This window comes from Eleginops maclovinus, chromosome 21 (genome assembly GCF_036324505.1).
Source record: "Eleginops maclovinus isolate JMC-PN-2008 ecotype Puerto Natales chromosome 21, JC_Emac_rtc_rv5, whole genome shotgun sequence".
In the NCBI taxonomy this organism is placed as follows: Eukaryota; Metazoa; Chordata; class Actinopteri; order Perciformes; family Eleginopidae; genus Eleginops; species Eleginops maclovinus.
The window spans coordinates 11,788,916-12,318,746 of record NC_086369.1 but is presented as its reverse complement, the minus strand read 5'-3'; the positions used below and the strand labels follow the sequence as shown (position 1 = coordinate 12,318,746).

Genomic DNA, 529,831 nt, shown 5'->3' with positions numbered 1-529,831 from the left:
GGAAATATCAAGGCATATCATACAAAGGCGTTAAAAGCTCCAATAGAGTGCAGAGGGTTTTTAGCACAGTAATCTCAGCATATTTCTGACAAATGTGAATTATTTTTCATTGCAAAATCTCTTTTATACAGAATCAGATTTTTTAATTTGCGCTTTGTGAGCTATGTGATATTTTTTGTGTCATAATGGAATTGCCTGTGAGTGATTGTAAATACAAATAGGAACTGCGTGTCTGACGTCTGAGTGAGAAAATTGTCAACCTCAATTTTGTATTACACGATGGGATACAGAGTTTGACTGCAGTGAAGCAAAGGAAAATGAACATGGAATCATGATGCTTTTTTTCAAGCTTTATATTTACTGTACAGACACATGCTGTCAAGATTAGATGTAACTATGTGGTGTCTATGGGTAGCCTGTTTCTAATTATGATTCTTTTACACACCACAGAGGAGAAAATCAGGCCTCATTAGTATTCAATCTACCCGAGACTCCTTTAACAAATGTTAGCTGTGTCACTTCAAAGGATTGACCACTGCTAAACCTTTTATTTTCTCCTTGAAGAGTGCAAACGAAATCCACATAATAACAACTGACAAGTCTGTGCTGAGCAGCAAAATAAATGGACTTTGTATTTTCTTTTTATCTTTCTTTCTTTGGAGTGTGGCTCTTTGTAGAGAAACGACCAAAGAGAATACTCATGTGGAACAGCACACACACAAGAAAAACAATCAAGAAATGCTCCAAATGGCGTCAGAAGAGGATTCATCCACACTTGTGTTACTTTCAGCCTGCCTTGTGTCATTACAAACACTGTGTTTGTCTCCGGAGATTACTTGCATCCTGAGCCGGTACTTTTACATATTCAGGACGTACAATTTATTTAAATGAAGCAATCAAATTTCTTTGAGTTGTTGTGGAAGATCACAGTAATATTGTCCTCTATTATCATGTCAGTTTGTTTCCTAACCCAAGCATTCTGTGAAGGAAGAAGAGAAAGAAGTAGCCATGACTTAACACTGAGATGTTAAGTGACTGTTTGTTGAGTGTTCAGGTTGCCTCTAATTGGAGGACATAAGTCTTGGGGACCATTCTGTCCTCTGCAACCTTTCCAACATACTGTAAATGAGAGGAAAAACTTTTAGCGAAAATTGCAGCATTTACCGGATCAGGGGATGTGAAAAGATTACACCGCCCGAGGGAACACATGGTGACAGCGGGCTTTAAGTGTAACTGAGATACCCATCTGAGACAAGAGAGCAGCAATTCTCCATTAAGACCCATCAAGGAACAATGTAACTCACCTTACACCACCCTGAGACACAGCGTGAGCACTTTCTCACAGGAAGTGTCTCAGGTTAAAGCAAATGTGGGTCAAAATGTGCATGGCATGCTAACAGGATAGCGATACAACATTACCATGTGAAGTTTGGCATATAGGTGTGCTAAGTGTTGCCAATCAGATCTACACACAAAGTAATGCTGATGAAAATGTATGTGGTATTTTGAAAAGTGGGGGAAATATCGTATATGTCCCTAGGAAACAGGAATGACAACCTGCTGGTGGCGCTAGAGCAAAAGTTAGGGGATAAGAGTCACTTGGAGACATTCTTTGGGGAGCATGAAAATCCCCCTCCCATACCTGGTCCCTCCCCATCCTGGAGGGGCGGAACCAATCAATCGCTCAGCCAGCTCACCTGTAGTAAATCCCTTTCCTGAACACAGGGGGCTGGCTGGCCTCATGTTGGCTCCTCACAATCCAATTGTTTGTCTGCGTAAATAATCCTTCATTCAGCAAACAAAAAGTAACAAATGAACAAACTATAAGAGAAAAAAAGAATGATCTGGAACCCCTGCCTCCTGCTGCTCTTCTCTGAATCCGGTGAGTTGATCTCTTATCCTTGAACCAATATCCTAACCAAAATAAATATTCTTCTGTCCGTACAAGATCTCACCACTTCTGGCCGTCATTCCCAACAATGGTCATGCTAGCTATAGCCAAAAAGGTACTCATTGGAAATTCAAAGAATAATAGTTTAGGTTAGTTACTGTCATCATGTTGCAGATGTAGTTCTTTGACCTGCCTCTAGAGTAAGACAGAGAGAATGACAACAACCATGTCAGAGCTCTTGTGGATGTTTTTGGTGGTGAAAATGTAATAAGTGATATTCTGAAGCTACAACAAGTAACAACTGTTCCTAGAGATCACCATCGGATTGCTGAAAAAGCGCCTCTCTACCATAACTCCTCATGTTCTGTTTTTAGTGGCGAAATAACCCTTTCAGTTTTCTAATTCTAATATTTGCAATTAGTGATAAAGTGGGGCTGAAAAAATCTGAATGTCAGCAGCAAATACACACAGCCGGGGGCTGTTCTTAATGAGGGGCATTGATTGCTTTCTTGTCCCAGCAGAAAGATACTAATTACTCAATTATCAGAACTTTCTTTTGACGTAGAACAAAAACATTTGCTTTTTGATCTTGGACAAATAAATGTAATTAAGTTAAAAGGGCTTTTAATTGAATATCTTACGAAGACCAGGAGCTGTCACAGTCACACTGGTGGCTCTGATTGGACAACTGAGCACAGGCTCCTCTGGTTCACATGAGGTAGAGTGGAAGCTTCCCAACTTTAATGCAACATAAATTCTCTGTGGAATGGTTAATCCTGCTGCAACAGCATAAATGTCTTAGAAATAGGGGGATTGGTACAAGATAAAAAAGAATGTTTATTTCCAGGGTTAGGTAACCTATGGTAATATTTATAATTCCTAAGGGGCAAATTGTGATGAAATATAAGAATCCACCACGAACCCATGTACTCATTAATCCTTTGGTCGTTCATCTTGGCAGATTATATAGCACACACAACGAAATGCAGCCTGAGCAGAACTGGTGGAGTATAACCACCTCTCTGGCTACAACAAGCAGAACAAAATACTAAACCAAATCACAAATTAAGTCGGATAAAGTTCTTATAAAGGATAATTCAATGTCTGGTTTTCGGATGTAATGTCCGTATTACCAGTGTTGTGTTTAAGGTGCGTAAAAAAAGTCATAAAAATGAACTTAAAGCTGCTAAATGTGTGCCTGTGGGGGAGAAGGGGGAGAGAGAGAAGCAGGCACACATGTCAAAGATGGGGATTTTAACTCCTCTAATAGACCCCTAATGCTCCCTAAAACAACTCCCCTCATAAATCTGCTGATGTACAGTACGCAAAATGTAAATCCATCCCTATTTACTGGATCCTTCTTTACATTCGCTGCAGAACATTTATAGCACCTCTGCTTGACAGATGGGTTATCGCCTCATGTACACTTCATTTTTTACTTTTCCTATCACCTATATTACTCACTAGCCCATAGCAGTGCATTAAACATGCAGGCAGAGTGCTTGGTCAGCACAGATAGGGATTGAGTGGCAATCATTTTTAAAGCACGATCCTGGCTCTCAGCTCATCACAGTCCTCAGAAAAACATCCTGGAAAATGTACTCATTACACAGACGAACTGGGAAATGATCTTACTTCTTGAGTCCTACCACTCTGTTCCCATTCTTAGTCAAATGAATGGGGTAACATGCTCTCCGTTCAGTAACACTCCGGTGGCCTGATGTGACTGTATTCTCTACAGAGCACATGAAGGGCACAATCAACCTCTGTGAGGGGCAATAAAGAAAACCTTACTCTCCTAATGATTTAAAGTCCTAGAGAAAACATAATGTGAGGTAGATGTTTATAAGACATATATTATGGCCTTCTCATTCTGGAGGCATCATCTGCAAATTGTGGAAAGCCTGTCAAACCAAAAGGTGATTTTCTTGGATTTAAATCGCATTATTGCTCAAACGATTTCCCTCTCGGTGAATCAGCCACCTGAGCTTTTGTTTTAAATGGACACCATTATGCTTCAGCTAAACACAGATTATCCATCTTTATCTATGAGGAAGTGCAGACTTAAATTCAATCGCCTATACGTTTGTGATAAATGGACAAACAACTGGTGACAGAGTGGTATCAATCTTCTCTTCTAACTCCTGGGGTGAAAGCAAATAAGCATTTTTTCCTAAATGTCCATAAATGCATACTTATCATGGTTCCTGTTGGTTGGTCATTGGTATCCTCTCTTCCAGAGTAATATTAATATCCCAGACCCTGCAGTGGTTGTCATGTAATAGATAGGGAGTGTCAGCAGAGAGGCATGTATGAGTTTCTGTATCCATTGTTTCAGCGTGAGTTGACTCCCGGCATCAGTCATTCCCAGATCATCCTTGTAGGAAAACCTCTGACTGCCATCAATGATTCAGTGCACTAAATGTTGCTCGTGTTGTAGAGCCGAACCTGTACCCGGTTTGTATACGGTCTTGTTCTCTGTTTGCCTTTCAAAATCCTCACGTCTTCAAGGCCATATTTAAAAGGCGAGATATGGAAGTGGAGGGAGTGATCAGAGAGACACAGCAAGTGCTTGTGAACAAGCCCTTAGGCGCATGCCAAGGCTCCCCTCGTTATAAAACCTGAGAGACTGTCAACAGCAGATCCACTGGGACACATAACAAAGCCCAACCCTGTGAAACGCTTCAAAGACACCCTCTCATTTGAATAAGTTCAGATGAGCACTCTGCTATCCTGCGCACGAGGAATTGTATCCGTGCATGGCAATGAATCCCGAGCAGGACAGCAGGCTCTCTGACCTCCTTGCCAATAAATTGTAGTGCTTCTCCCGGGAGGAAGTGAGCCGGCGAGCTCTTAAATAGCAGGTATGGGACAAGCGTGAAGATTGTGTTTACCAGCCAAGGACAAGGGAGGCAAATCTCACGGGGCGAGGGAAGACGGCTTACAATAGATCTTGGCAGCACCTGTTAAAACATTTAACAGGTAGACTTTCCAAAAAGACATTCCTCAGCTTGAAAGGGAAAGATTAGATCTGAAGAAAATGAAAGTAAAGGAAGGTTCGTGTTTAATGAATAAGGTTGGAAAAAGATAAAGATAGCCAACCTCTTTGGAGAAAAGCTGCATCAATCTCAAACACCTAGAAGTCCCTCTTAATGAAGATAATTGAATACCATTGTTTTGGTTATACCTGCCTAGGGTGGCCAGACGTCCGGCTTTTCAATGCCCTGTCCGGCGTCCGGCTTGATGCTGCGCCGGACGCCGGACAGGGCATTGAAAAGCCGGACTGTCCGGCCTAAAGCCGGACGTCTGGCCACCCTACCTGGTCACCCTATACCTGCCTCGTGTGGGTGAAATATAAAGGAGAAGGCTGTCTTTTGAGTTAGGGTTATTATTGTCTTTGAAGCAGACCTTGCCCGTCTCTGTGAGTGACTGCATAATTGATTCTGTGAATTATTAATTATTTGAAAATGCCGGTGTTGGTTGGTTTGGCAATTACCACTGTACATGTGTATAATGTGGGTTTGTGTGTATTTATGAATTGTTTCTTTTGTCCCTGCCTCTGTCTTTGTTTCGCAGTGCTGGGCAACATAAAGCAAGGATTTATTCAGTAAATACTTCATGAGCATTGGTATTCAATTCTGTTTGGTCTGCCAAAAACACAATCTAACTTTTAATATCACCGTTTTCAAGGTTTAGCTACTCATTCTCCTGCTCTATACCTCATCTAGCACCGCTGTTTAAAACCTGTGGCTACACATTGCCATACTGTACGCATGACATTATCTATTTCAACTGATTTCATCACGTTTTTACATCACGTTACTATACCACAGTTTTACATTTTAACACAAAAAGTGGTGACGCTTCGCTGCGGTAGAACATTTGTCATCTTTATATTAATATAAATGTAGTGGAAACTACAGTCAAATTTTATTTTGTCACTTTTCTGTGAAACTCAGAAACGTAAGCTTGGCATTAGGATGTAAACCAATCGTCCTGACCCGGAATAAAAAAACATAAACCGGAATCAGCAAACTTGCATACTGTTCTTGGGTACAATGTGGGGTACTTGTGCTTTATTTGACAGGGTTAGTTGCTATTCATGAATCGGTTAGTAAGCTACCTAAAACAAATATCGTAGGATCCATCCCAGATTGTTTTAAATGTCTTGGCTTGTGACAGCTTGCATAAAAGCGTGTCACCTTCAAGGTTATCTCACAGTATTAATCCAAGTTTTGTGCACGTATAGAGCTTGTATTTAAGTATTTACTGCAGTGTAATATTGCGGCTTTGACTCAAATATTGATCTCTTCCTCCACTGGATAGCTGACAACAAGAATAAGAAACGGAAATATGTCCCATCCACTGTTTCCCCCTGAAATGATGCTCCTGTATTGTTGCAGTCATGATAAATGTGTTCGCTCCGACGCAAGTTAGAAAGGATGTTCCGTACAAGGTCACACCTATCGACCTGCCTCTGATGGATTTGATATTTAGCTCACATCTCCTATACAGCCTTATCCACATCACGGCTATTTGAAGTCCTGTCACACTCGGAGAGGGGGAATATTCTACCTGGGAGATTGGCATTTTCATTTGGAAAGAAACGATACGCCCCCCAAGTGCTGTTATCATTTTAAAGCTATCAAATTCTGTCCAGGCCCTCTTTATGTTTCACTACAGCCGAAAATTATTACCATTTCTGGTTCCTATGACTATTTTTTTATTCATTGAAATTGTGTTGATTTGCAGAATGGGTGACCTTAGCAAAAAACTCTGCAATACATACATACATACATACATACATACATACATACATACATACATACATACATACATACATACATACATACATACATACATACATACATACATACATACATACTACTATGTTGCAGCATCAAAACTGTATGTAACTCGTACAGTAGGATAAAATGCATACATTTTCAAGTGGTATCAGACATAGTTAAAGGCCATTGTTGTGCACTTGAATATTTATGTGAACTAAACCCTATTTGAGCAGAATGATGATGTCACACATCAGTGGTCTAATCCTTTGAGTTGAAACAAGCCTCCAAGGCAGTGCAGCACTCTGGACCCCCTACTATGCGACTGTACGTTCTACCCTAATGTGTATGTGTTATGTGTCTGCAGTCCGTGGGAAAACTCCCTTTTCCTCTGAGATTAAGGCTTTTCTTTAATTTGAAATGCTCACAGTGCATTAGTAGATTACATAATGTGAGCTCAGCTATTATGTCTATATAGCCTCACTTCCTCACATAACAAGCCATATTTAGTTAAGAGGGAATGAATGTTATGGAATCTAATTTCTGTTCCTTCCTTAAGAGTTGGTTCGAAGTTCAAAAGGAAAGCCGTGGTGCTTTTTAAGAGCTTTCCAGATTCTAGTATCAGCCTAATCACTTCAGAACCATGTTGAATAAAGACAGGCCTTTATTTCTCAATGTTACTGTAATTATTGACATTACATGTACACGAAGAGAGGAGCAAGGACTATTTCTGCACTTAATTTGAAAAACTAGAGAGGGCATTTTGCATTGGAAATGAATATGCTCAGGGACGGTGGTTAGCTGAGAGCTTCAGCTGCAGAGAGGTTCATTGGCTTTGAGCATTTGAGCCAGCCAGACTGACATTTTAATGACACGTTTCAGGGGTCACTTTACATCTGTGTGGGGCTTGGTTGAATGAGGATTTACGGCACTTCTCTTCGCGGGGCTTTTGAGAGAATGAACTGACCCTCACCTTAATCATACAGACACAGGCAGACTCCGAGAGAGCGTGTGTGCTCAGAGCTACGAAATAATGAAGAGATGGCAGTATTTAAACCAAATCGTATGCATGGTGGGCTGATAGAAAGGGGAGACATGGGGGTTAAACACAGGGAAGAAGATGAGTCAGTGTGCAGTATTAAGCTGCAGTGAAGGCTGAAATCGGGATACCAGACCCTGACTACACATACAAAACATTCTCTTGGAGTTTCATTCAATTTTCCCTCTGCTGCATTAGACATGCAATTGACCGTTCGCTACTCCCATCCCTATTACCTACTGCTGCTTCTGCCTGACAAATTTTCCATTCTCACACATAAATACAAAATAATAGTCATGTTTTTAAAACTGGTGGTTTGTTTCAGACTTATACAAAAGCAGACTTCTCATTTTTTCACCAGCAAATGGTGATTTTGTCAGCTGAATTTACAAATGTCTCCAAGTGACTCTAGAAAATGAAACTAGCGTGAGCGTCATGAGCTAGTTGAAATCATCTTGTCTGGCTGAAGTTTTAAAGCATCAAGCGACTCGATAAAGCAGGTACCAAGAAGTCCTAAATATGCGTTCGATGGCAAAGCTGTTGCATGCCATTGTGTTAAATGTAGGATGTGAGAGTAGGCTACATAAAGCTAGTTATGCGCTAACATTAGCACCACTATTTTTAGAATGTTTTTTTAGATTTTACTGTGTTGGAGTCCAGGCTTGATATGCGATCTCAATACTGATGGAATTAATCGGTATCTTTTATGTACAGATTCAGTGTCGTTTCACTTTTCCCTCACAAGTTTGCAAGGATCAGGTCCTTGAAAAGTGATGCAAAGGTTTGTAGATTTGAAAATATAGTCACAATAAAAGAGTCAGGAGATAGACAGAGACAATGGTTGAGGCGCATACCGTGAGATATATATTGGAGTAAGGTTACACAGAAGGCAGTGGGAGTTTGGGCATGTTTTGAGAAGACTGAAACAGTGGATTCAATTCGGAGAAACAGTTTGCTGTCTTTGTTAACCGCTCCCACAGCGCTTTTAATATATTCCCGAGGCCTAATGGAAACCAGTAGCCTCAAATAACCTCAGGCTTTGAGATTTGATCGGCATGTGATTATCAATATGTGGCAGGAGAGGTGATGAAATGTTGTAATTTTCCCTGCTTGTTGAAACCACTTCATATCTCTTTCAGTTGATTATTTCCGCTAGTCCCCTAAAGGACTTTGAACAATCCCCACAGAATAGGGTCTGAGTTTATGATTAAAAAGTGTGGGTGGATAGAGCAGCAGTGTAGGTGGTGATACTACAAACGAGTAAATAAGCATTTCTGGTTTAGAACAAGCAATCCTTCTCACTGCCTTTAAGGTTTTTTAAATGCTGTGAGAACAGGATGCTCAATAAGTGTTATAGTGATGCCAATATTGGACCATTAACTGCTGTGTGTGAGTCCGTTATTCAGTTTGACGGATAAAAGTATAGCTTCAATTCAAAAAATGACCTAAAACATGAACTTTTGCTGAACCTGATCATGCACAAGCAGTATGGTCCCGCTGCGGTTCAGCATGGGCAAGCTGACATTTCCCCAAGTCTTTGTACTCATGCAAGAAAGCAGAAAGATTGTTTGTTCCCCACAGCTCTGCAGAATAACAGCTTTCATGTCCAACGCAGGAGCAAAACCGTATCATGCAAGGATAAGTGTCATGATTAGAAGTGAGTGAGATTTGAAGGAAGACAATTGTACATTTGCTGCAAGCATTCAGTGTATAATCACTCATTCAGCACTGCTGTTGAGCCAATCAGTGAGGCGATCCTCATCAGCAGACAGTGTGTTCTTCTGTAAGGCATTATGCTAGGCCTGAGTGGTAGGCATGAAACATTAGAACGTAGATTGCAGACCCAGCCATGAGTCTACACCAATAGAAAGTAAATTGATGTACAGGTTTTAGTAGCTTAGTGTTTATCAGCAATGTTCTTTGTGCTTTTCTGTCACCTTGAAACCTGCAGTGCTTAGCTCCCTGAAAGAAAATCATAGGTTTAAAGGAAACTCTTAGGAGGCTGTAGATGGTGCTGCTATTCACACAGCATTTCCTGACATGTAATTAGTTTGTTAACATTGAGTTTAGGTCTTAATTTAGGTGAAGGAACTGATACGGCTACTCCACAGAAGGAGTTACAGTAACCAACACATTTAGCTAAGTTTATGCATGGAAAAAGGTAATAATTCTCATTTGAGTCAGGCTTGTAATATAATATAGTTATTCATGCAGTTAACATCCAACAAATGGCCTGAGATCTTTCCAAATAGAATAAACCAAACTGTGTTAACTGGTTTATAATTATCAAAGGATCAACTCTAATTGTGCTAGGTATATCTTTTCAAATGCATAGTTCTCAAGTAACAGCAATTCATGTGCATTGTATTGCACCACAGAGCTTTATTTCTAGGATATCCACCGGGAGAATCCTGCATTTCCTCAGGAGAAAAGCTAGTTTGGTTTCCTGTTAATTGCTCGATAACCCTTTGGCGAAATTAGTATAATCTAGCAAGGGGTACATTACACCCCCAATTCAGATCAAAACTTGGGCAGCAATTTCTTAGATATCAAATGGGACTAATAAGCAAAGGCCTATTGTGTTGTGGTGTACATTCAAGAGATCTAATTTTGGTCCAAACAAAGAGGGAGTCGTACACCAGAGACCACTCAACTTCTTGCATTCAAGAGGCAATTATATAAGAGCTAATTGGTGCCGTGTGCAATGCAACTAGCTGTGATCATTTGAAGAAGCAACATCACGTCAAGGAAAGTATCTTTTATCCTGAAGTGATAGAAATAATCTTTCTTCTGGCAAGGAAAGTTTGTGAAATTAGCAAGTCTGCTGAGAGTAAAGGTCCTGCAAAATACAAGGTGCAGAGCTACACTTCTTTATTTCTATTGCTGTGTATCTTTTCAGTAGACGATTTTGATTCAACATTACTTAACCCCCACGACATACGCCTATATAACAAGGAAAATCCGGGTTGAGGGAAAGCACGGATTGAAAGACTTGATTGAAAAGGAAGGATTCACTTTTTATCAGCTTGCAAAATAAGACTCTGAAGCTCACGCAGAACAAATGATGCTTTTCTTCATTGCCTCCATTTGGCCCTAATGGTAAGTGAATGAAAATAAGAGGTGAATAGCAGGCGGCATATGAGGATACAGGTGTGATGTTGAATCTGCAGGTGGTAGACATGCTGTGTGATCTTTCCACAGCTTTCAAGTGTTGACAGAAACAGTGCGACAGGGTTTAAGGTAGAAATGTACTGTTGGAAACCACTTAATTTAGCACTACAATTCTAATTACTTAGTAGCAACATAAATTATTGCTGCTCCAAGCTGTTGATACACATAATCAGTGTGCATCACTTAGAACTGTGTTAGGGTCCATGTATACTTACACAATAGAATACGAATAATAAAGAAATACTACAAAAAAGTGTGGTCAACAAGTGTACAGGGGACCATTAATTAGCTCCATTTGGAATATACTGTTTAATAAATTATAGCTGAACTGTTTAATCAGTAGAGGACAGCTTTAGGTCCACTCAAACATCAAAGCTCTTTAGAACCCACCAGTTTCTGCAGAATGACAAAAGACCCCTCACATTCAATTTGTTGTTTCTTTCCCCTCTATTTTTCTCCACCACCAAATACCATTTGATGTTGCTGAGCTACTAATGCCAGAAAAGAGCAAGGGGAGAATGGAAAAGGAATAAAACAGCAGAGGGAATGACAGAGGAAGGATGATACAGCAATAGCATATAAAGTTTCTGTAGATGAATCGAGCAGAAGGGCATGAAGGCAATTCTGGAACAGAGGATAGGGGACGTGTGTGTGTGTGTGTGTGTGTGTGTGTGTGTGTGTGTGTGTGTGTGTGTGTGTGTGTGTGTGTGTGTGTGTGTGTGTGTGTGTGTGTGTGTGTGTGTGTGTGTGTGTGTGTGTGTGTGTGTGTGTGTGTGTGTGTGTGTGTGTGTGTGTGTGTGTGTGTGTGTGTGTGTGTGTGTGTGTGTGTGTGTGTGTGTGTGTGTGTGTGTGTGTGTGTGTGTGTGTGTGTGTGTGTGTGTGTGTGTGTGTGTGTGTGTGTGTGTGTGTGTGTGTGTGTGTGTGTGTGTGTGTGTGTGTGTGTGTGTGTGTGTGTGTGTGTGTGTGTGTGTGTGTGTGTGTGTGTGTGTGTGTGTGTGTGTTCGTTCCTGGGATGATTGCTCATTGCTGTCTCGATGCATTCCAGTGCTCATGCTTGATACTGGTGTATTGTGACCCGGGTGCCATAGTGATGGGTGGGTAATAACTGCTAATGGTGTATAGGGAGGGTGACATGCAGAGTGTAATCCGCTTGCTAAATGGAAATAATCTTCAGCATACAACATTAGAATGTAACTCTTTTTTGGCTGTGGTACAATCCAAGGTACTTAATGCTGTAAGTGCTGAAATGCCCCTCTTAAAAGCATTCCTTTTACCAGGGTATATTCCCCAATGGAATATTGCCAATGCTTCATGTCACTGCAGAGCTGCACTTGGCCCATTCAAGTGCAATCCCAAACTATCTCAAAGTCCAAGTGCCCTCAAGGTGCTTCTTTGGTTGCCTCAAATACTCCGAGGCAACAGTGCTGCTGTGGTGACCTTTTGCCCAAAGCTCTGAGCACATGAGACTCTCACTCATCTGAAGAGGCAGCCTATGGGACTCTAACCTCATGCTTCATTCGTTTTATTTCCACATGGTTTTTCTATGTAGTTGTCTCTAAATGCATCAGATTTGTTTGTTGATTGACATCGAATCCTCATAACAAGTATATACATCCAAACATCACATACTGTTAACATCCCTGACATCTCATTATATAGAGAGTGGTTAGAATGTTTTCCGCACAATGTTCTGGTTTGCTGTTGGTGACGGTGAGCTGTGTTTTAATAATGTTTGGATAAAAAAAGAGATTTGATCGTGAACAGGCTTTGGTAGGAAATTGGAGTTTCGGTTCTTCATCCTTCCCTGGCTTTGTTGAGGATTTGGCGGCAAAGTTTTGCTAAAGCTCAAAGCTGTTTTGTAGGTGTGTGTTGTCTTGAGATGTGTCTCTTTTGAATGAAGAACACGATAAAACAAGATGAAAAAAAGTGTTCATTTCAGCTTGGATTGTTATGTTTTGGTTTTGCAGATAGGTGGCAGTGTAACACACACATCTTTCACATGTAGCTTGTGTTTCACTAGGTGATATCATTATATGTTACTCCATGGGGTAACATCCCTGAAATATATAAGTAAACAACAATAGGTGTGTTCATTTTAAATTCAGTCTGTCTTTTTTCTGGAATCAATATGTCAATGCCCAATTTCACACTGCCTTAGTTACTTTTCAGTGGCATGTTTTTCCTGTTGAGCAAATCTAAAGCTAGCGGCTCTACCTGGAACAAGCTGAATGCAAATGAAACCCATTCAAAACCAGCGAACAAAAGCATTTCTTCATTGGCTATTGTCTCTGTCTGCTCGATCAGAATCAAAAATCCTTTGTCCATCCCACAGTGGGGACATTTCCATTTAAAGTCTCTTCACACCTACTGGCTACATCGAGGGATTTGTAAATATGCTTTAAAGTGCCAATCAGCTCATCAACATAAGTGACAAGTCCTGGAGGGTAAACTTTTTGAAGTGTAGGGGAGGAAGGAGAGGCAAAGGTTGTGATGATACAAGAGTATTTAGACTGCTGCTCATGCTTCCCTATACAGCTGGGTATGCTCATCAGCTTTTCCTGCTAAGTTAATGCCACAGGGAGTTCTACAGTCAACAACAATGCTCCTAAGACCATTCATGAGATGACGTCTGGACAAATAAATGCAGGTAGACAAACACATGCTACATTTAGACACAAGCTAAAATGTTCAGGTGTGCGCAGGATCTGGTGTTGTACTGCTGGAAAAATCCTCATATTTGACACACATTCTTTGATACATCAAAAGAAATGGTTGGCTCTCAAGGACACACAAGAAGATAGAGGAGAAGGAATGTGAGTCTGACCTGTTCAGAGGAGCTCAAAGAGGCAGGATGAGATGAGATGGAGATAGTAGAATAAATAGCAACATCCAATAAATGGCCACTAATGGAGTTGTAAAAATCCAGAGGAATTCTAAATACATAGGTAGAGATGACAGCATTACACAAACCAAACAGTAGAACGTTCACAATCAGAATATTCCTCCAGTATAAAGTCTGTTTAATTTTAATTACTCCAACTTAACTGTGTGAACCAGCTCTATTAAAACCTGCTCTATGAAGACGCAATTATACCAGCGTGAACAGGCATTGCATCAAGCTTGGATTGTTATTTTTCCCTAATCTACTTTATAAATTGGATTGAATCATTTTATCACATCACTCGAAAACCGGAGGTCACACTTGGCTAATTATCAAATACAGATGTAAGCCTATTTTCCAATCCCAGTGTCAAAGTTTCCTCTTCAACAAATGGGGCTGCGGATCACTCTGTAGGGCTCATTGGTAAGCAGTGCTTAAAGTGGTGTAATGAAAAGCGTTTTCGTTCCCTGTTGCTTTCTACTATGACAGGAGAATTTTTTTATCTGCCACGGAGGGAACACTGTGTTTCAGTCTGAGCACAGCACGCCTCCTAAAACAGCACAAATATACCAGATGAACTGCATGGGGGAGCAGAAAATGCACAATTTGATCTCGATAATACCATTATTTAGACACAATATTTTCCCCCAACGTACTGCATTTGAGATGTGAAGGTTAGGCGGATCTTTCCGATGTGAGGGATTAACCATGAAGGTGAGCAGTTTAGTGTACAATGAAAGAAAGCTGTTTTACCTCCTCAGTCTGCCTCTCCAAATGTAGGTGTGTTGAAGTGTACCTTCAACACATCCCCAGTAGAGCTTCTGTGTTACTATCATTTTTCTCCCTTATTTTTCTATTTTTCTTTCTCCGTTATTCTCCCCCTCTACAGTACATGGATGCCTCCTGTTAGGCACACAAGACAAACCTTTGTGATTAAAATAATGGTGTTCTTGAGTTGAGTTAAAAATGAAAACATTTTGAAATACCAAGAAAAAAATGCGGTATTGCAAATGAAGCATGACTAAGAGCAACTATGTGAGGCCATATTTTAGAAGAACCTATTCAACATTTTAATTAAATCTAAAAACCTCAACCTGCTGGTGGCTTAAGAAGAAGGATAGTGGGAATTATCAAAGCCTCTAGGCACAGTAAACAATTGTAGAATTGTTCTCATTTTTGGGAACATTCTTAGCAATGTTCTTCTTTTTTAAATAATATTGTCACGCTCTACTTCTCTCACAGTATCCAACCAGAACACGTGGATGATCCTGGTGACCAAATTACAATCTTCCATGTTTCTGTGACTCTAAAATGTATGTATTTCTAGTGAGTACTTTGAGTCAACATTCTCACTGCCTTTTTCTCTGGGGTTTTACAGATTGGCAACTAAACAAAAAGGAGCAGCAGACCATTCAAAGCCTTTAAAAAGTTGAAAAGAAAAGGAGGGTGTTGCCTGTGAGATATTGTTTTTCAACACAAAGGATGCAAACTCCCAGAGCAAAGTGTCACCCTGCTGATGATCCTTTCATCAAGACTTCTACTGACTGCCACAGCAAGCAGCAAAGCAGATCATGGCACCATACGGCTGCTTCTCCAGGAACAGAACTTCACACTAGCCTGCACCGGCATCTCATCTCCCCACTGCTGCTCCACTGATGAATTCTTTCATGAATATCTCAGGCATGAGCTATTCATGAAACTGTATGCAGGTATGTGCAGAACCCACCCGCAGGCCTTGTAAATAAAAGGCTATCAGCACTGGCTCTGAATGAGAGTCATAAAGATCCAGGAACCCTAGGTTGCTACGCTCCTCTTTAAAATAATGTGTCTTTACAGTTGCGGCAGTTTGCTGTAGCTAATAATGTATCTTGTTTGCTGATGACATCCCTTGTTTTACACAGAATGTTATACAGTATTACACAATGAAAAAGTGATTGCTTTTTTCACTTCTTTATGCCCATTGTTACATATTGACTGTTTTAATCAATCCACCTTTGTTCCTCTTTTATGTGACTGTTATTATCATCCATGCTACACACACACACACACACACACACACACACACACACACACACACACACACACACACACACACACACAGACACAGTTTTCTCAAGGAAGAATTATAGAGGCATAGGCATTGAAATCAACAATAGGTTGGTAATTAGACAGACAGACAGACAGACAGACAGACAGACAGAGACAGAACCCCTTAAAACCCTTCGGTGATGTCACATCCTTGTCGCGCCTCCTCTGCAGTCTGCTGGAACTGGGGTATTTGAATATTTCCCCCTCGCTCAAAACTTTTTCCCTCGGCACTACCTTCAGTCGGAGCACCGGGGAGCAGTGGGTGTGATGCCGGAGAACGTGTGGACCCTGTGCCGCACTCGGAGCGCTCTCTGTGTGGTTCTACAGCAGTAGAGACAGCACTAAGGTAACGGAGAGGACACGAGCTCTATGTTGTAGGACTGCACCTTGAAGAAAAGTGGCTGCCCGGAGCCGGTCACCATGCGGGTCCTGTTGAGCGTCCTGTACCCCGTGCTCTCCCTCACCATCTTCGGATTATATCCCTCTATGGTGAGTGCTTTTTTGATTAGTATTTCTTATCACTTGCTGCCACTTATTTCTGACACAGCGCGGTATTGCTTACCGGTTGTAATATAATACGGCTTGAGGAGAGCAACCCTCGCCCCGATACGTGCCAGTTTCTTTTATGGATGCCAAACTTCACTCAAAAGTCATACAATTCACTGTTCTTTTATTTTCAGTCATTTATACAAACATGTTAAGGCATTGTCCATTCAGCGTCACAAATCCTCAGCAGGTAGCACACTTCGGTGTGTGTTGATTTCACCTACGTGGACTTGTTCCCCTAATTATCACACACATAATATAATGCCTAATCGGTATGCCTGCAGCCCCCATGCACAAAGGTGGGCTAAAACACGTAATATGAATCAATTCTAAAACTTTTGGGAAAAACCAGAACTGGAAATAGGGTATTGTTACCTGTGACTAGTTGAACCCTTTTTTGTATATTTAGGTAGTGCTGTTTCATCGGAACGCACAACATTTGACTCATTAACATGCAGATTTGCACATCCCATTTCTAAGGAAAAAATGAATGGAAATATATGTATCAGTCATACAATCAGCAGAAATCAGTTGTATGTTAATTGTAGCAAACCAACATCTGGTTAAATGCTGAAACAAAATTCCTTTTGTGAAGCTATTTATTATTCACCCATTTGAGGATCCTCTTGTTTGTAAGATAAATGGATCAGCCTATAATGCAGCAAGTGCATTAAGCGAGAGAATCATTTCATCTTAAACTATTGATTGTTTTCTGTCTTCCACACCTAAAGATGCTTCCATTTGTGATGTATAGGAACAGATATCTCGGGGGGGGGGGGGGGGGGGGAAGAATCAAATACATCCATTAAAGATCCGTAGTTTTGTACAATTGGACGGCTGGAATAACAGTGAGTACAGTGGACAAGCCTGCTCAAAGTCCCTTATGATTAATTGAGAAATCTTTATGTTGCTCGGGGTCTTGAGGTGTTGAGGGTGGAGAGCTGTCCACTCTCTGGTGCTGAAGCTTCACCACACACGCTTTCTGGCTGTGCAGCAACCCACAGAAGAAAGGAAACGTTATCCATCATTCCGAATGCAGCTGTCCAAACCTTTTTCGAGCAGAGTACACTCAATGGCAGTTACTGCTTTATACAAAGGGGTGCGATCTTTGATCCTCTCCTAGTCCTGAAACGATGAGGCGATTAATCAAATAGTCCATATAGAGAAATTGACTTCATTGTTGATCAGTTTTTTGTTATCCGGTAGGAATACCAAATATCTCCAAGTTATCTCTTCCTTTGTGAGGACTTGCTGCCAGTTTTGTTTCATATGATTTCAAATGCCTGTCTTTGAGTGGTGGTTATGCGTAAACAACATTTGATGCTTTCATATGTTAAGCAATTCCGTGAAACGTTGATGATTTATGAAAATAACCGTCACAGCCCTATGCACCCCTGGTCTAGAGGTTTTTGTTATTGCCTTAACAAAGAGCTTCGGATATCCACTCTGTCATTCTCTTTCTAGTTTAGAAATATATTTTTGCAGTGCCATCCCTGGTTGCCTCAGATGACCATCATTCAGCTCAGTTCTTATCTTTCATCTATTTGATTAAATCGATGAATACACTGCTGCCATCGAGGAATATGAGATTTCTAGCACGGCCCAAAAGGCCTCTCTGCTTCAGTGTTTGAAAATGATCTGCAAAGGCAAACATGTTATGGTATTACAATAAACTGGAAATGATTAAGCTGTCACTCATAGGCTGTCAGACCTTATACACAAGGCGTTGTTCATTATAGTAAGGCGCGGAAGCCTCCAACTCTTGGCATTTACGTTCCTGTGGTGGGCTGCCTTTTTTTCTTTTCTTTTTCATCCGTTCGGTTTAGCAACTTCGAAATAATCTATTGCAAGCCAGAATTATTGTAGATAAACTAAAGCTAGGCCTACAGTAGTGGTATGGATTCGACTTTCTCTTGGTTTGGCAGATATTACCTCTGCAGTGTACACAACGGGTCCCCAAGGAGCTTTTGCGAGTAAAGGAAATATTTGCATGGTTTAGGTTTCCCTTATGGTCTGTGCCAGCCGGGTACTTACACAGTGACTGCTAACGGCACTTTGTAACTCTCATCATGATCAGAATGATGGCTGGGATTTGTGTTTTATGATTACACATTATATCCTGCACCTGGGGGACATACTGATTAAAAGAGGAAGAGTTCATAGAGTCCATGAGTCTGATGTCAGACCAAGTGTATTGGTTACTTAAAATTCACTCAGCATTTCTTCAACAAATGGCTCAAAATCTAATTTGAGATTTTGAGTTTTTAAGTAATTGATTTCATTTAAGTTTCTGGTTTTACAACATCATATCTCATTGTAACTGTTCTTTGTTCTAGTAATGCCACTTTCAGTTTTTTGTTTCAGAGTACCTCAATGTGCTCATTCAAGCTACATTTGAAAAGGTAGTAACATTAGCAGTTATGAATGGACATTTGCAACTGAAGGAGGTTTTCTAAGGAAAATGTAGAATGTTGTACATGCACCGTATGCTAAACTGATAACTTTTTGGCAGAACATTTTGCTGACTTGAAGTTATTGTGTCAAACAAATGTAATTCTTCTTTATATGTTTGCACCTTTGCACCAAAAGAATAGAAAACAGAAATAACCTGGATGTTTAGAAGCAGTTTCTCTAAGGCAATTTGTTACAACACCATCTGGATGGAGCTTTGTGTAGAAGCTTCGCCACACAAAGTCTGTAGGTGGCAGGACAGCATAGATGCGGGCACACACAATGTTGAATCCACTTGTTATTTAAATAACAGAAGGGATCATTTATGACAAACTGATCTGAAATGTGACCACATCGTTAAACGTTGGGAAAATTCTGCAGAGAAAATGTTACATCCTGCCATTGATATGATGTCCTGTTGATCATTAATCACACTCACAACATGATACTAAAAGCATGTATCATCTTGCTTTCGTAGTTATACATGATCTGCACAAACATTTGTCCGGCACAAAAGTCATATGGAAAAAAATGAGAGATGCTGTGGCCACACGCCTACAAATGCACACAGTCATTTGATTTCTCTCACAACAGTTTTCACCAAATCAAAGATGATGACTTCTGAGTATCTACAGTCTACACAAAGAAAACAAACAGCCAGCCACCAGACTGCCAGCAAAGTCATTAGTTGTGACGCTGCATGCTTCATGTTTGAAGCAGGGAGGGGGTCTTCAGAGCTGATGGACTGGAAATAAAGGAAGCCTGCTTATGATAGATTTGAATTGTTTATACCAACAGCAGGGAAAATATACTGCACTTTCAGCTTGGACTTAGTGAGATGATTGTGTGAGGTTGTAATGATGTGTCAGTTGTTAGCAATGTGGGGCAGAGCCATTTTGTGGATAATTTGATTGAGCTTGTGTATGTCAGACATGCTAATTCATCTTGTTGATTAGTAATATAACATCTGATCACTGACAGTGACATATAAGCACCAGCAATGTGCTTCTAAAGCCTCGCCCTCCTCTGTCTTTTAGTCCATTCTATTCTACAGTATCAACATAGGTTATACTAATATGTATGATTATGAAATGCTTAAAATCACTCTCTTGTAACGTGTGATGATAATCACTCTTTAAATTGACTCTCCCTTGGTTTGATTATTCCACTCCTGTGCGTCAATGCATTTCCGTGAATAATAGTCTAAGCCGTAATTACAGGAGTTGGGACATGATGTTGGAACTACCAGGGGCATAGTTACGGACCCGCGGGCCCCTGTGATTACTATAATTACAGCCCGAGCAGTCTCCATATCACAGGCGTATCACTGAATGAGAGCTGGACCTGAGAGGAATGGTAGGCATTTGTGGTCCCAATAAATGTATACTGCACTCAATCAACCAGAGAGATGGTTATGGGCTGTGCCTGTTAATTTCTAACTAGTGAATATAAAATGTAAAATAACTTATTAAGTAGCTCTAATCAGAGAGGCACACATCTGGACTGATTTTGAAGCACTAGAGCAGAGTTGAGTAAGATGTTCATGACCTAAAACTTAAAGGGAAATGTTGTGTGGATGTCCAATCAGAGTTGATGTTAAATGCAATCAATTGAAGCAATACATTTCTCAGTGTTGACCAAAGTCAGCTGAGCCTTCTGCTGCAAAATCTGATGTACTGTCTTCATCCAGCGGCGCCTTTTAACACAACAGTGATGTAGATGATGGTAAGAAGTGAGGAACTACACATTCCAGCTTGGGATTCTCCGGTTAGCCGTGGAGATGATGCTCAAAACTGTAAACATGGGTTTTGAAAAGCACTTCATTCTTATGTCAGAATATTGCACACACGCTCTTTTCTTCAATATACAAGAGGAGTTATGACCGATTTGTTATTCAGTACTATCAGACAAGATGGAAGATTCCATAAACAATTTAGCCATCCTACATCTGTGAGTTTGCATTGCGCTTTCGTACATGCTGCTTTAATTTGAGCAACATGTTGAGGCACATTCTCTTAAAGTTGCTACAAAGCATTCTAAGAAACGGATTGATCACTAACACTTACTGCTTAAATATTGCAATATCATTTCTAAGGTCTTCCTGGAGTGCACTCAACATACTAATTCAATGGAATCCAAAAGATTAAAGCAGTATTCAAATGGTTTTATCCTTGTAGATCTTATAATTGCAATTATTGCATATTATTCTGCAGATACCTAACCAGCGTGAACACATACATCCTTAAGAGATGCATAATCTTCTTCTGCACACTGCTTCAACTTCAGAATGTAGGCTGAAGTCTTCAGGACCAACATACTGGCGCCACTGCGGAGCATAATTAGGGGAAGACTCAAAGGTTGTTAAAGAGCAAGGAATAATCAGGTGAACTAACTTTGCTGCAAAAGCCTCCAGAATCTGTGGCATTAACATGCCAGGAATGTCCTTCTCCGAGATATATATAAATGTTGAGAGATTCTTGAGACTAATGAGCATACCCTTACTTTATAAACACTAACCATGAGAAGCTGCCACTGCGGGCGCCTGTTGATGACACAGATTTGATTTAAGAAATGGTTCTTATCCCGGCATATGTGTAGAACTAGATGTAATACGTCAAATTCCAATTAGAAGGCTTAAGATGAGGGTGCTAACATTTTTAGTCTTCAGTCGTAACTCACCAATCTACATTGATGTACTCTATCTTCTACCCATCGTAATTTGAGACCTCTTTAACCTGACGTTGTTTCAGCATATTGAAAATGAAGCTATGTCTGTCACAGCTGCTTGGTATTGTCCTGGACATGTGCCATTCAGTGCGTCCCGGAGATGTTTGCTTGCTTTCCTCCACTGACATTGTTTGAGGACTGTTTCCTTATCACTCTCCATTTTGCTTATGACTGACCTGACTTGTTCAGCCAGAAGACTCACTGAGGCACCCCCCAGAGAGAAAGCTTGAGGGTGAACAGGATAATGCTCTAGCTCATTCAGAGACTGTCTAGGGCTGAATTATCTATTCGATCTTTGCTTCACATCTTCAAAATGGGCAGGAAGGTGGCACACCTCTTGGAAATTAATCTGCTTTCACAGCTTTCATCAAAGTCACATCTGAGTAAAAATGTCTTCTTTTCTTGGGCTTTGTCTTTTTCAATTCCCTCAAACCCTCTCCTAGGATGCATCCTCCCTTTGTCAGTATCTTACTGCCGCCTTTTTTTCCGCCTCAGGATTATAGTTGCCAGGATTGCTGTTGCTGCTGTGTTTAGGGGGTGTTACCATTTGTCATAGCTGTCTGGAGATGTCTGCATCAGGCTGGATCAGAGCTGGCTGCACGTGCAAGTTCATCTTCTTCTCCCATTAGAGCTAAAATGTTAACTCATTTAGGCAGTATGATCATCAGTTATAGTACTGACATGCACATTCCACTTGACTTGCATCCAATACCCTGGCGGCTTTTTGTTTGGACAGGTTGATAGATGACTGAATAGATAGCATCTGTTAAGGTCTTTGTCTTGTGGCAAGCAGGAAGGCAGCATAACTGTGATATGAGATTTAGGTTTATTGGCATCACTGGTTGCCGGATTTGTTTCTATATTTACAGGGAAAAAATCACACAATACTTAATTTGAATGTGCCCTATTAAGCTTTTTGGAGTTTTCCCTTTTCTGTAGTGTTCATTGGACTCCTTTGCTTACTAAAGTAACGTAGTTAGATCACTACATAACACTCACACTATTAGCGCTCCAACACATCGTACGTGAAGGGGCGGGACTTCTCTAGGCAGTTGACAAACCACAATTGTCGGCCAGCTAACCAATCAGAGCAGACTGGACTCTGGTTTCAGACAGAGGGTGAAAAGTGGTGCTGCAGCACAGGCAGTATGAGAGAAATAAACAGCTTTTTGAACATTAAAGCATGGAGACACGTCCCAGAAAAAAATTGCATAAAAAGTCCCCTTTAAAGGTTTGTAACAGCTAAGTTCATACAGAACATGTTCTTGCACATATATCTGGCAACTGAATATTCAAGGGCCACATCAGTGCAGTGAAAAGAAATGAATTGCCCAACTGAGATAATGTGGACATAAATAACCAGAGATAGAGATAATACGTTAAGATGTTAAGGCATGTGTGACTTATGGGAGCTGAGAGTAAGCTTCATATAGTCCCCTTCCATATGTTACCCTCCAGTGACAAAACAATGATAATGGCTCTTTAGAAATAGATTAGTGTCCATTTGTTGCCTCTATGCAGCTCCAGCGGATGCTGTAGAGGGTGTTGGTTAACCCCTGCTGTTTATCCAGACTGTATTTATAACAGATTGATTTCTGCCACTGCCACCGACAATCATTTAATTGTTCACCTTCAGCTTCTCACCTGTGGTTTCCCTCTGGGGAGTTCCTCACATTGCCAGACTCATATAACAAATGGAATCAGCCATCATGAGCCTGGCAACTGGAATTAGATCAAGACTGCAAGGCTATACTCAGCAGTGTGGAGATTAGTTTTGGGTGCAGACAGTCAGTCACAGTATGGACTTGCTGTGAATCTTGGCAGTGGCTAAAACAGATTCACTTAGCACTAAACAGAATCGTTCCTCAGCGAGAGTCCAACTAGTGTTGCATGCAGAGCTTCAAAGCTCAACCAAGTATCTGCTATTAGATGATAAGTGATTTCTTCACAAAAATTAAATTTACTGTGGTGGGAAATATCCTCAAAAATGATTTGCAACTGAATAAAAACAGGACAGCATAGATCAGCACAACCCAATATTCCTCCTGCTTCAGAACTAATATGTTAAATTGCTCACGGTCATGTCTCCAATATTCATCTGAAACATCTAACCCACATCATCCATTCATTTTCAATCCCCTCATCAATCCCCCATGTCTTTCCTTCAATCACATATAAAGGTTGATGAGGACGAAGATAATGTTGTCTAGGAAGAAGTAAAAAAACATGTTGATGGCAGAATAACAAACAGAAAAGGCTGTGCTGTACGTAATGCCAGCTGCAGCTGACATGAAACAACAGTTAAATAATCAGAAAGATATCTGTAATGCATCCTCTACATTACAGGAGGACTTGAGGAAGAATATAATCCACCAAGCAGTCATTAGAGCAGTGTTTCTGGCTAGAGATGGAGCGGTCTCTTGCACATAAAGATACAAAGCTAGTTCACAGTCTGGCGAGCCCACAGCTGGTGCAGGTGCGTGCTTTCAAGTATGTAACTGTCATGTTCTTAGTTTATTTTTCAGGTGCAGTCTTAGCAGCGTAAAGGTCCTAGTACATTGCAGTGTTACCATGAATCCAACACCGGCAATAATGTGCAGTCTGCAAAATAAGTTCTAGATCACAAGGTTAACACTGTCAGACAGCTAAGCCAGATGAAGAGCCTGTTCACTGGACATTATGGTAAAAACTGATGTTATGTTGACAAAAGTGTAAGTATGTTACTGCAGAGCAAAGTCCTTGACTCTCAAACATACAGTAGTTGCATTCGACATTATGCAATTAGTTGAATTTGTAAAATCAAAGGTTTTTGTTGCAGTAGCAGCCTATTGGGGCATAGAACAGGTTATTTTGGATACAGGTCAGAAAACTGGCATGAATCTGAAATCTTGTACAATGTATTCCTCTAGAAACAACGACTTTTGTCCATGATGGTGGACAGAAGTGACAGAATGCTGTTGGGTTAATACCCAACAGCGTGACACATAGCTGATGCTGGTGCAGTTGGGATATTTAAATCAACAGGGCATTTGCACGTTTAAGCACTTATTGGAAGTTACCAGTGCAGAGCTCCTTGCTTCTTGCAGCTTGTTGAAACACATGCCCATTTGGAGCGAGCCATTTATGTGTTACATCAGCCGCAGGTGAAGATTAAAAAATAGCTATGTTTTTTTGACTGCCAGCCTGTTTTTCTGCAGTTTGGTCTAATTGTGCACATTCTTGGACAGCTGTTAGTAAGAAGTTGCAGGAGGTATTACACATCACAACAGTTTATCTCTCTTTATTTGGTTAATCGTTGTTGGAAAGGTGACAGATGCAGGGGATGCAAAAGGCTAATTCACAGTATTATCAGGTTGCCTCATAAAACTTCAATCCATAGGTCAGAGACTGACCTTGTAGGACCAAACATATAAAGTCAGGTTCATTTATTTTAGTGATTACTGGACTGTACTTAATTCATTTAATAATAGGGCCTGTTTTGATGCGAGATAAGCCTGTTGGATGTTTGATGGTTGGTTTCTCTGATAAATGTGACCTGGGTTCAGAGTATAGTGTTACGTGTTTGGTGAAACAGTCACAGATATGTTGAGGCAATTATGTGGTAATTTAACATGCCATACTCGTGATGCTGCTGTATAATTTAATCTAAATGAAAACTCTTGATTGACATAATTCATCTGGTCAGAAGTTTAGAAAGGGTTAGTGCTGATTGTTGTAGCACCAAAGGGTTCCTTTTTTGTGATACATTTTGCTGTTTTATGGTTGAATACTCCCAAAGAATATTGTCTGTTGGCAACTACGCTCCAAAAGTATTGATGGTTACAGCATATCAGCCTTCAGAAGGCTTCAGTCAAACCCTGGCCGTTGAAAACTAGTATATCAAAAAGAAAAGAACACCTGCCATGTTCAGCTGTTAGAGGTGTGTGTGTGTGTGTGTGTGTGTGTGTGTACTTTGTGAGGATGATTAATGACTACAGTTCGTCGCACAGCTCTGTGAAACCGTTGTGGCCTTGGAGTCTGCTATATAACATGGCGACAGATAGAAAATATTGAAAGTTAGCCTTCGCCTCATCAATAGCACTTTTTATAAAACACAATAGCATTAAACTAGGTAAGGCATTGTGTTCCTTTAGGGTTTTTTCACAATGAAATAGTTGATAGGGAAGGCAGTGTAATACCACAACTCTATTCTGTTGGGTATATTGATTCCAACATCCCATGCAGCCTGTATCTGCTGCCTATTTTTATTTTGCTTCTCTGGCTGTTTTCCCTTTATTGGTTCCTCAGTGCACGCTGGTGCCCTCCCTGTTTATCCTTCACCTCATCATATTATGCTTGCTGTCTTTGTTTTTCTCTGAATTGATACAAGTGCCGGCATACCTATTCTCCTTCTCTATCTCTGTCTGCCTAATTGACAGTCGTCGTCGTCGCTTTGTATTTCTTAGTCAGCACTGTCCTCTTTTCATGGATTTTTTTATGAACTGTTTTCCTACATAAACATCTCTTCAGCTCTCTTTCCAAATGTACCTCAGATCGCTCTCATATGTAACCTGGATAAAAGTGGATGACAGGGTTTATATGTAGAGTCCTTTGTGGCAAAGTACATAAATATTTATACTAATAAGAAAGAATCTTCAGGCTTGTTTGTCTGTTTTTGCTTGATTGAAGCGTCGGCTTAATCTCCATAGCTTGAGAGCGCATCACCACAGGTCCTATGAATATAAGAAAAAGTACTTTTAATTACTCAAAGTCTGCAGTTTTGCGTGCAGTGCAATGTGTACTGGCAATGAAGAATACTAGATTGAGAATGGCAAAATGTTTAATACTACCCCAATGCTCTGACAGTGGCATTGTAGTGACCTAGTAGCATAAATCAATACTTTCAGTTAAATCTGATTTTCAATTGCGTTTCAAAATGTATACATCTTTGCTAGGGATCAGCAATACCATGATTATCTCAGTAAAATAATACCTGATGTAGTAGTCTCTTCACAACAGCTCTTCAGAAACCTACAGATTTATTTCCTGAAAAATGTGGCCATATTTTATACCTTCTCTTTTACTTGCGCATCACTCTTGATGAAGTGGATTCGTCTGTGTAGCATTTCTTTGTTCCCATGAGTTGAGTTAGACAGCTTTCTGAAAAACACCCATGTCACCCAAGTTTGAACTCAATGATTATACAATGCTTAAACTAAAAAATGTATCCGATGTTCATTTGTTTGTTTGTAGACTATCGGCCCAAAGGAGGGTTGGCAGGTGTACAGCTCGGCTCAGGATGCTGATGGGCGCTGTATCTGCACCGTAGTGGCACCTGAACAGAGCCTGTGCTCCAGAGATGCCAAGAGCAGACAGCTCCGCCAGCTGCTGGAGAAGGTAAGCAGGGGGAATATTTAGCACCCCGATGCAGCGTGCACTGACACAGGCACATACACTCTCCTGTTTAATATGGGAATTAGGAAATACCAAGTTTACATGTTTATTAAAGACAGGTACGCTGCTGCTAAGCTTTACCAACTTTGTTCTTTTTTATAAAATAAGCCTGTCACACATTCAGGTACACACGCAGGCTCACAAGGGAAAACACATCAAAGTGCCTTTCAATTATTCGCTGTGAAAAGAGAGAAGCAGTGAACGGAAGGCGTCCTTAAATCACCCGCTGAGTTAATCATAAAATGTTATACTACACCGCTACATTTCCAATTTGTGAATGGTTACACTGTTAGGGGTGATTATTTGTCATTGTTCATTCTAGGTGCAGAACATGTCTCAGTCCATTGAGGTGCTGAACCTGCGGACTCAGAGGGATTTCCAATATGTCATGAAGATGGAAAACCAGATGAAGGGCCTGAGGACCAAGTTCAGACAGATCGAGGATGACAGAAAATCAATCATAGCCAGAAACTTTCAGGTAGTATTCACCATCGCTTAATCACTGCCTCATTTAATCAAATCGGAATGTGACATTCATTTCACAAAGGCTATTTACCTTGTATACAGGTTTTAAATCCTATTTCCTCTTAGAATTCTTTGGAGATCTTCAAGAAAGACGATACCGAAAGACTTAAAATCAGAGTTCCAAACTGGCACGTTGATCTGTTACTGTGTATTAATATATGGTTTCCAACTAGCTGAAAGGGAACATGCATGAAATGATGAAAGGATCCAGGATCCATGGTTGGCTTATAGATCCATTATTTGCATCCTACAGCAAAGAGAATATCAGTATGTTCTCTCATGATTAAAAGTGACTGCATATCCTGTTATATAAGCATGGATCTCTGGACCAACAATGTATATCATTTCAGACATTTCATCGGTTTAGATAACAAAAGCTCAGTGTGGCCTGAAGCACGGCTTGCTTCTCTGTCAACAAACCATGGATGTGTTTGTCCCTGACCATCGTACCTATCAACAATTTTCCACCTCTTTGTTTTCTGTTTCACTGTCACTTCTGCAGGAGCTTAAGGACAAGATGGACGAGCTAAAGCCGTTGATCCCCGTGCTGGAGCAGTACAAGATGGATGCTGCACTCATTTCCCAGTTCAAAGAGGAGATCAAGAACCTCTCGGCAGTGCTGACAGCCATTCAGGAGGAGCTCGGGGCCTTTGACTACGATGAGCTCTATCAGCGAGTCCTGCGTCTGGACACCAGGCTCCGCAGCTGTATGGGCAAGCTAAGTGAGTGTTAAACACTGCATGTTGAACTGTTCTCTATAGTTTTATTAGGAATAGTACTAACAATAGTATCCTTGTTGCATACTAACTGTAATGCTTTTCTTTGTTGTGTTGCTCCTATGTCCCAAACAAAAAGGTGTTTCCTTTAAAGAAATTGTTTTAACGACCGTGCAATCGTTTCTGTCCCTCCACAAGCTACATCACTATCAAGTACAGCAGAAATGCCGAAAAAATATCTTTAACAATAAAGCTGTACAAACACCATGACGCTTCCAGTTAAATAAAGCAGCTCACTGCCAATGCTATCTTAGTATGCACAGAGGGCACACACTCCGGTGGCACAGGCATGAAATTGGCTTGAGAAATCTAGTTAGAGACGAAAACCACCACAGCACATCTTATCGCTGCATTTCTTTATTAACAGCGTGTGGGAAATTAATGAAAATCACTGGACCTGTTACAATAAAGACATCTGGAACCCGCTTTGGGGCATGGATGACTGACCCTCTGGCATCCACCAGAAACAACAGGGTGAGTTATTAAATCAGGGGTCTGCTTTCTAAATGGCTGTGTGTACAGTACAATATCTGTGTTGGGTTTTTAGAGATGGGCCTGACTGTTTTCATGAAGGGTATTTTGATATTTATTAATAATAATTATAATAGTGTCTGAAGTGTTCTCCTCTGTATTTCTTCCAAAAAATCACATCAATTATTTAAACCAAATGTTGATCTATCAGGGGTCAACTGTTTCTCATCACCCTTCCTGTTCATCCTCTCTGCTGTAGGTTTGGTATATGGACAGTTACACCAACAGCAAGATTGTGCGTGAGTACAAGACAATGGACGACTTTGTAGCGGGGGTGGTTTCTCGAACATACAGCCTCCCATTTAAGTGGGAGGGAACCAATCATATGGTCTACAATGGATCGCTATACTACAACAAGTACCAGAGCAACATTATCGTCAAGTACAGCTTTGAGTCCGGCAGCGTGCTGGCCCAGCGAGCTTTGGAGTTCGCCGGCTTCCACAACATGTACCCATACACATGGGGGGGATACTCCGACATCGACGTCATGGCTGATGAACTGGGAATGTGGGTTGTGTACGCAACCAATCAAAATGCTGGAAATGTCGTCGTCTCCCAGATCGACCCGGACACCCTGCATGTCCTGAAGACTTGGAACACCGAATACTCAAAGAGGAATGCAGGTGAATCGTTCATGATCTGTGGGACGCTCTATATCACTAACTCTCACCTGTCGGGAGCAAAGGTTTACTACTCTTACTCTACCAAGACTTCAACATACGAATACATAGACATTCCTTTCCACAACCAGTACTTTCACATCTCCATGCTCGACTACAACGCCAAAGAGAGAGCACTGTATGCCTGGAATAACGGACATCAGGTAATATTTAATGTCACCCTCTTTCATGTCATAAAAACTGATGATGACTCTTAAACGTACCACTTTTCCAACTGAAGCACCATCATTTGGGATGCAAGGACCTCCATGTATTCTTTTGTCCAAAAATGGACTTTGGTATCTTCCCTTGCCACTCTGTGAACTCTTCTAATGTGAGGCTCTGGACTTTTGACTGAATTGAGCATGGACACCAATAACTTGATACCTTATAACCATTTTTTACACTTATCCATGGCTGCTGATTCAGCTTGAAGACCCAAGACATAGCGAATGAGGCATTATTCGCTCTGTGTTGGTTCTGCCAGCTGAAGACTCTAAAAAAGCTTTGCATGAATGTCCAAAAATTGATCTGCAGTGCTTTGCTTAATACAGCTGTGTTTCTGTTGCAAATCTGTTTTGCTTACGGTGTTTGCGTTTTTGTGTATTTAAAAAAAAAGTCTATTTAAAAGTATTTAAACCTTTGAGTCAACCTCTTCTGCATATTTGCTACCATGTTGAGGTGGCTGATTATGAAGTTAACTAGCCATTCTTTTGAAGTTTGGCCTGTAAAATATTGCTGTTATGTATGTATCTGTGGAAGAAGAATATTTGTATTTTTTATAAAAGAAAACCATAGAGGCTATCTGTGCACTTTCATTCAAATAAAAATGCTGTACATTTCATTAAAATGGTTTTGGCTGCCATGATCAGATGGAGAAACCATTTCTAGGATATTAGAGAAAGTCAGATTATACAAAAATATCTTTCCTATTCATATTTTTGACATATTTTGACAAAGATGAGTAGAGTAACTGATGATGGTGAAGACGGCACCTCTTTTTTGATGACATTTTTTTCTGTCAACATGAGGCATTGAGAGCATCCTTTGACATTTCAATCATGAAGTGGCCACGAACCCCTGAGTTTACAGCTTTCACTATCATTTCCTCCAACAGTGGTGTGTATATATTTTTTTATGGGTAAACCCTGTCACGTATATGTAATAAAACACACCTGAGGCGAACTACGTTAGCATGCTCATCATGAACAAACACTGACACACTGTTTGCGATGGGTTGTATTCTGTTCCTTTCATCAAAACAACCGCCTTTAATTCAAATAGACAATTTGATTTTTATTAATAAAGGGAACGACTGAGCTAAGAACGAAAGAGATTCAAAACAACGTCTAAAGACTAGAGGGAATGTATCACCATAGAAGCTTTATAACGATCTTTGAGGTTTGAGAGTTCATATTTTTTATCCTCTGCACGACCTCTTTGTTTCTGTGGGTGAACAATAAACCCTGTCTCTGTGATTGGGTTTTTAACAGCCCTGACTGAGGCTACATGTGTCCCTCAAATGCACCCCTGTATAAACCTGCACCGCCAACAACAACAAAAAACCTTCCCATCAGGAGATCTTTATTAAATGGCTTTAGCAGAGAGCTCGATTAGCATTGATCTTCCCGCTCTTCCTCCCCATGTACACTGCATCTGGCTGTTTCGTTTGCTGGGCACTTATTCATAGACATAGGAAAATCGGATCAATATTTGCATGTTTGACCACACACGCATCTTTATCTGTGCTCAGAAACTGTTGCAAGATAAACAGAACAGGCTGGGTAGGCTCCAGTCGTTGCTGTATCAGAGTATATCAGACCTGAAGTGGCTTTAGGCTATTGGCCTCACCTGTTATGTGTTTTTGATTGGGCTCATTCAGATTCTCTCCGAGTCCAGAGCTGAAAAACAGCTCACAGAAACAACACTGATATTTGTTATAAATGTTCTCTCTTCATTTAAATATAAAGAAATGGCACAAAGATTAATGGAGTTTTGATTGGACATGTTTTTTGTATGCATTCACCTCTTATAGGATTATCTTTCCTGTCCTTTTGCTCAGGTGATGGTGATCAGCTCTCGGCTCCGCCTTTGCACAGGTGTTACAGATAATTCCTCGTCTGCCCTCATACATAAGGAGAAAAGATGTCTTGCTCTTGTTTGCTGCATGTCTGAGCAGGCTTTGGTTTGCCCTCATTTTGAGCTTTGTTTTGTCCTCAATTTGCCTTCTTTCTTAATCGGTCGACCTGGTAGTCCTGCGTTATGAGGTTTTGTTTCCAAGTTCAACTGTGCACTCTTTATTTTGGGTTTACGGGGGAAGCTCTGGGTCTGGCCCAGACTTTCTCCATTCTTTAGTTATTTTTGGCCAGTCCTCCAGAGCAAGTGCAGTTATCTTATTGCAAATATATTTAGATTTTTCATTTATTTTTTGTCTCAAGTTTAGCTTTTCAATTATATGTCACGGTTCACATGTTTAACCCAAAAGGTTTTTTTCTTTGGGCTGCAACAGACAACCATATGATCGTCACACAATTTCCCACCTTTGTCTACCCTTTTAAACTGGCCCTGGATGTCACCATCTAAAAAAACATTTCAAATACATAATCGTAAAAAACGCCTGCAGGACAAATGTCAAAATGTCCTTAACCATAATTTGTCCACAACAAATTACATTTTCCAGAGATGCCAGTAGTGCATTAATGTGTGCATTACCTGTGTTTTTGTGGAATCCAATCAAACATTCTGTGAACCATAACGGTGGCTTCTGCTGTACTTTAGAAGAAGGGATCAATAGGGATTGTTCTGTGGTTCCTTCCCATCGATCCAGGGGTGGTTTTGCAGGGCTGCTGCACACTGTTCCATTTCTGCTAAATGAATGGAAGTTCCCAGGAAAATGCATTTTGTTCACATGCTGTAATGAGTAGGTGGTATCTGTCAATAATCCTACTGAGCTCATAACTGATTTCAAATTCTCCTCATCCAGGTTTAGGTCCAAAAACCAGGTTGTCTGTAAAAAAACTACTATCTTGAATTGCCAGTACATTTTTTACTTAAAGGGCTTCCGCTCAACTTAACTTTTCTGCATGACGTTGTTTGTCTGTGTCATCTGCCCAAATTTGATTGCTTTGGGCCCCTAGATGTATTGCAGTACCCTCAGAAGCTGGGAAGCTAAAGTGAATTTGTGCTGCTCTTTTGTGGGTTTAATTTCCTTGAAGTCAAAGAAAGAAGGCTGAAAGCACCTGCCAGAACGAATTACGTTCACGTCACGATGCGCAAATTCTAACTTGGCTGAAAACATCGACAAAAGAGACTAAAGTTTCATTGATAAATTCTAATTGTATTGTGAAATCCCACCCGTCATTTCCCCAAAGCACTAATGCGATATCCTTTTTATGAAAGGCATCCGCCGCCACTTCAGTAAGGGTTTAAGTGCCACGGTATGGTCCAAATCGGATGATAATTTTTGTCTGGTGAAATGCTTTCTCTGTCTTTCTTTCTAACTCTATATTGAGAGTGGAAGCCTTGAGAAAAGAGTGGAAAACTGCCTACCATTGTAGTTATGACCTAACAGCATTGTCAGTCACTGAAGTAGATCATTATCATGTCCCCATGACTAAAAGTTGCGTCTTTTTAATGTGACTGTCTTGAAAGGCCTTGTAATGGAGCAAGGATATTATCAGCCGCTGAAAGAGGGCCGATAGGTTGAATGGAAAAACAGGACAAATGATCATATTATATTTCTTACATTTGAACTATTAATAGATTGATTGCCTGGAAGTGTTTTCAACATGCCAACACGGTGCTACCTTTATTGAAGGGTCCATGTTTTCTTTGTTATTTAGGTTGTGTGCATGTAAATGATCTGGAAAAGCTCAAATCCCAATGTTGACGACTGAGGGAGTGTCTCATGAACCTGAAAATGGGCATAATAATACGGACTTGAGGAAAAATTGGACTCTTTGGCATCCCTCAAGGTCAATACATATATCAAATCGGGAAAGGAAATATTAGTTATGATTGACCAAAATGGAAAATTAGTTTTTTTTCACTCTATGTTAATCCTCGTTCCTTGGTGATGTATGCGTGTTTATTGTCAAGAATCTGAATTTCTATGGTGTATAATACATGAGGATGTATATAATGCGACCTTGACTGTGACACCATTTTGATGTTTGCAGAAATCTACGTGCATGTAAAGATCCTTACAGAGGCATTTATTAAAGTCCCTTAATGATCTAATGACTCAAGGCCTTAGGGAATGATGCATTGTGTGTCAGAGGGCACATCAACCTTTATTTGGGCCTCGAAAGACATCCTCGAAGTTGTAGGAGATGATTTGGTTGACTCCTATTTTATTATCCTTCGCTCTGAACATTAAATGAGCGAGCTTTGAACCAACTATAGCCAAGTTTTTCTGATTGCCGTTCATCTTTCAGGAACATTTACTTCTGGATGCAAAGTGCCATTAAGGAAGCCTACACAAAGCGCAGCCTTCGAAAACCAATTTAAAGTAAAACATCAATACATAAAAGGAGCAACTCTTTAAAGCTGAACCAAATAAATAACATGGTGGGATATGTTTTTGCTTCATCCTTTTTATGTTCTTGCTTCCCAACGAGATAATGTATGAATGTGTGATTCATTGTTACCTAACCAAAACAAAAGTAATTGAAACCTCATATCAGCACCCAGATTCCATTTTCATTTCACGTTGCAAAGTTCGAGCCTTGTACAGATTTCCATCTAAATCATAAACAAGATTTGCTATTTGATTTTATTTCTGGTTGGCTTATACAGCTCTTTGCTCTGTATTTTCCTTGGCACTACCCATGTTAAACTTGTCAAGTGAAAGAAAGCGGTGAGGACCTAAAATGAGCTCAAATGAACTTGTTCCTGCTTTCCCATTTTGAATAAGACTCTGAAAAAGGAAGCTTTCTTTTTCATTTTTGTGAAAAGTGACTAATGTGGTGCCATCATAAGGGAACCATATCTGAAATACATTTAAAAAAAAACCTAACATGGAATAAACTTCAGTGGACCTCTCGGATAGCATTTTAGTGGCATGATTGTCACTATGCAGATGTCAAGTAATTAAGTGCTGGCGGTCGATATATTGCCTGTCCCTCATCCCAAATCAATAAGCGCTCAGCCCAGCGTGGGGAATATGTGTGTTTACATAGCTCTTATCACTGCTGCCAACACAAAACAAGAGCTCCTGCTGGTCTGACACGCGTACCCAAAAGGTTATTTCATGTACAATTACATCACAACAGCTGCTTAATGGTAGATTAGTAGGTTTGACATGTCAGTTTATATTACTTGGTACAGTCCTTGCAGTGCATGTTTGCCATAAGCCTTAAGCATGGCAAGTAGCACAATATTGTGTATTTTGTCTTTATGGAAATATTCCTTTCCACTGAACTGAAAAAAAGGGAAGGCATGTATCTGTTTCATTGGTCTAGGTACATTTCCGAACGTCAAAACATAGAGGTGAAATCCAAAGTGCATGCATCACTTGTTTAGGTGAGAAGCTCAGTTTGTCTTTATTCTCAGGAAGTACTGTAAGGGCACACTGTTTCATCCTTAATTCCTCCGAGATTTCACCTTCATTGCATCACTTTCTCTGCCTATTCTTTGGTGTTTCCTCTCTGAATACAAAATATTATATAATTGACAAATATTATTCTGACGGTCCAAAGTAATACAATGAATTTATTCTCCTGCACATTTCCACTGCTATTAAATCAGATGTGTTGACCTCACCTGTTGTTGCCTTGGTGATGAATGGCTTTCATATCAGGTTAGTGGTGCAGAGCAAGATATACAGCTGGTGATAACTTGTAGATCAAAGCAGAGGGGCAAAGGAAGGAAATTAATTAACAAAAGCAGCTGAGGACACAAATCACAGCCACAACATGCAGTATCACACTCGCTTTCTACAACACAGAGATTTATTGAAGCTTTTTTCATTTGATTTCATGTCTCAATTGAAGAGCAGCAAAGCTAACAGCCTTAAAGAAGACTAATCATTGGCTCTTCTTTTCTGTTCAAGCATGATTGTTAGTTTGTCTAGTTTTGGACAGTTTGAATCTCAAGAATTGTTAAAAACCATCGAGTGAATTGTTTAGTACACAACGCCATTTAAGAGCCTTTCCTTAGAAACAGTAGAACTGGGAGGATTTGTTAAATCATTTAGGATTAAAGGGATTTAAAGGAAGTCAGTGCGTAATGAGATGTATCTAGGGATTTAACCGTTATGGTAATATTTTCCTACAATTCAATTCCATAAAAAAAACAGATGCTGTCATTGATTTAATCCCACAGGTGTACATCAGTTTCAGAGCCAGTGCCTTTTTTCATGGCACGCTGCCATAGATTAACTACAGTACATCAATATGCTTCCTACAGACATCCTCCTTGGATGTCTTCTTGCTTTGCTGTCTCAGCAATGCTTTGCTTTTGTTGCTTTAGGATTTATGGAAGGGCCTAATCCTGCAGTCAATGTGACTGTCAAGGGGTTGATAACTTCATCTGCAGAGCGACTTATAGAGGGGGACGCAGTGATAAAGAATTTGAACATTTTAGTCTCTTACATTGTGAGCATGTGTGTGGGTGTGCTTGCATGAACAAATGCTTGTGGCGTGGGTGTGTGTGTGTGTGCACAGGGATTGAAAAATTTAGTCATTTGCAGTTTCATTTTGTGAAAATACTAAGCTCAGGGAACCGATTTTTACCCACAAATTAAATAAGACTGCTGACCTTTAAATTAGAAGAGAAAACCGCAGAGGAAAGAAATGTCTTTGTTATTATGGAATCCAGAATAAATTTGTCACTGAAAATGAGGATCTGAAAATTAGAAAATAGTTTCCCAACTGTTATTGTCACTTATTCTCATATAAAGCAGCTTATTTGCAATGACCCTTCATACACTATGGCAGGATCTAACTCTGTTGAAGGACTCTTCGTCTTCACCTTAATGGTTCCCTATAGCCAGTGTTGGGGTACGGCCGAATTGTCAAAAAAATCAGCTCCTATCGTCTATTCCTATCTACTATTCCTTGACCTCTGCATGAAACGTCACGGGGTTAAGGAATAGTGGATAGGAGAATTCAAAAGGATTTGAGCTTTGGGAATCCGATTGCACTCACTTATGATGAAGGACGTTATTAATGTGCGTCTGCTTTGGGGAAACAGTTTTCTATAAAGCAGACTACTGAAAGCGCCTTTACTTTGCACCGTGCTCTCTGATGGTGTTGTTTTATGCCTAACGAACGAGGACAACAGTGAGACATACACTGCCTGGCCAAAAAAAAAAGGTCACACTCTAATATTTATTGGACCGCCTTTTAGCTTTGATTACGGCACGCCTCTTGGAACATGCCCGTGCCATCAGGGAAGAAGAAATCCACTGATGGAATAACCTGGTCCTTCAGTATATTCAGGGAGTCAGCTGACCTCATTCTTTGGGCACATTGCTGAACCTAGACCAGACCAACTGCAGCAACCCCAGATCCTAGCACTGCCCCCACAGGTGTGTGGCCTTTTTTTTTTTTTGGCCGGGCGGTTTATATTCTTCATTACAAAGGTTGGAATTGAAATAAAAAAGGAAAGTGAAAATGATGCTTGTCACCCTCACCCTCCGGTCAACACGTTTTAATCCACATTAATCCCAATACTTATGATTAGGCTATATGAAAATATTTTCAAATAAAATACATATGTGTTCATAATAAACTAGTTATGCCTTAACCTACCACTTTGTACATCACAATTCAACGTTCTAAAATGTTTAAGAAACCACACGCAGCTCAGTAAACACTGAAATGTGGACTTTATTTGATCACTTCAGTAAAAAAGTAACGTTCATGTTTCTCCTTTTGATTAACACAGTACTTAACGTTCAAAACAAAGCACTTTAGCAAGTTACGGTATAAGTTTTAAATTGCTTAATAAGCACCGTAACTTTCATGACACGCATTTCTCGGTCACGATTGGCCAAATGTTGTGTCATGGTAAATGTTGCGGCCGCAAGGCATTGTGGGACAGCATCCTCTCCTTTCCTTTCGTACAGGAAGGTCCAGTGTTTCCTTTCCTATCATCTAGATAATTCGAACAGCTCTTATCATGGCAGCCACTTGGGTACTTCCGGGTCATTTCGCTCCGTTAGGAACCTTCCTAAGCTATACTGACTATTTGGCCGTACCCACGGCATCCCAGCAGTTAAATTAGAATGTGACCCAAAGCTCTAATGTGAGCCTGTCTTCCTTCTCACAGACAAGACACTCTTTAGCATTCAGGAAATGCTGCCCAATGATTGACACTGTGCAAATGGAACCAAATCCAGAGGAGTTTATGTGGGCTGAGCTCAGGTTATTGTACCACCTTCAAGAGTGCATAAAACAACAGGGGATGAAGCTGAAATGATTATGTTGAGGTCTAAAAAATTACCGCTTTTGAAGGGATTAACAATGAAAAACACTAATTATTATAGTAATTAAGTTTCTCCATTCACCTTGAAGATATAAATCATGTCTAAAGCAGGCCCAGTCATGAAGCTTGCTTTCTGGTTGGCTGCAGTGTTCTCTGTAAATACACCAGCATTACACATAAAAGTTAAATGACTGAACAAAAGGGGCAAACAAGGACTTACAGCCATAACTTTTTACCCCATAACTACATTTAATGACAGTGAAAATAGGGCCAACAAGGGACTGCATTATTTCAGATATATTATGATGAGGATGGATTCACCCACATACTGTTGCAAACTTTTTCCATTGTTTTCTATTCTATCCTGTTGTAATTTGTCCGGTGTGGCAGAGAGATTTGGTTTTGATTAAGACTGACTCTCTATCCATCCATCCATCCATCTATTGGCTAGATCCAATCCCGGCTGACATTGAGAGACAGAGAACACAACAGGTCGCCAGTCAATCACAGGGCTGACAGAGACAGAAAATTATTCACGCTAACATTGACACGCAGACAAAAAACCTAATCAACAATTACCCTTATGTCCATGTCTTGAATAAACAGAGTATTCATTGAGGTGACAGAAAGCCTGCAAATATCTAAATGTTTGTTGGAGCCAGTGTATTTAAATGCACAGTTCTGGACTGCTTGATATCTAATTATTACCTTTGTTGTTTTTGGTAGTCAATGAAAGCCTTTTGGTGGTGGATCTCTCAAAGAAATCAGAAATCATGATTCCAATAGTTTTAGATATGGTGCAATTGCCCACACTAATCATTTAACCATGGGATTACAAAGAATGGATAGGTTCAGCAACCTTGTGGCCGGTCTTTATCACACGTGTAATAACAGAGGAGAGAGTAATTCCATTGATAATTAAATCTGACTGCAAATATTCACCAGCCTACTTGTCATTCTGCACACTCTCTGCTCAGTGTGTCACTTTTCAGAGTAAATTAATCATTCCAGCTGTTATTTACATCCAGTGTGTCCACAGTTGAATCTGCCAAATTATTGTCATAAATCTCACTAATCTGGAAACTCTCCCGTTTGGATATGTGATAGACCTGTGTTAACTTGTCCTCTTCGAAACTTTGAGTCAATATATTTTCCCTTCTTCCTCTAGCTTCATCGATAAAGGCCAGCTTCATTGATACAAGACTTTACAAGAGTTTAATGAGCCCCTTCTTCATTCTTAATATCCCTTATGATTAAACACACAACTAAACAAGCGTGCTGAAACACTATAAATGCAAATGTGGGTGGCTGGAATGCAAATATTGTTTCATTTGCATGGGAAAAGCTGTATCCTGACTCATTTCATTCTTAATTGGAATAGAGGTCTCACATTGTTTCTCTAGTTGACGGAAGCTAAGAGGTCAAAGGAGAGCATTGAAAAGCATCTCATACACTTCTACATACAATCATACAATCCAGATTCCTTCCAGCTTTTGTGCTTCGGAATAGATCTTGTTATTTTAACGCACCTCTGAAAAATATGCAGCACCAGATTTACATAAAGTCGGCGACAGCGGCTGCCCTTTAGCCACATTAAAGAGTAAAGGACAGTTCAAAATGTGCAGAATAATTGTAATGCTGCTTAAAGATTCTGATTAATGAAGTAAAGGGACTCTGGGACATTTACAAAGGTTACCTGAGTCAGTCAGTCCGAGTCAATGAGCTACGGAGCAACTATAACTAAAGATCACGTAAACCAGAACCAAATAAAAAGGTGCACAAAGAAAAATAAAGGTTAAAAGAAAAACATTCAATTTTTCCTAACAAGACGAGACAAGATGAGTCAGAAAAGACAAGAGAAGCCAAATGCACATTAACAAGACCCGACATGTAGCTGGTAAAATGATCATGTTTGCCATCTTAGTTTATTGGTAAGCATGCTAACCTTTGCTAACCAACACTATAGCTGTATTAAGGCTGATGAAAAACATGTCTGTAAAAAATAATGTGCTAGACAAGATTAATATTCCAGTCATTTAAACCAAAAAATAAAGTGTAAAGCACATGTCGGGGATAGATCAAAAGTCATGGGATCATACATATTTGGAGAATTTCTCTTAACTCGTCTTTCCCATATGCACTGCTTCAGAACTGCAGTATGCACAGTGAACTCAATTGTATTGATAATTAACGTATTGCTCAATTCCACATTTACTGACAGGAATGATTTAGCACTGCTATTGAGCGTCAAGCCAGAGATCACATCTATTACTTTGGAAAAGTGTTTCAAACCTTTCTCTCTCTGTACTGGATATCGACTGATATCATCCTGTGCTTATTCTCTTAAGTACCTATATCCCAAGGATCAGTAAATGCTTTGACTCGCAGCCAAAATGTGTCAATCACCTGTGCAGCCTGTTGATGCCACTTTTCTACACCACCTCGCTGTCAGCAGTGTGAAAAGAAACACTTTGTCTTCTTAGTGTCTTCTGTCTCCAACAGGAAGCACTTATCCATAGTTTTGAATTCCTTTAAAGAGTGGAACAAGTGCACATTAAGGCTATGTGGATTATTCTCGTCCATCTCAACCACTAGTGCTAACATATCCCGGTTTTAGCATTCAGTACACAACTGAATTTCAGGGAATCCTCTTGATCTATCCATTCACGCCACCACTGACCATCAGCCAACGCATGTGATGACATTTCCGGTGGATAGTTAAAACAATTCGGACACCTATTCAAATGAAACGCAACATGTACAGGCCATACTGCATTTGACAGTGCAAGGACAGTCCAACAGAGTGTCAGTTGCACCAAAGCACTGACTGATGCCTCTGTCAAAAAGTGATGATTCTGCCAGTGGAAGAAGTCAAACATTAATAGGGCTAAAGACTGAAAATCTATTCCAATATGATAATGAATATTTGTTTGATGTAATGTTCCTAGGTACTAAAACAAACTATACCAAAAACTACTAGTAGCAAGATAAAGCTTTACATGTATTACCTCGATATAAGAACCATTATTTCATGCTGCTCCATCACAACAAATACCCCCTCTTTTGTTGTTTAGTGAATAATTTAAATTAAATTTTCTAACTTTAAAGTTTGAACTCAACATGGAAGTTTTGATTGGTATAATCAAGGAAGCCACTGTACAGGCACTAATTAAATCCCTCATTGTTTATGTATTTGTTGGTCTTCTGGCATTCCTCTCATCTACATTCTAGGTTTCACAACATAAACCCTTTAAATAATGGGCCCCTTAGGTGCTGCATTTGTTCTCCAGCCTGCAGTCTTCAGCCTGTCTTCCCACACAAACAAGATAAGCCAACTTTTTTAATTCATTTTCATGCTCAGGATTTGTTTTAAGCAACCTCTCTGCCAAAACCATATATGTGCATTGACCTCTGTTATATGCTTTGGCCACATTAGATGTATTGACTGTCAGGGTCACTGAATATGAGCAGAGATGTTTGAATGTCTGTTCTGCAAAATGAAAATACCGTGCCGAATCTTTTGTGCTGAGAATATGGCAAACAAATATCAGAACCTCTGTTTTTCCCCATATCTTTAAAGATACATTGTTAGTTGGATACAAGATAAACTTTGCAGTGACACTCTTTACGTTTAGATTATTTTGTGTTTATATCTCATTTTTTGTACTGACAACATATAGTACATATACAACATACTGTACGTATAGAGCTAACTGGGACAACCCATAGGTTATACATTGAGAGTAGATACCACATCTGACATGCTATAGTGCACATAATAATGATGATTAAAATTCCTCTGTCATTTTAAACCTGGTTTGTCTGTATATTGTAAATATAAAGCAAATTTGAATTAATGTGTGCTACGGCAAGCCACGGTTTACTAAGAAGCTCAGGCACATTGTAGGAGTTCGCAATTTCGAGAATAGAGAGGAATACAGAGCAGCGAGGAACCAGCTCAACAAGTAAATGAGAATATGAGGACACGTTGAAAATCTGTTCTCTACCTGATTTTGTCCAAGGGCTTACCCGCAGGCTCTCTTCAAGAAAGCAATTAGTCCGGTTTTGTATCCCTTTTGTGAATCCCATACAATATATGGCCGCCAGCATTAGTTAGCATAAATAATTGACCCTTTGAATTGAAACGGGGAAAATGCTTTACAAACATGTCGTTCTAGACATTCAATGTTACATGGACTGCTCTAGCTTAGACCAAATCTATTTGAATGCACATTGCATTCAACATGAATAAACATTTGCTTTTGTCCCTTAGTCATGCTCCTTCACCACGTTGGTTAAAGGGCAAGGACAGAACGAGTATCTACCTATCAATATCTGTGATGACTCATGACCTTCTGCCTCCTCTCACGTCATTGATGTTAAGCTAAAACTAAGTGCTTTTGTCTCCGTCCAAATAGAAATGGCTAACTCTTCCTTGGCTGCTTGTATCTTATGCTGCAGAATATTTTAACATATATATATATAAATCAATTAATTGATCACAATTACAGTTGCAGTTAACTATGTTTTAGTCATTTTGTTGCCCAAAAAAATGATGGATCTGCTGAACACCATGGACTGTTAGTAGAAATACATCATATTTCAGCCACAGCATATCCAACCAAATCGGTTTTCCTTCCCTTTTAAAGTGCAAACCATGGTACTGCATTCAGACTGTTCTGTCATGGAAGCAAACTGTTGTGAATGGATCTGCAACAAAAGGACGCTGTTGTCTTTTAGTGGAACATGTAGACACAGAGGATAAGGTTGGCTGATCGTGGTTGGAATTATTATTGGATAATATTTAAGGAACTGTGTTAGTGTGGATGAATACTGTATTAGTTATTATGTATATTTTGGACAATGTGAGCAAGTTTTATATTCCTAAAGAGACAATATGATCATGGTCCAATGGATGCATTATACTTGAAGCTACTATGACAGATGTCAATATGTGCATTCCTTTCTGACTCTGTATACAAAGCTTCCTCCCTTCTGTGTCACTGCTGTGGAGCATATCTCTTTGCTTTCACCTCTGTCCCTGACTCATTTCGTCCTCTGTCCCTGACTCATTTCCTCCTCTTCCCCGCATTGCCACTAAAAAACCTGACTGTAATGGTGCTCAGCGAGGAAAGAGATGCCATTCTGCTGAATAAGGAGTCATTCAGCACTGGACAGGCATTATATAAAGCAAGAAAAAGCATTCTTCACCTACTTCTAGTACATCTGATCAGCATCAGAGGACAATAGACTTCATGACAGACTAAAGACGGAACGAGGGGAAACTTTACATTGGTGTATTTCTTTTGTACAGAGCGATGGGCCTGGCACCATTATCACAGACCTTTGCTTAAAGGATGGATCCTGTGACTCTCTTGTCATATAAAACCAATCTGGGCTCTTCAATGCATTCCAGGACTTTTATTTGTGATGAAGTCTCGTAATTTACTTTCTCAGTGAAGTCACATTTTAAAGCCACCTATCGGGTCCATTTCTATTTCATCTGCTGATATGCTTTACTCTCCCAAATTACTTTGTGGCTCTCTGTGATAGAGAGTGATGGCAAGTTCTGTATGTGTTGAGAAATAAGTAGAAAGAAGAGAATGTAACAGCGTTGTACCCATTTGTTCAAACTACAAAAAGCTGATGATCAAAGAGCATTTTGTTTCTCACATGGTACTGATAACAGATTGGCAGAGATGCAGTTCATGGCTGAAGAGTTTCTTCACAGACATTAAAGGATCACATTTTCATCCAAGTGGAAAACAAAGATAATGTTTACTCAGACTTGCTGGTGAACAACAAGCATAAAACATGTGAAAAAGTCACTTTTCAGTTTATATTTTTCCATTTGATTCCATCAGCCCCTATGGAGGACTCTGCACCAGCCTGTACATGAGTTTACTTTTCGTGGAGAAAATATATTGTCTGAAAAAACTGATTTTCTGTAGTGTCTGCAAAATATGCTAAAAGTGAAATGAGGAATTTATACTTTTTCTGTGCTTTTCTTTGATCTTCACATATACTCTCTCTTTATATTTTGCCTTTGCATAATTCCTGACACTGCTTACAGTAGGGGCTTTTTTATTTCTGCACCGAGTGTTGTATAAGTGTCATGCAATGTGACAACATTCGGCACCAATTACCCAGGTTTATATGTGCCTGTGTGCCCACTGTGCTTGGTAATAAAGGTGTTTCTGACTCTGATGTGAAAATTACGAGTGGGTTTATCACTCCTTAGAACAATGCAATCCTAGTTTGATTGTAAAACATCGCCGATTGAAATGACTGCTATATGACCTCCATGATAATCACAGGCTTGTAAAACTCCAAAGACTCGCATGACTTACTACCCTTGTTTTTACAGATGTTTGTATGGCTCTGTAGTGAAGTATTGTATTATATGAAGTTAAGGATTTCAAACTTGTTATACTGTAGGTGCCTTCTGATCAGCAGGGAGAGCACGCTTCTGCTGAAATGCACCATTACTTTCAAGTTATCCTCGATTAAAAAACAGATGATGAGGTCGTGTTAAGTCTCAGTACTCTATAATACCCTGCCTCATCAGCTTTAGGTAAGGTTATCTCGTTCAAATGAAAGAAATGTGTTTTTCAAGCACACATATACGTCTAGGTTATGAATATACTGTATATATATACACACGTTTTTCTCTTATTTCTGCTGCTATTCCCAAATTGTTTTTTCAGCATCCTTAAGGTTGTCTGAAGGTTCCAGGTTTAATCTGCCAACAATCAATGTCCATCGACAGACATGTCTTAAACAAGTATCCCTGAGCAAGCAACTGACCCCTTACCTGATTTTTCATTGTAAGTCGCCCCAGGTAAAAGCGTCAACAGAAGTCCTCTCTGCAACAATCAAGTACAATTTAAGATGGGAAATAGCATGCATATATCATTTTAAATCATGCATTCATTTAAATAATGAAGTACAGCGATGTGTATGCCTATGAGGGGAAAAAAAGATTGCATCCACCCTACACCTAACTTTGTTTGTTTGTTTTTTTCACTTTAACAGGATATCAAATTGACATTCAAGAGTGCAGTCAAGGAGTTGTACCTGCTGGCAAAACAAGCAGAGGCCTTAATTAACACAAGTAAAGGGCACTGACAATAAACAAGTACTCCCACAAACTCCACTCCGGGCCATTTATCAAGAAATGATTTAAGTATACAGTCCTTTACCTCTGTATGTGTGCATTTTTCACTGTGTTTCCCCCAATCTGTTCAGCCTGCCTCTTTCTTAATCAATTTTTTTCAATCATGCATTTAAGAGAGCATGGTGAGTAAAACTACAAAGTGTTGTTAATTGTATTGTACATATTGAACACTTGCATAGAATGCGGTGAGTTAGAACAATGGGTAATTAAGGTGTGGTCAGAGTCAGAGGACATTGTGAACAGTCTATCGAGTCAGCTTGGTTGTCAGCGGAATCCACTTCTCTCTGATCATTATGGAGCATGATGAGGAAGCAGGAGTTCTCTCCATAAAATAATCTATACGCTGTGGATTGAAATTATATTTTTAAGGGTCAACCATAAAAAGACAAGGAACATCTGAGGGGGAGGAAAATCATAACTCTCCTGGTTTATGTCTCGTTATCGTGCTCCAACAGCCTAAGCCTGGAAAGAGAAGGAAACTTATGCTTATGTGTTTTTTATGCATGTCAAGTGTTAAGGCTGCAACTCAGATTTCCTCTCATCGCTCCCCCCAAACATAAATTACACACTCTAACCAAAAACGTGGATGCTGCCAACAGAGGAAAAGTAAATCTGAGAACTGAAACATCTGGCTGGAGTGAAAGATACCCAACCACAGAAAGAGTGCTATCAGTACATTTAAATACAATAAATGAAATAGCAGTTCAATCTTGGTCATTAAGACAGCTTTTAAATAAATAAACATCAACACGCATGTTTATTTATTCATCAGAAGACTCAGGATTAATAGATCAGGGTATATGGTCATCAAAGAGACAGATTTATTTCTTCAAAGTGAATAAATCACCCACACCATGCCATGCAGTTTCCTTATGTTCTACCAAGCTGCGCACATGAGAAAAATACTTATAAAAAAGACCTCTTTTATTGTTTTTTTCCAAGGCAGGCTTGGCTTTGCCTTAAGGCTATGCTTTGTTTTTGCCTCCTGCTTTCTTACTTCTGACAATCCTCTGAGGTTGGTTTTCATGAAAAAGTAAGTCATTGATTGAACTTATAGGATACGGCTAAGCTTACAGACTCCCTGAAAGCCACTCACATACAACAGCTATGCAAGAACAGCAGGCTAGTTCTGTTTGCTATAAAAAGCAAAAAGGATACAGTTATTAAGGTACAACAGAGTGCAGTATCATTATGGATTCACTCTGCTCCATTCCCTATAGGCGGCAACTCCAAGAAGAGTGGCAGATTGGTCGTGGCAGTGTATGGGAGTTGTTTCTCACTTCACCTTTCTCATTAGCTGCCCATAGCCATATAGGAATAGGCCTAACAAACAATGGAAGAATGTTAAGGCACTATGTCAGCTGCTACTCTTCTCAGTGGCTCTGTTTAAAAATTGATGTGAAATTATAATTCATCCACGGGTTCCTCTCCCCGCTGGATTTTGAGCACTTTTGGGACACATACAGATCATTTTGCCCACGGCTAGGTCACTTCCATCCCATATACATAAGGCTTTAATCTGATTTCACTGGGAGAACAGTAGCCTCCAGGTCACCTTTACTGTCAGCCTCTCTTTATTGCTAGAAAAATATTGAGAGGAGTGAAGTTTGATGACACTTCAAAGCACACAAATGTTTAATTATTTAAGTATAATCACACATACAACTGACTGAAAAAGCCATGACTGACATTATCCAAGATACAGATGACATTTTACAAACATTAACATTGAGCACAGAACCAGACTGTGCAGCAGATTAAAATGCTTTACTTGTTTGAATAGTTTCATATTATACTTTAACAATTGTTTGTGTACTAGCAATGATTCTTGTCAGCCAACTTTGAAAGCTGCTTTTACACTCTGCAGAGTGTGTTATTCAGAACTACATCCTGACCCCATAGGAGTGACACACACTTTTACAGTAGAACCGAGTATGATGAACTCCAACATCCCATAGAGATATCATTGTTCTTTTGTTTACTAGTTAAACACACCAACAGTGTGTCTTTGCTAGCAGCTTGTTGAATAAACCATGGGTAAGTCTTAATGTGTGGACATTTTCTGCCATGGCTTGGGACTCCAGTCATGAATCAATCCCTGCAGGCGTGGAAACTCAGGCTATTCTATCCCTTATAGTCAAACCTATTGAGTAACATTGCCGACAACAGCCCTCAAGCATCATGAATCAAAAGCCTTAGCCTCTACTAGTGTGTATGACTAGCTCCAGTTTAAATGTTGACATGAAGGATTGCTTACAAAGGGAATGGTTATCAGTTCTGTCTGATAGAGCATCTCTTTTAAAAAAACTCAGTGTGGAATTTACATGAAATTAGTAGAACTCAAAAAGCCCTCTTGCGTGTCAGCACCCCCAAACATCTCACAGCAAGTTAAATGTATGGATTTTTCCAAAGACATAGTTGTGACTAAATTGCATGTTGACTTTTTGGGCAAAGAGTGATGAAATCCAGAGCAATCTTAAGAGTCTCACGCATGTTCATAAAGTATGGAGTTCATCTGCAGGCTTTTTTATTCAATCAAAAGTATTTTCGAAGTTCATAATGAGGACGCCAGGGAAAGGATACTTATGCAGTAATAGAGATCAAATGAGAAACAGAAGAAAAACAGCAAAGAACTCAGCATCATGTGAATGCCAACATCTGAAAGAGTTGCATTAGCGACTCCACTAATGGAGGGAAGTCATTGCAGGACACAGCATATGTTGCTTAGTCACAGAAAGGGAAACCAACTCGTATCAGGGTATTAACTCAATCAAACGTTCTAATGAAAGTCACATGCACTCTGACTCGTAATACATGATACTCATACTATTTTAGTGATGCCTGCAAATAGTACCTTTACCATCATGGGTGGAATTTTCCCCAATGTTGGCCTCAACAGTAATTAAATATTTCCAGGCAGTAACCCTAGCTCTTTATTTATTTAGGTACATTCAAACTTGAACTGAGTAAGAACATGTCATCCATTACAATTGACCTTTTATTGTCCTTTATTTATGTGCTTCAGTTGTGACCAGCTACTTTTACAACAGGCCTGTGATGACCAGTATCATGCCACAATTAAACATTTAAAAAAGGGGTGCAGTGAAGCAGTAGGATGTATTTAAAAAGTCTCAGTTAACTACTGCATCATTGCATCATTACACCAAATGAAAGAGATTGATCACTGTGATGGATCATATCTAAAGCAAATTAGAGTGTTTTTTTGTTATTGAATTAAACTGAAACTAATGGCTGCATGGCAGGTAAAAGGTCAGTCTAAAATAATGTGTATCTGTTGGAAAACTTTTCAGAATCTAAAGTTTATGCAATGTATAGTTAATGGGTCAAAACGTGTAAACAAGTGGTGCAGAGTTTTAAATTCACCAGGCTGGCCCATCATTAGTGGAAACAACAGTACCAGTTCTATGAAATATATGGTTTGGATGTTTGGCCTCAGGATGATGCTGCAAATTCTGAAACAATAAATAAATAAAACACTGAAAAACAAGTTGGGCTGGACAGCCATCCAACTTTTTTGTAAGTGAGACACAAAAATGAATTCCTCCATATATTTATCGTACGGCTACAGGTACCGGAACTGCAGTACCAATAATATTTATTTGGGAAAAAATGGAGCATACCTGATTTTTGGTGCAATCTGCTCACCCATGTTGGATGGAATACTTGCATGTCTTACACTCGAGAGAACTTTGCAATGAAAAAAGATTTATCTCAGTTTGGAAAACAATTGCAACAGCGAAGACACATGTTTATCACAGCTGCAGCCATCTCACAGCTGAATAAAGACCACCACTGTCAGGTCACAGAGGGAGCCATCTGTTCAGATAGCATTTGTAATTTCCCCCCAGTGCTCGAGCTGGGACAAACACAGGTGGTAGGTTCTTGACAAAGTATCACCATGTGGCAATCACGGTTCATTTTAGAACAACAACACAAAACACACTGGAGCTATAATAATAATAATAATAATAATAATGTGTATTTATTTTATTGGTAGTAGCAGTGTTTTTTGTACTGTTGGTAATAACACTTGGTTTTCTGTTTTTAATTCAACAAGTTTTAATGAATTGTTATCCCTGTGCTGTCTCTAAGTCCTTCATTGTGGATCTCCTCTGCCTTCCAAGGTGCTACGCTCTAGCCTTTTGTTTTCTCTAAGCTTTATGTTACCTCTCTTACTGCTTGACATAATGCATGGTGTTCAGTTTTTGCTTTCTATGTCTGAACATCTTGTGCCGGTTGCTTTTATTTTCCCATGTCTGTCTTTGCTGTTCCATTTTCCTGCTCTGCTGATTCTGACCTTTAGCTCACGCTGCTGATTGGTGCCGTGATATTTTTACTCTTTTCTCACCAGTTAACACTTAGATTTCCTCCTAGGTGGCTCTTATTTAACAAGCCAGTCAGAGGAATGTACTATCGAACATGCACAGTAAGCCCTGAGGTGAAGTTTTTAGATATCTTTTGATCCTAAAGCCCTCTGAGCATTCTGAAACATGTTGTTGTCTGCCTTTGTTAACGGGCAGAAATGCCTGGGAGACTGAGGAAAATATATATGTTTGAGTAAGGATGATTGCATTGACTTTTATTTGAGTTTTTTTTAAGTTTTGTAAAATTGTGTTCCCAAAACCAGGCCATAGCTGTTGTTCACTTTACCTCTACAGCAAAGGTACGTTGCTGTACAGTGCTTCTGTTTATGCTGATTCATTGGTATTTTATGCTTTTGTTAACTTGCCATTGGCAAAAGCAGCCACACATCTGTGCTTTGTTCTGAAAACATTGACAAATGTCCTGCTGTTTGAACAGTTCATCATCAAGATGCACCTGCTATTAGGCAAAAATTGGCAGCAATCCCTTCAGGACACTTTTTTATGATCTCTATTTAAACATTTTATATCTTTCGTTAAAGTTGCTCTACTCAGTTCTGTGGAATGAGCAGTGGAAACAATAATTGAAGTTAATAATAAAAATATTGCTCGTTGAGCCAAAGGCAGAGATAAATAATACCAGATTTTTATTTTCTTTGGCCATTAAGATCATTTTAGCCTCTTTCAGCACTTTTGGTTTTACCGCCTATGCCGATGAGAGTAATCTGTGTTAAATGCCCCGCATTTAAATAGTGTTCACCCTCCTGATGCCTTCGTTTCTAATCATGCCTCTTTGCCAAATAGACATATTTAAGAGGTATCAAACATTTGATAGCGAGGTTGCTGAAAGATAAGTAATCAACTTGTCTGTGCTAAACATATATATTAATATATATAAATATATAAAACATGTTATTAAGGTACCTATGGATGTGCTACTAGGAGGATAGGAGTCATTCTTAGTGCTAATTGCCTGCTAGCTTTAGCTTCATATTTGACATTCAGACATAAGAGTTTTGTTGATCATCTCGCCTAACTCACTCTAAATGTTCAACTATTAATTCAGTAAAGTGGTCCTTTTCAAACTAAAAGCAGTGCCAAGTATGTTCCCTCTGCTTTACAGGGGCCACAACGGCCTCTGACACACAAACATGCAGAACAGTAAGATATTGCGTCCAAATGTTGACACACAGTTGTGGTACATTTTATGTCATTGGCAAGAATCCACAATACCTGACAGAACCAACAAATGAAATGAAGGTGATCCAGGAACTGTGCCAGACACTGAAACGCATGCTGGGGAAGTCTTTACCTAACACCAGGCTCACTAGAGATGGTCTGATGGAGGATGTTAAGATTGCCTTGGCGGCCCGCAGTCCCATTGCCACAGAGATCATAAACCATCTCAATCCTACTGTATGCTTTGCAGCAGACACCAATCCACGTGAGCTCTAAAAAGAGAAGAAACAAACACAGAGAAAAAGCTGATAGAGCTCGAGCTGGGTAGAAGCAGGAGAAATGAAAGTGTTCTCTGCAGAGAGACACGGCAGCAGAGCCTGTTGGGAAAGTAGTGGAGTAATGCATAGGTGCAAAAAAAGTTGCTTTAGTATAACAAAAATATCCATTACACTTTTTCAAGACTAATTCAATTGATTCTGGTTTACATTGTTGAGTTTTTAATATACATGACCTTTTAAAGCTTCAACAGTCAACATTTAGTTAGTTTTGGATCAAAGCACTGGAGGGCAGTTCCCCTGTTCTTCTAGCGTTTCATTATTTCAGCTCATTGAATCATTACTGCAAATTAATTCATCACAATCACTTTGTAAGTTCATAATGTAGATTGTGTTTACAGTTTGTTCCCTTGCCCCGAAGGTTTCCAAAAATCTATTATGGCCACTTTGAGAAATTGAATTTAGAGTCAACAGTGAGCTTTAGTGTTTGTCATGCCACGTTCTAACTGAAAGGCCCCAGTTGGATGCAACTGTTTAGTAGCATACATAGTTACTCTTTGGTGTGCCAAGAGTTTTTTTCCATTAACTTTTGTTCTGGCTTGGAAATGTATTTCTTTTTACTTTGCTTGTGAAAAGCTTTATAAAGTCAACACTTCAGTGTAGCACCGCTGTTGAGTGGATGAAAATGAAAAACATTTAGCTTGTAGAGTTGTTTTCATCCCCCAAAAAAAAGACAGATGAAAAGGTTACTTTTGAAAATCAGAAACCACTGCACTCAGCCAGGTGATCGTTGAGTCATTGCTGACGATTGAAACTACAAAGATACAGCATATTATGGTCACTATGGTACAGAGTCAAAGTCTTATTTTCTGCCTCTTTGCTAAGTTGTAAGTATATGAAAAACATGTAAATTGCGAACGTTTGACCAAATAATTGATGCATAAATGATCTGGTTAATAATCAATGATGACAGGTGTGTATTGCCTATTCTACAGAAGATCATGCTTAGTTCTTGAAGAGGGAAAGAAAACATTTAAACTTTTAATAAGACACTTCCTTCAAAATTCAAAAGTGATGACTCTGAGTTACAGTAGCAAGAGACAAAGACTCTGATAGGTGCTTTGTCCTAGATCTATCAGCATCCACCAAACCAACATGCTCGTGATGTGTACCACTTTGACATAGCAAAAACATCAATAAGTGAATACCTGAACAATAAATAGAAGGGAAATTGAAGCTGAGGGAAATTTCTCAAACTTACTTGTTGAACTCAGGGGGAAAAAATGGACTGAAGCCAACTAAACCCTTTGTGCACAGCAGAATATGCTTCAATGTGAGGAAAACATTTGACAAAGCAACAATAAGGTTATGTGTATTCACAAGGAAAGACACGTTAGCCAAAAAAACAAAGCCACACATAAATCAGAGACAAAACAACATGATCTTAACAAATCACATCATAAAGATGGACTTGCGTGTAAGATTTTAAAATGTCAGTGATTTGGAGGGTTCTGCTGGTGCTTGGGGGTGCAGTTAAACTTGTATAATGGCTGCAACTGACTGCTTCACCATCTGTGTGGACAATAAAGATGACATTACGTGAGCAAAGCTAATGAAAACAACGATGTGTGATGCTGTAATGACACATCATAATATGTTGACGGATTACTCAGGATCTATTCTGCAGCAGTGGTAATATTTTTTCCCTGAAGCACTGACAGGGCAACAAAAATCAACAATGACATCCCTCCTTAGAGCTTCATATCTGCAGTTAATGTGGCGAAACATTTGCTTCATCTTTGTTGTGATGCAGACTCCACTGTTGTTAGCAACCCTCATTATAGTTGCAGCCTCTGTTGTTTACTCACGGCAGAGTCATCCTGATGAGGCCAACTCACGATTATGTGCAATGTCAGAGAGTAGCTTCTTATTTTGTTTTGTACTGGAGTGATATTCAATCATATAGATGCATAGAAAGTGCTGTACTTATTATTATTATTATTATTATTATTATTATTATTATTAGCTTTTTGGTCAATAAGGAAATTAATTGGTTTGAATTAGATTATGTTGGATTTTGGTACTTCAATTATATTTGCCTGCAATCTGTTTTGCAGCTTGAACAAAAATCAATCACTCTGACAGTGTTGTGGTGAATGACTACCTGGCAGACAGCTAATTTCCCTGCAAATGGATTTTGATTATGGTATTTTCTTTAAAACAACATATTTATTTCCTCAAAAAAGTAAATGGAAGGTTTGCCTTGAGAGGTAGATTTGTGAGAGCTGCACTTTGCAGTGTTGCACTTGGTTCAACAACTCTAAGCAGAAGACCATTGCTATGTTGTGAAAACTAAAACATATGTTGACTATTTCAGTACTATCAAAACTTTCCATTTATATTCGCCTTTGAAATTACTCATATAGAATAAGTGACGGCTTCAATTTGCCTTTTTGCCATTTACCTCTAAAGCTAGGATGTTCCACATTCTAACACAGACATTGGTGAGTACTTCAGGCGTTAAATAAATGTAACATTTAGTTTGTTGTGCATTAATATCTTCTTTTTTGTTTAACTCTTGGGGATAACATTCACTTGACTGATGAAATCAATGAATACTTCATATTTGCTTCATAGCCAAAATGCAAGTTCTCCTCCAGTAATCAATTATTTGTCCTTGAAATGTTTAAATCTGATCAAAGTCACTTTCACCCGCTGCAGATATTCTCTTTTATTCCATTTCCCTCCGTCTTACCATTACGGAGAACAATAGGGAGTCCGAATAGTTGCTCTCATGACATTAGGCATGTCAGCATGTGAAAGATGATCAAACAGAAACACACAAATTAAAGCAATTTCGGATTTAAAGAGACCCCAGCTCTGTCGTTTAACTGATTCTGCTGCATACCTGTATTGTTCAGTGCTGGGTAAATATCTCCCCCTACTGGATAAACAATGTTTACACTAGAGAGTCCAATCAAATAATGTGCAGTACACCACAACAGATTAATATATAGTCTCTAAACTGTAGATTAGTGTATACGTTGCATTTTGCAGTGGGCACACTGCTGTGTAAAGAAGAGGTTGAACAGTCTAAATGTTCACTATTGAATTAGGTTTTAAAAAATGTCAATGCAATGCAGACGTTATGCATCAGGTACGCCAACTTCCAGGCCTATTTGTATTCCAGTCCATGCCTCGTGTAGCCCTTCAAGCACTGGCACAAGAGACTCACATGGGAACCAGGTAGGAGAACTGCTGCAGGGGCCCAAACTTTCTATGAGTGGAGGGATTGAGATCAGCTACCGATTTTAGATAAATAATGTAGAATAAACATTGACAGTGTGTAAGACTATGATTAATAAGATACAGGAGGTGTTCAGAAAATGTTCTTTTGACTGAAGGTAGGGTATTTTCTCAATCTAAATTAATATTTGATTGCAACTTTCTTTGAAGACAACTTTGATTCATAAAGGTGCACATTGTTATATGCAGAGGGAATGTCTGAACTGTTAACACAGTCTTCCCTCTGCACAGACTCCTCTGACCATGTCAGTAAGACAAAAACATTCGTCGGTCAAAAAAGAAGAATTTATTGTTAAGTAGGATTGTTAAAAAATGAAAAATAATGAAGAAGAAAAACTCATCTGCAATGTAATATTTACAGGAAAAAGTCTTCCAAAGAATCCTGCAGTTTTGCACTCTTTGAGTTAATCACACGGGGTTATTCGTTGTTCTCTCCTGAACATAAAAGGAAACATCTTTAACTATTTCATTTGGTCAGTTGTCATCAGTTTAATCAAAGACAGGCAAGGCATCCCTAAAGAAAAAAGGTCTGGAACCCCTGATTCAGAGGAAGTAAGAAATAAATTGCATTGAACTGGCATTCTCAGAGGTTGAAAGATGACGCAAACTGATGGAGAAATCAATAATGACCCTCCGGCCTCTTTGAAATGCCCTGCTGTGATGTACACTCAAACTTTTGATCATAGAAAGCAACTGCCAATACTGAGCTATAAACTCCTGTAATAGATATTGGCTGGGTTGCACAGACTCTTCTGATATGTTCTCCTAATTGTTAGTTATTCCTTTCACTATAAAACCATAACATTTCATACATATTATGGCCACAACCCCTTCCTCATTGCAATGTATATTTATATAAGAATACAATAAACTGACATTAAATGGCAAATGCATGACCCCGCTGGCTTTTGGTAAAGATGTATGCACTTGCCATTAAAAGTAACCCAGCAATTGATTCCTCGTAGTGGATAATAATCAGACATGCTGGTCCTAAAGTCTTGCAAAGAACAGTGTCATCCCATACAGTTTGGAAACCTGTGAAAATGTGTATCAAATGTATCATGGTGGATACCACTGTATAGTTCCCAGTCATGCAAGGAGTGCTGATGGAAAATCTGAAATGGATTCATCCTCTGGGAAGCCTGAATGTGCCCAGCAGATGGCTGTATTTTGCAAATACAAGTTAGAATTTTGCATGTTTAGTTGTGTTGAAGGAAAGGTCTGGGCTTACAAAAAGAGATTAATACCAATGATTAATACTCACCTTGTCAAAAATGTTGATCAGTTCAAGGAGTGAGAATAAAGATCAAGCACATGCTGCAGACCACTGCACAGATTTAATCATAGGAAGAATTACCATTCCTCTGGCAACGCTCAGGTGAAAGTGTTGGGCAAGGGTTAACATAGAAGCTGATTGCAGTCTAATTAATGACTAAGTCACAAAAGGTTAAATGTATATTAAAAGACCTCCATTGTTCTACTTTCCAGGATTAATGCCATTTTTCATTATCCACTCATTTCAATGAAACTTAACAAAGATTAAGGAAGTACAATATGTGCATATCAATTCAAATAGTTACCATAACTTTGGAGTTTGAAAGCCATTTTGCATTTATCACAAAGCTACTGTTGTTTGGGTGTACCAATTATAACTGGTTGTCATCTTAACAGGGTAAAGTCTCTTATTTACCTTTCCTGAATAATAATATTAATTTCTCAGTGGATCCCGAGATATTTAAATATTTTGCTTTTTGAAATTGCAGATGTCACCGTCTCCTTCTCCCTCTGTGCTGCTGGTTGGCACCGCGCCGCCTAGATAAGCGGAGGTTTCAAACTTGGTCCCGCCCCTCTCCGCTTCTCCCGTCTCAGCACTCGTCTCTACCAGACAGGTAAAGTACTTTTGCAATCTTGTCCTTTATTCATGGGCACGAGCTACATACTGACACTGCCTTGTCTTAGCGCAGCTGACGTCCGGTGCTTTAGAGGAGGCATTTGCTCCGCCGGAGGCTTCCTGGGTACAGCGTTGCAGCTGTTGGTGAGTTGCGGTTGTCCGCTCTTTTCTGATCTATGGCTTAGTTACTTTGGCTCATTGACTGTAAATTATGCCACAGTGGGATTCGGCCGTGGAAATTGCTTGTCTCTCTCTTGGCTTGGTGACGGCGCCTGGCTGCACAAGATGGTATGTATGAGCTCTATAGATTAACCTTCATTATCACACATTAAGTATCAATATGAAACCCCTCTTCCAGGAGTGCTTTAAACATTCCCCCACCTCTGGCCATCATTCCCGTATCCCTGCTGTTTTGGCTCGTTGAGATTGGCTCTGAGCTGTGAGTCAGGCCCAGACTGAGCCTGCTACTGGGAAAGGACGGGGCTCCATGAAATTGCCCCCATTCTAACGAACGACACTTATTGTTTATTCTGTTTATTGTTATTATAGTAATTGTTTCTGTATTCTGATTTAGAGTTTTGAGTTAAATTACAATATCTGGTTATGTTCGTTTGTGTTTCTTTCCTTTTATGAATATTTTGATTTGACTTAATTTGTTAGTTCGATTGTGTTTGCTTTAATTTAGTCTTGATTTGTTTGTTGTTTTTCCTTTTATTAATTGCCTTTACCAAGCACTTATACTGTGGCCGAGTTTTAATCTGTTCTCTTGTGCTGGACAGGTGCTGTGGGCCTAAGGGGGCAAGCTCCCTGCTGGTAGCAGAGCTCTTCACAAGTACTGTTTTTTGGTTTACGGTGTCACTGGTGATTTAGTTTTGGACTCTTCCTCCCCTTTTTGTTTACGGCCACCGTGGTAAGTCTCAGCACTGTCCCTTTACCTTGGTGCCATAGTGTGCCTTTTACTGACTGTATTACCTTGGTGTTTTTGTACTATTGATATTTTGTATAAATAAAGTATATAACATTTGTAAACCCTTAAACTGTCTCTGCCCCGTGGTGTAAATGAGCCTGAGTCCCCCCCCCCCCCCCCCCCCGGTTTACTGGGGGTGACACTCCCCCAGGTGGAGTTGTCCGCAACACACCTTTCCAATCTAGCTGCACCACCCCGCCACACATAGGCTGCAGTGGTATTTTTAGGTGAGGTTGGATGAGGGTATGGCTGAATGTTTGTCTTCATTCCTCTCTCAAAAGAAATGTCACAGCCATAACCATCCTTAATATCCTGACCCATGAAAAACTGTCACATTCAACATATATAGTCTCCCTATCTATCTGGTTTGTATAAGCCTAGGGCATTCAGGTTCTGGTCCAACTCTGTATCTTCCATTTTTATTTTTATTTTTCTCCACAAATTGGATCCCCTCAGGCTGCACAACAACAGAGTGAAAGCTAGCTCAGCCGGATTTTCATTGGCCTAAACCATTTTTACAGATAAACATTCAGCTGAGCAAGCACATGTGAATGAATAGAGAGCAGAGCAGGCTCAAAGGAAACCACACCACACATGCAAGGAAACATAAAATGAAACTTGAAGACATTTCCAATCAAGGCTGTGTACAGAAGGGGAAATGGCACTTTGTCTCTGATCTCCAGTCATTTATAATTCAGTGATTTGTTGGTGTTTAATTTTAGGTGTAAATACATCTGTTACAAAAAGTGTTGACCATACATTTTATGACAAAACATGTCCAGCCTTGTTTAGCGGTGTATGCTATGCACAAAGACAGTTTAGAATAGACATGTGAAGCTCCAGAAGTACATTAAGATGATAAGTTAAATGTACTGTAGCTTGATCATAAAGCCAGTATCGTATGTACTGCTTTAGCATTCATTATACTGTAAAACCTGCGTAAATACAAGACCCACACAATGTATATATAAATACCATCTTTCAAGGTGAGTCCGTGTACCCAGGGGAATATAGTAGAAATGTAACCAACACCGGGACATTGCTGGAATGAGAAAGTATTTGATGTGAGTAACCTTGAGTTTTAGCAGCAGGCTTTTTCCCATTACTCTCTATTTTAAAGTTCAATACAAAAACTGCATTAGGAACTTTTCCAAAAACAGTGTGAAGTAATATAGGTCGAAACATTTAAGGCAGAGACTGTCATAGAGCTTGCAGCACTGTAATCTACAAGACTATCTCAAATGCTACTTGGCAAGTTTCCATCAAATGTGCAGTGGATATTCATAATTCTCAGAGGGTGAATTCTAAAGATTTCGTGACACCCTCTGACAGGATTATTAAACTCTATTTCTCAGTTTACCATTAAGGAAGGCTGGAGCACTCTGTCTTCCTTCTCCTCTGAACAGCCTGTCTGTTGTCAGAGTGTTCATCACTTTCTTTTATAAGAAAGTTGTTCTTAATTTGTCTTGTGAACCCTCTTTTTTTGATGAATGTCTTTTGGTTTGGCAAATCAGTTTCCTCTTTCTATTTTTCTCTCGATTATTTTATATTTTATTTCCTTATTTAAACCCTAGAGTTTTAGGCAACGTAACAAAGGGAGAAACAGGAGGAAGCAGTAGGAAAGAAACATGGGGGGGGGTGCAGGGTTTCAGAAGTGCCTCCTGTGATTCTGTGTCCCAGCACCATCTCTGAGAAGGGAGAACGAGAGGGAGAGAGAAAGAGAGAGAGGGGGGGGGGGGAGGAAAGTAGGCTGTGAAGAAGAAGGGGTCAGTCCAAGGATTGTCCTGGAAAGGAGAGGAACTACGTGTGTGTGTGTTTGTGTGAGGGTAATGAGTGTGCATGTAATGTTTTCCTTCACTGATGTTTGAGGTCGTTGGTTTCACCCTGTACAGAGGACATATTCATATTTCACCGCTATGAGACGGACCACCTTTTTTGAGGTAAGCTTAAATGTATGCAATTAAGGTATGTGCCAGGAATTTGGATTAAGTGAAACTTTTCATGTCCATTTTCTGACAGAGAATTTTATTTCTTTAAGCAGTATTTATTAAACTTGCATTTTATGGTTTATAAAGTCAGAGTTTCTGTGTAACTGCAAACTGAGGTGGATTTTCCCTTTGTATTCAGTGTCCTGTTTCAAGAAGCCTTACAAGTAGACTAGTAATAAATCGCAGTTGGCTTATGATGTGATGCTTATTTACAACATGCTCTAGGATAAGTGCCATGCTCCTAATAACTGTCACATAAAGGCTTCAAGCCAAAAGAGCTAATAATAAGATGCTTCAAGAGAAAGATTTGATTCTCATGCCTACTCTAAAAAGTTTAAGTGAGAAAATCCAAACAAAGTTAAGAATAAGAGCTCGGTAGATAGGAAAATGTATACCACTCATGTATGCAGGTTGTATCATCCATTTAAAACGTGTATCTCCTGAAATGTTGAATCATTCATCCACAAATGTTGGTCAGCCTCAAGATTCATATGTGCTTTTCGAAACTTTTGGACAGGCAAAAAGCCATCTTAGTATTTCAACTAGCTTCACTCAAAACTTTTCCTGATCATGTCAAAGTTCTTTGGATTTCCTTTAAAGTTTTAAGAGAACATCATAGGAAGTTCAGCCATGCTGTTTAGCACCTGAGCAACCTCCTACTAGCTGTCTGTTTATAGTCGATTACATTCCTTGACTGAAAGTGAAATAGTATCCTGTTTGAATAAGTGTGGAAGTAAAAGGGTCAATGTTATACACTTGGCAGTTTTACAAAGCAGATCAGCTTAAAAAGGATCGCTTGGATTTGAAATAATGAATACCTTCATCAGCTTTTACTGAGCGGAGCTGTTAATACTAAAAGATGAATATAGACAGAGTGAAGTGACAAACTGGATAAACTTTGATGTTGAAATGTCTGAAAAAATACCACTTTGAATATAAAGAATACAAAAAAGCACTATTCCCCTCACCTACCTCTCACAAGCATGCTTGCACATGTTCTGTATGACCTGCGCTGTCAGCAGTGCCTTCGGTTCCCATGAGAGGACAGGGGCGTCTGATAATCTGATTCACAAGGACACAGCACAACTGAGTGCACATGGTTCTACAACACACAGCCCTAATGACATCCTTAGTCTCTTTGCGAAAATGCAGATGCATCAACATGTGCTCCTAGAATGCATTTGGGAAGGGTATAACAGATGGAAAGCAAAACAAACCCGTCTCCCAGGGAGCCCTTTACTGAAACATCAGCATGGCTTGTGCTCACATCCTGCAAAGCATGAACACACTGTAAAGATTGCAAACGGTTGGATAAATAAATCTTGAAGTCTATTGCAGGGTATTTTTGTGAAAATCTCACTATGAGAACTCTAGGTGAGTGCTTTCTTGTTTGAATATGTGATTGATCAAATGAAGGGGAGGTTGCTTCTGGTACAAATCAAGAAAGAATCAATTACTAGGTTACTGTAAAATAACACGGACACAAGGTTAAAAGCCTTGCCGACATGTGTGGTTTTTTTGCAATGCAAACAGCAGATTGCATAAAGCTCTCTCTTTCTACCAACTGTGCTCTCAGCAAATCTTTAGGTATCCATTAGTGGGTTATTACACTGTCCAGTAAGGGAACCAATTTAGCTAGGACAGCTCTGCTGAGCAGCACAGTATGGAGTGCTTTCAGAGCAAATTGTGGGATGCCACCCACCATCCTCCTAGCAAACGCTGTACATCACCACTGACATGGTCTAATTAAGATGAAAAAGACGTGTGCGAGAGAGCAGCCGGACAACACTCATTCTTTTTTCCTATCAGCACCACCGGCCACATTATTCAGATTGAGATTTTGTACCTGATCAGGAAAACTGGACACTTGGCAGCATAGGTTCCCTGATGAGAAGCAATATTGTAATATTTCCATGGACATTTCATTCACATTTCTATGGTTGAATCAATCACACCAAGGTATTTATCACAAGGAATAACGAAGATGTCTCTATCGGTGGAGATGTCGAGCTAATCATGCATGATGCAAAGTATAAAACTGATATCTATCGCAGTATATGTGTCAAGAACAAGAACGTTGTGTATTTTAAAGAGGCTAACATACAGATCCTTTATAAAATGAGATTCAACGTGGCTTATGAGAAAACGTAACTACATCAATCAGCACAGGTGTTATAAAACAATATTTGATGGAGATACTTATTGAGCTGAGTTGTATCCCATTCACAAACATATACTTAAGGTCAGGGATAGGGTTACATCTTGTTTCAGTGATTAAATCTAAGGCAAGAATGGAAATCTCCGAACAATTTGTGTGAAATATACTCTCTTGTTGTTGTGTAATTTAAAGGTGGTACATCTTGTGTTTCTTTTAGGTGAGGGTCCTGAATGGCAAGACCAAAGAGCATCTTTGTTTTTTAGATAAGGTATGATTACATATTGCCATGTCTATGCTTTACTCTTTTTTCCCCTCATGTAGATGTACAGTAGGATAAACTCTTTATTAAAACTAGCTGCACCAAAAATATTCTATTTTTGTTTACTGCGCATACATTTAACACTTTGCGCACAATTCAGCCCGTGATAATGTCTGTGTTAGCTTATCTTGGGATGAAACTTTGAGTAAGCTCAGTGCTGTGTTTACTTTTCCAGCTGTAAGCATATTTCATGTTTTTATTCCATTCAGGTAGAGCCTTATTCAACAATAGGAGACATTAAAAGCCTCTTCCACAAATCATGTAAGTGTTCGTATGCTGTTGTTGGTTTTATACTATAATTTCTTTGTGTTATTTACTGACTTTTGTGTTTGATCTCAGTTCAGGACAGGGAAACTGTTTGTGTCGAGTATAGTGCACTTTCATAAAAACCAGTAGGATTTGTAAAAATGCTTATTGTTCAAGAATTGAATTTCAATTGATTTTGTATTATTTGTATATTTTATTTATCAATCAATTAGCTTGGGCTGGGCTATTACATATTTACAGTCTATAATGTCCCACCACTTACCCACACAGAGGTTTCGTTAAAAAGCTATTTCTTCTTTACTCTAAAATCCACAGTGTTACTTTCATCACTGTGCGTCTGGTCAAAAATGTTACCAAATGTTTGCTAAGCCCGAGGCAAACAAAATCCATCAGAGCAGTAGTGCTCAATGTTATTCCATTATGATAAATTATTGTTGGGCCTGAGGCCAAAATCTGTGAGTGCAATGCCAGTTCAGTCAGACAACTCACGTGTTTCATTAATATGTTTATTAGAAGCAGTATATACAGTGGGGCAGAAAAGTATTTAGTCAGCCACCAATTGTGCAAGTTCTCCCATTTAAAAAGATGAGAGAGGCCTGTAATTTTTATCATAGGTATACCTCAACTATGAGAGACAAAATGAGAAAAAAAATCGAGGAAATCACATTGTAGGATTTTTAATGAATTAATTGGTAAATTCCTCGGTAAAATAAGTATTTGGTCACCTACAAACAAGCAAGATTTCTGGCTCTCACAGACCTGTAACTTCTTCTTTAAGAGGCTCCTCTGTCCTCCACTCGTTACCTGTATTAATGGCACCTTTTTGAACTCGTTATCAGTATAAAAGACACCTGTCCACAACCTCAAACAGTCATACTCCAAACTCCACTATGGCCAAGACCAAAGAGCTGTCAAAGGAGACCAGAGACAAAATTGTAGACCTGCACCAGGCTGGGAAAACTGAATCTGCAATAGGTAAGCAGCTTGGTGTGAAGAAATCAAATGTGGGAGCAATTATTAGAAAATGGAAGACATACAAGACCACTGCTAATCTCACTCGATCTGGGGCTCCACGCAAGATCTCACCCCGTGGGGTCAAAATGATCACAAGAACGGTGAGCAAAAATCCCAGAACCACACGGGGGGACCTAGTGAATGACCTGCAGAGAGCTGGGACCAAAGTAACAGAGGCTACCATCAGTAACACACTACGCCGCCAGGGACTTAAATCCTGCAGTTCCAGACGTGTCCCCCTGCTTAAGCCAGTACATGTCCAGGCCCGTCTGAAGTTTGCTAGAGGGCATTTGGATGATCCAGAAGAGGATTGGGAGAATGTCATATGGTCAGATGAAACCAAAATAGAACTTTTTGGTAAAAACTCAACTCGTCGTGTTTGGAGGAGAAAGAATGCAGAGTTGCATCCAAAGAACACCATACCTACTGTGAAGCATGGGGGTGGAAACATCATGCTTTGGGGCTGTTCTTCTGCAAAGGGACCAGGACGACTGATCCGTGTAAAGGAAAGAATGAATGGGGCCATGTATCGTGAGATTTTGAGTGAAAACCTCCTTCCATCAGCAAGGGCACTGAAGATGAAGCGTGGCTGGGTCTTTCAGCATGACAATGATCCCAAACACACCGCCAGGGCAACGAAGGAGTGGCTTCGTAAGAAGCATTTCAAGGTCCTGGAGTGGCCTAGCCAGTCTCCAGATCTCAACCCCATAGAAAATCTTAGGAGGGAGTTGAAAGTCCGTGTTGCCCAGCGACAGCCCCAAAACATCACTGCTTTAGAGGTGATCTGCATGGAGGAATGGGCCAAAATACCAGCAACAGTGTGTGAAAACCTTGTGAAGACTTACAGAAAACGTTTGACCTCTGTCATTGCCAACAAAGGGTATATAACAAAGTATTGAGATGAACTTTTGTTATTGACCAAATACTTATTTTCCACAATCATTTGAAAATAATTCATTAAAAATCAGACAATGTGATTTCCTGGATTTTCTTTCTCATTCTGTCTCTCATAGTTGAGGTATACCTATGATGAAAATTACAGGCCTCTCTCATCTTTTTAAATGGGAGAAGTTGCACAATTGGTGGCTGACTAAATACTTTTTTGCCCCACTGTAGTTTGAGCTTGGCCTCTAGGCTCGGCCTTCATCACTCCATATATTTATATAGAACATTGAGTGATGATTAGATAACTAACCCCCCCGAGCCTACAGGTGGAAGTTGGGGTGTAAGCTGGGGTGGCGGTGGGGCAGACGAGTATCGCCAACGTGGACGCAGCAGCAGCGAGGTGAACGCATTAGCAGCGAGGAAGCAGTAGTAGTAGCAGCAGCATTAGTGAGGCAGAGGTAGGCAGATCTGAAAGCTTAAATAGAGCGCCAGATTAGGAGACTATGTTTGGTTGGTTGCAAGTGTGGTGAGGGGCGTTATGTGCGAATGTATCATTGGTGCTCAAGTTGACTGCCTGAACTAAGCTTGCAGGCTTCGCCCCATTTATGTAAGCCTGTGTATCTGTGTGTGTAAGTGTATGTGTGTTTGATCCTCTCAGATCCTCACTGGTATCCAGCAAGACAAGCCCTGAGCCTTGATCCCAGTAAGTAGCCATATTGTGTTCATTTTCAGTATGTTTATGCATGAGTTTCTCTTAGACAAAACCTAAGCAGCACTGGGAAACGAGCCTTAATATTACAATGGCTAATAGCTATTTAGTGTTGTAATGTATAACCACAATAATTAAAAGTACATTATGTTTAATTGATGTATTATGTTGAACACTATCGAAAAAGTCATGGTATAGTATGCCTGAAATGAAAATGTGAAAGAAATGCTTGGTATATTACAGTGAAGTAAATAAGTATTTGATCCCCTGCCAATTTAGTAAATTTGCCCACTTACAAAGAAATGAAAAACTCTATACTTTTATGTAGGTTTAACAGTGGGAGAAAGACTATCAAAAAGCAGATAAAAAGGTCCTCTCGCTTTAAGGAAGTACTCCTAATATCCACTCTTTACCTGGATAAAAGACACAGTCAATAAATCAGATTACAACCTCTCCCCTGAGGGCAGGACCATACAAAAGGTCTTGTGATCATGGTGGAACTAATATCCAAGCACATCAGGGACAAGATTGTAGACCTGCACAAGGCTGGAATAGGCTACAAGATAGACCACTTAGTAAAGGATGTGAAAAATTACTGAAAAAACAACATAGTATACTATAAAAAAACACTGTGAATTCTGCGTAGGGGTTAGGAGCGGTGTATTCTGTCCAAATAAGGCATAATACAGCATGTCGAAAATATGCATAAAACGATATTGTATAATATGTAGTAAAGGATGATCAAAAATGTATAAAAACAAAATCGTACAGTATGTTCAATTCCTGCAAAAAAAGGATATGGTATATTATGGAAATTTGTAAATGACCTTTGCATATGGAGGTGATTGAAAGCCTTAAAGAGCGCCCAAATCTTTACAGTCACGGTGATGTTTCCCATCATCCATCCTACATTTTGAAAAGGACCTACCGTGAGACATGATATTGCAGAGCTTTGAATAAATGAGGGCTATCTTGTTACTAAAAAGAACTGACTGGAGACTTTGGTTTGAAAGCAATCTGGGACAGTTCCCCTAATGGTATTCTAAAAATGCCATCCAATTAGAGCAACATATTATCTGTGGCCATGCCCCCGTGAGCTTCCAGGTAGAGGTAGTGTGTGCTGAAAATCTGTACAGACACTCTGAAACCTCAGTTTAAGCCACAGGGCTTTGCACACACCGTATATCATTTACTTCAATATGAGTGTTATGCAAATACTGCCAATATGGTAATCCAGATAATGATTTGTTCAGATAAAGTGGAATTTGTGAGCGTAAAATGCTCAATGGGGATTTTTTTTGTTCTTCTTCCTCTTGTTCTTATAGAGGATAAATCACTCAGAGACGAAGATGTTTTACAGAATCTACCGGTTGGGACTACTGCTACCATGTACTTCAGAGATCTTGGTCCACAGATAGGTTGGACTATGGTGAGAGGAGCACTCATCTATATTACTATATTACTGAAAGTTGAAATATGTCGGTGTCTGGCCTTGCAAGTTCAAATACATAATGAAGGCTGAGAAAGTGAAGTGTTATTCATTTCAATGCAACTTTATTTATACAGCACATTTTATACCAGATAACATGCAACAAAGATCTTTAAAGGAAGAAAATAAAACTGCAGGATAGTTCCAAAACATATAACTCACACTTACTCACACAAGTTCACATGTTTGCACTTTAACTTTGTTGAAATGTTTTTACTGTAAATACAGTAAAGATAGCGGAGTGTGTGGAGGAGAAAACATTTTCTCTATCCTTAGCTCCTGAATTTAGAGATAGTAGGAAGTGTTATATTTGTCTCTGCTTTTGTTTCCAGGTGTTTCTGGCAGAGTGCATCGGGCCCCTTCTCACCTACCTCCTCTTCTATTTTCGAGTACCGTACATTTACTCTCACAGATATGCCTTAACCTCTAGTCCTCATCATGTTGTTAGGTAGGTTGTGGGTTTCACCCTGCAAACATGGGTTTTATTTATTTTCTAGAAAGAAAAATGTGGTTTAAAGAAAGGAATACATGTTCGGAAACAATGCACTTTTCATTTATACTATTCCTTGTCGTGTGGGAGTGTTTCATCAAAGTTTGTATGTTTGGCACTTCATTAAAATTCAACAATTCAAATTTAAAAACTGCTGCAAAGACGGTGCGATGAAGTTGCATACTACAACAAGAAAGTGCCTCAGTTGAATGTACATACTGGTACTTTTGACCTCATCCCACCTCTCTGTCCCCCAGACTAGCCTGTGCCTGTCACACCTGCCACTATATGAAGAAGTTGATAGAGACTATGTTTGTGCATCGTTTCTCCCATGGGACCATGCCTCTCAGGACGATAGTCAGGGTGAGGACATGACCACCTTTGCAAAGATGAGCCCCTGACCGCATAATGACAACCTCTGATACAGAATGCTGCTTACAACAGTCTCAGATGATGAGAAGTCGTTATTATCGGTCTTTTTTTTAGGTGTGTTTAGTAGTTAAACATTTGAATTGTAAGTACGTTTTAGTCTACATCGACTGGTTCAAAATTGTTTCCTTTCTTAGAACTGTTCCTATTACTGGGGTTTCTCTGCTTGGTTGGCCTACTATATCAACCATCCACTTTATACACCTCCATGTAAGTCAGCCTATACACACACACACACACACACACACACACACACACACACACACACACACACAGCATGCAGTGTACCAGTCAACAGCAGTCTATATTTCTTCACAGCATATGGAGAACTACAAGTCAACTATGCATTATTCATATTTATGGTAAGTACAGTACATTTCAATTCAACATAAACTCGATAACATTTACAATTTGTTTGACGCAAGGGTGCGAAATGCTTTTTTTCTGCTAGATGTGTGAAGTGGGAAACTTCTCCATTCACTTGACTCTAAATAATCTCAGAGCAGAGGGTGAGTTGTTGCATCATTGTGTGGACAGTGTGCAATCCATTCATTTAGATTGTTTTAATGATGAAGTTATTAAAACCGTTAATTGTCCCTGTTTTGATAGTTCCTTTGTCATGCTGACTGTATGTTTGGTTTGTTTTTGGTGTCTAGAGTATTTCTTTAATCATTCAAACATTTTTAAATGCTTACATTTAAATGTTAACTAAATGTTAGTTTTTGTCACTGACTATTTCTCAGGATCCAGGAGCAATAGATTCCCTGCACCAACAAAGAATCCCTTCACATGGCTATTTTTCTTTGTATCCTGTCCAAATTACACATATGAGGTAATTTAAGAGCATTTAAAGTAAATGGCATGTAATGTTGCCCATGCTTGTGCTTTTACCTCTGCCTGTATTTTTGACACACACTCTAGGTTGGTGCTTGGTTGAGCTTTTCCATCATGACCCAGTGTCTGCCAGGTATGTGCTGTAGTACTGCAGCAGTTCATCATGTTGATTGGCATTAATCCATGTGGTGCATCACATTGTTTATTCTCTACTTGTGTGTTTTGTTTTTCCAGTGGCATTGTACACATTACTGGGGTTCCTTCAGATGGCCACCTGGGCCAAAGGGAAGCACAGAGCCTACAGCAGGGAGTTCAAGGAGTATCCCAGTGTCCGGATGGCCATTATCCCCCTGATGCTCTGATATTGATCAAAACAAAATGAACTATTGTAGCATATAAGTTATGTATTTTCACACTGCTCAAGTGTTGTTCACTAAAACAATGTGTGCTGCTGCTAAGGCCAGCATTATGCAATATATGTTGTTCTGAAAGGGGTAGGAATGTAAGCAATAATATTATGGCAATATACTGGAACATCTAAAAATATAACAGGAACATTCTGTTCATTTATTGTGAGTTTTTTTAGTTCACTTCCCAGTGAGTATTTATCATTACAAGCTGGCTTATTAACCCACAGGTTGAGGCACTTCTTTTCAATGATAAATGCTGAAAGCACTTATCCTTGCAGACGTTTAATTATGCTAATAATACACTCCTCCACCGTTTATCTCAGATTTCTAGAGAAAGGGAAACTATATTGTAGAAGTGTGACTTCTGGAATGAATGTGTACAGGACTCATCGGTCCTTAAGCCCTACTGTCTAATCTCAGGTTGTGTATACATGTGAATGTGAGTGACTTGAGTTTAAAACACATCAATCTTAAGTGTTACATTTATTTGACATGAAGCCGGATCACATTTTCATATTGATAAAGCGCAAACTGTGAACAAGATATTTGTGGCAGAAAAATCATCCCATGATATTAAAATGAATACCATAGCAGCAAGAGGATTTTGTAGAAAAAAAAGCATTAGCTGTATTGCACTAGCAAAACATCTTGAAAATAATTGTGGTGCTTCATTAAAGCTGCATCAATAAAGTGCTAAGAATATTTTTTTCTGAGTGCTTATTTCGCATATCTGTAGAAGGCAAAAAAATATAATCTTGCTTGGCGTCTGAAAGCAAATTAAAAACACAGGACCTTTATGCTTTCTCCACATTCCCATCACAACCTGATATTGAACTTTTTTCACACGTCATCAATCAAAGTCACGGTCCTTGTTATACATCTCATGCTCTGTTTCTTTTAGTTTGCAAGGCCTACAAGGTGAGCACGACTTGGAACATATAGCAGGCACATGCATGCTCCACACTTTCCAAATTCTAAGCCCATTTACTGGAAAATAAAAGTATTGCAACATGTCAAATCAACAGTCAAATATGACATATACAGTATGATCATGTCCTGCATAGGGCTGCTTCAGTCACAAACTGCATTTCAAGATCCAACACCACACAAGGAATCAACAAGTACTGCCCCACTCAAAAGGCTTCTCCAAATTCTGATGAGATATACACACTCGAACATGAAGGCATAGGTCTCCAACAGCCTAGAAGCAGGAATGTATAGATTCTTCTCTTGAGGGTTTTGTTAGAAAAGGAGGTTCAACTTTCAGTCCTCCAAAGCATAGTCTTTTAGTTTAACTCAAGAAGGAAAGTTCACTTCTTCAAAGACTTGAAGGGTATTGCTTCAATATATCGTTGTGCCCCAGCAGCTTTTGGATGCAACACAATAGCTTCATCCTCTCTAGACTGTTGCTTGGCGAAATTCACAAAAACCTACAGGGAAATACATAGAAGAATTAACCCAGACAAAAAAACATCTGCTGTGAATTCAAAAAAATGTGCGTTTTATCAAGTTTCAATATGGTGATTTACCTGATCAAGAGTTGTTTGGGACACTGAGTAGTCCTCTATGTTGAGCTTGTCTTTATTGGCTAGGACTATTTGAAAGATCTTAGCCAGTGAAGAGAAGGAAATCTTGTACTGCAGAGTGTTGTGGTGTTTCTCTCTCTGTATGCAGCCAGGGAAGGTGCTCTCCATGAAGGCTTCAGCAGGGTTCAGGTCTGGGGAACAACCAGGCTTAGCTGCCCTTATCTTCATGGTCACCACGTAGCCGTCACCAAACCTACATTAACATTGATGTAAAGTAACCAAAAATCAAAGCACTTTTCCAAAAATTCTACTTCGATTGTTCCATTCAAGTTTAAGGAATATAATTTGAATACGTGATATGGAAGTATAATGACTAACTTGTATTTCAGATGCTGAATAGTTCCCAAACACTTAAAGGATCCATTAACCATAATTGCCAAGCGGGTACACAGCGCCTCACATTCCTCCATACTGTAAAGAAAGATGGTGAAATTAGAATTCAATTCATGAAACGCATGCGCACCCACAGTCAATTACCCACACCAGATAAATGACCTATGTGAGGTGAGGACCACAGCACGTCTGTCTTGAATAACACTCATGATGGAGTTCCACAGGAAGCGTCTGGAGAGAGGGTCCATGCCTGTAGTGGGCTCATCCTAATGTACAGTGATAAAAACAAACACATTAACAAACACATAGACACACCTAGCACTTAACTAGCACTTCTCTTCTAATCCAAACAAAGCAATGGCGAGCGATGGCCTTACCAGTAGCACCAGCGCAGGGCAGCCTATCATGGCGATAGCTGTGGAGAGTTTTCTCTTGTTACCCCCGCTGTAGGTCCCAGCACTTCGGCCTGCATACTCTGACAGACCCAGTTTCTGAATGGCCCACTCTGCAACCTGAGCATGAGTAGGATACTATTAGTGCCTCATTTTACAATTAGGTCAAGGACTATTTGTCAGGTTTTAATATTTAAATGATACTATTCATGCTATGTAGTTTTCTAATACCCAGGGTGTCTAACCTAACTTTCTTTCTTTAAAACACTATTACATTATGACTAGTTGATTGTGACATTTAAATGGTATTACTGTTCAAGCTTGACAAACACATGTCCTTATCTGTGGATCTATTTTGACATTACTCAAAATATATACAGTAGCTTCTTTAATGCCCCACTATATATATATATATATATATATATATATATATATATATATAACCTTTTTGGTTTATCTTCATTATTTTAATGGTCTTGAAAAACTTCAAAAGTATACAGTACTATATCCGATGTCACAGTTTTTTAGTCATTGTATTTCTCATTTACAGTGCTGCCAACAAGGTGCAGCTTCCATTGATTTATTTCCTGGCAATAACTGCTCACCCTGCTGATCTCAGACTCTGGCACACCACGGAGGCGAGCGTAGAGGTGTAGATGTTCTCTGCCTGTTAACAGCTCATCTATGGCATCAAACTGAGGGCAGTAACCCATGTTCTGGTGGACATCCAGGATGTTGGTCAGAATGCTACGGATTTAGGATGAAACATTTGGGTAAACAACAAAAAAAAGTTCACAAATGACATATTTGTTGTTACTATTTGTAAAAACAATATATAACAGACCTGTGACCAGCAACTGAGGCCTTTCCTGAGGTGACATCAATGTCTCCAGTCAACATTTTAAAGGTTGTTGTCTTCCCTGCTCCATTAACCCCAAGTAGACCAAAGCACTGGAGGAAAAGACATGAAAGATAACCGATGAATATACGGAAAGCTTCCTCGGTGAAGTAAATTGCATCAGTCTGTTTTATTACACAAACCTCTCCAGGTGACACTCCGACACAGATTCGATCCACTGCAGGGAGGATTGTTCCTGTGTATGTCTGGCAAGGCAAAGTAAGGACAAAAATGAAAGTATACTTTTTAGGCAGAAATTCTTTTTAACATGCATTTTAGAAAACAAAATTGTCTTACCTTGGACAGGTCTTGTATGCATAAGATGTCATTTGTTTTTTCACTCTTATAGAGTCGATCTCGTTCCTCTGCCACATCTAAATCTTCATCCACAATAGACGGCCTGGTGCAATCTGACATCCTGCCAATGGAAGAAAGTGTTGTGTTATTACACCCAATGTAAAAATGATCAAAGTACATTTTGCTCTATCAGTTGCCCAATTTAAGCTCTAATATGCTTACCAGTGATCCAGGGAGAAGCGATACTGAAGCAGAATGTTCAAGATGAAATAGAGAAATCCTTCAACAGTCATGCAGAATAGGTTCTTCCCGATGAAGTCCCATTTATAGGGGTCTGGACTGTAGTCCTCACCTGAGGTAATACACACCACATGCAAACAGGGATTGTATTTGTATTGGTAGATTTCATATTGTGTCCTTTCTGCTGAATAAGGAGGGTTAATGACTCTAAAGTTGTCTGGTCCTTGATGGCACATGTAAACTATCACATTTCTTTATGCAGCAATTTACCCACCATACATTCAGACTGTTGAACATTGGGAGGTTGCCGTACGTATTTACTGGATGGAATATGAGGTGTATGAGGATGTGTGTGTTCTTACCAAAGCGAGCGTAGATATCAGTCACAGCCTGGTTCATGGCCATGTCTATGAGACCTCGGCCCAGGCAGTAATGTGGGAAGATGAGCAGCACTGTCTTTAACACCTGGTTGAACCTGTACAAGGCCTAAAATATAAATCCAAATTAGGGTGCTATGGAAGATGCATGCAAGATTGCATTTACAGAAACTAGCCTAGTGTAGCCTTACTGTGGTGCCCTCAAAAAGGTCTAATATGAAGGTGATGGCACTGCTGTTGATGCCAATAAAGAGGTTGATACACGACAAGGAGACGTACGCTGTGCTGGGGACGCTGAATACAAAGGACATGGGGTACATCATGGGTGTCACAGACCAGCTAAGAGAGAAAGAGAGAGGTGAAAAAAGCATCAGGTAAGCCCAATGAATGTAAACAAAAAAAGGTTGAGGTTTTAATATTGGCCATTATTTTACATAACAATAGCAAATAAAAGACAAACACTTACCCATAAAGCATAAGCAAGGAAATAAGTGGCTGGATGTTGGTTGGTGAGGTGTAGCATTTTTTATCAAAGAAGATGAAAATTTCAACCACCATCGCTGCACTAATGGAGTAATTCAACTGGAAAAACAACAAACAATAAGGATATGCATGCTCCACAAGATGGGTCAACAAAGTTCTCTAATGAGCAATCAGCAAAAAGCCAGTTTACATTTGGGTTTCTTTAAATGTGTTGTTCTTAAAAAAAACATTATTGCAAATCTTATAAGGTGAAAGGGTCACTGTACCATGTCCCAGAGGAAGTTGGCCATCCAGTAGACTAATGGACTGACACCACTGACAAACTGCAGGTGTTTGGCGTGAGTAACCCTCTCCTGGATTAAATAGAGCACGAAGCTGGCTGGAACAAAGGACATGGCAAAGATGACACACATGGCCACCACTGCATCCACTGAGGTGGTCAGGCTAGGGAAAGGAGAGAGTCAAAATATTAGAGACACTTTAAAAAAACGGGATACTTGAGGTACTTCACAAGTATTACAACCTGGTGATGTTATTTCTTAGAAACTATTCAATTTTCCTACCAAATACCTAGAAAGGTTTTAAATTCTGAAATGTAATCGGATATGTCCAGCATTGGTGACTCACACAGTGATCTCAGACAGCTGTTCTTTGGTGAGGTTCAGAGGGTGGTTGATGGCAGTGATTCCATATTCATCCAGGTTAGCTCCTTTCGGCAGGTTTGCACGAAGGATGGCGTTGTTAGCCACATTCATAAAGGCAACCATGGCATGCCAGCCTTTATTGTTGTACCACACCTGTCGAAAGACAATGTACTTGAACAGTGACGATCTATAATGTTAGTAGCACTGACCTGACCTGGACTACATCATACACTGTGAGAAAATTATGTCTATGAAGTGTTTTTACACAAAGAGGCAAGATGATCACATTAAAGAACGTGTAACACTGCTGAAGAGGCATTGTTGGAACTGACCTTGACATTGTTTTGAGTTTCCATAAATTTGAGGAACGTTCCTATGTCCTTTAGTGTTTGCTTGGAGCATTTGCCCTGCAAACAAAAATGACAGTAGAGCAATGTAAGGTTAGAAACAAGCAAAACAAAGAGTGAAAGAACACAATGTTGAGTTTTAAAGCCTACCCCAGTAACATTGAGCAGTCGTCCCAGCTGTGCTGCTACATCCTGGATGGTCTTTGGCTGCAGCTCTAAAAGAGGAAGCTGCCCTCCCACTGATATACCTCCATACCTGGAAACCACAGAGCAAACCCTGCTGACATCTACAAACGTTCACTGTACCTGAAGCTTCTGCAGCCCAAAAACTGTACAACATCATTGCAACCACTAGAGGGAGAACTGCATTACTGAGTAATGAAATTACCTTTGTTCATTCACCCAATATTTGCTCTTCAAGCTGAAAGAGATGAAGCAGTTTGCACTTTAACATTATCATACCATAAAATGTATTCAAAATACTTTTTAATTGATGGCGTCACGCACACATCTTAAGTCTTTGATTTAATACAATAACAGTTTCTGTTTTCTACGTTAAGGTCGATCTAGAGGACAGAAAATATAGTACAAATATTCTATAAGTACAGTTCATTAATGCATTAAACAACAAAGTTCTTTCTTTGGAAAGGGTGCTAGGCAGGATCTCATACCTGGTTCTGATGAGGCTGGGGTAAGTCTTCACCAGGTAGTCAGAGATGCTCCTGCCTGTTAAGTCCATGAGAACATCTCCTGTAGACTGGATCCTCTGGTGCAAAAGATAAACACACACTTTTTATTTAATATGATAAACTCATCAGCATTAGGGGTCATTTTTAACATAAATGACCAAACTACATACCTGTGGAGGTGGCAGGCCCCCAGCTCCAGCAGGACACACAGGGAGCATGGTGAGTTTACTCGGTGTGCTGCACTGACAGTCAGGAGACGGTCTGAGGGAGGTCCATTCTGGGCCGGCCAGCATATCTATCAGGACGGGGTTAACCAGGGGCATCTCCCACTCTGTAGTGATGTTGTGACATGGGAAATCTCTACCAGTGGAATAAATGTACTTAGTGAGAAAGAAAAAAATCAATCACGGGAAAAATGATCAATATGTGTGACTTACTCCAGTGGCTCATCCACCATGCAACGAGTCCCAAAGCCAGGCTTGTTCAACAGCACCTCACCAAAGTATCTCATCTGAGCATCCATAGGACGCTCATTGCTGCAATGGTAAAATCAGACATTGACATTTAAAGTCAATAAGTATTGTGTGAATGTTCTCATTGGTGACATTTTGCTCATTTTGCCCACCGGAAGAAGGTGTACTGTCTCCCATACATCCAGGGAGTGAGGGTCAGACTTGGATACTCTCCGAAAGGTGGAACGATCAGAGTGAACGTCAGTGCCAAAAAAACAAAACTGGCTGGCAGCACAATCTACCAAAGACAAACACATATGCCATGTAAAAAACAGACAACATATGTAATGCTCTGATTAGGATCAAGGCCCTGGTACATATTGGAAGTCCAACCGTAGCTCAGACAGCTAAACAGAATATAACAATTCAATAAAGAAAATGACCGCTCCATATTATTGTAAGCACCATTGTTTTCAAATGTAGATATTATGAATGTAGTAACACCTAAAACATACAATGCTATTTAGATTACTGCATTGAAATGTGTTTTGCTATGGTAAAGTTACCTGGGCGAAGAAGTCTTTGTAGGATCGAGTTGCATGATGCAACCTCTTGATCAGCAGAGCGAAGAACTGTTTGATGGTGAGACACAAGCCCCTGACCTGATAGGACCCCCTGCCTGCAGTGCCGTCCGAGGTGTCACATGGATCACAGTCATTGGTTTGCCCATCTGAATCTAGAATATAGAGCTCAAGTCAAGATGCACAGTCTGACTTGCACATGTGTTGATTATGCTAAATCAAAAGGCTAGCCAGCAAGCAAAGCATTTGTAGAAAAAATAATTTAACTGCACACTGAACAAGCCTGAGGGATATAGTTCACCTTCTCACCATGTTACTGGTTATATTTACGAGGAATAGCTCAGTTGGTCACATTTCACTCGTTAAGACGAAGATCTGTCTTACACCTAAATCATGTTTTTTGTCTTGGGCCATTTCCACAAAACCTTAGTATTGTGTTCATTTCTTTGATTATCATGTCTTTAACAAAGGAATCTAGAATACGTTTGATATTACGATCCAAAATCAACTCTAACCTTTCTTAAATTGTATTTATTTATATTTATTTTTCGGCAACAGCAGCATTTGTCCAGAGCTGTCAACTAAAAGCCAGAATCACCTTTCGGTGGTTCCATATCAACTGCCGCTCTGTTGGATCCACAGAGTCTAGCTCGACAGATCTGTTGCAATGTTTTCTTGTCTGAGAGAGTTAGAGAATTGATTACAAAGGATGAAGTACATACAATGAGTGGGCTACGAGATATAAAACTACACATTCAGAATCACAACAAATAAACAGGACAGGAAAAAGAGGTTGGGGAATGGGCTACAAATGTTATTGTATTTCTTTACCTGGTATATATTTCCTGTTGGTCCCACAAACAGTGACCTTTAGGAAGATCTACAAAAAATAGCATGTTATTGTTAAAATGCAAGATTAACAGATGCTCTCCATTGGAGAGGGTAATCACTGTAAAGGTGAATGTCAGGTAGAGTCTGTATGACGGATTGTTTCAATAAAACACTTGCATTTCAATTACTAAAACTTGGTTTTATTCAGCGGGCAGACATTGTCAGTTTGATCGATAGTCTCATTTCTTTAGGTCCTGAGATACAATGTAAATGTGTTGATATAAATATTACCAATAAATCACAACAGAAGTCTCAAGATGACAACTGCTACATTTTGTTTCCTATTATTTTCACACACCTCCTCTAGCGATGTGTCAGAGACACCAAAGCTGCTGAGGCCGCTGTCCACCAGGGTTTCCTCCAGCTCTCTGAAGAGGCTAGCGTAAGCTCTGTGCTGGAAGTTACGGTTTGGCAGAAGGTAAGTCAGCTCCTGGCCAATGGCCTCGATGAGTTGAGCCTGCGGCACGTGATGCTTGATCAGGGCTGTGATGCATTCCATGTTACCTGGGGATACAATTATTGTTGCCTTAATTCAACTTCCAGCACAAATGATTGCTTTGATTGTTTAATGATGGTTGCCTATCTTAGGGTTGTCATAATATCAGATTTTTATCACACAATTATGTTGTCTAAATGAGTTATGTTAATGATGTTTAGCAATATCTATAAATGTTTTCAAACTAATTTATTATAGTGATGCCATAAGTCAAATTCATTTTTATCTTTGAGGAACCATTTTCCCTTTTGGTACTCAAAATATTAGTGTAGGGAGAGTCCTTAACCATAACTGTGAAAAACTGTGGTTTAAGAAGTGCTGTATTATTTACACACACATTGTTGTATGTGAATATATATATATTATATTTAATAATAAGGCCTTTGAGAATGTAAAGTAAGCAGCATCAACAGTATTAGTAAAATATCTGAAAACTGACAGGGGACAGAATTGGGCTGTAAGAAGATGATGAGTTTTACCATAATCACAGCTGAGAGTTATAGCGTATGTTGGAGAATAACTGCATATCAAATTGACCTTTAAAGGGTAAAGATAATTGTGTGTACAGTAATTAGAGGCTGTTTCTAGGTGTGTTGGCAGCAGCTACAGTTAGAAGACTGACTACAATCCAGTGCATAAGAGCTATTGTTAACATGATAAAGAAATGATGACAAACATATTAATAACTTAGAAGTTGAATAGACCTAAAACAGATTTAAGAATATTGACAATGAACTTGGCATAACACACAGACAACACAAACACATTATTTGGAGCTTACCATCCAGCTGTCTGTCTGGAGTCTGGCTCTCCGCTTGGTCCACTTTAAACTTTGAACACTTTGAACAGTTACAGGCGCAATCCTCGGTTAGGCCACAGCTGGCCTGTAGTACAACATTTTATGGGAAAGCATACTTTACTTTTTTATATCTCTCATACATATATTGCTCATACAAATCACAACTGCCCTTTCATATGCTGTTCCAGCCAGACCAGAAATCTGGCAGTATATTTAAATCCACTTTTTAATACATCATTTCACTTTTGAATCTACCACTTTGTACCATGCAATAAAAACACACATAAGGCTTCATTGTCATTAGTTCTCACCTTTTGAGTATCATGTTTCATTTTTCGTACAAGAGTGAGGTAGAAACCTGCGCCAAAACAGTTCTTGAGGAAGATAGGGGAACCGGAGCAGCAGAGGCGGCCCTGAGAGATGATCGCCACCCTGTCACTCAGCAGGTCGGCCTCGTCCATGTGGTGGGTGGACATGATCACTGTGCGCCCTGCAACATGTGGCAAAGAGGGACAACATAGAAGAGGTAAAAAAAAAAGAGATATCAAAGAATAATACATGTGTCATGATTCTGATTCAGGAAAAAGTCTTTTCATATAATTGTATTTGTATTTTAATGTGGGAAAAGCCTTTTTCCAGTGGTGCTGGAGCAGACAACCACCATCACGTTAGGACTGTATCCCCTTTTCTAGCCACCAGGGGTTAGGTTTACCTGCACGATACTTGAGCAGAAAGTCCCAAATTGAGCGTCTGGAGTAGGGGTCTACCCCTGAAGTGGGCTCATCCAGGATCACCACCTTGGCCCCACCAACAAAGGCCAAAGCAACTGATAACTTCCTCTGCATTCCACCTGGATTAAAACATAAAGGGCACGTATCAGATGTGTGATTATGTATTTGGTTTGTATGGTCAGACTGCATTTGCACGTTGCTTTTTAAGATGATCAAGTATCCAGACAGACCTGAGAGGTTCTGGGTCATTTCATTTCTCTTGTGTGGAAGACCCAGATCCTGCAGCATGCTCTCCACCTCCTGCTCGGCCTCTGCTATTGAACGGCCTTTCAACTGCGAGTAGAAGAGGATATGTTCCGCTACAGTCATACTGAAAGAGGGGAAAGCAATAATCCAGTTACAATTTTGAACATGTAATGCACTGAATGCATGTTTTTATTTGTATTACATTTTATTGTGGTACCATGCAATCTATCAAAACTAATATCATGAAGAGTTTACATACTGCTGAAAAAGAATGTTGTGTTGAGGGCACATTCCCAGAGACAGACGGATGGTGTCCATGTCTGTGCGGATGTCCTTGCCATAGATGGTTGCTGTCCCTGAGGTGGGAGGGAACATACCAGTCAAAATAGACCTGGGAAGAAGAGACGCAGAGAGAACAATAAGTAGGGTAGAACATTTTGTCCTCACCAGCCTTTTGGTTTATGTTTTCTGTGTGTGAGTGTGACATACATGGTGGTGGTCTTTCCAGCCCCATTCTGGCCCAGAAAGGCAGTAATCTGGCTCTCATAAAAGCTGATGCTAAGTCCATCCACTGCTGGCATAGGGTTACCACTGAACACCTTGACCAGGTCCTGAATACAAACACCCTTCACCAGGTCAGCTGGCTCTGCTTCGAAGAATGACTGACCTTCATACAACAAAGAAAAGCACATGTATATTACCAATGTGTCTGGGCTAGGAGAGAAAAATGCTTGATAGGGGTTTGAAAGCTAAATGAAATCAGACATTTTGTTAAAAACCAAACAATCACAACAACATATCATTTCCCTTTGACTTTTAGTAAACTGAAAAAAAGGCTAATTTACTTCCAAATATGAGATCAGTGGTCTGGTATTCCAAACTATGTAAGGAAAACAGTGTCCATCACTTATTAACAAAGCACGGGACTGAGAAGCCAGCAGTATGTGCACATATGCCAGCAAATGCAAACAAACACAAGGGCACCGAGTTCCCACACAATGAATGCGATTGTCAGAAAGAGAAAGTGTGTGCAAATAGAGAAATGGCTCTAATCCTATAAAAAGATCATGTTCCTATTTGGAGAAATATTACATAATCCCATAATCATTAAGCAATTTATTATGTGGAGTTATGCAGTAATTTCTGCATTAGATCAGTAGACATATTGAAAGCCAAACGCAGCACTGATGTGTAATAATATAAATGTGATAGACTGTATCCATTACACTCTGTGGCAGAATATGAGGTGCAGTTCTTTCAGGAAGGAATATCTCTCTGTGTAAGAGAACCAGCTTTGCACACATAACCTGTATGTAACTAGTATACCTTCTTCCTCCTGGTTTCCTCTGCCTCTGCCTCTGCCTCAGCCTCGTTCTTCTGGTGTTCACATGAGGCCATCTCCTCCTGAGTCTTTGCCTCCTCCTGATCTTGGTTTTCCTTCTCCTCTTTCTTCTGCTGCTCTCCTTGCTCTTTGTTGGCCAGGTTATCAAAGCATTTGTTATCCAATTTGAGTTTGTCGTTACCTTTGGAGACAAAATAATGGATTTTTAAAATGGCTGCGATTGATGTATTATGTCACTGAAAGAAAGTCTCTCTCGTAAGCATAAAACTGGTCTTATGCACAATAATGACCAGGATAATTGGTAAGGAAGTAAGCTTACCTAAATCAGGCGACACACTGTTAAACCAATAACAGGGCAGAAAGGGGAAGTAAAACGGACGACTTATTCCATACTGGCCTATGATGAAAACAAAATAGATATTACTTCAGCTACAGTTGACTTGTAACTAATTACAGTGTAACCAAAGCATTCATTCATTCCTATTACACTGACCAGGGAAGACATTGTCCAGGTACCAGGCCAACACAGCATAAAGCACAGTGTCCAGGCCCATCATACTGATGGAAGTAAGAAAGGAGAACTCATCCCCCTCCAAAGGGCTGGTTTGGATGTTGTCCCACTGCAGACCCAGGCCCTGCTCTTCATATCGCGACAGGTACTCTGTTCCAAAGCCGAAAGCCACTTGGGACAGCAGACTCTAAGGGAAGAGACAATAATAGCATTTTATTTTTCTACATTTAAGGCCTGTCCTAGACCAAAACGTATTTATTTAGTGTTAACTGAAAATATAACCATTAGGTAAATTGAACATAGACTGTGTGAATATGTGATCTGATTGTAACACCAACCACCAAGAGCTTCATGTCCTTTGTGATGCGGTCTTGCCATGCGAAGCAGAAGATGTGTGGGAGGTAAAGGGTAAAGTAAACGATACCACAGCAGGCCGCTGCCAGGTTTGCCTGGTTGAAGAAGACGCTGAGGAGGAAGCATTGCATGACGGTAGCCATGGTGAAGCTGAGCAAAAAAAGGAAGAGGATGATGCCGTTGCTGTAGTTCAGGACTCTTCCTCCCTACGGAAACACAAAGAGGGATTTTTATGGTAGGGTATGGCATGGTAAGTTATGGGGACATCATTTTATCATATCTGATTTGATTTTAATATATTTTGTATCAGCATTTCTATAAATATAATGCTTTAATTGAGAAAAATATTCAAGGATACATTGTTTTTACAATCATGTTGGAATAATCTGCAGGCTTTTTGAATCAAACATGTGTCTTCATAGCCAGTTTGAAATATTTAGAAACCACGTTAAACATTATCCAAAAGTATTTTTGGCCAATTTGCAATGTGAATATGGGCATATAAATACCACATTAATAACATGGAGGTTTTTGGGGTGAGCTTAGTATAAAACATACACATATCGTCCACTAGAGGTCACAACAGCACATCTTAAGAGACGATGACGACAAGCGGTGACTTTTTACAACATAGATAAGTGAATCATTGACCAGCCCATTCCTTTAAAGAAATTCCCATGATGTCATGGTATTCGCAGTTCTGCCATCAATGATTTATAGGTATGCGATCAGTGAGGCACTATAGGTAATTCATTATGTCAAGGATAAAGAACGGTTAACTATTGACAATAAAACGATGATAACATGATTACAGACTTTATGCGTTGCATCTTCAGTGATCCCTCAACTTCAGAACTGGTTATTCTGTCTAAACAAACAGTGCTTGTCTGAAACATATATGATGTTGTAGGTAGAAGATCTTTGCAAGTTTTTTAGAAAATCCTTCCTCACCATGATGATGGCGGTGAGGAGAGCCGTGCTAGTGCCCATCATGAGGAAGCTGTCAATAAACCAAGTGGACCAGATGACTCCGTTGGTGACCCCCATGGCCTTCATGGTCTCCTTCAGGCGTAGTTCCTTCTCCAGGACAATACTCTTGACTATCATGGACACAGAGTAGACCCAGGCCAGTACCATGAAGATGGGGAAACAGCGGTTCAATGTGAGCATGAAGCTAAATAAAGAGGAGGAAGGGAGGAAAAAAAATGGAGGGGATTGACACAGGTACTGAACCAGTACACCATAATTGTGTGATTCTCGGGATATATAAGTTATAATGTTTCAAAAAAGTAGTAATGTTATGTTTTTTTACTCACAGGTCATCCACATAACAAGGGTAGGGCATCTGCTGTAGGTAAATACCCATTGGCCACTCCTTTCCCGTCTGAGTCTTGATGATCCCATGCTCTATGATGTCCTGAAGGTAAGCAAAGCCTCCCCAAACATAACGGAAGTCATCCATAGGATCAGCTCTGGGGCCCGAGTCCCAATACCTAAGAAATACACATGTTTTTATTTGGCAAGTTTATTATCATTATACTAAACACATCATTTCCACTTAACTTCCAGTTTTACCTGTCTTTGACCTTATTGGTACGCTCCACTGCATCAATATCCATCCGAATCTTGAACTTCACATGAGGTGGGACATTGGTGGTCCAAGGGTGCATATTTACGAAGACGAGGCCTGCCCAGAACTTGTTTTCCTCTAACAGGCCCAACGCTCGATGAGTGACGGCATCCTCATCAGGAACAGCCACAAACTTATCCAGAAGTACACACTGAGTGAGGGAGAAGAATCCATATAAAAATGGATAATGATTGCTGTATCATACATCATCTAATGCCATGTCCACAATCTTCGAGCTTAGTTCAGTTATGTTGGGGGATCAGAGTTATCATCGATTCATCCTCTGCAAACTGTTTGTAGGAATTTTAATAGAAATTCATCCATTATGGTTAAAATATTTCAGTCTGGACAAAAATGGTGGATCTACGGTATCTACCAACAGTTAATAACATTACAGGTCGCTAGCCTGGCCAAAAAATGTAAAAGTCTGGAATGGCGAATCCTGGCTTGAGTCACTTTAATCCAAAATATTGGCCCCCATTTGCAGAGAAACTTCAGCAGTGTGTGCCTCTTCCATTCAAAGCGTGTCTAACATAGCCATTCACTGTACGCTAAAGCAAATAGAGAGAGCCATGTTCTAAAAGAAACCCTTGAAAACAACAATTTAACCCTGAGATCCTATGCACAGATACACCCCAAACCCAAAACACACATTGGCTACACACAATTTGCCATGCATCCAAAATGTACGCATATATACACTTAGAGACACAATGTACACCAAACACACCCAACTAATTATTTAAATCTCAAAGACTGTCCCTTAATTGCCAAAGCATTCAGCTACTAACACTGCAGCCCTACTGTGTGATGTGATATGCATGCATACCACCAACGTGCAGCCAACCAGCCATCAAGCCCACGGTCATTGTGGGCCCTTTATAAAGGATGGTGGATGGAGTGACAGCTGTAACTAATCGGCCTCAATCGTTCCTTCTCTCCCTGTCACACTCAAGTGCTGTAAGCTTCAACTTGGACAAAAACAAAGAGCACCAACTATGCATCCAGCCAGGCCTCAAGGTGCCCCCCATGTCACCCCCCAGTGTGATAGGCCTCTCATCCCGATTAGTCTCCGCATGGAAAGGGGTGTTTTTAACTTTGTTCTAAAACGCATTCCTCAGTTAAATGTGGAGAGCGCACACAAGAGAAGGTTTGAGATGTTTTCTTGCTTTTTTATTTTACCCTCCACTCCATCAACAGTAAACAAAAGAGAGTGGACAGCTCGCTTGTTGCTTTGGCTCTCGCCCACCTGGGTAGATTTCAATGTCTCTGGATTGGCGGACAAATTGCAGAGCCCAACACAGTTATCTAAATGCCCACATCAAATTAACAGTGGTATTGAGCACATAGTGGTTAGCCAACCAGAATACTGAAATCAACAAGTGACAATACCTGCGCTTGATTGGATTATTCCATGAATAGGCCTTTCCTAGAACTTGACGTCACAGGTGGAGGGAAATGTGGAAAAACAATCCCTATTCTTGCTGTCAGAACCCAGTGGTCAGAATAATTCTCAACGCTCACACATATGCCTCCAAATCCAGGCTGTGGTATTTTAGATTCACGTAATGAATAAAGTCCACTCACATCACCATACTGGTTTAGCATCTGAACGACCCGGTCAGTGAGGTTGAAGATGTCTCGCCAGTCAACTTCAGGGACGTCAGTTGGACGGTCCTCAGGTGGACCGTTATACAGGAAGTTGAGGATGTGTTTGGAGGAGAACGGAGAATCCTCTAGACTCCTGTCAATGAAATCCATCACTGATGGATTGTTGATGGTGTCCTGAAACAAAAGGCAGCAAGGCACAACCTTGTTATAGGGAAATGTCGCTGAGAGGCCCTGAGAGGAATACAACTGATATTTCACAATGACAAAGACAAGAAGAGAAGGCAAAGATAAAGCAATATCTATTGTACATGACAAAGGTGGTTTATTTGCATAAAAGAGGAGTTTCCACCGCAAACACATGAGTTGATAACTTGTAGATTGATGGTGTAAACATGTTTATTCAGTCAGACTATATTGCTGTCCTACCCGGATCATCTTGACTTGGATTCCATCTTGGAAAAAAGCCCAGATCTGAGGAGCCACTTCCTCCCATGCCTTTCCCATCGTCCTCAGCCTCTCCAGCTCCTCAAATGTAGTGTTTGCCTACGGGAGAAATGTAAGTGTGTGTGTGCATGTGTACATGACAAAGGTTGGTGACTCAGCATTGCTAAATCAGGAAATTATTATCAAAAGTAAACATTCACCCACAACTATTTTTACAAATGCCAATATAAGTGCACACCATTCAGAAATATGGGAACACATGCAATTAGAGACATTTAGGGAAACCTCAAATAACTCATGTACAGGATACACGTGCACATGTGTACAAGACATTCAGAAACTCAAATGCAAACATTGTCACTGTTCTCCTAATCTCCTGGTACATACCATTCCCACATCAAACCCTCTGTGAAAACAGGCTTTGCAAAGAAAACACACACATTCTCACAAAAAGAATTCCCGCGGGCCAGTTCAGATAACCAGCAACTGTGCAACAAATGCACTCTGGGCCAAATTGTCAAATATTTACTGCACGCTTATCATGAAAACCATGGATGTGTGTGGGTACAGTGCTTTGTGTGGCAAATACCAAAGGCTGGCTATTTCAGTATTCAGTCATGTGCAGTGGGGGATGAAAGCGCTCAAGAGTACACCCAATTAAACGCCTTCCTCTTGTGTGTGTCTGATTTTGGGTGACAATGGGGACAATAGAGCAGGGGTGACAATGGAGGCTGTTGGTGACAACTGGCCGAATGCATTCAGCCTCCCCAGTGAATCACAGTCAGGTTCCCACAAGTGAGTGCTTCCTCAATTCCCCGGGGCTGTTTAAAACAGCAGGCCAAACAAAAAGGGGACTGGGGGATTTCTTGAGTTGATTTCTTCAAGATGGCTGTGGAGGAATGTTGTAGTTTGCCTAGATGGGGGGCATTTCGTGCCTAACTTAGCATAAACCTTCAATCAGCAAGTTTAGTTAAAAAGAATAAAGTCCATCACAAATATAGTCGCTACCGGCTATGCTTAACTTAAGGTTTTCTGGTGTCGATTGAGCTGACCATAAGTCAAATGAATTAAAGGGGTGAAAAACATAAATGTATGATGCCTCACTTAAGATGTCTTCTGAAACAAACGGATGCATGACAGAGTTAAGAGGACGGACTCAAAGACCGTGTAGAGGCCATGTTTTGGTCTCGCAAAGTAATGGATTAACCCCTAAATCATTACTTTCTAAGTGCAATTAAGATCCCAATCTGAGGGAAGAGGAAAACAAAGAGGGCATTAAAGGTCAGGAAAGAGGAAACACGATTGTGGGTGTCTCTTTGTGTGCACGATCACAAGACTTTGAGGAGGAACTCTTACTGCTTACATAACATTGAAAAAGCTGTGGCGCCAGTAGACTCTGCGGTAGTCACCACAGCCGATCATTGCAACCAAGTCATCCATGACTGCCGCCCCCCGAAGGGCTTTGACCAACACGTATCTACATCTAGATACAAAGGGCTGGACATGACATGGGGAAATCTGATCCCCTTTGGAGGGAAAATGCATTGTCCCCAGCAGAAGACTTGCTTGCTCGAAATACAAAGATATGGATGTCATGGAGAAACAGGCAGCCTCTAGAAGGTGGTGATCTGGAAATAATGTTTTTCTTTTGTAGACATTTTTCAATATCTCTTGTCGTAGTTTGTCTCGGTCAATGCCATCCTTTCCTTTTAGTTAAATGATCCTGCTAACAACCCAGTTCTCCTGCCATCTATTCAAAATACCCCCAAAAAGCAAAATGCATCAGGTGTTGCTACTGATTTGCTAGAATTGTGTATTAACGGGGTTCATAGTTAGACTTCCACTCTCCACATAGATAAATCAATATACCAAGTGGCCAATGGTGCTTACATTTTTTATGATCTGCCTGACAGCCGGCGAATCGGGTGCGTAGAGGATCTGTCCCATCAGTATGGGCTTGACAGAGTTCCACACAATCCTGGTGACAGGGTTGGACTCCAGATCTTTCATCAGTTCATTGCAGAAAGGAGCTGCAGGGAATGTGTTGTATAATGGTAACATTAATTCAATGAAATTCACGTTTTTTATGGGTATCCCAAAATAAATGGTTTCTACACATTTTTCGGGGTAAAACTTGTGGTTGAAATAAACTATTTTGTAAAACATATGAACAGCCCACTATCTTGAATGGAACATGTCAGGAAGGGGCCGGAATGTCTAATCCATAACAGTATCTAAGAATGCCCCTCATAAAAGCAGGGGTGATTGCAGTGAAATAGTACGAACCCAGTTACTCTGACAAAAAAAATCTTAGTTACAGTAGGGTTAGTCCGACAACAAGGCCCATGTTCTGCAGTAAAAACCAAAAGCTTGTGATTGTGCCAATGCCTACTCTAATATCTGCCATAATAGTATATGGTCTACTCACTGGTGCTGTTGTCGTATGTGTAGTGACTCCGCGCTTTGCTGTTGCTGATGCCTAGGAAAGCTTTGTAGTTATTGTCCTCATACCAGTTAAAGGAGGTTACGCGGGAGAAAGCACCTTCTGTGTAGCCACATACCAGGCTGGATGCAGCAGCCATCTGCCTGCCTGAAAGACAGACTGTTCTCAAAGAGAGGAGTCATGACCTGAAGAAGCTCCCTGGAGCTATTCCTCTGGTACAACTGTTGAAATATAAGAATGAAAGAGCTTGAATTAGAACAAGTAACTATTTAACATTAACAAATGTTGAGCAACAATACCATTGGCCAATCAGTACAGACCATGAGCAACTGCATGGACAAAAATCGTGCGCATTGATTTAAAAAAAGGTGCATTTATTTTCTTTTTTTGGCCTTTCTTGGTCCCAGCTTTTTTCAAGATTGTATCTTCACGTCTTCCATCTGGACTCTACACTCTGTGGCTTGAGACAAAGACAAGTGTCTTGCCAACAGGATGTCAGATTGTCAGCTACTCTGAACATCCCATGGAAACTTCCACAACAAACAAAAACATTTCCACACACCCATGACAGGTACACCACAAAGTACATGGACACAGTTGCACACATTCAGTGTTCATTATATAATCAAAGTCTAAATTGCTATGGACACTGAACCATGTCCATACAACATGTGAGAGTGACCAAGCTGCAACCAACTGCAAACGGACACTTCACAGAGGTCAAAACATGGTTACACTGCTGAAAGTAATCCAAGCAAAAGAGTTTGATTGTGCATGCACATACTCTAATTTAGGGAGAGAAAGACAAACTCAACAAAAACAGATCATTCAATCATCCCTGGTGTTTAACCTTTTCCATTTCTAAGGGGCTCAGGTTTTCTTGCAGCCTCAGTGTTTCCATTGGGATGATCCCATAATGACGATATATCTGTTTTCGAGGCTATTCTGGATTTAGCCTTCCTCATACGCACTAAATGATATCCCCCTACTGTCTGTGTTTGTGTAAAAACTCAGGCAAGAGGAAGCAACTGTTTCCTGACAGCTAAAAAAAGCAAGCGGTGAACTTTTGGATGGAGCTAGACGAGGGCTGCCTTACCTCTCGCAGTTTGTCTGAGACAGCGGAGACGACCTGTACCCAGACCTGAATTTCAATGCCCTTCGAGTGATTGTCCAGCACCAGAGGAAGCTGTAGGGGAAAATAAATGTATTCTTTTATTAAACACTTTTCTTCCTGGCCCAGGGTAAGTTACTAATGCCCCCCATCCTTGGATCCTCTTTCTTTGTTTTTATCAGGAAGAGGAATACGATACCTGCCTTTTTGTGCTATAAATAAATGTAAGCTGGTGATAAACATGTCTTAGTGGACCAGAGATCAACATTGAAAAACTGGCTTTGTTATTCTTAGGCCTATATTATATCTTGTGAGCAATATCTTCTCTGTTGAGGATCTGCTGGCGAGCCAAAAGAGCTTCCAGGCAGCTCACAACACAATAGACTAAAGATTCCAGGCTGAGACACAAACTTGACAGAGCAGACATCCTTCCCTATCACATATATAGATTCAGCCTATCAGAGATATGTCCGCACCGACAGACAATTCCCACTTCCTCAAGAGTTAGCTTTCCAACTGTTTACAATACTGCAACAATACAAACAATAAATAAATCAGTGGCACATCCTACAAACATTTTGAAGGATATCTTTTCAGAAACCCACCCTTTCTTTATTCAGATGGGCAAAGGAACATTTTGTCCATTCTTACACATTATTCATTTGAAATCTGGATTTTTAAAAGTAATTACTGAAATGAAAATGGCAGTAATTTATAATCTGTGGTAGCACTCACCATATGAATCCTCTATGCTGGTTAACAGTGATGGCATGTCATTATGTGTATCCCCCAGGGGAGGGGGCTATGTAAACAACTGGAAGAAAGTAAATAGTTTATCTCGGGAAAAAATGCCATAAAAATGGTGTCAAAAAGCATTTGAGTGTATCGCTGCTATGGCACAAGGCAGAGCCAGCCAGACAGCTAAACACACTTTGCCCGGTCTTATGCGATTGTGCCGGGATGAGGCAGAGGTCAGCCATTGTTGCCGTCTGTCTTATTGTGGTCCTGTGTTGACTCTAAGTGCACTGTGGTTACTAAAGAGAGGAGTGTCTGTTCACTAAGCTAATTACAGACCAAGGCCAGGTCTGCATGCTTAGCTAATGCTCACGGCTGTTTCACATCACCCGTACCTATTTGAAGCAAGATCAGAGTGCTGCAACACACTCTCAATTAAATCTGACAGGTAAATAATGGGCCCTGCTTAAGTGTAATATGGTTTTCCAGGAATTTCTTCAGCTAAAAAGTTGTGTTTGAGTAAAATAAAAATCTGTAGTTTGGACGACGTTCTTTATCTAAGTATTCCAGCATTTTAAAAATACCAAAAATAATGTTAATTGAAATGTATTTTACTGTATATGCTTATCCCTTATACAGTGTGTGCAGTTCTTTAACATTCCTGGGTAATTGTGTACTTTAGTAGACTTTATTTACCCTACACAAAGCCAACCTGCATTTCTTTGAGAAACATTTGTTCCACCCTATGAGTCAGCCCTATAAAAATACTGCCAACTGTTTATCCATTGCTGCTCCTGACATTGAATGCTGAATGATAAGCCTGTGTTGGCTTGTTTAGTTTTGATCCAGATGGGATTGAAGCAGAAAATGCCTCAACCATGAGATAATACAATTTGCAAAATACATCTTATAGAAACAGAGCAGAAGCTGTGTGATGATGCAATTAGGGATATCATTAAGTTGTGATGACTCTTAAAAAGTTGAGTATAATAAAGATGGCTATAAACTGCAGATCATAAAAAAGGATGAAGTCATTTAAGAACCTAAATAGGTCTTCTTTAATTTACAGTATGTGTCTTTTTACATTTAAAAATGGGAATGTATATTTTTCTCATTGATCAGTTACACCGCTTAAAAAACAAAAGCTGTTGATTAATTAACTTGTCAACAAGATTAATTCATTAATCAGACACATACTGTGGTTAAAATTAAGCATTTACATGACACTGCTTGATTGCCAGAAACGTTATTAGCCTATGACAGATTAGCATCACGTCTTTCAGCCAGCAGTTGGCTCAGTGTTCTGTGAATAGCCATTGAAAATGTTTGCATATAAGCTAATAAAAATGGCAACATCCCAGATGGGAGTCATCCAACCACAGCTCTATACAGGCCTTTTATTATTCCTAAAATGGAGAACTCTGCCAAATCCCGTTAAATGTATGCATGTCCTCCATTAAAATGATTTTTCTATGAGCGTTATACAGTCTGACCACAATGGATTGCTGGTCACCGGTTTAAACAGTGTGTGAATGTAGAGAAAGGACTGTGATTAATTATTGGAGATTGGTGTTTTGATTAAAGAGCTTTCCTTTTGAAGTAAGTAAAATGTGTGATACCGTTAGAAGTTGTAGCTTTTAATGAGCCATGGCACATACCCAAAACCTACTGAGGGTATAATGAAATGTTTTATTTATCAATAATATTTTCAAAGGTTCCTTGATATGTGCTGCTAACATTACAAAAGCACTGACCATCCGAAAGAGCTTGAAGAAGTCGACATTTGCGTAGAATTTGTCCTCAATGATCTGTAGCCGTTGTGGAGTAAGGATGCACATGGCGTTGCGAACAGCGTAGAGTCCTCTTTTGCTGGGGAAGACGAGGAATCTCTCCAGCAGGTTCAGACTGCATGCAATATCCTTTAAATGCAAGGCTGGAACCCCAGAGGCAAACTGAAGAAATCCAAAGGTATACTTAGGTTAGGTTGGTTTCAAACTCAATCATTTACATTCTGATATTATAAATGTCTTTAATTGAACTTCACAGGTCAATATTTTGTCTTCCTTCCTTCCTTGAGTTAAACATTGAATTCAAATTTGAAAACACCCCCTGAAGCGGGGAAAGCAAAGCTCAAAATGTAGTATATGTGTTGCGTTGATTTTTTAATAGTGTCATAATGCACATATTGTGTATGTACTATACAGGATACCAGGATAATGTATGTTAAGTGTAAACTCCAAATAGGTCATTTGTGTATATATGTATGAATACAAAAAATAAAATAGGGGATTGATTAATGGTTGAAATGTAACAACTAAGAAGCAGTAATTGTAAAGCCTGCATCGGTACAGAAGTAAACGCATATTATACGATCTTCACATGCTTTTTTAAAGTTGTGATTCAGTTATGATACATTGAATGAAACCAAAGTAGAACAGGAGGCGTGTCAGAGGTCTCCGTCTGGCCTCATGTGTCTCGACTAAGTGGCATATATGGATATATGTGTGTTTTCCTGTTTGTGGGTTGCCAAAGGGAGCTATCTCCCAGCTGTTGTTCAGCCAGAACTACTGACACAAATGAATCACATTGTGAATGTTCCCAGAAACACTAAAGCAAGTCTTGACTTGTGGAATATTTCCTCAACAAAGGACTTGTTAACATCATCTAACATCATAGAATATGTTGCGCAATGATTGCAAATGGTATGAGTCTTTACGTCAATGGTTGTGTTTCTGCCATTACAGGAATATTTCTAAAGTAATGTTGAAGGGATGTTAAAGGACTTTAACTGTTCAACCCTATCACGCATGTGCATGTGTGCCTGTGTACCTGTTCAGGCCTGATTTGTGCATTTACTAGCTGATACACCACAGCCTGTGTCAGAGGAATGTCTCTCAGCAGGAATGATGTCAGCAACTCATCATCCTTTAGGATAGCCTCCACCTTTATTCCTCGGCCTACATAGAGGGATCATGGGAAAGAAAATTCTCCAATTAGAACAACAGGAGACCACCTATCACAAAAAAAGAGAATAAACCCAAACTGTTGTCATCAGTGCTCTATAAAATCAGTGGATACCAGGATAAGTTAAAACAATGATTTGTACATATTTGGCAAATGTGACAATTGTTGCATTAAAAGGGTAGGAACACATGACGGCTCAGTATTGTTAGTGGCCTGTCTATTCATGAATAAAGTTCGCTCTGCCAGATAAATTGTCACTGTGGCCTGCATCCAGATCCCGCCCTAAAGTGACTCGCCTTGTGTCCTCATGCACCAATGGAATCCACAAAGAAACCTAAAAGCGAGAAGGGCAGAGGAACCTGGCAGAGGTATTCATTTGAAAAGTCAAAATAACCAGTAAGCCGACAAAACAGATGTGATAAATGACACACCGTGTTGAAGCTAGCTTTTCTGGTGAGGTTATGCACCTCAAGTGAAAATTCACAAGGCACTGACTGCTTTTTTTTGTCATTTGTACACTTTCATTCTATGGATTTCACAAATGAGATAAAACGTTGATTGCTGAATTCGACAGGTGACGGTAGGTTAGCTATTTCCCCTTGCTTTGGTCTTTGTGCTAAGCTAAGCTAACCAGCTGCTGGTTATAGTTTGTTAACTGGACTAATAGGAGAGGGGACATGGCTCTTGTCATCTTATTCTCCTCCAATAAGCAAATCAAATTATTCCCAAACAAGTCCAACTAATTCTTATGTATCTAATAATTAATATCAAACCCCTTGTTATGCTTTATAGGATTCGTTCTCAACATGATTCAATTTTCTTTTCTAGGCCTCATGGGAAATTGTCTGGAATGTGGATCCATATCTCTGTTAGCTCTGTTAGTCCATATACATGTTTCTATCTGAGAGTGGCAGCATAAAAAGAACCAGGATGTAATCATTCACAGGCTGGAATGCACTCAGCCTCAGTCAGCTCCCCTCTTAAAGGTTTTCTGTAGATTTCGCTGGGAAACCTGTTGTATAGACAGTATAGCTGTACATGCATATGTTGACATGAACAGAACATTGTTTGCATGTTGTCTCTTGAGATAGGATCAGTGTTTCTATGTTCTCATGGAGAGAGGAACACAGATGAAAGTTGTGTGAATTGCTTTCCCACCAAATAAACAACATGCTGTTAAAAGTAAGCAGCTTATGTGAAGAGCCTTCCATAAACCCTCGCGATGTAATCCTTTTAGTCTGCACAGGTACACAGAGGGATGGGGAAATGTGTGAGATATGATTTAGACTGCAAAGAACTTTTGGAGGCAGAGGTGTTTCCAGATTTATACAAATCTGGACATTTATAGTCCATTTTCCTCGCTCTTAGCATACCAAAACCAGGTTTCAGAACATCAATGAAAATGCAACAGAAAACAAATATATATAGACGGAAGGTGGAAGGACCTTGAACTAAGAAAGCCACTAAGAAAAGATTGCAATGCTGAATGTAGTCAGGCTGTATATCAAGATATAGATTAACTTCTAACTTCTAACTCTAACCGGTAAATCCAGAGAGATGATTCTGCAAGCCACAACTGCTCCCATGAAACAAGGAACCAGAATACCCAAACTGACATTTGAACTGCTTCGAAACACAGTTTCACAGTACTTTGATCTAAGGATGAAGCACTGACCTGAAACTTGTTCAGGATGTGTGCGCAGGGTGTCCATGAAGTTACTCATAGCATTCAGTTCCCCCCAGAGGCGACCTAGCTGCAGAAACTCTGGGTAGCTAAAAAGAAGCTCCTGGGCATCCATGTAGAACCGAGCAAATCTAAGGAAAATGATAAATCGCACACATTTATCACTTTTAAGAGCACAATAATATAATGCAACATCACTAATGCACACACTGAGGCTGTGTAACAAATGCAACATAACTAAGAGATATTTAGACATATTATTTTTGAGTTCATTACACATTATGTTCTTTTATCTTAGATCAAAGGTGCGTAGAGTTTGATTCCCCTTTATGACCTGCCCATAAAAGCCCAGGGTGGTACCAACATGGAGTTGTTGTAGTTGGAGACCACTCCAGGAGATTCACCACGGGTAGGGTCTTGAAAACAAGGGTTGTTGGCATTACAGAAGATTCCCTGAATCCATGGTAGGACCCCTGTGGAGGGCATGGCCTTGTTGGGGAAGTGGCCTGAGGAAGAGGAGATACTGTTGGCTTCAGTTCTTACACAAGTCATTAATGAACAGGTATCTATAAGGATGTCACACAACATTATACTATACTTGTCTCTGTGAAATGTGGATTTAAATGTTTGATATTTTCCAGAGAAGAGTTGTTTGCTTACATTCATGTTGACGATAAAGTGGATTCACTCGTCTAAGCCACACCAGTCCCATGCACAGCATAACAGGCCACATGATCTCCATGAAGAAACGCACCTGGTATAAATGATAATATACACTTTGTAAATCTGCAAGGATTCTAAACTAGTGCAGTTTCATAGCGTGTCTGTCGGAGCGATACATTGGGCCATTATTCTGAAATATAAACATATTGCAAAAGCTAAAAGTAAAAATGTTTGATACAAAAAATCCTTTGGTCAAATCTACAGACCTCAAGGAATTTTAGCTAATTACAACTCTCACAGGGATCAAGGTAGTGTGTAAATGATGGATGGGGGGATTTTACCCTCTGCCTCCTGCGGATAGTCCAGTTCTTCCACAGCAGGAGTTTGACCTGTCTTCCTGCCCCCATGGTTTCTCCTTTTCAGCCCTGCAGGGGCTAGGACCAGCTGACAAACCTGTAATCAACCAGTCCAGTGCTCTTTTTAGCGAAGCCATTTCATGTTTTACTAAAAAACATTTCTGGAAAAATGAATAGCATTTAAAAAGCTACATATTTTTTGGATTAACTCTTGTTTACATCCCAGAGGTGTCTATCCTGGGTGTATCCCGTACAGGGCTGGAAGCAGCTCTGTAATGAGACTAATGAGCTAAATACACTTCACATGGTCAGCTTTACAATACTACACTTTCTACAGCTCGTAACTCCTTCAGCAATGAAAATACCCAAAACACTGCATTGCATATTCAAAGTGCATGTAACAAAGTTAACTTTAACTTAGGTGAGGCATTGCTATTGTGCAAATGTATTGCTACCACATCACAAATTAAAGATATATCAACTAAATTCCAAAGCTTGGTTATAGTGCAGAACAACAAATCACTTACCTCAGGAGAACACTCGTACTGTAGAGTGGTTCCCAGTACACGAAGCATAACAGCACATTTTCTACTGAGCGCACCTTAGGTCTGCTAGCACAGCTAGAATCCAGACCTTGTGAATACTTAAGCAGATTGATTTAATCTCCTTTCTCGAGGCTGGGAGACTGCTAACTCCCTCATCCATTTGTAGAGACCTAAATGACCTAACCACCTGCCCACATTATACAGTGTAATCCTATTTATGCTATAATCCTACTGCTGTTTAAAAATATATATCTGCACATTTTATCTGAAAATTCAAAACACACATCATGCTGCTTTTCAGTGATAAAGATTTGTATAATATGCATAACTTCCAGTAGGAACAGGTATAGGAATACTGAATTAAATGAATATAGATGCAGCAAGTTGTAAAGAAAAACAAACACACCACCATGTCATTTGGAAGTTGTCAAATATATTTTAATAAGTTACAAAAGGGTTTGTTTTCATGTACCTGTTCTTTTACACTGAATTTTTGAACATTCTGTCAACCGTGTACATTACCATGAAAAACAGATACCATTTAAATAAATGATGCACTTCCTATTACTTACACAAAACGTGTAAGGTCTGGGTTATTGATTAAACATATGCAGTTGTAAAAACAGTGACAGCTTTGGCTATTAGGAAAATTCATGTTATATCAAAAGTAAGAAAGATAATGCCGCCATACAATCCATTGGCATTTCCAAAAGCTTTTCAGATCAGTGTAAGTTGACACCTTACAAGTTCAACGGTATAAAAACAGGTGGATGTATGCCCTTGCAACTGGTGCTTCATTACATTAGCAAATGACAATGCAGATACCCAGTACAGCATGTAACAAAAGCTCATTATATACAAACACTTTTAGCAAAATGATTAATTTTAACCTAAATGTAACAGTTGAAAACATTCTGACTCACAGTAGGTAGAAACACAACGAGTATTGATAAGTGCATCAAACTTTTTTTCAGTGTTCTGGCTACATGCACTGTTGTAACGACTCAAACATATTTTTTGGTATATAAACATACATAGTGATCCTGTAAGACCTTGGTACAAAATATTCAAACAAAAATGGAATTGCACAGTTTAAAAAAATAATTATAAATATTCTGACCAGGTGCCAGAGTGTACTGAGCAAGTGATTGGTAAATGAAATATTGGTGAATCACGTTCAAAAATATACAGCATTTTAAGTGCATCTAGTTTGTCTTTTAAGGACCAACAGAACTTTTCATTGTTCAAAGCGTGCTCGCAATCATGTGGATATTGTCATTTGAGCACTTTTTGTTTCGATCTCTGCTAGCCCCTGACTCTTAAGATGATCACACGAAATGAGCCTCTCGATGTTCTACCTCTTGGAGGCGTCTTGGCCTTAGTCTCTGGTATACTGGTTTGGCCTGGTTTGAGCCCAGTTCCTCAGGGCTAGAGCTGGGAGACATGGCTGCCTGCTCTGTGTCATTGTCTTCCTCAAGAGGTTCATCCACAGAAACCTCTATCTCAATCCCCAACTCCTCCTCCTCGTCATCATCCTCATCATCATCATCTTCTTCCTCTGCGCTGTTAGCTAGTGTACAGTTCTGCAGCTCTTTAGATTTGCTCCCTGATGGGGGCTTGTAGAAAGTCCCTGGGGGAGGCTGCAGAGTTCTTGGAGCCCTGAAAGCTGTTGTGACAGGGTTAAACTTGATTACATTGTCCTCCCTTCTTAAGATCCTGCTGGGTCGCACTGCAACAGTGTAAGGTCTATTAGGGAAAACAGTGCTTATAGTGGTCTCAGTAGTGTCAAGGGATAAAGATGATTTGGGCACAGAAGCCGATAAGTTGCTGGCATCCAGTTCTGTACTCTCTGTGGGCAAACTGGCCACAATTCTGACAGTTTTGGAGGCGACATCATGTTTGTACTGCTTGTCCCATGTCCTGCGTAACGTCTGGGTGTCAATAAATGTACTCCGGTAGTGTGTGCCCGACCGTGATGTTGTGTTCTCGGTTTCATCCACCTCTTCGATGGACTGGTCAAAGCTACCTCCTTTCTTTTCATCATGGTCAGTGCTGTTCCGGGTGTTTTTCTCATCTACTTGGCCTCGGTTGAGTATCCGTTCAGCTGGCAGGCTCACTGGCCGTGAAGAGAGTTTGTTGCGAGGCTGTCGAAGCTGGACCCTGGCGACGGCGACGTGCTGAGAACGACAGAGGCCTCTCTCACTGAGTTTCGGGGTCTCTGGGGAGCCTCGAGACAGAACCTCATTGAAGGCCTCCAAATCCACTTCATCAACTTTAAACAGAGAGATTGAGTAAGTAATGTGTTGTGGACTTTAGGAAATGCAGCCACAGCCCAGAGAAAGATTTTAACTCTGGAGTGATGTGGGCGAAACCATTATGCTTTCTATTGTACAATACATACCAGGTTCAAAGTCGCTTCCATTGAGCCTTGGCATGCTCTCCCCAACCTCAGCCAGTAAGTGGGCAGAAGGAATGATGGAAGAGTGCCTCTTATACACCTTAGAGCTCTGCTATAATAGTGAGATAGAGAAGAATGAGTTTAGAAAAACAAAGCATCAATATAGTTTTCAGGAGTGTGCTGTGTGTGATATTGATGTGAAATCTTAATACATGCTGTACGACTGTTTGCTAATTACCTCCTTAATGTCTCCCAGCGACTTTGAGTGCCTGCTCAGCTGCTCCTTCTCCTGGTGCATGAGGCGGTTTGGGGCATCAATCTCTATAGACGAGGTCCGACTCAGTGGACTGAGGGGGGTGTCAAAGATCATTTGGTAGTGTCTGATCAGCAGCTCCACAATGAGCGCCTGATACGGATAATCCACCAGAGAGGAAAGGGAAACTTCGGCATCTGCCTGCCTTGGTTTGACGAGTGTTGGGCCAAAGATGATACCCAGGTTACTGGCTGTCATCTTATTCTCATCGGACTGCTCTGTGACCCTGGAGAGAGGAAAGAGTGTTGCTTATAGATGTTGGCCTTTTTTTTGGTGAATAACCTTAGATTAGGCTGTAAATTCACATCTCTACTTGTAAAATCATCAATATAATAGTGCAGAAATGTACTTTATTGGTTATTTGACTGCCATACCGGTGCAGATGTTCTAGGAGGAACTGCAGTGTTCTGTAATGAGCTGGTGGCAGATGCCTCAGTAGGTCCTTGATCTTGAAGAGGACCCGGTTCAGATCCACGCTGACCTGGGGCTGGGTCACCGGGGTTGGACTGAGCCGAAATGCCTCCAGTTCTTCCACAATAATACTCTGGCTTTCCTTGGCCAAACCGATAAAGTCATTATAATAGCGGAACAGGATGAGAGGCTCTGGAAGCTGCATAGGGAGGTAAGAGGGGAAAAAGAACCATAAAAACAAATGAAACAAGGAAGTTAATAATAAACATAGGAAACTGAAAAATGGAGGTAAATACAAAAGTTGGACAGAATTACAAATGAGATAAGCACCAGAGGCATGAGAGGTGGGAGTTGTACCAAAAATAAACTAAGATAAATAAATACCACAACAGTGGTTTTGTTCTGCAGAGCACACTTTTAGCAATCTGATGTACAATACCCATTTCCTATTGAGTCAAGAAAAAAGGTTTTAAAAAGCAGCCCACCTGTCTCAGGTAGAGTTTGAGCACGTTGCTAATGTCGTGGGGATAAAGTTCCGAGAGCTCCACCAGGTCTTTGCCATTCTCAAATGCCTGGCAAAGCTTCTCTACCCGGGACTTGGCACCATTCACTCTGTAGATACCCTTCACAGCACAAAAACAAAATACATTTAACACAGGAAAATTAGATGCATGATCACTATGGTAAAACAGGGTAATCACTGCCGCAAAATATCAACAGGATACACCAGTAACCTAAACATCATGCAGTACATACATGCAAACTTGAGGTCAACAAATGTGAAGGGGGGACATAGAATTTACAAAACGACTTGCAAAGATGAATTATATTTACGACAGATTTTAATATTTTGAGTCCTAATTTGAAAGTGTTAAAGCACTGTGAGCAACATTAGCATACACTCTTCTCTCTCATGTTTGACTGCAAGTACCTTAATGTTGAGGGCTCTATTCTCAATCTCGGATGTACACTTCCGAATGATAAAGGGGATTCCATCTTGACTGTTCTTGGCTTGCTGTGTAAAGTCGATGCCAAAGAGGTGGAGCTTCCCCTGGAGCTTCTTATGGCCACACTGGATTGCCAGAGTTTCCAGGCATTTCTTGTGGCAGGCTAGCGAACACTGAAAAAATGTTGAGAAGTATGTCAATTATACAAGTTGAACATTTGTTTCTACACACTGAAGTTTAAAGACGGGGATCAAAACAGGATAGTTTTGACCCCTTCCTTAAATAAAGACCCAAAAAAACAACAAGGAAAGCTTCATGTCTGGAAACCATTTGAACCAATGCCATGGAATCATGCCAATAAACTGTAGAGGTTAATCCTAATCCTAATTTATTGTCAGTGTGTTAACCGCCATCATTACATAACCTTAAAAAAACAGACTGTTGAATTACTGTTTTTGTAGGACTGGTGTATCTAATAAATATGGAAAGAAACTGGATCTAAAATAAACACGGGGCACAGGCGACTGTGTGAAGATGAACAAAAGGTCTTCAGTTTCCACAGCCCTTTTCCCACTGAGACCAGTTGGTGGATTTGGTCTGTGGGGAGAGCCTGTGGCCAGTTTCTCCTGAGGGAAGCTGAGATCTTTTTTTTGTTAGATGTTTTGCTCACCATGAGTGACAAAGATGCCATTGTGAAACTTTGGCAATGTTCATTTAGAACGTGTAATATTCTGAATGTTGTGGACTCACTACATTTAGTGAAGGTCCAAAAAGAGGCCCTCCGTTGGTGTTTTGTTCTATTAGTTCTTAAACTAAATGAAAAGAAAAGAAACCAGGGTTACCTCCTCACACTCGGCTCCTTGAAACACCACCAGGCTGTCACACTCACGACACTTGGATGGCGCTCTAAGCTTCCTGAGCTTGTGACTTTGAGCAGCTTTGGACATCTGGGTGTTTCTAAATGGACCTGGGGAGCTGGCTGTTTCGATTGTCATCTCACTTAAACCTGCAGAGTGGAGGGACACAAAGAAGAAATGAAGGAAAAACAGTAATTATTGAAGCTTCGATCGTTCCTTCTTGCATTTACTGTAGCAAATACATTTGAATCCTGCTAAAAAATGAGTTCATTCTCCTACAGAAAATGAGAATGAAATGCTGGAAAAAGTAAATTTATGTAGCATAAATTTGAAGATTATCTCAAGAATTAGATTAGATAAATTTCCCAAGATTGCCCAAATGGGGACCAATAAAGGAAATCTTATCTCATCTAATCTAAGAATTAACAAAGAGAGAAAAAGATAGATAATCAGTTGATCATTGCATAAAATGTTCAAGAAGTTGACTCACCGTTATCTGAGGGGGAAGGAGGCTCCCTGTCATCCAGGTCATCAGCAGACGACATGGTGCCGGTGGAGGGGGTTCTGGGTAATCTCCTCTTGAAGTCTCCTGAGCAGTAAGGCATGACACACCAGTAAGTCCACATCTTCTATTCAGGTCAATTCTATTCTATTCTCCTGTTTTTGTCTCCTGTGGTGTGACTGAGCAGCACTGAACCCTGGACCGGACACCTTCCTGAATTTAAAGCGCTACCTAAAAGGTGTGGCCAACTTCATGCCATTGATAATCAAATACCAGTAAGGGATTGTGGGTGATGAGCACCTCCATCGAATCTAGAGTTTTTTTCACTAGGCCCCGTTACTAAAATAATGTTGTAGATTTTCTAATGGTCCAAATAAGTAGGCTCATCAGGGATTAACTGTTACACCATTTACACTCTGGGGGTTGTATGTATGGTTGGTGAGTGGGGGTACTTTAGATTAACATGACTAATATTGACAACCTACCATCCATTCCTAGCCTAGGACAGCACTGATCTTCCTGCTAAACATGAAACAAATCCTTAAACTGAAACTGAAATAACTCATATAGACAAGCAAATATTGAATAGTATATGCCTTATATGGGATCCATCTAAATGTATTTATTTGAAAAAAATCTACCGTGCAAACATTTAGCTAATGTTTAGGAAGGACATTTTGGGAAATTACATTACGACACATATGTACTTATGCAGAGCAACAGAAGAAAAATAAACCTGCACCAAAACTACTGCATTTGTTTTTCTTGTAGACCCATAGAGTAGCATAATGTTCAACAAGAGGCGACCGTGTCAGAGGTTGCTAGGCCACTTGATTCTAAGATAACACAACACTAAAGTTGGTTGAACATCAAGTCCATAGAAAAATAAATGCCTGCGAGCCCCGGAGGCACTTAAGGTATTCAGCGCTGAGGAATGCCTCTCCTCTCTACCGTCTGCGATGTGTGGTGTCTTTGTCAATGACAGCAGACGGATACACCTGATATTTAGAACTGTGTGTTGTGAAACAACTCGGCTTTCTTGGCTGGGTAGCAATCAAAACAGCTTGACAGGAAATGTCTTGTAATTTCACGACAACAAGAAACCCAAGCGCATTTTTCAATCTAGTGTATGCAAATATGTTTGGATGGCTTTTTATAAAACACTTTGACAATTTAAAAACACCTTTCAGTTTAACTTGAAAAAATTAACCCTTAATTCCACTTTTAGCAAAGATAATATGACTGGCTGTGGATAATGAACTCGTAAACTGTGGCTGGTTTCCTGATCTGCCCTACCTGGGCTTGCAGTGGGGGAGTCCATAGACCGGGACTCACTGCTCCCTCCAGCACTCTCTGAGTCACTGCACATCCCTCCACCCTGACTGGCTGAGGCCCAAGGACGAAATGAGGCCTGAATCCGCAGAGCTGGATAAAAGCATAGAACAATTTAGAAGGCTGAGTATTACAGACCGCTCTATAAAACTGTAACTAACAATTCTGTCAATGACATACTAAACATAAAAGAGAAGTGTTACTGATATGTTGTTTGCAAGTAAATACATAGATTACTAAATCAACCTTGTAATCAAAGTCATAACTGGGCTTATTTAAGTGGGTTTTCATGTATATAAACCTAAACGATCCAGTCTTCTGGTTTCAGGCTAGAATCGTTCATTTCTTTATCAAAAGGGACCACAAAAATAATATGATTTGACTTGAATCTCTGAAACACATTTACTGACATACATTGTGCAAATACCACGAAATTGTAGAGTAATAGCCAATTGAGACTCATCAACCTTTATTTTATTTACTTTCTATTGGGCTTACTACTGCTATCTTTTCACCTTAATGGGCCTACATGCACTTATGAGCCTAGAGCTGCCAAAGAAAATCCAATTTAGAAAAGAAAACAAAAAGGGGGATAACACAAAGCAAGGTTTAATGTACCATCAGTGCTGCTGTTGGAGCGCTTTTCTGTGATCTTGGCATGTTGGGGAGTGATGGGACTTTCTACTTCATCTGCACCAATGATGTCAGAGGTCACAGATACCTGAGACAGGTTACTGTGGGACGAATGGCTGCCACTCAGCGAGCGCTTGTTGAAAAGCATCCTAGGGAGAAAAAAGACAGAATAAAAATAATGAGGCTGTAACTGAAAGGTTTTCCAGACTGACATCATTGATCAGGATGTTAACTCATAGAGGTATCTAAAAACCTGTTTTTAGTTGAGATGTTCTTCATGTTCATTGTTACTAATAACGGAGATGAGAACATTAAATAGTGAGATTTATGTCGAACAATAACCTTTGTTTTGAAATGATATCTGCGTCTGTAATTCACCACGCAGAAAAAATAACTCCCAATTCCGGCAGGACTTAACAGACGCTTGAATAATCATGAGATCATCCCAACCCACGTCACCATCAAAGAGAGCAATTCATTTGAGTTTAACGATGATTAACTGAAAGCCTTGTAAATGGAAACCCATGCCAACCATTGTTAACAAAAGTGTCCTAATGTATCTCACAAGACAAAGTATGGGGCTATATTTAACCTTTTGAAAACCAATGCTGAGGTGTGTGTCCCTAAGTTTCATTTCCTATCTCTCCCAAGCTGAGTTCTTTTGATCAGAGGAATCAGGGTAGAGGTCGGGGGGAGGGGGGTCGAAAGAAGAACAAAGCATTCTCTTATTTCCATCTGTCTGTTTGTGTGTTTCTGCAAATCTGTGTCAACAAAAAATTCCTCATCAATAAAACCACCTTTTCTGACCAAAGCAGGATAACTCAAATGTGAAATCACAGCAATGTCTCCATGTCAGTCGGAAACAGTATGGATTTCAAGCTATGTAAATCATTCCCAGAGGTTAAGTGCAACTGGTGGAAAGCCCACTGCCCCAGCCCCTCTCTCCCGTGACCACAGTCATTTCCGCAGGAAGCCACCGTCAACCCAATTGTTTTCAGCTTTCCAAAACAAGCTTTCTCACTAAATCACTCCACCGCTCACCACTGGGGTCTAACAGTAAGCAAAGACTATTACAGATGACTCAATTTCCCTCCATCTACAACTATTTGTGTACCATAAATAAACAAGCATGTTCAAACAGAACCCTATGAAGCAGGCTTTAGGCTGTTGATATAATACAAAAATTGTGAAAACATGTAACCGTGTAACAACACTACATGTGGAGGGACTGAAATATTTTCAAATAAAAAAGATATGGAACGGCTATGAAGACGGAGAATCACTTGGGAACATTTTATTGGTATAAAAAGACCAGTAATCCTTTATAATATCTGAGAAAGGAACCATAAACACCAATAACCAAGAGGGCTGACGTGGTTAAATTTAGTCAAACCCTCTATAGTAAGCATCAAGTGACAGGCACACCCATCTAATCATTTGCTTTAGGCAAAAATCATTAACTGTACATATTTATTTTCTCTGATTAATGTGAAATGTAATCTCATGTTTTGACACCATGTCATTAAATAAGTGTGTTTTTGACAGGAACGTCTCGATGTCTCACCCTGTGTTTTGTGTGACAGCTGAATCAAACGAGTGGGACTCCAGGCGAGGCCCATCAGTAGGTAGACTCCTGACAAAGTCGATATAGCGTTGGCCAGGCTCGTAAAGTTTGGCGTTTTCACACAGACTCTGGTGGTTAACAGGCAGGGATACGACCTGGGCTTGCTGAAGCTGGAACCAATTGACCGTCATCTGAAACAAGGAGCAAGCGACATCAACCGGGGAATCCTAATTTAAGTGGGTCCACATTTAAAATTAACACGTAGAATGGAACTTACAGCCTTGAGGGTGAGGTCACACTGGGAGACCATCTCTCGTATCTGAGTGATGATCTCACTCTTGTTGTTGGCCAGATCGACTCTCTTGTCCCCAACATCAATCTGACACGCTTTGCAGTGCTCCCTTGCTTCCTCAGCCTGATGAAAAAAGGGAGAAAATGCATTTCTCGCTCTGATCACAATTTAAACCTGGATTAAGTTTAGATATATCTGCTGTAAACCACTTGGTCTGACGTTGATGAACCAAGATTGAAGCGCAAGAGATGATCTGCCATCGATAGTGTTACTGGAGAGAAATCCCCTTATGTTTATTTATTTGATGAACAAATAATACGATTATTGTCATTTGTCTGGACCGGATTCCTGTGTGTGTTTTTTTTGTAATTTATAAAAAGGCAAGCTACAGTTTAATTGACTGTATGCAGTTTGACTAGGGAGCCTGCTTTGTGGCTATGGTATACATTTTTGATTCTGACCCAGAATCCTTTTTACACCTTCTCTGTCTTTCATTACTTTCAATGTCCAATAAATGTCCAAAGAGTATAGAAACCCAGGATTATGTTCAGGGCCAACAGAAATATATAATGTACCACTAAGAAAGAGCTACAGGCCCGAGTGAGGTGATGTACCTTCTGCAGGGCCTCCTCCTCCAGCCTCCGCCTCTTCTCTAGCTGTTTGGCTGTGGCTGCTCCTCCTCCACCTACGATGTGCTCCTCCTCCAGGCGGCTAGTGGACACCTTGGCTTTCTCGTACTCTTCATGCCGCTGGGCCTGCAGCAGCCGAGCCTTCCTCAGAGCACTGTCTGCCTCATTCTGTAGACACGCACACATTTAGTTCATAGTACACATGCAAACAAACATAATACCATGCATACTGCACATACAGACTCTGATAACAGTCGAGTGGCTGACCTTGTCTTTTCTTTTCTTTCTTACAATGCATCTCAAAAATACCATCCGTCCAATAATGCTAACATAAACCTGTTATGAAATCCTCTTTCAACTAAAAAACGAATATGAAATAATGACTTAACAACCATTAAAGATAAGTATTTCAAGATGTGGAAGCTTAACTATTGGAACTTAACATTAAAACTTAATATTCATTGATTTGTAAATTTCATATCATTTACTTTTGGGGTGTTTTCTGTTGTTAGCTTAGCATTATTTTTCTGTCAAAGGTCAGAAAATAATTATTGTCCTGGTTTACTGAATGCAAAAAAAAGCATTTGTTTTCTTTGCATGCATATATTAAGCACAGGCATTTCAAGAGCACCCTTGAACCGGGGCCCCAGGTCAGTAAACATCTTTAGATTCTGTGTGCATCTGTGTGTGGCCCTCCACAGAATGCAGCCCTTCTGGCAATAGACTCACCATTTTCTTTTGCTCTCTTTGCCACTGCTCCTTGACCTCTTTTCGTAGTTTGTCCAGCTCATTCTTTCTGGCCTGGAGAGGCTGGAAAGAAATGAATAAACCCCCACACCACACACAGTCAGTAAGTCCTCTTGTCTCCATTATACAACCAAAGTCCCAGTTCAGAAGTGCATCGGTTTGATTACCTGTATGAATTTGTTGCTTTGGAGTACTGCTGCGGTGTGAAGTACCAGCTGGCTGTATTCGATGTCATTTTTGAAAGCGGTTGTGTATATCTCACGGAAGGGCATGAATTCCTTAAATGAGAAGAGAATGTTTTATTGTCAGTCCCTTTCAGCCAAAATGTGGCAGCACATTTTCTGTGAGTGCAAGAAGTCAGCTGCAAAATCTGCTCACCTGTTGACTTGCAAGCGTCTTGGCAGATTCAGCCATTTTGGCGTAACTCTTTGCACACTCAATATCTGAAAACAGTCAAAACTTAGGTTAAATATACCAGAATACAGTGCGCTCAGTGTATCAGCTGTTCAATCTTCCTTAAAAACAACAGTAACTAAAAACAATTTAAGCATTTTCTCATTAAATCACACAATGTCCTTGTGCCATGAGAGAAATCTATAAAATGAATCAGTAGATAAAGCATTAACCAAAGTAAATGTGTTAAACAGTCAGCATGTATGTTTGCCTGATAACAAATGTACTGTACAGCTTGACTGAGTGCTTTGTGTCACTGTGTTGACTGGAACCATTCATTAACCAGATCCACAAACAAAGCTTTCACACCGTACACTCAACCTTGAGCCTGTATAAGCCTTCATTGTTTGAGGTCCAGCTCAGGTTTTTAAGAACAAATTCTCAGGAAATAGGCGCTCTAATTAATCCTAATCACAGCATTTTGGACTTATTATTATTGGGAAATGTTTAGCCACCTTCTATCCCAGGTCAGCTTTCACAACCCAGGAAAATAAATAAGTAATAAATAAAAAATCATTGTAAAAGTTTGTGTTCAATAAGGCGACATAAGGACTAAATGGAACATTTTTGAAAGGAAATTTTTTTTTCCCCAATCATTGGTTTAATTATTCATAACAATGACCAACCCGTTGTTTTTTTAAAACCACCAATGTGCATGACCTGTACAACAAAACATCTCTTTAAGATTCCTCGACATGACTAACCAGAAGTATGTCATGAAGTACTCAAGTTAAGTACACGGTCCATGACACTTAAGACCTGACAGCTGACTTTTGTCAGCGTGATGGGTGCTAATAATGTGCTTCCTCCCCTACATGTCAGAAATGCTGTACCACAACTCACCCACACTGAGACGCTTCTCCACCCACGCCAGCAGCTCTTTGGTGTACTTGGACCAGGCCTTGGCGTAGAGCAAAGCTGACTCCACCCCGCTGTCCTGTCGTTGCAGTGTCCTGTCCACTTCTTCTGCCCGAACCGGCAGAGAGAGCCCTGTAAAAAAAAAAAAAGTGATCAAACAACCCCCATGCATCAGGCTAATCCGCCCTGCTGGATGTGCTACAAACATTAGTTATCATCTGTACCTGTGAGTCAGAGGAGAAAAGCCCACGCTGACCCTGCGGTATTAGCTAATACCACTTGAGGATAGGTAATGCTGACAGTAGACTAATTGCTGGGTGTATTAATAAGTTGTTGAAGTGGGATGACTGGTAATCAAGGCTTTAAAGCAAGTTATGCTCTTATTTCATAACCCTACAATGGCAGTTACAGAGCAGCAACAGTAGATCAGCTTCGATTGATTTGTATATCCGTTTTTTATCAAAATCCTGCCAGCATTAGGTTGCCCTCACACTTTCACCGAGCAACAACAGAGTACAGTAGCTGTGTGTTAAAGAGATCCGTCTCACCTGGCGGATCATCTTTCTCAGGACCGGATCCTCCAGATTCCACAGAGAGGTTCTCAAAAGACTGAAAAACAGACAGATGAAAAAAATGATCCACAATGGGAAGGTGGGAAGGCATTTCCTACTTGAAGCACAGTCACATTGCTACTTAAAACATGCCTTATCGGAACCTTGACTTCCTCTTTAGAGCTGTTTAGAAATCTTCAGCCGGAAAACAGCAATTCATAGCATCAATTCATCATCTGCAGGAACCATTTTCGGAACATGCGTCAAACAGCAAGCGCTCACTTAACCCCTGAACTCTCCTGGGTAATTTTGAACATTTAGTTTTCAGGGGATGAAGGCCACATCCTGCCGTTAATAGTACAGCCAAAGGAATAACAATACATTTATTTTTAAGTATGGGGGCTTCATAAATATTCCAATACCAGCGCTTTGATTTTTGATGCCTAGTGGAGTTCTCGAAGGTGGTTAGTGCCGATTCGATGACGCATCATTTGTTTGGTTGTGATGATGGACACAACACAACATAGATATTGTACTTTTCTTACCCTGCTTCTTTTAGTTAGGGGGAGCCCCAACACTGATCCATTCTCTACATCTCCCATAAGGAAGTCAGACACTCTGCAGGGAAACAGAAACACAAATTAATAAACTGGATCGGAAGACGTGGAATTGATCAGAGAAATCATCAAGGAATATGTAAATGCTTTAGTTTTAAGAGATAACTTAAATAATGGTCTAAATAAATGCAGCAAAGGCCAAGATGTACTGAGTTTTATTCTCCAGCATAGGTCAAGCTTTTTGGTCTAAAGCAGTGCCCATTTCACTTAATATGGCAAACTTACAACACATGTGTTACCCTGGTATTTACACAGAAATATATGTAGTGCTTCATGTATTATCTGGTTCCATCTGCCTTTTTTTGGTTGGCTATTTTAAGTTTGATCTTTTTCCATTTTACCTCTATTGTTTTTTGTGACTATGGTCCTTTATTTCAGCTTTTATGCTCCTCTTTATTTTCTGCTTACAATGTGCTATATAAACACCATGTGATTAGCATTACAGAAGTGAAATGAGCCATGGAATTTTAAATCACAGTTATTAGATTATACTTACACATTGCCAAAGGTGAACGCCAATGTGTCAATAGCAGTGTAGATCTCTCCGAAAAGCTTCTGTTTGTTTTCGTCGTTCACCTCCTTAAAGTTCACCCCTGTCAAAAAGTGAATAAGAAGGACTGAGTAGGAGCAAACCTAAACCCATCATTCTGGAGACGTCCTGCACCAGCACCATTGATGTAGCCGTGTCTGAGCTATGATCTGCATGGTGTGACTCATCCTCCTGTGCATGAGTCAAGTATGGAGTCAGTGAAAATGTATTTTGAGTCATGCTGTGCTCTTCAAAACACACTGGGAGCTAATTAACTTCATATCTCAAATGCGCAGAGATTTTAAAATGAAAGGTTCCCTTGCCGACATCCAAAATCGACGTTGTGACTTAAATCAGAACAGATAAGCAAAGACTGCATGTGTATATATTTGGCTGTAATCTGCAAAGGCAGTAGTTTCCTGCTTTCAGTTTAAACACAGTGATGACTGAGGACAGAAAGGGGGAAAAACACCAGAGTAAATGCGGCTGTAATCAGTCTTCACAATAAACTTCCTGTCCTGACTGAGCAAAGAGAAAATAAACTTGGAGAGAGATGCTCAGAAAATGAGCCTAAACACCAAGCAATAAATCAGTGATGTCACAGACCATTCCGCTGCCTCCATGATTTCCTCAGTCTTTCCTTTCCATTAGAACAATGGGGATCTCTCGAGTTCAAAGACTCACAGGGCAGACATTTTAAATAGAACATCCACTGTGTTTAGTTATCTTCATTAAGCTTAGCATAGACTTTTTTTGAAAAGTTTATTTTGTGATCCCTAAAAAAACTCAAGCTGGGAAGATTAAACCTTCAACTTGTCTTGAATACTTTCCTAAATCCTTGAGGTAAACTTTAAACAGTATCTTGCAATCATAAATCTTTAGCCAAGTCCTTGAAAGTTGAAAGGCATCCAACTACTGTACCAACGCCTTCCAAATACTAAGATTCTTCCTCAGTAGCTTTCAGATATTTTGGAAAGAGTTGTCCTAGAAGTATATTGTGCCAATAATTGACAAACTACCAAATACTCACCTCACAAGTTCCTAATATTTTCAGTTAAAGCTTAGCCGTCTTGATAACTCAACAGTACACCGTAATGTGAGGTGACGTTTCGGTCCAAACACCCAAAAGATGCAACCACACAAGTTATTTTTAAATTGGGTCCAATAGCATGTTCCTCTATCCAGCAAAAAGGTCACTCAACAAAAACAAATCCAACGTAAACAAATTCTTCTCTCAGTCACAGGCTCAGGAAGTGTTAGGATTCTGTCAGAAAGAAGCAAAAGTGATCCAAAAAGGGGTCCGGTGTCCATGGGGCCCTGGGAGCCTCTGTCGATCCCAGGACAGCTACTGTAGCCACCACTATTCGAATCACAGAGCTCTCTTTTGCCGTTACATCTCCTCTTTGGTCCAACCCCTACCCCCAACAGGACATCCTGAGGCTTGCTGGAATACAATGCCACTACTCGCTTAGGCCCCAACCAGTGGTCCAATCGTGGAAGTTACATCATCGTGGAAAAATGGTATTGTTTCAATGGAAATGCACAACACTCTTGAAACACGTCAGCTGCAAGGTTTATGCAAAACTCAGGTCTAGGAGGAACTTTTTCTCAAATAAAGAATAATTTTAGGATGTACCAACTACACTTATGAATCGATATGATGTGTCCCAGGGTAGAGGAAGTGACAAAACTCTGTATGAACATCTATTTCCTCAAGCTTTTATACCTTGGAATGTGATTCACATGGTTCTCTTATACGTCTAAGAGAATCCTTGCTGTTGATCTTTTTTTAGCATTCAAATCACGACCAGAACAAAGAAAACCCCAAGATCAAATGACTGTCCTCCATTAATGTCAGCATAAGCTCATTTTACATCTTCAGGTAAAATCAGCAGCTTTGATAGCTGATAGTGACAAATATTGGTGTGCACAGCTGATATCACCTTGTCACTGTGTGAGGGTCAAGATTAGAATTGAGCTGTGCTGGCCACCTAGTGGCACTAAAGATAATAGCAAGCATCACTGCACATAGTTATAGGAAGACTAAATAATCATAGCTACTGTAAATGCTAGACCTGTTAACAATGTTTGCCATTTATCATTCACACCTGTTTTGAGATAGCACTTTCAAAAGGGTCCTTTAACCAGTGCTATTAATAAGACAGAATAAGAACTTAAAACCTTCACCAAATCAAAGGCGTCAGTAGTACCTTCATTATCAAATCGAAGGCATTCTAATAAAAAAACATCTTCCTTTGTTGCTCTATTTTACACCAACATGATTAAATGCCACAGAAATAATCAGGTTCTTGCCATAGCTTGATTTGCATTCACCCGATAGTTGTGTTATGGCATACATGTCTACACACAGCCATGTATTTGAGGACTAATCCCAATTTTGCCTTGAAGGTGCACATTCATACACAGAGCATCTTCAGGTTTTTTTTCTCTTCAACATGTCACTAGTCCTTCTTAAGTGAAAGCTTTTCAAAGAGCTAGGCAGCCCCTCTGTGCCCCTCTTTGCCTCTCTTTGCAATGCAAATTGAGACGAGGTATACTCAAGGGATTCTTGTGTGGCAGCCAAGTTAAGAATTGACCTGCATGCCAGATCATAATCTCAGAAAATGAGAGATTGAATAGGATTCCTCTGTGTAGTTCCCTCTGGACTGGCAGACAAAGCACAAAGGACACCCGCTTCTCTCTGCTTCTTGAATCATGTATCTGACTCCCAAATATAATTTTCTTACTCTCTGTATGGGGTTTGAAACACATGCTGCTGCTTTCTAAGCATTTGACTGACTTCTGAAGGACTGCATTGCTTTGAAGCTTTAAGAGAAATATTCCGAAACATTCCCTGGGAAGTTCTTTTTAAGACTTGTATTGGAAAAGACAGTGTGAGAGAGAGGACATGCATCCAGGAGAGAAAAAAACCTCCACGGAAAAGGGGGGATTAGATAAGAAGAGACAGAAAACAGACCAAAGGAAGAGTGGAGGAGTGGCTGGTATGTTTTACAGGAAAGCAGTGTGTGTGTGTGTGTGTGTGTGTGTGTGTGTGTGTGTGTGTGTGTGTGTGTGTGTGTGTGTGTGTGTGTGTGTGTGTGTGTGTGTGTGTGTGTGTGTGTGTGTGTGTGTCAGTTTAAGGAAGATCTGCTCATCATCGCTCACCTTTGACCGTGGCGATGACGGTTCCTGCTGTACTGAGGATGTCCACCGAGTTGAGGCTCTGGTGTTTGCTGATAATAGCCTTCAGGACTCGCAGCAACTCCCCGAGACGTTCGTGCACCGCATGATGGAGGCAGTCCTGGTGCTCTGAAAAGTTATAAACAGTACAAACTGATTTTCATGTATGTTGCATTTATTCCATGTTTTAATAAGCACAGATTGGCTGTATTGTGGAGACGAAGGATCATTAACAACATCATGGAGCTGAAGTCACAATGTAATAAGAGATATTTTATTAGATCTAGATTATAAACTATCTGTTGTACATATACACAACATGCTGTTGTACATATTATTGTTGTTTCCCAACACCATTTGATGATAAGAATTGTGTCTTGAGCCTGATAAAACATTTATTAGGGGACTGAAGCACAGCAATGTATCGTCTGCTTTTAAACCTGAGCAAAATACATATTAAACCCAGCTTTATAAAAAATCTTCCTGCTTTACGAGAATCATGCAACCTCATTGGAAAAAAAGTATTACTCAATGACATTCCAGCCTTGTTGGTTGAAAGAGTGACCATGGCAGCCACGTCAGACTACTGTCTGTCTAGGCAACTGCACCATAAAGCAGAGACGGTGAAGGGATTGCACACAACTCAGCAAACCTACACATAAAAGAGTGCTGACCTGAAAGCCCAGTGCATAACTAAACATAACTTACTATCCTCTTTCTGCAATCAGCAGTACGTTAGTCAGTTAACCAAAGAAAACCTGGTATGTCAGGTATGTGGTTTTATGTACAAGAGGTGACTTTACTAACATTGAGTCACGGCCATTAACAAAAGGGACAAAACGCACTTTGCTATCAGGTAACATCTTGACATTGTTGAGGAATGAGGTCATGAAGAACAACAAATAAATGATTACCTGAGTTATGGTGAAAGGATTTTTTTTTACTACTACTAAATGTTAGTGTTATGGGATATTGTGAAAGGGTTCTGACAGAGCTAGAATGACTCACTTAACAAAGATGACTCATACAAGAGTGAAAGGGGACATACTCAAAAATGACACACAATATTGGCAATTTGACTAAAATATGTTCCTGTCCTAAACTGTAATCACAATAAATACATAGTAGGCTGCTTGGCTCAGGTTGTGTTGATGTTTAAATGTGATTATTATATTCACATGCGAAAATTAGGCAATATCCTCTTTAACAAAGACACACACACACACACACACACACACACACACACACACACACACACACACACACACACACACACACACACACACACACACACACACACACACACACACACACACACACACACACACACACACACACACACACACACACACACACACACACACACACACACACACACACACACACACACACACAAAGAATGGAACAGGCTGTCAAAGCCACATTTTGTGCTGACGATCACCCCTGGATTACCCCTTCATGAAAGGGGGATCAGAAAGACTTTAGCTGTCTCCCATTTTTTCTTTTATTCATTAGGCCTCTTTTTGGAGAGGGACAAATAGTGCCGCCAGTGGGGCTAATAATGGTGGGACTGTGTGACAATGCTTATCTGAGTCCTGACCCGGAAATCCAGCCAACTGACCAGAGAGTGACAGGTTGACGTTGCCCAACAGGTCACAACAATAATCACACAAAATGGTATGAAGAAGACAATTCCCTCGGTAACTGTAAAGAAGAAGCTATAGAATGTCCAAGCCTCAATTGGCCGACTCCGTTTTCTCTTAATGAATGAGACACAACATTCATTATGTGCCAAATGGCCTTACTTTACTGATGACTTCAATGCAGCTAATCAGCACACCCTACAAATCAACAATGAACCACTTAACATAAACCCTGAGAGTTGAGTGATTGACTAAAAGGGGCAACCCAGGGAAACAACACTGAAAGTAAGTCACAAGGCAATTCCAGGTGAACATCAAGCACTTGTGAAATCTCCACACACAAACCTGGTAAAACTGACTGCTTGAAATCCCAGGACACACCTAAATGATTACATAAGACAAGCAACAAATCCCAGACAATTCCACTACCACATGAACTACTCCATGCCAACACGCCCTGTTGCTTCTAGCTTGCCAAAAGCTTCAGGACCTGGAGAGTGCTATCCTTCACCATAGCAACCCTTTTAATCCATCTTCATCAAATGTCAGGCACAGTTCCTTCTATTGCCAAGGATCTAGTGTTTTTTGATGATGAAAGCTTCTCAGCCTTTTATTTCTGCTGCCCAAATCCCCACGAGGCAGGAAAAGAGCCAGCGGTGTGCTCCTGGCGGAACTCACCTCAAACTGACTCAATACTTCTGTATAATCAAAGCACATGGGTAAAGAGGGGGTTATTATCTTTGTTGGTCGTCTGGATTACTATACAAGATGAAAATGGCTGTATTCATCAGCCCTGAGTTAACTCCTAAAGGAGAAAGATGGTGCTAAGTCATTTCGGTCACATCATCAAGATCGAGTTAATGCAACAACAAAAAAAATCACCAGTATTTTAGATTTAAGAAATATATAAAATATAACCATTAACTATATGTTTTGCATTAACTGTGAACATGAACCCTGACCCACTATCATTTGATAAGGGTCAACGTTTATAATGAACTGCTTCAATTCTTACTCCCCTAATTGGTCCTGGTCAGTTTAGATCCCATTTATGGACATAATCCTTTCAATGACAAAATACACACATTGGTCTAAATCATCCCTACACAGGCTATACACCCCATTCATCGACAGAGTAACTGAATTGAAAGTCTTGGATGCATCAAGCTTGGGCATGCTAGAGGTTTATTAAGGACAAGCCTAAACCATGAATGCCCACGAGACAGAGGGTCTTCCTTTGCAAAGCTCCACGGGCTTCAGTCTTCAATGGAGGTTGTGTGGCCTATTGGACCATCCTAAATGGAGGCTAATTAGCAAGACATTATGGTTGCGTCCACCAGCCCAGCAGGACCAAGGATAATGTACAGAGACTGATTATTTAACCCCTCAACTGCCATTCCACGAGAGGAACAAAGAGAAGAAGACTCGTTCCCACCAGGGAGGGGTGGTAAAAGGAACATCTGACTAGTGCATTTTGTTTCAGCTGAGGTATTGTCGTGTTTACGACGCGGTGAAACAAAATGAAACTCACATTTGGTGAAAAAAAAGTTGCAATACCAGAACATGTCTCAATTTCCAAATATGATCAGTCTGAAAACTGAAAAACAAACAAGCTGCTGGGAGAAGCTTTCTGTTTAACCCAGTGAATACCACTAAGATTTGCAGGAGGAATTGTTTGAGTGCCGAAAACCCACTATTGTCCCTGGGGCCACTAGCAAACAGTGGGTTAGTCGCCTCATGGGCCTGCCACATGAAGCATTTATGGAACAATAAATCACAACGGCAGCTTTTCACTTTGCACGGGAAAGAAGGAATGGAGTGTGTGTGTGTGTGTGTGTGTGTGTGTGTGTGTGTGTGTGTGTGTGTGTGTGTGTGTGTGTGTGTGTGTGTGTGTGTGTGTGTCTTTGTCCATGCGAGATGGTGAGCGGTGGGAGGATTGTAGGGAGTGATAGGGGAGGAGTTTAGGTGAGTTTGGGGGGTGGGGGTTGTGTGTCATTTGGGGTAGTACTCTCCCTTGGGATTTGTCCCAAATTTACCCCTGCACCCCACATCCCTGCTCCTGTGGGGGTTATGAGAGAAGGAGCGAGTGAGAGACATTCCTGGGCATAATAAGCCCTGGTGAATGAAGGCTACAGGGGGATCAGACTCTGATCCCGATGAGAAGGAGGCCGCGGATCAGGAGCTGCTCTGAGGCTGCCAGTAACACATTGCCAGGTTTTTACTTCATTAGCGTCATGGAAACCCGACATTCCAGCCTCTTGCTTGGAAGTGGGGACAGAAGTTGCAGGAGCGAGGGGTGGAGGGGGATCCGTAATGAAAACATTGTCAGATCATTCACCAGCGAGATGACACCTTAATACCAAAACATTCTGACCCCATATCATAACATTTCATATTGATGATCAGGTATAGAAAGGGAATAAAATAGGTTACGTTTTGCCTACACATTGTACACAGCCTCAGGTACCCCACCAGTATACACAGCTATGCAGGTCCAATGTTCATCTGCTTGGTTGAAGCAATGGACAAGCGTGGTCATTTGCAGAACTGTTAAAACATGCAGTAAAACAACATTGGAACTATTGGAGTCATGCAACAGTTGTGTCAATTCTGACTTGCATTATGTGCAATACACAAAAGTAGTGTTAAAATAATAGGCCACACCTGGAATTCATGTACTGTCCTTACCAAAGGGAAACTATGCTCGTTATCCTTTGTACTGTTAGGTTTGTTCAATGGATGAGTCATTTTGATTGCATCAAAAACAAACTCAGAGAGGATATAATCAGGCATTTGTTGAAAGACACTAGCTGAGACTCCAGCATGCAATACACGTGAAGGCTACCATACAAGATATAGTATGTTTTTGTGGTGAGAGGCCATCACTGATTAAAAATAATGCCATTGCAGTTTGAGGTTCATCATTGGCTCGACTCTTTGAAACACGAAAACTTCCACGAGGGTCTGACACAATATGACATGGCAACATTCCTTTCGCTTTGGCCCTAGCTATGCTCAGTCATGCATTGCAAATCATGGGAGCAATGTATTATCTATGCTTCAAAACATTTGAGGGAAGGGGGAGGGGGGGGGTGCTTATTGCCACAAAACAAGTGTGAAATCACTTAACATGTCACAACTGGGCCTGCAGAGGTCCCATCAAATGGAAGCGGCTCAAGGCAGAGGGGGGTAAAAAGGATGTTGGAGAGGCTAGCCTTGACCGATGTTAAAACTTCTCATTGTGTCCTAGTGAGTCAAACCATAGCTGGACATTCAAGCTATTTACCCACAAATAACCCAATAGGACTCTATGGTGGCAGTTCTTTTAAAGACAGTTTCTATTCATCAAAAGCTATATTCAGGCCCGGTTTCAAGGGGCTTATTTGAGGCTTGACTTTATTTTCGAAAGATCAGCAAACAAATGTGGGTCTAATAATCAATCATGGTGTGACTCCATGACCTTTTGTTTTGATCAAGTGGATTCTCCTTTAATTGATTATGGTGAAAATGGTATATATGCACAATGCAAAAAATGACCTTACTGTTTCAATCTAAATTTGAACTATTTGCCAAAGTATAAGGAGGTCCTTTAAAATGCCTCCACTTAACCTTTAACACTTGGGCAGGGTCACTGAAATGGGTGGCCACACATCCCTTGATATCCCCCTCGCCTAAATACTTCCTTTGGTCAGTGGCCCTAGTCCACCTCTGTCGACAGACCACCGGTGGTCCACTCTACGGATTAGCAGATTACATGCAGCTGGTAAAAGGCAGTGGAACTTCGCTTCCCAGACTTCTATACTCATACCGACGCATTCCCTGTTGCTTCACCTTTGAAGCTTTTCCCCATGAATTAATACACAAAGAGTTGGCGTTTAAAAAAGAGCCCTAGTCTAGACACACAGAACCTTCCACATATGTGGGGGACTTCTATGTTTCCACTCTGTAGGCTACTGCCTTAGTCAGGCTTGTTAGCTGGTAAATCAGGAAACCAAAAATGAATACCTAGATATAGTGTGCCTGATATTAAGTTTGACTTTTAAAGAGGGACACATGAACCTAAACTTCGGCCATCAATATCTGATAAGGAAGCCATTTATCCTAATAATTAAAGGGTAAACTGGTAAAATGTCCCATGATCCTTTTGGAGTGATCACGTTAATCCTTGGATATTTCTTTCTTTAGTCGTTCCCATACAAATGATATTCCCAAAGTGAAGGGAAGAATTTGTTTTTCCCTCTTTTTCATTTATCTTTGGAGCTGTCTGTCAGAGGGAGGAAAGACAGGCAACCCTTCTCTCTCGAGAACCCCCCCACATCACCACCACTACCACCGCCTACTGTTGATGCAAAGCTCTGAAGGTTGGCATTCCAACTATGCTTTCTTTAAGAGAAACTGCAAATCCCCCCACCGTGCAACCTCGAGCTGGCAGCCAAACTGCTCAGGAATTAGGCTGTTTGGACTACATTTGCTCCACTAGCTGTGTATGTAGGCAAAGGAACATCAGCAGGCCAGAGAGGTGGGAGGTGGGAGAGCTGTCTGACAAAGTACAAAGATGGGCCCCTTTACTACACCTGTCAAGGGGCAGAACTGGGAGGTGAGGGGGCTGAGGTTTCGGCGCAATCACAGCATTGAGAACAAAAGCACAGTGTTTAGCTTTACTAGCATCCTAATCCTGAGAGAATGGGTTTGTGTGAAAGAAAGCTTGCACTAAAAAACGTATTCTCATAACTGTCAAAGCATTTTACTCTCTAATGTTCATAAGACGAGGAATTGAGAGAAATGACACATAGCGCCAACCAATAGGTCCAGTTGGAGTTCAAGAAAAACAAGTGCCTTCTTTGAGCACAACGCACTGTTTAGTTTCTTACCATGGTTACAATTAACATCATGAGTGGACACCGGCCATACATGGGGGGGTGAAGGTATTCATGGCTTTGGAAGTAATGCTGATTGACACCTGCCAGTACTGTTGAAGGTACTTTATGTCTAATGCCAAGGGGCCTCCTGCAAAGGGCCCCATCTTTGCACTACACGTTTCCAAACATAATTTCCCCCCTAGAAGTTTTCGCTTCCATGAATATCTTTAAACATCTTGCACAAACTCTGGCTTGTGTGCATGTCAAACTGAAAAGAGAGCTGTCTCATAGGACCTTCCTGGCTCAATAAAGTGTAAAGAAAAAAATACAAATAAAGAAAAGAGAGATAAAAAAGGTATGGTTGCTTGTATGCTGTATGTTTTGGAAAGTTCAATCACACCCCAGTCGCTACACTCTCTTCCGCTGCCATTTCCACACCCCAATGGGACCTAATTTGAGTCTCACAAAACAGAACAGACTGCAATTGGTCCTGGCTATGCTTCACGCTCAGTCTGTCTTCACATCAAACAGGGTCTCTGTTCCTTTCACTGAGCACAGCAACTGAGTTACTAAACTTCAGAATGTAGTGGACAAAGACAGTGTCAGTTTATCCTTCTCTCTCCCCCATCAGCTTCATTGGACTTTAACAAGTGATGAGCTGCACCCACCCACCATGGGGCTGACCCAGGCAATCATGCCCTTAGGTGGGCTCTGGCCGGAAAAACAAGGCCATTATGGAATTACAAAGATCCCTGAATAAATTGATTTTAAAAAATGTGTATAAGAATGAAAACTATTTTCTAAAATCTCACTGAATGACTCGAGAACAGGGAGGCTGGGATACCTGCGTCATGCCGTGAGTAAACACAGTTAATGCCTGTGCTGTTAGAGTTGGTGAAGTGGTTTTCCATATGACAAGAACAGCATGCTAAAACCCATTACTTAGCTTGATGACATGCTGATACTGAGAAAAGCACCTGTCACCTGCACCCAATGACCAGGTCACTATGACTGACTCTTCTGCGCGCTTTGATGCAAAGCACACTCCCTAAACGCAGCTACAAACACACAGTGATGTTTTGGATCTCTCACTGCACACATCTGAGAAGGGATTGCTTAGTAACAACAGGCAGAACAAGTATAGTAAGTCATATTTGTTATGGGCTCTTAATGATAAATGTTGTTATTAATCATAAAGGTGGCTCATAATGTAATACAACATTTGGCATCCGTACTTGAGGGTGTATCGAAACTGTATTGTTGGGTGAATAATTTGTCCCACTTGCCTGATTCTAGAAGACCTTAATCCAACGAAGGGTAAGAGGGCACATATTCTAGGGCTACTTAAGCTTATTTAGAGGATCAATTTGCCATCTTTGTTTCAAAGCCTTAATCCAAGAAGGATGAGGGTCTTCTGATCACACACCCATATGGGTGTTGGTTAAATCTGCCATACTGAATAATGAAGAAAACAGCAACCTTCAAAATTGGAATAAAAGCTTCCAACTTTGTATATAGTATATCAAAGCCTCCAGTACAGAGTTTCTCTAAGTACAACCCTTCCCCAGAGCCCACAATCCTTGGCTTCTCATGTGTACTGTGTGGGAATCCTGAAGCTTTATCTTTGTGTGTGGCAGACATCGACAGCCTCCTGGAACAAAACTGCCCGAACAAAAACAGTGCACATAACCATAAATCTTAGCAGAGGGAAGGAAGGGGAGAGACACACTGAGAGGGAGCTCCCTTGGGTTACAACTTGAAAACAACTTACAAATCTTCAAGTGGAGTTGGGCTATTAAACTTGACAAGTCAACATGGTTTGGCCACCTGTATACAAGCGTGACATAATTGCACATATTGTTCAATCTGAAATCAGCTGATGGTGCTCTGTGCAATATATGATTTAATGTGCCCTTTCCTCAGGCAGAGAGGATAATTGGACCTACCATATGTCACAGTTCCCTGCTCTTTAATCCCAAGCAATATCCTTAGTAGTCCATCAACTAATGCTCAGACAATAGCTGTGCTTTTGAACAAAGATTGTCCAAAACAATTAAAGTAATGTAATATCCTGCTAGGCAGCTTAATTAGCAAGATAAGTGATCAGTGTGATTAAATAAAGATCTTTGGAAAATTAAATGTAGGTGCCAGACTCTCAAACCATGAATGTAACTTGATCTAAAAGGGAAAACTTTAAAGTAAGGTAGCCTAGTAGTCTGGTGCTTGGGATAATTTACAGTGGCTTTTACTATGGGCACAGTAAAAGAACCATAAAAGGAACTTTTTGAGGCTAGAAGAAAGCTGCAATGTTTTACAGTGGATCCCCGACCCAGTGGGATAGACTGTCTAAACAGAGCACAGTAACGGCCATTAAGAAGGTCTGGAATGGTTAGTGAAAAGCCCAAGTAGGGATAAAATTAGGCTGGTATTTCACAAGGGGTGATTTAGAATACAGATCGCTAAAATAGAATTGTGGCTTTCTCTGAGGACCCAGACCAGAGTCACATTCCCACAAAGCTTTAGCATTAAGGCAGAATACTCAACAGGCTTTCAAATAGGACACTCATTTTCCCACATCTTTTTACAGCATATTTCAACCAATGCCAATTATTGAAAGAAAAACATGTTTGGCTCTGAGCGCCACAAGAGTGAAACTCGTAGTCAGGTACATAACAGTGTCATTAAACATTACGCAACACCTGGGATACATTTTTAGAAGCAACCTGTTAATCATTAACCAAACCATGCATAAGTGTGAAGAGATAGCCGCCATACTGATTACCTCTGGACACTTATGACACACTGTTTACAACTGGAAGTGAAAACACACAGCTGACATCAGGGAATATGACTCATATCCCCATACGAGTCAAGTATTAACACTGGCAATTTAAAAACTATGACTAAAGATGATGGAGCTCTTACAAATGCATGATTATTCCACAACCATGCTTATTAGACAGCATGCCTGGGATTGCGCAATATTAAGGAGTTGGCAGGATGGATCTTTGCACTGAGGGGGAGCGCCCATCAGGTTTGGGAAGTTTGACACGCATTGAGAATGGGAGATAAAAATTGAATCATCCATTACATGATTTTAAAACAAATGTATGTCCGTATGACTGTGTTCTAGCTTGTGAGCTTGCGTGTGTCCTCATGGCAAAATGTGCACATGGACACACCTACCGTAGAAGACAGAGCCACAGAAGCAGTTTTGACATCCTGCCAGGTGTTACTTTTTCTGTCTGTGAATGGATTTTGTCACCACGGAAACTTTACAGGTGTGTAATTGAGATCAAAATGTAGGCTGAGTTTGTAGATGGGTGTGATCCGAGCAAGGACTGCAGAGGTAGCGGGGTAGGAAATGGGCAAGGCGCCATTGGCCACCTCACTATACTGTATGCCCCTTGTCTAATTTGCCAATACGGCCGGTGTGATCCAATTTTAAGATGGTCTGCAGCTCAAAAACTCCATTAAAAATCCCTCAAGAACCCAAGATATCAGACCTATGTCAACATCAGATGTTAAGTAAATAATAATACACACATTATGTGAAGTGTAGCACTGAATGTAAAAAGCCTTTCTGTAATGCCCTGTCCTCAGCCTCACTGACTGTATTGCTGGCAAGTGCTGTTTCCTTCTTAAGCAGCTGACGCACAAAATGTGCCATCATCCTGCTTGACAGCCTCAGAGCGTGAAAACACTGATGACACACCTGACCAAGTCAGTCACAACAATGAACCCTCGCGCTTAAAATAGGTTTTGAAATGCACAAAAATCTTCGGCAGAGCTCTTTGAACACAGCAACAGTTTAGCATTCTGTTGTTGGCTGGATGTTTGCTACACTCATCTTATGAAGGAGAGCTACAGAGGAGCCATTCACCATCAAAGTCCAAAAGTTGTCTGTGACCCCAGTTCAGACCAATTTTTCAAAGAGTAATCCCTTCCAATTACTGACATTTCCTTCTGGACAGGGTTATAACTCTAAGGGAAGAATGTTAATATCCGTCACAGTTTGACAGTGCTGTGAAGAGACTTCAACGGTGACCTGACAACAATGTAAGCACATAAACAATCTCTTCAGTCATGCGTCATTGCCCCCAGCCACAGCCGAACAGCAGCTGCATTATAATTACCATTTAAGGTTGATGTGCATTGCTAGAAAAAAAACATTTTTCTTATAAATAGAACGTTGTCATGGAACTGACTGAAGAAACCCCAAGGGGTCAGTCCCACAGGCTACGGCTATTCCTGACTTGGGAAAGTATCATTTCTGCAGAAGCTGCCGGTTAGCAGCAGCATGTTAGTCTGCAGATGCCTGCTGAGACAATGGGTGTCAGACTCACATCATTGACTGTGAATGCAGGCACTGTTGCGAAAGGGTACAAGGCTCTGAGCTGAATATTGCTTTGACTATTGGCCCTGCGTGGTATAAAAAAGGAGGGTTCCCTTAGGTTTCAGCGAGTGGCCAGGATAATGAGAGGTTTGAACTATTGTGAAGCGCTGCAGAGATAATATGGCCATAAATTAGGGGGGGGATTTCAATCACATCCAATCACAGCACAAGTCAGTGACTCCCAACAATCTGCTAGCAAGCTCTGCGAAAGCCAGAGAGTGCTAAATCCTAACAATGGCACTGTGAAGGCGTTTATTAATGACAATCCTATTACCAACAAAATAAAATCCAAGCAGCTTTGTTAAAATCACTAATTTGTCAAACATGTTCCCCAATGCTGGAGTTTAAAATGACCAGGAGACACAATGGCCTCTGCTACTTTCCTCACCGCTCTTTTTTCTACATCGTAAAAACAGCCTATTTTCCCAAATTGGCCTTTTCCTGCATTTAGCCAAAATAGGCCTTCTTATGGGAATACTTCACTTTACAATCATGTGTTGGCATCACTGTGACTGCATTTGCATAACTTTGTGTCTACTGGACCTGTAAATTGTGTGCAGTTACATTAAGGCTGAAAGTTATTGAATTATGTTCGTCATGAGTTTATTTTTACAGCAATTCAAGGATGGCTAATCGACAGTTCTGCTAACAGTCTAATGCTTGCTATTGTTATTTGGAGAGTACGCAAGTTATAAACCGGTTTATTAATCACAAGCAGCGGGGGCAAAATGTCTAGTATGACAGCTATGCAACCACACAGCAGGAACCTGTGTGTGCATGCTTTGTCGTTCATTAATCTGCTACTAAACTGAATAAAGTTACAACATCATTTGTGATTGTTAATTCTCTACTTGGTCCGACACAGAGACAGTAACTGTGGAGCCATGGAAGCTCAAGGTATATTTCTTATTCAAACCAAGCTTTCTCCTGTTACTCAAAGCTGCAGACGTCGATCCCTTGCACATGATGATATACTGCTTTGATCCCTGGCATACTGACAGGTCACTGAAAAGTCTCTCAAGCTTAAAAATGTGCGTGCTGCAAGCTCTTCTCTCTATAATGCCGACATGTCCAGCCAGGTCAAGCACCTTTACTGACCTCCTCAGACAAAAAACAAAGCCTGGGATTCCTTTTTTCCAGGGCTAGGGTGTCAAGGCACAGGGTTATCGGGGGGATAGTGGGTACTACCACCACCACTACATGCACCTACACTTCATCTTATTTAGACCTTTATACCAGGTATAGGGATTAACAAATCTGGGTCGGATCCAAAAGCCAACACAGAAACATACCATGGCAGGAATGTAATAACCGCCTGCCCACACAAATAAACAGACAGGAGTAAGTCTCTAAAGTTCACACTGTGGTTTAGAAATGATCTATTTCATAACTGACAAAGAAAAGCCTATGAATGACTGGCTTAAGAGGGTTTTTTTAAAGCTTGGGCGTCAAAAGTTCCAGCTGGAATGCTGTTGCTGTTTCATGTGGTTCAGTTTAATTTACATCATTTAAAAGATCGAACCTTCGGGGTATTTTAGTCTCACTAATCACATCATTTGTGGCATGTTGCATGACTTAAAAGCTTACCAAAAATAATAAAGATGCTTTACCATGCGGGAATTAAACCTCTCTCTAATTTAAAACCTTTACAGTGAAAGGTAAATGGCTGTTTTCTAACTGTAAGGACGGAACCAAGAAAGGACACGAACCAAACTCAAAGTGAGATAAGGCTGGTTGACTGACCGTGCAGCCAAGGCTGCGGCGGGACAAAACAGGCAGAGAGACCTGGGACTGTGTACATTGTGGTGAAAGCAACAGTGTGTACACAAGGGTTGAGTGACAGCTGTGTTCCGTTATAATTCCCTTTGGCTGTACTTACACTACTCCCCTTTTTACCCCTCTACACTGCCACAATTCAGTTCATTCTGAGTACGCATTCAATTATTTGTGAGCCTAAAATAATAATTAACGAACAGACAAGGCAGTGTCACCCCAGTGATGTGTTCATGTCATCACAAGTATCAGGAAAACAAGATGTTGGGCATGTTAGTACATGGAAACACTCACATGTAGAACTTATGAGAAAGCACACATCCATAACAATCAAGTGCTGTGGCAACAAAGCATAGTTACCGATAAAGACACTTCAGAAATAGCATTTTAGGTATGAGACATTACCTCAAAAGCGTATTGTTTAGTTACATGGGCATGTGTGGCAGAATATAACGTGTAGAAATGAGCGTAGTTCCCTTAATGCCAAACATACCATTGGAGTTGAAAACTTCTTTGAGTTGTAGAAGCACATCAGCAAACTTGCGCACATCGCTGACCAGCTGCATGATATACATCGGGTCTGAGGCAGGGATATCTTGGCTTTCCGAGCTGACCAAGCCGCTCTTAGAGGCCCTGCCAGGCTCCCAGGGGCCCATGTTGGTAGGGCTTGTTGGACTCAGGCTGGAGCTGGAGAGTCGGGAGATTCCTAGAGAGATTTTTGGTCCACCACCACCGCTGCTGCTGCTGCTGCTGCCCCCCCCTCCTGATCCTCCTCCACCTGAGCTCTGGCGCAGCATGGCAGCCAGCATGTCTTATTAGTCCAACGGCCCTCAGGCCTGGGGACGGTTATCCCGCAGTACAGCTTCTGTCTCAGGCTCAACACTGCACTACAACAGTGAGCATGGAATCTGCCAAAGAGAGAGAAGGTTATAATCCTGAGAAGAACTGTATGGACTACAAACGCTGGCAGTTTTAGGTGTGACACATTACCAGATGTGTTTTGGCAGGAATTACACCCCCACAGGAAAAAAGTTCAACTTGAGTGATGTTTAATCTGCTTCAGTTTGACTGTGAATGTTCTTTTAGGTGTTGAGAAAAGGTTCTGAGGATTTTCTCCTTTAATTGTTGACAACAGTTTCCATGTGGATTTCCTGTATTCCCTTGAAATGAAAAGAATGAATCTGCAGGGATGTTGAAGGATTGCGTTCATTGGTAGAAATTATGTGTGTTCCTGGATAATGCTGCCATATTTCACAAGAGGTGGACTGTGTTTAACAAAGTGTGATGAAAGAAAATCAAGTAGTCGTTGTAGTGTTAAGCAAGCCTCAGCATTCTTGAACCTAATACAATAATGATAGCAATTACAACCCAAAACCTAATCTGATAAACCAGTTTTTAGCTGGGGTGGAACTGGAACATGTTGCCTAAATGAATCGGATGAAACTACAAAGATGTTATTTAAAATACAAGCCAACATTGAATTAAGAAAAATAAAGTGGCTGGGAGAAAAAATATGGTAGAGGAAACAGTAGAATACAGGTGGTCGTTCACTTCCCCAGAACAGGTGACCAGTGAACACCACACTGCTGGTTAAATATCGGCAAACGTACAAGTTTGAGTTTATTGATGTATAAAACAATACATAATCCTCATAAAGACCGTCGGGTCATTGAGGTTGGATAGTTTATTCGGTTTATCAAATCTCATTCAAAAACGTTTTCGTCATAAAATACTGAGTTTGGCAGATTCTTCTGACTGCTTGTTCGCGGTCGGCGTTTGCGTTGAACCTTAGTTTAGAAGACTCACAGAACAATCCTAACGTTGAGTATGTTCTGTGGACGTAGGCTAATACATGTGTCGTGTTTTGAAGTTATAACCCCTCTCGTGTTACGTTTCTAAGTAATGTTTCCTGAAAAAGCAACGCTAAGGCTATTTGCAAGTAAAAGTCCGCATTTAAGTAAGCTGCTAACTGTGAACAGAGTTCGTGTAAAAGTTCATTTCAACAGATCAAAGTGACGTTACGCAGCGGGTTACACCGTCTGTAGCCTTTTCTGTCTGTAAACATGATGGAAACGTATTCATAAGCCACAGATTGCTCTTGTAGCAACCCAGACAAAATGTTAAAATGACTCAATTTCACACCTGCCGCAGGGTCCTGTAACATGTCAGCCGGGAAAAGAAATCCTAAAGCAGAAAAAAGTGCCGAAGATCAGTCTCGAGAAAGACAAAATAATCCACAAAGACTGCGCTATCCTTTATTTCACTGCCGTATCCAAAACCCCGACTGCCTGCTCTGCTCACTGTGTTGAATCGCCTCCTCTCTCCATGTGATGTGGGCTGTAACTTGTGATTTGTGTGCGTGTGTGTGTGCGTGTGTGTGTGTGTGTGTGTGTGTGTGTGTGTGTGTGTGTGTGTGTGTGTGTGTGTGTGTGTGTGTGTGTGTGTGTGTGCGTCTCTGCGTGTGGCTGGGGATTTCGTGTGGAGTCCTCCTTTAACAACAGGTGTCTGGAGTTTTAAAGTGTCAAGCTTCCCACAGTAAAACCTGAACATCCGGTTATGCTTTTTCAAATTAAATTCCCTGGCAAAGAATTTACAACAGCTTCTCCATGTCAATGAGTTGGTGTGATTTTGAAAGTCATATGTTTAATAAAAACCAGACACAGAATATATCTCATGCCATAACTCATTATAAATACAATGTTCAACTTAAAGCCAATTACCTCCAACATCAATATTACCCTGCTGTTTAAATAATGGTGTGAAGTTGTCATTCATATCAGAATAGAAATCCTGAACATCCAAACTGGTTGTAAATCCCTGCAATTCATTCAGAGACCATGCTTGTAAAGCAAGTCTGTGTTGCAGCCAGAGATACACAGTGTAGGAATGTGTACCTAACTCTATAACTTTAAAGGTAATGTGTAGAAAACATGTTAGTAAATAAGTGAGTTCTGCTTATGAAATGTTGCTCTTATAATGAATATAAAAGTGAGAAATATTAGCATCGATATGTAAGCTACTTTAAAGTAGCCAAGGATCCTTGTTACATTGAAGCCTGATGTGTGTATCACTTTAATGTTGCAAGGAAAGGGGGAGCTTCTTTTTTTTTAAAGTAAAACAATTGCCATTTTTTTTTACTACAGTAAACCTATAGAGCAGCAGGAATAATAAAAACGAAAGTATAGTACAAGTACCTCAATATTGTACGTTTGAGTAAATTACTTTGGTTCACTGGCCACTGAAATCATGACTGTAGGTGAAGTTATGTGTGTGTGGTGCCCTCTGGTGGACAAAGGGGATAACTGCAATGCACTAGTCAAACTACCGACATCACAAAAATGATTACATGGTTCTGTTTCCGATGAATATTCTCAAAATACAATAACCAAACGGAAGTCAACAGACACTAGCTACAAAACGATCATAAAATGTCCATTTGAATTGCTACTAATTTCACAGATAAAAATTACAACGTTTTTGTTTCCGTAGGGAACAATATGAAAATGATTTGTTATACTATTATGACATATGTATATTATTTAGAATGAATAATTATGGTGCGTCTCTGATAACCGGACTCCACCACTTTTACCCTCAACAACCATAATTGAACAATCAGTATAGTGTCTTCACTCTCTACCTTGTAAATTTATATTTCATTTAAAATGCAATTTCTTGACATTTTAATTCATCTTACTTTTGAGTAAATTACTTTGGTTCACTGGCGACTGAAATCATACTGTAGGTAAAGTTATGTGTGTATGGTGCCTCTGTGTCAAAGAGGAGAACTGCAAGGCATTAGTCAAACTACCGACAATACCGAAGTAATTACATAGTTGTATTTCCGGTGGATATTTTCAGAATACAGTTACCAAATTGATGTCAATTCATTGTACAATTTAAATGTTTATTACTTCATGCCACACAGAAACATACTAAAACTGTTTTACTAGGCCTTATATAGGTATTAATGGTACAATATTTGTATTTATTTATATTATTTAGAATGATCAATTATGATGTTCATGTGTACTAAACAGGTATTAGCATAAATATTTAATTTTCACTACGTTATAAAAGTATATATATATATCATATATATATATTTGGCAATATAGCTAAATGTGTTGGATTTACGTTTATCCTCTTAACACCACAACGGTTCATTCTAAATAATATAGAGATTATAATTATACAACCAGTAATATCTATATTATTCCTACTTGAAAACCTAGTTGTAAAATATATATCTGTGGAATAAAACAATAAATATGATAATTTTATGATAACTTGTCAGCGAGATCCTGATTACTGCAGTTCAGTAAATGTATTTTGAAAATATAGACCGGAAGTACTACTATCATTTCTACATTGAAGCTAACTTGATGGATTAAATGTGCTGCAGTTCTTCTCTGTGGCCACCAGAGGGCACACCAGTCTATGATTTTGCACTTAAAGGCAGGTGAACTTGGTTTATTTACTCAAGCATTGTACAATATTTAGGTAATGTTACTTTACTTGTGCATTTCTATATCCTGCTGCATTTTTTTTTTTTACAATAGTTGGCATATATGTATATAATATTATTTTCGTAGCATACAGTATACCCAAAATTCCCAAAAGAAGAAACATAATGAAATGAAATGTTGTTTTTTTAAACACTGGTATAGTTCCACACTTTGAAAAGACATAATGTATATTATTAAACAATATTATGCACTCATAACCACTATTTAGAACAATAAAACAGCAGGAATACATATTACATAATACTCAATTAGTAGTACCTTTAAGTAATAATATTTCTGTTAAATAATTTATACAATAACCAAACTGGAGTAATGAAAAAAACTAGCTAACAAATGAGTTGACTTTAAGATCTCATTTGCACATTGTGATAAAACAATAAAGCAATATAATAAACATGAATCTTCCAAACATCATGAAATCTCCTAAATGTGTGACTGCCCTACAGATGGCTAATCTAAGGAAGAAAAATAGTCTATATTATGGACTAAAGATTTAAGATTATTACTTCAATATTGGATATATTCAATAACTGCACTACATTAAATTCATCAAACCAGCGACAATAAAGAAATGATTACAACTTCCGGTCATTATTTTCAAAACACAACTAACAAGTTACCGATTCATAAAATGATTGCATTTATTCCTTTTTTCGCACAGATATATTCAACAACCATTCATTAGTAATAATATAGATGAAGAAGACTGGATAAATATCTATTAAATACTATTATTATAGAATTAGCCAATATGGTGTTGATAGAGTACTAATGAGGTATTCTTATTTTAGTTTTGGATTTTATTTAAAGAAAACATGCAAAATAATACTTGACATAAATCCAATAAACAGTCTTGAAATCTCCAAAATGTCTGTGGTTGCCTTTAGATACTGTGTGTGTGTGTGTGTGTGTGTGTGTGTGTGTGTGTGTGTGTGTGTGTGTGTGTGTGTGTGTGTGTGTGTGTGTGTGTGTGTGTGTGTATATATATATATAGACTATAAATACAGTCTATGGTTGTTGCCCTTTACAGGCTTCTACAGGTATGTTCATAGTAGCAAGGGAACTTCAATGTAAAACTGTAAATACAGTCCAGTAAAGTTATACACCAAATGCAGAAATATAGCTCATTGTGAGACACTTTTGTCAACGCAGAAACCATAGCTTATAGTCGATCTATTTACCAATGGAAAGTGGGAGGTTTAGTCTTCCAAAATAAACATATGTCTGGTAGATATATTGTATATTACTGTCACATTGCAATAGTAGCACTCATATTAAAATGGATATGAGATTATAGGCCTGCTACTTATGTCACATAACGACCTTTAAACCTTCAGCGCCAGGGCTTTTATTTTGAAACAAACATCCCACTCTTCTTCCGGATGTGCGTCCTTCAAAATTGGCGATTAAATGGCTGTGCCCTGGCATGCCTGACAGTGCTGTTTAGGGATCAGGATCAGGATCAGAGTTCTTTCCCACATTGTGTACTTAAGAGAGAAGGTGATGTGGCTAATGTGAATCTAACCTTACCTTAGATCCATTCTGCAGATATGTCTTCCGACAGCAACACTGCTGGAGGCATCCAGGGGCTTCTCCTGAAACTTCATGAGTCACTTTCGGATGAAGATCCACGGGCTGCAGCTTTGAAATGTCACGATATTGTCGGTGACTTGGCACAGGACTGCTTGCTTACAACTGAGAATGAACTTGGTAAGACAAATGAAGTCCATCGAGTATGCATCCCCATATCTTTTAGAGACGCACTGCGTCGGCGCCAAACTCCAATAACAATCTGTCATGTTTTTGTTAATGATGCTACTGTTGTTAGCCCGCGTTGGACACCTTGTATGATAATGTGATTAAGGATATAGAAGGTACCTAATAATTCGGCGCGCAGAAATAATTTCTGTTGTTTTCCCATGTCAATTTGTGTTGCCTGCATCACACAATGTTCTTCCGCCAAAACTCACTGTTGTGGGCGGTAACCTCATCCAGAACACAATGTTAATACAACGTGACATTAATGTGCAGGAGTCTATCACCTATTCAACTCCATTGGAAGTTTGCACTCAGAAACTAGTAAAACAATCTCCAAAAAATACGTTTGTCAGTATTAAATTAAGTGGATATGCAACAGAAAGTAGTGCAGTCTGCAGGGAGTTGCTCCATCTGACCACAGATGACCTCCAAGGCACCTTTTCCTCAGGGGGCTTATTCTTTAGTTCATACTGTATGCAACATATCGCATATGGTTATATTATGATATTACATGGTAGATCTTCACCCTGGTAGACCTGTTTCTGGGCTGACAATAGTCACTCGCTATTTATCTGGCAGTGGCAACATATCCATCATAGTGGTTTTATATTCAAACAAATTCATTCATAATTAAAATACAATTGGGCTTACAATGTGCATAGTTTATTGTTGGTGTTGTGATTTACATAATATAAGAAGCATGTAAAAACAAATATTAACATATCCTTCTGATCCCATCCTCCTTGTCTTGAAGCCTTACAGACATCCTTATTGTTCTCAAAAGAATATGGACTGCTCAGCTTCCTCAGGAAGTCCCTGCCATCAGATGAGGTAGGTATCATTGAACATCTCGTAAAACAAAGTCACTGCGAAGTTCTCATGATGACGGAAAACATCTGTCTCTCAGTTACGGGACACCCGAGTAGAGATCTTGGGGTTCTTGGAGAAGTTCTTGGACCGGGTCTCGCCCAGAGTCAAAGGTTGGGAGAAGACTTACGCCATTGACATAAGAGTAAGTTCCCCCTTTTAAAAGCAGATTAAAGTATTGTTGGTCTTTGCATACATTCCATGAATCAACTCTGTTGTTTTTCTTCATTGCTTTTTTTGTGCAGAACACATGCATGGCTGTGTATACAAAGGAAAAGTTGGCCAAGTGTAGGGCTCCAGCGCTGGATCTCCTCATAAAGGTGGGTTTCTCTTTGCATCTGCTACATTTTCCATGCAGCAAAGTATGTTTGATAAATGTGTGAGTATGAAAAGTAGTTGTTTGAATATGCTTCTTAGACATTGTTCTTGTCAACACAGGTTCTCCAAACAACAAAAGCTTCCAGTGTGGTCGCAGAACTTCGAATTTGTGAAATATTCAACCGATTTTACAGCGAACTCTGTCAGAAGAGCAAACTAGCTGACTCTGGTGAGACTTCCTTTAATGCCTGAAACAAAGGTTTGGTTGAACACCGTAATGGAATGACTTTATACAGGCAGTGAAAATGTAAATTTACACCAACGTTTTAAATCTTTTACCATAGTGCTCGGCAAAGTCTATGAGTTGTTGGGAGTTCTCGCAGAGGTTCATCCCAGCGAGATGGTCCACAACTCTGACAAACTCTACAAAGCCTATCTCGGGGAGCTAAAGGAACAGGTATGCAAACGGATAACAAGTAAATATTTGGGTAAAATTATTATCTTTAAAAGTCAGTGTGGCTTTTTTTCAGATTCTGTGTCAACTCGGCCGGTTTAATGTGCGTTTACTTAGCTGTGGCTTTTCATTTTTGTTTTAGATGACCTCTTTAACAAAGGAACCAAAACTGTATGTTGTGGCTGGATGTTTGAGAGGAATCACCTCCCTAATGGTCAACTTCACCAAAACTATGGAAGAAGGTAAGGGTGTCTATGTGTGTGGATGATCATATTTGTTTTGCAGTAGCTATTTATCCAAACATTTTCTATACTACAATGATGTTGTTTGTGACTTGCAGAACCAGCGACATCTAAGGACATTTTTCAATATGCCCTGAAGGCAATCAGTCCCCAGGTAAATGTCATTGTTGCTGTAAAAACCCTCAATATTTGGAGTATGCATGTCATTTTGTGTTGTGGCTTTTACATAAAATGGGATACTATCTAACATGACTCCTGTGATTCCTTGTTGTTCCTATGTTTGTTGTAGGTGGAAATGAGCCGCTATGCTGTCACATTCGGTAAGACCTGCCATTTAAATAATACCTTGAAGATAAAACTCCCTGAAAACTAATCCGTCTCTGTTTGTTAAACAGCGGGGCTCAGATTAATTGCCAAACATGCATCCCAGTTCAGCAGCTGCCTGATGGACAACTACAGAGCTTTGTTTGAGGTGATGTCCAAGCACTGCGGACACATCAACGCTGAGATGAAGAAGACCAGTTACTATGCACTTGAGGCCTTCCTCAAACAGGTAATACCCTTCAAAGCTTTTCCACTTCATGATACAAATATGTTTTCTTTTGTCATTCCAACAACTTAGATTAACATTCATTTTATTATCATGTTCAGGTGGCAGTTCTGATGGCAGATAATATTGAGGAGCACAAAAGCAAGTTGAAGTTCTTCATGCAGAAGTTCTGCGGCATCATAAAGACCATGGACTCGACACATAAGGAACTGTCCATTGCTATAAAAGGATATGGGTTCTTTGCAGGCGTATGTTCATTGCCTTTTTTGGTTTGATTACCGTTGTAAAATCCAAATCTGGTTTCATGTACAATCTAGACTTATTACAAGACAAAAACACCTTGTTTCTTCTTTAGCCGTGCAAGAAAGTTTGTCCACAAGACGTGGACTTGATGTACACAGAGCTGATTCAGCGCTGCAAGCAGATGTACCTGACGGAGTCTGATGAAGAGGAAGAAAGCTTCTACCAGCTGCCCAGCTTCCTGGACTCTATAGCGAGTGTCCTGATCCACCTGGACAAGGTAAACAAAGTGGCAGTCACTCACTCACCACATATTGCTGAATCAATCACAGATTTGACCATCTGGCTATACCATCTGCTTTGTGTTCATGGTGTCAGGTTCCAGAGGTGTACACCCCCCTCCTGGAGCGCCTGCTTGTGGTGCAGATCGACAGCTTCCCTCAGTACAGCGAGAGGATGCAGACGGCCTGCTGCAGGTCCATCCTGAAGGTGCTGGTGGCCATGGCCTCTAAGGGACCTGTGCTGTGGAGTTTTATTAGCTCCGTGGGTGCGTATATCACAAACACATTATACCTAAAGGCCGTCAAGAAATAGAAGTGAGTGAAGAGACTGTAGGTTACCCTGAAGAAAGGATAAATACATTTCAACAGCATTGGTATGACCGTTATCTGTAAAGGGATTGCACATAACATCTGCTTTACTTATGTTCTTCTTTTACAGTGCACCAGGGCTTGATCCGTGTCTGTTCAAAACCCATCATGCTTTCCGAGGTCAGGTGCATGTTTCAGATGTTGTTGTCATAATTTGATTCCGAAAGTGTTTCACTGTGCTGATTGAGGAAATATGCTTTCTGTCGTTCTCTTCTCAGGACAAAGATGGTGGTCAATTTCAATCCTCCCAAATGCGTACTGGAAAGTGGAAAGTTCCATCCAGTCAGAACTATCTGGCCCTGTTCAAAAGCCTTCTGGACTGTGATCGGCTGAAGGTACAGCTATGTTATTTTTTAAAATAATTTATAGAAATAGTGAATATGCTCAGATGCTTGTGACTGTAAAATTATTACAACTTTACAAAGTTTTTTCCAGGGTTTTCCTAAGCAAATATGTACCAGGACAGATACACGTATTGTTATGGTCTACATTGTCCTCTCCGCTCTGCTGGGTATGCTGGTTAATTGTTTCAATGTTCTTAAGCAGTGGCTACTTTTCATGTATGTACTCCTCTGCAGGATTCGGGATTTCTGGATGGAGCTTTTGAAAGTCAGAACGCTGCTCTCCTACCGTTGAGCCGTCTGCTCTATGACGAGCTGGTGAAATCAATCCTCAGAATTGTGGAAAAGTTGGACTTGTCTGTGCAGAAAGTTGCAACAGGGGAGGAGGTGAGGACTCATTGAAGTTCATAAACGGATGACAGGTGATGGATATCATCATCCAAGTCCAGTTTGTCCATTGAACCCTAATTCATGGCGCTTGCTTCTTTGTCTGTCAGGCTCTAGATGATGCGGCCCATGTCCTGCCCTCTTCTGACCCCACAGCTCATCTGTTGCCCAACAAGATCAAAGATTTCACTGCCTTTATCAACCTGGTGGAGTTCTGCAGGTAATGAAGACTACACTCTTTATAAGGGTCAGTGATTAGATTTAAAGCAGTGAAACCTGCAGACACCCTGTTTTTTTTTGTTTGTTTTGTTTTCAGCGAGTTGTTGCTGAAAAAACATGTGGAGTATTTTGACTCCTGGATGTATCCCTTAAGCCATGAACTTATCCTTCACTCCATACGAAATCCACTCGTCAGTGGCTTTTACAAGCTGCTCTCTGTCAACATGAAAATCGGCAAGAGAATCAAGTACTACCAGGTAATATTCCCAGCAGAACAAAGCATCTTATTTTGTTATTCTTGCCATGTCAGGGAGATGATCGCCACTTTTCCTCTGTGTTTGGACAGGGAGTTGGCACAAGAAGCTCTTCATCCCCGCAGAGTGACACGGTGAAAAGTTCTTGTTTTGAACTCTTCTCAAAGTTTGGAAAAGAGGTAGCATGTCTTTAAAATATTTCCTAGGGATGTCACTCTACTTTATTGGAGGATTACACAGGAAATGTATATGCTGGAGATGTAAGGGACATGTCTCTCTCTCTAGGTGTGTGTGAGAATGAAGCAGTACAAAGATGAGCTGCTGGCGTCCTGCTTGACATTTGTCCTCTCGCTGCACCACAACATCGTAGCTCTGGACATCAAGGCCTACTGTCCTGCTCTTGAGGTGGGATTCTTTCATTTGTTTTATTGTATTTTTCTGAATTAGATAAGGATGGATGAATACAGCTTTTTGTTTGCGTGTCTAGGCGGCCCTGAAGTTGGGTCTGAGCCATGTTCCTTTGGCCAATTCGGCCCTGGATGCCCTGGAAGACTGGTCCTCCCACATTCCTCTGGAGACCATGCAGCACTGCTACACAAACATCCTTCCTCTTCTGGACGGGTACCTGAAAAGCACCTCCAAAAACAGTAAGTCTGCAACAGTATGAAGTGAGGTCACACATTTGTTTGGTTAAATCTTTCAATTATTTTAGTTTAAGAAATCTGCCAAACAAAAAGTCTAATGCGGATTTTGTTGACTTTAGATAAAGATGAGAGCAACTGGGAGGTGGTGTCCTCTCTGTCTTCAAGGAATGACAAAGGATACAAACGAGTGATGATGCGGCTCATGAAAAAATCAAACCAGCTCAGCATGGTACTGAACGGGAAAGTGGGAAGACATCTTTTAGTATTTTCGGAGTGATCTCCATGATCTCTTCTTACCCCTTTAGTTCATGTAACATGCTTTGTCTTATTTAAAGACCCCCACAATTATTGAGAGTCCCTAACCTGTTATAAAGCTAAATTACTTTATAACTATTACAAATTGTAGTGAACGACTTGTCATCATGCAGAACAGAAATTGATACGAGAACAATTGGACTTGTGAACATGAAATTGCTTCTATTTGAATGCAGGAAGATGCTCCTCTTGACATTGTGAGGCTCAGGGTGGTAAAGTTGCTCGGTCATCTGGGAGGAAAGCTGAACAGGAACCTTGTAACTGGTGAGGATTTTCAGAATTTACCCGCCATTGTATTTTACACTAACATTTTTGGTATTTCCAATGAAGAACACTTTACACATGACTGTGATTTGCTATTAATGCTCTCGTTTTTTACATTTAGTGGTCTCATCAGAGGAAACCATGAAGAAATTTGTCGCCTGGGATTCTGAGAAAAGGCTCAGCTTTGCAGTGCCGTTCGCCGATATGAAGCCGGTCATCTACCTCGACCCATTTCTGCCTCACATCAGTGAACTGGCTCAGTCCACCAGTGACAGACAAACCAAAGTGTGTCCTGTAACATTAAATAATTCCCTACAAGCTAGTTTGATGACAAAGGAATTAGCAAACAGAAAATAAGATATAATTTTAATCCAGTTTCTCTTGTGATGCAGGTAGCGGCTTGTGAGCTTCTCCACAGCTTGGTGGTCTACATGGTAGGGAAGAGTGCTCAGATGGTGGAGGGGGAGAATAAACTGCCGCCCATGTACAAGCTGTTCAAGAGGCTGTTTCCCGTGCTACTGCGGCTAGCCTGTGATGTCGACCAGGTATGTTCCCTCCTTAAGCTTAAGAGTATTTCCCCCAAGCCTGTAAGGTGCTTACAGAGGAACTCGGGTTGACTCTCCAGTAATGTTTGTGAATTGAAATTTCTTCAACAGGTGACCAGGCAGCTCTTTGAACCGCTTGTAATGCAGCTAATTCATTGGTTCACGAACAACAAGAAGTTTGAGAGCCAAGATACTGTAGCTGTCCTAGAGGCCATCATGGTAAGTGTTTTATATACAGTACTATGAAGGGCTTTATAGGCTGAACATTCAGGAGCTGCAACTAGGCATCAGTAAAAGTTACCTCAACCCTAAGAAGACACTTCCGTTGCTAACATTGTTTGTTTTTTGTATTCTTCTTCAGGATGGTGTGGTTGACCCAATGGATAGCACTCTCAGAGACTTCTGTGGCCGCTGCATTGAGGAGTTTGTCAAATGGTCGATCAAACAAACCACCCCAAAGCAGCAGGAGAGGAGCCCGACTAACATGAAGTCCTTGTTTAAGCGGATCTACAGCTTGGCTCTCCACCCCAATGGATTCAAAAGACTTGGTGCAGCCCTAGCATTTAATAGTATCTACAGACAGTTCAGGTACACTACCTTTCTCTGGTTTTACACTACCAAAATGACGAGTGTTGTACTGAAATTTCTCAATGCTGTTGTGTATTTGTCCCTGCAGGGAGGAAAAGACCTTGGTAGAGCAATTCATCTTTGAAGTTCTTGTCATATTTGTCGAAAGTCTGGCTCTTGCACACTCAGATGAGAGATCTTTGGGTAATTGTTCTTCCACTTTGGCAATGTATAAACAATAAAGCAGCGTGTTATTTGAAGCAAGAAAAAGCACACTGTTGGATTTAGAATGCTATTGTGAACTTTTTCATGCTCTTATGTTGGGTTAAGCTCTGTTGCACTTTAAAGTAACATCTTATTTTGAAATATAACTCAATTCAAAGTAAATTAATAGACAAGAACAACTGAAATATGAAATCAGCAACATTGAAAGCTTATTTAATTTTCAGCAAAACTGTGAGGCTGTTCTTGCCAATCCTACGTCCTCAGGTACTGTGCAGCAGTGTTGCACCGCCATTGATCATCTGAAAAGAATCATCAATCAGAAGGCCCCCAGTCTCAATGAGCACAATGCTAAGACACGCGTCCCAAGGTTAGTATTCTGTGTCAAAGCTCAGTTCTGCAGACACTTTCCATTACACACACTTCATGTTCTGTTTTTTAGGGGCTTTCCTCCTGATGGAAAGCTGTGCCTCTCTGATGTGGTTGTATGGCTCCTGGAACAATGTGGCAGACCTCAGACCGAGTGCCGCCACAAATGCATGGAACTCTTCTATGAGTTCATACCTCTCCTCCCAGGTGAGCGATCCAACCACGTGCAGTTTATCAAAAGAAATGGTGATTCCTTTATAGCAATAGCAATTTCTGAATTCAACTAACATAACATTTGTATGACTGAACTTAGGGAAGAAGTCTCCACCTCAGTGGGTGGATGGCATGCTGAAGGACCACGGCAAAGGTTTCCTGATCCCTCGATTTGAGGGTGGAGGTCTCCTCTCTCAGCCCACTCTCAGGGACCTGACGGGTCCTTTCAGTGTCAGAGCCACCCTGCAGTGGATGGACCTACTGTTGGCTGCCCTGGACTGCTACAACACCTTCATCCACTTACAAATAATCAAACCTCATCAGATGCTTAGTAAGTAATCCCTCTTTTTGACATCAACTGCACAACATAGACACTTGAAATCTTAAAAGTGATTGCAATAAATACTGTTTTTTTCAACTGTCTAGGCTCTGAAGAGAACTCAAGTTTTCTTAAAGCTATACGTTTCTTTTTGACTGAGCTGTCAACTCAAGAACTGGCAGCGGCGGAGAGCTGTTTCCCTCTCGCTAAGAAGACCTCTCACTTCAGCCCAAGAGAAGTGGACCAGTTCAACTTCAGCAAGTGCACCATCACTGTCCGCCTGCTGGAGTTTACCACTATGATTCTTGTCAAAGGAGACCAGGAGTTTTGGAAGGTGTTGCTGAATTCAAAACACTCTGACGTTTAAATAAAATCCTGATTTTTGTTTTGTTTACTCACTATTTACTTTGTTTGTTCACAGCTTCTGGAGCATGACATTTTTGTCTCAGATTTCTTTAAGCTGACTGCGCTCGTGGTGTGTGAGCCGTCTACCGTAGGTTTCAACATGGCAGATGTGGAGGTAATGAAGAACCTACCAGAAGTGTGTGTTCCTCTACTGAAGGTGCTGCTGGCTTCACCTTATCGCTCCTGCCTTGAAAGCAGTTTGCGGGTAAAAATCTCCCGTAACAGGTATGTCAATCGTCTTTCACTACTATTATTGTATTATAATTATACACTCCAGGATTATTCACTTTCCAAATTGAATTTATTTAGTGTGGAGGAGTTGTGTACTGTCGACTTCTACCAGTCCAGCACTGTGAGCCGCCACGACCAGATGGAGATGGTTCTGTCTTCCTGTAAGCAGATCAACAAAGCCGACTTCCTCAGCTCTATCCTGCACAGCCAGGTATTTGGCCTGGGACATATTCATATTTGTCATGTGACTATTAACCTACAATAAGCTTTATATATGCAGCACCATTTATTCGAGTTGTACAGATGTGCTATGCAATTCTGTTTTCATAATCATTAAACACTGAAAAAATCTTCAAACTCAACTTTTCTATTGTTTTTATATTTCTTGTTGTGTGAAAGGATGCCACCTTTGCCCAATCCCTTGGATCCCGGCTTTTAATGACAGTGTATAAAGGTATAGCACCCGGTGAGGACAGGAAGGCCCTTCCATCTTTGGACATAAATACCAAGAGGCTGGCAGATAACCTGCTTCAGCTTTCCTTCTCTCTGAGTCAACAGGTCAGTTCTACCTCTCTTTGGGTTAGTTTGGATCAAATCCGATTGAATTGAAAATACTTACACTTTTGTTGGACCACAATAATGACACATGCTTACATCATTTCTTTGCAGAGTGAGCAGCTGGTGGAATTGTTGTTGAACACCATCATGCTTTCTGTGCCAATATCTGGAAGTCACAGCCATAGATTCCTCAGCTTCTCGCACGGCGAGTACTTCTACAGCCTCTTCCAGATGACCATCAACACTGAGCTGCTGAGAAGTCTGGACACCACAGTACCCCGCCTCATGAAAGCGTCCTCCCTAAACCCCAGCATGGTAGCGCTTTGTCCTCATTTTTTCTTCACCATTTTGAATTACATTCAGCTTTCTTCTACCGACAATTTATGTTTTTTCTGCATTTGAGTTTGTTTGTTCTGTTACATTTTTCACCAGGTGAGTGTGTTGCTGAACGGCATGCTGGACCACAGCTTCAAAGAGCGCTCTGTGAGGAAGACTCAGGGAAAACAGCTGGTCGAAGTGGTGCTGAGAAAATGGAATAGTCTGCAGTCCTGGTGGGAAGGAGACACCTCAACTCCAGAGAGCAAAACGGCCACTCTACTGCTCCTCTCCAAACTCCTACAGGTAATGTGATGTGAAGTAAATACTGTTCGTCCCTGAGTAGAACATCCCATGGGTTGTAAAAAACAACAGAAAGCATGCAAGGCTATCTTCACTTTTTTTCTTATTTTCGCTAAATATAATTTATTCAGTGAAAACTTTTCCCCACTCTCATCAGATTGACTCCTCTGTCTGCTCTGATACAACCCATAAAGCGTTCAGACCGGTGTTTTCCACGTTCACTATGCTGCTGGTTGACATGACTCTGCCATTGAATCTCAAGGTAATGGAGATGGGATGGGTTTATGTCAAAGTGTTTGTGGTGGATTACTAAAAACTACTATTTTTTAACCTTTTCTGTTCGGCGACTTGCTTTTCTTTTGTCGAATTGTCTTAACTTATTAGAGTCAGGCTCTGCTGGTGTTGCCCTTCTTCACGACCCTCCCAGAGGAGCCATTAACTGAGTTGCAGACAGCGCTTGATTCTCTGGTAGTGTCCCACTTCCCGATGCAGTCCGATGAGTTTGGAAAGGGCTCGCTTCACCGCAACAACTACATGGACTGCATCCGAAAGGTAAAGTCAGTGAAGATTAAGAAGGTTAACGCGTGTTGTTTTTCTCATGTGGCAAGTCTCTCTTAACACAGGGTTTACTTGGTGCTCTGGAATGTGGCACCAATTTTACATGTCTTTCTGTCCTTTAGATGCTGGATGCTCTAGAGCTTTCCCAGAGCCCGCTGCTGCTCAAACTGATGGCAGGGATTCTGTGTCGAGATAGAAAACACATCATGGAGGAGGCTTTTCAAACATGCTTCCAAAGAATTGCAAAGCGGTAAGGAAATCCTTCACAACCATTCATCAGTTTGGGAAATGATCAAGACAAGGAGCATCGCCTTAGATTGTACAGGAGTTCCTTATTTTGCATCTATTCTGTGTCTATCAATGTCTTACTAGGTCAAGCAGTGAGCGGCAGCTGCAGCTACTGTGCACAGTGTACGGGGTGATCCAGCAGGGGGACGTGCCGATGAGCTCCATGCTGCAGGCCATGATGGAGAGGGTTCTGCTGCCTCTTGCGTCTCACTGTAGCACCAAATCCCTGAAAGACTTCTTTGTGGCAAATGTCTCCGAAATAATAGTTTTGCTCCTAAGCCGCTTTACTAAGGTTTGCTTCTTAACCGTAACTTTAAAATATATGGTAGTTCTTGTTTTTGATGTTCTCCAAGGATATTTGTTCATTAACCTTGTGTTTTTAGCTTTTCATAAAACACTTGGCAGTTAAATGTATATGTCCTCACAGCCTATTTAGAACGGAGGATCACATTTGGAAATCGGTTTAAAATTATGTTTTGATTTTAGTCAAATGACACAGAATTCGAGATCCAGTTGATGAAGAAGAGCGGCTGCTACAAGCTGATGGAGCTCCTGTATTCCCGCCTTCCCAAAGAAGAGGTTTACTCCAAGGAATCCCGCATTAATCAAGCCTACTGTCGCTCAGACAAAACGGAGGGGAATGAGATGTCCAAAACCCTGATCAAGTAGGACTCCCAAACACTTTTTACGATTCAAGAATTAACATAACAGTGATGTAAAACGAAGACATTCTTCCAGGAATACATGATGAATATTGCTTTTATTTTATTTAGGTCATGTTTTGAAGCATTCACTGAGAACATGGCTGGTGAGACTCAGCTCCTTAAACTTAGGAGACAGTATCACTGTGCCGCATACAACTGTGCCATCGCTGTGATCAGCTGCAGCTTCAATGAGCCCAAATTCTACCATGGCTTCCTCTTCAGTGAGAAACCAGAGAAGGTAACAACTAGCTTTAATAATTTTAGGAACACTGAAATGATGTTCTCTTTTTAGTAGTCACAGGACTTCAGTGATTGTGGTTTCCTTGTGCAGAATCAGTTCATTCTGGAGAATATCATTGACATCGAAAGGACCTTCAACTTTTCAATTGAAATTGAGGTATGTTTTTTATCTTACCTTCTCGTACTACACTATTCTTGAAGTTGCCTTCATGGTTTAATACATAAAAAAATCATCACGTTAGGTCCCACTTGAGAGAAAGAAGAAGTACGTCATGATTCGGAATGAAGTGAGCGAGGAGAACGGAGGTATTTACTGATACCAACATTATAGTAAGTTGTTCGTAAGTAGATGTTGTATGATCATCAGTTTTGTGTTTTCCACAGAAGCGCCGATGTATCTGTCCTCGCAGTCTTACATGGCCGACAGCAGCCTGAGTGAGGAGATGAGTCAGTTTGACTTCTCCACCGGAGTCCAAAGCTTTTCCCTGAGCTCCCAAAACCCAGAAGGGCAGAGACGCACCGTTGCAAAAAATGTGAGTTTTTCTTTCTCATAAGACAGCTTAGAGCCAGTATCTGCCCCAACATTATGTTGATAAGGAAGTTTGTTGGTTTTGGACAGGAGACAGAAGAGTCAAATTCATCCCAGGATGCAATGGTGGATCTAGAAATGGATGAGCTAAATCAGCATGAATGCATGGCCACCATGACCGCTCTTATTGGACACATGCTGAGGAACAACATAACACCCAAAATTGAACAGGTCAGTGACACTGAAGAATAGTCAAGCAGGATTTGACTTTTGATCTTTTTACAGAACTATTACTTCCATCTAAAATATTCACAATAGGCACAGCTTCACATCATGTGTATTATAATGTTGTTGTTGTTGAAAATGCTCTCTCCTTTGCTACTGAACAGGGAAACATGCCTACTGAACTTCCTCCATGGATGAAATTTCTACATGTAAAACTCTCAAATCCAGCAACACCTCTGAATATTCGACTCTTCATCTCAAAGCTCATCATCAACGCAGAGGAGGTAAATGTCCCTCCATATTCTGTCTTCTTAAATAAATAGATTTTTCTTTTTTATCCACGTGACACCCACTTAAATGCTCATTTTTTACTCCCTGATATTTTGTCGTTACAATGCGCTGATCTTTCCAGGTTTTTCGACCATACGCCAAACACTGGTTGGGGCCGCTCCTGCAGGTCGTGGTTTCTGGAAACAACGGAGGAGAGGGGATTCATTTCATGGTGGTGGATATTGTTGTCACAGTGCTCTCTTGGACAAGCCTGGCCAGCCCCAAGGTGGCATATGTTTACATTTATATAAATCATTAATAAATGTAGTCATTTCAGGGTATAAAAATGATTATAGATTTTAATGATTGTTTTAAATGTGTGAGAGTTTTCACATTTTTCCTTGCTGTTATTATATTTTACAATCATATAAAATACCTTTTTATTATTAATAACAGGATTCTTTTGTCGCAGGGTAACCCCAGAGATGAAGTGCTTGCCAACCGGCTGTTAGAGTTCCTGATGAAGCATTGTTTCCACTCCAAGAGGGCCGTTTTCCGCCACAATCTGGAGATCATTCGTACTCTCGTAGAGTGCTGGAAAGACTGTCTGCATGTGCCCTACAGGTAGAAATTGCACACTTACTGAACGGTTAATTGTCATGTGACACAACCCGGACTCAGTGGAAATGTCCAGAACACAGACACTCTTTACACTGTGCCTGTTCCCTGAAGGTTACAAACTCTGCGTGAGGAGGATCGAGAAATGTCTTGTGAAAATCATAGTTGAAATTGGATTATATTTTTTTCATTTCGCAACTCACAGAAAATCAATAGATCAGATACTACTTATGGAGGTGTTCTAGCATATTTTCTGCATAATTTAAACAAAATATAATTGAACCAGTCCTTGACTTATTCTCTTCTCTTCCTCTTATAGTCTGATATACGACCGATTTCGTGGCACCGACCCAAATAGCAAAGACAACTCTGTTGGACTTCAGCTGCTGGGAATCATCCTGGCCAACAAGCTCCCTGCCTACGATTCCTCCTGTGGAATTGAATATGATGGGTAAAATACAAGATGACAACAAAAGCCTACTGTGTCACCTGACAAAACCAAAATGTTACCTTTCTGAGTTGTAGATGGCACATTTAGGTGGAATAAATCGATGTGTGTGTTATACCTCACATCTTGTAAGTGTCTTTAATCATTTCTGTCTGTTTCAGGTACATCCAGTCTCTCACCAACAACGTGTCCTTTGTGAGGTATAAAGACGTCTATGCAGCTGCTGCTGAAATTATCGGCCTCGTCCTGAAGGATATGACTGAAATGGGGAATGTACGAGACCTTCCCAGTTTGGTTGACAGTTCTTAACATTTTTGTCTGAGGATAGCCCAAAGCACCTCCATACAAAGATCTCAAGTGAAACATATTTGTTGTTTTCACAATTGATGCAGATGTAGATCGAAAAGATAAAACCCTCCTCTTTTTATTCTTTAGCATCGCCAGGAGCTTCTCAATCTTGCTGCAAGTAAGATATCAAATCTGAAGAAAAAAGACATGGATGACAAGTTCATTATTTGCTTGAACAAAGTGTCAAAGCACTTTCCTCCATTCATGGATCGGTGAGCTTGTATTTTTAATGTGTATCTCTGTAATGCAAATAATGTCATAAATAAACAAGATTCATTTTACCTTTGACACAATCCTTTGGAAGTAGTTTTTCTAACTTGTCTGAGTCTTTTTGTAAATGCAGTTTTCTTTTTAATATTTCAGGTTTGTCAACTTTGTGTTCTCCCTTCTGCCGAAGCTGCACGGCATCTTAAAGACTCATTGTTTGGAGTGTGTGCTGAGCCGAGCTGATATCATCCCAGAAATCTTTCTTCATCTAAAGACCACAGGCTTCATTCAGATGATGGGCCATAGGTAAGTCCGAACCTTACAGTTCTCCATGGACTGCATGTTTATTGCTTTGCTGTTTAAAAAAACCCTGATTGCCTATTCTTAAAGTACAGGAGGCAAACGTTATATGTAGTGCAGCAATATGTGTGCAGTCATTTTGATGAGTTATCACTTATTTAGACACTTGTTTTTATTATACAGTATAATACCAGAGCTCTCTCACAAATCAAACAGTGTCACGCAAAACAGTACATCCAGTTCCTTTTGTGAGCATCAAATAAAGAGATTGGCCATACAAGGAGTCTTTCATAACCTCTTAAATATAAAGGGCACAATGTTTCTGCACATTTCTCTTCAGGGATGAGCCGAGGCAGAGAGTGTGTCTGGATATCATCCACAAGATCATTTCCCGCCTGACTCCAGTTGAGCTTCAGGAGCTCCTGGGAGCTGTGACAGCTTTTGTGTCCCATCCTTCACCAGTGTGCAGAGAGAGGATGTATGACATCCTGATGTGGATCCAGGACAACTACAGGTACTGTGGAGTCTTTTTAGCTTTAAAGAAAACCACTACAGTTGCAATGACAGACACCAAATCAAATTCCTTGTACAGTATGTGTAAACATACCTTGCAATACACTTGATTCTGATTCTGATTCTGATAACAATACAATCCAGATTGCAAAACTAGCAACATTTGTGAATTCTCCATCATGAAACTGTTATATTGCTCTGTGTTTTCATTAGACTCCATTATTTCACCTCTCTGATGTGATGTTTAATGATACTGTTTGTTCTTATTCTTTCAGCGATGCAGAGAGCATGGAAGACAGCATCTCCGTCGATGTCTTGAATGCAGCCAAAGAAACTTTGCTGCAGGGACTGTCTGAAGAAAACCAAGGCCTTCAGTAAGTGCCCAATATTTCTTACTTGCCTTAATTGTATGTTATCCTTTTTTATATAACCCAGAAGAAGTGTAACCTGAACCGTTCACCACACCCCCCCCCCTCTCCATTCTGTTTTCAGGCTTTATGTTCGGAACTTCTGGAGTCAGGAGAAGCGCCTCCCCACTGCGACCCTTGAGCGAATGATGGCAGTGCTTGGTTCTCTGTACTCCTGTCGAATAGAAAAGTGTTTCTTAAGCTTGGTTACCAATCTGCTGCTGGAAACGACCAGCCAGAGTCCTGACTTTGAACGAAACATGTTTGAGTATCCACTGTCAGAGTGTACCTTCCAGGTCAGTTGAAATCTGCAGCGTTTATGTCTCAAAGATGTAAGCATAAGATTTATGATGGGCTGATGGGTTTTCACTCTCTAGGACTATGTGATTGATTCCAACTGGCGCTTCAGGAGTACAGTCATGACTCCCATGTTTGTTGAAACCCAAAGCTCTCAAAACCCTGAGAGCGTGTCAGCGTCGCAGTCTGGAAGCATAAAGGGGAAGCTCCGAGCCACTCAGACTTCATTAGAGTTCAGCCAAACCCAAACAGCAGGTACAGCTATAGTTGAATATTCTGTTAGTGATGCATTACTCATGATCGAGGCGTGTGAGGTACCTATAGCTTTGCAGTCACAAAGTATGCAGGTTAACACTGATATTTGCCTTTGAATTGATTTTTCCCCAGGCCGACGTACAGCATATAACTGGCTGACGGGCAGCAGTGTGGATACACTAGCAGACTACACCCTTCCCTCTGAGTCTCTGTCGTCATTGTTGGTGTTTGATAAGAAATCAGAGAGGCAGACTGCAGCAAGGAGGCCAGTAGGAGAAGGATTTGGCCTCAGGCGCCCCACTGCATCAACAGATGATGTGGACCGCCGCACACGAGGTTAGCCTCTTCAAAGGATTTACCCACCTTTTTAACTACGTAGCATAAGTATGTTCTCATATTGAAATATTGGGTCATATAATCCAGTTTAAATAACTTGTGTATCTGTATGTCAACAGCTGCAAACGAACAGCGTAATAACATCCTAAGATTGAGACGCAGATTTCTCAAGGATCAGGAGAAAGTCAGCTTGAATTTTGCACAAAAAGAGATCCAACATCAAAGACAGAAAAAGGTTATTCACATTCACCCTACAATATGCACAACTATATCTATCCGCCAAAGAATTTGTGGAAGATTGAATGGCACCACAAAATCATTTTAAGATGTATAATTACCAGTGGTATTTATAACCATCAGGGGTTCTGTTTGGTGTCCCACAGGAAGACAAAGCTGATCAGAGGCTAAGAAAAGAGGCTCAGGTGACTCTGTACCGTAACTACAGAGTGGGAGACTTTCCAGACGTCCAGATCCCGTACAGCAGCCTCATCGCCCCTCTTCAAGCACTAGCTCAGGTTAGACTGCCAGTGATCTCTGTGTCCTTTACAAAAAGTATTCAGGCTCTAAATATTAAATGAATGCCAACAATGCCGTGCCCAGAAAAAGGAGAGCTTTAGCCACAGTTAATCGACTTTTCCTTTTCTCTGCATGGTCCTACAGAGAGATCCGATTTTAGCCAAGCAGCTGTTCAGCTCTCTGTTTGCTGGAATCTTTCAAGAAATGGAAAGACTCAAGCCAAGAGGGGAGAGCGGGAGGATTAAAGAGGAGCTGCGGTGCAACATGAATACATTCCTGAGCAAAAGCTCACTCTGCTTCCCTCCATTCATAGCATGTGTGCAGGTATGACATTGAGAATAAATAACTCTTTTAATATTTTAACTCTAACGGCAAAGTCTTAAATCGGAAAAATGTAAAGGTGTAAAACCTAAAACTTTAAACCCTAAGGCTGAAAGCTGATGGGAGGAGTTTATATGCTGCTTGTGTTGTGTTTTTAGGACATGTGCCACCAGCATAAGGAGCTGCATGATCTCGATCCAGCAGCCATCAGCTCCACTTGCCTGATGAGTCTCCAGCAGCCGTCGGGCATCCTGCTGCTGGAGGAAGGCTTGTTGCAAGGCGGTGGGGGTCACGAAGAGCCTCTTGCAAAGCGCTCCCGAGGACGCAAAGAAATCCCCCCAGATACCAACAAATGGATCCACCTTGCAAGGTAATAAGTTGTTATAATGTACTTTGCACAAAGTATTTTTTGCACTAAAGACCTACTGGCACTACTGTCAAATTGTGTTGATTGTGTCTAACATATGTATATTTTACTTAGGTTTTTTTGTATACCCCTTTTTACCCCCCCCCCTTTTTTTCTACGCTCTATTTATGTGATATGTTCTTGTTTATATTTGCACTGTGGGACTGCCAGAAACGGTATTTCAGTTCTCTGTATGTATAACACATGTGGAAACTTTGACAATAAAGTGGACTTTGACTTTGATCATAATGGAGTTTGGTGCTTTGGTTAAGTGTAGTGCTAAAAATGCTCTTTGTTTTCCAGGCTTTACAGATCCTTGGAGGATTTCGATGTTGTGCGTGGCATCTTTGGTGGTAAAGTTGGGACCAAGTCCATCACCTGTGCTGCACTTCAAGCTGAAGCCAACAATGACTTTGCAGAAGCTGTGAAGTTTTACAACGAGGTATAGTTCTTCCCAATACAATAAATATATCATAGTGGTTTGATAGCACGTGGATTGTTTCAGTTTTACCTGATTACCTGCTGTGCTGGAAACTTTATTGATCATTTGTACACTCATATCCATACTGGCAGGCTCTCAACACGGAGCTGTGGAGTGATAATGAGCCCACAGACTCTGAGAAGGACTTCTGGGAGATAGCTGCAATGGAGGCCTACAGTCATCTGACTGAGTGGAAGTCCCTCCAGTACTGCTCCACTGTGTACATAGATGAAAACTCCCCACCCAACCTCGAGAAGATGTGGTCTGAGCCGCTCTACCAGGTAGTACATCTGACCTTTTCAAGGAATGTACCAATAAGGTATGACATCCTGCAAGTTTTGACTCTGACCAAATGGCATACTTCTTCTCTTGTTTAAAGTGCAGCAAGGGAGTGTTTGAAATAAAACCTACATTACAGATACACCTCTTAGTCTCTTTAGTCCTTTTTAGTAATAAAATGCTGCGATGGTAAATAAAGGTTAAATTTGAGCCCAAAAAGAAAGAATTCTTTAGCAAAAATCGTAGGATTATGAAATCAATGGTATTCAGATGCCATTTAAGTCTATAGTATGCAAAGCACAATGAAAATGTACTTAAACTACATGTGAGTACCGAATCTATGCACCACACCTTTTCTCATTAGTGTCTTATCTTCGGTGCTAGGATATGTACCTGCAGCACATGATCCGCAGCATGTTGAAGCAGCTGCAGCTGGGTGAGACGGACCAAACTCTTCTCACCTTTATCGACAAGGCCATGAAGGTGGAGGAGCGCAAAAAGCTGCTGGAAAGCCATTACAGCCAAGAGCTCAGCTTGCTCTACATCCTGCAGGAGGACTATGACCGTGCAAAATACTACACCAACTACGCCATGCAGCTCTTCATGCAGGTTTGCTGTTAAGCACTCTTCAAATAATTGTTAATTAATTCTTACTTCAAAAGCAACACAAAATGTTTTTACTGAACAGAATAGTGTGTATGTGTTTAGAATTCATACATCCAAAATATTTTAATTGCCAGTGCATTCAATGTCTTTGCCTCTTACAGAACTACTCCAGTGTGGATACACTGTTGACTCAAAGTCGGCTGACCATCCTGCAGTCAGTGCAGGCTTTGACTGAAATCCAGGACTTCCTGTTGTTCATTAAAGAAGAGGGTGAGCAGTTACCTTTTTAAAAACATAAAGCAGTGAATATCCAAATTAAATGCACTTTCTTAAAGGAAGGTTTCTTTTATAATCCAAAGTAAAATCCTGTGGAATAATCTCACTACAACTGACGTACTTTGCAAACTATCTGTGTTTGCACGCTCTTCAATACCTTATTATTCATTTTTCTTCATTAGTGTCTGTGAGCTCACTAAAGCGGCTCATGAGACTGTGGACTGAGCGGTACCCTGATGCTAAAGCGGATCCAATGAACTTATGGGATGACATCATCACATCTCGGTAAGTAACAAAAAGTAACATTTTGAGTAAAAAAACGATTTAAATGATCACAAAACAAATTGTAATGTGTAACATTTGATCTCCACATTTCAGATGTTTCTTCTTGGACAAGATCAGGGGAAAGCTGAGGGGCCACGCTCCCAGTGACAGCATGGAGATGGACACCTCAGAAGACCCAGCAGGTGACCTTGACACATTAGTTAATGAGTGCAAGTTCAACATGAAGCTACGAATGGCAGACAGCGCGTGGAAGCAGGTGAGGTTGTGGAAGTTATTCTGCTTGTGCTATCACGTGTTTACCACACACTCACTTTGGACCTGCATGTTGTTTTCAGAATAACTTTCCTGTAGCCACCAAGCTGCTGAAGGAACTTCACAGAGAGGCCAAAACGAACAGAGGCTGGTTGATGCAATGGGTCCACAGCTTTAGCCGCTACAACCATAAACGCAGCCAGGCCCAGGGTCCTGTGGAGCAAATCAGTACAGTGCTGAAGACTATCCCATTCTTTGGTAAGCAAGGAATATAAACTAATAATATCAACATTTCAGGTAATCAGAATATGATATCAATGATTCTCAAGTGTAACTTTGCTTAAGTTGCTGTTGTGACATGCCGAAAAGTGTGACTGTATTTTAAAGTCAGGTCGTCTTTCTGCAGAGGATCTTCAGGATGACTGTCAGAGCGCCACAGCTAAGACATTCAGATACCAAAAGATCCTCCAGGCTACGTCTTTCAACATCCTGGCCTCGGCTGTAAGCAAGAGCCCCTCTGTGCTGGGAACTATTGAAGCTGAGAAAGCAGAGAGAATTGCAAAGCTCTCTGGATCTGCTTGGCCCAGTGCAGATCCAAAGGTAGATATGAAGTACAGTATGTCTTCAGCTTGTGCAAAGATTCTATGTAAAAAAATTATGATTTGCTAAAAACTGTCCTGCAGAAATTGGAAATGGGGCTGCAGCTAAAAGCATTGCAGTTGCTGCGTGATGCTACCAGAAAGGCTGATGAAGAGCTCCAGTCTTATACTCAGGACTGTGTGGAAAGCAGCAGCATCATTGAGACATACATGGCTTTGGCTAACTTCTGTGACGGGCGGCTGCGGGAGGAGGAGCAGAAAGATACCGGTGAGAAATAATGCTAGCTAATGATGTGCCTCTGTCGAACACTGTGCACGTTTTTTCATACCCTGATGCCGGTAACCCAGTGATCTAACTTGTAATGTGTTTGCGCTTTACAGAAAGCCAATTTCCAGACCTGATGGGACTGCCTGTTCATGTAGTGGAGAGCATGTTGAAAGCACTGAAGATGAACTCAGAAGAAGCTCGCCTCAAGTTCCCACGTCTGCTACAGATCATAGAGTTGTACCCCTCTGAACACTGGACCTCATAACAAAAGAGGTACAAATCTTAAGACCAGGGATGTCATGTAGGGTAAAAACCAGTTGTCATTTGTAGATAAAAACATGTTACCTTGAATTTGTGAAGAAAAGTTGTTTTTCCCATATGGCTCCACGATGAAGTACGATTCCAAACAGAATTGAAGCTAAGCCATATCAAAACATCTGTTTCTGTGTGTAGGTGATGACCATTCCCTGCTGGATGCTGATTGGCTGGATTAGCCAAATGGTCGCCCTACTGGACAAGCCCGAAGCAGTGGCCGTGCAGCACTGCATTGGGCAGATAGCAGAGTGCTATCCTCAGGCACTGGTTTACGCTCTGATGATCAGCTGCGAGAGTTACCAGTTTGAGGACTCTGCTCCAGGCTTCAAGCAGAAGGAATTTGTCAACAGGTAAACTACCCAAAAACAATTCTGGGGAAGAAATTTAAAAAAGACACTATATTATACATAAATGTCTACTTATTGGTGTTGTGTGTGTGCTTTGGTTGTTCATTAACAGGCTCATGAGCATGCTTGATAAAGGAGGAGCTGTGAGAAACTTTGTGGATGCACTGCAGCAGCTTACAAACCCTGATATGCTTTTTAGGGTAATAAGTGCAAGTTTAACCTTGAAATAACCAAACAGCCCCTGGTTATCAACCTGTGTTTACCTGATGATTGTCATTTGGCCCACACAGGATTGGTGGGACGGTGTGAAAACCGAATTGGAGAGACCAAGCTTCAACAAGAATCAGATGGCCAACATGTATGAGGAGATGTTCTCTTCCCTCGGGGATCGTAACATGGGCCGTCATGGAAAGTTTCGTACAAAATTCATCAAGGTTGGTTTTTTTCGGTCCCTTTTGTATAGCAACAGTATGGTTACTCTACATAAATGCACTTTTCAGCGTAATTTATTTGTTTATTTAAATGTAACAGAAATTCTCCAAAGAGGTGGAGAAACTACTGGGACCTAAAGGCAGCCATCTGTTTGAGAAGAGAAAAGAAAAGAGTTTTGTGCGGAAGGTGGATGAACTGGCAGCATCCATGCGTACATTTCCAAATGAGGCGCCAGGGAATCTGAAGGAGTACTCGCCCTTGCTGAGTGGATTTAAAGCAGACACATTCAACAATGAGCTAGAGATTCCCGGTCAGTACCGTTTAAACTCACACTATTAAAATCAGTTCAATCTGATCCCTCTAAATATTGTGTATTGTAATAAAAATGTGAATTAAAATAAGTATTTATTCTGAAATTGATTCCACTGTAGATACATGTTCAAAATGAAGATGTAAAAGAAATGAATGCACAAGTTAAAGGATTTTGTTTCCTCGTTATAGGACAATATGATGGCAGATCCAAACCTTTGCCAGAGTATCATGCAAAAATAACTGGCTTTGACGAAAGGGTATGTTTATGGTGACATGGGTTGTAAAGTCCTAGTTTTCTAACTCTTTTAACGTTTAAGTCCCACTGCGGCCTGGTCCGTATATAAGCTGGATTTTATGCCCCGCAGGTAAAGGTGATGTCCTCTATTCGCAAACCGAAATGTCTGATCTTCCGTGGGGATGATGAACGGGATCACCCCTTCCTGGTGAAGGGTGGAGAGGACCTTCGTCAGGATCAACGCATCGAGCAGCTTTTTGCTGTCATGAACATTCTTCTGAGTCACGATGCAGCCTGCACAAACAGAGGCATGCAGCTGCGCACCTATCAAGTCATTCCCATAACCACAAGGTAGTTGGCTTCTCTGTTTATCCATTACTCTGTCCTTCCAGTTGAATTGAATGCATGTCATCTTTATTGTTATTTTAGTGAATTTACCACCGTCACTCCCTTTACAGAATCGGCCTCATTGAATGGATGGAGAATACCTGCACTCTGAAAGAGTTCTTGCTCAACACAATGACTGACGCTGAAAAGCAAACGGCTGGAAGGTACAGTATTTATGTTTCTAAGTTGAAATCATATCTGCAGAGCTATTAAACTTTCCTCGACCCAAACACTGTTTGAAAGTTGGTGTGATACAAGAAAATATTTGTATCAAATGTTATGAATTTGAGATCCAAGATACTGTATATTGTAAATGGTGGAGGCTTTAAGGTGTTAAGGTCTGAAGGAAAGATAAAATACAGTCAAACTAAAATAACATGTTGTATTTTTTTTTATAAAGGTGTTCCGAAGACTACAATAAATGGCTTCAATCCATCAGTCCAAAGACAAATGGGATAGCACTATATGGTTTAGCTTACAAGTAAGTGCTCATTTTTTACCTTAAAACTGAACAGTTTTAGCTGAAATGTATTGAGTATTATCAAATGTGAAATATCAGACGACCGTGATCTACAGCATATTTATCCTTTGTCAGGAAAGCCAAACGTAATGAGACGGTCAACAACTTTTCCAAAGTGTTGAAGAATGTACCCGGCGATCTCCTGAAGTAAGTAGAATTGTTATAAAATAAAAATTCTCATTATAACATAATTTCATAACATAACTCAATTTCTTGTCTGTGTCAATTGCGCAGGAGAGCTTTCCTGAAGATGTGCAACAGTCCAGAGGCCTTTCTTTCCTTGCGCTCCCACTTCATCAGCTCGCATGCCTTGCTCTGTGTGAGCCACTGGATTCTAGGTATTGGAGACCGTCATCTCTCCAACTTCATGATCAACATGGAAACGGGAGGCATGATCGGCATCGACTTTGGTCATGCATTCGGTTCAGCCACACAGGTTATTCTTGCTTGTTACATTCAAAAAGTAGTATTTTAAATAGGTTTTCAGGCAGTACCAGAGAGGTGATCGGACCTATTATAAATAAATTGTATTTCCTCACAGTTCCTCCCTGTGCCTGAGCTCATGCCATTCCGGCTGACACAGCAGTTTGTGAATCTAATGCAACCGTTGAAGGAGTCGGGTTTGATCCAGAGCATCATGGTACACTCCCTCCGAGCTTACAGAGCTGAGCCAGACCTTTTGCTAAACACCATGGATGTGTTCGTCAAGGAGCCCTCCCTGGACTGGAAGGTAACCAAACATTAATATACTGATCTGTCTCTGTGCAACAAGTGAACTGCAGATGAATAAAGTAAAAGCATAGGAGCTAATCTCTGGGGTCGTATGGGAACTTAAACGTGTAATAGACAGAAGATGGGGTCGTCTCTTTAGAGTTGTGATATTTGACACAAACATGAAGGGAAGACTCTTTCTTTTTTAATACATCACACTAAATAAACTGCACTACAAATGATGTTTCTCTTTGATATTACACAGAACTTTGAGTTGAAACAGCTGAAGAAAGGAGGCACATGGACGGAAGACGTAAACACCAAAGAGATCAACTGGTACCCTCTGCAGAAGGTGAACTTTGCCAGAAGAAAACTAGAAGGCGCAAATCCAGCTGCTATAACCAGGTATATCATTTAATCATCACAACACGTTAGACCACTTAGTAGGATTCAGTTCATGATGGACCAAATTAATAACATTCTATTATGTTCATTATCTTTTTTGAGCGTACTTGTTGCCGTAAATGATTGGTTTAAACTTCGACTTTCAATTATTTTTGTGTGATTGGATGTTGTTTTATTTTCGTCAGTGAGGAGCTGAAGCTGGGCTTTGAGAAGGACGCTTCTTTCCCGGGGCTCCAGTCTGTGGCCCTGGGGAGTGAGGAGCACAACATTCGTGCTAAGCTTCCAGCTGCAGGCTTGTCGGTGGAGAAGCAGGTGGACTGTCTGCTTGACCAAGCCATGGACCCAAATGTGCTCGGCAGAGTTTGGGCGGGCTGGGAACCATGGATCTGATTTGTTTTCTTTTACAATAATTGGCCAGCAACTCATTGCTGGATTGTCGCACCCACTTTGGGTATGAACAGGAAATCAGGGAACATTGTTTAAAAAGTATCCTTGTAAGGTCAAATGTTTTGTGTTTTCTACCTGTAAAAGATGTTTTTATATATAATATGAAAGTAATTTGGCAGTATCCGTATATTATCGCACACTTTACTTAAAATCAAAACATTTTTGTGTAGAAAAACAATGTAATTTGAGAAGTAGTGAAAATGACAAAGATTCTTGTTTTAACAATGACACAACAAGGGCATACATTGGCAATTCCTTGCACTTAAATTCTACTGGAAGAGAACCAATCATCACCATCATTTATTTCTGTCTTGTGATAAAGGAGAAGAGATATGATCACTTGGGTCGTCTTTTTAAAATCTTCGAACTATGAACTTGCGAAAATGCATTTATTATATATTTTTGTGATGCATACAAACTCATATTTTTTCATTGCAGGAAAAACTTTAACCTTACATTTTAAAGCATTTCAAAGAAGCAAAGAGAGCAGTGACTGTTGCAATATTTTATTGGCTAGCAATTCAAGGCTCAAGCTCAACACTTTTTCAAGTCTACACAAAAATGGACAATAGGTAATGACATCAACACGGATCACACAAAGGTTCAAGCATATAATCGCATTAATACATTTCAATCACTATATATATGTAACACTTTACCAATGAACGTTTAATGAAAGCATTTAGCTCAAAGCATTGCTGTACTCAAGTAAAGCCTGTCATTTCTGCTAGCGTGGCTAATGACTTAAGGCCTCATATTATCCTGGAAAGAGCGATTTGGTCTACGCCATGGAGATCTACGATCAGCAAAGCATATTGATTTGCTCTGTGGAGATCTACGATTAGAGGGGCTTTGTGAAGTGATCTTCAGAGGTCTACGGTCAGAAGCGTTTTTTTAAAGGCCTCAGCTAAGCTGATGTCACAGTGATCCCCAACATATGGGTACTTGCATTCACACATTGCTATCAAGGTCCTTGGCACAACAACACACTTGCCATGTTGCCCACAGTTTATTTTGGAGCAGAGATGTTCTATACGGCCCACAATCCTTTTGAAAAGTATTACGTGTAACATCATTTGGAGCTTTCCCAGCATCAGTGGAGGTTTGACTCTTTTTTCTAAAGGCATGCACTTCTGTGAGCGTGTCAAACACATGCTTTCCAAAAATGGATTCCTTACATTTCCTTAGTATCTTTGCTACATTCAAACAATCTTTAAACCTCTTAGGTAAACACCTACTAATAGCTTCTTTAATATCTGCAGCCTTGGTGTAAGTTGCTTTTACCTGTCTGGCTACAGCCACAGTAACTGTTCCTCTCTTTATCTCGGTAAATCCTGTCATAACATGTCCGTTAAGGAAAGGTATGTTATGTGTTGTAAAAGCAGTGACCATCCAATCATACCTGGCATATATTTTGGCCAAGAAGGCCTTGATACTCTGCTATTTCTTGATGCTCTTTGGTGTCATCGATTCGCTCAAAAACGTCTCTTTCTATGTAAGCAGCACTGTCAGATAAGCACCTCTGGTGTGATTTGAACAAAGCTGAGGCAGATTCGGACATAGTCTTGAGGGCAGTTTTAAACAAGACATGGGTGGTTGTTCCTTTAAAGTTGTAATACATTTTGTTAAGCATACTGCCGTTACACATAAGCTCATTCAAATACGAAAACTTGACTTTGATATCCTCTTCATGACATTTTAAACTATTAGCCAGAACATCCCCAAGGTTTTGTGTAAGGGAGGATGGTTCAGCTGTCAAGAGATGGTGTAAGTCCAAAGTGCTGTCTGCGTATTGGCTATAATGTGTAAAAAAAATCTCTTCGAGTGCCTTCTTTTCTGAGCTAGTAGTTTTAGAATTACTAGACACTAACTCTGTGTATTTATACCAGGCTTTCTCTATGTTGTTCACTGGAATTTGGTAGACACCAGCTGCCCACTTCATTTCTGCAAGAAAGATGTCAAACTTAACATCAAGAGCTTTAAGGTTAGAGTTTACAACATTCTGTGGGTCTGCTTGTGGCACTAGCAGCAGCAGCATGGTTTTAATCCCTCCAGCAATGTGTCCCCCAACTATTGGTGTATTAATAATACTAATAATAACTTAAACTTATATAGCGCCTTTCATGGTACCCAAGGTTGTTGGGGTTACAAATAGGGAGGAGAAAAGGGGAGTGGGGGTTAGGGATCAAAGGACTTAGTGCAGAGAAATGTTTTGAGGTGCTTTTTGAACATGGGCAGTGATTGGGCACAGCGTACGTGGAGTGGTAGACTGTTCCAGAGTGTGGGAGCATTGGCAGAGAAGGCCCTGTCCCCAAAAAGCAACAAGAACCTCTCCAATCTCCCTATAATTTTTCTTAAACCAATTTTGTATCTTTTCACGCTTCGTTTCTCTGCCTCCACTTTTATGTCCTTGCTCTGAGGGTCTTTCGCATTCAGAAGTTTCCATCGGAGTGTCTGGTGCAGCGTTTAGGACAGGGAGGCCGGAGGACATCAACAGCAGGAACAGCAGGCCAGGGGTCCACATGACTGACAACACAAACACAATATGACAATAACTGTAATGAAGTTTGTATGGGTATGCAAAGATATCAATGAACATAAAACATCTGAGTAAAATATTTTCATGCATTCTCCTTTGTCCAACCACGCTTTCCAAATAATCACATTTTAAGATTAGTAGCCTCACTTGTAGACACAACAACCTGACACCAATCAAATGTTTAATCCCTCAACATAGAAAGCAGACCAGGAAGGAGGCGTGGAGTGCTGATCTGCCGTGGAATGACTCCTCAGAAAGCTGATGTGTTGGTGCTGCGCTGGGCCCTTGGAATGGTCAGAGAGTTGAATTGTTGATTATATCGGAGCTCAATTAAGTTTTGGAGATGGTTTCAGATCTGCAGGCTTTATAAGAAACTGACCAGTCCCACCTTTATGATAATAAGGCAGTTTTTATCCATATTTGGCTTGATGGAGTTGGAGGGGTGGCTTTGCCTTATAGAGTGGAACAGAAGGAGGGACGTTATTAGTTCATAGTGTTTATTTTAGCGCTTTTCGAAGTGCTAAAAGTCCTTTAAATGACATATTACATACATCAGACATGTAATACATGCAATTTAGTAGTGTTTTACCCAAGGACACAACAGCATGTTGACTGCAGTGGCTGTTAAGTTAGGATTTAACCTGTGCTTCCCTGGTCCCAATCTGATGATCAGCGCTCTAAACCACTGCGCCACAGCCACCCTTTATTGACCTGAAAGAGTTCCTAATCCTCCGGTTACAATAAAGTCAAATAATAAAATGCACTCTGAATTAAACTTTAATGAACAACTACATTTTTAGCTACAGCACACAACATACTATCCAAATGCCTGACAGGGTTTAATGGCATCCCTTCACCATGACAGCATAACAGTATTTATTAATGATGTTCCCTGCTTGCAAAACATAAAAAACGTAGGTTGTATGGGACCACCGTTTTCCAGAAAGTTTCCATTAGAATTGCTACAAGAGTATTGAAGTTGAGCACAGTGTACATAAAAAGCAGAACTGAGATGTTAGCCTGCTTGATGTAAGGCAGGAAACAGTGGGGGGTGAAAGCAGAACTGACGAAGCACAGACTGGTTTCGAAATTCTTCAGAGAAGCTCTGCAATAAGTTACTAAGATCGACCAAAGCTCTGCTGAGGACTTTCTGCAATATGTTAAGACATGTTGTAATATCTTTAAGGCCATTTGGAAGACAACTGTTTTAAGACATTACAGATCACACTTTGTAACTAAAGGTAGTAAGACTGTTTTTATATTCAATAAATACGTAGATTATCCATTAGATTTGTTCATGTTTGGTCAATAAAATATTAGGAATGGTAATAATGCCAATGATCATTTTCTAAGCAAAAGGAGATGAGTCTGTTTGGTCCATACCCATAATGCAACAGTTGTTTCTACAGTTTATGATTATAAACTAAAGCATTAAACACTCTAAAATCACACACATATTTTACAAATAGTATGTTGTCTTTTATCCAGGTCTGGTATGCTACATCAAAGCTGCAATGTTGAACTTATTTCACATGAACTGTGCTAAAGTGAACAGGCCTTAAAAACACACACACACACACACACACACACACACACACACACAAACACAAACATCAGTTAATCATTTTCTTTTAATAGATAATACAATTTAAAATAGGGAAACAACAGTATCATTGAAATATAACTGTCCATAACTCATTGTTTCAGTAATGTTGACCTATACTATTCCAAATTTGATCCAAACAAGTGTTAGTTATTTATTTTGTTTGTGCACAGAGATGGTAATCATTCATACGTACCCGATCGAGAGGGGACAGATATTATCAGACATCTATTAGTGTTAAAAGCTTGATGATGGTGTATTTACGGGGCTGTTATTTGTTATGGTGTGTTCACAGTTTACACAGAACTATTCAAGTACAATAATGGACTTTCTCTGGAATTACCACTGTGGTCATTTCAAATGTGCATAACCTACGATGGTCTTTGGATGGACATGGCTATTGTATACGACATCAATCACCATAGAATACTTTATGTCACGGGACACATGCCAGTGACAAGGCTTGCAGGGTTTTTCCCCCCTACGTTACCATGTGTTATTTTTATTCAAGGATTTACAAACCAAAGCAGAACTTAAATTGTACAGAATAAAAAAATGAAGTTTGAACAAAAGCTTTTTTCTCAATAAAAATAATTTCACCATTAGTAATTATTTTTATATATATATATATAAAATTCACATTTGTACTAACATAAAAATAAAAATATCAAGTAAAATATGTAACAACCCATTGCAAAAAATGTCAGCGGGGTAAAAAACAACAGCTGTTGGCCAACAGGTCGGACCTGGGTTGCAGAAAGGCTGTTTTTGCTGAGGCACCTTCATATATCAGCCATACCAACAGTCTGACAACAATAACGCTTCTGCATATTTAGTTAAATACTGCATAAATACAACACAACTCTGAATCAAGGCTAAATAAAACAAAGATTGGTACCAATAGAAACCAATATTGAATTTGATCAGATCAATTTGTTATAATAAAAATGTTGAGCCACGGGTAAATACAATATATTTTAAGGTCTCTGGGTTAAGGCGCAGTTTTGACTTCTTTTAGCATTAGAGGACACGTATAATACAAACAATGAGAATAAATGAGACGTACCATTTTAGTTTTGAAAAGGCGTGTAGTGCATTCACTTTCTACCAAGACACTCTTTGATAGGTCCCATGTTTCATTTTCTAAACTGCAATTAATTAGGCTGAAAGCTTCCAAAGTGCATGATGCATATTTTGTATTTTAGTGTAGAACGTCATGGCCTAGTACCAATTTCAGTTATTTCCATTTTAGATTTAGGGTAAGGACATCATATTGTTAAGCTCTCTGCCATTTTTAGTAGAGAGGTTTAAGGTTAAAGGAAAGAGCCATATAGGTACATTTGGATTAGAAAAGCATCAAATAGAAACAATACCTTGCATAAGGAGAAATGAAACACCTTTCATTTGGCTAACTTCACAAAGAAGAATATCACAACAAGAATGCAGATGCCATTTGTGATGGTCAACAAAGCGCGTTGGTTTTTAATTCACACTTTATCTCCTAAAAATAGTCAGTAAACGAAGACTCTTACTCGATTAACATTAAAACCTGATGTATTTGGTTTCATCAAACATAAAGGTATTTAAAAACTTAAAAAGGGACTTACATGATAACCTATTTGAAGCTGCAACATCAAATCCTTTCCCTCTAATGTTATAAAAACTGTGCATTAGTATGATACTACAGGGTCAAGGAAAGGACAATATTTATTTGAAAAAGAAGAAAAAGTTAAATTCAAGTATCTTTACTTAAAGACCTTAGGTTTTGAATTCATTCAGCAGAAGTGAATTAAATCAAATGTTTTGATTAGTGTTTGAGCAGCAGAATTCTCTAACGTATCCCTGAACTCGTGCATAACTATATATTTGCAAGTTTGGGATCATGCAAGCCTTGTCTTTTGGTTACCAAATGTCAAACTGTTTCTGTGCACTGGCCAAAATATTTGTATTATTTTTTATGTCTTTCGTGCTTTTTTTTAAATCCTGGAAATAGCAACGTTGTGACAGTCCCCTTTAAGGACAGAGGGATATATATTTAACAATATCCTCACTAAGATAATAGTGCCACATCAGTGCTTTACAAGTCTTGGCCTAATAAAGAATTAGCGTGATAACACTTACAGGCTGTGGTGGAAAAGCACTAAGTAGTTGACATGAAAATATCTTCATGAAAGTGCCAAACGATTCTATTCAGTTAGTAGATAGCTGTCACAGACTTTACACGGGCTGGGAAATATTACCCAACTTCCCCACAGTATAGTAACAAGGACATAGAATTCATGAATACGAACAGAAACTCTTTGTGGCCTGGTGTGCATAGCATATATACTGAAGGCTTGACATTTCCTGCTTTACGACCACAACTAGTGTTACTTATATCTTGGGCCTCCACCCGTTTATGAACTGCATGAGTTTCTTTACCTGCAGTTTGCTTAGCTTGAAATCCTCTGACAAAATCTCCTCAGTGAGCTGCAGGAGTAAACTCCCATCGATCTTCTCAGACACAAAAAAAGAAACAATATCATCTGGCAGGCCAATAAACCTCAGAGATCTGGACACCTCTTCAATAGTTAGATTAGCCAGACTGGAGGGTGGCTGCCACTGTGCCTCGGGAGATATTGATGGAGAGTTAGGAGTTAATGAAGTAGAGATGAAAGGTATCTCTATTGTGCCCTTCTCAAGTTTAGGTAGTGAGCAATGTGACGTTTCCTGCTCACCGTCACCAACGGATCCTGACAGTAAATCTGTGCCCTTCTTTATGGCATTTGATTTTGGTGTTCTCGGCGGCAGGATGGGGCAAGAGAGGCTCTGCTTTGAGTCAGATTCTTCTATTGGCTTGTTTCTGTACATTTCTGAATTGTAACTTGAAGATTTGGTGCAGAAGTGACTCACGGAAGCTTTCTGCAACCTGAAGTCCTTACTGCTGTTTGCACGCTCTCCATCAAAGTCAACAAAGCTGGTTGTGCAGGTTTTCTGGCTGCTCTGGGATCTTTTTCTGGGGAAGCTGTAGTAACTTCGACAGCTCGATGGTAGAAACTCGTCCATGCTGTGCGATTCTCCTCCACTGAAGTTATTCGGCCAGGACAACCTGGAGGACATCCCATCTGATGGAAGGCTACTACTTGGCCACGTCACATTCGGCTCAATGCTGTGGGATCTAACCCAGTTGCAGGGGTTGCACACATGGCTTGGTTCTTGTGGATCAGCGGCCTCCTGCTCAGAAGCTCCACTACTGATGGAAAAACAAAGATAGGATTTGGGGGTATAAGAGCAAACCTCATGTAGACCTCCTCATAACGTAAACACTTGAAAATGAATTAGCCATTAAAACAAACATTTGAAATAGTCTATTCTTATTCTCAGTGGCTGTGATTATTGTCACATGATTGCTATGAAATGGGGCCAAATCTTACATGTTGTGAAGTCCAGAAGAATAGTAGGAGAGGGTGGGACTTGGAGACCGAGTGTCATGCTGCCGTGGCTTAGTCAGGATGGGCACTGATGGCATCTGTTTCAAGCTTCTTGGAGGAATTGGTGGGGCATTCAAAAGACGACATTCTTCCTTCACCTAGAAGGGTAAAACATTTTTTCACAGAGTGAAATTTTGTGAAATGAGCAGGAATATATGCAGTGAAGTGTTTGATCAAGAGATTGAGCAGCATTCAATCAGAATCATGCCTACTGTTGTTATTATTATTAAATGGTTGGTGCACAGTTATCTAATTCACCAGATGTTGTATTTCTGACAAAGAAGCTGCTGTTTGCTGTAGTATTAAACTACACTTGCTGTTGCCAGAGTAGCCACCGGTGTCACCAAATCTTAAGGATTACCACTCTAAGCAAAAGAGATTATACTCACAGCTTCAGACTTGGGCGGAACTGGTGGTGGAGTAAGAGAGGAGTCTGTAGTGACAGGGTATGACAGGGCTGTTGTTGTACTGCAGCTATTGTTGATGCCTCGAAGTCCCTCACTCACAGAAGGTTTTGGATTCTGACCTCTCAAGTGATCCAACCACAGCTCCTCATAGGGAACGTCCGACTTGTTGAGGGATGGTTGTTGGTTTGTGCTATCCATCAGTTCAGGGTAGAAGTGTTCATCTCCCGATTCTGAAGGGATGCTATCCGAGGGCAGTAGGGCCCAATCTCCACACAGTGTCATACAGCCCTGCAAATTGACCTCACTGTTACCATGCAGGTTGCTGCCATACACGCACACAGATAGTCGGTGGAAGGACTGGGTGAGTTCCTCCCTGGCGTAGGTTAAAGAACTGGGAATCTGCATTTGGTTGGGACAACCATTGGAGCTGCTGCTGCATCCGCTGCTTCCACTGCAACTGCCATTCCCGCTGGTTTTCTTGGGGCTCTTACCGTCGTCGTTCCAGTCTGTCCGCACATCACGGACGGCACGAGAATAGTCATCTATGTCAAACTGATCTTGGCAGAACGAGAACCAGCGATGTACCATAGTTTCTAGCCACAGCTCTCCTTGCAAGAGCTCTTCTGGAATAATAAATCTAGGCATGGCCATATGAAAGGAAAAGTGGATGGGGATAATCTTGTTGCTTCGCAGGATGCAGCACACAACCACCGTCTTTGTCTGAATGTTGACTAATTTGTAGCGATGACCCTCACGAATGAGGTGGAGGTCATAATGGTTGCGGGGTGGACTGTTGGGGACTGTGACATTGACAGGGAGACGGGTTTTTTCGACAATGTTCCTGATGATGTGCTCGCCGTCCTGCATCTGAAGCTCCAGTGGGCTACAGGTGCTGAACCTGCCTTTGCACTGGAAAGGCAGGCTGATGCTCTCGTTGGTGCGATGGTTCATGCAGATCAAGCAGGGCATCTTGCCTCGACCGATCTTACTGATGGAGTTTAGCTTCCCAATCTTCTTAAAAATAGTGTTGAATCTTGATTTTTCTTTGGAGGTCTTGGCATATAGGATCTCAGCCTGGCCCATTAGTGTCAGTTCATCACCGGTGCAAAGTGTTATGTTGTAAACTTCGGTATCTTCATTGCATTCGCCTGAAGCCATCTGTGGAAAGATGAGATTTAAGAAAGATGAAAATGAAGGTGGAGCTTTCCCACTTCCTCATTTCTTAATTTAGTTAATCAATTTTAATTTACACTACCGAATTCAGAAGGAGTCATTATAATTGATTATATCAAATAAGATGTACCTTAACATTGAACGTGATTTCCTCCATGACATATACCCTTTCAGGGAATGCTTTGGCCACCTCCTCCACACTGTTGAAGTACTGCACAGGCTCCTTGACATCTCTGTCCTGCTCCAGTAGCTTAAACTGACCTAAAGTATGAAAAGACATATCAATGCAACTGAAAGGTTTAGGAACACATTATTGCTTGATTTTTTTTTAACACTGATACATCAAAACCCCCCTTAAAATTTCAAATGCATTTAATCATTCAAGGAGCCCACAACTCCAACACTGTGTGTGTTAATTTTGACATATACAAAGATACCAAAAGCTAATGCCAAGCAAATTCAAAAGCCTCGAGTATCCCAGCAGATGCAGCTCACCTTCATAGTGCACTGGGATCTCTATTTTGGGCCCAATGACATAGTGTCCCTCCTCCAGACTGTGAGCAGTAATAGTCGTCCACTGGCGACAGGAATGAATCAAGAGGTAGTCATTGTCTCTGAGCCCTTCAACCACCTGACCTGAAGGGACGAAACCAACAAACAGAACAGATTATCCCTCATAATCCAGGATATATTAGAATACTGTAATGTGAAGTAGACAAAAAACATACATCTTCTTTAATAAACGTTTAGAATAACTTCTGATGCTGCCCCTTAGGCACAGTAAAAATCTGTCATAAAACTGTCAGAAATCAGCAGCCGATCTTATAAAACATCAACACATTTAATGTATTACATGGAAAACTCTGTAAATGTTGCATAGTTCAACTTGCAAAATGGGAAATTGCTAGTTTAAAGTTGTGGAAATATTAAAGATGATATCTCATACCAAATGGTGATCCCAAACATTAAACAGTATCTGAATAAATGCCATAAATACCACTTTAGAGCCTTACTGGCTTTTTCCAATCAAGCCCAGGCATTGCATTACCCAGTACAATCAAATCACTATCCTCCATGGACAATGACAAATGCATTAATCCATACCTCTATCAAAAGCAAGCAATACCATTTAAAAAACACAATACCCCAAATCAGCAGACATATAAGGACAAATAATGTTATGGTTTCATTTCAAATAACATTCCCCATGCCTGTTCCTAAAGATCTGCGAGGCAAAATGATGCTGTGGCGATTAAGTCCCTGACCCCATCATACAGTCTCCTGTTATTTTGCTTACTTTATTTTAACGTGTCGAACTATGTTTGGCTGAAGTGCGTGACTGTTCAGTCTTGATTAAACAATAACGATTATGTGTCTGCTAGACTGCTGCAAAGGTCGAACGTCTGTGTCTAAATCTGGCATCAGGTTACCTTAACAGTTTATGATTTGCACACACTTTCAAGTTGTCACTGTGTTGCACCACTAAGAGTCTCCTCAGGCCTAAATGCGCCAACATGAAACACTATTGATGCTATTGCATTAAATGTTCATATTCTAACTTACTGCATTTACTTGCATTGCTGCAGCGTGACAGCAGAGAGGTTACAGGACAAGTATAAAGTAACACTGACAAACGTCGTTACTTGTTGAAAAAGACAGTGAAGCAACATACATCATTAAAAATACCACTTTCTAATTCTAATTGACACTTCTGATATGAATTAGGACGATACGCTGATAAAATAACAGCAACTATTTGTCTTTCAAGTAGGTATGGTTAGTTTGCCTTTAGCTGCTAATTAGCTATTTAGCAGCTAGCCAAAGAAAAACTTAGAAGTGACAGCAAGTTACTAACCGTTATCCAGCTTGGCAATTTGAGGCAACCTATAAGCACTCACAAGTTGATCTAATGGTAAGGAAGTCGTGCTCCATGTAACATCTTTTAAATTGTTGTATAACATTGTTCCAAGGTCCATTTTGCTAGCTTATATTAGCCAGCTGGAGAGCTAGCTAGCGATGTGTAAACACGGTCACAAAAGGCTACACTAAGCTAACCAACTGAATAATATACCAACTCTCCATCGACAGTTTTATGTTTGTCACGTTTCTTATCAATCGTCGCATATTTCTCTTTTCATTTGCCTACGTATCATTAAGGTCCGTAGTTTTATAGTGTAGCAAAGACATGTTTGTTTAGCTCGCGACGCCTGCATCAGGGCAACTAGTCTGAAGTTAAGTGAATAACGGAAATACGTTTTAGGTTTTTAAAATAAAAGCTTTATTTACATTGGGGTACACATGAGGGAGAAAAACTCAAAACACATGTCAAACCTTCTCGGTGAAGTTGTTATAATTCTCTAGAATATAAAACATGGTTTGCTAGAGGGAAATGTATTGAAAATGGCTGTCTGAGAGCAATTTATTTTTTAAAGAATTCACCGGAAGTTGTAATTGTGTACCTCTGTGTTACTCGTGCTGGTAACTTCATGACAAGGGGGCATTTTCAGTTTGTCTCTGTACTTTAAATGCCACTTCTTAAATATGTCAGCAATTTATCATCCCTCACATACATACCCGTATGCAAAACCATTACCTTCAAATAGTAAAAGTAGTATGGGAATGTATAAGGACCTACCATCACACATATCAGACAATAAAATTACCATATATCACATGGGAGGAAGGACAAAAACAATTTGGCCTTCAAACCTGGTATTGCATATATATTTACACCACCAATGACACCATCATTCCATTTCCTGGTGCAGCTGGTACAAATCAGAAAAACTTCCCTATTGTTGGTCTTCTGTGAAGTGTACTCCATCACAGCAACTATGTCTTTTGTTGACACTTTGCGCCAGTGGGACATGGCTGTAACTTGTGTTGACAGACAGGATTTGTCAGAGGCACTCAAGATTTTCCTGTCAATCCAAGAACCAAACTCCAAAATTAGTTTTGACATTGGCTGTCTCCATCTTCTTAACAATGACCTGGATGCTGCTGAAAAGGTAAGTCTGACCTTTGTTGGTAAGCCAAAACATTGCCCACAAGTGTTCACGTTTTCTTTATAATATTACTCATTAAAAAGTGAAATCTTCTCCAGAGATGTAAACTGATTAAGCTGAGTTGAAATGATGTGATATCTCTGAGTATGAAATCGCAAGTCACGTAGAAAGAAGAAGTAGAGTTTACCACTTCCCTTTTTCTTTTAAAGGAAGTAACTGTGTTTTCTGATGTTTGTCAGGCTTTCGATTGCAGCATTCGCAAAGATGAACATTTGGCTGTTGCCTTCTTTCAAAGAGGAATGACGTTTTACAAAAAGAAGAGGCAAGAAACACTTGTCAACTCAATTCCATGGCCACATTGTTTTTTGTAATTAAAAATGCATTCATTAACATAAATGTAGGTCTTCTTTTCAGGTTTAGTAAGTGCAAAAATTAGATTTAATGTTTGGATTTTTTTATATTCAAAGGTATGAGGAGAGTTTAGCTGATTTCGCGCAAGCCTTCAAAGCACTAAGAGGCAACCAGCTGATAGACTACAAAGCGCTTGGTCTTAGATACAAATTATATGCATGTGAAGTAAGTATTTAAAATCCTCCAATCATTTGTATATGTTCTTACGAAGTCTCCTTATTAGTAACAAGCTTCTATAATAACAATGTTTCCTGCATTAGGTCCTTATCAATATGGCTCTGTCTGAGGCCCAGCTGGGTAACTGGAAAAAAACCCATGAAAACCTTGTGAAGGCTCTCAATTACAAGACAGACGCCAAGCTCAATATCATCGACAAAGCTCTGGATTCCGCCTTGGTCAGTTAACATAGTAATCACTTTTAAAGAAAAACACTAGTGTTATACACAACGGTATTAGTGATGTAATTTGGATTTCTTTCATGTCAGAATTACTTGACTATTTGTCAAGTAATATCCATTGCGATGCATTTTCATCAACAGAAACAGAAACTTTTCAAACCAGTCGAGTTCCCATCTAAAGTGCTTTTCAAACCAAATAAGCACTATGTTGCTGAGCTGGAGAAGAAGGACTATCTCGGAAAAGCAAAGGTAATACTTATGTGATACCTTTAGTTACAATTTGTACTACATTATAATTAGTGTGGCATTAAACAGCAACAGAATACAGCTCATCTAGTTCACTAAAATGTCAGTGACTTCACGCTATAATAATGTGACATAAGCTACATATTTTCTCTGCTATCTTCAGGTGGTTGCCTCCGTTGTTCCTCAGGATGCCTTCTCTGGATTTGCCCCATTACAGCCACAGGTTAAACATGGGTTCTTCTTTCGCGCTTTAAAAAAATGTATCTGATGACAAACATCTCATTTGTTATTAACAGCTGATCGCGTTACATTATATCTAAAAAACATATTACATAGAAGATTTGTTCCAACTTAATTGCTCCTCTGAGTCAGCTTTAATGATTGGATGCTTTGTGTTTCTGTGTACATCTGACAGGTACAAGATGGTCCAACTAATCCAAAGGAACCTGAGGTTCTAAGGTAGTATAAAATAATATGTTTTTCAGTTCTTCCAATTCCACCTGGTCAAATGCAAAAATGATTGTCAATTACCTTGATACAGTTCAAGAATTTGCCAGAAGTTACATTTTCCACTGCATGTGGATGTGTAAAATGAGTTATCATCCCTTTATTTGTGGACTTCTCCTGTCTTCACAGGGCTTTAGAAGGAGAGGCCCACACTGTCCTGTTTCAGTTTGATCCTGAGACAAGTGATGAGTTGTCTGTCGTGCCAGGCAATGTTGTGTTTGTGCTCCAGAAGGGAGCCGATAACTGGGCATCTGTGATCTTCAATGGAAGAGTAAGGCCACTACTATATATCTGCAACCAATTTGCTGGAGTGCATTATTCCATAACTTCAATTGTTTCTTTTAGAGGGGACTTGTTCCTTATAATTACCTGGAGCGTTTGGAGATGACCTTGGCTTCCAAACAGAACGAGGTAAAGAATTCAATAAGTCATATTTCATTATGTAGATTGCTTTTATTTCATTACCAATATGTTTCTTTTACATTTTAAGCATATACTTAAGGTTATTAAAAAGCAGTTCATGACAATTTGAATTTATTTTGAAATACACATTAAATTCTTGTCTTTTTGTCTGTCTGGCATTATTAAAATGGTGGACAGGGAATACCTAAGCCTCCGAGTCAGGAACCACCGACCAGACCTAAAAGAAAACCAGGTACCCTCTTTTGACAGATTCAGAAAACTATCCATTGGTCAAGCAAATATTGTAAAATATGAGAAAGTATTTGAGCAAATGCAACTAGACCCATACAAAACATTTTTTAACCCCATTCTATGTATTTAAGGTCTAACTCCCAGGAGCAACAGCAGCGGAGACTCAGAGAGAAAGGTATGCTGAGTCAAATCATTGACTTCAACCATAATGACTAAATTACGCTCGTTATTCCCCAAAGGTGCCGTTATGTGAAGTCTTTTAGTGCCGAGTTTATTTAATACCATCAACATGTCCTTTTATTATTCCCAGGACAAACAGCCTCCTGACAATACACTTATTGTCAAAGTCTGTTTCACATTCACCTTTGCTGTCTCAGTACCACCTGGATCTCCTTATGCAATACTGATGGAGAAAATCAGTAAGAAACTGAATCTCCCCATGACTGCATTCACTTTGAGGTAAGGTGTTCATTAAACAAATGATCTAATAGTTAATTGATATGCGTTACTGGCAAGAATACAAAATTCAATCCTTTTGTTCCAAATAGTCTATCCCCTGAAGCTACGGAACAAAGTGTAATCAATGATAGCACAGACATGGAAAGTGTGTGGACTCGTGCCAGTGGTGTGCACATCACTTTGTGGTGTTACACAAAAGAGGTAAGTTAGTGCTGATCTTTTGCTGTCTATGCTGGCTTTTCAAAATAAAATGCTTTTGGTATTGTGAAATTGTGCAGAAAATGAGCATTTGTTTTGGATTTTGTGTATTTAGCAAACCAAACCAAACACCGAGGTTCCCATGGTGGCCCTTTACTCGTATGAGTCATCAAATCCAGAGGATCTAAAGTTTCATCAAGGCGATAGAATCACAATAATCTCTAAAGGTGGGGGTCCATTCTTTTTAATCAAATGTACATAAAAATTGATGGATTTGTCCAAAAGATATGATTATTTTCATCTGTTTCTTCTTTTCCTTTAGTTAACCAGGATTGGCTTGAAGGGCAATGCAACGGAGATACTGGTATATTTCCTGCATCCTTTGTGGAAGAAGTTCCTGACAATGGGCAGTAATTTAAATGATTAAAAGTAAGAAGCAAAAATACTAAAACCAGTTATATAGATAAACTGATCATTGGTCAGTTACTCGAAACAATTTTGGAATCAACCACAGTTGATTCATTTTGAATACTTAATGTTTGCATTTTTAAACACATTTTCATTCAAATAAATTCCTCTTCAAGTCTGTCAAGTTGATATGTTTGGAAAAATGCAGTAACAAAAACTAGTGATATCTGATATTATTTTATGGAAAAAACACTTCATTATTACTCACACTGAGTAATTAAATTCAACAATATACATTTAAATACCTCAGGCATGATTAAATAGTCTTGTGTACACCTTGTGTGCTACTGGTAACTCATCCTTCCTCTTCATAGGCAATAGCTATGCCTCTCCTGCCCTCTACTGCCTTCACCACAGGTGTCGCTCCCAAATTCTGCTCCAAGCCACGCCAGCTGCGTTCTGCCAGAAAAGACGCTGAAAAGAGAAAGCACAAATATGTAACATAATATATGATATATAAAAGTATGTTTTGTTTAAGACTGTAAGGAAAACACTGTATGAGTGCAAAGTCTACAATAAAGTCATTAATGTATAGAAATGAAAGCAAGCAAGAATCTTTTGATCATCTTATACCAGCTGAGTTGGTGTTGGCCATGGTGAGCATCTGGTTCCTGAGGACCACGGAAGAGCCGAATGAGGGAACTTCAGGCACACTGCTCATCAGATTCTGACTTCTCAGAGCTCCAGTGATTAAAGACATGTCAGTCTCATCGCCCTCCTCCTGCTGATCAGCCAAAGGCACGTAACTCTGTCCACCTGGTGTATATATATATATATACATGAGTTTCAGTATAGTTACATACATACAGTCTGTAAAGACATAACAATTATTGAGGAGTAGGTTTATCCGATGTGAATAAAACACGATCTAACCTGGCAGGAGATGTCGAAAGTCTGTGACATACTCCTCGGACCACTCCCTCTTCTTGTTGCAGGCTACCTCCATCTCAAATGGTGTTACCACAGGCTTATAGAACTCACTTGAGTCCAGCAGTGAGTTCTCAGGACACGAAATTAACACGAAAATGTCAATTTCAAGAAAGTTTGCGAGTTTGGGCACGTTCAGTTTCCCCATGGCAAACAAATAGCTCTTCTTGCCAGCTCCTTGAATAGTTTCCTTCAACTGCTGGATGATTTTGAGGTAGTCAGATACTCCTAATGTGCCAACTAGGATGCCAACCACATTGGCATCTTTGGCCCTTTCGATAGCGTAATAACGCTTCATCAGGGCACGGTTGATACTTACTGACTCTGTCCTCCCCGTCATTTTTATGGGGTCAAAAGAACAAAATGAGCAGCGATTCCATGTCATCATGAAGTTTGTCAGAGTTGCTCCTTCTTGGCCTACATAGAACATACTGTAATCCGTGATGCTTGAACCACTTGTCAGGGAGAACTGCCTTCCAAACTGATTAATAAGCTGGTTGTTGTCTTCCTCTGAAAGACACGTGTCATCATGTTGTCTTTTTATCCGACCATGACTGTAACACTGCTCCCCTTCCACAACAAGTTCTGAGACGACAAGGTTCGGATACTCTGGTGAAAGGAGTGCCATAAGGTCATCTGAAAAAATAAAAATAAGGTTGTGTGAAAAATGCTAAATTATAAAGCTGTTCTATTTTCATGAGAAATAGACAATGATTTAAAAGATAACAGGGAGAAAATGTGAAAATCTACCTAATAAAATGGCATAAATATGTATTATCTCTTTCATGTAGCAGGGCTTTTTTTTTAGAATAGCTTACTTATAGCATGAACATAGTTGACATCATAGAGGATGATGATGTGACTGTGTGTGTCAGGGTAGAGTTCTCTGAAGGAAGAAGTGCACTTTTCTAGATCCACCGGTCGTCTCTCAAACACATACATCAATGGCAGCCTTTTAGACGGGCTGAGGCAAGAACTTCCATAGTGCACGACGCAGTCGGCTCCAACATGTTCTGCAGCTACCTCGTCCACACAGCAACTGCCCCAAAAAATGAAACAAGAATTAAGAATGCACTAAATGATACCCTTTAAGGCTTTTAAATACTGTTAAAGCTTTGACTTAATCAAGAAAATGGCATGAACACTCCATTAAAACTCACTGTAGGGCAGTGACTTTGCAGGAAGTATTTAAAATGACAAAGGTATCATGTGCGCATCATTAAACCAAGTAAGACCTGTAACATAAACCTTGTGCGTTACCTGCCGTAGGACGTATCACCCAGAATGAATGGCTTGGCATTACTGTTTCTCTCAATCTCCAAGGCTACTGCAACTGCATCCACTAGCAGCTCATCAGGAAACTGCAGAGCAACCTGTAAATATTATCCATGATTTAACTGTAGTTGCTTTCACTGTCTAGTGTGTCAAACAGCCTTATGACAAGAATTGTGTTCTCCTTTCATTATTACATTTACAAATATCTATGTACCTAAAAATACATTTTAAGTACTCACCTTTTTAAATTGATGCTCACTGATGAAGTCACACGTTTCCTTAATCTGATACAACTCTTCAAGTTCTTCCACAGGATGTCTTTGTCCCACCCTAACATCCACGACCCGCTGGATTACGGTCTCCGAGCTGCTACTAAATGCATCAGCCATTGTTGCATAGAAAACACGGAACTGTGCCTGCAAAGAGAGTAATAAATCACAATTCAGGACATCATTTAGCCACAATGCAGACGATTACAATCTTAAAGTTTGGTTCTGCCAGGAAAGTGTGTGATAAACTCGTTTAAATGTACTTAAGCCATTTTGATAGATGGCAATATTGTTAACGTTGTATTGACTAATGGCTGTGAGAAAACAATGAATCCAACTACTTCACAAAATTGTCATGTGGACGTGATGGTGTTTTCCTTCTGTTAAAATATATCATGTCAAATTAAGTCACAGTTAAACATCCCTTACGTTACATATCGTTAGCTATTACGTTACTTTGGTTCAGCATGCTAGCTTAGTCGCTAGCTAGTCTTTTTCATAATACAAGGCGAATAACTCAATCATTTACCTATTACATTCACAACACATAGATGTAAACTTACATTTAGAAGTCATGTGTGAAGTTGTTGACGAATAAACACTTATTTGACAGCTACACACGTGTCAGCAGCAGCAGTACAGTACACTACAGCAGCGCTACTATGAGCACTTCCGGTTCAAACGTTTTTCAAAGTAAAAGCCAGGATAGACTCAGCAATGATGTGATTTATCATTCGTTTATTTCTTAGTGGAATTTAACGTAAACTAACACACATTTTAAGATCAATGATTAATATTTAAGACACATGAGACAGTAGATCATGTATTATACATGCATATTTTAATGTAGCAGAGTAAAAGCAGAATGACATTGCCATAGCAAAGAGCTAGCCTCTTTGATTAGGCCAGCTCCCATCAACATTACATTAAATATACTAATAACCATAATCTTCAATAGAAAGATACACTAACATTTTTGGCAATTCATTTAATTAAAAAAATCATTCGTATTAAAACTGAAATCAAAACGCATTTAAATACAAACACTTTCTGATGAGCATCTCACCAACATCTACAACCCAATGTATACATCTAAAAAAATATATACACAACATTTTATATTCTGTTTAATTCAAGATTATCTGGATAAGTGGTCACACAGCATACATCATTAAATAGTCTTAATTTCATTACTTCAATAAGTCCCACCAGTGATCAGTTGAAAGAGCCATTTGTCCATAACTCACACTTAAAAACATTGCACCGAAAATTGCCGACTTCCCATCATTTAAGAGACTTTAGCTGTCTCTCTTTCATTGTCAAATTCAGAGGATGCCTTGAAGGTCCACTGTCACAAGATCTCATATGAAAATCTTCTCTCTGCTTACATCCAAATACGATAGAATCCCAGGACCACAGTAAGACAGGTGAAGACTGAACCTTAGAGGATTAAAAAAAGTGTTCAAGCATTAGTCTACTTGCTGTTGTATATACCTAGTTTTTGTTCTGCCAAATGTTTGAAGACAACTTTTCTAGAGTTGACATTTCAGTTTTAGCAATGAATAATGCTTTAAGGAAAAATTCAGCAGTTGTACCCCTATTAACCTGCCTTAAAGACAGTTCATTCCCAACTACAATACAGGCTAAACATTTGACTTAAAAAGTTATTATTTGACGGCTTAAGTTCTTAAGGCTATCATTGGTTAGTATACAAAGCAACAATGCACAATATCTTACCTGCAAGGTATTTTATAGTATCCAGTTTATGAGATTCTAACATTGTTTTCAACCCGGCCACTTCAGTGTCTATTTTCATGTTGGTCTGAGTTAAATGGCGGTCTTGCTCTGCAGTCTGTAAAAAAGGCAATAGGAAAATGCATAAAGATGATCCCCACAACACCTGCTGTAGTTAATACTTATCATTATTAACTGAAAACTGCAACATCTTTTTTTAAAGTAGTAAAGCAATCAGTGACAGCCATTATTAAAACAATGTTATTGATATTTGTTGGGCTTCTATTTGTACGTTGTATGCATTTTGCACAACAATTTACAGATTAGCTGTTAAAAGATAGGAAACATGTACCGTAGGTGAACTGGAATACAAACCATTTCCATTATCTCTGTCCGTGTTTCTAGAAGCATCTTCTCATTCTCTATTTTCTAGAAACAGATATACAGAGAATAAGAACAGACCATTCAACAACAGCGCCATTATCTGTTCTTTATGTACATGTCAAGATAAAAAAAAGACTAATTAAATGGGCACTTTTGAAGTATTATTCCCAAACACTTACCAATTCTTTTGCACGACTTTTCTCCAAATTCATGTCGATAATTGTGTCTGAGCGCACTTTATTCATGACATCCTGCAAGGTGGCATTGGAGATGAACAAAGGAAAGTCACAACATAACGTAAATCATCTTGGGATGAAAACAAGATGGTGAAATATTTCTTAATACTCAAGACAGTTACTAAGAATGACCACTTACAGCCAGTTGGATCTTGATGTGCAATAACTGGTTCCTGACTTTCTGTGAGAAATATTAAAAAAGTGAAAATCATACAGTCATGCATGTTCCTTTTTAAGGCAACATTGGCAAACATAAAGCAAAAACATTATGCATTCTTCCAATCATACATTAGCCGACACGCCATTTTTTATCTACCTACATTTCTATATATTTCTCTATAATTTGCAGGTCAAAGGTCAGTTTATGCACATCGATTTGAATTCAAGGACCATTTTGATCTTCAAACAACCAAGGGCACAGGTAGAATGCAACTATTACTTTGGGAAACAGCTGCTCATCATAAACACACTCACCTCATTTTCTGCCAGTAACGTGGAGAACTCACTCTTCTCTAGGATTATCATGTCCTTCTTTACAGATGCTATTTGAGACATCACACGCTGCAACATGATCTCCTGCCAAAACCACAAAGCTAATTTAGAATTTTTAAAACTATGTAAAGAACAAGTAAACCTATGAAAGAACTACAGAATTTATATTCAGGTGTTTCATTTATATTACACTTGGACCAAGCACTTGTTTAACTACAAAGTTAAGCCTTTGAGTATTTAATAAATGTGGCGTGGAAGATAAAAAAACAATACATTTGTTCTAGTGACCTTTACAGGACTAAGTGAAACACAGAGACGACACAAAAGGGCTGACATAATGCTCACAGTTGTATTGACAGTAAATGTAAAATAAACAAACCTCCTCCTACAGCCTCACCTGCTGCACTTTGGTTACCATGTCACTATAAATGACATCCATGTTAGAAGTTGTCATCTTCACCAGTACTTTGACCATCACCTCAGCTTGCTCAGTTGTAAAGCCTGTTCATAGAAAATATTACTTTTTGAGGGTGAAAATCAACAGCTTCTTATAAAAGAATTTGAAGATTGTCACGTTTTTTGAAATAACAAAAGCATTCAAACCATTTTCCTCAAAGAGTCGTACCACTGCATGGGTGTCAAAAAGCAGCTTCCCACCTTCAGACTTTGGTACAGTTCGACTTAAATACTGGAGAGCTGTGATGGACGTACTCAGCCCTAAAATCAATGATAAGATAGAAGTGATTATCAGAGAAACTAAGCATCACCTGGACTAGATCCCAACTGTCATTGAACTATGCATGGATACAAAAACACAAAAATAAAACTCTACTGTGATGACACCCCTGCACAAGTGGCGGCAATGTGGCATATTATGTGAATACAGTGTGTGATGTGGGTACATGTTTCTATTGAAAACTTTGCAGATTTAGCCTCAGGGTTTCGCTTGTGCAACACGGAAGAGTTGTTAGTGGAGGAGTTTGTATTTGGTGCACTTCAGTTAAACAATTATTGTAGGGTTGTTGTTTTTTTCTTCTTCAAATGAACAGAGCATGACAGGAAGAGGACTTTTATAAAAGCTGTTTACCAAACGCCATTCAAAAAACAGAAGAGGACTTTTATTTTGAAACTCTACAAAGAGTTCCAAGTCATGGTAAATCCCATGACGAGTGCACGGTGACGGTTTATTTTACAGTCCTATTATCTGAGGACAATTTATGCAAAGTTTCGCATTGGGGGATCCTAAAGGGCACATACTCTCATTTGAGGTACTTCAATGCGCCTGCACTGCATCCGAGCAAAAACTAGAGCTGTTTTATCATGTGAAGCAGAGTAACCGGTACTTGAGAGTTATCAGCGAGATGCCATACTTCCACTATTGGTAAACAGCCCGTGAACTGTAGTGATTTAACTTACCTCTCGTAGTCATGTGTGTCCCTGCAGAAAGATGTCCAATCTTGTGCCCCGTGTGTCCCCCTCTCCATACCGGCTTCTCGGAGCTCCTAAAAGGTTGAGTGATGATACACCGGACACACGGTGGGGTTTTGGCGGCTGTCAAACTAGACATGTTTGACGAAATGGTCGCTGTCACAGAACTGGTAACTCTGTCATGATTTAAAAAAAGGTCATACCACTTTTCTGGGTGGTTAACACCGTGATTGAGTCTCGAATGACATCGTTTAAGCACCATTGTCAACGTTAGTGTTCCGCCAGCAGCTGGCCTCTACTTCAGTTAGTTAACATGGTCAGCATATCTCAGCATATCACTAACCCCTCGACCCGGCTGTATTGTAACTTTTCACCCAGCTATTGCCGCCCTACCAACCCGTATAATGACCAATGACAGGCAGAGGACGTGAAACTTCCACACTTCCTGTCACACATTTCAAAATAAAGCTCACTTTTCACAAAGGCTAGCTAAATCCCTTTGGCAAAGAGACATCACAGTGTTTTCACAAAGAAAATCAACCATTTCAAATGTTTATTTTATCATTTCACATTTATAAGCTCTGTTTGTGAATAATAAGGTATGATAAGTTTTGACCCACAGTATCTACAGTACCTCAGAATCTATAAGGCTCACATACTTAATCAGATCTTATAGTGGCTTATTGACCTGTTAAGAAGGAAAACAAAACCAAAAATATATATATATATATTTGGTGATTAAGGTTTAATCATCTTAGTCAATAAGAATGAATGGAAAACAGCAGGATGTGATATAACATTTCAATTCTCTATTGCTCATATTTTATAAAAGTTATACAAAAAAAGCGTTAGTCATTTTAAGTGAACATTCTGCTTGTTACAGTATATCATCTACAAAGCATAGGGGCCTATACGTTTTCTCAATGGCAACAAGATACAAAACGGGACAACACCGTTTTAGGAAAGGTGGGTGTACCATATAGAACAAAGGGAAATATTAGCTCAATCTTCATACTATTGGGTATGTAAAATCAAACACCTTTGTTATACTTCAACAGTTATATTTGAAACCAAATTTAACTGTCAGACATGTATTTTATTGTCACTTATGTTCACCATGACAGTTTGGCAGCTGAGGATTCGTGTCTATTAATGGAAACTGTTTGTGTCCAGATGCATTTCAGTGTATATTTCTACAAATTGTCCTATGCATAAGTAGCACATTTAGTTGCTTCTACAAAAGTGAACCTTTTTTTAAAGGAAGTTATTAAGAAAAAACTACTGTACTTGCAGTAAATATTTTGTATCAGTTTTACTGAGCGTTGCTGAGGTTTAACAGAAACAATAAGTTGAGTTTATTAAGGTTTTGCTCATGAGAAAAAAACAATACAAACAGATAAAGTAGCTACCACCAAAAGAACAGCAACCAGCAATAAGAGCAAAAAGAATTTTCTGCGCTGGTATAGAGGCTGGGGTCCAGGTTGCTCCTGATCAACTGAGAGCAGGGAGGCGGTATCCGTGCTGCTTAGTGGGTCTGCATACTGTGGCCCATTGGGCTCCACCATCCAGCGCAAGACGTTGACTTTCATCTCCATGTCATCGATCATATGGTCAAGTTGGCTGATATCCTTCTCCATGGTGCTGCGCTCATGGCTCTCGAACTCAGCAGGAAGGGATGTGCTCTGAGGTTGGTTCAGCTCTGGCAGACTGAGCGCCCGGGCTGCTACTTCACTGCCTCCTCCTGCATTACCAAAATACAAATTGGGAAAATAAGTCAATTTTCTTTCAGCCAAAGACGGCACTGATCTTGTGTCACAAGTAAATGCTGTCTTTTACAACAGTCCTGCAATGAATCATACATTCATGGAGGTTAGAAAGTTCAGATTCCTTTAACTGTTTTGGAGTAGGATTCGGTGCAGGACTAAAATCAAAACCATTTTTGCATTTCTTGTTATTGATTATCAACCACAGCGTCCATCAGGGCTATACTGTAATTTACCTTGAAGGCCATTTTGCACCCATGTCTCCTTTTTGGACAGAGAGAAGATGTCACCCATGTTGAAAACTTTGCACATGTCAACATGGAGGAGCTCTAGGCTGGAGGAGAAGCCCACCCAAAGGATCTCCATCTCCTTACGTTGCTCCTCAGGCAGGCTCTTGTTTCGGAGATGTGAGGTCAGATGACTACGGATGGCCATCGCCAAACTTTGGGCCTTTTCTCGTGTTTGTCGCAACTCATCCCGCAGCTCCAAGCTGTCTGTGCAACCACCAACACATGTGGCCAAAATGCGGTAACATGCTACAACCTGTATGGAGGAAAAACAAAGATTTTGTTTTCACTAATTGATAAATGAAAGGGGTAAAGGGAAGTTGAAGCTGTGTGCTGCTTAACAACACACTGCTAAATATGTCAGAGAGGTGATTACCTTGAAATACTTCAACACTGAATCCTGTCTCGTCTACTGACTTTGGACGCTAGAGTCCAATTTGTTTAGTATCAGTTTACATGCTCCTCTTAGCACATCACCTGATTGAGTATACAGTAGACCACTAATCACTTATAAATAGGTATCATAGACGTGTGCCATCTCAAGAACTGCCCGCTTATGTTGTATGTTTATAATATGTTCTTAAGCCAATGTTAACTAAACAATTCTTGCAAGAAGTTTTTTATTATAAGAAGAAAAATACTCATTTTAGGATAGGTAACAGTTCTTATAAGTATTCTTATGTCATTCAAAGCCAAATGTACCAATAACCGGGAAATGTGAAAACTGGACAGTTCCTCTTTCATGACCCAATTCATGTGTTAACACAGTGTTTTATTAACAGGCATTAGATAGATCCTGTTGGATTAGCAGGAGTGGTTTCAGTGAAAAATATTAAAATTAATCTCATTATCATTGATCTATTTCTAGATAAGCCATAACAACCTTGTGTACTCTGCGTGGATGGATGAGATGGGGACACACAAAGATAACTACAATCATGCCATTTAAATGTGTATCACGTAAGCATTCATTTCCATACAGAATGTTTACTATTTGTATTTTAATAAACCCCATAACTGTACAGTATATTGGCTCATCTTCTCTTAATTGCCCACTTAGAGTCCTTATATATAACATCAATTATACACACCATGCAACATTGTACCTATAAGTGCAAGGTAAAATTAATTAACTAGAAAAACAAGGTCATGGTAAAATAGAGTTAAAACAACTGCTATGAAGGAATAGCCGTTGCATTATCCAACACAGATACTGGAACAGTCACAAAGATTCAGTGGAGCAAGACATTCTTTTCACTGAGAGTGCTCTTTTAGCCATAGGGTGAAAAGAAGATTCTTAAATGTCTTGTGCAGGGTATGTTCAGTCTTACACAAGTTAAAAAAAGACCATTATAATGAATGAGTAACTGCTCGGGAAAACATTTCAATTGTCAACTCAATTGAAATTACTAACAAATAATTGTTTATAACTAACAGTGGTAAAAAGTGGTCATGTGTCTTTTTTTGACATTAACAATTACATTAAAAAAATAATGATGTAATTCCAATTATAAAATCAATAGACTAAAACTATTATAATAAATCAGATAAAGCAGAACTAGATTACAACATTCTTTTTGTCATAGCTGGAATAAAAAAAAGGTTGACATTTGGAGACGTTTACCTTTATTAAAGAATCCACCAGAGCCTTTCCATCAACCAAACCCTTATCTGTGCCAACTGTGCAATCATCGCCTACTTTGTTATTTATAAGTGGCATTAGGATGACTTGTCCAGTTTCAGACTCTGTCCAGATTTTAGTCCAAGTTGCCCTCTACTTCTCCGGCTGCCCCTGCTCGTCTTCTTCCCCTGGAAGATGCTTCATTCAATGACTGAGGGTTGAGTCAAACTCCCAAAGCTGCATGATGCACAGCCAAATTCTACTCCTATGACAAGTTGCAATTATGGGTGAACATGTCTTGGATGCTAAAAAAAAGTGTCCCAAAAAAGCAGCCAGAAAACTAGAAAAAAAAAAGAAAGTAATAAAGTGATGCGACTCTTAAGCAAGATGCTAAGCCTGTGATTGACCTCCTTGCACTGACGCAGGTCAAGACGAAGAGCTAATCTCATTAAATACCACTGAGACAAGAGAGAGAGTAGAGCAGCTGTCTCTACCACAATGCCACTCTCACTAACTGAAAGGAGGCTACGCTCAGTTACCTCAAGCACGTAACACTGGTTAACTCTTTCACTCACATATAAAATGTACTCCAATGGTGGAAGTCTTACTGCTGTTGGTTAAGAATGGAGGTTTCTTACTGGGAAAGTGTAAAGATAGACCAATAGGCAAATTAAATAGTGATGCACTTAAGAAATTGAACATTGAACATGGTTTCTTTGTCCCTTCACAACCTTTTGTGGGTAATTCCATCCTCAGGCTCTAGATAATGGATGGCCTCATTTTGAACAGATTGACATGTTCAAAGCATAAATTCCTTGGCGTGACATTTCTTTAGTGTAACATGGTTTCTGTCAAAAAGCACAGCATTACAAATAAAAACATACACTCTTGTGGCCATGAAGGATTGTATTCAAATGGTGCTGAGAAGGGAAGTTGTCCATACATTAGGAAAGTATATTGTCAATGATTAAGATAAAAGACTTCATACTTAGAATTGTTTTAGAATACGTTTTTATTAAAATACACAAAAAATCACAAACACACTACATGAATAAAATAATGTAATTATTGCCGTTGTCTTTCCAGGAACCCTAAAACTGTCCATGTATAGTTTTAAAACCAAAATGATTTAAGCATTATTCAGATGCCAGGCTTTTTAGTACTGTGGAGTGCTAACTGTTTTTCTCAGCAGTCGGCCAGTTGAACTCTTCCGTGGAGAAGTCACAGCCTCCCTGATGTTGGCGAGCAGGCCATGCTTCGGTTTGAGAAACACAGAGGACTTCTGGGAAAACTTCGCCAGTTCTGCCTTCAGTGAGGCAATCTCCCGACCCTTTTCAACATTCTGACGTAGGATTTCCTCCATTGATTTTCTCTTCAACAAAACAAAATGTTCAAATGATATTTCAGCAATAATTTCAATTGGATCTGGTCACTGCTCAAATTGTATTATTCTTAAAATGCATCACAAGTACAATTTGCCATACGTTGAATATTTCACCTGATCATTAGACTTTCTCTGTAAATCATCCAATTCACACGATTTCTCCAGGAAGCCATCTCTGACCTTCTGAAGTGTTCCAGTGAGATCCTTCAGCCTTTTCTCTAGGGAAATTATCAACTGAACCAAATAATTGTGAAACAGATCACACAACCAAACTAAGCCAACATTTAATTGGGATACAGAGTTGTCGTGTTCTTTTTACCTGTTGTTTATCCTCACAAATGCTCTCAATGGCACATTTTTCTCTGTAGAGACGTTTGCGTTGATCGTCCACTGTGGGAAAAGAAAACGGTGACATTCATATCCCTTAAAACCAAAGTTGGTGAACTCAATGAAAGAAGATGGACAGGAGAGCATACAACACCTATTCATACCAGAAGGCACTTCATAAGAAAAGACAGTGCTGAGACATCTTTATGAATAATATACCAACCTGCTGCTTCTGTTGATTTATACGGTTGAGTCTGGCACGACTGATCCACTGTTGGAACTGCACACAATCCTCTGATACTGGACGTTAAGCACTCCAACTCAGAAACCTTTTGCTTCAGGGTCTTCACAGGAAAGTAAGACAGAAGTGTGAAGTTTTATTGACAACCCAAAATAATCCGACTGCTTGTCAGGGGATAAACCATACACAGCCAATTTGACAAACATTTCAACTACTGAATACGAGAATTTGAACAGTGCATGATTGCATTACATTAAATGACATACCTCTACTTTATCCTGTTCAGCAATGAAATCATCAACAGGTACGTAGTTATCTTCCAGATTGTTCATAGCACTCTGGTAGGCGTGCTTTTTGATAGCATCCTTGTACATCTCAAAAGTGTTCTCCAGCTTTTCTTGAAAGCCCTCCTTCAGCTCTTCTACCTGTCGACTAAACATTCCAAGCAAACGTTTATTTCCATTTCTTCTACAAATAAAAATGTGATCTGCAGGGATGCAATACCAGAACTGAATAAATAGCCTTCTCTTGCTAAAGAAAAATAACTTACTTCCGTAGTTCCTCACTCTCCATGATCAGCTGTTGCATAGCATCTCCCATTTCCTTTCGGATTTCAATTTCATGAACAAGGTTTTTTTTTCGTTCTGCCACTAGTTTTGTTTGCAGGCTCTCAATCATGTTTGCAAGCTCCTGGAAGATTCAAAGTGAAACAGTCACTTGAGTTGGTGAAGACTACACATTCAAATTAGTTTGTTAGCTTGATAATGGTTGCTAACTAGCACTAGAATCAATTCTATGGTGACACGTCGCAGGAAATGTCAGGGGATCACTTAGGTTAGTAGGATTCATCCTCTGGGGACCACGAATGTCTACAAAAGTCTTTGATTATCAGTGACATGGTCGAGATGTTTTCAGTGAAGTAAAGTGCTAGACTGACCCTTTCAAATGTTATAGATAGCAGTTAGGATTTGTCCTGAATTGTACGGTACTGACTCTGGTACTATGGACATAATAAAGAATGTCTGACAATACCGGATCTCTGATACGTTTATGATACCGTTTTTGAATGTGATATGGAGAAGATATTGTACATTCTGTGACAGCAAAGACACATCTGCCTCGTCTTCCTCATCCAGCAGCTCATTCTCAGACAGGAAGCTCTCCAGGGCCTGGGTGTCTATCACCCCATTCTTCACCAGGGGCTTGCCATCACGACCAACCAAACAAGGTGCAAGAGATTTCAGAGGCTTGTCTCGGATAACCTGCACCACCTACAGAGAGCACAGGTAGGATTAGTACTGAAGTGAATTCAGCTCATTGTACCACTCCCTCTCACATCACTATGTACCCAGACCTGTTTGGCAACAGCAGAGAATTTCATAACATGGAGAGTCTCATCGTAGGTGGAAGCACACTGGTTAATGTTCACGATCATGGATGCTTTTCCTTTGCCGCAGAACACAGCCTGGAATAGCTTGGTTAGCTTACTCTCTCTGAAAGGAATGTAGCTGTTCTTCATTCTGATGAACACAAGAGAAGGAAAACTTAAACAAAATGTCTAGATCTTACAGGGTCAATGCTGACTTGCTTAACTTGTCAAACAAATAGCTTGCAAGTGGAAACTTGCACATTTAGATGTAACTGTACCCATCAGCCTGATTGTTGCGTAGAGCAGTCATGCACTTTCCCAGAATAAGCAGGGAGTTGTTTATGTTCCCTGCCTCCTTCAGCCTCTCGCCAAAAGTTTTGGTTTTGTTGCATCTTTCAGAGCCAGCCAGGTCACACAGAGAAAACCTGAGGAACAAGTGATCATTTTATTCAATTCAATTTATTTTCTGTAGCTCAGTCCACGGTGGTGTGTCTCTGGGCAAGACACTTCACCCCAAATGGCTCCTGTGGGGATTGTCCATAGTATTGAATGTATGCAAGTCGCTTTGGATAACAGTGTCTAACAAGTGACATGTAATGTAATGGTAATTCGGGATGCCAGTTGTCAAGGCCTTAGTGATTATGATCATATTTTGCTCTATATTGACAAAATTGGGCCCCCATTTATTTATCCTAGAAACGTGCTTGATTTACCAAAACATTTCACCTAGTGCATCATTTCAGTTCTTAGAATGTATACAAAATGATGAACTACTTGTGATACATGCAAGTATTCATCTATATATTTAAAAACAGGGATGTGCATGTGATACTCAATGCACAAATATTATCAAAGGACTTAGGCAGATGTTTTCATTGCAAATATGTCAGTGTGTATAAGTACATGGATGTGCCTAAAAATGCTCACTGCACAACTATAACACAGAACAACTATAACTAGGCAGGATGTAAACACAAAAGCAGCATCTAAATGTTAATGATGTCACCGTCAGAAACTTACTCTGAGATCCTTGTAACTGTACGGTCATCGATCTTCAGTAGCTTCATGGTAAATATGCTGTGGCTGTAAGGAAAGCTGGTGTCAGTTTGGAAGACAGAAAACGATTAACGAGAAAAGATGTGATGAAATGGAAAGCGTGCCTTCTACTGGATGACTGGTTCATCTTTGTGGCTGCAGCACTTCTGTTTTTGTTTCCAAACTGCAGTACTTTGGAAGCTTCACCCAGAGTGTGGATGTTTATCCACCTGAGATCTTAAATCATTTTAAAAACACACATTGTTGTTTCGATGCCATCATAAGAAACAGAGACTATTGCTGTTATATTTCTGCCAATTTAAGAACACATGATCAAGTTGTGCACAAACCTTTAACGTAAGCATTTCCAGCACCATCGTCGCACACTCGAAGAGAAGCGCGTTTCTTGGACTTGGAGCAAAGGGAAGGTTGAAGCAGATCATACACACACTCATTGTAGATTTCAAAGAATGCCACCCATAAAGCAAACTGGCTGCTGGCCGCTTCTGTCGGGTTGCTTGCCAACTCTAAAAAGAGAACAACAAGAGAGCCAAAGACAAAACTCAAACTTCTGAGAAAGAACCAGTAGCATTGTTCTAGTTTCAAATCCTTGCATTTGTTCCCCTTGTGACTATACTGTACGCTCAACAGAGTCTACAGCGGGACAACTAAAATCTTGAACTGTTTGTAAAAATTGCCAGACAATTAATGAATTGCAAAGGGCTACCAGTTTGATTGTAGGACAAAGAGGAGGATGATGGACGAGTACTTGAACAGGAGTCTAAACCACTGACTCTGAGACGGTCACACTCCTAGACGGGAGAAAAATAGATGTACATGTTATTGCATTTCCAGTAAAGATCATTTCTGGTTTTATTAATTCCACATTCTTAGGAATATTTTCGGCAAAGGCTGAGAAAGCATCTCAGGTCTGTTAGAATTCTCTCACTTCTTTGACTGAAGCAAAAATGTCCGCTTTAGCACTGCTCTCCTGCTTGACTTGGTCAGAGTCCAGATATTGGGCATCATTCCTGAGGTAGGGTTTAAGGTCCATTCCCTCATACAGATTGGCTCCTATGTATTGAAAGGTGGCATCCAACACCCGAGGGAGTATTCCGGGCTGTTTAAGAGTTCCTAAAACATTTTATTTTGTTCAAACTGCCATAGAACTTCATAGGATACGTGAAACTGATACACGTTCATTCAACTGTTGGTGTGTTTCATCTTTACCTTGGATTGTGTAGGTTTTCCCAGCGTTGGTTACTCCATAGCTGAATATCAGTGCATTCTTCCCATCCAAGAAATCAGTCATCTGGCTTTTGACTGTGGCCTCAAATACCTCAGACTGCATAATTTCTGGCCCAAAAATCTGAAAGCCAACAGAAAAATCGTTGGTTGGGTATGAATGAAAGTGCAGATAGGTAAAGTTTTATACATTTTTCAAATGTTGCAGACCTGTGAGAAGGAGAATTTGTGGAGTGACATGCCAATGCCCTTTTCACTGCTCTTCATTGTGGCAGAACCCTTTGGTGCATTCAGGGTCACAGTCTGGCTGTTTTCAATCTCTACACAGTCCTGGGGGGGAAGGGGAGAAAATGCTCAACTATGCATCATAATAATAGGTCATAAAACGGTGGATTTTGACAACAGTTAACTTTGTATATCTGAGTTTAATTTCCCAAACTGAAAATGCAGATCAAAGGACAAATGTTATTTTTGGAAAACACAATCATGGATCATCGTAATCAGTGATTATGAAGTTAGTCTTTAATTTAATTGATGTGGATTAAATGTAATGTACTGTATTTAACACTACATGGCAGCCTGGCACTGTGCTGTACCTGATCCTCCTTGTCAGAGAGTTCCTCTTTAGAGAAAGGTCTGACTCTGAGGTAAACTCTCATGGTCTGCTGCGCAGCACCACCTGGCAGATCAGTCTACATACAAAGAAGACAATCAGACTACAAATGAAACCTGTTGAATATGAAGTATATCACTGTTGGATAAAACACAAAAAAGGGAAAAACATTACCTGCTGGGATAAAGTTGAAGCATCACAAGTCCTGTCCATGTCAACAGTTTGCATATCATCGCTGTCTTCATTGGTTAAATTAATCATACTCATTTTGAGGCAAAGAAGAGACACAAGTCTAATGTACTTTAAGTAGTGATCAATTTTCTGCAAAAATTATAATTTCGCTAAACAATACACAGGACTTGTTTCGGCCACATGTAGGTCTGCAGATGGAGGAGGAGTTTGTAGGTCCAATCAGTTTTAATTGACTGCAGGTCTGAAGTCAAGCATATCACCTAGGGAAGACCAATCAACTTCCAGGACTTCACTCAAGCATTAGTTCAACAGGGATATGCCAAATCATCATTTGAGGATGATTCTCTGAATGTATTTGAGTCAGAGAATGTGTTAACCTTCCTTTAAATAGCCAAAAAGTACACATGCTGTTTTCTATCAGTCACCTAAAGATACAACAATACCCCGACAGATATTTCTAGTCTGTTTGTGTAGCCTGGTAAAATTCTCAAAAACAGACGCTTCACTGTATTGAAAATGCCGTTTGGTAAAACCATACAGCTACACATGATAGTTTCATACAATGGACTGTCCCTTTGCTATATTTTTACCTGGCCTCATTAGAATCAAGTTTATACACATGTATGGTGGTGCCAACATAAACAATCTAAGCGGTGTCCTTCTACCGCTGCTCCATCGAGAGTGTGCTAACGTACTGTGTCTCTGCATGGTATGCCAGCTGCTCAGCAGCGGACAGGAGAGACCTTCAGAGGGTCATCAATACGGCACAGAAGATCATCGGCTGCTCACTGCCCTCTTTGGAGGATTTATTCAGCTCTCGCTGCCTCAGTAGAGCAGCCAACATACTGAAAGACCCATCCCACCCTGGACACCATTTGTTTGACCTGCTGCCCTCTGGCAGACGCTTCAGGTCCCTCAAATCATGAACAAACAGACTTAAGAACAGCTTCCACTCCAGAGCCATATGAGAACAGAACACTGCCAAACACTGACACTGACAACACTGATGATGGAATTCTACTCTTAATTTCATCTGCACCTTATGTATATCCAACTGCACTACTGTACATAGGGCCACTGCAAGTCGGAATGTGCAATATCTCGCTGCCAATGATAGAAGTTCTTTTGTCGTATCGTTAGTGTGTCCATTTGTTTTGTGCATTTATTTATTTTGTGTTATATATATATTGCACTTTTTTTCTTCTATCTCGTTGACTGCTGTTTGTTGTGTGTGAGTGCACCACCAGGATTGCTACTCAATTTCGTTGTATTTGTGTGCAAGCACAATAAAGGACTCTAATCTAAGAAAATAGGTTGCAAAAGTAGGTCAAATATAAAGAAAACAGTATTTATAATAAACTATATACACTAATAAAGCTAATGGTTCATCTCTCATATATGACTGTTAGCTTATGATGGCTATTACATCATTTTCTGGCATTTACCACAATTCTGTAGCCATCACTTGGTTTCGTTCCCAAAAAGTTTCTGTACATTCAGGGTCTGAGGTTTAAAATAAGCTAAGGGTGTTTTATGCCATGACTTTGTAACGAAAAGGCCAAGACACTGAGCAATGGACATATAGCAGTGCATTGAATAATACACACTTGACATCTACTGCACTGTGATTGCCTCGAAACAGCACAGAAGATTCAACTAGAAAACTATAGAATTAGCAAGGAGTTACTTGTGGAAGTATGCAGAACCTGCTGCATGAGGGTAGTTAACATTGTTAGGTCAAGCAAAGTAAATCTATCAGGTGAGACCAAAACAAATCATGAAGTTTACTGGTTTATTATTTCTAAAACCCTGTTGCACAAAATGCTAGTCAAGGGACCATTTACTTGAGCTTTTAATATCGCAATATACTTTAGAACGTAAGAATCCAGCAAGAAACTATATCAGTTTTAGTATTTCTTTATTAAAATCAGCTGCATCATTTATGCATCAGCGATGGTCACTTCAACCTCTACGCCAGGTTCGATGCTGATGGAGGTGATCTGCTTGACGATTTCAGATGGACTGTGCAGATCAATCAGGCGCTTGTGGATCCTCATCTGGAAGCGATCCCAGGTTTTGGATCCCTCACCACAGGGAGTTTTCCTGGTGGTGATGCGCAGAGTCTGGCGAGGGGGAGAAAACAGTTTTAGCTTGAATCCAAATTAGCACATCCAATTTACTGGGACCCTATATTCAACATATTTATATAAATACATGTCTAGTGCGTGCATTATCAGTACCTTGGTTGGCATGCGGACTGGTCCCTTCACCTTCAGGCTCTTCTCCTTAGCCCCACGGATCAAGTCTGCGCAGACTGATTATAAAAAGACAACTTTAAAAAACACAAGCAAACAAAAATCTCCTCATGATAATTTAAAGCAATGGCTCAGAATAGCGTATATCACATCGTCATGTTTTATCAGATGGAATTTTATCTTCATGGCTCACATACAGGTTGCATTTCCACAAAGCATTATGAGACTAGTTACCTTTCTCCAGAGATTTCACATTGCGGCTGGTGAGGGTGATGCGGATGCGGTGGATGGCAACCTCAGTCTCAACAGGTGCCTTGCCAGTGTCCTTGAAAGCCTGAAAGCGGGAAAAACAAAAAAAATGTGAACACACTAGCCTGGCAAAACCCATTATGTTTCAAAGACTTTTAGGATGAAATACGACCTTAATGATAATTTAGGGAGGTAATGCATGAAGAGATTGCATTTGATGATTGTTTAGATTTCAAGGTTTTATTGGTCATATGCACAGCATATACAACGTATATGTTGGCAATGAAAATCTTATGTCCCATGCTCCTCCAATAATAATAAACCTGGATATAATAAACTCGAATGGTTAAGGATTGCAAACACGCTGGAGATGTACGAACAGCTAAATGCACCACGGCGAACTAGCACGTGGAGTGCCTAATGGTAAACTTAACTACACGTTACCAAATAAAATATATATTTACGACAAACACTGCCGTTCAAGAAACTATGATAGTGTTGCCCCGTTTATGTATGCCATGGATGTATGATAAGAACAATTATGCGCTGTAACTTGTTAAGAGTATTGTTAGCCGTAACGTAATAAGCAGCACATCAGCAAACTAGCCTCAGCTTATGTTGGGCAGTACATTTTCACAATGCTCTTTACTAGATGTGGGATTCCGTGATTTATGCACAGTCATAGAAAACTAAAGCTATTTTACAGTATGCCGAATTGTAGTGTGTGTGTTGATTTATGGTATACAACACGTATTATGTACCACACGGGTTTATAATTGTGTCAAACCGATGAGTATTACTACATCATTCAGTTTGTGAATGAGATCTGGCGGGATATCCAGTTCGAGCAGCGTGAGCTGTAGCTAATGTTAGCATGCAGCCTCCATTAAAATCGTTTAAGTTACGCAATGAAAGCACAAACTCACTACAACTAAACGTTGTTCGAAAGAGAACAGTTATGTTCAAACCACACATACCATTTTGAGTATCCCTGACCGACTTATTCGGAAGAAATTCAGACGAACAGCGGTGAGCCAGGAACGAGAGCTACCAACGCGGTTTAGCTCTTGAGGAAAAGGAACGAGTCGAGGCCCGTTTCCTGTTTAAGTACAGCTCCTCCGGATGTGGAACACTTCTTCGTTAGTGTTCATTCTATATTCAACAGGGGCATCTAGTGGCTACAACGTTGAAGGTTTTTTTAATGAATCTTTTGTGTGTACACTTTTTGATAAGTCTATATTTAGGTATACTGGAGTATTATACCTTTATCATTACGAATTTTATGTACTTTTTCTTGATTATTTCCATTGTATCTTCTTTATTTTGTATTTCAACTACATCTCAGGGGTTAATATTGTACTTCTTACTCTGCTTGGCTACCTTCTTTTCTGCCAACCTCAGTGAACAGATTACAATTTCTCATCAACTTTCTATCCTGTGGATGTTTAGATTTTTTTCTTAAAAATAAAACTAAACTAAAGGATAAAGGATTCTTGTATGTTTTGAGAAATTCCTCCCAAAAAACTCATGCATCATGAGGCTAAAGATAACGAAAACTTAAGAGTTGATTTCTGAATGGAACATGATGGCACAATGTAATGATCTTAAAGAATACAGCCTAGGTGTCATAGGTTAATTTCACACTTATTTTATAAAAGGATAGGTCAAACATTGGTCTTTAAAGGGCCTTAAGTTAAGGTATCTAAACTGAAACGTGCATTAGTATTTGTTTTGATAATTAAAATACCCTTTTCTGCTTTCAACAGGAATGTCTGTGGTTCTTAAAACATTATACTTTCATTTGCAAACTTGCATTCTTCTTCCCAGCCATTGCGCACTACCCCCACCTGGAAATCAAGTGCAAATATATTGGCAGGATTGTGCCATTGCATACATGTGCATGTCTTGAGACAGAAATATTTCAATGAAATTCTGAACAGTATTCAGTCCTAATGAGTCTATGGCAGTTACATTTTCAACCATGCCAGAGGAAAAGCATTTACTTGCCACTACTCAAGTTATACATTTAAGCCACATTAGTAAATATAAAGAATGCCAAAACTAAGACGGTGACTATTCACCAAGCTGAGAAGGAAATGGTCTAATGTGCATGTGTACCTATCAGTTCAAAACCCAGGGCCAAAACTTGTTGCGCGTCTCATGGCTAAAAGTGACAATACAAGTATGGTAAGCAACACAGGCATTAAAAACTGCTAAAGCAAAAACACTAGAAGGACATCTGTTTTTCAGAGTTTCCAAAGAGCAGTTGGTTGCTAAAGTTTAAGTTGTCAGCATTTGTAAAACTTAGTGATATGCTGTGCAAACACTCCAAAAAGAAATATAAGACAGATTTAGAAAAGCCTTTGTGAAAGCTCAGTTTATTGGTGTATTGACATAAAGACCAGCAGCAGACAGTCATCTGGAACGCAAGACCTGCAAAAGCAAAAACATTTGAGTCAGCAGTTGGGTAATGGATACAGAAACAGGGCATATTGAAAATTGTGCCTTACCAGCAAGGTCTTTAGAAGACACCTTTGGGTGGAGCTTTAGCAGCAGCACTTTCCCTGGGGTTGCTGTTGCTTATGGGTTGTGGCATGGGCCAGGGAACAGGCTGTCCTGGGATGTAGCGGGTATGAGCAACAATTGACCTTCCGCGCTGGTATCTTGAACGCGAGCTGAAGGAGTAGACTGGCTCCAGACCAGACACGTCGCTGAAGACCGGCTCAGGTTCCTCTTCACCAGCAGGTTCAGAGTTCAAACCAACCCTTTCTTCAGTACTTGCTGAGTTACCATAGCCAACAACTTGAGCACTGCTATCATACCCATTCCCTGCATATGCAACCTCAGGGTCACTGACCTCAGGGCTGTTATAGCGCTCATTCCTTAAATTAGCATAGTCAGCTTTTCCCACAGCCATGTTAGGGCTGCTGTTGAAATCTCGAGCCCTGTAACTGCCATGGCCAGCACTGGAACGGGCCTCTTGAGGAGCAGGAAGTTCAGGAGCTTTGTTAGATCTTGGTATGGGTAAACCTGGTAGATGGGAGCTGCTTCCTGGGTAAGAACTCACCCCTCTTCCCCAATACCCATAGTAAGAAGGGACTGGCCGATGCATGAAGCGTGGAGCAGCAGCTTCCGTTTCATAAAAGGAAAAACATGTTAGCACTTTGCTTTATTTAATTGTAAAAATCTTAAGGCAATAGCATCTCACCTTGTTGTATAGGACTACAGGTTATGTAACCAATAAGCATCCAGGAAATCCACAACTTCCTGCAGACACATTTCATTTTAGATTAGGTTTAAATCTTAACAAAATAAACTACAAGTCTTTCCTTTACTTACATGATTTTTGTTAAGTAAATTTAGGATATATGCTGTGTGGTTTCTTCAAGCAACTATAGAGGCAAAACACAGAAAAAGTGGTCATTAACAATTAAGTAGTCAAAAGTACAAGTTTAAAAAAGTTAAGCACCCAAACCAAACGTAATACCTGCTAATGGCAACAAGCGTATTCTACAAGCAACTTTCCACAATGTCTTCAGAATCCAAAAACACTTCTTTTAAAGGGTCCTCAAGGCTGTGGTAATTACTGGATAAGTGGTAACACCTGCCAACAAAGACACCTGAGGTGTGTTCAATGTGAAAAAGTTCAACAACCTCTCATTGAAAATACATTGTATGAATCATGAATAACACATTTAAAGGCACATGTGTGTAGTAGATAAACTTACATTGATATAATATATGTTTATAAGTGTGGCTATATAATTAAAATACTAAATGTTCACAAAAGTGATCAGTTAAGTTAAGTTGTCTTTGTTTCAATTTTTATATAATGCATCCAGAAAGACAGACTACACTTCAATTACATATAGTGATGCTGGTTGTTTGAAGGAGCATTCATTAGTTAATCACTTTTTTGTGCTCTTGGTTGCAGAGGCTTTGTTACAGGAGATGGAATTTTCACTGAACCAAGAGGCAGACACTTACATCCGGTAGAAATCTTAAAAATAAAACAAGTATATTATCATGAGTAATAAGTTGACTACGCTAAACATTCCAATAATAACATTCAAAACATTCATACACTTGTATTAATGACATGAGTGTAGCATACGCTATGAATATTACATTACTGGCATTGTATGAACACCTGTGATTGACTGTTCTTGATCAAATAAAAAGCCCAGTGCATAAATAATGAGGCTTTTATTTTGAAAGATAAAAGCGGAAGTCCAGTGTGTTGGATAAACAAATAACGGAACCGGGGGCAGTTGCTAGAAAGTTGTTTTGTCCAAACCAGTTCAGTTATTACGAAAGTGTTTTTTATTGTAAAAGATGGTTGTCTGGTTCTAGTGTTCGAGAAAAAGAAGGGTAGTAATTGTCACGACGTCTAAACTGTATTTTGCTGTGCGTCATGATTTCCAATCACAGGCCGACGCCAAGTGACCGAGGAAAAGTTATAGACCGTTACCTTCGATAAAACTAACTGGAGTTGAATGGGAACGGAGACGACCTTTAAATGAGGAGATGAATTTCGGTGTCCCTGCTAATTCGCTGCTGCTCTTCCGTGCCTGCGACGAAGGGGACTATGAAACAGCCCGAGGTATCCTGGAGCCCGGAGCCCCAAAAGAGTCCGGGAGGCAGAGCAGGCTGCGGTCAGAAGTCGGGTCGGAGTGCAATACTGCGGACATGTTGTCTCTGGTACCGGTGGATTCTACGGACGAAGAGGGGAACACCGCCCTACAGTTTGCCTCAGCCAGCGGTCATGAGAACCTGGTCCGGTTTTTGTTACGAAAGGGGGCTTCTGTGGATAGCCGCAACAACTACGGCTGGACCCCGCTTATGCAGGCTGCTAGGTGGGGCTGCGGAGTTAATACCACTGTTCTGAATGTCATAAAAGAAGGACTCATCAAACTTCACTAAAACTCTGTGATTTTAAGTTTGTCATGTAATGCTGTTGTTGGTAAAAACTTCCCAATACAGTGAAAACATTGTCAGGAGGAGCCACTCGTACATTTTTTTTGGTGGAGCATCATGTATTTATCTGCTTTTTTTCAGTGAAATAAGATTCATTCAAACCATTCAGTTCTAATTGAATGTTTTTAGCCCTTTTCTTGGTGCATTTAAGTATCTGATGTCATTCTTGGAATTTGACAAGTTGTATCTATACCATAATTGATATTGTAATGCAAACATCACATACTTTTGCTTCAATGTGTCTGTCTGTCTGTCATATCAACGGTCTGAACAACTCTTACCAAGCTGTCTATGTCTGAGAGTTGATTCTTAAGCCAGGAAGAAATGTTGACATAAATCCCACTTTTCTTATTCTTTGTCTCTTATTCGCCAACCAGGTTTGGTCACCTGACTGTTGCCCACATCCTGTTGGAGAACGGGGCAGAGATTAATGGACGTAACAGGCTTGGTGCAAGTGTTCTGACTATGGCCGCTCGTGGGGGACACACGCATGTAGTCAAGCTACTCCTGGAGAGCGGGGCCTACACGGATGACTACGATCATCTTGCTGTTGCTGCAGAGGCAGTATCAAATGGCAACAACAACAACAGCTGCAGGTAGGGGCTGTTTATCCCAGACAAACCAAAACAAAACTACATTTAGAATCCCTTTTTGAAAAAATGTGTAGTCTTCAATTTTTGTCAATCCATTTCTTCCAAACCTATGTGGCCTTCTCTTTTACAGTGGGAGCGGTTTTGGAGGAAGTGAAGGCTGTCTAGGAGGTGGTGGCGGCAGAGAATTCATGGACATCATAGCCTTGATGGTTGCATCTCAGCATGGCCACGAGGCCACGGTGCGCCTGCTGCTAGAATGGGGCTCTGATGTCAACTTTTCTCAGAAAACCACTGGCTGGGGACCACTGATGGTGGCCACCCTCAGCGGGAAGGTGGGTTCAATGGACCCGTGGGTGTTTGGATAGATAAACCAGATGGATGGATTTTATGTGATGGGTATCTCTGAAATATTTTGATGAATAAAGTGGGTGTGATTCGAAGGTGGCTGTTGCTCAGCAGCTGGTGGAGCGGGGAGCGGACCCTGACAGGGTCAATGTTCTATCCAAGACGGCCTTTGAACTAGCCATGCAGCTTAAACAGAGAGACATTAAGGCCTATCTGGACTCCATCACCACTGTGCGACCACAGACAGGTAACGCTTCCTTCCTCCAAATAGAGTGAGTGTCTGAAAACGACAATCTCTCTGTGTTGCTGTATGCTATGCAATTATCACTGATGTGTGAACAAAACCCACCATGGTAACTGTCAACCTCTTTGGTGTTCAATAGCTCTTCTCACTGGCAGCTCTTAGCTCAGTTTTCTACTTACAAGCCTTTTATTTTAATTTGAAAGAACACTGAATATGGTCTGTCCTTCTGAAACTAAACATTAACCTGAGTTCACTTGTGGCTACACTGTTTGACACTTGCATGTAAACTACTCCTACTCGAATGTAAAGGTAGTGCCATTGGCAGGGCTAAAAAAAATAAAGGTAAAACACAATTTAGCTATTTTTCTCTATCTTGGCAGCACTAAAACAATTCCTTTTACAGCAGGTTTTGAATGTTTCTCACAGTGTAATGTGTCTCTTCTTTCAGCAGTGATTAGTATTTATTTACACAACCCTCCTCACGCACAAAAACACACAGATGATTCTGAGCTATGTGGAGTCAGGCCATGTAGAACTGTTGTTTCAGTATATCATTGACTTTCTCCTCAGACGATGAAAGAAGAAGACCAGATGTGTTCAGTGCTCTCAAGTTGGGTGAGTTAAATTGAACTCAAATATTTGTTGAAACTTAACATATTAAATTAGTATTGGTACTAAAAAATGTGTGTGTTTCTTTGCTCAGGAAATTCCCAGCTAGTCAAGGAGATCTTGGAGGAGGATCCTACTCAGGTGAACTCATCCAATCAGGAGGGAGCGTCGCCTCTCATGATTGCAGCAGTGAGCGGTCAGCTGGAGGTGGTGCAGCTGATGGTGGATAAGAATGCCGACATAGACAAACAAGATGGTGTCCATGGGTGGACCGCTTTAATGCAGGCCACCTATCACGGGTAAAAAAACAACTTAGAAATAAACAAGTTTGTAATGTTTAGTTAAATCGATAATGATTGCTTGCTGACCTTGTCCTACTTTGTTCTCCGTCTCCCTCCGCCTTTCAGTAATAAAGACATTGTCAAGTACTTGTTGAGTCAAGGGGCTGATGTCAACCTCCGAGCCAAGAATGGATACACAGCCTTTGATTTGGTCATGTTGCTGAACGACCCAGGTACCCCCCACTTTTATCACTTTATTTTAACACCCCTTTGAGAAAATGTGCTCTGACTTAAGAACTCTTCCCTTCCAAATAAACTGTTATACATAGCAGGATAAATACAATCATAAATCTAACTTTTCTGAGAACAGCAGAACCCTTTTGAAAAGATGTTAGCAGTTATTTGCCTCTTGTATCAAGTCATCTTAATAATTTGTAGTTAGGACATAGTGTAGAGGTATTATGATTAAAAAAGATTAACCAATTCTTATTCTAAAGCATTATTTCCCAAAATGCACATAAACCTTTCTGGTATTGAAACTTAAAGATGTTAGATTGACCCCCATTTGACAGATTGTGAAATTATTTATTTATTAATTTAGTAGAAAGAATATTAATTTGCAACACATTTGATAATTTATTAATGGTATAACTTTTTATTACTCAGTTAATCCTATTTTTTTCTCTCTTACTATTTTGGGTATTTTTAGATACAGAGTTGGTGCGTCTGTTAGCATCAGTGTGTATGCAAGTAGACAAGGACAAGTCGAAACACCGTGGCAGAGCATTAATAACTCGCTCCAAAAGCCGACAGTCCCTCAACAACGCCCCTGTGCCACCTGACGACAAGGGAGGCCTGAAGGTAAAGAACAAATCCTGTGAATAAAATCCAAACTATGTAACACTGATCAATTATATTAAACTAAAAAACACACTCTTAACATGTCTGACTCCCCTCCAGTCCTGGTGGAGCCGGATGTCCAACCGGTTCCGTCGGCTTAAATTGACTCACACCCTGAGGCACAGCCTTTCATCCAACCGCCTGGCTCCGTTTCCAGACGATGCTGAAACTTCACTGGATGCCACAATGAAGGCGGATAGGAAGCCTGCTGCTGTGTCTAATGGGGCGCTGGCATCAACTCCTACCATGGGGGGGAACGACATCAACGCTGCTTGGGCTGTCAAAAGCAAAGATCCTGGTGAGACAGAGAATAATATGAATTCATCATCGGTTTTAGAGCACAATTTCTGTAGTCAGTAACAAATCCAATGTTTGGATTATAAAGGGGAACGTCATACATCAAGTCTGATCTTTGGAGTCAGAAAGATGTCATACTGTTGTTGTAAATGAAAACACAAGGAGGTGAATTGTGTAAATGTTCCCTTTTCAGGTCTTGGCAGGGCAAACTCAGAAAAGGAGGACTTTCTAATAACCACAATGGTAGGAGGGTTGGATTTGATTTAAACGTTTTATGGTTGTTTTGAATAAATGACCCTACAGGATGTTATCATCTAAAACCAATTCAATAAGGTGGTGTAAGCTTTATGGTTATAAAGACCAACAGTGTTACTGGGTCATTAAACAATGTTTTGTATGCCCTCTAGCTTAGGAGTGGTGCGCCCTTAACCCGTCTGCCCAATGACAAACTCAAAGCGGTGATCCCTCCCTTTCTGCCTCCGTCCAACTTTGAACCGTGGAACTCTGACCGCTCGCGTCTCCTCAGGGAGGGGAAGAGCGAAGCACCACGCCTGCCCATGCCACCCCAGAGGAAGCTGAACAGCAGTGGAAACTCGGATATTGTGAGTGTTTGTGTGTTAGAGGACTGGTGCTTGTAAACTCTGTGTTTGATTCCATTCACATTTCTTTTTTGCTATATTCTCTTCTCTCCTTGATGTCAGACGTCTATCAGTCGTGTGGTTAGCAGGTCCATAAAGTTTCCCAGCATCCCTAAAGGCCCTTCCTCATCCTCTCCTTCAAACTCTGGTCACTACCACTCCCCCCACTCTTCAGGAGGCTCCAATGGAGTGGCAGGAATCAACCGGGACTCTCACAACCGTTCAGGTTCACATAAATTAATGAACATACCATGACACTTTGTTAACTGTAGCAACCTGGTAACATGCTCTTTTGTCCACCAGGGGGCAGCTCAGACAGTGTTCTCTCCCAGATAGCAGCCCAAAGGAAGCGAGCAGCAGGCCTGATAGATGTGAAGGCACAAGCTCCCGAAAAACAGCACAGCCAGACACACAGCCCACCCTCACTGCCCCCCTCAGCCGACCGCCTGCTGCCGCCTGATATTAGCCTCCCTGAAATCCACTCCCACCAAAGCCTGGTCGCTCCTGACATCCACTCGAGAAGGGTCTGTGTGTTCTCTTCTGTCATAACTATGTAAACAGTTTAAAGAAGTTCCTTCTACAGTGTCAGTAAATCCACCCTTTTCCTTTGTAGAAAGTGGATTTAAAGAAGAGACCTCAGTCTGGGAACTCCTCCACATCCAAGAGCACGTCGCCTACTCTGACTCCATCTCCCTCCCCAACGCCAAAGCCTCCCAACGGGCCGGTAGACTCTCTGTCCTCAGCCTCTTCCCATCCTCGCTCCAAGAGCAGTGGTGGCTCAAGCAGTGGAACCATAACGGATGAAGGTGATGCCATAGTTCTGTTATCAACAACGTTTTGCCACCCCACAAGCATTAATTCCACATTTATTTTGCAAGTAGGCGAATGTTTAAGTTAAAGCAGAAACCAATGTGCAGAAATGTGCATTAGCATTGATTGCTTTTATCATCTATACAGTAATTTGTTGCTGATCACTCCTTCTTGATCACCTAAGTTGGACCACTTAGATCTTGCCATATAATAACAACAACAACACACACATGAGGTTACAAGTGTTGATCTTTTTTCCTCAAATCATACTTTGTTTTATGTTCTTGTCCTTTCAGATGAGTTGTCTGGTATTTTGAAGAAACTGTCCCTGGAGAAATACCAGCCCATATTCGAGGAACAGGAGGTATTTTACATTTTATGTCAAAAAGGAATTCCAATACATTTTTCCTTCAAATATAAAGTCTGTCTTTCGATTGTTCTGTTCTCAAAGCAAATGAAGCGCCTTTCACATAACATCATTTTCTTAAAGGACTGCATGGACTGAACAGTTTTGCACTCATGGAAGTGAAATTTGTAATATATTGCACATGTTTCATACAGTGTTTTTTTCTCATCTTTGAGGTGGACATGGAGGCGTTCCTGACTCTAACAGATGGAGACCTGAGGGAGCTGGGCATTAAAACAGACGGACCCAGACAACAGATCTTGGCTGCCATATCAGAGCTCAATGCTGGAAAGGTGCGTAATCTCTGTAATCTAACTATGTATTATAATACACTTAGTGAGATAGCAAAGATACGCAGAAATACTTTGAGCAAGTACAGAAATAGTATCATCTTTGGCTGAGAATGTTACCTTGTTATAATACTGCTGTTGGTTGTCCTCAGGGCCGTGAAAGGCAGATCCTTCAAGAGACCATCCATAACTTCCAGTCTTCCTTTGGTAGCAGTGCCAGTAACCCAAGACAACCAGGTGAAACGCGCTGTGAGTGTCAAAAAATCCCGTGGACAAATTGGAGCATGTCAACATGCAAAGACAACATCATAGTTTGTCTCTGTAACTCTTTTAACTCATTTATTTGTCTCACACTCTCCACTTTTTTTCACTAGCACCAACGGGTTGGATGAGACACCAGGTTCGTTCTGCCAACAAAAGGTAGCCCAACAGCCCCGTTGTGCAACAGGAAGTACACCAAAGGTACTTAGAGTAAGACTAAAGCGCTGGCAACCTACAGCCAAGGTACGACCTAAATGGAGTCTTCTGGACGCCGGTGTCCCAGGCTACTAGGGGAGCAAAACAACCAACAAGACCCTGAATAAACTGCTTACAGGATCAATCCACATTAAATGATTCCTCTTATGGATCCTAAAGCAGGGAAGGTATGACAGGGCTGGCTGAGTCCAGAGCCCTGCTGCTGTTTGACAAAGCCGAATGCGTTGCAAATGATAGTGTTGCGAAATCTACTGCTAATGCAGCGAAAGGGTTACGCAAAGGGGTTTGAGACTAGAGAGTATCCGAACAAATGGGAGAGATGCAGCATATGTATTGTAAAAACGGAAAGGTAAGTCAGGAGAAAGATAAAGAAAGATTATGAGTATTAAAAAAACAAAAAATACTTAAAGAGGTACTGTATTAATAAAACTGTGAGTTTAAAAAGGTGCACTGAAAAGAATTTAAAGTGAGGAAAAAAGGATATAAGCAAAGGTTTGTTATCGTCATCCATTCTCTGGGACAGTTTCTATTAGTGTTTATAGGCCACTGTGTAAAAAAAGAGGATCTTTATTTGGTGGAAAAATAAACATTATGATGATGCAATAACGTTAACCAAGACATTGGCAAAAACATTTTGGGATTGTTTTACGAGCAGTATAAATTAAGATTTAAAGACAGGCATTGTGCAATAGTTTCTGCTGAGCCTGTTCTACGTTTTTGCATCTGGCTCCATCCTTACGAAGCACTTCATCATTCCTAAATATTCGGTACTTAAAATCCAAGTTTTACGCCCAACGGATGGTTTGTGTTCACATGCGTCAGTTAAATATTAGATGACACTGATATCATATCCTGTTATTCGTGTTTGAAGCCTGTGGGAAGATAAACAAACATTCTGTACGCTTCAAAGAAGAATTTGGATGATGAATTGAGTCATTAAAAACAGGAATAAAGTCTGTGGAATGTTCCAAAACAAAATAAACTGAATACAAACTCTATTCCTTGTTGTTTGGTTTAATAGTTGGAAACCAGGTTCCAGTTTCTGCTCGTGTAAAACCTCCACAAGATGGCAGTGACATTCAATTAATATCCTGGTAGTACTACTCACCCTTAAATGCATCCTTTCTCATTTGAGCACACTTGTATTTGAATGTGTAACTGATTTTACGGAGTTTTGTGAAAAATGCTATGTTTTAGCATTTACCACTAAGCTGTAATTTTCACTTGTAAGTTCTCCTTAAAACCACCATGTGTGTAGTTAAGCTGTTCCTTAAAGGAGGCTGCGATGAGGAGCTTAGAACTATGTTTTCTACAATTGAAACTAAGAGATCTTTTCCAGTGAAGTGTCATTATATTATTAATATGTTCTGATATGGTTCTATTATTATTTAGTGATATTATTTAACCCTTCTTAAAAAACTAATTTATTCAAATGCAAATATTTACTTTATTTCAAAAGTGGATCTGCCGGATACCTTAAACATCTGTTCTCTTTGTATCTGCATTGGACACTCATCATACTTGTGGAAGTTGAATTCTGGATAATGAATTGCTTCCATACAATATGTCATAAAATCACGCTCGTACATTTACGTTTTAAATTCAGATTTAAGGATAAAAGGGAAGCTCCAATATCCAAGTGAAGTTAGTTTAGTAAAGTTTTTATTAGACACTGTGAGCAACATCAGCTACGAAAATGTGTTTGAAATGATTACTCCTTCATTAAACATAACCCACCCCCAAAACGTGACCAGATAGCGACACACTGGCGTTGTTGAAATCATTTTTGATGACCTGGATATAGACTGGCCCGACAGGCAGGCGACAGGGTTCCTGTAGAGTTTAATGAAAAGCATCACTCAGTGTAGGAAAGCTTTCCTCTCCGGGGCTGTGGCAGATTGGGGTTCAGATGTACAGTCATATGTTAGCTGTAAAAAATGCAGGAGAGAAAAATACAGTTGGAATATATTAACGTCGCTGAGGCATGTGGGCACCAAATGGACTGTCTCATTCAATTTCCTCCCAATTGAATTCATTCACATATGGTTTTGGTTGGATTCTAATAACATTTAATAATAGTATTGTCAAAACAGTAGTCATGCAGTAGTTCAAGTAACAACAGATCATGGGTCCCTCATAGAAGTCACAATTGTAACTACTGACTCAGACACCATTTCTTTAATCAAATATTATTTTCTTAAAAACCCTATTTGTTATTTTCCTGCTACTGGAGAGATGCAAACAGTCATAGCCAAGATATCTGCCTCATCAGCTGAAGTGGACTCCTGTCTGTGGTAAAAACGGCTGACTGAAGAACCCTCAGTTAAAGTGAAGATCTCCAGAAGAGATACATTTTCATTTAGTGCCAGTTTTCCGATCTTCATTCCCTGTCACAGTACAAACTGTGGTTGTTCTAATACTGTGGACAAGGGATAGACAAAACTAAACCCACGCAGTGTATTGTACATGTGTAAGAAAACGTACAATACTGTCAGGATTTAAGGAACCTTTGAAAAATCCCCTCATGCAAATGTGCTGCAAAAACTGTGTTAAGATCATTTAACTATGGTCAGCCCAATAAAAACGTTAAGGCCTTTTCATCAGATTTTAAGTGTCATGTTACATTATCCTAGTACATAATCGTTACACTAGTCAGGAAATTTGATTCCTACGTATGTTTTCTTTTTAGGAGCAGGTCAACTCTCCCCCAAATGAACTGTGATCTACTTGTTTAAAGAAATACAAGAAATAATACTGACAAATGTTAAACCCAGTGAGTTGTGATGGTGCTGTCCTTCCACAGGCGTGTGGGTGGAAATGTTTGGGACTCCGTTGCCCAACATGGACAAGTGTCCTGTCATTTGGGAATCTTCCCTAAAAGCTTGGACGCCATTACCATGAAATTCACTTTGTGGCCATTGGCCTCTGGCTGTACAAGCCTGCATGGTTTTTATATGCCATCATCCAGGGCATCGGCTTTACTAGTGTGTGTGTGTGTGTGTGTGTGTGTGTGTGTGTGTTTGTGTGTGTCCCATGATGCTTGGTCACTCAGCCTCTGATTTAGTGGGGAGCAGGGATTGCAGGATAGAGCCCTCTGGAGCTTTCTCTATGTGCAGTTTATGACCCGTCTACACTATCACCCAACAAAATGTCCAAGCTTTAACTACTGTTAATTAAAGCTAAAGTGCATCTAATAAACAGCATGCACAACGAGTGTTTGTCTAAAAACATTGCTGACTGTCAGCATTCATTCTAACAAAAGTTACTAATTTGGATTTCCCAGAATCCTCTGTGTTACACAACACTTTGGCCCTTTCACCGTATCGCTGCCCCCCTTTCTTTTGATGAGGATGTTGAATAAACCTCAACCTCCCTCTGACCATAGAATGACCTCCGAAATACTCAAATCCAATTATCAACCAAAGATTATCCCCACAAAACCTAAAACACAATTTCCCCTCTCAAAAGAATTGGCAGCTCTTGACGTGGGGACACGTGGCAGGAAAGCCCCAGTTTTAAGTGTCCTGTATTTTGTAGCATTTTGCTCCGTTTGGGGATATTACCTTGTCTGTAGCCAGGGAAACAATTATTTGGAGATAGAAAAACTGCACAATTGCTGATATTGGGATGAATAACTCCTCTATATATGTCTTCACATCATTTAATCAGCAAAATAAATGAAGTGATTTTTCTGATCATTCTGTTACCTGCTTGTCTCAAAATCCTGACTATAATCTCACATATAGTTTTGGTTCACACACTAAGGTATGGCACATTTGAATCTTAGAATTTTCTTGAAGATAAGCGCAAACTTTTGGATCCCTAACAATTAGTAAAACCTGGTTTACGTATCTCAGAATTGTGCGTTTCCGTTTTGTAGTTGTATTCGGTCATGTGATGCAGTTCACTCAGTACCTTTCAGTTAATTGTCTAATTTTGTCCTGGATTTCAGTCTCATAGTCTTTTGCGATCAAAGCAGATCTAGGCCTTGTCCTCATAAAACCTTCAATCTGTTCAAACGTGGTATTAAACACATCATTGTTAGGGTTTGTTCCAGCATTTGTGAAAGCAAATGGATTCAAAACAGTTGTTGTTTCTTGCATAGTGGAGTGTGTTTCAGCACTGTAAGGCTCAGAACATGTCCTGTTTGACCTAGCAGGACCTCTTCAGTTGGTCCTGTCCATTAAAAATGATCTGCTGTCATGGATTATACTCCACAAATCCTGACAACACAATTCCTGCTTTGCAACAGCAGTTTTCCAGATCTCTCCTCTTGCTTTCTGATTTCAGGCTCATCTATGGGTCCTCACATCTATCAGCACCCGTTGTTAGAAAAGGACAACATTTGGAACAACAACTTGGAATTCCACTGTATTTCCGCTGCTAGTGTTTCTATTTTTTGCATAATCAAAAATGTTGAGCTGTTCTACATCTTAATGATGTGTTGGGGGTTTTCCTGATATCGACCATCCCATCCATTATGAATGACCATTAGCATCAGACTTGTCATGTCCCTGCTCTGCACGCCTCCTGAAATCCTGTGGTGACGTTAACACAGACATCATAATCAATAAAAGCCATACTATTGCAGCTGGCAGCTGGCTTTCAGGAAGTCCTATTTGGCTCAGCAGTCATTGTTCTGAAATGTGTATTAAACCACACACCTGCTGTAAGCACACATACACAGACATGCACTCACGGTCTCGTGCTAAGGTCTGCCCCTGCGGTGTTAGCAGAGCTTTAAGCCTGAGCTAATCTGGAAGGCAGCTTGGATAGTGTTGCCAGTGGATATGCATTGATACTAAAGCCCCATGTGGTTTTAATGGCAGCCACTGACAGCCTTAAGAGGACCCCAGGACATTGACAACCTCATCTCAACCCCTGATTAATACTTTAGTACAGCGGTTCCCAAACTTTTTGCGGTGCACTCCCTTCTACGTCCCAACCGGGTTGACGCACCCCCCAAAAAAACGCAAAAAAACCCCCCAAAAAACGCGACAAAGCTTTGTTTTATCGCCATATAAATAACTTTGTCATGAGACGTTCCAGCGGCTGTCTTCCTCTACGTTTCTATCAAAAACTAATAACTTATAGTTCTTTTATTTAAAATAAAAGGGATTACAAAGGAAATGTTTATTGTTCCTGTTTTTTATTGTAGCCTATGGAAAAATCCCACTTAAAAAACAAAACTGTGTAATATTTTTATACCAGACCACCATTACATGTTTCATCTTGCGCACCCCCTGGTGCGCGCACCACACTTTGGGAATCCCTGCAGTACAACGCCTTGGTTTTTCAGAAAATAATCTCAGGTGGAGCCACACAAAGGCATCAATATGTTTGATTAAACAGATAGATACATTAGGCCTATGTGATAAATAAAATGAAGTCTTCCAGTGATTGAACTTGCTTAATGTTAATTTAATCAAGCTTAACAAATTGACCATAGTTTTACACTTTTCTTGTGCAAGCCTTCTAGATATTTAAGAAATACTATAAGTAAAGGTTACGCTATTGATTTCATTTCTTTCTTTTTGCTGTGCTCTAAAGAGATTATATAAAAGCCATCACATATTTGCCTTCATTATGTCATATGTATTAATTTTGTTGGGCAATAATGCATTTTCTTCAGCAGATTAAGACTTGTAAAATGCATATGAAGAATCAACCCCACTGCCACCCTTAAGTATAGTTTCCTGGTTGCATGTGTGATCATATGTGGCACTACATCACCAAATTGGTTCTCTTCTACTAAGTCATCTTTATTTAAAGACAAAAATGCATGATACACATAAATACACAATAAGCAATGTGTGGTGTTAGAAATGGACTGTGTGTGTGTGTAGTGCTTACATTTGCACACCAGGGTGCAGTACAGTAGACATACAAACAAAAAAATGTATTCTCAGACTATTCCTGTTTATTATTCAGTGACGAGACACAAAATATAACAGTGGTATACTTCATTAGGTAAAGTTGTACAAGCAACAAAAAAAAAACGTCAACTTTTTTCTAAAGCTCTGAAACATGTTTTAGAAAAACCTGATTTGACATGCCATGCTTTCTGTCTTTACATTACACATCTTAACTGTAGAATCACAGAGCATAGAGAAAGGACCCTCTCCTGGTGTGACAAGAGTTCTTTCTCTGATAAAATCCACAGCAGTATCAACAAGTCAGTATAATTTATTACTTATTTTTGCAGCTGGAATCCAACATTTATCCAAAGTTGTTATTTTTTTTGCACATCACAACCACATAGGCTACTTTGTATCACGTAACAATCAAATATATAACCTTTTTAAAAAGTTTTAAACCGATGAGAGAATAAACTGCTTTGTATCATGCAACTCAACATGCATTTGAGAAAGTCTGCGGATGCATCACATCAAGCCAAGCTGACACCACGTCTCCCATTCTAGTTACAGCAGGCCGTGTCTAATCACTTTATCGATGAATGAATAATTAAATTACATTTTCCACATAATTAAATTACTTAGTTCAACCAGATTGCAACAGCACTTCCGGTTATAGAATTCCAAAATAAAACTACACATAACTATATCGCTATCGAGGCTTAGAATAAGGAGCTACTAATCACAATAAATCCGTTCCAGTTCTAATAAGAAATCCTTTACAGAGACAGGGCAAAGTGCAACATTAGCACCACCATCATCAACACTCAACATTAACAGAAATGTGCCTTAAACTTTGAGTATTGCTTCTCAAACTCACAGTAGTGATACAATTGTACCCCCTCTACAGATGAACTACATAAGGAAGTTAGATCCGTCACAGCGTAATGCTTTTGTTTTGAAGGCATTAGTGTATTTCCGGCTTGAACCTGTTATTAGTACCGAGCTTGACGCAGCTGCCAAATCTGTCCCAGAAAACCAACTTGAATTTAGAAGTCCAAATAATAAATTAGTCGGTAAAAAGAAGCCGTGTCCCGTCCAACGATCTATAACTACATATTAAAGTATAGTAGGTTTCGCTATTTGTTTGTCTTCTGAAGGGTTGTAAAAGCACCAGCTCCCTTACTGCCGTCGACCGCGGAAAGCCTCGGTATGAATCTGGAGGGTTTGTGCTTCTGCTGCCCTTCGCGTGTGATCCCTCCCCTCGCGCTGCTCCGAAAATGTGTGTGTGCTGCGCGCGGCTGCAAGCTCGGATTGGGTTGGGCTACTGCTACTTTCACGCGCTGCTCGTAAATATACAAACCGACCATGAATTCAGTTTTATTTAAGTGATAAATGCACAGTATTTAGTGTATATATAACACATTAATAGGCTACACGGTTGTCGGTGATGTTTAAACATATTTTACTAAGCCAAGCAGATGCTATGGCCACTAAATAAAGAGAACATGCTTTTGGACAAGCAAATTCATAATGTTGCGTATCAAACTATTCAAAAACGTATATAAGCCATAATGATAAAATATGTATGCAGTTATTGTTATACTAAGTATTACAGTAGCCTTGTTGCAACACACCTACTTGAAACTGGAAAGCTGTCTACATATTGAAAGATCGAAATACACATAAGCAGACAGTACTTGAAAGCGGCAAAGACTAAACCCGTGTGTGTGTGCGTGTGTGTGTGTGTGGGGGGGGGGGGGGGGGGGGGGAGTGTGTGCGCTGGCGCTCTGTTTGTGAGGCAGAGAGTTGCGTGCGAAGAGCTCGACATGTCATTCAGAGGAATCCGAAGCCACCTGAAACGCGAGGAAGTGAAGGCGACTCAATTGGGTATAAAGCATCAGCCAACATCTGCCCCGAGCAGTGCAAAGCTGATGAAAACATCAGTTCGGAGCTCAAACAGGACCTCTGCGATTTATTTTATTTCCTTTGGATTTACCATTTGGCATTACCGAGTCGGTGCATCCGAGGAGACGCATCTCTTTTCTGCACTTTAAGTAAATGTGACTCCACAGCCATCACTATACTGGAATTAATTGACATCCCCAGGGATTTTTGGTCAGTGCTTTTCTTCTTCTTTTTTTGTCTTAAATGTATTATTATTGTATTATTTATTTTTAAGGACGCGGCATGTCTTCCGTTGCTTTTCCAAAGATTGATTAGATGCACCTGTGTTTTTGTCATTTGTAACTACTGGGGATTATTAGTGAGGCTTTTATATGTCTCGTACTTACTAATTAAGATATATTTAGCTTAATTAGTATTAACAAGCTTGAATTTGACGGCCTGCATGGATTTTATCCATTTCACCAGTAGGAATGACTTGCATGTGTAAAGTTTCTCTCATATTTAAGTTAACGTCTTTCTATCTCCTCCGCAGCGCACCTGTTACCTCCACAGAGCGCAAGATCATGATCCCTCCGGGAGACTGCATGTATGCGGGCAGAAAGAGGAGAAAGCCCGTCCAAAAACAGTTAAGAAGCTCTTTTTAATAAGTTGCATTTAAATCAATGTTTGCTTATAGGGTTGTGCATATGTTTAGTGCTTTTACTGACCTGCAAGGCACACGTCACTCTACGTATGATGTGGTATATTGAAAATGAATCACAGGAAGTTGGTGGAACAATGTGTGAATATAATGGTCTTTACTTTATTTGGTATTGACTGCAGTAATGATCAGTTGATCATTGTTTTTGTAAACATACTATTATATTAATATTATATCATTTGTTATTATGAGGCTATGCACTTCAGCTTAATATTTGCTACAGATTTGCTATTTTATAAGAAATGGGGGGAGGGGAAACAGTTTGCCAGCCTCTTTATCACTAATTATTATATTATTAACTATTATAGTTGTTGTTTTTGTTGTTTCTATTACTTTTGCATGTTAAACTTCTTTACCCGAAGGCATAGAGGTCACGGCATGTGTTTGGTTGGTATACCATATCATTTTTATTGTAGTTTTTCGGCCATCTTTTCAGCTGATATCATGAATAGTACATCAAAGTTATGTAAGATTTTGTGAGGAGGGAAGTGGTAATTTAAGAAGGCCTGTGGCATTTATAAAGTTTTCATGTATTGCGCTGCCTTTGCTGCATAGCTAAAAGAAAGTGTAAAAGAAAGCCACATCAAAATAATATTGTTTGTGCACTGGACAGAAACATACTTATAGCTGTAATCTTCTAAATGTGCGACTAGATAGGTTTCAATAATTATCCATTGCCTCCAGTTATCAATTACATTTCTTTGTTTGAATAATGATGTTGTTTGCTACTCGGCTGAATAATCACTTTAAACGTTGATATTTCTAGGTTCCTCTTTATATATTTTTCAATATTGGGATTGGAGAATATGTATTTATATATCCACCAGAATACAACACAGTCAAAGTTTTCATGTAAAATATTCTTTAGCTTTGGGGATGATCAGAAACTGTCAGCTGTGGAAATTGGAGCTGACCATTACATATGGGATCATGTTAAGTTCAGCCCGTAACGCTGTCGTAGCCCACACTAAAATACACAAATAACTCTGTGCCCAAGGAGCATTTTACTTTCCCTGCAGCACTGAGGAGGATATTGAAATATTTATAATACCTTTAATATCAAGAGTTGAATCTGTCACAACACATTTATTTAACCAACCTACGTGATTTTTGTCAGTAAGAACAGGTTTTCTCCAGGGAGACAAAGACAACTTTCAACTCATTTAGATTCACTCACTTTTAACTGGTCTTGTGAAGAAACACATACACTTACTGCAAATTAAAAAGACTTGTCATTGTTGGTGACACAAATTAGTGTGGTGCATTGTGCACTGGTGAAGTCAAAAGCAAATGCAGTATCGAATTAGGGATTTGTGCAGAATGTGGTTCACTTGATCATATGTCTCGGTCGGTGCAGAGCGTGACATTTTAACCTCAGAAAACATGATTAAGGAGTAAACATAGCAAACTAAAATGACGGCTGTCTTTTTGGAAACAATTTCTTGAAAATACATTTGAATAGTTTGGTTTTTTCCTAAAAGAATGAATTTATATGAGTTGGTTTTTGCTGAAATACATTTATTACATGATTTTAGCCAGAGTTCCTAATTTTGGAAATATAAATCACTAATAAATATAATACATTTAAGCTAAATAAAAAAATGTTAGGAGCGTGTTGGATAGGTGAGATTAAAAGTAACTTCATCCACAGTAGCACGTCTCCAACAAGTGCAGTTAGTAGTTGCCCATGTCATGCACTGCCTGGAGGTTTTCAGTGTAGTCAAGTATGTCCCAACTAAACACATGACTTATTTGGAGCCATTTAGCTGCAACTATTCGTATTTTACAGCTGAATGCTTGAGTTTTAAAGAAAACACGTCTATACAAACACACGTCTTGATATCCATTTAACCCCTTCCATCTCTCGTCACTCTGTCTGTCTCGTCATCAGGAAGCTGTCCTCTGCCAATGAGAAAACCAACCCGTCCAAGCGGCACAGGGACAGGCTGAACGCTGAGCTGGACCGGCTGGCCAGCCTGCTGCCGTTCCCCCCGGATGTGATCTCCAAGCTGGACAAGCTGTCTGTGCTGCGCCTCGCAGTTTCCTACCTCCGCGTAAAGAGTTTCTTCCAAGGTAAAAAAAAAAGGTCAAAAGACTACATTGACTGTGGCAGGTAGAGGAGTGTGTGTGTGTGTGTGTGTGTGTGTGTGTGTGTGTGTGTGTGTGTGTGTGTGTGTGTGTGTGTGTGTGTGTGTGTGTGTGTGTGTGTGTGTGTGTGTGTGTGTGTGTGTGTGTGTGTGTGTGTGTGTGTGTGTGTGTGTGTGTGTGTGTGTGTGTGTCTCTCTAAGTCACGAGAGTTGCTGAATTTATATACAGGGTTGTTGATGGGATATGTGCTGCTGTAAACTGGTATAGGTCAAAAGAGGTTGTCCAACTCTGATACATATTTTTTATAAAACTCACACACTAACAGATGTGAAGTTGGTATAAGGTAATAAGCTACATAAACATATCAATTGTTTTATTCAATAGTTTGTAGTGTTATTATTCATAGAAATACACACACCCTGGTCTAACAGAAAACACACATGAATATGATTTTGCAATATTTTGGAAATTGTCACTTTAAATCTGACCTTTTAGAAGATGAAAAATCTTCCATGCCCCTAAACTATATTAGTCAAGCCCTTGTCCTGAAAGGGTAAAAATCCCCTAGGCTCCATGACATGAGCTAATGAGAGAGATATTAACTGACATGGCAGTGGGCAAAGACAGCACAGCTTTTATTATAGAAGGCCTACTTTTCTCAATTCATTGTCTTTTGGGAAGTATTTGCTTTACATTTGTGTTTGTTTATCTTCAATGAACTGACATATATTAGAATGTGTTTCCATTCCCCTGTGTTTTAATGCATTTATGAGGATGATTTATGATGATTTGAATGTGTCTGCGATAGCATCACTGCATATATTAGCATTGTTTGTCTATTCACCCACCCCAAATCCCTATTTCCCCGTTGTGTTTTGTAGTCACATTTAATTAAAGGTACATTGTGGAACACTTTTTATCCCACCATCCACTGAAGGCCTCATTTCCTCAACTTGCGTTGCTCCACAATCCACTTCAAATATTCATGGGCTGTTTCACAACATATTTTGTTTCCGGTGGTCTCGGCGGCTGCCTTATCCACTCAGAGGCCACTGGCACAGCTGGATGTGACAGCTCTAAGACAGAAGGTAGTTTTTGTTGTATATAAAGAATAAGGGTCAAGCCTCTTCCCTCTGTATTGTCAGGGAAAAGGCTTGTAATATAGTCGAAGGACGAAGGGAAGAAAAAGCAGAAGACAGGTAGTGTTAGGCTCAGTGGCGGCTGAAAAAGTCCTCATCGCAAAGCAGTTTTGGTGCAGGACTTACACGGTTCTGACCAGCTGAAACTTTGTCACACATCCATTCTCTGACACATGTGGCTCTTGTCTTTCACCCTCTGCTCCTCTGATCCTTGGAGTACCCTTAATCTCCATCATCTGCTGCTTTGGTTTGGCGTGGCACCCAACAACTGGTATCCTGTTTGTCATGCAACATAATGCACACACTTGTTTTACCCTGAATGCTCTCGTAGCTAAGCCATCACGCAAAGTTGCAGTTCAAGTGCTAATTGGACTTATCAAAGGTACCTTTTCAGGATGATGGATCACGCAGAGATAAAGGCTGCAAACCGCTGCCTCAGTGAAGGAATGTTGATACCAAGCGGAAGCATCTATTGAGAATAGAGAAAGCTCAGTAATGTGTGTTGGAAGGTGTGTTAAAAGATAGTGCTTGTGTATAATCTAACAGTGCTTCTGTGCTCACCTCCGAAAGTACCCATAAGTTTAGGCACTGATATAAACAGTAAAGGTGGCATTTATTTGAAATGTTCAAAGGCTTTCTCTTCTGAAATCTTTGAACATGCACTTCTACCAAAGCATCGGTTTACTACACCTCTGCTGGGTGCCTTGTGAAACGTGGCAGTGTAGCTGGCTTTAATGCTACGCTAATGAGCTTAATCAGAGTGGAACATGAGAGATTTGGCTCTGTGTACATCTGCAATTCCTGCATTCGCTCTCCATGGTCAACTCACTTGACTCTCACAATCACAGTTATTCCACTGATGTATAAATACGAAGTGTAGCCAGAGCCCTTATAGATAATTCTAAAATGAGCAACAAGTAAATCCACATCCTTCCTGTGGTTTGAAAGAACAGTCATAATCATTTCTTCCTATTCTTATTTTTTGAACAGTGAGGCATTTACTGAAAACATGCTCTGAACCCACAAAACATGCAACTCTAAGTTTCATTTGCATTTATAAACAGCTCGATAGAGGAGTAATGAAGGTGTTTCTACTTATGCTTTTGCAGTTCTGCTTTTTGTCCACTGGGGGGACTATGTGAAGTTGATTCCAAGTCTTGACTGATGTCCACTTCAGTTAGTTGTGATTAAGTGAGCTAGGGATTTGGCTTTAGGTTGGACTGTATCAGTTGTTGTGTCCTGTTGAAACATAGATTTTCGGACTTTATCAGGAATTTATAAGACAGCTAAAAGTTTAAATCCAGAAGAGTAAAAGAAAAAAATAGTGTGGCAGGTGGGTTTGGGAGAGCACTGAGATTCTGACGGTTGTCTCTGTTGTCTCTGCGTGACTGTTCAAGGGTGGAGACCAGTGAACACTATGTACCTATGTTCTTTATGCAAATACAGCCTTAGGCTGTATGTCTGCATGCTGGTGTGTGTGTGTGTGTGTGTGTGTGTGTGTGTGTGTGTGTGTGTGTGTGTGTGTGTGTGTGTGTGTGTGTGTGTGTGTGTGTGTGTGTGTGTGTGTGTGTGTGTGTGTGTGTGTGTGTGTGTGTGTGTGTGTGTGTGTGTGTGTGTGTGTGTGTAAACAAATTGCAATATCAGAGAGATATTCCCTTATTTATCATATTCCACGAGATTCAGCTGTGATGTTCTCACAGTGAGAGCCATGATCTGAGATGACTTCATGCACTTAAAATTGTTTTGTTATAATAAATCCAATTTCTCTCTTATTTTAAATAGAACTGTGGTAAGCCTTAACTTAGAGTCCGGACAAATATGTGTGCTTTATTAGTATAAAAACACTACTGCTGCCACAGTTATCGCCACAAAATAAATTGGCCGCAAGTCCAGAGGGGTCCATTCAACCAAAATAAAAATATCGAATTCATCAGTTGGTAGCCCACAGCCCTTGTCCCATGTTTTTGACAAAATTGTATTTAAGGTCAGTGTATCTTCAAAATGTTCAGCATTTTTAGGCAGATGCCCAAACATGCGTGCATACATGCGTGTGTGCGTGTGTGTTGACAGTCAGCAGGCTGTAATTCCCTTCTCCTCTATGCTAGGTCTCTGCCCTCACTGTAATTGCTGAGCTTGTTAAATATTTACCCTAAGGATTAACTATCCCTCCTCCTTTGTCTTTCTGCCCGATTGCCTTTAATTCTCCTCCGGTGTGTATGTGTTTATTGGAGTCTTTTTTGTGCGATTGAATTTAGATGCTTGTGATCTCATTATTTGAACCTTTTGCTTTGTTTCAAATATGAAATCGGGTTACGACCATACATTTAGAAAGGATTGGGTAACTTAAATTCCTTTGAAGAGAATATTCCTTTTTAGATTATTTGTTTGATTACTTGGATTATAATGGTGAGCTGTGTTTTGTCGTTAAGTGGCATAAAAGCAATCATTATTTATTGTCAAATGTTATGAGAATAACGGGGCATTTTAGAATTTAGATGGACTTCTTAAGGAGAATAAAGTACTGTCCTTCTTCCTTCATGTTCAGCTTTCCCTCCTCTTTATAATCCATATGCACTGCTATGGACTTGATATCAGTTGATTCATGTTAATGCATTAATATTAGCTGCTGGCATGTGTCACAATACATCTAAAGAGATGTTGGCGCTCCTTTTATGTTTGTTTTTGCGTGTAATGTGGTCACATTTCTGCTTGGTATGAAGCTTCATTTCCTATCAGACTCTCTTTGTCTATGATAAAGAACAACCAAGAGCGACCGTAGTGCATTTAATGGTTTTAAAAACAACTCTCAGGGCTTTGTAAGTAATAAATAAACTCTTAAAATGTATTCTAAAAGCAACAGCTAGCCCGTGTCGGGAGCCAGGATTTGTGAGATGTGGTCCTAGCAACAAAAATGAGATTTGTTTTGACTTGTTTTAAAGGCATGGGTAACTGTTTTCAGATCTTTGGCAGAACGAAATGGTACATTGCTTGAAAGGTTTCTTAGATGATGCAAGCAGGATAGATCCATTGATTCAACATGTTTCTTTTAGCTGAGGTTTTGATTGATAAAGTCATCAGGATTTCTTCAATCCTGACATATTTGGTGATTGCATCTTCTTGACCTATAATCATTATTTCTGTCTTTATCAGGTTGACAGGTTACATAGACCTTGTCTGCATCGAAATGGAAACTGATCATATTTCTACCTATAGCTGGTCAAGTGGGAGCATATAAATGGAAAAGAGAACTGAACCCAGCAGAGATCATTGGGGTGTGAAATATGCATAAATATATATATATATAGATCAGTGTGCAGATCTATATATATATATATATATCTAGATATAGATCTAGATCTGCACACTGATCTTCATGAGAAATGAACAACCTGTAAAGCATCTATATAACTTTACTGCTGTTTTGCCTTGCTTTCAAAAAATGATCTGCCCTAAAATTCATCAGTGTCTTGCATTATATCATGACAACCCATTAAGTAACCACCAAAACAAAACTCCTGCCCAAATATAAGTGCCTGTGGTGTAAATGAATCCACATCGCTGCAAGGTGTATTTATAAACGAGTGTCTGGAAGTCCTCAATTAAAGCCCCACCTTCCGTCCTAGCTGTCAGTCCAGTCAGGGTGTTGACAGGATGCGGGGACACACACTCACACAGACACACAAAATGTGATGAGAGACTCAAGTGCAAGTATATCTATCTTTGCCGAATTAGGAATCACGACATACAACAGTTTTTAGATTTGCGCTCTGTATCTTTGTGGCTAATCTCTGTACGTGTGCCAGTCACTTTCAGTATGTGTTTTTTCTTTTCTTCTTAATGCTGTTTGAGCTATTATAAAGGAGGAACAGAAAGGCCACAGAACCCGCAGACTCACGGCAGCCAAACGCCACTTGTGACGTCAGCAGGCAGACAGGAGACAGTTTTGTAACTATCATCGTGCAATAGAGGAAGGAGGCAACAAGACAAAACAATCAGTCCAGATTCGATTCTCTCATCAACAAATTTTAGGAGAATTTCATGGTTGTAAGCCTCCTCTCCCAGATTATTTGGGGTAATCCCTTTCATGTCAAATCTGTGTGAAATCGCATCAATACACACAAGTGCAGATCATTTGATTTCCCTAAGAAGGAAGTGCTGCAGCGTGATAGCAGTTTCTCAATGGAGTCTTTGCTCAGGGGTGAAAATGTGTATCAGGTCACAGTACAAACGGACTTTGTGTTTACTAAACTCTCTGTGACCTCCGCACTTTTTACTTCCATATGCTCTGAAATACAAAGGCGGACGAATCTGCAAGCCGCATGGACTATAGATGAAGTGAAAAGGTTCAGCATTAGAAAGGTCAGGATGTGATCGGATCACTGTTGTTTGGAGTTTTTGAAACTAATATCTATGCTCTGGAAATTTGTTATGAATCATAGACTCCAACTCCCCCTTAGTTTCTCACATTTCTAAAATGTAGCCTGAGCTTGTTCATGACATTGAGCTAAGCTAACTGGCTGAATGTAGGACAGAGGGCAGTGTTAGCTCGCCTGGCAGATATATTCTCTACTAAAAACAATCAAAATTCTATGAAAAGTTCAAAAGATCTTTTATCTTTTTATATTTAAATGGCTATAGACAATTGTTTTCGAACCCAAAAAGAAACCTGACCTGTGACACTATTATCAAATGCTCCCAAGTTGTGAGAATGAACTCAATGCACAGCCGATTAACCCATTTGTTACATCTGTCTATAGCTTTTTTGAAGTGAACACTCAAACTCACTGAAGGTCAAACTCTTTGACCTTTTCGTTCGCCCCTGTTGTTTGAACCAATCACTGTGTTAGAGGGATAAGGAGGTAGAAATCACTAAGAATCAGTTAAACTTCTTGGGTAATTAGTATCAACCTGATGAGCTGCAAATCAATGCTCACATGCTGGTTTCTTGATGCCTTGGCTGCGAAGGGCACTTGCACATTTGAGTCCTCCAGCACGCAATGCTTTAAAAACCCAAAGGGCGCAAGGACTTCTAGCCATCAGCCCATCATATCAGTTAAATGTCACATGTCACAATAAGCCGGGAGACAGATACAAGCAGACTGGCCAGCACTGTTCGGGCAATTGTGGCACGAAGTCTCCAGTTCCCCCAAAGCCTTTACATTAGAAGACTTTAACTCAGTACATCAAATTATTATCAAAGGTGATGCTATGAAAGTGGCATTTGAGCTTTTGTGTTTTTTTCAAGTAACCAGCATGTTAGCGGGTAGGAAGGAATAATGGATCACAACATTGCAATATGTGCATGTGCTGCTGATGCAGAGAAAATCAACCCATTTTTTCTCAGTTTATTCTATGAAATTATTCTTTATTTTTGTTCTTTGACCATGATTTAGATATCTGTCTCTCTGTCGTCCTCCCTATATGCGGTTCTGCCCTTTGGTTTATTTCACTGACCCCTGTGAAATCACCTCTCATCTTCATGTGCTTCAAGAAGAGTGCGTGATCCGGCTAAATGCCAGTGCTCAGGCTTTTCTCCTTCCTCTTTCTTCCACATGCGATGTCTGTAATTCCGTGCTACGGATTCTATATACAAACGCAAATGTATAGCCGCTTAATACATTTCCAGTGTAAATGTTCTCGCTGTTATGACTAACTTAATACCAGTGCTCAGGTTCTTATCATTCGCGTCCTTTATTTTGGCAAGCTTAAACCCTGTTCATTTATTGTGAATAGGGGTTGGACTGAGAAACGTTTATACACTCACAAAGTAGTATAATTACTCTTTGTCATTGTCCCTTAGAAATCAAACCCAAAACTAAAGGTTTGACAGTTTTACATAATAGTGATCATTTACCCTAACTAAACATGTAGTCTGGTTGCAAACTGTATCAGTGCAAGCTCTTATGCAATAAATATGTTACAGTTTTAAGATACCATTTCTTTGCGGCTAACTTTGGGGAAATTAACATTCTTAGTTCAGGAAAACACTCATATAGATCAATACCACATCAGAAAAAAAAGCTTTCTCTCGGGTGTTTGTTGCAAATCCCAATTGTACTAGTTGCTTTGATATTTGCAATTAAAATGTCTAAACATATTCATACATATATGTGTACATATTTCCCTTGTTACGGCTAACATATAGTCATTACCCGCCCAATGGCTACATGCTAAATTGCACATTATTAGTTGAATGTCGGCTCACTCTCCCACCCTCTTGCATGTGTGTTTGCCCCCTCTGCAATAATCAGCCACACAATAGCTGTTAACTAATGTGACAGAGCAGCCACGCTAATCCCTTGTATGTGTCGAGAACCATGAATGGAGAAGCCGCCTTATGCATTTAGCATCCTCACAGCTAACTCATTAGTTGCTTGAATCAAAGGCATGACACTGGCTTTGTCCCTGCCTGGCCTCTCGTGCCACAGACACTGAACTCGCTTGAGTGGAGTTGGACTCTGTTGGCCTGGAGGGCCAACCGAGCCCCCTGGGATCACAAAAGGCCATAAGTGAATTACTCAAAACGGTGCCGAGGGGGGCCCCGTTAGACGCTAACTGTAACAGCTAGTGGCGGCCGTGCAGCGATGGGAGGTGTGTTTGTGTGCAAGTTTGTGTGTGCGAACAGACGGGTAGAGTGTGTCTTTGAATTTGAGTGAGTGTGAATCGACAGCCAGGACTCATGCAGAGGGAGCAGAAGCCTTTGTTGGCCCAACACTATTGTTGGAAGCTGTCTTGTGTAATTACTGCCACAGCTACCGCCTAGCGCGCTAGTCTGCCTAAACAAGGGAAGCTCAGAGGGACAAGGAAAGAAGCAACAAGCGCACTGAAGCCCCTGCAGTTTGAGTTGATAATTATATTATGGAAGCACCTCATGCATTCAGCGGTGCTACAAACACGATGACAAATCCCAGCTGTTGTTTTATGCAGTTTATAATATCATTGCATTCAATTAGAAAGTCAAGTTTATTTTGAGTTCATAGGGTGTGCAAACTGTAGTTAATCTGCAGTTATTGGATGGTAATGGTATTGGCAGGCATGTTTCTTATCACAAACATTTGTTCATTCTTTGGTTTGTAGTGAAGCTGTGCTATTTTCACAAGCATACCACTGTTGCATGCTTAACCGCAACTGCAACCCTTTTGGCTTGGACTAACTAATTTCACATCGCCAATTTATATTCATCCCCTTACACAACAACTACATAGACTTTGTTCATCTCCATGCAAACATGAATTATGGCTAACAGACTCAGTACCGCCCAAAGCCACATGTTGAGAGCCCATTTGGTTGCTCATTAAGCCTCGTAACAATCATGTTTTCATTTGTTGTGGCATGTGGGCAGTTTTGCACAGAAACAGCTCCCTCAGTGCTGGAAAAAAGTTTTCTTAATGTTTATTGTGAGTTAAAACTGAATATATTTTGCAACGATGCTGGAATGCATATGCCCAGAGAAAGAGTCCTACATGTGGCCTTGATTGAATGTGAATTTGTAGAAATGACAAAATAAATAGAAGAATCCAAGAATCCTTATTTGTAATTGTCACGCTTGTCTGTGTATCTCCGTTGTCTTGTTTGCATGCTTTGGAGACAGCCCTCAATGGACTGATTGATTGCATGGCATAGATTCACCCCCTTGTTGCCTCCAAGTGAACACCCAAGGCCTATTAGCTACAGCACAACTAATTTAACATGGCCACCCACATAAAAAGCGCACTGGTGTCAGTAATGCGATCTGTTAATGGCTAAACCGAGCGAACGGCGAGGCTATTCACAGTGGCTGATGAATGAACTCAGCAAGACTGCTGCTCTGGCACGATGCTGGTCAAATTCTCACCGAGACAGACCATTAACCAGCAAGACGGCGATGGACACATTTACACAAACTGTCAACAAACTTGGTTAATGTTCTGCAGTCTGGGACAGATTTCTCTTCAGTCTTCCACACTTTTTTGTGACATAAATGTGACTTTATGAAACACGGGCTGCAACCTCACCTGAACGCATTATGATATCTTTGACATGCATACTGCAATCGTATGTGTTCATACTTGTGATGAAATGATTGCAAAGGAACGGGGAAATGTGTCTTATATAAGCACTATTACTGATAAGAATCAGGATCATGTAGAATTCCACATGTGCTACATGTCATCGGGTTGTGTCTGGCTGCTCAGGCATACTGTACATCAGAATGTTTGTTTTGTCTGTCACCTCCATTTATCTTAATTGAAGCATGCTTCAGTGTGCCCTGGCCCCTGCTGTTGTTGCCTAATGTAAATCGATATGTTTCCATGTGGTTGGAAAGATCACTAACCAAAGGTGGCATCTGACCCGATTAATCTCAATACGCTAACTACCGTCAGCCAGATGAGGTATCCTTTCATCAGCATTTGATATGGGAAAACAGGAGCACGTTGCTCGCCCGAGTAAAAATAGTTCTTCAGATCATGTCAAATAAAGTTAGGGTTATTTGGAGAAGCTTCGGGGCGGGAAAGCTTTTTTTCAATCTCAAACCGAGTGTGTTCTAAGTTCAGCACACACATTTAACTGACCTAAGATTTATTGCTGTGCATGCTCTACATTGTAAAACCTATATTTCAGTGAAAAAGGGGCCAAAGTACGGTGTTATTAAAGATACCCAAAAACTGTGACGCAAGAGGATTTTTAAAAGGGTTTCTGTGTTTTTTATTTATTTATTTGTTGGCAGGCATTTTCTGCACTCGGTGCACCCAGAGCAGTCTGAACTCTGCATGAACTACTGCCGAATTATGATTGAATGAGTGAGCCTGACAAAATATTAGGATGGGTAGAGATGCAAGCAGAGGGTACAGCTAGAGGGAGAGAGGCTAAAAACAATCCTTCCTTGTCACACATACACACACCGTTGTACATGGGCGTTGCAAAGCAAGACGAAGTGAAGTCAAACATCAGTTAACAGCAGCAGTGAGGTCTCTGACTTGACAGCGTCCAGGCCCATTGTTAAAGAGGAACAGCTCTGCTGGGGCAAATGTCTCACCCGGGCAGCCAGGTATCCAGTGAGTCAAGCGCTTGTGTGTGTCTGTGTGTGCGCTTGTGTGTAGAGGGGTGAGTGAGAGAGAGAGGCATTTGCGTGACTTGTACTTGGCTCAGCCCTTCAGCCCCCCAGGCATTATTTGTTAGCAAGGAGAAAGGAAGGTATCTCTTAAGTGTTCAAGAGTAAACAGAGGGCCCTAATGCTTACTGGGATTTATTTGAGGTGTGTGCATTTGTGCATGTGCGTGCATGTGGCAAGGGATTACGTTTTCTATGACGCCTATGATGCGTGATAAACATACTTGGTGTGATTCAGTGTAACCACACGTGTATATATAAACACAAGACACTATTGACTCAAGACACTTGTCTTAGATGTGTTTCCTTTATTTATAAATGTGTTTATTCTACAAAACATTTCTTAACCAACAAAGTTTCCCGGATAAAAAATATGGCTGTTTCATCTGTACACTATATTCTTTGAGGCACTGTTTGTGAAATCAGCCATTTGAACTCCTTTCAGTGATTACATTTAGACTGCCACCTTTAACCCTTGCAGGTTGCAGATCTTTTGCAGATTTGAAGCAGCTTTCGATGTTAACACTTCACACACAATTCTGTTGGCAGTATCTTTACATCTATACACCTGGGGTTGCGCTAATCTCTTTTCAGGCTTTCACTTTGACTGACACCTCCAGTTTAGCTCATCCCCCTACACCTTGTCTTACATTTCAACTACTACTTTGTTAACAACTTTATAAGCACTTAATCAGACACTAATCTGACAAATTCTTCAAGCATTTACATTCTTGAAAGTTAAATGGCTTGAGTATTTAAAATACAACATTTCAAATGCTACATTTTAGCAGCAAGCACAGAACAAGTAGCCTTTTCTAGTTAAATATGACCTTTTAATCTCCAAATGTCCAAGAGATTCATTTTATCTGTAAATATCATGGGTAAAGTCGTTGTCTGTCACGGAGGTTCCTTTGTGTTTGTGACCTCATTAGAAATGGAGCCACAGGCACCAAGCCTCTGGACCTTTTCAGGGACCAACTCAGCGCAGATCTAATGACTAATTCATCAGACACAAAGACTCTTAGAGATGGTACATGATAGAGAGCAAAGGGATCAAGTCAGATCATCATATCAGGTGCAGGAGCTCATCATAGCTAATGCAGCGAGAGAAGTGAGGACTGAGTACAGTACGGGCCGGAGTGATAGATTTGTTGAATTTACATTTAATGTCATCTCATATCCAACAGAGCGGATATTACAGCAAGGGAAGAAGAACGAGAAAGGTGGAGTAAAAAAAAGGAGAAGAGGTGGTGTAGAGAAGTGTCAGACTGTGTTTCTGTCCCCGAGGATCGTGTTTAAATTGGCATGTTGCAGAGAGAGCACAGTTGGACTGAATTTAAACAGCTGCCGGCTTCACCCACAGCAACACACACATTGGGGCCCTCCCCTGCTCTAAGTTCGCGTGCGGAGCTTGGGAAATTCTCCATGCTCCATGTGCCAGGGTTTGTTTTCATCATCAAATTGCAAATGTTTTAAATATGCATCACACACGCACACACACACACTTGCACATATCCACACATTTATCCAGTCAGAGCACTGACAGCCTAATCCTTGTTTTCATTCAGTGTCATCTGTCAAACACAGAGCTGGAAGTGGCTTCCACCCCCGTGTTTATTTTTCATACACCACTCCCATAATTTTTCAATCATATTTTATTGCTGACGCAGTATTTCTTGACCTGTAATGGATCTCAACAGCTTTCCCTGCCTGCTTCTCCAGATTAACACATGCAAGAGATTTTCTCTGCGTGGGATAACAATTAGCTTGAGAGCAGGGAGATTAAAGAATGAACTACCTGGAGTCTCAGCGTGTTTACATATTGACTGTACAGCTTGGAATATAAACAGCCTGGAATAAAAAGCCCTTAAACTGCAAATTACAACAAAGCTCTACATTTTAATTAGTAATTTTACTAAATAATTAGTAAGTAATTTCTCAAAAAAAGTCTGTAATAAATAAATAATAATAAATAAAGTCTGTAATAAATAAATAATAATAAATAAAGTCTGTAGTAAATTTGGGCAGAATTAGGTAATCTGGTCAGTTTCCTTAAACTACAAAACAAAATAAGTTGTTTACATTTTTTTGAAGGATGTCATTCTGAAGTATAACCCAGTTTCCAACTGTCAGAAGCAAACATTCTGACAGTTGGAAAATATTGATATGACATCCTGCAACGTTGTTAAAGCATGTGTAAATATAGCACATACTGTATGTCAAAACTGAGTCACATCTACTCGTCGTCCATAGATGCCAGCTGCGTCAATTTGTGAAACAAGGGCTTTGATATCTAACCGATATCATTTCAAACACAAGCTTTACTCCTGTTATTTTCACCCTGCAGTACCATAATATCGTAAAAAACAGAGTTTGCTCAGGATGATGTTGAACTTTCTACCTCTTGCATTTTACTGCCATGTTTGCTGGAGGGTTTTGTTTATTTTCCGGGGAAAAACAACAAATCTTGTCTTGAAGATACGGATAACCCAGTTAAGAATATAGTGTAAAATAGTTGTTTGCCCTAAGTAAGGAGTAAAGTTGTTGTAAAGTTATCACTTCAAAAGAAGTAAAGGTCCATTGATTATAACATTATTGGAAACGTTGTTACACCACACAAAATGATGTTACCTTTAAACACAAGAATAATTTCCTACACAATAAAACCAGTAACTTTATTATGTCAAATATCCATTTATTCAATAAAATAAACATTGAGACCGCACTTCACTACATTTAAAACGGAGTAAATGGAGATAATGACGGTAGCTATTGGAACATTTAACGTCAATCTTCCTTGGAGGGGGTTAATAACAATGAAATAATTATTCAAAATAAAATTGAAGCAGTGATTTGACCCACCATGAGTAATATGACGGAAAACAACAGATTGCTGGAAACTCCTTCCTTGTGACTCATAAGCAACAAGTTTTCAGAAGGGAGAGAGAAAGGCTTGGGGAGGAAGGGTGGGGGGGGGGGTGGGCCCATAATAACATCATTGTGGCTGTTTGAAGTCGCATCGGGCCTATTTCCCAGATACAGTAAGTACAGGCAGTCTGCATGTCTACTGGCCCCTCGCCACTCAAAGGCCACATTCATGGAGGCGCTGCCGCCCTCACAGAGGGCAATTGGATTCACCGGATACCCTTCCCTTCTCACGCAATGTTGTGTAAACCCGGGGAAAATGACCTCAATGTGTCCTAAACGAGTTAAGGATGAAGATGCTGCTGCCGCTCACATGTCTCGGGCATGATAATGTGGTGATACTTTTATAAATACCCACTCTCATGCACACACAGAAGCAGCAAATACTGTGGATGTTTGTAGCTTGAGCTGATGTGCTGTTGGATCACTTTAACAGATGATCCATACCATCTGTTCATATTTTAATCCTTTGTCTTTCAAGTTGGCCTAAACTAAATAATTATCTGTGGCTTTTTATGGAAAAACTCTAAAGAAGTCACAACAAAAGCATTAAGTTACAAACTCACCAGGGCAGTCTCCCTTGGTGAGTTTGAACTGATGATGGTAAACAATGAAATGGCACTACAGAACATCAATATAGACATTATTTTCAATTTCCTTTAAACTATTTAGGCTTTTTTTATTGTAGCTATGTTTTCCTTGACCTATTTCTTTCATTGTATTCCAATGTGAAGGCAGTTGTTTTGTCATCTCTGGGCTTGTTAATCTGCCATTTAATCCTTCCTCTCTTGTGGTGCCACCACTCCTTTGCCTGGAGGCCTGCACAACTTCATCCAGACTGCCTGCTGGTGTGGTTTCAGGCTCTCTCACACTCTCTTTCTTTCTCACACTTACTTACTCGCTTTTCATTGTTACCAACTTTGTGAAAACTAAAAGTTGCTGATTCTTTATTTTCATCTATTTGCATTTCACACTTGTTGTTATGTTATCTGGCTCCCATTTGTACTTTCCCTTGACCAAGACTTTGACATGAAATGGACATTTAATGCCTAAGTAAATGAGCGTTGCAGCTACTAAACCAGAGGACTCAATGCAATGAGGTCATCATGTCATGAGAGGTGATGCCTGGAATGATTTTAACCCAGTGCCGTGTGAAGACCTGGGCGGGGGTTGCAAAAAGGAAGAAAGGAGGCATAATGCAGAAGTAGGCAACTCCTATTGCATAATTCATTGGGCCATCACAATACCAATTTTCCACCCATCCATCCTTCCATCTATCCTTGTCCTGTATCTTTGTTAAAATGTCAAATGGGCCAATTCATGTAGAAAAAACTCCGACTTGACCTAATTGGCAGACCATATGATCATCGGAAGTGGTTGAGGGTGATGCATATACTTAACGATGATTCAGTTTTCCCAGAAAAAGTATTTCAACATTTTTGTTTTGTTCAGATACCATATGATTGATTCATCTGCATTGATTTCATTGGAGCAACATTAGCAGGGGTCGCAGATCTTAGTAAAGATCACTGAGATTGCAGTTTGTCTGTACAGCTAATAGATTCTCCTGTAACACCTCCCATGTTTTTAGTCAGCAGCTGGATGGATAGCAGAGTCAAAACACCTGCCAAAAGCCTTCAGGACGGAGCCTTTACTCTTGGCAAGCCTCTCCTCCCTGCTACTTCAAGTCTTTCTCCTTCTCATGCAATCTCTCCAGGGCCAAATTCTCCGTCAATTTCCAGCCCATATTGAGGCTGTTTTGTGGCCTCCCCCCTCCCCTACCGGTGATGTCATGACAAAAAACACAAACGGAGATTTGATGAGCTGGAAAATCTCATTTCAGCTTGTAAAGAATTATTGTCCACTCTGTGTAGAGTAAGTGTCAAAATGTCAACGTTGGTTATACAGCTAGAGTGCAGGTAATTATATTTGAATCCAGGAAGGTTTATGTGTGCATTAATACTTTTTACAGTATTTACAGTGCACCCATTCATTTACACCGCATATGCACGCACTGCATGCAACAAATGGACATAGTTGAACCTAAGACTATTGACCACCGCTAATTGGACTAGAAATGAGAAGTTTGCTCATGTTCTCTATTTTTGTTTTTTTTGTTAAATGCATGATTTAGCTTAACAGGTTAAGCAACAATAACTAAGAGGGGTGGGGCTTAGTGGAGGTCAATTAGCAGCAGAATAATAGATTAAAAGTCTCCCACTGCCCATTTCTTGCTAATCACGCCAACATATGTTCGACTAATGAGTGAGGCTTTCTTCCAAGGGCAAGAGGCCCTTTGCAATTAAAGATGCTAAATGTATGTCAAAGACAACTGACAGAACTGACGTCATTTTTGCATTTTGGCTGAGCTATGGGAAAACAAAACTGAGAAACGGAAAGAGAGTAAAGTGCCAACTAAATGAGTATTTGGAAAAGCGCCTGTATTTAGTTGACAAACCAGATATTTGTAGGATGTTGCAAGTCTTTTAGAGGGCCTGCAATGTGAGCTTTCCCTTTGTTTCTCTGTTTTCCTCCACCCTGTGAAATCACCAGCACTCACTTTCTCTCTGCCCACTGTCTTTTCCTCTGTCATCCCTTGTTACCGTATATTCCTCCTTGGGCTATCTTGGTGTTAGAAAGGTGATGAGAGGATAGAGAGGTGTTGAGAGAGGCTAGAAGACGGAAACAAGAGGACAGGGATGTATAGACCCAGTCAGGACTATTCAATAAGAGGTTCTGTCACAGACAAAGAAGTAGTAAACATAAAAGGATAAAGAGAAATTGTTGCTTTGTATTTGACTCTCACCTACACCAGCAACTGGCATGCTTAATTCACATGTGGTTCATGAGGTAAAGGCAATTGCTTCCTAAGTATGCACCAACCTCATAAAGAGATTGTTTAGTTTTAGCCTCCTAAAGCAGAATGTCACCTTAAGTTTCACCCCATGCTTTATTCCTTACTGTTCGATGAAATAAAGGGTTATATGTACCAATTTCTTAAAATCTGGGGTTTAATCTGAAAATCAGCTTTAGCCTGTGTTGCATTTGTGCTCCGCAGCCACAGGTTGCATGTGTGTTGCCAGCAGCGGAGGAATGCTTTGAGCGCACAGGGCCAAAAATAGACACACTGACCCTTTAAAGCGGAGTCTGTAACATGTTGTGGCTGCTAGGAGAGAGCTGCAAACTGTCTCTTTAAGACGGCTTTTGTGTAGTGTAGTGTAGTGTAGTATTGCTGTAGTGGTGTGTGTGTGTGTGTGTGTGTGTGTGTGTGTGTGTGTGTGTGTGTGTGTGTGTGTGCGTGCACGCACATTTATGTACATTTACAGTGTGTGTGAGAGGCATGTAAAGCTGACTGAGCAGGCAAGGGGTTGCGTGACTACTGCAGACGAGGCTGTGACCTCAGAAAAGTGGTTATGAAAACGATCTGTCAAAGCGAGCGGAGAGAGAGAGAGAGAGAGAGAGAGAGAGAGAGAGAGAGAGAGAGAGAGAGAGTGAATGAAAGAAAAACAGAGGAAGCGAGCAACAGAGACAGAGAGACACCAGCCCTGCAGACATGAGTTCATTACTTCCTATACTATCACTGAATGACTCTGGAGAGCTGCAACACAAATATTTCTTAAGGAATTCAGTGTAAATGCACATCCACTAATGCACATACCAGCTGGTCTAATACACATTGTAGAGTTTTTGACCGGCTCACTCCGGGAGAGGATATTGTGCTTCATACAAAAATTCTAATTTAAAAAATGCAGAAGAAGGGAATATTTTTGTCTTGCAAAAACCGGGGATGGATGGAGAAAAAAAGTCAGGTATCATATTCCCGCTGTGGCAGTGGCAAGCTCTGAATTTCCGGGAGAGATTCCTGAGGCCGAGCACATGGAAACAATTGGAGACAAAAGATAGGAAGGACTTGCAGCATACTGTTGAATAACATATTTTCTGCAAAGTAAACCTTATGCATCAATCGTTTTTGTACAAATGAATGTCCATTTAAATGCTATAACATACAGCAACTGTAAACTGGTTTTATGTTTCCGGTGCTTTTGAAATAATTAGAGGAAGAACATCAGGTTAGTTTCCCCATAATGCGATTGTGGTGAGACCAGTATGCTTATAGCTTGGTGAGCAACAGGGGATGTAAACCTGTAATCAAAGAAAATGGAAGTGAGCTGTTCCATTTCAGCATATTTTATTAACCAAGCCAGCACAAATAACTGTCAATGTGCCCAAGAATGTTTGTGTGTGTATCCATAGATATAAGCGCAAAAAGATTTCTTATTAAATCCTAATTATATTGTAGGATAAAAAAACAATAAAAGAGGAATTTGATACACAATTATTAATGTCTCTCAAAAGTTCCCTAGTCTTGGAACAGAAAATTAAAAAAAGGGATGAAAGATGAAAGAGAGGAAGAGGGAGAAACATATCGGTGTTCCGTGCAGATTGCGTGTGAACAGTAAAGCTAGCCTTCACAGAGCACAGTGGAGCACATTGTATCCATGCATGAGTCGCTCAACAGGGACAGCGGCATGACGGAGAGAGGGAGGGCACACCAGGACAAGGGCCGGGAGAGGGATGGGAGACAGAGAGAAAGAAAAGAGAAGAAGGGTGAACAAGTCTGTGTCATGACAATTGTGATCTTTGTTGTGAACAGGGCCGTCAGCTCTCTCGCCTGTGGGGCAAGATACCGCTTTTTACACTCTGCCCTACACTTCACTTACATGCATGTTTCTATATTATAGCCTGCAGGTTGTCTGTATGCTGCTCAGCATTTGTCGAGGGTGAAATACAGGGCATCAGCAATTATAAATATACATGTAAATATCTCTAATCATGCCCTTGTGTTCCTAAAGTAATAATGTAATAAATTCAGTGAAAATGAACGACAATCATGACAGACAAAATGGGCTTCCTAAGGGCTTATTGAAAAATTCTAAATAGAACCGATCTAACTTGCCTTAATTATCTCTGTATCTGTTATTAAATGTGGAAGCCCCTGTTTATGAACCTTTCTAAAGAGTAGAAATAGCTTTATAACAAGGTGATTATAGGTGAAAGTAGCTCAGCGCTTGTTAAATTGTGGGCGTCTTTGGAAATAGAAGAGTAATAACCCATAGAAGCTTACTGCCTGAACGCAGTTGTTACAGCTAACACAGTGATAACAATAACTATAATTTATTTCATCACACCTTTCTAAAAAAGGCAACGACTAAACTAAAAGGTTTTGAGGCCTCTTTTTAAGGGCTCAAATGTCTGTAGTGCTCGTAGAAGGTGGGGAAGAGCATTCCAAAGCTGGGGATAGTTGAGCTGAAGGCCTGATCTGCTATAGCATGAGGATTAGGCAAGGGGGGCAAAGGGCCAAGAGGTCATCAGATTTGGGACTGAGCAGTTCTTTACGGTGGGCTGTGGCGAGAAACATTTTGAACTGTGTCCCAAAAGGAGAAAAAAATCCAGTGTGAGGTTGGTTGGTTTTATAACCGCTTTGAAGAATTTCCCATTTTTCAAAAGTCCTCGGCTGAATGTTGAAATCTGTTAAAACGATACACCACTGAAACAGATTCTAAAACCAGCGTGCCGTTTATCTCCTCTCAATAAGATTCATAGCTACAGCATTTTCCAGTCCAGTGAATAACTTGAACTGTGTGTGTTTGTGTGTATTCTTATCGGGATCTCATTTCTCTGTACCAGCAGGGAAACAACATCACACGCATCTTGCACACATATATTGCCCTCCTCTCCAGGGTCAATATTTACAGTTCATCCTCTTCTGCAAAATCACTCTGTCACACTGTCTTACCATCTCCCCCTCCCTCCCTTATCCTCTCCCTCTCTCTCCCTTATCCTCTCCCTCTCTATCCAGTGCCAGTCACTTTTACTGTATGTCTCAATGGCTGAGCGTGATCAAGGCCAATTATGGTTTCTTTTGAGCGTGCAGGGCATCCTGTGGAAGCAATACATTACAGGCAACTCGTGCCAATCCATCTCCCTCCATATGTGTACCCCTCCCCTCCCTCTCTCCATCCCCCGTGCTAGTACTACATGTAGTAATTCATTCTCCACACAGCTGTTGCATCCAGTTGGAATGTGGGTAAATGTGAATTTAATGGTGTGTCATTCGTTATGTATATAGAGGGGTTTCTCTCTTCTCCCAGGGCATACCAGAGGATGTTCGATACCCAACTCGTGCTTTCTTCCAAAGAGGATTGTTGTGTTCACTTTGCTTGCACGACAGTAAGCGGATCTGGTGACCAGACCTGATAGAGTTGCACCTTTTGTAGATTTCTTCTCCTTGGGTTGTGCAGAGAAATAAATATGAAAGTCACATGAGACAAATTTAGTTCCAAAGACAAATATTAAACATCGTGAACACCTGGCTTTTGATCCCTTTATCCTATTGTTGTTGTGAAACTTCGGCACTCTCAAACAGCAGATGTTAAAAAGCAACATGATGTAAACATTCATATTGCAAAAGACAGCAATGCACATTTAGGCATTAATATCTTCTATATAAGTGATTCCTTTTATCTGCTGTACCCATACAGATCTGTTGGGTAACATTTACAGCTGTTAAAAACACATCTATTACTTTGTTCTTTGGCAATATTGAGCTACCTATTACTAGTATTACAAAGCATAGACCTTCAAATGGTAGTGTAAAGCTTCAAAGGAAAAACCCTCTTTCCATAGTTGTGCGTGCGTTTCAGTTGAATTGTTGGTGATGCAAGGGGTAGGAAGGAGGTGTTGACACACACCAACACAATGGTATGGTTTCCCTCTGCTTCTCGGCAGGATGCTGACTACATACACAGACGTCCAATACACATTCACTGACACAAACGGACACGGTACAATGGATCCACGCATGCGGTTTTTATTTGATTTACTACTGCAGACTCTTCTCTCTCAAAAAAAAGATTCAGATCACCTGTTGAATCAATTCTCAAATTCCCCATCACATGCAGCTTGCATCTGCCTAAGAAGACACACTAAGTCATGATATGAACAATAAGTGGAGGAATCTTGGCTGTTCGCAGGGTTTTCATACTGTAAAAATATTAAACATGTTCATATTTTCGCCGTATTTCCTGAACTTTATACACATTTTATATCATTTCAATGTGACCTTCATTAAGGGATCTTTATACTTTACTTGATATGAATTTATATCAGGACAGAGAGTCACTCAAACCCTGTCCATCCATAATAACGAGCAACCTTAAATTGTATTTCTTTTGGCATTTGTCATCTATTTTTTATTGTAGTGTTATGATTCATGCCAATTTCAAGATGTAATGCCCTATAGTCTGAATTGTGCCAGGTTCCCAATGCACTACTCTCAGAGCAGTTGGTTTTCCAAGGAGAGATGCATTTTGGCATTTTATTGACTAATAGTTGCCTTTTGGGGGGATTTATGCATGTTTAAATAAGACATGAGATTTGGTTAGGTCTATTGAGTGTTGTTTTAAAATCTGCAAGACTTTGTCGGCTTCTTGCCACTCCAGTGTGGAAGCGATTACATGAACATTACTCAGCTTGCTGTATCTCAAAGAAGCCGTCACATGTTCCTTATCAACAATTAAGTACACGCTTTAGTTCAGCTGTCTCGGATGATGACCACATCATCAGGATTGGTGCCATTTCATTTAGTTAAATTGTCGTTTTTAGTTCTCTTTTCTACCTCATTTGCTACTATTTGCTTCTGTTGCTCTGACAGTAGAAGACATCGAGTGTCCCTGCAGTAGTGTTAACTCTATTTAGGGCTTCAACGTATGTCAGGAAAAACTCAGTGGCATGTTGCTGAGCTAATAATGTCTGACCGCTTTCTCTGTGAGCTTTACAAATGCTCCTTGGGGAATAAGAGAGAGGGAGTGAACAGGTTGAAAGACATTCAGAAAGAGAGGAGGGAGAGAGCAGAGGGAGCAGTAATACACTCACCAGTGTATAAAATGACCTCGCTGCCGTTGCGTGCCACGGTTTGTTTTCAGAACTGGCCACATGTTTGAACATTGCATAACTTCTCAGATGTGGTTTGTAAATCATGAAGTATTTCGGCCTATGGAGGTGTGTGTGCACTGACAACCAGCTCACCTCACAGCTTATTTATTTTCATGTAAATATCCTTTTTTGTTAAGACTCTGCGTCATATTGCATGCAGTTCTCATACCTGCTGATCACACCAGTGAAAATGACTGATTACCGACTGGTTGAAGTAGGGAAAGTCATTTTTTCCAACCATTTATACCCTTAATCTGTAGCCTCTGCTTCTCTCTTCGTTCCACAGCTGCCTGGTTGAGTTTCTCTGTCTTAACTGTGGGAGCTGGAGCCCAATTAAAGAATAATTAAAGGTCCAGTCCATGAAAACAGGGAAGTCTTTGTAGTCCTGTTTGCACAGGTGGTGTGCATCACATGTTGTAATGGTGTCAGGTTTACGCATCAAGGCTGCACACATGGATGGGGATTAGCGCGTATGCACTGTACACTTGTATGTACAGAGTAAAATGCTGTGACTACAATCCACAAATAGCCTGATTTCTTTTCTTTTTTTATAGTGTTAGTTTGCACGCAATGGGGCTTAGACACTAACTGTTAAACTAATCAGTGAAAATAACCAAATCTTTGCTGTGAATTCAGAGCAAAAGTAGTGTTTATATAAAGTGGTAAATCTGTCCTGAGAAGCCCTTATTTGACCTTGTACCTGTTACTGTGTAGTTCAACAGATAAGGGAATATGTCCACAACATGCAGATACAGATTTGGACTGAATCAGTATTGATAAAAATGCCATGAAGCTGTTTCGAAGCTGTATTTTTAGGTGTTATAAACCAGACGTTACACTGCTAATGTTCCTCTGAGAGTCGGCATAAATTGGTCCTGCGGACCCATCCCAAAATAAAAATACTTAACCACAGCATTTCAGACATGACAGAAGAAATATGTCGACATTTAAAGGCTGGTTTCCAGCACAGCTGCCCGTGTTTGTCAAGATTTACAACCTGAAGCATGACCAGCAAATAGTGCAATCGTCTAGTTTGATATAGGATGAGGTTTTCTAGATGTGGGAGTGTAAGAAAGGGCTGTCAAACTTCTATTGTGCAGAGCATTCGAAAATAAAGCTGGTGCTGGGACTTGCCAAACGATAAAGCAACATTTGGCGCTAACTGTAATTGAATTTATGTCTCAGATGCCGCTCAGTCTTTTCGCCATGGGCCTAAAGCTTCGAGCGTTCCATTATCCTGCTGTTGAAAGATGGTTCTTCTTTACAGTATAGGTCACCTTGATGCCAAAAATTCCAACCACATAGCGGCAGAACACCATTTCTACCAAAAAATCTCAATGGGAATACGATTTAACTCTCAATTAAAGATTTAGCCTCAACTGTTAATATTCCAACATTCCAACGGGGAGGCACACTTTTTGTATCTGCACTTTTACGGTATAATAATAATACTGTTCAAAACGAAAAGTGTTTCCCTCAAAATAGTTTGGACGTGGAAAACCAGCCATTTCTCAGCAAGGACATGTTTTGGGTAAAGCCGACCATAATAGTCTGTACTCTTACCCTGCAACCTCCCGCGAACACACTCTCTCACACACACACACACACACACACTCTGGTTTTTGCTGTCAGTGCTCTGATCTATTGTGGACTGACCACCCACATCGCAACCAAAACCTCCTCAACATGTGAGACTCATCAGCCGAACCCGCTCTTTTACTACCCAGCCGCATTTGTCTTAAGGTGTCACAGCCATGGCAAAATCTCAAACAATAATCCAAAGTCAGGTATGTTGAATCATTGCTCTCACATTTACCCGAGATGAGTATCATTCTGTGCTTCCGCGAGGGCTGCCGCAAGCATACAGGGGATGTGCATTCCCACTGACACACCCCGTGGAGAGAAAGCGGGGTTGAGTTTAACCAGATGAGGGCTGTAACAGAGATAAGAGGTCTCATTTGGTCACGAAAGGACCAGCTATGGATTTAAAAGGGAAGACAGGTGAATAAATGGTTGAAATCCATTAACCCTCCCACGACACCAGCTTAAGCCTTGCACCTAACATTACACTGGCCTCTGTTAGGAGCTGTTGTCTACTGTATGTGTATGTGTGTGGGTATATGTATGTGTGTGGGGGCGGGGTTTAGCTACTCTGTCCCACCCTGCTGCACGCGATGCCTGGGAATCCGTGCCGGTTGAGGATTTACTGAACACGCTTTAGGGAATCCCAGCTCTCTCTTTCCCTCTCTCTCTCCCGCTCTCTCTCTCTCTCTCTCTCTCTCCCCCACCCTCCCTCACACACACACAAACACACACACCTTTAGGATATACAGCTGACATCATTAGCTAACACTGATCAGGTGGAATCACTCATAAAAATTGCTTTTCACACACACACTACTTTCAAAACACCGATGTGGTGCAGTCACACAAGTAAATGCAACACTCATGCTGCACACTCACACACACAGAGCTGTCATACCTGACACTGATCAGTGAAGATCCCACACCGAGTCATAGAGCAAACCTACACCTGGAATCAGAAGCAGCATTTCTCCCTCCTCTGCTGCCCTTCCCTTCTTTTTTCAAAGTCTTAAATTTGGCTCCTCGTAAAAAACCCTGAAGCTTATGATACTGTGGGATTATGTGCCTGATTAAAATGTGATTTGAGTAAGAGTAAAAAAAATATATATATATAAGAAAGAAGCCAAAAGGATAACAGCTAATGTTCCAGTTGACGCATATCAACCAGCTCGTTTGTTTGGTGTCAATTTGAGATACATTTGAGATAGCAGCTATGGCATGGTAGTTAAAGAGCCTTTCAGCCATTGTTTGACATATCAGAGGAAATATATGTCAACTTTCCTCCTCAAAAATACTGCAAAGATGGTCTTATCACTATGTGTTTCAAACCCCACCCCCCCACCCCCACCCCTTGACCTTTCTCCTGCCTCAGTGATTCTCTCCCGGTGATTGGAGGTGAATTTCTCAATTGTGCCATAATTAGCTCAAATGTTTAGACAGGGAGAAGCTGTGATCGTCTTGCGTGGGGAAGAGGAGAAGGATCCTCAAATACATTTGACAGATATTTGATGAAGATTTATACTTGCAAGTGAAGCAGAAATGTGCAAAAAATAAATCTCTTTAGAGTGGCAAAAAATCCATAACTTTTACATTTACAGCAATGAGAAGGACTCAAAGCCTCTGAAGTATTGCAAAGAGATCATTCAAGACAGTGATGGGGGTACAGTAGAATGGTGTTAATCATGTTGAAGGAAACTATATAGTAAATCAAAATTACTAAGCCATTTGCCGTGTGGCGTGTACAATTATCTTAGAGGTAGCTGTGCAATTAAGGTCAGATCTGTCGCTATCTGTCTCGCATGTGCTAACCATCTGGTCCTGCGTGAACATGGGCCGGACTGGATTGGGTTTACTACAAAACCCTGGGTCCGCTTCACTAAGACCCACTAAGTATCTCAATGAAACTTGAAGCATGTTTGAGACACATCTGGAGATCTCTCTGACTCTCCTTCACAGTACAGTGGAGCCACACAGGATCTCTCTTCCTTCTAACACATACTTTTTCTTGTTTTATTGTCCGCCGGGAGGAAAGACTTTGAATCTCATTCTCGGTTCATTTTATGACAGTTCCCACCCCGGCTTTACTTTATCTTTTCTGCCTCTTTTTTTCATGCACAAAAGATTCCATTCTCTGTCAGTCAGATTTTGAGCATGGGAATTGGTTCTTCTATTGCAACACCCTATAGAACAAAGCTAGAGTTCTCACTGAAGTGCTTTCTGAATAAACAAGTGAATGGTGAGTATTAGCCCACGCCCTAACAGTTTGTTAACTCATTATCGAAGAGTTCCATCAAATACATTTGTTCTGTGCAAATACAGACAAAGCTAAAGTGGAAAGCTGCCTATAAACCGTCACCATTATGTGATCATTTATTCATTTTCAGTAGATTTTTTTAGGAAACAGCATGCCATTTATAGTCATTTCACACTAGTTAGATCCTTTCCCACAGTTTTTAAACCTCCATCATCAGTTCTGGTGTTCAAATCTTCGAGTCTGTGAATTACCAAACTGCACAGTGCACTATAAAATATGGTCTGAAACTGGATGTGTCTGTGCTTGAATGGACAGATTATAGCAGGCTATTTAAAAAGGAGAGGCCACAGTGGAAAGGAAGCCTGAATGACAAGACCACACACTATCATGGGTAGAGAGTGGTAATGCGCTGTGTGTGTGTGTGTGTGTGTGTGTGTGTGTGTGTGTGTGTGTGTGTGTGTGTGTGTGTGTGTGTGTGTGTGTGTGTGTGTGTGTGTGTGTGTGTGTGTGTGTGTGTGTGTGTGTGTGTGTGTGTGTGTGTGTGTGTGTGTGTGTGTGTGTGTGTGTGTGTGTGTGTGTGTGTGCAAATGCAATGCAAGCATGCATGGGTGTGATTTGCCACCGATAATTTGGCCCAGGTCACTTAAACTTCTCTTATCTCAGAGCCTTATTTCTCCAGAGGCAGTGATATAATCAGCTTCATTTAAACATCTCTACTGTGAACACAGTAGGAAAGCCTCGGTCTAAAGTGGCGCACCAGGTGTCCTTGCGGCTCATCCTAACCCGTTTGGACGGAGACAAAGTTGTCGTGCCAGCCCTAAATGGCTTTGCGGTGCTGGTAATAATCACTGGTGTCAGTGAGAAAATGGATCGGCTGACTGCGAGGCTTTTGCTGAACACATCCTGCTGTACTAAAATGTGGATTTAGGATGAAAGACCAAGCTTGAGGGTGTCCCATGACCCCGAACATCTAGTGCAGTTAACCTATTCCTAAGTTTCCATGAAAGGCCCTGATGTTAGAAAGAAGCAGTTTTTTGCTACATGCTTCCCACTCTGATTTCTCTCCTTAACATCCTTTTTTCTCTTCTCTTACGCAATGGAAAAACAGCTACAGTAATGAATAATTATAAGCTGTTTGCAGGCAATAAAAAGAAGCATGGGGGGTGAGAAGAAACTGATTCCTCTCTTTTCCCCGTGCCGTCCCTTTTGACATGTAAAGCAGGGCCAAATTTGTTGATTGTGGGCTACTGATGTGACCCATCTGGGGTTGAAACATTGTATTAGGTCTTCGCACGCTATTCACCGCCACTCCCTCGGCTCACCAGCTCACCCCCCTTCTGTCACATGAGAAACAGTTGCAGTACTGTTGTCGGGTGAGGAGGATGTGGGTATTTGGTGTGTTTATTCTGTGTGTGCGCGTAGACTGTGTGTAACGGGAGACTGGCCCCCAAATGGACGGTCCAAAGCTGTGTGTCCTGTTGAAGTATCCTTGAGCAAGACGCCACATCCCTTACTGACTTAGATCACAAACATGTCATATTTGCATTTTGTTTGTGTGTGTGTGTGTTGTGTGTGTTGTTAAGTGATCTAAAACAGTGCTGTAACTCTTTCTCTTCTATGCTGAAGATGCAGAAATATCCTTGAAATTCAATCTAACTTTATGCCCTTTTAGAATCATCAGAATAATGTATTATATATGTTATTAGTCAAATACTTGTCTTATTAGATTCAATTGAAAACAAGCCACAATTTACAACGTTAATGCAACAAAGGGTGAAAGAGGCCTAGCGTGAGTAGGTCGCAGTGTCACAGCATTGTGTTGAGCTGCTAATACCTTCCCAAATCAGAGATATTACTGTTATTCCGGAGACATCCTGAAGTTATTGCAAAGGAATTTCTGTGGTCCTGCTCATAAAGAATTCAGCTGCAAGCAGAACATATTAGAAGACAGGCCTGCATAGTTGCTTACAGTACAGTGCAGAGCTGCTCCAGATAAACAGCTTTTGGAAACACATGTTTTCAACCCCATACACGTTTGGTTTGAGGTGTCTCGGTGGCGGTTTCTCTGCCTGGAAATCACATGCTAGGTCTATGAGAAAAAAAAGTATAATCAATCTTCAAATCACTTAAAATCTTCCACACATTTAAAGATTTCTCTCAGCAACAACGGAGAGTTAAATGTCGGTTAAGCAATGATACTGTAGTTGACTTTGGGGCTTGCAGCTGTGCAAAGCGGCTACTTGAGTTTCTGGGGTCTTGGTTTGAAACCACAAGACTCATAAAAGCCACCATTACACATCTCGCTCTGTGTGGCAGATTAGATTTGATCAAATGAAACTTTGATGAGATAATGTGGCCATTGCAACATCAGAGCTTAGAAGAGATAAATACCCAAGTAGAAGATTGAAGTAGATACCACTTTGTTGGGTTGTACATATACCTTACTACTACAAGCAGCATCATTAATCAGTTTAATTTAATACCAGAGGATTCCTCCCCAAAGAGGAACATATAACCTTTAAAAATGAACTAAAGCATGGAAATGGTCAGAACTAGGGGTGTAAGGTGACGAGTTTGGGCCCTGGTGCAGCGGTGTTACCCACAAGTCTCAGCTGTATAGCAACACTAAAGAGCCAAAGTGGAAGTTTATATGCTGCTGTGCCCAAATGTTGGTTTACTGACATGGTTTAATGTGAGGTTTATTAGTATGGTGGTGATAATTGCAAGGCCAGTTTGTGAAGCGTGCCGCACATTACATCGGATGCATACAGCAGTTTCTGTAGCATTTCTGAAGAATTGGACTGTGATATATTGTGACGTACCAAACTCCCACAAGTCACATCAGGACTCAACACGCCCTAACCAGTGTTGGTTTTGAAGAGTTGACAGATACACGCATGCATTTCTGTTTGATTACATTTCTATCTCCAACTTCGAAAACAAATATCAGATGCACATGATCTCATCTTGCATTTCGTCCAGCAGCTGTCTCAATAAGTAATGTAAATCCTAACAAATCAAATGATATAATGACTGGTTACCTACTATTTACATAAATCAAATTAGCCTTCGAAATTTCGCCTGAAACTTTTTCCACATTTATCTCTTGACTCTGCTTTGCAATAGTGCAATTCCCCAACTGCAGAATTCTGCAAATTGCAGAACCATGAAGGGCCAACTTAATATCACGAAAGATCGGCCAAGTTATTTTAAAACATATACCAAAAAGGCCCACGATAATATCCTTCATCACTCAGCACCAGACATTAAAGAAGGACAAACATTGAAATGATCATTCTCAGCCTCTCTAGTTTTATTTACTTAAAATCTTTCAAATGCTAAACAATCATTGTTTTTGGTGAAAATGGTCAAAAATTATAAGCATATTAATGTATATGCCCCCTATATTGGTTCAGGTTCCAGATCCTTAATGCATTTTAGACTAAAGTCAGGGTCATTGTCCGTTTGTGTCATTCAGGGACAGAGAAGCTTTTGGGCCAGTGGACGATCACACTCAATCCGCTCTGCTGACCCGGCTCTGCCCTTCTGTACTCTGCCTGGCTGTCCAAAACAATTGCTCTTTTTCTCTGATCCAAATACACACTTAAGCACACACAAACTCACTCACTGACCACTGCTTCAAACTTCGCTTCCGTGAGAAGAGTATCATCTGAGGAGAACAAGAGATTCAGACACATGTTGATGAGATCATCACCACAGCACACAAACAATTAATGTGTCATAAGCGTGCTCACACACGAACAGTGGAATTAAGCCTGACCTTCCAATTGACACAAATATAGACACACAACACCAGAAACACATGCACACCTCATCTCATTGACAGACAGAATATACAAGATACTTTGACATGTTGTCCAAAATCCACACCAACAGATTATAACGCAGGATTTTTGCAAAGGACACAAAAAAGTAGTCTCTGGACAGTGCTCCTCCAAAATAATTTCACACAGTTGTACTGGCTGAGTAGCATATTATATATTCCCTAGAAAGTGTACATGGTAGTGTGCGCTACAGTTGGCAGCTTCGCATGTACAGTGAGAAAAAATGTCAGAGAGAGTGAAGGCCTGTTTGGAGAGGGCAGACAAGTCGGTGTTTATTTACTCTCTGAAAACCCCTTAACTTGGTTGGGAACTCGACACAACACACACACACACACACATACACTCGTGGCATCACGCTAACACCAGATGCCAGGATGTACAGTGGCGACTGAGTGGCATCCACAGCAAAGCCCTGCCATGCGTGACTCTCTCCTGACTTTGCCTCTTTTAGCAAGCTTGCGTGATCCAACCATCACTCCCCATCATGCCCTTCGCCCCCCTATATCCTTCCCTCCCACACACACACACATATATAAACACGTATCGCCTGCTGGGCAATAGCACAGGGGGTATATGTCCTCCCTCCCTGAGCCAAATGAAGTGATCGGAGCAAACACTGTTAGTATGAACAGGCTTGGATTAGAGTGTTGTGATGACATGCAAGGGGCACAGATGGGAGAGTCTGAAGTGGACAGTCACGATGAGTCCAGACTTGACAAAGGACATGTAAAACAGTCACTTATTTTATACACCTCGAGCAAATTTACACCAGCTTTCATTTTGTCTTAGTGTTAAATACTTTTATACACACAGTAACATCTGAAACACTAACTGCCTGTTCGGTCCCCACTTTCAAAGTAGTTGAAAATTCTTAGGCTGGGCTTAATCACAACTTCATTTTACAGGCAACATCATTTTTGATGTTTCGATATAAGACGCCTCGGGATGTGTTTGGTGTTGTCCCAGTTTTAATAGCCTATAACACTGGGACAAGGTGTTAGGAGAAGGATAATCAGATTGCTGTTGGGTTAGCGTGTCGCCGAATGAATTAGCTCTGTCAGAGGCCAAATTGTTGTGTGATATTGTTGGTGAGAAAAGCAGGCGATGGGTCACTCATGGTAAAGCGAAGCTGACAGGTGGTGCTGAAACTGCTAGGCCTCGCACCGAACACAGGATTTAAAACAAAAATGTTGTAATAAAAAATAGCTTTTTAACTCCAAGAACTTTCTGGTGGGATGGCGACTGCACATAGAAATGTATGTTTAGAGAGATACAAAGAATACTGCAATCAGTAGTGCTCTAGATTACCTGATTCACACACACACACACACACACACACACACACACACACACACACACACACACACACACACACACACACACACACACAGAATCACATTGGACACAAAACACCTCTGAGAGTCTACTGACTGACAAGATAATGGCTTTCATGCATAAAGCATGATCAGCATCATGGCTATCACTTGATCCCCCTCAGCCCTTGCCCGACTAACCACCTCACACTAATTTAATTACACATTAGCTGGCCTTTCTGTGTGTGTGGTGTTTTGATGTGGATTCTGCAAGGGACATGCTACATTTATCAACACACTACTCAGCGTATTGTTCCTATTTTAAAGATATCCGGGAATTGCCTGACTTTATAATTTTGTTTTTGACGAAGTAAACCATTTAAAAACACATTTAATAATTAGCTGAAGAACAGAAAGAAAAACAAGTGCGTTTCCTTCTTTGCGATGGATGCTTTTTTGACAAGACAGTAACATTTTTCCCCCAGAGTTTCAGCGAATTACTGTAAAAGTATTTCTGTGCTCTTTTCTTTCCATACTTCAATCCACTCAGTCCAACTTCCTCATTAGGACCGTATGTTAGACACTTTGTATACATTCCCTCCAATAAAAGGATTCCTTAAAGGGGTATAAGCGGAGCAATTGAATCCAACTTGTTGATGTTGTGAAGATTCCGTGGTTAGCATTGGTTTAGCATTGCGTGCTGCAGCAGCATTAGTGTAGTTTCCCTCCCATATGGATTCAGCCCGAGGGACCATCTGCCCGTTATTATTTGCCTCAATGGGCCGAAACGACACTATAATCTTTTTAACAGATTACCCCCTTGTTATGGAGAGGTTGCATGGATAAAAGAAAATACTAACAGGATCAGATCAAATGAACTTTTTGTGTAAGGTGTGGTTCTTTTCCAGACAACCTGCTGTTTTGTTGTGACCGCAGAACAAGTGATGGTGGCTTTCCACTGGCCAACAGGGAGGAGAATAGGAGAGGGATAATCTAAGGCTTGTTGTGCTTCTTTCTCCCTGTTATTTTCAATAATACGAGGGACACTAGTTGGCACGCAACACAAAGAACCAGCAGTTTGCTAAAGCGGAGGTGCATGTGGTACTGCAGACTGTAACCTTCTTTTTTTGGATCAGGCAGGAATGCAGACGGACTGAAAACTAATAATTATTGTTGTTGTTAAAACGTTCCTCTTTCAGCACAATAAGCAGGAGGGTCCACTTCTTTCCAATGGAAACTCAGTGGTAAAAATGAGTGGGCTGTATAGTAAACACTTTGAGGTTGTTTATTTTATACATTTTGAGCCAGCACTCCTTTGTTCTGCAGTATATTAATGGTCGACATTTTGATTTAGTTTACCTACTTTTTTTAACCTGGACCTAAATAACTACATTTATGAGGAAACACCAACAATTAATAGCCCCTCCTCTCCTGCTTAATCCCTTCCTTTCCCCACTGCAATTCCAATCATATTTAACACATTTACAACATGGCATTCACCACTTAACTCACATCTGTTTCCAAGCTTCTTGTTTGTTTATAAAGCATGAAAGGTTTTCATTTCAAATGTATCTCTAATTAAACCCAGAATCAGTGAGAGGGGTTTTACAGCAACTAGCAAATAAACTTTACAGTTTAGAGAACATGCTATGTACGTTAATTTTGGAGCTCTTGAATCGCAGACTGCTGTAAAAATGGAGATTGTGTGAGTACAGAAATAGATGGCTTGCGCTTTATTGTGGCCAGGTGGGCTTCCTGAATGCAACTTTTATCCACCCCCTGCTCGTTGAGAGAGCAACAAGCCATCCTCATCAAAACAGGAATCCAGGGAAAAGCTATTTATAGAGTTACCACGCATACATGCAGGCAAGGGACGAAGTCTTTTAGTGATGCAGTGTATCTCAGATAAGAGCGTTACACTCTAAAGGTTTCATACATCTTCTGCATTAGAAATGTATCAGTTGTTACTATTCATTTTACAGTGGGCATACTATAATATTTGCCAACAATGTAGAAAGGTGTACCCTTTGCATCCTTATTATCTCTACAAAAGTCCAAGTATGTCCCGAAAAGAGAATGTATTATGTCTCTATTTGAATAAGGCAATCAGAGGGAGTTTGAGATACACACAGAAGCAAAGGAGACAAGCTGAAGAGAGTGGAAAGCAGGCCTAACAATGGCGTTTCCCCTCCTCTCCTGCAAATTATACTTCCAGTATGTGTGTTTGTTTGTGCGAGCTTCAGAGTTTGTCCTTGTGTGTTGCCTTTTTCCCTCCAGGCAGGGTTATTGCGCGGATATATATGTGACTCATGCGCGAGTGAGTATCCTCAGCTCACCCCCGCTGAGCAGACTGAGGGTCAGGTCCTCCGCAATGGGAGGAAAACTGCAGCGTCTTGTTGTCTTCAATTAGAAAATACACTGTTGCCTTCATTTGGGTACAGTCAAATTAAAAGCTTTCCTGCATAACTGGCCCCTCTCACGCAACCCGTGCCTGAATGCGGCCTGTGTAAGTGGAGAGCACATCATTTCACGCTGAAGCACATTCTCCTTGGGCCTGCATCCATTTGCATTCTGTTAGTTTTTCTAATTGTCTGTATAAATATTGCACCACGCTGGCCTTATGTTGCGGTTAATTCTCCCGTCTCTTGACAAGGCAGATTTAGGAGTGTTTAGACAGCCTTTTAAGCTCACTCTGCATGCTCCTTCAACGGGTTCATCAGAAAAAAAACTGTTTTCTCAACCGACAAACATCGTGCTCACATAAAACATGTGCGCCACAATCAGTCATGTTCTCTATTTATAGAAGCAATTAGATTACTTTCATATTATGATCGCTGTAAAACTCCTCCAGCGTTGTATGCGGAGAGTGCATGGCGCCGCTTTTATGAATTCAAGCCACATACAGTAGCAGTACACTGTAGAGCAGTTGCCATACAAGTCTGTTTTGCCCAAGGGCTCATGTGTGGAGACATATCACTCTTTTACAACATGGTGACGACTTGTGCGTCCGCATGCCAAACAAAACAGTGAAGTGGAAACAATTGAGTTTACATCCTGATCTCCGATCTATGTGATCTCATTTGCTTTGTCATAATATCACTTCCCCTCTACATCAGTACCAAGGCTATTGTTTATGTTCCTTTCAGGTTTTTTTTCTAGAGATAGACTTCCCCTAGCAGCTCCACATGCACACCCCCTTCAAAAAAAATGTCTCGCTCACGTTTTAATCTCCTCTGAAAGATGCATATTTGTGATTCCAAGAAAAGTATTTTTGTACATGTTGTTTTGTTCACAGACAAAGGGAATTGCCGTAAATCCGGCAGTCAATCCCTTGAAATGTAATCTTATATGTCAAAGTGGAAACAAAACAATCTCATCCAAAACAAAAACAGAAAGATTATGCACTGATTCAACATTAGTGTCAGGGTTTAGTGATGATTGTAGTTTAATGCATTCTTTATATATCCAAAGTTAAACAAAAGCTCCTGTTTGTCTTCAAACTAAAATATGAAAGTGCTTTAAACTTTCTTTCAGTGGATCCTTTTTTCCCCTCCTTTGCCACATTGCAAAAACAATAAGAAAGTTGAAATGGTACGGGTTGGATTGGGACAGGCCGAGATCCGGACATTTGATCTGTGGCATAATGAAGTATTAGCTTCCATTACAGCGCAGGCTTAACCTTTTTGCGAAGCACCATTGAGGGCTTGCCAGCAGTCATCAATATTTAACAGCTGTTGCTATTATGAAATTCTTTATGGGCTAATGTGGCTCGCCGGCTTGCACGCAAGGCCTTGGCCAGCCGCCAGCACCCTGTCAGGAGGAAGGGGGGGAGATTGACAGACGGCTCGCTCGCGTGACAACCAGCCCTTGATCAGCCAGCTTCTCTCTCTCTCTCTCTCTCTCTCTCTCTCTCTCTCTCTCTCTCTCTCTCTCTCTCTCTCTCTCTCTCTCCGTCTGTGTGTGTGTTTGTGCTGCTCTCTCTTCTGTGGATTTCCTGTGCCTGCGGAGAGAGAGAGAGACAGAGAAGAAGATCGCTCAGGGAAGGGGGCGGGAATAGGCAAAGGAAGTGGCTGTAAGCCAACCTAACCTCAACACACACATATGCACACACACACAGTTTTCTCTACTCACGCAAGCCTTGTGCGAGGGGAGGGGCTGGTTGTCCTGCGCAGCGTTCACATGTTCAAGTCCGGAGCTTTTTACAAGTAAAAACACAGCAGAGGATCAGCTGCCAAAAGATGGCACCCATGCTGCTGATATCAGGCAGAACGCAGATAGAGATAATGGATGTGTCACTTAAATATTTTAGACATTTAATAGAAGATAAATACATTTCTCCTTTAAGTTTGGATAGAAATGTACTTTCCATTGATTCAAAAAGTATTAAGAAAAGTTTCAAAAACAATGGATGTAGTATCAACAAACACATTTGTGAAAGCATCAAAGTACTCGTAATGCAGTAAAAATGTGCAAGTGTAAATATTACTTATTATAGTATTTGATACTGACACATTCTACTGTTATTGGTCAGTGTGGAGCTTGTTACAACTACTTTATGTATTGTTTGGTATCTCAGTCTACATCAGTGCTTCATATTCTTTGAGATTGTCACATGTTTTGTATGTAAAACCCACCTTCCATGAATCACTTCAAACTGGCAGAGTATGAGCGATGAAATGAGTAGAAATAGTAGAAAGATAAAGCAGCAATACCCACCTGTTTGACTGGGTTTGGAGTAGTAGCATGCAGGTTGAGAGGTCCCGTGCAGCAGCTGGTGTTGTGACTATGAGCAGCCATGTATGAACACTTACCTGCCCCCTGCTGCACATTGTTCTGGATAGGAGCATGATCTAAAGAATGGGCTTGGAGTATCACCTACCATCCGGTTCAAAATGCATGCTACTCTTGTACTCACGATTGATAAAGCACTGCGAGTCATGCAACACTTTTCAGCAGTGCTCTGCAACATAATGTCATGGCATGCCATGCCAGCTCTAAATCGAATGTACAGGACTGTATTGAAATATTAATTTCTCATCATTTTGTGAGACATTCCTTTGTGTTTGATCTCCATTATCCTCAGAATAAAAGCATGTTGGTGACACTACAGGTCCACAGAGACCCCCCTTTTCAGCGCTCTCTCACCCTATGGAGGTTTCTTCTTTCTCTTCTCTGTTTTCTCTCTTCATGTTTCTCTTTTTTGGCTGTTATCGGTACAGTGGGAGGAAGTGGCTTTAAAGGAGATGGTGTTGAAAACAGAACAACACACCTAGACTGTGCTGTACACAATCCATATTCTTGAGAGCCACTTCACCCCCTAGAGGTTGCAAAAATGAACACCTGATTGATGTGGAATGTGTCCTAAACTCACATTTAAATACACTCACTTTTTTTCTTATGTGTTCAATCCTAGATATAATAATCTGTCCACATTTTTTCTTATCACACAAGCCGTTTTTTAAGATTTCCCACGTTTTCTTCCTAATTCCATCTCAATCCCTTCTGTAATATCAGATTATCTCTTCCTTTCAACAAATCAAACTCAACTGATGTCAGTACACGCTCCATAGTCCATCATCCAAGGCATTGTGCAAATTGAATGACACTAAAGCTTGATGTTTGGCAGGTGGTCCTAACCTTTCATGTACTCAGTGGAAGTGGAAAGACAGACCTGGTTGACAGAAGGAGCTAGACACGTTCAGCCTCACCCTTTGGCAGCTTTTACATCCCGCTGCTTGTCACTTTTTACTTAACACCCTGTCTTTATGCAGAGCACATAAACGCCTCACCATTACCTACTCTGTTTTGCTTTATGGACCAGAGAGGGTGAAAATAGAGGCAAAGAAAAGCAAACCCGAAGACACGAGCGGGGATGAATAAAGGCCGTATTGTCGGCAGGGGAAGTGCCTGTGCCGATAATTAATCATCCCGTCTGTTTGTCTTTCCTGATGCTGCATCCTCTCCAAAAGCTGCCGTAAGAGAGAAAACAAAAATACATGAGGCGTTGAAGGAGGAAAGTAAAGAGGCTTATTAGCTTCATTTCCCTCTGAATTAGTTTCCACCGGTCGGGTGATATTGCAGTAATGGAAGAGAATGGTTTTGTTTGTGTGTGGCTGTCTGAGGCTGTTTATTTGTGTGTGTTTGCAACTAGCGGAGGTGATGACAAAATACTTAACATTATTATTGGCCTTCATGAGTTTACTAAGCTGCCTGTCAATGTAGTCCTCAACCCGCACCCTGATTTTAAGCAGAGGCACACATAGGAGCCTTTATTTTCGCTCATCGGTTGAATAAACCGGATGTAGCTACTTCTGAAATGTGATTAAAAAGTTAATCCAGAGGAAATGTATGGACAGGAAATTAAACGGAGGCATTGTGTGTTACGGAGTGGATTTAAGAGAAGGGGAACTCTTGCAGCATCACAAAATCACGCCTGTGATGCCGATTTAAACAAAGAAAGGGTGCAGATATGAGGAAGAGGAGGAGGGTAGATGAAGGGTTGATGGGGGGAGGGATGGACAAGGGGATAGAAGATGGTAGAAGGTTAAAGGGGGAGTTAGGGGAAGCCGTAATGGGGTTATCCGTTGGGGGTGGGGACTATACGACGCATCGCAAGATACATACATACATAGATAGTTTTTCGTAATGAGGCTGTGGTGTGTGTGTGTGTGTGAGTGTGTTGCGTGACTAATCTATGCCTGCTACAATGAGTGATGGAGAAAAAAGGGCTGATCTCTGGTAGTGAGCCACATGCCCCCTGACAGCACACCCATAAGAGAAACACGCAAACATGCATCCAACACGCAACGCACTCGTCACTGATGCACATGTGACAGTTCTGCACGCCACAGTCGTGTAGGCTAATTGCATGTGTACACATTCTGGCATGATAGTAGGTAGTAGCGCCTACTCTCAACGGAAAGAGCACAGCATATGTGAAGTATTAGATGTAGCGTGACTTACTCTACGTTGCTCTATTTTTATAACTGTCTTCTTTTTTAAATATCAGATGGCACAATAGAGCAGGTGGGAGATGGGCTGGGAATTGCAATGCAGTGCAATGCAAAGAGCTTAGAGTAAAATGCTTTATATTACATTTAACTATAGCAAAATCAAGTAGTCTTCACGTAGCGTTCAAGGACTCGTTAGAGGAATCTTCTTTGAGATTCAAAGGAAGAATTTTACTTTGTTGTTTTCACGAAGAGGTCAGATGTCAGACTCGGTTAAAAAAGTTCGACCTGGAAAGATTTCACTGTTTTGCGGATGACGCCCGACTTGACAGAATTAAATGTATTTATGCAGACCCTTTTTTCACTTAAATGAGTCCATTTTAACAGTTCAAAACGCACACAATTCTGTGCTCTCTCTCACCCTCTTAGTGAGCCTTACATGTGCGTGTTTCTATATCGTGTGAGAAGGATCCTTTAAATTCATGAAATCCCCCACTGTTTTGTCTTGTTAGTCGGCCCCAGCACACGGACTAATACCTGGTGTTACAGTTAATGTGTCGGCCACATGTCCGAGTGCCGCTCCAATTCTCTCACTGCCATATCATAACGGTTATAGGAGAATTGACAAGCAAACGTTGGACATTGTTGTTATCGTACTCAACTTTTCCTGTGTTGACAGGGCTCGGTATTAGGTGTGCTTGATTTAACTTCCCAGCATATATCAGAACTCCTCCCTGCTTTTATAAGGTTAATAAAACTGTGTGATATACCTTTTTTGTTTGTGGCTGCTCATTGTATTTGCAGTTGTAACTGTGATCGCAGTTTATTGTTTCAACACAAACAAGTCACTCTTATAGCCAATTGACCGCTTTGTTTTATTTCTTTATAGGGAACAATGAGAAGCCCTCCAGGAAGCACAGTATCAGCACAGCATCCTCTAACCCTGAACCCAGGAAAGACAGCACTCCAACGGGCACCTCCGTCAATGAAAGCGGCCTCCTCCTGGAAGTAAGACACCTCATCACTGTTGTCTTTATGTGTGCAATTCTGTGTAAAAAAGTGTCCGCCTTTTGAAAGTAAATTATTTTGTGCAGAAGAACAAACGGGTAGCGATATGATTAAGGTCGCCTTTCGATTAAATGTTCAATCTTTTGGAAACACCAATCAGGAGACTACTTGTGTCTGAGTGTGAGTGAGTGAGTGTGAATTGGGAAAGAGGGGGAGGAAACGGTTTTTTTGTATGTGTGTATGCGTGTGTGCCCTTCGCCCTTTGCCCTGACCTCCTTTGCGGAACTGTGGTGTTGCGTGACACAAGGGTGAGACAGGAGTGTCAGAGCTGATGGAGGAGGTGGGGACTCACACATGCTGGCGGCTTGAGCAGCCAGTCAAGTGTGTGTGTGTTTGTGTGTGTGTGTGCGTGTGCGTTTGTGTCTGTAGGAGAGAATCTCTGTCTGAATGTGGTCGTGTGTGAAAGTGAGCAGAAGAGAGTGAGAAGAACACACCAAGCCTGTCAACAGTAATCAGAGCAAATGGGAGATTTGTTTTTTGTCAGTTGACCTCAGAGCTTTAATCAGATTTTAGACTCAGATTTATTAATTGTTGACAAGTCATTTCTGGGGTTTTCTTTTGTACACACAATGCAAGCTTTGAATATATTTTGCATACAAATAATACGAGAAGTAATCAATTCCTCGAAAGGCAAATCTGTTGAAGGCCTGAGAGCAGACAGAAGGTCATAATCAGACAAACACAGCAGCACGCTACATGGGAATCCCTTTAGCATCATATCATTGCTACACGCTCAATATCCTAATGGCTCTCCGTCGGACAACAAGTGACTGATCTGCTGCCAACAACTACGTGCGCGCACTCGGAGTCGAGCTGATCCACTGATGCTTCTGTTAACGTGTTAGGTTGTCTCAATGGGGCGCTTAACAAAAGGATAGATTGAGCGTAGTGATGTGCTGCCTCCCGTTGCGTGACTCAATCTGCAGCGGGGCCTCACAGCAAACTGTGAATTACTGGAGATGGTGATGGGACCCAAGAGAGGAAGAGGCGGAAATGTCTGTGTGTATGTTTGCTTGGATTGCATGTCTTAGTATGTGCGAGTTATAGTGTGTGTGTTCAGGCTTATAGTATGTTTGTTTGAAAAGGTGACAGGTCTGTGTGTTTGTGTGGTCAAGTGTTGACCAATAGGAATGTTCAACATACATTGTATAATTTATTGTATATATTTAATTTACAGTCAAATATATTTAAAGGAACAGACTTAAAGTCCAAAGAAAAAGTAGAAACACTATGAATTAACAACAAATATGGATTATTGCTAAAGAGGTTAAATGCTTGGTGAAAATGTGTTAGTTGGTGTGTCAACAAAAGAATGAAAACATTTATTAAATACTGACTAGCACAGATGACAGGCCTGATGTAGTTGAGCTATTTCTGGGCCAAAGCACTGGATTTACCAACTGACAGAAAGACTCACTGTAATGTATTCCAATGTGTGAGTGTGGTTTCCCTCATTGGCTGATATCCAACTATCATTCAAAATGTCCATACCCATATTATGCTAACCTAAGTCAGTGTGTAGGATGAGAGTGTGTTCCTGACGGCAGAAGTTTCCATGTTTGTCATGACCCCATCACCACTGCTTTCATCTCACTCTGACAGCTAGAAACAATGAGACAAGGCTGCCCCACCAACACCACCCCCGTCACAATCCAAACTCTCCTCTCACATGCTTCCAAATCTAGCGAACCAATATTTTATTTTAGGCTCTGCGTGCAAAGCACCTCTTAAGATTTGTAAGTCAAAGCTTTTAGTCTCCTAGGGGCGGTTATGGGAGCTGGGGGCGTAGTAGTTGCAGATATGTGGCGGAGCAGGCCAGCAGCAGGTGCCTGTTTCCATTACCTAAAGGCTTTAGTATGCAGAAAGGGAAATATGTGTCGGGAAAACACACAAAAATGGTATGCAGTACAGTGCAGCCAATATTAATACAATATATATTTCTTCCTTTCTTTTCTTCTCTTCTCTTGATATAAAGGTTTATGTCATGGGGTTAAGCCTGGTGGTTGAATAAGGGGAAACATACTACACATATTACAGCTGGATAGACATTTTGCTAGTTATTCTTTTTCTGTGAGTTTGCATATTGCCTGTCCTATTCCAAACTAAAAGATCCCAATGTAGTTTTTGGACACATCAAATATATAAAACAACAGTATTCATCTATAATATAATTGCTAAGATTTCCAATTTGGAAAGCCAATTACAATAATCACCCTACAAAATATTGTTTTAGCCTTTACACACTTTTTCAGGTCTCAAGTCCGATGCTTTTTCATTCCAGAAGAATAAAAATGGGTCGCAGACATTTACTGTGGCATTTCAGTGGCTTTGTAGCGCAAAGGAGAAAGGTGAACTCTCTAAAAAATACCTAAATAAACTCAACATGTAAATGTTGGCCTTTGTTTATGTCCTATTTGGACCTCCTAGAGGCAAAATAATGTTAAGCCCTTTTTTACTTCCTTGTTCGTACAAATTCTCAGAATCACAGATAACTGAGTCATTAAAAACAAGCGTTTTCATATTCCCCACGATGTATACATAAGGCAGGGTTTTCATAAAAATATCTGATTTTCCAAGAAATTCTGTTTCCAGATGTTTGTAAAGCTATAACTGGCCAACACATTGAGAATATTGGAAACTATATTAATCTATGTTGATATCCCATGTCCATTTCAAAAGCTTCAGAGCTGTCCCAAAGGTGCTCTTTTGTTGCCTAATACTGTTTATTTTTGAGGGTTTACGGCAAAAAGCTGTGTGTCTGTGGGGGGTCACCCTCCACATGGATGTCACAAACATGTGGCGGTTGTACTTGTCAAACAACATCTGCATCTACACCGCCCGAGAACCTGAGTCATCTTCCCCTCTCCTGCCCATCCACATATTGTCATATCGTAGTCCAGTTGCTTTGTCACAGTATGACTCAAGTACCTCTGGGAGAAATCGTTCACAGGTATCAGAATCTGTTATGTAGTTTGGATGGAGCATGTGCAGAGAGCGCAGCATTTCACTGCTAGCTAAAGCAATCAGATCAATGTTCGGAGGGAGCGAGGGAGTGAGTGTGAATTTAGACGCCACGGGGATATACATCACATACACACCCACACGAGGGAAAGACCTGCATAGTCTCGCAGTAAAATAGGGATGACAGGCTCTGGCAGCAGCAGTCACGCAAGTCAAGTAGCCTTGCAGTTGTCACGCTATCACAGCTGTGCACATACACACACACACACACACGCTCACACACACACTGAAAGACCTCTCCCCCTCGTCCACCTCTCCCTTTCCTTTTTTCTCACACTTTAGCTTCAATCTCCATCTGCCCATCACTCCTCATTTGACTGAAGCAACGTTATTTATTTAAATTGTCTTTTTAATCAACATGTTTTCCCCCTTGTGTGTACGGGTGTGTGAAAAGAGGGAAAGTGGGAACACGGTCTGGAGTTTTGCTGCTTTTAATCAACGTGTTTGGGATCACAAATCAAAGAATGTTACCAGTCAAACAGACTTTATAATCAAAGTTGCAAACTTATGAAATGTATGAATTTAAAGGCGAATAAATTGGTGTGTATTTAATGCTCAAGTTAATACCATAAATCTAAGTATTCTACAAAGTCTTTCAAACAGTATTTTGCATTACAAATCAGACAGTTTTATTTTGCCTACTTGTTTAAATACCATCTGTCTTTCAATCCTTTAACAGCGTCCAGTATTATTACAGTTTTTCTTACTCTTATTCGCCCTTCTGAGAATTATGGAATTCATAAATTCTTGTGCTTTAAAATAGTCAAAGTCTGGCGGTGCTTTGCTTGGAAAAAAATGTACAGTGATAACTTTTGTCAGTTGAGTCTTAAATAAAAACAGTTTGACTCTATTGCAGTGTGCTACAGCTGGGTGCCGTCATGCTTTCTAAAGTCAGCTTTGCAAAAAGGAACCGATTAAAACCAATGTTGGTTATGTTTGTCAGTTGTGTTTTTTTTGCACTTGAGTTTGTTTACTGCATGAATTGCTTTGAGTCAACGCTTATTCCTGTCTCTCTCTCTCTCTGTGTGTGTGTGTGTGTGTGTGTGTGTGTGTGTGTGTGTGTGTGTGTGTGTGTGTGTGTGTGTGTGTGTGTGTGTGTGTGTGTGTGTGTGTGTGTGTGTGTGTGTGTGTGTGTGTGTGTGTGTGTGTGTGTGTGTGTGTGTGTAGTCTCTTACAGGCTTTGCCTTGGTGGTGAGCAGTGATGGGATGGTATTTTATGCCTCTTCAACCATCGTGGACTACCTGGGATTTCATCAGGTGAGTCTCATTTATATTCCACATGTACAAAAGTTACATACTGTATTCTAAAGGTATGATATACTCTATGATGAACATATCGGCATACAGACTCGTAGGCAGTGTCCTCTGCCCCCCAAAAAATCCTGTGTTGTCAGTTCCTCACTTTTTTGCTCACATTACAAGCACAACTTTTTTTGACAAATGATCAGTTGTGAAACGGGCTCTGAAAGGTAAACTGAATCCATAAAACTATTTCAGGAATTTAGACATCTCACAAAAAACAATATGTTTGCTATTTGCCAAGATAATAAGATTAATAATGCTAAGAATTAATCTGGCTCTGTTCCACAGTGACACAATCCATCTTCTAGCATCTTTAAAGTTCCCTAGCTCCGGGAAATAAGTGTCCCTGCAAAATCTGGCACGCACTGTAACCATAAGCAATTGTGCTTTTGTACGGATTAAACACATGAGACATACAAAAGGTTATTAGTGGGCTTTAGAGATGTTTGTGGTCTGTGTTACCACTGGAGATGTAGCCCCTTGTTTTTGTTCTTTATGCTATGCTAAGCTAACACGTCTTACAATACAGAGCTGAGTGGTATTTATCTTCCCAGCTAGCTCTTGGCAGGAAAACCAACAACCCCATTTCCCAAATTGTTGAGCTAAAGGAAATGTGTTATCCAACAGATCATCACCCTTGGAGATGATAAGATAATACATCTGGTGGCCTCACACATGGCCCATATTCACTCAACAAGTTGCATCTCCAACCAATCTATTATTTTCCATCCAACTCTTTCTATTTTGTTCTCTTCCATCCTACGGCTAATGATAGGTAAGAGTAAAAACTATCTCTTTCAGTCTGCTGCTTCATAATTCTCAATCTACAGGGCACACTTACAGCTAAGAGGCCGCAGGAAGGTGAAGACCTCCGTTTCACCCTGAGATACACTCGGTGTGTGTCTGTGTGTGTGCGTGCACTGATAAGTCACCAACGGTTTAGCTTCCTTCCTCTCCGGCGGCTTTACCCAGCCAGCCATTAATTATGGATGATATCAACACAGGCTTGCCTGTCCTCCAATGCTAAAATCATCTTGCTTCTAAACCATGAATAAAGTGCTTTTCACTGTTAAAATCCCTCCTTGGCACCCATGTATGCTCACACACACACACACACACACACACACACACACTATATTCTGCTAGAGCGATCCCACTTGGCTTACAAGCAGACTGGGGCAGTAACCCATCGCCATGAAATCGACATGCAAACCAAAGCGGTCTAAAGATCCTGCCACAGTGTGTGTGTGTCTGTGTGCACATGGGTGCGCGTGTGTGTGTGTGTGTGTGTGTGTGATTGTGCCATAGCAGCCACAAGAGACAGACAAAGGAAATTAAAACTGTAAGGTGCATGGAATCTTTGTATGCGCTTAAACAAAGAAAGAAAAACGTTGGATTCACATGAGAGTCCACACAATGCTCAAATGGTGAATATAAACAGTTTGTATGTTCACCACCTAGTTTAAGCTGTTAGCATTCCTGAAACAATGAAATTCAACACCTTGTGCTAAGATGAATGCAAAACCATATTTAAAATGCCTAATTTAAGAGAAATATTCAAATGATCCCAGCATACAAAGCAGCCAATATTATGCAATATTGTGACATTTGATCTCCAGTGGCCGAAAATCACTTTCAGTGTTGTGGATACTGGGAACTATGGACTGAAATACAGGTGATTTCCATTTCATAGCACTCTAAATGAAGAATTTGTGTTGTTTAAATGTGTCCCGAATCATCATGGTATATTTCATTGTCACTAAACATTGTTTGAGCTGTGCCACATGTTCAATTCTTGCAAAAGGAACTATTGGTTCTTTTTAAGTCACATTCTTTGCCTTTAAGATGTCACATAATTTGGAACCCACAATTGCATTCAGAACAACACTTATCCCTAATATACCACAGGACAAAGAACAAAAGAAAACGCTTCACTAAGTAGCACCGCAACAAAGCTCTGGAGAAGAGCAGAAGACCTCCACTGGCCTTTGATCCCATTTGTTACTAGGGCAGTTAGCCTTTGAAGGTCCACAAAAATATCACTTATTCTCTTTTTTCCCCCCTTTTCTTTTCCTCTGTGTTTTTTATGAGAAACATAAACAATAGTTACTCGATCTGTCTGCCTGACTGCCGGTAGGGAACCAAACCACAGGACGAAGCGCCCGCCGAAGACGGTGGGAACAGATTGTGTTTTCAGAGGCAGGCGATCAAAAACCCTTGCGTGCCACCAGTGTGGAAATTATGGAGAGAGTGCCGGGAGGAGGGAGAGAGGGAAGGGGAGAAGGTTGAACATTTTAGTGAGGAATCTGTCATGGAATGACAGAAAGCAAAGCTATTGCTGGAAATGAAAGCGAGGCATGACGAGAGTGGGCTGGAACCTGACTTATTTTGTGTATGAGTGTGTGTATGGGGAGGGCAAACTGGGCTGGACTGCTGTTCGGGAGCTGGTGTCACGCGATGTTTGACAAACACAGCTGCCCTCTTTGGCCTTTCAGCAGCCCTTAGACTGTTACCGTACAGAGTAAAGGCTCCTGTGTTTGTGTATGTGCAGACATATATCTTTACAAGTGTGTATGTATGTTTCTGCGGCCTTCATAGACTTTGTGTGTACAGTACGGTCCTTATGTGTGTACTGGGGGGAATAAGCACGCTTCCTTGGAATCCTGAGGCAGACTGAGTGTATCAGAGCAGTAACAACAGGATTCCCCTCTCCAAACTGGAGCTACCAGCTGCACTGATGGCAGCAAAACAGTCTGCGGACCATGCTGTGAACATTCATGTTTCTTAAGCCCTTTGGAGGAAGACAGGAGTCCACAACTTTAGAAAGTGCCTGATCGTGTTCACATTTCCATACTGAAATCCATTCAATTTTCTCCTCAGACTGACGTGATGCACCAGAATGTGTTTGACTACATTCACATAGACGATCGCCAAGAGTTCAAACGCCAGCTCCACTGGGCCATGTGTCCTCCACAGGGGTCGCAGGCACACCAGGACAACCAGCTGGCTGCAGGGAATGGTGGGTAGCTTACTGTGAAGGGATGAATCCATACCTTGGGGCAAACTGTTTCTTATGTGTGGATTTGGTGGTGATCCTGACATTCTTTGTCATATATTTACCTACGAGGCATATCCCAGTATGTCATCAGTAAAGTGATTCATACACTGCCATAAATCATTAGTTAAATGTGAAAGTAGGTGCATGTATATTGAATTCCCTTGGACGTTTGGATTAAAATCTCCTCCAAATCTTTCTCTATTCCCATCCAGGTGAGGACTTTGTAGTGAGCAGCCTCTTCCACTCTCCGGAGGCAGGGGGAGTTCCTCCTGAGCTCTCCTGCTTCCTCAACAGATGCTTCATTGCCAGAGTCCGATGCCTCTTGGACAGCACCTCTGGATTCTTGGTGAGCTGTCTGAACAGTGCAATTTCAGTTTTCAATGCATGAAAGTTTACACAGAAAAGTGCTGATTACGCAATATAAATTAAGCTTGGAGTAAATGTTGCCCACGTTCTGGGAGAGGACCGAGGCCTATAAAAAAATGATGACCCCCTCTGGTACGGCAAAACTTTTAATGCAGTGTGTATAGTTATAGTTGTGTTGCACGGCATTATGAGGTAATTGGGAGCCTGGACACCGCAGAATAGAAGCCTGGTGTATCCCTCATGGCTGTGATTAGAGTGGTTTGGAGAACAGCAGTGGAAAAGCTAGTGGCCCTGATGACAGAGCAATAAGGGTTTGGACCATTTCATCAGGGTCATTGGAGTTTACTGTCACCAAGTCCGCTCTGGCTGCACTGACATTGGCTGTAGATTGCAGTTTTACACTAGATGCACTTGTCTAGTAGTGAGCAACCGTTTAGGAATTTCTGCTATGTTCTGTGTTCATAGATGAGTGGACAAGCATAGAAATATTTACAGTAATGTGAGGCTTTTCAAAGAGCAATGGATGTAAGTATAATTGCATAAGTTCAAAGCAGTGAATTCTTCTTTTGTTCTGTCACAGACTATGCAGTTCCAGGGACGTTTGAAGTTCCTCAACGGTCAGAAGAAGAAGTCCGCCTCCGGGGCTCTGTTGCCTCCCCAGCTGGCTCTATTCTGCATAGGTGTACCCCTCCTACTGCCCCCCATCACCGAGATGAAAATGAAGAACATGTTGATGCGGGGAAAGAACAAAGTTGGGTAAGAGACCTTATACACAAGCAACTTCTCACAGCTTTTACTAAAGTTGAAGGGATGATGGACTGTATATTCACAGTGTCATAGTGTAAATGTTATGGGGGTGCTATACTGTAATTAAAGGTCAAGTTGTTTAACACAAACTTGATGTGTTTCACATCTTGGTCCGAACTTGAGGTTTGATGCATCTTGGCAACGTGTTATCTCTTCTGGAGACTTCACTGAATTGCCTCATGGAGTAAAGGTCAGAATTTGAAACCTTGAAAGGCCACAACAACTAAACGGACAATAAAGTCAAGTTAAATGTTACACAACGATGCAGCTATAAAGTACTGGGGGAAAAGTAGTGACAGAAGTATAGTAGTGGAAGCCCTGACTTAGATCCATGAGGCAACGGTACACAAAAAAGTATTCAAAACAGTAGAAAAAACACATGGGCCTCAGTACACATGCATTATTTTTGGTTTATTTTCTATACCAGTTTATTGCCCAGCAACAGCGTTATGAACACCCAACGCATTTACCTGAGACTCAGTTACCAACACAAACATTAGCTCTCTCCTCACCCAGCAGCCTCTCTCAGCAAACCAAATAAATGCTGGACGCCTTACCTGGTGCCAATTAGGAGCAAATGCATGCATCTGCTTGGAAAGGGCCCTCTGTGCTTCATGCATCATTAACAACTTTGCGAGGCTGACAGGCCAAGAGTTGAGCTGTAGTCAGAGAGCAGAGCCCTACCACCCCCTCTGCTGTTCAATCCTTCAAAACATCCTCCGGGTTTCTTTAGAAAAATACCAATTACTTATGGGTGGACAGCATGTTGGTTAGTTGGATTGGCCATTACCTTCACAGGCCTAGAGTCTTGCCATCATTTAAGGGAAAAGAACTGCAGGTTTCCTCAGACAAAGAGCAGCTTCTCATGTAATGCAACGTGTAGTACTTGAAGGTATTGTTTTATAAACTGGAGTGCGGGTCATCATTGATCCTCGGGTTATGGTTGTTGACTCTGTTCTCAATTTTCACATGAGATGTATCCCGGAAAAGATGAGTCACTTTGGAATGATTCTCTCATGAACCAAACATAGATATTTGGGCTTTGAGTCATTACTCAATCAGTAGAACAAAACACTCAGTTTATGGACGTTCCCAAAGGGGTATCTGAGCAGACAGGAGATATTTCAGGAGACCACGTCTTCTCACACAAACTTTGTATAATCCAAACTGATTTCTTTGCCTTTTTAACTTGTGATTTATAATGTCTTATTTCTTTTCCTGACCCTCCTTCCTCCCCCGCCTCTTCTCATGCCCTCGCAGTGAGCGTGGAGACCCACTCCGGAGGCACTCCTTCAGTGGAGGAATGGGTGACATTGCAGACCCTCTCCTCCTGTCCTGTCCCACTCCTGGTGGAACCCAACGGGGTCAACACACTCCTTGGACCCCACTCTCCAAAGACAACCTCAAGTACCGCGCTGATGGTTACTACAACCAGGATGAGCCCGTCAACTACTGCAAGTCCACCATGGCTCCCCATAAAGGTGTCAGCCCAGGACTGGGCGGCGGCTGGCCTCTGCGGCCAAACTCAGGCCCCCTCAGATCGGGCCAGGGTGTCGGCTACATCCCCTCTAACCGCATGAACAAGGCCGGCCAGTATGGGAAGCCATATCGTCTTTCCCCAAACTGCCACAGCAGCAGAAATGGCGAGGTGTTTGTGTCCAAGCTCTACGGGAACGTCCAGATTCCCTCAGACCCAGATGCCTACTGCGTGGATCTGGTGAAGAACGAGAACGGCTACGGGGAATGCTACGATGGCCATATGATGCCCGAGATGGCACCTATCAAGGTAGAGCACGACTCTGACTCTGAGAACGGCTGCGATGCCTACGGCCGACCCTGGGGGTGTCGCGACCCGGAAGCCATCGACCGCCGCTATGGTAACGGGGTGTACGACCAGAGCGTCCATCTCAAAACAGAAGCAGAATATTATGATCCGCAGTACTCGCCCTGTCAGCGAGGGAAAGCGGGAATCAGCCCGCCATACAACAACGGCAACTATCAGAACTATGCAATGAACAACGGCGGGAACGCAACCGGACGTCTGTTGAAATGTGACAAAGACATGGGCAATAACAACGACAACACCCAGTTCAGTCCTCAGAGACTCTCTCACTCAAACTCTGTATGCAGCAACCAATCCATCAACCTCATGGACACACACATCTACCCACAGGACCCTCACAAGGCCTACATGCCCCCGGACTACAACAAGCATGGCACTTACGAGTTCAAAGGTCACGGCATCGTCCACTCCATCAAGCGGGAGCCCATGGACTCCCCACCGTGGTCTGAGAGCGCTCACGACATCAGCCAGTCCATGATGATGGTCGGTCAGAGGAACGTTATGCCATGTGTGATGAGCACAGGCCACCACAAGTCCAGTCCTTACATTTATATGCCATAAAAGTGTGAACATAAAAGATCATTACACACACATACACTCAGCGTGCATCAAAGCTCTTTCTATGGCGCCACACGCACCAGCATAATAATAGGATTCCCAGGATGTCAACATTATGACGATCTCTCTGCTGAAGAGGTCACAATCAAGGCTCAGGTTCTAGTGTCAGTGTTGTGACAATCAAAAATAATATTTTGAATCCACTTTATGGATAGATTATTTTGTTTGTAAGGATTACACTTTTACAGTTTAGTGACAGTGAGATGAATTATGTCTAGAAACACAATTTCATTTCTGTTTTATATGTTGTGTGCACCTGGCTTATGAGGGGGAAACAAAGATTTTGTTGTAAAAAGACACTTTGTACACAAGAGATGACTTACTGCTGGCTTCATCAAGGGGGGGGACTGATAATGAGAGCATACTTAGTGATAGTAATTTAGGATAATCTACCCTGATGGAGGTTTTGCATGTTTTAGTGCTTTAACTATAAATCGTCTACCTTTTTTCATTACTGCCCTTAGTGATGTATGAGTGGAATCTAGTGGTTACTATGCATTTTAGACTTGTGTTAAATCCACTTTCACAGTTTTGAACTTCATCAATTGCAGTGAAAACTATGGTGCATACAGTTTTTTAATGCACAACACAACAACATTCACATTATCTTTGTCCACTCAAAATGTGTGTCCTGAATCACATTTTACATGAGCATAGTGTGCATGCTATGCTTTTGTCAGAGAATGAAAACACAATGAAGGCTGGTTTCAAAAAATGCAGAACATTTATGCAATTTGTAGTTGATGGACCAAAACATGTAAAACTATTGGCCAAATTATATATACAGCATTGGATTATTAAACTAGATGCTGAATACACAAACTGAGGCATACGTACATCTTTTAAAAAAATACCTTAACATCAGCTGTGGTTCAACTTAGTGCTCCTCAGCTCTGACCCCCTGGTGGAAGAGATCCTCACACTAGAATTACCCTTTAAATGACAAGATGGACCTAAGAGAGATGACGACTATGTTCATTTTCATTTGAAAGTTTGTTTGGACAAGATGTGTGAGTTTGAACTGAAGGAAAAAAAAGACAATCTATTGTTAGAACGTCCGGTTTTGTTTTAATGTGCACAATAATGCTATGATGTTTGTTGTGCATACCTCGTCGGACATTCAAATGATCAATTAATGTTGTACAGTTTGGATTAGTGTTTACGCCAAAGTCAGGATTTCAGCATATTCACTTTCAGTGTTGTCTTTTGAGTCCGAAAACATCAGGCGTCATCTTCACAATCAATATTTTTGCACAAATGAATTAAAAGCACCAAAATCGATTCAATGTTAGAGTCTCAGTTCTGTGAAGCTACTGTTGTAGTTTCTAAGTTGCACTACTGGGAGTAGTTCAGTTGAAGTCCCGCCTACCCAGACAAGTTTTTGAGTCGACACGCACAACGTTACATGGTGTCACTGTTTTAGAATTTGTCTTTTTCTCTTTGTGTGTGTTCATTTCAATAAATGTTTGATGATTCGTATTTATTGTAAGAGGCAAACGTGTATAATTTAAAATCTACAGTTTTGAAGGCTTTTCTGTTTCACTAAAGTAATTAAATATGGCTTTTATTTTCTTGCTTTCTTTTTGATAATTGTTAAGACTGTCATACTTGTCTCATGGAGGAGGTAGCTGCAAGGTAGCGAACACAGTGTACATATGCAGTGTCTTCCAATGTTTCTACGTGTTTTTTGCAAATGGGAATTATCTATTAAAATACTTTTTCTTTACATGGAAATATGAAGTGAAGTGTTTTTTTTGGTCATAAGACAGATAATAAAGAGAGCAACAAATTACTGCTAGCTTTGTGGAAGAGTGACATGTCACATTTGATGGTATTCTGGACTACCAGTCACAAGCCAAAGCTAATGGCAATCTTTGTGAAAGAAACTGCACTTTTCAAAACAGTGTCGTAGTATAATGTATATTAGGTGCTCCAAAGTAAAAAGAAATGGATGTTAAAATAATACAGCTCAAATCTAATAATATGAGATAATGGAAAACATGCCTACTCTACTATTCTAATGGTTTCTGCTCTCAAAAATGCTTTTCAGAATGAAAAATTGCCTAATTCTATTGTTCCGTTAACGTCCCCGCCTCTTTAGTATCTTCTGAATTTTTCACGTACCTCGAATGTGGTCTCATCCTTCAGATTTGTGTCCCTATTAATAATAAATACTCAGCAGAACAGGATACAGAGTATCTCTAGCCACATTGCCTGTATGATTAATGCGCTGTAAAGTTGGTATGACAGCTCCTTCACACGATCTGGGTAATTCCACGTCAGTCTCTCACCACTGTCTAGGAGTAGGGCTACAGCCAGGGGAATATTTGCATCCACAGGGATGTGTAGGCCAAGGATAGAAGCAGGATAGAGATGTAACCTAAAATGTGTGGCAAAGTCCATGTCCTCCCAACAGAGCGGGTCCTCTATCCTACTTGGTAGTCCATTCTATTTTCTCGGCACATCAGGTTTAACACAGTCCAAGAACACAGATCCACTTTTTTATCCAATGTTGCTCCCTCTGAACAGAGGGGTGATTTCAAAATCTCTGAAACCAATCTAATACTTGGATTGGGGCCTTTCAGTTTAGTTTTCACAGCTTGTGTATGAAACTTCACACTTCAGAAGTCAAGCTGGCCCTAATCTTGCCATCTGATGTTCTTCTTATATTTAATGTAAATTAGGTCAAACTAATCTTCTAGGTTAATTTTGTGGCAGGTAATTGGATACAAAAATTAGGTTTAAGAATATAGAAAGTGCTGGGCAACTCAACACTGCTACACTAAAACATGGAAACTATGCATTACAATAACTGAATATCAGACCACAGGAAAATCAGGATAGCAGAAACCGGCACCAGTATTTTGCATAGTGGCCACATAAAAAAAACCCTGAGAGCGGTCCTGTCTGTAACCATAACTGGATAAGGGCCAACAACCTCAATCTGAAGTGAGAAAGTAGATTGAAATACAAGGGCCTACATTCTTACTTAGCCTGACCTTTGACCTCTATAGGTACATTAGAACAACTTAGCACTTGTGAAGCTACATGGATCAGACTCTTGCTTAAGGAGGCCTTATTATGCTTTTTATAACACTCAATTCTATTGGCAAGCGCTCTAACATATCTTAACATGTCACAGCAAAGGCAAAAAATACAAATATGAACCTGGGAAGTAGCATAATGTGCCCTCTTCACACATCATTCCAGAAATTAACATTGGTGATGAAGCAGATGTCACAAAATAATCTGATTTGTATAATTGTACTCAGCCATCGCCCTGATCTTATGACCTTTACCTGCAGTGGGCCTCGTTTTTGTTTGTTCGGATTTGAAGGAGCAAGCATCTCCCACTGATAGTGCAGCGATCGCTGTTCCTCCCTCTAATCCCTGTTCTGAAGCTTGTGTTTGTTTCACTACAGTCAGAGTATGGCTTATAGGGAATTACAGGACACACATGGATCAGTTAGTGTGGGGATTTTACTTATTGGGCTGGGAGTCTATGTGCATGGGCGCAAGTGTGTGCGTTTGCATGCTTGTATAGCGACTAAGTACCAGATAGCCACATCTAATTACAGGAAATCCTGTCATGATCTTCACATCTTTAACTATATTACATAAATAAAATCCACTATGTGATTAAAAATAGACCCTATAATATGTTCACATAAACATATCATGTTAAAGAATTAAGCGTTTTGATTCAGCTGTTATGATCTGCGTTAGATGACGTAAAGGGAAGCAATAGAACAACCAAATCCTGTGAAAAGGGCAGTGATTACTGGGGGTAAATACAAATATTTGTAACTTTTAAATGCTGTGAATAAATGCAATGCAGTTGCTTATGGTTCACATTATGCTAGAGCCAAATCAATAGAAGTCACTCATGTGCACGTTATTAATTATGGATGCAAAATTATAAGTATCCTCAAAGCCAGTATTTCTCCATTTTAAACTAAACTTCCTATGAGTGTACATCTCCCTTATTAATCCATCCGTTAGTACTACGGTGGCCACTTGCGTGACAGTTGAGAGGTTTTGTACTTCCTCTTGGCTTAAAAAAGACTCAATTAAGATCATACTTCCTCCTCTGGTTGCAGATCTGAAATGAAACATTGTACTTTTAGGAAGAAGTATGAGGCTCATTGTTGGCAGTGCATTGCAGTTGGCATGAGTGGAAAAGTACAAAGCTGGAGGTACAGAAAAGGCTGAATGATCTCCATAACTGATTCATACAGTAACTATCAATAAATGACCCGCAGACAGTAATATCTCTGGTCTTGAAAACACTACATAACTGTAAATAAACGTTACATAATTAGTTGTAGTCCAGTTTTACTACATGTGCTCTGTCTGTTTGCTAACTAGACTTGCACTCAAACTGTTGACACTAAACATTAAAAGGTATAATGGCATATGTAATACATCAGTCTGAACAATGGAGAAGCACATATCCGTGGCGTTACGGGAATCAAGGCCTGAAACATTAACTACATGTGTGATTGTGAGTGTCTTAAATGCATATACACACACTTTTCTTTCTAAGTGGGTAACAATTATCTCATGCGAAACTGTGTACTATCTCTCTTTTACATCCCCCCAAAGGAGTACTTTGCTCTTGTCTCACTCTATTTTCATGATTGTTGATGTGACAATGATGGGGGGATGAGACTGACTTTAAATGATTAATATTCGTTAGCATGCACGCAACCTCCCATCACGCTATCTCACCATATGACACTTGTTCTGTACGGAGAGGGGAAGGGGTGAGAATGACAAAGAGCGGGGTGGAGATAGAGGTGGAGAGGCAAAGTCTAGAGGTGAGAAAAGTGAAGTTTGCTTGGGAAAGGGGCTGAAAACAATGAATAGAGCACAACCAATCAAGAGGGAGGAGTGACTGCTTAGGGCCACTGTAGTGTAAGCAAAGTATTTGATGCTTGTTGACAGCTGTATCTGTGAGGGGGAGAGAGTGTGTGTGTGTGTGTGTGTGTGTGTGTGTGTGTGTGTGTGTGTGTGTGTGTGTGTGTGTGTGTGTGTGTGTGTGTGTGTGTGTGTGTGTGTGTGTGTGTGTGTGTGTGTGTGTGTGTGTGTGTGTGTGTGCAGACCAAGACCTATAATCCTATACCATGCAAGGTTGCGTGACCGTTCATACCCCACTCTTTGCTGCTCCGCACACCATTTGCACTAATTGGTCACACCCACTCTCTCTCACACACACACACACACACACACACACACACACACACACACACACACATAGGCAGATGCACCAATGCATACATAGACACAACAATGTCCGCATCTCCTCTCCCCATGTCCCCTGGTGACAATGAGGGGAATCCTTGAGGGTATATCACAGACACGCATGTACATACACTTATGCATGCACATTAGCATGCACATATACACACACCCTACTAAGCATATGGAAGACAGTCACGCAAACCCCCGCCCAAACCCCCACAACCTTGCTACTTCTGAGTTAGCTAATGAACAATAAACAGCACCTTGCATCATTGCTTACTCTCTTTAGCAATGATGATATCTCTTAACAGCAGCCTAATATGTTTGATGTACCGCTAAATCACCAGTAACGTTCCTAGCCAGTTAATTCTACAATTTCAACAGTAAATCTCACCGTTGACTATTTGAAGTGTTGCTACTTTAAGCTACTTTGCCTACGTTTAGCTGTTTAAACTATACAGTACTTTGACTGTACCTAACTATAACATATTAAGATTGTTTACCATTCATTTGATTTATGTACACATACATTTGAGCTGTCTGTGCTTGCCTGCTAGCTTGAAAACTACTTTTAAAGTACGATCAACTGATACTTGTTCATGTGTTAGCGCTGACTTTTGTATGTAAATATTGAACATTATTACATTTAATTCAGTTTTGTACATTCTAAATGTTCCTTTACATTAAACCCATACCATACACACACGTGAAATTATAAAAAACGCAGAACATATGCACAAAAGCAAACAAAGGAATATTAGGAAAGGGGGAGGGGGGTTTAGGGTCAACCCATCAGTTAAAATACGACCTTACTGTATCCCACAATTAGTCTAACAACAGAACCAACTGTTACAAATCTAATTGTCCTTACAGATTAGCAATCTATTTTGTCACATGGAAGGACATTTAGGGACATCAACCTGCATTAGTTACCACTCACCAGAGGGAGTTTACTGCAGGGCACTGCCACAGATAGTGAAACGGGTTGCCTCATATGCAGCCATGCCAGCGTTTGTCTGTTTGACCATAGAATTCATTCTATATGGAATATACTTTGACATGATTGAAGTAGTTTATAATCTTTGCCTATTGGTTGGGGAAAGGGGGCCCTATGTCCTTTGCCAGCTAAATTGTGTTGACTTAATTGGAACTGGCGAGAGGCTCGCAAGTTTATATATAGCTACTACTGTACACACCACTCCTTTCCTGGCAACAACATACTGTAACTTAGAGTCTATACCCTTAACTGTTGCCGTTGGCTTTGTCAAATAAATTAAGCACTCAACCGCCAGGCAACGGGAGAGAGAACCCTGCGGTACAAAGTATCCTTGGGTGGGAATACCCGCTCTTAAAAAACAAGGAGTTGAGGAAGAAACACCATTCATATTCTCAGTCATAGGGATGTAAAAATAAACCACTGAATGTGATGGAATTCAGTGGGATGCAATGTTAAAATGAAATAGTGCATGTATTTGCCCAGGGGCGACGAGCCAGTTGAAAGGTTACTCAGTGCAACCGGGTGATTCATAAAATAGACATGCAGGCCGCAGCTGACCGTGACTCATACACACACATGCAGTCCATACACAACAGACAAGCAAGCCGGCTCTTTCTCTCACACATACACACAAAGTGCTTTATAATACAATTCAACCCTCTACTGTGTACCTCACATGCATCCACAAATATTTATATATTTTGTATACACTTCCGCAAACAATCCCGCAGAGCAGGGCCAGCAAACATGATGAGAACCTACAGGACTAGTGAATGCTCTAATAAATCCCATGTGAGATTAGGGGGCGAGTACAGTGAGATTATGGAGCCACTGCCAGCACTGTCTGTTTTGGCTTGTGTTCATGCTCCAGTTGACTGATTAATCTGTGAGGGTTACATGAGGATAGAGGCCAAGGCTTTCTCTTCTTCTGGTGAACACTTCTACCTACTGGTCACAACGGCACACTGCACCTGAGGAGAAGTCTACAAAATGACAAATCATGGCATGAAGTCTCAGGAATGCTTTTGCCATTGTAAGCTCCCATCAGTTTAAACATTCCATGTTTTACATTACTCTATTTCCTCCTTGGATTGTGTAATATGCATTTGAAATGGGTAATTCACAATCCGACTATTCCTTCCAATCAAAAACAAAGAGCTCTACATACTCCAATGTGACAATTCTAAGCCAAAAACCTCTGAAGGGTGTGTTAACTACTTTGGTGAAGGTTTATTGAACAACATGGGTCTTAAACTGTGGATAAACTGTGTGTAATCTCTTCTCTAAAGCCTGTATTATATAAATGAAAGCAAGTAAAATGTCTGCTTTGTCTTATGGGAGGACATCTAGTGTTTATTTATCCTGATGCAGTGTCCCTCTCTCCCCTGCTTTGAGGTGTAAGGGGGCATGGCTTGGGAGCAAAGAATTGTTTGGAAGAGGAGTTTGTTTGTTTGGAGAAAGAGGAGAAAGCCTGGCAACTGTACTAAATGAATTAAGAGGCGTTTATCTCATTTGTACAATGTTACCGCCATCTGCCAAAGGAACATTGAGAAAAGTGGAGTCTGAGGACCATAAATGAAGGGGAGTTCACTTCCTTTTCTGGATGTTTTTCTTCTTTTGCCACTGCATTTTTCCTTGGATTTAGTTTGTTGACTCTTTAGATGCAATTGAATTTATTCAGATGAATTAAGATTATTTTTTTCTAAATTTGTCAATTCTTGTGGACTGTGAGATAGACATTTCTCCATTCGTGTTGGTGTGTGCTCATGTTTGGGGCAGGTCTTTCAAAATAAATGTGACTTTAACCTGACATTAAGGCTCCCTCTAGTGTTTTTCCTTTGGTTGGGTAATAAGGTATTGAGAGGACCCAAGTAATTGTCTTTCAACATGTTTCAGCACCACAATAGCCCTTGAACCCTTTTTCATTTGCAAGATGCCTTAAAAGTTAAGCTGATTGATAAAATATAGCCACAGGAGGAACTGACTTTAAAGTTTGAAACTAGAAAGGCAGCTGTTTTCTGCCTTATGTGACTCATTGACATGTTTTGGCATGCATTTAATCAAAGGGTTTCAGAATGAAAATTACACAGTAGATTTAGACTCCACAAAAATAGTTCTTTATGAATATGTTCTGTGATGAAATGAATTCAAATTCAGTCATGGGGAGGCGGATAATACAAAAAATATACACTTTATTTGTTAACATATAACAACGTGGAACATTGTCTTCAGTATCTGAACCTCATTCAACTTTCAGTCGCTGTGGGGTTCGTGTTGGTTTATAATGGGAAACTATCTGAATCAAGATGAAGGAGTTGATGATCAAGAAGAGCAATCCAGCAAGCCAGATCCACAGGAATGTGTTGTAGCCTTCAAACTCCAGGAAGTAGGCTGGGCCCAACCACAGACCCTGACAGTGGGGAGAAAGCATACGATTCTTCATAACAGTACATCTGAGTTGATTCAATCAAAATATTGCAAAACAGGTTCAGTTATTCTTTTGTCTGAACGTTGCTAATAATATAATCTGTAAAAGTGAACAATAGCCTTTTGACTTAAAAAAAACCAAACTATTTTAGCATATCTAAAGTCCTATTTAATAAAACCTAAATTGCAATCAGGTGAGTTACCTGTCCAGCAAACCAAAGGAGCAGCAGTCCCACTCCCTGTTTCATTGACAGACTCAGGTGAGGGATGACCAGAGGGAGTAGACAAAGGTACCAGAGGAAGTACTATGAAAAGGAAAACCAGGACCATTGTTAAAGGCTTTAAAGAAATCATATTTATGTATGCATAATATTGTACACTACATTCTCAGGGACTGTGCTTAGTCCCACTAGCTGTCCACATGTGGCTTCTTGGTATATAAAAGTGGTGCAGCAATGAACTACAAATATACACTCTTTTCTAACCTTATTGACAGGGCAATGTTTAAAAACAAAGGGTGGGCCAAATACTCTCTTAAGGACAGCTTCATCTGATACTGACTGCAACACAACGCATTGTCTGATGTCTTAGACCCTGTTTTATGATGTACCTGTGAAGTGCAAACTTTGTTGAAAGAGACAAAGATGGCAGTGTGCAGGAAACAGCAGAAAGACAGGTCCGAGTGAAAGGCCCATGATGCGACCAGCAGCAGGATGAGCTGTGGCAGGAATGCTGCCAGGCCCAGCCACAGGCTCCAACTACAGTCTGCACCAACAGATGGACAAAATAATTGGATCAGGGCTGTGAAATGCTCAGGAGAACAGCTGATAAACATACTTTAAGAGTTATATTTAACTTAATAGTGGCTTCAAATACCTGCGGTGAGGTAGAGCATATAGAAGTATGGAGAGAAGTTGTGTCTGATGTCCCTTCTGGTCAGATGGTACAAGTAGGTCTCATGAAGGAACTCCCATCCATACCTGACAAGAAAGGAGAGGCTTATTAATAGAAGATAAGGGATGATGCGGATTTAGAAATACTTCAATCAGACTTTTAAAGAACCTGGTTCGCTTTTGCTATGAACTTTTTAAGACTTTAGTGAGAGCTTTAATATATATCAAATAGCATGAATATATTACTGTTGCCAAATAGAAGCCAATTACCTTCAAAATAATATTGTACAAAACCAGCTGGGTTAAATTACAGAAAAATCTTAATATTCTGCACTACCACCTTTTTACTGTGTGTAATGTATTTATCTCACATGTAATAGAAGAGTGCTGTCAGCATACAGAAAACTCCTGCTGCTACACTTGCAAAGAGAAATAGCTCCCGGTTGAGGAAGCTCCCAATAAACCGCATTAAGCTCTTCATCCCTTTTTTCCCCTCAGATCTGGTCTCTGTTGTGCGCAGGGACAGAGCGATTGGAAGAGCATATGTAACCGGGTAGATCTTCATATGGACTGACAGACCATAGAGTATGGCTCCCCACATCAGATGCCGTGCTAGAAGAGCACAGGTTAAAAAAAAAACATTAGCACAAGAGCTGGACAAAACAGGCTGTATCATTTTACAGAGCTAATGTCTTTTTGAAGCTGCAAGGCTTTAACGCCCTTACCTTCCATACAGAGTAAGGTCCCCAGCACCAGTGCAGCTAGGATTGACTCTGCATTCCCTCGGCTGGATACCCCAATGGGCAGTGGGTTGAGAAGCCACAGAGAACAGACACGAAGTGCAGTCTAAACACAAATCCCCCCAAAACACAACTTAGAATGCACTCTGCATTTCAAAAAATATTGAATTATACGGCAAAATAAATCAGATAAGTTCAACAACATATAATATATAAAATATATATAAGAAAGTGTTCTGAAAAAGCATTTGCGTTGAACAAGCCTGAAAACCTGCCTCAGTGCCAAGACCTCTGAGAAGAAGGATGTTGTAGATGAGTAGACCTGAGAGCACATCGCATACAATGAAGAGGATCTTTCCAAACACCATGCTGAGGTAGATGTTAGGGGTGAGCAGCAGGGCGAGGAGAGGCGTGTAGCGGTATGTTGATCTGTTGTACGGGGACTGCCCCTGTGCAAAACAAGTATTAGCAATAATAAAGTTAAATACTCCTCATGCAGAACGACCCCTGTTGTACTATCATATTGTTTGATTAATATTAGAGATGGAGTGACAAATAACAATGCAGGAGGAAACACTTCTGACTTGTTATTGTTTTTGTTGTAGCTGGAGTTGAATAGAGTAGTGCCTCATATTGCATACAAATCTAAAATGCAAATAACTAAAGTTGTTAATGCGTGTAAGGAAAAAGGTTATATTTCACTCTAAATTTGTTTTGAATGTTATTTAGTTCAGTTTTAATGTTTGAAGATGGAAATAGTAAAGAAGCATAGCACAATATTTGTATTGTATATCATGGAAGTATCAAAAAAAGGGACATAATATTTGGTAAATTCCCTTTCCTTCTTACTTTTGGACCCAGCATTGTATTAATAGACTTTTAACAGTTTTATCAGGATACTTTACATCTGTCACTGAAGTTACAACACTGGTCTTACCTCAGTAATGAATGCTGCAGCATCTGTGAACACATGGTAGTCAATGTCAGTGTACTTCACCACCATAGTCCGATCCTGGTAGTCTCCATAAGCGACCAAGGCCAGTCGTATAACGAAGGAAGCCGTGAAAAGGACACGTTTTTCTGTTAGCTTTGTTATTACCTTCTCCATCACCAGCCAAGCAGGGCAAACCAGATCAGCAGGCAGCACTTGGAGCTAAATCAGCTAGTTTGACGTTTTCAAGCTGGGAAGCGTTGGCTGAATTGTCCGTTTCTGTAATCTCATGTTTGCTTTAAACGATTAATGGTGAAACTGCTGTCATTGTTTTTTTCAAAAAGCACTTCGTAATTTAAATTCAGACTTCGAAAAATGACAACCAGGAAGTTATCCGGAAGTGCCTTGCCTGATGTCTTCTTCTTCTCTCACTTTTACCAACGCAGCAACGCATTAGCGCCTCCTACCGTTCTGGAAGGAGACGCGTTTAATGACATTAATGTTGGGACTTCTTTGCGTACTTACGACAGTTAATCTTTTTTTCCCCTGTATCGTGTATTTAACACATTAACCATGTCCAATTTCTTTTAGTTTGCTGAATATATCTCTGAATACCTGTCAAAATTGTTTGTCCATCTAAGCAAGCCTTTCTTCCTGTTTCTACATGCAAAATATGTTTTTAAACCAGACAAGACACTAAACTTAAAAATGTGATCTTCTTTTAAGAAAACCTGTTACTGTACTTTCATGACAGAGAAAGCCTGTAGCAATAGGACTCCAAAAGTACTTATTGAAATAATTCCTCATACAGAAAGCATTATACTACCGTCAGTGTAGGTTAAACATTAACAGTGTAGTCTAGTGTGAGTAGTTCTACAAGGACAGGTCCAACTACAGGTTATTCAGTTTATGACACATGTCTGTTCCAAGTCTGAGAAAAATGTCAATGACAAACAATATTTGGAAACAGCACACTTTTATTTCTTTGGCAAAACATAATGAGCTGGATTCCACCACAGTTCAAACCCTCATGTAAGCTTTTGCTTTTTATAGAATATATGTATAATCTGCAAAGGTATCTATCCGACAAAGTGCTGTAATCTCATTATTTTCTTTGGTTAACTGAACATATCGAAAATGCGGAAATTGCATGTTTTATAGAGCTATAGATCTTTCATATAGCAGATACAAAACAAACAACATAGATAATTGTGATAAAGGCAATTCTTGCAAAGGGTGATAGATGATATAGACTTCAGACGTGATTGGTATATATGAAATAGGGTAGGGTGTAAGGCTGCAGCCATACTTCCATCACAGACATAAAGTAAGCAAGGTCTTAAGGCTGAAGAGATTAGGTGCAAAATACAAAAAGTGCCAAACCGAATATTCAGGATGAACACAGAATCTTTCATTCACTCATAAAATCCAACATTTTACTCATCATCCTACATTTTTCAAACATGGGAGGGGAACTTGATTGTAAATAGCTAAAGGAAACTCTTGAAGTGCTTTTCAAATTATGTTCTAGTTATACAAGAGAAATGTGATACTGTTGCAATGTATTGTAAACCCCCTTTGGTTAAGAACCACTGCTCTTAACGATGTAGCGCTCACTCAGGGGAGCAGTATCTGCCAGCAAAGAGGATGTTCATGGAAGGGTTGTGTCGGATGAAAAAGAGGAAGGGGTGGTCTGCATTGAATTTCTCTATCATCGGCAAACATCGCATCATCATGATTGCAGCAGTTGCGGCAGCAGCCTCAGTTCCCTCCTCGTTGACCTCCACAAAAGCCTTGTGGACGACCTTTGACAGAACCAGGTCGTTTTCAGGGGACATGCCTGTCACATACAATGAGGAGACATAACACAATAAACAAATATGTCTGGTCTCATATGACGGGAATGATGCACGTTTGAGACGAGCAAGATCATGTTATTTTTTTTAATCATAAGGGTTATTCTAATATTATTCAGGGGCCGTGTCTTTACCTGAGAAGTCACTCTTTGCCTTGTCGAAGGCATCTGCCATGCCCATGCTGACCAGGACATTTTTCAGATCATAAAACTCCTCCATCTTAAACCGAGGCAGCATCACCCTGACCTCAACTGTATCCATCATACTTGGACAAGTCCACTCTGTAAAGTTCTCATAAGTCAGCTGTTTCTCCAGCTGTGGGTGGACACAAAATCAATAATAAAACAAAATCTGTTTTTATAGGGTTCCTTAATGTGTGCAAGTGCATGTCCTACCTTCTCCAGACCTGTTGTACTGTCCTCAATCTCCATGGGCAAAAAGATGAGCATGCTGAGGCTCTTTCCTTTGTAAGGCATCTCAAGGATCTGTCAAACAAAGGGTTTCAAACGTTATTGTAGATGCGCTGGTCTAGCGAGCTTTATTCAAAAGCTCGCTTTTTGACCCTTACCTGCTTCCCCTTGATTTACTGCACTTGGGTCCTGTTTCCCCACTGTCTGCTAGTTAGTCACAGTTATAATCAAATAGATTGTTACTAAAAACCATTTCCTTCTCCTTTGATTAAATTGTGAATCACCTGGCAGCCGGCTGCAGGGATGTAGGTGAAAGGGAACTTTGCTTTTAGGTTCATCATCTTCACTTGTTTGGTGTCTTTCTGAAAAGAAAAAAAAACACTTTTCAATTATTTTAAATACAACTCTATATATATATATATTTTCAATTGACTTTTTGCTTAAAGCAATGTTACCTCTTTCAGTCTAAACTAGAGTACTGTTTTGCTCTCCTCAAACTGTTTCTCCCAGTTCCCTTTTGAAGTACACTTTGAAGCTATATCCACAGCTTTGTAACGGCCAGGTTAACTGTGCACTAAAATGCTAAATCATTTCTAAACACCAGAATACGACTTCTGTCTCTGTGTGTATTCATCCTTTTTTCTGCAGTGTTACCTTGTTCATTCTAAACGGAGCATCAACAGTAGAATCCTCCTTGAACTGTTTGTCCCAGTTTCCTTTGAAGTAGATGGCGTTGACCAGCACCAGCCTGGTCATTGTGTCCACCACATCCTTGGCCAACACATCCTTAATTTTACCTTGTAAACAAAATCAACACACATCTGTCAAGCACTTCAAGAATTTCTGCAGAGTTCAAAAGTGTGTGTGTGTGTGTGTGTGTGTGTGTGTGTGTGTGTGTGTGTGTGTCAGGCACCTTGTGTCTCCTGCTCCACCCAGTTGTTGATGTGGACTCTCGCCGCTTCTGAGCTGTTTACAAAGTCCATAGACTCCAGCTTTGCACTGTAGTGCTTCTCGGTTTTCCCCAAGAAATCCTAGAATCAACGCCATCAAATTGACTTATTCAGTTTCCCGAAACAAAAATAATCTCTTAACTTGAGATGGAGATTTTCACAATCACTGTTTTACTTGTTCATAAACTGGCTACTCCCTCACCATTCTTTCTTACAAATCTCAAGATTCCTATGTGGGCCTTTCATTTTCTCCAGCCTAATCATTTGTAAACAACCACACCTATCCATGAAGATGCGCGCACACACACACACACACACACACACACACACACACACACACACACACACACACACACACACACACACACACACACACACACACACACACACACACACACACACGCTGATACACACACCTCAACAAACTGGTAAGACTGTTCCCCGAACAGCCTGTTGGCGACATTGAGGGCAAAGGGAGCGTCTGCCTTGTTCAGTTCTGACAGCAGTTTGGCGAAGCTCGTATGGACCTCATCCTGCAAGCATTTGGTTTTCAGGCACTGTGGAGAAAGTAGAGGTGTTACAGAGACGTATTAAGCATGTGACGAATCAGTATATTATAAAAAGTATTAGACTCGTTATCTTGCCTATAAAGAGATGAGATAAGAGGGAAAATAAACCAAGTTTTCCAGACAAACTGCAGATTACTTTTGTTGCTTTATTCTACTCATATTCATACATTGTGTTGTTGGTTACTATGAGTATGCAGTCACTCACCTGAAAGACAATAGTTGTATGTATTGTGCATATATCTGAGAACACCTTAATCATTTACAAAGGTTAAATATATAACAAAAGGCAAAGATAAAAAAAGGGTTAGGGTTTAGCAGACATCCATATATGACGGTTTAATGTCGCGCTAAGATATCAAGCTAAACGTTTCTCTTCACTTTGACAGTAAAGGTCTGCTAAGACATGTTTATGACAGGTTTTGTTGTCTTGGTTTATGTCAAGTTGTCATAACAACGACATCTCAAACAATGTCACCTTTGCATCAAAAGTGACATAACTTTCCGAATGACACTTAACGACAACTATCATAAGTATTCATTAATGTTATGTCAGTCTTATGAACCCCCATTCAAGTAAAGTGTTAGAAAATATTCCTTCTTAACGTTGCACTTCTGCTGTTTCTCCTACAGAATGCTACTGGGTAAAGGAAAACCTGAAAACCACTGCACTTAGCTTTACAACGCTTTTGGGTCCCATACTTTTTAGTAACCTAGTAGGATTTTCTTATTCATTTGGCAATACACTTTATTTTAATGCAAAAAAGGAACGCAAATATTCTTTCAGCCGTCATTTATTGAGCAACTCCCTTTGAGGATTACTCAGTAAACATAACGTGACGATAAGGTGTACATATAACTTAACCTATATCTTTATTGCCCTTGCACTTCCATGTTTTGTTTCACGTTCCTAAGGCAACGCAACAAAGAGAATAAAAATAAAACAGTCAGAGGCTGAACAGAATAGAGTTTTTGTCATTTCTGCCAACACTGGAAGAAAAAACTGTTGACTCATATAGACTGACGGCCCACATTTCTGCAGAACTTCAACCTGCCTATCCTTCCTGTCAATGTTTCCCAACAAAACTAGAGCTTACTGCAAGGCCAGTAAAGAAGATACCATTTGTGGTGGTTTAAGCGGTGCATTTACACCAGATGTTGCTTTACAACTTTACAAAAGTACACCAAACAAGGCACCAACCTTTTCAGAAAAAACAACAACATTTGGTGTGTGTCTGTGTGTATACTGTACCTCTGACATCTGTGTGGATGTGTTGCCCCTAGACCCCATCATCACCATAGCTAGGGCTGAGGAGATGCTAAAAGGGGAGTAGAAGACATTCGTGGTATTGTCATTATCGCCTAACTTTTTGAGCAAAGCCAGAGCAAAGTTGGTGTTGGCCTTGGATAGAGGGTTTGGTGATGGTGATGCCATGGTGTCTGATGGAAGAAAAAAAGAAAAAGAAAGAATGGGAAAGTGCCTTAATATAAGTACCTGATAGACCTGAAGACAATTGTAAAACCAGTTACATTCATTCTTTAGTTCAGAAAATGTCTGAGAGACTAAGCAGGATTAATTCAATATACCTTTTTAAAACAATTGGTTAACCCATCGTGATCTGGGCTAATTTGAACAATAAGGAAACATATTAGTGGAAAATGACTGATTATCATTGATAAATGTATTTAAAACATATAACATGCACACAACATTTACACTACTACTACACAATGATTACAATTGCTCTAAGACGGCAAAACAACTATTTGTGATGCGTCATTAAGACGCTTTCTTTAACACTATAATTAGATTACACAATAATACTTTGATCTATTCATAAAGCCAGATGTCTTTCAACTCTAACCAGGACCTGTCCTGTTTAAACCTGTCTGCTAACACTGTTATCCTTCTGTTTATAGCCTGTAAACAAACTAAACAAATCAAATCGCCCCGTCAAAAACTAAACGACATCTCCAACTTACTGACAGACAATCTTCTGATGGACTTCAAGTGTTCAAGGGTCTTTCCGTCGCAGGAACACTTGTGTTTGAAGCCTCAGTTTTTATTATTTACAGGTTAGCTGACACGCCCCGAAAACCTCATTGTCAGACGAGCTTCCGACTTCTCCTTTGTCATTGTACGGAAGCCGAACGGACAAACTAGCTTTCATACGGCAGAGGAGGGAAAAGTACTGAGATCTAGTACATAAGAAAAGCAGTACGCAGGGTAGGGTGGCCACCCTAGTGGCCAGACGTCCGGCTTTAGGCAGGACAGTCCGGCTTTTCAATGCCCTGTCCGGCGTCCGGCGCAGCATCAAGTCGGACGCGTATTTGTCAAGAAGGAGGACACGTCTTGATGCTGCGCCGGACGCCAGACAGGGCATTGAAAAGCCGGACTGTCTGGCCTAAAGCCGGACGTCTGGCCACCCTAACGCAGGGTAGGAATACTCTATTACAGTAAATGTCCTGCAATTAAAATACTCAAGTAAAAGTACAAGATAATTAGCATCCGAATATACAAAGTGCTCATTCTGCAGATTGGGGCAAGAATATGTTGTGGTGACACATTGAGGGACATAATTCACCATTGTATTGTTGTGGTTGGGGAACGCGTTAGTGGGTGGGACTGAAGAGTTCCGGTGCTGTTGCCATTCATTCAGTGATGCGCAGTAGCAGGCTGTTAAATTGTGTTGTGTGTGTGTGGAATAAATGGATATTAACCAGTGGAATTCCATATTAAACACTCCGACCCCCATTCATCGGCTGTACATTGTATGTTTTGGTTATAAATATTGATGCATTAAAGGGTTTATCAAAGCTGGAGAAGGCGCAGCTAGTTTGAATGACTTTCTATACTGCAGGGTAGCTTGTGAATTTACTCCAGGTGTAACTTAAGTCTTATTTAAAGTAACTAAAGGTATTAAAAACATGTAGTGGAGTAAAAGTACACGATTTACCTCTGAATTGTTGCGGGGTAGAAGTAAAAAGTAGCAAATAATGGAAATACTTACAAGTATCTCAACTTGAGTAAATGTACATAGTTACTTTGCACCTCTGTTTTTTTAAATTATAATTATTGATGCATTAAAGTGTTGTAAAAGCTGGTGTTATAACTTTGTATGCTGCAGGGTAGCTTGTGAATTTTACTGTTAAAGTGTTGATTATATTTCAAATTATTCATCCAAATGTGTAAGGTAACTTGTGGTGGAAATTCCATACTTAATCAACTTCTGGTAAGAAATTAACTCTACAAGTTTAAACCAAAGTTATGTTATTTATTGAGAGTTAAACCATTTAACAGAACCAATCTATTCCCAGCTGGAAGGGCTAATGTTAGCAGCAGCTAGTATTACTGCCATCTGACCCCATCCCACAGAACACAACAGTACCTTATGCAGTAGCACGAAACATAGGGACATAACACGTGTTCACTTGAGTTTACACCAATGCAAAACAGTAATTGTGACTTTTTTGCTTTGTTTTTGTCACTGTCAAAATTACCAAAGAGGAAAAAGTTGAAGATAAAGTACAAACAAATATCACTGGGGGGGAAAAAACCTTCAGCAGCACCATTTAATGATTTGAACTGAGATACTATTTAACATTACTCCCTCTAAAAGATTCAACCAGTTTTCAGTGTGTAATACTGTGTTTGGTTCAACTATATTTGGAGTGTGTATTCAATTCCACATGATGTTAGCTCTAGGGCATATTAATTAGTTTATTTAACCTTGTGATAAAGATGTATAATAACAGTAATGAGGTGTTCCACTAGATGAAGCTCATGTCAAGAATTGGTGATCATGACAGCGATGGATAAAGGGGATTAAGATTACAAGTCAAAGTCAAAATCCACTTTATTTTCAAAGTTTCCACATGTGTTATACATACAGAAAGCTGAAATACCGTTTCTGACAGTCCCACAGTGCAAATATAAACAAGAACATATAACATAAATAGATAAGAGCGTAGAAAAAAAAGGGGGTAAAAAGGGATATACAAAAAAAACCTAAGTAATATATACATATGTTAGACACAATCAATCAATTGTCTTAATGATTAGATTTAACTGTACTGAGTGCTTGTTTTTCATTTTAAAATGCATTACCATAGTTTCCATTCAAAGGGTACATATTAGTCTCCTATACAGTAGCTACAATAGATTAAGTCAGAGCCTCTTTTTGAAAAGGCCTCTTTTTTACTGCTAACATTTCTTGTTGGAAAGTCACACTGACAGGTAAAAGGCCTGAAACACCTAACATCCATAAAGAGACACAAAAAGCCAGACAAATGACAACCACCAAGGAAAGCAAAATGTCTACAAAGAGACAAAAAGAGATCAACAAACAGACACAAAAAGAGAAACTAAAGAGAGCTAGCATATTGAACCAAAAAGAGACACAGTGACATATGAGATGTCCCTTAAGCTGTGGCTCTTGTTCTGATGTAGTAGGGGCTCGATACATGTCTGTACCCAGGTGCCCATTTCTCATGATTTGCCTGCAGGACATACAGTAGCGCTCACTCAGGGGAGCAATATCGGCCAGCAAAGAGAATGCTCATGGTGGGGTTGTGTCGGATGAAAAAGAGGAAGGGGTGGTCTGCGTTGAATTGAGCTGTAATTTGCACTGAGGTTACTGCAATTAGTCCAGCAGTGGCAGCAGCAGCCTCAGTTCCCTCCTCGTTGACCTCTACAAAAGCCTTGTGGACGACTTGTGACAGAAACAGGTCGTTTGCCTTGGACATGCCTGTTAGCAGAGAAGAAATGCTTTATGATGCAAGCTTTATCAGTAATACTGGCTATCTTGTGTTTGGAAGAACTAATGTATGTCTTCAGGCTTGTTTAGAATTCAAATGCAACCTTTTGGCACCTGTTCAGAAATTGTGCGGTCTTGCTATAATGATGCAGCCTTTATGTTGAAGGTCTCACCTGAAAAGTCACTCATTGTGACATCAAAAGCGTCAACGATGCCCATGCTCTTCAGTATTTCTTTCAAGTCATACGACTCCTCCATCTTGAATCGAGGCAGCTTCACCTCCACCTTAGTTTCACCCATCATGTTTCCGCGAGTCCACTCCACAAATTTCTCATAGGTCAGCTCCTTCTCCAGCTGGTGTGGAGACAATATCATTTATTGATGTGCCAGTTTGTGTATTTGTTCACTGCAAGTGTATGTGTTCTACCCATAGACTGGTTCTACCTTCTCAAGGCCCGTTGAGTCGTCCTCTATCTCATTGGGCAGGAAGATGAGCATGCTGAGGTCCTTCCCTTGATAAGGCATCTCCAGGACCTGTTCAGACACATTCCATTTGCTATTTATTTGAAAATTACTAGAATCATATTGCATTGCAGGCAAAAAGGCATTGTAAAACCCACACTGTTCAACAAAAACATGGATATTACCTGGCAGTTGACCTCGGAAATGAAGGAGAGACGAAATTTACTTTCCTGTTGCATCATCTTCACCGATTTAGTGTCATTCTAAAGAAAGCAGCAAACACAACAAGCACTTTCCTGTTGAGTTATCATGTTTAACTTATGGAAGAGATGGTAGAAAGGCTCTTTTCTTCACATGTTTTAATCTGAAACATTTCATGCTTAATTGTCTCCTTAGACAAACACCCTGGTATACTTCCTTGGTGAGGTCTTGTAATAAGGTAAACGTAGGAATACAGCAGTGGAAAAATAATATGTTACAAATAAAAGTAGTACAAAAGTATCAGCATCAAATTAGTACAATTTAATAAATAACAAGCTTAAATTAGAAACATCACTTGGAAGCTATATCCACAGCTTTGTAACGGCCAGGTTAACTGTGCACTAAAATGCTAAATCATTTCTAAACACCAGAATACGACTTCTGTCTCTGTGTGTATTCATCCTTTTTTCTGCAGTGTTACCTTGTTCATTCTAAACGGAGCATCAACAGTAGAATCCTCCTTGAACTGTTTGTCCCAGTTTCCTTTGAAGTAGATGGCGTTGACCAGCACCAGCCTGGTCATGCTACTCACCACACCCTTGGCAAGCAGATCCTTAATTTTACCTGGTGAACAGTAAAGAACCAAAATACATTAAGACATGTAGACACAACCTCTGTTTTCACCCAAAAATATCATTTATTATTCTACTGAAACTCAAATGTAGGTAATTGTGAGCTCTACCTTGCGTCTGCTCCTCCACCCAGCCGTTGATGTTGACCCTGGCTGCTTCTGCGCTGGCTTTGAAGTCCACAGACTCCAGCTCAGCGTTGTAGAGGTTTTGGGTTTCTGCTAAGTAATGCTGGAATGATAAACAGCATGTTTGAATGCTTGCATCGCAACTGTTGACTCACAATTAACCATTAGTCAAAGAAGAAACACTTTTAGAGACACTATATCATTTCAATACCATTGTTTTGTTCATCTTGTATTTGGAGATAAAGCCAAGATGAGTTGAGAGCCAGATTTCTCAACAGTGTTAGTGTTCTCATCTAAAAATGTAACAACACTGGGGACTAAATTCAGGGCAAGGATCCAGGTTGCTACAAATTAGGCTGCACATTCACAGGTTGCTTTCTCACCAATAACAAATGGCGCACAAACCTTAACAAACTGGTAGGACTGTTCTCCGTAAAGCCTGTTGGCGAGGCTGAGGGCATACGGAGTGTCGTCTTTGATGAGCTTATTCATTAGTTTGGAGAGGCTTGCGTGGACATCATCTTCTCCACGCTGAGGTGGCATGCACTGCAAACAGTCAGATAGGATTAGCATGTCACAAAAACAACATTGAGACCAAACAAAGAAAACCTTGTATTATGGATCATCGGCCTTATGATCAGCATGCCTGTTCTATAATGAGATAACCACCAAAATCGTATTAGCCCTGGTTATCAATGCTAACCATTACCATAGGAGAAAATGAAAGCTTTCAGCACCTTTTTTAAAGCAATTTATTAAACATGAATCCATCCTGTAATGTACAGGTTTCGTACAGTTTTTGAGTCACTGTTCTAAACATTTCATTTAATTAGAATGATTTTTGGCAAAACCTCCACAATCCGGGAGTTTTCAGAAGTGTAACTCCTTTTGATACCTACAGCACCTTTTGAGAGAATCTGAAAAAAAGAAATCAACAGACGAGACAAAAACGTAACACCAATACAATAAAGTTCAACCTCATTAACCCCTATCATTAATAAGCCTTTAATCTGGTTTTGTTACCATCTCACGCTGACACTGTGGGAGTCTGCTGGAACACTGATTCTGCATCTGCATCTGCGATTGCGTCATCTCTGCTCCTGCATGCTTTGGTTGCTTTCTCTCAGTGAAACCCAGGACCTGAGGGAGCAAATGGAAATGTATCTTTTTACTTTTTTTTACTGTGGCAATACAATTTGATACACAGGTAAACAAAGTAACAGCTTGTAGAAGCACTCTCTGGTGACTGGCATAAGGAAATAATAATTAAGACTTAGAATTGATGACTCAAGGCAGAATTACAAGAAAATCTGAATCTCCTCCTAGTAATATTCCATTCCCATAAAATCTGTAACGGCACAGTTTCACTCAGTAGTGGGAGAAGTATTCACATTCTTTACTTAAGTAAAGTAGCAAAACCTTGCTAGAGATGTTTCATTTTCTAATTGCCACAACCCACAAGAAATTCTGACCAAAACCTTCTGTCACCTCTCATATTATTCTTAATCTACTCTAATGTTTTAAACATTGATTGAAAGGTGCCTTTTTATTTAATTAAGAGCAAAACCTGTGCATGTGACAGAGCTTGATATCCAAAGCCACCCCTCACAATGGCTTAAAAGGATTGCGAAATTCCCCCACAGTCATCAGCTCACCTTAAATGACCTGACTGTTGCAACAGGGTGTGTTACCCTGACAACTGAAACATTTTACTGTTCAGTGTACTGGTGTGTTTGGGTGTGTGTCTACCTCTAACATCTGTGTGGATGTGTTGCCCTTGGTCCCCAGCATCACCATAGCCAGGGCTGAAGAGATGCTGAAGGGGGAGTAGAAGATATTTGCGGTCTTGTCGGCTTCACTGAGCTTTTTGAAAAGGTCCAGAGCGAAGGTGGTGTTGGCCTTGGATGTCTTGTATGTGAGTGATGTCTCCATTGTGTCTGGTACAGAGCAAAACAATCACTGCATTATAAACTGTAGCATACCTTTCTTTGAATAAATTGCACTAAGCTTTTGAGCTCATTATGCGAAACACAAATAACTTTTATTGGTAGTCTTAGAAGTAATTGGTTGTCTTTTTTCATCAAAATGTAAATGTGATATTTGTTCTTTTTTATAAATTATTGCACTTTGATATTTACTAAACATATATTCCTTTCATTGAATCTATGTCGTGGGCCTCTATTCCATATTTGTAGGTTTTAAAATGCAAGCATCTTTCAAATATACTGTTTTGATTAGTGTTTTAATTTAGAGCATGGCAGTGTTAAAAATGCTCTCCCTTTCCCAGACAGGTGCAGACATTTCTCCATGTTTTTCGTTCCATTACCTCTTCACTTGGTAAATAAAAATAAAGTTTATAATTAGTTAGAAGTGAAATGTCATGGAACTCAGTTAAATCACACAGATATTGCATCATAAAAATCAGAATTGCTGTAAATCAAGAACTGTTAGTTCAATTAAACCTGGTATCTTTGACAAGCATTATTAACAAAAACCAAATGAAATGCCAATAAGGTGCATCAACTTACTGACAGTTGCTTTTCAAGCTAACAAGTGATGTGGAATGGTCCAGTTTAAGAGAAACTAGTTGGGACTGTCTGTGTTTTATCTTTTTATCCAGCACACCCAAACTCATGTAGGCCTGGCAGCTGCCCAAGAGGTATCCAGATCACACCCATAGCTGGCGGACACACCCACCGCGAGATGTTTTGGGTACATTTTGTTTATCAATTTTAAGAGTCTGCTAACAAATCACTCAACAGAACCATAAAATGCATGGATGGATGTATATCCATTCAAACTGTTCTGTTTGAGAGGTAAAGTAGGACCTTATTTGGAGACAAAGACCAAGATCTGATGGTCATTTCCCCCCCCCCCCCCCCCCCTTTTTTTTTTGTTGATTTGTTGAGATTTGTTGTTAAATTAAGGGTAATGTCAACTTTGTGTAATTTCCCCTGTGTCTCTCTGACTGGACCGGCAAATCAATGGAGCCATTAGCCATTTTTTATTTCAGAATGGGCACGGCGGGCACTTCTGCACAAAGAGGTTAAATGTAGATCTTTATACATTGGGTTTGTATACGTCTCTCTTCTCAGAAAATAACGAGAGCGGGTTTCTACGTGTTGTTATGCAGTTTAACGCCCTCGAACCTCCTTGGTTAGCTTTGGGCTCAAGCCCCGAATGTTTATAATGTCTGGCTCCGCCCCTGCTCGGCTGTATTTGCTTTCTCTATGCTGTGTGCCTCTTTTGCAAAAGACGATTAAAGAATCAGAAGGACAACTTTAACTTGATAATTGCAACAACAAAAATCCACCAGTCTCCACAGTATCTGCGCAATTGTACATTTCAAGTAAAAGTTGCATATATTGACTGCAACATAAAAACTACATAGATCATGTTTTAAGTTCATTAAAAACGTGAGAGAGAGTCAATAAGTCAGCTTTTTTAATTTGGTTTGTTTGAACATGATTTATTTTGTTAATTCTGTATTTGGAGATAAAACCGAGATGAGTGGAGAGCTGATTATGGCGGCCAATTACCAATTTCAATTCGGCTCGCCAAGAGGCTAAGCCTGGCTACGTGCTGTGTCTATACAGTTTTGTTTGTACGATCATGTTAGATATATAAATCAAAGACAACGTTAGAAGGACCAAAAACGGTCAACAGAAAAAATGTCGGCACAAACTCACCCCCTGTCATTCAGTCCCAGCATGCAACAGGTGACCTATATACACGAACCACACCCATGGGACAATAACCTGAAGTGCTCAACAAATACAAATAAAAGTGATGTAAAATAATAATAACACAAATAATGAACTCGGGCTAAATACATGTCAGATTTCTCAACAGTGTTAATGTTTCCATCTAAAAATGTCACGCTAAGTGTAGGACAAGGATCCAGGTTGCTGGAAATTAGGCTGCAGGTTTACAGGTTTTTCTCTCTCACCAATAACCGATTTATGCCGAGCAAAACGCGAACAAACACACACCTCAACAAACTGGTAGGACTGCTTTCCGTAAAGCCTGTTGGTGAGGCTGAGGGCACACTGAGAGCCGTGCTTCGTGAGCTCGCTCTTAGTTTGGAGAAGTTTGCGTGACATCGTCTTCTCCACTCTGAGGTGGCAGGCACTGAAAACAGCCAGATAGGATTAGCATGTTACAAAAAACAACCCTGAGATAGAGACAGATTTAATTAGTGTATTTATTCTTCTGTTTTCAGAAGTGTAACTCTTCCTTATCATTCCTACGCCACCTTTTGAAAGAATATGAAAAAGGAATCAACAGACCAAACGTAACAAAGCAGCACAGCATAGTGCATTACGGCACAGTTTTACTCAGTAGTGGGAGAAATATTCACTTTCTTTACTTAAGTAAATTAGTAAAATCTTGCTACAGATTACCAATGCAAAGGAACAGAAGAATGGACCAGCAAAATGAACTAGTTAGTGAGAAAAGTCAGCTAAATAGTAAGAAGTATACAACTTTACTCTGAAATTAAGTAATGTGCAGCAGGGAATGTAAACACAGTAAAGTAAGAACTCCAAAACTGAATTTCAGTATAGCACTGGATTAAATTTACTAGCCCAAGTAGGCCTAATCAGAATACCTTTATACATTTATTCGTCCCACAGAGGGGACATTTAACTTTACACCACTGATAATCACACCCTCCACATTTGTGATTGGTATAAACGTGCTTTTTCTGAAAATGCTTTCACTATTTTTTAATTTGTATTTGAGTTGTAAAAATTGAAAATAGTCTTAATAAATTTCACAAACTATTCCTCTACCTGTCAACCAAGGCAGGATGAAATATATTGCTGCCCTTTGGTCAACTGCTGCTTGGAGACAAAGAGTTATTATGGCATGTGAAGGAACTTTCTCATGCCACACCCCACAAGAAATTCAAATCAATCAGACCAAACCCCTCTCACCTCTCATATTCATTTGTAATACGCATTGCGAAATAAATGACCAATGACCTGTTGCAACACTTAAAACGGGTGTGTTACCTTGAGAACTGAAACGTTTTACTGTTCAGAGTACGAGTGTGTTTAGGTGTGTGTCTACCTGTCATCACTGTGGATGGTTTTCCCGAGGTTCCCAGCATCAGCACTTACCTTTTTAGTCCATTATGCGAAACACATCCTTGCCTTTGGTAACGGGCTGAAAAGGGAATTACTGTAAATCAAAAACTGTTTGTTAAATGAAACCTGGTTAACTCCTGGTATACTTTACAAGCATTATCAACAAAATCAACTACATTAAATGGCAATAAGGTACATCCACTTACTGACAGAGGTTCTTCTTCAAGAGAACAAGTTATCTGGAAGGGTTCAGTTTAAGAATAACTAGTTTGAAATTACTGTGTTATTTTTTAATCAGGCACAACCATACCTGGAAGCCTCGCAGCAGCCCCAGATGTATCGAGATCACTCCCATCCCTGAAGGACACATCCACCCTTATGCAACACTCAACAGAACCATAAAATGCATGGATGGATGGACATTCAAACTATTCTCTGTTATGTTTGAGAGGTAGTTGGACATTATTTGGCTTCAATTACAAAGATCTGAGACAATACTAAAGATTTATCAAGACATTTTCTGAAATGATTTTATATTTCATATATTGTTTGGTCACTTTGCGCTGTGGCTTTTATTGGGATGCTTATGTTTTTGTATACACCCGGAGCAAGTAAAGTAAATGGAAGCTTTGGGATTATGAGGTTATACATACAAAAGATCTTTCCATTACGTGTTTTCTAAAAGTTACGAGATCATTTAGTAAATTCTGAATAGCATTATCTCATCATGGTGGTATGATAATCTTGTTAATTCTGAACTGAACATGTCCAATGAACAGGTTTTTATACATTCATGGTTCTCAACTCAAGACTTCCAAATATTTTTTTGTGAATTTCAAATAAAAGTTGCATTTATGGACTGCAACATAAAGACTACAAAGATCATGCCTATAAGCTATTAAAGTCAATAAGTCAGTCAAAACACTTGATGAAATTAAAAACAGATTTTTAGGAAAGAGGAACTGTCCCTCCATTGACCTTTTTATAGAGAAGGATCATAATTATTAGGAAAAGGACGACAACAATGCTTTTATTGTATATATTTGAACCCAAAAAATATGAAATGCAGACTTCCTTTGCTTAGGTTTTTCCTCTGATGTGTTTCTCACTTTGCTGTATTGTAAAACCCTTCGACGAAAACCAAAATATGACATTGATTCACACAAGATCCTTTATTCTGTTTTGTTCTTCTCATACTGTCAACACACCATGATTTATATTCAGATTGCATAGACAGAAATAATACTATATTATTTCATACATTGTGGTTCATATATGGACAGAAGAAATAATACAATTTTAGACCAAATTTGTTATTAAGACAAAAAATGATTGAAAAAAGGAAAAATTGCATTTTATTTTTAAACTATTATAAATAATTGAATTATTGAGGGGTGAGGGCCCTTTACTTGTCTTATAATCTGCTGTAGCGCTCACTCAGGGGAGCAGTATCGGCCAGCAAAGAGAACACTCATGGTGGAGTTGTGTCGGATGAAGAAGAGGAAGGGGTGGTCAGCGATGAACGTATCTGGAATCAATAAAGCGCGTTCCATCAAGATGGCAGCAGTTGCAGCAGCGGCCTCAGTTCCCTCCTCGTTGACCTCTACGAAAGCCTTGTGGACGACTTCTGACAGTACAAGGTTGTTTGCCTTGGACATGCCTGTCAGCAGAGGAGAGAGGCAGGTTGTATAATAATACAGGCTTCTTCAAGCTTATTAGATTTCAAATGCAACCTTTTGGGCTTTTGAAAGACATTTCTATATATGGAAAAGTGTTTCTCGTCTATTGATCTGTTTAGAAACGTTGTGCTTTTGAATAATGATGCTGTTTATATATGTTTGTATATTTATGTTGAATGTCTCACCTGAAAAGTCACTCATTGTGACATCAAAAGCATCGACCATGCCCATGCTCTTCAGTATTTCTTTCAAGTCATACGACTCCTCCATCTTGAATCGAGGCAGCTTCACCTCCACCTCATTTTCACCCATCATGTCTCGGCGAGTCCACTCCACAAATTTCTCATAGGTCAGCTCCTTCTCCAGCTGGTGTGGAGACAATATCATTTATTGATGTGCCAGTTTGTGTATTTGTTCACTGCAAGTGTATGTGTTCTACCCATAGACTGGTTCTACCTTCTCAAGGCCCGTTGAGTCGTCCTCTATCTCATTGGGCAGGAAGATGAGCATGCTGAGGTCCTTCCCTTTATAAGGCATCTCCAGGACCTGTTCAGACACATTCCATTTTTCATTTTGAACGCATCTGGTCAACAAATTGTTGAAGGTATGGAATTCTGCTTAACATAAATCTATCATTATTTGTTCAACCATTGACACTTGTTCTTGTAGTTCTCAAATGACTGAAATCAGATTGCTTCGCTGGGAAAAAAGACATGAGCAAACCCACACTGTTCATCAAAGACATGGATATTACCTGGCAGCTGGCCTCGGGAATGGAGGCGAAAAGAAATTTACTTTTCTGTTGCATCATCTTCACCGATTTAGAGTCATTCTAGAGAAAGTAGCAAACACAACAAGCACTTTTCCTGTTAAGTGATCATCCCATCATATGTTCAACTTAATATGTTTAACTTCTGATATAAAGGCTAATGTCTTAACAATTTTAAATTTCATGCTAAATGGTTTCCTCTGGAAATGTTTTGGGATCAGGAGTGTCATCCAGAGTCGGAAAAAGTACTCAGATTTTGTGAACAGGTTAAAGTAGGAATACAGCAGTGAAGAAATATTCTGTTACAAACAAAAGCTGTATGTAAGAACTAAAATATTATGCGTTTATTCATCCAGTTTTTCTGCAGTGTTACCTTGTTCATTCTAAACAGAGCATCAACAGTAGAATCCTCCTTGAACTGTTTGTCCCAGTTGCCTTTGAAGTAGATGGCGTTGACCAGCACCAAAATGGTCGAGCTGTCCACCTTATCCTCGGCAAGCAGATCCTTAATTTTACCTGGTGAACAGTAGAGAACAAACATATCATTGTTAAGGCAGACACACAGACACAACCTCTAGCAATGTTTACAGCCAAATAAAAAATGTTATTCACCTTTAAATATAAAATCTGGAGAAAAAAGAGGTAGACAAAACAAATATTAAGTGTATGTGTTATTGTGAGCTCTACCTTGCGTCTGCTCCTCCACCCAGCCGTTGATGTTGACTCTGACTGCTTCAGCGTTGGTTTGGAAGTCCACAGACTCCAGCTCAGCTTGGTAGAGACTTTTGGTTTTTGCTAAGAAATCCTTGTATGATAAACAGCATATTTAGAAACTCACACCACCATTACGCTTTTAACTCAAAATTAAGAAATACTTTAAGAATACTATATAATTTGCATGAGTTTTATTATACATCTGGTTATCCTGGATTTGGAGATGAAACATGAGTGGAGGATCACAAAGGCTCAAAGGCAATCACCTCAACAAACTGGTCGCACTGCTGTCCGTAAAGCCTGTTGGCGAGGCTGAGGGCGTATGGCGCATCTTTCTTTATCAGCTCTTCCAGAAGTTCGGAGAAGCTTTTGTGGACGTCATCTTCTTCCTTCCCAGGTTTCAGGCACTGAAAACAGCCCAAGAAAAACCTTGGTGTTACAAAAACACACTGAACCAGTGACAGCTTACCTGATGGTTAGAACAGACCCACAATCATAACTAGCCCAGGTAGTGTAACCACTACCAAAGGAGAACATTTAAGTATCTTTAAAGGTTATTAGTTGTTCATGAATCTATACTGTAGGCCAAATTATTGGACGCTGCCCAATAAAACTGAGGATTTTTTATAGATTTCTTATGACATTTTTTAAAATGCTTCAAAGCATATCAAATTATCAGTGGGGAATTCAGTGTTAAATACTTTGGAACAAAAATCTTCAATCTCCTCAACAGACTCTCACCGAGCCTTATCATTTATAATACCTTTTCATTTGGCTTTGCTACCATCTTGCGAAGGTACTGTGGCAGTCGGCTGCTCTGCTGCATCTGCGTCTGTATCTGCATCCGTGTCTGCATCTGCGACTGCATTGGTGACTGAAATGACGTCGTCTCTGCTCCTTCCTCCTTTGCTTTCTCAGTAAAACACAGGACCTAGTAGGGCAAATGGAAGTTTTTCAAACCAGGTGGATCAATGTAACAGAAGAGCAGTGTGACACGGCAGGTTAATTGCACAGGTTACCTAAACCAAGACTTGCAAAAGCACTCTCTAGTGGCTGGATAAAGAAAAATAAACACTTCTGTTGAGTCATCAAGGCATGCATGCACATGCACGTTTTTTCCAGCCGAAATGATGACTCTTGGGCAGGGTTACAACAATATCCATTCCAAGTTATATTCCACTGTGGTGTCATCATAACCAGTCAACACCTTGCATCATATTATAACTGTGAAGCTGCCCCTTGCTTAAAATGTGTCTTTTCATGGCTCTATTTATCAACTTCTGGCTGGATTGTTACTCCATAAAAACCAAAGAAAGGTACAATTTGTCAAATCCAAGTGGCCAAGTTTGCATTGCATACCATAAAATACGATTAGAATAAAATAAAATGAGAGGGGGACCACTTTCTCCAACTCCCACTTCTATTTTTCCTGCATCTAAGTTATTTTGTACCACTGATATGTTAAGTTGGCATAAATGTGCTTTGGTTTGTCTGTGCTTCAAAAGTTATACTTCATTGTTTTCATATTTCTTTTATGTTTATTTGAGTTTTATATTTGATCTAATTTTATGAAGTACTCCTTTCCCTGTAACCCGAGGCAGGATACAACAGATCCCTGCCTTTTCTTACTGTCGCTGGGAGACAGAGAGAGTTATTATTGCATGTGCAGGCATTTTATCATACCACACCCTGACTCTCCAAGTTCTCCCAAGAGGAATTCAGACCAAAACCTTATGTCAACACTCATATCATTCTTTGTCTTAAAAGAAGTCATGCTTTTAACATTAATCGGAGAATGAATTTTCTTTTATAAAGAATAAAACTGTGAACATGCTGAAGCTTATTACCCAAACCCACGCCTCGTTTTCTTCATACAATATGATTGCGAAACACCATCATCAACCTACTTGTAATCAACATTTGAATGCGTGCCTGTAGAAACACTTCCAAATGGGTGTGTTACCCTGAGAACTTAAGCCTTTTGCTGTTCATTTTCACAATGTGAGTTTAAGTATTTGTGTATACTGTACCTCTGACATCTGTGTGGATGTGTTGCACCTGGTCCCCAGCATCACCATAGCCAGGGCTGAAGAGATGCTGAAGGGGGAGTAGAAGATATTGGCGGTCTTGTCGGCATCACTGAGCTTTTTGAAAAGGTCCAGAGCGAAGGTGGTGTTGGCCTTGGATATGTTGTAGGTGGGTGAGGTCTCCATTGTGTCTGGTACAGAGCAGAACATCAGTCACTGCATTATAAACTGTAGCATACCTTTCTTTGAATAAATTGCACTTACCTTTTCATATATGGCTATGTGTGAAATAAAAATCTTCAAATAAAAGTCTAAATGTATAGAAATAAGCCTTTTTTTTAGCCTGATAGGAGGTATGAGTTGCCAACTTTTTCATGTGTGTATGTTATCAATTTTAAGCAGCTTGTGCACACCTTTAAAAAACTGTTTCGCATTGGCGTTAAAGAGTGTTCCCCAAAAAAGCTCTCCCTTCCCCAGACGTTCAGAAATATCTCCATTGTAAAATCTTGTCAATCACTGGTAAATATATATCATATTAGCTACTTCAAAGTCAAAAATGAAATGTCACCAAACTCAATAAAATCCCACAGATTGCATCAATAGTCTACACCTTTTGCCTTTGGGAACCAGGTGGAAAGGGAATACTGTAAAGCAAGTTAGCTGCATAAACCTGGTTGACCCCTGTTATCATTATCAACTAAATCAACAAATTTAAACTGGAATTAGGTAAATCAACTTACTGACAGAGGTTCTTCTTCAGGGGTTCAAGTGATGTCGAATGATTCAGTTAAAGATTTGTTAGAGCTGTCTGTTATTTATTAGTCGGACACACCCAAGTTACGTTGGCCCGGAAACATCTGAGGAAGAAACTATGCATCCCACCCATCAGCAAAAGACACACCCACCCTATGTTTTGGGTACATAAAGTGTGCCAATGAGTGTGTTTTGTTACCTGCTTTTTTCGTTAAAAAAAAAAAAAAATGTAATGCATGCATGCAGTGACTGAATGTCACGCGCATGCTGTGCAGCACGTGAGGAAAGAGACGGACCATGACACCAAGCAAGGAGGGACTGCAGGTGCGCTGCTTTAGCTGAACAGAGGGAGAGGAATGCGGAGTGTCAGTGTGTGTCTCGCTAATACAATCATGAGTGACAGCAGGAAAAGAGGCAGCATTTGGCTGCATTTTAATAAGTGTGCAAACACAAAGGCTGAATGCAGAATTTGCTAAATTAAGCTCTCATATAGAGTGGTTCAAGTCAGTGCATTCATTGGGTGGTATCAGAGAGTTACAAGGGTCTGTAGGGCCGTTTGGGAGCCGAAAATTCCCATCACTACCACAGACCCTCAACAGTACTAAACGTACATAAACCTTACATTGCTTGTATATGTAAACTGCTGTAGAGGTAATGTTTGACAGTACTATTTGTTTGTATGTGTGATATAACGTTTGATCTCTATTAAACTCATTGAATACAAGGCTTTCTCCAGCTATATATATATGCGCGTGGAGAAAGTCAAATAAATAGAGAGCGTTGGATTTCAGGTATCTCCTTAATATAGAAAAATAGAGCTGAAAGATATAATCAGGTTAATTTAATGTGTTTTCTCAGTGAATCCATTACACTTTCATACAGTCAGTAAGGTTCATTGAAAAGTTATCTTTATATCTTTTTATCTTTATGAATCCGACAGCGCCCTCCACTGGCTACCACGAAGCACTGTCACTGTCTTGGTCAGAATATAGCCTAGTAAACATGAGGAAGACAGAAGAGGAGATAATGCAGAGGATTAACAGCAACAGGACATCAAGACATCAGGCTTTATGTATATAATAACCTTACTTTCTGAAGGGGACGGATACTGGCCTCCTAGGGTAAGCTATAGCCGGTGTCATCATGCGTCAGCTTTGTCCACATAGACTGTCTTAGCTTACTAGCTAACGTGAAGGCAATGATAGCCTTTATATCCCAGGTTCTTTCAACGGTGTGGAGGACACAGCAAACGCCGTACAAAAACACGTCTATTTAGCGTGTCAACACACCTGAAATGAAATAAAAGAAAACTTTCAACCGACTATTATGAATTGCTTCTAGATTGGGCATGAATGTATTATGATTCAGTGTTTCAAAAGCTTTAGTTTTAAACAAAATGTGTGTTAGCATACAATGTTGCGGGTGTGAATCACAAGCAACCGTTAAGGTAAGTGGCTGCTAACGTTAGCAGCAGCTGTTGCAGTGACTTAAGTTTTTTTTTTACAGTATTTACTACATTACAAAACTTATCGGTAATATTGGCCATTGTGGCTACACGTTGTGCCTCATGTAAACCTTGAGAAGCAGGGCTGCTATACAAATACTACCGTTGCATTACAACATTTTGGTGACGGGAGTTCGTAGTTTTCAGGACGTTGTTTATTTATAGTTTAGTTAGCTCGCTTGCTAACGTCCCCTCCCAAACGCTACCTACATCAACTTCAGCTTGATTTAAAGTATAGTTAAAGTAAGATATCAGATAGTTAGTTAATAGCTGCAGTCAAGAGTGAGTAAGCAGCATAAGCATTGAATGTAACCTTGTTCCTTCTGTGATCTCATTTTACAATCCAGCTGTTTGGTTTATATTAATAGTTGCCATATGTTTCTTCCTTTTGTTCTCTGGCCATGATATGACATTTTTATTTTAGCATTATTTACACCAATGAAATGTGTAATACTGTATTTGTGTTTTTTCAAATGTATAGTCGTATAGAGGCACAGGGCTGGCTTTTATATAGCTCCACTGATGCTGAATTCCTGCTAAATTGTAGGACAGGTAGCTGACAGCCACTCAGTCATAACATAAATCTATTCCAGGCCTGCTCTTGCACGAAAACCAACACGCAGGTTCCTCTTTCTTTATCTCAATCCAAAGCGTACTGACTCCTTTTTGCAGCATTGCAGCTGGGAGTGGTCAAGCTCTAATGGAACAAATGCATAAAAATTCACAAAGCGATGATCTGAAACACTATTTACCTACAGATCTTAACAGGGTTTTTCCATCATGAATTTTACACATAATGCACAAACCTTTAAATGTTTAATGACATGTCAATAATTCATCTGCCCTCACAGTCTGGTACCCTTATTTCCGGATGATGTTGGCTGACAGATCTTTTCTTTAAACGTAGGCTCAACGGAGATCTGAGTTTCCCATTTATGCAGACTGTGTTAAGGGAAGTACATTTTGATCATGGTAAATACAATGAACATACCGAACGATTCCTTTCTTTGTTGTGCAGGGTGCTCACAATCTTCATCAGCTTCTCAGGGTGAGGGCTGCTTCACTTCCTCACACAACAGAAGCCGAGCAAAGCAAGGTCAGTGTGACAACCTTGTTGACTACTGCGGTGACGGAGCAGGAGCACGCAGCTCAGGAAGATGGCCTCACCCTTTGTGCCTGTACCTGTGCCGATGGACAGAGCCTCATCAGGAGTTAACGGCAAGCTCAAACGACCACAGCGAGCTACATCACTGGGAAGCGTCTCAAACAACTTGGCCGAGGAGAGCAACGAAAGAGGATGTGGAGTATTAGGTTCCCGGCGCCACTCACGCTGCATGGACAGAGGCAGCCGAAGCAGGACACCACCACCCTCCCAGAGCCCTGTAACACGGGCCAGGTTGAACGGAAATCTGGAGCCCTCTATAGAGTACTCCAGCTGTCCCCGCTCCATATCAGATCCTGCCCAATGTCAGCAAGAGGAAGACAGGCCTATTACCCCCACTTTGCTGGGGTATGAGGTTATGGAGGAGAGGGCTAAATTCACGGTATGAAACCAGAAAACCTGCCCGCATCAAGACAGCCTTTTTGATGATTTATATCTATGGCACAACTCTCCAGCAAAGTTAAAATGCTGCGTTAATTAGCCTATAATAACTTGTAGATTGGCAGCACATTTTATCAGTTTGTTTAATGTTCCAGTGGCAGGATAAACACATGAACAAAAGGCGTAGACATGCTCATTGAGGTGAAGCACACAGAATGATGTGTACTGAAGATAAAAAGTCTAATGTCAACATTTACCCAGCCAACATTATTCATTTGATACAAATAATCCACCTGCGCTTAGAAAAATGCAAAAACTCTATACTTTGGCGGTCATAAATGAGTCTTTGACATCTTGTGTGTTGTCTTTCCTTTGCTGCAGGTCTTTAAAGTTCTGGTGAGAAACACTGCAGATGAGAGCTGGGTTGTTTTTCGAAGGTACACAGACTTCGCCAGAGTCAACGAAAAGGTAAGTTTGGGTGTGTTGTATTTACATTCTGTGTGTTTGCACGTCCATGTGGAAAGTATGTCCTCTCCCAAATCAAGCCTATCCGAATCTTAATGTTGTTCTTTTTTGCAGATACAGTTTTCTTTTTACCCATTAAAGTATTGCTTTCAGCATGCCTTCTTTTGTTTTTGAGTTTCACTGTGGAACTAATTAGAGCTTCACAAAGAAAGCTTCTGTTCCCAAATAGCCAACAGGCCCGAGCCAACTAGGGGAGCAGGTCTCTCGTGGTTTCGGAAAGGACAGTTTGGTCACAGATTACAAAAGGGAAGAGCCATGTGATACTTTGTAAAAGAAAATAATCTAAAACAAGAGAAGATAATGAGGTGGTAAGCTGTAACAAAAAAGCATAAAATTATCTTTGTAAGTCCGCAAAATATTAATTACAGAAAAGCACAATTTACTCATTCATAAACTGTATCCCCAGGCAATAACATTTTAAACACGGGGAACACTACATTCAACAAGTGGAGAGTGAGGGCAGAGAGGGGTGTGTGGACATCCTTTCCTCCATTCCTGTGGCATTTCCACAGAGGCAGCTGTAATGATTATGCTGAGCTTCATGGCCTTATGCCGTGCATGTACTGTAACCGTAGAGGCTGATTTTAAGTGTCTGGAAATGTCACTGTGTCACATAAAAATTTGGATGATATTTCTATGTGTATTTACCTAGAAGCAGTCAAAAAAAGACTCAAGGTAACTTAAGAGGACTTGCCTTCTGCTTACATTGCCAAAACACGCACTTGTAGTTAAGAAAAACCATGCATGAATCTGACATCATAGACACACGATCAGGTTTTCGACATGCATTGCTGCCCCTCCAACTGTGCGCCTGGCATTCAACATTGCTTGGTTAGTAGTTTGGACCTGACCCCACATTGCGGTACTCTATGTGCACATGGCTCAGGCTACTACTGTGTAAACAAGTAGGCATGTGCTATACAAGCAGACATATACCTTTTACACACCTGTTGTTGAGCAAACTGACCTCAACCAAGGGTTATCATTAGAGGACATTTCTGTTCCTGACGATGGGTTTGTGAGTAAAGAATGCAATTCGATGATGATTTATTTCAGGGTTCACCAGAGGCACAGACACTTGTTTCTTCACAAATGTCATGCTCATTTTAGGTTCATATTTGTATTGAGAGAAACTCCCTCGGACTTTGAGATTTTTGCTTTGCACACCATTTACATGCACTACAGGAATGGGAAAAGCCCAAAAAGTATTAAAGGGCCTCTTTAATATTTTGGTATAATGATGTGATTATTCCTACTTCCGTGTCAGACACTGAAAGGAACATTTCAGATCTGTTTCTGTTTTTTAATTGTAGGAGCGTTGTTGGAGCACTGTATTCAGTGTGATCCAAAAGAGTCCTTGCCAACAACTTCTTCTCTGTCATCATAATCAGAGTAAGAATAAGGTTTATTGCCACGTAGGTTAACAACTTTACACACAAGGAATTTGCTTTAGTTTTTATGGTCCATACATGCATTTCAATGAAGAAACTGACCTTTAAGCTCATAGTAAATAGGAAAATCTGTTAGTTTTTATTACAATGTAGTCATATAATAAGTGATAAAGACAGGAGGACAGCAGCCTTGCTTGATTACTTCGATCAAGGCACATCATTCTAAATAAATAGTGTTTTTATGCAATGTACTATTTCTCTTCTTCTTTTCCACTTTTGTCTCTGCGTCACGTCAATGCATATCAATAACCTCAACACTAACACTGAATGTTTCTTTAACTATCCAGCTGGAACAATATGGTATATGCGATCATGTGATATTCATTCCTCTCTCTTTCTTTGTGTCTGTTTAAGCTTAAGGATATGTTTCCAGGTTTCCGCCTCTCGCTGCCCCCCAAGCGGTGGTTCAAAGACAACTATGACACAGACTTCCTGGAAGACAGACAGCTGGGACTACAGGCCTTTTTGCAAAACCTGGTGGCACACAAGGACATTGCCAACTGGTATGTCACATGATCACGCTGCAATTCTTATGTTTAAATGCAAAGATTCAGCCTTTTTTTGTCGCCCAATAATCAACAAACCTACTTTTTTGTTGAAGTATTTATTTCTGTTACTGAAAACCTAGACACATACATTCATGTCATCTGTTCTTCTCGACAGCCAGTCAGTGAGAGAGTTTCTGTGTCTGGATGACCCACCTGGGCCTTTTGATAGTCTGGAGGAAAGCAGAGTAAGTGTGCAAATACATGTGAATGTGTGCTTATATACTGTCTGTGTGTTTGTGCTGCTATCCACGCTGCTTCAAGGCCTTTTAAACAGAGTTATTGGCATTTATGCAAAGCTAGGGTTTGAAAATGAATACAGTAACGTAAGAACTGACTGAGTCTGGTCCTTGCAGGAAGTATAGAGCATGCATTTTTAAACCTTAAAGCCACACTAGTCATTTTTTGACGTGGGATTAATCGGCATGTTATTATGTTCTAGAAAAGCAACATCATTTTCTTCTCTGGGTCAACAGTATCCTGGCAGTTGTTCCTCTTTTAGTGCATTCATTTCTGAACCTTTAATTTAACATACATTGAAACTGTCATACGTTCACAGCGCTGCCAGAATTAATAGATTTGATGCAAATACTCACAGGCAAGTATTTTCCATTTTTGTTTATTTGAATTTAAGGCGTAGAAGTCGCAATTTATTTGTCATACCTGTTTAGATATCAGATTACAATAACTCCACCTTGCTAACATGAATAACACATTAAGTTGGAAGCTTGGGAAGAAATAAGGGTTGCTGTTTGTGAAAAATAATATGTTGCGCTGGTCTCGTGTTTTGAGGTGCTGAGAGCGCCTGTAGAGTAACATTATTATTCTAGACGCTCACAGCAAAAAAAAAACTTTAACTAGGAAGTCCGTTCCAAACCTATAGGACTGAGGTAATGTCTACATCCCTCCCACATTAAACAAAGACATTCTATACACAGTTGGAGACTTACTTCCCATGGCAGATATGTGCAGTTCTATTAAAAGGATTAACCCCTCCAAGGCACCCCAAATTTCAAGGAGACTGCTGTTTTCATGGTCTCAAAAAAGCCCTACACAACTACGACCCTGTAGCACTTACTTCCACCATCAAGAAGTGCTCCGATCTCTTTCCTGTCATCACATCTATCATCATCCTTCCATCCAGAAACATTCTTACTACCCTGTATCACAATTTGCACACAGGGTAGTACGAGTGACCCCTTGACCTCCACATGGACCTCTCCGACCTGGAACAAAGGGACACGTATCTGTTTATTGACTGTATTCAACACCATTGTGCCCTTAAAGCTCAGAGACATGGGACTCAACGGCTCAGCAACCAGATCCTGAGCCCCCTGACGGGCAGGCCCCAAGCTCTTTGTGCAAACATCACCATTAAATTTGATGACTACACGCCTGTCATCGGCCTCCTTCAGGTTCTTCTAGGTTCAAATCAGCAAGGGCACGACCTGGACTCACAATACAGACACTATTACCAATGCTACCAGACAGCTGCTCTTCCTCTGCGGACTGAGGAGGATCAACATGGGACTCCAGGATATTCGGAAACTTTGCTTGTGCACCACGGAGTCACTATGACCCCTTATCTTTTTTTTACTGTCTATAATAAACATATAAATAAATGTGTGGTTGACAGTAAATGTCCCAAATATACATATTATGACACGACTGTCTACCAGAACACAAATGCATGAATATTATGTCATTACCACAAATGTATTTAACTTTATTTTGTGTTTTATTGATGTCTAAATATATGCCAGTATTGCACTATGTTTATGTGTTGGTTGCTCAAATAGTTTTTTATTGTAAGATTTTATCATCTTTTTCTATACATACTTAATCAGCCCTGTCGGAGGGTGTCTTAGATCCTACATTTTTATGCACATGATAATAAAGAAAACTGGAGACGTTCTGTATTACTGTTTGTGTTTGTGTGCTTTAAGACCGAACAACTTTGTATGCATGTAATAATTTGTGCTCAAGATAAAATGTTGTGTCATTTTCCGGTACCTGCCAAACCTCACGTATCACATGGGAACTGTATTTTAGCATTTAATATGATACCCAGTCCTTAATTTTACAAGAATATAAAGTAGCTTGTCTGTCTGGGTTTGTGTCGCACCCTTTATTCCCAAAGTCAGCAAATATTTTCAGTTCTGTTTTCTCTTTTTTCAGGCCTTCTGCGAGACTCTGGAGGAGAGCAACTATCGTCTCCAGAAGGAGCTGCAGGAAAAACAGAAGGAGATCACCTCCCTGAAGAGGAGGCTGGAGGAAAGGGAGCAAGCCATTCTGCGACTGGAGAAGCACGTCAAGTCAGTGAACAACACAAACATAAAGACATGCAATGGGAATAAGGGGTGGGCACACATGCAGCAAATTACAGAAAAGAAAGTCCCATCTGGCTCACAACATGTGCTGCGTCTTAGTAGACAGTAGTAATTGAGGTCCACACATGTTCCGAAATAGCATTTAATGCAAGTCAATAAGAACCGTGTGTGTGTGTGTGTGTGTGTGTCAGTGGTGAGAGTGTGAGCCCACCAGGGTCTCTGTGTGGTCTGTCAGCTCAGGGCAGTGAGAGCAGCGCAGACGCAGATCCAGATGTGGAGTCGTCTGCTGTAGAGGCAGATCAGGATGTGCCTGAAGACACGGGGTACGTTAAAACACAAACACCACACACAAATAGAATAAAAACACAAACTCAAAAAGCAACACTAATGTTTGTAGGAAGGGGTTCGTACGGAAAGGGAAAGGTTAGGAGGTGGGAAGGCTACATCAATAGTTTCAAGGCTCATTCACGCACTAGGACCCAAACAAATATAGCTGTATTGGAAAAGCTTTCTCTCAGCGCTGATATTTCACTAACGTTTGTTAATTATTTTCTGGGGAATTCCACTTGTTTTTCTTGCTGCCTCCAATGAAACTCCACTCTTCCACTCTCCACGGTTTCCAATTAGGCCTTTTAGGGAAGTAAAGGGATTAATCACCATGGAAGCACTTCATGTGAGACAGATGGAGGGTCTGCTCTTTACTGCCTAATCAAATTACATAGGAGGAAATTGTTTCTTACATATTATGGTTGGAAGAGTATTCAAATTCCTTAAGTTAAACCCCAAAATACACTGCTAAAACTAGTTTCATTTCCTCTGATTCATCAGTTCTCACCAGCTTCCAGAATATTTGTTTGCACTGCATTGATTTATTTGTCCTTACCAGAAAACATTCACTTCAGACAGTACAAAGACAGACAGCATCAAGGTTATTCTATATTTTCTTTGTGTCTTACTACCGACTGACAGTACAGTCAATAGATGAGCATCTGCATGTCCACACAGGGGTGAGATATCAGTGTTCATTTTCCCGAATTTGATCCCATTTGCTGGATTATCATGTTGGGTAATGTTACTGGTACTGTAAAGGAATGAATAACCCAGAGTTTTCAAAGGAGTTTCAGGCTCAAATGACAGCCATACATTTAGCACATGATTCTCTTATTTATCCTTCAATCAATTTCATGGAAGTCTGTAATGATGTCAGTGATTTGAAAGTCAGAAAAGTCATCAACTGTTCATTTAATTTTTCCCTTTCCCTTTTTGTGTTTTTATTTTTATCCCTCACATTTCACAGCAGTGCCGCCCCAATCTGAAAACAGAGCCTCATACCGTGTGAGGTATTTCATATACTAGCTCAGCAGGCTTCCACCTTTTCTCCATGTCCTTCTTCTCAGTAACATGCATCCCACTGTTTACCACTGTACTGTAATGGACCTGTCCTGTTTTGTGGTATGAGGATATTAAAGCACAGGTTCCTATTGTTTTCAGGTGTTTTACAATGCTCACATGCTATATGTGCTGTCCACACAAGCAGTACATTATGACATTTAAATAATGTATTAGGTTTTACTTGAAAAAAGTACAAACCCATCTTTTATGTGCTTGCAGACAGGATGTTTATTTAGGTTGGGGTCAGTACACTTTCAGTGCAAGTCAGAAACTAGTGGCCTAATTGACACAAACTTAAAAGAAAGTTGTTTCAGAGATTTAAAAAGTAATATTCTCTCTTTCTGAATTGATTGTCCTGAAAATGATTAGCCCCCAACTGTGGTGTGTATTTATTGTTCTGCAGTGTTCTGTGCTGTGTAAACCTTGTGGCTGCTGCCTTGCATCCTATGTGACTAACACAAGCTCTTAGCGCCTCTCTTTCACGTACGTGGTGATGTGTGCTCCCTGGGAATTGTGGGTTGTGGGATTTCAGGTCTTCTTTCCTCCTCCCTACATCTTTTGGTTTTGACGAGCAGAAATACTTTTATAAAATTAGCCCGTGTATAAAAGATCTGTAGGTATCATTTGCCTGAGAAAAAAAAAGTAAGAACTAAATCTGACCAACACAGTGTCAGTTAGTATTTATTTTCAACAAACTTTGTTTTATATGACAATAAAGTCCTCGATTTGGATCTTGAATAATTATTTGATTTGTGAATTGGAGGAGCAATCTGTCTTCCTGCTGTGTTTTCATTGGACCTGTAACTGTTCCTTTTGGAGTTTATGTAGCATAAATAATGTCCCTACCGTTCTAGTCTGCTGTACATTTCTCTTGGATTCTCAGTTTTCACTCCTTACAATGCATTTATTTTTCATTCTAAGGTGTCAAACGGTGATTGATTTCCTCTCTTGTGATTTCCCCCTCTGTAGTGGCAGGTGTGAGGTCCAACCGGTGCGATCGTCTGCTTGTTGGTGTGGGCCGTCACTCAGCACATCTCCTCCGGTCATACAAGTCACTCAGCTTTACCACCAGACACTGGAACAATAACAAAAAACCCAGGTTTTCTTTTTCCACTCATCTCCTCCACCAGGCCACTCCTTTCTAATGTTTTGGAACTATTACATACCCGTTTCCTTGTTTTTCTTCCCCCATCCCACCAACCAATTTCCCCTTCCAGATTGAAGGCTCTGTTTCACCTTCTATTCTGAGAGTTGAGTCTGGCGCAGCTTTTATCTATGTATGTGTTTGAAAGGGAACGTTTTTTTTATTGTTGAGCTTCAATTATATTTCCACCTATGGGTCATTTTATCTTCCCATACACATGACTTCATTCCGCGGAGCTTGCGCAAATTGTAGAAAATCTAAACTTTATCTGGAACTACATGGCTGCTTTCAATGGGGACTCTTAGTCCTCCTTGTTCACTTCAGAACATTGTACTGCGTGTCCCATTGGATCAATTGGATCCTGTGGTCACAAAGCCAAAGACCTTCACAATTGTGACAATCGCAGAATATTCACATCTGATTCTGCAAATGTGCATTGCCTTATGGCTCCTTCTTTGGACAAGTGGCCCGCTCCAAATAAGAGAAACAACACCCCCATGTGGCTACAAAATAAAAATAAGTCTGGATAAATGAAAAGTCTCAGGATACACGTTGGTAACCAGGTGGGAATCACAGAGGATGGATTCTGTTTTCAAATACTTCATGTCATTGCTTTGTACTGCCATTGGCTCTCATTGAGGCTATAGACTGACCTCGAGAAACGTCACTGTTTTCACTTCTAATTTGCATCCAAAATTAAAGATTCCCTTAATACTCTAGTGCCATGGTTGAGTTTTGATAAATGTAAGTCCTGCAAGAGACCACCAAATCTGAAATGTACTCTACTGAGAGAGAGAATGCTAATGTATTTCATAAATATTTACAACACTGCACCTCTTCTGGCACCTTGCCTGTTATGGAAGTGTACACTGAGCCTGGAATTGTATCAGTTTCCTCAAGGTCCAACTAGATATTCTAAAGCAGCTAAAACTAAAGGATCAGTTCACCCACAGCTCAACTGTTGTGTGAACATGCAGATTTCTGCCTCTATCTCCATACAGTTTATGTGAACTGATTGTTGTGTGTGGTTCTTAAAGCATTGGAAAATTGCATATAAAGAATTGAAATCCACTGTTAATCAAGAGGCATGACTGTTTTTAGTGGAACCACCGTCTTTAAAATAATAATCCCTCTTAACAACGGGGATAACATCCTGAGTAGCTGACGTCAATTGTTTTTCAGTGGAAGCAGACAGGGCCAGCTCTCTCAAAGTCTTTGGAGATAAAAACTAAAATATACATTGCGAGATATCCGGAGTGGCAGGCAGGACATTATTAGTGGTTTGGGTGAACTGTTATTAGGAACACGATCGTCTATTTATTTTAGGATCAACCTCTGCTTCAGTCGAGGAATGCAGAAAAGAAAGCCCCCCTTGTGGTGTTCATTTACCTGAAAAAAAATCCAGGTTGTGACCCGACAGACAAAGGAGTTTTTACAACTCGGACTCGGATTTTAGAGATCAAGGCGAAACATTTTAATGGGATGAGGAACCATTATACTACTTTTCAGGAAGGGCTGAGTGACATGCATGATACCAGGATTACACCTCATCCTCAAAAGCCATAATAACACTTGAGAAGGAGCACGGGTTTCACATGTGGCAGTGTGCAATGACCAGCTGCGACTTTGCATTAATGAAGTGTATAATTAACACAGCTATTGTAAAATGGTCTGAAACTAAGCCTGTGAATAGGTCAAATTATGCACTTTATGGATGAATGGCAACCCCTCAAGTTTGCTAGGATATGTTTTTTTTACTCCATTTGTTAGCGACGGAAACGTGCCTTTTCAACCACTGAATCTGTCCCGATTCACAACTGGATCTTGTGTTAATGTCATTTATGTATATGTGGTTTTGTTTGTGTTCATTCCCTTCACGTGTAATTCTAAGTGCCTTGAACATCTTTCACTTAATGTTTCTTTTGATGTGTTTAAATAGGTTTGTGTAAAACATGACATGTGTGAAAGAAATTCCACTTGTTCCTCTGAAGAAGGTGATGTTTTAAATGACACTCGTGTATGTCGTTGCTTGGAATAGACTGAACAGACATGATTTTGTAATATTGCATTCATTAATATGAAGTTCACATATGCACCATAGTTGCACAATTAAATACTTAATGCCCTGGATTTAAAGGGACAATTCACGTAGAAATCTGGTCTGAAATGCATACTGTACATACTGTAGCCTGTGCTATAGCAGAGATGTTTATCAGAAAGAATTGTTTAACTCACTAAATTAAATGTGGAATGATCTATTGAATACACGTGTATAGTTGCTCACATTTAAAGTCAAAGGAGATGGTATCAGTAGTTTTTGCTTGGCTGAAATTGGGTCCGTTCGAATAAGTGCTAGGGTGATATGGGCTTACAGTTAAAGTATGTCCTATTTTAAAAGTGTGATGCGCTCAAAATGTAATAAATTCAACAAGCAGAGCAGTGGACCTGTCATGGACATCACACATCCACCCTGGTAAAGAGGCATCCTTAATTAACAGAACTGTTCTTCCTAAGGAAACAAACTGGCATGTGACTGCAGTGCCACAGGACTGGAGTGATTTGAGGCGTGTGATTAAAAGCTCCTAAAACATCAGTGGTCTACCAATCTACTGAGTAGCTATTGCTTTTCAACTCACCCTCATCCTCTGCAGATCATTTAGCATAACACACAGGTCAGACCAGGTAACATTTTTAGCTAGCCAACATTTCTTAGTGTATTCTGACCCAAGTAGTTCAGCCATTGAGTCATATCTGCAGCACAGTCTGTGCATACTCCCACACAGAGAGGAAGAAACTTTGAAGGCTGACCGATAAACCTGCGTTATCGGCTTCCACCAACAGTTCATGGCAATGTTCTTTTGCAATATGGCTAGCCACACATAACGACACTCTCAGAGCAGATGGATCTGTGGAGACAGTGACTCTCAGCATGCTAATGTCCCCCATGCGCAGGTTGTTTTCGCCTGAAAATAAATTGGATGGTAAAAAGCCATGTCTAATGATGGCTTAGCCTCTGCTGTCTACGTGTTTTCCCACGCTGCTTTGCTTCCTGGTGCCGGGCCACGGCCCAGCAGGACACATCCACTTCACTAAACGTTGATTCACCCAGAGACATACGCCCCAATCATTGTTCTTAGTCATGTATCTGAAGGGAATACAATCTGTGAGCTTATGACCTATAGCACTACTGTATAGGGCAGGTAGAACTTTTTTCTTAAAATATTAAGACTTAATTTTCTTATTAGATTATTTTCACAACAGAAAGATGGGATATATTTTTTTAAGTTACAAAAACGTGATGAATGGGAGAGAACTCTTTGTCCAATAAGGTAGAAATGCATTTCATTTACCATACCCAAGACAAAGGAAGCAATTGAAAAATTTGATTCACAAAAGGTCTGATTTCTCACTTTAACACCAGCCCTGCAATTTGCCATTACATGAACAATTAATATCTGATGCAACACTTTTTTTAACTTGTTTGTCTCCGTAAAGAATAAGATTCAACAAAAACTCATAAACGCTTAATAATAAGTTGTTTACCAGTTTGGAACTAATATTAATCAAGTGACTTGATACAGCAGATATCAGTTTTATTATCTTGCAGTTTCCAAAAGTGTTTTGACCACAACTTCTCACAGTTCAACCCCCAAGCTATAACCTTCCCTCTTGACCTTTTAAGAAAATCATCCTTGTTATCCAACTCAGTATGATCAGAAAAGAGATTTTGCACTGACAGAACAGAGATGTTTGACAGTGCTAATCATAAGACTAGCCTTGGGTGCTGATTTGTGTCCAAAAATGCTGGCTGCAGTCCTGTCATCAGCTGGGATTGCTGACGCTGCTCACACAGACTGAGATGAATGCATTAGCGAAACAACCACACATTTTTGATCTTATGATAGCGTTAGGGCGCAGAGCTCTGGGGCAGGTTCTTTTCAGAAATGAGTTCCACGCACATTTAAGCAGTTCTGTGAAAATGCCATTAAAATTGACAATGTTCATCTACTCTCCTTTTCCTCCATGACAAAACAGATTAGGGTCTTTGTCAACAAGAGACGCTCTAATGAACTTTTAGCATTTCTTTTACTTTCGGTTTTTTGATTAAAAGCTAATATAACAATGGAACATGCCTTAGGGAGCAGAAAACGATTTGGAAAATATATATCTTTATTTACTGTTCTGAATATTAAAAGGGAATATTCACAGAAAATAATTGATTCAAAGTAATCCGAATCACTCATTTTTCATAAACTGCATTGACTGTAATATGACATATTCAAAGTTCTTTGTGGACAAAGTTTTAGAATAATTAACCTATGTTAAAATCCAACTATGACTAAATAGATATTAAGAATACAAATTACAATTATTGTCGTCTCTGTACCCCTCTGAGTTAAATTGCTACCGTAGTCCTACCATTGTTCCCAGCAGACTAAAAACAATGCACTGAGTTCAAAATAACGCCTGAGGGGGGAACTTCAGGTATGACTGAATTTCTTATTTTAAGAAACCAAGGGAAGTACCTGAGCAAGCAAATGTATGCTAATTTAAGCACAGTGCTCTCCAGAGGTGAGTAAACATGCTTAGAGAGCCTATTAGAGGGAACAAACTGTGTAAAATTGGTTAAGTCATCTGTCAGAGATTTTGACATCATAGGAAAAGCACAGGTGTAAATAAAGCAGCCTGCTGGCTCACTGTTTTCTAAGTCAAGCCAAAAGGCCCCAATAATTTTGTCTAAGTCTGTGACAACATCTTACATTAGAGAGGCAGGGCTGTATTTAGTTTCTTTTTTGGCAGGTGGCTCTGATATATTTGCACATTAAGGACTTTTTTTTAGGAAGTAAGGTGGTATTCACGCTGAAAACTATGATACATCAAATGTAATTAAAGTGGGCACATAGAAGCAAGAGAGGAGCTGTTTTTGATATTAAGGTATGTTGGGACTCCAGGACCCTGTGGGATTGCAAAAAAACCCCGCTGTAACTGAACAAGCGACAAACTCACAAGGTGAGGTAATGGTATTTCTCTTTCTTATATTTGGTTATATGACACAGTTGGTATCCCAGGTCACATACAGGTCACTGGGTCACTCTATGTTTAGACTGACAACTCAAAGAAAAACAAGCATATAAGCTGATCTTGAAACGAGGGCTAAGATAATAAGTGCTGCTCATCTCTCGTTCTCCTCGATAACAATGGTCATCTTTTGTTCTCCTCGATTGAGCTCCAATAAACCTTCAGCGTAAAGACTGGTACAGACTTTCCGCTGCACATCTGTGGAACGCTGCAATCCATGCCAACCTTCGCTGACATGGCGTATCACCCGCTTAACAACTTTTTTTAAAGTGAAAAAATGACAACGTATGAGATCACCCACACTGGATATTTTATTCTGTGTACTTTTACCCTCTGCATGTCTGCAGTTTTTCAAAGAACTTAAATGATATTAAGACCATTTTTATTGCAGGCTAATATGGAGGAACCGGCTGTCCATAGGGAGATAAGGGGACACGGAGACAGGGCAAAACCGTGAACCGTGATTGATTGGGAGCTAACATGACAATGTTTTAAAGCAATAGATTGTATATGAGAAGTGGATGTAGAGACCAGCCATCACTCCAAAACAAGGGATTGAGACCATAAACTTGTGTTAACATTGTCTACTGAGGTAATACACCAAGTGAGAAGCAGGTTCCATTTCTCATAGACTTGTATGCATTCAGACTCCTTTTTGCATCAACAGAAGCTGTCCTCCGCTTGCCATTACAAATAATCCACTTCCATGTTGACTTTTGTTGAAGGCAATTCATCTTTGGCTTTACATATTAGAACCAGATTTGGCCCTTCGCCTGAAACTCAATATTAGCAAGACCAATTGCTGATGATGGATTACCAGAGGAACAGGAGGCCCTTTGCCCCACTTCGTTCATCAAGGGGGGAGGGCTTTGTCATCTTTCTTCATCTTAAAAACTTCCCAGAGAAGGACTCAGAAATGTAGTTTGTGAAGCATATAAAAAGGTTTCATAAAATGAAAACACATCTGTGAATCTTTGCTTAATTTTACTTCTCTTTTTATCTGAAATAATTTGGTCCTTGTAATGCTGTAACAAATATCCCCTCTGATCGGATAAATAACTTACCATCTTCAAAGCAAATATCATTATTGGGGCTTTGGTTTAACTCAAATCACAATTATTTATAATCCCTTCAATCAGTCAGACATGTTCTTTGGTATGACAATTTGAAATCATGGTGTCAACAAACATTACCCCCTCTTCCAAAATTTGAAAAAGGGACCAATGGCTACCAAATGAAGAACATTTGAATATAAAAGTGTGACAAACTGTTGCTATACTTAGAGTCTACCTGCTCTAACCATGCTTCAAACTACTGGGCAACATTTCTATCAAGTTTAATACATTTGAAGTACCAAACACCATGTTGTATTTCAAAGACTTGTTTTTTTCTAATATGTTCTCCTCTTCAGAGATTCTATCCAACAAAAAAACATGTTCTGAATAAGCAGTTTTTAGTCTTAACATCACATTCCCAAGTTTAGAATCTGAAAATAAATCAATGAATTCATTAAATAAATGTGCTATTTCTTTAGAGCATGGGGGCCAGACACACAAGCTTACTTTCCCTTTGTATCAACATCTGGAACACAGTGTGGAAGTGAGAACGCCCAGAAGCATAGCAGTAATGGCCTGTATGTTATTAAGTGTGGCTAAGAATCCTTGACCCATCAATTACAGTCACAGCAACACGCAATGTAAAGCTGAAGTTCAAGCCAAGCATGTCTTTGAAATCTGATTAGCTTTATCAGCAGAGAAAGAGGATGGTATTTTTGTGACACTTTTAAGAGTACATTTTATGATATGAAGTGTCATTATAATATTACAACTGGATCAACAACTAAAACACTAAAAGGTTAACAATTCAAATGAAGGACAATACCAACCAAACTCTGATTTGTACACACGTTTGTAACAATATTTTTCTACCTTTAATTATGTTTTACAATTAATATAACATGTCATAAATAACCTGCTTGTCTTAAAGTCAGTCTTTCTGAAACTACACTAAAATGCTGAAAACAATTCATCAGATTGATTGCGTGTATAATGTAGAATTTAAAAAAACGCAGGTCACACTTGATTTCACGGAGAGGTGTGAAGACAAAGGGGGGCGTGTGCTGTGCATGTGTAAACCTGCCTCTGATAAATCGAAGTCCGAGAGGAGTGAGACGTAGAGACAAGAACAGCACGTCCAAATAAGTTGGATGAGCGAGCTGCACGCTGCGGCTTTTACCCTACAGGCTCAATCGTGGCATCCGAGGAGAGGCAGCTGTTCACAGTCATGATGAACAAGGCGTTCATTTGGTTGTGCTTTCTGCATTTGGCCTTTGCCCGTGGTGGACTCTTCGGCCAGTGCAGTGATCTCCAAACTACCAAAAGCAATGTGTCAGTGAGCAGGGCCCAAGCCCTGCAGACCGTCGACACAGGTGAGTGCATGGCTGCTCTTTATTCATGGTTTTAGATAGATATTTGTATTGGTTTATACGCTTCAATAATCACTGCTCCATGTTGTTGACCGACACGATCAGATATTTACACAATCTGTAATTAAGACGAACTAAACTTCAATAATGTTCGGAAAGGATTGAATACAAGTAGCAGCGTCCAATTTGTTTGTACCATCCGTCATTAAAACAAAAATAAAATCAGGAAATCCTTTAGAAAAAGAATCACAGGAATAACATAACGACACAAAATAAACGAAATAGACTTAAATAAACTTTAGTGCCAAATAAGGTTATTTTTTTCCATGAACATTAGGGTTACATTTCACAAAGTTACTGAACTGTTTGAAAGGGAACATAATATCTCCACGCATGGATAAGGCAATTTCAACCAGTTGATTTTATTCCAAATGTGAAATGTTTTTTAACTGTAGAAATTAAGTTGAGTTGATCTTATTGGCTCTCCCAATTCTGAATTTTTGCGTGCATAAGCCTCGTTATATTGGAGAATTCCTTGGAATAAGGTTGCAGGTCGGTGGTTAAGTTCCCTTCTAATGATCTTACATAGTGACAGATGTGGCAAAAACAGCTTAACGCATAACAGGGGAATGCAGTGCAGCCAATACTTGGGGAAAACAGTTCAAATTTAAATAGTGCATCAGAACAATGAAAGATAATAATGTAAATCCAAACTATATTCAATACAATGCTTAAACCAGGTTTGCAGTACATATCACATTTTAAATATACTGTATATATTTTTAATGAGACAGTTTAATATGCGTCCAGATTTATGACGGCGTAACTTTAGTTTAGAGTTGACTGCAGGAGTCGGGAGTATGTGCTTACGAGTTTACGGTGAGAGTAAACAGAGTAAACACCAAATCATTTCTATTTAAAGGGGTTTAAATGCAAACTGTAAAATGTCAGGCAGCTCCCATGTTTGACCAGCACAACATGATATGGAAACACAGGGCCTCTTCTCCACATAGTACAGGATATGTCAACATCGCCATTTTTCTAAAATCCTCAAGGAAAACAGCTTAGTGGGCCTACAAATACATAAATTAAATCTTTCCAGGTATCTGAACACAACTTAAAGGGAGCTAACTGGCATTAATCTATCACATAAATGTCATGCAGTACATTAGGATTTATAGTATTTTAGTATTCATAATAATTCAACAGCAACAAAGCTGGGTGTTGAATTACACAACCTCCATCAGCTGTTGAAGTAAAGTGTTTGGGTTAACCTCTTAAAAAGAAGTCCCATAGGTTTTAAAATCTGCTGTGTCTGAAATAGTAATTTATGTAAGTGATAAAATGATTCTGTAGGTTCAAATTTATATGTATTATGTGTTTGGCCTTACACTCTCATGATCGTGAGTTATGAATTGAGTAACTGTGGGATTTTTCAGTAAAATCTCATGCAAAAACTTCTGTTTATTTTACACAATATAAAGCTATACAGTACTTCAGCCGATATAGGTCTCAAATATGTTCACAGAGATATTAGGAGATAAGTTGCAGCTGGCAGTGGGCAGAGTTGAGAGGCTCACAGGGGATTTCAGGACCTCTGGTGGAGAGGGGGGATGTGTTAGAAATATGGAGATGGCAATGATATGTATTTTTTTCCTTTGATTATAACAGAATCATTATTTTATAATCTCGACGTAACTGGTTTTCCATAGCATCATCATATATTATGATGATGCTACAGGGACTAAAATGGTGCTTATGTGCCTTAAAGTGAGCAGGTGCATATAGTGATTTAGCTGTTAAAGCATGTATAGATTTTGCATACAAATTATATTATACCTTTATAAAATCCTATGCGCTATGGCTTCTTAGACAGAGAGTCCAATAAATAGTGAGTGTGTGCTCCATTACAACCAGCTACAACATCAAAATGCTACTTGCATTAAAAAAAATAACATGAAAAGATCACTCAAAATGCAACACTGACAATGACCATTCTGCACAATGAGAACCTTTGATACATTTTGTACTTTCTGATAATATTTGGGAAACAACCATCTGATGCTCAGCTCAGTGGCTTGGAATGAACAGTAGTGGTAATTTACAAGAAGCAAAAACTACGAATCATGGTGACTTTAGAGTGGACACAGAACAATCTCCAGCAGAAATATTCTGCAACAGTATTTCCTAAACACAGTCTTGATTTTGTTTCAACAGCTCCTTCAAACCAAGGCAGACAGAGACCACTGTTTGCGAGGAGGGGACAGTATGAACGACAAAGGGTTCAAGCGTTGGTAAGAGCTGTATTATTAATGTTCCAGTCAAAGTAGAAAGTAGCAATAATACTGTAATTTTGATGCTCCCAAATTGACTCCCTCTTTCTGTTCTCTTCAATTTCTAGAAGCCCAAGGTGGTCCCTGTTCCTCCAAATAAAATGTCAAAATCTTCCAAAGTACGACGCAAACCTATGAAGGACAATTGCTCTCAGCTTAAACAAAGCTGTTTGCCGCTGTCCCGCTGCTGTGACACCAACGCCACATGCCACTGCCGCTTCTTCAACGCTATCTGCTTCTGCCGGAGGACCAAATCGTAGTACGAGGAGATCACACAAGGATCACCGGTACAATAAAAACTGAGACCCAAAGATAAACTTAACAGGGCAATGAAAATCAGCCGAGTTGAGTTATTTCGGTGTATTCAACCACTTCAACACAAAGACGGATGCGTCACACGGATGGGACAATAAGCATCATCTCAGCCAAAGCAAACACTTTTATACCTCTTGTGAAAGGCAGCTGCTTGAAAAAACTATCCAGCATATGAGCGAGCTTAAACTCTCTTTAACTATTTAGTATATTTGTTTAATATTATTTTATGTTTATTATATTAAAACATTATTATACTGTATTTGTTTTTGATTTGTTCAACATTGTGTAAATTACATGTGCCGACTTTAGATATGGGAAAGTGACAGCAGTCTTTGCAAGTGCTAAGTCATGGTCACATGGACAAACTCCAAAGTAAGGGGGCAACAGAAGACAACAGCACATGACAATATGGTTAGGCACAAGTGGATGGTTTGAGCATCAATAATATTGGTATTGAAAATATAAAGGCACTTTTCGGTTTTAAAAAGGAGGTTTATTATATTAAGGAAATTGTTAAGACCAGCTGCAAATAACAGATGAAAGCAATGTATTGATGTTACTTTGAGCTAGATTTATGTAGACTCTCATGACTGTGGATAATTTAAGTCTTTCCGTGTATTTTGGATAAAACTAAAATCCTTATTAAATGTATTTTATTTTATTTTTGGAAAATACTTATTAGCGCCGATGCCATAAAGGTAACTTGGATAAGAGATCAATACTACTGCACTGTAAATATAAAGCCAACAACGCTTAGCTTAGCATAAAAGACTGCTCATGGCTTTCCTGGCTCAATATCAGATTTATTTACTACACGATTATTCTGGCCAAAAGAATGATACAAATATTGTGATATCTATAGAAAATAAAAGAAATGCTTGGTTTATTGTGCACTTTGTCTCTTTTTTTGCAAATTAATTGCACCCATTTGTGCATTTGTGCAGTGGGGACAGGGAGACAGAGAAGAAAGAAACAGAATTTATATAAAAGGCCCAGAACTATTTCTACTTTAATGAATATAGTATATAAATACATACAGTGAATATTAAAAAAAGGTAACAAAATTAAGATATAAACAACAATAAAGCTCATCCATTAACAGGATATAGCACTTCTATGTTTTCGTAGTGCATGTAAAAGTCAAAGTGTAAAAATTACGCAATGTGGGCCTACATGCTGCAGTAACTATAGAAACAATTGTTTTATTTATTTTATCGGCACCTATGGTAGTACTCTCTATCAGGGCTAATTTAATACATTCCGCTGTAGTGATAGCAGTGTGTGTGTAAGTGAACATGATATATTAAATCCCACTGTTCCTGCAGGGTAGGTCAAGCAGCAGCATATTATTTGTGTGTTTCCTGTACGCAATGTCCTTAAGTCCCTGCCTTGATTCTTATTGTGTAGAACAGGTAGGACCTCAACTGTAATTACACACTTTAACAAATTTGATCGTTTCTTTTGTAATTGCTAAAATAATATTTATTTGTGACAGATATTATATACAATCTTGCTGATTGTTTAGGAGCAAACATATTTGCTGTCATGGTGACAGGTGCTCTGCTCTCCCCTCCTCCATTCACTGTCTGTAATTAACTTTGAATTCAAGAAGCAAACAGGAAGACATGTTCCATTGTAACACAAGTTAATAAGAGGGTTGTTTTTTATTCAATTTGAACCAGGATTACAGCAATCATCATTAAGTTGTAGGTGCTTGTTTGTGTATTAGTGTGTCTGCTTGGTGTAGTAATAACTCACACTGAAAAACAGTGACTTCTCACACTACATCGCAAAAGAGAGTTACTGCCTGGGAAATAAGTGTTTATTTCCCAGGCAGTATGATTGCTGTATGTGTGCATGTGTGTTTCGTTCCTGTGCTGCCATTAACCTGGACCCAATATACAGTGGTATGCAAAAGTTTGGGCACCCCTTAGGAAAACCACTGCATCAGTTTGTCACTTGCTGAGCTTTTGAAGCAGCAACTTCATTGTAACATATGTTATACCTTATGGTAACAGAAACATCTCAGTAGTGAAATAACTTTTATTGGTCAAACAGAAACATGTTTATGTGCATTCAAACAAAAATAGGCATGTGCATAAATTTGGGCACCCCTAAGAAATAATTCCATTAATATTTAGTATTGCCTCCTTTTGCTGCAATAACGGCCTGTAGACGCCTCCTGTAGCCACAGACAAGTCCCTTAAGCCTGGCAGGTGGTATTTTGGCCCATTCTTCCACACAAAACGTCTCCAGTTCAGTCAGGTTTCTTGGCCTCCGTGCATGGACAGCCTTCTTCAAATAAATCCATACATTTTCAATGATGTTAAGGTCTGGGGACTGGGATGGCCATTCCAGAACATTGTACCTGTGCTTCTGCATGAATTCCTTGGTGGATTTTGATCGGTGCTTAGGATCATTGTCCTGCTGAAAAATCCAACCCCGGCGTAGCTTCAACTTTGTGACTGACTCTAGAACATTCTTGTCAAGAATCTCCTGGTACTGTAAGGAATTCATGTGGCCCTCAACTTTAACAAGTTTTCCAGTACCTGTGCTAGCCACACAGCCCCATAACATGATAGATCCTCCACCAAATTTTACAGTGGGCAACAAGTTCTTTTCATTGAATGCAGTGTGTTTTTTTCGCCATGCATACCTGTTCATGTTATGACCAAATAACTCAATCTTGGTCTCATCTGACCACAGTATTTTGTTCCAAAATGCTTCTGGCTTGTCCAGATGTGCTTTTGCATACCTCATGCGACTCTTCTTGTGATTAACACTCAGGAAAGGCTTTTTGCACATCACCCTTCCAATGAGCTCTTCCTGGTGCAAAGTACGCTGGATTGTGGAACGGTGAACAACTACACCATCAGCAGCCAGATGTTGTTGTAGTTCTCTGGAGGTGGTCTGTGGCTTCTCTGTGACCATTTTCACCATCCTTCGCCTGTGCCTTTCCCCTATTTTTGTCGGCCTACCACATCTTTCCTTCACACGGACTGTTCCTGTGGCCTTCCATTTCACAACTACGTTTCTGACTGTGGAGACAGACAGTTTAAACCTGTCAGATAATTTTTTGTACCCTTCTCCTAATTTATAATGTTGGATTATCTTAGCTTTCAGGTCAGTGGAGAGTTGTTTTGAGGTCCCCATCTTGCCACTCCCTAAGAAAGAACCTAGGCCAGGCACAGCCAGCTATTACCTATGTTAAATAGCCTTTTTCATGATTGGTTCCACCTGTCTTTGTAATTGAAGGTCTAATGAGCTAATCAAAGCAATTTTGTGCAGCAACCTGTCAGCTATAAATCCGTACAGGTGTTGAAATGAATGCTATTTATAAGGGTGCCCAAACTTTTGCACATCCCATTTTTTGCATTTTATTTTATTATAATAAAACTATGTAATGCTACCCTAAGAATTTTGGTCTGGAAAACACTAAAACGTCTACATCTTTGTAGGAAAACAAATGTTGTTGCTGTGATCTTCTATTATAAAGGAAAAGCAAATTGTCATGAAATCTCAGAGGGGTGCCCAAACTTTTGCATACCACTGTATCAGAAAACCTGGTTAAAATCATCCAACGTGAAGTTATATTTACTCAATTACACAATAACTGCAGAACGCTACAAAGCAATATGATGGAATACTTGAATGAGTCAGTGTCAAATATCATCATGTGTCACATATGTCGCAGCATGTTGTTATAATTTGGAGAATCTAAGAAAGTATAACAGATAGAGACCCATTATAGTTAATAAGCACCAGGGTTACCTATTGACATCCACTATTTGTCCATCTTATCTACAGTACAAGCCTTACTGTAATCTCTGAATTTCAAACCTAAAAAAATAACCTAACTTTGTACTCTAACTAAGGGAATAATAACCTACATATACCCAGATTGTGCTGGGTGTCAGATGTTAAAAGAACATAAACACACAATGACCTCGGGTTACATCACGTGTGATGTGTGATGTGTATCAGCCAAAAAAGAGCAGCTATTGCCTCTCAGTTAAGACCAGTCACACCAGCTTGGGCCAAAAGTGTAAAAATGTCTCTGTCTGGAATAGGTATTTCCAAAATGAACACATTTGATCATAAATCCACTTGTACAAAACAAATAGAGAACAAGGTGTGGATTATGTCAAATAGCTATTGGCTTGTAATAAATCAATATCTAGGCTACTTGTTGCCCCAACCAAAGTGATCTTTTAAAACAATTTGTCATTTTCATATGGTTTTATTGAGTTCTCCTGACACCTGGTTTTGTACTGTATAAAAGACTATAGGGTGAGTTACATTTAACTTAGATTTAACAAAAAAAAGAAAAGAAAATTGGTACAATATGAGAATACAAATTTGATATAGAAAGTTAGAATTCACACAACATAAAATAGGATGTGCTTGCGTTTTATATGACAAAATAGGACTTCTTTGTGCACTGTAAAAAATATACACACACATTACATATTTAAATAGCAGTTATTGATGATACACACAGTAAAGTTGGGTCTGGTCCAACTGTCCAGCCAACGTTGTGCAATAACAACATTGTACATGTACATGTTTACAATGTATTGACTCAAAGGACTAACTCTTGTGTTCCGTGTTATTACACGGCAATATTTGGGGTGGCGCGTCTGTCGCCCGTGTGTGTTGCTGCTCCGAGGCTTCTGCACAGCGATGGCAAGAAAACCCTAGCAGGCTGTGGGGCCTATACGGTTGGGCATTCTACCGAAAACCGTAACGTTAGTAGCGCAAAGACGCAGTTGGTAGGAAAGGAGCGGAACAACGGACAAGGTAAAACACAGCAGCCTATTTAGCTAGCTTAACCAATACCAAATACTTTCTTGTAATGTCAAAAACGAGTCCTATGCAAGTCTGTATTCCGCATCGAATCAAACTGTTTTGACTAACATTAGCTCAATTATGGCGAACTGCTAGCAGAGCTGCTAAATAACGTTGAAATTGTTAGCAAGCCGGCTAGCTGTCTGCAGTTGGATAATAGGTTACTTGGCTAAGTTTGTAACGTTAGCTTGCTAAACTAGCTGTGTCTGCTTTACTGCAAGGTGTACTGCATAAACAAACACATTAAGTACATTAATTATGTGAGGATATTACCACCTTGCTAGCTAGTTAGATGTCGTAATGGTGGAAGGATAGTCAGCCACCGGTACGTTTTAAAGTCAAGCAAATGTCACTAAAACGGGGATTTTTTTTTAATGGCTAACAGTTAGCTGGCTAGCTTACTGATAGCTAACTAGCTATCTAGCTTTCGTTGCAGACTATTGCTAGTGGCTAAGAAATGTCGTTAGCCTGTCGTGTCTGACATATACTGTACTAATATGACACATCTGCTGCATATATAAGCTTAACCTTAAACATTGACTTAAATTGAGACTATTATTGGTAGGAAAAATAGTTGCCTATCAAGTTTACGTTACCCTTAGTTTGTGAGGTAGCGTTACCGTTAGCATGTCAGTAGACTGCCAAAAGTTAGCCAATATTCGTTAACATTTGAGTTTTTTTGTCGGTCAGTGTTTGCGTTTATCCAAAAGTAATTGTTAACATAACGTTATGGTGTTAAGATAGTTTTAGAGTGTGAGCAATCGGCTCGCATTATTTAATTATCCAAGGGCTTGTTTACTGAACTTTGTTATCTGAAAAACAGAGAAAAGAAACAGAGGTTACATCTAAACATTTGTGTATACAAGGTGATTCTTTGGACATGCTCAATACCTGACTTAAGACACAGGTAAACACAGGCCTGACATGAGGCATACTGTTATTCAACTGTTCAGTTTTCAAGCTTCTTCCATAAACATAGAACAAAAACAACATCACACTTTCACTGTAACCGTCCATGACAAAGACAGATCATTTTAGGCACAATATCCCATAGGACTTACTTGGGCTCAGTTAATACCTGATTGCAATCCTTTTCAATAAAACCAATTCAGAGTTGTTTAACATTCATTTTCTTTGGTTGGCCTTAGTCTCAAAGAGAAATGGTCAAACTTGACTTATTTGGAAAATTCTATACAGTCTCAGTGGTTGTATTTCAGAGAGTGGCAGTTGTCACTTGAGCGGCAACTTAATGGTATAGATGACATTTCCATTGCCTCCTGTTGTTATTAAATGCAATTCTTATTCTAAGACTCTTTGATCACTAGAGTGTGTTATGGCTTAGTGTTCTTGTTCTTTGTGTTAGTGGGTTATAACTTACTTTTCCCCCAGTTTTGTTGAGCTGGGCTGTGAGTTTAAAGGGCAAATGCAAACACCCCCCTTGACATCATGGTCTGCCCAGATGTATTTCAGTGTAGGCCACTCTTAATACTATGTAGCCCTGAGTTTCTGTGTTGGAGCAAAATGTGTGACATTAGGGATCCTTAAAGGTATGCTTTGCCACTTTTTTATGTGGATGTCCAATCAGTGTTGATGGTAATGTTGTTAATTAAAGCAATACATTCTTTGGTGCCTGTAATATGGGGAACCTCTGACTTTTTACAGTAACTACTCTAGTACACCACTATAAATTAGGCGCATAGTAACCGTTTTTACACAATTGAACTTCCAAAAAGTACATTAAGTATGTACATAAAGTATTTATTGTGGCACCTACAACACTCTCCCTTGCTACACAAAAACCCCCAAGCTTAAGTAGTTTGTTTTTCTTCATGCCTCTATGAGGTCACTCGCACATGAACTGATGCGGCTGGGTGTAGGAAGGAGAGAATTTACAGCAGGAGAACTCTGCTTTGTTTATTATAGAAGATGTTTTACTCAAAGACACAGCTGCACAGCCTTGCAAAAAAACATTGCACATTGCAGTGACTGATCAGACCTGTTTTAAACAGGATCAGGTCACTCATCAGCTGAAAAGCGAAAACAAAGCTGACCATCCTTCAACTGTTTATGTCTTTTTGCTTTTGATAGCAAAAACCCAGTGTACCCTTGATGTGTCATAGTAGAACCAGGAAGTAACAAACTACAGCTTAATAAACCCTGTTTATTGTTGTGAGGTGAGGTGTCACCTCCGACAAATAAAGAGTTTTCTAACTGACTTCTGCTGTGACAAGAATCCTTTTTGGAACACCTCGGTATGCATTAACTAAGTAGGCCTACAGCCTTTTCCTAAAAATGAGCTCTTGTGTTTTAGAAGAACCATGGGACACGGAGTGGGCTGAACCAGAGGGTCTAGCATTACATGCCAATTGTAAGTATAAATTGTGTTTCATGGACCATGTCCATTTTGATTATAATATGGGATGCAATTAGGTTGATAAACAAATAATTGACTTAATGAAGGTAAATGTTGAAAGCTAAGAGCTGAAAGGACTTCAATTATAAACCTCAACCAAATATTGAGAATGTGTAGAAACAGCTTTCCACAGCCTGTATTTTTATAGAAACCCTTCTTTTTATGGTTTTACTAGCTTTATGTCTTGTGGGTTTAAGGTTTGCTTTATCTGTGTGTGTGTGTGTGTGTGTGTGTGTGTGTGTGTGTGTGTGTGTGTTTGTGTGCGGTTTTAAAGGGTTCCCACTGTGGTATATGACATGGCCACGGCCTCATCCAGAGCAGAGTCCAGCCATAACCACAGAGGAACGTCACAGCTCCATGCCATCGGTGAGTCCAGGACAGTGTATGGGAATTGCAGTGTTGCCTTAGGGGCTTGACCCTGTCTTTGCCTTGGAGAGCTGATATTGAATCACTGTGTATCTGAATAATATTGTCGACTTTACAGTGAGTTTGTAAAATCACTATAGTCTGTTAACTTCCTGTTGTGTACACACCACCAGTTTCCTGTGCCAAAATCAAGAGGAAGAAGAGCCTGTTTGGGACGGCCATCTATGTGGAGGTGACAGCAGAGGGGGAGTCGCGCCGCACAGCAAAGTCTCACAGCTCCTCCAGTCCTAAATGGGATGAGAGGCTCACTCTGTAAGAAGCAACTATTTACCTCTTGTGTATCAGCTTGTCTGTGTGTGTTGGAGCATGTTGTATACAAAAGTTATCACAGTGTGTTTCCTAATGAGTGCCAGGGGACAACTGGGGAATCTCCAGTCATTTTAGATAAAACCAGAGACAGATCTGAGTTGAGACATACAGTATGTTTTCCCATAGTCAGACTCACCATAAGTAGATTGTGCAATCTTTAATTTGCTGTTACAGGTGTTTGTAAAAACAATGCAATTCCTTATGTGGTTTGTCGGAAATGCAAACTGGTCGGAGGGTTTTTTCCCTTTTTATAGCAACAATGTTATGGGGGCAAGACAATTCTCTAGTACTTCTTACAGCACTGTGGGGATAGGTGTTGCTATGCAAGAATAGTCATCTCATACTCCCTCTAAACCGAATATTCCTAGAGAGAGTCATGATGACCTCCAAATGGCCCTTCATGAAAAGCTGATGTGAGAAAAAGATGAAGCAACAGATCTGTCCTCCTTTCTAGGTATTTTTCTGTGTACAGTGTATCCTTATGTAACAAAAATAAGGTTGGCGGTTCATGTGATAATTATTTAAACAAGGGAAATGATGTATGACAACACAAAGAGCTAATTGTATCATTTGAAACTTTTACAGCTCTTTGACCCGGTGGCCTGGCTAAATGCCAGATACATGTCATTTCTAATGCTTAATTTTCTTGATTGGGTAATTACTGCCAGCAGGACAGAGTGGTGCTGTCTTTGAGATCCTGTGTTTGCACCGTAGATTTTGAGTCCTACCCACGGCATCTAGGCTTTAATCCTAGATATTTCTCTTCAGGCTGTGACTATGCTGCATAGTGTACGTTTTGTTCAAGCACAGAAAAACACATGGAAGCAGCCTTATGTGAGCAGAATATATCAGTCCCTCAGCCCGCAGCAAGGACACGTCCAGCCTGTACTTCAGCCATGCTATGTTTTGACTGTTGGCCCTTTTCTTATGAAGTCGGAATGTGTGCAAGTTTTTTTTAAAGGTTTGAAGATTTACATATGTGTTTTGGTTTGTTTTTGACCTTTTTAGGAATGTAACACCGCACACACAGGTGGATTTCAAAGTATGGAGTCACAACACCCTGAAGGCGGATGCTTTGCTGGGCAGATCCACGCTGGACCTCACTCAAGCCTTGGAGCAGCATGACAGGAAATGTAAGATATGCTACATCACACATATGGGCCTGTATTCTAATACAAGGAATAGGGTGGGATGTGTTGATTATTAATAAATACATTTGTGATTCAAGTACCACACAACCCCAGACTGATGAACTGTTAAGTTGGACTAGCTAAAATGTGTTTTGTGTAATCGTTAAAACTTTTGCTGTCATTTTGCTGCACATCTTTTGATTTCTAATGGGGATTATTAAAGTTTTTTTATAATCAGAATCACAATGACATCATTTTTCTTGTTAAGTTTAACAGATATCAGATAAATGTGTCTTCCTCACTGATATGAAACAATAAAGGAAGCGTATCCATGGAAGTGGTCTGCTTTATGTTTCTCTTGGTGTCAATCTATTGTTTTTCCTCTTTCCACACCATCCCTGTTTGGGCTGTACAGTGGAGAATGTGAAGGAGGTGCTGAAACTCAGCGTGGAGCACAAGGGAGCTGTGGTCCCCACAGGAGAGCTGACTGTCTACCTAGACGGTCTGACTGTTACTGTCCAGGAGGAACTGGCACCGCTTACCAACGGCAATGCAGCAAATGGCACCAGTGAGCTGAGTATGTTTAACACTAGGGCTGGGTGATAGTGGTGGGTTGGCCAATTCTCATTACAATGTGTACTGGTGTATGATGAGGAAGCCAAAGATGTATGCATACAGATAAATATACTGCTACTTTATCACCTAATCCATACACTCCAGCAGTTATCGAGTATTCTTCTTTAAATGATTTTCCAAATATGCACTTTATATCTTGCATTGTTTTCTCCAACCCCTAGAAGTCAACAGAATGGTGATGCCATCCATGAAAATGGAGACTCATCCTCCTCTTGCTCAATGGCTGCCATCAGGTAAACAAACTTTTGAGTCACGTTATGAACACATAGCTTTCACGTTATCCTTTATATCTTTTCCTGAACCCTGGCTTTCCCCTTCTCCTGCTTCAAGTTCTTTTGCTGCCTTACTGGTGTCAGTTTTTTAGTATTGGTCACACGGCGAAAGTGCCCTTCACTCCAAATGTGTGTTGTTTTTTTTGTTGTAAAGCCACAAAGGAATCACGTCTGCTCATCGCAACAGACGGGAGGGGGGGGCGGGGTGTGTGTGAGTGGGATGTGGCTGCCTGGCTCCTCTCTGCATTGCAGTTGCTGCGAGGACTGCAAGACACAAACAGGGGTATATTTTAAACCTGGCAGTGTTTCCCCTCCCTGGGAGTCCCCCCACACCCCCCCCCCCACACACACACACACCACCCCCAAAAAGGGATGTTTTGATATAGTGCTGTTTTAAAAAAAAAAATTTTAACATATTGTTTTTATTCAAGAAAGGTAGTACAATACAGGATGTATTTAAATACTATGTCTTGAATTGTTTTTTACATTATTTGTCAAACAAATCCCGCCCACCCACAGTACCCACATACTGCCGTAAAAAGAATAAAATAAATAATAATAAAAAATACAGACTCATAATGAACATAAATCAGAATAATAACATTAATAGAGAAATAAAAGAAATGATAATAATAATAAAAAATATATATAAATTAAAAAAAAATAAACCAAAACAATGGAGGAGGAGGAGGGGGGGGGGCATTCGCACTCTACATGCCTTTAGTTATGTTTGGTCAAAACAAAACACATCAGGGCCCAACTGTCCTACGGGAGGGTGTTGAGCCTGTCAAAATACAAAATCAATGGGTCCCGTATTTTGTGAAATTTTCGTATTGATCCTCTGGTGAAGTACTTAATTTTCTCTAATTTCAGGAAAAACATTAGGTCGCTGAGCCAGACAGACACTATAGGAGGATCAGGAGATTTCCACTGTAAGACTATTCTTCTACGGGCTAGCAAGGAGGCAAAAGCGAAAGCATTCTTCTTATCAGTGGTCAGCAAGCCTTCATCAATAAATACTCCAAAGATGGACATTACTGCAGAGGGTTTCACTTTGGTACTAAATGCATCGTTCAAAGTTTTGCAAATAGATGACCAAAAGTCTCTTAATTTAGGACAGGTCCAAAACATGTGAGCCATATTTGTTGGTGCTGATTTACAGCGCTCACAGCTATCTTGGATGTCAGGATACATTTGGATAGTTTGGACTTGGTGTAATAGATTCTGTGAAAACCTTGAACTGTATCAGGCTGAGACGGGCACAGGATGATGTTCCATTAACTCTAGCCTGAGCGCAGTCCCAGACTGCTTCAGATATGTCCATCCCAAGTTCTTCAGCCCATTTAGTTCTAAGCCAGTCTAGTGACGTTTCTTGAAGGGAAGTAATTATATTTGAGATGTTTGAGATCTGTCTCTTGTGCTGAATGGGGGCCCGCAAAATCATCTCAAGTCCTGAATCCGTTGGTAAAGCAGGAAATGTTGCACTCTGGCTTTGAATGAAGTGACGGACCTGAAAGTATCTAAATAAGCTTGACCGCTGTAAGTGAAATTTTTCAGAAAGATCAGTAAAAGTGCCAAAAAGACCATCTATGTAAAAGTTGTAGCATATGGCCAGACCATTTCTATGCCACAATGTGAAGGTGTTGTCGATTCTGGCTGCAGGGAAGAGGTGGTTGTCGCAAATTGGGCTATACACAGAGAAATCTCTAAGCTTGAATTTTTGTCTGAATTGTGCCCATATTTTAAGAGTGGAAGTTACCACTGGGCTTGATGAGAACTTGGATGGTGAGAATGGTAATTTTGCTGTAATTAAAACAGAGAGTGAGGTAGAAATGCAAGACTTTTCCTCAATTTTGCAAAAATAAAATAAAAATGTACCGCAAACTTGCGACTATAGTTAGCCTAACTTTATAAAGAAGGCGTAATCGCTTGTTTGCTATGGGTCGGGTCGGGACGGGACAACATTGTATTCAAAATATAAAATATTTATATAGGACTTTTTAATGTGTGATTTTATAAAGGTGCACGTGATACCAACCTTTTGTTGAATTTCGCCAGCCGTCTTCTCTGCACTAAGGCACAGCTTTCACGCTTCCAGGGATGATATCGCTGATGGAGACATGTGGCGTGCACGGAGGGGAGGGGCTGTGTGTGTGCAGGCTATGTGAGAGAGACGCGTGACTAACAGAGAGACGGAGGGAGAGCAGGGAAAGGAAATGCAGCTTAACGAATACGATGCATATTTTTAAATAGCGTTAAAAAAATTAATAATAACGAAACGCAATGTGTGGAGGCCGGTGATGAATCTGTGGCGCCCCACGAATTAGTCTGTGTGGGAAACACTGTATCTATACTATCCAAGAAAGTTGTCATGTTTGAGTTATCTTGTGGGGACGTAGATGTATATAGTTCCGAGTAAAATTCTTTAAAAGTATTATTAATTTCAACTGGGTCTATGGTCAATGACTGTGGAGTATTGCGAATCTGTGGGATTAAACGAGATGCTTTCTCCCCATGCTTGTAAATAATGACCTTTTGACCACAGCTGATGTTCCTCAGTTCTTTCTATATAGTTCTGGTTTTGATCTAAACTCTCTTTTAGCCTCCCAGCCACTTCCCCAAGATATGACTTCACTTCCAGTTTATGAGAGCAGAGGTGAACATTTATTAGCTGGGAGAAGATTCTTGGGGAACCCTCTGCCGTATTTCTTTCCTCCCTTTGTCTTAATGTCCTTCATGGTCTTAGATCACTTTTATTCTTGGGTATTAATCGTCAGTCTTCACTCCCTTGCTTTTTTCGCCTTTGTTTTCATATCACTAAATCTTAAATAAACCTTCATTTATTATTTTACTACCACAAGGTTCACTGAATTTAACCATAAGGTGTTAAACTTGTCTCCATAAACACACGACTTCCAGTTCTGAAAAGTGAAGCTTCAAACTTGCATTCTTTCTAATGGGGGCAATTCCACTGGTTGCAAAAATAGTACAGTCAGACTGTATAGAATGTATGGAAGTCTATGAGAAAATGCCTTTTCCTTTAATTTAATGTACTAACACAGTAAACATTTTCCTGACAACGTTATGGTCTCATTTGCTAGTTTTAAGCCTGCTTCAATACATAATGATGCACATTTAGTCAATTATGGTGAAATGTATAGTTAGATAGTAGTTTTTGAAATACTGCTCACTCTGTTTCTGAACATAAGTATAAAAATAACATTTGGTTAAACATACTGCTTATTACTAATGCAATACTAAATCGAACCCAACTCGTAAGGATTACTGCCTCTGCCGGGCTCTGCAATGAAATTTAGATATGGTGGAAATATTTCAGAATTGTATAGTAAAAGCTTTTATGATTTGCGGATATGTCGAGTAGTAATATGAGTTGTCCACATTCATAGACTTTCACAGACTCTTTGTTTCTTGGTTGTTGGCTTGTTTTTCTGACAATTCAGTTTTATTGCTGGCAGCGTACCGACCTCTCGCCTAGACACAGCCTGGCCTCGAGTCATACAGCGTTTTGTAATGGTCTAAGTGTGGAAACGTCTGTGGCACGGTCTCAACTCCCTCCCCACTAAAAAGGGCCTCTTCAGCTGTGCCCTTTACATCACTAAGCCAGCCTATTATGTCCTGTCCTTAACAAGACAACAGTCTCAATGTCAAGTCAGTCATTAATCTGACATACACACGTACAGTGAAAGTAGCACACACACACATGGCTCACGCTCACTAAGCCATGCAACGCAGATTTATTACAAGTCTGTTTTGAGCCTGTAGTGACAACAAAAAGTGATTTGCCCTTAAAATGGTCATTGAAGTTGTATACTTGGATGTGTTTTAGTTAAGGAATTGTTGTGTGTGCGTGTCCAGATTCAGATTTGATCAATGATTTTGAACTTCTTGTGTGTTTTTCTCAAAGCACTCTGAATGGTACAGACTTGCGCCCGAGGTCAAGTTCCTGTTCGGCCTCCAATGGATTGGATGCTCAGGTGCCTTCCAGTTCCTGCAGCTCTCCCCTTGGTCACGCCATCGTCAATGGAGACGTCACACCCAACTCCACCCCAGTCCACCGACCCTCAGACAGTGACGCCGAGAGTAGGACAGGTGAGCTTTATCTTTATTGCACAGTGTGTGAACCACAGTATCTGGGATGTTTTAAAATCTTATCCTTAGGTTCTTAGTTGTACACTGTGTGTTTCTGAACATGAGTCAACCAACCAATTATCAGTCAAATACTTTTTTACAATTTACTTCTCAAAAAGTATTATTCCTTCATGCAGAAATGTCAGAAAGTGCTGTTTTCAGCCTCTCAAATATGACAATTTAGTGCTGTTTCATATCATATTAAACTGAACATCTAAAAAGAACCAATTATTCAACTTGTACTTTAGGAAATTAGGATGGACATTTCTCAATATTTTGCTCAATATTTAAATTGTCCATTTACAGACAGAACTATTCATTGAGAAAAATAATTGGGAGATTAATCATTGATGAATATATTCTTTGTGTGCATCCCGACCCTGTATGTTGTTAAATATGATTTGATCTGATAAAACTATGTGCTCGTGTAAATTGTAATCTTTACCAGAACACTTCAGAAAACCACAGTTATATCTTTTTCACTTGGTCTAACCAGTAGAGTAAATATGTATATTCATCACGTGAGGCCTGAAATCTCTGCTTCTGTCAGCACCTTTGTCGAAAAACTCCCCGGATAGAAAAGAAAAGCAGAGTGCAGTTTACAGTGAAGAGCAGGCAGGGCATCAATAGCACGTGAACCACACTGAGCGTAGGCTAAAGAGAGAATATGAATTATTTACATAAAGTTGACCCTGTTTCAAAAACCGACAGTAAAGCGATACAGTCGAACAAGCACCGGTGTGACTTACAAAAAAAATGCATGACTTCCCTCATTCCCTCCCTCAAAGATGTTTCATTTTGTGGTGTTTGAAATTCAGTTTGGAAGTTAGATGAATAAGTGAAGAGGTTTAGTATTCATTTCATATGTTTATATTTGCAGAGAGACTTGCTTTTGAGCCCCTTGTTGTATTTTAATAAATGTATACAGTATCTACGACTGCAGATTCCTGAACTAACTAAACTAAGGGGTTCTCTTTGGGCAGTTAGCTGTGTAAAATGCTTTAGTTTTGCTGCTGTCATGTCATGGATGGATGAGGTAATCCATGCATGTGAACCTTTGTGTTTCTCTGACGGGCCTGCAGTCAATGGAGAGTCCTGTGACGCTGCTCTCGGGCCATCGTCTGCCACAACAGAAGGTGTGCCGCCCCCTGCAGATAACCACCAGGACTGCAATCAAGATTCCACCCCTCCAGACCCCGACACAGCGCCTGACGGCATCCCCCAAAACCTGCCCAGCTCCACACAGGCTCCAGCCCCATCTTCTGCTGCTAAGCCTACTGATGGCACTGCTGTTGCTGCCTCCACTGTCAGATCCCCGCCACAGGGGCCCCCCGCTATCACAACCTCCTCATCGTCGTCCTCCCCACCCCCAGCAATTGGAGACGGGAATGCTTCAGCAGGAGGCGGGGGCAGCAGTAGCAGCAGTGCAGCAGCAACTGCAGATGGAGCCAAGCCCAGTCAACAGGCCCCTAATGCTGGAGCCCCTGACCCTCTGCCTCCAGGGTAAAACTAAAAATCAGCTTTCCCTGACTTTCACGTGCCTTTTGTTTTTTACCAAAGCTATAATAATATTAAGAATTGTTTACTATATTTCTTAAATGTTGTCTGCAAACTTAAATAGCGTCTCCCTGTAAAGAATAGGGGACCACCTTAAGATTATACTTCAGAGTCATTTAAGTATATGAACATTTTCTCTTGATACTTTTCTCCTCATCTTTGTCCTTTCAAACTACTCTTTGTTTGAATCTTTCTTTTTCTCCCAACAATATTGTGTTTTTTAGGTGGGAGCAGAGGAAAGACCCACATGGGAGAACTTATTATGTAGACCACAACACCAGAACTACGACCTGGGAAAGACCACAGCCACTACCACCAGGGTAGGGTGTCTCTCTCTTGCTCACTTCCTGTTGTTATCACCTTTTCTCAGAAACGTAACTGTACTGTTCCTCAGTACGTTTTAAAGCCTTTCACACAGAGGTCTCCATTATTGGTTACTTTCATTTTTATATTTGCGTTTCAATATATTAAGAGATATAAGCTGCTGACACGACACCATTAAGTGTACTGATATACGATCAATGAGTCCAGTGACGCAGCGTGGTGTTTTTACTGTTGTCTAGTAATGCATTAGGTATTCTTTTCATGTTATTTGCTATAAACTGGATCGCTTTGTTAGTTGCAGATATCAACAATAAAACAGCCTTTCTTTAAATGTGTAAAGTGTACCTAACACGCTCCTGGCTAGCTCATTCATTTGAAGCTTGCGTTTTGTCTGTCTCTGTGTTGATTGTCTCCTTCCCTCTGCCAGTTGGGAGCGACGGGTTGATGACCGGGGAAGGATCTATTATGTGGACCACAACACCCGCACCACCACATGGCAGCGTCCCACCATGGAGTCGGTCCGCAACTTTGAGCAGTGGCAGAGCCAGCGCAGCCAGCTGCAGGGAGCTATGCACCAGTTTAACCAGAGATACCTCTACTCTGTAAGTCGACCCCCACCCCCACCCTTCCTACATCCTCATGTCCCCTTAATCCCCTCTTTACTTAGAAATGTACACCTGGGAATTGAATTAATTCATCATAGCATGATACTGTACAAACAAAGATCCCACATTATTCATTTGCCTATCTGCAAAACTCTAGTCGTGTGATTTCACACAACAACAACTCTATGCTTTATTGAATCACCTGACAAGGCTGTATCTATCTTTTTAAGTCATAACCATTCCCCAGTACTTCCCCAGTTATACAGGAAAATACATTAGATGTGTGTGGCTTTGAATGAAACCACTTCAGATATCTTTAAAGATGATTTAGTTTCTGTTGATCTGCAATTTCCATGATCTCTTGGCATTTTGTTTGTAATGATTCAGATTTAACTGTTCTGAAGCAGCCCAGAACCTGTTTCCCATTATCTAAAGTGGCCCCATTGTCTTTTTCAAAGAACCAGATATTTGCATATCTTAATGAACGATGTTTTAATACTGAGTGCCATTACTAAGCTATTGGGGCTTTCAACTGTTGGATGTTTTGATTCAGTGATTGATTTCTTCTGTCCATTATAGAGTGCAGGCTTTCCTATTCCTACTTCAAACTCTATTGAATATACTAATGCAATTTAGAACAATGTGAGTTTAACAAACGTGAAAGCTGAAATTCTGGCTATTGATAGTCATTTAAAGTGCATTGTATACCATTTCAAACCAGTGACTATTTTAAAGGTATTTGAAGGCAGGGTAGAAATCCTTACTGCAGAATGTATTGTTTAATATGGACGTAGATCAGAGAAAAATGATCAGGAATCTTTTTCTCACAACTATGCTTTCTCTTTCCTGATTGGCAAGTCAATGTCAACGTTAGAAATCAAATCCCAACTTCTGATTTGAGAAGTTTAGTTCCTTCTATTCTAGATTCCATCCAATTAATTGCATTAATGTTGCACCCCCACACACACTAATCTCAACTCCTTTTACCTGAGGATTCTACCTGCAGAATTTAAATTATGCAAGCCCCTTCCTCTGCCCTAATCTGGTTATCTCGGTTAGGGTCTATCTCCTAAATCTTTGATCTCGGCAGTGATGTCATCTTCAGTGATGATGATTAGCTTACAACACAAATCATAAGACAGGCAGCCGGGAAGTATTGAGCAGTAACCAGCAACGGAGGCCTTTCTGCCAGCATCACTACTTCATTTTGATGATTTCTCATTGACCCCATCCTTTTCGTGGACTCTTTTTTCATTACTTTGGAATGTTTTTTCTTCCACCAGATTTGTGTCTTCCTCATGTTTTTTAAATGGATGTGTTTGTGTGCATCCCTCGTATTCAGGCATCCATGATGTCTGCTGAGAATGATCCTCTTGGCCCGCTACCTCCTGGATGGGGTGAGTTAACTTTCTTCTAAATACTGAACTTATTTTCACTTGTTGTCTGTATGTACTGTTCTTAAAAAGGGAGATAGTTCCCTCTCCTTTCAAGCCTTCCCCTCAGCTGTCAGCACTGATGATAATCTGACATGACCCGCCGCAGTGAAGGGCCACAGTGTCCATTACGCCTACAGATTCCTGACTCTGTTTATATCTATTTTAGAGAGACGAGTGGACTCCAATGACCGAGTGTACTTTGTCAACCATAACACCAAGACAACGCAGTGGGAAGACCCCCGAACACAAGGGTAAGCTCAGAAAAAACCATCATCTTTTTCACACAGCTACTGTAGTGTCTGAATCTGACAGCAGCTTTAGTGTGATCACATAAGATCACAGACATTGGTTAAAGTCGGTCTTACAATCACTTTGAATGAAAACATGTATTAAAGGTGTTTTGGATTGAGGTTGTTCCTTGACATCTTCTATGTATAACAGTTATCAGTCCATGTATATAACTGGCTGTGTGTGTGTTGGTCTGTGTGTGTGTGGGCAGGCTACAGAATGAGGATCCTCTTCCTGAAGGTTGGGAGATCCGTTACACAAGGGAAGGGGTCCGCTACTTTGTGGATCACAACACGCGAACCACCACTTTCAGCGACCCCCGCACTGGAAAATCCTCCGTGTAAGAACACATTAAAACACTTCTCTTGTTTGTGTGCTGAACATTACCTCCAGTGTATCAGAAGCAGCTGCTGCAAGCTCTGTTTTATCAGTCGCCCGCAGAGATGCATGTATGGGAGCTTTTGCACTGAGAACATTTCACTCGGACCAGATGGAGCCATGTTTTGCTTTCATTTTCTATAGCTCTAATAAGTTAAAGAAAATATGTATTTATTCTGAACAAATACGTTTCTCTGGTGGTATTTAATTTCAAAGATGTATTTCCCGCAGGGATGTTCAGGGAATTTGATTCATTTTCTCTGTGTATTTGTTTTTCATTATATGTGGAAGATTCAACTGTTGACCCTTTGAAGGACCCATAGCATCTATCAGCTTATGCATTTATGTCTGATCTCTTTCAATGTTTTCATTCTCCTCAGCACCAAGGGCCCTCAGATTGCTTATGAGCGTAGTTTTCGGTGGAAGCTTGCCCATTTCCGCTACTTGTGCCAGGTAGGCGTTTGCTCTCTCCTTCTCCATCACTCTACTGCTGGTTTTCAGTCAATTGTTCAATCAATCAAGCTTTTCAGAAATGAAAGTTAACCCAAAGTGTTCTACAGGCTAACAAGAGTAAATGAGACAAATTAAATAAGTTTTATTACAATTCTGTTATATCATGAATATGTGATTTTTAACTCTGTCACTCATCGTAATTATATCTCCCCTCCCTCTGTCTCTGTTCAGTCCAATGCTCTCCCTAGCCATGTGAAGATCACCGTCTCCAGACAGACGCTGTTTGAAGACTCCTTCCAGCAAGTAAGAGAGTCCATCTACCACTGTGCGCTTCAGACTAATGCTAAACAGCACACAGTAATGCAAAGTGCAGTGATGCATCACAGCCAACATTCAGAGTTTATTTCAGAGTGGTCCTCTGCTTTATTGGAGGACATATATGTCAACTGTTCCTAAGTCACTTCCTGATCTTGTTTTCTCTGTTTACTAGATTATGGCCCTGAAGCCTTACGACCTGAGGAGGAGACTCTACGTTATCTTCAGAGGAGAGGAGGGTCTTGATTATGGAGGCTTAGCCAGGTAAGATTAAAAAGAAACTATATTGTGAATTCTAAAACGATTCAACTAGAACACTTTTTTTGCTAAATGTTAGCAGTTATGGATCATGTGCAACTCCTGTCTCCCACTCTTTCTCTGCTTTGCATCTTTTCATAACCCCCGAAATACACTTACACCTCTCTCCTTGCCCCTGTCTTTTTGTCCCACTTTGCAGAGAGTGGTTCTTCTTGTTGTCCCATGAAGTGCTGAACCCCATGTACTGTCTGTTTGAGTACGCGGGCAAGAGCAACTACTGTCTGCAGATCAACCCGGCCTCAGCCATCAACCCGGACCACCTCTCCTACTTCTGCTTCATCGGCCGCTTCATTGCAATGGCAAGTCCCATACATCATTGACAGCTAAGCAACATAACAAATGACATTTTACGTTAAATATGTCGACCTTAATAAGAAATTAACATGAACTAACACCAATTATTGAAGCATGTTTGAACAAACAGCTTATGGTTTATTAAGTTCACTTAATCCTTCTCTGCAGGCTCTTTTCCACGGCAAGTTCATTGACACAGGCTTCTCCCTGCCTTTCTACAAACGCATGCTGAACAAGAAGCTCATCCTCAAAGACCTGGAGTCCATCGACCCAGAGTTCTACAACTCACTCATATGGATCAGGTAATGTGTCTTGGCTCTGCACAGCCTTCAGGACGAAGACGTGTCCGTTTTTCATGTCAAATTAGTAAAGCCTTTGATTCAAGAGTCAGTGGGGCTTTTAACCCTGTCACACTAGCTCTGATGTCCTTAGAGGATTAACATCTCTGCTAACTTCCATAAAGTTACATATTAATATCCTTCAAAAACTTAAGTTCCTTAAAAAACTACTTGTAACCTTAACATTATCACAAAATACATATTCAGACTTTTAGAAACCTTTTTGATGTCACTTTGTTGTACCAAATGACACAGCTGGTAAAAACAACACCATTGAGCAATTATATTATTTGTAAAAGAAAAGCTACTGCTTGAGGACAAAAGACATGTCACTTTTCTAAAACTGTGATAATACGATATATTAAAACTTTGGAGTTTTCATAGACGGTGCTTTGATGGACCTCTGGAGGAGGCCAAACTAGCCTTCAGAGCTCATGGTTGAATACACATGTATGAAGAATGAGATGAATAAGATACTGCTATTCCAAATCAATGTTTTTAACCCTTACTTACTTTGCTCTCAGGGATAACAACATTGAGGAGTGTGGTCTGGAGATGTACTTCTCAGTGGACATGGAGATCCTGGGGAAGATCACTTCCCATGACCTCAAACCTGACGGAACCAACGTTTTAGTCACCGAGGAGAATAAGGAGGAGTATATCGGGTCAGTGTAACAGCTGGCTTATTAATTATTATTTTGAGTACATTTTAAACTAACAAAGTATGTTTTTGCAGCCTTATGGCAGAGTGGAGGTTCTCCCGCGGGGTTGAAGGTCAGACCAAAGCTTTTCTGGACGGCTTTAACGAGGTGGTTCCACTTCAGTGGCTCCAGTACTTTGATGAAAAGGAACTTGAGGTGAGCAGCAGAGCCTGAGGCTGGTAGTGCAACGACGAGCTGTGCTGTATTCATGTCTGATTTAAGGACCATGATTCCACTGTGCGTTTATTTTATTTCCAATGATCTACCCTACTACGTAGAGCTATAAACCCATTCATCAGTACTTAAAATACTTTGTGTTTCACGTGTGGTTTATATCCTTCAATGTGTGTGTATGATCCAGGTGATGCTGTGCGGCATGCAGGAGGTAGACCTTCAGGACTGGCAGAGAAACACAGTGTACCGTCACTACACACGGAACAGCAAACAGATCATCTGGTTCTGGCAGGTATGGTCAAACTAACTCAGACATGCTGACTGCACAAATGTCTACCAGGTCCTGTGAATTGAACGTTCATTTCAATATAATTTATTCATTATCGTTTATTAGAAACGTTTCTAACCATCTGGTGGTTGACAGCCTGTCCAGTCAGTAGTGTGTGGACACTGATGTGTTGTCACTTCCTCCTGCAGCTGGTGAAAGAAGTGGACAACGAAGTGCGGCTGCGGCTCATGCAGTTTGTCACGGGAACCTGCAGACTCCCTCTGGGAGGCTTCGCTGAACTCATGGGTCAGTTAAGAGCTGCACATGCAAACTGTGCACTCGTCTATTGTCTATTTGTTCAAATGTTCTTTTGTATCGCAGGAAGTAACGGGCCGCAGAAGTTCTGCATTGAGAAGGTGGGGAAGGACACGTGGCTTCCTCGGAGCCACACATGGTGAGTAGAAAGCTCTACCTCTGATGAGGGATGAGCGATTCGGAAAAATAAACCAATTAGTATTAATATTGCAATTCATTTGAATGATTTCGCAATTACAATATGATTTTAGATATTAGAGGAAATAACTGTTCTATTCTCAAGAATATTCCATTGATCAAGGTAGTTTAGTGTACAAGTTATTTCAATATATTACTATTCACAGGGACTTGCAGTGATATGACTGGAGGGATTTTACACTGGATCCTCAGACATATTCCAGTCACTTCCATTTGTTCTATGAGGAAAAAGAGTCTAAGCAGCCCTGCAATTTACTGAAAAGCTTTCACTCTCCTTGGGTTGATATGTAATTGATGCGAGGGAAAGAAAACTAACCATAGAATCAAATCATTTAGACACCATGCCTTTGTGCTGACCTTTCGTCCTCCCCTTTTGTCTCAGTTTCAACCGCCTGGACTTGCCTCCTTATAAGAGCTTCGAACAGCTGAAGGAGAAGCTGCTCTTTGCGATCGAGGAAACCGAAGGATTCGGCCAAGAATAGAGGAGTCCTCTCGCATTGCCCTCCCTCCCCCATCGCTGTTTATTCAGCCAAGTAAAACAAAACAAAAAAAAGAATTGCACAAGATAACCACCAATGTATATAAGCTATTTTGTCATTTTAAACCAAATCTTAATTTGCAGCATTGTTTTTGCCGCAAACCTGTCCCCCCCCCCCCCGCCCTTAAAATATTATATGAAACCCCATCATGAAATATGCAAGCATTTCAGCATTTCTGCTCCTCTGTCTAAAAGCAGAATTCATGGATACTTTTTTCCCCTCCCCACTGCAGCTTTTTAAAAGAGACTAAAATGTGATTTTGAGAGGATTTTATAGCTGAAGCGCGATCTTCTTTTAAAGCTCTAGTTCTATAGAGCTTCTTACTGGCGAGAGTAGTATTGGGGTCTGGTGCCTGAATTTCTTTTCCCCCCCGTTGGAACCACAGTAATTGTTGCAATTTTTTTTGCGTGCTTGCATGACTGCCTCTGAAGAAAAGGAGACTGCTGAGACCACCATCTACACACAGACATTTCAGCATGGACGCTCTGATGCTATATGAGCCCTCTTTCCGTTATCATCAAAAGTGTTTGGGGATATACTGCAGAGAACAACCCTCTCTGGACACCATCAATCTTTCCTTGGATAAAGATATGAGTCCAGAAAAAAGACTCCATACATTTTGCAGAGGAAGGCTACTTAAAGAGTGAGCCAGCCACCTCCACTGCTGCCTAATGACTCTGTTAGCAAGTAAGTTGACACACTCGCAGGTTTCATTGAAAGATTACGCTGTTTCAAATAACAAATGACCACAAAAGAGTGTAAAAACGACCCCGGCTCAATGGGTCCTGTGTGCTTGGTTGATTATATAATGAAGAAGCCACTGTGGATAAGAGAGCCCTCAGTTAGAGGTATTATAATAGAGCAATTATTATAATGAAATGAAAAATGTTAATCAGAAACCGAAGACAGCATAGTATACTTAGCCATCTTGTGTTGTAATGAGGTCTAAAGGGCATCTCGTTGAATATACAGCTGTGCAAGTACTTAAAGACACTGTTCTCCTTTATTACTCGACTGAACCTCATATGGCATAAAAAACATCCAAGTGCAGTGGAAAATGATTTGTCATAAAGGAGGTTGTGGACTTAAAGAAAACCTTTCAAACCCCATGTGTTAAAGGACTTAAAAGCAACAAAGAATGGTGCATGCAGTGAGCGCAGGGAGTGGCCAGGTAAAATAAAATAGGCATTAAACCCAACTTTCAGAGGGGCTGTTAGCGGGGATGGGCTTCTGAAACCTGTGTGGTGCTGTAGGAATGTAACAATACTGTCACATGGTGTGTATCAGAGACAAAGCCATGCTGAGCCTACTTTCCTGATCGTACCATTTCATTTATCCAGCCCGTGTTCAGTCTCATTCCTCCTGAGGTGAGAGAGCCTTAGTTTGAAACAGATGTGTGTTAATCCGTGAAGTTGCAGGAAGATAGCCTTTCACATCCAAATAATGATTAACAAGACACTAAAGTGCCACAGACCAAATAACGCAACTCCTCAGCAGCCTCAAGCCTGGTGGAGAGTAATGAGACTTGTGTGTGTGTTTTTAATTTTATGCACCCCCCCACTTACCCTTTGTCCTTTCTTTCCGTTAACTCTTCAGGGGACATGTTTGTTTTCCTCGTCTAACCATCCATTGTTTCTAAACTCTGGTGCTTATTCTTTCAGTCAGTGGTCTAAATGCAGCTATGGCAGCGGCATGCCATCTTCCTTCTTTTCTGTGGCGTTGTGTTTTCAGACCACTGCAAACAGCAGCAAGCTGACGTTTTTTTCCGAGGAGCTATCAGTCATGTATAAAACACGTATTCAGCTGTCCCTGCTGACAAGAGCGATGACAGTATGAGGAAAAACATCTACTGTAGCAAAAGGAGCCGACTTAAGTCAAAACTGCAGAACTTTGTGCTTCCTTAATTTGAACAGAAACATGTAATCAAAGAAAATCAACTGTGTATGTGAATATTCATTGTATAAAGATAATGAAAGTAAATAAAGTACTTAAATATTATAATTATTTACACAGAGCCGCCGCTCCATTGATGGAAATCTGTGATGCCTTTGTTTCTATCAGAAATAGATGGGACGTTTCAGGTTGCCTTCCCTGTAGCCAGTTAGAGGAAGGTTCATCTGGAGAAAAAACGCTGAGTCATGTTACTGTACATCATTCAGTATGTGATCATGCGGCAGGGATCTTGTTTCTGTGCTGACTGCAGCTTAGGCCACCTGAAACGCATCCAAACTGTAACATATCGCGTGTAGATACACACTGTAAACACCAACTACACTGTACAGAATGCCCCTTTACTGGAGACCATGTGTATAGAAGATTCATTTTTAATCTGCTTTCAACCCATTTTAATGGAGAGATGGATTTATGAGATACAAATAAATAAGTGAATAAACCCCCTCCATGACCATGCCTTTTTTCTTTTTCCGTTGCGTCTTTATCGGGGGACGAGAGGCCTTCTGCTCAGGATTCACAACACAATTTCTTTTTGTCTTAAAGAAAAATCTAACAATGTGATCTTGGTTTATCCTTTGTTTGGATTGGACCTTGCCTGTGGAAAGAACCATCATTAATAAATGTATCTGATTATCTTTACAGCTGGTTATAATCTTTGTTCTGTCAGTATGTGTATGATTAAAGAGGCCCTTTATGCATTGTGGGGTTCCCCATTCCTGAAGAAGAATCGGAGGATGAAACCCTCTTTATTAGTCACATACATACACACAGCAGAGCACACACAGTGAAATTGGTCCTCTGCATTTAACCCATCCTAGTACTAGGAGCAGTGGGCAGCTAACGTGCAGCGCCCGGGGAGCAATGGGGAGGGGGGGGATTGGAGATGTCCGGTGCCTTGCTGAAGGTGAACTGGGACCTCTCCAAGTAGCAGTCCACTTTCCATATTTCAAGTCTGTTTGGGGACTTGAACCGGCGACCCTACGATTCCCAGCCCAAGCCCCTACTGGCTGAGCCACTGCTGAAGTGTGTCCTATAGGTTTTCATGCATAACACTGGCAAACAGCATGTGCTCACTAAGAAGCTACTAGTCAATGACAAGTTTAATTCAAGGAATTCAGGCATAAAAAAATAAACAGACAATGTTGAAATTTCGATTGCACCAAAGTCTAAATGACAAGGCACAAAACTCTATTAATAATCAAAAGATCTGAAGAAAAAGAGAAGCAGCTAGCAATATTTAACCGTTCAAAAGTCCCCAAAGGCAGGCTTCATCCTAGTTTCTTCAGGAGTTCTACTGCCTCTTTATGCACCTGCAAAAGAGAAAATACACTGATCGGAGTATGTTCACATCAGCACGCACAGCTTCTGAATCGAGAATAATCAGAGTGTATGTGTATATATATATATATATATATAGCTAGTAGTCTCAGTGTGTGTACCTCTTTGTCCTCCAGTGTGTGAGCAGGGTACTCTTTAGCTCTGGTTAGAAAGAGCAGCCCTTTCTCCTTGTCCTTCATGCCCAGGTATGTCTTCCCGAGCATTAGCAGGTTTTTACTGTAGAAGTTTGGATCAACTGAAAAAGAACAACACAAAAACATCATTTACAGCATCAGTTTTTCATTAAATGCCTCAGTGACTTTATTCATGTCCTTTGTTTTACCTTCCTCTGCTTTCAGGAAGAATTGCAGAGCCTGAAAGGAGGAGAAAACATGACATGTCACTTATGCAGTTAGTAAGTACACAGAGGAAGCGCGGTATAATCGGAGCAGAACTCACCTCCTCATACGTGGACACAGGCGGTGATGAAAAGATGACAGCTGCCACCTTGCGTTGATACCAAGGCAGTTCAGCAAAAGCAAAGCACCTAATAGAGAGAAAACGTACAGGTTTCACTGGATAATACAGCCGTTGTGACTTAAAAGTAATATTTCTCCTCCAAAGAATTGTACGGTATAGATTTTCACCTACTTGCAATTTTATGTAATTTGAATCAACAAAGAACTAAACAAATTGAGTTACAAAACATTACCCACCAGTAACCCAAAATATGCAAGGAAGTGGCATCTTTGGGATTGAGCTCAATGGCTTGCTAGGAACAAAAAGGAACTTGTTTTACTCTGGAATACAGTAAATGTGACTATGATAATGTGGTATCAACCCAAATGTGCTCTCACCTCCAGATGGTCCCTGATGATGTAAGCATTTCCAATTTTCACCTTGACTCCGGAGTAATCCCCAATGTCACTGAGACATATTGCGTACCACTGTGTGAGAAAAGGAAGATAGTTAGGTTAAAGAATCCCCCGAAGTCATGATCTTTTACCATAAAGGCAACATCCTGCAAGTTAGTAGTTGGTCATTGACAATTAAAAACAACAACATCATAACCACGAATGTGCTTCTATGTGAGGCACAAACTTATGTCCCTCTGGAAAACCTCATGGAGGTGAATCAGTAGCGTCTTCTCAGTGGAACCAGCGTCTTACTTTGTGTGCGGCGGAACACTTCTCATCCTTCTCGAGTGCGTTCTTCACATATTCGAAGCCCTCAAACATCAGTTCCTTCTTCCGTTTTTCCTCCATGTCGGGCAGGAGAGCCATGTCCCGGGACACCCGAGCCAGCCTCCACAGGAACTCTGCTTCATCGCTGCAATGATGGAAAACACATCAGAATGTAAGCTCATAATGCGCTTTATAAATGTTTACACTTGGTGATGGTAGGGGGACATTCCAATAACTTCTGCTAAGAACACAGAAGAACAAAAGAGTTGCAATGACAAGTTTACCTATGTATTAGTCGATAGAACAAAATAAATTGAAATTGAAATATTATTTTAAAAATATAAGAAATTACAGAAGAAAGCTTCCTCAGTGGCGCCTCTCTTACCTGTCCTTGTACTGCAGCAGCAGCTGGTACAGCTTCTCTGTCTCTGCACAGCTGTACAGGTAGTCAGCCTGTTCCAAAACCTCCTCTGCACATAAAACACAACAGAGAATTCAGAATTCCATTTCTAAATCTGTATTTCAATGATATCTCACACCTTTCAGAGTTCACCAACTACCTTTTTCTAAAGCGTAGACCACGGCTGAACTCTGTACTCTGCGATAAGCTTCATATCCCAGACAAGATAGTGTAGGGAGCCCCAGGAGGAATGCAGCTCTCCCATTCTGTAAACAGGAAATAAATGACCAAAAAGAGGTTATAAGTAAACCAACCAAGGGGGTTCAAGGATATTTCTGTCTAATGGCTGATATCTACAGTATCAGCTGACCTAAGGTAACCTGACACTATCAGATCAGTTTGTTATCCCTGTTCATTGTTGAGTTTGAATTTCTGGAGTAGAACTAGAACTTGAATTGAATTAAAGTAGGTTTTCATTTCACAGCCTTCGATATCATCTTATCTAACCTGCTGCACATGAACAGTGATGACATATCCTGACACAAAGCTGCAGTTTGGATAAGCAGCTCTCCCACTGTAAAGCCCTACTGCCCTTTAACCTACATAACAATTCAGCATATCAACAATCACTTTAACAATGCAACCATGATCTTCCAAACCGTAAATTCGTGTATTAAGGCATCTGAAATGGAACGATCTTAGCAGCTTCATGCATATTAAATGATGCGGTCTGATGAGAATATTAAAAGGCGAAGTTAATTACAGTCAGAGCCATGGAGGTCCTTCTAATGTTGTCCAGTAGAACCGGTTTGTCCCTCTGGTTCTGAACCCTTTTGCCCCATGTGCTGCAGATAGTAAAGTCCTGCTCATACATCGTATTAGCACTGTCCCAGCCATGTCCAAGCCCAAACCTTCAATAATCAGAAGTTAGGAAGTCATCACTATTGAAGGCTGCCATAGACTGTGGGCTGGCAAATACAAACAAGGGGCATTCAAGAGCACAAACAGAAAAGTTGCAAAAAGACAGCAATTGGGGAAATGTGTCTCTTCGCTAAGCTTTTTATTTGATATTATGTGATTTGCCTTAAAACTATTACATATCCTACATTTAAGTACTTAATATATTTGAGTATTTTATCATTTTCACTATCTCTACATAGTTTATAAAGACGTAACAACTTTAAAAAACACAACAAACCCTTTTTAACTTATAGTTCAACTGTACGACAGTAACTTAAACACAGGATGGTGTTTTATCTTAAAAATCCTACATGCAACAACTTTGTCTGACATGTAAGAAGTATTCACAGCCTTTTAGTGATTCGCTATTTACTGTTAGAAACATTTCTTTCTTGAATGCACCCCGGAGATATGTGTGCCCTAGATATGTAGTCGGCAAGAAACATAGTGAACTTGGGATAGTTCCGTTGTAATGTTACCTTGTTTATTATGGCCATAGGTTGTTTTTACGTCACTGTGGCACTACAGAGATTTCATTTAAATAAAGCACGAATTTTACCAGAGACAAACATATCATAATTGCGAGTTAGTCTCGATAGCGAACTAGAGAAGTTAGCTTGCAAAATTACAAGTTTACATTCACTGAGCTCCGCTCCACCCCCTGGTTACCCACCTGTTCTTGTCATATAACGACCAGAGAGGCACCGTCAGGCAAAAGTGCATATTTTTCAACAACTAAACAGGTAAATAAGTCTGAATAAGCGTTCAATTGATATTGAAAAGTAATATGCGTAACTTTGTTGGACACTTTGAAATGAGTAGGCTTGTTAGTTGTGGTTACGTTCCGGGCATCGCCACACCCACAACTGTCCCTACTTGCATGTCTAAGACTAATTATCTCTAAACTAATTTATTCTGTTTTCATTTGAGTATTTATTTGTATATTATTTTCAATTGTTGTATTTCCTGCTGTTGTATTACAGGCTCCTCATACACTGTTATGTTCAATACATGTTACCATCTTTAGTGCCGCTTAACCAAATTAAAGTTAGACTAAGGGTAAAAGCAGACATCAAAAGGCACAATTCCAACTGACTTTTGATTGAGTATTTTATTTAGTTTGTTGGAACGTGTCATATAATTGTCACATGACCGACTCAGGAATTGTTCCCACTGTCTATATTTAACCTATTGGATTTGTAACGTCAAAAAAGTGGAGGCAATTAAATTAGTACAGTTATTGAGAGTGGCACCTGTCAATTAAGAAAACAATATCCCCCTCTTAAATGGAGTGAAATACAGGTATATAATAGCAGAAAGTTAATAAAACAAACCAACACATCAAAATACTTCAGTGTCATAACTGAGTAGTCACTCTTTCTTCTGCCAACATCTGTGGCTATGCTGTCATCTTAGCACAACCAGCTGCCATGGCCTCAGGGGGAGCCCCACTGCCACCCTCGGCCGCCCATTGTGCCACCAAGGTGGAGCTGACCATCTCCTGTGAGAACCTCATGGACATGGACATCTTCTCGAAGTCGGACCCTCTGTGTGCCTTGTACATCAGCACCTCAGGCTCCCAGTGGTCTGAGGTCTGTATGAGGCCATTTGTTAGAGAAGTGAAAAATCCAATGTGTTATTTATACTTCAGGCCTTAATTTGAATAAGCCATTGGCTTTAATCTCAACTGAAGTCAAAATGTTTTTTTCTTTATTTGTGAATCAGTTTGGACGCACAGAGATGATCCTGAACTGCCTGAATCCAAAGTTTGCCAAGAAGTTTGCAATCGACTACTATTTCGAGATGGTGCAGAGGCTGAAGTTTTGCGTGTATGACATCGACAACGACAGCCACGACCTGAGTGATGATGATTTTCTGGGGGAGTTTGAATGTACCCTGGGCCAGGTGAGAGTCACTGTGTACCGCGATGTTCTGCCAGTTTTATGATGTCCTTATCTGTGACACTGGCTGTATGTTGTGTCCAGATTGTTTCTAGCAGGCAGATGACTCGACCTTTACTGCTGAATGACAGGAGGCCTGCAGGACATGGGACCATCACAGTGAGTGGTCTCTTTCCTCATTTCTAAAAGATATATTGAAGTGAAGCTCTCCCTTTCAGAAAATCTGCATTGTTCTCAGGCAGTTTTGAAACAAGTGAATCAGGTAAACAGGATTTAATACCAGAAAAAGTCTTATATGTCTCATATTGTAGAAGCGTATTGGAAGGTATTAAGAGAACAATAACCATAATCCTGTTTATGGTTGTTAAAGGAATAGCCAAATAATTAATAAATACATTTTATATTTATTTGTTTAGCACCTTTCATATATAAGTTGTCTCTCACTGTCTAACATTATTATTATCATTTTTTAAAATAGATTTGTGCTGAAGAAATAACAGACAACAGAGTGGCAAACTTTGAGGTGTCAGCCTACAGGTTAGACAAAAAGGTAATGGAGGTCATGTCAGGAGTGTGACATTATTTATTTTACTTTATTACATTACATTTATAAATATCTTTGGATGTTATTGTTTAGTTTTTGTGGTGGTCCGACCCTTTCCTGGAATTCTACAAGCAGACCAAAACTGGATGGCAGTTGGCTTACAGGACAGAGGTACACATGTTTATCTCAAACTCTATTTCTCTGACTGCATTGAGCGATATCTGACCTGTGGCTCTTTGTAACCCGTTGATGTAGGTGGTAAAACACAAGCAGAACCCAGTATGGAGACCCTTCAGCTTGTCATTGCTATCTCTCTGTGGAGGGGAAGTGGAGAGAGCAATGAGGGTATTTTTAGTCAATAATGCAGGTTCTTTGTAGCTCAAAAAGGAAAGAAGAAACATGAAATAGCTGCCAAACAGGCATCAGTTTGGCATGTATTTTGTCGGTGTTGTGCACTTGGAATGCTTGGAGTTGGTAAGCTTGAAAGTAATGCATCCTGTTAGCAAAACGTGTTTTCTCAGTAGATTTCTTTTGTTCTTGTTTTATTTATAAAAAAACGATCAGCTTGTTGCACATGCTCCTCTAACATACTGATCTTATAATTGCCTTTTTTTTTCATCTTACAATGCTCCCAAAATTACAACACGCTGCGCCCCAGCTGGATAAGCGGTAATGTGTGTGTGCACGATTCATGACATCTCCACCCAAAGGTGTGCAGTTTTGCTATATTATTTGTACTAATTTGAGTCACTCTAATGGCATTTATTGTTTAACACTGATAACTAAGAGTGAAATGTGATTGCTATCGTTTGCATGTACGGCGGGAAAAGGGAGACTTTCTCTTGTAGTTCAAACTGTTTTTTTCTTAGTGGTAAAAGACTTGCTAACATCCATATGGTAAACATGTTTCTAAGCACTGTCATTGCTGCCTATTAGCTTTTCATTTTCATGCTTTTCTTTGGTCACCATTAACTGGATTGTCTTTGTCACTAGGTAGATTGTTATGACCACCACGTCAACGGCTCCCATCAGCTGATCGGGAGCTTCACAGCAACACTTGCTGAGATGCAAATGGCAAGACGCGATTCAGCGGTAAGACTCCAGTGTGAGTGTGTTGTGTTTCACCCAAAAAATACCTGTTGTTGTTTATTTGAACCACCGTAAATACCTCTGGTGTTCCTATTTGCAGGCTGAATTTGAGTGCATTCATCCAAAAAAGTCAAAGAAGAAGAAGTATAAGAACTCTGGGATTATTTGCATCAACAACTGCCAGGTATTTAAAGATTAGGACATTTAGGATTGATTGATTTCAGTATATTTTCTCTCATCTCACTTGCGTTTCTTCTCATTCATTTTAAGGTCATACACTTCTAAGACAACTAGAATATATCCTACATGTATTACCAGTCTTGTTTTTGATTGCATCACTTTTTTTCCTTTTCAGGTGGTGAAGCAGTATAGCTTCCTGGATTATATCATGGGGGGTTGTCAAATTAACTTCACTGTGAGTTTGCATGAGTCAAATACAAGATGTTGTTACTCTAAAGGAGACATATTGTGTTTATCTTTATGTTCATAATTGTACTTTGGTTTCTACTACAACATGTTTAAGAGTTGTAATGGTAAATGGTCATACCGCCTGTCTGAACCTACCTGTATTCACCCTCGGTCTTAAATGCTCCGTTTGAGGGCCTGTCTGTTTAAGGCCCCTTCCTGCTCTGATTTTTGTTCTGTCTTATGAGTCAAATGTATTATTTGATTTGATAAGACTCTTTGATGAGCCTAAATCTGCTTTAAGGTAGGAAGAACTATACCTGGTATACCATGTAGATATACAGCTCTTCATATTGGGATCCTAATCCTCTGTGGTACCCCGGACAGATTGCCATTGACTTCACAGCCTCTAATGGGAACCCCACCTTTCCCACATCCCTCCACTTTATCAACCCGGAAGGATATAATGAATACCTGAAAGCCATCTGGGCGGTGGGGAATGTCATCCAGGACTACGACAGGTAAGAGCAAAAGTGAAGCCATTTAAATCCAATGTATATCAACTTTTTTAAAATCCTGATTTTAACATTTCTATATAATACATTTTGCTTGTTTACAACGATACTGTACAGGATTGAAATAGTATAACTTTAAGCTACTGAATGATGTGCCCTGTTCAATATACATTATTTACAGCTGTGTTTTCCTGTCTTTCTGTGTAGTAACAAGATGTTTCCAGTCTTTGGTTTTGGTGCCGAGCTACCTTTCTCCCCGCACGTAAGAAAAAACCTTTCAATGTATTGTAGGTTAAAATGATTGTTCTCTTTTGGGATTTAAGCTGTTACATTATTGTGTTCAGTGTGTAAAACTACACGAAAACATTAATAAAAGGACGTTGAAATAATAATAATGTAAAATGTTGTATCCCTCTATAATGTTTTACAGGTCTCCCATGAGTTTCCTATCAATTTCAATCCATCAAATCCCTTCTGTGTGGGTAAGTTGAACTTTGTCACAAGGTTCTTTCCGGTTGTTAAAAGTTGTACAATTACATTGATGTGTGTGTGTGTGTGTGTGTGTGTGTGTGTGTGTGTGTGTGTGTGTGTGTGTGTGTGTGTGTGTGTGTGTGTGTGTGTGCATGTGTGTGTGTTTGTGTGTGTTGCAGGAATAGAGGGTGTGGTGCAGGCTTATCAGCAGTGTCTACCCCAGCTGAAGCTCTCGGGCCCCACAAACTTCTCTCCGGTTATCGACCATGTGGCCTGCTTCGCCAGACAAGCTCTACGGCAGCATAAGGCCTCGGTAAGAAGCCACTTTAGTTTGTTGGTGGAAAAATTGTTCACTGGTCAATGTGAAGTCTTAGGACACTTCTCAATCAGATTTGTTTATTTCTATTTGTATCCAAAACGTGATAAGGTCTGTGCATACTCTCATCTGACATCTGTTCTCGCCCTGCAGCAGTACTTTGTGCTGCTCATCATCACAGATGGAGTGATCACAGACATGGACCAGACATGCACTGCTATTGTCAAAGCTTCTTGTCTCCCCATGTCCATCATCATAGTGGGCGTAGGGGGGGCAGACTTTAGCGAAATGGTGTTCCTCGACAGTGATGATGAATTGCTGAGTTCGCCCAGAGGTGATGTCGCCACAAGGGACATTGTGCAGTTTGTGCCCTTCAGAGATTTCCAAGTAAGCAGCAGCCCGTACCTTCTTACTGCCATACCACAGTTATTAAATGAAATGAGTAACACAGCTCACTTGAATGTTCTCCCAAACCTGGCTAAGACTCTCTGTTATTTTTGTACCATTGCCATTGCAGGACAACAGCGCGGCCCTTGCTCAGAGTGTCCTGGCCGAGCTGCCTGATCAAGTGTCCTCGTTCTTCAATTTATTCAGGTTGAAACCCCCTAATGTATGCAGTGCTTCTGACCCGTCTTAGAAAGCTTTGCTAAAGTAACTCAAATAAATCCTATTTGCTACTCATCTGTGTGTCCTGCAGCCTCTTTCTTGGATTCCTTTATGGATTGTAGCAAATAAATGCCAAGAAGTGAATTTGGTTGAAAAAATGGGGGCAAGGCGATATGTCTCGGCTAAAGGCAACCATAAAACCAGATTAAAATTACAGATATCTTGGGAACATTGTTAGAAACATTGGGGAAAACGTAATTACACTTTTCCAGTGTACAATTCCTCACTGACCTGGAATCATTAGAATAGTACTGTATATTGCTCCATTGACTTGCATTGATTGTCAATAAGTCACATGACCCATGACAATAAAGAAACTCCTGTACCTTAAATATATATTCACATAATACAAAAGAAGCCTTAAGACACAATGAAAAGAGGTTTGTCTTTTTTGTCCAGTGTAAAAATGACATGAGATATGAATATGGAAGTTGGGAGTAAAGGGTGAGGGACGGGTGTCCCTCTAACTGGAAACGAGCGCACTGGGCCCCGCCCACCGCTGAGCCGGATCCTATGCCTGTCACTCCTGCCAACAGCAAACCACAGCCCACAGCTAGCGTTTCTAGCTAAAAAGGTAAGACATACAAAGTAAAACTACTATTGAATTGAATCTGTTTAACTGTCAAAATAAAATAACGTTAGGTTTTAAGTTAGCTTGCTTACTTACTGGACATAAGCAGACGTTAACGTAGCCTTGTGTAATTATACTTTTACAAGTATCATTTGATGTTAGTCGAATCCAGATAGGCGTCAACTCGGTAAAGGCAAGTAGGATACTCCTTAATAACAGCTTAAATACATCTATTTGAACAACATTAGAGGTGGATACATGTGTTTCGAATCATCCGCCGATGTAACGTTGGTTTACGTTGGTAAAAGCTCAGCCCGGTCCGTTATTCTGTCCCATTAACGTTACTTTAACTGAGTTACATTAACGTTGCTAAAATGTCTCTGTCACGGACCGACCACATGTGACAGAAATGAGTGTTTGACTTTATTTTGACATGAGTCGAATAGTAGCTTCAGCTAACGCTAGCCGCCTGCGGGACAGTCTCGTCCGCTGGAAAGCCAGATGAACCGTACCTCCCCGCTGGATGGCTCTTCGCTGGGCGTTGGTTAAATCCTACCGTTTAATCAAACTAAAGGGGCAGTTGGTGCATTATGTGGAGTCCCAATGAACTATACAAACGTAATGAATCAGTACAGGACTTATATGAAATGTTGCTACACATATCTATTGATACACTTATTGATAAACCAATGGATTACATGGATTTTGATTTGGGTGTGTTTGCTTGGTCCTCAGTTTGTGTGTCTTCCAGGCTGTCATGGCAGCAGTTGGATCCCCGGGGCCAAAGGTCCCTGAATGTGTGACCAAAGTGGCACTGAGCATTTCGTGTGAGAATCTGCTCGACATGGATGCATTCTCAAAGTCTGACCCTCTGTGTGTGCTTCTCATGAACACATCCGGGCCTCACTGGTGTGAGGTCAGTGTGTTTGGAAAGTTGATCTAAAATGCGAGACATATCCTCATCGTGTTGGATGTATTTGTTGTCCTTTTGGAAATGTCAGCAACTGCTCTCTCAAAAGAGTTTCTGATTCTGTTTAAAGAAGTATTTTTTAATCTGTTGTAGATTGGCCGGACAGAGAAAATCATGAACTGCTTAAATCCAAAGTTTTCCAAGAGTTTTATCGTCGACTACTACTTTGAGATGGTGCAGAAGCTGAGGTTTGAAATTTACGACATTGACAGCGAAAACGGCAGTATGCGAGATGCCGACTTCCTGGGAGAACTGGAGTGCACCTTGGGACAGGTTAGCACATTTGCCTTCAAAATGTTAGACATATTATGCTTTATTTGTTCAGGCTGTGGCATATCCGGTGATTGTGCAATGCAGAAAAGTGTTTTTCTGTCCAGGTTGTATCCTCAAGGAAATTAACAAGACCACTTGTCCATAAGGACAAGAGACCTGCAGGGAAAGGAACCATCACTGTGAGTCTTATTGGACTTAAATTATCAATAATACAATTGTCATATTGTCTTACGTGGTATTTGTAACACAATGCTGTTTCATGTTTTGTAGGTGTGTGCTGAAGAACGAACAGACAACAGGGTGGTGGATTTTGAAGCTGCAGGTAGAAAGCTGGACAAAAAGGTGTTGATTGCTTCCGCACATTTGAATCATGTTTTAAATATTGTATACGAACCTATTAGAGTTAGAAATGTTGAAACGACTATAGGGTTATTACTCAAAGCTTGATAAAACCGGATGCATTTTTTCGTCCGTCTGGTGTGAGACATGTTGATGTAGTGCTGCCCAACACTGAGTATTATTGAGTCATTTTTTTATTTTGACCTACTATTATTTTCTGTCTTATTTACAGGATTTCTTTGGGAAATCCGACCCTTTCCTGGAATTCCATAAACAGACGGAAACTGGATGGCAGCTCGCTCACAGGACAGAGGTACATGTATACTCGCTTTAGCATGCTTTACATCATCTCTATACATCATGCCCAAGGATTCCTGGGCAGTGCATGGTCACATAAAGTCATAACCAGAATGTGTATTGACAGTTTGTAGTTCATACTGTTGATGCATGTCACCTTTCAGAGTGCTTTTTTAATCTGAACTGTTACACAGGTGGTGAAAAACACCTTGAACCCAACATGGAGACCATTCCGAATCCCGCTTCAGGCCCTCTGTGGAGGCGATGTGGAGAGACCTATAAAGGTACAAACACACTCACACACACATTGACTGTAAGGAGTGGTGAATGATGACACGGCAGCCTTTATCTACTGTCAGTCTTTCCTGCTGACGTAATATCAGTATTCATTCAGTGATGGGCTAGCTTTTCTGAATGGATCATAATTCGTTTTTTTATTCTACGCAGAAGGGATGAGAAGGAGCTTGTAAGATTTGGCAAAGGTGATACATGGAATGTTTTTTCAGCTCAGCTGAACATCAAAAGCAAACATTTGATCACTAATGGAATTTCGATCACTAATGGAATTTCAATCACTAATGGAATTTCATTTGGTTATGTAAGATCACTAAAAGACTTAATCAAAACCACACTACAACCCCCGGCTCTGACTCATTGATTGACTCGTATGCATATCTAAGGGTCTGATAAGCATAACAGATACGGAAATGTTTTTTTTAGCATTAGTTTATGTATCTTGTGTTTTGTTTCCAACCTCTAACCCTCTAAAAGCACACTTGTCTGGAAGAGCTGCTTTCCAGTCGGTGCAAGTGAGTTTACTGTCCCCAGCGTGAGTGCTTCATGTGTAGGATGCAGTGTCTGTGACAGGACAAAGTCCTTGACACTTGAATATCTATCTTACAAAAACACCTTGAGGGGTTTGGCTTGTTGGTCGACTTACCTGTTGAATGATGTGAGTAAAGCGATTCACTGGTCGAACATTGACTTTTGTAGACAATTTAATGAGCCAATGGGGTACTATTATGAACTCCGAATGGACCGAATAAGAACTTCAAGTATGTGTGTCAAAATAAACTCAATGTATATATAACCACAAGTGCCTACTAACATCCAGCATACTAATCGTTTAAATAACCTGATAATTATTATGTGTTATGCATTAAAAGCTAAGTCGACCAACTGGTCAGTTTCCCCAAAGGTAGATGCTTTCCGTAAAGATAGATACCTTCTTTACTCATTCATGAGCTTTCTTAGCTGTTCTTCCTGTAGACCATAGCATCACACAGTTTGTTGCTCCTTGCTGTGTCTACACCTTTTTGTCTTTTTCCTGTTTCCTCACAATGAAAATACCACTGTGTCTCACTCTAAAGAAAGGTAGTTCCCCTTCCAGTAAAAGACTTGCGTGTGTTTCTCTTAGATTTATCAATATCAGGGTGTTGTCTTAGATTTGTAGTTCCACCCCACAAGCATGCTTTTGTCTCATTTGCTTTGATGTTCACACACTGATGATAGTTTAATAAGTAAAAATAAAATGTTTGCTCAAGAGAATTGATCTGTCTTGTTTCTCCTAACTGTCTTTCTCTCAGGTAGATTGCTATGACTACAACAGCAGCGGTTCTCACGACTTTATAGGATGTTTTGAGACAACGCTCGCCCAAATTCAGCAGGGATCACAAACATATGCGGTGAGATCTCTTGCTCTTTCTTGGCGTTTTATTAAAAAAAAAGGGTCTCCCACAAATATTTCCTGACACTGTGAGGTGTGTGTGTTCTCTCAGGCCGAGTTTGAATGCATCAACAGTCAGAAGAAACAGAAGAAGAAAGGATACAAAAACTCTGGTGTTATCGTTGTAAAGAAATGCAAGGTATTATGTTCTTAAATATGTTTCTTATTACGGAACCAAATCTTTTATTTGATTCTGATATACGTCCTCCAATTTCATTGAACTTTTAAGATATTAAAGGTACACAAACGCAGTACTGCAACGCTGTAGCTCATCATGTAAGTTGTGATATTCATTTTAAGAACAGGTGAATAATATTTTGTTTCTAAATTCTCCTCACAGATAGTGAAGGAGTACACCTTTCTGGATTACATAATGGGCGGCTGCCAGATTAACTTCACTGTGAGTACTAGAACTGTCGGTGAAGCTTACCTTTTTTTTAACGAAACAAAATAAAAACTGTCCCTGGTTTGTGCATTAGATGTTGTTTGTACAGTTTACATGGAGGATTGAATGTGTTAAGGAAAATAATTATCTGTTTTTTTCATCCACCCATTGCCAGATTGCGATTGACTTCACAGGCTCCAACGGGAATCCCAGCACCCCTCAGTCCCTCCATTACATCAACCCGCAGGGCTATAATGAATACCTGGCAGCTATCTGGGCAGTCGGTAATGTCATCCAGGACTACGACAGGTACTTAGATTACTGTAGATAAAGCATTATGGTGGCATGAGAAGCAGGACATGGGTATAGTGTACATCTCTTACCGTTAACAACCCGTCATGTCTGAATGGATCTTTGGGGAACAACCAAACTGAAAGTCTGCGGCTCTGGTCTAATCCTTTATTTTGTTTCACTTTCTGTAGTGACAAGATGTTCCCAGCTTTCGGATTTGGAGCCCAGATTCCTCCTTCGTGGCAGGTGATTATTTGTTTAACTTAAAACTGGCTTGAATATTAGTTTAGCACTATCTCCATGTCGTAGTTGAATGTCCTTATACATGAAAAGCTTGTTTTGGATATATGTATAAGTTGGTGTTGGATCCAGCCTTAAAATTGATGCAGGGTACAAAATGCTGGTTAGAGATGCAAGTGACTTGTAGATTTGCAGTTCTCATCAGCCCAAATGTGATGAAATGTGAATTTTGAATATTATTTGACCTGGTTGTTTGTGTTTCCAGGTCAGCCATGAGTTTCCCATCAACTTCAACCCATCAAACCCATTCTGTGCAGGTAATAATGGAAGCAAACTCACTCTGCTCTGTCCTTAGATAACGGGACGTGCATATTACATTTGTAGGAAAGATCGGCATTTGATGTTTAAAGCATACATTACGTTACCAAGTACACTTTCTTGATAAGTCAGTCAGGGGAACATTTTGAAAACTCATTGAGGTAAGAATTGTGTAAAGCAAAAATGGATTTTCAGCATCCAATCACTTTGGACAGAAATCTGATTAGCTCTGCAGTTTCAGCCCATAAAATGATCTTCATGCTGCACTGTCTATTTCCAATCATGCTAAATTACATGGGAGTATGTATACAATTATGCTCTAAGATCTGTACTTGTGTTTTTCAGGTATAGAGGGTGTGGTCCAAGCCTATCAGTATTGTCTGCCCCAGGTGAAGCTTTACGGTCCCACAAACTTTTCCCCAATCATCAACCATGTTGCCGAATTTGGCAAGCAGGCCATGCAGCAGGAAACTGCCTCTGTGAGTGGTTGCGTGTCTAATATCTTCCAAAACAGTGGCTTTTGTTTGCAAATGTAGCACGGGATCTCAATCAGTTGTTCTTTTCCACCCAATGCAAGGTGAAAAACACTTCCCTTTTTAAAATATCATTCTTGTTTTCTTCCTTTTAATGTCAATAACCCACAGCAATACTTTGTCCTGCTGATCATCACTGACGGAGTGATCACAGACATGGATCAGACTCTCAGAGCCGTCGTCAATGCCTCTCGTCTGCCCATGTCCATCATCATTGTCGGAGTAGGCGGGGCGGACTTCAGTGCCATGGAGATCCTCGATGGAGACGATGGAGTTTTACGCTGTCCAACAGGCGAGACTGCCATGAGGGACATCGTGCAGTTTGTGCCGTTCAGACAGTTCAAAAATGTGAGCTTTATCGTAGAGCAGAGTCTTCGTAGGCATGCACCGCAAGAGCTTCTTTAAAGTCATTAAACAAAGTGTCTAAACATCTTATTTCAGGCAAGCACTGCAGCCCTTGCCCAAAGTGTACTGGCAGAGTTGCCTGACCAAGTGGCCTCCTTCTTCAATATATTTGACCTGAAGCCCCCCAGCGAGCCCACTCCCTCGTAGAAATGTAGGAGCACCCGCAGTGATTCACTTTCCCACCTGCTTCCACACATCCCATCCTGCACGAATCACAGTAGAAGCACAGTTCTACAACCTACTTAGCTTAATTCACCAAGCTGTTGATTACACTGTTTTTACGACCTTTCCATTTCCCAGACATTATGTCATCACGTACTGTAGGGTGCGGACTCTCTGCTGAAAGCTCTAACTGAAAAAACGCTCTTACTGGGTTTTTTTTTTGGGAGTGAGCATAAATTTCCTGGAGTCTCCACTAGTGTCCTGGCAACTGCTCAGAGTTCTAGCTTTGACATTTTACAAGGCACATAATGCTCCAAAAAACTCTGCTTGTTTTTTTACACATTCAGAAAAAGCGATACACGATGGGACTGTACCATATGTCCTTTTTTGCAATCAAACAAACTATTGATGTTTTCGAGTGAAAAATCAAAAGTCCGTCGTCATAATTTATGATCCTTAGAAGGGTTGCAGTTTTTTCAAGATTACCCGGTTAATAGTGTCGCTTTGCTCACAACAAGCGACAGTACACTGCTATAAATGAAGCTCTTAACTATCTGATACAGCCCTAATTTAACATAAATGTAAGATACAAGCTGTTTCTCCCGTTTCCTGTCTTTGTCTTAAGCTAAACTAACGAACCGAATACATAGTTCAGATATAAGCACGTACGATCTCATCTAACAGTCTGCCAGAATGTGATATTACATTTCCAATAATGTCCTGCCAAACCTTTTTTGCTAAAAGATCAGTATTCATACCATACCATTCATAAGTTGATTTTAATCTGTACAGTAACTACTTCAGTCACTTCACCTCATTAATATTGCAGTATTGCAGGATATACAGCATTTCATTGCTTTAGAAAAATGATACATGTAATTGATTAAGAGTTAGATGTTGTTTTTAAAGCTTCCAGTACTTATGTTATTATTCCTTAGTAGTGTTTTGCCACTCTGACACTTTTGCTCATAAACATGCCATGTTTATTTGAAATTATTCATAGACTGATTACACTAAAATATTCATGAACTGATTGTAATCCTCTGATTTCTGAGGGTCACCCCCCCCTGCTGCCACTGCCTTGTAAATCACCCTCCCTGTTATTCTCTCTCTACTCCTCCTCCCTAGGCTCCTCAGGAACTGCTGGCTCAGAGCGTCTTGGCAGAAGTCCCGGGTCAGGTGTTGAGTTTCTTCAACGCCAGGGGATTGAGACCACCTCAAGGAGACACACCTCTCCCTGACCCCTCAGCATCAGCACCCCCCCTGTGATGTATTCTCAATATACTACATGAGCATGCACCAGCATGTCTGGGTATGATTTGTAAATACTTGTATACACCAATAATATAAAGCCATTGTACACAGATCTGGTATACCATTTCTTTAGTTTTTTAGCATGTTCTTAATGAAGATTTGTATTTAATGTACTTACGCAAGACTTTATGTGACACATGTGCCATTATGTTTAAGATTTAAAGTCATTTCTTAGTTGGTTGTTCTGCACCATCATTAGGGTATTCATTGAAACTTGTGTGACTTGACTGAAGGTCTTTGGTTTTTGTGCAAAAACCAAGTCAGATTTTACCAGTTATCTCATTAGTCCACATAACAGGTAGAACGTCTACATAAAAGGGCTGGAGTAACGAATGTGTTCTGCATGTTCCTACTAATATTTCTTTCATGATTTCCATATTACAATGACCACTTGCTCGTTGAAGCTTACACTTTCATGTTTACCTGGGGAATTAAGCGTATTTCAATTGAATGTTGCACAAAGCTATACTATTAACGCAATGCAATGATGTTTACACGATTGATCCATACATAATGGACTAATATGTTTGCTTAAATTGAAACTTTTTGTACCCTTTCCACAAAAAAAAACCTGTCTTTGCTACTGTTTTGTTCTTCATTCGCTTTTCTTTTTCAAAATCAGTTCAATATTTGATTTGACATAATATAAGGTGATGTGAATGTTAATCAAGAAGAATCCCTATAAGTGATTCAATCATTAGAAAAAGTTTAATTTGGTCAAATGTATGTTCACACTGATTTACTCCGGAAGTTCACCATGTCTTAACTTAACTGACTATTATAAATAATCCCTAATTTCACTTAACGTATGTGTGTATTTGATACTGACTGATATTTTATATGTGTTACATATTTTACTTGTCTTTGTCAGGGACTTTGATTTTCTAAGATTTTGTGTAAATGTTATTTGAAAAGCATGAACACGAATCAAATCTGTATAACAGATCTTATCTTGTGTAAATTTGACAATTTTAACGTTTTTGTGTTTTCTACTGTCTTCATGTCATGACTTAAAATAAATATTATATTTTCACTAAGTAGTGAATCATATTCCAAATCAATTTTGTGCATCTGAAGTGTGTCTATCAGTCCATAAGACCAAGTATCATTGGAAGTGTTAGTAGTAGTACAGTAAGGCAGATAGTGTTGCACTTTAGTCATAAAAAAACAGGTTTAGTTTTCTTTAAAGTTACCCACACTCATCAACGGGGAACCATGGATGTGTGTGGGGAACTCGTTTACACTTCCGGTTATTACTTTTACAAAATAAAACATACAAAATAGACCTGCAGTTTCGCACTGTGATTATTTATGACTGTAATCGCTACAGTAGGCGGAATTTTCTGGATTGTACCCATGTGGACTTGATCACGGACTCATGACAACTATCAATTAAAAAGAGGGTAAAAAAACAGCATTTAAAACAGAATCCGATAAAACATTTCAAAATAAAACGGGGAGACAGGAAGTGAACATTCGCGGCATGACTGTTTGAGGTGTTGCAGGATTGTTGTGTTGTGTCGTTGGGCGTATGTCTTTGCATTTTCAAGGCGGAGCTGAAAGAGCAGCTACAGAGATACTTTTACATTGGAAGGGCGGTACCACCCTGCTGAGCTAGCTGTCATTTTTAGACATTTACAGCAAAACTCTCTTCTTGTGAGACCTGAAACGCATCACGTTTAACGGTACGTTTGCATTTGGATCAATATCTAAGTACTTGTCTGCGGAATGTAATGTGCTGACGTTAAGTCAATTTACCAATTAGCATTTGAGATACTAGCCAAGTTAGCTTGCTAACGTTAGCTGTTTTACTTTCTCCTTTGCTCTTATCCTCCCCACGGGATAACGTGGTACGTCATTAGTGTTTAATGTGTCATATTTTCCACAACACGTTACCATGTCTGAACCAGGCACCACGCTTTAAAATATTTGGATGATGCTAGCTCTTCTGTATGTTTGAAGCGTAGCATTGGGTAAAGCTAACTTACAGGCATAAAAACAAATGATAATTGACCTCTTCGTAGTAACGTCATTGCAAATTGCACACATTTGTTTTCACATCTCTCCTGACATTGCATCTTGTCAAATAGCGTTAGGTTTGTGCGTCAACAAGGCTAAATATTACTTATGAATTGGTTATGTCCACACTGTTATGTCCCTTAATGTCTGTGTTGCTTCTCCAGCTCATTACCAGGCAGACATGGCTACCCAATGTGTAACCAAGGTGGAGCTGACTGTGTCCTGTGAGAATCTTCTGGACAAGGACATTGGCTCAAAGTCTGACCCTATGTGTTCCCTGTTAATGAGCAGCTCTGACTCCCAGTGGTATGAGGTCAGTAGGATGCCTGAATCTGGATTTATTTTATATCAGTGTGCTTCAGATTTATAGTTGATTATTGCACTGTAAACATGTAATTGGGTCTGAATCGGAAACATCTAACACTCAATATTCAAAAACATGTGTTATTATGAATGTCAAAACTGTGTTTAATTCAAAGGTTTTTAACATGATTAATTGCTGTTGAGGTGGGACAGTGAGGACTATTGCTCTTGCAAGAGAAAATCACATAGCATTGTTAATCGTTAATGGAAAACTCAGTGTTGGGTAAAGCAGCAGTCACTCCATATCCATTTCCTGTTTCACCAGCATATGTGCAAATACGTCCTTCTTATTTGACATCTGTATCTCTTGAAATGTATGCATGACAGTTACAAAGTAGTGAGCAATCCTACTTTTCCTAATAGGTGGGACGCACCGAGCAAGTCCAGAATTGCCTGTGCCCAAAGTTTGCAAAAAAGTTCGTCATCGACTACTACTTCGAAATAGTGCAGAAACTGAAGTTTGGGATTTATGACATCGACAACAAAACTATTGACCTGAGTGACGATGACTTCCTGGGGGAACTGGAGTGCACCCTGGGCCAGGTAAGGCTCTTCTTCGGAAAAAAAACATGATTTATGTGTCATTATTCTTGAGCTCCCAAAGACAATTAATACATCCACTTTCACTTTCCATTTTGTACATACAAGTTACGAACAGTGAAACGAGTGTTAGTAAACTGACTTCACAATCCTATCAGGCACAGGATAACATATAAGAACTAGGGTCATATTACAGATCATGAATTACCATCTCTGATAAGCAGTTGCTGTGTAGGCTTTCTGTGTAACATGACCCCGGATGTTTATCCTGCCTGTTTGTTTTGTATGATGTTTGCCTCATGATCTGGAGGCTGCTGTTTGGATGATAAACCTATTTATTATCCTGCTGCTTCATCTTCTACCTAAACTGCTTACTTTCTAGGTTGTGTCCAGTAAAAAGCTGACCCGACCACTTCTCTTGAAGAACAAAAAATCCCCTGCAGGAAAAGGGACCATCACAGTGAGTGTTGGAGTGAGCTACACATAAATATTGCATTGTTTTTGTTTAGAGTTATTCAATTGTTCTTTATTCTGCTGTAGATCAGTGCAGAAGAAATCAAAGACAGCAGGGTGGCCAATTTTGAAGTTGAAGCCAGAAAACTCGATAACAAGGTGAGTGTGACTCTTAAAGGAATAAACGCCTGCATTCATTTTACATGTTGAGGTGCATTTTTCTAATTGTTGTGTCTCTACTTTTGTAATTTACAGGATTTCTTTGGGAAGTCTGACCCTTACCTGGAATTTTACAAGCAGACAGCAACTGGATGGCAGCTGGCTCACAGGACCGAGGTAAACACAGTGTTCTGATATCAATGTTTCGTTTCTTTCCTGTTCTAACTAAATGCGCAATTTTCCGAGAAGGGGATAGTAAAACTTCCAATTCATTAGGTTTCATTCATTTCTGTCTGTTTTGAAAAGAGGAACAACTGGTGATAACTGTGTGTTACACTCGCATCCTTTTCAATAGCACACTTTTGGCAAAATGATAGGAAGTCCCCCTCGCAACGTTGTGTTCTGTAACTCTCTTCCTGGGCTCTCGCGTAACCACTGCACTGACAACACCACTGAGGCCAGCTTCAAACCATATTTGCGCAAAGCAGTAATGTCAGTTTACCATTAGGCCGAGGGACACATCCGACAGCAGCATGTGCACTATACAGGAGCCACAGACTCTGAACCACAACCCATATTACCGTTTCCTGCTGCAGTGTCCTTATGACACACATCAGCCTCCTGCAGCTCAGCGTAACAAAAATTCACCTGGGGAAGTGTACCCCTAATGATGGTACCCCAAAAGAGATGATTAATTGTGCTTTCAGTTGGACTTTTTAATCTGGATAGTTGAATATAACTGGTGCTGATAGGGAAGTCTGCACATGTTTAATTTTCATGCATTCTGTCCTCAGGTGGTGAACAACAACTTGAATCCAACATGGAAACCCTTTCGAATCACCCTGCAGTCTCTCTGTGGAGGAGACCTGGACAAACCTATAAAAGTAATTCCTTTTCTAACATAAACAACCTGCACATCTGCAATGCGTTTCTTTACCCTGCTGTATGCTGTGGCACTGATAATGTTTGGTTTAGTGGCACTACGTGTTTTCATATTCTAGATATAATTCAAGATGTAAATATCTTGCCCAGCAATCTTATGTTGGCTCACAGAACATGATAGCCGTGTACTCAGTACTAGTTTGATGATGTATATGTTTTAACTTCTGAAGCAAACATGTCAGGAAGGAGGCTGTTTTCAACTATACACTACAAGTGAGTTACCCAGTGTGTTACAGTCTCTGTCTGTTTTCATCTTACCATCACTTAATGGGTGATGTGGATGAATGGAGTCAAAGGGGGTGTGAAAAATACACAATGCCGCCTGAAATCTCTGAACCTACAGGATTTCGTCATCCAACTTGATCCTGTCATAATACATTTGTCTGAAACTACACACTCTTCTTTAGTCATTTTTCTGTCAACTCACACTAGTATATCATTAAGAAATACATTTTCAATCCCACTGTTGCATGTGTTTGCTTCTGCAATTGTAGTAAAAGGGTCAGTTTACGCAAATTACAAAAAAAAAGGACAAGTAATCTGGTTTTATTTGCCCAGATCAAATACAATGGAGGTGAAAATGTAAGGTGTCCCAGTGACTATAACATAATGAGGCATAGACCTCGCTGTAAACACTGCTTATTCTTTTTCTAGTTTAGGTGAACAGACCCTTTTTAGTTGTTTTTTTGTCTAAATGATTTATTGAAAAAAAGAAGCATTTGAATTGACTTTGGTTTAATCTCCACTGTGTGTTTTTACCTGTTTGCAGGTTGAGTGTTATGACTATGACAGCGATGGCTCGCATGACCTTATTGGAACCTTTGAGACCACGATGACACGCTTCCAACAAGCATCACGAACCTCTCCAGTATGTGTGTTTGCATTGCATTTTTGGGATGTAACCACCACATTTGAATATTTCCCCTTTATTCACTAATTGTGAAAAAACATATAAACAATGTGGGTGTACCAAATATTACAAAGGTTTGGTTTTGAGTTCCCTCAGTAATAACACGCTTGCTGTTGTGTCTGGTCCTCAGGCGGAGTTTGAATGCATCAACAGTAAAAAGAAAGAGAAGAAGAAAGGCTACAAGAACTCTGGTGTTGTGAGCGTGAAGTTATGCCAGGTATAGTTCTGTTTCTTCGTGTTGAATATGTTCACTGGTGTGATAAATCCATAGTCAAGTAGTTTAGTATTGAGATACATGGGCTCCTTTCATAAAATGGAGCTCTGTCTTTTAGGTGGTGAAGGAGTATACCTTCCTGGATTACGTTATGGGAGGCTGTCAAATCAACTTCACCGTAAGTCCTGTCTTCTGTGTCATTGCCTCTATTTAGTCTCTTGTATTACCAGAGCAGAAACAAACCCTGCATGTGTTTTGGCAGGTGGCTATTGACTTCACAGGCTCCAACGGGGATCCCAGGTCTCCTCAGTCCCTGCACTACATCAGTCCTCAGGGCGTCAACGAGTACCTCTCTGCAATCTGGTCTGTGGGCAATGTCATCCAGGACTATGACAGGTATATGACACGTAAAACCTAAATTCAGAACTCGTATACAGTGTACTAAGTAGTGCAAATTGGCTTCCTCATTTTTGAAGAATTGCATTCAGGTCGTCGTTGTGTCCAAATATTTCCTGAATACGTTGTATTTCTTTGTGTGCACTATATTCTGTCACTCATGTACTAGTGTTTTTTTGTCCCTCCTGTGTAGTGACAAGATGTTTCCTGCGTTTGGATTTGGAGCCCAAATCCCTCCATCATGGCAGGTAAGACTTGCACTGAATTGTAAAAACTACAAATGCATCTTAAAGTCACGGCAGCGGTTTGACTGCAGTTTGAATCCGATATATGGTGGTTAGGCATGTGAACTAACATCTGATGATATTGCGTTTTATTTAACAGGTTTCCCATGAGTTCCCCCTCAATTTCAACCCATCGAATCCGTTTTGTACAGGTATGTTCACAAGTCATCCAACTGTATGTATATGTAGACAGATTGTCAGAGTTGTTAAAACAAATATTATCTAGAGAACATATGCAGTTTAATATAGTTTGCAGTCTGACGTGTGTGTGTGTATGTGTGTGTGTGTGTGTGTAGGCATAGAAGGTGTGGTGGATGCCTACAGGGTGTGTCTGCCCCAAGTCAAACTCTACGGTCCCACCAACTTCTGCCCCATCATCAACCACGTAGCCTGCTTTGCTAAGCAAGCCCTGCAGCAGACCACTGCATCAGTGAGTATTTATGTTCATCCATCATCAGTAATATGACTAAAGGTTTCCATAACCAGTATAACGGCCCTATAGTCTTTATTGAAAACGTGCCAATTAATAGTTTACCCTTATCCTCTTCTTTTCAAAGCAATACTATGTTCTGCTGATCATCACTGACGGAGTGATCACAGACATGGATGACACCCGCAGTGCCATCGTCAACGCCTCTCGCCTGCCCATGTCCATCATCATTGTTGGAGTTGGGGGGGCGGACTTCACTGCCATGGAGTTCCTGGATGGAGATGACGGACGCTTGCGCTCTCAGACCGGCGAGACTGCCATGCGAGACATCGTCCAGTTTGTGCCGTACAGGCAGTTTGAAAAGGTGAGTCACCGGGACAAAGCCTCTTTCATAAATGATTGCTCTACATGAGTTATGTGATCTAGGTTTTGCTGTGATTTCAGAACATTGTCTCTGGGAATTTCTTTGAAAAAACGGCATGCGTTTCAGGCTTTTTTCCAAGCATCTCACTGCATCATTTTTAAGTTAACTTGCTTCTAAAATTGCAAATCCAAACATAGTATAGTAGTTCCCCTATCCAATGCCAGTATAGTTACCCAAACCCAGGGATTCCCAGCCCATCCACCTAGATCTCACTTAGCTCTGTGTATTTATCTCTTTTCAGGCGCCCTGCCAGGCTCTTGCCCAGAGCGTATTGGCCGAGTTACCTCAACAAGTGGCCTCCTTCTTCAGTTTATTCAAACTGAAGCCTTCCCACGATCCTAATCCTTCATAGGGGTACCCCAAATATTTCAGTCATTAGCCCGCCACCCTAGTCTTTGCTTGGCCTACACTGCGTGACTCATCACATGTAGTGATTGCTATCCTCGTTGGTTTTTTGAACCTTGCTGTGTTCCTTTCAACATTTCCATCTCTGTTTTGCCAAAGGTGCTTAGTCAGCGCTGAGTAAGACAATACATATACACAGTATAAGACATTATGTCGTACTTCCTGTCTTAGGTTACATATTTTTGTTTACCTTTTGTTTAAGTTTACTAAAACACATCAGTTGTGGATACAGTTATCTGTCTAGCTGAGATAAGTGCTAGAACAATTGCATATTTTCAAGGGTGGATCCTATCTCTTCATCTGCATGACTCTCATCTCATTCCTGCTTCATTCATTTAATTTAATCAGTTGATAATTATCAATCCATAATACATTAAAATATCTCTTCAGTGTGCACCTCACTGTACTTTTTTAACTCTTCTTTTGGCACTTCAGGCTCCGCGGGAAGCACTGGCAAAGAGTGTGTTGGCAGAAGTACCAGGTCAGCTGGTGGAGTTTTTCAATATCATGAAGCAGACTCCACCCAACTCCAGTCCTGCTCCGACCCCTGCAGGGACCAAGTGATGCTTCAAGGAAACAGACAGACATCATCTCCTGCAGATTTAAAGGCAAATGGGCAAAATTTCCTTCCTACACTTTCCTCACTCGCTTTTCAACGCTCTATTGACCAACCTGTGTTTTTTTAAAGTGTCAAAAATATATGTAGCTTTAGTTAGATATTTACATCCATGAGGTCATTTTAGCTGTTATTCAGTGCAAGTGCAACCTAAAAATAGAAAACCAACTCTGTCATTCCTTAACTTTTAACATAAGTGAATGGGTAAGGAATTACTAGTTAAAAGGTTAAAATGTTTCCGTTTAGCTGCTCAAAGATATAACCATTCTTTGTTTCTATAGTGTTGAAACAGGATACCTATGCATAACAACACAAGGACATTGCAGAAACATTATATATTTTTTTAATTCCTCATGAGAGTTCAGTTTATTTGTATGCCCGTTTGATGGCTGAAGTAGTTTTGTAAAAAGGTTTTTACACACCAAGATCACCTTTAATCATGGCATGAACACATGCATGGGAAACTGGTGTGGTAGTCAAATATATCACAAACATGTCATGCATTATTTTTATATCATTTAGCTAAATTCCTGCAGCACTACTAGGAACATAATCATGTACATACGGTGTTATTATACAGCCAATAGACGCTGCTGTTTTGGCACATAGAGAACATATGGTCTTATGTTCTCTGATGCTTCCCTATGCACTATGAGGTTTAACCTAATGAATGCCAAACTCTGTGCAGGTATAGGCCTGTGTGAACCTAGAGCTGTTTATAACTTTAAGTATGAAACTGAAATATTGTGTTAGCAACAAAAGTAGTAGTTTGTTATGAGTTATTGTGCCAGTCATCACTCAGTTGTGTACATTTAATGTGGTTTACCATTATGCCAGTGGTGTACTTTGCCTTCCCCAGTTAGATTAGCAAAGACACTATTGGGTCGTTTCCTTGACATGGACTACCAGTAAGGATTTCTTTTTGCAATGATATGGCTATCGACCTTTGATTTACTCTGGGTTTTATCTATTTTCTACTGACCTCTTATTTCAGTATTAATCATTTCCACCTGGAAACTAGAAACAGTAGTGCTTAATGTAATCTTGCATGTCAAGTACAAAACTGTATATCTCTGTTCCAATTTAATTGTTGTACAATGAATGCTATAAATAAGCACCCAATGTATCAGCTTTAGTGCTCTATTAGAAAAAGGTGATGTGCCTTAAGTGTTTACATACAGAAAGTGCATAAACCCCCCCCCAATAAAGCACCTGTTATTCAACACAAATTTGACTTGACAGTTATTCCTTAGTGCAGTTCTACAGGGTGATACCAAGGAGCCAATGAACACAAACACTTTATTGTGTAAAAGAGTGCAAAGCTTGTTCAGTGATATCATTATTGACAATATACAGAAGTGAGTAGAAGCCGAGACATCACATCAGTACTTTGAGAGATGGTTCCTCTCAACCTAATGACCTGTACTCAGGCACTTAAGTTCTTGTATAAAAAAAATAGCCTTTTCTCTACATGGAATTGTTAGGACTTAATATTCTTCATGATGATATTTAATCTCTTTCTGTTGAGTGTGTAAATCCAGAGTGCTAAGTCACTTTACTTGCATCAGTTCCCATGCGTAGATGAATGCACCTCACAGTTACAAACCGACATTTCCTCTGGCCTTTAGCATGACAAACAATCTACGTTTTCAGTGTAAAAGTACTACACTTACTACTACCATGGCAAAAACTAGCCAGTGACACTTATTTCTTAGAGAATCAGTGTTTGAAATGACTGAAGTTGTGGCCCGATGCTGACTTATTTACATGCGGTGGATTTTGTTGTGATCCATGAACTGTTTGAGGTTGTGCAGGTTGTCCCACCACTTGAAGAGGAAGGTCTCTGCGATGAGGCTGAACCAGGGTGTGATCTCCAGTTCTTTGCGCTTTGCCTTCTCTAACATCTCCTGAAGCTCCTCCTTGCTCACATAGCAGTGGGTTTTGATCTCATTGGGGTCTGGACTCAAATCCACATCCTTCAAAAAGGACCAAAAAAAAGAGATGTGATCATCGATAATTTACACAGACGGGCCAGAGACACATTACATATCCTAATCCAACAGTGCTACCTTCTGCATGAAGAGGATGTAGTCAATCTCATGCTCTCCCCACACACCGTCTGACTGGGCTTTGTAGTGGATCCTGGTCAGGTAGGTCATTTCATCTGGTGTCACCTGAGGAGCAACAGGAAGAAGAAGGCGATCAGATACAAGGAAAGAGTCCTCTCCCAGTATTTCAGAAGTCAGGATTTTAACACATGCGGTATACCTGTTCCATGGGGATTCCCAGTTCAGCTTCAAGTCTCCTCTGAGCTGCTCTCCTCACTCCAATTACATCCTTCTCCTCCAGCTCACTGTCTGTGTGTAAAGGGTGACTGCAGCATGTGTTTGTGAAACAGCCTACGTTCAGACACAGGAGAGGGTTAACCTTCAGTGACGCTATAGTTCTCCAAGAGTACTTTTGGAAACTGTTAAACTGGGGTATACAAGGATTTGTCACTGACCTGGGAAAGTGATTTTGGCATCAGACCTCTGTTGTAAGAGCAGCTTCTCTTCACTGTTGAAAATGAACACGCTGAAAGCTCTGTGTAACAAACCTAGCAAAACAAACAATATACTATAAGTCCACATCTGAAATAAGTGATGCATTTGAGACAACACAGGTGTGTGCAGACAGTTACCTTTGTCAATGTTAGCATTGAGATGGCAGTTTTTCTTTGTGTCCGCTCCAACTTTGTGGTCGTTCTCGTCGATGAGGATGCACATCTCGGCCAGAAGCTGCACCTGCTTCTCGTCCAGGTGGTCCGTGGTTATCTCAGGGCATTCTGATAGCTGACTGAAGGGGCCTCACACTGCAGTGCACAGGAGGAGGAGGCAAGGCAAGTTTATTTATATAGCACCTTTCAACACAAGGCAATTCAAAGTGCTTTACAAAAAAAACCAAAACATTCTGAGCTTTCAGAAATAGTGCAGCAGCAACACAGAGGAGGACAACAGTTATGGTAGTCATTTAATGCACATTTTCCAAAGTGATATTCTTGTACTTTCAGTAACACAGCGGGTAATACTTGACCAACAAATCCTACTGCTTACTCATTTTTCTGGAGTTTTCATAGAAAGAATAAAGAAAACTACGATATGCCGTTGAAAGCTCTATAAAAAAGATTGTTTGTGTACCTTGAGTGTTTTTCAGGTTTGCATCTGTTATACTTTTCTCCAATTTGCATCAATCAATACCATAACAATTACTGTTAATTAATGCAATATGCCATTATCAACTTCCCAGTGACCAAGGAACACTTTTCGCATTGATGGGTTTGTCCAACACTCCAAAATGATAAGAATGTAAATTATTTTTATACAAAAAATAGCAATGGTACCATTTGAGACACGTTGCTTCAGGTGGGCGTTAACTATTAATGATCAACTTATTTTGTGTTCGTTTAACTACGGCTACAATAAAACAAATGTACATGCCATGCTCTTATCTCATGGGCATTCGGTTGACGTTAGAAATGTGCATGTTAAAATAATAACGCAGTTAATGCAGCTAACTTGATGTAATGTATACCAAATTGAAGAGAATATACTCAGGCGTTTAGTCGCTATTCCAAAAGTGTGTACTTGAATGTGCAATACGCAAACCCATGAATACAATGCTTGTTAAAGACGAATTTGGCATGACTTTATTTCATGTGAGACAATGATATTTATCCCAACTATTGAGACAGGCGTTAGTGTAGCTCAGCTATCAATAGCCCAAGCAGCATGTCTTAGCTTAGGCTCATTAGGCTTATCACTTTGCTCTCTTCAAATGTAAACAATGCATTTTACAAACCTTTATGAAACACCACTAGCTTACCTTGAAATAGCTCTGACGCAGGAAGGAAACGTTGTGTAGATATGTCTTTGCTGCGGCGTAACAACTCTGAAAGCACCAGGTACGTTTGATTTAAGCACAGGGGACCCTTTGCAGGACACCATCCGTAGCACCGCCCACACTCCCCGCACCATCGCCTGACATAAACAGAAAACCAATCACAAGGTCTGAGCGTGTGGGCGACGGTAAAACCCGGAGAGGATTTCACTCAGACAGGACCGGATGTTACGCTGCTGACAATACCTGTGGACTGAAGTCAGGCTAAAGGGAACACTTTGGTTGAGTTTTTAAATGGTGTATACACATTAAATACATGCTTTTAATAAATTAAACCCATAAGTGTTTTACTGTACAACTAGGATTCTAACTAATTATTATTTATTGTGGATCCATGCAAACATTGAGAATATTATGTGATGGAGGAAGGGTTTAAATGGGACACATGTACTTTGTTCATTTAAATCAACACCGAGAGTGTATATATTAGCAATATGGTTTAACTCTCACTAATGCATTAACACAAACGCATTCAGTAGAAAATGGTATGATCTTAATGTCCCGTTCCAATGTCCTAGATTCCACTTCGTGTCTTACTCCGAAGACCGTCTACACGCCATCAGCCCACTGCACAGCACAGCCCGCACCATCCAGGCCTCTGACATCTGAATATAAGTATGCATTGATTTGCTACGTACACAACCTACTGAGAAACCGATACACCGCTTAATCACTTACGAAACAATGTTCCTGTTTCAAGTAAATGCAACGTCTTACTTTGCGTGTGTTGATGACGATATTTTAGAGCCAAATACTGTGGTCGATCTATCTAGCGTTCACTGCATGCTTCTGAGGTCACTGGTTTTGATTGGATGCTTCTGCATCGGCGTGTAAGCCCATTGGTTTACAGAGTGCATACACAAACCACGTGATAAGGAAATTGGTGCACCAGTAAAATACGTGATGTGTCAACATTTGGATAAATATTCTGATACATTTTTAAATTGTTATTGCTGTCCACGCTCAAGTCGCCGAAAACACGTAACGTGAGACGTTGACATGTTTCCATCTGATCATATCGAGTAAAGAGGGTTAGGCTGCTGGTAGCTAGTTGCCGCAATTAGCATCATATGTGGAAGCTAGCAGGCGCTAGCGTGTAGTTAAATTGGTTTCCTAACCCCCTTGCTGTGTGTGAATCAGTGACAGCGGTGAGTTTCTTCGTTGTTTCGTAATATGTCATATCGGTGGAAGGTCACAAGCCTAACGCCTATGGTCACATCTCATGAAAGGTGCGTTAATAATTTGTTTTACAAGTGTAACGATAATTGTCCACGTTTCTTTTTCCATTGGCATTAATTAGTCAGCGTTAAATACACGTTTCTAGTATTTTGGAAGTGAATGCATAATGCTATGCTCACTTGTTATCCATCGTCCATTTGCCTATAATGTTAAATGTGGCGCTACGCTATCACAACAACAGCACCAACCCGCACAGTCCTAACATGTCATCCTCTTAGCATGCAACGACCTTTACGCCGAATGTCATTAAGATACTGCTGTATAGATGTCGCAGAGCTTTTGGGCAAATGCAGGTATATTAGAAAATAGGATTTCAGGTTGGTCATGCTTTGTTGCTAATTCGGAAGACATACAATTGAACGAAGCAAGTGCTAGTTTGTTTGACAAATGGTCCTAATAAACAGGTCCTTTAACCTGTTATTCCCATAGCCCTCTCCAGACAACAGTGGGCAGCAGTCAGTGAGACGAATTCACCTAAAAAGAGGTTTAATTAAAAGACTACTTAGTATTAACCAATTGATGTTGCGTTTTCTAACATAGAATTTCTTAGTTCTAAAACGTGTACATTATAGGGATAAGCAAAGCCTCATGGAATTCCTGTATTTTGAAATGGAGTTTTGAATGGAGTTGAAAGCTGTTGTTTTTAGAGCAGCAGGTACCAGGGCAAGACTGTAACTACTAAACACCCTTAATCTGAAATATCTAGTTGAATAACTGTGGATTAATGAAGGGTAGGTGTCCTTTCACCTTGAACTGTTTCTGCAGTGATTGTCAACCTGAACTTCACTTCCTTTTTATTTTCAGACAGGTTGTGATAACATACTAACCTACACACGAGCCAAATAGAAAGCCTGGCCTTTGTTTACCTGCTTCTAAGGTGAGCAGGGGGCAGGGCCACCCATACGGTAGGAGGGATGCCTGTGGAGGGCGGAAGCAGTAGCGGCTCTGCTTCGGCTGCCCGTCACCCAAAGCAGAAGCGCAAGGCTCACAGTTTGTCTATCCGACGCACCAACAGCACAGAGGAGAGGCCAGCAGGCTTCCAAAGAGGAGACATGCTGGAGGGCCAGGTGAGCGAACACCTTTCTTTTTTTGGTTTCTCACACACAAGCAAACACTGACACCGGCTCACAAATATTTTGACAGACAACATGCTTATAAAACGTGTGAGAACATATTTTGTAGGCCTGGCGTGCAAAGTTTATTTTGGATGTGCCCCAAAAAACACATACCAGAATGTTTTTCTTTATTAAAGAGCATTTACATTGTCATGGTGTGTGGTAGTTATGCGAGTACAGTACCAGCTGGTTGAGCAGCATTGCTTTTAACATTGACAGCTCCATGCAGAGTGTTTTTAGACAGCTTAATGAATTTGGAATACAATTGATTTAGTTAAAGTGTCAATGTCGTCTTGATTTGGCATTTTATAAACATTTTGTGCTGCATGCTGGCGATTTACAAATGATTTGCTTTCTTTTTCTTAAACAAAGGGATCTACTGTGACTTTTTAAGCCCACTGGTTCCCTCAAGTTAGTGATTAACTATCCAAACTGGTTATTTAAATGAGAGCAACAATTGATTTTTAAAGACTATTTACAGGCATTTCCTGGTGCAAACCTGTTGCTGTCAAGTTTCTTTTCTACTGAGATGATATAAAGCTGTTTCTATTTGATCAAGAACATCCTGGTTGTTAACTTTTGGGAGTTGGCTTAAAGGTGACCCTATTGAGAGTTATCTCCTAGATAAAATGGTTTCGATTAAATCATCATCATGTATTTCTGTGCGAAAAAATGTGGCGCTGTATTTTCTTTCAGCTTCACTTTCTCTGTTCGACAATGTTATCATCAGCCCTTAAAACTAGAGCTCAGTTTGCACTGGCCTGTTGTCTCATCAAGTTTTAATATGGGCTGCTTGTCCAGGGCTGATTAGTCTTTTCACCAGGCCTTTTTGTCTACTGCCAAGACATGCTGGCTTTGTTTATGTACCTAGTCTACCCCACAGAGCAAAAGTTCCACATCCACAGACCGCTTTATAAACCCATAGAATGCAATTTGTTTCCATCAATGCTGTCGTTATTAGCCAGAGTACATTGCAGGTGTTAGAGCCACAACTAAGCAGCTTTGTAAAAAAACAACAGGCTGCCCTTGTGAAGTGTGTTTACATGAGGCGCCGACAGAATGGTCAGGCGGTTGACGTCCATGTCGCCATCTTTCGGACATGAATGTGTGCCAGAAGAAAGATTGACAGTCAAGTGTTTGGCTTCCACGGCTTTCAGATGGCTAGAGAAAGCAGCAGCTCTTAAGGCGACCTGTCAAATGCAGCCTTTCTTTTGGCAAGCTTTTTAGGTGTCTTTGGATGCTAGTCTGGTGTAGACTGGTGCTCACCAGATAACTGGGTGCCTTTATGAGTTTACCATGGAGGTGAGTCAGATGATATTAGTTTGTTGGTTGGACCCTGGCTCTCGTTATGTAGCTCAAATTGTGGATGAGATTTCACGCAATGGGTGGCTGATTAACTTACGTAAACACACAGGCTGGGTTTGAAATATAGGTTGCTTTCAGTTTGTTTTATGAGTCACTTAACTTCTCTGAACATTGATAATACATGAGATACTTGTTTGTCATCGTAGTATTGTATTTAGGCCTTTCAGCAACATTCTGTTTTGATGTTTTAGTTTTGAACCTTTTTAAATGCTCTCTATGACACCACTCTTAAGAGGACACCACACTGCAGAGGGATACGGGGGGTGGGATGATTACTGCTCCATACACCAATGTCGTTTACCATCAGGTTTATTCAAGCCTTGTTCTTTTCTGGTCTGTCTCTGCAGGACTCTAAGCTGCCCCTCTCTTTAAGGCACAATCTCCTTGACCTTTTTGGCCAGATCGAGCGCGAGTTTGAAAATCTCTACATTGAAAACATTGAATGTAAGTATCAGATTGAGAGGGTGCAGCAAATGTTTTGAGATTTCTTGGAAACATACCGTACTGTATTGATCTTCAGGTGTTGATTGACTGACCAGATGGTCTCGTTGTTTGCTTACTGGTGCTCTCACTGTGCTAACATTACAGTACGCCGGGAAATCGACTCTCTGAATGAGCGTCTGACCGGAGATGGACAGACTGTTGAGGGAGGAGACCCCACCAAAGGGGCTCTTAAAACAAAAGGTACACAATCTTCTTCATAATCAGTTGAAGGTCTGAGTATTTTTAAATGTTGATGGGTGGCTCTCAAATTTACCTTATCTCATTCCGTGGTTGCACAATATTTAAAAACACAATGACTGTAATTCTGTCCAGATGTCTTTGTGATGTGATACATTGGACGTGTTCTACAAATTGAATCATGTTAATAATGAATAGGAAAAGAGGAACCTTGCATTGTAAAATTGACATGAACCTAAACCTGAATAACAGCCTGACGGGGAGGGATAAATTGCATTGTAACTTTGGTCACACTAAGCAAACCTACTCTGAACCAACTTTAAAAAAAGCCAGGTTTGCTGAAGTAAGCCTTGTTCAACCAATGATCTTGTTTTATGAAACAACCCTATGGTGTGGTGTGCACAACTATACCTTTTGACACTTCATGAGGCTATTAGTGCAGCAGTGAAACCAACCAATGACTCTCAGCGTTGAATTCCCTTCAATGGCTTTTTTCCTTCCCATCTCGCAGCCAGCCACAGCACCAGCCAACTGTCACAGAAGCTGAAGACGACCTACAAAGCCTCCACCAGCAAGGTACCTGCTATTTTAGCTTATTTTATAGAGCTCATAAGATTTGTCATCTGTGTAATTATTTGAGCTGTGGGGGTTATGGTCACAGACTATCAAAAGCCCCCTTTGTTGCTGAGTGAGCAGAAGGAAGTCCTTTTATTCTTCCCCTGAGGTCGTGATATGTAAAGGTACACAAATGCAACTGTGACCAAGGATCTTTACTGTTGAATCATTTTGTTTTTAAAGTGCTAATGAGTTTAGGTGTTTGAACTTACAGGAAGTGAAGGAAACTTCATTTTTTATCATTAAATGAAATCTTCCCTTGACCTCTCCCTTTTGAATCTCTTGCCTATGTAGTGCTTGTACACTTTCCACGGCAAAATAGGTGGACCTCGCAACTTCCGTGTGGCCACATGCGAGTTGTGGGGAGGAGATTCATGGGTAACTTCCTGAATGCTCTGTTTGTCACTAAGCATTGTGAGGGCCAGCTGTGGGCTGAGTCTGTTTTTAACTACAGTCTGACCTTGACTCCTCATCTCTTCTCTGCTCTGCACCCTGTCAGAAGTCCTAAGGGTAAACGGCTGCCTTTCCAAATAAATATCAAAAACAACAAGGTTTTCTACACACATTTTGGGAGAGTCATGACTCAAGTTGCTTTTTCCTAAAAATTGAGAATGACATCAATTTCTTTAGTCGTCACTTATTAGCAAAATCATATGCTAGTTTTAATAATGCCATAACAAATAACTGATGTGGGATTACAAAAGCAGAACTGTTCTTCCCACTGCTAGAGACATTTTTCAGTAGCCAGGATGATCCCGTTTAGACAAACGAAGCAAATCTCAGTTAAAAGTTAGTGAAGAGTTAGTTAGAGGGTTTAAGAGTTAGCGAAGACAATCGATACCACCTGCATGTCTTTGGGCTAAACACTAAGCTAACGTTGTCTACCAGCATCTCCAATACTCAGTAATTAACTTGTTTTATGTGGCTTTTTTAATCAATACAACAAATGAAGTGTGCCATGCTATTTATTGACCAAAAACTTGGCATCTCCGCTAGTTGCCTGGCAACTGCTTATAGATAAGAAATATTCCAGGATATAAACTTTGTGGAAAAGCCAAAAACAGACAAATGTAACTCTCTGCAAGAGGAACTTTCCCCTAGTTACTTACTATTCCTGGGGCTTTGTCTTAAAGCGTACATGTTTTCTTACATCATGTCTTCTTTAGTATATCCTAGTCATTTCCCCCCAGTCTCTTATGCATAATGTATGAAGTAGTGTTACTTCTTTATAAAACAAAATACAGAAAGAAATTACGCCAACATGAAAGTCTCTAGCTCATTTTCCTGTTTTCCACTTTGCCCCTCAAAGAAGCAATCTGAAAGCAGCCAGAGTCTGAGCTACATGAAGAGTGGAACACAATTCTCTTCTGATTTATTGAAAAGTTATAAACAGAGGATACATAGGATCAAGGGAGGACTTCCTAAATTAACAGAGCTAGCTGCTTTGTAATAAACAGCTAACCTCTCAGCTGGCTAAGAAACTACTTCTGTTAAGACTTCCTGAAACTAATGATCTGCACTAACTAACTCTACCCTTACTCCTGGGTTGAATTTGACTGGAATGGGCTTTTTCTCCTGTTGCTCACTGCTCATTGATTGCAGATAAGGTTGTGTTTGTCCTGTGAATAGGGAGAGAGAGCATAATCTCACAGGGGAAACCGGATGCTTGGTTGCTGCGTTTACTGACGAGGCTTATTACTGTGGTTAATGCAGCAGCATGCACAATGCATCTTGTGTCTCCTTGGTGACAATTAAAAATACCCTTAAATGTGTTCATCTGCTGACCTGCAGTGACTTCAGGCCATGTGTAACCAGACCACTAGATATTTTTTAGAGGTGCACCACTCGTACAGTATCAGTGGAAAGTGATCATCTGCCTTCCTCTAAAGCTTGAATTGGCATTAGAGCAGCCTTGATATTTATACTTACGTGGCGCACACAGTTGCAGAAGCATTGCCTGCAGTGCTTGTGGTACATAGATTTAGAAGCGCTATAACACATAGTACAAATAAGGAGGAAAATAAATGAAAGGCTAATAACACTGAAGCACTGCATTCATGATGAGCTGATTACCTATGCACAATTAATATGCAGCTGCAGCATCCATTAATCAGTCTGAGATAAACCATCCCTCTGTTTGTGTTAGATCTAGACTGAACACATTTTTGTGCAACAAAATCTAACTTATATTTGATCTGACAAGCATCATTTGCTCATGTTTCTGTAGGAATCCTGAATCCTGTGGGAGGTATAATTACATTTAACAGAGAGAGGTTGATCATGATCTTTTTATTCTTAAGGTATGGTTATGTAATACTTGTAGTAATATCTTAAATAACAACTAAGGAATAGCCAGCCTCCAATTATATTACCACTATGTATCAAACAGAAATGGTAAACCCTATTGATACAGGCGTCTCTGTGATCGTGCCATAGCAGGCTTTTAAATGAAGTTGTACATAAGCTGGTATTTATATTGACCCACAAACGTAGTATTGGTGCACCTGTTACTTGAATTTCTCCCTGGTTTAGTTTGGTTCTGCACCTGGAGAAAAGCTCATCCATTGTTTTCTCTGTCATGTCAACCTCTCTTCTCTCCCTCCCCGCTTAGATTGTGTCCAGCTTTAAAGCCACCGCGGGGTCCCGGGCTGTGTGCCAGCTGCTCAAGGAGTACATGGGCCACCGGGACGGGATCTGGGACCTCAGCATCACCCGCACCGTGCCTGTAGTGCTGGGCACCGCCTCTGCAGGTACAACTATTAACTTTAAAGGACTAATGGTCAACCTCTGCCGCATTTTTCTGCACACAGCCAACATGTGTCATAGTGGTTTTCAATGCACTAGTCATCAGACAAAAGGCAACATATGCAATATTTACACCATCCTAATCATTGGGCCTCATGCAGCAGCATTCTATTGGACGTCTTTTATATTTTCTGTTAAGAAACCACACGTTCCTAACTATCCATATCTGCTCTTCTAGAGATTTGGGCTCATATCACTTCCTGCATGAGATCCATTTTCTCATTATATGTGATACCTCGGTGTAATTAGCAAAAAACTGAGACAATAGTTTAGATGATTGATCATTTAGTGCTAATACTACTAAAAATGTGAAAGCCTTCATGTTGTCCCCAATCCGCTCCCCTCACAGATCACTCAGCTCTGCTGTGGAGTATAGAGACTGGGAAATGCCTGCTGAGGTATGCTGGCCATGCAGGATCAGGTAATAACTTATAAGGAACTTTAATAATGTTTACTTAAACGAAGACTCAGAATAGTGTTTCTTTGTTAAAGTAATGTAATTCAGATGTGTACAGCAGGTTAATGTGATCTGAGAAAGTGTGTCTTGGATTGATAGAGGAACATTTGATGTAACGTTAATAACACGTCTCATAATTGTTCTTTCGCCACCAGTCAACTCCATCAAGTTCCACCCCACGGAGCAAATGGCACTTACAGGTATTTATTTAAAGTGTTTATGTTGTTAAATGACCCAGAACCTTTTGTATCCGACTGTTTGACCATCTTCTCCCTGCTGCTGCTTCTCCGGCAGTGGATCGAATGTGAATGTGAATGTGCTGTGTGTTTGCTGATGAGTGCTTTTGTTTGCACAGCCTCTGGGGACCAGACGGCTCACATCTGGCGCTACATGGTGCAGCTTCCTGTCCCCCAGCCTACTCCAGACGTCAGTGTGAGTACATTTGTACATCCTGGAATGTCATGCAGTCTTAAGAGGTGCATTTCCCATCAAAAAGATGTGCTTTTACTGACTATAATCATCAAAGGTGTACTCATAAATTGTACAGAAGCTAGAAGTCAATTTAAAATGTTGTACATCAAACACATTGAAACTGTAGACTGGGATTTTCCCAAGACATCAGTAATCTCCAGACTTTGTACAGAATTAAATGAGGGAAATAAAAGTGTGCAATATTTCGTCCTTTGTTCCCCCTTAGGCACCGTGTGACGACGACCAGGACTCTTCAGACAGAGAAGAAGGGGAGGTGGACGGCGAGGGCCCTTGCGAGGTCCCCACTGTCAGGGTCGCTACAGCAACCCTGAAGAGCCACCAGGGGGTAGTGATCGCTGCTGATTGGTTGGTGGGAGGCCGACAGGTGGTGACCGCTTCCTGGGATCGTGCTGCCAACCTGTATGAAGTGGAGACCTCTGAACTGGTTCACGCTCTCACTGGTATGCAAACTGACACATACAGTGGGGCAAAAAAGTATTTAGTCAGCCACCAATTGTGCAAGTTCTCCCATTTAAAAAGATGAGAGAGGCCTGTAATTTTCATCATAGGTATACCTCAACTATGAGAGACAAAATGAGAAAAAAAAATCCAGAAAATCACATTGACTGATTTTTAATGAATTAATTGGTAAATTCCTCGGTAAAATAAGTATTTGGTCACCTACAAACAAGCAAGATTTCTGGCTCTCACAGACCTGTAACTTCTTCTTTAAGAGGCTCCTCTGTCCTCCACCCGTTACCTGTATTAATGGCACCTTTTTGAACTCGTTATCAGTATAAAAGACACCTGTCCACAACCTCAAACAGTCATATTCCAAACTCCACTATGGCCAAGACCAAAGAGCTGTCAAAGGAGACCAGAGACAAAATTGTAGACCTGCACCAGGCTGGGAAAACTGAATCTGCAATAGGTAAGCAGCTTGGTGTGAAGAAATCAACTGTGGGAGCAATTATTAGAAAATGGAAGACATACAAGACCACTGCTAATCTCCCTCCATCTGGGGCTCCACGCAAGATTTCACCCCGTGCGGTCAAAATGATCACAAGAACGGTGAGCAAAAATCCCAGAACCACACGGGGGGACCTAGTGAATGACCTGCAGAGAGCTGGGACCAAAGTAACAGAGGCTACCATCAGTAACACACTACGCCGCCAGGGACTTAAATCCTGCAGTTCCAGACGTGTCCCCCTGCTTAAGCCAGTACATGTCCAGGCCCGTCTGAAGTTTGCTAGAGGGCATTTGGATGATCCAGAAGAGGATTGGGAGAATGTCATATGGTCAGATGAAACCAAAATAGAACTTTTTGGTAAAAACTCAACTCGCCGTGTTTGGAGGAGAAAGAATGCAGAGTTGCATCCAAAGAACACCATACCTACTGTGAAGCATGGGGGTGGAAACATCATGCTTTGGGGCTGTTTTTCTGCAAAGGGACCAGGACGACTGATCCGTGTAAAGGAAAGAATGAATGGGGCCATGTATCATGAGATTTTGAGTGAAAACCTCCTTCCATCAGCAAGGGCACTGAAGATGAAGCGTGGCTGGGTCTTTCAGCATGACAATGATCCCAAACACACCGCCAGGGCAACGAAGGAGTGGCTTCGTAAGAAGCATCTCAAGGTCCTGGAGTGGCCTAGCCAGTCTCCAGATCTCAACCCCATAGAAAATCTTTGGAGGGAGTTGAAAGTCTGTTTTGCCCAGCGACAGCCCCAAAACATCAGTGCTTTAGAGGAGATCTGCATGGAGGAATGGGCCAAAATACCAGCAACAGTGTGTGAAAACCTTGTGAAGACTTACAGAAAACGTTTGACCTCTGTCATTGCCAACAAAGGGTATATAACAAAGTATTGAGATGAACTTTTGTTATTGACCAAATACTTATTTTCCACAATAATTTGAAATAAATTCTTTAAAAATCCTACAATGTGATTTCCTGGATTTTTTTTTCTCGTTCTGTCTCTCATAGTTGAGGTATACCTATGATGAAAATTACAGGCCTCTCTCATCTTTTTAAATGGGAGAACTTGCACAATTGGTGGCTGACTAAATACTTTTTTGCCCCACTGTATATCATAGTGTATATAGTCTATGGTGTCTCTTATTTTCATCTTCTGGTTTATATCTTCTAGTATCATATTCAGTTCATATTTTAAATATTCAAGTATTTATGTATACAGATATTGCATTAATGATGTAGTCATTATCTTCTTCCGCTGTCACTTTGCAACACAGATACAGGTATTTTGAATCATTAGCAAATTAATGCAAGGTTTATTATCAAGTAAATCAATTCTGAAAAGACATAAAACATCTATTGTCTTTTTATTTATATATATATATATATGATTGTATCATGAGTCTAAATGCCCACATTTACCTTGTTAATGTAACATTTAGTGAACAGGAAGCAAGTAAGTGAGCTTGAATGTCAAACAAAATGGGCAGCCTTTTGGTTTATGGAGCACTGTTTTTCTATTTTGGTTCCCCCCCAAAATAAGGAAGAGCTGCTGTTTCCCGTAATTAGTGTCACTACACAATAAAATGGATGTAGTCCTGGCAGATGAACTACAGAAATGTAATGCACAGCTTAATTATAGTCAACACTTGAAAGGAAACGCTGATTCATGCTGTGTTTTTGTTGTAGAAAACCTGTCTCTCATTAACGGTGCACACTCTAATTTGTGTCTGTGCATGCAGGACATGACCAGGAGCTGACCCACTGCTGTACCCACCCCACCCAGCGGCTGGTGGTCACTTCTTCCAGAGACACCACCTTCAGACTGTGGGACTTCAGAGACCCGTCCATCCACTCTGTCAACGTCTTCCAGGGACACACTGAGTAAGTCTGTGCCCCTTCACACACACCAACCCTGGTTAAAAGTTACACAAGCTGGATTCTGCAATTCTAATTATAGATGCTTTAAAAACCTTGCACAAGTTTAAATATGAACATATTTTTATCCAGAGTTGCACACTCTGCCTTTAGTTGCTTTAATAATTCCGACAGTTTGAGTTGCTGCAGTCCTTATTTGGCCCACGGGGTGGTGCTGCTACATCTCCCTGCTCTGTAAATCCCTCCGGTACTCTCTGCCTTTTTCCCTCTTTCCTTTTACAGTGCAACATTAATTTACAGACCCTGTTGCTCTAAGCCAAATCCTCCACTTGCCTCTCATTCATTACTGAGCACTTCTCTTCACTCCGACAGTTTGCTTTTTCTCCCCCCGCTCTTTCTCTTCCTTCCTCTCTCCCCCTCGCTCTCCTGTTCATTTATCTGTCCGTTCCTGCGTTAATCCTCCACTCTGTGTAATTTGGCACTTTGCTCGCTGTTAACTCTCAATTGCAGACGCTCATTTCAAAACGATGACTGTCGGGCTTGTCTGTGGCTTTCAATGGCAGCGCTCTATTAAAAGCACAAGAGTGCGTGTGCGTGTGTGTGTGTTTGTGTGCGTGTGTGTGTGTCTACATGTGTGTGCTGCCTGGCTGCTTCTCTCTGGCAGCCTTTGATTGCAAGTGGGGGGATTACATAGAGCTCATTATGTACGACCCCAACATGTATAATTCCTGCAGATCCCGCTCTAATTCTCTCCCATAGACAATTGGTATAATGAGATTAAACCCCAGTGTTCCACAGTTAACAACAGCCCTCCTTTCCATTCTTCTTTCCGGTTTGAAAGGCCATCGATGGTCTTTAAAATACTTCTTCTTCTGTGGTTCGCTGAAAGCAGCAAACTTACTCAGACTGCTGTCGAGCTCAAAACAGATAAAACTGTTTGCAGGAAGACTGAAATAACTTTAAAAAGTTGCCACTTCACACCTGAAAGTTTGAGTGAGGAGCAATTAGTAACTAACTTGAACCGGCTTGTTTCTCATGGACTCTAGCGCTGCAGACCGGAAATTTCAACACAGATTTGTCAGCAGTCTAAAAAGAAGTAAAAAAGGCTCATTGTGAAATAATTCAACCACGCTTTTACATCTTCAGGTGCCTTTTGTCAGAGGCACAGTCACACACTTACTGAAGCTGCACATGATCACATTCCCTTCAAACGTTTGTGCTGACGTCATCTTCCGTAAATGTGCAAATTTTTTCTCTGTTCGACCGTTACATTTATTATCAATCAGTTCATCCAAATGTTGTTTCAGCTGCAGTGTGAGAGTGTGTGTGTGTGTGTGTGGGTGTGTGGGTGTGTGGGTGTGGGTGTGTGGGGGTGTTAGTCAGATGAGAAGAGGGAATCGTGTTGATAGGGTGTTTTTGTTTTAGGTTCCCATTTTAAAAGGTCTCATCAGTATTCACCCAAAGATAAGATGTACTTTATTCATCCTAAATTGGGAAATGTAGCATGAAAAAACAAGGCATTGCACATCATTTAGAAATTAAAAGAGTAGAAATAAACCGGCATTAGAGAGTAGAACATGTATAGATCACCATGAGTATAACAATCTGACAAATAAAACGCTATTGAGGGGCCCCTTTTCAGTTAACACAATATAAAGCAGGATATTATTTACATTAAGTGTGTAAGGAATGGAATGATAACTGTAAGATAAATGTAAAATGTACAGTGTGAAGTTATAAGTCCAGTTAACGAAGGAGAAACTCTGGAGCAGTGCCGGAGCACAGGGTGGCACAGGGTTATGGCAGTATGCAGGAATGTTTTCCTGTAACTGTCCTTGTGAAATACAGTTTACTCATCCCCATGGCTTCTCCTCTCCCCCACTTGTAAGCAATATTTATAACAGTAGCATCCTGCCTTTTTTTCTGACTCATTTTCTAGAATCTCCAGTATGGCAGAAACAGCCCCTATGTCTGTGCCGCGGAGAGCAGAGTGAAACGGTTTAATAGGCAGCGGAGGTTGAGAGCTGGAGGGGAGACATCCTCTCGTTTCCACAGTCTTCATTGGCAATTACAGCTAACGCTTCCTGACAGTGAACCAGGGCAGTTAAAAGTGCAGCACACACCCTCCATCCATACCCCCCCCCCCGCGCCATAATTGCAGAGTAATGACAACTGCACGTGAGCTAACAAAGCAGGCGGTAGCAAACCAGAAGTGACAGCAGACTTGCTCTACAAAAGGAATGCCATGTCACGTTTGTCTCCTGCCATCGGCGGCTTTCTGAGACATTTGATAGCGGTTAATAGACGTGCACATTTGTGTGTGTGTGTGTGTGTGTGTGTCTTTATGCAGATCTGACATCCCGTCTCTGGAGGAATACACCAGCACTTACCAGGTTCTCAGCGACTGTCAGTTTTACTGCAGCAAAGCAAAATAGAGTGCTCTCAAACCTCTTAGTCATCTTTACCTCAATTGTTTCATTTACATTTTTACCTTTTTGGCGTTCGGCTTACACGCTCACCCACTTACATTGTAATAATCCTTGAGATTTTCATAAAGTCATACATCAATCATTAAAAGCACTCATTAGGGAGGAGGATGAGGATCATAGCCTGAACAAATACTCCAATTTAGCTCGATACATTTATCATCAAATCATAAAGTGAGGAGCGCTTCAGCTGTCCTACAAAAGGCCGTATCAAACGTTCAGTGAAATAATGTTTTGGCTGTTAATTGTTCATTGATACTTAATTACGGTAACCTATGTTGTCAAGTCAAACCTCCCTTAGAGCTAACTGTAAAGTATCCGTTAAACCGAGCACCAGTTCCATCATTTTAAGCATTTCAAGTGTTCTCGCTGCAGGTGTTTCACAGTTACAGTAATATAAAATACTTTAACCAAGAGCAGCGCAAATCTGAGTCTAAAGAGCCATACTTTCGTTACGTGAAATACTGTTTGGACAATGGTTTCAGTACCGATGCTCTTGTCTGGCCTGAGCGCGTCCACTTATTTGCACTTAGAAATCATCCAGTTCACTCAAGATAATTGTATTGTATATCTGGGATCGGTGTGTGAAAGGTGTAAAGAAATGCCTGGTGTGAGGCAGTGAGCTATGGGCTAGTTATGCTAAGTGAGAGTAATAGATTTTAATGGAAGACTGTAAAACTGTTGGAGGTTTCATCAGTTAAAGAGAAGCGGGGTACCTGACGCCAAAATCACACACATCTTTATAGTCTTTGAAGTAAGGTGTAAGTCATGTTAGGGGGTGAAACTACAGCTGTAATCTGATCTGTCGTTGACTATAAAACTCAACTAAACACTAAAGGTTAGGGGTCAAAGCTTAGAAACATAAACAGAGGTCTGACGCCTTCTCCCGTCTCGCCCCATCTCGGGGTATTCATGTTGCTGGGGAACTTGGGGCTTTATGGTAGGGTATTCATTCATCTCTCCTTAAATTCCCCAAAAGTAGAGTGGTCCCCTGATTCCCTGTGTATGTCTCTCTTCTTTGCCAGCTCCCCACGTCTCTAACCGCAGGGAGTCTTGACCTTGGCTGTCAGACACACTGCAGAGATGCCATTATGTAACACTGAATACTTCCCTCCTTCCTCGCAACCCATTTGAAAAACCTTTTGACCTTAATCAACCTTTCAATCAATTACCTTGTCTGATTACGCCACCCACACACCTCCTGTCGTTCCCTCTCTCTCCTGCACTCCCTGGTGGGCTGTACCCTGCCGTGTCAGAAGGTGCCTGTAACGATACAGCAGTTTCCTTAAACCCCGGCCCCTCTAAAAGTACAGAGTTTAGTCCCCTAATTAGCCCTTAATGCCGTGTCAATTTGATTTAAGAGGGAAGCCAGTTTTAGGAAGACATGCTGAAGTCAAGACAATGCTTGGAAACTGCAAGTTCCCTCAACAATTCATTAAACAGGCACAGAAGGGAAAGGGGAGCCCTCACAGGATAGACATACAGTAATGGATTGGAAACATTAAGGGTCTATTAAATTAATGGTTAGGCCTGACCGTAGTGCTATCATGTGGAGCAGTGCATCACGGCTGGCTGGATAAAGGGCATGGAAGGAAGGGGACACTGCTTCCATTGTGCCAAAAATAGCTTAGGTATTGTGTGTTTGGTACATTTATATTTGTATCTCCTGGTATGAAGGCTAACAACAACCTTACATAAGACCTAAAGGGGAAAACATGTTGACTGACCAAGGCTTTTTAACTTTGAAATCATTTCTCAATTTAGATTTGATTAAAAAAGGTAGGTTATCTCAAAATGAAAGCAAAGCTCTGCTAGCTAGTAAACTGCCCATTAAGGTTGAATGGTTGAATAGTTAAAAGCAAAACAGTAACCTCGTTTTTCTCCCATTAGCGAGGTCACTCTTCATGCGGCACGGCGGGATTCAACTCATCTGTAGTATTTGGTTTATGGTACATGGTCAAAGAGCAATGTTAACACTTTGTCTTTCTTAAGCACACGTTTGTTTGATCTACACCTATGCAACATGAACTCAGCAACAGTTTGATCCTGCCTACTTTATTTCCTCATGTGGGAAGGTGATATCTTGTAATATTTATAAATGGTGCATCACATTTCCAATCACGAAGCTCAACTTCTTAATGTTCTACCTGATACATCCTCTCTAGTTTCTGCTGGTGTGTATGCTCAGACCACACCCTGACGCATTTGTGGATCTGTCACATCGTTAAGGTGTTTGAGCAATTACAGCGTTTGTGGGAGAGGGTGACTAGAGCTTCTATAAAAAAGTATTCACTCCTGCTTTACTTCAGCAGTGCACTGAAATGTGATTGTGGTGTAGAACGTTTTCATTCTTTAGTCTAACAAGTGCCCTTTACTTTTCTCTGTCCGTCTTTCTAGCACGGTGACGTCCGCAGTGTTCACGGTGGGAGACAATGTGGTTTCAGGGAGTGACGACCGCACCGTGAAGGTGTGGGATTTAAAGAACATGAGGTCGCCTATAGCAACCATCCGCACTGACTCAGCTGTGAACCGGTAGGTGAAAGGATCAACGTAGCTGCACGTGAGCCATATGTGACAAATACCATAACTATAAAAAAGAGAGTTGTGTCATCATGGTATGCATGTTGAAAACAACGACATAAGACTGTACTTTTGTTGATCCCGAGGGGAAATCCAAGAGTTTATGCAGCAACAGATTGAGAAGAAGAACTGTAGAGATTCACACAAGCATATTAAATAAAACTAATACAAATTTCTATAAATTAGAATAGTATACTATGTTAAAAACGTGCATATTATAGCATGTTGTAAATATCAGAAAAACGTCTGTAGTGTAGCATTTGGAAAAAATAGTACAATGTCAAACATTTTAGAAAGAAGTGAATGATGTCAGAAATATTACAGACTGCAGTTTGAAAGGAGGACCTAAAAGATGGAAAGTGTGTCCCAGATTCAAATTGAACTCCATTTGACCTTTCAGGATAAGCGTCTCTGCCAACCAGAGGATCATCGCCCTACCACACGACAATCGACAAGTCCGATTGTTTGACATGAGCGGAGTGAGGCTGGCCAGACTCCCACGCAGCAACAGAATGGTAAGGAAGAGAGCAACATGGCTGTGTTTGACTGTTCTATCGACATTAATCTAACAAACATCGTAAACGTGTGTGCGCAGGGTCACAGGCGAATGGTGTGTTGTACGGCGTGGAATGAAGAGAACCAGTCGTGCAACCTGTTCACATGCGGCTTTGACCGACAAGCCATCGGCTGGAACATTAACATCCCTGCCCTGCTTCAGGAGAAGTGATGGTCCACACACGCACACACAGAGAAGAAGGAGACACACACGCACATATAAACACTGTCGTCTGTGGCCTGGCACATATTGACCCTGGGAAGCATTTCAGTTCAGTAGTCATGTATTTCACAGATGATGGGATGATGGGGTTGTGTACATCTGCTGGTGTTAAATGACTGACGTGGTTCCAACATTTTAAAGTCTATGTGTGCAAGGCCACAGAACCGATCTCCTGTTTGTGACCCTTTCACTTATTTAGCATGCGTTGTGAATTGTGACACGGCTAGTCTGATTTATTGGGTTCCTGGCCTTCTCTGTTTTAAAGTATATATTTAAATCTACAGTTGTAGGCTGCTGTACACATCACTGTTGTTTAGTCACGGCCGAATGGTTACTCTTGCATGTTCATAATCTCCTTTTTGCAAATGTGACATGTAAAGAGAACAATCATATGGCCAGGAGAGCTTGTAGGATATGATATAAAGAAGTTGTGTATATACTGTATTATGTCGTGGCCTGATGAAGTGCCCTGTGCTGCAGGTTGTTGCTGTATCAAGTGTCTTACAGTTGTCTCCCTACAAAGGGTGGAGTTTGGCAGAGATGGCGTTGTTCTGTGAAATGTTTTTATCCTTTTAGTGAGACTTCTAGATATACAGATTTGTCATCTTGGAACCGAACTGTTAGTATTTAGTCCTGTCACCTGCTGGGTCTTTCAGTTGTCTTAAAATGTTACGAGCCTGCTGTCCTCTATACATTGTCACCGCAAAGATTTGAGTCCTTGCCTATTACCTTCGATATTTTCACTTCACCGCCAGCCTCCATGTTCTTTCCCAGATTTTGTTGTCAATTAATTATGATACTGTAACTGTCTTGTTCCACGTTTACAGTTAGATTTTTTTTGTTGCCTCTGTCAGACTGTAAAGTGTCAAGAGCTTAGCATTAAGAGGACTCCACGTCTGTTATATTTAGTAGGTCTGTAAATGGGATGTGTTCATCATTAGCATAATCAAGTATTTCCTACACGTTCCTGGTGTCGTTACTTTTAGCCATAATGTTAGTGTAAGTGAAAAACTGGTTGCCGCCTCCCCAAAGTGAACTTGTTACTGTTTATTACTCTGCCCTAGTAACAGCCTGTCAATATGAAGCTATAGTGTTTACACGTTGCATTGAACTCTTAGCCTTGTGTGTCTTCTGTTAAGCCTGTGACATGGACTCTTTATCCATATTCAGAAGCAATAACCCAGCTCCTTTATGTGTCTGGTGCTCAGAGTAAAGTTCCTCTGTCTTGTAAATCAATGAATCTGACTTGAAGCAAGCCCTGAATCTCACTTACCTATAAGGACTCGACCAGAGCCCAGGAAACCCTTTGTTACATGTGCAATATCCCTTAACATGAAGTCATGCTTTAGTTTTGGATCTTTGGATGTTTAACTTATTTCAGTGCTGTAGACGCCATAACATGATTTCTGTGTACATGTGTGACTGCTGTAGATGTACAAAAGTATGCAGAACTTCTCCCAAAGATGGCTCCGGACTTAACACTGTTTCAATCAACAATAGTCAGGGAGGATTTGAAGTAGCACAGACCTCAAAATGAAATAAGTGTATTGAAATACCTTGCCATTGCTTTGAAAAGGATGCCTTATCCTCCTGAGCATCACGCTTTTCCAAATGACTAGTTGTAGTCCACTGCACCATGCAGATAGGATTTCTGTTTCATTCAGGAAACTCAATCTTGAGCCCATTGATATTAATGTCATTTTAATTTGCAGATAGACAGACGAGTCCGGTTTTGACCCGATATATTAATACCAGCTCGGAGGAAATATGATTTTTGATTGATATATTAAATTATTGCATTTCAGATTGGAAGAAGGTAAAACAAGTGGATAGGCTTTGCTTCATTGTAGCAAATCATATCCACCTCAAACTTCATTATGTGATCTACTTTGCATACTTTATTGTGACGGGTACGTGCTCTCTGACACTTTCCAATAAAATGTGTGATTTATCTCGTCTCTTTTTTTATCTTATTTAACACAAACCCTGCTCCCCCTTTTATTCAATTCCATAACATATATATATATATTCATTCATACGGCTGTAAATCTGCTAGCTTGGAATAATGTCTGGTATTAATGAAACAGGAACCATAAGGGATATGAATATATGTATGAATAACTGAGTGCTGAGTTTAGTTGTGTATACAGTTGGAATGAAGAGTCATTTTTCTCACATCTATTTTGAACCTTTAGCTTTCTTATCTAACCGTTATCTGTTATTTTTCTTTAGTTAACTTCTGAGTGGATTTCTTTGTTTGGTCGCTGTTGAATTACTGCTGTTATGCTTCAAGCCACTGTAGCTCAGCATCAACATGGCCAGGGGTCAGTGCAATGACACAAATGTACAATATTATAGCAGATATAAACACGACATATTATAGTATGTACAGAATATTTAAAAAGCGACATAGTATAGTGTGTGGAAACTTTCACAGTTCATGGCACAGTGGGGGGGAGCACTGGGGAGTGAAGCCGTCCAAGGCCATAGACAAAATGGAACTACGTACTAAGACAAAGGGACACAAGGTCATCAGTGTCTCTCTTTACATTTGGCCTAAGCTGATTTGGGTCCCTAGCAATAACTATACACCCCCCCAGGTAAGAAGTGAAGTACAGTTGTAGAAATATGCTATAGCAACAACATGTATTATGATTTTTTTTAAAAGCAGGACTAGTGCTCATACACACACAGCAGAGAGCCTAAATTACACACCATATTTGCATACACTACCTCTTTAAATCGACTCGTCATCCAGTTGGTCCGTTAGCGTTAAGTCTAAACAAATGGTTTCATCAGAGATAAGAGCCTTGGACAAGATATTTAAGAGGAATTGTCTTAGAACAAGAAAATACCATCCATCCATCTTCTCCCGCTTTTCCTCCAGCAGAGAGCCCCAAACTTCTCGTTCCCTGGCCACATCAACCAGCTCTGACTGGGGGATTCCAATACGCTCCCAGGCCAGCGAAGAGATATAATCCCTCCACCTGGTCCTAGGTCTACCCCTCGGTCTCTTCCCAGCTGGACGTGCCTGGAACACCTCCCTAGGGAGGCGCCCAGGTGGCATCCTCACTAGTTGCCCGAACCACCTCAACTGGCTCCTTTCAACGCGAAGGAGCAGCGGTTCTACTCCGAGTCCCTCCCGGATAACTGAACTTCTCACCTTCTCCCTAAGGGAGATGCCAGCCACCCTGCGGAGAAATCCCATTTCGGCCGCTTGTATCCGCGATCTCGTTCTTTCGGTCATGACCCATCCTTCATGACCATAGGGGAGGGTAGGAACGAAGATGGCCCGTTAGACAGAGAGCTTTGCCTTCTGGCTCAGCTCCCTTTTCGTCACAACGGTGCGGTAAAGCGACTGCAGTACCGCTCCCGCTGCTCAGATTCTCCGGCCCATCTCACACTCCATTGTTTCCTCACTCGAGAACAAGACCCCGAGGTACTTGAACTCCTTCACTTGGGGTAAGGCTTCATTCCCTACCTGGAGTGGACAGTCCATCGGTTTCCTGCTGAGAACCATGGCCTCAGATTTGGAGGTGCTGATCCTCATCCCAGCCGCTTCACACTCGGCCGCGAACCGATCCAGTGAGTGCTGAAGGTCACAGACCGATGAAGCCATTAGGACCACATCATCTGCAAAAAGCAGTGGTGCAATCCTTAGCCCACCGAACTGCAGACCCCCTCCCCCACGACTACGCCTAGAAATCCTGTCCATGAATATCACAAACAGGATTGGTGACAAAGCGCAGCCCTGGCGGAGGCCAACCCTCACCGGAAATCGGTCCGACGTGCTACTGAGAACCCGGACACAGCTCTCGCTTTGAGAGTACAGAGATTGGATGGCCCTGAGCAAAGACCCCCTCACCCCATACTCCCGCAGCACCTCCCACAGTATCTCCCTGGGAACCCGGTCATACGCCTTCTCCAAATCCACAAAGCACATGTAGACCGGATGAGCGTACTCCCAGGCCCCCTCCAGGATCCTTGCGAGAGTGAAAAGCTGGTCCGTCGTTCCACGACCAGGACGAAAACCGCATTGTTCCTCTTCAATCTGAGGTTCGACAATCGGTCGGACCCTCCTTTCCAGCACCTTAGAGTAAACTTTCCCGGGGAGGCTGAGTAATGTGATGCCTCTGTAATTGGCACACACCCTCTGATCCCCCTTTTTAAAGAGAGAACCACCACCCCGGTCTGCCACTCCTTCAGTACTGTTTCCGACTTCCACGCAATGTTGATGAGACGTGTCAACCATGACAGTCCCTTCATACTCCAGCTCCGCCTCTAACATAGAGGGTTCTCCTTCCTTCCTTACTCCTTCCACCGCCCTAACACACTATCAGTTGAGGTCAACAGCGTCCCATCCTTACTGTACACAGCTTGGATGGTACCCTGCTTCCCCCTCCTGAGGTGTCGGACAATTTTCCAGAACAACTTTGGTGCCGACCAAAAGTCCTTCTCCATGGCTTCTCCGAACTTCTCCCACACCCGCTGCTTTGCCTCGGCCACGGCTGAGGCTGCTGCCCTTCGGGCCCATCGATACCTTGCAACTGCGTCAGGAGTACCCAGGGATAATTTATCCCAGAAGGCCTCCTTCTTCAGTCGGACGGCTTCCCTGACCACCGGTGTCCACCAGGAGGTTCGAGGGTTACCGCCCCTTGAGGCACCTAAGACCTTGAGACCACAGCTCCCCCACAGCTTCGGCAATGGAGGCTTTGAACACTGCCCACTCTGGTTCAATGTCACTGATGAACAAAATCTTATGACTGGAGGTGCAATTACAAGAATTCCCATTTCCACAAAGGTGGATCGTAACCAGGTTGTAAGTAGTACGGCTTCAAAATGCAAAAAGAAGAAACAGGAGCAAGAGACCAAAAATAGAGAGCAGGTCATTTATTGAACGTAAACTCAATTAATTAATTAATCAGTAGTGAGTTGCCCCGCCTTTGTTGTTGATAACTTCACAAATGTAAACTACGGGAAAGTTACAGTTTCAATAAATAATCCACCAGTGCAAAATTCGAATTGTTGTCATTTTTCCACTGGTCTTGAGATTTTGTTCAGGAGTGTATAATTCATTTGCATAATTCTACATACTGTAATATGTATTTTCTACATTACACTCCACAGCATAGTAGGTCGAGATGCACAGAGAAAACATCATAGTAAAGCTTTTAGAAAATATGGACAAAAAACTATATAATACGGTAGGTTGAACATTTAAAAAATAACTGCACATGTAAGTACATTCAAATTATTTTAATGACTTAGCGTGGCATATCAAACATTTCTGAAAAAATGACAAAGTATGATATGTCAAAGAAATGCAAAAGATCAACATAATAGTATGTTGAAATGGTCTGGTTAAGCAACACAGTAAAGGATGTCTCGGGTAAAAGTTAAACTGACCCACAGGTGTGTTGAATGTTAAGAACACTTCCAGGATCTAACATGCCAGAGGCTGTTCACCTTGGAGACCTGCTGCGGATATGGGTATTATAAGTCTGAATGAATCCCAAAAGCTATCATTGTAGATATGAAGCTACTGGAGCTCCTGTTAGCAACTTTATTTCACACTTTTGTCCGTAGCGTTCTGACCCTTTTTCACTTTTACGTTGACATGAACAGTGTACTTTAGGTATAAAAAGTAAACATACTGCTACTAAAGTACAACCACCTCGTAGTGATGTGTTTCAGGCCTAATTGAGCAAATCTGATGTCTTTCTACCTTTTCAGATCACTTTGAAAATGTCTTATAATATTAAAGATGCTACGCCATTCCAAAAATCACTGATCATCCCTGTGTACATACTGTTGGCTAAGCCTGCATGTGTCTCATAGTGTCTCGATGACAGTCCTGTGCCATGCCTTTTAGATTTCATTGAAAGACAGCATGATACTGGGAGAGAGAATATTCTGTGGAGTTCTGTCTGTCCGCTTCCATTAGATTATAGCTGGCTGGCCGTGACCAGCCACTGGAGCAAATTGTCAATTATGATGTTTATTGTAGAGCACACAGTCGAGTCCATGGCCTGAGGGGGAAGGGTGGATGCTGCTGAGGAGGCACACCTCACTCCCCTTCTCTCCTCTCTCCCTCGCTTCATTCTTCCTCCAGGCTAATTTGGTGGCTGGTCTGTGTGACACCTGCCACCGTGCCAAATAGAGATAACCATTTCCCCATGGATTTCACTTGGGGGAGGGGTCCTCTTTAATATTTGTCTAGATGCTCCTGGGGGCCAGTCCTGGCTAGACAGGTGATCCTGAAGCTGACAAAGTAGAAACTGCCTAATTTCATTGTTAATTATATATATATGTTTGTACGCGTTATTAGATTATTCAAATCTGAATAATAATAAAGGAAAATAGCAAGACAAGGTAAAATTACAAGATTTTGTGGTTTTAATCACATATACAGTACAAACATTCACTTTTTTAATCATTACTGAAGTGCAATTTACAGACCTTAGCAGCAATTCTTCATATACTTGAATTTACATGATAATTAGACATTTCAAGATCTCTTTCACATCTTTGTCAACATTTTTATACATATTTACATTCTTAGATACAATATTGCCATTCAGACATGCCTTTTAATTATCATCTCTCAAAATAAATCTATTTTCATGGTCTTTACTGCCATTATGAAGCATGGTGCAGAGAAATGACGCATGTTGTTTTGTTCTTTAGACAAAACATGTCTGAAGTTATGGAGTGCAGGCTGACCACTCACAATATGGAACGTTTTTTCTTTTCATAATGAAAACGATTTTGAATGGCATGCAGACCATCATGGGACATAAAGGAAATTTGCAAAAAAATGCAATAAGGTGAAAAGGAAGCCAGATTTAGGTCACATGTGGGCCCATTTTTCTCTTGTGCAGGTCTGCCTGTGTGTCACTGCATGTTCCTCACACACTGACCTCCACTGAAGGGTTCATTCTACAGTTTAGTCAGCCAGATAGTGAACACTTTGGTGTGGTACTGTATCTGTAACAGTTTCAGGGACAGGAAAATAACAACAGGAAAGCACCACTAGATGTCACTGTCACTTCTCAGGTTTCTCTGCTGGTGGCTGCTTTAGATGATTCATCTAAAACCTTGAAGAGAATACTGCAATAACAACAAGTCATGATCACAATGAATATCGACACTTTGGTGATAAAAATGTACACACTGTGTTGGTTTACATCATGGAATATCCATAAACATAAAAACAGCGAGAGGTACAAATGTACATTGACCAGGGATGTCCATATTCACCTGGATCATTTTTGATACTAATTCGTACACGAAGAATTCATATTTGAGTGTGTTGAAGTTAAAACAAAAAAGAAAAACCTCAAGTCGATCACTTTGCTGACAGTGAGGGGGTCTGGGATTACACAACTTTTCGCCAGCTCAACTGTTATCTGCTCTGGGTAGTCATGACCACTGAGTGAAAGCACAAGTTGATCAGGTCAAGAAGGCCTCGCTAATGAGACACGACCAAAAGTCGTTTTTGTTCGATCCAAAGGGTACGGAGAACCGCCACAACAGGCTGTAAACTGAGGTGGTTCCAGGTCAGAAGAGAGAAAGAGAAAGGAAATAGCATTAGTATAAAAGAGGGGGGGGAAAGCCATAATGGCTGCTCTATTTTTCTCCTTCTACCTACCCAGCGGGGTGAGGATGCAAGAAAGAAAGACCGTAATAAACTGCCATGTAAACCTTGAGCGTAGTGAAGTCAAAGGGGTGGGGGGTTTATGCAAGCAGACAAGAGAGACTGACAAAGGAGAGGTGAGGGAAACAGGAGGAATATAACGGAAAGAGGGCTAAGGGGAGGCAAAAGGAAGAGGAAGTCAGGTGTCTAAGGGTGAGTCAGAGAAGGAGGACAAAGAGAGAAATGAGAGAGGGAAGGTGAGGCAGGATGAAGCAAGGGTGTGTCCTCTTTTCCTCACTCTCTTCCCATCGCATCCCTCTCTCTTCTTCTATCACCCGTCACCCTGACAGGGCCGGTAATTGGACGTGGACCTCTTTCTCTCTCTCTCTTTTTCCTCTTTCTGTCTCTCTCCTCCGCGGCTCTGCTCCTCAGCGGGAGCCTAGGGGCCCGGAAATAGCTGATGACAAGATAGCGGCTGCCTTTCATTCTGCTCAAGGTTACCCCACCCTTCCTTGACAGCTGAAGAGGGGGATATTTAGGTGTGTGTTTGCTTAAATGTGTGCGTTTTTAAAGAGTGGCAAGTCAAAGAAAAGGCTCCATCTTTTCAAGTCCGTTCTCTTTTCAGCCCGTCAGGTTGACCTTCCTGTTGTCATGTTTCTGCAGGGGGAATGAGAATGACACACACACACACACACACACACACACACAGAGAGACAGACAGACAGACAGACAGGTGATAGCCTTGAGCCAAAGGTTGCTCCAGTAAACTTCCAGGTATGAAGGTGTGATGCAGAGTGTTTGTAAAGAGCATGGAGTCATCTTACACTAAAAAAATAAAGGACACACACACACACACACACACACACACACACACACACACACACACACACACACACACACACACACACACACACACACACACACACACACACACACACACACACACACACACACACACACACACACACACACACACACACACACACACACACACACACACACACACACACACACACACACACACACACACACACACACACACACACACACACACTTCCTCAGACCGACAGCAGGAACTGTTCCTGCTCTGGCGGTTTCTTCACCCAGGTGCCGAGGCCTGTTTCCTGCAGAGATCTGAACCACTGCTGCTTGACTGTCTGGTAAGGACGCGCTGCCATCTTGGCCTCGCAGTATATCAGCTGGTTTTCCACTGAGCCGGACACGTGAATCCCTGACTGAAGACGGCGAGCGAGCAAGATAAAAGAGGAAAAACAGAGATAGAGAAATTAGGAGTCAGATAAAAGCGGCACAGACACGCAGATAGGAAGGGAAAACAAAGAAAGGAATAAAGCAAGGGGCAGGGAGGCTAAAGGTTCCCGGGAAGGGGGGAGAGAATAAGAAGAAGAAGAGCGAGCAAAACAAAACGAATGAGCCGGCACAAATGCATTTGGGTGGGGTTGAGGAGGTGGTGGTGGGGGGGGGGCTTCAACAGCTGTGTAATCTCCCCATTTAAATTTCACAAGCAATTGAACATTCTCTGTGCTTTTTGTGCATTCCTATTGTCGCGAGGGGAAACAATGAAGATCGGCGGAGAGACAAGTGTGGAGAGAGAGAGGGAGGGAGAGAGTGAAAGTTTCTTTTGGAGATTAGTGCGACTGCTCTTGCATGGCCCCTTATATACGGCGCACAGGGAGCACTTAGGGTGGGGGCCTCCTCGAGTACTTCTCCAAATAATTATGGTTTCATAGTCATTATGCTTTAACGGCCGCCATTTGGCGACGCAGGCTCTGTCTGTTACATAAAGTTTCAGAATGGAAATGAAAGTGCAGCGGGGCTGTGTGCTGACGGGAAAGATCCGAGCTGCCAGTTTTTGATAAGAAGCATAAAGAGCAGATGTTGCTGGGCCGACAAATGTATCTACGGCAGAAAGGAAATTCCACATATCCTTTGCAGAGCGCTCACCTGCAGCCACAGCGCGCCGGGAATTGAACACACGTGCTTTTTAACGGAGTGGTTGTCGGCGTCCATCTCTACTGTTAATGTTTCTGCATTACTGACTCCTGATGGCTGAGGATTGCATTGTTTTCGACACAACTGAGTCTCTTGCTTTCCAGCACAGCTGCAGTTGCAGGGAGTGCTGAGTAGAGCAGAGAGGTCAAACTGAATGTTATTCATATGAAAATGGGACTTTTGTTTCGGCTCAGATTAATTAAATTGTACCAAATATTTTCCCAACAAGTGAAAGACACACTGTGGAAGGTGTTTTTTAATCAACATTTAAATGAATAGGACAGATATTTTCTCGTGTGATAACAAGCAAAACAGTACAATTAATAATATTAATAATGGCTGTATTCCAGAGTGCCTGTTGCTATGCTTCAACGGAACACAGCTATTATCAACGTTACACCTGTGCTTCTTCTATCATAACGCAAAAATCCAAATGAAAAGCATATCAAGTGAATCGGCAGAATGTCACGAAATGTAAATTCCTGTGTAAGTTGTTTATTTGTTGTTGGATCCCCTTTAGTTGGGAAAAGGGTAGCAACTATTGCAACCATCAGCAACCCATTTAAGCTCTCTAGCTAGGTTTGTATCTAAATTAAATGCACATTTAACAGAATCTGCAAAACAAAATGCAAATAAATGCTTGTTTCCATCGACTTGGTTCGGAAAGAAAAGTAGTAGGTGGGGTAATTTATTATTTTAGGTCTTACAAGATGTAACATATAATGCGCTATATCTGTTTTCATTGCAATCCATAGCTATTTGTTTTTATTGTTACAGCAACTTCTCCAGTCCAGCCATATATCAGAACTTTTTTGCTATATTTACTTTATTTTCTTTCTGCAATTCTATTGACTTTTCTTTATGCTCATGTTAAAAATGGACCTGGAGGCGGATTGAAGCACACCTTCTTTCTGCCTCATTAACTGCCCCCACATAGATGTAGCTGAGCCCATTCTGCCCTGACCTTTGCCCTCACCTTGCGGTAGAGTCTGTTCCAGCGGGTGAACAGGGTGTGCTTGCAGAGACGTGAGGGTGTCCCTGAGTCCCGTCTCCGTCCAGTGGATGTGTTGACCACCTCCAACTGTGCATCGCCCAGCGTCCAGTTGACACTGACACATGAGGCCTTCCCCGGCTGCTGATACTCGGCACTGCTCAGCCCTACAGGGAAGACAAATCAGAGACAGAGAAAAACTTTAGGTGGATTCAATCTCAATAACAGTTCAGACATAACCACATTAATGATACTAATTATCGTTAATAAAACATTTCAACTTGTGAGTAAAACAAGATCGGACGTTTGTAATTTCCCTGTCAAACCTCTACTTTGTTGTTCCATTTAACCTTCTTTTACCCTTCTCTCACTCCCTCAGGCTAAAGGCAGACTAAGTTTTGCAGTGCTGCAGAAAGTCGAGTCAACCTGGGTCTGAAACTGCACGGCTGTTTATCTGTAGCTTTGAAATATCCTCAGAGGGAGAGGCGAACAGGAGGGCTGTTGAGCGTATAAGCAACTTGTTCCTGCCTTTGTAGGAGTTCAATGTGTTTATGTTGCTAACTATGTATGCCATAAATTATACAAAGATGAACCCTCCCCTAAACTGGACCTTTTGTCTTTCTTTCCTACGCTATTCTCCTTTTCTTTCGGAAATAATGATCGCTAGCAAAGAACACAAATGATCAGTTGAGGAAATAGAAAGTGACAGAGGTAGAGGTAGAGACAAAGTGGAGCAGTAAAAGGTTGTACAACGTTTCTGTGATTAACCATAATCATATGAATAATCAAGCATTAATCTTACTACAAATCAAAGACACAGTTTGACCCTTTAGGAAGTATAGTGCCTCTTTTCCCATTTATAAAGCTAGCAGCTAGCAGCCGTTAGCTCACCTAGCATAAAGACATGCCAGTCTCCCACATTAATGCTAACCTAAAATAAGCAAGCTGTCGAAGCGCCTTCCTGCATTTTGTTTCATCACTGGCAATAATACAACAGAGGAAATGACTAGTGTGGAGGTCTAATACTGCCAGAGACATACATAACATGAGCCTAGACAAACTGAATCTGAACGCCACATGCTGCTTGAACACTAAATCCACTCTCAATCTGTAAAACTGTCTTCAAGGAATTCCTGTGGAGGATTTCACCTTGACTTCCGGCCCAGTTTTTTATGATATCAAGCAATGTTAAAGTACCTTCACAGAAAATGAGCAGACGGGGGAACAACAGTTGCCTCTGATCTCACCGTCTGACAGACAGCTTGTTATAGCACAATACCTGATGTTCAATACCACGATACATGCCTGCAGATCATCTCCCTCCTTGCCACACTCATTTTCCCGTCTTCACTCTTCCATTCACCGATCTCAACTCTTCTTTTCTGTAGCTCCTTGGAGCTGGAATGAATTGCCTGCCACAGTAACAATCCTCCAAGTCTCTTATTACCCATCTCTTCTCTTTCTTGGAGACGCACCTCTTTGAACAAAAGACCCTCCTATCCATCCTGCCTTTTTCCTTTCTCTCGCTCTATTCATGGCTCATTTCCCCCCTTCAAAGGACTTGACTCCTCTGTTTCTGTAATAGCCAATTTGATTTTTTCCCTCATTGAAGACTTGATCAATTTCTCTTCTGGGAAGTGTTTGGCAGACATGAAAGAAGTGGAATTACAGCCTTTGGTTATGCGATTCCTAACTGTACAGTACACATTTAATAATATTTAAGGCTTCTGTACAGCTACAACATGAATAGCCGGTGTTCAAGTGTAAACATCACATCTGTCCTGCATCACTGTGGTAGCACATGGCTCTAAAATTGTTCCTCATGGCGTTGGAGCAGCAGCGGCGGAGTAGAGAAGCAACACTATCAAATAAAATCTCAAGAATCCAGCCTCTGTACAAGGTCAAGTATAAGGGGTTATCATTTAAAATTGTCAATAAAGCAGGAGTTCTCAATTAAATGCAAAACTGTTGAACAACCATTGTTAGTGTTGCTTTTATCTACAGTTGTCCTTAGCTGAAAATGACGAAGCCCTGCCATAGTTTCTGTTCACGATGCCGAGGAAGTGAACAGCAGGACGAGAGTGAAGGACGAGTCAGTCCATCAATGTGTGTTGGCCCTCGGGGGTTCAGGTGTAGCTTCTTTTGCTGAGCCTGATAAGAGCGGTCCCTGCAATCCCCGGGAATTTCCTCTAAGGGCGTTTCTTTTAAATAACCCTGAACATACAATAGCTGCGGAGCTCATCAGCACCAATGAAAGGATGGAGGAGGTGGGGGGAGGTACGCACACAGACATCTGAATGCAAGCAAAGCTCTCTTTATTCCCCTCCTGCCTTTTCTGTCTCCTTCTCTTCCTCTCAGCCTGTCTCTCTCTCTCTGTCCGACCCCCTATCAGAGTGAACGGCTGTCTGATAAGGGCTGTGATTACATTGATTTGGTGTAGGGCCATCTCCGCTGTCGGTCCATCTCCCTCCCCCTTCCCTCACCCTTCAATTGACTGCAGCTACTCGAGGTACAGCAGGTGCAAAGATCTGACCGTTTGTGTTGGGTGGACACACAGAAAACACACATATTTAAGAGAAGTTTCCGAGGGTAAAAGGGCATGTCTCTATCATACGCTAACACAAGGTATCCTCAACACTAAAATAAAGGAGAGGACATTCTGCAGCAATACTCTATAAAGTCATTTAACCAACTATGTAATTACTTTGAGGTTTATTCAAGTAAGTGTAAGTAAGTATGATTGATGAAGAAATAGATGGTACTTGACAACAATTATCCCAATAGTAACCGCTAGCTTGTAATATTTAAAACCCAAAACTCAGAATTGGACGACTCCAATTCAAAAAGATCATGAGAAATGTTCACTGAGGCAGTGGTTGGAAGACTCAATGATGAATGTGTCCCGACTTTCAACGCCAGAGGACAATCCGGTACAATTATCAATCTTGATGAGGATAGGCCTCACAAAATATTCATCCTCATGGCACCCAATTACCCGGAGCAGAGCCCTGCGACGCAAAGAGCTCCTGTGCCCTTCAAGAAGTATACTTTAAACCTGATAAAAGTAAGGAAGAATATATCAGATGTAATCATTGTGTGCAATTTAGAGCTGATGTGATGACGATAAATATATACATGTTTCCCGATGTGTGATTGGCACCGTCTTTGTTCTCATCAATGATCCCTAGCAACAACATGTGCCCTACATCGCTGCGTGTCTCTGCCGCTCAGCCACTCTGACTGGCCTAGATCTGAAGTGATGGCTGATGCAGTTTCTACAAGTTGGATGTCATTCAGATCCTCTTCCAGCATTCATCTTCACAACAAACGGAAAGCCTCAGGTCTCCGTGGAGCCCTCGAGGCAGACGCGCCAGACAGCTTCATAGCTGTTGCTTGTCTGGCACAATGTAAGTGTTGAAAAGCAGGAGGACATCCGTTTGCTAATAGTGCGTGTGTGTGTGTGTGTGTGTGTGTGTGTGTGTGTGTGTGTGTGTGTGTGTGTGTGATTTATTTAATGTGGAGCTGGAATATTTATTAAAAGGAAGCTCTGACAGACACTGTATTCATATGGCCCAGGATCTCTGTACCATCTGAATACTACGGAGAGTTTAAAGGCAGGATGTCAGTCTGTCATTTAGCAGTTGAATATGAAAGGGAAGTGAGAAATTCAATACACCACTCGGAAGCTAAGAAAAGATTCAAGCAAGTCAGATCAAGCATCAGCACCAGCTATATGTAGAGGTCTTGTGCCATTTGCTGTTGTAAAGACTTCCTAAAGTGCATGTTTCCCTTAATGTAATTTTCTAAATCGCACTTGAAAAATGTCAGAGTATCTGTGAGTATCGTACCGCTGAGCAGGGGCTGGTTGCGTCTGTGCGTGGCGGGCAGGGGGCCCAGGCGCTCCTGCCTCTGGTTCAGAACACGGCCCAGATGGCCAGTGTGCCGCAGGCTGCCGACGGTCATGCTGTGCAGGTACACCGGCTCCACAAAGTGGCTCAGCAGCGCCCCCTGCAGGCCCAGGATGTTCCATCTGAGGAGAAGGAGTAAAGAGAGAAAGAGTCAGGGATTAAGTGGAATGATAAATCAGGAGAAGAAGGTGCGAAAGGAGGGAGAAGAACGGTATAAAGAGTCTTTGTGAGGATGAAATGTGTAAATAAAGAAATAAGGCACAGTTTGCGAGAGGGAGATAGAATCAGGGTGGGAAAGGAGGAGAAAGGGCAGAGATGGTAGGAGAGAAAAAAAAGAGAGAGACAGATGTGAAAGCTTCAATGACAGGTAGAGACAATTTGATCATTATCTTGATGTGGGACGTGATGAATAACAGCCACAGGACTGACAACACACACAAACACACTGCACGCACACACGCACGTAATCTGACAGAAACGCGTCCTCTACTCCCATTTTCCCTGGTTCAGAGACACAAACCATCATCACCACCACCTACAACAACACTGCCAAAGGTCAGTCCATCAGCATTCACTATGTGGAACAACACATTACCATATGTGCATTCATCAGTGCCATCGGGGTTAATGCACTGCACTGGGCTGCACGCAAACCTCCGTCGATCGCTCAGTGCGAGGGGCGATCACTTCGGGATTTGTTTAGGGAGATCCACGAGTGATACCAAGAGTGGGGCTAATCCTGCCAACACCGACACCTGATGCTGTAGCCAGCTGGTCATGTGCCACCTACTGTTGAAATCCTCTCTATTTAACCAGCAGATGCTAATTTATGGATGGAAAATTATAATTACCGTGTTTATTATCATTCCTGCCCTTCATAGAGAGTGTAAGCCTGCTGTGTGCCTGAGCTGTGTACTCTCCTGTGCTGGACTAATGAACTTATGCGAGGCACATCACAGGCTCGACATTATGCTACTCATTTTTAGATCGTTGTTATTTTTGTTAATCAATGTCTCTTTATCATGAATGCAATTACAGCCGCTGCTTGTTTTTTTTGTTTTCTCTCTCTCTCTCTCTCGCCGACTTAATAATCACTCATTACGGCTTTTTTTCGCTTCCCGAGCAGTCAATTAACATCAGCGGCTTTCGGGGAATCACTAAACAGGCTCATGATGCAGCGACCGCCTGCCTACGCTGTACCTGCAATCTGTCAGCAACATCGGTCCTTCCCTCTAAAGCAGAGAGGTTTGTTCTATAAACACACACACACACACACACACACACACACAGACACACACACACACACACACACACACACACACACACACACACACACACACACACACAGTGCTCTGCCAAAACAGAAATAGTTTAGCCTGAAATATTAATTTACCCCGAAAGCGACACCGTGAATCAGAAACATCTTCTAATCTCATGCAAGAAAAGACAGCCATCTGGCTTGGGTGTGTGAATTTAAAGAGAGGAGAGGGGAGAGACCTCTTCTCTCTCCCTCCCTCTGTCTGTCTACATCTATCCTTTCTTCCCTCCCCCGGTAAACGCAGACTATTAAAGTAATGTGTTCATCTGCATAAAACTGCAGTGGAATGGAGAACATCATCGTTATATGAAAGCCATTAAGGCCCCCCAATTAAATCCAGCTGTCGACTTCAAATCAAATATTAGCAAAGGAGCCTTTTCGGGCCTGGCTTAAGAAAACTAAATAATGATCATCAGGTGTAGCAATGGTGGGCTGACACTTTATCCAAAACGTTTATTAAAAGAGCAAAGATCTCGATAACTAAGTATAATTTAGTGCGGGGGGGGAGTGGGGAAATAAAAAAGTAATGGGAGGTTGCAAAATGAGAGTGACAGAGGACAAGAAGAGTGTCCAGGGGATCACTTAGCTGCAGCATGTGTGTGTGTGTGTGTGTGTGTGTGTGTGTGTGTGTGTGTGTGTGTGTGTGTGTGTGTGTGTGTGTGTGTGTGTGTGTGTGTGTGTGTGCATGTGGGTGTTGAGTCTAAGCTCCTCTCAGTTCCACCCTCCACCCTGACCTTGATAAACTGGCCCTTGGTGACCCACTCACTTTAACGACGGCCACCCATCATTTACAGCGATATAAAAAGCGGAAAGAGGAGTCTGTGGAGCAAAAAGAGTGTGTCTGCCGTCCGGCCTGGCGGGATGGAGGGGAAGGGATGGTGTAAGCCAAGAAAAGCAGGGTGTCCCTTCTCCCTCCCCCGTCACTCTATTTTTTGTAAAGTAATTGCTTTCACCCCCGTTGGTGACCTGGGTAGATTTAATCACACCATCTCCAGCCCTGGCCAACTGAATCAAATTGGTCAAATTAACAATGGCTCCACAGGAGAAGGGTTCACCTCTCCCTCTCTTCCTCTGTGTGTGTGTGTTTGTGCATCTCCTTACACACACACACCACACACACACACACACACACACACACACACACCACACACACACACACTGGCTGTAGTCCTGTATGGCTCAGTTGGCACAGTGCAATGCTTAGCACGCTTAATTCTAGTTTTAGTTCCTGTTGAGGCTCAGTCCTGGCAGTACAACTGAGCCCTTATTACAAATTGATTTCAGATATTTCAGAAGATTAAACAAAAAGGGTGGAAGTAGAAAATGACCACTGTTGCACAAAGTACCTTCATTGTGTGCGCAGTATTTTGAGCTATACAGTCCACTACATTTACTCAAGTATTGTATTTATTGATGCTTCCATGGGTGGTTCAATTTAGGTTAAAAATGTCCAGTACTTTAGATTGTAAAAAATACATTTAAAAGAAATGACATTGCCAAGAGACGCAGCAAATGTCAGCATGCTAACACACAAAACTAAGATGATGAGTGGTCAACATCATTCTAATATGTTCCATTTGTGCTTAGAAATCAAATCTGAGTCGATAATGACGTCACAATGGAGTGAAGTCTGGAAACCAAGAGCTAACCAGCTTAGTTTTGTTAATAAGCATTAAACCAGCACAACATATTGGGTACCTCTGTGTCTGAGAAATAAGACATTACAAATATAAAGTTAACGTTGACTTCACGAGCCACACTGTTGCTTAATCCAAAAACTTGCTACACAGGGACTTTGTTGCTTCATCCTTATATAGGCTGGTCTGACTAGTAGCTTGTGGTGGCTAATACTAGCTTCCTTTAGCAAACCTTAAATAGATATTGCTGTGTTCACCGACTTTACTGTCCTCTCATCATGCTACCGCTAAACAGTGGTTTAGTGTTTATCATTATCTTCTAACACTTAGATAAAGTCACATGGTCTTGCCTTAAAGTAACCATGGTTTTTACTGAGATATATTGTATTTAAAACTGAATTACTTGGACAAGAAACAGATAGCCTTGTTTATCACATTGATAACAGCTCAAATCATAACATATTCATTTAACCACAAAAAAGAATAATCCTGATCACCTTGTTTTTAATGTGGCTCACTATTTCAATGTAATTCAATGTTGGATGTGTCGATGCCTCCCTCAGCCTGAAAAGATGCTCCAATGGTTACACACCAATGCTTTCACTCCTCACATATGCGGGCAGTGTGAAAGTCGAGGCGGGAGAGCAAATCTCCCGTCTGTCTTGTAAAGGCTTGCCAACATGCGGCGATACATTACCAATTTAAGGACATATGTTGTGTTTTGTTCTTGTTTTATTTTAAGTGCTACATTACAAGGACATTATTTAAAAAAAGAATTTGCCATGTTCCCGGTAAAGGCTGGTATGACTAATATCGTAGATATAGGAGAATAAGCCCACAGATCTAAAGAGTAAAACAATAATGTGATTAATACCCTCATTCATTAGAACGGGATTACCTGTTCAAGTGACATATGGGAAATCAATAGTCGCCATCCGGACTACGAAAGATTTCACATACAGCATGACTCACGGCAATACCGGCGAGCTATAAAAGGTAAATATCAGACACACCTCTCTGTGGCTCATAAAGCACATTTTAGAATTATTTATTTAAACAGGGATCACTGCTTCTCATAAAGAAGGTAATCTGCTAATAGAGTTAACCTTTCAATCAATCCTTTTAGCTCTTTTTTATAACATGGGCCACGGACCTCCTGGTCCAAAGGTTCTGTTGATCAGTTTGTAAGCAGTTTGTATTCGGGTATCATCTGACCTTTAACATAATAATAACATAATTCCTGAAATATAAAATGCAATGCCAGGCAGGAAGTGTATGTTGAAGGGCTTTAATGTAGTTGTACTACTCTGCCTTTAGTAATCAAAAGAAAAGAAGCTAAATAGCAGCATCTTTTACAGTGGTATGCAAAAGTTTGGGCACCCCTCTGAGATTTCATGACAATTTGCTTTTCCTTTATAATAGAAGATCACAGCAACAACATTTGTTTTCCTACAAAGATGTAGACGTTTTAGTGTTTTCCAGACCAAAATTCTTAGGGTAGCATTACATAGTTTTATTATAATAAAATAAAATGCAAAAAATGGGATGTGCAAAAGTTTGGGCACCCTTATAAATAGCATTCATTTCAACACCTGTACGGATTTATAGCTGACAGGTTGCTGCACAAAATTGCTTTGATTAGCTCATTAGACCTTCAATTACAAAGACAGGTGGAACCAATCATGAAAAAGGCTATTTAACATAGGTAATAGCTGGCTGTGCCTGGCCTAGGTTCTTTCTTAGGGAGTGGCAAGATGGGGACCTCAAAACAACTCTCCACTGACCTGAAAGCTAAGATAATCCAACATTATAAATTAGGAGAAGGGTACAAAAAATTATCTGACAGGTTTAAACTGTCTGTCTCCACAGTCAGAAACGTAGTTGTGAAATGGAAGGCCACAGGAACAGTCCGTGTGAAGGAAAGATGTGGTAGGCCGACAAAAATAGGGGAAAGGCACAGGCGAAGGATGGTGAAAATGGTCACAGAGAAGCCACAGACCACCTCCAGAGAACTACAACAACATCTGGCTGCTGATGGTGTAGTTGTTCACCGTTCCACAATCCAGCGTACTTTGCACCAGGAAGAGCTCATTGGAAGGGTGATGTGCAAAAAGCCTTTCCTGAGTGTTAATCACAAGAAGAGTCGCATGAGGTATGCAAAAGCACATCTGGACAAGCCAGAAGCATTTTGGAACAAAATACTGTGGTCAGATGAGACCAAGATTGAGTTATTTGGTCATAACATGAACAGGTATGCATGGCGAAAAAAACACACTGCATTCAATGAAAAGAACTTGTTGCCCACTGTAAAATTTGGTGGAGGATCTATCATGTTATGGGGCTGTGTGGCTAGCACAGGTACTGGAAAACTTGTTAAAGTTGAGGGCCACATGAATTCCTTACAGTACCAGGAGATTCTTGACAAGAATGTTCTAGAGTCAGTCACAAAGTTGAAGCTACGCCGGGGTTGGATTTTTCAGCAGGACAATGATCCTAAGCACCGATCAAAATCCACCAAGGAATTCATGCAGAAGCACAAGTACAATGTTCTGGAATGGCCATCCCAGTCCCCAGACCTTAACATCATTGAAAATGTATGGATTTATTTGAAGAAGGCTGTCCATGCACGGAGGCCAAGAAACCTGACTGAACTGGAGACGTTTTGTGTGGAAGAATGGGCCAAAATACCACCTGCCAGGCTTAAGGGACTTGTCTGTGGCTACAGGAGGCGTCTACAGGCCGTTATTGCAGCAAAAGGAGGCAATACTAAATATTAATGGAATTATTTCTTAGGGGTGCCCAAATTTATGTACATGCCTATTTTTGTTTGAATGCACATAAACATGTTTCTGTTTGACCAATAAAAGTTATTTCACTACTGAGATGTTTCTGTTACCATAAGGTATAACATATGTTAAAATGAAGTTGCTGCTTCAAAAGCTCAGCAAGTGACAAACTGATGCAGTGGTTTTCCTAAGGGGTGCCCAAACTTTTGCATACCACTGTATATGCTTTATCAAACCTTAACTAATCTTAATAAGTGACAGCACAACAGCCTTTTATCTATCAAAAAGAGGATATATTTCCAGTTTCTCAAGTAGAGGCTGTTTCTTTCAGGGATTAATCAGTTTGCAGGTTGTTTAGGGGATTTCTCAGTCCAATTTACTTTTGAATCGTGAAACAACAAAGTCAGCAGGTGAAATGAGGCAGAATGTAAAGTGAGAGTTTCTTTTCCACAAAAAGGGAGCCAAAATATGAGTGCTACCTTAAACCCGGACATCATAGATGTTTTAAAGCTGGATGTACATTTGGAAAGCACTGACCTGGTGATCTTGTCGGTGCAGGACATAGTGATGAGCTGCTCGCCCTGTAGGACGCCATCCCACGTTTGGACGGGCCCCCGACATCGCACCGGCACCGTCCCCTCTCCTGACTCGATTTTGGTCCGCAGGTGGCTGCGATGTTTCCTCATGAGGTGTCTGCCGCTGTGTACTGCCAACAAAACACATAGCCTGCGCTTCATCACTCTGCATTATGTCAGTTGCTATTACATGGCTTTGCTGGAGACACACTCTAATTAGCTATTAATGAAGCTGTTATTTCTAAATAACACAAAGTGTTTCAGATCTAATCACGTCAATAAGCACCCAAGATTGATTTTGAAGACTACTGATCTAATTTACTGAAAATGCACCAGGTCACAAAGACACTAGGTAATAAAAGCTGGAACACTTTTCCAATGTTGCTCTTAATATATAACAGAAAATGATCCATTATGTGTTTCACATTAGCTCTTAAGTGGTACATTCTCTGTATAATTAGGGATGTTCTCAGCTACTAATTATAAGAGTTCACGTGTAACTAGCTGCGTGTAATTAGAAAAACAAGGAATGTTTATCCAATACTTGGTTATCCAACAAATATTAAAACTATACTATTATATTTTTGGTAAAACACTGGCACTGTTGCCAGCTGTACAAAACATGGCATTTCCTTCACAAAGCAAAACGTTTGAATGAGGTTAATAGCTTAATTTAGGGAATTAAATGCATTCTTTTGGGACCGTTGACTGCCTAATTGTTAATGAAGTCAGCATTTTATTGGCTGTACGGAGGGAAGAAGGAGAAAGGAACCATTTTCCTGGATGAATTTTGGATGATCCTAGGACTGCTTACATTAGGCATGGTATGTCAGACTATGGTTTAAATAACCAACAGAGCAACTTCTTAACTTTTTAACCCTGTTGGTGAGTGCACAGGCCTTTAATCCATTTAAAAAACTCTCCTGTGTTTTTACGTGGGTGTACAAGCCAGCATGACCTCTACGGGCATTAAAGATGTTAATTAAAGTACACAGTATTCAAAAACAGTCTGCATAGTATTAGAGGAAGGACCGGAGTCTTTCAGCAAGAAGCAAACCTCTTAACAGAAGCACGGTATAAATTATAGATATTGTTTTTCGTGTTTTCAGTAAAATCCCAGTATGGATATCTCCCTAATAGGGTGACAGAGTCTACATAAATATTTGCTGTTTTAGTTTTAATAACCTCTTATTTCTCAAGGCTTAAACTCCCCTCTCTCTTCCTCCATGCTTGCTTTGGCTGATGTGACAGCAGCTAAAAATTAAGCCCCGACTTTCGGCTCAGAAATGTTTTAGAACAGTCAGGAAAAGGTGCTAAGTAATATTCTAATCTCTGAGAGCACACTGCATAACATTTAAGAGGTTTAATGACCAAAAGAGTCAAGTTCAAAGGGATCTGCAATGACAGCGTCTCCTTCCATCCTTACTGGTTTCATGAGACGCTCACCATGCACGGCTCTGTAGCGCATGTTAAAAGAGCTGAATGGCATTTTCAGTTGGTAATGAAAGGAGAGGGAGATATATATATATATACACACATTCTTCTGATGGGAAGCCAACTCCAGATTATATTTCTGAACTCGTAGGACACCTGGAAAATGCTGGGCAAACCGTCTCAATGAATATACAATTTATTTTCAGTGGGTTAGCAACAAAATGTCATCTAGTCAGCACAATGGGGCTGAAAGAGGCCAAAGAAGGGATGTGACATGAAAAGGATGCCTTCTTGACAGTGTGTGGAGAAAAAAAGATCAGAGCAGTGGCTTTCAGAATATCTGCCAGAGAAAATGATCTCTCTATAAACCTGATGGACTATTCGTGTTTGCATAATATAAGAATACACGGTGAGTATTAAATGTAACTTATTTTGTCACCCTCTGTAAAACAAATCAAACAAAGGGCTGCTGTCTTACGGTCAGAGGTGATTTCATAGGGCGAGTTGAGCCTCCCATCCCCACACGGTGAGGTGCTGATGTACATGTGGAAATGGATGTTGTCTCTCAACCTGTAGCCACACTCCTTGTGTCGCACAAATATCGACTCCTCCCAGTCTTCTGGTCTTTTACTTTAAGAGAAAAAGGCAAAGGAGAAAAAAACAAGTATGAGGGTGAGTGATGAGAAAGGTAGCACCATTCATCACAGCATAGGAAATAGATTTCCACTTTTCGTTTCCAATGATGAAGTGAGGCAGGGACACAGAGAGATGGACACTGACCACAGTCCATTCTCCTGCTGTCAGATCGACTCCTCCACATTAGTCAGGCTGTCCAAATGTCTCAGGGCAAAGAGGGACAGTCAGTGAAACCTATGCTCAATACATGCTTTGTATTTGAGTTGTTAAAGTGTTGCAATGAAGGTCAACTAAAGAAATGTATGAGTTGAAACAAACTTGCAAGAAAATCTGAAATATGTTAAATGCAGCACTGGTTTCTCCGGTAGTATTTCATAGCTCTTTGCTACTGGTGTAATGCACACCCTGCTTTATCGTCTATTTTACTGCAAATGGGACTATATTTTATAACATGAAAAATCATTCTGTATTGAAGTATACTTGGAACCGGCTTTTGAGACCATAAACTCTTCAGGAAAATGTTAACAGAGCTTATAAATCAAGTGAATAGCGGGTCATTTTCTCATAGCCTTACATAAAATCTGACTTATTTTGCAACGAGAGAAGTCGCCCCCTGCTGGCCATTGGAGAGAATACAAGTTAAGTATTGGGTTATGAAAAGGTGAGGCGTATGGCGGGGGTGCACCGACAGAAAGTAAATTCAAAGTTAAGTGGCTGTACATGTTGCTAGCTAGCTTAATCCTGCACAGTTCACAAGAAACAGTCAGATGGATTAGTGATAAAATAATTAAGGTAAATCAGAAGAAAACAGTGTGTTATTAATAAGCTGAATACTTGCAGTATGGGTGGCTACAAAACAACTGGGTCATTGTTTCTGCTGTGTGCAGGGATAAGGCTTTCATCACTCACACACGCCGGGTACGTAATGTACACACAGTATATTTAAAGTATGCATCACAATGCAAAGCACGGCTGCACTCTTTATATAACCTCTCCTCGGTCTCCGATGTCCTTTCACTGAGTGTAAATATGGCACTTCTGGCATTTTGTTTGGTCATTTCATTATGAGTTATCTCCCCCATTAGCCATTTTACTCAGCTGCAAAGTCTCCGTACCTGCCACCCAGCATTGTGCTAAGACAAAAAGTCAGTGCTGTGTATGCAAATATGACATTCAACAATCTAGACTTCTGGCCACTAATCTGATGAATCAGCCTTGCTATAGAGTTCCTCGGGGAGCTCAAAAGCATAATATATGCTTATAGACTGGAGGAAAAACTAATGGAGACTGTCTCTTGATGCTGGGCTTGGTGAGTTGTTATGCACAAAAGCATGTGCTTCATGTACAAAGGTACACTAAGAAGGCACTTTGTTAAGAAAGTACTAAAAACAAATCCATTGAGATCATGAGGTGAACCACTTTAAGTGTGAGTTGTTTGCTTGGCTAGCTAGAGGGAACAGCACCATATGGCTCGTTGATTATTGAAAGTCTCTGGTGAATAAAGCAGTGCTGTTTCCAGGGAGCTTATTATAGAGGAGAGGGCCTTCTTTGGCACCGCAGCGGGAGGTCACAACATATCAAATGCTATTAAGTATACTGTAGTGCGTAGTGCATGTTACATAATTGGAGGCACCTTAAAAACTAAAGTGTATGAAGCTTACACATAATGTTGGCAAAGGTCTCACTTAATAGTAAATATGCATTACCTGGTGGAGTGTAACAAAGTACATTCTACCTTTGCAGTAGTAATGATAAGAGTCCAATTCTACAATAAACTTTATCAGTCAGGAAGGAGACTAGGAGTAGTGTGTTTAGGGGGACTCACACACACTCATATTACCAACCCCCTAACCCTAACATTAATATCAGAGTTGCAGTAAATCTGATTCAAAGAATCCACCCACCATGTCACTTGTTTGGCTGAAATTGATTCAAGTCAGTTAATGTGTATGTTGTCAACAAATCAGAGTGAGATGAAGGCAACCGATTCTTCAATAATAAACCAGCTCTCCAGACTTTTTATCGACCAATTACAGAGAGCACTATTTGAGGAGATAGGAAATGCTACAGGTTTTTTTAAGTTGCCGAAAATGTTAGTACACCACTCTGATAATGTCCATATGTATTTAAGATAGAGCAGAGATAAATCTGTTACCTTAAAAAGAGTTCAAGTTGAGAGTAGAGGAAGCGTAGCAGGGCTCTGCGGGCCGTGACCTCAGCGTGACAGTCGTTGACCACCTGTCCCTGGTCGCTCAGATATTCCCCGTTGATACACTTGGTGCCCGTAGATAACGCCACCACCTGGGCGTGCCTCAGGTCCAGACCTGTCAAACAATCACAGACATATTATCACCTTACTTTGCTACATTAATCCAAGAGTTTGATAAAAGTCCTCAGAGTCCTTCCTTTTACAGAATAAAGAACGAAGTCTGGGATAAATAAGGGATTTATTTTCCTACAGTAGGGTCATGCTCAATGTTCTTTCACCCTCTGCACTCAACACTTTTAGACATTGTTGACTTGGCTTAAGGAAGAACTGATTATAGGTTTGAAATAATTGTGTTAAGAAATGTCATAATGTAACTTTATATAAAAAATGTTCAAGTAACTGAAAGTAAGGAAGCGCAAAAAATAAAAGACTGGATTTGGTAAGAAATAGTCAAAATAAAATGAAACCCAACAAAATGCATCAATGAGCAGCAAAGCGTGGGTGTAAAAAAAACAACCTGAGACAGAAGTTGGTCATACACAACCAAACTGTTCCATTAGCTCACATAGTGAAATGATAAATATGACATAAGAGGAGAACAGAGGTCATTCTGACCAACAATTTTGGGTTATTTTCAGAACCACAGTTCTCCGAGTCAGCATGTCTGCAGAAGCTCCTATCACACAGCACCAGCCAGGATTAGCTGCATCCAAAAAGAGGGAGGCAAGAGACCCTCCGCCTATAAACTGAGCTGGCACCCCGCATTCTCATTCATTAAGTTCACCTCTTCACATTCAGCTGCACAATGGAGAGGGCCGAGTGTAGAACCAGCAAATTAAGGAGACCCTTCTGACTGTGCTGAGAGCTACATATAAACACATGTGGCCTTAAAGATCCAAATAAGTGGTCTTTCTTCTGCCTGAGTTCATTTTGAGAAGAATTGAATTGTCCCGTGTGCGTATACTGTGATGCAAATAACATCAAATGAAGTAAGCCCTTTACGAAGGCCTAGCAAACACAGTAAAGAGCCACAGACCTGATACTTCCTCCACCTGTGTAGACATGGAGGCAGAGGGCCACTCTGGAGGCTTTCCTGCACAAAACACATTTTCTTTAAATACCATGGACCCTTTGGAATTGGGTAACCTTCTTCAATACTATTTGATGTTCATTTTGGAGTACAATAGAAGATAAATTGGGTTGTGCTTAAGGGAGTTTTTGTCTTACAACTTTAACCCTCCCAAGGTAATTGTAGCATGTAAAAACGACAAACCAAAACGGTGCCGACGTCCACCTCTTTCATTCAGTCTATGGTCTAATTTAATTCTGTCTGGACAGCATGATAAAAGCTTCAGCATAGGTCACTGTAGCAATATTCTCAATGAGAGACATGAAGTAACCGCTATGAGAGAGATCAGCGATAACAGAGTCATCCTGTCTCATGTTGGTTTTCCTTTGAGAAAAAGATACTTTTCTCAGTGAGGATTCAGGCCAGTGCAGGGCCATGTGAGAGCCCCACTGACTGACAGATAGACAGAGGTGGTGCAGGGGGGGGGAGGCTGGATCAGCACGTTAACGGCATGCCATTCCTTCCTTGGCTGCCACAAATCTCTCTCATCGCCTCTGAAAGTCAGGCTTCACTGGCTTCTGGCAGACCTGCAGGCATCGCCGGACGGGCACATGAGCTTTTATCAGCCTCGGCCCAGATGGCACTGCGGCGGTTAGAGTCCTGACACCTCCACTGATGAGGAATGGGAAGGAGGGCAAGGGAGGAAAAAGTTATGGGAGGGAGTAGTGAGTGTGCAGTGTGTGTGTGTGTGTGGGCAGTTTAGGGAAAAGAGAAAAGAGGAGGGTGGTACAACTTTAACTCCAGAAACTTCAGCAGAAATCTTCATACAAATTTAGTCTTAAAAACGAATATGTTTAAAACTAATGTATTTGGATCTCAATAGCAAGTAAACTTTACAGTCGAGTAACCTTTTGTTCTTTCTTTGCTAGAAGGCTGGAATAATTTCTCTCATTTCTAAAGAGAAAACCTGCAGAAACGTATATGTGTATTTAGAGCCAGCAGAAACAAGCACACAAACGCAACTCTGACATACCGCTACCTTCTCATCTGATATGGCAAAGTTGTGAGTAATCGGTCGCTGTCTGCGCCATATTGTATTTCCTGTTTTACTTTGAAGGAACAACATCTCTTGTGTGTCTCCCACCTTGATTATCTGAACTGGCTGTAATAACTGACCAGCCCCTGGTTTTTAAATCAGCAAAACCTAGATTATATACTCCTTTGTCTTTGTCCATTCTTCATTGCTGTCCAACAATTTCATAGTTTCTACCTTTTTGTTTATTTAGCTTTGTTTTTTTGGTTACTGATGTTTCCTTCTCTCTGCAGAGTTTCCTAGCTGGGTTTGTACTGACCTCTTGTGTGTGAACACTTAGTTTGTTAGTTAGACTTTACCTTGTGTCCTGTGTCTGTATTTCAGTCTCATTGTCAGTATAATACTAGTTTATGTTGACTATTCCTCTTGTGACATATCTTCTACTACCTTTCGTTTAACTATCACTCAGTGGGGAACAGTACATTAAGGTTACACTTATGGTACTGCGCTAGAAAACATCTATCCTGTTGGCATTCTCTGTAAGCATTGCGCCCAAATTCCTTGTCGGTGATAAAGCCAGTTCTAAAAGGTAACAGACTCAAACAGTTTCATTCTCTTGCTTTTCCTTGCCGTTCCACTTCTCGATTGTTTAGATCAATTTTGCAGTGGATAATTTCTGCCGCGCTGCTCACTACCCTGCCATGAAATTGGCACTGAGGTTGCCTTCAGTTTGCGGGAGTGAGGAGAGGAGGAGGATAGACGAATGAGAGAGAGACGAAGAGAGGTGTAGATAGAGAGCCCCACAGGCAGAGTGCTGTTTTTAAACCAGAAATAATCAGCTGCATCACAGAAATACAAAAAGAGAGGGTCAAAAGGAACAAGGTAGAGTGGAGTCAAAGGCCTGGGGCGCTCTTCACACACAAATACATCTGTTACTGGTGATTCAAAGATGTCACACCCCAGGATAACAGCCCTGTCAAAAAGCATGTTCATCACAGACTGAAACTACTCACTATGGCAACTGCACTATACTCTGCTCAGTACTGTCAAGGGCCTTAAACAGGAAGACAAAGCACACACTGCCTCACTATGGTGACAGAGGAGGTAAACACACCTCTGACAGCACATGTCACAAAGGCACAGGTATTTATTTAACTCTGTATTTCGATGACAGCTCGTGCATCTAGTGGAAAAGTCGGGTAGGACGAGGGTTAACATAACAGTGTGAGCAAAAGGCACCGATATTCATGTGACTGACATGCAGAAATGTAATAATATGCAAGGTTTTTTATTTGGACGGTTTGAATCTACGAAACACTACGGCTTTAAAAAAGGGAAGGATTTTTATATTATTGGTCAACAATGATGACAGGGTATTTTTTGCCCCTGCTTGTCCAAAAACATTGCCCTGCACACCTGCTCTGAGGGATATTGATTGGCCATCACTGGTTGAAACCAAAATATATTTGCTGAACCAGTTTTTCTTTTCTCACCTGAATGGAACCCTCTTTCGGCTGCAGCAGTATTACTTCTGTGTTTCTGCTTAATGTTGCATTAATTCCACCACACTACACTGGCTCTCCACATGCTCTGTCTGCATGCTGGCAATATGCCTCTCCCCACCAGACTGCTTTTTTCAAACATTGGAAAGCTTGAGTGCTAGAGAATACTATAAGACAATTAAAAAATCTCTGTTCACAGCCTGAATACTAGACTTCATGTGTTAATTAAACTTCACATATAAAAGTGGCGGATGGCCCCTTTAATTTGACACGAACAGTACTAATGCTATAACCTTCATGCAAGATAAAACTCAGTTTGATTAAGATGACGATTTACATTTTAGGGTTTGTTAAAGGCATGTAACAAACTGTGACAAGTCGTGTACAAAATGAATGCTAATTAATGCTAATAAGGACATTAATTATCCGCAGTAGAAAGTCTTCCACAGAGAAGTTCTCACTATTCCTCAGGGGAGAGGGGGACCAAATCACGTGGGACGAAACTAAGCACAACTACTCAAGTTCTTGTATACTACTCACTTGATTTAATGTACTTTATTCATGTTCTACCAAAAATGTCTTATGCCAAATAATGTACTTTACTGTATTTCTGCATTCATTTGAAAACAACTTGTTTCTGTTTCTCATTTTTGTATACTAAAAATATTTCCTGGATTTTCAAGTTATTTCTATGTTTGAGTACCTGACCCCTTATTATGTGTTCCTTTAATATGTCCACACTTATTTCTTTCTACTTTTAAATATATATTACTCATAGAAGTCAATCAGTAATACAATAAAACACTGAATAAATAAATATTCGTCATAGATCAGCCATGATCCGCTCCGACAGTAAAATGGTGTTTACAGGACAATGCATGGATTATAATAATGCAACACATACAATATTTGAACACCATATGATCTGAATATAACAAACTTGCATAATTAGAACTTTAGAGTATGAATTTTCGAGGACAAATTGCTAAAAATGATTTACTGGCAACCATTATTAGGAGAATCTGGTGGAGGCAGATGGAGAAATTCTAATGAATAACATGACCATGAACTTTACAGTGATCTTTTAATTAATAAGGCAACTAATATTGGCAGACACTACAAAGCTGTTCTGTGTTTATAAAACAAGGGAACTGTTTCCATATTAGCCACCAATTATCTCTAAGCACCATAAAGCACATATTAAAACCATTTCTTCTAAAGCAGATTGAGCTCCCAAGGTCAGCTTTAAGTCGACTCCATTATACTGAATGCCATTTAGATCGAGCTTCATAAATCTCTGGTTCTCTCGTCACTAGACGTTGGATGATTAAGGTCAGCGTCAACTAACGTGTGTTATTTGAATACCAGTAAATGCTCAGATGGTACAAAAAAAGAACTTGGCAAGAGAAGAGCCTGCACCCTGTTGAATGTGTATTAGCTTTAACAAGCAACTGTTCTGCACACATTAAGGTGGCTTTGTGAAAAGCTGCTGAAGCTCTCAAATCTCTCTCTGCTGCAACACACCCTGTGCGCATCTCTGCCATTTTTTTTTGCCTCTTAGCAAGCTGTTTTGTAGCGGGATGCGATTACTGAACGCTAAAATTTGTGGCAGCCGGAAAGCCAGATAAAGAGTGGAGCAAAATCCCTGTTTGAAAACAGATATGCAGGCTAAGAAGCATAGCTTAAGCGTCATTTGTAATCAACTTGTTTGAAACCCTTTGCTCTCGTCTCTTTCTTTGAGTCCCTGTGGTATTTTTCCCCACTTGGAGTCTCATCACCCTGCAGAATAAAAAAGAAAAAAGAAGTTCCTCAAATCCCATCTTACAAACAAGTATAAGAAAGGAGTAATGGAGTCTTTTTTCCCATGTGGACATTCTGATTTTTCATGTCTCTGAGCACATCTGAACCCTGTTTACCATCTCCTCACACCCACTGCTATCCCCGATCGATTCAGATGAGATTTTCCACACTATTTGACAATGTTTGCTGGCGGTCATGTTGCAACTCTCAGCCTGGTGGCGAGGCTAATCTCACTCAGGTTTGGGCTCAACTGTCTCTGTGGGACTCCAGCAAGGGTGGAGAGGGGGATCGCTGTCTGTCTCCAGTTCAAAGACAGCCTGATTAATATTCTCCAGGCAAAAGCAGAGGCATGAGACACAGGGAGGGGGAGAGAACAGGACTCCCTAGTGTTCCTGTCAAGTTGGGTGTCTGACTGCGCGGACGTTGGCCACCACACCGCTGCCGCCTCGCTGCGAATACTTGGCAGCGCTACGTCTGGATCACTGAAGATAACGTGTGCTATTAATAAACAAACAGAAGCAATTACTGGGAGGCAGAGGAGAGGGATTGGATTAGGTCAGGACGAGCGCTGGTCTCACTGAAGTCTAAACTGATGAGCTGCAGCACTCTAAAGACAGCAGAGATACCAATGCCTCCTCCCTGACCCCAGCTACCCCCCCCCCACACACACACACAAAGCCTGCAGCCACACAGGGAGATAACACTCCTCTGTGTGCGTGTATGGATTTGTGTGTGGTAGGGCTCCACATGTGCAGACCTGTTGGCATTTCTGTGGGTGCGTGTGCTCTAGGGCTGCAAAATTTGGAAAATTAAAGACTAAATGTGTTTATTTTGACTGATACTGCAAATAAGATAATTCACATTATCATAAAAACACGTTTTAAATAAACATGGTGTGATTTATTTTTAGGAGGACCTTTCAGAGGATCTTCCTTCTGGTCTGTAGAGTACTGTTAAACTCCTGCAAAGTTTATTCAGAATTATATTTTCACATATTTTGCCCTTATCTAATAATGCATGTGTGCACTCCTGGATATTTTAGCATATACAAAAATTACCCATATTTTGTAAAATCAGACTATATCCGTTTCCTGCCTTACCTGGCTGCTTTCCCTGTGTACATTAGTGTGTTCCCAAATGTCTCAGGTTTAATGTTTTTGGTTTTGTTTGTTTATATTTTAATCGGTTTGTCGGCAGGATTAGGTTAAATTACTATTCACATTTTCATCAGACTTGGTAGAACGGTGCAGCATAGTCCGAGGAATAACTCATTGCATGTTGGTTTGTATCCGAACCACAGGGCAGATTATTTTCCACTCGTATTTTGGAATGTGCCAAATGTTTGGAAGGGTAAGCTTTCATTTCTGCTGTTGGTCTGGTAGCTAGCATAGTTCAGGGATTGTTTGTATGCATCATGAATAGCCTTTCTGTTATTATATGATCATTTATTAGACTTAAATGAGTGGAGACCGGAATGCATTTTTTTTTTTCATGACGGCACAAACTGATGTTTTCTTCTAAACAAGCAAATTGCACAACCAAAATGTGCTAATTTAAATGGCATTCTGCAGCGTGAACACATCTGGTACATACACCGGCAAGATTTTACCTTATTTCTTGGCTAGTAGCTCTAGCCAAAAACTGCTAAAATGCAACAAAAAAAATAATGCTAACTTCAAACGCTCACAAGCAGCAGATTGAGAAGAACATGACAGCTTGTTCCATGAACATTTCATGCCAGACATTTCCAGGGTTTAATGCTTCTATTCTGCTTGGATCTGCGTGTGTTGATGTGTGCATCTGTGGATGATGTAATGTGCAACAAACAGCACACATGAAAGATAAATGCAGAGTAATTACTCATTGTGTCATGCTGCACTGTTCCTTCAGCGTTTCACTCGGTCGGGTTTCAGATCAAGTTTTACGATGATCTAGTTAAGGTTTCCACTGTGGCTTCTGGAAGTCTTGTCAAAGCTGCCTGAGCACAGTGAGTCCAACATGCAGGAGGGATGACTGACACTTACTACCATGTCTCATTCCCCTCAGAGACTCTGAATAGTCAATAATTCATCAGAGGGTATATTCTCCTGGACGAACGCAAGGTACAGCATGGAGTGGCCCTTCCTCAGTTTATCATTTCTCTCTCAATCTAGAATTCCCATTTCTATCTTTTTACCTCCCCTTATTCGCGCTGCCTATATTGCAACACTTCAATAATTCAAAGTGATATATAAAAGTCAATGAAATTTTGCCATACCTCGGGTCATTACGATGCCTGCCAGGGATTTGTGGCGAGCGTGCGCAGGACTGCAGCTGCCCACCAGGGACCGGTACTTCTCCCTCACCAAGTGGAATATTGAATCGGCAAAGTCCTGAAAAACACAAAGGCCCAGTTCATTTTTACTCGACACACTGTATGGAGTCACAGGTTTCATTTTACTGTAGAATATTCCACTTCCCTTATCTGTTAATACAGTGTTTTGTTTTCAGATTGCCACAGGGTTGACTTAGCTGTTAGCTATGAGTACATGCAGTATTCTGCACATTCATCATAGTAACTTTTCTAACACTACCATAGTTAAGAACTATTTGAGTTTTAATAGCATGGTTATAATAGTAACAATAAGCAAAAGACAAATAAAAAAAACAAATATGTTCAACAGTTCTTGGATTCTCAAACTCAAATATAACTGTAAATGTCAGCATGTAGCTAGGTTAACATAAATGTGTATTAGGGAGTGTGTAGGTGTGTTAATATGAGCAAAGCCAAACATATCCTGCAAGTCTCCCGAAATAGATCCTTATCCAAACAGACCTCCCTCTCCGCCCATTCCTTTTCATTTCTTCTTTCCCTATTTTATTTCTTTTGGCTTTTTCTTTTCTTTCTTCCTCTTTACAGTATTTAAAAAAAAAAAGTTTTACACTTTTTATATTTTACAGAAACATGCAGTCTCTTGTTTCTTTTCCTTTTTACATTTTGTAAATCAATGACATATGCTGTTGCCTTTTGTTTTTGATAGATTGTCCAAATTGTGACCAACAGCAAGAATAAAGCTAGCTGCCCAAATGCCAACAAAACACACACATATTGCTATTACACATTAAAATACAATTGAGCCAATATCAGGGTAGGAAGTATTTGAGGTGGGATATTCATGTAATCCCTTTATTGTGGAGTGATGTTAGTCAAAGTCTGCCATTGGGAGTCGCTATTAGTGCAAAGCAACAACCTGGAGGATTCACTCGCAACTTGACCCATTGTGACACATCATAAAATGCAAACTGATTTGGATTTCTTGATTCCTTCACTACACATCTGTCCAACCATCGGTTCTAAAAGACATATAGATCACATCAACCACTTTCCTCAAACTGTTAATGCGTTTTCCTCCGGTGGTAGTTCTGGGCTTAGCATCAGAGCGGCCTTCACGCTAACCGTAGCAGAAATGGATCACCGGGAGATGGCAACAAATTGGCAGCATAGTGGGCCCTTTTGGACAGATCGAGTCCCCGGTAGCTAAAAGGACATCAACAGATGCCACGGTGACAAACGCAGAGAGTAAGCGAGAAGGAGAGAGATTAAGGATGAAAATCTGTAGGGGTGACTGAATTAGTGAGCATATTGCTCATTACGGCCCTCGTCAGGGCTGTGAAATACTCTCACAGTGAGGACTGATGGTACGAGAGCTCACAGCTTGTGGTGTTTGTGTCCATGTGAATGCACACACATACTGCTGATTATGTCAGCCTGAAGCTTTTCGGGGGGGTTGGAACAGAAAAGAAATGGGAGAAAAGTCAAGAGTGGATAACTTTTTAGCTATTCGACTCAAGAGTTTGTCACGACCCCTCATCAAGCTCTATAACGGTCGCATGACAGGTCGCTTCTGAGATGAGTGTACGTCCCTTTAACAACAGGCAAGACCGACAGGAAGAGGGGAAAGTTGTTGTTGTTTACTTTATGCTTGAATAATCAATCCAGTCAAAGACCCTGTTTGTCAAGCCCTCAGTCAGCGCAGCTCATGTTGCGGTGACAGGGACAAAATGACCAGAGCGGCTGGATTCCAATTCAGTGTGACCAAGGACTAAGAAGTCAATATATATTACCAAGCTATTCCCCCTTTGCAAAAGGTCAGGGACTATATACAAAGGTTGAAATACAGGCTATTCTAAAGACCTAATCTGAAATATTTTTAGTTATTTACTTTCATGAGCAAAAGGTTGTTGTGCAACCTACCGCATATGGACTCTTCAACGCTAGTGTTAATTATCTTTACTTTTTTTGAGTATTTTAAGTATTTTTCGAAAAAGTTGGTCCTAGTTTTCAGAAAGGGGTAAACAAAAGTAATTAGTACTTTTAAGTAAGAGCAATTGTTTATCAAGCAAATATGTATAAAATATTTGCTTTGCCATGCTTTTAGTTTGAATACAGTTCGAAACATATATCCTTGGGTTTTCGACTGTTGATGGCGCAAGCTAAGGTACATTTGATTGAGAAATAATGACCAATAATTAGAATAATCCTTGGATGCAGCCACGAGGTAAATGTATTTGATGTTGGGTCATTGAACAGTTGGACACTATCACCAAAGTTGCTGGCAAAAATCAATGAATTATATATTTTTAATCCTATTGACTAAAATATCCCTCCCCCCCGATAGTCAAGGCTTTCATTAAGGTAGAAAAAAACCACTTGTTTTGAAATACGGATCAGCCCTAATGTGGTATTTGCTGGTTCTATAGAAGCGCCTCTTACACAAATCTGAACCCCGCCCCCGCCCCCTGACTTGTTCCCTGTACCTGGAAGTGACATCCAATTAATTCTAACAGATTCCAGCCCGGCTTGGCAGCGTCGGTCACAGTCTGAACCCCGAGTCAAGTCCTCCATCCCTCCTAAAGGCCTTTTCATTGATGACATTACAGAGGTGAGAGAAGGTGGCAGCTCAGAAAGGCCTGCAGAGCAAAGGTGGAATAGACCCTGGCATGTGGCCCGGCTTTATGTGCCTCCACCCTGTTTCCTCCCCCTTTTGTTCTCCCTCTTCTCTTTCATCTTTCTTTGTCAATGCCTCTTCTTTTTTTTAAGTATGACTCTTCAGGTCTTGCCTTTTATTCCTCCCTTAGCGTCCCTGTTGCCCGGTTTCTCCCCCCTATCATGCTGATACGTGATAGGGGGCAGTGATGTCAAAGCCAATAATTTCCTCATCCTGGGAGTGGGGAAACAACATAATATACATCAACTGACACAAAAGAAAATAGACTGTGATCTACAGCGGTGGTTCACTTAACGAAAACACTCCTTCCTGGTTTCTATCAGCTTGAATCTAAACACGTAGTTCTGCCTGTTCTGTCATTCCTCGTGTTGTCCCCTATCATTTCTCTTGACACACACATCGCTTTCCTCAGCGGGGGACATTGAGTGCCACCTTCAGTGTGGGCCTAATGTGGCATAAAAATGGGGCCAAGGATCTCGCTCCTCAGTCAGACAGAACATCGGGGCGAGCTGCCGCACAGCGAGAGGAAGCTTCTTCATGGATGAGCATCAACGTCGCTCTATATAGCTACATTTTGGAATTTGTTTTTCAAAATCTGTTTCGGGATACTGATGTAGGCTCCCCTGGGAATACAGGAACTGGTTGGAGAAGAAACCAGCTGTTGTGTTACTCACCCCACCTGGTGCCTCTCGCCTGCATTAGTTCTGACCAATTTACTAAGCAGTTCCTCTGGGTCTCCTCAGGGTGGAGAAAACAAGTAGCAGCAGTAACTACAGCCGCAACGGATGAGATTTATTGCAGCAATACACAAATGAGCTTGAATAAAGAAGTAAAACATGATCCACTGCCCAATGACCCCGTTTACTCTTTGTCATTTCATGCATCCGAGGCAGATTGCCATTTGAAGTCAGACAAAAGTGTAATGCCGTCTAAAAATCAACCAAGAACCAGCCAACAGAGGTTGAAATCAAATTAAAGTAATTGTAAACAAAGATATCTGCCTTTCCAAAACACAAACCTGACGAGGTAATTCCACAAAAAAACTACACTGAAATTACCCATCATTCTCCTTCCCACTGAATTCTTGGTGGAGAAAAAAACAAGGACAGCTAAAACATTTGTACTGCTCAATTTTCATCGAGGCAAAATATGGTTAGCATTTTATTTGAAAGCACCTTACAATTCACTGTTAAGAGAATAAAAGTGTCAAATTACAGCCTTAAACAAATGCTGAAATCAAGGCCATTATAGCATAGCATTTGGAGTCAAATGTCTGGCCACCTGAAGAATGTAGGTCCTATATTTACGCTCCGTTTAGCAAAGTGCTTTTTGTCTGAAAAAACAGTTGAGGAAAGTATCTGGCTATTTAGCTACTAAATGCTTTTCAACACCAGCAACTTAATAGCTAACTGTGTATCCCTGCTGTTATGTGCTGAACTGTATTACTGTACAGTTTTCATTTTTAAAGTGCCTGCTGGGGCTAAATAAGATGCTATGAGTGCTAAGCCTGGAACAAGTTAGTGAAGTCTCGAGCTGCAAAAAACAAGCTTAAAGTTAAAAGGGGGAGGAGTGCGTAGTTGCCTGTATAGTCACGATTTAGTCACGGTTAATTGCTATCGAAAAACTGGTGGGGAATGAGTGACGGGGTGCAAAAATCCGGCAGCCATAACACTAGCTCTGCCAGATTTAGAAGGCCCCTTTAAAGCAGCTTGAAGTCAAACGAAACGAAACAAAAAGCTGGGATTTCTAAATGTGTTCCTGGCCTATTCTGCTCATCAGTCCATTTCTTTTTTTTATCGGTTCATTACATCCCTCCCCCCTCACCTCACCTCACCTTCCCTCTCTCCTACTCCCCAACTGTTTGTGCACGTAAACCGTTCAGCATATATCTCCAAGGTAATGTGGAATGTCACCCACAATCCTCCTGCTGCCTTTCCTCTGAAGTCAATATTGTGCCAGAAACACAAAATGTCAAGGGGGGAGTTTTCTCTGCTGCGGCCTGACCCAGAAGTCTTTGCATGCTGGTAGTGGTGATGGCGTGAGTGTGTGTGTGTGTTGTGAGGAAAGGCTCAATTGTTTAATTTATTGTTCAGCACTAAGGCCCCTAAGGGAAATGATGACTAGAGATTCATTCGTGATTCCAGTTTAGGGCCCTCCATAACGTTCCCCATATGCTTCAGTTTAATTTGGTGAAACATGGGAGTGTGATGTGAGGCGGCCATGTTTAATGTGTGTGTTTATGAACAACACTGCTCATGTTAGAGTGGCATGGGGATGGATATGGTCTTGATTTCACCCCGCCCTCAGGAAAACACACACATGCCACCATGCTCACCGCCTTATCGCCCGCCTGCAGAGCGGCCCAGGCAGCATAAAACGAGGCCATGTCTTATATTTCTTTATAGAGGTATTTAACAATTCATTCTCCCGAGTTTTAATAGTGTCTGCCCTCTGCCTGGATATCTCCCCCCCCGTACCCCACCACCACCCTTCCCCGCCTGCCGCCAAGCACGAGCCTTTTGAAAATGGATATCTATTCATTTAGTGGAAGCGTTGCCTCTGGGGGCTTTTTAGATTCTCAAAAAGCCAGACTCCTTGCGGCGAGACAGATTTCCCTCTGTTTGTTCTCCATATGACACGCAGTATCACTCTCAGTCATGAATCTTCAGCTTCTTCTCTCTGTCCTCCAGATCAGAATCCCAAGAGGAAAAACGAAACAAGATGTAGCGATGCTTGTACTTCTCTTTTAGAGGTTGCTCTGTTATTTTATTGACGGAAAGTGATGGCGTTGTGCCGTGTGATGACAAAGTTCAGTCCAGAGAAGTTGAACATTTTAGAGTGCTGTGAAACAATCCAGCACCTCGCCTCTAACTATATCCAACCTTTTCCCGTGTGATGGCCAGATGGCCCTGCAGCCCGCTGAACAGATTTCTCTCAGTGTGTGTGTGTGTGTCAAACGCTTTGCCTGAACAGCGGGGTCTTGTCAGTCAGATCAGGCACCTGGGCAGCACTGTGCCGTCGTCATAAGGAAAGGTCTTTCCTTTTCAAAGCTCATGCTTGATGTCAGTGAGCAAAAAAAACAAAGACAGATAAAGGAGCGCAAGAGAGAGGGAGCAATTGATCTGTCTTTGCCACAGATCGTCCTAGCTTTTCCCCCCGTTGCAGCTGATATGGGACGTTGCACCACAGGTTTGCAACAGCAAAGCAGAGCTCAAGCGGGAATTCCTCATTAGGCTTGAAAAGGTTGAAACCAAGATGACAGGGCCTGGTGTATGTGGTAAGGATCATAGTCATGGATGAGCTACCACAAGAATGATAGCCCTGACTATAAACCAAGGACACTACTTCCCGGTGATGATGCTAAACATAGAAGCGGATCGTTATTTCCATCCTATTCTCCACTTGGGACCATAATCAATCCCCATGGCCCAGTTCCTCCTAACTGTAAAATCTAGACCACATGCAGCTTGCGATATAGAATAAGGTTTGTAGCCATGCTAGCAGCGTAGCTCTATCAGTGGGTCTGCTCAAGACTAGGATATCTCATCAACTTTTTAATTATGTCTGTGAAATCTTTTGCAGACATTCCTGCTCCCCAGAGGATGAAGTTTGCTGACTTCGGCAATCCCTTGACTTTTCCTTTGACCTGCAAGTCGAAACATTCACATATTTTTAACTACATTGAAACAAATTTTGGTGCGGACTTTCATGTACCCACATTATCTTTATGTGGGGGACATTGATCATTTTGTTATCAAGATGCTTATAATTAAATACCGTAAATCAATTATAGGAGATGCTTAACGGAGAATTTCAAACCAAATGAGATATTAAATGTCCACAATTTTGCAGTGGTCTTTAAATATCTTGAAATACAAATTGTCACTGAGTATCTTGACATTTTGGCAAAAAACAATGAGACATTTTGAAACACAATTCAAACAAAATCTTACACAACTAAAACAAAATTGTGAAACAGAAACTTTGGTCACAGCTAACTTCATATGTCCTCTGATTGGTCACATCTGCTGAAAGCCACAAACGCTCTTAAGCCTAAATCCAAACATTAAATTGGAAAATGAATCCCGAATGTTTAAGCCAAAACGAACCGAGCCACTGAATCATAACCACCAACCGCAGATGTTATGCGCGACTGACTCTAAAACTCATTATCAGTCTAAATTCTCTTCATCTGATCAAACAAGCACCGCCTGTTATGAAAACATCAAAGCTATCAGGGCCTGGCCCATGCCCATGTTTGGTGTGGATGTAACCTGCAGACCATGCTTGCCAGGTCTGCAGATACCCTTCACCAACCCCCCCCCGCATGGTTTTCCATGTGGTTTACCTCTGTGGTGTGTATCTGCAGTGTTTTTCCACTTAGCCGTCACCGATCTGGCTGCATTTGAGTATGGAGTGTCAGAAATTAGACTTCTGTACAGCAAACAGAAGTATTTAGATCCTATTCTTTAGTAGGCAACGTATGCAACCGTAAAAATAATACTCACATGCAAATAAATCCTGCATTTATAATCCAATTGAGTAAAAGTATGATCATCAAAATATAACAAAGGATTCATAAACATAATAAAATGTGTTATAATACTGCTGTCTGACATTTGACACCCTGTTCAAACATGTAGTGTTTAATTAAATTACATTAAGCAACAATTCCTTGAGCATTCCCTTAGAAATGAGAAATGCAATTATCTTGCGTTATGTTTTACTGTTCCAAAAGCCACTACACACATTATCAATGGTGTGATGAGTAAGTACAAGGCTGCGCTATACTTCTAGGTATACTACGCTTTTTCGGCTTTACTTGACAGTTGGATATTTAAAAGTGACAAACATCCTATTCCTGATTCTGTCTGTAAAATATGCACAGAGCACAGGAGATGTCAGAGAGCAAGAGGAGAAAAAAAAAAGGGTGACAGCGAGTGGAGAGCATCTGAGTCGTTTCGGTGTAAATCCCCTCTGATTAACCTCCGTGGTGCAGATAAAAGCAGCGATATGCCTGAAACGACTTAATAATGTCAGGCACAGTGTAAAACACACACCAGCGGCTTTATATATTATGCACCAAGGGCCGGTAGAGGGACTCCTGCGAAAAGATAACATGACCTACCCCCGAGAGAGATGGAGAGAAAGAGGTTAGATGGAGAGAGGGAGAGGGGAGGAACAGCCAGGCGCTGAAAAAAAAAAAAAGAGTAGGGATGGAGACACGGTAGAAAATGAGGGGGTCAGCGAGGAGGATTTAACAAGTCTATCATCTACAGTATGTAGTTGACTAAGGGAGGATGTAGGAGGAGGAGGAGGAGGCCACTCCAGAGGCCCCTGAGGGCTGTTCACACACCTCCCATTAATCTGCACATGATTCAGCGAAGAGAGCGAGAGAGAGTAAAGTGATGGAGAGGGGAACCTGTGCTGTGAGTATCGTTCAGGGGAGAAATGTTAGAAACAAATATCACACAGGGACGTATGAAAGTCCTGCACATCAGTAATGATTCAAGCCTCGTCATGATATTAAAGAGATGTGTTAGCAACTTTAAAAGAGACAAGCTTCCCACTAAGTGCTAATAAACGGCAAAAAGATTCACAGTAAATAGTCAACAGTTATGAATACTGGGGGATTTCCTCTGTGACTCACTTCTGGGTTGATTACTTTACGATGTTTATTGCTGATAAGATCTGATCTGTTTGCTTCAGTTTCCCTTGCATGAATCAGTACTTAGAAAAATGTGCAGCAGCTACTTAAGGCAGGTTTTATATCCAGTAAACAAAGCACAAGCAGGGTTTTTGAAGTTATGCATGTGGGATAAAATAAACATACGTACTATATTTACGCTACGGCGAAGGGTTTTGAAACATTTCTGAGGACGGCAGGATCTAGCATCACCTTTTATGCCATGAGAGAGCGTGCCATTCAAATGGCTCCTTTGGAGCGATGCGATTGCTCCCTCTAAAGGTTGGCCGATTGTGACGGCCTCCGCCCAGAAGAGGCGGCCGCGCCTCCATCTCTGCTGCTCTTGAGATACCGGCATGGCCCTTTTGGCGGGCCCGACCCTGGCAATCAGCGAGACTTCCGAAAACCCTGCCGCCAACCTTTGAACGCTTCCTAGGAACGTCTGTTGCCAAACGCCGTTTCCCTCTCAGCGCAGAGATTAGAGACGTAGACGAGGGGAAACACTGGTGCTTTCAGATGCTTTCCTGTGTTTGTCAAGCAATGGCTGTAACATATTGTACTGTCAAGGGAACAATGTGCTGCTAATACCAGACCAAAGTCACTAATGATGCCAAACTCAATGTGATACACTCACAATACAGACTGAAGTTTACCTTACAGTTGTTTTCAAAATAACAGTGGGAAATAATTCATCACAGTATCTTAAATCTCCTGGCTGACATATGTGTCTCCAAGAGAAATGAGTACTGAATCTTTTGGACGTTTTCAGTTGGATGTTTTCGCAGCGTGGTGAGTCCATTTGCTTGTGAAGGGGTCATTTATCCAGCGGCCTTCCCTCCGCTGGTGAGTAAGTGTGGAGCGGACTCCGTGTCATGTCTGTGGGTGCGGCTGTGGCCAAAAGGCCCTACAGCCAGCCATACATCATCAGATATTGATACGGTTCCACCACAGCGTCATGGCTGACATTTGATTCATAGCCCTGGGTGCTCTTTTTGAATTTCTAACAGTCAACGAGGGATCACGGGAAAATGCCAATGTTGTGTTTGTTTGCGGCGCCTCAATGACATGCGGGAGAATGGTAAGAATAATGGAGGCGGTTGGGACAGGTAACCTAATCTTGAGCTAACGGCCCTTTGGTGTGCGCCTGTAGTCATGGAGGCAAAATGTTATAAAATATGAGATTGTATAAATTCTTATTTAGATTTAAGTTGTGTTAATCGCTTAGATTAACTGCTTTGAATCCTGACCCTGGTTTAGGCATTGTGGTTTTCAATTGTTAGTTAACTGCCAAGTTTTGTCTTTATTGAAGTAAATCTGGAGTTGTGCCCATATTCTCTAATGCTACCAAACCAACTCCAGGATCATTTAAATGTTTGCTTGCTCTACCAACTTTATCTTTACTCAATGCCTTTTTCACAATATCCAAATCCATACTGCACATGTGCAACTTGAAACAGAGATGAAGTGAGATGGCACACTCCTGAGCTACTTCCACAGTATCATCAGCTCCGGAAAAAAACCCCAATGTGTTTAATTATATTTTACAGCTAGATTCACTGCGAGCCAGTGTGAGATTATATGATCACTGTTATGTGAAATCACATCACCTATTTCACCAAATGTTTTCAGCTGGCAATATGAGGCTTTCTCAAAAATCTGTGATGTGTTGATCCGACAGACAGTTGCTATAAGTTTACACATGCCCTCAGGAGAAAACAGCTCTGATGAATGAGGATATTAGCAAACATCTTCTGACAGAAGAGGCTTAAACAGAGCCCGATCCCTCTCACCGCCAACCGCTGCGCACACACACACACACAGCCGGCGCGACACAATATAATATGCACTACACAGCCCGCGGATGAAATGAATGCAAATAACCGCGTGAGAAAGGCTTTTGAGCGTGCCAAAGAAATCAGTCTGCGGCCCCTGCTCTTTTAACATTTACTAAAAATCCATCACGTGGCGTTTGCAGAGTAAGCACGACGCCAGAGAGACTGTAACTAATGCACATGGCTTCTTTTGTCACCTTTTTCTTTTCCTTTCCGCCGAACCTTTCAAGTGCACACGCATACTTCATAAGCTCCTGCAGCAGGCCAGCAGAGAGAGCAGGAGAGGCATGACAATAGACTGAAAGGAGAGTCAATATCGTAAAAGAAAGGCAAAGAACACTGAAGGTCTGAACCTATCGTGTGTGTATGTGCCTTCAGTTTGTACTTTAAAGTCCTTTTGAACAGCACCCCTGCTCACTGCTGTCAGACTTTTAAAATAAATGTGTGTCAAGCTATTAAGCATTGTACAGGATATTTAACAAGCTGTTTTCTTTCTTTTTTCCTTCAGTTATGTGTGAGAATGAGGTGGATAATGTCAGAAAAAGAAACAATTGAGTGGTTCACCTTAAGAAAGGGAGATCATCGTCTCGCCACCTCCACAATCTGTGGACGCATCGTCCTTAAGCGCTTCAATAACAGTACTGAGAGAAGGTGCTGAATGTCAGCTCTTGTGTGAAGTAGCTGCCACATCTAGACAAGCCAAAGCTGTAAAAGTGTTTCTATCAGAGCGGAAGATGCTTGACATTAGGGTTGTTGTAGAAAACGGAGAGAAAGCAAGTGGAAGAAAGGGACAAAAGGAGAAGAGGGTTGTGCATACATACAAGCCTATGGATGAGAGCGCAGCCCATGCACACTGTATAGGTATGTGTGTGTTCGCTCATGCATAACTGAAGGAGTGCCACCTGATTATGGCCGAAAGGATGGGAGATTCAGTAAAATGACAAGAGGTAATTCAGCATGTCACAATGCTCAACGCTGAAATTTCACACAGCACTAAGAAGAAAAAAAAACTGCGGTTAAAATGACACAGAAGATTAAACCTCAACGAATAACGCATGAGAGGAAGATCTAATCTGTTAAAACCCTGCAGCTCCAAAACGAATCCTAATGTACTGTAGTTAAACTATTACTTTTAGGTATGCAAATGGGTTATTTAGTTTAACATTACCGTATAGACCTTTATTATTTTTATAAATTCTGCGATTATCTTTGCATTTGAAGTGGAGTCAAATTGTGTAGCAACGTACGAGAGTCAAACAAGAAACGGGAAGTGTGAAATCCAGTAATGCTGTTTGTATCTCATTGATATTATCTCAGATCCGAGCTGGATTAAGTTACTGCTAACGCTAACATTGCTAAATCCCATTAATAGCATCCGACCTGGAAATATTGTGAAGCAGTCGCAGGAACAGAAGTTATTGAATCATTATGCATCTGCAAAACAAAACACTGTTATTTTCTTGCAGGTTTTTAGCAGTGGATGGGTTTTAAATATTACACAGAGCAATAGAAGAGGAAGGGGTGGACAGTTAGATTGAAGCTTCAAACTATGCTTGCTGTTACCACAGTAACCGTGGTGTTGCCAAATCGATCTGAGCTGAAATGTTAAGAATTACAGCGAGTTATATTTTTCCATTTCACCGTCATATCCTATACTGTTATATACCTCTATATTGCATGTGAACCTGTTACGTAACACGCTGGCCTGTTTTGAGTGGACTTTGGTTCAGCTTCTTATGTGCATAAGACACTCCTTGTCGACCTATATGTGTCTTGTCAACAACCGGGGTGTTTCATTTCTCCATCAACAAGAACACGGTGAGCTCATCATCAGGCACAGGAGAGTGCAACACAGTGCTTGAAATTCAGCCAGGTTGCAGAGGCGGGAAAAAGGGCAGCGGGAATGGATTTGTTATGTACCTGCTGACGTACAACCAGGTGCTGAGCAATGGTGGAAATGTTTTAAAAGTCAGAGCATGTGCATTCTGCACTTAAAGTGAAAGTTATATGCGACTGTGAGGACATCTCCACCTTTGCTATTAGTAATTCATCACTTTTTACCAGATGTGATGGAAGTACAATGAACTGGGTCAAACTTTTCTTAGTCTAAAAGCTTAAAAGTCACCAGGACGGAAATCTTCTCCTTTCAGCCTCTGACTAAAGCATATGATAACTATTCATGCTGTGAGCCGTGGAATGTTCTTTCCCAATTTCCAAATAATACAATCTGTTGAAGCTTTATCACTCGCTCTGTGAAGCCAATCGAATGTCTAATCACCACATCTACCCAGAAGACTTTTTTCTAAAGTTCACGCTGCTGAGATATCTTGAAGCTGTGTATAGGAGCCACCTCTGTGATGGTTTGATTTATTGGTACAAATTTACTAAGGCCGGGATTTGCTCCAGCCTCCAGAATGGCTCTTATTTGATCTGCTAAGTGCTTTGCGCAGGGACGCGCCGTCGGGTGAAGATATTATGACTCGTGGCAGCCCTGCCTGTCATCTGTATGCAGAGTTCAGCACTTCCTGTATTGGAGGGAAAGATGTGCCTTCAAAAGGTCGCCGCAGAAACATCGCTCTGTGACAATGACAACGGAGACGGTATTAACAGGCGGCTTCGGGGCCCGCCTCTCAAATTAAGAGGTGACGGCAGTGACCCGAATCAGCAATTCAGCTGTTCTGGAAGCGATTGTTGCAGCAAAAAGAAAATGAAAATAAGGAGTTCAGTTAGGGTTCAGCTGCATGTATTTTGAGCATTCAGACTCCTCTAATTTGGCAAGGGGAACTCGGGCAGGGAGGAATGCTGCTACACTGAGTGAATACTATGAAATATTGCACCCATTTCCCTGCAGGTTTATACACACACGCCTTATCACATTTACAAAATATGTGAGGAAACTAACACGGGGGGTGAAAACCATCATGTAAACATTATGCGTTCCATATATGACCTCTGTGTTTCCTCTTATTGCCCGGTGGGATAACATGAAAATACATGAAGACGTAGAAAGGGGCTCCATCCATAACCCAGCGGACAGTGGTTCCAGGCGCAGGCCTTAACTAGCTGCCTGTTGTATACTCATGGGCAGGCAGGTTGAAATATGAGGGCTGTGGACATGAGGTCTTCCCAGAATGCTAAACTCTCTCCCCCCCCTCTCTCCCCCGCAGTGCCCTGCAACCAATCTGACGCCTAATTAATCCTGAAGGTCTTTTGTTCCGCTGAGATTTTCCTCTCTTTCCCCCCACTGCACTCCATCCATCCTCACCTCCCTCAGTCCCCCCCCAGCCTGCCTCTCATCTTTCCCCCTGCCAGCTTGTCCCCGCCCCCTCTTCTCAACCACACACCTATGCACACTTTCTCGCTCATATATACACCTCATCCCAGCCTCTCTCATTTTGTTCCCCCCCGGGGAGGCATGGTGCAGCCCCAGAGAGCAGGACAGAGTTAACAGATGTTTTGCTTTTCCTTTTTTTTCCATCCACAGGGTAATTTAGTCGAGACACAAATGTACGACTGTTACATGTATTCCCAGTATTCACTAATTATGATCATATGGGACATTTCCATGGTTTTCACTATGCAGGAATGCAACAATGTGGATACAGATGACACACTAAAGCATCAGTATAAGGAAAAGATGTGAACAGCATCGCTATATGGCTCAAAGGAAAAACCCACTCTTTTTCGGTAGAGAACCCCCCCTCCGGTGTGAACATGCACAAAAGCCTATATAAGACCCTACAGAATAGGGAAAACCCAATACGGTTCTATATGGCCCCTTTAAGACTGGAAACAAGTGGCTGGAACTACAACAAACATTTCTTGGCATAGGCAAACAGTAATCTTTTCTGTATTGTCGGTAAATACTTTGTTTTGACACTGAGAAACAACGTGAAACTACTTTGTATCAAAACGCAAACCAAAATTGATGCCAAGGTGAATATGTTAACATAACAGCCGTACGAAAACACACACCGTGGCTGATTCCATCCGGAGCATATCAGCAACACATGCCATGTTGCCTGAGCTATGGAGGCGAGGGGAGGAAACCCTCGGGGAAACATCGACAGAGGTTTGACGGCCCTGTGGGGCCCTGTCATCAGCCAGGCATGTGAGTGTGTGGACAGGGACAGTTACTGGCGAGGGATTTGTGTGTGAGTGTGAGTGTGTGTGCGTGTGTGTGTGTGTGTGTGTGTAGGACTGATATTTTCAACATTTGTTTTGGGGGTTTGATATGGTTTCATGGCCAACTATTTTCTTGTTGTGAAAATGTAATTTTAGCAGCTAAGATGTCTATAATATTCAGTAAGACTTAAAACATCAAGGCCATTTTTTAACTAGTTGCAAGATGAGCATTTAATTACCCAACTTTGGAGCAGGAGGAACAGAATTGAGGAAGTACATCAGGAACTAAATAATATCTGTGGCGTATTTGAAAAATACAACAAGTGCTCTTGAACTGGAGCTTTTACACACAAGCTAACTTCTTAGAGTAGTTATTTTCTTCGGATATACTTTTTAATGCATGCCTAAATGAAAATAAATGCACAGGCAGAAGGGAGACCTGAAACTCCAATGAGCTGCTGAGGGTTCGATGGTTATTGCTTGAAGTTAGGCCAACCATGATGTCGATGCTAGCCTTGACAAATTTAGCTCTGATTTCCCGTATCTAAAAATGCTAGCCCTAGAGAGGGGACCTTTTTTGTGTAACTACTAATATCATACACAAAATAAATGTAGTCGCCGGCCCCTCGGTTGGTCCCCTGGGAAAGGTCCTTTGGTGGAAAAGCCCTATGAAAGACTTTGAGTCCGACTGCCAAGAGAGATACTGAGATATCAGACACTATGTCTCAGTTGATTCTGATATGATCAATATTATGCAGTTGATGGCATATTTATGGCTTAATTCTTTTACCACACTGTCATCCCTCTTTCCTGCTCTGTGTGTGAAATGTCAGTTCTTATATCCCAGGAATAAATATCGTTTTGACAGCTTTCTTATCCCTGACAAGAGCACAGTATACAGAGCACGTTAAACACAAGTACTCGTGTAAAATAGCTGTAGATAAAACAGCAAATCGTGAGCTGGTTGGGGCATGTGTGTTAAGTTTTACAACAGCACTTCGGTGCCCCATCTGTTCCTTTGAGTACGTCAGCGCGATGGCTTCATGAACAATCTGATCCCGCAGATGTGATGCGTGCTGATTTGGGCGTGTGCACGTCTCCATTCTGCGTGTATGACAGCACGGTCCATTGCTCCAGGCTGGAAGGTCATTTAAAGGCCAGACATCCAGACCTCTCCTCTCCCCCTCCTCCCTCCCCTTCCCCTCTCTCCTGCCTGAGAGCCAGAGATAAACCTACACATGCCAGCCACACAGGACCAATAGTCATGATTTATCGGAAGCCATTTGGTACCTGAACGCCTATGAAATTGTAATGAACTTGATTATGCTTTTAATGAAGTGTGAGAGGTTCTTCAGAAACGATTATAGCCTTGCTCCGGCTCACAGCTAGAGGCTATGGAGGGGAAAGGAGGGGGGAGAAACGAGGGGAATTGAGGACTGTCACAAACGATGAAGACTTTGTGGGATGGTGTAGGTCGCGCAGAGGTGCAGACAGGAGTGCCACGCTTCTTTGGAATAGATTACAGGGGCGTTCACTGTATATCGGAGGTGACGTGACCCGACCAACCCCATTTCCTTTCCTCCATGCCAAGGGATTTTCCCTCAAAGCTGCATGCTGACGCGGTACATTAGACTCAACAGCCTGCAGTCTCATAGGTCATATTTTGCATACATATTAGACAGTGGAGGATGATTCTAACCTTTCCATGTACAGGGTGATCCCATTCAGACCGGGGAACATTATTGTTCAGTAATTTCACACACAAACCTCCGCTCCCCCAAGCTGCTTCTTCTTTAAATACCACATGAGGAGATAAGTGGCTGCTGAAAGGGCAGACTGTCCAGACACAAACAGTGGCTTTTGGCTCACATTATTATTGTGCTCTAAGTGACAAATTGTAATGAGATACTTTGTGGACGCACAGAAAGGAATTCCCTGCTCGCTCTCATTTACCAAAGGTCAAGAGTTCGAGATAACAGCAACTCCTGCCAGTGTTACTTAAAATATAATCACATTTATTACAAACAGGATTTTATGTGCATATTTTGGCACTTTTTCAGCTACAATAATATTTCAATATTGAGTTCTGGGCTGCCACTCAATTATCCAGATATCCCAGTAAAACCAGATGAAAAACAGGTAAAGAATGATCTTCATTTATTTTTATGAATATTAATTTCAAAGAAGCAAATCTAGTTTTTGATGCAGCCCTATTCTGCTCATTTTCAGGTTCCTATTTGTATTTTGTGTCTCTAATGTGACATGTCTCCATGCTTGAATGTTCAAAAAGCTCTTTATTTGTTTCATACTGCCTGTGCTGCAGCACCTCTTTTCACCCTCTGTCTGAAACCAGAGCCCAGTCTGCTCTGATTGGTTAGCTGGCCAGCTCTGTTGTTATTGGTCAACAGCTTAGAGATGTCCCGCCCCTTAACCTATAATGTACAATGTGTTTGCCTTGTGTTTCCTTCAGACTGAAGGCAGAAGAATAATTGAACAATGTAAGACACCAATCTAGAAATATTACAAATCAAGACGTGTTTTGTTTCGCTGTGTTGGCAGAAACTGTTGCATGCAGATGTGCGTGTGTTTGCGCCGCACCACTTTATAGTGACAACCCCATCTGATCCTGTGGGTAAAGTTTGCTGTCACTTAGTGTGTATCTGTCGCCATCGCTGTCCACATGCCGAGACTGTAACACTATCTGCAAGGACTCCGAAGCTGTTCATCAACTCCTCTCTAATGTGTTGTTCACACCTTCTCCCTCTCTTCCTCTCCAGCTCTCCGACTCGCCGTATTTCTATCTAAGACAGGGCGCTCGGATGGGCCATCGCTGTCACTAATTTGTTGTGGCAATATTAATTAATGATCAGCCTGTCACAGCTGTTTATATTGAGACAGATTAGAAGTGGGAGAGATTAGACAAAGAAAACAATCTGCGAGGGGCTCAGCGGCTGACAGGGGTCACCTTCACGTGTCTGAAATCATATTCAATTTGCAGAGGCGGAGGCAGGGAAATTACTGCTCTTGACCGTTCTGTATCCCTCTCTATCTGCAATGGTTCACATTAGTAGATAACTAAATCAATTTTGAACCGCAAAAAACTAAAAAGACAATTTACAGTCGTATTTGATCTCAGCTGAAATTATGACACATTAAAAGACTTGGTCTTGCTTTGGAAGACGAGGAATACGCTGGCTTTTCCATGCTTTCTCTCCTCCATTAACCCTAATTTTCCCTCTGTTCTGCCACGAAATGCACTTCCCTATTCAAATGGATCTTAATCCGAGGTGGCAGAGCGCGTCCTGACCACTGACCTCCGTACTGTGCTCCCGCGCGGACCTGCTGACTCTGAGCCTTTACCGCCACACACGAGTCTCAGGCTCAGTTGACTTGGCAACGACGCAGTGCATTGTGACGGGGCGGGGAGATTAAGTGGCCAATCAAGGCCTGAGCAGTGGTGTAATCATTCCACTTGGTAAAATGGATGTCGGGATTAGGCACTTTCTCACTTCACTGTGCTGGCTTTAATAGGGCAAAGACATTTTCCGGTAACTAAAGAGCGGCGGGTCCGATTAAAGAACAGCTTCTTACCGACTGATTAATAATAAACTCTAAAAGTTATGTTTGGAGGCCGATTAAACCTTAATGTCAGGGTCTGTACAAAGACATTAGGAGAAGATGGGGGGTCAGAAAAGGTTTAGAGTATTGCATATTTTATCATGGTGGAAGGGTATGCAGTTTTCAGGTATATCACATCACATGCTCCATGGCTTCACTGTGATAACTGGACTCAAACCATACTGTACATTCTATATTTACTCTATTGATACTATTGATATTTTATAATGTAAAGATAAGTACAAAAACAAATTACTAATATATGTATACATAACTAATACCATTTTAAATGATACTATGGCGAAGCAATCCTGCCTCCTAGAAATACAACAACAAAGATGCATCTGAATACATACATTAGAGTAATGAGGAATGGCCATGATTAACATCTTGACACATCAGTCAAATGGTCACTAACTACATAAACAACATGTGATGAAATACTATGGGCTATATTACATACTGCTACACTATAATAGTTTATATGTTTATGTTTAGACACTAACTCATTGTAGCCTAAACATACAGACAGGACTCAGAATGGATATGAAAAATTAAAGTCAGTGTAAGGTGAGACATCTCTGCAGAATACATTCCCATTTGATTTCCCTGGATAAATAAAAGGTTAAATGAAGAAATTAAATAAATAAAGTCCTTGCTGGAAGATGAATAGCTATGTAATGTCAAGCAGGCTGTGGCCCGATGCCTCATTTCTGATATGATTGTTAAAAGTGGATTCCCATAGACATGAGCGTGGGAGGGAGGGAGGAAAGTATAGGCTATATGACTGCAGGATAGAGTCTGTGTGGATGTGCACTAGTATGCTTGTCTTGTCACTCCTGCTGTGTTATTCCTTAGTATGTATTTGAGGCAGAATACAGCACCATGCAGTTCCCATGAGTTTAAATATTTCATTGGGGAGATGAATTCTGGAGCTAGCAGCGTTGCTGTTCGACTCAGACAAAGCTGCTCCTAATTCTTATATTCCACTGTGTTGAGTTAATGCACTACCTCCATATTACAGTCCTGGCTCCCAATACCTACTATTACTTTCCTCCATCAACATATTCAGGCCTCATTCTCTGCTTTCTTACTTTTAAATTAAGGAGGTAGTACTCGAGCCGATATTGCATTAAACTGATAACAAACAAAAAGAAATATCCATAATTTTTCAAAGAATGACAAATTTCTTTACACAAAAAAGGGTCAGCAGAGGGGTTGATGCTAAATTGTGTGTGGGGCCATTAACATCTTCTCTACAAAGCTTTTATCTGCAACAGGTACCGCCAGAGGGAAGAGAGGGTGAAGAAGGCGGCACACATCGTTTGGCATACCACCATAACGTTTGCATTACCCACAGGCTACAGCTGGCACCCACCCCCACATTTAAACTTCACATCTGCAGTAGTCAACCACTGCCCATGCAATCAGTGCTTGGCAGGAAGATTGGCTCGCATGCAAACGTAGAAAGAGGGTTTTTGAGCTCCAGGGTTTTTTAAGTCCCATTACGCAATTGTTCAGACATGTAACCCCTCGTACCCGCCAACACATGGCGGATCACATGTGTATTTCCACATGCATGCATATTGTGCACTTTTGTCCTTTCCCAATGAAAAATAAAACGCCTCTCCAGCCTGGCAGACGGCACGGCTGACTTTCAAGAAATTCCACAAGCGAGTGCTTACTGGAACTAAACGGGTGCAGCAAATCCTCTTAAAATCCTTTTAGATACCGTGGCAGCAGGGAGAAAAAGAAAAAGTTTCTCCTAGGCAAATGTGCAGGTTTGTTAGGTTGATGTCGCGCTCTGGGGAAGGACACTCTTGCCAGTTTATTTCTTCAAGGCTGGAGAGGAATGTTGATACGACACATACCCTACAGGATGCGCAGAAGCACACTATGGTGGCGTGTGAGTTCACAGAAGGCTTCAAGGAGAGACAAACAACACTTTGAAATTGTACAGCCTCATTTTACCATTTGGGAATATGGGTTGGACACATTTCTTAGTTATATTAGGAAAGAATAGGGAAAATGTACAGTTTCATGTTCAGCTGACCTGGAAAGCATGGATTTGAGGTTCTACTCTGTGCAAACAATAGTTAACAACTCAAACCAGTGTCTATCTACTCAGCAGTTTTACTTTAGATGAAATTCTTCAGCTGAAATTAAGTTTTAAATGACTGTCAACAAGTGCCAGCATATCCAGCCTCTATGTCTTTAGGCTCTCCAATTTCATCAAGTTTCTCAAAACTAGTTTCCTGGCTCTGATTGCTATTTACATATTTGGGTAAATGAGCATGGGATTGGGCTCGGTGGTTTGTTTGACGATTTGCTCTTTGCTTTCCTATCTCCTTTGGGCAACAGAATGAATTAATGTTTGTAGACACTGTGATGCCACACATGAGGAAACAGGAGATCTTGCAAAATTACAAAACTCTCCCAATTACAGCTCTACAAACACATAAAAACTGAGGAAAAGCTCATTTGGGTGGCGATGCAGATGTTTCTTGTGTCAGAGGCACAAGGACAATAATGAGCTTCATTTACATGCTTTCCTATTTCAATAGACCAACACACAGATAATGTTTATTCAAGACGGGGCGTTGCAGAACACACTAAGAAAAAAATGAACCTTCAACACATGCTCACATAATTATGGTCTGTAATATACTGTACGCTCTATCTTTTGAGGCAAATGCCAGCTTGCTCACACAAATCTTTAACATCACTGCCACCATTTCTCCTTCCCTCCCCTCTCTTTTAAGCTCCTATCTCCTTTCCTCCTTAATTACTTGTTAGAAGGTGTTTGGCTTTTCGCTGCACGCCTGCTGTTTTGGTCATTACAGGCCGCTGTAGGAAGTGAAGTAGCTGCCAAAGAAGCTTAGCATAAGACAGGCGCTGGGGAGGTGTCTGTACTCACCTGGGGTAAATGAGGGCAGCTCTTCCTGCTGGCTTTGATGCCTGTCGTCCCCTCAGGGGCCGTCCTGATGTTGAAGAGGGTCTGAAGAGCACACTGGGCCGCCTGGGTCTTGGCCATCTTCTTGCTGCGCCCGCAGCCCTCGAATATCCGCCCATCCACACGCACAGCCATCACAAAGCTACGCAGCCGCTTGCCTTCTGCTCGCTCAGAAAGGCAGGCGTAGCGCAGACCCGGCCGGAGCTCGTTGAGCATCGCTACGGGGCTCTTAGGGGCCTCTTGCTCTGGAACAATCCCACCTAGCCTCTGCTGAGCCTGCACCATCAGGTCCAAGGTGTGTCGAAGCAACCGTCCGTGTCTCAGTAGCTCACTCGATAGAAGCTCGCTCTCTGCTTCTGAGTTGCAGAGCGAGAGGCCATCGGAGCACGCCGAAGACTCAAATTCCTTGAAGAGCGTCTCAGGGAAGTCCGCCTGATCTGAGGTGAAGTCAGCCGAAGGGTTTGAAATGTTTCCCATGGCCAGGTGGGCCTGAGGAGCGTTAGGAAACTGGATGAAGGACTTGAGGGCCAGCTCTGCAGCCCTCATCTTAGCTTTCTTCTTTGTCGGACCCGTGCCTTCGAAAGTCAGCCCGTTCACCTCCACAGCGATGCAGAAGACGGGGGCATGGACCGGGCCTGTCTGAGACACCATGCGGTACTGTAGGCCCGGCTTCAGCTCATTGAGCTGCACCAAAGCATTTTTGGGTGCTTCAGACCAGGACAGTTTCTTGTAGATGAGGCGGAGTTGACACATGTGTCCGTTGTTGTCCTCCTCCAGCGGCCGTTTCCTCTTCAGACCGGAGCTCCCACTTCTCGCTGAGTCGGAGCAGAAAATCGACTGGCACTCTGCCGATCCTATGGAGCGATCCTCTAGGTTACCAATGTTGCGGTTTTCCTTCACCTCGGCACTGCTGGTACCTGCAGTTAAAAGAGAAAATGTTAAAGTGAGAACATAGACAAATAAAGAAAAGCAGTCATAACTGTGTGACACACATTTATCCTGGCAGAACAAAATGAATCAAGGAAAATCTCCCGGGCAAGATTGAGCCACTCGATACACAATGAAATGGTAATGAACAAATCTACAATCATCTCCATGAGCCGAGCGTACTTCATACCACAGGGCGCTATCACGTTTAAGTGTTTTAAAATTCAAACACAAATCCCCTAAAAATGGCGATGTTATCTGTCAAATCATTCTGTAATCTGCCTCCAAATTGGTTCTGAATCTGTGTTGCAAGTGAGAAACATTGGTCCCTGTGGCCAATGCAAAGCACCAATCCTATTTGTAATGGCTGTTGGGATCACATCGAGTGGCAGACATTCCAAGAAAGGATGAAATGTCTGTAGCCCGGTTTATTTCACACAGCTGTGATACGCTCTTCAAACCTAGTTACGGGGAAGTGGCGGCGTATTGCATTTCTGATGGGAAATGAACAAAAATAGGCTGTTCAGATCTTGTCACAGGAATGTTAATGTTGGGATGGGAGACTGGGATCAAGTGCTGACATTCAGTCAGGGGCTGAGGCAGATTGTAGATGATAGTGTGCGCAGGCGTGGATGTTCCTGTCTAATGGCTTATTTATCACAAACACTCAAATCTAATATAGAATAGCTCCAGATAATACAGATTTTAACACACACGCTGACATCCGTGCTTAATCAAATAGCCTATTTCCCAAATAATTAATTACGTGGGTGACAGAGAGATCATCTCAATATTAGGCCTGCTGCTGAGGGAGTTAGTGCGGCACGCTGACAGGGAGGAAGAAGAGAGGCGGCAGCTTACTTAAACTGTCCTCGTCCTCTGTGCTGCTGGTCCCAGGGCTTATGTACTTGAAGGGAGCGATCAATGCTGACAGCATACTGACTTTTTCTGGAGGAGAGACAAGAGAGACACAGAGTCAACAAGAGGGCAGCGGCGAAGATGTTTTGATAGTTTTATTGATTGAAGCGCAGATCAGCGTGGGCCCAACACGGGGACAGAGGCGGAGTATGCACACACAAGGCCTCTGTCTGTTGTCTGTGCATAGACAACCACAATGCAAACATGAGGAAGCTAACAAACACTCACAACACATACATGGAACAAAACCCAAGTGCATTCATATGTCATATTCACCTAAATCTCTGTACTGGACACTGCTAACCAGTCATAAATTGTGAATGTCATCTGATGTCACCTGTTTAAAGCGAGGTGCATGCAACTCCAATTATGACCATGTTCATGTTGGGCAGCCCCTATAATAACAGATCTGCAACTCCCTCACATAACCAAATCATCTGTGCAGAACATCAATAATGATCAGGGTCCCAGAACAAATGTATTTTCCGTTTGTCAAGAGGTGTAAATCAGAGATGAATCGGCCTTTAAACTCCAGAAGTCTGAGCCCCGCTGAAGGCTGCCTGTTCTGCTAAATTTGTCTTCAAAAAGGTTTTACCAAAAAGTCAAACGAGGAATATTCCATTGCGTATCTTCAATTCCTGCTGTTGCAAAACATTAATCAAATTTAGCAGAGTGTGTAGCGGTAATGGATAATATTGAATGAACAGCTGTCAATGACAGTGCTTTACAGTGAAGAAAAAGAAATAGCAATGATTTAACATAAAGTTAGATGCTAATTAGTGTCATACTAGTGATAAGTCATTAGCCACAGAGATATTATAGCCTAGAGCAGTGGTGGAGCGGGTAGACAGTTTGTGATTCATTTGATAGTTAAGGACCACTGAGAAAGTTCTTGTTAGACTATGAATGTGTTTTATCCTTCATATTAGGTTTTTGTTTGAACAGAATTTGTTCAGGCACTTTAAATCTTCCACAAACACACACACACACACACACACACACACACACACACACACACACACACACACACACACACACACACACACACACACACACACACACACACACACACACACACACACACACACACACACACACACACACACACACACACACACACACACACACACACACACACACACACTTCATGCTTGGTGATAAACTTCCTCTCTTTATCAGTGCTAACTTGTCAACGGTGGCTTTCTCCTGCTCTCCCTGGGGCCTGCTGCTGTCCAGGTGTGCGTGTTGTTTACAGTATGAAGCCCTATTAGGGCCATCGCTTGGTCTGGTGCACTCCATGCAGCGCTGAACAGAATTGACAGACCAGTCTGGCTCCTTAATTACACCCCCTCTCTCATCCTAACACCAGCTGATGATCAATAAAAGGGAGCGGGGTAAGAGAGAGGCAACATGAGGTGGATAGACGTAACGGGAGGTGATGGAGGGAGGAAAAAGCAAGGGGAAGAAAATGAGGAGCTTATGTAGGAGGGTGGAAGGTTTAAGGGTGAGCCAGAGGTCAAGACACCCTCCGAGTTCCCTGGCTATTCCACCACAATCACGGAGCAGAACTCAGGCCTGAAGCAGCAGCACTTTCAGCGATTAAAATGCTGCATAAACGGAGGGCACATTACAGTGCAATAAACATGTTTTGATAAGAGTGCAAGGTTGTGAATGAGCTCCTGGTGCTCTCCCTTTCCTCACAGCACTAGAGGCACTCAATGAGTCACTCCGACACACATGGATACGCTCTAAACACTGATGCTGGAGCAGTGCGGGTCCTCGTGGGCCAACATCACGATACAAGCATTTCCATTCTGACCTAATTACGGACTAAAGCCCAACACAAGCAGCAATTTGGGCCTAAATGACTCCCTCGGCCAACAGGGTCATTATCCAGACCATTTTCAAATCAGTTTATATTGTTTTTGAAGCCCCTGAAGCCCTATTTACAGTACAAAAACATGGCTGGGGGTGTGTTTACAAAGTGGCAAAATTAGAGGTGTTGGTAGGGCTAATTCTTAGTACAGCATGTCTTAACTCATTCTTGCATTTGTATCTAAAATGTAATGCTGCGTGAAAGACAAATGTTCACATCAAGCATGAAATTGCAGGCAATTAACACACAGGAGTCTAAACTTCCACACTGAGGACTGATATGCCTGTGGTGTGTCCTGATGATCCTGTTTTTGCTAAACCAGCCACTCAACAGCTTCTGCCAAAGGCCGCCCTGGGCATTGAGACACTTAAGCTTCATGCGACTTGATGCACACGGTATAATATATCATGAGTATAAGCACTTTTCTCCTTAGATAATAAAGTGAAGCTGGTTACACTTTAACCTACAGGTTACACACGAGAAGTTCGTCATTTTAAAAGATTCGACCTTAATCCTGCTCATCCAAGTCAGACCTACAAAAGCCATTTTTTACAATACTATTCAACATGAAGCAGTCTTGTTTTACATCCACCACAAATGAGATAGTTCATCATTAAAGTGTTTTGATAATAAGTCTTCAATGGGTTTAGTTGGCCATTGCCTTTTAAGCTATACAATTAAAATGTGCTACTGTATGTACCACCCTTTTTAGATGTGGCACCCCGCTTTGCCTTTTCCTATTAGAATTAGTTAGCCGGTCTCAAAAAATGAATCACAGGTTCAGTGTAAGAGGACAAAAGTAGGTCCCAAAATGTAGGCAGAAACATGTATGCCTGTTCTATAGCATTAACCTCCTTTAAACTCAACAATAATACAAAACCAATTCCATGCACTATGATCAATGCCTGCTGCCATGCTGGACACATCACTGGGTTACATGAAAGCCTGTATAGACCCTTTTATTATGTATGTTTAGATTGCAAGTTCACAGTCAGAATAGAGTGTATAAAGCACTTCAGGTCTGCTTCATTTCAAAGAAACAGAATCATAATGCGTCTCTATTTCAATAGACCGCAGTTCAATTCAAATGCGGCAGGAAGTCGCTATTGAGTAGAAAATATCATCATGGTTACAAAAACTCTGATGCTGAATCAACTGTGCAGTGTGGTTAAGAGGTCATACTCCAAATGCCACCTCTGAGTGTTTTTTGATAGGTTTATGAAGTGGCGGCACAAACACACTCCGCTCTGATTTATGAGTGAGCGGTGTATAACGTCAGAGGCGGTTTGTGTTAGTAGTTTACAGTATGTAGTGTGATTGATTTTCCCAAGAAGATACAGCATACTTTCAGTCTTTTAAATAACATAATTCAGCGCAGGAGCTCACACCGTCTGATGCCGTAGGATAATCATAGAACGTTTTTTTTTGTGAAACTCCAAGAAAAGATTTTACAGTGTAAACATTATAGTTGTATTGAGAGTAATCAGCACATGAGCGATCCTAAATAACACCAATGACTTTAATAAGGACATTTCCAGGAAAGTATTATGTAAATTGATTCTATTTATAGGTTTAATTCAGAGGTTCTAAGAATTAATTAATTCCATTGGTTTAATTGTTTGCTCGGCATTAGATAACTTACCTTTTGCCATGTATAGCTGAACTACTGTGCAATGACCACATGTCTTTGTAGGTGACTAATTATTAATTGGAATTAACTTAATGTACCAGCTTAAAAACAGTCTCTGTGCTTTCCTATAAGGATTACCAAACTAGGTCGAATTGTTAGGAAAAAGAAAACCTGAAAAAGATAAAACCTTTGAAACCAGATGAGGAAAAGTATTACAATTTCTTTGTACAACAATTCCATGATCTGAACTTTTAGGAGAACAGCACTGGTATTGGTTTATACTGCCCTAAGGAGGTTGTGTTTTCAGTTGCTTTGTTTGTTAGCAGTAATGGAAAACTACTGGCCCCATTTTCATAAAAATTGGTGGAAGGTTTCCATATTGGCCAAGGAAGAACACATTACATTTTGGAGTGTACACAAATCACGGGGGGGGGGGGGACACATATCATTTTTCACAATGTGAATGGACTTAGTGCTCTCCAGTGTACTGTTAGTAATTATTTTTTCAGGGTTTATTTGATGAATTTGTTGTGTTACGATCCTAAAAAATTAGCCCACTCCGGTGACCTTGGGTGACATGGACAAACGAGGTTAATTTACAATCTTCCCCGTTATTGCCTCACTTCAGAGCTGCCAGGGAAATGTACCACCAATCACCGGCGCTGATGTGGACATTGTTACCTCACATGCCCTTCACGGTACCTGTCACCATCCCTTCTTATTCAGCGGCCAGCCGAATGGATGAGATAATGCATGCCAATAGTTTCCGCCTGCTACGTCCTTCCCATACTGCACCAGGGCACAGTGAGGAGACCACGCTCATTTGTTTCCAGCGCACAAAGGCACAGAGGCAGCAGAGAGCCAGGTTAGATAGGGAGAGGCTTGGCAGACGGCCATACACTCCTGATAGTGACAACGCTGGTGATGGTGTCAATTCACAATGAGCTGGAGAAGAGGCTCTCTCTTTCTCTCCCTGCACTTCCTGTATCAGTTCTGAGGAGAGGGTAATGAGCCCAATCAGATTTCCCCATGGCTCAGCAAAACCAATGGGTCAGATGAGCGACGGGAGACACTATTGAGACAGGTGCTGGGGGAAATCATCGACTCTCTCTCTATTCACCACCTGCCCCTCACAGTCTCCTCTCTCTATCTTTCTATACGTCTTCCTGAAAGCCTCAGATTGAAAGCCACTGAGCCACTAAATGAGACGCTGCATTGTTTCTCCACAACATTCTAACCTGATTCCTCTAATCTGATCTCTGAGAAAAAAAGCAATGTAGAAGTAGACAAGTAAAGTGGCCTCTCCACCTTTTGTCTATAAACTTGTTAACACGTACATAAAATAATCAATACATGCTGTAATTTCTTCCTGTTTTTTTTGCCATCAGTTAGTTAGAAGGAAAAGCATGCAGGGACTCGTTCATCATGGTGCAGGGGCCTGGGAGGATGGACAAAAATCTGTGTTTGTCTATGGCTAGTGCACATGGTGAGTGCAAAAAAATCCCTCCAAGGTATCAAAAGACACTAGAAAGCTGTTAAAACCTAATGGTAGATGTAGTCAAACATGTATTAAGATGCACTGAAATTCAGTGGTGCAGGACAGGGTCTGTACTTTAAAGGTTAAGTATTTATTGGTTACATTTCAGGTGAAACTCCAACTGACTGTATACATAAGAAGTAAACCTAAGCGCCATGACATCACTCACCCAGACAACCTACATGGTTGGAGATGAGTTCAACAGAACGCTGAACAAAATATTTTAAGCTCGCCACCATTTGTTATATTTACTACAAATTGAAGCCATAATCGTTTCAGAAAAATGATTACGGAGGTACATTTCCTCATAGACTTCAATACAACCAGACAAGGGCGTACAATTGGGTAGGGACATGTCGCTACCAATATCCAGCGACGACTGAATCGTTCCTTCCAATAATTTTGATAAAAAAATTAAAATCTAACGGACCGTCAGTCTCTACTGAACGTAGGCTATTTACATTTAGCAGACGCTTTTATCCAAAGCGATTTACAAGTTCATTTGGTACACAAACACTTAACAGATCTCGTATGACGAGTCCCGCCTCCCTAACGCAATACCACTAACAGGACTGGCTCTGCCGTCTCTTGCTAATGTGTGAGGCATGTAGGAAAGACACCATCCAGTAACTGTTGTGTGCACGAGATGAAGTAACTAATGAAGTAAGGGCCATTTTATTTTTCAATACGAGACGACAACTCTATACGTTCGTGTGTGTCAGAATGGCAGTCAAATAAAGAAAGGTGGACATTAGGAGCTATTTTACAACGAGGCAAAGCGTAAGTCACTTAAAGGAAAATATTTCTCAATTGCTAATGTGTTAACAATAATGGTCATAATCATACTCAATGCTCACGGTTCATATGGCATGCATCAATGTGTTATTTTGTCAGGTGACAGAAGAAGCAACCCGACCGTGTAGTTCAACTTCAGACAGAGGAGGAGAGGCAGGGTTGCAGCTGAGGCCTAGGCTTTTAACAACATGGTTATAAGAGTAAATGTAGATACTAGTTTGTATTACATTGAGGTTGCACTGGTATACTTAGAGTCTATTAAGCAAACAGTCATACATAATAACATAACATAGTAGCATGAATACTATACTATGTATTTAAAATAAGTGGTGACTAGCCTCAGTGTAGATGTGTTTTCACATGCAGCAGTTGATACAGAGCACAGTTTTTTTGTAAACATTTTGGGAGGGGGTTTTTGTCCCTACCAATGTTGAGACCAAACCTACGCCATTGCAACCAGACTTTTCTTGGCAACCATTGGGGCCACTTCCACACTAGCAGGGAGTCAGCTGGCTCTCACAATGGAACCACTGATAACATTGACGATGCCATGACACCAATTAACACTGCCTTCTTATGTTCAAACATGTTTACAGGATGTATAAGTTGTGTGATTTCTCTTGTTGCATATTCACTGAATACAAAGTGTCAGACAGAGAGTGCTGTTCATAATACCCCCACAGTGCTGTTAACTAACAGAAGGTTCAGTTCTTCTGTTGTTTCCAGTATGTCGCTGCCTTTCTGTGCTGGACGGATGCTTTAAGTTCCTTTATGTGACTGATGTTGCAGTTATACGAAAGGATCTCTGAATTAAATGGAAAACAACATATAAAAAACATGTAATCCACTGGGATGAGCTAACACTTGAACAGTGAGTTGAGGAAAACTGAATGGATAGAGGTAGCAAAACGCAGGTATGGGGATGTATTAGCACAGACTGATGGATATTTAGCACCTGATTAGCAGCAGAGAGGACACAGTAACAAGACCATCTGCTTTACATTTGCTGCCCTGCACATGAGTGCCAAGGACAGAGAGCCTTCGCTGTAGACACCGAACACTGTTGTGAAGAGCTTCACTTGAGCTTTTCCACCTTCAGTGGGTGTGTATAACATGTTATTTATGTGTATGCCTAAGGAAAGGTATCACTTTTAATAAAAGCTACGTGTGACACACCCATTAAAAATGACACTGATTTTACTTTTTTAAAACTCGCACATTGTTTTTCTTCACAGTCTCACATCTCCTGTGAGACACGGGAGATAAGTGTCTGAAAAAAATGATGTTGTGAAGTGACAGCAGCAGGTGCGATTCTTGCAGGGTATGTTGACAATATGACATATGGATGATTACATATATGTTGATGTTAGCCCAATTAAGTGCAAGGTGCAATTTGCACACATATTTCAGGTAAAACGTACTCTGATAACACAGCTATAGCAATACACAAACTCACACTAACCCTATCCCTAATTATATAAATACATTTATAACAACAGGCGCGATTTGAAGAAGACAAAACCATTTGTTTTTGAACATTGGTTATTTCACAACACTTGCGTTGCCAAAAAGAATCAAGAAGTGCCACTCTTAAATAATCTGAGAGAACACAAATGCTATACACCCACAAAGTGTACTGTATACCAAATCAGACACCACATGCTAATGTTTGTTTTCTCCACTTTAAGCCAAAAACTTTCGTCTGTCTTCAACTTCACATTGCTTTTCATCCAGCTGTACTTTTTATTGCAAATTCTACACCTGATCTCTGCTGTTTTACAATATATTAAACAATCATTTAGATTTAGTGTTTTTGGATTCATAGGCAGTGCAGGCAGCGAGGGCTAACTTTCCTCAGAGGGAGAAACCCACAATACCACATTGTATTCCCACTCTGGGGTATCCGAGTAGAAGAACTCCAGTGGACTTTGAATTGTTTAATCACAGTGTATCTCAGGAGTATATTTGACGCCACTTTCTCTCTCTTGTTTTCTTCTTCTGCTATTCCATTTTGACAGTGAGACACAGAGTACATTCTTGTGCTCCTGAGAGGCGCCTGGCCACGGTTGAGTGTCATTGAGGAACCTGCTCAGAGTGTGTGACGGCTGTGGATTGTCAACGAGGCCCTGCAGACGGTGTGAAGGTACAGCGGGGCTTACGCCTAACACTGCTCACATCTCCTCGAGCACTCACCTCTGAGAGCCTTACTTTCAATGACTTCAGAATACTGCCATGATAAAAGCTTTTTAGTGTCATCTCTCATGCCTGCACTGGGCAAAAGCATATTTTTTGATGTATCAAAAAATAAGTAATTTGCAATGCAGGTTTTGTGTCTTTGTCCGCTTCCTTGAATAGAAAGTATTCTGCCTTTAGATGGCTTTGCATTTGACTGCAAATGCTTTTAGCGCTAAAATAGCAGGACCTTAACAATGGCGTGCTGTAAAAGCCACAGAGTGAAGGCGATGAAACACAGAAAGCAACATGCCATCCTAAAAAAGGAATTTCAAGGCCCGGAGATTGAGTAGGAATAAAAAATAAGTGAAGTTAATCCTAAATGATGTTGCTATCCTTCCCCACAACACCTTTTGGCAATTAAAGGCAAACAGGCGTGACTTTTTTCTTTAAAGTTCTACACAGATTAGGATCGCTACCTGATAAGTGTCGGATTTAATGCGCACTCGCTTCGCTCCTTAACAGAATATTAATGCGGGCTGCCATCCATGAGAATGACTCATTTACAAGCATGCAGAGGAAGCCGAGGACTGGAACCTGGATGAGGTTTGTCGCCTCGCTCGTTTGATAACAAGCGCTCGAATGTATTTACAAGGCAGAGCGCCCGAGATAAGTCTGCGCTGTAATGACACTAAGCAGGTCAGGAATGCCTCTGCCTCTCAGTGTGTTGTTGCTCATCTCCCTCCTACTGTTATCCCTCTCTCTGTCAGCCCGCTATGCTTCCCCGTACCACCCAGCGCTGTCATCTGTGAATATCAAATGCCATTATCTCGTTTGACTTGTAGGCCTTTTTTACTTTCCTCACGTTTGTGCGCTTGGGGCTGAAATCAGTGCGCTCGGATCAGAGAAAACATTGTGTTGCTAGCCTCGGCAGTAAGTGCACAGCCATGCTGACGCGGCACTCAGATGGTGACGTGACCCCCGCATGTGGTCTCCAATCTCGAAGTGTGTGGGAGTCAATCGGCAGGTGTGAGGTTAGATCAAAATTGGCCCAGCCCTGCAGTCACCGGCTCAAATGTGGAGAGCTGCTAGAATTGGAAACTGGAGGGGGAGGTGAGGGAGAAAAACTGCCATAAAGAGGGTTTCTAGTTTTCACTTCTACAAACCACCCCCACTATTCCTTTACACCCTGTCCTATTCTCAATTAATTCTTCACCTGCATTCTGTCCCTTTCTACTAAACACCCGCCTGTTTCCATGTGATCTTCCCCAGAAGTGTTTCACTCCTCACATTATGACACATATAATCAGGCTGGATGTTTGCACTACTTTGTTCAGCACAAATTGCTGCACCGATGGTCGCGGCGAAGCACAGATGGGACGTGGACAGTTTTTCATCGGCGGTTCCATACCACAGAGCCCAACACATCTGGTATGCAGCGCGAAGCATCTTTGCACTAATTTGTTTGTCACTATACATTGAAGGGACTATCTGTCATCCTGCCATGCTTTGGTTGCGGCATGATGTTTGAAGAACATGGCTAGTCACAAGTTTCATGCAGCTCGGCTGGCTGGCCGCTTGGGACTCACTCACTGGAGCCATCTGAGTGTTAGGATGAAGGGGAGTAGGGAGGAAGAAGTGTGGGATGCAGAAGAGGAAAAAGGAAGGAGTAGGGGGCTTGTAAGTGTCCCTTTAAAGCAGCCCATTAACCCCTCGATATCAAGAGGTGAGGAGGTTGTCACAAACTCAAAGAAGCATACACAAATGTCATCTTTAAAATAAAATATCTAGTTTCTTTTTTAGGATGTTTTTAGACTAAAAACAAGTAGAAAACTATTTAAGAAATAGTACAGTGTGTTTATTTGAGTAAAGAATTGGTACTTCTCAGGCCTAATCCTTACTCATTATGGGAGTTAACGACAATGTCCGACCAACCTTATCTAAAAGAAAGTCGTAATTTGTTTAAGCTGGACTGACCTTTAAGGAGCACCACCTGACATTATAACCAAACAGATTTAAATATCTCAGACAAAAAATAGTGATTACCAGATAATGGAAAAGGGTTTGTTTTCAACATAACCAACTGTGTGACCCTTCAAAGCTAATGATGTGCTCCTTGGCCTTAAAAGTACTATAACCCTCACTAATGTAGGTAGTAAGCTAATTAGCCATGGATGCTTCCATTTGCTGCATTCATTGAGGCTTGATTCTTCATCACATTTTTTGGTTCTGAAAAGGCTAAAGAGAAAAAACAGATGACTTTCCAGCCCTGCCATGCCTTGATTTGGTTGCTAAACTACGGCTGGAAAGTTGCTGTTTCTTCATGTTCCACAACATACAGACAATAATGGTTTGAAACCCTCCTCAGATTTCTCCCAGGCTTCTCAGCCCGCTTTTTTCAACGCTTTCCATACTGTTCCAGAGTGAAAAAAAAGAGAAAGAAGTATGTGATGAATGCAATCTGACAGCTCATATTTTCCCCCTTCCCTTTCTATGCTCTACATTAAGTGTGATTATAAGTCAATTAAATAGCTTTGGGATGTTGATGCATTGAGACTTGGAAATTAAGCACCAGTCTGCTAGTTTGTTAGTTAACAGTGTTGTTCTTTATGTCCATATTCACAGTTTCCTACGGATCGTATCGCTCTGCTGGTAAAGAGGACTATTGCAGATAAACCTAGCTTTGGATGAACACACTGTGATCCAGGCTTTTGTAGATTCTGGAATTTTACCTAGAAAGGTAAGGAAAAGAAGACTAGAAGCGTGACAGCTAAAGCGGGGGTTTGAGTGGAATGTAAATGGCTCGGGGTTAAAAAAAACATGTATTTGTCAACAAGCACTTTCCTTAGCTTCCTAAGAATGACATTAATGTTGCAGCGAGGATGACGCAGTGGTAATACAGGCTGTAAAGGGACTAAGAAAGTTCCAGGCCACTCAGTGTATTCGAAATATCACTTTTACTTCGAGTGAAAAGGGAAGAGCTTCTGCCTTTTCCTTTGGGCCCAATCTAGGTCAAATATAACTTGAAAACATTTTCCAATTTGCCCAAATCCATGTAGTAAAGCTAAAAACTACAGAAAAAGGTAAAGCAGGAAAATGTGATTTCCTGTAATTCAATGAGCTAGCCTGGAATGGAAGGTTTTTATGAATTGGCACAACCAGGAGATACGGTATGTTCTCTGAACAGGGAGGAAGCTAACTGGATTATTCACATTCATAAAGTTCTTAAATAGAAATGGAAACATTATGAAAATGTGATAAAACCTCCTAAATACCTATATATATTTCATCAGAAATCCGTCAGTGTTTGACTCACTAAATAATTGAACATGTAGAGTCCCCACAGAGAAACTTGTGGCCTCTTGCTTGCGTGTTGCATTCAGGTGCACATCACTGTACATCTGGTTTAATGCACAGCTGGGTTGAATCTGAGTCTTTGCATGAAACGCATGTGAAGCGGAATTAAAGAAAAACAGAGCAAAAGAGAAAGGTAGATTTAGTTTTCAACTATATCCGAGGAGAGCTGAATAATGCAGAGGTGAGCGTGGGCGCACAGACGCATTAAAAGGGTTTTGTTGTATTTCTTTGATTTGGTGCCACTGAGTTAAAAGTGTTCTGTGTCATCCCAAACCACAATCTGTAATGCTCTTTATCCCCAAGGGATGAAGCTCATATCTTCTCCATCACCGTGTTTTTAAAGCTTTAATTCGCTCTGGCAGATAAGCAATGATATCCTATTGACCTGGAAAAAGGGTCATGGTGGCAGATAGCATAAGATCGTCCATTTACTATTCAATAGTGTGCCGAGCTGGGAATCTGGGAGAACTAACAAAGCAAGAGTTCACAGGTTACGGTTTCCTTATTCTAAGTGTTGCTACACCACTTTGTGTTACAGGTTAATATCAGTATCTGCATTATATTAAGAGCGATTTTATCAACTATTTAGTCAGTGTGAGAGAGTATTAAACGAATAGCACAAAACAATAATAATTAATTTGGCTTTTTGAGATTCCCTTTCTGAGAATGTGTAGAGTTTGACACTATTAAGGGTAAGAGTTTATTATCCACAACTAGACCAATATCCAACGCATACCTCCAATGAAACTGTGAGGGACAGGTACATAATACTGTATGTACAAAAGCCTTTTGAACCAGTATTACGCAGGGATGGAGTTGAGGGTAATCCAGATGCATCCGACTGTTTATCACCCTTTCAGGCTAACATAAAGCATTAGGAGTGTTTAGTGTTATACTACATCAAACAGACGTAAGATTCCCGAGCAGCAATCACAGCGCATTTAAAGTCAATATAAAGAAGAACGTCACATGGAAGTAAAACCGACTATTATTCTGAGGGGGCATCATAAAGTCTTATCCTACTCCAAAATCACTTTCATTCACGCATGCCTCCCGCCCCCCCATCACCTTCTGGGAGCCTCGAAGGCAGCAATACCTCCCCACCACAGCAGCGGTGGCTCGATGAATGATGAGTAATCGTGTAGGAGAGTGAGGTCATTATCGAGATGTGGAAGTTTGAATCGGCACACCGGAGGCTTCATTTGTGCCGCATTCACGACTCCTTTTGACTTTGAAGTGTGCGGCACACCTGACTCTTAGTGGGGAGACTGTGTCTGCTCGTTTCTGCTTCGTCTTTTTCAAGCTAAAGCAGGCTGATCTATTTTGAGCAGGGCCTCTACAAAACATCCCTAAATGCTGGATGGAAGTAAAGCAGGAAGTAACCTTTAATGCTCATGTGTGTAGAGATGTGTGGCCCGGGGTTACAAGATAGAAATGTGTGTTTGAGTGCCTTGGTGAGATGGTGACAAAATCTTTGGAAGGGGCCCTATTATGCTCACTCTCACGTTTAATTGTAGCTGGCCAGTTCTGTTGTGATTTGTCTACCACTTAGAGATGTCCCGTCCCTTATATATCACGTACAATGTGTTGGAGCGCAAGCCAATAGAAGCACAAATGTTCCATACATGTGTCATCATGTTACGGAGGTTATCAAAGGAGTCCAATCCAGGTAGGAGGGGGAACTCCCTCTGGAGGGAAATTAGGGATGTTATCCTTTTCAGATTGTTGACATGCATACAAATCTATATAACACAGGAAAGGGAAAACCCCAAAAAGCAAACTGGGGCCCCTTTAATTTTTAAAGATATGTCAAGATGATATATGCATGATGAAAATCACCATTACCGCCATCCCTATACAGCAAATTTCATTAAACATAACCCTAATAAATAGGGTTTTGAAGGTGTGTCTTGGTCTGAATGGCTGCCATATTGGGGGTTGTACTATTAAGATTGACATCACATCACTTTTTACTTAGCACAGATATTTCAAAAACTAAAGCTCAATCGTGAGCTAAGTCCTAAAGTGCTTTGGAGTAGATGTTTATCTTAAGACATAGGATAGTTGAATTAATTATGATGTAATGTAGTCTCTGATGAGTCCAAATATGGTAACATTAAATCATTTATCAGCTTTTTACTTTCCTTTTCCTTTGTTGACTCACACTGAATCACCAGCCTTTGCGTGCTATTCATTATTTGCGCACACTGAATCACCAGGGAACTCCATGACACTAGGCATGGTTGACACAATACATCACAATATTATTAATATTTCCAGTATAGCGGTTCCCTTCGTGTGAGAAGACGTCACCCGCAGCACTGTGTGTGTTTCCTCCCACTAATGTCTGCTCTGAATCACTCTATGTTTCATTGTCTTTGATCTCAAGTGGATAGTTGCTATTTCGAGGGTGATACCACACATTTAGTCATTTCAAGGTTAGGCTTGTTTGTGAACTACAACAAAGAGAGTATTGTGACGCCCTCCCTCGTGTAATCATGTGAAAACAGATTTAAAAAAGGAAAACCCCACCTACCCCTCCCTCTCAAAGTAGAAAAACACCTCAGAGGGAAGAATGTGTGAGTCTTCCACAGAGTTAATAATACGATGAGAGATGTTATCCGCTGTCTGTATAGGCAAAGCATTTTGCTTCTGGTGCATGACCTAAAACAGACAAGCCCATGAAATGGAACACCAGCTCAGTATTGCTCTAGCAGACTCTGATGCGTGGAAACAAATAGAGTTTGGCATTGCGACCCAACGTAGCTGTGTATGATACAGTGTGTCCTAAATTCTCTCTGACAGTAATACAAGCCTACGTTTGTTTGGATCCATACAGGGAAATGCATCCAAGAGCCCTACATCCTTATACAACACAAACTAAGTGTTGTGAGGCGTTGCTCCCTCTTCAGCAGATGGGAAATGAGAGTTCAGTTTGGTTTTGTTCACATGTAGAAGTGTGTATGGGGCTCTGGAAATAATATTGTGTATGAGAAGAGTATGGAGAAGGGTGCGGTTCCACAAATGCAAAAGAGAACGTATTTAACTAAACTGTGTTCACTGTGTCGTTTTCCCCCAACCAGAAGCTGATTCCGGAGTTTCCAAAGTTTTGGGCTAATGTTAGCATCTCTGTCAAGCTTTGTGAAATTTGAGGGAGTTTACACACTCTAAAGGCAAGTCATTTTTCAAGAGATAGCCTCGGGTTTAACTTTGTTACCTTTTTTCTTCATTGTATAGAACTATGTCTTCCAGATCATCACATTTTGAGGCTGTGAGGATGTTTTTAACTGGGTTCGTGCGGCTTTAACTCTAAATCGGCCACTGCTGTGATTGAAAACTGCGACCTTGCCATGCGGGAAAAAAGAAAAATCAAGGCAATTTGTTTAGGCAACAAAACTACATAGAACAATTTAGGAGAGGATCCATATAAGTGTGACTGTAACACTCAATGAAAACGGGTCTGGCATGGGCTATTGTCCCTTTATCAACCATGTGTATTGTTGAGCAAACCATCTAGTTTGTGTAACAACCTGCCTTCTAAAACACATGTGTGAGGCTGAACACCACCACTAAAGCCAAGTTTATGGCATGAAAACATTCAGAACGGTTGGAGGGTAACTAGCGGGACAGGGCTTAGTGGACAAAAGCCCGGCCTTCCTCGGAGCATTGTCTCACTTTGGCTAGCAACGGCAGGATTTGTACCAGGAACAAACCATGTTAGCTCATGAATGGGCTAGCTTTCATTATCAAATGTGCCTTTTATTATAATAATTGGAAAAAGACCATTCCAATTTTATAATGACGATCATTAAGTAAATAATATGTGAGACTTGTGACCAGTGTCCTTGTAATCACTGCCTATTCCCCCATTTTATTGCCTCCCTCTGTATGCTCCTGTAAGCCTCTATACCTGGCTGCCTGTCGCCCTGCCTGTCAGACAGACTATCTACCTATCAATCTGTGAGTGTGTCCGCCTGCGTGTGGTGATAAGGAGCCGTGGGTGTCTGTAGCCCTGACACTGGCTGATTTATGCCGGCCTCTTTCCCTTTAGGGGGCCGATTTGTGAGAAAATCCCCAACGAATCATGCTGACTTTGTGTGCGCGAGTGTGTGCACCTGTTTGTCTGGCTGTTTGCATGTGCGTGTGTGTGTCCTGCGCCAGGATCGTCTGTCAAAACAAAGATGACAGGGAGCTGTAACTCTTTTATTGCCACATTGTAACTCCTGTACATCAATCAAACCTGATTCCATATTTGAATAGCATTTTCAAAAACAAGGAAAGGGAATGTATTCATTGAGTGAAACATGTCCGAGTCTCGGCCCCCCCGTGGTGAAATCAATATGCAATAAAAGATAAATGAGTAAATGCACCATGTATTGCTAACTCAACTGAACGTTGATTACATCTATCTGAAACAAGGACACAGTTTGATTCGGAGTTAAATATTCATGTGAGAAAAAGCCTGAAATCAGTTTTCAGTGTGTGGGAGTGTTCAGATTCTTTGTTGTTCTATCGATTTAGATGATTCTTGCTCAGCTTTACTCATTTGCTAGAAATTAAGAAAACTTTTACTGTTGAGTCTTAACACACAAAACAAGCCTAAAAATGACGGTAAAAATGCAGATAAACAGAAATGAAATGAAAGCGTATAAACAGATATCCATTCTGTACACTGGACTAGGATTTCTTTGTTGTTATTTCAGAGTTTGCACACAAAGAGTAAGCATATTTTTCATCTACCCTCCCATTACCTCGCCGGGATTCTTTGTAAAGGGTCAAGAGTCACTATGACTTATGCTCAGATCATGGATAGGTATAATATCACTATAGCTCATACTGGTGACCATTTGAAAATGATCGAGGGGTGCCGCTGTCAGATGAGGAATGAGACATTTCTAGGGTTCCTTCCTCTTCCATAATGCTCAAGACATTCCATAAAACTGTTCCACTGTTTCATGGGCAAAACTATTCTAAGAGTAGGTTTTTGAGAATATTCTTAAAGTTATACAAACCACAGCAACCACCTGCCATGGTCAAATCCTGAACTGTGAAAATTCAAGCTGGCCTGGAGATACTGTTTGACTTCATTTTGTCTCAATGCTTCTCAAATAACATCAGCGGATGAAAACAAAAATCTATTTTCATTTTTTTCCTGAATATCCAGTGAAATGTTAACAGCTTAAGTTTAATAAATTTTAACTTAATTTAATCGCATTTTTCCAGACTGTTTCGTGACTATCTCTTTGTGCTAGAAAGATGGGCAGGTCCCCATTATCGGGATTTCCCCACCATTTAATTCAACGACCAGAGGGTAGAGGGTGTCGTAAACAGTAAGGTCATTCAAATGATTGCAATAGTGTGGTGCACTGAAGACGGAAGTTACCATCGCTGGGTTCACTCAACAACAGTAATTGGGATTTCCCCATTGGATTTTGCTGTATTCAGAAAATAATGAAGCCCACGCCCAGAAGAAGAATATAACTACTTCACTGATGCTAAGCTAAACATGGACATGACTTACTGTGATAACATTTAGTTGTCTTAATGTAAAACACTTTTATGACACATAGGAGATCCACACATTCACAAGTGAGGTATTTACTCACCACAATCACACCACAAAGCAAAAACCTCAGTAACCACAGAACTTATTTCTAACCTCATACACAATCAAAAAAACCTTGACTTCAAGACAAGGGAATCAGAAGTTGTAAAATGCTACGTTATTTCCAGGTTTTTGGACTCAACTGCAACACTCTAGGTCCTAACCTGAACAATTCACCATTGACATAAACACAACTTCAAAGCTTCACATCGGCAGAATTACGAATGCTTTCATGAAATAACCATATTTACAACTAAGGCTGACCTGATGTGAACTCTGTTCTGTATCCAGTCCGTCATAAATCACAGGGTGACTCGGGCCCCCATTCCCCAGAAGCTACTCTCAGAAATCCAGAGCACTTATGCGTCCAGATTGACTTGGATCAAGTGTGCTAACATGGACTCTAGCTCAGGAGTAGGTGGACACACTGGGTCGCACCTAGAGGCTGCCCGTGTTATTTAAACACTCAATAATATTATCCCTACTGAATCGGTTCTCTTTTTACAGGATTGTCCTGTTGTTGGAGGCATACGCCTGCCTGGACTGACACAGAAGAGCCAGAATGAAACAACATGTCTCTGTACTGTTTTGGCTTCATTACAACCCTGTTGATAGAATGTATATTCAACACCCAGAGCCTGTTTGCAGAGATAATTAAATTCTCAAAGGATCCGAGGAGACGCAACACGTAAATTAATTTGAGCTGCAGCAAGCGGCAGGATTTATGCGGCTTTGGCGGGAGCATTCGCTTCCAGAACAAATAAATGGGATGTTTTTTAAATTAATTACTGTTCCAGTGTGCCATTAAAGAGTATCAGTTATCTGATGACTTTGAAATACACACTTGGCTCTTTTGATGTGTTAATGATGACAAAGTAAATCATCATCCCTGTCATAGAGGAGTTAGAGAGACAGGAGAAGAGACAGAAATAGAATGAAAATAAGGGCATCAATGAATAAAAAAGGAAGGGATAAAATACTTAGTAATGAATGGCAGGAAGAACCCGAACCCGCGAAATAATGTCTATTTTTTATCAGACCTGTTAATATGAATGTTATGGCCTTGATAATTCAGACACTAAAAGATTTCTCTTTCTGTTTTTATTCCCCATTCACCATCCCTGAAGGTTTCAAGTGGATGTTTGGAGCGTGCCTAAGGCTCACTTAGGCTGAAAAATACAAGCTTCATTCACTTCAAATGAAGCAACGTGTCTCTGAATGTGGGCCAGAATTACAGAAGATATGACTGATAGTGTTTCAGCCCTCTGTTGTAATGTCGGGCTGGATTTAATAGCCAGGCTGTTAATCCGTGTCAAGGAAGGCAGAAAAGGCCCATTTGACATGGGCTAACTTCCCTCTGTAATTAGAAAACCTCATTAGGTTCATTAAGTCATTCATTGTGTTGTGGGATTTGTTTTACACGCACCGCCAACAGACTCAAGCCACCGCTAGCAGAATGTAGGCTAACCGAGACTGGATTCAGTGAATTAAATGAATTGTGGGAAGCACTTGGGTGTGGCTTTAATGATAAAATACATCTTAAATGTTTGGGAAACCTAAATAATTAAGTACAAAGTTGATCATTAGTATCATGACCACTTTTCTTCCCTTAAAAGTGGCCTTGGTTGCAGCTATCAGTCTAACAACCACAAATGGGGAATATCCTAGTAGCACCATTTTTGATGGGGAAGGATATCAATGTGACACATCCCTGAAAGGTCCTTTGTTTTGGTATTTATCAGCAGCCTTGAGCAAAAAGAAAGGGGGGGTACTTTGTGCGGCCTCGGAAAGAGACAGAGTAACAGATGACTAGATGCCACCGCCAGAGGCCCTCTGTTTTTTTGGGGGGTTGTTTTTCTTTTTTTTCAGTTTGGCTCCTGGACCCAATGATTCCAATTTGGGTGTCAGTGAGAGCAGCGATTCATCATTGGCTGGATTACTTAGTGGGCCGAGAGCAGAGGGCTATTCATCTCAGTAGCTGACACAACTCCGGCCAGAGAGACGCCGAGCTGCCAGCGCTACCCCTGCAGCTGGAAAAACGAAGTCCTATAAACACAAAATCAAGTGTACAGAAGAACTCCCCAACACAGATCCAAGAAGAAATGCACATTGTTAGAAACTTTCAGTCAACAGAGATGAAACAATCAAGATTATCAGTAGACAGGAGTCCACTCAGTCTAAACTTTGAAGTTAAAGGGGTTTATGGAAACGCACCTAATGAGCGATAAAGGTTAGGTTGATCATTGACATTTCGGACAGGCTGGATTAAAGTTCTATTATAATCACAATAGACTAGTGCTATATCCAAACCGCAGTCAACTAAATATTTCAAATTGTTATTAATTATAGTGGTATGGCAATTAAGTCCCAGCTTAAAAATGAACATTCCCTAGAATTGTGAATAATACCACAATCACACCACAAATGTGGACTTTTTCACTTCAAATTGTGCAGCAATACATGCTATCTGTTTCCCTTTCTGTACTGTTCTTGCTAAGCTAAGTTACCTGCTCTAGCCTTAGACAAAAACATATAAAAATCAAGCTTTTGGTCAAATTCCCCACCCAGAGACAGAGAAAAAGAGGAAAGTGTATGTCCAAGTTGTGGTACTTTTCTTAAAAAACTCAGCTAAAAGAGGAAGCTCTCAAGTACATGCATGAACACACAAATACATACAAGCATGTATGAAAGATCAGGTTTGTACAACACTTAAAATACAGCTCCGTAGGGAAACAATACGGGGAACACACACACACACACACACACACACACACACACACACACACACACACACACACACACACACACACACACACACACACACACACACACACACACACACACACACACACACACACACACACACACACACACACACACACACACACACACACACACACACACACACACACACACACACACACACACACACACACACACACACACACACACTCTGCCAGGCCTAAACACCACTGTGAGCTGATAAGGCAGAGGAACCACTTGCTTCCCTGCAGGTGAAAAACAAGGTGGACATCCACATACTGTGCCTCACACAGCGTGCTGCGGTTACAATGCACCTCTGTGGCATCAACATAAATCTGCAGTATGTGCTCGCCCAGGATACGCATGATTTAATGCCTTGGAATGGATGTCAGAGCCTCTATTCATTTTAGGGGCAACAATAGAATGAAACGAATTTGCACAGGGGGAATAAAAAGGGGTTACTTCAAAATGGTAAATGGGGCAGCCGGAGGTAAAATAGAACATTTCTCCTTCTTGTAGGGGCACAGTTAACTGTGGTCAGGAGTTAGTTAAAACAAAGAAGACAAAAAGGCAAAGGAATATAGTGTTACAGACCACATTTAGACCTATTTTACTACAAACCACCACTGCACATCGAGAATGAAGAAGTCTTCATGTCATTTCGACCCCGCCTGAGCAAATTCTCACACACACACACACACTCGTCACCACAGAGCCTGCACTGTGGACTGTGTGCTCTATAAGCTGCATGACAACTCAGGGAAATGGACTTCAGAGTCAGGCCCAACTATCTGAAATACCACAACTAAATTATCAGCTATCACTGAGGATGGAGAGACACAGAGAGAAGAAACACAGACGGAGAAAAGAGAGATTCCATCTAGAGTCCGCTTATTCTTGTGCTTCGCATCAAAAGGAAAAGTAATTAAGTCGTCTGAGGATGTTATTGGAAACGAGAATTCTATCAGTGGGGCTGTGGGCTTGTGATGCCTGCAGCTTATCCAGCCAATGTGTGAGTGTGTGTGAGTATGTGTGTGTATTTTTATGACTGACGCGCCGGCGTGCAGTGGAAGATGAGACCTCTGTTGTGCGTTTGTAACAGGCGCAGCCAGACGCTCCTCATTAACCTTTTGGGAGATAAGCCTGTTTTAAGTCCATGTTTGAACAGCCTGTGTGAAGTATCTCCCACTGATATGTGGCTAGCCAACCAACCAAACCCTCTTCCCCTCCCCGTTCACATTCAATATTCCTCTTCCCTCACCTCACCACCAGATTACCAGAATTAAATTTCAATTTTAATCACAGGCCCGCAAATCTCCATAAATCTAGCACCTGAGCCACCCTTAATTACGGAACAAGCATTCTGGGGCGGCGCGCTGCCGTGCCCCGCTAACAAGGTTAAAAGGTGCAAAGTGTGTGTAATGGGAAGCAGAGGAACTCACTGAGCAATTGTTAACACCATGTTAGCTACTCCACTTCTTTGTCTCTTGCCGTGTTCTCTTCCTATTTTCCCCGGCTAGTGGAATACACACAGCACCTTGTTAGAGGCGCTAGGCTAGAAATAATGTAATTTAGCTAAGTGGTGAATGTGGAGGTGCCAGATGTGTGTTTTGCAGTGGATGGTGCAGGCGGCTGCGATGGAGCAGGCACACAGAGGCTGCTACATTATCTGCTGCACACAACGGATCTGATAATTGGCAAAGAGGTGGAGTCTGTTCTCTGAAGGGACCATTTATTTTGTCAACACACAGAACTCACTAAACTTGGGAAATACATTAATGGGGGGATTTAAATATTAAATGGAACCATGTATATGTACAAACTCCTAAAGTACAAAGACAACTACTTATGCTTTGTTGAAAAGAGCTACACTATACCTCAAGGACTCCATTCAAGCTTCTTATAATGACGCAAGCACCTTATATTCCAATGCCATTTAACTAGTGATGGTCAGCATTTGTTTAACAAATAGCCATTAAATGCATTGACGGTTACTTATTGGCTTGTTAAATAGTTTTATTGTTAGTGACATGGTTGGAAAATTGCCTACCTAAGCAAAGGGGTTCACATAAAGCTTTAAAACTATTTTGTTTAGGATTTTCAACTGATCAAAGGAATGTTAGGTAGGTCGGGATGAATACTCAAGATTTACGGTTTTAAAATCCATTTGTTCCCAGATTTTGAGAAAACAAGGTGGTCGGATTGATTCCAGCCTAATCGAGGGAATCGCTGAGTCTGCGCTGCCTGCCACAGAGCGACTCGGAGCAACCAGTGAATCCCACATACGCTCGAATCTTTGTTTCACAATTTGTAAGCCACAGGCTGTGAATTAAAGCGGGACAATGTAATGCAGTCCATAATACAATTATGCGTGAGAGGACTGCATGTAGGAATTGTGAAAAGGGTTTTGTGACAGGATTTCATGAGTGCGAAAAAGCGACTTTAATTAAGCACTGGTGCATAATAGGAGTCTTTGGCAGCACGATTTCACACAGCAGAAAGCTCAATTAGATTATCATCTGTGAAAACGTTGGACATGAAATACAGCAACACGATAAGAGTATGATAATACACAAATGCAGCATCACAGTAATTATGCACGTCGTCATTTTGTGCAAAGTTGGTGTGATCATTATATTATCATTGCACGAAAATACTCCCCTCGCCCCCGCATCGTGTCCCAACACAAACAGGAAAGCATAAAAAAGGCGACTTAACTTGTTTACAGTATTGTTAATATGTCTTTCCCTGTCTTACAGAAAGAGATGGGAGCTGTTAGAAAAAGACTCATTTACATTGGTTTCCTCCTGACAGCTGGCAGGCTAATACTGCATAGCCGGCGTGTTTTGTTTACACATTGGCTTGATTTTGATCACTGGTCTGCTCAGCTTTCCAGATGTCTTGCCCACATGTGTCTGCCATTTTTCTGAATGCAGACACCACGGTCGCCAAAACCCTGCACCACACTTCCTTCACAAATGAAGAGCCTTTTCTTTACATATGCACACAGAATAATCAAAATGATTCCAGCAGCAGTGAGTATTGAGTGTGCTTGGCAGGTGTGTGTGTGTGTGTGTGTGTGTGTGTGTGTGTGTGTGTGTGTGTGTGTGTGTGTGTGTGTGTGTGTGTGTGTGTGTGTGTGTGTGTGTGTGTGTGTGTGTGTGCGTGTTGTCAGATAGCAGTGGGGGAAGCAGCTGTTCTCCCTCCCGTCCCCTGCCACTGATTTAACATATGGCTAACCTTTTGGAGATAGCGCCGCTGTTTACTTTCCTGCTCTGCGCTGATAACATCCCAAATCATTACCCAAAACCTGTGCCACGCTGAAGCTTTTAGGAATGGACCGGGCCACAATAAATTGTCAAAAAGAGGGAAACAGGTTGCTTTTGTTTTGGTCATCAGGAGAAAAAGATGCCATGTGCAAAATTGTATGTATACATAACACATCTTTAAACTGAACCACATTAACTATGCAATTATTCCATGTTACCTCAATGTGTCTAAACTGAGTGAAACATGGCAGCCAAACAATATCACAGTAAACATTTCTAGGGGAGTGGCTGTGGCACGTCTACAAATGAGTGGGTCGGTGGTTCGATCCCCACACCCTGAAGTCAACATATCAAAGATTACTTGTGCAAATACTTAAAGGGGCCCTAATATGCTAATTTTCATGTATGATATTTGTATTTTGTGCCTATACTTTGAAATGTTTACATGCTCTAATGTTGAAAACGGTCTTTATTTTGCACTGTGCTGCAGCACCTCTTTCAACCCTCTGTCTGAAACCAGAGCCCAGTCTGCTCTGATTGGTTAGCGCGGCCGGCTCAGAGATGTCCCGCCCCTTAGCCTATCACATATAATGTGTTGGAGCGCTCGCCAAAAGAAGCACAAGGGTTTTATAGTGATTTCCCTAGGCGTTTCAGGCAGGTGGGAGTGTCTGGGAGAGAAACTCCCTCTGGAGGGAACTTTTGCAGACCATATACCTGCACAAAAACCTACATAAACTGCAGGAAAGCACAATAGGGCCTCTTTAAGCAAGCATAGCTGCCTTAGGCATGCCTACTGTATTTTAAATAATACTAATGTTATATTAGTTTTAGCCCAAGGTTATGAAATTACATAAAGTATCAATTTCTGAAGTTTTCTGATACCTAAGAATACCTCATCTTAAGTTTAACCTTATTTAAGGGAATTGGGATTTAGTGAAGTGTTTGTTGTGGCGGAGCTTCATCGGAGTAACACACGTTGCTAATGGCAAGGGACTCTTGCCTCTCCGCTTGCTAACGACATCAAATGAATGGTCCACTTAGAATTAATGACTTCCTCACTGTGGACAAATTTGATTGTGTTAAGCTAACGACCAATCCTCAGCGAGAACCCGGCCAACATTTAAGTAGAGCTACAATTGGTTCTGCTGCTGTTTGAGACCTTTATTGATGGTGCCACACACACACACACACACACACACACACACACACACACACACACACACACACACACACACACACACACACACACACACACACACACACACACACACACACACACACACACACACACACACACACACACACACACACACACACACACACACACACACACACACACACACACACACACACACACACACACACACACACACACACCTTGAAATCAACACCTTCCCTCTGTTTCACAGTGAAGCAGGGGCAGCAAATCGCACGTCTCCCCAGACAATATTATCTCATATTCACAGACAAATTACCTCTTTGTATTAAGGACATGAGTATTCTCCCAAAAAAAAGAAGCATTATGAAAATCTCTTCATAAATAGGAAAAAGAAAGCACTCAAAGGGAAGCTAAAGTGGCACTTATGGATACAGTTAGCATTTTGCTCGGTCAAAAGAAATTCTCCTATTAAATGGGTCTCTCCCTCCCTCTCTCCTGCCGCGGAACAGATCAAATGAAGGTTACGCTGTCCTCTCTCATGGCCTACATCCTGATGCCAGAGCTAATTGCATAATTTGTTTCAGAATTAACAGCTAATAGCAGTCTCTTCTAGGCTCATGCCAGCCCCCTGCCTCCATATACTCACTTTCTTTTTTTTTGGCCAACCTCTCATCCCATTACGCCTGTAAATTCAGACGCTTTAGACAATAAAGCAAAAAAAAAATCATAATGGAGTATATTAAATTATACCCAAGAAGGCAGTCTGGTGATGAATTACAGGGCAATTCCCTCACTTGGCCCTTGCTTATTCAATCTAATATCATTGTTAAAATGGATATTTCTCACCACATTGACTGTTTATCAAACCGCGAGTAGAGGAAAAAAAGAATATTCATAATGAAAAACCAGAAGATTCATGAGCTGCATTTTAGCCGTCAAACACACGAGTGAACCCTGCGCAATGGTGTTGATATTCTGATCGGACGTTTTCACACAGTAGGGATCAACATAAAACAAGCGCACCTCCATACATGTGCAGGGAGGCCAGCCTGCTAACAGATGATGAGGACGTGAGAAGCAGAGAAAGACAGATGAGCCGCTCAGAAGGTGGCCACTATAAGTCAATGCCCCCTCGCACCAGGCAATAACCTTCTCTCCTCTCCGTGTAATAACCAGCCTGAATTTCCAAACTAAACCAAACAAACAGGATGGGGAGCGAGGGAGGAGGAGAGAGACAGAGAGAGCGGCACTGCAAAGCAAAGAAAGTCTGAATTCAATCAATACTGAGATCCAGCTGTCAATCATTGGCTTTATTAACCTGCGGTCGGAATTTTTTATCTGTTTATCTGCCCCGGTAACATAAGAAACCGTGGCAACTGTAACATCTATCTTACAGCATGGAAGGGCTAGGAAGCGAGGCCAGATGTGTTATTTGGCTGTGGTCAAGTTCTGATCACAGCGAGAAACAAATATTACAGTTGCTTCAATCAATACATCTGGGAGACGTGTTATTTTTCTGCTGCAGAATGCATCACTCTGCCTCCACTGTGCGTGCCAAAAAAACATTCACGACACTGAAAAGCCACAGCTTGACCTCTTCACATTTCTCAAATTAAAGGTCACATTCACCTAAAACATCAAAACTGGCCCTGAATGAGTTTACCCGTCTTGGAAGAAAACAAAACCTATTTGATTGCGAAGTCAGAAGGGTCGCCGTGGTGAAAATGTTAATATTTTCCCCTAATCACATGACTTGACCCGGGTATCCAATGATCTGTATCTGGCTCTGGATCGTTGATGTACTAGCTTGCAAAGAGGGCCCCCGGCACTAAAATCTTAATTAAGGTCCTTCCCAATGCGCAACCTTCAGATGTCGTCTCGAAAACAAAAGGGGGAGAAATAATAGAAAATAAACCCTTTTTTTTCTCTCTTTACCATTTAAGAAATAACGGCAGCTCGTTGAAAACTCTTCAAACCTTTGCCTGCATTTGGAATTTGATTGTAACCCGAGGTTGCCTTTTTCTATTATGGTTGGAAATAATGTTACAACGCACGGCACCGGTTTTAAATTGAAATTTGACAGGTCTACCAAGCAGAGACGTGAAAGGGAAAAAGGAGACTCAATATTGCATAGTGGCATAGCAGCTTCCCTTTCTCCCCTTTTCATGTGAAAATAACTATTGTTGCCAATCCCCTTCAGTGGAAAGCAGTATTAAATATTATACCAGCAACACATGCAGCATCATAAGAGCAGCACTGTGTCAATGGGCTGCACTGGTACCTTCCAAGGGGGGCAAGTTTTTCATTGGGGACTGTGAAATCTGTTCTCCTGGTGAGTGATGCAAAAATATTATTAAAATACTATAATATTTGACAAATATCATTTTACATGCTTTTTCTGACTTAAACAAGTAGTGGCTATATTCCTCTTCCATCCAATTTGTCTGACTTGAAGTTGACTACTTTAAAGTGAATCTATTTCTAGAAAAAAGTTATACAGGTCAGTTTTCGACAGTTAGGTGAACATAATTACTTTAATGGGAAACCTATAGTATTCCTTCTATTTTATTTTATACAGTGCCATTTTTCTGACAATTGACTGACAATTTTGACTATTATCTGCAAGCATTAGAGGTGCTGTCTAGCTTAAAGACTACAGCACAATGGGGCTGGGAAATGCTATGAGGTGGCAGCTATCTAAGGTTGTTAATCAGCTGACAGTCCCATCTCTCTGTGTTGTAAAACAGAGAAACTGCAATCCTTATTAACTAAACTAAATACAAAACATCTTCAGCAAAGCTGTTGCAAACTCACAAAATAGATTATAATAAAATCTCAAAATGAAAAGCCTGCTCACAGCATGTCCCTGATTTGAAATGGACAATTGGTTTGAAGATTGTTACGTGGTGTTAAATAGGATTTATATGTTTTCAAGGGTTCAGTCCTGTAACAGTAAGGAGGCTGTCAAACTCTCACTACAGTATGTTACTCAGGAATCATCCAATTGTAACCCGTCAATAGTGGGTGTAAAATGTGCTGGCCGCTGTCTGTTATTGGATGTGTGTCTCTGTGTGCGGGTGAATGAGTGTGTGTCATAATTCTTTCACTTTCAGCAGTGCCCTCTGTAAGCCCCCCACAGTCGGAGCAATATCAGCAGCACCAGAGACATCATGTGACCCGGCTTTACTCATCTCAGCTAAACCCATCTCTGACACACACGCACACACACAGGCAAATGCACGCACACACCTACACAGGCACATGAACATATACTGTGAAAAAGCACACAGGCTGAAAGGAGAGCTAATAACAGTCTTACCTGCTTCACCGAGTCAGCAGGAGCAAAGGGAGCCAGACCGAGGAGAGAAACAAAGGAAGTTGATGTGAATGGCAGCATGAAACAAAAAAACATGCTTCATCAGACAGTTTCGTGATAGATTGTACAACACATTATAACCCCATGTGAACAATAGATCAATGTGTTTAAATTTCCCTTTCAGGAAATTACATTGAGTAAAAACTGTTAATTTAGCCCTTTTAAACATTGTTAAATCCATGTCAAATGAATCACTTAACATGGTTTAATTAGTGGAAACAGATGAAACCGTGGTTAAGATGAATATAGCTTTTATCCTTCGACAGTGGAATCGGTAGAACTGCAGTCTCCAAATCAAGAGAGCATTTTCCCCCACCCATGTTGGAGAACATTTTGTTTTGGCTGGAGGGGATTTGTTTTTAAATGCTTCAAATGTTAATCTGACCCGTAGCTGTAATGATGAAAACTACTGCACGGTGTCTACTGTGTGCAGCAGTACACTTGTCTGAGAAAGCAATTGTTTGAGATTTAGATTTCTTGCCAAGAGTTAGATGAGTAGATTGAGACCTTTCTCTCATGTCTGTCTGGCAAGAATCAAGGTAACGCTAGGAGACTATTAGCTTAGCCTAGCTTCCATCTTTCTAAGTTTAAAAATATACACCAACTTGTAAAACTCACCAATTACCATGTTGTTTAGTAAATGTGTTCACAGGGCAAGCAAAAATCAGGTTGTTTAATATTGTGAATTGTATTAAAGAACTCAATTCTAGTGCAGTTTCATGGCCGGAAGCTTTGACTTTACTACAGGTGGCTTAAATTAGCAATAATACTGAAAACAGGGGGACACAGCTGGAAGGGACAACCCTGACTCTCTTGCTGCTCCCGGCAAATAAATAGTCATAGTGACCCAAATAAAACTTTAATTAGTGAGCTTTTAGGTTGCTGGTCAGGGGACAATGTTTTCTTTTGACAGAGCAAAGCTGGCAGTTTCCCAGTTGTGCTAAGCTAAGCTAACTAGTTGCTGGCTGTTTCATATTCACTGTACAGACAGAGAGGGGTATCCTTGATTTGAACAAAAATAAACTAATGTCTCAAATAATTTTACAGCTTGAATATCAAATTGTTGTGTATTTATTTGGCAAACAGAGGATATATACAATAAAAACTGCTAATAATATCGTTCCTATCAACTGCATATAATGTGTATGATCCTTCATGAGCACAACTTCCTTTTTGACATAAGGTAGCTTGATGTCAGGACCTATTTGCCTAGCCAGCATCTCTGTAAACCGCACAAAACCCCTCCTCTTTAGCCTGTATGGTAAACAACAAACTGATACAAAAATCGCTGCATACATATTCCGAAACAAACCAATACCCTGAGAAGCAAACATTAGGAACGGGACAAAAGGGAGCAAAGATGTTAGGAAAAGGCAGGCATGCTGATTGGGTTTTCAGAGCGAGCCAAACCGGGAGATTTCAATCAAGATTTCTGACAGTCTATTAGGATTGGCATAGGTTATCATTACCCTGTGTGTCGGCATCCTAATGCATGTTTTCCTTATCGACGTTTAGCACATTGATAACAGCAAAATGTCATTCTCTGGGTAAAGGTAGGCCTATATGTGTCTAGCAAACAATGCAGCTGTCTTTGGAATGAGCAGGTTTATCATGTGGGGACATATTTTGAGCATTAAGATTGAAGACATTTCTCCAATTCTCCTTTTGTAAACATCACTGTACCTGAGAAATGCCATAAGCTTAAAGTAAGTGTTCAGTGCAACACTTGCAAGTGGTTAAATTCAATGAAATTTCAGCTTTCTTAAATTCCTCAATATACTCATGTCATTTACCGCAACAAAAAACATGTATCACTAGCATTACTAACTGATGTGTCTCCATCTTTCAGTAAAGTAACATTCAAACTAACCCTCAGATATTTAAAAAACCGCCTAATGAGCACCTCTCGTTAAATCACTGCAGCCATCTGAAGCCAGCGGGACAGATACATTAATTAGCTAGCATGGTTAAAAACCGTGTATTTCCACGTTTAGCAGACACTGTTTTTACCGGTAACATCCAATCCACAATGCTAACCCGAGCTGAACCCTTTTTAAATCTCCAGGTGACATCTCCAAGCCAAGCCTTGCAGCCTCTTGGTGAAGAGAGCTGCTTATCATTCCACCTCCCCAAGTACGGAATTCAAAGAACATGAGCAAACAGACAAATGGATGAAATGATACACACTTGGAGAGGATCTAAGGATGCGTGCCTATGGATATGCAAATAGAGGATTAGAGGGAAGTGGGCATGAAGAGGGTAGGGACTGACGGAGAGACAAAGTGAGAGAAGGCAAGAACATGCCACTAGACACTGGGAGATTAAACAGGTTTCTTGGCTGAGGACACACACACGCACACGCACGCACACACACACACACACAATAAGTAGCGTGTGATGTAAAACTGGCAGGCTTCTCTCTCGTCTGTCATCCATCTCTGACCAGATTTGGATTACATCTGTATTAAAATGGGGTTTTGGATCCTGTATGTGCGGTAATAGAGCATGCGGGCGTTATACGAGCACAGGCCAAGAATTTGGATACACCTCGTTTTACTCTAAACTGCAAAATAATCACATACTGCTCCATTCATTCAGTAAAGCTTTGCTCCAACTGTCTTTGGAATGTTGCAGGATTTTCAACCGCTCACATGCAGGTAAAGATCAGGTTTTATCACAGCCTTCACTCGCAGTAGTCATAGTGGTAGACATTGTTTGGATTTGAACAACGTAAATGTAATTGAGGTGTTCAGCTGTTTTATCTAGGAAAAAGTAAGAATTAAATAGGGACTGTGTGTTGGCAGATACCTGATTTTAAATGACTAGGATCTTGGATCGGGACTCCCCTTTATTTTGACCTTCAATAAACCACTATTTCTGTACCCTTGACGGCACAAAAAGAGTACCAGAGGACCATCATTTGATGCTATTGTCCTCATTCTGCTGACACAGTTGTCAGCTTATCTCTTGGGTGAAACAGGAGCTCCTAGAGTCTGTACTCGGAATCAGATACAACCACCGTTGCTAGACAGATGTTGCTGTGTTGTAGTTCATAACTCTCTCCAGATTTGATTGGCAGTCCATGCCAGACAGCGACAGGGTGCTATAATTACTGATGGGGAGGCTGTATGCGCAAAACAAACACAAGTCGACACAGAAATCTACGTCGAGCCGGGCTGCACCATTCATCTCAACAGAGGCAACATCCTTAGAGTTGTGCTAACATTATTCAATCACGTAAGTAATTGATGTATTTTCTTTTTTGTTGCAGCTACAGGCAAGCTTGGGGGAAAGAGCTTTTGTCAGTGTGCTTTTTGCCTGCCTCACTCTTGCTTTTTCCTCACCACCTGCCACATGTTGCTGTGGCAGACAATCGACTGAAAAGACGAGGGGAAGAAAGCAGCGAGAGGAAAGTAAGGGATGTGATGAGAGAGGAAAGACACTGGGTAACCTAGAAAAACACAGGGACAGTGAGGTGATTCTAGGCAGTGAAACATGGAGTCGAAGTGAAGGAGGAAGAGGACTGAAGGAATAAGTAATATACATCCAAACAGAGAAAAAAATCTGGGTGACTATGTGACAGAGTCGTGCTGGAAGCTATCCATCCACCACAGTGAGGCTGACACAAACACATGGTTCAAGCAATATAGACGCAGCCGCAACGATTAAGCCATAAATCATCCGCAGATACAACACAACAACTATTCCACTTCATTATGTACTTGTGAATATTGATTTACAGGCCAAAGAAAGGTCAAATGTGGACTAATAGTACCCTGAACTTGTTTGAGTGTATACAAAAATAAGGACAAGAAGTATGGTTAGAAGAGTAAGTTAGAGAGGAATAATAAGTGACATAAGAAAGATTCAACAACTTCCTGAACATAAAGCCTGGCTAATGTTCTTCATAAGGTTAGAAAAATAAAAGTAATCACTTTCACCATGAGCAAAAAAAGATTGATACCACTCTCATGTCTGGGCAAATTGTTTAGCCTAGCATGAAGACTGGATGGAGCTTGGCTCTGTCCTAAGTACAACAAATGGCCTTTTAGCACTACTAAAACTCACTCAATAACACATGGAATCTATTTTGCCAAACTAACTATTTCACCTTGTTATTAACTACAGCTAGGTGCTAAGATTAGCTTATTATTATTAAGCCTAAATCAAGGGGAAAGAGCTGGCTTGGATCAAATGTGTTGATTACTGATCTGAAGACGTGCTGGTTTATTACATCCACTAAGAAGTTCCAGTTTTCGGCTTCATTGGTCTGTCGGTCAGCAGTTTGATATTTAAATGTTCAAGTTATTAGGTAGAGGAATGTATATCGAGCCAAGAAATAAATAAATAGCTTTTTTGAGTGGATCAGAGTCTCCCATTTGTCTGAAATGCATGTAATATTGGAATAAAAAGCCATGCCAACTTCCTTCAAGTTGGGATAACAACTCGCATCATTGAAACACGTAGAGAAATTAAACACAACACACCATCTTTGGGGCGTACATGCTGTTTTCACATTATGACTTTAAGCTCATAAAGACACCCAAACGCTGAACAAAGCCTATTTCTGCAGTGTCAGAATACCATTCTAGCCCAAACGGGGACAAAAACCATATTCTATTTTCTGTTCACCAAAGCCAGCCACCTGCTATTGCTTTATGGATAGACATGAGAGGGAAAAATGATATTCACCTCTGGTTGCCTCGGGAAAGGAACTGTTCTACTGTAATTCTGTGCTGACTCTTTTAAGTGGTATGGGTTATGATTTCCCCTTGACACAGTAAGTTGACTGGACACCAGCTGTTACTTGGTTTTCAAGTATTTATCAAGCGATTAGTAATCAAACTCAAGATCTGAGGAAAATATGTTTGACGAGACCCCATTTCCCTTGCCGCAAAAGCCCACGACACCAGAGCCCTGGCTTCATGATATTATGTGACCGGTGGTGAGATTTGACCCATTTGTATGTTGCTGAGCGTGCCACAGTAGGAGGAAGGGCCATTCTTCTGCCATCTGCTCCACACAGAGCCACATTTGCCCACTGCCCCCATTGATTTCAACTGGCTGGAGGTGCCACTGCTCAGCCAGTCAAGACACAAGGAGGGGCATTCAGGTCCTGCCAGCTCCGACGCTCAGCTCCGTTACACAAGCTCAATTGTACAAATCAGAGGGCCAAAAAAACTAAATAGATGATGGGGGAAACAAATGAAGGAATAATGAGCTGTTCAGAATACATGATAATTGGCAATACATCTGTTTGTCATTTTGCTGAACTTTGTTGTAAAAAAAACAAAAACCCAACTGACTAATTAGACATAGGTTACATGGCTAAATGTAAATGTGTCATTATTTTGTGAAGCCGGTGTATTTGCCGGCAAGGGCAAGCATCATCAGTGATTGGGCCTAATTAAATCTGGGTTTATCTGCACAGAGCGAATGAACCTTGATGAGCGATGCCATCTCATTAAACAACAGTAATGATTAGATGGACTGAAAGATAGTTGACTGCTTGGATGGATAGATGGATGGATGGATGGATAAAGAGTCAGAAGACATGCAAGCGTTCAATGTTGCTGTCAAAACAAGCCTGAGACGAACAACAACAAAAATACGCAGACACAGTCTAGCAAACCGCTGGCTACTGACAGGAATGTCAACCTGACCAGCGTCATATCTCTTTATCGGACACGTAATGCGTGACCTTCGTGATGCAGCTAAGTTTAGAGTGTGCCGAAAAGCAACAGGGGAAAGGAAGTTGTTTCTGTCAGTGAGTCAGAGGCTGACAGAATGAGACGGCCACTGCTCTCCCTTACGAATAGAAAGTTGCCAGTTTGGTGGAGAAACCAAACCCAAACATCAAAGTGACTTTGGCGCCAAGTTGTTTATATTTCTAAATCCACTTATAATTCAATGCATTGTTGACAAAGTAATAAAACCATTTAACTGCATATTGTTGAGCTTGTTATCAATTTAGTCAAGAGTATAACAGCATAAAGTGTGGCTGCCAGTGCCTGCCAGCACTCAAGCAATGTTGGCACAGTCAGGCTTTCACAGAGTATTTTCAGACTCCTTTTTTGCACATTATCTGTCTTTAAGGCTAAATATGCAACTACGAGTAGGCGCATGGCAGTTATTCAGATGTGACTCAAGAAACAACAACTAATTGGCTGACCATGACTCAAAACAATTTTTAATATCGCTTCTTGGAGCGATACCTTTTTCTAAATCTGCAGAGTTGAGTCTCACCCAAGATAAACGGGCCATCCCACAGTTCTCTCTTCCCGCCTTTGTTAGCGAGCTTCTTGGCGAGCTTCTTCTTTTCTAATGTTTTTATAGCATCTTGCCTCAAGCTAAACATCATATGTGTATTGCGTTGGGTTCTGTATTATACACATATGATGAGTTTATCAGTGCATATGCATGTGCATTAACCTGTCAAATATACTTTTGCTGCTGCCCTACCTGCTGTGTGTGTGTGCGTGTGTTAAACAGTGTGTGTCAGTGCTTGCCTTATATGCTTTTATTGGCTCTCAGGTTATCCTGCTGCGGAGAAATTAGCATAGCAGTGCTACAGCGGCAGAGGGATATGCCACCAGTAATACACACAGGAGCATGTTGTTTAATACCTTCCCTTCCATTAACTCTCAGGGTGTTTGCTTGTGTGTAAAAGCATGCATATGTGTGTGTCTGATCAAGTGTGTGTGTGTGTGAGATTTTCCTCGAGGGGCCCTCTGGAAGACAACAAACACTTCAAAGGATCCCTCCGCGATACTGAGCACGATATCTGCCCGAAGACACGAGGTTTAAGCGCTGATCCGCCACTGTTTTCTTTACGATTAGCCAGGCGGAAGAGCAAAATGTCATTTAGTATAACACTGTTCTGGTGGATTTGTAGCGCTGTTTGTCTTCTTAAATCTACAACAGAGGACTTGGCAAATGAACCAGAGCCCTATGAATAAAACAACAGGGGAGGAGAGAGGTGGCGAGAGAAAAGCCTTGCTGGGTTTGAGCGTATGAAGAACAGCGTGGTACAGAAGGTGGCGTGATTGGAGCCGACAGTGGCAGCCGGCAGTCACCTGCGCAGGAGAAGAACTCTCGTCTGGCTTCGCTTAGAGGGGCTTTTAGCGTTCCATCAGCAAGGGAGCGTTTTGTCAGGTGTGTTAACACGTAAGCGTGTGTGGCTTTTATTTCGCTGCAGCGCTGACGGCAAGGACAAGCTGTTGCCTTGTTGCACTCTGTTCTTCACTGCTGTGACCCAGAACACACACTTGATCATTAGAGTTATCCATCATGGCTTCTGACACTTCGTAACTGACTGTTTGCGAAAGCTGTTCCCGTGGCAAAGCCTGGCTCCTGGAGAAGGACCTGGGACAGCAGTTCTACGGATGCAAATGATTATCATTATCATTTTACAGAAAAATGACAACGAAAAATGTTGCATGATTGACTCTAAAAACTCGAATCGAATACCGTGGAAGACATTCTTGTTCTGTAGAGGATGAATCCTAGTGACCTTAGTGATCCCTTGTGTTTCCTTCTACATCACCGATTTCTTTTTCTTTTTTAGTGTAATAACTGTAGGATATCCTTTCAACATATGGAACTGATATTCACGGCTCTTAGAGAATGAAAATCAATTACTTAAATGATACACTGACTGTTCATTTAGCACCATTAGCATGTCAAATCTCCACCTCAGAGCTACTGTATCTACGTACATTGAAATTAAACTTGGCACAGACATTTATGACTTAACCCTCTAAATTTCTCAAGCACCACCGTGAAATATCATCTCTTCAGGCTGTGCCTACTCGTCATGTGATCAGGAAGAGACGAGAAAATCATAAGAACTGTACAACTTATTCTAATGCAGACATGGGGGTCATTAGTCCTGGGAGACAGTTTGGCCCTGTGACATTTCAACCAGCTCATTCAATGCTTCCTCACTAATTAATATGTTTGTGTCTGGCCAACGAGAGCCTGCGTAATTTTTCCCTCCTTTTATCACAAGGATGCAGGCCGGCACAGCCGTGGCATACGTTCAACACTCTGCGGGGACAGACAAGCAGGCTCTGCCAGCATGATGGAGTGTTTATGTATTTCCCACCTCTCTGTTAATATTCAAAACCCTCTGCACGCTGGCACTGTGTGTGTGTGTGTGTGTGTGTGTGTGTGTGTGTGTGTGTGTGTGTGTGTGTGTGTGTGTGTGTGTGTGTGTGTGTGTGTGTGTGTGCCTGTGGTACACGAGGCGCTGCTTTAGCATGATATCCTATCTCGCCGGTATTGATGACAATTCAATGGGCCCTCCTGACCCACTGGTTCTAATCACCATCATAATCCACCCACTCACTATAGCTTGCCTCCTCCACAACAGACCGCTTTAGGCTGCGTCACCAATGGGCTCATTAACTTGATGTGTCAAGGGGTAGCCTATTTTATGGTGGAGGTAGGTTGGTGGACAATAATTAGTCCAACACTTGTCCATGCACATTTTTCAATTGTGTAGGAGGTATTTTGGCCAAGGAAACCCAGAAAGAATATTGTGATTGCTTCACTCTTCGCCTCCATATGAAGTGATTTTCATCTATTCAGAGCATTTACATATTAAAATCTGAAAGCTCCTTTCTCTTGTGTGAGAATCACCCAATAGCTACAGTGACTGCATTAACATCAGCTTGTTTTTTCATTGTTCCATTACCCTCAAGGTTAATACAACTTATTTTACCAGTGAGTTAGACACTAACAGTAAGGAGAGAGTTGGTGGAGAAACACATCCAAGCATTAATGGATCATTAGAGGCATCCTTTGGCTGATAAAGTCTTGGATGGTATCCTGATGTAATAAAATGCCCTAGCGAGGTTTTAGATGAAGCTTTGAGGCCGACTGCCAGCAGTAATAGAGTGGCATATTCAGACTAAACAAGAATATTGAAAGCCAAGTTCACACGACATGTCTTTAAAGTTGTCGGATTGTTGTACTGCTCACACTACAGAACTCACTGTCTTGTCTTTGGAAGCCCTCAAACTAGATGACACACTATAAGATCTTCCACCAGGAGGAATCCCTGATGAGTCTCCATGCCACGTTTCTGATACAAAACCAGATATAATGTTGTTGTGACACGGTTTTACCAGTTCCCCTTTGTATATCTGTCTCTATGACACCTTATGTGTTAACACTTCTTCTATTGCATTGCATCTCTTTGTAGTGGTTTTATCTAATGTAGTTGTTTTGGGACTCTTTGTTTAGTTGTGTGTGTCTTTGTGTCTTTATAGTAGTTGTTGTGGCTCTTCAGCGATTCGTAATTTTCTTTAATTGTTGTACATCTTGTGGTTGTTTTGAGTCACTGTGCAGTAGTTTTGTGTCACTATGCAGTCATTTTGTGTCGCTGGTTACTGATTCCTTAGCCAAAAAAATACTAAAAATTCAGTTTGAGGTTAGCGTTTAACTCCGGTTTGATGGTTAGCTTAAATACTACATTAGTCCTGCAAAAACCATCTGCCAAACCAGAGATGAGGGGGAAGTGGAAGGCAATCATCGCTACATTTTATTAACAACTCCATTTAAATGGCTTAGTGGCGGCAGCAATCTGCAGAGGGCACCTTCAGCAATCAACAGCATTTGAGCACAGCTGCCATGTGAGGTGCACTATGGGTAGTGGGGAGAGCTGAACAATGCGATTAATCCTTCTGGGTAACAGAAAAAGGAGAAATTCTACAGACAATCACAGTACCACAACCTATTTGCTATACACAGGTCTGTTAGAATAGGTGCATCATTTAATAATAACTGATTGAGGAGAATTCTCAACAGTGGATGGTAAAGCACTGGTGACACACTCCCTCCCTTTCTCTCTTGTGCCTGCTATTCCTCCTCTCCAGAAATGTATTTTGTGCTTGAGTGAATTAGGTGATCATTTTTTATCTTACATGCCGCGCTGGCTTCTGGAGTTTCTAGCTCCAAGGAAATTGGAAGGGAAGAAGAAGTCGAACATTTATCGCATGCCGAAGTTAATCTCCTGAAATGGTGGGATTTGGTCAGAGAGGAAGTAGAAAATCCACGCTTTGCCACAGTTCTTTTTTTTCTCTCCCTCCCTCGCTCTCTCCATCCTGCCTTCCTCATGGTGGAAGTAAAATCCTTGGAGCTGAACAGTGGCGACAAGACGGAGTAGCAATGCATAAATTAAGGCAGTGACTGTACTCATCACTCACTGTCTGATGTGCTGATAATATTCGGTGCTGTGTGATCATCTTTCATTGCTGTTGTTAATGCCTCACATGTTAGCACCTGTCCTGTTGGGCTTTGTCTAGCTGCAGTACATGTGAAATGATCACCACGTGGCTGAAGATGGCTAATAATAAAAGTGACATAATGTGAAGGAGTGCTGCTTATTGCTCACAGGCAGGCAAGAATATCAAGAATCATGAACAATTAGAACCTGAATGCAGGTGTATTGTTTAACTGCAATGATGAATGAAACCTAGAATAACTCAAAGTTGTGAGTGAGGGTTGTTTAGCTTTAAGTGTTTTTGGCATGTCCAAGTCCAATCTCCAAACAGGTCCAGTTTTGATAAGCAAATTGCTATTTCTTTCTTGAAGACATTTAAACTCAGGGTTTATTAAGTAGCTGTTCTGGAGCTTTAGATCATATTAAATGATCCCCATAAGCCGATGGAGGTTCAGGAATTGTACATTTTTAACAATTTAGGTTTATTCTGAACATTCAAAACAGCAGCTGTCAAAATAAAAAAGTAACCCACTGCCAAGTTGCATTTTACATCCATGTCCATCCAAATTGTTTTGACTTTATTAAACTATCCTATGAGTCATTGCTGGTACATGGTCATAATTGACATAACTGTTTCGGTAAATTATACAAATATAAGAAACAAACGTCAACATTTTTACTCTCAGCTTTGCTTTTCATATCTCAAGTTTTCCTTTTGGAAACATACGCTACGTCCGGCAGTCCAAGTCTCATCTCCACTGCCATTCACACAAAAAATTCTAACCATAACTCTCTTGTGAATAATAAGTACTGATGGCAGCAAAAATCTGAATAAAAGCTAGTTGAAAGTCTTGTCTCCTTGCTATAGTAGAGGTTTTCAGCCAGCCTTCTAAAAAAGTCCAATGAAAAGTCTCTGCAATGATTGCAGGACATCTGTCAAAATAATCTTGCAGCCTCCGAAGCACTCTACCTGTTTTTATGGCATCAACGGAAAGCATCAGTCACCGCGGTGAACGAGTCAATTCCAATTCCATCACCGCTGTACAATACCTTCTTTCTTTTTACAGAGAACTAGAGAGACCTTTCACAGTAAACACATGCTTGACAAGACGGCGGCTGCTGAAGAGCCCAGAAGCCTCAGATTAAGTGGATTCGGGTAGGAGATTTATACCTGCACTTTATGGCATTTGCAAATGACGGCCTCAGTGCTGGCAGAGTAATTCAATCCTGTCATATTTGTCTTTAGAAACTGTAACAAATTACAGCCAGTTTGTGGCGGAGCAAACTCTTCTCTACCATTTCCTAACATGCTTCTCTTCTTTAAGCTTGCTCTTTTTTCCACTTTCGATCCGCGGAGATAAGTCGTTGATGGCAAGATTGCGGGGGCCATCCATTAACAGTGCGGGGCTGGTGACAGGGAGACATGTTTCATTCTGCTTCGTGGTGCCTGATGTGGCTCCACCTTTCCCCTCTCGGTCTATTCTCCCTCGTCTGTTCTCCTCCCCTCTCTGAACTCCTCCAGCTTTCACCCTGCTTTCACTTTTCTTCCTATCCCTCCTTCTTTTGACTTCCCCCCCCCCCTACTTTCTAGAAGGGTGCCTGTCAACATAACTCAACCCTTCAGTGCAAGGGACAGGATAGGGGTAATTGGGGTAGAGGTGTGTGTGTGTGTGTGTGGGTGTCTATGTGTGTGAGGCATTGCTTTCATGGCAGACATAACTGCCGGTCTCTTCTCCACTACCTACTAATGAGGTGTGACTTGTGTATGGTGGACAGTTGGACAGACAATGATACCCTCCCTAACAGTGACCCTCTCTATTCTCTTCTCCCTCTTTTACCAGTGGGTGCTGGAGATTCATCATCCCAACACACAACGACTTAGGCATGACCAGAGCACAGTGAGCAGGGTGTCTACACATGGCGGCTGGACCACAGAAAACACCCCCCTCCTTGTCATTACTATTCAATACTTGTCTGTAAAAGTCTGGGTCAGTTTTAAACCAATGAAATGGCTTTGTGTCAGTTGAAGTGCGAGCATGGAAATGAGTTGATGAGTCGGATTATTTTTTACAATTAAAAGTTGTTGAAATCACTTGAAGTTACATTTCAAATTTGAGACATGTACGAGTTTTTCTGTAAATACTGGATGCAGTTGACTATTTTTGAAGAGTATGGGCTAAAAGTAGATAAAATGTCACCTGAAATGTCAGTCAACGCAAAGTGAAATGTCAGGTTCGAGTAAGCACTGAAAGCAGTTGAACTGTCACTTAAAGAATAAGCTAAAAGTTTTAAAAGTTAGATTATGTCTTGAGTTTTTTATTTATTTAACTCAATTTATAAAACATGGCACATCGACAGTATTGTAGGATTGTGCACATACCTTATTGTCAGTAGTGGGGAGGGATGTACAGAATAAGATGTCGTTTGAGACCTAATCTGAGTCAAACATAATGACTTTTAAAACCACATATTGTCGTGCTAAAAGATGGTAAACATGTTTTTGTTGCACAATATTTCTTTTTTTAACCCCAGTGGATAAATATGAATCATACCCTGACAAGCTCTCACCCCACACCTCGGTCGCAGTAATGAGCAGTTAGCCAGTTCACTCCCTGTTGCTCAACCTGTCAGCCACTTTAACAAACCACTTGCTTGCCGTGGTGGCTTGTACCTCAGCAGCAAGGCCGGCGGTCTCATCGCTCAACTACAAAAGTGCCTGTGTACAATATCTCCTCTCATTAAGTCAGCTATAATGTGTCCCCCAGGCAGGAGTCACGCGTAATGTGAAGCCGTCTCATTAGCGCTGTCACGTCACTTTCATTTAGGAGCTATCCGACAGCATTACGCGCCTCTTTGAGCGTTCTGGCCCTCCCGGCCTAGTTCAGCATGTCCAATGACTTATTCCTGCTTAGCGCTTCACATTTCCTTAACTTTCACTCATTACGGGAGTATTATAAAAACATATTCCCCGCAGAGTTCTGCCAATTTAATCTTTTGTTAAACGTGTGAGGTAGAGTTGTAATCTAATAAACCTCATTAGCTGAAAATAAGGCTTGATGAAGACAAGGGGATTTTCGAGAGGCCTGCTAACCGCCCTGCTTTGGCCCTGAAAGAAATTGCTAATCAATGCCCAGCATACAACTAATGCCGAAATAGCTTGCACAGACATTGCTCTGAAAAATGATGGGTATATGTCCCTGACTTTAACTGAAAACTGAGGGTAAATTAAATACACTGCGGACTGAAAACGTGTCAAATAACGCAGTTTTAATGAATTTACAATTGCAGTTCTTCCTAAAATGATTTACTGTAATAGAATACAACTGTAGTTTAAGCAAATTGGTTCCAACTGCCTTTAGAACGTGTAAAACAAATGAAGACAATATTACATTTGAGCTAAACAGATTAGAAGAGGAATATTGCACCCTCAAAACAACCCCAGGCATGAATGGTAATATGAGTGTCTGCTGCAGTGTTTGATTCTATTCATTCTGACATTTAACTGCTCATTTAGACAGGCGCTAGTGTTTTTACTTCAAACACAACCACTTCAGGGGAACCGCTGTTTGTTGAGGCGTTTTGTCGGGGAGGAAGGCACACGCAGGAGAGAATGGAGAGGGAAAGTGGCCCTGAGTGCCGGGTTGGAGGTGTTCATCCTGATCAAAGAGGATATTTGAGATGAAACCTGGGTGGCGACTGAGGGCTGGTGATTGATTTGTCAGAAAAACTAAGGGGAAATCCCTGGAGGTGATCATTACTACTGAACACATGTCAGTTGGCCCATTAGGGAGTGTGGTTGCCCCTCGACTAAATGGTGGGAAAGCAACACAGGAGGGCATCCACAAATCAATCACTGGCCATGTAACTTTATATATCACATAATTCAGGGAATCAAAAGCACTGGGGCATAAAAGAGGGAGGGCTAAACATATGTGTATGGTTATTTTTTAGATAGGCTTTTCAATTCACACAGGCTCAATATTCTCTGACTTTTTTAGGGCCTATTTTTCCCACCTACAGTCAACTTGCATTAAAGGAATGATTTGCGAGTATACCCACTAATCTTATTGGAAATAGGCGTTTAAATTCCATCTCTTCAGCCGTGTGCGCATCTTCAGTCTCTCTGTGACAGTCATCTTTCAAAAATATAAACACCATGAGACCAGTTGCAGTTTTGGGAGTCTCTTGGACTCTTTCCAAACACATTATGTGCAGTTCAGTTAACACCATTTTTGATTGACAACAAGCCAGGCAAACATTCATAGGGAACAGCAGGCTGTGTGTGATACTGCTGACTACACAGACCCGCTGTTTAAGTCCTGCTCTCGCTCGCCAAGCTGGGCACTTTTTCAGCTACTTTTGTCTTTTTAGCTCCCCTTTCTTCACTCCTCTCTTTCCCCCGCAATCCCTGTCGTCCTACCTCATTTGATCCCCCCCGCCCCTTTATTTTTTTACATTCGTCCCCTCTATCTGTCCAAGTCTGAGACAAATTAAACGAGTCCGCCTCAAATGGTGGAAACGTAAGCCTCTAGCAGTGCTCTATTAGCCCGGCTGCTTATTTGTTAACAGACTGGATTAATGTGCTGTACTTGGTATGGGGGGCCACCTGCTCAGGCAGTGAAGGGTATTCACAGGCTCACTGGCCCACTCACTAATCTGCCTCCAAGGATGATTGCAGGTTTCTGTGGCATGATAAGGAAGCTAACCCCTTTTTCTTGTCTCCCCCCCCCCTCCTCCTCTCTCCAGGAACATCAGTGGATGGTTAACTGCATCACTTGAGGAACTCTTGACCCCTGATGTGCCTCGATTTGTCTGGTCTAGCCTGCTAATGGACAGATGTGTCGGCGGAGTCTCCGTCCTCGTTTAACGTTGAACACCGCCACACCGAGCGTCAAACATCCAAAGGGGATGAGTACAAGGTGGACAGCCTTTTTTGGAGATCATTAATGCGTAAAAAAGAGGTCTTCAGAGGTCCACTTGGTTCCTTGTAACCCAGGCCCAATTCACCTTTAAATGATTACATTTTTCCTCACCAGTGGAGACATCTACTTGCTAGAGAAGGCTGGTTTTGTATAGTCCTCTTATATTGACAGTCATGTAGAAAAGTACATATTTTGTCTTAGTTTAAGCCTCAAGTTGATAAACATCAGTGCACGCTCCTTCCACTTTGAAGAATTGCTTCCCTGTTTGATCTACTGCAGCGATAGTTTCTCTTTCAAATGATGAAGTTATCCTACTGTAGATAAACGGCTTGATATGAGACCCTTAGTGGCAAAAATTAGCAATACCAACCAGTGCCCTGTCTGGAATTTGTATACACACCTAAAAGCTACAAAGAATGTAACCACTCTTGAGTAGGGCTGAACTTGTGGTAATTTCATTAACACTCATTTAATAAACATCATAGTCATAATAAGCTCTTCTAAATAGGCTCTGAGAAAGGGGTTTATCTACAAGACACAGCCACAAAATTAGCTTATAATGATAATTACATCAATGCCGTTGTCGATATTGTACTTTGGTGCTGCTTCATTTACAATTAATTAAACTACCAGACCCACTTGATATGCAGTGAACCCCTCAGGGTCTGGGGCCACTCGCCTGCTGTGCCTGGTGTGTTTCATTATTACGGAGAAATACCAAATAAGTCATTTCCTGTGCATTCGATTGTCTTATTCAACACTTCACAACATAACAGAGGCTGTTATACCATCAGGTATAAAGGCTTTGACTACAAATCATGGGAAGAGCAAAGCAGCTATTTATTACAGATGAGACTTTTACACAGATCAAATAAACCTCACTTAAGGATGAGAAATTAGATCTTCAGCACACAGCGGTGAGCTCAATGGATCTGTGGAGAGGTCTGACATTGATCTCCAACACTTTGTCAATACATTGACTATTTTCAGATGGATTTAAATAAAGACCACGTCATTTTAGTTAAGCTCCCTGACATTCAACATGACGAGTTACTTCTGACTCAAAGAACCAACACCTCTCCAGAACCATAAAATACTTTTAAGTGTCTGACAGAACAGTAAATAGTGAGTCAAAGATTACATTGACTTACAATCTACACAGCTGCGGGGCGACGAGATTTAATTGAAGGCAGAGTGTATAATAACGACACATTCCACGGTGTCCATGACAACCTTGTGAAAATGTACTTTACGTTGATCTAGTATCATACAGCGTGTTTACAGAGTGAGGCAGCTTACTTCCATGGCGGAGGGGCCCTGAGGGTTTGCAGTCTGCAGGAGGTGCTGATGTTCTAGCCCCCTTAGCAACACACACATACGCGTGCGGAGAACACCCACACACACACACAGGCGATGTCACGCGCTGTCAGGCACCGCAGGGCAGTGCTGCGTGTACCATGTCAGGGAAGAGAAATGATCTGTGAATCCTGGGGGAGCAGTCAACTAATGTGCGCTGAGCTCTGGGTCCCTGCACAACCTGGATAAGTGACATAAAAAGGTTCCCTCCTCCGCTCACAAAGCTCTTCTCTTAGACGGTCTCACTTATAATGCAGTCAGAGATGACCTGCTGTTTTGTTTTTTTATAGATAATGTCTTTACTGTGTTTATATCTTGTTTGTTTAAAACCTCACCATGTCTGAAAGTCACCTCATTTGTTAAGCACCTCCTCCTGAAAAGTCCAATCCAATCATAGCTCAGCAACTGTAGCTACACATGTTTGATTGGTTCAACATAGGCTGATCTAATGTGGTGTTACTACTAAAGCCGAGCAGTACATGAGTGAGCTAACTAGCTCTCTCTCTCCCCCTCTCGTATAAGAGGGCATCAGAATTGTTTTTTAACTTCACCATCATCACAATTTAGGGTGAAAATTCCTATGTTTTTATTAAGGCAAAAGCATTTGTTGTAAAAAAAAACACAACAACCTCACACCCGTTCATTCTAATATCCTTCAATCCTTTTATCTGCACGAAAATATGTCGGTAGAGATGGATTTCATTATTACAAGCCAGCATTTAACTACCACCAAACAATAATTTGTTCTCTCTAAAAATAAAATGAAACCTTTTTCATACTTCAACTAATTTGTGACCAAAGAGGAGCAGAGCGAGTGCAAGCATGAGGAGGCTGGAAGAGGTTCAGACAAATGGGAATCATCAGAGAGAGAGGAAGAGAGATGAATATGATGAGGGAGAGAGATGTAGATGGGCGCCACCACTCTGTGTAGTGGGGTGACAAAGCGCCCCGCCCGAGGCTACAGCCGTCATAAAAGCAGTAATAGAGTGAACACACATTTTCATTAGCTATTGATTCATTTCCAATTCTCCATTAATTTCGGGGGGCCATCACCGCACAGTGGCCTTTCTCCTCCCCAGGCTACGTTTCTCAGCTCCGCCTGACATAACCATGGTAATTACTGCGCTCCCTCCCCGCAAGCTGTTCACAGTCATACAGCAGTAAAAATTGAATGAGTATTCTGGAGGAAAAAAGGCAGACGAAAGGAAGAGAGGGAGTAAAAACATTGACTGAAAGGGAGAAATCAAAGACAGCGAGGCTATCACCTACAGGCGTGCGGTTTGACAAAACTAAATTACAATGGGCGTGAAGTGAACAATTGCCACTGTGCTATTTTAGCCTTAATTGTCAAAGTGCTCGATCTGTTCAAAGCTCCGGGTGTGCGCAGCAGCTGTTGCTGCTATAGAAGAAACAAACTTTCCCTTTGAAATTGAGGTGAAAAAAAGGCACGCAATAACAAGATCCAGAGACTGAGAGGATGATTCAACATCAAGGGAGACCGACCTTGAGGATAAAGCTTGAGTCAGAAAGCACAGGCTAACTGTACATCATACACTCATTGCAGGTGCTGATACATCCCTCATACTCTCTGTACTTTATGGCCTTATGATTCTCTGCAGCTGACAAACACATCAGGATGCTTATGATGTATGGCAACATGAAGCTGACCTGTGGTTCACCTAATGTCAGGGAGGGATGCAGGTCTCACTCAGGACCCTTGGCCTGTTAGCGAGAGGTCAGACATGATGAAACCCTTGTAATAAAATGTGTACAGTACACACATCATGAACATCCACACTTACAACTCAGCAGGGAGTTCTTACCTGATTGACGAAACATCAGGAGAACATGAAAAAAGCAGACAAAAAGGAAGCGTTTAGTTATTTGACATAGTTAGCATTAAATACAAGCCATGCTGCATACCTGGGTCATTATGGAAGATAACAAAGATCATTAAAAAAGCTGACACTACTGGGAGATACATCAAAATGCTATGCAGACATGTTTATTAAGTGAGGAACATAACTTTTCTGGCATAACCTGTGAAAGAAAACAGCGTTGGTTGCACTGGAGGCTACCAAGCGGTGTGGAGGGAAGAAATGAACTCCACCATGTTCATCTATCACACTAGCTGCCTCCTATGCTCCACAAAAGATGAAAAAATGGGGAAACAAATGGCAAAGCAAATCAATTACACAAAAAAGAATCATGTCACCTGTCAAATATACACTCTGTTATACGCCGCCATTTTTTTTACACCTGCGCACATTTTCGAAATTGAATTTTGAAAACCTTATACATTATTAACACCCTTCATGCATCATCAATTTACTGTGGTAGATTCTTTCCCCCCCCCCCGCTCCCTTTCTCCTCTGCTTTCGATGAGACAAAATCGAATAAATGCAGTGTTTGTTCACGGCATCTATGCTTCTTTAAATCCCATATAGAAAGGGCCACATATGAAACTCACCAGGGAGTCTCTTCAAATCACAATGGGTGGGAGGAAATAATCAGAAAATAGGAAGAGAAATGAGAGGAAAGTCAACCACACTTCACATTAAAGTCACTCAGAAAAGCACCCCATGATTTGGTCTGAAGAGGTTGGACAGACAGCACTACTGTGGCTAACTGGGCGAAAATACACATGAAGAGTTTTCATATCCGCTCAGATTAAAAGGTATTTGGAAGAAGGGTAAAATAACGATGGCGTTGTCAAGGAAACAAGTGCCACGGCGACACTTTAATCTGGAGAAATATAATTGGAAAAGGAGTGATAAACATCTTCCTATTCGAGTGTGTGATGTTCTGTACGGTATTCGAAAAGGAAACTGCCTTAGCACTCATTACTGGAATTGTAAGGACAACACTAATGAATATAGACCGGGAGAGGTGTCCTCAAAAGCTAAAGATGGAGAAACTGCTTTCTAGGGCACGGGATAAAGTAATGCTCAGAGAAGCTTGTTGCACTCACGCGGTGCCTACAAATGTGAAGAGCAGCGGTGGGAACTTGTATAGAAAAGGACTCTAGATTACGCCACAATCCAAATATTGAATTGTGTACAGGTGCAGGCCGCACATGCTGCTCCCCTTCGCTCTTCTGATGCCCTCTCTCAGTTTGAGAACACCAACACAAGGAAGTCGCACCGTAGGACACAGTATCATTAGCGACTCAACCTTCACAGATGGAAGAAAGAAGTCAGAAAAGAACTCCGTAGCAAAATGACATGCAAATAAGGAAGAACTCAAGAAATCTTTGCCATCTCTCACCAATTATCTTGTTAATTACAAGCCATTGTGAAGGGTTCCCACTGTCGACGGGCTCTCTGATTATACAGTGCATTCGTCCCCACTTTCCACAGCCTAATCAGTAATTACTACCTGCAGCTGCAGCTCAGTACAGAACAGTCTCGGCCATCTTGGGACAACAGGGAACACTGGGCAATTTGAGAGATTCTGGGCCTGTCAGCGGTGCCCGTACATATTTAGTTCACTCAGCAGGAGTTTGTTGCTGGAGAACTCTGGTTGTCTGGGAACTCAACGAGTTGCCCATGAGTCACATGACAGGTCGAAGTTGTCCCTTTCAACACCTTAGCTTTCTTTGATGGACCAACAAGTGACATTTTAATAAGCCACGCTCTTATTTTGGCCTCTGCATGTCTCCATGTTTACTTTACCCCGTGTGCAACAGTAAACGCTGGATATCTGTTTGTGACCTTTAGTTAGTTACATTAAGTTCTCTCAGATAAAGTTTTAAGTCCTTTCTATAAGCTTCTATGCTAAATAGCTAGCTTAATAATTATTATATATTATTATTATATAATGTTATCATTTGTTAGAAAAACAAATATATAACAGTAACTCAAACTTACTGTGACAGCTTTAGAGTGAGCAGTATTTCCATATGGACAGAGTTATCATTTAGAAATCAGATAAATATGTGTTTGTAGTTAGCTAGTTGCTGAACATTTTTAGCAATCTGAAGCTAGCGCTATATTTCCTTGTGGTTCTAGTGGGTTTTTGTTTGGTTTAGTCTAGAACTTGTAAGCTATAGCGGACTCAAAATGATGACAGTGACTACATTCAGAGGATTAGCATTGAGATATTAGGTTTAATATACAATATCTTCTCATATTAACACAAATTCAAACCATCACCCGCTAACCAACACACGCTAAGCTCTCGATGTGCTTATTGCAACAAGTATGCCTCTGTTACTATTGCTGCATGGAGCGTCGAGTACTGTACTGTGCTCCCTCCAGGCATTCACATCAAGGTAGCTCCTCAGGCTGAAGTATCCTGAAGGCAAACCACAATCTGTCTCTGATAACTAACTGGTTAACACACCTGCCTTCTTAACACTTCTCAATTTCTTACACCTAGAAGAGCCTTTTAGGAAGTCACTCGGAATAAAATTTACACCACTACACCAAGAGGTTTGAGTCAATGGAAAACACAAGCTTCACAGCTGTAGGTGAGTGGAGGAGGTATGTTATAGAAGTGTTTCAGCTAGATAATTGGCTAAAAATACAGCAGATGAAAAGTAAAAAAGATAGTTAAACTAAACCAATTATAATTACCAAAGAATCGGCTCATGTAGTAGAACATTTACCCCTTCGTTAGAATATTTACAATTCTATTCCTGACTTTGGGGTTCACAACCCGCCCACCAGCACCAAGAGAGTAAGACCTGTTCTCTGGTGGAAAGCAATGCATATCAATAGAGACAGATCTATAAAGGAGGTGAAGAGGGAGGGGATCATCTTCTATATCAAAAGGTGGGTGGGGGGCAGGATGGGTTCCATTTGACTGCCACCAAGGCCACGAAAGGTTGAAGAGAGCATTAGGTATGATGATACGGACCAGATGGCTGAACTGGTTTACGGGAAAAGAATCTGGCCTTCGCGTTTCTCATCTTCTCTTAACAGAAGACGTGGATATGCACCAATTAAGGATTACCTGAATAATACAGTATAAGCTTGAGTTTTAATTTAATACCATTGGGGTTATTTATGATTTCCACTTCACATGTCATTTGCCAGGGGTAGTTATTATGACGCCGAGACATGCTAATGAAGGCCAGAGCGTCTTAACACACCAGTGAACCCGAGACTCACAAATATTCAAATCTGTTTAGTGGCCAGTAAATACACAGGATATTGTCTCGGTGGAAGAGGCAGTGGTGCGTTAGACTGCTGGTGTGTGTGCTCTTCTATATGCCTATGAATAAGTGTGCTGTGTGTGTGCTCTAGTCAAACAGGAAACAACCTGGCGACCTTCAGAGGTCAGGGCTTCACCGTCAGCCTATTAATCACAGCGGTGTCTCGCTCCTCTGCTCCAATGAAGACGGACTGGCAGAGCTCACTGAGTTTAGCGCTGATGTCTGAGTGTCAGGTTAGAAACCCTCCTCTCAGGCTCACTGCCCACATGTCTCCTCCATCGAAGAACAAATCCCCAAACGGGTCATCAAATGGACATCCTCTGCTGAGTAGCCTATTGTTGGCCTAAGATTATTTGCAATACAAAATATCAAAAAAGTGTAAATCTTCCAAGAAGGGACACAAAGAAATCACAATCTTTAATGTTGATTGTTTACACTGTCTCTTGAATCTGTTGGAGCATACTATGTAAACACTTTTTGAAAGAATTTGTTTAGCACTGGTGGAGAGTGTTTTTGGAACGTTACTGAATAAAACACTGAAAGGGTACGACGGAATTTTAAGGGCTGTAAACACAACCTTATTACATTGTACCTGATTTCTTTCTGAATACGAGACACCTAAAATAATAACTATAAATCCGGCCTCAGTTAAGTCTGATTAGGGTATGTGGTAGGGATGCAATCAGTGCGCAAAATGGCACCGCGGGCTTTCCCTACATTTTCCATTCACCTCTGTTGTAACTTGATTTCTCTTATGACCTCTAGACATTTCTAGCCCAATCACAACTTTTGCTAAGAATTATTATATGTGAGTGCGTGATGACAAAGGTGCTTACTCACCTTGCGCTGCCAGCAGGGCATGAAAAAGGTTATTATTCAGAGTTTTAAGACTGCCTTCAGTCCACTGTATCAAACTGCTTCTACTTTTTTATGAGATGCAGTACTTTATGTCACCCCATACAGCTAGTAGCTATTCGAAAAAACTGTTGAAATTGATCATATTAAACTGCATCCAGGAATTAATTCAGCTGGTTCTACAGTAAGTCTTGTCTAAGAAGATGCTTGATATCTAACGAGAGGTTGGAAAGCTGATACGGCGACATGGAGTCATGGGAGAAGGATGGATGGACAAATGAAGGGGAATGATGAAGAGGAAGATTGTTCCTGCAGCCCTGATGGTTGTGCAGGTACAGGAAATGGGTGAGCAGGCGAAGAAGCTTGCCAGAGACTGGATGGAGAGATGGAGGGATGGAAGGGAAGAGGAGAAGAGGGAGAATGCTTCAGTGACTCCACTTGACAGCTGAGTGAGAGGGGAAGCGGAGTGGCTACTCTGTGTAATTTGTTAGCGGGTCCATGATGCATGCAGGCATGATATCACACAGAGCCTGGCCAACACAGCACAGACTAGGAAAGCAGGGAGACAGACAGCAGGGAAATCAAGCCAAAAGATCAGGTGTGGGAAGAAGAATGGAAAAAGATGGAGAACAACATCCCGCTCAAGCCCCGAGGAAGAGCTCCGGCCGCTGATTCAAATTTGTGTACTGTTCAAGTCTGTCACGTCATTTGGGCCTAAATATACCTTATCCCACTGACCTACACTGGGGAAGAGACTTCTGTAAAACAGTGTATAGTTTAGCTGAATAAACTACTCAGTGGGAACACTTTTGATAGCCCTCTATAGCTCTTTGGCAGATCAGAGGCGCTTGAGCCAGAAGGATCCGGGTAGTTTTTTTAATGTACAGGTGCTACATTTTGGGACACTTAGCAAACTCTATAAGGTTGAACGGGACCCCACCTATAACGCAGTTCTCTTTATACATCCATGGTTTAGGCCCCTCACAAGTCCAACTCAAAAAGACTTGCCCATTGGGAAACAGATGTCAGTAAATCAGCATGAGACTTTAAGCGCAAAAGGCTGGTTGCGGGGCTTAAGGAAGGATGATTCCGGTATTTGTTCTTGAATGTCGAGGCATTATGGATTCATGCATCACTTAACAAGTTTTAGAGGAAATAATGTGGCCTTCAATGCTGAATCCAGTTCTCTTAATACACGGACCACCGTACGCATCTCCTATATTGTATACAAGGCAGGGGATTGTTGAGCATAATGGCATCTTCATTGGAGCTTTGAAATCATTGTCTCCCCGCAATCTCTTCGGCTCCTTCTGCTTTGTTCCGTGGCAGGTGCATCTCATCTCGGTACAAGCCACTCGGCATGCATTGCAGACACAATTTACCCGGGCTTGTCTGAGACGCTGAGTAAAATGATACAAACCTCGGCATCAGCCCGCTAATAATGATGCCATGTTGATGTGGGAACTACTTTGTGTGTATGTCCATGTGTGTGTGTGTGTGTGTTTGTGGCTTGTTGACGTGGGACTGATCCAGGATGCCATGGCAGCTGTCTGCTATAATTACCTGGGAGCCCGATCACACACACATCTCTCCTGATTACCTCATAAGAAGAGGTTTGTCTGATTAGCTTCCATATTTACACCAAGACTTTTTTATTAATGAACATGTGTTCGATGTTTCGCTCCACAATACTTTGTAACTCTCTGAACATTTGGTAGGTATTTTTTGACAATGGTCGAAGCGCCACTGATTAGATGACACGTTCAAAATACCAAGAACTGTTTTGATTGGAAAACAGTTTTCTGCCTGTGTGTAATTTTCAATTTCAGAATGAGGTGTTATGGTTGTTTGTTGTGCAGGAAATGGAAAAGTTGGAGGCGTAGTCTTCCCACCATAGACACCGTGGAAAAGCACAGACACTACCAGATGGTATTTCCGGGGGGCATGTATACACACGTTCTGCTGACACACTTTCACACACATACACACTCACAACACAAATCACAATCACCACCGGCTCACAGCCAGCACCTTTTTCTGTCAAACATCAGCGTAATGAAATGCACTGCTACTTATGTGTCATCAGGTGTCCAAAATAGACACACAGCAATGACTACACCATTATGGACGTATTAAAGTCTTACCTGACTTAAATGCCACTCCTTTGGAGGAATACTACATTGCAGTGCGGAATCATTTGCCTGCCATCTATTACAGGTTACGCACTGCATATACTGTACTGTATGAAGATAAGAGACTACAAGGGCCACCACTTTACAGAGACAGGAGGATGTATGGGTAGGCTGGCTAAAAAGGTAATAAATTGTGGAATAAAAGTCAGCACAAGAGCAATACAGAAGAGACAACTGCAAGAGGATTGTTATTGGAGTATAATCTCGTTAATAAGATGTATACAGTGCACTGCCGCCTGACCGATACTACTGTTTAACAAGTTATGCTTACTTTTCTCCCCATTACTAATGTGTAAAATCATAGATAGAATTAGCCACATAGCGTTAAAATAAACAACTGCTTGGGTGACAAGAATTTAGTTCTAGGGAGAACATTTTTTTCCAATTATTATGACAAATCCTAAACCAATATTGCTAAGAACACTTCAGTTGTGATATTTGTTTTCAGAAAAACACAAAACAAAAAGCCTAATATCTGAAGATCCATCTTCTCTGGCAGTTAGTCCAGCTGTGCTTTGTTTATAAAACCGTCAGCTAAAATGTGTAAGGTGAGCAAGGGCAGCAGAGGTCAATCTGTAAAATGAAGCTATTCCCCTTTGCTGAGTAGACAGGAAGGTTAAAACTGAAATTAGTGGTCCGGGTATTCACGTACTGCTGAAATGCATAAGGTCAATGGAATGGATAGTCCCTCACTCGTATTGCACTCGGATGATTGCGCAGTGCACTTGATGCTGAGGGACTTTAGGTACAGAGAAAGAGTGTAAACACTGGGCTTTGTCTCTGTGGGCACGCCTACACGAGGAGAGGAGGATTTCTTTCCCTCTAATCCTCCCGTTTACAAGAGCAGCCACTTTCCAGGGCCATTGTGGACTATCGTCTCCCTCCATTTACCCGCTGCATGGCACTCATTCCAGCTAGTTTAACGCTGCCTTGGTTCCAGGGGGAAGGATTAGGACGTGACGCGCAGCGGCTAGTGTGGAAACAACATTGACTATGGAGCCCTCATTCACCCCTCTCCTCCCCCTGAAGGGCACACTTGTGGACTTTGTGAGATTCTCCACATGGATTTATGCTGATTATGGGCGCAAGTGTGCATTCTTAAACCAATCAGGAGGGTTTGAGCTGCAGCCGGGGAGCCGTTTCCTACATTTAGAGGACTCGTCTTAGTCTATTTACTCCTATTAGTTAAGCTTTTTTTTCATGTCTCGAGACTTGAATGCAGATTTGGGGAATTAATCTTGCCTTGTTTGTCTGGCAACAGCTAAAGTGGACTGCTTCAGTGGAGGAATGAAGAAATGCAACGAACATCTGAGCATCTGTCGTTCACATGTGCATTTTAAGTCTGGCAAGTTAAGACATGTAATTAACAAACATATTCCCGGGCTTACATTTCACAAAGGCTTTTGTTTATAAAATAAGTATGTTTCGTTAAATCTCCAACAGCTCATTTAAATTAGGGATACAAGGGTTTTAAACTGTATATATTACATATGATTATTGAACATAAAGTAAAACGTTTTCTTCTTTTCAGATGAAAAACTTCTTTACAATAATTAACATGTGTACCGAAGTGTACACAACACTCCATATCCATAGAGGAACTTGATCCCGAATCCTCATATTCTCATAGCTCTTCAGCCATATGGTGTGAAAGAGTCATGTTGAGATAATGGTGATGAAATGAGAGTTTAACGGGGAATTCTCCTCCCCCATCGCTCACTGGTGGGCAGCAAAGTGAGTCAGTGGATTACTGAGTTCCACAGAGCTCACAGTGGAAGGCAAGGCTAATGGCACGTCACTTATTGAAATGGAGCAGCATAGGTTAACCCCACACGTGGGCCGACAGTCTTTTCATTTAGTTTGCACGGCTAACCAAAAAAAGGCGATTACCACAGGGAGCAAAGCCATTTAAATGCTGACCTTTTCCATGTGTGAGCATAGCTGTGCATGTGTGTTGGCAAAATGCCATAATAACTTGCATTAACTTGGTTAGCATGATGGAGTATTTGCAGGGCGGTGAGGTAAAGGGCAATATGTCACTACTGGGAATGAGTACAAGTGTATGCACACACTACACCGACACCTGCTCAATCCTTTTACTGTGTTTATTATGTGAACCATACACAGGAAAATCACAAGTTTTAATGTGTTGTCCTTTTTTCATGCTGCAAGTCCATGCATTTTTTTTCAGACCAACATCAGACTCAATTAGATTGCAAAAAGCAGATTGGAAAAGCAATAAGATGCAAACCAAACAGGTTGCAGTTAATCTAAAGCAAGACTTATTTTTGATAAATCACTACCCAGCAGCTTGATGGCTTATTTTTCCCCAAAAGGCCATTAGCAATTGCTGGAAAGCATTGTCCTCCCCTATTCAAAATGAATTGGTCAGAGGTAGAGCCAGTGTCCTTTTGTGAATAAATCACTCAGAAATGTCCTAATTAAGTCTGGCCATTTGTGAACGACGAAGTCAGCCGCCGACACGAGGAGAGAAAAAAAAAACACACGAAGAAACGAGAAAAAAAAATCCAATTCCTTCTCTAAAAAGCGGAACAATGGTGGAGATGACTGGGCCCTGACTGACAAAAGGAGAATTCACAACAGCTGAGGCGCGAAGGCATTCTTTTTGACTTCCTATTATGTTTGTACCTTGGAGATGTTGGGATCTGATTTTCCTGCACGCTGTTCTGTTCCAATCTCCCTCCATTCACTCGCAGATCAGTCCATTATCATTAAATACGTGTTTGATTTCCCCACAATGCACCCACTCCTGACAATGAACAGAGAGACGTAAGGAGGAAGAGGACAGAGTGAGGCAACACATTAAATAAATGGCCTGTGAGTGAATGACAACAATAAACATATTTGTGCCGGGAGCAATGATGAGCAATGTTTGTAATAATAAATGATGTGTAGAGGTGGAGCGGCCTGGCTGCACTGCAGAGAGACGAGGTGAGGGGGGGGGCAGCTGATGAAAGAAGAGAGTGAGAGATAAAAGAGGGTCGTAAAAAAAGAACTCGACTGTCACAGGGGGTCATGAGATGTTATTAGCTAGTTTCTAACACTACTGCAAAATAAATATGAATCAACTACAAAGAGTTGATAATAAAACTGAAATAATTGAGCAGCAGTTACTATGATTTATCAGGGATAATTGCGACTCCCCAAATATAAAAGCACCTTTCTTTTATTTTTTATGAATACGATAACAATATAAGTACCAGGGATGAACTGATGGGAAAGGGTGAGCCGATGTTGATGTTTAAAATAACTATTTGTCTTTTTCTTTGTCAGTTTTCTTCCAGGGTCTACAGCCTAGCTAGCAACTCGATGAGGTTTGTAGCCACAACAGTGATGAGGGGCAAATGCTAACATTAGTATGCTAACATGCTTATGCTCAGTAGGTGATAAATGCAGTCTCAGCATTCTTCATATGCAGTTAAAAAGGTTTCCAACAGCTCTTTCCCTAGTTCCTACGAAGAGCCTGGCAGTGTTGGGGAGTAACGGAATACATGTACCAGCGTTACGTATTTAGAATGCAAATTATGAGTAACTGTATTGCGTTACAGTTACAATTTAAATAAATGGTATTCAGAATACTGTTACATTGTTGAAATCAATGGGTTACATGACGGTACTTCTGTTTCATGAGTTTATTCACTCACTAAATAAATTAAGGCATCTTGATGCATTTCCCAGAAGCCCCAACATGAAATCGAATGAAAATGTGCTATTTGAATTGTGTGATCAGTTTCCTACAATGGAGTCAGAAGAGGAGCAGCTAGAGGTAGAGCTGGAGCCGGAACCAGCACAACAGAGCCAGGGCAGAATACGTTTCTATCTTGTAAATTCAAACAGCATTTCACATTAAAGAAAGAGAAGGGAGAACGAGATATAACTGTGCAGTGCAACCTCTGCTTGCCAGCAACCAACCAACCTCCTTTCCACATCTAAAGACTCCAACTTCAATCTGAAGAAGCATCTTAAAGTCATTCTTTTTTTAATTATCCAGGGGGAGTTATCTGCTATAGGTTTACTGGTCACTTTGCTATTTTATAGTTGTAATAGTATCTTTATCCTATGTGCTGATTTACTAGCCCCGGAGCCGTTGAAAGACTCTGACTAGCCCTGTTTGACCTGCTAGCTAAAATTAGCTAAAATTAGCTTGTGTTAGCTTAGACTGCGGTTAGATTTTTGTATTATGCAGACATGGGCCTAACACATTTAGCCAATTGGAACAGAAGAACACACCAGAATAGGCCTGATGAGTAAGCAGGATTTGATGGCCGCATTCCTACACTTATGAAATGCAATTCAATGTGGAAGTAATCCAAGTATTCAGAATACGTTACTCAGATTGGGTAATGTAACGGAACACGTTTTAAAAGTATCCTTCGCAACACTGGAGCCTGGTCATAACACTAAGAGAGGAACTTTTCTTCTTTAGTGCGTTTTTCTATCCAAATATTTGGTCGAAAATAGAACATGACATGATGTTGAGATACTTCAAACGTTGCGACAAGGGAGTTAAACATCAGAAGACAAACAATGACTGATACGGGAGAAATGTCCTATGGAAAAGAAGCTGGAGGACAGATCAGTTTGAGTAAAAAGGGTTTTGTCGAAGTAAAAACAACAAGACTTTTACTCTTACCTTTTGTAAAACAGACATTTGATTTGAATGGAAGCTGTCCACATTGGTGCACTGAGATAGCTAAAACCTGGGACCATGGGAAATGTAGGAAAAACTCTCAATGTTTCCGTTTAAGTCACAAATATCCCCTGTTACTATAGCCTCCAGGCATCCACCAGCCTATTAAACCAATCCAGAGACATGCATTGTGGGAAAACAGATCAACACATGCTGCAGCACGGGGGCCACTTATCCAGATTAGAAAGCAATGCCTGTCTGCTACTCTGAGATACTATGGACCTCTGGGGGGCTATAAGTGTGTTGATGTGTGGGAGACAATACAGACCATACACAGGTGGAGGAGAACATACAGGAGATACATAAATATTGTTATATCAGAACCACAAAGAGCACAGACACACAGCATGCTGACATGGCTCAGGATCAATAGAAATGCTCACCATCACCCGTGCCGTGAGATAAGTGTTCGAAAAGCCAGGGCATTAGACATTAAGGCGTTATGATGATCTCCTCAGCGCTACGCCCCTCTCTCCCGCTACGCTAATTATTGTGGTGTCGCTCTGAGGGGTATTTCTTCTTCTTTTTTCCTGTAACGTCCCTCTTTGACACAAGTTTCTCTCTCTCGCTAGATCTGATACCGCTTGTTATCAAATCATCAAAACTCGCTTTTATCCGCTAAATCACTGATGATTAAGTGAAGCAATGGCTGATGGCAGACGAGATACTACGAGATGAAGATATTATTAGCCATAATCATCAATCTTTGTTTAGATGTTTCCTGCCAAACAGATCTCTGGTGATTTTCGCTTGATGTTATAATCAATATATGAATGATAAATGTAACGATTAATTGGATTCGCTTTGACTGACAGCTTTGCAAACAGGTGTCACATCTGCTGGAAAGTTCAGTAGTATAAGAGTCGTTTTAGATAAATATTAAGTATGAAACAAACCTGCAAAATCACGAGTATCGCAGACATCAGCAGGCCATATTTCATGCTGTCACGTGGATTGAGGCACAGAAGTGTGTCAGGCAATATTCTGTAGCCACAACTAATGGTAACAGAGCCATGACAGGTCGATTATACCTGCAGCCCCGGCATGAAGGACATCCCTGGGAAGGTTGTAATGGGCAGATGTTTTACGGACAGATATTGCCTCATCAGAAGGCCTTAAATGCACAAAAAAAAAAATCTGTCCTAATTTCCATCTGTCCAGCAAAAGCAAAACTGGCTTTCTGATTTTCAGAGATGAGACTTGAGATCAAGTTCTTTACACATAAGTCCACGGTTTTATCGGCTCTGTTAGTGATTTATGTTTTATCAGGTGTGGATTGCTAGCTTTTTAAGCTAACGAAGATGACCTTTTAAGGTTTAAGTCCAGGTTAAAATACACAGTTGATGCTATGTGCTAAAAGACTGTGACTAAAGCTGAAAAGTAAGCTAGAAATGACACCTTGTTATTGTGTTGCGATTTAGAAAGTAGTTAAGTAAGCAACAAAAGGTTACACTTGTTGACAATAGAAAGGCTTTTAGGATGAACCAATGTGTGAGGAATGCAATGGTCAGGTTGCTGGAGAATCCAATAAAGAGGCAATAAGAGTTGAGCCTTAACCTCTACATTGTAGACTAGCAGCTTTCGCACACAGAGGAAATCGGTGTGCGATATTAAGCTAGTTTGTTGGACATAATAATATCTGCAGCATATTTTAAACTGAACTAAAACTTTTGATGTTGTATTTTTGAATAGTCTTACAAAATCAAAAGAATGCCTCTATTTACATAGAATTGCTATCACTACAACCCAAAGCACACCGCTTCATGTCCTGAAAAAGCATTAACAATATAATTAATGACTTTGTATTTAAGCATGTGGCATAAAAGAATACTGTCACCAAATCAATAAACCCAACCATGAAATTCTACGGTGCAATAACTCAAACATTTTCCTCTGAGCACTGAGAACATCCAGCAGTAATGTCATTCATACGAAAGTTATGGACGAGTGCTCAAATAAACAGACATACCAGAAAAGTTACTGAATTGGAAAAGAGAAAAAGTGGATAGGAATACAGAGAAGCGCGTGTGTCAGTGTGTGTGTGTTGGGTATAAGCGTGTGGAAATTGGATGCCAGGCTTATAGATCCACACACTGTGATAGCGCACACTCGATCCACACGCCATAAACACATGCTCACAGGTTGTGACAGTTCAGAATGAGAAAACACTGAACTCTAACTGCGAAAATGGTTTGGATTTAAAGCAACGGAAACTCAACGCTCATATCTGGTGAGTGACAGCACCTGTGAAACGCTCGACAGCCTTATTGACTTCTCCCGAGTGTGGATACGACAATGCTGCTGTCAGTGTGAGACAAGGCGACGTTATATGTTCCACCAGAGGCGAGCCTGATCAGTGCTGCTAACGCTAGCTGCCAAACATCTTAAAATGAGCCTGGGCGACATGTGAGCACACCCCCTGGTTGTTTCAATCACAGTTCCAGGCTAGTTCCTCTCTCTTGGGGCCTTTTTTTCCTTGGTGTTTGAAAAAATAAAGATGATTTACGTGAATGCTACTGGCGCCTCTTTCTGAGGAAGGTGCAGAACGAACGGCGGCGGTGCTGGGAGCGGTGGCAAGGATTTCTCGCTGGCCCAATAAGCAGGTTCTGATCCAGCCCTGGGGGAGAGGCAGCTGTAGGCAAGATGGCATGAGAGAGCTGACACTTAACATGGACAGGGGCAGGATGGGGCAGACAGGGAAGGTCACAAGGTCCCCCTGGAAGTGTGTGTGTGTTGTGATTGAAGCAAACTAGGAAGGGATAGCGCCAGTGGCATGTAGCCAAAGTCTGACATTTCTCTGCGGTTACTTGAAGCACATATTGTGCATTATATGGAAAGGGGAGATTGTGTGTCGGTGTGTGTGAAGAGGTAATAGAAGCTGACAATAGCGAGGTGCGTCCCCGTACTCTGAGTGGACTGACAAGGACATGTGACAGCATCCAGGGCAGCTCAACTGTCAGCGCCAATCACTGAGGAGCCGCACTGATGACAGGGGACAGCGGCCCAACAGCATCTCTCATGGAACCACTAAACACACACGCTCTCTCTTTGTATTGTTTTATATTTACAGCCTCCCGTCAGCACACTTAAAGGGATAATGTAATATCTATGAAGACAAAACGTTGCCACTTCTTTCTGTGCTTCAAACTGTAGCTGGTTTTAAAGCTTTTAATATGATGTGGCTCAAGTAGAGACGTCTCACATACAGCAGGGCGTGTAGCGGTAATGTGGATTGTTGAGCATAAGCATAGGGATGACAGGGAAAGTAGCATTAGCAACTGATAGCGTCCATAGCCGAGCAGACAGAGAAATCAAACGACAGACTTCAAGAGAAAACCGTAATACATAATGCTGCCATTTTGCCTAATGGTATCAAATAATAATCTAGTGCTGAGACGATAAGTCAATGAAAGGATTAAGAAACAGACAGAAAATGTATTGACTAACCGCTTAAGCCTTCATTTTTTATAAAGCAAAACCATTTGCTGGATTCAATCTTTCAAAAGTGAGTTTTTGTGGACTAAACTATTTCTAAATGAACCAAAAAGAAAACTGGCCATAAAGGAAAGAAAACCAGTTAAATGTGTTTTACGTGTGGCTTTAAATGTAAAACCCTTACTGTGTCTCTTTGAAACAACAGAGACCCTACGACTCAAATGGTGACCCTTATGTTTGGACCTCCATCAGTTAAAGGAGGATCTGTAAAATAGAAGTTTGAAACTGAAGACTGAAGATTAAAAGCAATTTCCCCTCCCTGGCAATCCTCGAGATGTTAATGCAGCCAGTATTTAACAGTCTCTTGTGTCGGCATGCACCAGAAATCAGTTTATTTCATAGCACCCAGCCCTCCTCCACCCAAGAGAAAAAAAATATACAATTTAGCTCCCACTTTGTTATGATTGCATTTTCCAATCTGATGGGATTCTTAACGAAAGCCACTTGGGGTTTTGTCTCTCACATGTTTTTAAGCGCTCGGCAGGGGATCTCCAGCTGGGAGATGGTATCTGACGGTACACACAGAAGTCCCCAGGGACCCACATGTGTTCATAAGCATGTACAAAACGCACCAACGTCCACGTGACAACGGTAATACGAGTGTTAATCAAGGCTGGAATAACAGAGCATTTTCCGGGGTCTCTCAGAGATACAGGATTAATTTGGCCACTGCCACTTGAAAGTCAGCAGGTTGCCGCGCTAATTAATGGAGCATGACGGCTGCCCTCGAGCAAATACTCACACACCCACACACACACACATTTAACACCCACACACACAAAGAAATGACACACACAAGCGCAAGATTCCCTCAGCAAAAAACGTGGAGAGAGAAATATAATAACTTTTAAGGGGGTGTGTGTAATCTTGTGTGTGTGTGCATGGGGTAAGTAGGTGACATGCAGCTGCACCCTCAATCAGACCAGCCTCGATTGGAACCAACTCACCCGCCCACACACACAGACACACACACATGCACAAACAAATACACACCCGAGCACAGATCGACGTTAGCAAACAAACATCTCCAATTAGCTCAAATGCACATGCAGCAGTGGATGAAGCGGGGTGGGGTGGGGGTGGTTTCCAAACTCTTACTTTAAGATACCTATTTATATCAGTGATCCAACAGAATATTTCTTCAATCTGTAACTTTTTGCTGATTATTTACCGTTTATCGACGAATTGCATCTACTTATAATAATTACTTTTAACAAAGTATTTGAATTCATTATAATCAGATAACTATTTCGACTTTGCTGGTAGCTCATTAACATGTTAGTTCTTTCAAGCATTTCATTTTCAATGGCTTGCACATAACCTATTGCACTGTTCTCTGTGCCAATAAATGTACTAATGAGCACGATTTGTATCTGGAATTTTCAGCTTCTTTAAAATAGCTAATATGGCTAGGGTGGGGACAACAAACAGAAAAGTTGTCTCATCGCTGTAGCCAACAAACAATTTGTGGAGTTCAGCAAACATATAAGCTCATTGAAGCTAGGCAGCATGTGTCGCTACCATCCTTGAACCAAGTCACCTTTGCTCATCTGAGAGCCACATAGTGCCACTGCTTTAATTCCAACAACCTCTGCTCCATTAAAGAACACACACTTTGGCACACATAAGGGTATAATAAAGCTGTAAGCATGTGTGTGTGTGTGTGTGTGTGTGTGTGTGTGTGTGTGTGTGTGTGTGTGTGTGTGTGTGTGTGTGTGTGTGTGTGTGTGTGTGTTGAGAAGGAGGGAGGGCACGAGGGTCAATGTCAGTTGCTGGTATCCTTGTGCAGTGATGAGCAGGCGAGCTGCTGACACAACCATGATTATACAGGACCAGCTTGACCCGAAACAACACCACTAAACACAACACACACAGTGACACACACACAAACGCAGCAGCACATGCCGGTTTCACCGCAAGAGGTATAAAACGGGACAAATAGCAGGTTGGGAAATACACCAGGGCCAGATGGGACAAGGCAGCACATATACCTGTTTCAAAACCACACAACCTGTCGGCAGACAAAAGCCTGCGGTGTCCGACATGAGTAGCACACTTGTTTTCCATCATCAGGGCCACACATACTGTCATTACGGATGAGTAGAAAGATGAGCATTAAACACTGATTCCCATCAGCATATGGATTGTGTTCCATCAATGTGAAGGGAAGTAAACAGTAAGAAAAGTAGCTGATTTCTGCCCTTCGGGGTTTGGGACTGCACTATGTAGACAAGTTGTTGCATAATCAGGCCACATTCATCCTGCATCTGTAGATGAATTCCTCTTTTAAAACAATAGAGTCTGCCTTTCAAGAAACCTCGCAGGTGGGGAGGGGTGGTGGGCTTTCCCTCCAGCAAAGTGACTATCTGACACCAACCCAGTTTCCAAATGACTATACTTTTGCTTTTAAGCTGAAACCTGACCCAGAATCATAATTCATTATCAACAACGCAGCGAGAGAATGAATCGGGGACTCCGAAAAATTACTTATAAAAGCCATCAGTGGTCTGACAAGGGTAGTAAATCTTGGCTTGCACTCAGGTGTGACTGCATTGTGCGAATCAGGTGTTAAATTTGGAATTAGCTGCTTGCTGGCTAACAACACATACATCACACTAATGCAGTTCTGTCATTGCCGCGCTCGCCCTTAATCAGGGCGCATCTGTGTTCTGATGAGGCGCCCCGGCTCTCTATGATGATAATACACACACAGACACGAATAGAGGAAGTCCCCAGGAACCTAATGTTTGCATTGGACTCTGCTGTATCACTGCCTTTTGAGTGTGCCAGGTAACAGATTGAAACAGATTTAGTTTGTTGTCCAGCAGGTTTTTGACGCTCCATGTCCTCTAATCACAGCTGGATCTCTGTATATTAAGTAGAGCTCAGATACCATTGTCATTTGGTTGCAATAGGTTGTTGTTACTGCTAATGCTGAGAGAACAGAGGGGGTGTTATATGAACACCAAAGAGTAAATATTGTACAGGAGAAGCTGATGAAGAGAAAGGAATGGTCCATATCTTGCTTCCTTCTGGTCTTCCACTCGCAAATTATTCTGCATTTTTACTCACACTGGATTTCAAGTTTGAAATCTTAATGGGACAAACATGTTGACATAGTTGAAACTGCGCATGAAAAGTTGATTTGAGGTTAAAAATGTGATAACATAAGTGATGTGATTTGTTTACCAAACATTCCAACCGCTGCTATATTTTTGGAACCAAAAGCAATGTTGAGGAACTTATCAAGGTATTAGAATTAAGAAAAATAACACTAAAAGCTGGAGCATTGAGTGTTTTCCCCACTTAACCCTCCCTCACCCACTAATAATGTTCAAACAGTCCGTGTTTTAGGTTTAAGGCCATTCAAAGAGAGGATAGATCCACAGATAGGCAGAAATATGACTATAAGAGACCTTTATTGCCTCCATATTTTTGGACATCCCTGAGCAACTAAAAACAAGTCTTTTTCCTCTTCCTCCCAGGTATGACTGTTTGAAGAGGTGTTGAAACATTGTTTTTATCACAAGTACCTCGCTCCAACGACATTTTCCTATTGATGTTTGGTACTTGACTTTTTTCCGGAGTACAGCTTTGTGATTCATGTTTGGAGTAAAAAAACATCAATGAACAAACTGTTTTATTTTGCTGCTGCAGGCGGGGTGACACAGAATGTATTCCGACTAAAGCCTGTTGCTTCTTTCATACAGCACGTTTGTGGAGCTCACCCCTGAATTAGTCTATCTGGTGCAATAACACTGGGACCCATGTTCTGCTCAAAGGTAATAGAAAGGCCAAAAAGGAACCGGCTTTCCACTAATGGAAACATGGAGTAGTGTGTTAGTCAATCATGTGTGTCTCCTGCTCATGGACACGATCATGCCTCAACAAGGCCAGCAAGCCAGGCTCCTCTCTTCCCTGGGTGGCAGACTGTTAGCTATGACCTGACTATCCTTCATTTCCACAGACAGAAGGTAGCAACAAAAGCAGAAATAGCAGGTGACTAAATACGTTTTGCTAAGCCCTGCCATGGCTTCCTCAAACATATATTTGGTTTATATTCTGACTGAATATATTCCAGTCCGAATATAGGACTGAGAGGGATATTGCGCACAAACCCTCCAATAGCCTACAGTCCTGCATTCATAGAAATAATGCTAAGACTTCTTTATATATTGAGGCTTTGCAAATAGTTTAACTTGAAGTCAGGTTGTGGATTGATTGCTTTCAGTGTCACAGTAATGTACAACAAACCAACAACTTTTAAAATAGGATGCTTTAATCCCATACACCAGATCGATATTGGTGCGGATTAAAACCTGATACAACCGGTCAGATTTTGTCCATTACATGACACATTCATTTTCAACACGGTAATTCAATGTCAGAAGATGCTGTCATGGTGGTCTGCCAACTACAACTGCCACAACAATCTATCTGTTGGTTGACATTTTACAGGATGATGTCATATTTTTACTCAGCTCAACATTATTATGAACTTCCTCTGACCTTCAAAAATATTTGCCTAATACAATCATTTGCTGCATTTCCATACTGCGCATCCCTATGCCTTATTACCAACATTGCCACTACACCTGACTATGGGACGGCTCCATCTGTGACCGGTTTGTTCCGGTTCATCCCGGGGATTATCAGCTATCAGTCGCTGACTTTTCCGCCGGGGCCGGCACTCAACTCATCTGCTCCCGAGCAGCGCTCCACTGCCCGTCATAATTGAGGCCGATACCGTTTCCCCATGGCTGTCATCTTACAGTGCTTCTACTCCCACCTCCGCTCCCTCCCTCCATCCCTACCCCCATCCCTCTGTCTTCCTGTGTGTGCCTTATCTCCACAAAAACCTTCTTCCAAGGCTAAGAGAAAAAACCAGAATGAAGTTTGGTGGACCGTTTTTGACCTACAGCCTTGAAAGTTCAATGGAACTTATTTCACTGATAGCTTGATTTTAGCTTTTGAAACTGGCAAAGGGTCAAAACCCAGCGAGCAGCTAGAACAAAGACTAGAAAACTGGAGTGAAGCAAACTAGAGAATTTGGCAAGATATGTGTAGAAACAGGCTGGACAAACAATAAGAAATAGGGAACAGACAGGACGGGAGGGTCGAGTGATGGGAAGGGAACGAAGAAGTGGATATTACACGGCAGGAGGAAGTGCCTGGAAGTGGGAGTAAGGTCATCAGGACTGGTGTATGGGGCGTCTGGTGGACAGGTAGAGAAATGCAATAAAAGGACCTGATAGGGAAGAAGGAATGTGGCTGAGAGAAGGGATAGGCAGGACACAGTGGTTGCAGACATTGTGACCTATTAATCTGTTTGACAACGTTATTAAATTAGCTGGACTTTTTTTCTATTCATTGAAGAGAATTTTGCCCCCCTTTACCAGAAATCAAAGTCAACTTGCTCTGTCAGGGAGAGGCAGGAAGTCAGTTGAACTTTCAAAGGCTCAGACTGCAGGTTGACAGCGTTTTCCTCCTTTGATCGCCGGCGATGTCAGACAGAAGTCTTGTTGAGGTGCAAGTGAAAGTGAGAACAGCTGACAAGCTGGAACAATGTCCTTGCTCTCTTCTATTAGAGAAAAACCTATCCGCTAACGACAAATCCTCCACATTTATGCACACAGGCGAGACGGCGCTGTAACGGCTGTGGGCTTTGGCACCAGCGACCTCCATGGAGTCAACAAACAGAACAGAAGATCTGGGGTAAATAAAGCTTTTTACTGAGAACAACCGATAAGGACAGTCAAGAAAACGCATTTACTTTCCTTTTATTCAAAGGGCCTGATAAAACACATGTGCCCATAACCATAGCATTTTACTTTTATGCCCTTACAGGCTATTATGTCTATGCGTCATTGTGACCTTCAGATTGAAAAGCGTGTGCTCTCAGGAGTAAAAAGGTAACTAGGTCATCTGTGCAGAACAGGCCTCTATTCAAATGTTAAATCACCTTGCAAACGGAATGAGCCGTTTCTGCTTGTGTTGCTGAAATGATGGCAGTAATAATACCTGGCGGTTAAAATGAACCATCCGAACAAGACACTCTGACCCAGAATCTGCAGCCAAGATCATAAAAAGGAAGAAAGACAAAACTAAACCGTCACAACGTTGTACAACAGCGACTTTCCTTTATAACATCTGCATGCAAGGATAGACACATTGCTGTGTAAATGTAATAAGTTGAACCAATACACATCCAGACAGACTGGCAACGCACACAAGCGCACTGTTGCCGCTGAAGCTCATTATTGACCCAATTCCTCAACAAGTAATTCAATGTCATCTTCCTGGCAGGGGAATACAGCTTAGTCTGCTCGTAACAATACCCAGACTAAGTAATGATGTTCGCCCCGCAAACCAACAAAGCCGTTCAGCTCAACAAACTTCTTAGACGAGACAGCATCATTATGTACAAATCAGCCATGAAACGTGATCCAACGGCACTTGAGCCGTACGGCAACATGACGGAGACATGAGGGAGAAGAGTTCAGGGTCAGGGATTAAGTTAACAGTCAGAATAACAAAGGACAGTAGCGGGATTGGGGTATTTTCAAAGCCTTTTAACAGTGTAATCTGCATTTCTACTTTTGGATGTTGGTGTTTTCTTTGGTATGGCATGCTGTGGTAAGTCTTTGTGGTAAACAAAATAAAAATAGGACAATCTAAAACTGATTACTCATTGTATTACTGATATTTGTACGTTTAGATGGCATTTGAACCACCTGCATTCTAAAAGTATTCCAGCTAAATACTTAGACTGATTCTATAGTAGTAAAAAGAAAAACATACTAATTGTAATTAAGTTATAACGACTTATGAACAGCAGCAAGAATGGAATAGTCCTAATTCTTCCTGTTTCAGGTTTTCACAATCGTACCAAAGTTTCTATTGTCCTGCCGCTAACCGTTGGAGTAATGGACATAATTCTTGTTTTATTGGTATAAATGGTTCCCATCTGTAGATCTGTTATAGGTTGATTCCCTGTTGTGTTGCATCAGCTGGCTCTAGAGAGTAGAAAAGGTTTAATCTATATTACGTAAAAGATCTCAATAATCCCATTAAGCTTTAAGTGAAATAAACAAAGAGTCCAAGACGATTTTATCTCCATTCAGACAGTAGGAGTTTGTTGGAGAGCTAACTTTCCTTTCGGAATAATGTCCTGAAAAGGGAATGGCAGGGATGGCATTGCATAACGCAGCGTCTGTCATCTCATTGTGCGTCCCCAAAGTAGAAGTAGTAAGGAAGGGTGGGCGTTTCGGGGGGGAGGCAGGAGGTTGTTCCACCACCCAAATGCTTCAGCGCTTCTCGGCGCCAGTCAGAGTGCGCCGAGGAAGACAAATTACCAGAGGAATGACTGGAGAGTAAGGCGAGCTTCCCATTCCCAGCCTCCTCCAGATGGACATAATTAAACCATTAGCCGGCGAGTGGGGGCTGATGACTCCATCAGGACCCATTTTGGGCTTAAATAAATGGTGGAAAATAAAGCTGCGTTCAAAATTGCAGCCTGCTTGTTCACGCGCTGTTTACCAGCAGTGTGCAAGAAACCGAAGGGAAAAAAGACGGGCAGGACTGTTTTTCCATATTCATCTGTTGTTTTGCTTTTCCTGCCTACTTTTCTTTTTTTATTCGATAACGGAAGGAGTTTTGAGAAGCACTTCTAGGCTTGGTTGTAAATGCGTCTTGCAGGCGATCTTTCTGTCCTAATTGAGGATGATGATTTAAGATAAAACATCCAGAGATGAATTCTTTAGGAGCTTTCTCGCTCCCTTTCGGGCCTAGTTTATCTGTCTCTACCTCAACCCATATATCTGAGAGGCTGGTGGCGTGAATCAGCCCTGCCATCACTCCCTCTGTCCGAGTCTCTTGGAGCCTCAGCGACTATCCCCACAAGGGCTGCGGCAAGCAATCACGGACACAATGGCAGCGCATTTACTCCGTCTATCTGCTACTTTTAGTGGCCGTTTGAGTGATAAGAAGTCGATCTGTAGCGGGTGTTTTCTGTTCAACTAAAGAACATGATTCGACAAAGACGGCAAAGGTAAGAATTTGTGGAAGCGGTGACCGGAGTAGTTGCCTTCTCCATTGCTATCCTTACCATCCGACTTCATGAGCATCACCCAGACACTTCACCTTCACTGATGATAAACATGAAATAGCTAACATGAAAATAACTTGACCTCACAGTGACTTCGCCCACAGGAATTTATCACCCTCTAAGGATGAAATAATGGCTGATCGTAAATTCTTCCAGATCACAGCAAATGTTATATAACTCAAAAGGGCTATTTATTGTGTGGTGGCTAGCAAAACTGTCAAGCCTATCTGAGAGATGTCAGCACGGCCCCACACACAGTAGCAGCTGAATCATGAGAAATGCTGTGTGGCTCCTAGTCCAAAAGAATGTGCACTTGCCATGTCACCCTGCAAATGAACTAGGATAATGTTCTGCATGATGAGTGATTGGCCTCTGTTTACCTGCCCCAAGACTGGCAACACAAGGTCCTTTTTCCCACCCTGTCCTCTACACCGTCAGGTAATACAGCAGCAGCTGCTCCAGGGTCTGTTTTTCGTTTTGCTTCCATTTTTTTGCCTCACCCTGAGCCTACTCCTCACTCTCTGTACATCACATCGTCTCTTGTGTTTCCCTCCCTTTCTTCTGCCTGACAATGAAATAAAGTGACACCAATCTCGAGGGTCCCCTGACGCCGACACACAGCTGTGCGGCTGTCCCACTTTCCTGCCATCGAACACCCCGCCTTCCAGCACTTCTTCCACTTAGTTCCACCAACAGCACCGCGTTTCCTTCTCTTACTCGTTGTTTCTGTTCACTCATATCCTCCCCTCTCTCTCTTTTTATTCTCTCCTCTTCCGTCACTCACTTTACTGGAGGATGGCAGCGTCAAAGATAAGGGCCAAACAAAAAGTCAACATTCCTGTGAACATCTGTTATGTATCGCTGCTCGCTCGCTCTGGTGCTCCATTTTACGTTTGATTTCTCTGTCAGCGTCAGGGGAACGCCACAGCGAGCTGCTATCGTATGGCACGCTACAAGGCTTCCAAAACACTCCAGTTGAATTAAAAATATAGCATATGCTGCAGACAGCACTTTGTGATTTTGCAAAGAGCAGACATACCCTCTCTTTAGGAAGTGGAGCACACATCGACAGCAAGGTGTTTACTGATACAAGAGCTTACTTTGATAGATGGAGAACAACCAGGCAGTGTCAAGCCTGTACATGTACATGGAAATTCTAATAATAAGGACAGTGAATCCTTATTGACGCCTGGGGGGAAGTTTTACCAGGGAGGTTAGAGGTTGGCATACACCACAGAACATCCTTGGAGCAAGGATTAAGTATGACTTGTTACATGATGCCAGGATGAGACTAAGCAACATCTCTGATAATTACCAAAAACCACAGACGTGGGGTGGTACAACAAATATGAACATATATATGGCATATGAAAAATATCTACGGCATGATGAATTTGTCCTTTTGTCAGGAGCATTTGTCTCTTATCTTTCCTGGTCTTACAATGTGTGCGTGAGATACCCAAATAAGGGATAGGAGATTTCCTGACCCTACATTTCCAAGGGAAGTTGAGCTTGTGAATTGTTTTAACGTTTCAATGTCAATATACTAGTTTTCAATATAAACCTATTTGTGTTTTTGATTTAATGGCAAACTTGTGGAAGCACGACGCCTTTATTGAAGCTGGGAAGATTGTTCGTGCGTGTAGTTGGACATGATTCTCGGCCCAGTCAACCAATCGTAAACTGCAAAATGTCCTGAGCTCAGTGTTTTCTTTCCCACATGTTCAGCAGTTACAGTTGTGGCTGAGTGTTAATTTTGACACACGGTCAAAACAGCAGCAGCAGCAGACTTTATTAGGGGACCGCAGGCATAGCCAAAGAGCCAGAACACCCACTCCGAAACCCCACCACCAGCCAGGCAGAGTGTGTGTGGGGGGAGATTGTGTCTGTCATGTTCAAGCTGGGACACGGCAAGGAGAAGCTTTAGTTTTCTCCCCCCGTCGCCCTCCCGACCCTCTAATAATCACTGACACTCACATCTCTTTGACATCCCCTCCTCCTCTCTCATCTGACGCTCCGGCGAAACCAGCAATTGGCCTCAAATCAGCCAAACATAATCCCGCCGTCCTCCTCCTTCCCTGGCTGCAACGCCAACTTGCTCGGAAGAGACAACAGGCGAAGAACAAAAGGAGCTGGTAGAGGCTTCGCATCTTGATCCGGCTCAGCCACTCTGCCTCCTCTCATGTCAAAGAGGAGTAGTGTTTAGCACAGTCAACTGGCACCATGCTGTCTCTATTGTTCTGTGTAATTGCACTCAATGGACCTTGAGAAGTACACAGGCTGGAGACGCTCTTCCTCTCTGTTATGACTGCTTCCGTTACGGACAATGAAAAGGTGAGCACATCAAAAGCAAGCCACATCCAAGAAACAAAAAGACAAACAATCCCTTGTCCTTTTCCTGTACACTTAATCAGCCCGACTATTTTCCTTCCCTGCAGTTCCTCTTCATCCATCAAACTGTCGCTCCCTAAATGGGGAGAGCTTGTCACCCCGGTGCTTAACCCCTCTTCTCATCCTCTGCTCAATCATCCTCCCTCCGACCCCCTTTCACCATCGCTCCATTTTTTCCCGCTTACACCTGTGCTGGACCGCTTGCCTGTGTTTTTCTGTGTTTAACCTCAGGTTGCTGAGGTGCGGTACCTGCCGCTGACCTCTGAGTTGGGGGACACTAGCACTGGCAGCTGTCCCGACTGTCACCAACTGCCATGTGCTCGTTTTCCTCTCCTCTGTCTCGCTGTCTTCTACACATGAACAGGGACACACAGAGTTCCTGGGAATCCTCCTCATTTTCCATCTATCATCCGGTCCCAACACCCCGCCACCGACATGTGCGACCCAACACTGCTCCACTTTCCTTCTGCCTCCCGGTAGACTGGACTCTTTTTCTGCTTCTTTGCAGGAGCCCTCGACACGGAGGCAGCACACCCAGGTACCAAGCAGCAGTGCAGGGTACATGCTCACAGACATGGATGGCTAACCACTTGAAAGGCAGGTGGGATTATGGAGACAATGGCTTGGCTTTATGGGACATTTGTGGGCTTTCTGGCTCGTCTGGTAGGGAGTAGAGAAATCCAAGCTCCCCTCTGTGTTGGCAAGCGTCCTTGAACAAGACACTGAATTGCAACCAGGTCCGGAGCTGTTGTTCTGTAGCTAGGACTGACCTCTGTCTTCCCTCTGAAGAGACGGAAAACAAGACATTGCCGAGGGGAATGCATTGTTTTTATACCTAAAAGCAGGATGCAGTGTTGTCCAGCAGGTGCAACTTTTGCAACATGTTAAGTTTATTGTTTTCAACTGAACCATCTTAAAATGTGCTCTACTGGGCAGTTATTCCAACTAATATAAAAATGACAGCCATGCTAGCAGATATGCAATGTTGCACAGTGGTGTGTTGAGTCAAATGCTAACGTTGGCATGCTAGCAACTTTTCTCCACCGTTCAAATAACTAGTCACTGTTCAACTTTTATCAGTCCCTGAATAAAAAAACATTGACTTTTGATGATGAGTGATGCAATTCTGCTAGCCAATTGCATATTTGGCCAGTACTGTGCCCTATAAAGTGTACATTGCTAACATTATGATGCCATATACCAAGATGCGATAAATAGTATTACAGCTCTGAATTTTGCTAATTACAACTAATACTTGAAACACCACTTGCTATGTGGCTAAAAGTATCCGAAAGACAGAAACATTTCCATAAATATGCAAAGACAGGTAAAGCAGGAGAAATAAAAAGGACCCTAAAACTAAAACCCCAATGTTCTATATCAACTACGAGATATCCATCGTTTATGCCAATGCATTGATTCAAAAGAGACAAGTTTGATTGACAGCTGCTTACATCTAAAGAGTTGCTAACCTTCAATGAGTGTTGATTAACAAGCTGGAGGTTTCCTCCGCCACAGAACAGTGAATATAGCCTGAGCAGGGAATGGGGAGATAATAACAGATCATCGCTATGTGAAAACTATCATGATCACTGAGATGATGGCAATAAAGAAGGCATATTATTTCATAACGACTTTTAGGGAGGTGAGGGGGGAGAAGGGGTTTCTGTGTGTGTGCGTTTGGTGAGGGGGGGCTTAGAGCAAAAACAACGCCGGCTCCCATTTTCTCAAGTTCAATTAAATGGCTTGTGACAGGCCGCATGTGAGGGCATATCTGCCGCGCGCCACTTGACTCCCGTCATTAGTGTGTGATGGTGCCAGGCTACACCAGTTTTACAAGCGTATTTTTAGCAATAATAACCAGCTGGTGAACATAGATGGCTGTGAAAGCGCTGGGGGGCCTTGCCATGGCGTCAAGTTGAGTCTGAGGCTCCAGGGGATGATGAGTGACAATGAAGTCTTTGTGCTGTTGTTAGTTTGATTAAGGCATACGACGAAGGAACAATCTTTTATTTTGATCCTATAATTTGTAAGGAAGCCATGGGATATCATTGAGAGGCGCGTGTGTATGCACACACACATGAGTGTAATTATGACACAGGCCTTCAATCTCACTGAAACACCTCATCTATCTCGAGGCAATCTGTCGATTAGCTTAACAAAGAGGCACCAAAAGTAAAACATCTCAAAGTAGCTGCCTACCAAGTCTACTGCAAATTGTCAGTCTAATTAAAAAAGGCTAATTGTAACGTGCGTTTGTCTCAAACAGCCACTCAGGTATAACGCCTTGGCTGTCAGGTGTAAACAAGGCTCGCGGTTCCCAAGGAAGGAAAATCAATCGACATCTGTTAATTTATCTCAGGCAGGAGACCAAATTGAAAAATGGATTGCCCGACGTGCGCAAATCTGCATTGTGATGGAGGAGCGATACGTCTGAGCACCTGCTTAACGCCTGATAATGGGCATCGCTGCAGTTTGGCCAAGTGCGCGGCCAATAAGGATCAGATAACCATCTTGGCAGGAAAGCCGTTCGACGACAAGCAGGTGTGTTGAGGACCAGAGCCTGGAAGCTGGGGCTCGTTTCGATGAGAAACAAGCCAGAGAACTTTTACCACAAACACTGTACCAAACAATAACTTAAAGATCCTGCCGCAGTGAGTTCTTATTTCAACATGTATCCAGATGATCAGATACTCTGTGCTGTCTCAACTTGCTTAAAGGCGTCTCCTTCATTAAACACTTTATTTAAGCATTTAAAAGGACAGAATACTTGTGTTTCAAATGTACTCATATCGTAAGCAGGGCCTTTTACAGTTGCTTCTGTGCATGTTAACAGTAATTGCTTCATAATAGACTGTAAAATTCATATTCTATGACTATTGTTTGGAATCACTTCATTTTAATCAATACAAAAAAATAATCATTAAACCATATCATCATTATTATTATAAAATCCTCATCTGAGAAGATAAATGATGTACATTTTCTGGAGGATCTAACATGTAAATATGTATATAAAGAACATAAACTATATAAACATATAGGAGTTCTGTTAATGACAACACACATAGGCATTAAATATAGGCATTTTAATTAATTTGTCTTTTCTTTTTAACAGTGAATGCATAATAGGGTTTATAATTGTTTCATGTAGCATGCATTTTATTTCTGCTAAATGTCATCATTGCCGAAACATCCTCCATTTGTTTGGTGTTTTATGGTAACTGAGACTTTATTTTGCTCCCCATGATAATGCAATTATTAACCATGCTTTGTAATTGGATTCACTGTTCCTATTTACCATGTTTAATGTTTGAAATTGCAAGTCTGGGCTCATTTAATACTCCCCACTCGGCTATATTCACATGATAATCATATTTTTTCCTCAGTATATCCTTTATTACAAGCTGCAGCTGCAACAGTGAAAGGTCCCCTCAGGGATCATTAAAGTTTCATGTTATTTTATCTTATCGGAGCAGGTGATGTTAGTGGCTGAGTTAAGTCTCTCTTGTTACAAAGGTATATCTTGCTGGGAGCAAACCAGTCTTCATTAAAGGAGTCTAATGAGTGGAAATGAAAGACTATGAATCTATTCGCCATTCAGGGTTGGCTGGCTCTTTACAGTAGTCAGACTAATGAAAATGCATTCTCTGGTTTTAACAAAAGAGCCAATCCACATGCCCTCTGACTCATTACACAACGACTCACAGCCAGGAGGTCTGTGGGTGATGCTTAAACTAATCGGTTTGTGTGTTGATGATTTGCTCCTTCATATTTTCATTATTGCATTTAGCTCTTTATTGTATACCAAATGTTTTTTAATGCAGCTTAGTTATTGGCCATGACAGCTCTGCACAGTGCTATTGATAGTTTTAAAATGGTGCATAAACCATAATTAATCGAACCCGTGACACTCGCTGTGAATCAATGGGGTTTGTGTGGGATGATGTTTAACTTTAATCAAGATTGTGGACGTTTAGCATCTATAAGCTGATTAAAATGTGCTTGTTCCAGTAAAGACTGAACAGCATCTGGATGGTGAAAGGTTTAGGGTTAGAAATAACAAATACTTTCTTGAGTAAGGATTGTTGATATGACAACAGAAACATTGTCTGCATAAATAATTGTTGCTTATATCCAGTTGTGTTACACAATAGCACCTTATATCTGGTTAAATCTGCACAAAACTGTGTGAGTTTATTCCTAATGATAAGGAATTAGTATAATCTGGGAAGAAATGTAAAACCTTTCACAGTGTTAAGTCAGTGTTGTATGTCCTGGGCCGTTGATGCCAAAAACAAACAATATGTTAAACTAAATTGAAGTATATTAAATTAAGGAATACTGAAATAATATTATACGTTTTATTTTAATATGAAATGGAAAATAAAACATGGTAGCATTTAAAATAAAGTCAAATAACAAATGCACGCAGGAATTGGAGTCCACAGGTACTTAGCTGTTAGTTGGTGCGTGTGTGTGTGTGTGTGTGTGTCTGTCTGTCTGTGTGCACAGAGCAGAAGGCTTTAACAGACAGGCATACTTGCCGTAAGACAAATAGCCCTTTGACCTTTGTGTGAACCGGCAGCCTCTGGTGGATGATAACTCATGACCTGGTGGATTGCTCTGGCATCCATCTCTCACCCTGCTCAGGATGAATGTGATGATGAACGCGCCCGCTTGCTGCTATTTAGATAGCCCTGAAGTCACAGCTATGACAAACTACCCCTACAGAGAGAGCCTTGTTTGTACGCTCGGCTCAATCAACGGCAGGCCAGGACTTTGCAAACTAAGTGTGCCACAGGGAACTAGTGCACGCTCAGGGTCACTCAGGACCTTAACTTACAGTTTTAAAGAACATTGCGTCAGAGAACCACAACCCATACAAGGACACATATGAAATTGGAACACATCTGGGACACACCCTGGTCTTTCTTTCAAAACAAAGATCTGCCAAGTCTAGCTTTTGTTTCAGGCTTTCATCAATTGTCAGCTAATTTCCATAATGAAGGTAGGTATTAATTCCCTTTTAAAATAACGATGCCTTGACAGAAAATAACTGCTAGAAGAAACACATCCATGAGGTGTTTGATTGGCTTTAAGGGAATATTATCCTGCTTCTTAGAACATTTACATTGAGATTTGTCAAGAAATGAACAATTATGAATTAGATTATTGAAACCTTGGGTACTTCTCTATTTTGGAGGTTTGAAATCCTTAGAACAGCTGGCTAGTCTGTTTTTGGGTCAAATTAGCTGCACATTTTGGCTCAAAAGAACACAATATTCCCTTGTTAATGTGGAATTCACATGAGTTGACATCCCCATTTCACAATCAGTCCAATTTGTCAGTAGATGTACTAATGTTTCTTCTACTTGCGAAACAAATAGCAACTAAAGAGCAACAATGATCCCGGTCCCTGTGTCATTTGAAATCCTCTTCGTCTGCCATCTGAAAGCCTGAGCTGTGGCTGACAGTCAGGAGAAACTCCCCTGGAACAGGTGCCAAGAAGATAATAGCTGCAGCCCAGACAGGTCACCACACTGACCTGTAGGCGTGCACTTTTCTATTGTTGTGTCTTTGTTTGAGAGGCAGTGTGTGTGTATGTGTGGACATACATGTCTGCACCCATTGAGGTGCACATTTTACTCTCCGTGCTCCATTTCTCTTTCACACTTCTATGCGGACGACCGCTTTTTCTCCTTATCCAACTGATGGTCCATTCAAATTAAAATGAAGCTCCATCACACTAATAGGGGGAGCGGAGAACAAAGCGCGGGCTCTCTGCAGTCAGCAGGAATAGCAGGAGGATTATCATTGCTATCGTCAGGGCTATTATCATTAAGCCTAGTTGCCACTCTCCCTTCCCGCTGCAAACTGCCGGGCCACACTGAGTTTACTGCAGCACTAGAGTGAATTTAGCCCAGAGCCTGGCTGCTGTTTGAGCGGGGCACCCTGCTGTGCGTACAGTACAACAGATTCATTTGATTTCTATGATTGTTTCTAGACATTTAGGAAATGATGTGTCTTTTTGAAAAGCACTAATTCTAATTTGAATGTAATGATACGTTTAACTCAGTGTTACACACACACAGTATGTGCAGCGGTTCAATACAAAGCGCGCTATTTCTTGGTACAAACTAATTCAGTCATCATCTGTAATGGAAGTTAGTCTTTGTTTATTAAACTGTATTTAAAAGTGATTATAACATTGATAAAAACACGTTCCTAGCTCTGTAGCGTGATACCAACATTGCTTGAAATTAGCTTCACCTCGTGTCCATTCTAAGCCTTTAAAAAAACCTCAGCAGTCTCAAACAAACACAAGCTGCAACAATGATATACAGCACCTAATTGAGTCAAATAATAAAAATGATACCTCTTTGACCCACATCTGAAAAAGGAACATCCTAAACTTAGTCTAAATAAAAGCGTTATAACAGTTCAACTTGTAATAACAGATTTTTTGGGCCAGTTGGGGGCAGTAAAAAGAGGTTGTGAACACAACACTGACATCATCACCTTTAAAGTTGATATGACAAACTGTATCTGTTATCCAAACACATTTGCCCAACTAGTTAATGTGACAATTAACGAAAAGTTATGGAGAATAAACCTCAATGCGAATCCACATCTCGTATTTAGTGAACCATAACTAAAGAGTGTGATGTTTCTACCAGAGGCATAAATCTTATGGGGAATTACACAATGTACTTGTATCTAAATTGGGAATGATAGTTATGTTGGTTCATCTGTGTCAGAATTTCAGGGACTACTTCAACCCAAAGGCATCGTCCCTCTTTGTCCTTTATGCAAGGAAACACTCGTAGCCTCCGGTCCTGCGCACCCTTCACCCTTCACCGACAGCTCCAGCCCCAAAGCACCGCTGTGCGATTGTCAGCGAGGTAGACGAGGGGCGGGGGGGGGCTGGGGATACAATTCTCCATCATGCCAAAGCCAATCCAAGCAGACCAATGCCAAAGCACCATGTGTGTACAAACAATTCAACCGAATCGGACTCGATGTATGCTCAGGCCTTATCTGTGCAAGGCCAAATAGGCTCTGAGCTATCAAAAGCAATGGATGAGTGATTGGAACTCTCAGTTTTTCAGCAAATGCAAACACATCTATTATGCTCCACCACTTCAAGCTGTACAAATCAAAACCAGGGCGGCAAGGGGGAAAAATAAACACCACGCTGTGTGACTGTTAAAAAACTTGGAAAACAGGTCTTCACATATCGCACGGGTCGGCCCAGAGGTATATAAAACTCCAGCTCGCCCATCGGCAGCCGATTCTCTGGTAATATTCAGAACTCAGGCAAAGATTTTTTTTTTTTAAATACCTTTTAAAGGATTTGCAAGCTAAGCCTGTCGGTGTCTCCTAGAAGGAGCCCCCAGAAGGATGCTGGGATCGATGGATGAGAGAGGATTTACTGCAGGGCTAAGAGGGGGAAAACTGTTATTTAATGCTTGCATGTGAGCAGAATAATGAAGCAGGCCAGGACACTCATCATTATCAATGCACTGATCTGTTATTAGGCAATTCCATCAGCCACAAGGATCTAATATGCTTTGGATGAGATGCGTGTTTACCTTTTACTATGCCGAATCAACTGCCGTTGAGTATATTTACATACTAAATAGGGAGGAGGACATTTCTCTTGAGCCCTCATACAGAGATAGGTGAAAATATCATAGTGCTAGAAAGCATTATGTATACAGGCATAGTAATGGAGCTCATGGCCTCTTCAGTGCACAGAGATAAGGCATTGCTACCCATAACGGTTTCCACTTATCATATAATGCTGTAATGATCATGAGGTTATTACAGAGACTGTTTTCTAATCCCTCCTCGGTGATTGTCCTTAGCAACTATTACCAAGCTTGTCAAGATTCGGTTTTTCAACATATTGGACAAGTGTGCAAAGATCTGTAGTAAGAGCGGTTCTCTGTGTGGAGTTGCATGAATGTGGTCATTATTTTCAGCTGGTCAAAACGCAAAAAAGACAAGAGCTGTAAGAAATGGGTAACAGTGTTTATCTTCTCTAACAAAAGCTGTAAGCTATAGCATGCCTGGCCAACAAACGTATTTACCTATGGCTAAAGTGTAACGTTATTTCTCCCAGAGTCAGTCCACGGCGTCAAAACATGTCAGCTTAAAACAAGAGGGTGTTTTCCTTCAACTAATAAGCTAACGTAATTAGCTAACTAACTGCAGTCGATAACATCTGCCGACAACAGTCACATCTTAGCTTGAAAGAAATTGATTAACCCCTGCCTTAAATTGGAAGCCTGAAATCAAGGACCCCTCATTTTCTTTAAATGACTAACAACTATAAAAAAGCTGTTCAAGCACGTTTGTAGCAACACAAGCAAAGTGAAGCTTAGGAGCTAACTCATAATGCCACGCTTTTGCTCATGTGGTCGTCCAAGAGAAATATACTTCAGTGCTGATATGGCAAAGGTACCCGCTTCTCAGATTCATATTAATGACCCTAAAAAGATATATGAAGGAAGGACAGCCGTGATTAGGGTGATCGAGTGTCCAACTCGGCCACAGTAGTGTGGGGCCAAGGTGACGTCAAGGTGAAGACAAGTTTCTCTGAGAGGAGACATGCTGCTGTCTCCGCGCGCTCGCCTGGTGAAATGAACTTGTTTCGGGGGTTGTTAAGGTGTAGGATTCTCTCCGACCTCCGGAGAGAGCCCTCAGGAGAGGCCCTCTTGTAAAACACTCCATCTTATTAATGGAAATAAATGCTGTTAGCGCCCCACCCCTCCTCCTCGCCTGCCCCCCCTCCGGCAATAAGACGTGTCTATTCTTGGCTAAAGTCCCCTTCATTAACGTTATCTCAAATAGGCACCCAGTCTGATGGTGAGAGGAGGGACGGCGCGCGGTTAAGCTGCTTCATCCAATTTCATTATTCCATATGAGGCGGGGTATCGGTGTTAACTTTGCTATGTCAGCACAGCAGACAGGGTAGTTGTGCTGTCGTGTGGCTGAAGCATGACAGCGATGCAGGGGTTTTAAGTCAGCCAGAGTCAACAGCGCAGAGTCTGTCAGCGGATCAGATGCTGTCAAAGGCCATTCAAGTGTTTGTGACTTAATTGTCGAATGCACTCAAATAGCATCCGAACACATTTCATGTCTGACTGGCCATATTTTGGGCTGAGTGTGTGAAACAGCAAAGGGAAAAAAAAACGTTGGTGCTTATATTCTTACACCTTCTTTAGCTATTTTCTGCTTATGAAATATGTCCCTTTTCACAGTAGCAGCTACCGTGCTGTGAATACACACGAGAGAGCCGCAGGACAATAACAGAGTGTGTGTTGCTGAAACGAGAGACGGTAAGAAAATGAGAGGAAAAGAGAGGAAGAAAGGGAGGAGAGGCATAAAAAGAAAGTGTGAAACTGTGGACCGTCAAATGATCTGCCCTCTCTCCAGGCATGATGACTCAGGGATGATGGCACAGTTAGAGCTAATTAGGATCATAAACTGGAGAAATGTTTTGCCACCATGATGTGGGGGTGCTTCCACGCTGTTGGCAACACTTCAGATTGGATGTGAGAGCTTGTACGGGTGGCATGCTAAAATAGTATAAAAGATTAAATAAAATCAGCTGCCTTAAATCAGCAGCTACACTGTTGAGTGAAACAAGAAGATTAAAACTGGAGTGTGTCTGTTTTTAAAGCAGCCATGATAAAAGCATGGGGAGATTTTTGGGGAGTTGTTGGGACTTGCTGCCCAAGAAGACTGCAGAGACTACGAAACGTTTTACAGTTCATTTGTATTTACAGTAAGTGCTCCTGAAATAAAACTCCTAAATTAAACTGGCATTAGACAGCAGTGAATATGCATGAACAGCAATATCTGTCATCAGGTCTCTATGATGGATGGTCCGTTTAAAACAGAAATATTTACTTTACAATGCCGTAAAACAAAACATGAACGCATGAATTCCAAGTAGAGCTGAAATCATTGGTTGGTTTCAAGCAAATAACACATAAAGTTGATCAATGTAGTTTTTATAGTGTGAACATTTGCTCCTTTTTCTTACATTTGTTCAAAATGTCAATAGAGTAACCAGATCAACCGCCAGAGGGGACTGCGTAGTGCAGTACAGACAAAGCAAGTTTGGACACACAGCCTTCTCAATTAGAGCCATCAATTATTGGAATGGTCTGCCCAATGAATTAAGGGAGTGTAACAGCCTTACAACTTTCAAAAGCAAACTCAAATTTTGGATGAGGGAACATCATATCTGTAACCACATACCAAATGCTTAAAGCCATGTAATGTCATTCCACTGTAACCTACTGTATGCTGTAACTTTCATGTGGAGGGTGTAGTGAGAGGCGTGCATCGTCGGTGTCTGTTTGAGGGTGTGTTTATGTCTTTTTAATTATGGTTTTATTTGTTATCAGTTTATGTATTTTTATATCTTAGGGTGCCTTTTAAGATCTGGCTAGGGACAACAGATGGAAATTAGCATAGCAGCTAACTCTAGCTTATTTACAGCAATGTGTCTGTTAATCAATGAGCACTGTCCCTACCAGCTAAATAAATAAATAGACATTATTGATGTTCTGATTTTTTTTCTTAACAAAGCATAGGTTAATCAAGAAAATAATGATGAGAATGATCTATACATGAACATAACTACGTTGTATTCCTGTTTTAATATGTGCTACAAAACAAGGGAGGAACGGCGGGGGTAAATGGTAAAAACAACAAAGGTGGTTTGAACATGTACGTGTTAAAGGCGTTAAATGATCCAAAAACTTAAAAGATCGTCCCACGTTAAACCGCCTTCACTTGAAATTCACGACATGTAATAAAAAAAGTCATATATTAATGGAGCTGTGATTCAAACAGCATTAAAAGGCTTTGCTTTGACTCGTCTTTGTTCCTCACATCCAACGCCACCTTAAATCTCTCGAGTCGCTACGAGGCCGCTCTAGTCTCTTTTACACCATCCACTCTTTCATGTTGTGTTGTCTGGTGGACTGCAGACACACAAACACTGACAGGGAGCGATAATGCTGCTGACTCGCTGTGCCACATCTCTGTTTATGAAGACTGACAGATCGCTACGAACAGCAGCGCACAAGCTCGCACTGCACACAGGGATCACCCAGACAAATATGCGCTAATACACACATGCATGCAAACAAATGAGCTCACCACGGAGCATTCTCCTCAATGCACTCACACATACATCAGCGCCGTTCAACTGTATTGCAGTGAACCAGTTCTCAAAGGTCTCCTCTAAATGTTTTGAAAGCTGCACACGACTAACTCAATTAAAAAGTTGGTTTTGCTGTCATAGCAACAAGTGCAACAAGTTATTTGTGATAACTGTGGGAGTCATCCAACAAGAGACTAATTAACTTAAGTGTCACCTCCTGATTTCTTTCTTTTTTAATCTGCATCCGTGCTTTTGATACTTGCGATTCATTTTCTCTACAACCTGACTCCTAGCAGCAGTGCATTATTGAGACATTATGGCATGGAATTTGTTTTCTGCGCCCTGAACTTTAAGTACAATTTCCCACTGCCGAGCTCCCAAAAAACGCCAAGAGGGACTATTACGAGATAATTACTAATTATGCTAATGTGCTAAAGTTGTGCTACTCCTTTTTCCTTGGTCATTTTATCAGCTGTCCTCAAGAGAGCACAGTCAGTCGTAATAACCCTTTTTTTTTTCTCCCTCAGCTAAACGTTCAGTCATTTAGAGGACGCCGTGTCCTAAAGCAACGACTCCTCCACCGTTAGCCTTAATCAGGAAGCGCCTGTAAATTCACACAGCCATGCGTACGCACACAGAGGAGCGCGCCGCCGCCGCTGACCTTCATTAACCTCATAAATGCCAGCGGTGTTTTTTGTCGCAGCTCTTAATGTGGTTATCAGCACAAACACAAACAAATGTGACAGAAGTGTTTTGGGGCTAATACTACACTTTACATCTGTGAAATGCATCTCTTCCTCCCTCCCACTACACTCAGGCTTTGTGACATTGGGCCGTCCCAACATGGAAACCAGCACTGCTAACTACTGTGTTCCATTACCAGGAACAGCCTCCACCTCACACTGTAACTAACCCTGCTGTGAATAAACCTACATTAGGAATTTGGTGAGCTAGGTGCGCATTTATTCAAGCCTCCACCTGTCTGTTTGTTGCTGCATCAGGATCTTATTAAGGATTATGAAGGTAAATATAGGCCACTGAGAAGAAAACACTCTACCATTACAGTGTTTGAGTCCAGGTTTACATTGTTGCCTTGGGTCTGCACCAAATACAGAGAAGGAAAAGATATTGACGAATAAGGCAAGACATAGAACAGTCCTTTCACCTGGCAGCACAATGAACGGGCTCGCATAAAGTATTTGTACTGTTAATACCGTTGTAGCTTGAGTGTAACAATCCTTCAATGAGAATCCAGAGCAGTATTATATGGCACTGAGCAGACTATTTTTACCCTCTTTTATTACTCATATCCAGCTTTTTATTGATGCCATTATTCAGGCTCTAGCACACTGTCAGAATGGTACTGTATATAAGAGACCCATTTCCTAAATTTGTGATGTTTTTTTTCTTTGTAACTGCAATTTTACTTTAACTTGCGACAACAGTATTAACACCTCATAAAAAAGGACATTAAAGCTACCTTATTACCATTACAGACTGCGCTACGAAAATGTATCTCACACGGTTGAACGCCAGTTTTAGGAGACGAAGGAGGTTTTAAATCGACAAAGAATGCTACAAATTACTGGTGAAAAAACAATCAAGATTTTCTTGCGCAGTCAGCATATGACAGATACCATGTGACCTAACAGATAGCAGGATGGATATTTTGTGCAGTATATTTAAATACTGCAAAGACAACTTTTGTGATTCAGCACCTTTAACATGTCAGGCTACTCTAAAGGCAGTTTCAAAAGCACCAAAAAGACAAAAAGGCAATTTTCGTTGTATTCTGATTATATTAGAATGAGGTTTTCCTCCAACAGTGACGATGATCGTTTCTTTGTCACATGATGCAACGTGTAATGAAACATGTTTAGATGCAGTCACACACTTGGCTAGTTAAACCAACACAGAGCTTGGATTGCTAAAACAGGGAAATCCTAATGGAGGTTCTGAATGGCTCGGCCTCGGCTCTTCATCCTGACGTTTGCCCTCACCTCGACACAGCTGGTATTACCGTCATCAGCCTTAAGAGGGGAGCGGGGGACAGGTAATATCTGTAGCTTCCTCTAACCCTCATCTGTTACGCAGCCAGACAGTTAGATCCGCCCTCGGAGAGCATCGAGGGGCGTTGCGCTCACGTCTCCGCCGGCGGCCCCTTGACTCTCTAAAACGTGAGGAAGGCGATGACCCTCATCCTCTGCCATGGCCCGCTGCTAAACCACCGCCGGCCTCCACCTCAACTTTCATCACCCCCCCGACAGCCCACACTCGACCCCTCCGCCGCCACCTCGCCAGACGCCAGAGCGTAAACAGTAATTGCTACATAAATTATGTGGCACTCCGTGTTTTCCACATATCCCCCCTGATGATACGCTGATATACTGTACTGTACGCCGAGAGCACAGGGTGATAAGTGCGGTTGTAAAAAAATAATGTTGGTCTATAAATCTCCGCTCTGCTTATTTTTGTTCATAAAAAGCACACATTGTGGATAAAAGACGAGGAATATGTCAGACATATGCCACAGTTTAAGGTGGCAGAGAGGGAAAAAAAGGTGTGCTGATGATTGACAGGTAGGGAGATGTGCTACATTCCCCCAGATGTTCCTGCACAGGACTGTCGCACATCTCCAAAAGGATTCAATTTGTGGTGCTGATATCCTTACGGGATATGACCGTAAATCACGAGACGGCAGTTAATTAAGAAGCAGGCACACAGCATGTCCATGAATGCTTCTAGGAGTGGTGACACTGGTCAAACACTGTGCTTAAGGGAAAGCAAACAAATGCAGAGCGAAGTGTTCATCCGCACAACGCAGAGCTGACAGGAACACTGTAACCATACAAGGAGGCTCAATAGAGAGCAACCGAAAGAGCTAAAACAGATGAGGATTTAGTGAAGCACACATTTACCGGGAATTATGAGCAGGTGTGACAAGAACTATGAGCAAATAAATCCCTGCTCTGTAATCTTCATTCTGTACTCATTTGTTTTTGCACTCTACAACTGCAAAGAGGCGTTGGAGAGGGGAACAAATGAATCAAAGTTGCGAGGAGGAATCTGCTTACAACCTTTTGAATACACACATAGGTTTTAGTGAGTTCATCTACAAATAATCTGCAGCCTTTTCGGGGGATTAAGCCTCAAATGCCATGCAATAATCCCTCTGTGACTTTTTGCCTTAAAGTCTGTACAAAATAATTGTGCGGAATCTCAAGATGATCAGTTGGCATTTGAGATGAAGGATAATAATGATATTTTTTTTTTTTTAAAAAGGAAAAGCGCTCAATCCGGATTTGCGGTCAAGTTTGAGGTAGGGGGACAAATCTTTCAATCGTGGGGGCATATTGAAAAAAAAAAATCATTTCTGAAGGCTTAAATCCTCAAAGTAAAAACACATTCACACAGCAAGGAGAGATGTGACTGTTCCAGCTGCTGGAGCACAGTGAGTCCACCTCTTGCAGCTTTGGAGGAGTCAGCGGCCATCAGCACTTCCTCAAAGACACAGTTCATTTACGAGCGGTCCCTGAACTGGCCCCTAATGTCCCGTGTTATCAGAGTGAATCAGCAGCACTGATAAATTAGCCGTTCGGAAACACGCGGCAACAGGCCCGTCAGCTAATGTGGCGCGTTTGTGTAGTACTCGTATGCAATGCTTAATGTTGTGGAACCAATTCTGTCGTTTCCATTATGTAAATACATTTGCCTCAGCACTATATTTTATGTATTGTCTCCCATGTCTCAATTACTTGGGCTATTAAAAATCAAGAGGTTATGGAAATGAGGTGCAGTTGTCTGTTTGTAGTTTGATGACAAGTGCAAAGTGTTTATGAAAGCTCGTTATGCATTCAATTGCAGTCGTATACGTCAACACGCTCCGAGCGTTCCTTCATCCATATTCCACAATGCAATGGGGTGGCACGTCAGTATCCTCAAGCAGAAACAGGCACATTGTGTTTGCATCTCTTACACTTATAAATAAATTAAACTATACGTGTCATTGCTGTTTTATTTAGATCTTCGGTTTTCTTATGGAGGTGGCTAACAAATTGTGAAAGTGAGAAAGAAAAAAAAAACATATTGCCAGTGAGTTTTTGCGGCCTGTGCCAGAGCGTTTGATGCTTCAGTCTGGGTAATTCACTGTTGAGCAGCCAAAATACCTCAGGAAATAATCAAGAAAAAACTAAAAGAGGGAGAACCTTGTTAAGCTTTTAAGCATGGAAGCTTTCACTGACATATCTCAATACTGCTTTCTTAATCTTTATAAATGTCACCTCTCGCAGTGAGATACTATAAAAAAAGAAAAAGTTGTAAAATTACTCGACAATCACAAACACATGTTTTAAGAGTGAACACTTTGTAGTAAATTGTGTTCTTTTTTTTTTTTTAAATAGACACAATCTGAAATTGAGGTGTTGAGTTGGAAATGTGTGATTAGTGGAAATGGTTTAAATGATTGGTTTCTTCAGTAAAAGCGTAAATGTCATATGCAGGTAGCAGCACACACAGGGGATTTGTGTACCATGAGCCCCGGTCAGCATTTGTACCGAAGCGTCTAAAAAGAGAATGTTGCATTCCTTTAGTGTTTCTGTCACTGAGGATCGACATTTTTATCAAGCTTACAAAGACAAATATTTACTATACAGTGTGTCCTGCCTATGAGCTTTATACACCGACTCGATACAAATGTAATCATAAGGAACTAATCTACTCCAGTCAGCAGTTTGAAGGAATTAAATGCAAAAATACACACACAATTTATTTTAAATTAAATAATATCCTGGCAACTAATGATATTTTCTTTTCTCTTTCTCACTGCCGAAGGCCCAGACGTTTCTCAAACTTGACTTCATAGTGTTCAGTAAGTTCCTCCATTTAATGAGGCAAAACTAGTTTTATAAAGAGAAGACGGAAAAAGAAAGAAGTTGAAAAAACATTAGGAATATCATTACTGAATTTCAGGATGGGTATGGTACACTGGCTATATGACAGGGACATTCAAGTACTTTCTATATTTAAAAAAAAGGCAGTTCGATGACATTGCTTGTGGCGATGCGTTATTAATTTAAATATACACACGAGTAGACACTGATTTAGTAATCGCAATACAATTATGGAAGAAAGCTACTGTTTTTATAAAGTTACACAGGCTTGGTGTCAAGGTCTGCCATTTAAGGGTGCATCAACAATGCGGATATAAATAATAAAAACAACGGATTTTATGTAGAATACACACTCAAATTGTATTTTTAAGCAGTTTCGTTTTTGTCGTTGTCGATGTTCGAGACAATGGAGTCGATTTTAAGAACCGTAAACGCAGCAGCAACTAAACTTTGAACGGTGAAAACAATGCGTCATTAAAAGCCGCCGGCAAATCTGAACAGAAATCCTTTCTTCCTGTTCATTTGATAACAATTCCAAGATCTAAACTAACCCCGCTGCGGAGCTTTGTGCAACCGGCAGCAGCGCAGGGTCGCCGGGCTGCCGCGCGCTCCGATGCCCGGCCAAGGTGCGCACGACCTCTGCTCACACGGGGAGGAAAAGACAGGAGAAAAAGGACACAAGAGGTGGTAAAAAGTTGTACCTTTTCTCTTCGATCGCCTCCTCCTTCTCCTCTTCAGCTTACATTTGACCTGTCCGCTCTGAGCCCCCGACGCGCGGCTGTTGTTTCCAAGTACGGATGCCATCAGCGCAGCCTATGGAGCGAAGCGCAGGGATAACTTGGACTCGGCGGCTCGACTCTCCTCGTCTCAGCCCTCCGTTTGATAACGCAGCGTCCTCGGGTTTCACGCAGACTATGTTTTGGGCTCTGTTCTTTTATCCCTCTGAACCAGGGGGGAGCTTGCCGTTTCTATATCACCTCGGAAACTCCAGCTCGCCTCCCTCCTTCTCGCAGCTCTCAGCAGCACTGACAGCACTCCGCTCCCTCGCACACTGGTTTTCCGCGCCTCTGCAGAAATTTGGGCATCAGCCACTTTGGATTCAATCATGCAGGACGCCTATCTATTTGCTGCCGAGCTTTCTAATTAGGGTCCAATCGTGGCTGTCTGGGAGGTGTGACATCAGCAGCGACATCCACCAACTCACACCCCTTATTCACCCGCTGCTTTCTTAAATGTTTCCTGCATTTGGACTTATTCCTCGCACTTTTTCCTCCAAACTGCAGGGGGATTTTGTTCTCTTCCGCCCTCCACAGGGGGATCAGAGGTCAGTCTGGTAGGGATTTTTGCTCAGGGGCACTTCAGTAGAGGTTTCGCAGCATGAGGGACTTGAATACTCCTGTTTCCCATATGCCACCCTGCTGCATCTCACAACCAACTTGAGGCAAAAAAAGGGTGATGTTGCCTCTTCCCACAAAGTCCTCTGTTAGACAACTTATTCTCCTTTATGTCCTTGTTTATCTCCAGAAATGTGGGATTTTCTTTCAGGATTATGTATCTAAAGCTAATTCCCTCTTAAATCACTGACAAGTCTACAAAGGGAGATTACTCTAAGATGCATACAGTACAAATTGCACACTCACACACATTAAATGCATCTTTGATGAAGTCGAATTCTGTTCAATCTTGCAGCTT

General features: G+C 40.9%; 29 protein-coding genes, 1 long non-coding RNA gene and 1 other non-coding gene across 53 annotated transcripts; 13 read left to right on the top strand and 18 right to left on the bottom strand.

Moving 5' to 3' along the window:
• The first annotated feature begins 1,676 nt into the window (after positions 1-1,676).
• olfm3a (olfactomedin 3a) lies at positions 1,677-30,310 on the top strand. 4 transcript variants are annotated; one of them, XM_063912784.1, is made up of 8 exons: positions 1,677-1,882; positions 15,148-15,478; positions 16,098-16,346; positions 26,814-26,957; positions 27,337-27,492; positions 28,042-28,261; positions 28,683-28,789; positions 29,046-30,310. In XM_063912784.1, the coding sequence occupies exons 3-8, from the start codon at positions 16,278-16,280 to the stop codon at positions 29,721-29,723; spliced, it is 1,374 nt and encodes a 457-aa protein (XP_063768854.1). In that variant the 5' UTR covers positions 1,677-1,882; positions 15,148-15,478; positions 16,098-16,277; the 3' UTR covers positions 29,724-30,310. The 4 variants fall into 4 exon arrangements, with proteins under 4 accessions (XP_063768854.1, XP_063768857.1, XP_063768855.1 ...); XM_063912785.1 differs by lacking the exon at positions 1,677-1,882 and adding an exon at positions 1,951-2,006; XM_063912787.1 differs by lacking the exon at positions 16,098-16,346.
• A 28,586-nt stretch (positions 30,311-58,896) lies between these two features.
• On the top strand, positions 58,897-68,689 carry tecrl2a (trans-2,3-enoyl-CoA reductase-like 2a). The gene is made up of 12 exons (XM_063912774.1): positions 58,897-59,052; positions 61,787-61,838; positions 64,402-64,446; positions 65,778-65,881; positions 66,274-66,389; positions 66,689-66,794; positions 66,998-67,070; positions 67,179-67,222; positions 67,312-67,369; positions 67,604-67,692; positions 67,782-67,827; positions 67,929-68,689. Exons 1-12 carry the CDS (start codon positions 59,029-59,031, stop codon positions 68,054-68,056), a joined length of 885 nt encoding a protein of 294 aa, XP_063768844.1. The 5' UTR covers positions 58,897-59,028; the 3' UTR covers positions 68,057-68,689.
• Positions 68,573-95,061, bottom strand: abca4a (ATP-binding cassette, sub-family A (ABC1), member 4a). Its single transcript, XM_063912776.1, is given in 54 exon segments — positions 68,573-69,534; positions 69,634-69,883; positions 70,009-70,101; positions 70,186-70,289; positions 70,401-70,535; positions 71,021-71,162; positions 71,260-71,366; positions 71,457-71,519; positions 71,611-71,731; positions 71,833-71,962; positions 72,213-72,336; positions 72,419-72,566; positions 72,694-72,809; positions 72,977-73,154; positions 73,338-73,507; positions 73,687-73,761; positions 73,852-73,957; positions 74,090-74,122; positions 74,373-74,467; positions 74,561-74,750; positions 74,828-74,926; positions 75,016-75,140; positions 75,409-75,578; positions 76,022-76,102; positions 76,255-76,303; positions 76,613-76,818; positions 77,592-77,694; positions 77,921-78,099; positions 78,322-78,459; positions 78,571-78,710; positions 78,846-78,977; positions 79,076-79,253; positions 79,813-79,815; positions 79,876-80,109; positions 80,248-80,325; positions 80,422-80,626; positions 80,778-80,999; positions 81,745-81,967; positions 82,110-82,286; positions 82,369-82,574; positions 84,011-84,208; positions 84,461-84,577; positions 86,369-86,508; positions 86,907-87,060; positions 87,062-87,142; positions 88,018-88,107; positions 90,522-90,719; positions 91,597-91,724; positions 93,407-93,546; positions 93,780-93,921; positions 94,076-94,169; positions 94,420-94,531; positions 94,631-94,704; positions 94,962-95,061. Coding segments are annotated over 52 exon segments (6,996 nt in total). The 5' UTR covers positions 94,486-94,531; positions 94,631-94,704; positions 94,962-95,061; the 3' UTR covers positions 68,573-69,414.
• A 331-nt stretch (positions 95,062-95,392) lies between these two features.
• Positions 95,393-126,814, bottom strand: arhgap29a (Rho GTPase activating protein 29a). Of its 2 annotated transcripts, XM_063912567.1 has the most exons (23): positions 126,606-126,814; positions 124,957-125,371; positions 111,778-111,921; positions 108,580-108,676; positions 108,012-108,084; positions 107,464-107,524; positions 106,901-107,047; positions 105,983-106,047; positions 105,772-105,882; positions 105,587-105,667; positions 104,843-105,025; positions 104,214-104,351; positions 103,937-104,127; positions 102,358-102,521; positions 101,704-101,832; positions 100,396-100,494; positions 99,891-100,054; positions 99,033-99,221; positions 98,587-98,724; positions 98,065-98,300; positions 97,616-97,916; positions 97,381-97,489; positions 95,393-97,251 (listed from the first exon to the last, which is right to left on the bottom strand). In XM_063912567.1, exons 2-23 carry the CDS (start codon positions 125,270-125,272, stop codon positions 96,308-96,310), a joined length of 4,080 nt encoding a protein of 1,359 aa, XP_063768637.1. In that variant the 5' UTR covers positions 125,273-125,371; positions 126,606-126,814; the 3' UTR covers positions 95,393-96,307. The 2 variants fall into 2 exon arrangements, with proteins under 2 accessions (XP_063768637.1, XP_063768638.1); XM_063912568.1 differs by lacking the exons at positions 111,778-111,921; positions 124,957-125,371; positions 126,606-126,814 and adding an exon at positions 109,643-109,984.
• A 3,677-nt stretch (positions 126,815-130,491) lies between these two features.
• Positions 130,492-159,312, top strand: prkdc (protein kinase, DNA-activated, catalytic subunit). The gene is given in 87 exon segments (XM_063912426.1): positions 130,492-130,702; positions 131,505-131,581; positions 131,658-131,762; positions 131,863-131,937; positions 132,056-132,164; positions 132,280-132,392; positions 132,532-132,631; positions 132,730-132,785; positions 132,921-132,951; positions 133,027-133,184; positions 133,283-133,429; positions 133,537-133,701; positions 133,800-133,968; positions 134,142-134,191; positions 134,290-134,406; positions 134,650-134,799; positions 134,910-135,019; positions 135,116-135,275; positions 135,365-135,451; positions 135,558-135,677; positions 135,760-135,919; positions 136,036-136,145; positions 136,408-136,495; positions 136,617-136,780; positions 136,888-137,040; positions 137,152-137,259; positions 137,402-137,628; positions 137,717-137,811; positions 138,097-138,199; positions 138,272-138,405; positions 138,512-138,742; positions 138,838-139,064; positions 139,152-139,360; positions 139,445-139,577; positions 139,766-139,924; positions 140,036-140,239; positions 140,357-140,545; positions 140,700-140,804; positions 140,927-141,094; positions 141,223-141,350; positions 141,473-141,680; positions 141,875-142,053; positions 142,162-142,330; positions 142,424-142,489; positions 142,575-142,638; positions 142,717-142,865; positions 142,952-143,092; positions 143,251-143,370; positions 143,499-143,642; positions 143,829-143,980; positions 144,294-144,425; positions 144,584-144,695; positions 144,858-144,982; positions 145,134-145,283; positions 145,618-145,791; positions 146,066-146,164; positions 146,283-146,493; positions 146,575-146,749; positions 146,882-147,085; positions 147,205-147,320; positions 147,469-147,600; positions 147,746-147,925; positions 148,081-148,292; positions 148,632-148,770; positions 148,902-149,090; positions 149,473-149,697; positions 149,856-149,964; positions 150,153-150,255; positions 150,349-150,511; positions 150,591-150,765; positions 150,914-151,107; positions 151,191-151,374; positions 151,488-151,619; positions 151,622-151,647; positions 151,828-152,039; positions 152,149-152,236; positions 152,327-152,470; positions 152,568-152,778; positions 152,970-153,037; positions 153,146-153,366; positions 153,474-153,566; positions 153,803-153,883; positions 153,998-154,069; positions 154,157-154,358; positions 154,464-154,652; positions 154,899-155,038; positions 155,224-159,312. Coding segments are annotated over 87 exon segments (12,333 nt in total). The 5' UTR covers positions 130,492-130,542; the 3' UTR covers positions 155,429-159,312.
• On the bottom strand, positions 155,989-159,598 carry LOC134883929 (uncharacterized). Its single transcript, XM_063912433.1, is given in 2 exon segments — positions 155,989-156,920; positions 156,922-159,598. Coding segments are annotated over 2 exon segments (1,086 nt in total). The 5' UTR covers positions 157,524-159,598; the 3' UTR covers positions 155,989-156,436.
• A 39-nt stretch (positions 159,599-159,637) lies between these two features.
• On the bottom strand, positions 159,638-167,828 carry garem (GRB2 associated, regulator of MAPK1). 2 transcript variants are annotated; one of them, XM_063912427.1, is made up of 6 exons: positions 166,533-167,828; positions 165,173-165,313; positions 164,808-164,938; positions 163,487-164,662; positions 163,041-163,195; positions 159,638-162,859 (listed from the first exon to the last, which is right to left on the bottom strand). In XM_063912427.1, exons 1-6 carry the CDS (start codon positions 166,651-166,653, stop codon positions 162,001-162,003), a joined length of 2,583 nt encoding a protein of 860 aa, XP_063768497.1. In that variant the 5' UTR covers positions 166,654-167,828; the 3' UTR covers positions 159,638-162,000. The 2 variants fall into 2 exon arrangements, with proteins under 2 accessions (XP_063768497.1, XP_063768499.1); XM_063912429.1 differs by having other exon boundaries at positions 159,638-162,856.
• Positions 167,428-172,727, top strand: ncf2 (neutrophil cytosolic factor 2). Its single transcript, XM_063912431.1, has 16 exons — positions 167,428-167,685; positions 167,922-168,004; positions 168,150-168,258; positions 168,354-168,488; positions 168,633-168,740; positions 168,901-168,960; positions 169,153-169,196; positions 169,374-169,515; positions 169,590-169,655; positions 169,845-169,899; positions 170,030-170,073; positions 170,209-170,357; positions 170,447-170,558; positions 170,671-170,782; positions 170,878-170,984; positions 171,338-172,727. The coding sequence occupies exons 1-15, from the start codon at positions 167,512-167,514 to the stop codon at positions 170,967-170,969; spliced, it is 1,485 nt and encodes a 494-aa protein (XP_063768501.1). The 5' UTR covers positions 167,428-167,511; the 3' UTR covers positions 170,970-170,984; positions 171,338-172,727.
• Positions 169,678-174,188, bottom strand: dph2 (diphthamide biosynthesis 2). Its single transcript, XM_063912432.1, has 7 exons — positions 174,058-174,188; positions 173,465-173,641; positions 173,211-173,323; positions 172,769-172,989; positions 171,897-172,586; positions 171,597-171,779; positions 169,678-171,437 (listed from the first exon to the last, which is right to left on the bottom strand). The coding sequence occupies exons 2-7, from the start codon at positions 173,612-173,614 to the stop codon at positions 171,319-171,321; spliced, it is 1,476 nt and encodes a 491-aa protein (XP_063768502.1). The 5' UTR covers positions 173,615-173,641; positions 174,058-174,188; the 3' UTR covers positions 169,678-171,318.
• A 125-nt stretch (positions 174,189-174,313) lies between these two features.
• On the bottom strand, positions 174,314-178,180 carry mcur1 (mitochondrial calcium uniporter regulator 1). The gene is made up of 9 exons (XM_063912111.1): positions 177,757-178,180; positions 176,944-177,057; positions 176,738-176,841; positions 176,323-176,424; positions 175,988-176,029; positions 175,792-175,863; positions 175,604-175,657; positions 175,232-175,346; positions 174,314-174,934 (listed from the first exon to the last, which is right to left on the bottom strand). Exons 1-9 carry the CDS (start codon positions 178,028-178,030, stop codon positions 174,879-174,881), a joined length of 933 nt encoding a protein of 310 aa, XP_063768181.1. The 5' UTR covers positions 178,031-178,180; the 3' UTR covers positions 174,314-174,878.
• Positions 178,181-178,287: 107 nt separating this feature from the next.
• On the bottom strand, positions 178,288-181,930 carry rgs9bp (regulator of G protein signaling 9 binding protein). The gene is made up of 3 exons (XM_063912947.1): positions 181,443-181,930; positions 179,768-180,074; positions 178,288-179,509 (listed from the first exon to the last, which is right to left on the bottom strand). Exons 1-3 carry the CDS (start codon positions 181,536-181,538, stop codon positions 179,139-179,141), a joined length of 774 nt encoding a protein of 257 aa, XP_063769017.1. The 5' UTR covers positions 181,539-181,930; the 3' UTR covers positions 178,288-179,138.
• Positions 181,931-182,433: 503 nt separating this feature from the next.
• zgc:56231 (uncharacterized protein LOC406257 homolog) lies at positions 182,434-188,073 on the bottom strand. The gene is made up of 18 exons (XM_063912430.1): positions 187,828-188,073; positions 187,637-187,732; positions 187,251-187,370; positions 187,026-187,164; positions 186,745-186,929; positions 186,523-186,607; positions 186,146-186,322; positions 185,921-186,032; positions 185,781-185,843; positions 185,039-185,185; positions 184,746-184,911; positions 184,483-184,662; positions 183,942-184,081; positions 183,658-183,823; positions 183,374-183,494; positions 183,143-183,213; positions 182,938-183,057; positions 182,434-182,811 (listed from the first exon to the last, which is right to left on the bottom strand). Exons 1-18 carry the CDS (start codon positions 187,918-187,920, stop codon positions 182,596-182,598), a joined length of 2,397 nt encoding a protein of 798 aa, XP_063768500.1. The 5' UTR covers positions 187,921-188,073; the 3' UTR covers positions 182,434-182,595.
• A 1,673-nt stretch (positions 188,074-189,746) lies between these two features.
• rps20 (ribosomal protein S20) lies at positions 189,747-191,489 on the bottom strand. The gene is made up of 4 exons (XM_063874103.1): positions 191,327-191,489; positions 190,335-190,434; positions 190,086-190,159; positions 189,747-189,968 (listed from the first exon to the last, which is right to left on the bottom strand). Exons 1-4 carry the CDS (start codon positions 191,327-191,329, stop codon positions 189,786-189,788), a joined length of 360 nt encoding a protein of 119 aa, XP_063730173.1. The 5' UTR covers positions 191,330-191,489; the 3' UTR covers positions 189,747-189,785.
• Positions 190,225-190,292, bottom strand: LOC134858195 (small nucleolar RNA U54). Its single transcript, XR_010164936.1, has one exon. It is a non-coding gene; the product is annotated as a small nucleolar RNA U54 (small nucleolar RNA).
• A 2,195-nt stretch (positions 191,490-193,684) lies between the features above and the next one.
• Positions 193,685-195,191, bottom strand: LOC134858093 (uncharacterized). 3 transcript variants are annotated; one of them, XR_010164925.1, is made up of 3 exons: positions 194,821-195,191; positions 193,837-193,953; positions 193,685-193,741 (listed from the first exon to the last, which is right to left on the bottom strand). It is a non-coding gene; the product is annotated as an uncharacterized LOC134858093 (long non-coding RNA). The 3 variants fall into 3 exon arrangements; XR_010164926.1 differs by lacking the exon at positions 194,821-195,191 and adding an exon at positions 194,078-194,292 and having other exon boundaries at positions 193,837-193,969; XR_010164924.1 differs by lacking the exon at positions 194,821-195,191 and adding an exon at positions 194,078-194,292.
• LOC134858091 (ankyrin repeat and SAM domain-containing protein 6-like) lies at positions 194,595-202,214 on the top strand. 2 transcript variants are annotated; one of them, XM_063873968.1, is made up of 18 exons: positions 194,595-195,205; positions 195,704-195,922; positions 196,050-196,251; positions 196,361-196,511; positions 197,079-197,123; positions 197,212-197,416; positions 197,525-197,631; positions 198,108-198,259; positions 198,359-198,596; positions 198,789-198,838; positions 199,003-199,197; positions 199,297-199,459; positions 199,537-199,757; positions 199,847-200,039; positions 200,340-200,407; positions 200,626-200,742; positions 200,892-200,976; positions 201,114-202,214. In XM_063873968.1, the coding sequence occupies exons 1-18, from the start codon at positions 194,877-194,879 to the stop codon at positions 201,161-201,163; spliced, it is 2,790 nt and encodes a 929-aa protein (XP_063730038.1). In that variant the 5' UTR covers positions 194,595-194,876; the 3' UTR covers positions 201,164-202,214. The 2 variants fall into 2 exon arrangements, with proteins under 2 accessions (XP_063730038.1, XP_063730037.1); XM_063873967.1 differs by having other exon boundaries at positions 200,892-200,988.
• A 6,687-nt stretch (positions 202,215-208,901) lies between these two features.
• ahrra (aryl-hydrocarbon receptor repressor a) lies at positions 208,902-262,679 on the top strand. Its single transcript, XM_063912810.1, has 9 exons — positions 208,902-209,189; positions 209,512-209,604; positions 211,571-211,752; positions 249,752-249,870; positions 254,119-254,208; positions 257,134-257,272; positions 257,524-257,657; positions 258,258-258,433; positions 259,745-262,679. Exons 2-9 carry the CDS (start codon positions 209,543-209,545, stop codon positions 260,886-260,888), a joined length of 2,046 nt encoding a protein of 681 aa, XP_063768880.1. The 5' UTR covers positions 208,902-209,189; positions 209,512-209,542; the 3' UTR covers positions 260,889-262,679.
• Positions 262,680-269,358: 6,679 nt separating this feature from the next.
• On the bottom strand, positions 269,359-272,935 carry pigm (phosphatidylinositol glycan anchor biosynthesis, class M). Its single transcript, XM_063912673.1, has 8 exons — positions 272,184-272,935; positions 271,522-271,695; positions 271,232-271,352; positions 270,878-271,118; positions 270,490-270,593; positions 270,224-270,378; positions 269,817-269,918; positions 269,359-269,596 (listed from the first exon to the last, which is right to left on the bottom strand). Exons 1-8 carry the CDS (start codon positions 272,352-272,354, stop codon positions 269,429-269,431), a joined length of 1,236 nt encoding a protein of 411 aa, XP_063768743.1. The 5' UTR covers positions 272,355-272,935; the 3' UTR covers positions 269,359-269,428.
• A 201-nt stretch (positions 272,936-273,136) lies between these two features.
• Positions 273,137-278,178, bottom strand: LOC134884065 (leukocyte elastase inhibitor-like). Of its 2 annotated transcripts, none has more exons than XM_063912675.1 (9): positions 277,943-278,178; positions 277,212-277,399; positions 275,810-275,950; positions 275,357-275,474; positions 275,098-275,240; positions 274,728-274,805; positions 274,429-274,518; positions 274,168-274,348; positions 273,137-274,017 (listed from the first exon to the last, which is right to left on the bottom strand). In XM_063912675.1, exons 2-9 carry the CDS (start codon positions 277,392-277,394, stop codon positions 273,791-273,793), a joined length of 1,161 nt encoding a protein of 386 aa, XP_063768745.1. In that variant the 5' UTR covers positions 277,395-277,399; positions 277,943-278,178; the 3' UTR covers positions 273,137-273,790. The 2 variants fall into 2 exon arrangements, with proteins under 2 accessions (XP_063768745.1, XP_063768746.1); XM_063912676.1 differs by having other exon boundaries at positions 277,947-278,086.
• Positions 278,179-279,798: 1,620 nt separating this feature from the next.
• On the bottom strand, positions 279,799-285,976 carry LOC134857995 (leukocyte elastase inhibitor-like). Of its 4 annotated transcripts, none has more exons than XM_063873812.1 (10): positions 285,826-285,976; positions 283,886-284,073; positions 283,160-283,276; positions 282,542-282,682; positions 282,122-282,239; positions 281,861-282,003; positions 281,364-281,441; positions 281,161-281,250; positions 280,890-281,070; positions 279,799-280,707 (listed from the first exon to the last, which is right to left on the bottom strand). In XM_063873812.1, exons 1-10 carry the CDS (start codon positions 285,833-285,835, stop codon positions 280,481-280,483), a joined length of 1,293 nt encoding a protein of 430 aa, XP_063729882.1. In that variant the 5' UTR covers positions 285,836-285,976; the 3' UTR covers positions 279,799-280,480. The 4 variants fall into 4 exon arrangements, with proteins under 4 accessions (XP_063729882.1, XP_063729884.1, XP_063729880.1 ...); XM_063873814.1 differs by lacking the exon at positions 285,826-285,976 and adding an exon at positions 284,665-284,858; XM_063873810.1 differs by lacking the exon at positions 285,826-285,976 and adding an exon at positions 284,669-284,786.
• A 2,407-nt stretch (positions 285,977-288,383) lies between these two features.
• On the bottom strand, positions 288,384-294,444 carry LOC134857996 (leukocyte elastase inhibitor-like). 2 transcript variants are annotated; one of them, XM_063873816.1, is made up of 10 exons: positions 294,258-294,444; positions 292,419-292,606; positions 291,152-291,319; positions 290,655-290,795; positions 290,362-290,479; positions 290,048-290,190; positions 289,660-289,737; positions 289,362-289,451; positions 289,091-289,271; positions 288,384-288,886 (listed from the first exon to the last, which is right to left on the bottom strand). In XM_063873816.1, exons 2-10 carry the CDS (start codon positions 292,599-292,601, stop codon positions 288,660-288,662), a joined length of 1,329 nt encoding a protein of 442 aa, XP_063729886.1. In that variant the 5' UTR covers positions 292,602-292,606; positions 294,258-294,444; the 3' UTR covers positions 288,384-288,659. The 2 variants fall into 2 exon arrangements, with proteins under 2 accessions (XP_063729886.1, XP_063729885.1); XM_063873815.1 differs by lacking the exon at positions 294,258-294,444 and adding an exon at positions 293,156-293,300.
• snx16 (sorting nexin 16) lies at positions 294,128-306,195 on the top strand. Of its 2 annotated transcripts, XM_063873818.1 has the most exons (9): positions 294,128-294,289; positions 295,691-296,216; positions 296,597-296,683; positions 298,546-298,694; positions 298,855-298,924; positions 300,915-301,051; positions 301,258-301,389; positions 302,364-302,406; positions 303,428-306,195. In XM_063873818.1, exons 2-8 carry the CDS (start codon positions 295,830-295,832, stop codon positions 302,380-302,382), a joined length of 981 nt encoding a protein of 326 aa, XP_063729888.1. In that variant the 5' UTR covers positions 294,128-294,289; positions 295,691-295,829; the 3' UTR covers positions 302,383-302,406; positions 303,428-306,195. The 2 variants fall into 2 exon arrangements, with proteins under 2 accessions (XP_063729888.1, XP_063729887.1); XM_063873817.1 differs by lacking the exon at positions 302,364-302,406.
• Positions 306,196-310,967: 4,772 nt separating this feature from the next.
• Positions 310,968-313,699, top strand: LOC134858147 (agouti-related protein-like). Its single transcript, XM_063874054.1, has 3 exons — positions 310,968-311,109; positions 313,324-313,400; positions 313,508-313,699. The coding sequence occupies exons 1-3, from the start codon at positions 310,968-310,970 to the stop codon at positions 313,697-313,699; spliced, it is 411 nt and encodes a 136-aa protein (XP_063730124.1).
• A 7,592-nt stretch (positions 313,700-321,291) lies between these two features.
• LOC134883960 (NEDD4-like E3 ubiquitin-protein ligase WWP1) lies at positions 321,292-339,030 on the top strand. The gene is made up of 23 exons (XM_063912496.1): positions 321,292-321,381; positions 321,555-321,693; positions 322,759-322,883; positions 323,296-323,461; positions 323,681-323,749; positions 327,714-327,898; positions 329,020-329,440; positions 329,719-329,814; positions 330,246-330,420; positions 331,766-331,820; positions 332,026-332,110; positions 332,359-332,487; positions 332,906-332,978; positions 333,210-333,281; positions 333,469-333,557; positions 333,751-333,910; positions 334,074-334,207; positions 334,768-334,908; positions 334,980-335,100; positions 335,306-335,410; positions 335,596-335,692; positions 335,768-335,840; positions 336,282-339,030. The coding sequence occupies exons 1-23, from the start codon at positions 321,312-321,314 to the stop codon at positions 336,379-336,381; spliced, it is 2,880 nt and encodes a 959-aa protein (XP_063768566.1). The 5' UTR covers positions 321,292-321,311; the 3' UTR covers positions 336,382-339,030.
• Positions 339,031-339,081: 51 nt separating this feature from the next.
• Positions 339,082-342,269, bottom strand: rmdn1 (regulator of microtubule dynamics 1). The gene is made up of 10 exons (XM_063912495.1): positions 342,056-342,269; positions 341,453-341,558; positions 341,278-341,362; positions 340,878-341,037; positions 340,566-340,655; positions 340,425-340,480; positions 340,168-340,255; positions 340,052-340,082; positions 339,831-339,964; positions 339,082-339,701 (listed from the first exon to the last, which is right to left on the bottom strand). The coding sequence occupies exons 1-10, from the start codon at positions 342,164-342,166 to the stop codon at positions 339,660-339,662; spliced, it is 903 nt and encodes a 300-aa protein (XP_063768565.1). The 5' UTR covers positions 342,167-342,269; the 3' UTR covers positions 339,082-339,659.
• Positions 342,270-342,740: 471 nt separating this feature from the next.
• Positions 342,741-348,174, top strand: LOC134883902 (copine-3-like). The gene is made up of 16 exons (XM_063912395.1): positions 342,741-342,995; positions 343,669-343,844; positions 343,978-344,157; positions 344,238-344,312; positions 344,632-344,703; positions 344,791-344,868; positions 344,953-345,042; positions 345,691-345,789; positions 345,887-345,970; positions 346,142-346,201; positions 346,579-346,712; positions 346,914-346,968; positions 347,137-347,188; positions 347,357-347,490; positions 347,647-347,880; positions 348,011-348,174. Exons 2-16 carry the CDS (start codon positions 343,683-343,685, stop codon positions 348,128-348,130), a joined length of 1,629 nt encoding a protein of 542 aa, XP_063768465.1. The 5' UTR covers positions 342,741-342,995; positions 343,669-343,682; the 3' UTR covers positions 348,131-348,174.
• A 459-nt stretch (positions 348,175-348,633) lies between these two features.
• Positions 348,634-357,020, top strand: LOC134883900 (copine-3-like). 3 transcript variants are annotated; one of them, XM_063912394.1, is made up of 17 exons: positions 348,634-348,733; positions 349,466-349,646; positions 349,794-349,973; positions 350,078-350,152; positions 350,244-350,315; positions 350,545-350,625; positions 350,804-350,893; positions 352,196-352,294; positions 352,388-352,474; positions 352,676-352,735; positions 352,896-353,029; positions 353,203-353,257; positions 353,517-353,568; positions 353,915-354,048; positions 354,214-354,450; positions 354,544-354,658; positions 355,798-357,020. In XM_063912394.1, the coding sequence occupies exons 2-16, from the start codon at positions 349,488-349,490 to the stop codon at positions 354,652-354,654; spliced, it is 1,626 nt and encodes a 541-aa protein (XP_063768464.1). In that variant the 5' UTR covers positions 348,634-348,733; positions 349,466-349,487; the 3' UTR covers positions 354,655-354,658; positions 355,798-357,020. The 3 variants fall into 3 exon arrangements, with proteins under 3 accessions (XP_063768464.1, XP_063768462.1, XP_063768463.1); XM_063912392.1 differs by lacking the exon at positions 354,544-354,658; XM_063912393.1 differs by lacking the exon at positions 354,544-354,658 and having other exon boundaries at positions 348,690-348,733; positions 349,482-349,646.
• A 450-nt stretch (positions 357,021-357,470) lies between these two features.
• Positions 357,471-365,367, top strand: LOC134884159 (copine-3-like). Of its 2 annotated transcripts, XM_063912847.1 has the most exons (17): positions 357,471-357,668; positions 358,167-358,315; positions 358,729-358,908; positions 359,288-359,365; positions 359,446-359,517; positions 359,614-359,694; positions 360,312-360,401; positions 361,229-361,327; positions 361,500-361,586; positions 361,702-361,761; positions 361,846-361,979; positions 362,173-362,227; positions 362,364-362,415; positions 362,560-362,693; positions 362,821-363,057; positions 363,359-363,471; positions 363,958-365,367. In XM_063912847.1, exons 2-16 carry the CDS (start codon positions 358,184-358,186, stop codon positions 363,467-363,469), a joined length of 1,602 nt encoding a protein of 533 aa, XP_063768917.1. In that variant the 5' UTR covers positions 357,471-357,668; positions 358,167-358,183; the 3' UTR covers positions 363,470-363,471; positions 363,958-365,367. The 2 variants fall into 2 exon arrangements, with proteins under 2 accessions (XP_063768917.1, XP_063768916.1); XM_063912846.1 differs by lacking the exon at positions 363,359-363,471.
• Positions 365,368-365,420: 53 nt separating this feature from the next.
• idi1 (isopentenyl-diphosphate delta isomerase 1) lies at positions 365,421-368,912 on the bottom strand. Its single transcript, XM_063912854.1, is given in 8 exon segments — positions 365,421-366,114; positions 366,208-366,312; positions 366,407-366,537; positions 366,642-366,734; positions 366,819-366,957; positions 366,959-366,989; positions 368,000-368,154; positions 368,792-368,912. Coding segments are annotated over 7 exon segments (864 nt in total). The 5' UTR covers positions 368,152-368,154; positions 368,792-368,912; the 3' UTR covers positions 365,421-365,901.
• LOC134884160 (WD repeat-containing protein 37-like) lies at positions 368,550-387,468 on the top strand. 6 transcript variants are annotated; one of them, XM_063912849.1, is made up of 14 exons: positions 368,550-368,689; positions 370,118-370,380; positions 372,141-372,237; positions 372,382-372,477; positions 372,986-373,050; positions 375,701-375,839; positions 376,244-376,315; positions 376,507-376,551; positions 376,707-376,783; positions 377,049-377,283; positions 379,538-379,679; positions 384,557-384,691; positions 385,140-385,254; positions 385,335-387,468. In XM_063912849.1, exons 2-14 carry the CDS (start codon positions 370,228-370,230, stop codon positions 385,464-385,466), a joined length of 1,503 nt encoding a protein of 500 aa, XP_063768919.1. In that variant the 5' UTR covers positions 368,550-368,689; positions 370,118-370,227; the 3' UTR covers positions 385,467-387,468. The 6 variants fall into 6 exon arrangements, with proteins under 6 accessions (XP_063768919.1, XP_063768923.1, XP_063768922.1 ...); XM_063912853.1 differs by having other exon boundaries at positions 368,671-368,689; positions 370,191-370,380; XM_063912852.1 differs by lacking the exon at positions 368,550-368,689 and adding an exon at positions 368,703-369,222 and having other exon boundaries at positions 370,191-370,380.
• Positions 387,469-394,211: 6,743 nt separating this feature from the next.
• adarb2 (adenosine deaminase RNA specific B2 (inactive)) lies at positions 394,212-529,213 on the bottom strand. The gene is made up of 10 exons (XM_063912288.1): positions 528,841-529,213; positions 441,052-441,138; positions 439,228-440,180; positions 418,319-418,433; positions 410,604-410,772; positions 408,291-408,442; positions 406,341-406,509; positions 400,003-400,184; positions 396,140-396,321; positions 394,212-394,388 (listed from the first exon to the last, which is right to left on the bottom strand). The coding sequence occupies exons 1-10, from the start codon at positions 528,941-528,943 to the stop codon at positions 394,212-394,214; spliced, it is 2,289 nt and encodes a 762-aa protein (XP_063768358.1). The 5' UTR covers positions 528,944-529,213.
• Between the last annotated feature and the right edge of the window lie 618 nt (positions 529,214-529,831).

Bases quoted from the DNA above. Each gene is read 5' to 3' on its own strand.
- dph2 (XM_063912432.1), bottom strand. From the start codon at position 173,614: ATGGCTGATGCATTTAGTAGCAGCTCGGAGACCGTAATCCAGCGGGTC. The intron at 171,780-171,896 runs GTTAGATCGTGT...TATATACACCAG, and splicing joins CTTTCGACATCTCCTGCCAG to GTGGACAGAGTTACGTGCCT. The intron at 171,438-171,596 runs GTATAAGATGAT...TTCTCTTTTCAG, and splicing joins GGCCAACACCAACTCAGCTG to CGTCTTTTCTGGCAGAACGC.
- olfm3a (XM_063912784.1), top strand. From the start codon at position 16,278: ATGCGGGTCCTGTTGAGCGTCCTGTACCCCGTGCTCTCCCTCACCATC. The intron at 16,347-26,813 runs GTGAGTGCTTTT...GTTTGTTTGTAG, and splicing joins TCGGATTATATCCCTCTATG to ACTATCGGCCCAAAGGAGGG. The intron at 27,493-28,041 runs GTAGTATTCACC...TCACTTCTGCAG, and splicing joins TCATAGCCAGAAACTTTCAG to GAGCTTAAGGACAAGATGGA.
- garem (XM_063912427.1), bottom strand. From the start codon at position 166,653: ATGGACCTTGGAACAATGTTATACAACAATTTAAAAGATGTTACATGG. The intron at 165,314-166,532 runs GTTAGTAACTTG...TCGTCCCTTCAG, and splicing joins AATTGCCAAGCTGGATAACG to GTCAGGTGGTTGAAGGGCTC. The intron at 162,860-163,040 runs GTAAGATTTGGC...TTTTTCCATCAG, and splicing joins TCTTCTGGACTTCACAACAT to TAGTGGAGCTTCTGAGCAGG.
- rps20 (XM_063874103.1), bottom strand. The intron at 190,160-190,334 runs GTAACTAGTCTC...TTTTATAATCAG, and splicing joins TGTGAAATCTCTGGAGAAAG to TCTGCGCAGACTTGATCCGT. The intron at 189,969-190,085 runs GTACTGATAATG...CCCCCTCGCCAG, and splicing joins CAGTCCGCATGCCAACCAAG to ACTCTGCGCATCACCACCAG.
- snx16 (XM_063873817.1), top strand. From the start codon at position 295,830: ATGGCCTCACCCTTTGTGCCTGTACCTGTGCCGATGGACAGAGCCTCA. The intron at 296,684-298,545 runs GTAAGTTTGGGT...TGTCTGTTTAAG, and splicing joins TCGCCAGAGTCAACGAAAAG to CTTAAGGATATGTTTCCAGG. The intron at 298,695-298,854 runs GTATGTCACATG...TCTTCTCGACAG, and splicing joins CACAAGGACATTGCCAACTG to CCAGTCAGTGAGAGAGTTTC.
- ahrra (XM_063912810.1), top strand. From the start codon at position 209,543: ATGATCCCTCCGGGAGACTGCATGTATGCGGGCAGAAAGAGGAGAAAG. The intron at 209,605-211,570 runs GTTAAGAAGCTC...TCTCGTCATCAG, and splicing joins AGAAAGCCCGTCCAAAAACA to GAAGCTGTCCTCTGCCAATG. The intron at 254,209-257,133 runs GTGAGTCTCATT...TTTTCTCCTCAG, and splicing joins ACTACCTGGGATTTCATCAG to ACTGACGTGATGCACCAGAA.
- tecrl2a (XM_063912774.1), top strand. From the start codon at position 59,029: ATGAGACGGACCACCTTTTTTGAG. The intron at 66,795-66,997 runs GTGAGGACATGA...TTCCTTTCTTAG, and splicing joins CTCTCAGGACGATAGTCAGG to AACTGTTCCTATTACTGGGG. The intron at 67,071-67,178 runs GTAAGTCAGCCT...ATTTCTTCACAG, and splicing joins TCCACTTTATACACCTCCAT to CATATGGAGAACTACAAGTC.
- LOC134884159 (XM_063912846.1), top strand. From the start codon at position 358,184: ATGGCTACCCAATGTGTAACCAAGGTGGAGCTGACTGTGTCCTGTGAG. The intron at 358,909-359,287 runs GTAAGGCTCTTC...CTTACTTTCTAG, and splicing joins TGGAGTGCACCCTGGGCCAG to GTTGTGTCCAGTAAAAAGCT. The intron at 361,980-362,172 runs GTATATGACACG...CCTCCTGTGTAG, and splicing joins GTCATCCAGGACTATGACAG to TGACAAGATGTTTCCTGCGT.
- arhgap29a (XM_063912567.1), bottom strand. From the start codon at position 125,272: ATGCTGGCTGCCATGCTGCGCCAGAGCTCAGGTGGAGGAGGATCAGGA. The intron at 107,048-107,463 runs GTGAGACGGATC...TTTTTTTTACAG, and splicing joins TGAGAAAGATGATCCGCCAG to GGCTCTCTCTGCCGGTTCGG. The intron at 105,026-105,586 runs GTGAGTCTATTG...GCGTGTCTACAG, and splicing joins AAAGAGAGCAAAAGAAAATG to AATGAGGCAGACAGTGCTCT.
- zgc:56231 (XM_063912430.1), bottom strand. From the start codon at position 187,920: ATGAGTATGATTAATTTAACCAATGAAGACAGCGATGATATGCAAACT. The intron at 186,608-186,744 runs GTGAGAGAATTC...TCTCCCGTCTAG, and splicing joins TTTTTGCTTCAGTCAAAGAA to GAGTGTGACCGTCTCAGAGT. The intron at 185,844-185,920 runs GCACGCTTTCCA...CTTTCCTTACAG, and splicing joins AACCAGTCATCCAGTAGAAG to CCACAGCATATTTACCATGA.
- LOC134857995 (XM_063873810.1), bottom strand. From the start codon at position 284,771: ATGAGTTTGGGTGTGCTGGATAAAAAGATAAAACACAGACAGTCCCAA. The intron at 282,004-282,121 runs GTAGAGCTCACA...ACTGTTCACCAG, and splicing joins GGTGGAGGAGCAGACGCAAG to GTAAAATTAAGGATCTGCTT. The intron at 281,442-281,860 runs GTAACACTGCAG...TGCTTTCTTTAG, and splicing joins CTCCGTTTAGAATGAACAAG to AATGACACTAAATCGGTGAA.
- adarb2 (XM_063912288.1), bottom strand. From the start codon at position 528,943: ATGGCATCCGTACTTGGAAACAACAGCCGCGCGTCGGGGGCTCAGAGC. The intron at 400,185-406,340 runs GTCAGTGCTTTC...CCTTCTCCTCAG, and splicing joins TGCACCGACAAGATCACCAG to ATGGAACATCCTGGGCCTGC. The intron at 394,389-396,139 runs GTGAGGGCAAAG...CGCCGTCTTCAG, and splicing joins GGAACAGACTCTACCGCAAG to TCAGGGATTCACGTGTCCGG.
- rgs9bp (XM_063912947.1), bottom strand. From the start codon at position 181,538: ATGCCACTTATAAATAACAAAGTAGGCGATGATTGCACAGTTGGCACA. The intron at 180,075-181,442 runs GTAAACGTCTCC...TCCTCCATACAG, and splicing joins TGGTGGATTCTTTAATAAAG to GTTGTAGCATGTTACCGCAT. The intron at 179,510-179,767 runs GTAAATTACAGT...TTGGTAATGCAG, and splicing joins GGTGCAAAATGGCCTTCAAG to GAGGAGGCAGTGAAGTAGCA.
- LOC134884065 (XM_063912675.1), bottom strand. From the start codon at position 277,394: ATGGCATCACCATCACCAAACCCTCTATCCAAGGCCAACACCAACTTT. The intron at 275,951-277,211 runs GTACAGTATACA...CTTTCTCCACAG, and splicing joins CATCCACACAGATGTCAGAG to TGCCTGAAAACCAAATGCTT. The intron at 275,475-275,809 runs GTGTGTGTATCA...CGTTGATTCTAG, and splicing joins AGTCTTACCAGTTTGTTGAG to GATTTCTTGGGGAAAACCGA.
- LOC134884160 (XM_063912849.1), top strand. From the start codon at position 370,228: ATGCCTGTGGAGGGCGGAAGCAGTAGCGGCTCTGCTTCGGCTGCCCGT. The intron at 372,478-372,985 runs GTACACAATCTT...CCCATCTCGCAG, and splicing joins AGGGGCTCTTAAAACAAAAG to CCAGCCACAGCACCAGCCAA. The intron at 377,284-379,537 runs GTATGCAAACTG...CTGTGCATGCAG, and splicing joins ACTGGTTCACGCTCTCACTG to GACATGACCAGGAGCTGACC.
- ncf2 (XM_063912431.1), top strand. From the start codon at position 167,512: ATGTCTTTTGTTGACACTTTGCGCCAGTGGGACATGGCTGTAACTTGT. The intron at 169,197-169,373 runs GTAGTATAAAAT...CTGTCTTCACAG, and splicing joins AAGGAACCTGAGGTTCTAAG to GGCTTTAGAAGGAGAGGCCC. The intron at 169,900-170,029 runs GTACCCTCTTTT...TATGTATTTAAG, and splicing joins CAGACCTAAAAGAAAACCAG to GTCTAACTCCCAGGAGCAAC.
- LOC134858091 (XM_063873967.1), top strand. From the start codon at position 194,877: ATGAATTTCGGTGTCCCTGCTAATTCGCTGCTGCTCTTCCGTGCCTGC. The intron at 198,839-199,002 runs GTAGGAGGGTTG...TATGCCCTCTAG, and splicing joins ACTTTCTAATAACCACAATG to CTTAGGAGTGGTGCGCCCTT. The intron at 199,460-199,536 runs GTTCACATAAAT...TTTGTCCACCAG, and splicing joins GGACTCTCACAACCGTTCAG to GGGGCAGCTCAGACAGTGTT.
- rmdn1 (XM_063912495.1), bottom strand. From the start codon at position 342,166: ATGTATGAGCAGGACTTTACTATCTGCAGCACATGGGGCAAAAGGGTT. The intron at 341,038-341,277 runs GTAAGAGAGGCG...CCATCATTGCAG, and splicing joins CTGCTGCAGTACAAGGACAG to CGATGAAGCAGAGTTCCTGT. The intron at 340,481-340,565 runs GTGAGAGCACAT...TTTTGTTCCTAG, and splicing joins TCATCAGGGACCATCTGGAG to CAAGCCATTGAGCTCAATCC.
- LOC134883960 (XM_063912496.1), top strand. From the start codon at position 321,312: ATGGCCACGGCCTCATCCAGAGCAGAGTCCAGCCATAACCACAGAGGA. The intron at 329,441-329,718 runs GTAAAACTAAAA...TGTGTTTTTTAG, and splicing joins CCTGACCCTCTGCCTCCAGG to GTGGGAGCAGAGGAAAGACC. The intron at 333,282-333,468 runs GTAAGAGAGTCC...TCTGTTTACTAG, and splicing joins TTGAAGACTCCTTCCAGCAA to ATTATGGCCCTGAAGCCTTA.
- mcur1 (XM_063912111.1), bottom strand. From the start codon at position 178,030: ATGGTGCTTAAACGATGTCATTCGAGACTCAATCACGGTGTTAACCAC. The intron at 177,058-177,756 runs GTAAGTTAAATC...CATTGATTTTAG, and splicing joins GACACACATGACTACGAGAG to GGCTGAGTACGTCCATCACA. The intron at 176,842-176,943 runs GTTTGAATGCTT...TTCTATGAACAG, and splicing joins ACGACTCTTTGAGGAAAATG to GCTTTACAACTGAGCAAGCT.
- LOC134857996 (XM_063873816.1), bottom strand. From the start codon at position 292,601: ATGGAGACCTCACCCACCTACAACATATCCAAGGCCAACACCACCTTC. The intron at 289,272-289,361 runs GTAGAACCAGTC...TCTCCACACCAG, and splicing joins ACTCAACGGGCCTTGAGAAG to CTGGAGAAGGAGCTGACCTA. The intron at 288,887-289,090 runs GTGAGACATTCA...CTCTGCTGACAG, and splicing joins CACAATGAGTGACTTTTCAG to GCATGTCCAAGGCAAACAAC.
- LOC134858147 (XM_063874054.1), top strand. From the start codon at position 310,968: ATGAACAAGGCGTTCATTTGGTTGTGCTTTCTGCATTTGGCCTTTGCC. The intron at 311,110-313,323 runs GTGAGTGCATGG...TTGTTTCAACAG, and splicing joins CCTGCAGACCGTCGACACAG to CTCCTTCAAACCAAGGCAGA. The intron at 313,401-313,507 runs GTAAGAGCTGTA...TTCAATTTCTAG, and splicing joins GACAAAGGGTTCAAGCGTTG to AAGCCCAAGGTGGTCCCTGT.
- LOC134883900 (XM_063912392.1), top strand. From the start codon at position 349,488: ATGGCAGCAGTTGGATCCCCGGGGCCAAAGGTCCCTGAATGTGTGACC. The intron at 353,258-353,516 runs GTGATTATTTGT...TTGTGTTTCCAG, and splicing joins AGATTCCTCCTTCGTGGCAG to GTCAGCCATGAGTTTCCCAT. The intron at 354,049-354,213 runs GTGAGTGGTTGC...AATAACCCACAG, and splicing joins TGCAGCAGGAAACTGCCTCT to CAATACTTTGTCCTGCTGAT.
- LOC134883902 (XM_063912395.1), top strand. From the start codon at position 343,683: ATGGCCTCAGGGGGAGCCCCACTGCCACCCTCGGCCGCCCATTGTGCC. The intron at 344,313-344,631 runs GTGAGTGGTCTC...TTTTTAAAATAG, and splicing joins CAGGACATGGGACCATCACA to ATTTGTGCTGAAGAAATAAC. The intron at 347,491-347,646 runs GTAAGAAGCCAC...CTCGCCCTGCAG, and splicing joins TACGGCAGCATAAGGCCTCG to CAGTACTTTGTGCTGCTCAT.
- pigm (XM_063912673.1), bottom strand. From the start codon at position 272,354: ATGGAGAAGGTAATAACAAAGCTAACAGAAAAACGTGTCCTTTTCACG. The intron at 271,696-272,183 runs GTAAGACCAGTG...TGTTTTGCACAG, and splicing joins CTGCAGCATTCATTACTGAG to GGGCAGTCCCCGTACAACAG. The intron at 271,353-271,521 runs GCAGGTTTTCAG...ATTTGTGTTTAG, and splicing joins TCAGAGGTCTTGGCACTGAG to ACTGCACTTCGTGTCTGTTC.